We start from the raw sequence: 575,500 nt of genomic DNA on the forward strand, positions 1-575,500 counted from the left end.
CCGTCTGACTTGGTTGTAGGCTGTCTATGGAGTAAGGGTAACCAATAAAATGATTTAAGTAAATATTTTATATAACTGATATAGTATGTCCCCTTGTTCAATTTCTTCAATAAAAACAAAAAACTTACTAATTATAATTCTTTGGTGATAATTAATTGGCTATGCTATGAATAAGTTTTAAAATATACAGTATTTTATTGGAAGTGTGCATATAATAATATAGAATTAGACAATAGAGTCCACACATTCAGTAGAGTACAAATTCTAAGGTCATATAATATTACTTTAAATAGGAAAAAGAATTATCTATGTTTTTAAACATAAGAGAATAAAATTAAGAATTAAAATTTTTCAAGTCAATTAAAATGCTTTGCAAGTTAACATACATAAAAATCCAGTGAACATGAACAGTTATAATTTAGTTACTACAAGCAAAAATTTGAGCCACCTACATATAAAAAATGTTAGCTGTGTTCACCTTTGTTCTGTTCAAAATGCATTGTAGCAAGTATTTTCCGTCCAGCCAGAATTCAATCAAGTTATTTGACTTGTACATATAAAACTTAGACTCTAGCTTCAGAGATTTCTGGCATTAATATTATTTAATTTTTTATTTACTACTAACAGGCAAGCAAGATAGATTGATAAACTATTAAGTGACGTTTAAAATAAAAATTTTGCATTTAGTCAGTACCAAAGTACTATAGAATTTCACTCACTATTATAATTTACTTCTCCTGATGAAGGGCTTCAATGAAAGCATCAAGTTTTTCTTGAATTTCTCTAACTTTCTCTGTGGAAATAGAGATAATAAATAGTTAAAAACAAATTTATTTTTCAAGACATTACATATCATAGGAGATAATTACTCAATAAATTATCTGGGATGCTTAAACTATTTGGGAGAAGTAATTTTTTTCCTCCCAAAAAGCAAACTTTTATTTTTTTCCCCAAATAAAGTTCTTATGTATGGTAGTAGTAACTCAGCAATTTTTTGGAAAGAAGAGAAGGGAGGTAGATTTTTGACAAGTGTCTCTGAGAGTCTAGTAAAAGTTATGGAATGTTTCATAGAGAAAAGAACATGTAGATTACATATTATAATTATATACAGAATTTATATGCATAATTATATACAGAATTTATATACAGAATTTAAAGGAGATCTCAGATTCTCTAGAGTTCATGGACTCACAGTTAGCAATATTTGGAAAAGAGGAATATGTAAAATAATTAAAGCATCTTTAAAAATCAAAGCGAATACAGTTGGGTTTTAAACTTAAATTGGTTAAGTGACTTTCTAGGTGTAAAGTAATGGAAGAATTACAAAGGAAAAGAGCAACCAATGTGAGCAAATTTCTATGTGCATGTTCTATATCAAAATGCCCTAAAATTAAAAGATGAAACAAAATGTAGGAAATATTTGCAACAAACATAAAAAGGGCCATAATAACTTGCATTATACATAAAACTATACTTTCCCAGCTGTGAATGAGGAAAGTTTAAAAAACTAGAGCCACTAAAGACAAATTTACATTTTAATTGATTGTGGATTTTTATGTTTATAGAGTTCCAAACAAAATCTGTAATTTCTCTTTGTGATATAAAGAATTGCTTCACAAATATAAACTATTTATTGTACATGTCAACCTCATAATATTAAAAGTTATTATTTCATTGCTGACTTAATCATACAACTACTATTTTAAAATATAGGTTGCACTGAGCATATTAATAAATATTTTTGTTTATTTATCATTGTTAAACATATTACTGGGAATTATCAATTAAAATGAAGTGACTATTTCAGAACTAGTGATTTAGAGGCAAACTGCAAAGCATTCTACTTTATACTACAGAAATATCATTTAAGATGCATTTGATATTCAACATTTATATTCTTCATTTAAAAAGAAATCATCTGCAACTGAAGATATAAGTATCCCCCTTTTTAATCAGTGAGCCAGTGCTAATGATGAGTACACAATAAAAGGAAGAATGGCCCTTTTTGTGAGTGCTTATTAGCACTGTAGGAACTCAACAGCGCTTGCAAGGTCTGCATATATAGAATATCACGTCTTCGCATTCTTTTTCCAATAGTTTAACACTTCTAGTCATTGGTATTAGACTGAGATGTATACGAATCTATAGGAAAAGAGTGCTATTGTTTTTGATCAAATACTTCACTGAGAAAATACGCTAAGAGTCACCACAAAGGTAGCACTAACTCCTTATATATAAAATCAAACTAAACAAACTAGAAAAATAATCCCGATCCATCACTTAGAAGTACTTTTGGTGGTGTATATTTTTTTCCCCAACAGTCACACCAGTAAACATACTTTCTTTCTCAAAATAAGGCCACATTCTTATTTTTAAATCAATTCATCTAGTTCTTTAGGAACAGCTTCACCTATTTTCTTAAATGAGTATTTGGTAAATCCTACAGAAATGCAGTTCCTTAGTTGAAGAATTTTTAAAAAGGAAGACAATAGGAAAAAAAATTTTTTTAAATCACCTCAGTTTTAGAAATGGATGGGTTTCTAAAAAATTATCTACCTTTAGTAGCACAACATATGGAAGTCTAAAATGGGTGCTTAGAGCTTTAGCAGCTTCTCTAAACATTCCCCCCAGGATTCTTTCTACCTGGGAAAACTGTATTATGTGAAGAGAGAAATCTGATTCTATTTGCTCCCTGATCTGAGTACAATCAGGCAGCTGCAGGGCCAGCTCTCTATTCTTTCACCCTGTCCACGACCTCCACCTTCAGGGGGACACTATCTGTGCTCTAGCACAGCAGCATCCCTGGAAAGAGCATTCAGAGCAAGACCCACTTGTGCTGAAGAGACCAAAAGCCATGCTGAGGCAGACTTAGTCTAGCTCTGTGAAGTCTGACTCTAAATCAAATTCTTCTAAAATTAGATAAGCAATGTTTTTCTTAAAAGTACTATTGACTTCAAAATGAAAACCACAAAATAAAAAATTACCAAATTTCCCTTTCAAAAGCTATGTTTTTATAAAATAGCTTAGAATATCAGGACTCTACCACAATGCCCTGAAACCTCAGGAATGAAACAAAGGGTCTTGGAGTAAGTTTCTAGGAAGTAATGGGGGTGGGGGAAGGAAGTAAATGTTCAAAAAGAATACCTGTGATCAATGTGTCCTATTAACACAAAATAAAACAAACAATTTCTTTGTTATTTCTTCACTTATAAAACACACTTAATGGAGTTACATGAAGACACAGATGATAGCCTGCCTTTAGGAAGCATTTCTTGCTTTCTCTCTAACTGCGTTCTAAGTCTATATATGAAGTTATCTATTGCGCTTTGGGTAATTTCAAATTCTACATTTTATTTGGACTTCACACAGTCCCTCAGGTTTCACTGCCAAAGCTCAGGACATTAAACCTGCAGAGTAAACCTTGTCCATATTCCTGCCTCAGAAACACAGTTTAAAGTTGCAGACTGTAAATGGTAACAAAATGAATGTTATTATTTTAAGTATGTTTGTTGTAAGTTTTAGTTTTATGTGAAATAACACATATTTTGGTCAAAATCAGGAGTGGAATAGTTATGGAGCACTACTTCATAGTTCTGTATCTAGGAATGACTAAAAAATGTACAATATACAATTGTACTCTGTTGAATATTATTATCTCTTCAGAAGACTAGGCACATTTGAACAACAATTTAAGACAAAGAAAGGTGACCAATGTCTGGCTCACAATACATATTCAATACTTAATTGATAAATGACAAAAATATGGCACAGAAAATAACTCTGCAGTCTACCAAGAAGAAGAAAAAAAACACATGACAAGCTTCCTGGATGTTATATCAGTGACTAAGAATGCAGAAGCAAGGACCACAAGAGCTAAAGCAAGTCTGGGGACAAGGGGCATAAGGACAATGAAGGTCATGAAAGCTGGTGGGTCACTGCACCACACAGACATGAGCAGAAAAGACTCAGATCTCCCAACATAATACCAGTAGAAAAAAGAAACTTCAACCTAATTTACTGCACCTTATTAGGAAGGAAGGACCTTATACATGATGACCATAGACACACAACTTTAGAAACTGAGTAGATTTCATGCTCTGCCAGGAAACTATATAATACAAATATAAGCAGCATTACTTCACATATTTGAATTCATTCATTTTAAATTCTGTAAAGTCATTTTTCAACATTGTCTCATATATTAATCATGCCACTTGACTACACAGAGTTATTCAAGAAAATTGAGGCTGAATGATAGCAACTAAAACTTTATCCTTTTAATGTCCCTGTATTATACTATTTCCAAATTCCAGTATCTTACTGCATTTAACTATTTCATTAGAAATTACTTTCTTACAGAAATATGTATAGCGGTAGTATGACGAATCATAAAGCAAACTCCCTTTTCCATTAACTATGTGTACTAAATACTCCAAGAGAATTCTTAGAAAATCTGTGATTTACTGGATAAATTAAACCAACCCAGGAAGGGATTAACAAGCTGTTATTTCTATTACACTGAACTAGTCAATTCCACATGTAGTGAATACTGAATCTACTTTCCATTTATCCAATGTTTACTTAAAAGATGAACTATCTCAAACATCAATTCATTGTGTTTCTTGATTGAGTCATGAATATATACCCATAATCCCCAACTCATAAACCGTCAGTCTCAGTGAATGAAGTTCCTTCTCTTTTTTCTTTGCTTCAGATGACTTGACACCCATTCATGGTTTAGGTCTCTTTATCTCCACATGAAATGATACTGCTACTCTCATTTTCTTTTAGAGTCTCCTGATACTTGCTCTAAAAGTCTCAAATATAAACTAATCTGTAATTAGGTTTTGAATACACTGTGAATACCAAGAGGCCAAACCCAGGAGAAGGTTCACGTCAGTGGTTAATAACAGTTTAGAACAGCAACAAAGAACCACACACAAAACACTACCATATGTCCTGGAATAAACCTTTTATAACTTTTGATGTTTTTAAAGAAAGCATGAAGAAAAAAGCTGCAAACTTACTAAAGCAGTGTACTTTAAGCAAGCCACACATCCAAAGACCCAAACATACCTTAGCAGACCTGTTTTTTAACATGCTGCACACATACCTTATATACAGATCAAGGACACCTTACATATGAAATTCAACTGTAAAAAAATGTTTACCAAGGGGCTGATAATCAACACTTCTTTATGAAATACATGTTCATTTATTCCTGAAAGGGCTTGCTTTTTATTAAATCGTTACACTATAAGTGTCCTTCAGAAGTTCAGTATTTAAAGGAATCATCTGGGGCATGGGGAAGAAAGGAAAGAAAAAGTAAATAAGAGAGCAGATTTATGATTCTCAAAAATTACATTCAAAATATTAAATTTAGGGCCTCCCTGGTGGCACAGGAGTTAAAGACAGTGCTATCAAGCTACTGCCAGCACTACCTACAGGCCATCCAGGGAGCTACCCACATGGCACAGTAGACCTCTCCGGTCTCGCCTGTTGCTCCCCTCAGCAGTGTTATTTCAGGACATCTGCCGATTCTGCTCCCCACTCTCTCTGGTGAATCACACCCCCCCCTCTGGCTTTGACCCCAGTTCTTGTATGCATAAGTAAATAAATCTTTAAAAAATATATTAAATTTGACACAAGAAAAAATGTGCACCTTTTACACCAGATAAAAGGAAGAACCAGAGATGTACTTACAGTCAAAAGCATATAGCTAAATTTAACACCTTTGGAGTCCTGGCACTGTTGTTTTTCCCCCACAAATAGCTACGACAAGTCATAAAACAAACTCACTAATGAAGATAAACAGAACACTCCTTGTCACAGAAAGAGGCATCATTTCCTGCTTAAGAAAGGTATAGTTGTCTTCCTCCCCCTTATTCCTGGGGGATACTTTCCGAGAAACCCAGTAGATACCTGAAACTCTGGATGTACCAAACCCTACATATACTATGTGTTTTTTTTTTCTATACATGCATACCTATGATAAATAACAATAACCAATAAAAAATTATAAAAATAAATTGCAATAAAAATAACGTGAACATGATACCTCTCTCAAAATATCTTATTGCACATATTTTCAGACCTCTGTTGACTATGGTAAGTGAAACCATAGAAAGTGAACCCACAGATGGAGTGAGGGACACTACTCTACAGAATTTCAAAGCTGGGTGGGGTCCCAGACTTCTGGGGTCTGAGAAGATGGTAATATAGTTCTATAAGCTATTTCCATTGCTTCAAAAGTTCAAATGAAAATATCTGGCCTAGAACTACATCTATTCTCATAATGATATATTTAGGCTAAGTAGGGGAGATGATTGTAACTGGTGCTAATTATAAAGAGTATTAAGTGTATTAATGTACACAAATCTACTAAATCCTGGACTTCATAGGCATATACAATAATGAAAGGAATTTGAAGTAAAAATAAATGTTAGGGATCCCTGGTCTAATGCCTCTAATAGTAAATGGGGTAGTTACTTTATATCATTTTTATAAAGATAACAGCATAACATATTGAAAGTTATACAATAATGTGATCAGAGAATTAAGTTTCTAGTACCAGCTTTGCCCTTAACTTTTTGGCTGTAGATCAGTTACAGTCCTACTTTCTTTATCTATAAAAAGAGGGACTCTGTCCAGAAGAATTCAAAGCCTATACATTAAATTTTAGGACTGAAATGTACTATTCTAACTGATCATATGTTTTCATTACATCTTTTTACACTTGATAGCGGTCTTTTGTTTATTCCTTAGCATCTTCTTATTTATGTCACACTGTCAATAAAAAAATGCAATCACAAATTATATTGTTCTCACAAGGCTACATAATTCATCTTGGAAAGATCAGTATTATACTGTTCCCCACCCCCGCCCTGGCAGAATCAGTCAGACTGCTTGTATGAATTTACCTACTTACAAAAGTCTGTCATTTAAAATCAGTCACCCTAGTACAGCACTTGCTATGTAATAGAGGTCCATGAATAATTCATTCACTGTTCATTCATTCATTCATTGTTAAGTGATCTGACAGAGTCAATACTTAATTCAAACATTAAAGATGATTATTAAAACAATTTGCTATTTTCAAACCCCAGAATGATTATTTAGGTAAAAAACTCCCATAATAAGGTCTGTAAAGTAACTTATGTCTACTGAATATGTGAACAGCTCAACAGTGAGTGACTTATAGATAAATTCAGCTTTCCTTTTCTGAACTCTTTACTGTGAGCATTTCTATCAGACTCCCTTTGGCTAGTACAATCAAAATCTCTTCAAATCCTTTCCTGATATTTTGAAGCCTATTCCCCCAAGGACTTCAGTACAGATGAACACAGAATAGCCTTATATTCAGGCTTTTGTATTGGCTAGGCTCTCCAACTTTCCTAAGTGGATGGCAACCCTAATTTCAGCTCAGCTAGCTATTTAATTCTTATGGATCTACCCTTACCTAATAATGAGTAGCACCATTCCAAATGCTTGTTAATATCAATGAGTGCAAAACCTTAAACTTTTTGCTACCGAATACTCACTAAAAGGCTCAGTTGCAATAAATATTTATGGAAGGTTATATGGGGAATGTACAGTTTTTCTGTTTTTCTATATATTTTTTCAACTTGAGATAAAAGCCAAACCAAATAATTATGTATCTAGACTACATCATTTTGACTTCCCCCAGAATTGCTTATGTGGTCAACTTACATTAAGGAACATTATAATAGAGTTCCATGAAATTCATGATTATATATAGCCACCTGATTCACTGTGTCATATAACTCAATATCCCTTTTACAAGGGGACAGTTTTCTCAGGTGTGTTTGAGAAGATCTAAGTTTCTCCAATGCAATATCTATGTTATCTGATAGCTCCCATAAATCATATAGTCAACTTTGCTTTCTAGTTTGCATCTGACGCTAGGAAGCTCAAGCCAAAATTTGTAAATTACTTACAAGTACACAGAACCTGTAGGCATGTATTTTGAGGGGATACTAATTTTGTTAGGTTTCACATTATTTCACTTTTTTCCCTTTTGTGCAACTTTTTACTTTTAAATATTTTTTATCTTTTATACAGGATAGGCCTTTGTTAGCTACCTGCAATCATTTTTAGGATAAAGCAGTGAATTGATAGATGAATTAGTTAGCTTATAGATGATATACCACTAGATAGGTGAATCATACAACAGTAATATTCTAAAAGCAGACTTTTTACACTGGTTGATTTTTGAATTTTGTATCAGTAAAATTAGGAAAAATTTTGGAAGACAATATTTGTCACTTTTTATGTCTTATGAATAATTTCTTTATGGGAGAAAAGTATTTTTATTTCTGCTTAATGATATAAATATATATGGTATTTTCAGCAACATAAGAAAAATTATAAATTTTTATGGAGTTAAATGTAGAAGTTAAATAGTCTACTATTTACTACTTTATTCTATATTCAGTACATAAAATATTCTATATTAATTACATTTATCAACTCAAATTATGATGGAAAAAGCTTTAAGTTATTTTATATGCTAACTTATCAATACCTTGCTTTATTTTCTTCAAAAAATAAAGTTTAATACACTATTTCAAAATGAATGTATTCCTTTTGTTATCAGAGAAATCTAAATATCAATGCAATTATAAAAATATGATTTAAGTAATTGAAAAGGCTAAAAAAGCTTTACTCTGATGAGTAAAATATTTTGTCTTAATAAAGCAAAAATATTTAAAAATAATCCACCATTTTCTCTTTCCTCTTACTCTTAAAAAGTACATTTCACTTTGAATTTTGTCAGGAGTAAAGTTGAAACATTTTAAGAAAAAGAAAACCACCCAAGCAGCCCTTAAAGAGACAGGACATCATTTATCACCAGTAAAGACAGATTTATAAGAAGAGGGCCCCTTCTGTTCCTTTAAGACTGCAAAACAGATGGGAAGTGAATGGACAGTCAATGGGACAAGAAAACACATGGGAGGTGCTGCTGTATGTATGTTCCCAGCATAAGAAAGAGGTCAAGATTGTAACTGCATGACTGGGTCCTGGAAAGGGTCTTTCTTCAAGCTGTTACAAAGACAAATGCTGTTCCTCATGCGGCTGTCAAACTGTTATAAATATTGGTTTGTCAAAAGACCTTCAGTGCTGAAGCTTTAAAAAAGGAGGCGTAAAAGACAAATGAATCATAAGAATGATTCTTAAACAGCTCATTAATGTAATTTTAAAATTGAAAGCAAATAATATAAGAATGGAGAATGCAATTCTGATTTATGAACAAAACTAAAAGTTTATGTAAAAATATGGAATTAAAAATCACAGGCTTTAGTAAAGTTATGAATTAAATGAGATAAAAAAAGAAATAAAATTACATCTCTTAAATTAGATTAGGACAAAGTATTATTGAACTTATCACAAGGAGACAATAGGCCTTGATGTTTTGTTAGGCTGATTTCATAAGTTTTCAGTTCTTTCTCAAAACTCCATAAGTATTATTACTGATACTGGCTGTAATGCAGAAGAAGGCTGAAAGAAGTGAAAATAAGTTCAGAACTAATTTCACATATTCATTGATTCAGAAAATCACATTTTAATTTTCAGATATTGTTTTATTTTCTGTAGAAAAAAATCACAAAATTCAAATAATGGTAAGAATACACAGATTTATAAACTTGGGTTATCCTTTTTAAAGAATGAAACCACTATATATGTCTTTAGGAGGCAAGTTCTTGGTTCCAGATTCTTGATGATTAGTTTAGCTCTAAAAGCTAACACACTGAAAATAACAGAAAAAGGAAGCCAAATTATACAAACCTGTTTTTTCAGGGTCCCGCACAAGCACAAAGCTCAGAGACTGAAGTTGAACAGAATCCCAAAACAAATCTAAAAGATACGATCTAGTTCCAAGTTTGTCATGAGTATTTATGTAACTTTAAATTATTACCCTCAATGTACACTAATTTCCTCATTTGAACAATGGGGGAAATACCTTGCAAGTCTCATGCTTTTATGAAGCATATGGACAAACATAACACAACTTATAAAGTGTAATGGCCTGTGCAAAGGTAAGGGACAGATACAGAGTTCCAAGCAGCATCTGGATTCCAAAGTACCAAATGATACAGCTAAATGAGAATGCTTTCATTTCCTGAATGCTGCCTAGCTCATTGCTTTCTCTTGATTGTCAGCAGTCTTGGACAGTATAAGTGAGAATGAAAGATTACAGTTAAGAAGCAATTTCATAGTTACAAGTGGAGACAGCAGGCAAACATTAAAAGGGTTTCCAGTGTAAAGGAGAAACAATATTGAAAATAGTTGGAGCACATGGAAAAATATCTAATAGTTTTAAGATGGGAATGATTCGAACATCTTTGATGAAAAGGAGTGATATAATGGAACCTTAAGCACACACAGAAAGTACAGGAGCCTGAGAACAGGTGGGGAGACTTTGAAAGGAGAGTGATTTTTAGTACCTGTTAAGCCACAATATAGCCTTTTGGATACTTGACCTTTTTAAAATAACTGGCACCATATGTTTTATTTTTACTAATGCTGTCTATTTTGAAATACATTTATATGAAGGAAGAGAAACTTAGCCTTCTCTGATATTGAGAAACCAGAAATAGGAGCAATGACAACAAACTGATGATCTGTGGGTATAAGAAGGAGCCAAACCAAGATCTCTTCATGAACAACTGTTCAGAAATGTTACAGAAGTTATGTCCTTAAGAACATAAATAATTGAAAAATTTGTTAGGATACAGTTACTGTCATTATCTCTGAGTAGTTTTAAATATTATGCCATCTAGGTTTTCTAATTTCTGCAATGCATACAATTAGTTCAGTGACAGGAAAAAGGTTTAAAACAAAAGCTCCTACAATTCTGATAGTGTACTGAGTGAAGACAGTACAGTCCGCACATGTGACTCAGAATATGAAGTGGTGACAATAAAAGGAGACTAGAAAGACTTGAATTCCATGGCCCAGAAAGGAGATCGAACTGAAGTGAGTAAAAAATGGCAAACATCTCTCTACAGCTCAGTATAATAAAACTAGGAGATAGATGAAGCAGTTGTTCTAGGAGAAATTAAAATGGACTATTTCCACACTCAGGTAACAATAAAGCAGAGAAAATTGATTATCTTAGATGGGTTGCATAAGCTTGAAAACTTCACTAGTTCAATAAAGATTTCAATTCATTCACAGATGACAGATCCCTGACAGATAGTTACCAAAAATGAGAGAATTAAAACAGTGAGATGATACTATTATAAGCAACTACTATGTGGTCCCGTGAAATCATAATCCTGGAGTCATAATCACCAAACTGTTATTTGGAAAAATATTCTGTCATTTTTGGGACTGATCATACAGGTTTGACTTTATCTGTTTGTTTTGTTTCTCTATTTTCTTTAAATATTTATTTATTTATGCACACAATAGGGGGGTGCAGGCCAGAGATGCATGGGGTGAGAGGATTCACCAGAGACAGAGTGGGGAGCAGAACAGGCAGATCTACTGAAATACACTGCTGAGGGGAGTAGCGGGCAAGACAGGAGTGGTCTGCTGCACCATGTGGGTCACCTCTCTGGACAGGGATCGAACTTGTGCTGCTGCAGTAACTGCCAATAGTTTCATAGTGCTGAGACTTAACTCCTTGCGCCACCATGGAGGCCCCTGTTTCTCTATTTTCTACATGTAAGTGATACCATCCAGTATTTGAAAGGAGTGAACCTGTACCTCTAAATCATATACAATATGGCAAACCAATGTTTCCTCAATAAAGAAAAAAAAAAAAAAGGAGATACTACTAAAAAAAAGGAAAAAAGGATCATATCATGTGTAGTTTTGTTATTTCTATGAATACAATAATTAAGAATATGAAATTTAAAATATATTTTAAAATGATGAACACAAAATTCAACCCATATTATTGAAGAGACATTTCTCACCTTTTTCTTACTTTAATGGATTAAAATGTGAGTTTACAGCAAGAAGAATACACTTGCTGGTAAAGCAGCACCAGTAGCCCACATAAGATTATTGAAAAGTAAATGTCCGTTTAATCTTGTACCAATTTATCAATTTCCTTCACTGTTGGCTTTAAAAGATAGACTTCAGACTATGAAAAATGTGCTTGATTCTAAAGCCCCATTTTGAGTCTGGAATTTCACATCAATAACCTGGAAAGCACACAACTCAGGCTTATCATGTGGAACTCTTGAGTGTAAATAACTACTTCTCTAACACAGAAGACTCTCTCTGAGGATTATTCTTTGTGTTACTCCCCCTCCCCCAGTACAACACAAAGCAGAGTCTGCTTCATCTATACAGATTCAAGGTAAAAATAATCCTTCACTATCTTTCTTAGCTTTAGCTATATTTTCACAATTTCATCTTGCTTTTAATTCAGTAATTTCATTTGACTGTTTTAATTTGACAATTTCACCTTGCTATAAAATTTACTTCACTAAAGCAGAATTTAAAAATTCAATTATTTTCATCCTGAAAAGATGTCTTAAAGAGCTCAAGAAATTTTATTTACTTTGTAGTGAAGAAAACATTTCAATCTTTCCATTTTCCAAAAACTCATTTCTACTAATAACCACTCCAAAAAAGTACATAAATGTAAAAGAGAGAAAAATTGCAGTCAATTTAAATAGTCCTAATAAACATAAAAGATTATTGAAATATTCTGATAAATTGGGTGGGTTAGCAATTAGAGAGATCACTGGAGATGAAGAAAGAAGTGGTTTTGCTAGATGAAAGGCAGATTCTAAGTTGTTAGTGAGTTAGTGGATAGGTACAGGGATAAATGTAGCAAAATCAAGCTGCTCTAGAAGAGAAATGAGATGGAAATTCCTGGCATGACAAGGTTCTTTAGGGCAAAAAGAGCTTCCTTCTCCCAATTTTTTATTTTCAAGAGAAAGGAATTAATGAAGAGCTTGCATTAACAAGTCACAATTGCGTGTGTGTGTGTGTGTGTGTGTGTGCGCACATTATGTAAAATATTTAACATACAAGGTTACGGTGAATTTACGAAAGAACCCAAACATTTTGGCAGAATAGATCATGATAACAGACATGACAGTTCTATTTTCTTACATGTGTTTTTGGCTGATCTATAGTTGCCTATAATGGGAATCCTACCTTCTGCTCAATTAAACAATACTGGCAGTACCTCAGTGAGGTTTTCAATCACTGGTAGGTGACTGAAGGTAGGTAAAAAAGTATATGGCAGGAAAAATACTGGTTGAGGACCAAGCAAAGTGCTAAAAGCTAGGAGAGATAAGAAAAGCCATACTGAGGTCTTATAATTGTTGGCCAAAGAAATGCAGTAACAGTATTTAGTTATAAATGAGGCTATAGAGATTATGAATCTTACGATTTGTGCCTGCTCTCCTTACTCTTATCTCTGTGACCATACTTAAAAAAAATTCTCTCAGACTAGGTGCCTAGAATTCCATAATTCAATGCCACCCTCTTCTCTTCTAAATCATTTAAAAACCATTTTCATTGGCTACCGCTAGAGAAACAAAACACACATGCTACTATACAGTTTAAATGAACTTTCAATTTTCAACACATGGTATCAGACTAGACTAAAAGAAGATACATGTTAATTTTATCTGAATTAGTACAATGGTGAGTCATGTTACTGTGGACAGGAGGAATCCTAGAGCAGTGGCTCAGAAGCAGAAGGGTGTGTGGCACAGCTGCATGCAAGAATCACTTATGGACACTTATCTAAACATGTTAGAGACTTACTTCTCTAGTTGTAAAAACAGTTGTGGATACCAACTGCCTTTCCTATAATTTAAAATTCCAGATCCTATGTATCTTTCTATAATGATTCTGTCTCAAACTATTTTCATCCCATGACTCTCAAGGATATGGCAGGTATGAGAGAAGTTTAGCAATGTAGAGCAACCAGTGGAAATTAAATCAAGAGTATCTTGATATTTTTTCTTTTCTAAATGAAGAACAAAATTATTCTGGATGCAGTTTCCATCTAGATATGTTCTGACTACTGTTTATTCATGAAATAGCATGAAATATTCTTGTAAACATCATATAAACTGGAACTATGCTTTAAAGTTAATGAAAGTTTTTTTTTTTGAAATTTAAGCAGCTCTGGTGCATTTCTCATTGTGTGGCTGCTCCATTTCTATCACCTTAACTTCAGAAATCTAGTACATTATGAAAAACAAAGTTTTCATTATAAAAATGATTTCTGTTATTCAAAAGCTGGTGGCTCAAAGAAAAAAATAAATTTTCATCAGTGGAATATTCTCTAAGTTTTAGAGTCAAAACTGAAATCTCATGCACACTAAGATATAAAACTTGTATCCATTGCTCCTTTCTAATTATCAAGCAAATGCACAGGATGGAGGATAAGAAGAGACTAGGAAAGTGAAGAGACACAAAGACAAGCTCCAGCAGCATTGTATACTTCCAAGAGAAACAAACTTTAAGTTTCAAGAAACAATTGCTTGCTGTCTGGGAGATGCTCAGGCATCAAACAATAAAGAACAGTCAACAGAGGCAAGAGGCCGAGCACGCTGCTGCAATTCCTGCTCTCTAATCCCCCCAAGCTCTAGTAAAAAGGCCAGCTGTTGCCACCTTGTGTAGGGAGTCAGCAAAGCAAATTAACTGCAGGAGAAAAAAGCTGCGGATATTGGAAAATTCTAATTTACCAGCCTCTTTAAGCTACACTGTTTTTAACATTAAAAACATCCAACTATATCATTAAAACAAACCTATACAAGGGTAGCGGAGCAAAGATATTTACCACTGTTTTCACTTTTCACTGGTAAACGAGATGTAGATATAAAGTACTCAGTTTTAACATAAATGTATCTTCTAAAAGATACTCATACAAGAAATATGAAGAAATACATTGAAGTTTATTAGAAAACATTTTAATACTTCTATTCCAGCTTAACAAAGCTTCTCAATTTAGAATAACAGCCATTGTAGGCAATCAAATCAAAGATTGTCTCTCTCTCTCTCACAGCCAGATCTTAAAATGCTAAACATGAACACACGACACTAAAAAGTTCTGCCTAACAAAAACCAACTCAAAATGGAATAAAGAGCTAGACATAAGACCTGCAACCATAAAATATATGGAAGGAAATATAGGCAAAACACTACATGACATATACCTCAGTAACATCTTTAAAGACACATCACCCAAAGCAGTGATAGTGAAGGCAAAGATGAACAGCTGGGACTACATCAAATTAAAGAGCTTCTGTACTGCAAAAGAGACAGAAACCAAAACAAAGAGACACCTCACTGATTGGGAAAAAATTTTTGCACACAACACTAGTGATAAAGGACTGATCACAAAAATCTACAAAGAGCTGATGAAACTGAACAAAAACCAAAGTAAATAATCCAGTCAAAAAATGGGCAGAAGAGCTAAAAAGAAACTTCTTCAAAGAGGAAACACGAATGGCCAACAGGCATATGAAAAAAAATTCAGCATCACTTGTAATCAGGGAAATGCAAATCAAAACTACAATGAGATACCATCTTACACCAGTAAGAATGGCACAAATTAAAAAAAATAGCAACAACAAATGTTGGCAAGGATATGGAGAAAAAGGAACTCTCCTGCATTGCTGGTGGAAGTGGAAACTGGTCCAACCACTATGGAAAGCTGTGTGGAGATTCCTCAACCTGCAAAGATGGAGCTTCCATATGATCCAGCAATTCCACTCCTAAGTATTTACCCAAAGGACACAGAAACATTAATACAAAAGGGCACCTGCACTCCTATGTTTATCACAGCACTATTTACAATAGCTAAGCTATGGAAATGATCTGAATGCCCAAAAATAGATGACTGGATCAAGAAGATGTGGTACATATACACAATGGAATATTACTCAGCGATCAAAAAAGATAAATTCATGTAATGTGCAGGAACATGGATGGAGCTGGAAGGGATCATGCTCAGCGAAATAAGCCAGAAAGAAAAAGAAAAATACTGGATGGTCTCACTCATAGCAGGAATTTAGAAAACCTAAATAAGGGACCAGGAAAAAGACTAATTATAATACAGTAAAAATCAAAATCAACAAGCAACTATAAACCAGACACACACTATGGGGAGGAGGAACGCGGGGGTGGGGGGTGGGGGGTGGGGGGTGGGGGTGGATGGATCACGGGGTGGGGGCAGAGGGGAGCAAGTAGGATTAAAACAAGGGGGGTAATTGCATGGGGACTATAACCAAGAGGAAAATGCGTACATTATACAAAAATGAAAAATTATGTAAAAAAAATAAAATTTTTAAAAATAATAAAAATTAAAAAAAAATAAAGTGAATAATAAAAAAAGAAAAACCCTGTGATGGGACCTGTCTGGTCCACACAAGACCCCAAGCTGTCCTGGAAGCCAGAACATAGGATACTGGTATGGGAGCGGGGGTTCAGTTGCTGGTGAGGGAGGGGGTTTAAAAAAAAAAAAATTCTGCCTAAATTTTGGGCAACTTATCAATAGATACTACTTGACTATTGAGGAATTTGACGACTATAATTCAAGACATGTTTACAAGTAACACAAAGAAAATTCTCTCTGCTTAGTGACTTTACCCATTTTCATCTACCAAAGTTTTCACATAGTTTGAAAGTTTAAATTCCAAAGTTTGTTATATTATAGGAAGTCACATAGGATGGTTATGATTAGTCTTTCTCACCCACCCAATGAAGGCTACTGTTAACTAGGGGAGCTTCCAAATACACATTTAATGTGATTCACATTTTTTAGCAATTAGAGGTTTTTTCTCAAACTAGTTGAGCACTGTGGTCACAAGACCTGGGTTCAAATGTTGGCTTTACTGTTTCAGTTTTAACATTTCCATTTCCTCATCTATTAAATGAGAAAAACACCTGTATCTATGAGAATGAATGCAAAACACTTAAACTAATATCTGGCATAGGAAAAGCATTCAAAAACTGTTTCAAGGTCTAACACAAAAACAAAAAAGAAATTTATTACAAAATAAGGAGGAAAAGACTATAGATCTGATCTAAATGACTGGGAAAGCCCCTTCAATTCCTGTTTATTAATGGTTCTCAAGGTACACAGAGAATAAAAAGTGTAACTCAGGTTTTATTGGACAAGAATTTCAAAAAGAAAAACAAAATGGCCCTAAACTCTAAATCCCAAGTGAGTGATATAAAAGTCTAAAAACTGACTGTTTTTAACCTACAGCACATTCACAGAACAATCCCATGCTGTGCTGATGCAAATCAACTTGGTAGCATCACCAGTAATTGTTACCAGGGCCCAGACACTCAGTTTTGGGATGGGATGGACAACACAGCCCAACAAAGGTCTGTGAGATGTTAGCAGTATTCATTGCTTTATATAATCATAAAATATATTTTATAAATCACAACAGAAAGGCCAACTTTGAATTGATCTATAACATACCTATCTTGCCCTCTCTAAAAATTTTTTTTTAGGTTACGGTCTATTTCAATAAATGATTGGAAACATTATTAAATGCATGCTGGGAATCCAGATAGACATTATTTAAGTCAACAGTGTATTTAAATTTCTATTAAAAAATCCTCTGAAATAAAATTGCTACAAAATCAAAAGAAATTTCATAAAGGTCACAATAGGCATTTTAAAAGACTAGGTAGTTTAATGTGTGACTTGGTAGTGATGATAAGGAATCAAGATGGAAAGGAGGGATATGTATCTTGCTAAATTGTTCATGAAATAACTCAAAATTTCAACATCTTCAGAAATATTTTCAAGTTTTCTTTTCCAAATTAGTTTCACATGGCCCTGATCCATTATCAGTTTAAAAATAAAAACAACAAAACTAAACAAATCCCTTTTTACCCTCTTTATGTAAAAATAATCTCAAACTTAGAGAAAAGATGCAGGAACACTACAAAGATCAGTTATTATTATTATGCACTATCACCCCCAAATGTATATTGTAAATAAGGATAATTTCCTAAATAATCCCAATTTAACGATCAAAATTTAAAAATTAACACTGATGTATTACTATCATTTAACCCTAGACCCCATTCAAACTTTACCAGCTGTCCCATTAATGTTCTTTCAGAGCAAAGAAATGCAGTTCAGGATCACACATTACATTTCAAGTTTGTTTTTTGGTATCCTTCCACCTGGAACAGTTCCTCAGTCTTTCTTTGATCTCACTATATTTGAAGGTTATGGGCCTGCTATTCTGTATGCAGTACTTTAATTTGGGTTTGTCTGATAGCTTATGCACTCATGTTAAAGAACAACTAGTTGAACTTCCAAAGTAAAGTGACAAAATGATTTAAAATAGGCAAAAAAATTAAGATTAACAAAAAGGATGCAAACTTTTACCAACCTCTACAATATCTACCCTGATCTACTTTGAAATTGTAGTAAAAACTCTCTAGATGGCCGCCTTTTCTCCAAATTCCATACACCAACACACTATATTCTAATTGAATACAGAAACTTCCTAGAAACTTTGACCCATGAAATGCAGTGTAACTATTAAACTTACAAAGTTTTCTGACTCAAAGTATCCATAATCGAATTCCCAAGAGTTAAACTGTAACGAAAAGGTACTCTCCAGATTCTTTTTCAACTAACAGACAGTCATGGCTCATCTCTTTTAGTGTGACTGTGGAAGTTGAGTCACTGGTGAAACACTTGCTTCCAAGGACATTATTTGGTACATTAACACTTCCATAATTTTATATGTACAAAAGTAATAAATCAGTTTAAGGGAATCACAGGAGTACTCTTTAGGAAAACCACCGGTAGAATGTAACACATATCTTGAGGGTGCATAAATTCACATGAGTAATGCACTTTCTTCAAGTCAAATGGGGAGTGCAGCATGATGGGATTACAAAACACTCTTATAAAATGTAAGAAAAAACACTGCTTTTTAATCACAAGTGCATATGTTGCTAAAATACATTTAAGCATTTCACTGTGTGATAACTATGTCCTGAAGGACACAAAAGAAGTATATCTTATACACTGTGAAACTGACACACTTCCTCCTATAGTAGAACTAATTTAGCATACAACTATGAACCAGACACTGCTTAATGTTTTTTTGAACTAATTCTCCTAACAATCCTGTGAAGTAACTATTATATTAATTGCATTACAAAGACCCTAAGGCCCTGGGAGATACTCTGCCTAAGTTAATACAGCTAGAAGGCTCAAAGATCTCCTGTAAGTTAGCACAGGCTTAGTTACTGCCAAAGCAGCATGGAAAAAAAAAAGAAGAGTCCGGGCCTCCCTGGTGAAGCAGGGGTTAAAGTCTCAGGGCTATCAAGCTACCACCAGCCACTATTCCAAGTAAGTAAGTGTATTAAGGGTACTGGGAACCCGATTTCTTTTCTTTCTTTTTTTTTTGAAGATTTATTTATTTATACAAGAACCAAGATACAGGCCAGATGTGCGGGAGGGTGAGAGGATTCACTAGAGACAGAGCGGGGAACAGAAGAGGCAGACTGAAGAAATACACTGCTGAGGGGAGCAGTGGGCAAGACAGGAAAGGTCTGCTTCACCACGTGGGATTCTCACCCGCCAGCCGGGATCGAACTCGCGCTGCAGAGGCTGCACAGCTTCACAGTGCGGCGCTCAACCGCCTGCGCCACCAGGGAGGCCCTTTTCTTTTCTTTTTCTTTTTTTAAACATTTATTTATTTATGTATGCATACAAGAGCTGGGGTACAAGCCAGAGATGCAGGGGGGTTGGTGGAGGGTGAGAGGAGGCACCAGAGACAAAGTGGGGAGCAGAACAGGTAGACTGATTGAAATACACTGCTGAGGGGAGCAGCAGGTGAGACAAGGAGGGGTCTACTTCGCCATATGGGTTTCTCCCTGGCCAGCTGGGGATCAAACTCATGCTGCAGAGGCTGCGGACTGCTTCATAGTGAGGTGCTTAATCCCTTGCGCCACCAGGGAGGCCCTGGAAACCCTATTTCTAAGAAAAGTATATTAAAGTACTTGGAGGTTTCAGGTCAGTCATTTACTCTCAAATACATCAGAGTAAACAATTTCTTTGTATATACATGTAGCTTTTCTACCAGTTTGAGACTAAATGATAAATAAATGGACATGGAGAAGGTGAAGAGGGAGTAAGGTGAAAGCAGGAAGAACTACTTACTGAGGTCTTCAGCCAGCTGAACTCGTTTACCAGTAAGCAATTTAATTTTCTTCTCGCTGTCTTCAGCAAAATCTTCCAAAACCTCTTTGACATTTTTCTCTAATCGCCTGACTGTTCAAAGTAAACAAAAAAGCCTAAGGAGCACCATTTTTATGAATGTACAAAGATGATAAAATACTATTTGGAGAAGAGTTCTTATATTTTATATCATGTCAGATCTTTAGTTAAATTCAGACTTCTCACAATTAAAGGGAGGATCTCTATCTGTTATACAGTGCTTTTAATCAACATGAAACTGATAGAGTCTCGGAAAGAAAGTTCTATTCCCAAAATACGTGAGTGAAACTTTAATGAGTACAGATTTCCTAAAAAACTAAGTGATGTTAAGGAGTCCATTTCTCACATAGTTTTGGTATAATGTAGAGACTCCTGGAACGTCTTTCTTCCATCTTTTTCAAATTATGATTTATTGTCATAATAATTTAAGGGAAAATTAAAAATTTGTTTTTCCAATAAGTTATAATGAAGAACTGTGGTATCCTTCCATTAGACATGGATGTTATCATTATTATTTTTGACATCAAAGTTAGAAAGTGGCTTACCTTCAGTGTTTGTTAGTTGCTGCCTTAAAGTATTTGCTGTGATAGCAAGCATACGCTGTATTCGCCAAAACAGGACCACGTCATTGCATTCCAACTGAAATATTAGGTAATTAAGATTACCAGATGCAAATTTAAAAATGAAAATCATGATAATGAACACATGTAAATACTAGAGTCAGTACCTAAATCCTAAGTTTTAATAAAAAATCAGATTTACCTAATACATTTATTCCTATTGTAGAGATAGGCTACTGAATGTTTTCTGCAAGGGATCCAAGTATGCCCCATACCTATATAGTTTTGTTTTGATTCAGGTGACACAGCAAATAAACTTGGGAAATACAGAATTTCATTACGTCATGTACAAATAGAAATTCATCGCACAGACCCTAAATTTGTATTCAGTTTCAACTGACAATCCTGTTATTCACAGGAGTCCTCAGGTTAACCTCTTTTCTTTGAATCTCACTCGTCATTTTTGAAATTCAGCTGTATGTGAAAATAAATTACATTTTTTTTAATTTATTTTTTTTAAAGATTTTTTTTTTTTTTTTAATTTATACAAGAACCAGGGTACAGGCCAGATGCACAGGATGGTGAGAGGATTCACCAGAGACCGAGCTGGGAACAGAACAGGCAGACTGACGAAATACATTGCTGAGGTGAGCAGCAGGCGAGACAGGAGAGGTCTACCGCGCCATGTGGGACCCTCGCTGGCTGGCCGGGATCGAACTGGCGCTGCAGAGGCTGCGGGCAGCTTCACAGTGCTGCGCTCAACTGCCTACACCACCAGGGGAGGCCCTAAATTACATTTTTAAAAAGAAACTTATACTGTCTTCTCAACAACTAAGGTCATGCAAAAAAAAACCTTGCCTCTTTTTACATAAGTGCATTTAAGTAGAAATATATAAACTGCGATAACTAGAAACAAGCATGTCAGGGGATCTCAAGTAAGTTACTGACTAATAGAGCTCTTACAGAAGATAGTTTAAAAAGCATTTTCACTTGTAAGAAAATGCTTGAAATATATCAGTCTGCTGCCACCTAGGGGCTATCTTGTGAAATGTGACATTGAACTACGTACAACTGTATTCCACGAACTAATAATAGTTCTTTTAAATTACCTAAAGCAAGATTTGAGTGATATAAAGGAATGATGATATGATTATAATATGATACAATAAAATGATTTTGCAGTATGATTTCCAAATGCAGTGGAATGTTACATACACATATACAAGTATGATGTGTACAGAAAGAATTTAACAGATATACATACAAATGTTAACTAAAATTACTTGTAAGTCAGGGGTTTATAAGTGGTCATTTCATTTTTGTACATTTTTTATACTTAATTATTACATTTACTTTCTACAATAAAAATGTGTTATTTCCTAACATAAAATGCTAATTTTTAAGAAAATGTATTTTATGTGGTTTACTGCCTACTATACACATACACAATTTTATAGGCACTGAATGCTACCTATGTAAAGATGCAGTTGCCACAAAGTAGTAAATACCTTTAGAAAGATATGAGTTATGTTACTTTTTATAAATCACACATACTTTTTTCCAGAAAAATCAAGACTTATAATTAACACTCAAGCTAAAGTTTACTTTTAAGCATTTAAACATTATTGCTACAAAGTATTTGGATTTGGAAATCTTACTTCAGAATCTACAAAATGCCTTTGGTAGTAATAAAAGCCTCTTCGACAAAGGTTACAGTGGTTCAGAGCTGTTTTCAAGAAATGTCTTCTATAAACTTGGTGCCAAGTATCTTTAATCTAAAATGGATAAAGAAAACAAAGACCAAAGAGTTACTATATACTTTGCAGGTTGATCAAACATTCTCTGAAGTCATACACAGAGTTTATTTATGAAAAAGTTGTAATTGTTGTACTGGCAACGTTCCCATACTAACCTTTTTAATCCATGTACATATTTTTAAGACAAAGATTAGCTTTATTACCACTCTGATCCCTTACTAGTTAGTGTGTTTTAACATTTGCAGTATTTTTTAATAAGCAATGCTATTATACTCAAACACTGACACTGTAGAGTTGATAGGGTGGGGATTATCTCCTCCTACTTTGAGGTAAGGAGATCAAGGCAAAAGAGCCATGGAGAGCCTTGTCTAAGGACAGTTATATTTCTTTTCTGATTATGAAATTTCACCATAACTGCAGCAATATGACCTCCACTACATCATTACTACATAGGCTGTTAAAAGTTCTAACTGCTTTTTTCAAACTATTGTCTTATTTGGGAGCATAAGAACAACAATGCTAAACTGGTAGAGCAAGTATCACTAACACCATTTGACAGATGAGAAAAGTGAGACTCAGATAGATAATATCAATTTTTAATATTAACAGTACTAGCCAATAGAGTGGAACTGATAAAGTTAACATCTCCTGACATCTGTTTATGTTCTATATATGCTTGTCCTAGTACTTTGCTACCTTATTTAATAGCTTAGTAGAGTATATTGAACAAAGTGTCTCTTGAAAACCTGGAATTTTCTTGTTCAAATTAAGGTACAGCCAATCTATATCCTAAAATATAAGCAAAGTAGTTCCTATTGTATCCAAGTGTCAACACTTACAGCTATTAACACTTAGAGTTTAAAAGTATCAAATTATGAACAACTTACTGTTGAGAGCTAGGACCAATGGTGATAAACCCAGTCTATATTCAAGTAATAATTTCATGTAATCACTAGTTTTAACTTCATTTTCAATTATAAAAAATGCCAGAGGTGTAACAGCATCAAATGCTTTGCGTTTTACCACTTTTTTTGTTCTGACCTCTGGTGGAATTTAAAGTAAGTATACTTACTTCTCTGCTGCAGAAACATAAACAGATCATCTATAAAAGAAGTTATGGATGGCTCTGAACTCTCTAATATGGCTGTTTCCCCCACTAGAATTACCTTTTCTAAATAGATTTCACTTAAGATAATGTAAACTAATATCAATGAGAGTTTTTGTTCTCTGTACCCCAACTAAATAGTAGGAAACATAGGCCTACAGTTTTATACAAAATTTCTCCCCAAACAAACATGATGAAGGTAAGCAAAATGTGAAGTGTAACTAAATTTATCTTCATATTTATTATAAATGAGGAAAATGAGATGGAACACAAAGGTCCTACTCAACTTAATAAAAATACAACATCCCTATTTCTCCTAAATTAACTTATATCTGCTTTAAGCTACATTGATTTGGGGGAAAAAAACACATTTATAAATGGGCCACATGTAAGCAGAAAATTCTATTTTGCAATCTGAAGCAGTGTAATGTTCACAGGTCTTGTTGGGCTCATCACTCATCCCCTTTTGCCAGAACTAACCACTGAACTTGCCCAAGTACTTCACTTTCTAAATCCTAATTTCCCAATTTGCTCATTAAAGCATTACACTTAAACATGGAATAGCAAGAATACAATTTCCACTCTTTCCATAATGAAAATCACTGAATTTTTACTGCTAGCAGAAGCATATATGATCAAAGTCAAATTAAGCACTTAAATAGTTAAGTAACAAATTAGAAGGAACACTTTACTGTAGGAAACAAAGATTAAGAAAGCATAGTCATGCTTTTCAAGAATATTTATTACCAAGCTTGGATCTACTTCTACTCCCCGGGATTCAAGGTTCTTTCGGACAGTAGTTATTTCATCACTTGCAAGATAAGCAGGGTGTTCCTCATTACATTTTAACATCTTCTCCAACTCATTCTTGGTTTCATTGTGAACGCACTTTAAAATGTTTAAAAGAAGATTATTTTTAGACGGTTCCTGGATTTGACATACGTGTAAAAACAGAGCTCCAGTTTTAATAAATACATTGCTATTGCATAATAAATGACACAGTCCCAGTAAACAGGAAAGACCATAGGACCTTGCTTACAAGCACAGAACCCAGACTTATGAGAGATGAAAAATAAAAAGAATAAAAAAGGATTAGTACTGTTTATAATATTTCATTTTTGTTAAAATGTTTTACTGTTGAAATTGAAAGCACCAGGCACTTCCTTTCTCTCTTGGCCCTAGGATAGGATTTCACTCTCTAAAAAGTATCCTGAATATACGGGAGAGTTAAGGCCTCATATTTAAGGACTACATAACTATAGGAATTTGTATCTGTTGATATGTTTTTTTTCTGATAAATATAAAATTCAGTTTAATTTTAAACATCTTTTCGTTAAAAAACACACTTCGTGTGAGGCTTCTGAAAGAGAAAACCAAACACACATACTAACACCTCCTTCCAGGCAACTCTCTGATGTCCTTCCTCTCTGCACTCCCAAATATGACTTGTGTTCTCCAGTCAGCTTTGGTCTTCTTAAATTCACTTCCAGTCTCTCTAAAATTGTTCACAGTTTCTTCAACAAAGGAGGAAAATATATACACAATAGTGATGTTTGAAATGCAGAGTCTTATATGGTGTCAGACTAAGTTTATTTTTTCATTTTCAATCTTTCCTTCCCAATTGTATGGTAAAAGAGACTAGTTCAAATTCACTGATTACTTCTAAGCAAGTTACTACCACAGTATTTTGCCCCAAACTGTTATCAAGCTATGGAAACTGAGTATCTACAAAAAACTACACTTACACAACAAAATAACTGTCTTGTAAATGGAACTACTAATTAATACATTATGAACCACTTCAGACACCTTATTATTTAATAAAGAGAAATTTTACTGTTTCCTTAAACATCTGCTATTTGGTCTGAGGTAAAAAGGTAATCTCTAATTAATGTTATTCTCCAATTCTTACTATCCTGTTTCCACTTCTACCTTTCCTCAATTCTACTGCTACCGCTGCTCACCTAGTATCCAGGAGAACACTATTCCACCCTCCATTCTGACCAATACTCTCATTAGTTCAGCTTGAGACAAGATGAGAATATTTATTTATTTATTTTTTCCCCCCCAAGATTTTTATTTATTTATTTATTTGTTTGTTTGTTTGTTTATACATGCACTGGGTACAGTCAGAAGCTTGGGAGGGTGAGAGAATTCACCAGAGCCAGAGCGGGGAGCAGAGCAGGCAGAAGGACCGAAGTACACTGCTGAGGGGAGCAGTGGGCGGCAGGAGAGGTCTGCGCGCCATGTGGGACCCTCCTCCGGTGGCCGGGGAGCAGCCGGGGATCGAACCGGCGCCGCAGAGGCTGCGGGCAGCTTCGCAACCCAGAGCTCAACTGCTGCGCCACCGGGGAGGCCCAAGATGAGAATATTTAAAAAGGAATGGACTTTTCCTGGAAACGGAGGAAAAAGTAATATCACAAAGGCACAAAAGAGTTTCCAGAGCAAAAATTTCTCATCTTTAATAATGGATAATCTTCAGTTTCTTTTCATATTCAATCTGGTCACTCAAGAAGCAGAAGAAAGGGTTATACAGCTACCTAAAGTTGCAAAGTGAGACCTAGGGACATTTTTAACTTCTTTAAGACAGGTGTCTCATGATAACCTCCAGGTATGAGGTCTGGGAATTTTCAAGTGAGAGAAAGGTTAGCGAGAACTTGATTTAGTCTGACATGATTTCGTGTGAAGCTTCTGAAAGAGAAAACCAAACACACATACTAACACTTCCTTCCAGGTGACTCTCTGATGTCCTTCCTCTCACACTCCCAACTATGACCTGTGTTCTCCAGTCAGCCTGGGTCTTCGCATGCTACCTTGAGAGAAGGCTTTTCTCTGAAGTGTTTCCAAATTCCTCTTCTAGACTACACACCCTTGTGTTGACCTTAAAATTACTGGCTTTAAGGTCGCCATTTCTTTTAAAGGGATCCTATGGGTTCAAGTTATTGAGAAAAATAACTTATAACAAGGAGTCATTTCTCTTTGAGAATGTTTAGCCAAAGCATACTTATCACTAGTTGCTAACACTCATTCTGCCATCATTGATTGTTCTGTAGAATTTAGGCCTAATTTCACTAAGCTTTGAAGGTCAGACACCATTTTCCTTTGGTATAAGGCAGATAAACTCCAAAGCCTCTTCCTGTCTTAGTCAGAAATCTCTGATGGTTCCCCTAGAAGTTCTCTAACAGACCCTCTCCCCTCTGCCATTTGCAGAGATAACTGGTGATAACCCTTAACACAGGCACAACCCAACCACAAAACCCTTAGCTTCTCTTGAGTCTCCTAATCACACATTTTTACCACAAGTATCTTAACAAAAAAAGGGATGAGAACTACTATTTACTATTTTAAGACAAATTAAGACTCACATGTGACAGCTTATGAAACAAGAAATGTATGAAATTAGAAAATAATCTTGGTTATATAAATTAACTCCATGTCTAGAATGAAAGCAACAACATAAGAAATAAGTAAACAGGAATGATATTTGGTAATTTTTCTCAATAACTTAAAAATAGGAATTATTTGATAACTTTCTTACATTCTGTATCTCCTCAATGTTTTCATATTTTAATTTTTCTCTAATTTCATGAATTGAGGAAGAAAAGAAAGTAGATTTGAATGCCAGCTCTTTTTCTCTTCCTTACTTCATTTTTATATTTGATTTTATTATTCTATTTACATAAACATTTAAGGAATAAACATGAATTAGATAGTGGTGTAAGACTGAATGCTAGATAGGAAAAAAATGTGTAATAATAAAGAAGGAATAAAAAGGGGTAGAAGTAGGGCATGGGGACTTTAATGATTTATAAATTTTATCTATAAATTTCCCTCATTTATAAAGTCATTTATATTTGCTTTTATCATTTTGTGTTTCTGAAGTATACATTAAATGCTTCTTAAACAAATGAATTCTACAATTCTACTTCTCTCTTAAATTTTATAATTTTGTGAATGTAAGAGTAAAATAATTTGAATAAACAGAAAAATCCAAAGATAATAAGATAAAACAAAAAAGTCACTGTATCTTTCATTCTAATCTTCATTCTACATATTTGGAAATCCGTATCATTTTTATTTCTGTTCCTAAGATTAATCTTCATTTTTGCCTCAAACAGGGAATTGAAATAAAGTAACCACAAAAGGATCATATTCTATCTTTTCTTTCTTTTAATAACACAGCTAACTAATTTTTTAAAAAATAATTTCCCTTGTAGCTTACTAATTCTAAAGATTCATTTTCTTTTAGAAATACTGACATAAAACACAAAATTCTTAAGATTGGCCTAGAAATATACAAAGATTATATTTTAATGACTGAATTAAAATGAGCATCACAGGACCAGAGAAATGCCTGTTTTTACCTGTTCTTGGGTCCGATTCTTCCAGTATAACCATCTCTTTTTCCAATCTGGACCAATCATGTTTTCAATTGCATTTTCAGCTAAAAAAATTTTAAAAATTTTATTAAGAATTTTATTACCAGGTAAATAATATTAGTTTTGTTTCTTATCTATTTCTAAGTATTCTATCAATATAAAGTCAGTTGAAATAAAGAAAAAAATATAGGATTATTATGGTACATATATAATTATATATTTATAACATATGAATTGCTTATAAAGTTTCTGTAAGTGTAGTAGCAAACACTAAAATAGTCCAAATTACAGCTTTTTAGAATGAGTACATGTAAATATCATGTGTACAATTTAACATTTTCAGTTACTAAACACTTCACCAAAAAATCTCACAAATTATACTCAACTATTGTATTAATGACCAAGACCTTAAAATACTAATTTTATTTATATGAATGTCCACTGAAGTTGGATGATTCCTTCACCTTGGGAATACTTAAAACTCAAGAACCCATGTTCTTACTTACTATCTTTGAGACGAGCCTGAAGAGCCTCCTCCATAAAATAAATTGCTGCATCCCACTGCTGTTTATCAGATATGGACCGGTCTTCTAAAGCATTGTGTTGAATAACCCTCTGAAATACGAGGAAAGAGAAACAGCTCTTTTGATTTATTCTTATCTCTTTATTAATCTCATTCAAAGTGATAGCTTACAAATATCCAAAATATCGGCTGTATCTGAAACATAGAAGTATGTTCCTCTCATACAAGTATAGGAAGTTCTACTATCTGCCTTGTTAGTTTCCTGTTTTAAAACTCAAAAGTTTCCTTGCCTTAATGATATAATGTGACCATCTCTAAGATAAAGAGCAGCACATTACAATTGTAATTAAATAAAATCGAAAATCAAGAACCCTAGTATCCAGGAGTTAATAATACAGATCATCTCTTCCTTTCCTTTTTGCCATATGACCTACTGGCATTTCAAAAAAGAGGGAATAAAGAAATTGTAACCAACATCTCACTGTCAAAGCAATGAAATATTTAACGGAAAAAAATTTTAAGGGCTAAACAATCGCAAACAGATGTTATTTGTTGAAACAAAATTGGTTTCCAATTTTTACTATTTTGAATGAAAATGGTACCATTCTCTCAGAAAGCCAGTCTTAAGTCATTTAACAAGAATGAACATGCTTTTTAAGTGAGAATATAAACATTTCTTCAAAGCAAATTTATAGTTACATCCAGCTCACAGTGAGACATTTATTTTCCCAGAAAACTGCTCACCTTGTTCAATAGTGCCTTTCCTGTCTAAGCAGAACTTAATAAGGTTTAAGTATAGTGATGAGAACATTCTAATGATTTATCAGAGAATGGAGGTCAGAAACCAGACTTTGGAGTTAGAGCAGGGCTTGTATCTCAGTGTTGTCAATGACAATAACAGGACTATTTAATAACTAAGAAAAATATCGCTTACAAAATAACTAACAGAGTTCCTGGTACTCCTTGTAAGTCTTCAATACAGAATAATTAGTTTAATGGTTGTAGAAGCATAATATTTTATGACTTGAATCCACTGAAAACCAGTGCACCTAATTCCTTTCATTATGCCACAAAGGAGCAAATGAAAAGCAGTGATCTGTAGTTGAGATGCATGCAATGGTTAGTAGATGACAATTAGTGGACATTTATAGAAGTCTGCTTAGTCTGCTGAAAAGTTTGATTTTTTTTCCTAAAAATAATCAAGAAAGAAATAGCAAAGGATGATTCTAGAAGGACAATGAAATGTCAAAGGGCTGATTACAGATTATAAATCCCCTTCATTTTTAAAAAATTCAGAATCTAATTTAAATAATCACATAAAAGTAGTTGCCCACAAAAGAGAATCAGTTTGAAAAATTATATAAAATGGAGGCCGACACTTTAATATACAAATGACATACCAGGCTGTCCTCTGCAAAATCATTCCACTTGTGGCGTTTAATACTTTCTTCCTTAACAGCCTCTTTAAGCTTATCAAATATGTCATCATGTTCTTTTCCTTTTGGTTCTGTCATGAAGCGGGAAAACTCTTGTTGTAGAGTCTCCCAAGCAACCTGGAATTATTTGAAAGAAAAAAGCTGTAATTATACTACATACTCTTATTTAATGTATGACATGAAATATACTACATGAATTCAAGCCAAACTGACATATTGGGTTATCAGAAGCTACATTTATATGAAGTTTAAAAGGAAAAAAAAAAAAGAAGAAAAGGCAGCAAGTACAAACAAACTCTGTTCTAGAGCTCTCACATGGGTACTAACCAGTGAGAAAGATCTGGCTTCCTGACATTTTCCCTAGAGACAGAGTGTTTAAAATTAAAAACAAAAACTTAGTTGGCAACATTTAAAATTTTCATTTCCAGGTCCTTCTGAACTTTCTAGCAACACTGGACCCATATTCCTATATAACTTCACCTGTTGGAGCTCCCCTCTTTGGATAAAGCAAACAGTTTAGTTCATCATCAGACTCAGTTTACTATTTATTTCATCTTGTGTAACAGCTGAGTTTGCGTGTTTGCTTGTTCCTCCTACACCATCGTACATTTAAAATTTCTGAATGACTCAGACTACTTCACATCTTGCCTTTAAGCAAATATAGAAATAAATGTATTACTACTTTCTAACACAGTTGAGCATTACCCAGCTTATATTAGAGATAACTTGTAATTATCTGAACAATGAAAGGGAAAGTGGTAACAGAATTAAGAACTCAATCTACTTAAGATTAATGCTGTATTTTTTAATTTAGCCTTTTTCATTTTAAACACAAAGAAATTACAATGTAAAGAAAAGATGACTATCCAAGAATACACTGGCTGCCATTAAATTGGATGTTTTCTGACTTTCATCAGGTTCTACCACACTCAGTCCTGAGGATGAAGCAGCAGGAAAGTCATTGCCCTCTTATGAACACTTCTGCTTGAACATTGGGTTATGAAAATATCCTATGATAGACAGAGCCCAGAAAAGGTCAGGGCCAGCAGCGAAGGGAGCTAGTGAAATGGTGGTAGAATCTCTTGAACTACTTTTGGGGTTAATGTGTTGACAACAGATCAGGGGTTGACAACATTCAGTTTAGGCAAAGAGACTGTAATAGTTGTTAGAAAAAGAACCCTGAGGAAACTGAGCAAGGAGGTAAAGAAGTTAGAACTGGAGCAGGACAGGAAAGATGTGATACACTGTAACAGTGGTGGCATTTTGTTTCTAAGGTAGACATGAAAAACAGTAAATTTTAGCATTTATTCTAATTTTGTGGACAACCTCACCCAGGAGCACAGAGCATACTGACTCTCAGCTGGAACAACCATTCATAGGTTAACAGCAGGGCAGATCAACTCGGATGATGATCATGATCATCATAACAGCTGCTGGCATTTACTGAGTAGCTACTAAAATACAGCTGGTCATGTATTTTACATATATTGACTCATTTACTCCTTAAAACAATCTATAAGGTGGGCCTCCTGGTGGCGCAAGGGGTTAAGCACAGCACTATGAAGCTATCCGCAGCCTCTGCAGCACAAGTTAGATCCCCGGACAGGGAGCTACCTACATGGTGCAACAGACCTCTCTTGTCGCCCCCGCTGCTCCTCTCAGCAGTGTATTTCAGTTAGTCTGCCTGTTCTGTTCCCCACTCTGTCTCTGGTGAATCCTCTCACCTCCTGCACTCTGACCTGTACCCCAGTTCTTGTATGCATAAATAAATAAATCTTAAAAAAAAAATCTATAAGGCAAGCAACACTATTATCTTTAACTTACAGATGAGGAAACAGAAAAGTTTAAAATCTAGCCCAGAGACCACACAGTTACTAAATGGATAACAGAAGTCAAGACACATGGATAACAGAAATGGATTCTTTCAGGTATGTTCTAATCTTTTGTCAAGACCCAAATGTAAGGAAATGATTATTTAGGAATAATTGAATCCTGCATAAAATCAATAAATGAAATGTTTCATTCATTAGACATTTCCTTAGGGAATCTCTATCCACAAAAGAAGTTAAAAACATTTCACACTCAAGCAAAGTCAGCTGGTTTTGATAAATGCTCTCTGAAAGAACCAATGCCCTCAAACTGACATCCTACCAATTAGTACATTTTGTAACAGTGGTAACTGTAGCAGCATTAAGGTTAGTCCCAACATAAAGACGAGGAATAAAGAATAAATGGAGTATAAAGACTAAAAAAGAAGACAGTGCTGTAATGGGACTAAAACCTTAAATTCAGAGCTCCTACTCCTTTTCAGATAATGCTTCTTACCCATTTAATTAAATTATATCCTAACCTCTACTGCTTTATTAGGAAGCTGTTTATCAGTCCACTGTTTAAGCTTGATGTCCACTGTAGTATTAAAAGTCCCTGAGTTCATGGTCTGTGCAGCTGGAAGGTAGATGTTTTCAATCACATGACTTGACACTCTTTCCCACAAAGATTGTTGAAGTATTTCCTCCCTGAAATTAAAAAAATTAGTTTTTAAAAGTTTTACTGAAGTATCATTAACTGATAATAAACTGTACATATTTAAAGTTTTGATATACATACACACCTGTGCATCACTGCAATTGAGGTAATAAACATATCCATCATTCCCCCAAATTCTAACAACTGGATCTGTTTTCTATCACCACAACAGTTTATATTTCCAGAATTTTATATAAGTGTAATTATACAGCATGCACTCTTCTCCTGATTCTTTCACTCAGAATAATTAAGGCTCATCCATGCTATTGTGTATATAATATTTCACTTAAATTTTTTTTTTTTTTTTTTTTTTTGCTGGCTGAATAGCGATCCATTGCTAGACATTTGGGTTGTTTCTGGTAGCTGACTCTTACAAGTAAAGTTGTTATCATGTACAAGTCTTTGCCTGAACTTATGTTTTTGCTCCCCTTGGAAAATATATAGGAGTGAGATGTTTGGATCATATGGTCATTGTACATTCAGCTTTTTAAGTTACTATCAAACTGTTTTCTTAATAGTTGACCCATTCCTACCAGCAGAGTATGAGAATTCTATATCCTGTGCATCTTGCCAGCACATGGTATGGTTAGTCATTTAAATTTTAATCATTTTAAGTTTTAAGTGGTAACACATTGTGGATTCAATTTGTGTTTGCCTAATGACTAATAATTGGTAGCATCTTTTCATGTTCCTCATAAACCTCTAATAGCCAGATGTCTGACTTCTCTCCTTTGCCCTCTCAGTCTGACAATACAGATTTCTTGTCCCTTCAAAATTCCCTTTGGTAACCTGTGTTAGATAAATTAGATTTAATCCATTTCAAAGCTCATGTAGATATATTCTGATTTCACGCTTGCTCTGACCAAACAAAACTACCTATTCCATTTGATTTCAGAAATAGAGGTATCATATTTTTCTCCCATAAAAAGCACTATAGTTTACAGTCACTTTTTAAGTACATTACATATAACCTAGTAAAATAAGTAGTAGTATATTCATTCTGCATGTGTGTATGTATATATATGCATATATATATTGGGTGTACATACACATATCCATTTCTTGCAACTTCAAAAGCTACTTGGCTTACAGAAAGCCATAGGATTGGCTGAAAATACAAATAACAAAGATAAGTCGTGTTGTGTATATACCTGATTAATCAATTAGTAAGTATAGGTAAAACCTGTATTCTTTTGTGGCTAAGGAGAAGAAATTAAAAATAGGCAAATTTTGACTACCCGAAGAGAGAAAAGGGTTTGCTACTGAGAAACAAAGGGCACTGAGATGGAGAAACTAGAGATACTACAATCAAACTTAAGGACTAGACACTATTATCTAGGTTCAATTTTGGTAATTTTCAACTAGTACACAGACTGCATTAGAAACATAAACTGAGCACAAGGAATTTGTTAATTAAAACGACTGCAAAAATTTCAAAGCCATTTATACATATCTTGAGGTACAAAGAGCCTATTTTGGTTACAGTGCCCCATTCCAACAGGCTATGCCAAAATTTACATAAAACATAAGATAATCTGCCTTAAAAGAGACTTGCATGAGTGCTTTTCAAAAGGATGCATTTACTTCCTACTAGAAAAGAAATCTCAAAATAGGCTTCTATTTGAAATGTGATTTGTACACAGTATACTTGGGTACATAGTACAAGAAGTACCAATTGTTCTTCCTGAGAAATGAGAATGTCTTCCTTTACAAATCCTTTTTTTCTATAGTTTTGATCTCTACAATTAATGCAACATCAGCAACTGTTCTGACAAGACTGATATTTACCTAAACACAATTTGATAAAACTTTGTCTGAATGATTTTATAGAAACCAAAATTATGAATTTACTAAGTATAAGGTAAAGAAATGCCAAAGACAATCAAGATTTAAAAAAGGCATGGAGAGAGTTATTTTTTAGAATGTCTCTTCGGCAAGATACTTGGTAAATCCATAATACAATACATAATTGGTTAAAAAACAGTGGGTAAATTTTGTAAAATAACCTATTTTTATCTTCTTGCCATACTGTTTTTGTAGGATGAGCCCAGGCCACAATGTCATTGCTTTATCAATCTATATTTTATTACTTTATAATAATTCACAGTCAAATTACTAAATAAAGGTCAAATACTCACCAATGTTTTGGTGTAACCTGGCTCAGACTGATAACTTCATCAAGGATTTCATTTTTAGCTTTTTCAAATAGTTCATTCTAGGCAATATAGATAGAAGGAAAATGAGATTTTCATTCAATAGTCAATTTTCCCTGTCACAAATTTCAGAGCTAATTATAAGGAAGGCCTCTGACTGGCGGAGAAGGTTGAGCCTAAGTTTGAAGCATGCATGACCAGCAAATAATATTTTTCCTTTTACTTTTTTTTGAGGAATGCCAATATCCAGATAAAAACAAAGAAATCTGTAAAATGTCTACCTTATTCACTCAATCCTGAATGCGGTTTTTCACATGGTATTTGTTCACATACGATTTTCACATAACGAAAGCTACATGATAACATCAATTCATATTAACTTAGCGTGTTGTGTTTTTGCAACTGATGACATTTAAAATAAAGGAAAAGCCATATTTAGATTCATTAGACAAGTATATTTTCCACAGCAGATGTTGAAAGGTAAAAAGTTGATGTACAATAAAACATTTTACACACTTCTTTTGACATACTATGTTTCCTAGTTATTTTTTATATTTTGTAATAATTTAAAATGTTTTAGATAACTGCTCCTGGAAAAGTATTTGCAGCTTTAAACTAGTAGTTATGGCTAAAACCAAAGTGATTTAGCTTATCAAACTGTTCTGATCAACATATACTTCTTTAGAACACAATATTATCAATAAATTAGGTATAGACAAAGCACTGAAATATATAAACATTACCCGGTCAAGTTCTCTCAGGCGAGGATAATTATTCTTCCATTCAGTTTCAAGGTTAAAACGTGTTGCTATGAAAGAAAGAGAAATGTTTTATTCTCCTTCTTTCCAGAAGTAGGGGTTAGAGGTTATATCATATCTTCTGTACTAACTAAACCGGATAGTTCACTTACGGCTTCTGATTATTCTGGGCTTTCAATATCTCTGAATTTGATTATTACATCAGCTTTCTAAACTACTTGATTTTAGTTTCTCCATTTTTTTAATCCACAAAATTCACAACTGCTGCAGTGTGGTCCAGCTTCTAAGAGCTAGATCTTGTTGTAGTACCACCAATCTGTAGTCTATTATCTGTTGCTGTATGACTTGGGTAAATTAGTCTGCCTCAGTTTCCTGTGTAAAATGGGGATACTAGCAACCACCACAATAATAATAATACTTACAAGGCTGCTAAGGGACTAAATGGGATTAACAGGTAGAGTTTCCAAATAGGAAAAGGGAAGGAGGGTATATCTTCATCAAAGAAACTATGAAAACAAAGCCATGGAACAAGAAACTGGGGTTCAGAAAAGAGTGCAATAAAGCTGAAGCACAGAGGCTGTGCTGCCCAACACCATTCCTCTCCTTCCCCTAAAGAGAAGGGAATATGAGTCCTCTGTAGTTTATTAAGTTCTTTCTTATTATGACAAACTTTTTATCTGTCCAAATTTTGCAAAGTGCTCCACGTGGTATTTCCTCAGAAAGGAGAGCACTGTTTTTATACAACAAGAAAAGATTTTTATTTTTTCCATTTTCCACAAACTAATAGTAAGTGAATGAATAATGAACTGTTAGAGAAAAGGAGTAAGAAGTTCATGTATGCCAAAACTGACCATTAATGAAATGTTTAAATTTTGTCTGCTTAGTTTAAAATTTACCTTTGAAACTATCAGCCTGTTGTTCAACTGACTCTCGTACCATTTTCCAGAAGCAGTCTGACACAGCAAGGCTTAAATTTCTTGTAGTCACTTGGTGTGCCTTTAGCATGCTTGTTCTATAAAAAAACCAAGAGTTAAAGTAAATCAAAATGGCAAAAAAGACAATAATATTATCATTAGCATGAGAATAATATTATCACTAGTGTGCTTGTTATGAGAATATTTACTTACTCATTTTATAACAGCACTGTCCAGTAAAACTATGTGATGAAGAAAATGTGTTTGGGTTACCCATTATTGTAACTACCAGTCACATGGGGTTTTGAGTCCCTAAGGTATATAGCTAGTGTGTCTAAGGAGATGAACTTTTAATTTTATTTAATATTAATTCAATTATACGTGGCTAGTGAGCACGATATTAGACAGGACAGTTGTACACATTTCACAGCTTCCTCTCTTCCCAATAGACAATACGCAAAACTGCAAGAACTATCTTGACTTACTATATTGTCAGAGGGAAACACACTTTTTTCTATTTCAGGAAACTCTCTACATACAAAGTTTTGGCATAATTCAGTTGCTCTTTTACTTTTTTGTCAATACCTTATTTTTTTGTTAATTTCTGTGAATATCTGTTTACTTCTTTGATCCATACCCTTATTTCAACTTGTAAGAGAAAAGTGTACACATATTTAAAAATTAAGTGTTGAGTTTTAAAAGTCACTTTATTAGTAAAACTACTTAAGAGGTGTCTGTGTTATCTTTCAGGGCCCACATCCCAAGGGACTGGTTATGCCAGTATCTATTGTCCTAAGAGATGTCCTGCTCCCCAGGCCTAAGGACTCACTCGTTAGATACAGATCACTATTTGGGAAAAGTTCTGGAAATTCAATGTTAAACTAAAAGCTATAAAACAAATTGTAAGTGAAACGAGCTTGAGTTAAGCTACTCTAACCATAAGTAAAATCTTTCAGTATTTAAACAATACACCTACTTTAGTAGTTTTGAATTCTGAAAAAATTCTTCTTCATACTCTTTTATGGCTTCTATGCTTTCAGAGCTGTTTCCTAGGGAAAGATGATGGCAAAGTTTTCATCTTTATTATGTGATAACACAAAAACCAAAAGTAAATAATAATAATCCATCTTTGCATACCTTTTCCTGTTACAACAGCAAAATAACCTAGAGCTTTCATTGGGAAGAGCTTTCCTTCAATTATCTGCTGAATCTATTTTTAAAAAAGTAGAAAACAATAAATGTAAGATACAGGTATACATAATTTCAAAAAACATAAATATAATGCAGAAAACAATTTAGTGATACATATGTATCTGTTTAGTTAAATATATAAATCTGTACAAAAAACATTAAAATGCTTAATTGCTATTTGAGAAAAGATACATTTAATTTTACTATACTGAACAATGTTTTTTTAAAACAGGTGTACCAAAACGAAAACTTGGAATGATGTATAGAGCTTTGGAGTCAGGTTTTAGTCTGAATTTCTACTCTGCTATTTACTAGCTATGTGGTCTTAAGAAAGCACCTAATTAAAAAAAAAAGTTGTTGTTTGATAAGATGGATGATGTAGTGCTTGACACAAGTAGACACTCAGTGGGAACTATTATTATCATTTCCCCATATTCTTTAAATTCACTTGGCCACTGAACAACATGGGTTTGAACTGCATGAGTACACTTCAACATGGATTTTGTTTCCTATCTATTTTCTGAATTTATAGAGTCAATCAATAATGCACATCAGTTGGTTGAATCTACAGATATGGAACCTGCAGATATGGAAGGGTGACTATAAGGGACTTGAGCATCCAGATTTTGGTATGGTATGGGGGCTGAAGGGTGGGGGGGAAATTGGTGTCTCCAACCACCCTCTTGTTCAAGGGTCATCTGAACCTAAATTCTCTCCAAGTGAATTCGTTTTTTCACTTCTATCTCTCTAATATTTGGATCATCTATATTAAAGTAAAAATCCTTTTTAAGCATAATAAAAACTACAAACTCTGTCCAGAAAAAATGCACATTTGTTGAGAGATCGATCAACCACACACAATATAAGGAATCTGTTCAGATTAATACTGTGTAAGTTACAGCCTCCCAAAAATGCTCAATGTTTGGTACACAAAAGAATTAAAATAAGCCTCAATTGCATTTCAAAAATAATACTCATTATCTAGAGAAGAGTGGAAAAAAATGAAAGGAATTAAGGGAGATGAAGTCACAAATCCTCATTTCTCCCCTTCTCTATTTCAGGACCAACCAATCCACAGTCTTAAAAATAAGACAAAGTGAAGGTAAATGGGGCTGTGTAGAAAGGAGTTAATATATAAGGCTTGAGAATGCTATCTTTAAGAAAAGGCCTGCTTGTCCCCTGCTGGCATCCGGGAACTGGTAAACAATTTCCTACATTGACATAAAACTTCCCGAAACAACAGTGCTCCTTATGCAAGCAATGTAGTATATGCTGACCATCTGTTTTCCTTTTGGGCATCTGGAATTTTGATACTTGAGGTGCCTATATGACCAGTTCCAAATAAAATCTTTAGGTGCAAGGTTTCTAATGAATAGCTTGCTGCTGCAGGGATTACAAGTCCTGTGTGACTATACTAAGAGAGCACCTGGGACACTGCCGTCTGGTTTCCACCACACTTCAGCTCTTGAAACCTTCCCCTCTCTGATTTTGCTTTGTATTCCATCATTGTATTAAATCTTAGGTGCAAGTATGATTTTATGCTGAGTTTGGGTGAGTTCTTTTAGTGGGTCACTGAACACAGGGGTGGTCTGTCTTGGAAATTCCTAACACAGAAGGTCTCAGGAAGTATCAGGGAAGAAGGAGAAATCTCTTAAGTAGCACAAAGGATAGGTATTTACAGTCTGAAGTTGCTCTATGCGGAATAGTCAGTAATTTCAGAAGACAACCATCACGCATATAACACTTGTGCCAAGCACTATTTCAACCACTTTACAAGTATGACACTTATTAAACCTTCACAATCTATGAGACAGTCTCATTAAGAGCTTTATTATCAACACATGAGGGAGTCAAACGCACTGGAAAGTTAAATAACTTGCTTAAGGTTACATAGCTGGCCAATGGCAGATAGAGCCAGGATTTGAAACCAAGCAATCTGATGGCAAATTTTGTACTCTTAATGACTACTTTATGCCTTTATAATTACATAAACAGCATGCCTTAAGGGAAGATCTAATAGGACTTACACAATGGTACCTTGAAAGAAAATTCTTTCCTGTTTCTGAAAGGGACACTAAATTCACAGAATTTCAGAAATGGAAAATGACCCCTAGAGATCAACTGACTAATAGGTTGGACTGTGCACTGAGTGGTATTTGCCCAAGGACACAGTCAATTAGTGGAGGAGCATGAATAAGATTGTTGAGGCCTGACACCCAATATAGTACCTTCTCTATTATAAGAATCAGTTATATTATATAGTCTGATGAGTTAGTAAAGGTAATGTTTCGGGGGGGGGGGAAGGCATAAATAAGCTTCAAAAGGAATTTATATTGTCATTAGTTTTAACACTAATTTATGAACATCAGCTAAAAGTAAAATCAAAGAAATACCACAAATAAGCTTAATGACTATGTGTTGGCATAAAAATTATTTAAATTAGAATAAACAATATAGCAATCCTGAATATTTCTGAAGCAAACTAATGATAATTTTACTTATAAGCTCAAAACTTAATTTACTATCACTTTCACTTTCCAATCTTTTGTTTTAAATGAGAATGAAGAAAATCTCGATACTACTCTCTAATAAAGTATTCTGTGAGGAATTTTTTTTTGAAACTACAATGACTATCATCTTTCACAATAAAAACTTGCCCTCACCCTGCTTGGACTAGCCACGTTTTTCTCTGCGAGGTCTACTTTGGTCAAAACAAAGATGGTCCTTCTGCCATGAGGATCCATTTGACTGACCAAGTCTGTAACAATACTGCGTTCAGCATCAACAGAGCCATCTGGAAAAAAGTGAAAAATGACACTGTAATAATTGTAAAGTGGATTTGAAAAATTTCCACATGCCCTGGTGTCTACCAGGCAAGAAAAGTTTTCTTAATATATTTATCTTAGTTATGAAAATAAATTCTAGCCAATAAAAATTTCTAAGATGCCTGTAGTGAAATTTACTAAAATATTCCCAATTTCAATTCTAGTTACTAATAAAATGAAAGAACAACTAGGAGATGGCAAAACAAATTTATCTTGTATGTTTATATAACATGCATATTTAAAGCAAGGCTTGGATTGCTAAGGAAGCATAATAGCGTGATTCAAATTTTTTGAAAAGATTTACCTTGAATACATAGTATGATGGCATTTGGATTCTGCATATAAGCTTTGCTGATACTGAAAATAGTTTCTTTTGTGTCAGGAGCCATGCCAGATGTCACAGTCTTGAAGAAGAAGGTTTTAAGTCATTATAAATGTTTTCCACAGTAAGAATAAGATCAAATACATGCTTTGTATATACACTTACATTAATCACACCTGGTAAGTCAACAAGTACCATCCTCTGCAGTCCAGGGCCTTTTACATTTAATGATATGGTCTACTCAAAAACAACAAAACACAAACAAAATTTTTTTTGGACCAATCTGTTAGGAAACTTCTGGGAATACATAGTCTGAAAATTCTATGACTCATCCATTCAGATATGTGCTCAGAAAAAGTTATTATTTCCCTGATCTTAAATATAATTAATGTAGAAAATTATACACAAAATGACACATTATTTGGAACATTAAAAAAATTATGTATTGGGGCCTCCCTGGTGGCGCAAGGGGTTGAGATGCAACTGTGAAGCTGTCCGCGGCTAGGGAGCAACCCACATGGCGCAGACCTCTCCTGGCTCGCCTGCTGCTCCCCTCAGCAGTGTATTTCACTCAGTTTGCCTGTTCTGCTCCCCGCTCTGTCTCTGGTGAGTCCTCTTACCCCCTGCACCTCTGGCTGGTACCCAGTTCTTATATGAATAGGTGAATGGATCTTTAAAAAAAAAATTATGTATCTTAAAACAGCTGAAATCTTAACATTGATGCCAGTATCATGATATATTTCCAATCATAAACAATGGATTGCCATAAAACACTGTTGAAATGAATGGCAAGGCTTACCTCAGGGCTCACAGTACAGCCTTCTTTCACATTTTTCCTCATTCGGAGTTCTATTTCATGTCTTAATGCTGCAAGCTGTTAATGGAAAACAACAAAATCCCAAGAAAATGTGCAGTTAACAAATATTACATTTAACTGTCTTAAAAGCTCACATGGGTTATAACGTTTGTTCACATGGAGCTCATAAGATTTCTACTTACATCTTCCTCTTTGTTAAGATCAAACTCTCGAGAACTATCTTTAAACAAGGCAACATGATGAGGACCTTCACTCAGAGTTACCTGAAATTAATAGAAAGTTGAGACACAGTGATGCATTTATAATTCAAATTAATTCCCAGGGTCTAGACAGGCTCACAGCATTGCACAAATCCAGCGATCCTTTACACTGCACACCAGGAACATCCCCAGGGATGTCACTATGGTGAAGCAGAGACCATAGATTTCTCAATAGTGTTCACAAATGTCTGTTAAGCTGATTTCCCAAAAGGACATTTTGCTACTTTATAGTTTTCATGGTCTAAAATGTTACTGCCCCAGGGGTCTCCCTGGTGGCACAAGGGTTAAGAAGCAACCTATGAAACTGTCTGCAGCCACTGCAGCACGAGTTCGATCCTCGGCCGGCCACGGAGCAACCCACATGGCACAGCTGACCTCTCCTGACTTGCCCGCTGCTCCCCTCAGCAGTGTACTTTGGTCAGTCTACCTGTTCTGTTACCCACTCTGTCTCTGGTGAGTCCTCTCACCACCCCCCCAAACCTCTGGCCAGTACCCCAGCTCTTGTATTCATAAATAAATAAATCTTTAAAAAAAAAGTAAAATGTTTCTGCCCCTCTCATTTCCCAGACAACGTCATACAAAATACTGAGCACAAAACCATCAGTGAAAAACCTGAAAAAACCAAAAGAAAATCCTTGCATTTAACTTCAAAGGTAAATTTAGGTAAAGGACAATTCACTTACTGAACATCTATTTATTAAGAGTATTATGGGTAGAGGGGAAATAAAGAATTAACTGTTTCAGATCTTACAACATCTTGGGAGAACTATACACAGACATAAAACATGACACTGTAGCAAAACCTAGGCTATTACAGAGAGAGTTGCTGACTCTGGGAGAGCTAAGGCAGCCTTTATACCAGGAGTGACTTAAGGCCCATACACTCTCAAACAACTTACATATAACATAGTGGTTTCAAGAGAACTTCACAACTTCATATTCTGTAACTTTTTAAGCTTCTCTATAATTATTTGATTTCACTTTAAAAACACAATTCCTTCTACTCAGATTAGATAAATAGGCGAGGCAATAAACAGAATGCAAAGCCACCATGGCAGCTTGGACTGGGTTCAAAAACCCAATGGGTTCTGGAGGGAGATTCTTGCAGCTATTTATAGTGCTCATTTGTAAACACCCTTCAGCAAGACCAAAATTCTTGATGTACATCTCTAAACCACTTTAAACCAGACTTCCCCATGCAAACTATTAATACATCTTTAATTTTCTCAAGCCGAAAACCTCAGTCATCCTGACAAGTGCTTTCCTCCACGTCAAATCTGTCAGTAAATGTTGTACAATACAACCATTTCTTATCTTCGTCACAGCTACCTTCCTGGCCCAAGTATCATTTGGATATTCTACTAGCCTCCCCCAGCAACCTGTTTCTACCCATCTTGTCTATATTTACCTTCATTACAGCGGTCAATTAGCCTTTTAAAAAATAATACTGGGGGCCTCCCTGGTGGCCCAGTGGTTGAGCGCTGGGCTGCAAAGCTGCCCACAGCCTCTGCAGTGCCAGTTTGATCCCCAGCTGCAGGGTGAGGGTCCCACATGGCGCAGCAGACCTCTCCTGCCACACCCACTGCTCCCCTCAGCAGTGTATTTCATCAGTCTGCCTGTTCTGCTCCTGGCTCTGTCTCTGGTGAATTTTCTCACCCTCCTGTGCTTCTGACTGTACCCAGTGCTTGTATAAATAAATAAATAAATCTTAAAAAAAAAATTATACTGATACTCTGCACAAATTCCTACAATAACTGCCCATTTTATTCAAAATAAAAACCAAAGTCTACAAAATGACTTACAAAGCCCTAATGAGCTATTTCTCCTGCCCCTGAGGTGAATGGGGTGGCGATCATGTTCAGGAAACAATGGGCTCTACACTAATTTCCTCTCTGCATTTAACACTCTTGCACTATCCATATAACCCCCCATTGCTTTCTGCAAGTTGTGGTTCAAATGTCACTGTTTCAACATAGTCTACTAACTCTACCACTCCCATCTCCCTTGTCTGGCTCCACTTTTTCTTTTTTTGCACAAAACTTAGGACAAATTCTATGTAATTTATTACTTTATTCCCCTTACTATGTATTGCCTCTCTACTAGAACAAATCCTCCATTCTGACAAGATCTCTGTTTTGTTTAACACACTGCCAGAACAGTGCTGGCAGGTAGGGCACATTCAACAAATGTCTGCAGAGTGAAAGACTCAGTAGTCACACACTTTGTACCTGTGACCGCAAGTGGACTGTCAGAGTCAAATGTGAACAGAAAGTTGAGTCCTAGTCTCTTTCACCTCAACAATTCTGCTCTTGCAACTGCTCCCTCTCTTGCATCATCATTTTTTTTCCCTCCAGTGATTGTTACAATCAGCATATAAATAGCTTTAAAACATTTCCTTGACCAAACATATGTAACATGTTATTGTTCCATTTCTCTACTCTTTTTATAGCAGAAGTAGAAAATACCCCTATTTATTGATTTCACTTAAAATACTCTCATTTTTAGCCTCTTTCTTAATAAGAATAAATGCCAAAGGCTAATAATGGCTCAGTCTAGCGTGACCTCTAGCCGAGATGTCTCCTCGGGATACCAATTTTCACCTTCTTCACTCAGCTCCTGCCACACAGGTCTCCTGTCTGTGCCTCCTACTGATTTCCATTCTAGGAACAAATCCAAATACTACATATTGATTCTTTCTTGGGTTAAAATTCTTTACTTCAACACAACAAATGAATTTTATCCAAGCAGCCCCTTTCCAGATGGCTTATTTTCTTACCTTAACTGGAGAACGAGTCATCATCTCCCCAGATCCTCGAGGGAATATTCGTGCTTGAGCAATCATTTCCAACACACTAGTTTTTCCAGCACTCTGATCTCCAACCACAACAACCTTACCACAAAGTAAGTAACATTTATTCACATTTTTAATAGCAACTTAAATAATTTGTAATGTTGCTGAGATTTATTAGTCTTTTAAAATATCTACAGTTACATGATTTTTAAAATAATCCATGAAAAAATGATGGGTGATACATGTATGAATATTGAAAATATAGAAAGCAAAACATTAGTTAGATCCATTACTTATAGTCAAATTTTTATTAAAACCTTGTTTAATTTAAATCACTATTTCTGAAACCAAGCCATTAATGTTCTATAAATCTTTTCCATAGTTAATTTACTCATTACAAAGACATTTTCAGTTCTATGAGGTTAACTTTCACTCATGATGCATCTAATTTAATATATTGTTCAAGTATTTTAGAATCATGGAGATTATAAATACATAATGCCAAATAATGGACAGCCTTCCTTTATTACACATAAAAATAAGTAAATTAATGGCCAAAATAGTCAAACAATATTCAATACTTAAAATGTCATCTAGTGCACTTAAATAAAAATGCCACGTTACATATACATGTCTTTGTTTTGCTAGTTGGCAAATTTACCGCTTATCAATTTTTCACTTACCCTTGGCAAGTGATCTTGCGTATTATAGCTGGCATCATAATCTGACAGAACATCCAGAACTTCAGAATACATGTCAATCAATGATTTCTAAAAAGTGAAAAAATTAATAACAGTGAAAACATTAAACATTAATACCACAGACTTGTCAAGAAAAAAAGCTGATAAATAAAAATATTTTTCCGTAATCATTGTATTTATTCATATATATAAATGTATAATCACAGTAAAAGTTAAATATAGAATAAAATTCCCTTTCTTCCTATTCAACTTATTTTATTTAGAGATATATTGATTTACTAAAGCACATTAAAGATTTTCTAATCAAATTAAGTGGTAAGAGGGAAATATTTAATATTGAGGAAGTAATATTAAATATCCAACAAACGGAGATCATTAACACTAAAAGGTCAAATAAGAAATCAGGTAACCAAATGACGGAGATTTCTTGTTACCATCTACCAAATCTGGGTGTATGAGAGAGACAGGAAAACAGAAGTGAGGGAACTGAAAAAAGATAAAAGCAGGAAAATAGTCACCAAAAAGATTTCTAAATCAGTAAGAATGATTATGTGCACTTTGACAACTGGAAAGACTACAATGTGAAATCACTAGGAGCAGAGAATCCTGCGTTGCTTCTCTTTGTAGAATGAAGATTGGAACAAGGTGCCTGGGAAATAACAAGCTTCAACTATATATTTAGCTATGAATGAACAAATAAACGGGCCTAGAAAAAAGGCTATTATCAAACATTTAAAAATTAAAGATATTTTAATATGAAGATAGGAACAAACTGAAGGTCTATGGTTCCCTTAACACCAAACATAATTAGATGGAAAGTAACTCCTATTCCTTCTATTCACCTAAAAATAAAAAAAAACAAAAACAAAAAAACTTCAAGTTATCTTACCATTTTTTTTTTACACTTTTTTTTTAATAGAGGCATGTTTTATTTATTTATTTATTTGTTGTTTTTTTTTTTTTGTTTGTTTGTTTGTACATGCACTGGGTACAGTCAGAAGCGCGGGAGGGTGAGAGAATTCACCAGAGCCAGAGCAGGGAGCAGAGCAGGCAGAAGGACCGAAGTACACTGCTGAGGGGAGCAGCAGGAGGCAGGAGAGGTCTGCGCGCCATGTGGGACCCTCCTCCGGTGGCCGGGGAGCAGCCGGGGATCGAACAAGCGCCGCAGAGGCCGCGGGCGGCTTCGCAACCCAGCGCTCAACCGCTGCGCCACCGGGGAGGCCCACCATTTTGTTTTATGAGAAAATACTGTCCCTGAAGTAAACTCTCAAAACATTAACTGACTTCACAATTGCCACATTTAACTTGCAAATAAAGTCATACTGTTTCTCTGTTTTACAGAGTCATGTAAAGAGTCAGAACTACTAACACATGTTCTTTTTTTTTTTTAAAGGATTTGAAGATTTATTTATTTATTTATACAATCACTGGGTACAGTCAGAAGCGCGGGAGGGTGAAAGAATTCACCAGAGCCAGAGCGGGGAGCAGAGCAGGCAGAAGGACTGAAGTACACTGCTGAGGGGAGCGGCAGGCGGCAGGAGAGGTCTGCAGCCATGTGGGACCCTCCTCCGGTGGCTGGGAAGCAGCCGGGGATTGAACTGGCGCTGCGGGCAGCTTCGCAATCCAGCGCTCAACCACTGCGTCACCAGGGAGGCCCTAATACATGTTCTTTCTTTTTTTTTTTTAATTTTATTTTTATATTCCCCATACAATTGCAACCCCCTTATTTTGACCCCAATCCCTGCCCCCCCCATCCGGCCCCCTACCCCTCACAGAGTGTCTCAGGTTCATAGTTGCTTGTTGATTATGATTTTCACTTTCTTACAGATATTCATTTTCCTGGTCCCTTATTTAAGTTTTCTAGATTCCTGCAATGAGTGAGACCATCTGGTATTTTTCTTTTTCTTTCTGGCTTATTTCGCTGAGCATGATCCCTTCCAGTGCCATCCATGTTGCTGCAAATTGCATGTGATTATCTTTTTTGAAGGCTGAATAATATTCCATGGTGTATATGTACCACATCTTCTTGATCCAGTCATCTATTTTTGGGCATTTGGGTTGATTCCAAAGCTTAGCTATTACAAACAGTGCTGCTATAAACATAGGGGTGCAGGTGCTCTTTGGAGTTGATGTTTCTGTGTCGTTTGGGTAAATACCTAGGAGTGGAATTGCTGGATCATATGGAAGCTCTATCTTTAGTAGGTCAAAAAATCTCCACACAGCTCTCCATAGTGGTTGGACCAGTTTGCACTACCACCAACAATGCAGGAGAGTTCCTTTTTCTCCACAACCTCACTAACATTTGTTGTTGCTAGTTTTTTTAATATGTGCCATTCTCACTGGTGTGAGATGGTATCTCATGGTAGTTTTGATTTTCATTTCCCTGATTACGAGTGATGAACATTTTTTCATATGCCTGTTGGCCATTTGCATTTCCTCTTCAGAGAAGTTTCTTTTTAGCTCTTCTGCCCATTTTTTGACAGGATTATTTTCTTTGTTGTTGTTGAGTCTCATCAGCTCTTTGCAGATTTTTGTGATCAGTCCTTTATCATTAGTGTTGTGTGCAAAAATGTTCTCTCAGTTGGTAGGGTTTCTCTTAGTTTTTGTTATTGTCTCTTTTGCTGTGCAGAAGCTCTTTAATTTGATGTAGTCCCAGCTGTTGATCTTTGCCGTCACTATCACTGCTTTGGGTGATGTGTCTGTAAAGATGTCTTTGATGTGCATATCCCGTAGTGTTTCGCCTATATTTCCTTCTATGTATTTTATGGTTTCAGGTCTTATATCTATTTCTTTAATCCATTTTGAGTTGGTTTTTGTGTATGGTGTGAGGTAGGAGTCAAGCTTCATTCTTTTGCATGTAGTGACCCAGTTTTCCCAGCACCATTTATTGAACAAACTTTCTCTTTGCTCCAATGCATGTTCTTTGTTCCTTTTGTCAAAGATTAGTTGACCATAAAGCTGTGGGTTTATTTCTGGATTTTCTATTCGATTCCATTGGTCTGTGTGTCTGTTCTTGTTCCAATACCATGCAGTTTTGATGATTATGGCTTTGTAGTATAGTTTGAAATCTGGGCGTGTGATGCCTCCATTCCCTACTTTTTTTTTCAGGAGAGATTTGGCTATTCGGGGTTTTTGGTGATTCCTTATGAATTTCATCAATAATTGTTCTATTTATTTGAAGAATATCATTGAAATTTTTATTGGACTAGCATTGAATGGGTATATTGCTTTTGGTAGGATGGCCATTCTAATAATGTTTATTCTTCTAATCCATGAGCAGGGGATGTCTTTCCATTTCTTTGTATCTTCTTCTATTTCTTTTAACAGTGTTTTATAGTTTTCTTTGTAAAGGTCCTTTACCTCTTTTGTTAGATTTATTCCCAAGTATTTGACTTTTTTTTTGTTTCGATAATAAAAGGGATTTTTTTTTTCATTTCTTCTTCAGATTTATTGTTTGTGTATAGGAAGGCTACTGACTTTTGCATGTTGATTTTGTATCCTGCCACTTTGCTGAACTGATTGATGAGTTTAATTAGTTTTTCTATGGAGTTTTTGGGGTTCCCTATGTAGATTATCATATCATCTGCAAATAGTGATAGTTTGACTTCTTCTTTTCCTATTTGGATTCCTTGTATGTCTTTCTCTTGTCTTATTGCTCTGGCCAGGACTTCCAGTATTATATTGAAAAGCAGTGGTGAGAGTGGACATCCTTGTCTTTTCCAGATCTTAATGGAATTGCTTTCAGCTTTTCACCATTGAGAATGATACTGGCTGTTGGCTTGTCGTATATGGCCTTTATGATGTTGAGGTATGTTCCTTGTATCCCAAGAATTTCAAGGGCTTTTATCATGAATGGGTGTTGCACTTTGTCGAAAGCTTTCTCAGCATCTATTGATATTATCATATGGTTTTTATATTTCTTTTTGTTGATGTGTTGGATAACGTTGATTGATTTTTGGATGCTGAACCATCCTTGTGTCCCTGGAATGAATCCTACTTGGTTGTGGTGAATTATCTTATGGATACACTGTTGGATTCTGATAGCTAAAATTTTATTGAGGATTTTTGCATCAGTGTTCATTAGGGAGATTGGCCTATAGTTTTCTTTTTTTGTGTTGTCCTTGTTCGGTTTTGGTATTAGTGTAATGTTGGCTTCATAGAACGTGTTAGGTATTATACCTTCTTTCTCAATTTTTTGGAAGAGTTTGTGAAGGATAGGCACTAATTCGTCTCTGAATGTTTGGTAGAATTCATTTGTAAATCCATCAGGTCCTGGGCTTTTGTTTTTGGGGAGGTTTTTGATTACCATTTCAATTTCGCTACTTGTAATTGGTCTGTTTAGGTGTTCTATTTCTTCTTTATCCAGCTTTGGGTGATTGTAGAGTTGTAGGAATTTGTCTATCTCCTCTAGATTGTTGAACTTGTTTCCATATAATTGTTCATAGTAGTTACTGATTATTCTTTTGATTTCTGCTGTGTCTGTTGTGATTTCTCCTCTTTCATTTATGATCCTGTTTATTTGTGCTTTCTCCCTTTTTTCCCTTGTGAGCCTGGGTAGGGGTTTGTCTATTTTATTTATTTTTCCGAAGAACCAGCTCTTGGTTTCATTGATCTTTTGGATTGTTTTTTTAATTTTGATTTCATTTATTTCTGCTTTGGTTTTTATTATTTCTTTTCTTCTACTGGTTTTGGGTTTTTTTTGTTGTTCTTTTTCTAGATCTGAGCTTCAAGATTAGGTTGTTTCTTTGAGTTCTTTCTTGTTTCTTGATGTGAGCCTCTATTGCTATATATTTTCCTCTTATTACTGCTTTTGCTGCATCCCCTACATTTAGGATATTGGTGTCCTCCTTGTCATTCAATTCAAAGAATTTTTTAACTTCTTCTTTGATCTCCTCGTTAGTCCAGTGGACTTCCAGTAGTGTGGGTTTCAATCTCCATGAGGTAGGAGAGTACCTTGCCTTCTTTTTATGGTTTATTTCTAGTTTGATGCCTTCATGGTCAGAAAAGATGGTTGGTATGATTTCAATCTTGGTGTATCTGTTGATGTTTGTCTTGTGCCCCAGTATGTGATCGATCCTGGAGAATGATCCGTGTGCGCTTGAGAAAAATGTATACTCAGATTTTTTTGGGTTTAGTGTTCTATAGATGTCTGTTAAGCCCAAGCTCTCTAGATCCTTATTTAGAGCTTCAGTGTCTTTACTTATTTTTTGTCTCATTGATCTATCCATTGTTGATAGTGGTGTGTTGAAGTCTCCCACTACGTATGTGTTTTCTCTGATGTCTGTTTTCAGAGATGCCAATAGTTGTCTGATATATTTTGGTGCTCCTTCGCTTGGTGAATATATGTTAATGAGCATTATTTCTTCTTGAAGTATTGTCCCCTTGATCATAATGTAATGACCAGTGGGGTCTCTTTTTATCTTTTTGAGTTTGAAATCTGTTTTATCTGATATGAGTATAGCTGTTCCTGCCTTCCTTTTTGGTCCATTTGCTTGTAGAATTGTTTTCCATCCTTTAACTTTGAGTCTATTTTTATCTGTTGCAGCTAAATGTGTTTCCTGGAGACAGCAAAAGGTTGGGTTTTGTTTCTTAATCCAGCCTGCGACTCTGTGTCTTTTTATTGAAGAGTTTGTCCATTTACATTTAGAGTTAGTATTGATATGTTAGCATCTGTATTTGCCATTGTGTTTGTCTTTCCTTTGATTTTATTTATTTATTATTTTAATAACTTTTTTTTTGGCCTTCTTTTGTTGTTATTCATCCCTCTGCGGTTCTGGCTTTAGGACTCCTTGTAGTATTTTTTGGAGTGGGGGTTTAGTCGTAATGAAATTCCAGAGTTTCTGTTTGTCTGGGAAGGTCCTTATTCTTTCTTCATAGAGGAAGGAGAGCTTTGTGGGATAGAGTATTCTTGGTTGGCATCTGTTTTCTTGGAGTCTGTTGACTATGTCCCTCCACTCTCTCCTTGCCCGTAGTGTTTCTTCGGAGAAGTCTGATGTCAGTCTGATTGGTTTTCCTTTGAATGTTATCTGTTTCTTCCCTCTTGTCAGTTTCATTATTTTTTCCTTGTCTTGGATTCTTGGGAGCTTTACTATTATGTGTCTTGCTGTATTTTTCCTTTCGTCATGGAAGTTTGGTGTTCTTCTTGCTTCTTGTGTATCAATTTTCAGCTCCTTCTTCACGTTTGGGAAGTTCTCTTCAATTATCTCCTTGAATATTTTCTCTGTTCCTACATCTCTCTCCTCTCCTTCTGGGATTCCTATAACTCTTATATTTCCTTTCCTCATGGAGTCAGATAGTTCCCGAAGTCTTTCTTCGGTCTTTTTCCTTCGTACTTCTCCTTCCTTTTCTGTTGTAGTTCTTTTTATTTCTGTGTCTTCAAGAGTACTTATTCGTTCTTCCATTTCATCTATTCTGCTTTCATTGCTTTTCCCAGAGTTCTTTAGCGCCTCCATTAATTCTTTGATCTCCTGCATTTCTTTTACTTCCCTCTTTAGGGACTCCATTTCATTCTTCTGGTCATTAATTATTTTTCCCTTATCATTGTTTTCCTTTATGACTTGTCAGTTTTTTAATCACGGCAATTTTAAATTCTCTATCTGGAAGGCTCAGAAGTTCTTCCAAATTACTGTCATTGCAATCTGGTAGGTGGTTTTCTTTTTGTGGTGTGCTTTTTTCCTGAGGAGTTGCTGGGTTGCATGTGGTTTTTCTACTCCCTACTGCCTGTTTTCTAATTTGCCGTATTCCTTGGGACACTGTGTTGCTGGTACTGGCCGGCATCTTGGGCGAACTTCCCAGCTCACCTCTGGCTCCTCAGGGAGCCTTCTGCTGGTTTCACACAGTCTCCACCAAAGAAAGGTCCCTGCTGCAAAACGCCGATGTGGGGACACACTTCCCTGCGCGCCCGGTCTGCCCCAGTGGTGGGTGCCACTCCCCTGTGGGCTGGGACTGCAGGCTAGAAGGGGCCTGGCATGGGCAAGCCTCCCAGCTTACCTCTGGCTCCTCAGGGAGCCTTCTGCTGGTTTCACACAGTCTCCACCAAAGAAAGGTCCCTGCTGCAAAATGGCGATGCAGGGGAGCAGCACCCACCGCTGGGGCAGACCTGGCGCGCAGGGGAGCACGTCCCCTGCATCACCATTTTGCAGCAGGGACCTTTCTTTGGTGGAGACTGTGTGAAACACATGTTCTTTAAACTACAACTATGTATCACTGGACCTTGGCTACAGAATGCATGTGCCATCATGTTGCTGTTTTGCTACACATAAATCTTGTTCACTTATATGAGATGTATGATAAAAGAATCACTGTAATTTAATTTGTCACATACAGCTTGGTTTAGTGGGGAATAATATTTATCTTTTTAATTAATTTTTTTTAAGATTTATTTTATTTATACAAGAACTGGGGTACAGGCCAGAGGCATGGGAGGGTGAGAGAATTCACCAGAGACAGAGCAGGGAGTAGACTAGGCAGACGGATCCAAAACACTGCTGAGGGGAACAAAGGGCGAGACAAGAGAGGGCTGCAGCACATGTGGGTTTCTCTGTGTTCAACCTGCTGCACCACTGGGGAGGCCCAAGATTTAATTTACTTATTGTAAATTATTTTTACTGACAAAGGTATTTACCAATGTTTGATGATAACAATACCAGCCTATGCTTTTTCAAAAATTCATACCCCTAAATTATAAACAATGTTGCAAACAGCTGTTACCCCGATAAAAGTAACGTAACAACAAAAGCAGCATGAAGAATTTATGGACATAGCATAGCACAAATGCTAGGAGTCTACCATTTGTCACTGGTCTAAATATAGGAAGAGACCTCCCTACCCCTAAGGATATCCAGTCAGAAAGAACGACAGAATGCTAAAAAACTGGTTTTGATGAATGTGCAATGTGTGTGGAAAAGTTGAGAGAATTAACAAATTAAGTTCAAGTTAAAATACCTTAAGTTTTCTATGATGGATGCCTTTGTCATCTTTCTGTAATACTATTTTTCTTAATTCTTTGTTCTCCTTTTCCAACCGTTCCAAGATTCTCTGGTACTTTAACTGCAAAAAAAATAATACAACAGTATTAGGAAAAGGTGAGTTAATATATAAAACTAAGTCTAAAAATAAACCTTGCAAAATCCTGAAGTTTTATCCCCTATTTAAAATGGACTATTTCCTTTAAAAAGCTTCTGTGAAAATGCTGAGAAAATAAAATTAATTATTAATATTATTTTATATAGTGCATTCATTAGTTTTCTATTATAATAGGGGATTTAATTTGGAGAATTCTCTGCTACATACAATCAAGAATTCAGATTATTTAAAATACTAAATATGTAAGAGATTAAAATAGTAAGTTCTTACTCTAAAGCAGTATTTCCTATTACATTGGTCTTCATTTTAAGGGACATTTGACAAAACTCAATTCTCTCATTCCTCATATTATTGTGTTTTAATTAAAGTGATATAAAATATTAACAGCTAATAGTACTTGAGTATGTATTATGTGACAGGCTCTTTAGCGGTTTTTCATTTGCGTTAACTCCTTTAAAACTTTACATAGGGCCTCCCTGATGGTGCAAGGGGTTAAGATGTAACCTATGAAGCTATCCATAGCCACTGCAGCAGGAGCTCAATCCCCGGGCAGGGAGATACCCACATGGCACAGCAGACCTCTCCTGGCTTGCCCACTGCTCCCCTCAGCTGTGTATTTCAGTCAATCTTCCTGTTCTGTTCCCCACTCTGTCTCTGGTGAATCCTCTCATGCCCCCCATACCTCTGGCCTATACCCCATTCTTGTATACATAAATAAATCTTTAAAAAAAAAAAAAACCAAAAAAACTTTTCATAAGACAAGATTATACAGACAAGGAACCTGAGGCTAGGAACACTTGGCAGCCTAGCTAAGGACATAGAGTTCTGAATATAGGTCAGAGTTGAAGGCTCAAACTTTTACAAGTTGGAACAGATATTGATATAAAAGCAGATTTAAATAAGACCTAAGTTTAGACAGGTTGGTTGGCCCACACATTTCTCTCAATAAATGTGATCCTTTTCTAACTTCCCATTTTTTACATTATTATTTTTTCCCTAAATACTAATAACGTTCAGAAAACTATTAAGAATTACTCCAATCATTAGCAGAGTATTTATATCCAGGTTATAGTATCATGACCTTTTTTTTAAAAAAAAATATTTATTTATGCATACAAGAGCTGGGGTACAGGCCAGAGGTGTGGGGTGAGAGGATTCACTAGAGACAGAGTGAGGAACAGAACAGGCAGACTGACCAAAGTACACTGCTGAGAGGAGCAGCGGGTGAGTCAGGAGAGGTCTGCTGTGCCATGTGGGTTGCTCCTTGGCTGGCTGGGAACTGAACTCGTGCTTCAGTGGCTGCGGATAGCTTCTTAGGTTGCGTCTTAACCCTTGCACCACCAGGGAGGCCCTATCATGACTTTTTAATGGAAAATATTTCTTAGACAATTTTTAGGTTGTTATGATCTTCCAAGAACCAAGTAAATAACTAGAAATCATGATCCTTTCCTCAAGAGTGTCCAACTTTAGCTAAATTAAGGAAAAACATGTAGTTGAACCATATAGAATAAGATGGGCAAAATGACAGGCTAGATTCTACTATAAACATATTTTTATAGAACTTTGTTCATTTATGTGTAACCATAATCTACACAACAAAATTCTCATAGTATCTAAAAATTAGATCTTTGCTGTCTAATATAGTAACCACTAACCACATTAAGCTATTAAGCACTTGAAATGTGACTAGTATCAGTTGAGATACTCTTTTACATGTAAATTACATACTAGATTTATATGACTCAGTAAACTTCATGTTTTCAACACAGGTCAAAACACTTTTGGGATTTTATTGGATTAAACAAGATATATTACTAAAATCCACTTCTCTTGTTTTATTTTTAATGTGAAAATTTTAAATTATACATATGGTTTACATTATATTTTTTAAAAATATTTATTTATTCATGCATACAAGAACCAGACCACAGGCCAGATGCGTGGGAGGGTGAAAGGGTTCACCAGAGACAGAGCAGGGAATAGAACAGGCAGACTGACTGACATACACTGCTGAGGGGAGCAATGGGAGAGACAGGAGAGGTCTGCTGCACCATGTGGGTATCTCTCTGGCCTCCTGGGAGCAAATCCGCGCTACAGAGGCTGTGGACAGCTTCACAGTGCTGCACTCAACTGCCTGCATCACCAGGGGAGGCCCTTGCATTATATTTCTACTTGATATCAATGACATAGCTATGCCCACGGTTTATTATATCACAAATTCTCTACACCGTGTCAATGCCCAATGAGCTGACAACTACAACTTTACAAGCTGAAGGGTTGGTATCAGTGGATACATAAAGGTGGTAGGTTTTTCACTGGCTCATTTCCTTGTAAATATGGAATCAGTTAGAGAGTCCACATTTTTATGAGGATGGAAATATTTTTATACAGGCGCTAATTTGGAGTAACTTGACATAGATGTGCTACTGTGCTGTCTGCCAAAGCTCTAGGCCAATAATTCTCAAATTTATGATATATCACAATTATTTGAGGGCTTGTAAAAACTAAGATCACTGGGTTCCACTCCCAGAATTTCAGATTCCGTGGGTCTGAAATGGAGGATATTAATTTGCATTTTTAACAAGTTCCCAAAGGATACATATGCTAACTACTCCAGAGAGTATAGTTTGAAACCAAAGACTCTTAGCCTCTGGATGCAGTTTTGAATTGCCTGGCTGGGAAGCCCTAAAAAATACAAGGTGATTCCAAGGAACAGATGATTCTGATGTATAAACAAATCTGAGAATCAATGCAAGGCATGAAGCAAACTCAGGACTCAAAAACACTAGTTGTTTAATTTCATCTAGATTGTCCCTTGGTTTCTCCCCTAAAAAGAGCAACCCAAGAGAATAAATCTTTAAAACAACATAACGACTGAATATCACTGTTATCTATATAGAATAACCAATGATAGATCAAATGGGTGAGAGGGCAATACTGCACTATGATGTTACTTAGTCTTCACACTGACAGAACAACAGATCTTAAAATAAGCCAATTTTATAATCAACTGTAAGAGAACAGCTTTTCAAAGCAGCACTAGAAATACCTTTAGAAAAGTTATTATCGCATTGTTTTTGGATTTTAAAAATGTAAAGGAAAAGGTTCCAGAGGCCTCATTATAACTGTGGTAGACTCACCTGCAATTTCTTTAACTTTTATGTAAGTTATTTAGCCAATCAATGTAAATATGCAAGCACAGGTGTATATATAAGACAAGTCACTTTCCTCTACTTTTTTCTCACAGCTTTGCTTTAAAATCAGAAGCACAAAATTCACTTAAAAATAGGTTTTACACGCAAATGAGTTAACTCCCCACTATTCAAGTTCCCTTTTATCCCTTATTTTTTCAATTCGCTTCTACATTTTTTTGCACTTACTGATGTTTCTATCATTGAGCCACTCCAAATTTTGCTTTGTTGAAAAAAAAAATTAAATCACCAAACTTATATTAGAATAAAAGAAAAAAGTCATCTTTTTGTTATTTTTTTTTGTACCCATCAGAATTACCTGAGTATGTAGAAGTTCTTCTTGAAGTTGGTCGATTTTCTCTTTGTCTGACACCTAAATATTTGAAATAATTTTTTTAATTTGAGTAAAGTTAGGTCTACATAGAAGATACAGTAAGCTAAAGTTTTCAAAAAGCAATTTTAAGAGTAAAAATTACTTGCTTTACATGCATATTTTAATCAAAGCAAACTTCAAATCAAATAAAATTAAAGACAGAAAAAACACCAATATTCATCAATAAAAATAGTTCATTAAAATCTTATGTTAAGGAAAATCCTTAAAAAGCAATAATTTTTCTGCTGCCATCTAGTCAAAAAACAGTAATTTTTGCTGCCATCTAGTCATTTCATATGAAGGGATTGTTAGAAAGAAAAGAAATCAAGATACATGGTAACTAATACATCCACAGATTGTTTTATACTCAGAGAAACATGGGTGCTTGCAAAAATAAAGCATTAGTGTACCTACAGAAATGTTTTGGGAAGTCAGATACATGCTATCATTTATACCTACTGAACAAGTTAATTGGTCATAAAGTTTCTTCTAAGCAATTATGATCCAGTTCTATTTTGTAAGTAGGAAAGTGTTTACAAAATGCAAAGGACAACTTGCATTTTCAAGCTTTAAATGGATACAAATGCTTGTTTTTTAATTTAATTCCAGTGTAAAATCTGCTAATCCAAAATAGGCAAAGGCATCAGTAGCAATGAAGTAGTGTAAAGCAACTACAATTGATTTGAACATAAAAATAAAAGGGGGATGAAATCCACAGATATTGCGGAAATTATTTCAAATTATTGTTAATGATAATGGCTAAAAGATAAAATATCCCAAAACAAAGATTTTAGTGTAAAGTAGGCTTTAAAGTAGTCATAACACAATTATAAATATAAAACACAATGATCAATTATAATTAAAATGATGTCATTTATGACAAATCCATATAACTGCTTTGACGCCTTGGTGAGATGCAAAAGGTGCCATCCTCTGTCAAAATAATTGTGTAATTTCTGATAATCAATATTGGAAAACATGAATTTATCTCAAAGGATACAAAAAGTTAAAATTCATGTAAAACTTTGTTCATCTTTATTCACAGGCTGTCTAAATCAAGGCATCATGGTAGTAAATGTATATGAAAAAATTTAAATGATTTACTTATTGAGGTAGACATTAATAAGTCTTATCCAATGCAATAATTATTTTTGGATTTTAATTCCTATTTCCAAAGACTTTCTCAAAATTTTCCTAACATTCTTTTTTTAAAAATGCCAATGCTTAATAGAAATAGGAACATACTTTTTTCTTTAAAGGCTTATGCCTAAAATCTCCAAATACAATTCAGTGATTAGATAATAGATAATATAAACAAACTTTGTGTTACTGGCTTCTCATTCCTATATAGCAAGCAGAGATGTGTAATAGAAACATTTCATTTGACTTCGTATTTGTATAAAATGGATAAGAATTATTGTCTTCTAAAATGTAAGGAAACAAGCAAATTGTGTAGGAGCCCATAATCAAAGGACAAAATCTTAAAGGCCAATGAAGCAATAATTTCGTATTCTTGTCATATGGCATGCCATCATACTATAATAATGTAGTCATCAAAATTTTGTTAAGCAAATTCCCAACTCATTTGAAAAGGTACTTTGATTTACTTTGTATCATTAAATATTCACCCAACAGCAGCTAAATCAGTATATGTATAAATAATATTAGTATAAATTGTTTTAGTTTTGAATGTGAATATTTAATGATTTAATGCACTATATCCTAAATTACAATAGAAAATCCAACATTTCTTCTGGGGCAATTATTAAGAAATATACAAAAAAGTTAAAATGTTTACTATAAGCTAAGAGCTGTAAAAGGCTAACTTAGTATCTTGCTAAAACAAAAAAGGGTAAATGAAAAGTTAAATGATATAAGATATTAGAATACTACAAACAGAATCTTTATGCTAATATTAGTATTGAATAACCATGATTGTTAAATTCAGGTTTCTATGAGTAATTAGAGTTATCATTTATCCTCTGGTATGACTGAAAGGAGTAAATCATGCAAAGTTTTACTAAATGTACATTTTCTATCTACTCAGTTTAATGGAACATCAAAATTAATCTCAATGCTATTATTAAAAAACAGGTGGTGGAGTCAAGAATTGGACCTAATATTTTCTAGGAAACAAGATAAACACCTTTAGGTTTCCAAAATAAATATTAAAGATTAATAAGAAGAAGCTTTTGAAGATTTCTTAAGAAAACTGCAAAAGCTTTTTTTCAATCTGTCACTTAACCCAAGGACTTCAATAGTAATTTGGGTACATTTTATTTTGCTGCACTTCAATGGAAAATTCAATTACTTACAAGCAGAATAAGTTCTTGTCCTGTTGCTTAACAGATTCAGTTTGCGTTATGAAATTAATTTAGAACTCACCCTGACAGAAATGGGAATCAAATGGTCTTGAAACCAGAGCTTTTCTACAATTCCAGGGCTGTGAAAATGATGGAGAAAGAGCGGAATCCTCCGCAGAAACAAGTTAAAGCTGAAAGAGAAAAACCTTTACTAGCTCCTCAAGAAATCAAGCCTGAATTTACTGTTTAAGTATTTCTTTCTACCAAGTAACTGTGGCCATTCTTAAATACCTAAATACCTATATAAAACTAAAAAATTTCTATATATGTGTACGTATTTATATAAGGCAAAATTACCAAAGGCCATTTTAATCTACTGTCTTTGTGTGAGTTCCTTTGCTCAGAATATACAAGGAAATGTTGCTACAGGTAGATTAAAAAGAAAAATGAAGACCTATTTATTTATATTTTCAAAAAGGCAAGGGAGAAAAGAATGATAAAAATACAACAAAAAGTACCTGTGCTGTTTAAGTCTCAAGTAAATCTCAAATACTGGAATGATAAAAATCTATCAATTAGGATTTTGGTCATTTGACTGAAAGTTGAAAAGTTGTTCCTTTACTAACTTAAGTGAGGTAAGGAGGCAGGATACAGTATGGACACCGTCCTTCCAGAGAGTAAGGGGAATGATGTTATTACAGAAAACTGCAAATTGTTTCTAAAGTCCCATTTACTCTCACACATAGTAACTCCAAAATAGGGAGGAAAAAGACCTGTTATGCGTTCCATTAAGTATACCTTAATGAAACAGATGAAGATGTAGTCCTGTCAGTCACTATTTTACAAAAGGGGAAGGGAAGGCATAAGAGGTTTAAATGGATAATCCAATAAATATTAGAAATAGGAACGATATCTGTAAGCCTGAAAAAAGGCTAGTAAAGTAGGTCTACAATGAATGTTAATTTTTGGCAATGTAGAAAATGAATATATTTACTACTAATATCCCTTAAATCATTAAATTCAAAAGTTTATCAATAATGATAAACCACACATTAGAATCTTAAAATGGCAGTCCTATAGGTTTAATTAAAATTTTTTTATCATTATGAAAAAGCATTTAGAATTTTATTCATATTTCTAACATTTTACAACATAGTAGCTCTTTCTCTTTCTGTAACAAAACTAAGGAAAGGATGCCACAGTGTAAGCATCCAATTTGTTAGAATATTTAAGGGTACTTTCAACAGCATACAAAACAGAGAATGACAAAGCACCAATCAGAAGCCCTTCCTTGGCTTAAACATTTAATTTAACCAAGGAGGAAAACAACTCATTCTCTATTTCTACCTATTTTATTTATTCACCACCAAGTTAAACTGTATAGAGGAATTGATTCCACAGCCATGGAATTGAGAAAAGTTGGGATTTGACCCTGAAAAATATAAATGGCACCATAGTAAGTATGCTCAAGTATTAACCACCACCAAATGAAATAGGTTAGCCAGCACAATCAGGGCACTAAGTCATTATGTATAATATATGTTGATTTCAATACCAGAACCTACAGGAAGCTAATTCTATGACTGCATCTTCCTTCCTGGGTAAGGTTTGTACACAACTTTAAGATCTCAGAGTATAACTTTAAAGTGATTACATTCATTTTATTGTGAATAAAGTCTCTTTAGAACATTAATTTGGGAATCTATTCTGCATGATCACCTAACAGCCAAAGCATGGTTTTAAGGACTTCTTGGTTGTACCTATGACCAAGTATTTATAGAAATATATGCTTTTATTAGAACCCATTCTTTAATGACCAGAATTATACAAAATTTCCAATGTTCAGGTCTTCAGTAGCCCAAGTTGAAAATTTATTTCCTCTGACTTTACTGATTATAATTAGTATTAATTTATGCAAGTTTATAAAAATGCATAAGAATATTTTTGCCCAAAAGTTAAGTCAAAATAGTTTTCATCCATAAGAAACAAGAATGATCAATTTTAGCTACAACAAATAAATTTCATCCTTTCAATAATTTAGTAAGGTCATCTACAGTAATCCTCTTCATTTTAGAAATGAAAACTTGGAGCACACAAGTTAACTATAAGCTTAGGGTGTCTCAATAACTGAACCAAGTAAACAGCAATTCATTATTCTTCTCTAAATACAAATCCATAGTCCTCACAGATAATCTAATTTTCAGTAACTAAATTCCTATTTTTAATATTTTGGAATTTGCTTACCCACTATAATGTAACAGGAAGGTTACATACATGTTTTATATATCTCTCATATTTTTACTTTGCCAAACATAATCTCTCACAATTAGAGTCCATGAATAGATTAAAGCGATAAGATCTTGGCAGATATGGCTGATTAGCGTGCACGTGTCAGTAGCCCCCTTAAACCATCCATCACCTTGCGCTTCTGTTGGGCATAGCTCGTGCTATATTGGCCAGCGGCTCTGCGCGCTTCCTCTTCATGCTCTTGAATTTGCTGTTGTAAGAGAATGAGCTCACCAAGCAGACCCTGCCATGAGTTTACAATGAGGAGAAGAGGAAAATTGGGGAGGAGAACAATGTTAAATCAAAGGGCACAAGAAGGGAACAGATGTAAAGTTAGGGAGGAATGGACAGCTTATAACAAAAATGGAAACTGATGTATGTATTTGGAGAGCCACAATACAAATGGACTCTACCTTATTTCCATTTTTCCCCTTAGTAAAATTAGATGTCTTTGAAATATAAAACAGCATAGTTTAAAAAGTGAAAAGGAAAATGTAGTGTGACTGCTGAATAAAATAAGCCAGATATCAACATACAATAAAATCTAGACTAACTGGAATGCTCAAGGAAAGGGGCACTAAGTATTTAACCAAATTTCCTTGTAACAGGAAGATCAGGAAAAGAAATACTTCAATCCTTATTTTTGCACTGCCAATTCAAAAGTATGCTCCCAATAAGCATGGTCCTGATGTTTTAAATATAGGGAAAAAACAAAACTGATTTTTTTTTAAACAGTGCTGATCCTATATGCCTCAACCTTTTAATTCTCAACAATGGTTATCACAGGACTGAGTGAAGGATACATAACAGCTTATTTAGTTATTAAATTATTATTCTTAAGTATTTGTTCTTAATATCTCATGTCTCCACCTAAAGATGAAAGTGTCTCAAAAAATGCTATTAATTTGAGTTTCTGGGCATAAAATTAATCGAGGTTTTACATTAATTTATATTTCTATATGTCTATGCATGCAAGCTTATTTGACTGAAGTTTAGGGTTCTTTTGCAAAGATTAAAAATTATTTTTTAGATAGTTTTAACTTTATTCAACATCAAATAAATAATTTGACCAAATTTTCACTTCTTATGAGCTGTTCTGACGCTAAATATAAATAGCCTGAGAATATAACCAAGAGCATACCAGTTACTAAAGCAAAAGCACTATAAAAGAATATAATGAAGATATGGAGATAATAAAGTCATGAAAACTTAAAATGAAACAAAACCTAGTCTGGATCTATGTACAAAACAATCTCTTTTTGTTTAAAATTCATTCCATTTAATAATCATGAATTGTTACTCTGGTGGAACTTTTATTCATAAATTTCACATGTGGTATGGTACATGGTCATTTTCTGTAGTTGTTTTGATTGTTGGCATAGATAATCAACTTCCAGATGTAGAGAAAATAAGAACTGACAATGTTGCAAGTCTAATTATTTTCTCAATTAGAAATAAAAAGGCAAAGTTCCATTAAATGAGGTTAAGATTTTACTTGCATAAGAACAGCGTCTGGAAGAACAAAGGTTCAATTTTTACCAAGTTATAGAAGAAAAAGTTAGGAAATCTAATATTTATTAAGATAATCTAAACAAGAAGTTTCAAATAGCCTCTAAGGTTTTCTTTTTGATAATTGCCAAAAATATTTTATTTTTACAAGTAGAAAATTTTCTAATTGTATTTAAAATAAGTACAATTAAATACAATTAGAAAATTTCTTAAAATAAAATAGTAGTTAACATTACATTCAAATTTTAATTACTTAATTATTGAGTTTACTTTATATAACCCAAAGAGTTATATAATTTCTTCCAGAAAAGAAGTAAATACAAACAGAAAATCTAGTATTACAGTAATACATTTTAAATCAAGGTAAAATATTAGCACAAAACTAAAGGCACTTTTTATTTGTTAATTCTTAGTTTTAAAACCTTGGGCTATGATGACTACTAACAATAACAAACCTGACTGATTTACAATAAATCAAAGTTGAAACTAGTTGATATTTCTGCGTGACAACTAAGAGCTCATCAGAGTGGCAAGTAGCATAATTAACATTTCAACATTTGTTTCAAATTTGACACATATAGATTCAATAGTACAAGATAAAAAGCCTGCAGTTATCTCTCTACAACCATTTTTATGGTCATTGATAAATGTATCAATGACCATACCAACTAACTCACTACCCTCATCACTCCTATAAATTTAAGTTAGTTTTTCATTTTAAGTCATTAAATGAAAAATGAGGTCAAGGTGGGGATTTTTGGGTTCAAATCACCATTTGTCAAGGTGTTAGAAGAGACCTCAGGGGTTCATGCGGACACAAAGGATGGAAATCAGCAAAAATGAGTCAGCGTGTATATTCTTAATGACTTATTAAAAGTATATCACTGCTTTTCACCAAGCAGAAAGAAAAGTAATTCAATATGTTTTTAGTCATTTAGCAGGGTCACTTCTGCTAATCATCCAAGTATTATGATTCTCACATCTATTTCCTTTAAAGAAGACTGCCCATTTCAGTATATACAGCAGTGTTCCTGCTTTAATTAACATACCACCAGTATTTTAGTTTATAAGATGCCAAAACAATGAGAAAATATTCCACATTCTTTGATTGTGCTGGTCTACCATACACAAGACTTTTTTTTATTTTTAGCTTAAATACTCCCTCCCTAGTACATTGCTTATATTTATATACAAATTGTTAGCAAATGCTCTGATATTCATTACATTTCAAGAAAACACCCTCTTCCTAGTGACACCTCACTTTCTTTCCAAGTCTGTTACTGAAGCACTGTTATCGGAAGATAGTTGAAAATAACTGTTACCTCCTGATAAAAGTAGGAAGAAAACAAAAATTAGACACCAAAAAAGCTGTTTACACTACACTATACAACTTAAGGAAGTTACCTTTATCTCACTCTAAATACCAAGTGATCAGATATATAGCTCCTAAGCTAAGGCTAGTGTAGGCTAAGCAAGGGGGAGAAATGTGTGTACCTACTGTGAAAGTTATACTCCTTAAGTGGACAAAATACATTTTTGAAAATACTTTACCAAAGTATAGACATTTTTCTCTCAAGAAATAGTACATAATTATCCTTAACTGCTACATATTCAATAATTATTTTAATAACAGTTACTATAAATTATAGGCAATACTCCAAAAATCTCCTGGTTATTGTTAATTTGACACTGCAGTTTTCATTGTCTCATATTTCATGTATACTGTTCTCAGTTTAAAAAAAAATTATAATATTAGTCCAAAAAAACAGTGATAACTCCAAAAATCAAAATTATCAACTGAAAATGTTGCCATAATCTGAAAGTTAATCATTTGGTAGAAAAGATTTTATAACTCATTTATAAGTAACTATAACTCAGTTAAAAGTGAGTACGTTTAAAATACTAGATGCCAAACAATAAAGGCCAAGAGAAATTAACAGGTAATCAAAGCAAAAAGAGCTATTATATAAAGTCGTTGCACTCACTCATGTTGGCATTGACTAAATTTATTTACTTTAAAATTGGCCTCTTTTACTGATTTAAGTCAACAAATTACTTTTGTTAAAAGTTCAGGACTATCCTAGGTGCTCTGAGAACAGATATTTTGAGACAGAAATAGCCCATTAAACAGTAAGAATGAAAGCAAAAGTAAATAATGTTCTTATGGCAATTATTTTAAACAATAAGAACATAATATTTGGAACTGAATGACTATAGAAGCTTCCTGAAGGTGACAAATGAACTCAGCTGGCTGTACAGAGCAGTGGAAATTGGACGAGAAACAGAAAGAGATGTTTCAGCTGTGAGGTATAGGAAAAGTAAAGGCATACAAGTAAGAATTGGAGTGACGTGGAAACAGAGCGCATTAATGTATTACTGTTAAGAAATTATATTTAAAACAGTAATACCACTTGTATAAATTTTTAAAAGGGCCTCCAAATATTTTCTATAAATTATGAAACTGCTTATAATCTTCAAAATGACCATATACCTTGCTTCTGTGAGATGATTATGACCAATCAGAAACATAGAGACACAGAGAGTAAAATGTCTCATTTTGCAAATTAATAAGATTAACAACAATCAGAAGACAACAATTTTACTAAATCTAATAAAGGAGATACACTAAATGGTCTTGTCGCCTATCTACATTATGGTTAATATACAGAAATCTGTTGATTTATAAATCAGATGAGCCCATTAATTCACTTAAATAGGTTTACCACTACAATTGCCAATTTGTCTTCAGGTAGTTCTGAAGGTTTCCAAATCTCAGAATACTATTCAGTTCACACCAACAGCTCTTTTCTAATATTTTCTCCAGTGAATACAAGTTTTAAAATTTTTGATTTACAAAAAGCATTTATTTAGGTGGTTTCAGTAACTTTCCATTTTTTATTTATCAAAGATACAATCAGAACATTTATCAACATAACATAAATAACCACTGTCCACAAACTGGATATAAATTCAGGCAAAATCAAAGTGTGATGTTTATTCAACCTGAGCAACAATATATCCCTTTTGTAGACTTTCAGAACACCTAAAAATCTAGTGACCTCAGACTGAGAACCACAGATAATCAGTTCATGGTGTTGTACATTCTGTCTGACTCAAGTGAAACAACCTGACATCTGTGTTCCCTTAACTCCCCATTACTTTCACCTCAGTTGACTTTAACGCTCCTTGCTGTTCCCCTAATGCCTGTGCTTCTCCAGATGTGTACTATTAGAATGACAATTTTTTTTGCGTCAGTTGTATAAATGTTTCAGATTTATTTTTACTTTAAAAAATCTGATTGATATTTATTTTTACATTCCTAGTAGAAGTTTAGCTATAAAAACTTTACAAACCAGATAACCATTAGGCTAAGTCATTACTGCTTCAACCCTGAATACTGTTTTGAATCTGGGGATTTCAGAAACATCAGCATGAATCAAAAGGTACCAGTTAAATTCTGGATGCCTCAAATGGTTTGGTGGAGGATGAGTAAAAGATATGCATATATGAAAGAGCAAAAATGTAACCCCCAAAATAAAAATAAAAATAAAAACAAAAGCCAACTCTGAATGCCATCCTACTACCTCTGATTATTGCCAAATTTTTCAAACTTAATGCTTTAGAACAATTTCACAATGGTTGCTAAACTAAGGTCTCTCCTTCCAATCTTATATTCAACTATCAATTTGTAGACAAATCTCTCAAAACCAGTTTATCACCAACTTGTCTGTTTTATTATTCTCAAGTATCACAGATAACAGCCAAGCTTTGAAAAACAGAATACAACATATTAATAGAATTTAAAACCAGTTTAGTTTTAGGTGAAACAAACATTTTTCTGTACAGTAAATTTTTAAACTAGCATTTGCAATAATCTGATCTAATCTGTAATGAAAGCAACTTAATAACAACTTTAGACTGAAAATTTGAAAGACTGTTGCAAATAATTGTTTTTAATGGCTAAAATCATTACCAAAAATTAAGGAAAAATTAATAAGAAACAGTTTATCAGGGAATTTACTTTCAAACAAATACAGGAATAAATTATAAAGAATAAATTTACTATGATGTCTATTGTATAAAATACAATCTATAACATTAATTAAATTCCCAGAGATCTATTTCTTGCTTCAATCTCCATAGATTTATCACTGAGCAGGATTTTAAGGGAATTATTTGAGGTTTCTCATTCATCAAAAACAATGCTCCACCCATGTAAGGGAAGATCAGAGATGAAAATATCCCCTAACTGATCTAGGCAATAAGAAATCTTGTCATTTGAAAGCTACACTAACATACCTGTAACAAAGATCCTTCTAACCATTTAGATTAGTATGTCTTTGCATGTTAAGTCTATCTTCATTAAAGGCTAAGGCCTTGACTCAAAATAAGCTGTGTAGACCAGGCTTATTTCTATTCTAATTTTGCTTCACAGCAACATGAATAGACAAGAGTGTCCCTTGGTTAAAATAACACTTGATTGTTAAAACAATCAAGTTATAAGGTAAATACACATACACACATGTTTTGAAATGCTTTCTGCAAAAGACAAAAGAATAAATGTAATTAAAACTTGAAATATCAAATAAAATGTTCAAAGTTGAAGGACAGGGAAAGAGTGGGCCTATATAAATTTTCTTCTATCTGATTCCCAAATAAACATGAAAATATTTTCCTTCAATGTATTAAAACCATAATAATCTTCAGTTTCAAAGCTACATATTAAAAAAAAAAATGAGAAAGAGAAACAGAGCAAGACATTCTGTTACATTATAAGCTGGCAGGGCCATGTCTACAAAGGAAAAAAAAAAAGCTACAAATTTAATATTGAATATTCATAAATTTTTTTCCCAGAAATCAATTTATCTAGGTATTTTTAAAAAAACAACTTTCTAGGAATCAGTTTTCTTACCAATTCCAAAAGATAAAAAAGTGAAGACTAAGAAAATACCAGGATAACATATGAATATAAATACAGAATAATGTATGTTATTCTACATCAGCAATTCTCCTAAGTCTTTCATGTGGATTTTATTAATGCATGTGTTGAAAGTAACATACATTATTTTATTGGTTATCAATGTAACAATCAATTTATCCTCCCAACCCACTTAATATTTTCCCTATGTGTTCCCCTGATATTTCCCCTAAGCCATGGAACATCAGTCCCTAGAATATATTTCATGGAAAGGGGGTTCTGTTGTTAAATAAATCTAGAAAACCCTGTACACTCTCACTTCTCTCGGAGGCTTACAGCGTACTCAAGTATATTAAAGTCTCAGAAATTCTAGGGGAAAAAGAAGCCTGCTTGTTTTATTTATACCAGCTTTCTCACACATGTTCAACAACAAAATCCTTTGTTGGGGACATCCCTTGAAACAATTTCCACAGAAAATATTTTTAGAAAATGGGCTCCTGCAGCTACATTTCCAGAACTGCCAGAGAGTACCTGTATTTTGTATCAAGATTAGTAACAATGCCTCTGTGGAGGTGTTTTTAAATTTGCTCCTCAGATGTTACCATTTTTAAATCTTTCAGGTAGATGAAAACTTTTAACAATTATTCAAGACTACTTGAAGAATTCTCCATTATGCTTACCTTTCTATAAAGCTTGTCACTTTCAGATCCACGATCTGTTGCTCTAAATGCAGTTTCTCCAGGTGAACCTTAAAGATAAATATACAATCCTTTAAATTCTCCAGTGATGCCAAGAGCCTAAATGAAATTCCAATTCTCAGGTCAATTAAACGGTAATAGAACTTTTAGAGCAAAAAAAAAAAAATCACTTTTTGGAAAATTATTCTTATTTTAATAAATATACTAGTAAGTTTAAAAATATACAACACACATTTAATCAATTTTTTAAAATACCACTGAAGATACAATAATAAATTAAGACAATCTTTGATAAGGATTATTTTACATAAGAGTACTTACAGTTCAGCCATATACCTCTGCCATTACAGACCACACACATTTAAAAAAAACTTAAAATGTCAACTATGACAGAACAGATGAGACAAGCTAAAATTACTTTTCATTTCCATTATCAGAAAGAATCAGATAAATTTCAAAATATTTCTATTAAGCAAACTTTTTTTGCTTATCAACTATAACCTTACAAGGTAGATACATATTTAGGAATTTTAGTTTTACCATAAAATAATTATTTTATTATTTCCACCTAAAGGATAATGAATTTGCCCAATATAGTTCTGGGGTTTTAAAATTCAGCATAAGCAGCATTATAAATTTGGTCTGCAATTTTATTTGCAACTAGATTATTAGAAGCATTTACAAGGCATGTTAAGGTCAGCAAAAATGTCTGTTTACACACCTAACAAGAGAAGTAGGTCAGAAGCTCCTATGACTTCACTAACCAATTTGTGACCTGTGAAAAATCAGCAGAAGGGGAAATAGAAATGTAAAATTTAACAGGAATGATCAAACAAAGATGTCTGAGATCTCAGATTTATATCATGATAGGGCAGTAACTGGGCAAATATGCCAAGATTGACTTAGTAAATTCTATTCATAATGGTTCATCATAATTAAATATTTTTATACAATCATCAAATTGGCTCTATCCAATTATGAAAAGCAAAGGCATAGGAAGTCTCATCTATTTGTCAAGAACAAGTGATTACTACCCTCCACTGAATAAAGCCAAGCTTTTTAAATTTCTTACAAATTTTCATTTTGTTGGACTAAAAAAAATAATTAAAACTACCACACAAAACTTTATCTTTTTTTCTAAGAATTGTTTCTCATATCTACTAAATGCTTTTATTTAAAAGTTGGGCATAAGCAAGCAAACTCTCATGTACAGATCTTCTCTAGATTACGATGGGGTTACACCTTCAAAAGACCTTTGTGAGTTGTAAATATCTGAAGGTGGAAATGTGTGCAACACAGTACACCTATAGAGTGTCAGCTGCTTACATTCGTGATGGCATGGCTGACAGGAAGCTGTGGGTCACTGCTTGGCCCAGCATCATGAGAGAGTAACCTAGGGCATACCACTAGCCCGGAAAAGATCAAAATTTTAAGTATGATTATTATTAAATATGTATACTTTTCACACCATCATTTAGTGCAAAAATCATAATCATAAGCAAAAGACTATATTTTTTTCTCTGGGGTTCCTAACATATTGAATGAGATCAAACATGGATCTTTCCTTACCTGTTGTGAAAAAGTCCTTCAATAAGCTAAGGCTTTCAACAATCTTATCAAAGTCAGGTGCCAACTTTGCAAGATCTTCTGAATCTGGAAGGGCTTTTCTAATTTTCTCTGAGAAGACAGAACAAGATACATACTTTCAAAATAAGAATTTGTCTATTAAAATATTCATAAAATTTAAATAATCAATATATAAATTTAAATTATAACATTTTCATTTTTTTCTCCCATAGTAACTACAACTTCTACAATATATTTGAAAAAACACATTATTCTAATGATATGTATGTGCCATGAATTTTTTGGAAAAAGACCAAACATCTGGCTTAGATGGATAGCTTTGATTTAAACAATCAAACAAAGTTGAGTAAATGCTTCAAGATAGAAGCACTGTAGTGACGTTTACACTGGAATGGAATCAGAAGTACTTTTTTGGAGGAAATCATAGCAAAATGACAAAGAATCAAAGAAAAAAAGGGAAAACTATTTCTTTAAACTCCTGGTTTGAACTAAATAAAAAAGTGATGAAATCTCAGGTGAAAAACGTAATTCTATTACTTTTTTCCTTCTTACAAAGTCTCTTAGAAGATTCACAATTGTCACCAACTGGAAATAACTAAGAACACAGAGCAAGCTTTTATTTTATCTTTTTCTGGCTTTATTTACAGTATTAAAATATTTTTACTTACAAACACTCAATAATTTTTTTCTGTCCGGTACAATTTTACAGGGTCTTCTGAACTAGAAAGGGATTTTCTAATTTTTTTCTGAAGACCAAAGCACAAATATTTTCAAAAAAAAAAAAAAAAAAAGAGTGTGTGTCACGTATTACTCCAAACATTTTGAAAGTAATAACTTACTTAATCTTCATAGCCTCCCTACAAAATAGCTATAATCAATCCCATTTTAAAGATGAGGCACTGGGGCAGCAAGGTTAAGTAAGCAGATCTGAGCACACAACAAAGAAGTAGGGATTTTGAGTTTAAGCCTACATAGTCTAGCTCCACAATCCAGCTGTCAGTCACTACACTGTGACTAGTAAATGTGTCAAGTTAAAATGCCCTTTTCATCATATGAGAAAAATACTGTCAAAGAATGTTTTTCCTGCAAATATCCTTGTCAAATATCTTTAGATAAAATTAAGCATAGTTTTATCGTTAAATAAGTGTGAGTATGTGCATATAGAGATTAATTCTACCCCATATACAATTAAGCTAAAAAATTAGACAAAAATCTAAAAACAAAGACTGAAATATTTCACTAAAAATAAATTTTTAAAAGATCCCATGACCTACTGGCAAGACTAACTATCAACTATATCATTTCCTCATCTCTCTATCACTAGAAAAGAGGACAGTGGCTGACTACGGGGGTAAATTATGCTGGACACTAGTAGGCTTTTAAGGGATCTGGTTACAAAAAGTGCAGGTAATAAAGGTATCCAATCAAAAAAAAGTTAATTAGGATGGTGACTGCGCATCTGCTCTGGGTAATGCTATACAACAATGGATATAATATTTGGGAAGGCTGCCTGGCATTATGGAAAATGCTCATAAAATGTGTTAAGTAGGGCAAAAAAAGAAAAAAACAAGATGCCAAAGTGTATGCTCATAAAATGTGTTAAGTAGGGCAAAAAAAGAAAAACCAAGATACCAAAGTGTATGCTCACTATGACTATGTAATTTTTAAAAAGGAAATTATGTATTTAAAAATATTAACCACATACATAGAACAATTAAAAGAAAATGGCTCTCTATAAGTGGTGGGTGTGTTAAAATGATGGGCTAGTAGTGACTTTTTTTCTTAAAAATATTTTCTTTGATTTTTTTTAACTTTATCATTAAAATAAAACTGCTATATATTAAACTTAAGTTAAATTATTTCAATACAACAATTTCTCTTTCCTAAAGATACGGTCAAGAAAAACAGTTCAGGGCCTCCCCGGTGGCGCAGTGGGTTGAGCACAGCACTGTGAAGGTGTCCGCAGCCTCTGTAGCATGGGTTCGATCCTGGCTGGCCAGGGAAATACCCACATGGCATGGTAGACCTCTCCTATCTCACCCGCTGCTCCCCTCAGCAGCGTATTTCAGTCAGCCTGACTGTTCTGCTCCCCTCTCTGTCTCTGGTGAATTCTCTCACCCTCCCGAGCCTCTGGCCTGTACCCCCGTTCTTATATAAATAAATCTTTAGAAAAAAAAAAGAAAAATAGTTCAATGTTGATGATACAAACCTAAATCAATATACTCATCAATCTCCCATACAATGTCAGGTACAATCCATTTATAGTCACTAAGGTCAGGTATCATATCTTTCCACTGGTCAAAAGTCTAAAAAATAAGAAAGTACACAGATCAAATGCTCTGAATGCATATAAGGACATAAAGAAAAACTTTTATTAAAACATGCCAATCTAAGAGCAATGCATTATGTTCAACTTTTAGAAACAAAGTGGCTTCAGCTTTCTAAAAACAAATTAACAGCAAACTTTAACATGCAAATGTTCCTTTACTAAATATGAAAAATGTAAAAATTCAAAATACACTCCCCTTTCAAACAGATTTCACAATTTGGTTTTAAGCAACACTGTGGAATACAGGGAAGACAGACACCTTGTCTTTGGTCCCAGGTCTGCCAAGAATTGGTTTGAACATGCCGCTTGCTTTCTTGCCTGTGCTACTAAATGGCAAAGGTGAAAATCAAACCTAAGTGTTCTCACTCCCAGCCCAGTCTCCTTCCACCAGGCTCTTTTCAACACTTAGTCATAGCTAAGATTCAGAAGGCATTTTCCTAGCAGCACCATTAAAATAATTTAGCATACAATAGATACACAAATACTTTAATATCCAACTACATACATTCTACAGCATTAAAGAAAAATAATTTGAGCTATAGAGCCTTAAATTAATCATGTTGGTATAATTGAAAAAGAAAAAAGAATGTTAAACCCACCTTTTTGGCTGTATAGCCACCTCCAACAGCAGATCCTAGTATGAGATATCGAAGTTTTAAGAGTCTTGCAGCTAATCTTGCTGGCCAAAAATTCCTGCGGGGCTGGTAGCCATATTTAATTGGAGAAAGTTTCAATTTACGTAAAGGAGGGTTAGTGAGAGAGGAGAACTGCTGAAATGATGTCCTTAATTGAGGTCTTGGAAGTTTTAAGGTAGGATGATGAGAATGATAAATACTTCGTGAAACCAGATGTAGTTTTTGTAGTGGTAAGTTTCCTTTTACTCCAGAATTATGTTTCACTAAAGATTGGCAGACCTCACTGAAAGAAAAATGGGCGTGGGGAAAACATCAGACAGGTAACAATGTAAAGGAAATTAAAAGAGCAATATCTACTAAAGAGAAAATACATGTGCACATATGACTAACATGCGTCATACAACAGCTCACAGTTACTATTTACCGTACCCAGGCATAGCTGCAGCATGTGTTATTTAATCCTGCTAATAATCCTACGATGAAAGCACTAGTATTATCCCCATTTTACAGACAAGGGAAAAGCAGTACACAGACCTAAGAAACCTGTGGAAATGTACACTAATGTCAGGAGTAAAAATGGATTCAAACTCAAGAAGTGAGACAAAAGTGCCTGTCCTCTAATTCAATACATGTGGGTTATAATCCTGATTTAAGAACCTGAAACTGAACCCCCCCACCACCAAAAAAAATGCAGGTACTTATTTTATGAACTGCTACTCACTGTCTGGAAAGTTGAAAACAAAATGCATACACACTTTTGCTTCCAAGCAAAAATATTGCTGCAGCTTACAACAGCTTTCTTTACCACCTTCATCTGTGTCTCAGAATCCTGATAGTCCAAGAGTGGAAATTATTTTAAGATTTATTTATTTATGCATACAAGAGCTGGAGTGCAGGCCAGAGAGAGGGGGGCGGTGAGAGGAGTCACCAGAGACAGAGTGGGGAACAGGTCAGGCAGACTGACTGAAATACACTGCTGAGGGGAACAGCTGGCGAGACAGGAGAGGTCTGCTGCACCATATGTGGGTTAGCTCCCAGGCCAGGTAATCAAACTCATGCTGCAGTGGCTGGGGATAACTTCCCAGTGTTGAGACAACCCCCTGTGCCACTAGGAAGGCCCCCAGGAGTGGAAATTAAGAGGAAAAAAAACATTAACATCTCAGTCACCTAGATTCCCAGAAAAATGAAAATAGCAACAATAACAAAAAAACAACCAAACAAAACCCCAACAGGAAAAGAATCTAAATGTACACACTACTGTCTGAGCTCTTCCCTCTTCTGTTTGGGAGCAAATGAAAGTTCAGCAGCAACAACCATGCCTGATTATCTTATTCCAAACATTCATGGTGCTTATTATGGGTAAGCCTTGCTCAAAGTAATCCTAAAAAATTAATTCAGTTACATAATACAAAAACCTTAAGAAAAGGGATTCAAGGAGCACAGAAACAATGTTGTGATAAAGCTTAGTGGGGTATCTTAGGCACTAAGCTAGATGTTCTCACAAATGCTCAGGAACACCCAAAAAGGCAAGCATCCTTATTTTACCAATTTTCTTTTTTTAACTGTCTTGCCTGAGGTGGAATGACTACTAAGAAGTGGAAGATGGATTGAAAGTCAGGTCAACCTGACAGTAAATTCCAAATTCTTTCTACAGGACATTAGTGGGTAAGAGTGTGGGAAGCAAGGCGTGGGGAGGAGGGGAAGAGTACTTCTACAGGGACTAAGAAGATATTCTACAGTACCTGCCACCTGCTCTGGAACCCTCAAGATGACAGTGGGGCTTGTTCTGACCTCAGGAAATCTTTGAGAAAGGGGTTTTAATTGTAGAAGAAAATACAAAATCTGGATTTAGGCACACTGACTATTTGTGATAGCACAAGTAGAAGTTACTTCTAGCCATAAAAACATTGTCATCTTCCTTTCACAAGTCGGTAAATATTCTGTATATCTTTTAAAAAAATCTATGTCTAAGATAAGTCATAACTTCCTCATCATCAAAAAAGCAAGTTTCGGGCCTCCCCTGGTGGCACAGTGGTTGAGCGCTGGGTTGCGAGGCTGCCCACAGCCTCTGCAGCGCCTGTTCGATCCCCGGCCACTGGCGAGGGTCCCACCAAAAAAAAAAAAAAAAAAAGCAAGTTTCTGTCTTCTTTTATTAACTAAGAAATTAATTTCTTCTGACCACAAACTTAGCAAATACAAAAAGCAAAGTTCTCATCTTAGCTTTAAAATGGCCTCTACCCCAGGCATAATACACAGAAGAAAATCACTAACACAGGAAACACATGCATGCCAAAAAGCAAGAGACAAGTGTTAAGTGATACAAGAGGTAACGGAGAGTGGGCCTCCCCTGGTGGTGCAGCGGTTGAGCGCTGGGCTGCTAGGCTGCCCACAGCCTCTGCAGCGCCAGTTCGTTCCCCGGCCACCACCGAGGGTCCCACAAAAAAAAAAAAAAAAGAGGTAACGGAGTGAAATTGTTCAGTGAAAATTTCCCAGATAAAGTAAAACTTAAGGGTGGGAAGAGTTAAAAATGGGGGAAGAAATTGCAGTTAGGGAGAAATGTACAGTGGTGAGACAAGGAAAGGGCAAGAAATCCAGTGAGTTGGCCAAGAAGGTTCACTGTAGGAGATGAAATTGGAAAGAGGTCTAAGAAGAAATTCCAGAGGCACTATCAGGCTGACAGTGAACTTAATTTTGTAGGCAAAAGGGAGCCAGCAAAAGTTTCTGACTAGCATTAGATTCTAGTGAACAATTAAAGAAGACATTAAGGGAAGGTGCCATGAACTTTAAATCTGTGGTCCCACCCCTACCCTAAATCGATATGTTGTAGCCTAATTTCCAGTGTGATTTTATATTTGGAGGTGGGGCCTTTGGAGGTAATAGGGTTTGTGCATGGTCTTGGGATAGAGCTCTGTGATGGGACTGTTGCCCTTACTATGGAATACAAGGCCCAGAAGTCAGTCAATCTGTTTCTGTCTCTCTGCCAGTTGAGGACACAGCAAGATGGTCATCTACGAACAAGGAAGTTGGCCTTCACTAGACCCCAAACCTGCTGGTGTCTTGAACTTGGACTTCCCGGCCTCTGAACTGAGAAATAAATGTTTGCTTTTTAAGCCACCCAGTGTATGGTAATTTGATATAGAAGCCCAAAATGACAAAGACACAATGTTTGGTAAAGCAGATCACAGGTGAGAGAAAAGGTGATCTTATTTCAGAGGCCCAGATATGAGATAAAGAGACTGAAGTGAGGAAACAGCAGTGAGAATGGAAAAGGGAAAAGTAGACACCAGAATGACTAACTAGGCATGGGCGGCAAGGGAAAAGAAGAGTAATAATCATGAGGTTTTACCTGAATAACTAATGTAATCACAGGCATAAAGCTTACACAGTGCACATTAACTAGAGGATTCTAAATGCTGGGAGGCCATCAGGCTTGATTTTTAAATCCACTTCTCTGATTCTATGCACTATTTCCAGGGAATCATTTGGCCTCATAACATACTTAAACTTTTTTCAACACTATCCCTACATCCACTAAGTCTTTGGGGTCAAACTTTGGATGTAATCACCATTTCATAGCTTGTTATCTCTGCAATCAAGGACAAATTATGAATTTACCAAAGTCCCAGTTTTTTAAAAAATCTGTTAAAAATAAGGTAAGTGCTATAGTTGAGTTATTTTCAATAATTATGAATTTAAGTATCTTATTCATATGTCCATAACCCCATTTCACTATAACCATCCTGTCCCTATCAGGACAGACACAAGCTACAAATACTTTTCTGTCTTTTCCTCATTAATCTCTACCACATTTACTATCTCACCTTAGATTCCCTGGTTTATAGCTTTAATAATTCATTTTACAAATACTCTAACTCTCCTTTCTTTTTTTAATAGGAATTAATCCAAATATATATCCAACTAGATGAACTCCAGGTGTGAGTGGTCATATCCCTAAGGTGGTTTTGCTTTTCATTACTTTCTTTCTCTTTTACTTCCAACCCCCTAAAGTTCCTGTTTCCACAATGGTGGCAGCAATAGGTGCAGGTAAGGGCAAGGACAGAGACAGAACACATGAATGTCCAAGTCAGGAACAACATGTAAGATGTTCTTCAACTAGTCTCACAGAAAAGGTAACTGTCTCAGGCCTCCCTGGTGGCTCATGGGGTTAAGCACCGCACTATGAAGCAATCCGCAGCCTCTGCAGCACGAGTTTGATCCCTAGTCGGCCAGAGAGAAACCCACACGGCGAAGCAGACCTCTCCTGTCTCACCCGCTGCTCCCCTCAGCAGTGTATTTCAGTCAGTCTGCCTGTTCCCCACTTTGTCTCTGGTGAATCCTCTCACCACCCCCACCCCCTGTCCTGCATCTCTGGACTGCACCCCAGCTCTTGTATGCATAAATAATCAAAAAAAAAAAAAGAGAATCTTTAAAAAAGAAAAGGTAACTGTCTCAAAGCAAAATCCTAGTAGAGAAATGCATCCTCAAGGAATATACTTGTCGAATTTCCAATTCACTGTGATGCACAGGAGAGATTTTTTTCTCACTACAGTCCTTTTGAGATACAGATGAGAGAGTGAAGACAAAAGCAACTGAGAAGTGATTTACTGATTGGGTCACTCTCCACCCCATTCCAATACAAAGGAGTAGAGCAGCACTTGCTCCCAGGCTGAGCAATCTGGAAGGGAAGATTTAAACCGTGTGTGTGTGTGTGTGTGTGTGTGTGTGTTTTATATATATATTTATAATTTAAAAATAAGTATGCATTTACATATATTGTGGTATATGCATTTTTTAAAAAGATTTATTTATTCATGCATACAAGAACCAGGGTACAGTCCAGATGTGCAGGAGGGTGAGAGGACTCACCAGAGACAGAACGGGGATCAGAACAGGCAGAATGACTGAAATACACTGTTGAGGGAAGCAGCGGGCGAGACAGGAGAGGTTTGCCGCCCCATGGGGGATTCTCGCCGGCCGGCCGGCCAGGATCAAGCCCACACTGCAGAGGCTGAAGAGAGCTTCACAACGCTGCGCACAACCACCTGCGCCACTAGGGGAGATCCCGGTATATGCATTTTTTTTAAAAGCAGGTGAAGATAAAAGAAATTTTGGAAATCATGGACATACAGTATCAATCTAAGTAGATCAATATTCAACTAAAAGGCATCTAAAAAGAAAAAGAACAAAAAAATGAAAGGAAGAAAATAAGAGAAGTATTTCTCAGAGCTGAAAAAAGAATCTTTTTAACAGAAAGGCCTACTAAGTGCTACACCAGATGATGGAAGGGGTGGGAGAGAGGAGGCCAAAACCTGGACAAAATCTGAGATGTAAGATGAAGACAAGGGCCTCCCTGGTGGCGCAGCGGTTGAGCGTTGGTTTGCGAAGCTGCCCACAGCCTCTGCAGCGCTAGTTCGTTCCCCAGTCGTTCCCTGGCCCATGGGTGAGGGTCTCCCATGGCGTGCAGACCTCTCCTGCCACACCCACTGCTCCCCTCAACAGTGTACTTCGTCACTCTGCCTGTTCTACTCTCCGCTCTGGCTCTGGTGAATTCTCTCACCCTTGGTGCCTCTGGCTGTACCCAGTGCTTGTATAAATAAATAAATAATTTTTTTTTTTTTTTTTAAAGATGAAGTCAAGATCATAAAACTTCCACAAAGGGAAAAACAGGATATTCACAAAAATACAAAAATTTTATTGTCCTCAGAGTTTGTAACAAAGGATGCTAGAAAAAAATGTAGCAATGCCTTCACAGTTCTGAAAGAATTTTTTGGACCAGATTTCCATATAGTCAAACTAAAAATCAATGTGACACAAAACAAGGTCTCACCACTGAAATCATCTAGTCTCTCCCATTTACCATCTCTATTAGCCTATATACCACTTCCTAGTGTATAATTATTTTTCCAACAATGTTACACATTCATTGCATCTAAATAAATGTTGGTCATTGGTCTTCTTATATATCTAACAGCATGTATTTAGATACGCATGTCAGAAATATTTATATTACCATCTATTAAAGAATAGGAACTTTTAAATATACTCCTTCCCATAACATGCAAAGGAACTATAGTAAAAGACAAATTTCAAAGCTTCAAGCTCCTGATCTTCCACATATCTACTTCTGAAGGTAGTTAACCTAAAGGTAGACACTTCTAAGTCATGACGCTGGAATTTACAATAAGTTTAGAAACAATTTAGCCCAGCAGCATCGACTGAATAAACTAATAGCAGTTACCAGTTTCTTTTTTTAAATTCAATGTTTAAAGTCTTTCCTTCATAAATTAATTGTTCCAACAAAGTTGCTGTTTTCTGCAATGTCTTTTCTCTTTTTATTTAAATGGAAAAAATACATTTCCTCAGTAAAAAACTTAAGAGTAGAAATAAAAAGATTGTGAATAACCCATTTCAATGCCAAAGGCTGTTGATTTACTCAGACAATAAAATCTCATGACACTAGAAATAATGATTCCAATTGACTAAAACTATAACTATTATATGTCATTCAGTTCTGAATTTAACTTGCTAACCTTCATAAAACAAATATATACAATTCCTTATAAAAGCTACAAATGATCTACACCATTTAAAACACGCTGAAAAATAAAATCAAGATGGGCATTTAGGAGTGAATCAAGATCAAGTTTACCGAACTTTGCCTGATGCCTACTACTTCTTACCAAATGTCAGCAACAGTGAGTTAAGCCTGAAAATATCTGAAGATAGTGGAATGCAGCTAGGTGTACAGCTAAAGTCCAATGTAACCTCATTAAAATGCATATAGTAACCCGTAGAAATGAAAATATTCTTTGATTTTCTAGTTAGGACTAAACAAGGACAGGGCAACAATAGCAATATGATTTGAAAGCTGGTGCCACATTCACCACTTAGTATTCAAAAGCAAGTCTCCCTCCCTACACACTGCAAAAATAAAACAAATAAAAATAAAGCTGCAATTAACAGGTTATCTCTAATCACCATATCTGACACCGTATGTTTCACTAGTCCAGTCCCAACTGCCAATCACTTTCATTTAACAGACTGGGGAAGGAGGCAGAGTCCCCTTCACTCCCGGAGAAGAGCGAGTAGCTGCGGGAGCAATGTACAACTACAGCGGAGGCAGAAGTGAAAAAAGACAACAAAGAGTTAAGAAAGACGTGGGAAGGGCAACACTTATAGCCAGAGGTGGGGGAGGAGAGGCTGAAACAAAAAGCAACCAGAGACTTAACAGCACGGGTAAAAAGGTGAAAGGGGCAGGGTCAAAAGGACAATAGGCCAAGACTGAAAGGCTCTCAGAATCTTCCAGCGACACTGGAACAGTCAAAAGGGCTAGTACCAAAGCCGGCACCCCAGGTAAGCCCAGTCAGGGCCTATGTCACTCCAAGTACTTAAAAATATCCCAGAATCCTTCAATCGCCTTCTGCCTGGCCTGAGACTTATCTGCATATTCTGGAGGTAGTGATGACACAACACAGTTTTCCAGAAGCCCCCCAAATAACGGGGCCAGGTCGCAACCCGCACTTACCAGGCCACACCGGCCCGGCGTAGGCGCCACATCCCGCCAGCGACGAGGCCACGCAGGCACCGAGACGGCCACGCGCAGGCCCCCGGTGTCAGCCCCACTCCAGTTCCCGCTCCAGGAATGACCTAGGAACAGGCCCTCGATAACAAGGGCACCGAGCAGCCACTGCGGCCCTCCCTATGGCGCATGGACTTCCGCAAGAGCCCGCCCGGCACCCGTAGTCAGTCCGTCAAGCAAATAACCCCCCCCTTCCTAGGCCGGCAGCACAAACAGTCCGCTCTGAGGAAGACTGACGCATGCGCTTAGAGCCTAGAGGGAACACAAATAGACTCTCTCCTCCCACCCCGCCCCACTCTTTTTGTTTCCGGGTTGGAATTCTGAACTCTGTTCTCCCAGGTTGAAGTTTGGGGTGGGGAGAGGGAAGGAGTGGAGCGTTGTACTGGAACTGGTGGGGTGAAAGATTTGAAAAATCGGATTTATAAATACTTTCTATGTGGCTACCAATTTAAGAAAAATTCAGCATTGAGGGAGCATTGAGGGAATTAAGAAAGTATAAAAGGAGTGCAGTAATCTAGTAATAGAAAAAAGTAATGAAAACCAATGGTTGCCCCATTGTCCCAACCTTTTGTCTTAACAAGTGATTGTTTACAAAGCACTTTATATCCATAGAGCAATCTTGGAAGGTAGGAAGAGTCAAGGACAGCTTAAGTGTTTTAGAATCTCAGATTAGATTTGAAAGGAGCCCAGGTCAGTTAGGCTGTGGAAGCTGCAGCCTAACCTTTTATAAAGGTGTCAGAATGACTTTGTACATTCACTGCACTCATCTGGTTTTTCATATCAACAATTTGTTCAAATGTCCTTGTCAAGGTCTTTAACAGTTCCATATTGATAAGGACCTCACAGCATTCAGCTCAGAAAGTAGGGCACTCCCCTTCTTAGTCTACATCCCTCTCTTAGTTTTCAGGACATCACATTCTCTTTTTACTTCAGAAACTATTGCTCCCCAGTCTCCTTCACTGGTTCTTCCTTTCCCAAACGTCTCAATGTTGGAGGGTGTCAACCATTTTGGACTCGTTCCCTTCTGTATCTTAATTTTCTTCCTAATTAATCAAGTCAGCTCTATGTTTTGCTCAGCTTGAATTGCCCTAACAAGTGTTTTAAAAATAATATTGGACTTGACATTTAAAAACCAAACCATTATTCTGGTATTGTAACAGTGTGAGAAAGAAACTGCCCTTGCTTGACCTTGCACCAGGGACCTGGGGAACATGGAAAGAGACACTTGAGGAGGCTTGATTTGTACAAATCTTGATTTGTATTTTGTTTATTTTTTTTTAAAGATTTGTTTATTTATTTATACAAGCACTGGGTACAGTTAGAAACGCAGGAGAGTGAGAATTCACCAGCGCCAGAGTAGGGAGCAGAACAGGCAGAAGGGCTGAAGTACACTGCTGAGGGGAGTAGCGGGCGGCAGGAGAGGTCTGCGCACCATGTGGGACCCTCCTCCGGTGGGCGGGGAACAGGTGGGGATCAATGGGCGCTGCAGAGGCTGCAGGCAGTTTCTCAACCCAGCACTCAACCGCTGTGCCACCAGGGAGGCCCTTGATTTGTATTTTGATTTTGTTCTTTTCCTTCCAGAATTATCTGGTCCCTTCTGCCCCTTTCCTATGGGTCCCTTAGCTCTGGAGCAAACTTTTGGGTATCATGGCCCTGCTCTGGGCCAGCCCTGTTTGGCTGGGCACTTCCCCACAAGGGGATGAGTAACTTTGGGTGTTTGAAGATATATTTGTTATGCATGCAATACAAAAACTGGGGTGTAAGCCAGAGGTAGGGGTGGGGTGAGAGGGCAGGATGAGTTGATTCACCAGATACAGAACTGGGGAGCAGAACAGGAAGATTGACTGAAATACACAGCTAAGGGTAGCAGTGGGCAAGACAGGAGCAGTCTGCTATGCAGTGTGGGTTAGCTCCCTGGGCAGGGATCAAACTTGTGCTGCAGTGGCTGCCAATAGCTTCATAGTGCTCAGACTTAACCCCTTGTGCCACCAGGGAGGCCCCAACTTTGGGTGTGTAATTGGAAACTATTTTAACTATATTCTTTCTCTTCCACCTATTGCACACTATTTCTATTAAGGCTCTTTTCTAGTGAGGGTTTTACACACTAATGGTATGTATAGTTTTTATGTGGTGGATGGCAGAACCCATTTAGAGCAGGCAGCTTTGGGGGTCCTGGAGTGCCCCTCACCCTACCCACTAACAGATTCTCTTAAAATATCAAAAATTCTAACAACATCAGGCCTTGATTTAAGAAATCATTTGGAACACGGAGTCAAGTTGTGGTTCTGTCCTTCAAACATGCATGTCCTGTCCAGCTGTTCACATTCCTACCTAAAGTCTTCTTGAGATTGAAGAGGACATCAATTACTATTTATTTTCCTTAGTAAAATCAGAGGAAGGGGAACACTATATCAAAATTGAGAAGTGACCGACTAAGAGGGTCAGGTGTTTCCAAAATAGCAAAAAGAGAATCAAGAGAATTTTTTAGTTGCAGAAGTCAAGATCATAACTATGCAAGTAATTTATGTGATGTTGAAAGGATGCAATTTAAGATGGCATTATACAACAAACACACCTGTGCTACTCATTCATCTTCTGTGCCTCAGGAAAGTATTTGAGTTGATGAACCCCAGGGAGGAGCAATGTAATACTGTTATTTATAACAATAGCTATATACATAATCTTTTCCACCTACCCCTCTTCCTGGCTCACAGTTTCCAAAACCCTTGTCATTTTCTAAGTGTTTAGAGTACAAGGGCATCTTTTATTATTTTCTCCTGACAGCTTCAAAGTGATGAAGGCTAAAGGAGTTCTTGTTCTTCATAACACATCCCTTTCAAATACACCTGAGTTTATAGTCATGAGGTGACTTTTGGAAAATCCCTAAGAATGAGGGCTTGCTACAAGAAGAACCAATCTTCTGATTAGAGGGTTGGACATTTTAGCCTCCTACCCACACTCTGGAGAGGAGAAAAGGGCTGGAAGTCCCATAAATCACCAATGGCCAATGATTTAATCAACTTTCAAGTTCATGACCAAGAATGCATGTCAAACCCACACTCCAAAGGGACAGAAGTTCCTGTGCTTGGGGTCATTTCAGACTTCACTTTTTGTATCTCTTTAAATTTATTTTATTTTCTTATATTATTGTTCATTTTTTGTACAGTAATTGGTTTCTCTCCAATTAAGGGGTGTAGTACCTGTAGATCTTCTTTATGCTCTTCCCTCCCTTGTTTTGCCCCCCTCTCCTCCCTGCTATATGCCTCAGATCTATGGTTGGCTTGCTAGTTTTGTCTTTTTCTTGATCTATTATTTGGTTTCTCTATATTCCACATATAAGTGAAACCATCCACTATTTATCTTTTTCCTTTTGACTTATTTCTTCATTTGGGTGTTTATTCATATCCTTTAACAACCTTTGTAATAAAGTGGTAATCTGGTAAGATTACTGTTTTCCTGAGTCCTGGAGCTATTATAGCAAATTAATCAAATCTGAAGAAGGGGACCATGGCACCTTTGATTTTATAGCCAGTCAATCTGAAGCACAGGTAACAACATGAATTTGTGATTGGAAATGAAGTGAGGGAGTCTCATGGGACAGAGGCATTAACTTATAGGATCTGTCATGATCTCCAAGCAGCTATTTTCAGAATTGAATTAAGTTGAGGGATACCCAGACGTGTCTGGAGAATCTGAGGACTGTTGTGTGTGTGGGAACCTCCTTCCCACTTTCCAATATACATACATCATACTTTGAGCAGAAGTATCCAAAGTAGAGTAGAGTGCTCAGCTATCATTGAGAGTAGTCACACAAGAGGGGTCCAAGGAAGGACTTGAGTCATGGATGGGTCATGAATGGAAGGGAGATTTGCTATGTTGGAAAGAAGAAAAAATTTTTTTTGAAGATTGATTTATTTACGCATACAAGAACCGGGGTACAGGCCAGATGTGCATGAGGGTGAGAGGATTTACCAGAGACAGAGTGGGGAACAGAACAGGCAGACTGACTGAAATACACTGCTGAGGGGAACAGCGGGTGAGACAAGAGAGTTCTGCTGCACCATATGGGTATCTCCCTGGCCGGCTGGGCTCAAACATGCACTGCAGAGGCTGCAGACAGGTTCACAGTGCTGCACTCGACCGCCTGCAGCACCAGGGAGGCCCGGAAAGGAGAAATTTTTCCTCTACCATCTAGGTTATTTCCTGGTCTAAAAATTAAAATGGGAAGAAGATAATTTAAAGGAAGGTGGGAAAAACAAGTATTTGGTAAATAAATGTTTGCCATGTTATACAGGAGCAAAGGAACACAGAGAAGAATCTGACCAGCAGGCCTTGGCCTACCATATATAGCTCATATTCTTGGAGATAATGAATGATGTTTATGGAAACCGAAATATTTGCATTGTTTTCTTAAGTTTTGTTTTGAAATGTTTACAACAGAAGATGCCCCAAATTCCTGACACTGCAATCTCCCTTGGCTGTTTCATGGAGAGAGAAACTAGCTAAACCACACATATTTGTAACAAAATTATTAGCAAACTTTCCCTACACCTCAGAAAAAAGTCATAATCCCCATCAACAAACATTTATAAATGTATTTCCTGTGAACTTTGGTCTCGGTGTATAAAGAGTAAAGCCCAGTTCCTGCTCTCAAGTAGCTTTGGTCTGTGTTAGGAGACAGACACATATGTAAAAAAATAATATGAAGGATTATAAGCCGTGGAACACGTAAGACAGCACACAGTTCTGCTATAACACAGAATTTTCACATCATCAAGTGAGCTTAAGAAATACAATTCTGAAAAACCAGAAAAAGATGTATTTGTAAGGAAGAGACACTGAGGTCAAGAAGATTACATGGTTACTGAGAATGTCAACTGTAAGGGGTCTGAGCTACAGTACAAAATGTCATTTGAAAGGACATTTTGGAGTGTTTAAAGCAATGGAAAATTTAATGGAGGAATTAATGAGAGGAATCAAAGATGATTGCTATTTTAAGTCATAGTGAATCAACAATGCTAATGATAGTCACAGACCTAGGGAAGTTGATTTGGAGGGGACACTACAATCTTGGCTTTGTGTTGATGATTGATGCAGTGCTATAATGAGCTACCCAGATGAAATTCTAGGAGGTGGCACTTGCAATAAAAAATTGAGAGTTGTGGGCTTCCCCTGGTGGCGCAGGCGGTTGGGCACTGCACTGTGAAGCTGTGCGCAGCCTCTGCAGCGCGGGTTCGATCCTAGATGGCCGGTGAGGGTCCCGCATGGTGAGCAGACCTTTCTTGTCGCACCTGCTGCTCCCCTCAGCAGTGTATTTCGTCAGTCTGCCTGTTCTGTTCCCCACACTCTCTGGTGAATCCTCTCACCCTCCTGCTCATCTGGCCTGTACCCCAGTTCTTGTACAAATAAATAAATCCTAAAAAAAATTGAGAGTTGTCTGTATAAAAGGTGATCCTGAGTTACGTCAACCTTTGTGAAACTGCAATAATTTGAAATTATTTGAAAATGATTAAATTCACATCATTTTATAATGTTTATATTTTAAGACAAAATATTATGTAGTGCAATAATGTAAGAAAAGGACATATAAGATACAACATTTTCAGATGACATGATTGTTTACATTGAAAACCCCAAGAAACCAATAATAAATTACTAGAATTAATTGAATTCAGGAAAGTCTCAGGGCACAAACCCAATTAAAAAGTTACATTTCTATATAGTTACAAAAATACCTGTGTAGATAGTGGATCCTAATCCTTGTAGTTCTTCAATGTTACCTTGTTTGGAAAAAGTGTCTTTGCTGGACCCTGAATGCACACAGGGGAGAAGATAATGCAAAGATGGACAGGGATTGGAGTGAAGCTAGAACACAAGTGATCACCAGAAGGAAGAATCAGGAGTGACTCCTCTTAGCGCCTCCATTTGCCAGCACAGCCCTGTCGATATTGTCACCTCAGCCTCACACCACTGTCTGTGCACAACTGATCACCACACCAGTGAAAGAATAGTTTGCTGTTCTTTTAAGCCACCCAGTTTTTGATCATTTGTTATAGCAGCCATAGGAAACTAACACAATCTGAAAACTAAATGAAAAAAAAAATACCCGTTCACAATAGGATACATATGTTTGTTTATTACATTTGTATGGTGGGATAATACACAGTAGCGTGCTCCCATGCATGTCTTCCAAATTCTGTTTCCAGTGACATCTTGTTGGAAGCTTGAAATTATTTATGGTGACTGTATATATACCATAGAAATCAGCAAACACTACAAATCTGGGATTGGTTTATTGTTTTGTTGATTGTTTGGTTTAAATTAAAATATTTTTAATTTTAAAAAATTTCAGAAACATTGTTTTCTAACATTGTACATGATTTACAGGAACAGGTTAACACCTGCTCAGATGTAAGTCACCACATCAACCCCCCACCCACACACCTGTAGTCCCAATGACCACCGAGCACCCTCCCTGCTTGGTCCTCACTCCCCACCCTTCTCCCCTTCCAACAGCCTCAATTCTGCAGTCATGCTTCTAGGCTTTGTTTTGGTTTAGTTTTGTCAGTTCCTTTTTGTTCCACTGTATTTCCACATATGAGTGAAATCATTAGGTATGTCTTCCTCCTACTGACTTCTCTCACTTATCATCCTTCCCTCCATTTCCATCCTGCAGGTTACATTTACATGAGTCTTATGTCTGTTGCTCTTCATTGGGAGTGGCACAAAAAATTAAAGAAATAGTCTTTCCATATTTCAAAACCATTATCTAGTTCGGCAAAGAAGTTTTTTTTTTTCTTAAATTATTACTATTGTAATAGAAAATTCATTCTTTCACTTATTTTTATTGAGGTAACATGGTTTATTGAGGTAATCCCATGCATGTAAATTGTATACAATTTAGAGGTAAAGGACCACCCCCCTTCAGAAGATCTTATTACAATAATCAGGTTGTAGGAACAACTTAGGTGGCCAAACACAGATGAATGGACTAGGAAGCTGTGAGATATACATAATGGAATAATGATGGAATATAATGGAATACTACATAATGGAATACTACATAATGGAATACTATATTATGGGATAATACACAGTTATAAAAATAAATAAAGAAGCCTTGCACATTATCACAAATTTTTGAAGTTCTGACATATGTCTTTGCTGTTTCATTTTTCTTTCATTTGTTAATGTGTAGGAAAACATCAACTAATACTCAGATCTAAATGTATAGGTCAATGATGTGAACAAGTTTTTTTTTTTTTTTTTACTGAAGTAGATAATTGTAATAATTAGGTTCTTGTTCATAGTAAAATTTATAATGAACTTTTACATCTTGCTTCATATTATTTTCATAGATCCAGCTGTTAAATGAGCTGTCATGGCTTCTTTGTCTCCTCTTGTCTGTGACATTTGCTGAAACTTTCCTTATTCCTTATTTCCAGGTTGCTTGTGGCTCAGAGGACTTGGGTACATGCCTTAAAGTTTCCAGTCCCCCAAAGGTGGTGTAGAAGGACTGAGAGGAAGCTGAAATAAAAGCCAGGGCGAGTCCGGATGACTCAATAGATGCAAGCACATGGCATGCAAATGACCAGATAAGCAATGACAAGTGACAGCTCACATGAGGGAAGGTCTGAGTGAAGCTTTTCCTCACTGTTGCAATGACATTGGACATTGACTCAGGTCTATTAGGGGGAAGGGAGCAGGGGGAAATCCTTCACTGGCTGTTTAATCCTCTGAGGTGACTGAGCTAACTCATAGTTGACTAGATTTATTTTCTACCATCAGACAATATGAGGGATTAAAACAAATATCAATTTGAAATATAAAATTACATTTTCTGCACACTGTGACTAAATCTATATTTTTGTTGATGTATATGTATACCTATGTTCATCTATATTAGTTCCAAAAGTTTAACTACACTGTTTATAGTTTTACTAAATATTATATCAGGAGCAGTTTAACCACCAAATATTCTTTTTTGGGAAACACCTTTATTGACTTCATAATTGTCTAAGGATGGCCATAGTTTTCCTTCTTCTTTCTCCCCTCTCCCTCCCTCCTTTCTTTTCCTACTTCTCTCTTTTCTTCCACAATTCTCTGATTGTTAACTTTGTTTCTAACTTTTCACTGTTAAATTTAACATTTTATTTTATATTTTAAATATAAAATTGTTCTTTGAGGAACAGTTGCCAAAAGTGAAATCACCGGGTGAAGGAGTATAGTTTAAAAACATTAATAATGTTTTTTTAATCCAATGCATGTAAAATATCATTTCAATGTACAATTAATTAGAAAAGATATTAGTGTGGTATTTTACATTTTTTAAGTTGAAGTAACATTGGTTTATAACATTATTGGGTTTCAGGTCTGTAGATTAAGGTCTGAATGTATCACATTATGTTTCCCACCAGAATTCTGGTTTCTATCCATCACCATGCAGTTGACCCCTGTCACCCTATCTTACTGTTCCCTTCTGGAAACCACTATTTTGTTGTTATAGTCTAAGAGTTTATTTTTGTTTTATTTAGTTTGTTCATTTGTTTTATTTCTTTATCCACCACATATGAGTGAAATCATGCTGTTTGTTTTTCTCCATCTGGGTTATTTCACTTAGAATAATATCCTTTAGTTCCCTGTGTAAATATTTTTCAGTCTTCTCATTCACATTGTCAAACTACCCCCATTTAGCTATGTTGTTTATGTTCCCACCTGCCCATGGTTCCCTCACATGGATTTTCTATTTCTTTAGAGACCACCGGGGATTGTAAAGTCTTGTGTATTTGAACAAAGTGGGGTACGGTCCCAGCAGATCAAATATTCTGAGTGTATATTGACTTTTGTCCGGACCGTAAAACATTAAAAGTGACTGGAGCATGAAGGCTGTCCTTTGCCATTATATAGAGATTATATGTTAAACCACTAGGGGGCAGAGTTATCTCACTAAACCAAGGTGTTTATTTTTACTTAAAAAAATTTTTTTTAAAGCCTAAGCCAGTTTATAGTGTCATCAATCTAGATCTCAACTCTGACATTGCCATCAAGGTGGCTTCAATTATTTTAACAAGGTAATAAAAAAGACAGAGACGCTATAAATTTAAAACAGGCAGTTCTCAATCACGGTAACACGTTGAATTCACAGTATTTTTTGAAAGAATATATACTTTTTTATTTTAGGATAGCTTTAGATTTATTGAAAGAATCATGAGAATAGCACAGGGAGTTCCTATATGATGCAAACCCAGTCTCTCCTATTGCTAACATGTTACCTTGGTGTGGTATTTTATCACAACTAATGAACTAAAAGTTAGAAGTTAAGGTGTATAGTTTTTTCAGATTTTCTTAGTTGTAACCCACTGTTCTGTATTAGTTTCAGGATATCACATCACACTGAGCTGTCATGGCTTCTTTGTCTCCTCTTGTCTGTGACATTTGCTGAAACTTTCCTTATTTTAGGTGAAGGGGTTATTTTGAGAAATACAAATCTGTTATTCTGTAGCATCCTTCCATTGGGCTGTGTTGATGTTTTTCTCTTTCGTAGATTGGAACAGCAATAATTTCTCATTCTCATCTCATCATATTAAGGGCACATATTATCAATGAGTTTATGACTGTTGTGGTTGACTTTGATCACCTGGCTAGGTAGTGCTTCTCAGGATTTGTCACCGCAAAGTTCCTTTTTTCTCTCCCCTTCCCAAACCACACTCTTTGAAAGGAGGTCACTGGGAGTAGTTCACTCTTAAGAAGTGACCAGCTGGATAACTCCTCAAGGGGCATCTGGATTCTTCTGCCCAGGAGATTTGTCTCTACCATTTATTTACTCTGTTCTTTATATCCATGGGGATGTGGGTAGTTATTTTACAGTTGGGGTTAAAATCCAAATCCATTTTTAAATTTGTGACTCAGATTGTTTTAGTTTGGCCATTGGGGCCTCTTCCAGTTGCTCCAGTGCTTTTTGATTCCACCCCACTATTGTTTTATTTTTGTGTGCTCTTTTTTACTTTGTGGTTAAGTCCATAAAAGGTCTAGGCTTATCTTGCATTTTTGTTGCCATCATCCTGGAATTGACAATTTTCCCTGCCCACCCCCTCAAAGAGCCCTGGTTCCTTTTAGCAGAGAGTAGTGTTAGGAAGAGAGATGTGGGCTCTAGGTTTATGCACACTTATGCACACAGTTTATATCAGTTTATACACTTTTGTTCTTCCAACAGCCCTGTGTAGTTATTCGTCCTATCTTACAGATGAGCAGCCTTTGCAGTCTTGCCCAAGCATCCTCAACTAATTGTAGAGCCTGGCCTCAGGTCTAGATTTGGGGTGACTACAAATCCATGCTCCTTTCAATGTATCCAGAAATAGAAATAGTAGCTAAAATGGAAGAAGGCCCAGTTTTGCCTGCAATTAGATGAAAGATTTTGCATGTACCTTTATTCCTTCCTCCCTCCTTCCCCTAGAAAGAAGAAAGTATTGCTTCAGCAGATCAGGTTTGGGCTGCACATCCAGGAGTGATCCCAGATTATTGAAGGCAAAATACAGGCCGAGAGGGTCACCAGTGCTTTAAGGAAGGAGACAGGCCAGCTGCTTTCCAGATGCATGGAGTGTTTAGATGTAGAGAAGGTATAAGCTGGAGACCATCTGTTCTATCATTGGGGTTTAGAAGATCAAAGAAAAGCCTGGTGATCCAAAATTAAGGATAATCACTGAGGTGTTAAATTTCAATAAATAAAACTGGAATTTAGAGCAAAAAGAGCAGTTTACAAGAACAAAGGCAGGTGCATTGCCTGCAGAGAACCATGCATCTGTGTCTAAAATGCATCTGTGACCTAGAGGGGAAGAAAGCACTTAGGTTTGTTTGTTCCTTTCAGCAACTACATAGGCTTGTGAGTTGTCCAGTGTGCAGGACATGGGCACTGCCGTCTATGCTTTTACCTCTGCTACCTGGCAGGATGCTCACTCAGGACAGTCTCCTGACCTGACTTTCACAAGCACTTAACTCCCTGCTGAGCACTTCTAAGTGCTTCACAGTGTCACAAGGATGGATGAAATGTGGTTTCATACTCAGAGCACTAAAGCAATGTTAAAGATCACACAGCAGACTACTCCAACAGCAAGTGAATGAATGTGTTTTCCACCTCTTACTCCAAAAAACTTGACTATTGAATAGTGTTTTGTATGTGAGCTCCCACCTGTTAGATGCCAGCAGAGAGTGCCCACCTGGGATGATGCCCTGTGCAGGAACGGGAGTGGGGAGTGGGGAGGGTGGAGGGCTGGGGCAGGGAATGTTGGAAGGACATGAAGAAGAGAGGTGGGGCTGGAAGCTGGGGGACTTGGGTTAAAACTGCATTTGCATGGCAAACTTGGTTTTCACTTAGATTGTTAACTCAAGGTGTTTTGCAGAGTTAATGGAGGAGGTGGGAGACTTAGAAGATCCCAGAGCCCCCTTTGGTACCACACTAACTGGGAAGATCTGAACACTGGGAGTGCATTAGTTCCACTTTACATTCTTTTTTCAGAAAGTAACATCTCCCATTACCCATTTGTTTAGGGCATTGAAAGACATGTGCCAACATGAGCAAATAAACATGCTAAAACTTCATTAGTCATTCATTTCAGTCCCTTCTCCTTCCCAAGTATTATTGACAGAGCCACTTGAACTTCTCATCCCTTATGTGCAGTATCTTACTTGCTGATGAAACAGATAACTAGCATAAATCCTCCCACAGTAAGAGTGATAAACAAGGAGGCCCAATAGTCTGTCCCAGTTTTGGCTCCACCTTCCCCCTTCCCCCACCCCCATTCTCCTCCATATCCAACCAGGACTTGTTCTTGACTCCTGCAAGAGGCAGGAAAGGACACAGTGCAGGTTTTCTGATCCCATGCAGACCGTGTAAAGGAGGAGTCAGAATCCTTAGTGGCTTTTTGCAGGTCTTTTTATTGGGATTACCAGGTACACAGCAGGCAGGGGTGCTGGGGGGCCGGGAGGCTGGCAGGCCTCCCAGCCCCAGCAAGTCTTCACTCTATCTGGGCTCTCTGGAGTTCTCTCTCTCTCTCTCTCAGATTCTGCTGCTGCTTTCTCGGCTTCTCTTTAGGCTTCTGCTGGCGACTCCATGACGCTGCCCTTAAAAGCACAGTCTTAGCCCAGGTGAATCCCATCTACCTATGCCCACACCCTATTCCAGGTGCCCGCCATCAGGCATGCATTCAGGACTGAAAGGATCCATCATATATCCTGATGGCAGGAGGGCAGAAAAGCCTGACATTTTCCTTACCCTACAGTCCACCCCCTCAGGGTTTTCTGCCATATAGTCTTCATATATACAATTTTCTTAACAAACATAAACAATGCAGCCATGGCCCACAAAAGCAAATACATAACAACAAAATGCAACAGAACACAAATAAGTCCAGGCAGGGCACCAACCTAGTGGCAAAAGACAATTATTGGTACCAGCAGATGAGCCACCAAATCTGCTGCCGAAGGCACTGCTCGTACGAGGGAGCGGAATCACTCACAGCATCTACTGTAACGGGCCAGGAGCCCTCAGGCTTCCTGACTTTCTCTGGCTGTAGTCTCAGCTACAAGGCACACACCGCATCCACCCCCAAGATGCACTCACTCTGGGATTGGCGATTCTATTCTGTTGGGGATAATCGCCAACCCTCAGGGTTTCTGTCTGCAGTTGCTCCAACACTCGGCCTTCATAGCCACCAATGCGACTCGCAGACCCCTGCACTCAGGCCAACCCATGCACAAGCACATGGGTCGGGGATCCAAACTCTACATTTGGCTTGGGCTCCACCCCAAGCCACGTTCCCCACCCATCCCCCAAGGACGGGTTCCTCAGCTCCTCACCCTCACTCAAGAATGAGCAGGGCATCACCCACAGGTGATTTTAAGAGACTTACTGGTCTTCAGCATTCAGGGCTTCTCAACTTAGCATCAGCACCAGCTTTTGCCTACTCAGTTGGCTTTTCTCCTCCGCCTAGCTGCTGGGCATACACAGGCTGCTTTTGGCCATCCCACTGGCCACCCCCAGATTCCCAAAAGACATAAACCGCCAAGGTCCTCCGCCTTCTGGTGGGATTTTCAGTCCAAGTCCATTAGTCCAAATCCAAGTCCATTAGTCCATTAGACCTCTCCCTGCCATCAGCACTGGTGAGCTCCAAATCGTGGCCCTCTCTTCCTGATGATTCTTGCTGCCTCTGGGGTCGTTGGCTGGTCCTCTTGGGCATCTCCTCCTCCAGATGAGGTCTTGTCCTGCAGCTCCCAGATGGTGTCCACCTTCTGTGCCGCCATGGCGTCTCCAGGTTGTCACAGTCAAACACAGTCTGTTACTCCTTAGTCCCTCCAGGTCTTCGGAGGGCTCCAATACCCGTCTGCATGGATCATCCTGCCGACTTACGCCAATTGTAGAGGACAGGACTGGACACAGGGCAGGTTTTCTGATCCCATGCAGATCGGGTAAAGGAGGAGTCAGAGTCCTTAGTGGCTTTTTGCAGGTCTTTTTATTGGGATTACCAGGTACACAGCAGGCAGGGGTGCTGGGGGGCCGGGAGGCTGGCAGGCCTCCCAGCCCCCAGCAAGTCTTCACTCTATCTGGGCTCTCCGGAGTTCTCTCTTTCTCTCTCAGATTCTGCTGCTGCTTTCTCGGCTTCTCTTTAGGCTTCTGCTGGCGACTCCATGACGCTGCCCTTAAAAGCACAGTCTTAGCCCAGGTGAATCCCATCTACCTATGCCCACACCCTATTCCAGGTGCCCGCCATCAGGCATGCATTCAGGACTGAAAGGATCCATCTTCTATCCTGATAGCGGGAGGGCAGAAAAGCCTGACATTTTTCCTTACCCTACAACTCTCACCAAAGGGAGTCCAGTTCCAGGCCATCCCAGACACAAGGCAAGGGGACTGAATCCAGCCCAGCCTCACTTTCCACCTCTCTGCACCAAGTCATGCTCTGAGCAGTCTGGTGACATGGTGTGGGGGGGGGAAGGGAGGTAGATGCTGCTAATTGGGCTCCTGCCTCATCCCAGTCCAAGGCCCCTGGTTGCAACTACTGTACCCAAAATCCTGTCTGGCAGCCTGCCTCTAGCTTAGAAGTGAAGACTAGTTTTTCTTTTGCCAGGCTTCAGCCCAGAACACTGCCCCAGGCTCAGAGAGAATCGCTGGGTTTGGCCACTAGACGACAGGCTGCTGGAGCCAGCTTCCTGTCTGGATTTCCAGGTATGACCTCCCTATGTTCCTCATCATTGGATTTTAACTGCTTCGTGGAAATGTTTAAACTCCCCTTGCCCCCTTGGCCAACTGCTTTTTTGAGTTGTTTATGTAAAGATTGCAGTAAACTGCACCACCTGCTAACTTGCTTTGTAAATAGCACCTGCCATTTCATCAGCTCCCCCAGGGTAGATTTTGACCTCGGTGGGCTTGTCGAACAGCACATTTCAAGGTCTCCCCATCCACCGAAGTCTATGACTGACAATTCTGATACGGCCATGGTTTTACACAATTGGTGGGTTCTGGAAAAGTTCTGCTTAAATCAAATTTTCCAGATGAAATTCTTTTTTAAACTATTCTAGAGAGAATATTTCAAAGAATCTTACTCTGAGTGCTTCACAAAGTTGGTGCTTTGTAAAGTATATCATAAAAGACTTGAGTCCTTAATTTGAGTCCCAGCTCTCACAGATTGTGTGAGCTTGGACAAATCATTATACAGTCATTCTAAAAGGAAGTTTTTCTTCACCTGAGAAACAAGGAGGCTAATTTAGCAATTTCTTACTTTTTAAATATTGATAGCAATTTATATTTTATTTAATTTTAATTAATTAATTGTGGTAACATTGGATTACATCACTGAATATGATTCAGGAACTAGGTTCATACTTCCTCAATGTGCATCACTGCACCCCACCCACCCCAGAGCACCCATATCCTTTCATTGTATACTATGGGGTCCCTACCCGCTTAGTTCCCACCTCCCTGTAGTGACCTCCATTCTGCAGTCAAATTTCTAAGGTCCTGCCTAGTTAGCTGTAGCAGTCTGTGACTCTTAATCGTTACACTGTAACATGTATTATTTTGTATATTGAAATATTCAGGTTAAAAGTTCTCAAAATTAAGTACGTTTGCATGCACTTTCTGCCTGGGATTTACTCATTTGGCTTTGTTTTTATAGACTGACCTTAGTGACCTGGAATGAAGGGCAGTTTCACAGATGGAGAGCTCCCTTATCTCCAGAGAGGAATTTTTTATATTTAATTTTTCAAAGTAACAGAAAATGGAGGAAGGGAGTTTTTCTGTTTTCTTTTTTTTTAAATTATCACAAATATTTATTTAGTCTGTATCTATACCAATCAAATAAATAGGGTACAATTCATTGATATCCTCATTACAAATAATATTCTCAGTGAAATTTTCCATTATCTTTTTTTCTTCCACCACTACCCCTCATACTCCTTTGATGCTTTCTCCCTCCTCCTTACTCTTAACTTCAAAAATCTCAGTATGAAAATCAGTGCCTGCTAGTTTATAATTATTTTTCTTTATCAGTTCAACTGCTTTGTTTCCTTATGATACTTCTCTATTTGAGATCATCCAATATTTGGCTTGCTTTGCTTCTTACAATCCCCTGAGTTCCATGCATTCTGTTGGTAAATGGTAACATTTCCTCTTTTCTCAGAGCTGAATAGTATCCCATTATATGTATATACCACAACTTCCTTATCCACTCTTCTGTCAGTGGGCCCTTATTTGTTTCCAAATCCTAGTTATTGTAAATAATGCGGCAATAAACATTGTAGAGCATATCGTATTTTGAGTTGATGATTTCCTGTCCTCTGGATAGATACCCAATAGTGGGACTATTGCATCATATGGGTTTTTCCTTTAGGTTTTGAAGGTGGAGGCTGCTTTATAAGATGGTTACTCTGTAACAGGATGGTCCCCAGGAAAGGGGGAGGTTGGAGGTTTCCTGGCCCACCCCAGGGAGAGTGGAGCTGAGCAGGGAGAAGAAGAAGCTGCAGAGGAGACTGAAGGAGGAAGGAAGCAGAATGGAGAGCCAGAAGGAGACCTGGAGGAGGCACATGGAGCAGAGAGACATGTGAAGAAACTGCACTTGCCTTTTGGTCCAAGACTGATTGAAACAGATGTGGGTGAGAGATCCATGGGGAGGGTAAAAATGGCAGCTTTTATCTTGAGTTTGATTTTGCTCCTTTCCTCTCAGACTTGTCTGGTTGTTTCTGATCCTTTTCTGTGGGTCCCCACTGGAAGGTGGGCTTTGGGCAGGCTTTGGGACCTTGCTCTGGGCCAATCCCGTTTGGGTGGACTTTTACTCATGAGGGGATGGGTAACTTTGGGTGCCTGATTTAGAAACTATATTCTTTGCCTCTCCTGTATTGTTTACAAATTGTATTAAAGTTCCTTTTCATTAAAGTTGCATATGTTTTGTGTTGATGCGGCGGATGGCAGAACCTATTTAGAGCAGACAGGTTTGCAAGGTCTGGGTGTTGTGCCCAGGGTTAGCAGACTCGGCGAGCATAGCCTCCAAGAATCCAAAGACAGCTGATGCAAACACAAAAGGGAGTTTATTTTCAGACTCGAGTCCAGGCTCATGGGACCTACCAATGCAGTGGCAGATCCCGAGAGCCCCGGACAAAGGAAGCAGGGGTCTTTTAATAAGGTTAAATTATGCTGGCAGTTACTCATTGGCTACAAGGATGCGTTCTCCAACTTTGACAGGCTATCATTCTAAGCTGACTGGCCAGGCCAAGATGCAGCTCCAACCTGCAGCTCCAATTACAGCAAGTTCACCCTCATTGGTGAAGGGTGGAGTGAGGGTCGAAACTATCTATCTCTGGAATGCAGTTCTTCCTGGGACAGCAAGACCTGCAAGACCTGAAATTCTAAAATGGCAGTTACACACACACAAAATGACAAAGCAATGGCTAAGAATACTTATGCTTGGTTCCACATTGGGGTGCCCCTCTCCCTGCCCTGTAACAACACTAGTTGATATTAGGGTTCCTCTTTTTCACATCCTTTTCAGCATTTGTTGGAGGTCATTTTTTTAAAAAAAGAATTTATTTATTTATGCATACAAGAGCTGGGGTACAGGCCAGAGGTGTGGGAGCTGAGAGGATTCACCAGAGGCAGAGTGGGGAGCAGAACAGGAAGACTGACTGAAGTACACTGCTGAGGGGAGCCGCTGGCAAGACAAGAGAGGTCTGCTGTGCCATGTGAGTAGTTCCCTGGCCAGCCAGGGATAAAATTGGTGCTACAAAGGCTGCGGATAGTTTCACAGTGTTGTGCTTAAACCCTTGTGCCACCAGGGAGGCCCTGGAGGTCTTTTTGATGTAAGCTATTCTCACAGGTGTGAGATGACATCTAGTAGTGGTTTTGTCTTGCAACTCCCTTATTAAAAGTGATGATGAGACTTTTTCATATATTTTTTGGCTCTCTGTATATCCTCTTTGGTAATTGTCTATTCAGTTCTGTTGCCCATTTTTCAATTGGATTGCTTCTTTGTTGTTGTTGCTATTGTTAAGGTTAGTTCTTTGTGTATCTTGGATGTTAGCTCCTTTTCAATTGTGTGATATGTAAATATCTCCCATTCAGAAGGAAGATTTTTTTAACCTGCTAATATTTTCTTTTGCTGTGTAAAAGACTTTTAATTTGAGGTGTCTCAATTGTTTATTTTTGCTTTCATGTCCTATTGTAGTGGTTGAGTCCCCAAAGACATCTCTATCATTGATGTCATGAAACATATCACCAAGGCTTTCTTCTATGTGTTTTATTGTTGCAGGTCTTATACCTATGTCTCTAATCCATTTTGAAATTGTTTTTGTGTATGGAGTTAAGAGAGTAATCCAATTTCATTCTTTTACATGTGTCCATCCAGTTTCCCCAGCCCCAATTTTTAAAAAGATTGTCCTTTCTCTACTGTATGGTCCTGCCTGTAATGTCATAAATTAAGTAGTGATATGTGTGGATTTATTTCTGGGCTTTCAATTCTGTTCCATTGATCCCTATATCTATTTTTACCTCAATGCTTTTAATATAATGCTTTATAATATAATGTAAAATTAGGTAACATGATGCTTCCATTTTTCTTCTTTTTTCCTCAAGATTGCTTTGTGGTCTTTCATCATTTCATATAAATTTTGGTATTTTTGGTTCTATTTCCTTGAAGAATGTCATTAGAATTTCAATGGTCATTGTGTAAAATCTATATATTGTTTCTGGTAAAATAGTTACCATATTAATTTTCCCCATCTATGAATATGGAATATTTTTCCATCTCTTTATGTCTTGTTCAATATTTTTTACTACTGTCTTGTGGTTTCCATTGTAGTAGACATCTTTCACTTCCTTAATTCATTTCTGGTTAGTAATTCTTTTTGATGTGACTGTACATGGGATTGTTTTCTTAATTTTCTTTACATTATTTGTATGTAAAAGTGCAAGAGGTTTTGTGAATTAATTTTGTAATTTGCCACTTTACAATATTCATTTATTGTTTCTATAAGAATTTTGGTAGACTTTTTAGGATTTTCTCTATAAAATATCATATTGCCTGTAAATAATGATAGTTTAACTTCTTTTCCAATCCAATCCACTTTTTTTTTAAAAAAAGATTTATTTATTTATATAATAACCAGGGTACAGGCCAGATGTGGGGGATGGTGAGAGAATTCACCAGAGACAGAGCGGAGAACAGAACAGGCAGACTGACTGAAATACACTGCTGAGGGAAGCAGCGGGTGAGACAAGAGAGGTCAGCTGTGCCATGTGGGTTTCTCAATGGCTGGTCAGGAGCGAACTGGCGCCCCAGAGGCTGCGGACAGCTTCTCAATGCGGTGCTCAACTGCCTGCACCACCAGGGAGGACCCCAATCCATTTCTTTATACTGAGATTTATATGTGATGTTCAATGTTTGTGACCTATTAAATTGCTTTTTATTAACTAATTCTAATAGTGCACATTTTTAATCTCCTCCTCTTCCTCCATATTGTATAATTTTGGTGTCTGTTACTTGTAGAAGAAACTTGTTATTTGTAATAGTATGTTTAATATTTCTTTCAAGGATGCCGTAGTGGTGATGTATTCTATTACTTATATTTTTCTATAAAATTCCTATACCTCCTTCAGTCTTGAATAATAGTCTGGCCAGATAAAGTTATTCTAGGTTAGAAATACTTTTCTGAAGTCTTTAAATATTTCCTGCCATTCCTTTTTGCCTGTAAGGTTTTCATTAAGTTTAATGGATAGTTTAATAGGTGTTCCTTGTATGTAACTCTTCTTTTTCTGGATGATCTCAGTGCTCTTTTCTTGCCTTGTCAACTGTTTTTAGCAATGTTTCTTGGGGTCTGTGTGGAATTATTCTGTTTGGTACTCTTTGGTTTTCTCGGATCAGAATATCTGGTTCCTTTTCATGGACTTCCCTGGGCCTCCCTCTTGGCGCAAGGGGTTAAGTCTCAGCACTGTGAAGCTATCTGCAGCCACTGCAGCACAAGTTGGATCCCCGGCTAGGGAGCTAACCCACATGACCCAGCAGACCTCTCCTGTCTCACCCACTGCTCCCTTCAGCAGGATATTTCAGTGGATCTGTCTGTTCTGCTCCCCACTCTGTCTCTGATGAATCCTCTCATCCCCCTGCACCTCTGGCCTACACCCCAGCTCTTGTATGCATAAGTAAATAAAATAAGTCTTAAAAAAAAAACCCAAACTTGCTGATTCTATTAGCTACTTGTGTGTATCTACTATGGAGATCCTTTAACAAATTTTTTACTTCAGTTTTGTTATTTTTTTAGTCTATTGATACCTTTTGCTGCAACCTCATATTTTCTCTGTCCTTCTATTCCTACTTTGGTTCATTCATTGTTTTTCTTATTTCCACAGGATGGCTGTTACTTTAAATTCCTCATCAGTCAAGTTATGTAGTTCTGCTGGATTCAAATATCTCTTAGGTTCCCCCCACCCCCATCATTTGTGATATGTTTCTCTGTCTCATTTTTGCTTTCATGGGTTGAGATAAGGATTTCTTTCTCTCTTGGTTAATTGGCCTTGAGTTACGTTTACAGATTGCATGATATAATCCTGGGTTGTTTACCTGGGATCTAGATGTCTGTTGCTTATAGATTGATGCCTCTACACCTGTTCAGATGACTAGAGCTCTATGCCAGCAGGAGGTAGGAGACCACAGCCAAGGAGCAGGGTATCAGGAGATTGCAGCTAGAGAGTAGCAAGAATTCAAGCCTCCTGAAATTGAGGCAAGGTGAGGGAGGATGTGACCCTCGCCTCTAGAGAATTTAGTTCCTCAACTAAAGCATCTCAAATAATCGTGGACTCAAACACCCATCTGTCACTCAACTCTGGAATATGGGTTCTGTGGCCAGTAGATTTGGATAATAGTTGTGTGCCGATGTGGAATGATATGAGAGCTGCTTGTTCTCACTGCAGGCAGGCTATTGTCCTGGTTCTGGCCATAAGCAAATGAAGGCTGTGTGTTTCTCAAGGTTTGCATGTGTTTCCACAAAAGACTCACTCCCCTGCAGACTTCTCTCAATACTTGTGGCACTTGGAGGGGCTATGGCTGGGATATAGTCAAGGTATTTGTTCCCTTTGCCTTTCAAGTACAGAGCATTGCCATGAGGTGCTTTGCCATGAGGTGTTTGCTCCTGTTGCTAGGGTCAAGGTACTTTGAACTCCGGTTAATGACAGTGTGTGCCCTATGTAGTTGTTATCTTGGGTTTGGTCTGGGATGAGGATGAGGCAGTTTTTTGTATAACATTACTACCAGTTATAGAAAGTAGCCTCTTCCTATGGGGGCATAAATGAGCCAATCTAAGCTTCCCTACCATTTTGGAATTTAGTTTTTCATATCTGGGAGCCACAAGCTCAAGCTGTGTAAGCTGCCACCTTACACAGACCCCACACTGGCAGTCATCAAGGCTATCTACTGTCCTCAACTCCTCTATTTAGGGATACAGCGTGTTTCACTCTTAGGCTTTGGCAGCTTAGTTGCTATTAAGCAGTGTAGTCGTCTCCCTTCCCAGACACTGATCTAATACTGCAACCTTCTGTCCTGAGTCTCTGCTCCCTTTCCCTTGCTGTTCTCCACAGGTAGAGACTTCCCTCTTGCACACTGACTATGTGTGTCCCTCTCTCCAGGGCAGTTTCAAGGTGCGAAAGTTCCAATGTGGGTGTGAGCCCTTCAGTTAACAATAATAGATAGATCTCTATCTCAGCTGCCTATCTCTTGGGTTGTGCTGCCCCAGTAACCTCCAAACATATTTAAATTTCAGTCTTTCCTACCCTTTCTGAAGTGTTTATGAATACAATGGTCGTCAGTCATCCAAGGACTATTGTCTTTATTTACATATAATTTGGTTGTAAATACATGAAAGATTTATAGCTTCAGTCTTTAGGCATCTGTTGGACTCCAAGAGGGAGTTATTTTGAAGATTTTTTTATTTATGCATACAAGAACTGGGGTGTAGGCCAGAGGTGCAGAAGAGGGGCGGTGAGAGGATTCACTAGAGACAGAGTTGGGAGCAGAAAAGGCAGACTGACTGAAATACACTGCTGAAGGGAGCAGCGGGTGAGGCAGGAGAGGTCTTCCGCGCTATGTAGGTCAGCTCCCTGCCTAGGATAGAACTCTTGCTGCAGTGCCTGGTGATAGTGCTGAGACTTTAACCCCTGTGCTACCAGGGATGTTGGGTGGGGGAGGAGGAGCAATGGTTCACCCCAAGTCTCCTCAAAGAAGGTCAGTGTTGAGTAGGGATAGTTGAAAGCAAATCCTTTGAGAAGTAGAAATAGCCATTAGCCTGCTCTTTTCTTTTGTAATTATTAAGGAGATCTTGTGTCTTTGTATTGGACCTTTTAATCCAAGGGTTGCTAAATATTTTACAGACATTAATTAATTCAATTAACCTCACATCACGACCTTGAGGCAGATAATTCCTCTTTGGGACATCCCATGTTTGGTTGCTCCAGTATCATCCACAAATAATGCATTAATGTAGATTAGGATAATTAATAATAACAGTCAAGTTTAGATAAAGTTCAGTAACTAAAGTACTTAAGTACTTTACAAATATCAGATTTGGGTAATGAGTACTGAAGAGTGAGCTTGAGGCAACTCATTGCCAATGATGACAAGACAGAAATATTGCACTTGTTTTGGGTTTCACTCCATGATGAGGACACAGCAAACGTGAATAGTTCCCTCGTGACCCCTTTGTGACTCAATTCCTGCAGCTCTCAAGTGGGGGCAATAATATTAGTCACCTTCCTACTTCACAGAGATGTTGCAAGGAATAATGTTTGTAATATGCTGTGGTGTTCTCAGATGAAAGGTGGAAATTAATATATGATGAAACATTATTACCACTTATCTTTACACCATCTAAATGGGTTAGGCAAGTGAAGTATAGCATCTCCACAGTCCTGGCAGAAACCAGGACTGCCATTATTTCTATTTAACATCTATTATACCCACCCAAAGAGGTTGAGGATTACTCAGCGCACAGACGTGCTTTGGGGATAAATGAAAGCAAGCTGAGATACCAGAACAACAAAGAGGTAGCTAATTTTTATTTTCTTCTTTTTCCATTTCTTTTATTTGAGATAGTACATTTGAAAGGAAATGAGTGCAGAGAGAGAATCAGGGAGTGACTGAAATGACTTTTCCTCTTGAACATTCCTTTCTAAGTTATCAATATATGTGTGTAACGCGTAGTCTTGAGAACGGGCTCGTATGCAGATGGTCTTCTGTGCCTTTGCTTTCAGTTTTCTTTGTCAATAATCTTTTCTGCATCCAGATCCATTTATGTAGACCAACACCCTCCCTACGCTATGAAGTCTTCTGGTCTAACCCCTTACCTAAACTTCCTCTGTCATTCTTTTGTAATCAGTACATGTTTTGGAATTTATATTTTGGTGTTGATCTTGCTTCCTCACAGACTTAACTCTTTCAGGGTTTATTTTATTAAGGTATAGTCTTCATTTGGTACAGGTCTTGGCACTGAAGTTAAAAAAGTAAATGTTTAATAAAGGAATGAATGGACTCTGTCAGCAGAATGTCAAGATTTGAATTCAGACAGCATTAAATTCACCTCTGCTGTTCCCATCACACCATCTCACACCCTGTATGACATATGTAGTGCAGAAAAGAAATAATAAACAGGTAAAAAAAATAAGGGAAAGAGGAGTTGATTTAAAGAAAAGAAATCCAACTCTTTCAGGTAAATACCAAGGTGAGCAATTGCTGGATCAGATGTTTAATTTTGCAAAACTGTCTTCCAAAGGGACTGTACATTTTGAATTCCTATCAGTAATGAGTGAGAGTTCTTGTTTTATATCCTTGCAGTATTTGATATTGTCAGTATTTTGGATTTTGACTATTTTAATAGATGTATAGTGGTTTAATTTGCAACTCCCTAGTGACATTATCAATGAATTGAAGATACATGTCAATACAAAAACCTGCACATTAATGTTTATAGCAGTTTTATATATAACTGCCAAAACTTGGAAATAACCAAGATGTCTTTTTGTAGGTGAATGGATAAATAAACTGTAGTATGTACAGAACATATACCTGAATAATGGAGTGTTACTCAGTTCTAAAGAACAAATGTGTCATCAAGCTACAAAAAGACATGGAGGAAATTTATATGCGTATTACTAAGTAAAAATAAGTCAATCTGAAAAGACCGCATACTATGTGATTCTAACTATAAGCCATTCTGGAAAGGCAAACTATGGAGATAAAAACCAGTGGTTAATAGTTAGGAAAGTTAGAGTAGGGGTGAATAAGAAGAGCAGAATGTTCAGGTCTGAAACTACTCTGTATGATAATATAATGGTGGGTACATGTCATTACATTATATCTATGTCAATATGTATGTAAAATGTACAATACCAAGAGTGAACCTTAATGTAAACTACGGACATTGGGTGATAATGATATGTCAATATAGGTTCATCAATTGAAATAAATGTGCTCTTCTGGTGGGGGATGCTGCTGTGGGGGTGGATACATATATGCAAGGGGTACATGAGAAATCTCTGTACCATCCACTTAATTTTAGTGTGAATCTAAGTTCTAAAAGTGAAAGTGTATTAAATTTTTTTTTTTTTTTTTTTTTTTTTTACAAAAAATGCTTTCAGATAGCATTCCAAAGGAAATAGAAGACTTAACTTAGGGGTTTAAGAAAACCAGGAATATTATCTAGAAAGGCTGGCTAATTTTAAACCTGTGTATATAATATTTCCTATAATATTTAAGCATAGACCGATCAGAAAAATACCCCCACTTATGACATCAGTTTTCCTTCATTGCCATCATTACTCATTGCAAGGCCAGATGCAGATCTCAGATTCAAGACATTTATGGAATGGTGTTGATCTGTTTTTCCTGCCACATCTTGTTCCCTTCTTATTCCTTCACATAAACCCTACTGCTACTAAGGTGATGATGGACTTACTCTGAACAAAAGGAAAAACTCTGTGTCTCTTCCGATCAAATACTCTTTCCTATGACCTCATTACCAATCTGGGTGCAGCATCTCCACCTAGTGAAGACTTTTTCTGTCCCAAATGCTTCCTCCACAAAGAGACTTTGCCAGTCATATAATGTAATGCAGAGCACATTAGATATGGTCAGTGAAACTGTAGATGTGGTGACAGTAACTATGACCATGGATTGGGAGCATTCCTTACCTTATCCAAACACTCATTTCACTAAATGTTTGAGTTTAGGTAAATGACTTACTTTCTGCAGCTGCATTAACTTGTGTGCAAAGTGGGGATGATCGTAACACCAACCTCGGAAGCTGTTGTAAAGGCTGTGCAATGATAAACCTGAAGTGCATAAACGTCTTACAGCTGGGTCAAATATAGGAAGTATTCAGGAAATGTTCCCACACAATCTAGTCCATTTCTGGATATGGTCTTGCCTATAGGCCAAAAGTGTTAAAAGAGGGAGAGCACTGTCCACAGGTACATTGTCCTAGAAGCATTTGAGTGATTTATCATTAGAACTCCCTGGGGAACACGAGGGGCCTCTCACTATTTCCAAGTCCTCAATTCTTATGGACCATATTGTTGAAAATGAAAATTTTTATGAACTTTCACAAAAGTTTTCTATGTTCTTAAGGATTTATTTTGCTATTCAAGTTTGGTTTAAATATTATTAGAGCATAACCGGAACTGTTTAATGAGGTGGTTTTGTGGGAAGCTTTTCCTATAAATCTTAACCAACTACACACTAACCTTCCCTGTTCAATGGTTCATGAGTTGCCAAGTGTATTCAGGAAAGTGGCCAGAAGGAAACAGTGCAAATGTCACCAACAGCAGACAGTAGAAGGAAATGCTCTTCTCCTATTGCACACCAGCTTTCCCATGTCACAAACCAACTCTCCCCAACCCCCATCAGCTGAGACAGAGATTGACATTTTCTTGTCTTTATTTCTTTCTCTGCTAAATATTTAATTGACTGCCTATTGGACCCCAAATGTTATTATTTTTGAGATGTATTTTATTGAGAAATAACCAATATATTCATAAAATTCACCGTCTGTAAAGCATATGCTTGAGAGAATTTCAGTTTATTCTCAAAGTTGTGCAACTATAACCACTACCTAACTCCAGAACATTTTCACATTCATTTCAGATAATATTCCAAAGGAAATAGAAGACTTAACTTAGGGGTTTAAGAAAACCAGGGATAAACTTGTAATATTATCTAGAAAGGCTGGCTAATTTTAAACCTATGTACATAACGTTTCCTATAAACATTAGAAGAAACACCACACTCCATTTCATAACCTCATTTCATCTTGTGATTAAAAAGTTATCTTTAGTTTTACTTATTTGTTTAAATGGTGCTAATAGTTTTTAGAAAATCAGAGAAATGAACATACATTTGTAATTAATATTGTAATAGCTTACTTTTTAGTGTTTATCTTATTTCTAAATTACCATTTGCTCAGGGATTCACACACAGACACATCCACTCCTATTCAGAGTTTAGTCTTGTATCAGGTCAAGGATATTAGTACCCACAAGGTGGATCTAGCCTGAAGGACAGTGTGTGGGCCCAGTAAAGGTAAAACTAGCTCTCCTTTATCAAACAAATACTGTTTCCCAGGCACTAGCCCTGAGACTCCAGTTTTAGAAGGAAAGTTCTATTATCATCAACTTTATTTTAACATGTGAGCCAATGGAGACTTCTGGAATTTATGAAATGTGTGTTTTCCCAAGATTGCATAACGAACAAAGTCCAAATTTGAATGGAGGACCTCCAGATCCAGAGCACATGCCTTTGACCTTGCTGTTAGTGGCATGTTTCCTTTAGCCCTTGAACAGGACTGTGCAATATGCCGTCACAAGTCCTCATTCAGATCCTCCTGTTACCCGACGAGAAGAGCCAGCTCCTGCAGGCTGGATCAGTGAACTAGGCCAGCACAGAGGAGCAGCAGAGTCCACAGCTAAGGTGAATGGATGTGAGTTCACTAGCACCCCACTGGGACTTCGGCACTTAGCTTAGACTTCTGCTCTAGGTCTCATAATAGCCAATCACTTCCTACCCTATTTTTTTTGTATGTTTGAATCCCTATGGGTATAAGGGTAGCAAATATAACTTGATTTATATGTTTTCCTTAGGTTCAAAGTGTATGTAATGAATGTTTGAAGAAATAAAAAAGTCTCGCCAAATAGTCACTAAGTATTTTATTGCTAGACTCCCTTAAAAGTTTAAGCACCAGTGCCTTTGTGAAAGGAGACAACATAGAATAGTTGGATTATAACTTTTTCTCTACATGTTTTTCAAATTTGTAAACTTAATTCCCCATACACATTAAGTAGAATTTTTTTTTTTTGCATACACAAAGCAATATGATTACAAATACCTTTCGGAGAGGATTAGTCATAATTTGTATCTTTGTAAGCAAAAGGAATGAGGGTCCTATTAAATGCTGATGGATTTGGGTTTATATTAACCAAGTAAAATCTGCAGTTCTGTTAGCACCCTCTTCCCCTGATTCCTTAGTCTCTGTGAATAAAACAGTGATCTGGGAGTGCATGTGGCTGTTCCCACTCCTCGGAAGGGTCCTGCCAACTCTTCATTGTCCTCTTAGATTTGCAGTCAGATGTCTTATGCTGACAGGCACTGGGCAGGCAATGAGTTCTTTTCCTGTAAGTTGGGCACAAAAAGATCAGCATGGGAGCAGCCTCTTTGGGATAGCTGCTCTGGGAGAATGCAGTAAGCAGGGCGCAGGCAGAAATTCCTAGCCTGGGTGACTCGTGGGAGGAGTTCAGTTTGCTAAGTATTGTCATTTGCTGAGAGAAGGTGTACGCTCAAGAAGGAGTTGTAACCTGGAGGATCATTAACTCTTTCAGTCAGCTGGCCTCCGGCAGTGGCTGGGCAAGTTTGTCCTGGAAACATCTGCTCTGGAAGGTCAGGGAGGAGGAGTAGAATAACTTTTTCATGGGGGACTGCTTTGAGAAGGGACAGCAGGCTTTGCTCAATGAAGGAGAAGAGAATGAGATGGTAAGACTCCACTACATTCCCCTCTTTGCCTTTCCAAATATCCCCTCCCTGCTTAAATCCCCAGCTCCTTTCCCTCGCCTCCTGTCTCTCACACAAACACCATGCTTCTCTGTGATTTGACTGTGGTATCATGTGAGGAAAGGTAAAGGTCAAGAAACCTCTCCGTCCCATAAATGTAACTTCTGACAGCAGCATTTTTCTAGGCTGAAAATATTGTATTCCTTTTATCAAGAAAGTTTTTTTCTAAAATAAATCAGAAAGGAAGACTCTCATTCTCCCACAGCAAGTTCTGTTTAAAATGTACAATAATTTCAGCCAATCCCTAATTGGGGAGCATAATATTCTCTGATAGGATGATGGGACATCAGTGGTTCAGTAGCAGTGCATTTGGGTCTTTGACCTTGTCATATTTTTGTTCACAAAGACTTTTGGATGAGGAAAACCTATAAAATATGAACAATTATCAGCCCATACACATTTCTTTTTTTACTTTTAGAATTGTATTTGTAGTGCCCTAGTTGTAGAGATTGGTGTCAGAAAACTTTCTGTGCTTACTCTCCTTTATATTTTGGATGTGTTCCCACCTGGGGAGCTGTAGGAAAATCAAAGATGATTTTTATGCTCTTACTGAATTCAAGGCTTTATTTTTCAATTACAATGTAATCAAGAGAGAGTTAGAAATGTGTACTTCTATTTAATAAAGCCTTTCAGCTAATTGCGTAAGCATAGTCTTTTATGCCAGTAATGGTGTAATTAAAATGTTAAAATGTGATGCTTTCATTCCATAATAACATTTTATCTTCCTGAAATTAATATATAAATAACAAACCCAAAAGATATTTAGACTGTTTACTTGGCTAATTGCTTTAGCCCTGACTATTAAATTCTTTGTTCCTAAACTGGTTTTGCAAGTCTAATCTGCTTACCTGTTCCTATAGCAACAACATTTTTTGGACCTTCAAGAGTAGATCCCTTTTTATATCAAAGCTGAAACATTATAAGGAAATAAAAGGCACTCATAGTTAGATGACCTTTTTAGTAGGCTCCTTAATTCTCTCAGATTTGACCACCAAGTAACAAGAGCTTTCAGACCAGACACAATGTCACCATCACCAGAAGTGACCTTTTGACCCCCATGTTGGATAGCATCCTTATTTCTCCCAAGTGTTATCTTTAGACAGGGAATGTTCAACTGCTCTCTAAATTAAGTTTAAAAATTCTCCTCATCTGGTATCTTTTCACCAGAAGGCAGGGTCTCTTTCTTTCTAATGGTGTTTTTTTTTTTTTTTTTTTTTTGACCCTCCCTCACATCCTCACTTGGAAACACACCTACTCTTTCCCAAACACTCATTTTTGCATTTCGACCACTTGTCATTCACAAGTCATTAAGCTCCATCTTCTTGGGAGCTGACTTTCCTAGTTCTAGGAAACAACGCCTTCTCCAGCCTACACCTTCCAGCAAAGCAATACTGTTAATATCTTTATAACACATCAAGGTATTGACTTGGTTTTGTATGCAGCTGAAAACCCTCTTAGGAAGGCCTCGTTGACTAGAAAGGAACGCTGTGTGTTCTGGAGAGGAGTCCTTTGGCCAGTAGTCTCAGTGGAGGTGCAGCAATTAGTATGCACTCTTGATCTCTCCATTCTGTTCTGCCTGAGAAATCTGGCCACCTGCCTGTTGCTGCATCTGACACTCTGTCCTCTTTGAACTCACAACTCCATTCTCCTCACTCAGAGCAGTAAACCTCAAAATTTATTAAAGATATCTTAAATGTACCTCATAGTGACTTTTAGTTTACAAAGTATTTTCTTGGCAGATGACTAATTTAGTTTTTACCACTTCCTGTTAAGTCAGTGCCATGATGCTGAATAAACTGATGGAGACAGAATTTGCTTGTCTAATTTGCATCAGCCAATAAGTCCAGGAACTGAAACTCTAAGGAAGTTAGTTTGAGTTGGTAGCTTCTTTGTCTTTGGATGTGAATATCACCCATTTCTTTTTTTTTTTTTTAAGATTTATTTATTTATGCATACAAGAGCTGGGGTACAGGCCAGAGGTGGGGGTGGTGGTGAGAGGATTCACCAGAGACAGAGTGGGGAACAGAACAGGCAGACCGACTGAAATATACTGCTGAGGGCAGTGGGCGAGTCAGGAGAGATCTGCTGTGCCATTTGGGTAGCTCCCTGGACAGGGATCGAACTTGTGCTGCAGTGGCTGCAGATAGCTTCACAGCTTGCATCTTAGCCCCTTGCTCCACCATGGAGGCTCCAATAGCACCCATTTCTTCCTAAAGTCATCGTGCTCTTAACAGGAGAACACACTTCTTTTCTTACTGAAACAAAAGTTAAGACAACATCTAATATTCTTAATATTCTCTGGGATCTGTTTTGTTGTTTGTGATCTATATTTTCCAGACAAGTCTTTCTTCATTGACTTTAATGTTAATCACCTTTCGAAAACCAAAATTGTCTAGAAATGTGTTACATCAAAGTATTTACAATTTCTTGGTTTATTTTATCCAAAGTTTGGACCTTAGAGGAAGCCATCCCTCAAAAGATAAAGATGTTTTCAGATTTCAAGAGACTCAGCATTTTAGGTATAATTTTCATGTCAAATCATGAAGAACTGTTTCCTGGTCTAAAGATTCCTGACATAATTATTCATTCTAGAATAAAAGAAACAGGAACTAAATGAGCAGCCCTAAGGAGAACTGCAGGTAATATTGTTAAGCGCAAAATGAGACAGGAGCCAAAGGGAGAAAGAATTTTATTGGAAGAAAAAGGTAGAAAAGTGAAGAAAGTGACCTTTAGAGAACATTCACCCAGATGGCTGTCTCAGAGGAGAATGACTCCCACACAGCACGGGACCCCAGGTCCCGCTCCCATCAGCTTTGGCTAGTCCCTAGCCTGCACCAGGCTCAGCTTTTGTACTTGCAAGATAAGAGGAGCCCTTTTTACCTGACCTGTCCCACAGGGCTCTTAAGATGGTTAACTGAGCTAATCTCTGTGGGAGTTTTTGAGAAGTATAAAATTCTGGGGAGTGTCAGCAACTGTTACCTAAACAAAGATAGGCAGAGTCAGGGCTTCTTAAAAATAGCTGATGGGATGAAGACTACACAACAACAGATCTTGTCATTAAATAATGACAAGGAAGAATAAATACTTTTATCCACAAGCGGTAGAGCCCATTTATAAATGGAGAGGCACCTAGTTACCTACTTCCTGCCATGTAGTACTTACTTTAGTACAATATTTTGTGTCTTGGGACTTTATTTTCTCATTTGTAAAATGGGAGGTACAGATGGACTAAAAACTCAAATCCCTTTGAATTCTGATGTTATATATTAGTATTTTGAAAGGCTCTGGAAACACTGATGCCCATTTCCTAAACATGACACAGGAAAGATTTCATAGTTCAGTTTGAGCATTATGTAACCTCTTTAAGTACATCCTCATGAAGTCATACTCTTTTGGGGGGAAGCATTTGTTTCAGGGAGCCATGTTTTAAAATAATATTTCCTGATTTGTTTTTAACTCTCCCAGGTTTTACCAAAAAAAAAAAAAAAACTTGAATTTTTTTCTGTTTATAAAATTAACATGTTTGTTGTAAAAATATTGAAAAACTGACACATAAAGGTATAAAGAATGAAATAAATGCAATTCATGAGCTTTCTGCCCAAACACAATCAATATTATTATTTTGGTGACTCTCCTTTCAGACTTATAAAAAATGCATAAACAAAGCCTATCCTATTGCAATTATTTTTATAACATTTTAATATCATTTTACTACATTTTAATATCATTTGAGATTATTTAGATCTGTGTATGTGTATCTTGGAAATACTCAGTAATGGTTTCCATGGCATATTTCTTTACATAATAGCTTAAAATGAATAAGGTTGGGGATTTATGCCATAGAAATCTGTAAATGCTACATGGGACTTCCATCTTACCCTATCTGAAGGGTATTCTTCAATACTTATCAGCAACACCATTGAATATATGAATTCCTTAAGACTTTCCTGTTTTTCTCCTTTTGTGTCCAAATACAATAAGGATATTGGATTTAGATATCAGTCATTTGTTTGCACTGTATCCTGCCAAAGCGAAGTAAAATGATCACAATCTGTTCTCTAAAGAATGCACACATATATGCATTTATGGAGTTTTTAAACAAAAATGAAATTATTCCATCTATATATTTTGTTTAAGACTGGTATTTTATATTACACCTAAAAGTATATTATAAATATTTTTTTTAGATAATTACAGTTCCACATAGCCATTTTAAATTTGAATTGTGTTTGGATGAACTATGCTGTGGTAAGCACATCTCCCCTGTTGAACATTTCCATTATTTCTAAATCTCTTTAACTATGATGGACAACTTTGTGTGTGTATTTTTACATATTTGTCAAATTATTTCCAAAGGTGGAAGCCCTAGAAATGGCCCTGCTGCATCAAAGGAATGTATATTTTAAATTTTGATTGGGGACTTAATGCCACGTTGCCAGGTGGTGGTTGTACCAATTTATATTCAGACTAGCAATCCTTTTTAAGAATACTTGCTTTCTCTGCTATACTTGCCAATGTTGAGCATTATTACATTTTTAACTTTGGCTCATCTGATATGTGAAAATGATACTTTATAACTGTATTAATTTTGCATTTCCCTGATTTGAAGTTGAACACATCTCTACATGTTTTTGGCATTTGTATATATTTTGGTTGGAATCTCTTAATGTTGTCACTGATGTTCTGTCAACTTGTAGGCCGGGTAATTGAAAATTAGTGAATGTGAAAAGCAAGAGAAACTTTTTCAAAGTTCATGCATTTTCTGAGAACAAGAAATTAGCATTGCTACAGGCACATAATGTGGCAGTAGGGTGGTGTGTGGTCTTTGCCACATTGAAAATCCTGTCGTGCCTCCAGCATGAGCTAGGGACATCTGTCCTCCTCAATTATTTGGCTCACTTTGATAGCTAATGTTTGTCTTTTCTTCTCTAACACCAGGGAGCAAAAGCACCGCCCCCCACCTCAATAGCCACTTATTTATTATGCTTCTTGAGCACCTCCGAGTTGGTTTCCAATGTTAACTAGTGAACCCACAGATCTCATAGTGGAGGAATTGTGTTCAGACTGAGATGTTTTGTGAGTTGAAATGTTCAGGAAGCTGGGCCACTGGCCAAACTGAGTGTCTTTATTCTTGATTCATTGCTACAGAACTCCCATGAAGTCAACTCATCTTTGATTTATTTCCCTCTTGAGGACAGAGACCCTGCTTGGTTCACCTTTCTACAGCACCCCATGACCCTCTTCTACTACCCCCAGAATATAGCACAGCGCTTGGCACAAGCTCTTGGGTCATATTTGATAGCACAACTACAAGCTCCATTAACCTACAATTTTGCATTCTGAAAAGAACAGGGAGGCAGCAGAGCTTAGGAAGAGAAATAGAAATTTGAACAATTTAACAAAAACCTAGGAACATTCATGTTATTTGCTTGAACTACTTGATCATTTTGTGGATTTATCAACTGACTTCTGTCTCTCCCAAGCATAATCTTCAGTATTTAGCCGTAATATGCTATTTTTCTATGAGGTACTTTATTCTATCCTTTTGTCTGTTCATGTGTGAGTTCAACAAATATTTACCAAACTCCTACTCTGTGCCAGGAGTCCTCTGTGCTGGCCAAGGAGAATTTTAAGTGAATAACAAACAACTTCCCTTTTCAGGGAGTTCATAGTCGAGTGGGCAGGACCACGTACATAATTTGTCCGGCCCAGTGCAAAATGAAAATGAGTTGCCTCTTGTTCAATGGTTATTATCACAGTGGCTCTAGCAGAGCATGAAACCATGTTCAGGGCTTTTCTGAAAGCAAGGCCCTGTGTGACTGCACAGGCTGTGTGCCCTTCGTGCTGACCCTACACATGAGGGGCTGGGGGCAGAAATAATGAACCTGAGATGAAATAGGTGTCATTGTGGAGTGATGCATCCAGAGATGTGGGAGCCCAGAAGGGGACACTTGGTTAAAGAGAACTTCAAAGGGAAAGGAGGTATTTCATTTCCTTGTAGAAACAGGTGAGGGCCAGATTGTGAAGGACTTTATAACACACTCTAATGAATATACTTTTATATCTCTTTTGCAATGATTCTCAATGTTTGGTCCATGAAAAAACTGTACCACAATCAAGCTGGGGAGTATATAAAAATTTATTCCTAGACCTGGCTCCAGACTTACTGAATTAGAATCTTTGATGATGGAGCTGGACTTGGTCAGAATTACTGTGGTGCTTGCCCAGCAGACGCAAAAGGGAAATCACAGGGGAAGATATGAAACAAGACAAGATTTGGTAGGGCTAGTCTTGAGGGATGTTATGTCAAGAGGTGAGGAAATTTCACTGGAGAAGGAGAGACAAGAAAGATATGTTGGAAATAGTTCAGGTCAGAGGACTAGAGTGAAACTAATTTTGTCAGAGAGGGTGTTGAGTAGAGAATGAATTTGAGAGAGATTTAGAAATTAGAATTAAAAAGACTTTATAATCCATAGACTGTGAATAAGAGAGAAAGATAAGCAGGGTGGTGGTTATAAAACATGTCTCTAAACTTCCTAGTTTGTCCAGTGGGAGAAGATGGGGTAACAAGTTTATCCCAAGGGAAAGGTAGGAACAACTTGGAGTGGGGCTAGCAATAGTAATAGCAAACATTTACATGGTAACTTCTCTGAACCAAGGACTTTACATATAATAACTTTTTCACTCCTTTTAGCAATCCTGTAGGGTATTGTCTCACTTGAGGACTTTAAGGCATAGAGAGTTTAAGTGAACTGTCAGATTCACTTGGCTAAGTAACTTGCAGGCTGAGATGGAAGTCCTTGCTTTAAATAGTGGCTTATGCCTTCCTGCTTTTGCTGACTTCTAGATGACTGCTTCAGATGTTAAGGGTGGCAAAAATATCATCATGTGACTGAAAGAAGCACAACATTAGGAGGTTGGAGACCAGCATTGTGATGTTGACATGAGGAAAAAATCAATGTTTTGAGACCAGTTCCACCCAAACAAAATGCTCCAAAATTAAGTTTGTGTAGATAGAAAGATCCAGAAACCTAAATATATTTGGTTACTTCTACTTGTTTTTTCAATGGTAAGCTAGAACTGATTTTTTTTTTAAAGATTTATTTATGTATTTATACAAGTACTGGGTACAGTCAGAAGCGTGGGAGGGTGAGAGAATTCACCAGAGCCACAGCGGGGAACAGAACAGGCAGACTGACGAAATACACTGCTGAGGGGAGCAGCCGGTGGCAGGAGAGGTCTGCGCTCCATGTGGGTCCCTCGCCGGTGGCCGGGGATCGAACCGGCCCTGCAGAGGCTGCAGGCAGCTTTGCAGCCCACCCCTCAACCACTGCACCACCAGGGGAGGCCCGCTAGAAATGATTTTTATGGTACACATTTACTGTCAACTTTGCTCGCCTTCATCTTGGTATCATCAAGTATGAAAGGATCTTTCAGCTTGGAGGCCATGTCACCCTAAGTGGGTGTTTCTTTGGCCAATTCGAAGAGATCTTTTTTTTTTCCCATTTACTGTTTTCTATGATGACCCAAATGTGGTCTACTTGTTCTTCCCAGAATATAGTAGGTGTTTTTAACCACGTGTATTTTACCCTGATACTTGACTACCAGAATCTGGTTCATCTATTGAAACGCATCTCATCCAAGCCTTGAAACCCTTTCATCAAGCCATCTGAGATCCCTATATCAACCTTAATAACCCTGTATCACTCAATCACTGCCTTGTCTGGATTAGGTTTGAATTCTTGTTATAGTGAGGTCCACTAGGTTTTAAAGTAGAGTCTTGTATTTCTTCCCCAACTTATTATGAAGTATTAGCAGCAGGTGCTTATTTACTTGTATTCTTTCAAGTCTATATCATACATGTCACACTGAAGTCACTTAAAACATTTCCTAAAAGAAATGCTGAATTAAAGATTTGTGTGCAAATATTCTAATAATTTTTCTTTTTTTCTAACTCAATTGAGTTGTTACTTCCAATTTTACAAGAGGAAGTACTGAGAAATCATATAATTTGTCCAGATTTTATAGCTAGGAAGCTGCAAAGCAGAACTTTAACCTAGGCAGGTTGAATCTAGGTTTGCTTTAACTTTAATAAAAGTCTACCACCTTTGCCATGGCTCTCCGCCACAACCACCATCACCAACTAATATTGTACTGTTACCACCACTGCCACTGCTGCTACCACCACCAAATTAGCCTAAGACAGGGCCTTTCTGGTGGCGCAAGGGGTTGGGTGTCAGCACTATGAGGCTTTCCGCAAATACTACAACATGAGTTCGATCCCTGGCCAGGGAACTGACCCATATGGCACAGCAGACCTCTCCTGTCTCGCCCGCTGCTCCCCTCAGTAGTATATTTCAGTAGATCTGCCTGTTCTGCTCCCCATTCTGTCTCTGGTGAATCCTCTCACCCCTGCACCTCTATTCTTGTATGCATAAATAAATAAATCTTTAAAAAAAATTAGCCTAAGACAGTATGTATTAGTTCAGCAGCTATTTTATACTTTGGGTTCATTTTGAGTTGTGAGAAACAAAATCTTTGGGTCTCATTTTAGAAGAGCTTTTTGACCGTTTGGGCAAAAAAAGTGAATAGAGGCATGGCTGCTGAAATCAGATTACCTGGATACCCCTTCAGTTTTCTTCTGTCCCTCACACGCCTATATCACAGAAGTGCTCTCTCTCCTCCTCTTGCCCTTCCTGCACTGGGAGCCTCCTAGGATTGTTACTAAGTGCCAGGCTTGTAGTAGGGGTAGAGAGACTTATATGTTGTCTTTATTCAGACTCAGTCTTAATCAGTCCCTTTTGTGTCTGGGCCTCAGAGAGTGGTGCTTTGTCACTATTCCACTTCATTCTCTTCATAGCCGCGAACTCTGTCTTCTATCTGGGGTTAGCTTTTAGGTGGGAGTTTCCTGCCCCTCCTTTAGCCGTTATTTGGGCTTGATTTAATAGAATCCTGGTTTCAGAACAGTAAAGTCATCACGGGCTTTAGCTTTTATCCTCTATTTGGCATTGATGGATTTTTGCTTGTATTCTGGAAGAGGGTTTCTTATTTAGAAGTAATTGACCTTTGTCTATTACCATCTTTGTTCTAGCAGCTTAAGTAGCAGGAGATAAGTTCAGCAAAGTAGGAGGGAATTTGAACCTGTCCCAGCAGCCATCTATCAATAACTTCACACTTGTATTGCCAAGGGGAAGTCGCTAAGCTGAACTTCAGGAAATGCTCCCAGTCTGTCTCATGAGGACCAATTGTTGAGTGGAGAAGGGTTTATAGTATGAACTTCTTTGGTTGTCTAAGAACTTCAGATATTACACATTGATACTCTATAGTCCACACATAACCTTTATACATTTGTTGAAATTTTGGTGTATTTCTTCTGCTTCTCTGGCAGTCACCACTTTCTCCCATACTCTGAAAATGGTGTAATCAGTGTTTTGTTGTGGCTCTTCTTGGAAGGCCTTGAGGGTTTTTTTGGAAATTGGTTTACGTGATTGGCTTAAAAACCTTAGCTATCTGATGGGCTTAAGAAAATTGACGACTTTGCAGTTACCTGTTTTTTAAATTTTTTTTCCTGCTGATTTTAGAGTGAGTGTGATATTCTCTGTAGCAGTCTACTTTCAGACCTCTGGAAATCAGATAAGCCACATGTTAGATATTATCCTAACAAGTTGGGTAACCTGACTATCAAAAAAGTAGATGTGGTTCATTTGGCAAGACTGATTATGGATTATTCTTCATGTGCCTCCCAATCTTGGGTCTATACCTGCTATAGATCTCTCTAGGGACTTAATGAAAAATCAGAAAGAATAACCTGTTTAAATGGCGTAGTACCATGTTTTATTTGTTGCCTTAACTGTGACTACTTCAGCTCTTAAACAGATGAAAAACTGGACATGTTTTGATTCAGAGTGTGAATTTTATCCTTACAGTCTAATTAGAGCAGGTGATTATGTAAGTCACATAACTGTCATATAATTATCTGATTCTTATCCAAGATTATTTTTATTTTCAGTTCTCCTCACTCTGTATTTTAGAATCTGATCTTTAGTAAAATTTTATGAGTTATGACTTGTTACATTGCAAAAAACTAAAAACCCAACTAAAATTGTCCAAAGCAAAAACAATTTGTTGAGTAATTAACTGAAAAGTTCAGGATTAGTTCTAGCTTCATATATAGATTTATTTGGGGCAAAAATAATACAATTAATACTAAATTTCTTCCCACATATTGAATATACCAGTATTATTATTGGTTTTATTCTTGTACTTCAAATGGGACTCCCTTATAGCTCTAGGATTACATATCCCTAGATACTACCCCAGTAGAAAAAAATAACCTGCCTTTCTTTCAATCATTTTAGAAAACACTCATTCTTCTCATTGGTTCTAATTGGATTGTTTCCCCTTCTTATACTCATTAGTGTGGCTATGAGATTATCATGCTCTTAGTCACATGCCCACTTCTGAATTTGGAATCTGACTCAAGTCTGTATTAAGCATGTTACTGAGGATCATGAGGGTAGTTTAGGAGAAGAAAAGTGGGGTATTGGGTACTTGTTACTTAGATTGAGATAAATGGGGATTGGGTAGTCTAAACAAAAATTACAAAAGGACAAACAGAAATTTCAATCTAGTCAATAAATAATAGTTTAACTGAACTGAACAGTTTGTGTTTAAAATGGTCAAGTTTTCCATGTGATTTTATTTGCTAGAGAGAATATAAAATAAGGAATGTTCCTGCTGGTATTTTAGATATCTGTGAAGAGGTTTCAAAAAGGACTTTCAAAAATATATACCTTGTAATACTCCCCCCATGTTTTCCAATTTGAAAAATGAAACTTATTAAATAATCAAAATGTATTAAATGGAAGTGAAAGAAAAACCACAATGATGCCATCACCTAAGGCAAAAACCATTAGTATTTTATTTGATATTTCTAACTTCCCTTTTTAGTTTATGTCTCTCACTTTTTTCAGTTAAATTTGAAATTATGTAGCATAATGTTGTTTCTCTTCATTTATTATTACATATATATTTTCCCCATGTTATTAAAATGAATAAGAATTATTTTAATGACTATGTAACATTATTCAATGATTACTTTATTCTTTTATAGAAAGATTGTTTCTATTTATTGTCACTATGAATATTGCAGTAAACATCTCTGCATATAAATCTTACATGCATCTTGTATAAGCTATAGGGATTTCTTTTTCAGGTTAAAAGTCTGTCATAGGGGCCTAAAATCAAGTCCTTAGGGGCTGTGCACATTTGTAAGGACAGATCAGCTTTCAATGCCCCTCTCACACTAACGTGGATCTGCTATGAAAAGATATGATGATGATGGAAGAAATGCCATGTTTGTCGCTGTCCATGCCAGGGAAGGATGAAGAGTGTGCAGTAGGAAGTTGGGAAACTTATCTTTATTTAAAGGTCTTTCAGGGCAAAGACATCATCTGCATGTAAAGGGTCCATTCTGACCACAACGGACACCCGCTGCAGAGGTGAATGGGGCTTAAGCAACTTACTGGGGTCCTTCATATTTCATTTCAGAAAAGCGTCTTACGTAGCTTCCCCCTGCTGTTTCTCCTCTAGGAGGAATAAATAAAAGCTAGAATCCCTATTATTTTGGTATCAAATTCTATCCTCCATGGTCACAGTTGTTGTATCTGTTCTTTAATACAGATTTGAGTGTGGGGGTTTCAGTCTTACAGGGAGAAAAATCTAATCATCTTCTTTCTGAACTTTTACGCCAGATCCCAGAGCAGAAAAAAAAAAATTACTTTTCAGTTCTAGTATCATTAAAATAATTGCATCCAGCATGTCCCTGTATAAATTAATTGGCCAACTCAAAATAGCAAAAGAAGATGCAAAGAAAAATGGCGTATTCCAATATCCCAAGGAGGATATACTTTTCTATTTAATTTTTAATGGCTTATTGATTGACTTATCACAGGTACATGGCATTGTTTAGAAGAATGCCTAGCACTTAACAAGTCCAAAACATTTATATTTGAAACAAAGTTTTCACTTTTTATAAAATCTAATTTATCAATTTTTTACTTTCATAGATAGTGCTTTTGAAGTCAACTCTAAAAGCTGTTTGCCTAGCTCCAGGTGCCAAGATTTTTCCTACCTTTTTTCTTGAAGTTCTATGCTTCACATTTAACTTTTATATAAGGTGTGTGACCTAAGTTGAAGTTCTTTTTTTTTTTTTTGGCTTATGGATTTTACTTCCAGTCCTGTTGAAAAGATTATTTTTTTCTCCATTGAGTTGCTTGTACACATTTATCCAAAGTCAGTTGAGCAAGTGGAAGTGTATTTCCATTGATCTTTTTCTGTGGTCTTGTTTAAAGTAGTTATATCAATAAAAGTCTTAGAATCAGGTAGACTGAGTACTCCTTTATCTTTATTTTTCAAAATCTTTTTATTTATTATAGTTCCTTTGTCTTTCTGCAAATTTTAGAATAATTTTATTCATATCTACAAAAAATTCTTTCTGAGATTTGCCTAGGATTTGTGTTAAATCTGTGTATCGGTTTGGGGTCATCAAAATCTTTATTATGTTGAATTTTCCGAAACATGAGTATGATATGTCTCTCTATTTATTTGAATCTTTTGTTTCTTTCATTAATATTTTGTATTTTTTTAATATTTATTTATTTATGCATACAAGAACTGGGGTACAAGCCAGAGGTGCTGGGGGGTGGGGTGAGAGGATTCACCAGAGACAGAGCGGGGAATAGAACAGGCAGATCTACTGAAACACACTTCTGAGAGGAGCAGCAGGCAAGACAGGAGAGGTCTGCTCTACCATGTGGGTAGCTCTTTGGCTGGCCAGGGATGGAACTCGCTGCAGAGGCCTCAGATAGCCTCATTGTGCTGTGCTTAAACCCTTGCACCACCAGGGAGGCTGTATTTTTTATTTTTCAACATACAAGTCCTATATGTGCTTTGTTATATTTATATCTAGTGTTTCTTTTTTTGAGTGATTATAGTCTTGTATTTTTAATTTTGCTATCCAATGGGTTCATTCCTAGAACAGAAGTTAAATTCACTTTTGCATATTATCTTGTGTTCTTGTATCTTATGATGATGATGGTAAACTCATTGATTAGTTCGAAGAAGTGTTTTGTTTTTGTTTTTGTTTTTGTTTTTTTTAGTTCCTTGGCATTTTCTATATTGAAATTGTATCATCTACAAATATGGACAGTTTTATTTCTGTGTACCATTTCTTTTTTTATGTTTAAAAGAACTACTAGCTACTCTAGTATTATCTTGAAAAAGGACGAGAAAGACCATTTAGTCTGTCATCATTAAATCATGTAGGTTTATTAAAGAATGTCTTTGTTAAAACAGGAAAGTTCCCTTATAGTCTGAATTTCTTTGACTTTTTTAATCATTAACAGGTGTAAAATTTTTATCAAATATTTTTCTGAATTGATTTTTTTTATTTTTGAGTCTATTAAAATGGATTAACTGATTTTTTTTTAATTCCTGGAATATACACCACTTGGCAGTAGTGCATGATTCTTTTAAGTTATTGATGAACTGTATTTGTTAATATTTTGTTTTGTAATTGTCACATCAACCTTGTGAGGTAGTTATCACTCTAATACTCATTTGATAAAAGAAAGAAAAGAAAGTTTACTTGTCCATATAGAAGAAACTATAACTGTCAGTAGTTTCCAAATGCCAGTGTGCATAAGAATCAGTGGTCCAACCACTATGGAACGCTGTGTGGAGATTCCTCAACCTGCTAAAGATGGCGCTTCTATATGATCCAGCAATTCTACTCCTAGGTATTTACCAAAGGACACAGAAACATTAATTCAAAAGGGCACCTGCACCCCTTATGTTTATAGCAGCACTGTTTACAATAGCTAAGCTTTGGAAACAACCCAAATGCCCAAAAATAGATGACTGGCTCAAGAAGACGTGGTACATATACACAATGGAGTATTACTTAGCAATCAAAAAAGATAAACTCATGCAATTTGCAGCAACATGGAAATAAGCCAGAAAGAAAAAGAAAAATAATGGATGGTTTTACTCATAGCAGGAATTTATAAAACCTAAATAAGGGACCAGGAAAAAGACTATAATAAAGTAAAAATCAAAATTAACAAGCAACTATAAACCAGAGATACACTACGGGGCCGGGAGGAAGGGAGGAGGGAATAGGGTCAAAATAAGGGGGGGTGGGAATTGTATGGGGAATATAACCAAGATGAAAATGCATACATTGTGCAAAAATGAAAAATGATGTAAAAAATATATAAAATAAAATAAAGAATCAGGTGGAATACTGAGGTAGAAATAACCTGGAAATACCTTACTGTCAGAAATTTGGATGATGGACTAGGTTCTGCATTTTCAGAGTCCTTATGATTCTGATGCGTTTAGTTGGTAGTCCCATATTTACATGCTATGTTTCAGATATTATGTAAGACTTGGAAATGTGGACTATATGTTTATTGACCAAAGAAACATTTGTTCTCAATAGGCAGAGAAACTAGCTGAGGGTAAAGCTGTTCAGTGTCTAGTTTAGAGGGGAGATTCCAATTCCCTTTATTCTTATCTATTTATTTAGGAGTAAAGAAGTTTCCCCCTAAGAAAAGTGATTGCTATAAAGATTAATTTGTCATAGTCACTTCCAGGAGGGGGGGCACTCAATAATACCTTTGGACCACACCTGTATATCCCCACAGTCCCTATTGACATACCCCTCAAATATCTTCATGTCACCCATCTTTTCTCAGTCTTAGACAATAGCAAATCATATTAACTGAACACGTGTAAAGAGTTTCTGCAGTGTGGATGCTATGGAGAGAGATGAAACTTGGTTCTTGCCTTCGCAGAGCCAATACCTTAATGGGAGATTTTAAATTTTGCTCTTTATTAAATGTTAGCTCTACACAAAATGAAAGGTGAGCTAGAGATATGCCCTTCCTCCTTCCCCCCACCTTTCCTCATTTATTGAACACTTAGTATGTGTGAGTTCCTGTATTAGTTATTAAGTACATAAAGAAAAGTTCTAGGGCCAAATATTTGGTGAAAGATGGAGTTCAGCAGGTTAGTGTAATTTTTCTAGTGCATAGATCAATTCCAAAGTGGAAGCAATCCAAAATTTCAACAGTAAAACTAATTTACTTTTAAGTATGGCTTTACAGTGTTGTATTCTGACACAATGAAAATGAATAAACTACAATTTTGTGCAATAAAATGGTTACATCTCACACATATAATAAGCAGAAAAAGCCCCAAACCCACAAAAGCATATAATCAGTGTGATTTCAATCATATGAATTTCAAAAATATTGTGATGGTATATACACACTTAGAAAAAATAATTTTTTTAAAGATAAGGAGATGGCTGTTACAAAAGTCACCTCCCAATTAGGGAGATTAGCAGAGTGTGAGTGTAGTTAGTAAGGACTGCCAGAGAGCCTCCGCGTTGCTAGCAGTGACAATTACCATGTTTTAATTTTTTTGCACATTTATATAACATTTCAAAAAATACCACATACTCTCAAATGGCTGAGCTCTTCATGAGTGCTTATGAGTGTTGCATCAATGCTTATTGAGCATCTGAGTCCTTGAACTCACTGCAAGAACTCTAAGATTTATTAAAAATTGAGGTCCACAGGTTTGCAACCACTGGTGTTAGAGGGGAAATGTTGTCTTGGAGATGGGGAAGCTTAGGTTCTAGTCTGAACTGGGATCCTCTTAAATAATTTTTCCTTCTCTAGGCCTCAGTTTCTCCATGTGTAGCAGATTGGGCTGAATTATAAGACCTCTTGTTACTTTAAATTGTGATACCTGTAGTTCATGTAATAATAGGAGCTTTCTGATAAGCACTTGCTGACCGCTTGAAGTGCCCTCATCTAAGGCGTTGAAGGCATAAATATCTTCCATGGAGATGCCTGCCTCCCCTTTAAAACTGCCTATATGACTTCTAAGGTCAAACAAGGGTGGATTCTATTGCACCATTTGTGTAAATTGATATCTATGTATTGTGACACCACCTGCTTGGAACTATCAGAGGGAGCATGAGGACAGAGCATGCCATAAGAATGGGAGCTAACTGCCACTGTGTGGCTCCCTAGTCACTTGCCATATTAATAAAATCAACATCAGAATAACCTAGAGTGACCAGACCATTTGATTCATTTTCATAACTGATATTCAGACATGAACGCAGCCTTGGAGAAGTTATCTTGAAATTCTATAAGATGGCACCATCAAACCATCACATACAATTCTGGTTTTGATAGATAGAAAAGGAGTCTCATAATTTGCTGGAGAATTGGCATTTTCTTGGAAGCAAATAGGCATAAGCAGCAGATGGTGAAATTAGGATAGGTAATAGGGAAATGAACAACCTGTTAAGACTGGAAAATTGAGAGACTAGTATGGGTAAAGGATACCAGAATTTCTTCTTCTTTCAAATATCCTGGGATGCCAGATGTAAATGATATAGAATAACACAGATGATCAAATGCTGGGTCAAGTTGTTAATGATAGTATCTCAGGGTATCTTTATTAATACATGGTATGCATTTATTGTTACAGAAGCAATACATTCACATTTTTAACATTAGAAAATATAAATAAAACCTTACCTTCCCGCAACTCAGAGATCACCATCATTAACTTACTGCACATGTTGCCTCTTTTACCAAAATGAAACCATATGGTAAATGCTCTATTATCATCTGCATTTTCATTAAAAGTCCTCCAGTTTTTTTGGTCAGTGAGTTTGTAGCTCAACTAATACCCAAACCACATTCAAATTTCACCAATGGACCCAGTAATGTCCACTACAACTATTTTTTCGAAACTGGCTTGGCGTTTACTTTCTTAGTATAGATGATGAGTCACAAATGTGCATCTTATAATTATCTATTAAATTGGATGGAAATATTTTGTGTATTTTATATAGATATATATTAATAAATACAAAAATTTATTTCACAATAAAAGAAAAGAGAAATGTAACACTTTTCTGTATTATTATCACTGTATTTTTGGTTCTCTTAATCCAGTTCTTTTTTTTTTTTTTTTTTTTTTTTGTGGGACGCTCGCTGGCGGCTGAGGAACGAACCTGCACTGCAGAGGCTGCAGGCAGCCTCGCAGCAGCCCAGCGCTCAACCGCTGCGCCACCAAGGGAGGCCCTTAATCCAGTTCTTTTCTTATATCATGATAATAAGTTATTGAAAGGCTAGTCATTCTGTAAGGGTTCCTAGGTGAGTAGCTACACTGATATCAAATGTTACACAAAGATAACAGACAAATGACCTCATCTTTAGCTGAGTTTAACAGTTTTTAAAGAAAATAGCATTTATACCACAGAAAAATGGGTACACAGTTTTTTTTTTTCCTTTCTTTCTTTCTTTCTTTCTTTCTTTCTTTCTTTCTTTCTTTCTTTCTTTCTTTCTTTCTTTCTTTCTTTCTTTCTTTCTTTCTTTCTTTCTTTCTTTCTTTCTTTCTTTCTTTCTTTCTTTCTTTCTTTCTTTCTTTCTTTCTTTCTTTCTTTCTTTCTTTCTTTCTTTCTTTCTTTCTTTCTTTCTTTCTTTCTTTCTCTCTCTCTCTCTTTCTCTCTCTCTCTCTCTCTCTCTCTCTTTCTCTCTCTCTTTCTCTCTCTCTCTCTCTTTCTCTCTTTCTCTCTTTCTTTTTTTCTCTTTTCCCCATACAATTACAACCCCCTTATTTTGACCCCAAGCCCTCCTTTCCCTGCCCCCCCACCCCCCATAGAGTGTCTCTGGTTCATAGTTGTTTGTTGATTTTGATATTTTCTTTCTTATTCTTTTTCCTGGTCCCTTATTTAAGTTTTCTAGATTCCTGCTATGAGTGAGACCATCCGGTATTTTTCTTTTTCTTTCTGGCTTATTTAGCTGAGCATGATCCCTTCCAGCTCCATCCATGTTGCTGCAAATTGCATGTCAAACACAAAGGTTTTGCTTATAAGGAATTTAAGTAGTTCTCAAGACATATGTATATTAAATTATCACATTGTATATTAATACAATATTTATCAATTACATCTTAATAAAACTGAAAAATAAATCTATGAGCCAGAAAGAAAAAATTATTTTATTTTTCTCATTCTGATAAAAACCTAGGTGCAGTTTTATGTCAATTTAAATTTGACTCTAAACCAACAAAGAGAAAGGATTTCCTTAGTACAGTGCTCCCAAATTATTAATGATACACATAGAAAAGTGGACGTATTTGCACAGTGCAAATCAGGCAGAAAAATAGGCCTGTTTCAAGCTGGAGGGATCAATATCTCAACCTCCCTGGAAGGACCCCTGGAATTCATCTGTATCACCCCATGCCATCCTTGATACGCCTCCATGGTAAACGCGTCTCCATGGTAGACGCGTCTTATTCTGTACTTTCAGAAAAACAATACCTTTCTCTTTTCTCACTTAGTCATCTAATCAGCATTGTATCCAGAACAAGAAGTCATTGCTCCTAGAATAAGTATGTTCTGTAACTACACACCATTATAGAAATATTCTAGCTTTTCCACCTTTATTCAAGCAGGATTTATTGGTTTGCTTTTGCTTTTGTTTTTGTTTGGCAAATGCTTGTCCCAACCTTATTGCACTCTTTTCCAGAAAAATGATCCTAGCAATCTTTAAAAGTACTATCCCAATTAAACTTTCTCTATGAATTCTTCTGAGTTAGAATTTATCCCAAATTTAAAACCAAACTATTATCCACATCTTCCTTTCTCTCCTTGAGTCACTTGCACTAGCACAACTGAGTTAAATAACTTAAATATTTAGAACCTCTTCTTAATATTCTCCTCCTCCCAGCATATAAGAACTCCAAGGTCCATTGATTATGTTTCCCGGATATTTCTCATATTGGCCTCCATTGCTCCATCCTGATACCACTGCTCTTAGCTCAGTCTGTACTTTCGCTAGGATCACTCTTACCTTCACTATTTCCTGTCCAACCTCTGTCTAAACACTTGCCCATCCTGCTGCAGTTATCTCCTAAAACAAGCATGTGATGTCAGTTCCTTATGAAATAGATGAACCATCCCCGTTTGCTAGAACCGAGGGGTGTGTGAGGAGGTGGGCTTTCAGTGCTAATGCTCTCCAAGTCCAGGCAAACCAGCATGGCTACTCACCTACTTAGAAATCTTAAATTCCTTTAGAATGACCTGCAAAAAGTTCTTCCTAATCTTCGCCATGTTATATTTTCAGCTTCAGCTAGGTTCTCCCCTTCTCACTGCACACCCCCACCCCCCCCACAAACACACCACACACACCCTTTCTAACAGCTTTGTCAAGCCACATTCAGTTCTCTGATTGGAATGTGCTTTCTTCCTTTCCATCTCAGTGCCTTTGTACATTGTGTCTCCTTGACTTAGAAATTACTTCTCCTTATCTGGGCTTGTTGGTAAAATCCCATCATTCATTTAGATTCCTTTCAGTGGGTATTATTCTACCGAAATCTTATTTGTGTCTCCTTGTACACATGTGCATATGTATCTGTAGAGAAGATACTAATAAGTGAAATTACTGGCTCACGCAGAATGCATGTCTTTACTTTTACCTTATATAATTGTCAAAACTGCTTTCTAAAGCAGTTTAGACAATTCTTTCTCACCTACAATGTTAAGAAAGGGGTTCTCATTCTAACAAAAAGGTGGTAGCCATTATTTTATAACATGATTTCCACACACTTCTATTACATGGAAAAGATTTTAAGCTATCTTAATAAGGCAGCTTGTAATGCCGTGATGTTCAAAATGATTTTTATCAACACAGGCCTTTATTTAGGCATAAACAAATCATGGAAGATCAATGTATTTATATTGACATTATATTAACAAAAATAGAGTTGTTCTGGTGCAAGGGGAAGTGTATATATGCATGTGGTGAGGGGTGGAGCTTGGGGTACCACCTTCTGGGCTCTGTCCCATTGTCTGGCATATGGTGTAGTCACCAGCAGGGTTATCTGGAAATGGAACAGGCTTCCCCAGGAAATAGAGTTTACTTCAAATGGGTGTGGGAGTTTCATGTTGTGAAAGAAATGCGGGATCAGTAGATCTTTGAGCCTTTTCTCTCTCAGTGTTCATGACAGCATAATTCTGCCTCTTTTATTTTCTAAAATCCTATGGAAAATGGCAGTGACACCTGGTGATAAAGACAAGTAATAATAATACTTGGGACAACAACTTACTGTCAAGATAAATTCTCCATTGACCAAATAGCAGACATATGACTTTGGAAGGACAGCACTGCTTTGCTTGTGCTTTTTCTCCCTCTTATTTGAGAATTCTCTATAGACCACAGCTCTCTTCTCTGAAAAGTGATGTTTGGATGTTTCCTAAGATTCATCAGGTGCTGACAACCTACGACCATTATTTTAGTCTCTTTGCTTATCAGCCTAGTAGTATTTCAATCTACTTCCTTAAACTGGAATCCCTACAATGTATTCTAAGCCCTTATTCCCTTGGAAAAATGTGTATGTCTAGTTACTATGTACAGGAGCTGTTCTGGGCATCCAGCAGGGATCCAGCAAACACTAAGACAGGCCAAAGCTCTGCTTATGAAATGTATGTTTTGTATGTGGTAACAGAGCAAAAAAAAAAAAAGCAGACAAATAAGAAAATATCAGATAGAAATGGGGCTTACAGAGATTTAAAATAGGATTCTGTGCTAAAGAATGATTGGGAAGCTACTTTAGACATGTGGTCAGGGGAGCTGAGATCTGAACGATGAGGGGCTGTGATGTCAGGATGTCACTGAGGGTTTAGTAATCAGCCTTAGAACAACTATGGAATCATACTTTCATAACTGTGAACCCATTACATTGTTGTACCTTTTGTGAGGCAGGTACTAGTATTCTTAATTTTTATTCAGGATAGTCACTTCTAGATGATATAATTAATAAGTGGCAGAGTCAGCTCTTGAACCTATGTGATCAATTATCTTTGATCATGGCCTTTTCCTGATCAGCTGTCTTGGGCCATGAGTAGGCCACCCAGATACAAGTCTGCCTGTACTCTATCTTCCATGACTCCTATGTCATCAGTCAGAGAAGTTTTAATTTCAGCATCACACAAGGGCCTAGAAAATGTTTCTTGCCCAATATTGCCAGGCTATGAGATTAGAATGTCACCTGTAGAAAGCAGCGTCTGGCTGTTGGGTGGAGCCCCTGCTGCCTATTTTCTCTGACTTTGCAGTTTGAAGCTTGTGAAAACCTGTTTAGGGGGAACCCAATAACTTGTCTGGGTGGCATATTCATTAGCTCACATGGGAACCAACAGAAAGAGTTCAAGGCCTGTCTCCTGTGACACCTGCCAGATAAGAATATCAGAGTGAGGTGGGCGTGACTTTATGAGAGGCGGTCTTGTGGGTCGAAGGAGTTTAAAGTAAGAAGGACCTGGCTGTGCTACCTACCAGCTGGATGACTCTGGGTACATTCCTAACCTCCTTCAACTTTACCTTCCTCATTTCTCACCCACAGCTGATATTAACTATAGGTCTGGATTAAAGCTGAATATGGAAAAAATATACTTAGGCTGACTGGAACACAAAGAGAAGTTATTATTCACATGATATGTGATTTGCTCGACCTTCAGCTAAGTCTGGGCGGTTGGTGATGCACAGGGCAGGGAGTCACCACCCTGCCTGCCACTGAAGAGTGGGATGGGCTGCTTTTCTTACAGCTGACTGGTGTGACAAGGCTGGCAGCATCCTGGGTGGAGAAAAGGAAATCCCGGTTAGACAAGGTAGGCACTGAAACTCTGAGACTGTCTGTTATTCCTGCTTCCACGGCCAGGACACTGCCCAGTTGGATAGAGATGGGCAGGAGCCTTCACCCCTGACGTCACCTGAGATTCCAGCTTTAAGGAGAGCCATTTGCTGGTTGTATGGGACGAGAGATGTTGGTGTCCTGCTTAAGGGATCAGCCAACTTTCTTTTGACTCATAACTAGATGGAGTAGAATATCCCACCTACAAGCCCAAAGTAAAGCCCAGTGAGGCTGACCATTCAAGGTTCCTCTTAATGCGGTAGAACACTGAACCGCAATAACGTCAGGAGGTATCTCATTCCTATTTACACTCCATGTTCTCACTGCCCTGTGTTTGCTCAAGGCTAGTTCCTCCACTTGAGTGCCCTTTTCCTACCCTCCTTACCCAGATATTGAAATTCTAACTATTCTCTCCAGTTCAACCTCAAGTTAACAAATCTACTAAAAATCTTTTCCCAATTATCGTCTCGTTAGGATATCTTCATTATTTGCACCTAACAATATTTCTTTACCCCTCTGTGCTTCTCATATGACATTTAATGTTTTCAGCCCTGAATTATAATTATTTTTTCATTAATCATCTCTCCTGCCGTCCTTTCAGAGTGGGAAATTTCACACTAGCAGACCACCTTACCTATGACCTTACACATTAGGCAAGTTGAATTGAATTGAAACCAAGGCACCTTGAAGACTGCAGAGTTCCTAGGTGCTGGGGCCTGACACCTGATCCAAGGGTCATTGCTTCCCATTGCAATCATGTGGGAGATGCTGTGACAAGAGAACCAGAACCAATGGACAGAGAGGAGGCATTTTAAAGCTAGGAAAGAGAGATCAGTGAAATTCCAAAGTCAGCAAATAAAATAAAAGTGGCATTCCAACTGCCTCCCAGAAGACAGAGAATGGAGGCCAGGCCACTTGCCTCCAAAGGATACTCTTGAGGCTCTTGCTTGTCACACCCAATGGATAATTACTTCGTTAATGGAAAGTGAGACTCAGCTGGTAAGCAGTAATTGTAGGAGGATATTTCTTTCTTTTCTAAAAAATGTTTTTTGGGTAAAATTATATAAAAGGCTGAGAAAGTAGCACAGCTCACCCAAAGATAATTGTGAACTCACCTTTTTGGTCAGAGCAGCAGATGCGGCAACCAATATAAAAATCAGTTTGTCTCTTCCAGGCCAAGCCCTTAGTTCGGCTCTAGTTGAAGGTGAAGCATTTGTGAACTCTGCCTCTTCTTCAGCATCTTTTTGACTCCTGGAAACAGACAATAAAGAGAAAGAAAAAGGAAAATGAAAGGTCTTGTTCAAGAAAACTAGCCTTAGAGATTAACTTGAGTGTAATGCAATGATGAGATAGTTAGCATATCCTAATGACCAAAGGCACAGAGCAACATCTTGGGGTTGCTTATGTCTCCTCTGCTCACCCCCCCCACATCCCCTAGTGGACTGATTTCATTTTTAGAGAGTTCAAAAAAAGAGTACAGCTAAACTTTGTTGGGTTCCAAATAACAATAGTAACAGTTAATTTCTAGTCTTTCCCTTCCCTCTTGCTTTATGTCCTTGTTCCTTCCTTATTTCCTTTCCTTCCCTTCCTCCCTTCCTTCCTCCCTCCCTCCCTCCCTCCCTCCCTCCCTCCCTCCCTCCCTCCCTCCCTCCCTTCCTTCCCTTCCTTCCTTCCTTCCTTCCTTCCTTCCTTCCTTCCTTCCTTCCTTCCTTCCTTCTTTCCTTCAGTAGATTAACATAGGTACTGGTTGAACAGTATTGGAGGAAACACAGTTCAGTGGATCCTAAACCGACAGAATTTAAATTCTTGTGGGGAGCAGAAAGGAGAAAAGCAAGCCAAAATATCAATTGAAACTTGAAAACACACAAAAATATTACAAGCATGTATGAGATCAGGGACTTAATTCTTTAGGAGAGTGACTAAGAACTCTCTGAAAAGGAGACATTTAAAGGACACTGAACAGGGTGCCAAGTTGCCAGCCATGGGGAGACCCTGCAGGGTAGGGTTTCGTGAGGTGAACAGCCTGTCCAGTCCCTGTGGCCTTGGCAGAGTGACAGGAGTGAGTGGTGGGGGCTGGGAGTGGGAGGGAGGAGGTAGGTACAGACCACGTGTGAATTTGCTTCCTCTCAACACCTCCATTTCCTCATTTGCAAAATGAGTTATTGTGGCTGCTGCTGACCTTAGTGGTCATTTGTCATTAAATATGAGTCCTTTTGTATTTTGTTTGCTTTTTAAATATTTTATTTATTTTTGCATTGAAGAGCTGGCTTATAGGCCAAGAGGGGTGTGTGAGTGGGGGAGGGAGTTAGATGACTCATCAGAGACAGAGTGGGGAGTAGAACAGGCAGATTGATTGAAACACGCTGCTAAGGGGAGCAGCAGGCAAGACAGGAGAGGTCTGCTGCACCATGTGTGTCAACAACCTGGCAGGGGATTGAACTCAGGCCACAGTGGTGATAGCACTGAGACTTAACCCCTACACCATCAGGGAGGCCCCCATATTGTTTTTTCACCTCATGCTGAGGATGACATTTGAGGCATTAGGTCCTAGAGACCTGTTTAGTTTAGGTGCAGGAAACATAAATGCTTTTATCATCTTCAGCACTATTGTGGGCCAGATAATTTGTAATTTATAGTATGTCTAGGGGGTAGTTGTCTTCTGTATTGTAGGATAATTTTGACCTCTTCCTACCAGATGCCTGTAATACCTCTCACCAGTTGAGAGTGACCAAAATATCTGCAGCCCTTGCCAAATGTCTGGTGGAGGTGTAGGGGTATATGTATTGTGTATTGGGTGTGTACTGGGGAGGTGGGCAAAATCATCCTTGGTTGAGAAACACTGGCCTACAAGGTGAGGCTGTAACTCTTACCTTAGGCCTGGAATGAGATGAGAAATAGAATCTCATTTACAATATCAGTGTTGGGAAAATAGAGCATAATAGACCCCAGAAAACACGGTAACAGCTGTTCATTTAAAAGGGGGTATCTTTGATTCACATTGAATGAGGCTTTCTTTTGTTCTAAAATTTCAGATGCCCACAATTAGGTTGTCTGTAGCCCCCGGTTCATGACTTCCTCTCATAATTTACGCATGCTATGTTGCATTAATTTAGCCATTTAATTCTTCATGACAATGTGATGACCCCACACAAGATGATGTGATGACTCTACACTCTTTGCAAAAAGGTTATCATGCTCTGTGCTGACTTTTTCTATGAAATGTTATGTTACTGTCATCCACATTGTTGGGTGTTTCCGGAGTAGATTTGTTTGAAGTGAAATTTAGAAGATCCCATTTTGTGAACATACCCTAGTACATCATCTTCATCTTACTGAATGGTGTTGGGTTAGTTTCTGGGTTATTTTGTACATGTCTCTTGGTACTTTCTAGCTGATTTTTGAGCTTCTACTTATGTATTTATTTCCTTTTTTAAAATTCACGAAGCATTGATTTATAATATGTTTTAGGAGGTTCACCCCTCTTCAAAAGTATATTACCACACCATGCCTACCACCATGAGCAGAGTCTGTTGCTCTCACCCACCTCCCTTTCTGGTAATCTCTGCTCTGGAGTCAAAATTCAAGGATTTGTTTTGGCTTAGTTTTCACTTTCTTTTGCCTTATTTATTTATATTCCACACATGAGTGAAACCATCCGGTATATCCAGTATTGTCTTTCTCCATCAGACTTATTTCACTTAGCATATTCCCTTCCAGTTCCATCCATGGTGTTGCAAATGACAAGGTTTCATCTATTTTTTTATAGATGTTTAGTATTCCAGTTTGTATGTATGTATGTATGTATGTATGTATGTATGTATGTATAGGGGAGTGTGTGTGTGTGTATCTCACATATTCTTCATTCACTCATCCATTGATGGGCACTTAGATCCTTCCATTCTTGCCTATTGTAAATACTACTGCAATGAATCAGGTTCTAGCTGATTCTTAGAATGCAAGAAATGGAGCCTCCCCAGTGGCGCAGCGCTTGAGCACTAGGTTGCCAACCTGTCCGCAGCCTCTGCAGCACCGGTTCGATCCCCGGCTGCTCCCTGGCCACCGGAGGAGGGTCCCACATGGCGCGCAGACCTCTCCTGCCGCCAGCTGCTCCCCTCAGCAGTGTACTTCGGTCCTTCTGCCTGCTCTGCTCCCCGCTCTGGCTCTGGTGAATTCTCTCACCCTCCCGCGCTTCTGACTGTACCCAGTGCTTGTATAAAATAATAAATAAATAAATAATCTTAAAAAAAAAGGTTTAAAAAAAAAAGAATGCAATAAATGGTTACACTGCTTTTATTTTAAAGAAAAGGTAGAAATGAATAACTTTTATATTAAAATAGTTGGAGGACCAATTTATAATTTTAAGAAATACCATACCATACCATTCCTTTCTTTTTGCAGTTCCAGTTTAAGATTTCTGTATTAGATTATTCAAATTGGGAATTCCTTACCAGTATCTAAGCAAATCAACTTAAAGGATATCTGAGAAATTTTCCTTTAGCATGAAAGAATGGCAAACAAGAAACTACCAAAGCAGAAATTTGAATAGAATTTAGAGTTGGGGTAAGCAGTGAGTTATGTTGCATTCATTTAGCATAATTTGTTGTATTGCATGGAAATTATGGTAAAATCAGTCTCTTTACACCCAAAAATTGGAAATAAGGGAAAAGGGATTATCTTTAGGGAAGTAAACTTTTCTTTTAGAAGATGCTACTTTTTTTTTATTACATTGTTGTTAATTTGGGGACAATATATGATTTCTCCCCTCAGGAATGGTCACCATACTTCTCCCACCACCAAAGCACCCATAGTCCATCACCATAGTTTCTTGTGATCTCACAGTCTCAATTTTCATCTTTCTCCCTCTCCCTCTGTTCCTGTATGCCTCGTCTCTGTGGTCAGCTTTCAAAGTTTGTCTTTATGTAACCCTTTGGTTTTCCCATATTCCTCATATACGTGAAACCATCCAAAATTTATCTTTCTCCTACTAACTTATTTTGCTTAGCATTATTCCCTCCAATTCCATCCATATTATTGCAAATAGCAAGATTTAATCTTATTTTTATACCTGAGTGGGATTCCATTTTGCAATATACCATGTTTCCTTTATCCATTTACTGTCTTTGGACACTTAGGTTGTTTCTGTAGCTTGGATATTGTAAATAGTGCTGTAATGAACATAGGAGTGCATATATACCTTTGAATTAGTGTTCTTGTATGCTTCTGTAGATACCTAGGATTATTGACTCATATGGTTGATCTATTTTAATGTTTTGGAAAACCTCTATACTATTATCCATAGAAGTTGGGCTGGTTTACATGCCCACCAACAGTGTATGAGAGTTCTTTTTTCTCCACACTCAGCAACATGCATTTTTTTTTTCTGTTCTTTTTGATGTGGGCCATTCTCACAGGTGTGAGATGGTATCTAATTGTGGTTTGGATTTGCATTTCCCTGATAAAAATAAGTGACGAGAATTTTTTCATGTGCCTATTGGCTGTCTGTGTGTCTTCTTGGGAAAAGTGTCTATTTAGCTCTCCTGCCCATTTGTTGATTGTGTCATTTGATTTCTTATTAAGTTGTATGTGTTCTTTGTAGAATTCAGTTATTAGTTCCTTTTTGGATTTATGATGCTTAATCCCCTCCTCCCCAATTTGGCAGAATGTCTTTTTGTTTTAATGATAGTTCCTAAAATTTCATGGAAGCTTTTTAATTTGATGTAGTGCCATTTCTTTATTTTTTGAATTTGCTTCCCTTGCTATTGTAGTAAGCCCTACTGAGCTCATTTTAAACACCAAGACATGGTGCCATTGGGCTATATAGCTGTGGGATCAAATAAGTTTCCCCCAAAATAGAGAAGGTAATTTGATTTCAGCAACCAGAATGTACATCCATTAATCACACTTACAGTTTATTTAGGGAAACTTATGTACAGTGGCCTTAACACTAGAGCCTGAGGTTCAAGACACCCATTTAAAACTAGGGTGCGGGCCTCCCCGGTGGCGCAGCGGTTGAGCGCTCGGTTGCGAAACTGCGCACGGCCTCTGCGCCGCCGGTTCGATCCCCGGCTGCTCCCCGGCCACCGGAGGAGGGTCCCACATGGCGCGCAGACCTCTCCTGCCGCCCGCTGCTCCCCTCAGCAGTGTACTTCGGTCCTTCTGCCTGCTCTGCTCCCCGCTCTGGCTCTGGTGAATTCTCTCACCCTCCCGCGCTTCTGACTGTACCCAGTGCATGTATAAACAAAACAAACAAACCAGCAAACAAATAAATAAAGCATGCCTCTATTAAAAAAAAAAAAAAATAAAACTAGGGTGCAAGACAAGATCCACATGCCCCCTCTCCTGACAGAGATCTTCTAAGTCCTGCTTATTTGGTGTCACCTTTCTTTTATTCTCCCCATCAAATCCCTAACATACCCCTTGACTTTCTCCCTTCCCACTCCCTCTGAACCTCAGAAACCTCATTTCATTTATTAATGTGCATTAGTATCTGTAAGTATTTTACTTTGTTAAATAACCATTATGTTAATGTCCAATGTTTGTCTTGTCATTCTCACTTGCTTTACTACACATAATTTCCTTGAATTCTTTTTATTTTATTGTAAATGACAGTATTTCATCTTTTGTATGGGTGAATAGTATTCTACAGTGTGGCTATCAGTCAGCTATCAGTGAGCACTTAGGTTGTTTCCATGTTGCAGCTATTATAAATAATTTTGCAAAAAACTGCAGAACACAGAGCTTTTGAATTGATGTTTTCATATCCTTTGGTTAGATGCCCAAGAGTGGGACTGCTCCCATTCACAATCACAAACAAAAATAATTAAATAACTAGAGTATACCTAACAATGGTGGAAGTGAAGGACCTGGACAGTGAAAACTATAAGACATTGTTAAAAAAAAACAACATAAAAACAGAAGACGATAGGAAAAAGGAAAGATATTCTCTGATAATGAATTAGAAGAATTAACATAATAAAGTGACCATCTTACCCAAAGCAAAATACAGATTCAGTACAATCCTTATCAAGGCTCTAATGGCATTCCTCAAGAGAGTAGAAGAAGCATTATTGAAATCCATATGGAACCACAAAAGACATGGAATAGCCAAAGTAATCCTGACAAAAGTGAGGAATAGTGGCAGTATCAACTCCCAGCCTTCAAACTATACTCAAAGCTATAATAATCAGAACAGTACAATACTGGAACAAAAGCAGGCACATAAACCAATGGAATAGATGGAGAGCCCAGAAATAAACCCCAAAAATCTATATTTGTAACATTTAATGTATCACAAAGGAACCAAGAATATACATTTGAGAAAGGAGAGTGTCTTCAACAAATGATGTTTGGAAAAATGAACAAGCACAAGCAGAAGAGTGAAACTAGATGACCATCTCATACCTTAAACAAAAATTAACTCAAAATGAATTAAAGACATGATAGTAAGATCCAAACCATAAAATGCATTGAAGAAAACAGGCAAAACACTGCCCAACAATGGCTTTAGTGATGTCTTTGTGGACTCATCTCCAACAGGAAGAGGAACAAAATATAAACAAATGGAACTATATCAAATTAAAAAGCTTTTGTGTAATATAAGAAACTGTCATTAAAACAAAAAGACCTTCTAACAATGGGGGAAAATTTAAACATTTAGTTTTCAATAAGGGGCTAATATCCAAATTCTACATAGAACTCATACAATGCAGCAAGAAAACAAATAACCCAATCAACAAATAGGAAAATATGCTAAATAAATACTTCTCCCAAGAACATAAAGATGGTCAATAGGCACATGGAAAAGTGCTGATCATCACACCATCAGAGAACTCTTCTCCTCTCTACCTCTCACCCTATCCTCTTCTCACCCTCTTCAATTTCTTCATTCTCTGTCCTTAGTTTCATCACAAAAATTATAATTTGTTCATGTATTGTTTATTTGCTAAACTAATATTCAGGGTCATTTTGGTTCTACAACAGGAGATATTCGGCTACCGGACTCAAGGCTGCCGGAAAATCCTCTGCCATGCTGGATCCATTTTCTCACTTGGGATCCTCCCTCTGGTGTTTTACTGGAAACCTGCCTGGCATGTGTGGGCAAATTGTGTCCCATGTTCTTTGCAAGAAGCAGATGTTGTGCTGCTGAGGACAACAGTAAGTGTATACCTGCTTTTGTATCTGGCTGTACTTTTTCCTGGGCATCCGGTTATGGGATGACTGCAGGGAGACCTGCACAAGGCAAGCAGAGGCACCAGCCTCAGGTTCCATTACAGCCTTGCATTTATTTAGTGAGGATTCAGTCATTTGTGTATGATGGGGTTTAATTAAGAAGACCTATTTCAAGGGGCATTTCTTTTTAAAGTTTTGTGAATATTAAAGCAGGGAATAACCATGTTTATAACTAAAAGTAATAGTGCAAAGTAGTAAAATCAGACTACAAGTTAAAACATTCACACTGATCCTTCCCTCTGCGTACTGAGGTTTCTGTGTCTATCCCTGCTCCCCTCCACTGGAGTTACTCTGGAGGAAGGGAAGGGGGCAGTTGAGAAGGGAGCAGGGAGCACCCTTCCTAGTGGGATTTGTCCTCTGATGCTTATTTGAGAGTCATGGTTATTTGCAGGAGTTTGTTGCATGCTGCCCATATGTTAGGTTACATAAGTACTGCCATGTTATCCTCAATGTCATTGCTGCTCCTTGCTAAAAAAGGAAGGCCCTGATGTTAGATTTTTCTTGAACTTGCTCTGATAACAGTGCTCCCTAGCAATCATTACACTAAGGTAATTTGTATTGTCCCTGCTAGACTACCAGTTACACAAGGAAATGGACCATGTCTAACTAATTAATTGCTGTATCCCTAATTCCTGTGTGTGGTAGAGATTTCATATATATGTGGTGGTAGATATGTTGAAGTGGATATTCCTGTTAATGAGAGACAAAGTATAGTCGTCTGGAGGACCCTTTCTGGCTGATTTATACTGTTTCCAACAACGCGTCAACTCGAACAGAGTGACAAGCAAATTCTTGATAAATCAACTTTGGCTGGGATATTAGCATCCTTTGATATATAGCAATCTCTTTTGATAAACTTTTTTTTCTATATAAATTTATTTATTTATACAAGCACTGGGTATAGTCAGAAGCGCGGGAGGGTGAGAGAATTCACCAGAGCCAGAGCGGGGAGCAGAGCAGGTAGAAGGACCGAAGCACACTGCTGAGGGGAGCAGCGGGCGGCAGGAGAGGTCTGCGGTCATGCGGGACCCTCCAGTGGCCGTGGAGCAGCCGGGGATCGAACTGGCGCTGCAGAGGCCGCGGGCAGCTTCGCAACCCAGCACTCAACCGCTGCACCACCAGGGAGGCCCTTGATAAACATTTTATTTAATGCAGCAATTGGGGAAAAAAGCAACAAGTCTTATAACTGATTCTCCTCCCTACTCCAAATCGACATTTCAATCTGAAATTTAATGGAACTGGTGCTAGCTTTCAGTTATATTATGAATTGGATGAAGTTTGTTTTGTTGAATTATTCCACTGGTTTTGACCTTGTTTCTGGATCCTGGTCACTTCAAAGACCACCTGACTTATATCACAGCTGAGCTGACATGTGGACCATGACGGGTGTTAAACTGAGTCCTGAGACTGAGAAGGCAAGACTATTGTGGAGTAAGAGTAAGTCATAATGATGGTCAGGAAGGTTGACAGAATGCATATGACAGAATCGTTCCTGATCCTCACCAGGAAAGACTTCACTTGATGAATGAGGAAATGGGACTGGATACAGACACACTTTACCCATGCTCCTGATTAGGCTATGTGTCATGTACCTTAGCTCCTAGTGCAGAGCTCTTTCCATGGACCTGTACTTAGACTCTGGTTCCCAACTTCACCAGCATCAGAATCATCTGGAGTGCTTATTAACTAACACAGATTTCTGGGCCTACCCCCAGAATTTCCAGTCCATTCAACTTAGATTGTGGTCCAAGAGTATCCTTTTTTTTGCAAAACTTCAGATGATGTCATCCTTTGAGATATGGGACCATCCTTTGAGAAACGGTATGCTAGGTTAGGGTATTATCACTCCCATTTGTGAGCTCACTTGGTTCTTAGGAGAGGAATTTGCCGGTACATTTGCTTTATGGCACAGTCAATATGCATTTATAAGTCTCAAGAAGAATGATCCAAGTTTGGCAAAGTGTTATAAGTGGTTCTTCTGATACAGACTGAGGGTCTTTACTGGAGCAAAGGCAGGGATAGCTTTGTTTTCTGGGGTTCTAAGTGGAAATAATAGAACTCATGAAAAATCACAGTTTTGGACTCTTCATAGATTGACCCCCTCCATTGAAATTCAGTGAACTAGAGTGAAAATAGGGTTTGGAAAAGTAATTACCTCTATCCTGCAGGTTACCTCCACTTCCCCCAGTGAGTTATCAGGGGTCAGTGTTGCAGCAAAAACACCTGAGAAATGGGAAAGCTTTGTGCCTTTCAGTTGTGCAGCCAGACTCTTCAAGTTAGGATGTCTAATTGGCTGGCACAGACAGGAATAATAGGAACTAAGCAAGGAATTGGTGATGGAAGGGAGGGAAATGAAAGAAGTGGACAGGGAAGTAGGCGAAAGGAAAATGAAGAGAAAGGAAAAAAAAAAAGAAAAAATACAGAAAGAGTGAGAGAAATAGTGCCCATAAATAGGAGCATGGCACATTTAGGGGTTTGGAGTCAAAATTTTTTACTTCTAACCCTACTTTAGATATGTCAACCTTAGGTTGGTTCCTTAAACAATAGGGGCCTCCATTTGTAAAATGGGTCCAGTAAAAGTGCTTGTTCTGTCTTGGGTGGTGTGAGGATAAAGTGAGAGTGGCGATATAAACGTCATTTGCAAACTGGTAAAATGCATTTGCAAAGAGCATTTTGATTATGTGTGTGTTATTGCTCAAGCAGCTGCATGAGGTTACTATACTAAAGGGCTTGGCATAGACTAGGTGCATCTGTGTATAATGGCCTGCTACCTCATGCTGTGTCCTCCCTTATTTCTCAGGAGTACTGGCATTGTCTCCCAGGACAGGAGACATGGGGAAGGCTGGTACTGAGAATATCTGTCACTGACTTGTGCTCTGAGGTCATCTCTTCCAGTTGCACCTGCCAGCATTGCAACGGGACATATATTGAAAAGATTCAAAAGAGCATTGGTGCTCATGGAATTGCATTCCATCCTCTGCCTCTTTGCAAGTCTATTAAGCCCTTCTCCCATTTCACTGCCCTCCACAACTAATCAGAGCAGTCTAAACCAGCTTTAATCTTGCTTTTTTTTCATCTTGCATCTTGATTTCAACTTTAATTTTTAATTACCTGCACTTGTGTGTCATTTTAAATGAATTTGCTATGCCAGAGACTCTCCAAATAAATGAGGTTCTAAATTAGTCATTATGTAATTAGACAAGAACTCAATTATTTCAGATACTTTAACTATCTGAGCCTCAGATAAAAATAAGCTTTGGTTACCAGTATTTTAAAAGTCTGCTACTAGGTAATTTGCATTAACAGATACCTTAAAAATACTTAATTTGAATTATGTGACAATGACCAGACTGGAAAGACTCCTACCTGAAAATGTGTTGTATATCTGTTTTTCATGTTATTAGAAAATCAGTACTTGGTATTTATCATCAATCTCACACTGCTGAGATTACAGATCATTATGACAGAAACTGATTGGGTAGTCATTTCTTAACATTAAAAAAGAAGGTCATGATGTACTACTGACTCAAGTCTTTAACAGCAGTTTATTTTCAGTTCCCCTTCTCTTGTTAAGAACCTCTAAGAGTGAGGTTTTTCTAAAAGATAAGAGTAATTACATTTTTCTTTTATAATTTTAAAAGTGGCATTTTATTTCTTATTCATTTACTTCTGAATATTAATCAATATCTGCAGCAATGGCACATTTCTATGCAAATAACATGATTTACATTCATTGGCATTTTGAATTTAGATGCTCATGATGATTTCCATAGTTTTCATCTTTATTATAATTACACACACATTTTTTCCTTCTCTGTCATTATATGTCACCTGTTGTCAACGCCCCATGATGTGTAGAGGAGAATTTTGTGCAGGTTGGTTATTAGGCCTGAGTCAGGGCATTTCTTTTTCATGGGGGAGTGGTTTCCTTTCAGTTTTACCTGAAGATCTCAGTGCTTTAGTTTGACTTAGATTGATCATTTCTCATCTGTGTTATCTAAATCCCACCTGCCCTCCAGGACAGCCATCAGCATCTGTGTCCATAGTTCCTGGATCCCTTACCTCCTTCCAGCTCTCCTTCCCTGGTATCTGGAAGCCCAGGCTTCCCAAGTCAACATCATTTTCTTTTCTTTTCTTTTTTCTTTTAAAATGTATTTATTTATGCATACAAGAGCTGGAGTACAGGCCAGAGGTGTGGGGGGTGAGAGGATTCAGCAGAGACAGAGTGGGGAACGGAACAGGCAGGTTGACTGAAATACACTGCTGAAGGGAGCAGCGGGCGAGACAGGAGAGGTCTGCTGCACCATGTGGGTCAACTGCCTAGTGGGAGATCTGACTTGCTGCAGTAGTTGTGATAGCTTCATAGTGCTGACACTTAACCCCTTGCACCACCAGGGAGGCCCCAACATCATTTTCTATGTTTTGTCTATGTTTTTACTCATAACATTTCTTGTGACATTCCTTACCTCTTCCATTCTTTCATTCTTTCATATTATTGATTCATAATTATTTATTCATTCAGTAAATATGTGTAGGATACCTATCATACGCTAGACACTGTTATAGACTGGGAATATATAGCTATGAGCAAAATAGATGGAAATGTCTGTGCTTACTGAGTTACATTCTGGTGAAGAGTCAGTTTATATACACACAAGCACACACTCTTTATAGAGTAAGTATTGGAAGTAAGTGTTCTATTTCTACATATTAAACTTATTCATTCCTCAGCTATATGCTATCATCTCTATTAAGTCTTTGTTGATCCATTCTCGGCCTCTACTCTGGAGGGAATTAATCACCTGTTCTTCATTCTTTTTTCATTCAACATTTTCATCACTAACTGTCAGAATGCTTTTTGCAGTCTGCCTTATGTTCAAAATGCTATTTATTTCACAGTTTATAAAACAGCATCTCATTGATTATTTCATTTAATTCTCATTACAATCTTGGAAAATGGGCATTATCATATCTGATTTATAGATGAAGATAACAGAGAGAATATGTAACTTTGTAACCTGGTAAATGTCAAGGATTTCCCTCTCTCTTCCTCTCTTTTTCTCCCCCATTCTTCTACCCCTCTCTCTTTCCTTCATAAATCACAAAAGTACAGGCTTTAAGCCAGCCACAGTGCTCATTCATGGGCAGTGGGGAGGGGTATAATGATTAGTAAAATCAGGGTTCTTGACCACATGTGGTTCACTAGATCACCACACAATAAATATGCAAATCCCAAATTTGTAAATGCTAGGAAACTTAGGACAGGTTTCTAAAGTTATGACAGGATTATATAATAGAGATTTGTGTGAGTCAAGAAAGTCAGGAAAGGCTTTCCTGAGCATCAAAGAATGATAAGAGCTAAAGGTACTGGTGTCGAGAATGATCCTGGTCAAAAGTAGCGTGCAGAGGTCTGGAGTCTGTCCTCTGACTTTAAATTTAGAGTTTTTCCTTACTATTCCATATTCATTTTTGTAGTTTTCTTTATTAGATTCTAGGTTTTTTTTTTAACTTTTTTTTTTTAATAGAGGCATGTTTTTATTTATTTATTTGTTTGTTTGTTTGTTTTGTTTATACATGCACTGGGTACAGTCAGAAGTGCGGGAGGGTGAGAGAATTCACCAGAGCCAGAGCGGGGAGCAGAGCAGGCAGAAGGACCGAAGTACACTGCTGAGGGGAGCAGCGGGCGGCAGGAGAGGTCTGCACGCCATGTGGGACCCTCCTCCGGTGGCCAGGGAGCAGCCAGGGATCGAACCAGTGCCGCAGAGGCCGTGGGCAGCCTCACAACCCAGCACTGAACCGCTGCACCACCGGGGAGGCCCTAGATTCTATGTTTTTGAAGACAATGACCCTGGCTTTCTTTTCCCCACAGCATCTAGCACATGGCCATAGCAGGTGTTCAATATTATTTAATTCAATTAAATAAGTGGATCAAATCTAAAATAAATCATCTTACGGGGCTTGTCAGCACTATTACAAAGACACAAAGTAAAATATCATGCTGAAAAAGAGAAAAATGCATTATGCTTCTTTTATTTTTTTTTTTAATTTTTAATTTTATGTATTTATTTATACAAGCACTGGGTACAGTCAGAAGTGCGGGAGGGTGAGAGAATTCACCAGAGCCAGAGTGGGGAGCAGAGCAGGCCGAAGGACCGAAGTACAATGCTGAGGGGAGCAGCGGGCGGGAGGAGAGGTCAGCGCGCCATGTGGGACCCTCCTCCGGTGGCCGGGGAGCAGCCTGGGATCGAACTGGCGCTGCAGAGGCTGCGGGCAGCTTCGCAACCCAGCTCTCAACTGCTGCGCCACCCGGGAGGCCCAACGCTTCTTTTAAATATACATTCCTCCTTATGAATCTCATCCCCCCACTTCCCATTCCAAGCCAATCTCAGAAGTCCCTGAGATTCTGGGGGGGAGAGCCTCAGAAAAATGATTCCCATAGCTGTAAGCAGCAAAAACAAAACTTCTACAGAGTGAGCTGAACGAGAGCTGGGACTGGAGATCCTGTTACTTATTGTCCAGGGCCCACAATGGACAGTACCATGAAGTGGCATCTGGGTTTGATTCCAAGTGTTACTTTTGACCTGCCTTGTGCAATCCAATAGCTCTTTTGCCATAACAGAATACCAGATGGGTGCTTAAGCAACAGGCATTTATTTACTTTCTCACAGCTCTGAAACTAGAAATCTGAGCTCTATCAGCAGGGTTGCCTTCTAGTGAGGCCTTTCTTCTTGGCTTGTAGATGGTCTCCTTCTCTCTGTGTTCTGATGTGGCAGAGAAAGAGAGAGACTGAGAGAGAGAGAGAGAGAGAGAGAGAGAGAGAGAGAGAGAGAGAGAATTCTGATATCTGTTCTTCTTCTTCTAAGGACATCAGCCCTATCAAATTAAGGTGTCTTCTTTATGAACTCATTTAAACTTAAATTACTTCCTTGAAGGTCTTATGTCTAAATGGAGTCACATTGAGGCATAGGGCTTCAACATGAATTTGGGGGAATTTAATTCATACAGGCAAGTTACTTAACCTCCCCTCTTGTCCCTTTCCTTTTCTGGAGAGTGGGGCAACCTAACATTGAGTGGGTAGCACCTACTTCCCCAGCATGAGGACTGAGTCAGGTGGTATGGGCACAGTGCTGAGATGGGAACTGACTGGCAGGGAGGCGTTCCATGGGCCCTGGTTACTTTTGTTTTTTAAAACTAATTTTAATTTATTATTCATTACTTTTTGCTACACATGGCCTCTCCAGATAGTTCAGACTATCAGCAAGTTAAATTCACCAGTCCCTTTCCCCTCTGAAAATGATGATAAAAAAAAAAGAAAAAAAGAATCTCTCCAAAATCATAAGCTGAGTTGTTCAGGGTTTTCTTTTTCTTCTTTGCATACAAACATAGATATAGCCTTTGCTTTATTATATAAACTTTCCTGCTTTGACTATTCCTCTCCCCCCTCCTTTTTGGGGGGTCAACATGTCCCAGGGGGACTGAGAGAATAATTAGTGAGAGTTCTGCAATGCTTAGAACTTTTTCTCTATATTTTATAACCAAATCCTCCATGCTAGCTAATGCCAACTTTTCCCAGCTAAGCAACTTTGGGAATATGAGTTCAACATGTCAGTATATCAATAGGTCTGGCTAAGAGAGGGAAAGAAAGAAAAAAAAATGATACTTAAATCTAGAAAGAAAATTATTATGCCAAAGTTTTGAGTCTCTAAATGTATTTCAAGAGTATTAGAATTAACCTGAGAAATTTAACTTATCATTTTTCCATAATTCTCTAAGTATTTCACCTTAGCTAGAGTTCAACTTTTTAGCATCACAATGCATCCATCTCTAAGTAAAGAGTACTGATGTCCTAATGTTTTGAAACTTTGCATTGGTGACTTTTTCTTTAAAAAGCAAGCTCAGAATCATACTTTATGGTGTGAATCCCTACACAAGAGGACGAGTCACTTGTCCTGAACTGCAGTAACTATTATGCTACAGTTCAGAACGCAAAAGTTAGCCTGCCATTTCCAGGTTCAGAAAGGGCAAAGCCCCAGGAAATAAAAAATGCCCACGTTTCTCCCTCTGTCTTTCTGTCCAGGTCAAACCTAGGTTTCCTGTATATATTCAGTTCTTTAGAAAGCACTCTTGAATTATTTTAAAGGTTATTCTTTTAGAGTTCAAGGACTTGTCTGATTAATTCTCTGGATAACAAGGAGGTAAAATCTGCTCAATGAGACTTGAGATGTTAAAAGTCCACATTTTCCAGACAAATCGTTTGGATTATTTGCATGATAGAGTAATTATTTCAAGGGATGGTTCTCTGGTGTATTTAAGTATTTTAAAGATCATTATGGCCTCCCCCGTGCTGCAGCGGCTGAGTGCTGGGTTGCGAAGCTGCCTGCAGCCTCCACAGTGCCGGTTCGATCCCCTGCCGCCAGGCGAGGGTCCCACATGGTGTGGCAGACCTCTCCTGCCATGCCCACTGCTCCCCTCAGCAGTGAATTTAGTCACTCTGCCTGTTCTGTTACCTACTCTGGCTCTGGTGAATTCTCTCACCCTCCCGCGCTTCTGACTGTACCCAGTGCTTGTATAAGTAAATAAATAAATCCTTAAAAAAAAAATCATTAGCTGCTTGTGAGAGCTGGGAGCCAGACTGAAGTGGAAATAGCCATTTCCAGATAAAGGTGTGTCTTTTTCAGAGAGGAAAAATAAAGAGAGACTCTCAGAGATTTTCAAGTTCCCTAAAAATTTCAAGTTCCTATTTACAGGGAGATCTCAGGGACAACCTGCTGCGGAAACAAGCCCTGGTGGCATATGCCAGCTGGCATTTGCTGCTCCCTGCCAGGGGCCAGGCGCAGATCAGGTGCATCACACATTATAACATTTAATCCTTTAAATATCCATGAAATGTGGTGTTATCATTCCCAGATTGCCAGATGAAGAAAAATGGGGCCCAGAGAGTTGGTTGCGTGATTTTTTAAAATGGTTTGCAGATGAGATCTGAGCTTAAGAAAGAGCCTGTGCTCTTCTCATACTGGACAACACCAAACTGAAAACCGAGGGATAAATGGATGCTGTTTTCTGGAGCAAACACTTGGCATTGCCATACTTTCCTTCCACTTCTTGCCTTTTCTCCCCTTAAAAAGTTTGGGTGACTTCCCTAAACAATATGGATATTTTTACAGAGTCTGTCAGAATAAAAAATAGTATTGCTACCTTTCTCCAAGAAAAGTTGTTGCCTCACTGTGGTATCTTTAATGCCAAGAATTCTAGTTAGTGTTACACAAAATTTTGAGCTAGAGGACTGGGGGACGGGAGACAGGATGTTGGGAAATGAGTTTAAAGGCACATATATCCAAGAATCTTCAATGTAGTGATGTTATAGATCATAAAATGATGGAGGTGTACAGATGAATTTTGGTGATTCTTTATCACCTAGACTAAGGCATGAAGTTGCTACACTGGGTTATTATTGGCCTTTGAGACCTTCAGATTCAAAGTTTCACTTTGCCTTTACCTTTCTAAATATTACAGTCTTAAGGTCTGTTTGCTGTCACCAGGGCCAAAGGGTAACAGCTTGGTTTTGGGAATCAGATTTTCTGCTGCTGAAAGAGTAGAGACTGTGAGATGCTGCTTTTTCAACGGTGCATAATTCAAGGTGATTTTCATACACGAGACACAAACACCATAGGACCATGGAACAACTCATTGAAACAAAGAAGAAAGAATCAAGATTTAGAGCCGTTCTGCCTTTCTATCTCTTTCATACCCATTTGAACAATTAATAACTTTGCTGGTGGAGAAGTTTCTCATCTGCAAAAGGGAGATGGTAATACCACAATTGAAGAATTATGTACTTAAAATAAGATTAACTGAGAAATAATTTTCACAAACTGCTAAGTAATCAATGAAAATTAGTAGCTAATATTTTAATTCACTTAAGAGGATTAAGAGTAGCTATCTCCCTAATAGTCTTTCTTCACTTGGTGGCCAGAGGCTTATAGTCTAGATGGTGCTTTCCTATTTATCTAGAAATTATGTGAGGCTGGATATAAAAATGGTAGTCCAATCAAAGTGAATTTTTAAACAAAATATAGAGTAGAGTGGAAGACTAGAGGGGACTCTGGAGGGGCAAGTGAGGGTCAAATTCCTGCTCTAATTGTTACTGACTGTATTTTGGTTTCCTTACCTGCAAAATAATAAAGCTAATGAACAGTAATGACCTCATAGGGTTTTAGAAATAATGTATAAGCAGTACTATGTGCTTAGAACAAAGTAAGTGCTAGATAAACATTAGTGATTTTTATTATTGTTATTAGAAATTCAAAGTTCTTCAAACAAAGTCCTCTTTGATATAATCAATGCCAAGTTATATAATGCTACACTATGCGAAGGTGTGTTCTAGGGAGCTGGTTGCTTACTTCACAATACCTAGAATGTGTTTACTGGTTCAGAGGCCCAGTCATTAGAAATTTAGCCATCATGGTGTCTTAGGCTCTGAAGGTAATGCTATGCAAATCTGATTTGCTTTGATGTAGTCATTTTTTTTTAAAAAATGGAAGTAATAGCTAATTTTGCTAGTTTTTAAAAATTTATTCATTAACTTTCACATTTCTATTGTTTCCCCCATTCTTCTGTCCCACCCCACTTTCTTTGTTTTGATTTCCTCCCTTTCCCCTCACCTCTTTGTCTTTTTCTTTCTCTCTGTCTGTATATGTCTCTCTGTCTCTCTATCATTCTCTCTCCCTCAGAATCTGTGCTAGTCCTGGCTGGAGCAAGAGACATGCATCAGATACAGTCCCTACCCACAGTTCAAGAGGAATGATAAAGTGGACAGGCAGAGGGCAATGCAATGAGGTAGAACGTGGTAAGACTCTCAAGTACCCGGATTGCTTAGAGGAAAGATCAGCCAGAGAAATTAGAATGGCTCTCATAGGTGAACTTTGAATTAGACCCTAAAGGATGCTTAGAATGTAGCCACAGGCAAACACAAAGACAGAAGGTTTTGTATTCCAAGCTAAAGAAGGAGCAGGAACAAAGGCACTCAGGTAGACTTCCCTTAAGGAAAATGATGTAAGTGACAGCTACAACTGCTATATATTTTCATCTCTACCTTTTCCAACATCACCTCAGACACTTCATGGCAAAGTGGAAGTGGTGGACACAATTCTCAACTCTGACCTACATCCACTGAGCATTAAAGTTTCCCAGACTTGACCTCCCCTTGTCATCCTTCCTAGCTCCTGAAGCTTACCAGGCATCCAAGTGGATTTTATGGGCAGCATTTGCCCATTCAGAGAAGTAGCCAATACTATTGCCACATCAGTCTTTAAAGGACAATTATGCTGTCTGTTAACCCAGTCCTGCTCCCTCCAGCTTTATTCTGTGATGAAGTCATCAGTGAGTCGCATAGGAAAGCAGCTTTAATCAGGGTCAAGAAAGAAGGTAGTACCTGTGCTAATGTATTGAAAATTACCCTTGGGCAAGGTCAGTGCAGAAAGCCAGTTTTTTCCCCATGCATTCATTACTCTCACCAAGCAGACTGCAGTTCCTTTATTTCTGCTCTTTATCTTTAACCTTTATTGAAAACATGGTCTTTACCTGTAAGAGAGCCTAGAAGAAATAAGAAAATACAAAGCATAAAGTGATTAGAAGCACAAGTAAGGGACAGTTAGAGCGCTTTGGAGTTAACATAGTGACAGTATTTCCCCCACCATGGCAAAATGGTGGTTAAGGGGCTATTCTGGGAGTGGTAGAATTTAAGTTAAGCCTCAAAAGATAGGGATGGCTTAGTGACCTAGCTTTCTCATCCACAGAGGCCTAAGAAACTCTTGTGAAATCATTTTTTTTTTCCCTGTGGATTTTTGTATCTGTCTATAATCCCTTGGGTTGGAGGGGAATAGAGAGAACTAGTTCTTACCTGATAATCTGCCTTGACACTAACTGTGCTGCATGTCCACATCAAATTCTCAGTAAGAGATATAACCTTTTTTTCCCTAAAGGGGTTTTGTCTGTCAGCTTTCAGAGGCATATAATTCTGTCTAGGCTGTTTATTAACTCCATACACACACAGAATAAAATTGAAATGATGATTTTCAGATTGAATTTTAACCTGATGACTGCTCTTAACCTCATGGGGGTTTTGATGTCTGTTTTCTCAGGATGAATTCCAAATTTACTCTTGGAAAAAGGTAGTGTGGATCTGTCTGTCAGAATTAAACAGAGCATTTGCTCTCACTCCTGACCACCCTCTCATTGCAGATGAGGAGTTCATCATAAATAGAGCCATAAGAAAGCCAGAGCTAAAGGTAAGTAGCTATGGTTACTGCTGATGTTAGAGAAATTTAATCTCCCAACCCTTCCAAATATAAGACTACATTCAACTCCTCCACTGGACCAATCCTCAGCTAACAGTGGGGAACTTTATAGAGAACAAGAAGTCTGGAATCAGTCAGAGCGCCAGTTCAAATCTCCACCTCATTCTTCTAAGCTGTACAACCTGGGATCAGTTACTAAGTCTTCTGAATTTCAGTTTTTTCATGTACAAAATGATTAATATAATTGCCTATTATATTCTTTGTTGAAATTAAGTAAATAAAGGAACACAAACATCAGTACAGCTCCACGTACATAGTGAATGATTAGTACATATTAGCTCTTAGTAACATCAGGCCCCATATTATCATCTATATATAGGGTTTATCTTATAGTAAAGCTAATTACTCAGAAGTATTCTAGGGAATTAGCTTATGTCTACAAAATTACCTTATTGTGACTTCTGTCACTCACATGTATGTAGGTTACTCCTTCTTCACTATATTAAAGTAGAACACTTGGATTATTACCAGCTAACATTCACATTGAAAACATTTCATAAGGCAGCCTTTTTTCTTAGGTTTATGTATTTGTGGATAGCTGTTTAAATTAGTTTGGTGTGCTCAAGTCAATTTTTTTTTTAAATAATAAAAGTTAATTGCGGGGTCTTCCTAGTGACTCAAGGGGTTAAGTCGCAGTATTGTGAAGCAGCGCAAATTTGATCCCTGGCCAAAGAGGTGACCCACATGGCACAGCAGATCTCTCCCGTCTTGCCCACTGCTCCCTTTAGCGGTGTATTTCAGTCAGTCTGCCTGTTCTGCTCCCCACTCTATCTCTGGTGAGTACTCTCACTTCCCGCACCTCTGGCCTGCACCCCAGCTCTTGTATGCATAAATAAATGAATCTTAAATTTTTTTTTAAAAAAGTAAATTGCTGAGCAGTTTCTCTACTGTTAATTGTTATCAGCCTGTTGCCTTAACTGACCAAGTAAACAAAAACCAAAAAGACGAAGCACCTCCAGCTTACAGGTGGCCTCCTCTGATAGGTAGCAATTCACTGAGAGATAGGCCCCTCTGTGACTCTTATGGTTATGCTTGCTCATGTGCACACACATATATTTCTTGAACAGGGCTAAGATTCATTTGAAGTAACTCAGGCCTTGGAGTTTAGGGATTTAAACTCAATTTCTAGTTGATATGTGCTTGTACAACGCACTTATTTATTTAATAAAAAATGTATTGAGCACTTACTATGTACCAGCTACATGCTCTTCTTAGTTTTAAAATCTATCTACTATTGTAGGTCTAGGACATATTCAGAAGAACTGCAGTAGAAATTAGAGATAATCTGACCAATTGCCTCCAGTTATTCATGGGGAAGCTGAAGTACTAAGAGGAACTCTTGAACACTGCTTCTCAATTGTGATTGCACATTAGAATTATTTGAGGAATTTAGAAATGTTTATAACTAGGCTGCACCCCAGACAAATAAAATCAGAACCTCTTGAGTGGAATCAAGGCATCAAATGGACAAAATGAGGTTATAGTCATTGCTCCATATAATAAGACAATCTCACTGTTTCTCTTTGTGCTTAGCTCAGATACCAGTTAATGAAGATTCAGGTTCAATTGTTTAAGGAAATTAGAAACAAGAAAGCTCAATGCCAGGCCTCGTTGGTGGTGCAAGGGGTTAAGCACTGCACTGTGAAGCAATCAGCAGCCCTGCAGCTTGAGTTCAATCCCCAGCCGGCCAGGGAGCAACCCACATGGCGAAGCAGACCTTTCCTGTCTTACCCACTGCTCCCCTCAGCAGTGTGTTTCAGTCACTCTGCCTATTCTGTTTCCCACTCTGTCTCTGGTGAATCCTCTCACCCCACCACATCTCTTACCTGTATCCCAGCTCTTGTATGCATAAATAAATAAATCTTTAAAATTGTGGAAGGCAGTGGTTTAATTTTAGTCACATGCTTCTCCATATAATAGGTCCGTGATGCAGGTTATTGAATGATAGGTTCTAGTAAAGAATGCCAGTTGTGTAATAGGAAGGAACAGAGTAAGTTAGGAAAAAGCAAAAATCTTAAATTTGTGTAGTAGGGTTCTATCTTTGCTGCAACAAATATTTCCTTAATCATTAAACTGATATATATTTTCTGATCCTCAAACTGGAGACTTTCTTAGTATTTTTCATTTTGCAGGTGAGATGCATACAAGTACAGAAAATAAGATATGTTTGGAACAACTTAGAAGGACAGTTCCAGAAAATTGGGTAAGTTGGTGTAGCAATTGTATTCCAAAAAAATAAAATAATAGCACAAAAACATTATTGCTAAACATGTCTGTCTCACTGTTATTATTATTTTAGCTCTTTGGAAGAATGGCTCAGCTCTGCCAAGATACATCTAAAATTTGGATCAGGTCTAACAAGAGAAGAACAAGATATTAGGTACCATGTATATTGTTACCTATACCATCTCGAAAGGACAGCTACTAGTTAATAGAGAATGCTGTAAATAGTTATCTTAATAAATCAATATCAGGAAACTTTGTAATGCTCTAATTAGTATTATAAATTAAATGCTTTCATACACTGTATCTTAACTATATTGAGCAGTTTTGGGGTTTGCGGGGGCAGAAGCGATATCCTCATCATTACAATATAACAGATGAGAAATATGAGACGCAGAGAAGTTTAATGTCCTGAAGAAGGTCACACAGATGGGAAATGAAAGTGTTAAGGACTGAGTCTCATTTTTCTGACTGTGTTTAGTCATCTTTCCACACAATGCTCTCAATGTTATTATAACAATAAGGTTGCGAAAGTGTTGAGTATTACCAGGAAATAAATATCAATATTATTATACTGTGAAAACAAATAATAATGATTGTGAATAGCAGAAGGATATCATACAAAACTATAGCTCCTCAATTCCTACTCAGTTCCTGGGCAGAGGAGCAAGGCTTAGGGAGGCCAGTGGATTTTGAATGCTAAGTGGCTGCCACTAATTCACTGCATGGCTTTGAGCAAAGAGCTTCTCCCTAATGAGCTTTAGTTTCCTAATTGTTAAAAAGGAGGAAGAGGACTTGCTGGTTCTCAATTTCTATGATTCTCACACCTCCCAGTGCTCGTTTTCATTATTTTGAAGAGACCTAGGGTCTTGGTACATCAAAATTACCTGGGAGCTTATCAGAAGTGCAGACTCTCAGGCCACACCTCACCCCTATTAAATTGGAAACTCCACATTTAAAAGATCACAGAGTTGTCTGTATGAACATTAAAGTGTGAGAGGCACAGCTCTAATACATTCAGCCAGCCACAGACCTGGAAGACTATGGAGAGGCACAGAGAGAGTGGCCGGTATTCACCACAGCTAAATAACTACCTCATCAAAGAAACACATCTCTGAGTTTTCCATGAGAGGACTTTATAACTCTATGTGTATTTTTTTTTTTTTTATAGAGGCATGCTTTATTTATTTGTTTGCTGGTTTGTTTGTTTGTTTTGTTTATACATGCACTGGGTACAGTCAGAAGCGCGGGAGGGTGAGAGAATTCACCAGAGCCAGAGCGGGGAGCAGAGCAGGCAGAAGGACCGAAGTACACTGCTGAGGGGAGCAGCGGGCGGCAGGAGAGGTCTGCACGCCATGTGGGACCCTCCTCTGGTGGCCGGGGAGCAGCCGGGGATCGAACCGGCGCCGCAGAGGCCGCGCGCAGTTTCGCAACCCAGCGCTCAACCGCTGCGCCACCGGGGAGGCCCTCTATGTGTATTTTTAAGACCCCAACACAATTTCACTCACATTAAAACAAATTCTGTAGCTTCCCAGAACTGAAGAGGAGTAGGAAAATGGGTGCAGTATTCCTTATCAGTAAAACTATTCTCTTGTGATCACACATCTTCTCCCTCATCCGTGCAGCCCAAGTTGGAGAGAGAGTTGAGTGAGCACCAATACTGAAACTATTTGAATGAAATAATGGTTAATATTAAATTCTCACTAGGGAAGTAATTAGGCCCCAGGAAGAGTCTAGTTCAACAGATGAAATATGATCATACTTATTGTTATTGTGCCTGGGAACCCTCCCTGTCCTGAGTAATTTTGATAAGGATGGGGATGCTGTGTAACAGGGGCTTACACTGACCCCATGGTGAGAAAGGGACCATGGAGTAGATCTTTCTGTGAATAGGTGAGAAGTGAGTTTTATTTTTATTAGTTGTAACCATGCCCTGTGATTGCTCCCTACAGGAGGTTAATATGCGGGCCAAATACTATCAAAGTGGAAATCACACCCATTTGGAAACTGCTCATTAAGGAGGTAATCAGTGTTTTTCCTTGGTGCTGGACAGAAATAGTCAGTTTGGGACTAGTTAAATGACCAACAATGATGCATGTTAAAAGTAACTATAATTTGGAATATCAAAGAAAATTCCAAGCATGTTTTCTTTACATTTCTTTTCTACTCTTTTACGCGGAGTCAGTGCTTTGCACACACTGCCTGAGCCAGTATAAAAAGTGACTGTCAGGTGTCTTTTTGCTCTAATGATGGGCTGAACAGAATGTTTCTTTTCTTTCTTCTTTAGTCTTAGGCTTCTTTGCTCATATCAACTATGTGGCACTAAAATAGTAAATAAAATTTGAAAGACCCAAGTCCTTTTCTTATGGGCAACATATGTCATTTCTCCAGCATTTAGAATTATAGGCAGAAAAGCAGCTGTTCACCTTATCAATTTGATGGCTCTCAATGTGACTGTCACTAAGTTGAACTTTTTAGATTTGACTCAATCACTGGGCTTATTTTTCATTTTATGGTACTTATTATGAAGCCACAAACATATAGATGTACTCTGCGTCTTCTGCTACACTTCCCTTTCCTCCTTGCTTTATATATATATATATATATTTTTTTTTTTTTTTTGTGGGACCCTCGCCGGCGGCCGGGGAATGAACTGGTGCTGCAGAGGCTGCGGGCAGCCTCGCAGCCCAGCGCTCAACCGCTGCGCCATCAGGGGAGGCCCTCCTCCTTGCTTTAAATAAAGCTTACTATAGTGGAGGTGCTTTCTCAATATTTCTAGCAAGCTTTCAGGCATGAAAGAAAGCAAAAAGAAACTTATAGAAAAAGTATCTGTGTGTTTCTTCTGTAATCAGAGTCAAGAACTGCTGTATTTGTTTAAGACAGATGACTGTCAACTAGAAGGAATTTAAGTAAGGGCCCAAAATATTTTTAACCAAAGCAGGATCATAGCTGTTGGGGTCAGCCTTTACTTTCCCCACAGTTTTCTAGATGCTGTGTACAGCTCACCACTTTCACCATGGGCCTGTGGTTCTATACTCGTGAGTCCCTGTAGTCTTCACCTCATCAATGAGTAGGAAACACTTTAATGGCTCTGGGATTGTGGGTGTTGCATCCTAGAGAACAATAGATGAGAAAGCGTATTAACTTGGTAAATCTGAATTAAAAATTCACCCTTCTGAAGGCCAGTAAATGTGCACTGAAATGTTAATATCTACACAATTGTTGTGTTGCTTAGCATGAGGTGCATGAAGCACTATTTTCTAAATTATAAGGTGCAACAGTGATTAAAAATAAGTGCTCTGGAGCCAGATTGCTGGTCTGTGACAGTCACAGCTGTGTGACTTTGGGCAAGTTTTTCAAGATCTATGGCTCAGTTTCTTCATCTTTTCAATGCAGATAAGTAATAACTGTGGTTAATCAGGTAATTATGGAAATTAAATGAGCAAATTCATGTAAAGTTTCTTAGTGCAATGTTGGCACATGGCAATTGCTAAGTAAATATAATAAGAATATTGTGTGGGAAGATTTATGTCATGGTGAGGATTATGAAAACAAACAAGTCAATGAATAGCTAAGTGTGAAACCTAAATATCTCCCTTGTCTTCCTATTTTTGTGTCTTCCAACAGGTTTTAAATCCATTTTACATATTTCAACTCTTCAGTGTCTGTCTGTGGTTTAGTGAAGACTATAAAGAATATGCTTTTGCCATCATAATCATGTCCATCATTTCCATGGCCTTGTCAGTGTATGATTTGAGACAGGTGAGTTTTTCCACCAATGTAAGATCTCAGGATGAGCATAATAATGACTTCATTGTAATTTTGTTGGAAAGGGGAATAAAAAATAGTCAATACCTACTCTATGACAAAGGACATTAAGTTTGTAAATATCAAGCACTCTGATATCCAGTAAGTGTTAAATCTTTTCCCTTCCTTCACATAACAATGCCCCTCTTAATTTCCCCCCTCTCTTTAGATTACTCAGGCAGATTAGCCAGAACACACACATATTTGTGAAATATGAATAAGTGACAAAATATTTGAAGAGAATGATAAATTGAAGATGGTGGAAGTGGGATGGGGGGGTGGAGAAGCCTCTGTTTAATATTTTCTTTGCTCTTTACGTTTGATTGCTTGGTGCTCTTTGACAAAGCCCCAATCCCACTCTTGGCTTTCTGTTCTTCTACACTGGGACATCTAGGTGATCCTGGGAAAAGTCACAGAGAACATATCTGTTGGTTGGTTGCGCTAAAAATTCACGAATGCCAAGCCCATTTGGTCGTGCTTTCTATGTCTGGTTAGTTTGCTCTCCCATTCTCTGAAATAAAGTTTCAAACCAATCTCTCTTCAAGTTTCTGAGATACCAGCTGCCCATGTTCCATTTTTTCCCTCTGATTCAGTAGTAATATCACCACTTGTTTCACAAAAATAGAAACTGTCACTCAGAAATTTGCTCCATTGCTCACTGGCATGTCTCTGCCTTCCTCCTGCCCTGACATCTCATTACAGAGGAGCACAGATCCCTCTACCTGTGCTTGTGATGGCAACCCCCTCTCTATCTCAGAGGGCTTATGGGGACCATGAATGACCCTTTCTCACTCCCTGTCTCAAAGAGCCTTCCCATGAGTATTTAAACATGCTTAAACTTTTCCTAACTTGAAAAAATACCTCGAACAAACCAACCAATTCCTATTTTTGATCATGCTTCCAACTTCAGTTATTACTCTATCTCTGTTCTCGCTTTTACGGCAAAGCTTCTTGAGTACTTTCTACACATTCTCATCACTGACTTATCTCCCTCTCACCTCTCAGTGTACTGATGTGCTTCTCTTTCTTATGATGTCTTTTGTACAATACTTGTTAAGGTCATAACAATAACCCCAAGACCCATAGTTTAAATATTTTTTTTAATTCCTTTTTAAAAGAAAGTGTAACTAATGGGTATGGTAAAGAAAAAGTTCAACTAGAAGCAGTGTACACGAAGAGTCACTATGCCTCCCACCTTAGTTCTCCAGTGTCCAGGCTCCCTTTCAAGAGGCAGCCACTGGGACCAGATGTCCTATATGCTTTCAGTGATGTTTAGCACAAGTGCATTCATGCCTTTGACACAAGTGGAAGCACATATGTACACTGTTCTATACTTGGTGTTTCCGCCTACGTATATTTGAATGTATTTTAATATCTGCATAAATACATTTACTTAGATATACCATTTTTTTAAAAAAGCCTAATACTGATGGATATTTAGGTATTAGGTCTTTTGCTATTAAAACAATGTTGCAATGATGATTGCACATCCATCTTTTCACACATCCCCATATATATATGTTTATGAATATATATAAAGTACAAGTAAATATTTCTATATCAAATATGTATATAACAGGTATATATATATACCCTGTGCACACACAGCTATATTTATATATATATGCAGCATATATATTTATGCTGATATGGAGATGTAAAATTTCTATATTTGAAATTACTTAATCATAACCTAAGTATATTATTTTAATAGCTGTTGTCAAAATGCCTCTTAAGCAGTCATACCAAACTCCTCCAAGAGTAGATGAGTATTTGTTTTCCTTATCTTTGCCAATATAAGTGAAAATAGAATTCCAGAATTTTAATAGCATCTTTCATTATGAGTTAGGCATTTACTCATCTTTTCAGTTATTTGTATTTCTTTTACTGTGAAATGTATTTGTTTTCTTCATTAATTTTTATTGGGTTGTTGGTCTTTTGCTGGCTGATTTTATGCTCCTCCTCCCACAGTGGATAGTTTTTCTCCCAGTACACATATCATTAAAACTTTCAGTTTCAGTTGACATATTAGCTGTTCCAGAACTGCTTTTGGAAGTCTACTCCTTCCCTTTGGGTGCAGTGACAAACACTTTCAACCTCTCCAGTTGCTCTTTTCCATTCTCCTTTATACTTTGCCCTCCTCTCCCTGGCCTTTTAAAAAATCAGTGTGTTAAAATCAAAGAAATATGAAAAGATATAAAACTTTTATACAATGTGTACTTATCTTCCTATTTCTTACTTTTATTAGTTTCTTCTGCATTCTTTCAAAAAATTTTCAAATGGAACAAATACAAATACATGTATTTTATCTTATATAAAATGTACTTTTATATTATTTCCACCTACCTTTACTGTTATTAATGATATGTCTTGAGGGTCTTTTCATATAGTACACTGAGAGATTCATCGTTATTCTTATTGCTAATATGCCAATCATTTCTAAAGGTAATGACATTTGTCAAATTTATATATCTGTCTCAAGTTCAAATATAACCTTTGAGTTCCAAATTCATAGATCCAACATCCTATTTAACTCAATGTCAATTCTTTAGAAAAAAATTCTGTTGGTTCCATTGGTTATAATATGCTCCAAAAGCAGCTTCTGGTTTTTTCTTATTATTACCAGTTATAATGATGTATTTATGTATGCATGCAGCTGCAGGAGCAAATAAGTTCCTCTAAATTGAGAAGTAATTTGAGTGCGAAGAACAAAGCAGTCATGTCCATTAACCACACTTGATGTTTATTAGGGCAGGGGTCTTAAGCACCAAAGCCGGTAGGTTGAGCCAGGGTCCACAGGACTTCCTCTGACAGTAATCATCATATACCCTGTTTAGTGTATGTGATTTTTCTTGTGTGAAATTAATGATGCCAGATGTCTGGGGACAGTCACATATGTCTCTGTTCTACTAAAATTAGTAACTGAGTTATATATAGATCACCTGTTCAGGTTAACACACATGAAACAAACAATGGAGAAACTGGCTATCCTTGGAAAGTCGAGAGCAATTACTGGTCATGGACATATAATGATGTTGGTCTAAAATGGAGTAACTTAGGTGTTCCTACAGCATGTGATTACTTTATTAAATGTATTTTCCTCTTGTTATCTACTTTAATGCATGCACTAAATATATCTGTAAATTCCCTGGTGGTAAGAACCACATTGGTTTTGTTGATCATTCTATCCCCACCTCTTAGCATACTCTGCAACACGTAATGCTTGTTTTATAACTTTTGGGTGAATGCATAAAAAATTTAAATAGTGAGTTATAGAATACTTTTTGAGCCTATTTTATTTTAATAATCATTCTTAAGGCTTATATATCAGATCTGTAAATGATTTGAAGCTATAAAGTATTTTAAATGATAAAATCAGAATAAAAAAAATGAACATTGAATGACTGAGACCTTTAATTCCTCAGAACCAGGTAGATAGCATTTCACACAATAGTTCCAAATAAATATGAACTCAAATATAATTATATTTTTCTTTTGTTTTCTACTTATTCATTCTCAATTTCCCATACAGTTTATATATTAGATCAACAAACACTATGAAGAAGTAGTAGAAACCAATAAAATTAGATATTCTGATGCGGGATATTCCTACATAAAAATAATGCTGAGTTTCTTGAAGCTATTCCTGTATAAACACACATCTTGAATGATCAAAATTCTTGTTATCAATCTACTTAAAGAACTAAACACAAATTTATCATTATCAAAAACTTTAAAGTGGACAGAAGGTACTGGGAAATTCCTTTCTACTAAAGAATTACTGAATAATACCTGGGACTTATCTTTAAATAGGAAATCCTTTTCTAGTTTCCCTTCTTCTTTTTCAGCAATCTATAAAGCTCCACCATCTGGTTGAGTCACATAATAATGTTACAGTGTCTGTATATGGGAGAAAAGGTAAGTCCCATCATTTTAGATCTATGTGTTTTTCATATGGAACCAGAAAACCATTTAAATTTTTATTTCTGGTCATTCCTTTTACTGTCATCGTTATACACATCTTTTCCTTGTGCATTTACTTAAAGGGATGAGAAACATGAGGTTTCCACCTTAAAAAAACGTCAATGAGATCAAATAGACTTATAATAAACTAAACACATTTAAAATGTGCAATGTGATAGATTTTGACATTCATACCATCCATGAAATCAGCTCCACAATAAAGATAACTATTCATCACCCCCCCCAAATTTTTCTTATTATTTGTAATCCTGGCACCCCATCTCATTCTGCCCACTCCCATCCTCAGACTACCATGTTGTATGTTTAGAATTTTATATAAATGTTATACAGCTTGCATTTTTGTCTTTTATAATATATTTAGGTTAATTTATCTAGATCAAAGTTCATAGCTATTTTGAAACCCATTCATTTTACTAAGCATACTAATAGTTTATTCGTGAGTAGATATACCACTTTTGTTTATCCATTCACATGTAGAGTTGTTTACAGTTTTACCCTATTACAAGTAATGCTGCTAGGAACATTTGGACACATTTGTATGGATACACACTTTTGTTTCTTACCAGAAGATGCTTAACTGTGGAATGACTAGATTGTATGATGGGTAGACATTTAACTTTTCAGAAACTGTCAGACTGTTTTCCAAAGTGTTTGTATAATTTTATTCCTACCAGCCATGGCTGGTGTGTGAGTGTCTTTTGCTCCATATTCTTGCCAACACTTGGTATAGTTAATCTTTTTAATTTAACCACTTTAATAGGTATGTGGTTGTATCTCATTATTGTTTTACTCTGCATTTCCCTGACTGATGGCATAGAGCATCATATTAAGTGCTTGTTTGCTACTTGTATATTTCTTTAGTGAAGTGTCTGCCTAAATTATTTTATAAGATTGTTTTCCTATTAGTGATACGCTTTAAGGGTTCTTTCACTATTCTGGATTCAAACCCTTTATCCGATACATGATTAGCAAATGTTTTCTCTCACTCTTTGATCTTTTAATTTTCCTTACAGTATATTTCAAAGACAGATGTTTTTACTTTTGTTAAAGTACAGTTCATACATTTTTCCTTTTGTGGATCTGATTTTTGTGTCATATTTAAAAATTCTTTGTCTAGTCAAAGGTCATCAAGATTTTCTATGTTGTACTTTAGAAATTTTATTGCTTTAAGTCTGTGTTGTATTTTGAGTTTTTTTAAATTTAGATCCATTTTTGCAAGCATATATACAAGTGTTTCAATACCATTTGTTGTAAAGATCATCCTTTCTCCACTGAATTGCTTTTGTACTTTGTCAAAAACCACGCATACATGGTGAATCAATTTCTGCACTCCCTATTCCATTCTATGGACCTGTTTCCCTGCATTTATATAAATACCATGCAATGTGGCTTTATAAAAAGTCTTAAATATAACATTATTTTTCTTTGTTCTTTTGGTGTCTTTTGTTCCTGTTTTTTCAGAACTGTTTTGGTGATAGTGGGCCCTTTGCATTTCCATATAACTTTTAGAATCAACTTGGCAATTTCTACCAGAAAACATGCTGAGATTTTGAGTAAATTTTGTTGAATCTATAAATCAATTCGTGGAAAATTGACATATTAGCAAATGTGGCTCTTCTCACTTACAGACACAGTATATCTCTTTATTTAGGTCTTCTTTGTTTTTTCTCAGGAATGTTTTGCAGTTTTCAATTCATAGGTGTTTCACATTCTCTCTCAGATTTATCCCTACTATTTTCTGTTTTGTTGCTATTGCAAACAACATCTTAAAATGCAAATGTCCAATTGTTCCTTTGCTAGTAGTTCCCTCATACTATGCTGATTACTAGTTTGCTGTAAAGTAAGGGCTTCTGCAAGTCTTTGTGGCTCTCCCCTCTGGACAGTTCTCTTTCTCCAGTGTTCTGTTCTGGAAGCTCAACCACCTTTGTCTTCATAGACTCTCATCTCTGCTTAGAATGCAGAGAGACTGCTTCACTTGTCTGGGTACTTCATCCCTGCACAGTGACCTGAAACTCTTACAAGCAGTAAACCGGGCAATGAAGAGCACCTTGATTTGTTTCCTGTTTCTTCTGTTGCTTATGTTCAGTGTGGAAAAACCATTGTTTCCTATATTTTGTATGGTTTTGCTTTTACTAGTGGGGAGATAAATCTTGGCTGGAAGTAGAGTAAATCTTCACCTTGGAGGCGCTGATCATTTTTTAAAAAAGATTTATTCATTTATGCATACAAGAACTGGGGTGTAAGCCAGAGGTGCAGGGGCTGAGAGGATTCATCAGAGAGAGTGGGGAGCAGAACAGATAGACTGACTGAAATACACAGCTGAGGGGCGCAGCGGACGAGACAGGAGAGGTCTGCTGCGCCATGTGGGTTAGCTCCTAAGCCGGCCGGGGATTGAATTTGTGCAGCAGTGGCTGGCAACAGTAGTGCTGTTTTTACTCCTGCTCCACCAGGGAGGCCCCACAAAAATGGTCTGATCATTTTCTTGTCTTAACTTTTATGATGAAACATTTTTTGCGTATACAACAAATGGAGAGGATATGATCCAAATTCGGTGGTTACCAACTCAGGCTCACTGATTCTTGTTTGAATCTGTTCTACCATTTCCTTCACCTGGATTACTTTGAAACTATTCTGATATTATATTATTTCATTTAAAAATATTCATTTAATAAAGACTCATTTTAAATTCCTTTATCATATCTAACAATACGCCCTAATTAAAAGAAGATACCAATTATGTAGGCAGTGTTCAAATTTCCTCAACTAAACCACAAAATGTCATGCACATATATATGCATATTTACTCATATATATGTGTGTATATGTATTATATAATATATGTATTTTCAAATCAGAATCCGAGTAAAATCTCTATATTGCAGTTGGTTGATATACATTTCCTCCTCTATATATTATTGTTTATCCTCCAAATTTTTTGTTGAAGAAAGTAAATTGTCTTCTGGTTTCCATGATCTAGATTCTATTGATACACTTCTATAGAGTTATTTATTATGATTTTCTATCCTTGTACTCTTAAATTGGTAGTTATATCTACATACTTAAATTTTTGGTAAGAATACTTAATATTTTGTACTTTATTTGCCAGCTTTCAAATAACAGGTTGATTCAGTAGCATTTTCCAGGGGAATTTTTTTGGTGTCATTATGGATATATAATGTTAAACATGATTCATACATTTCCCTACACTGCAATTTTTATTCTATTTTTTCTCACATTGTCCCAACTTTACCCATTCAGAGCCTCTTCTGGTTGGCTCTTGTGTTTTCCTGGCATGACCCCAGTAGTCTTTGAATTTTTTTTTTAAAGATTTATTTATTTATTTATACAAGCACTGGGTACAGCCAGAAGCGTGGAAGGGTGAGAGAATTCACCAGAGCCAGAACGGGGAGCAGAACAGGCAGGGTGATGAAATACACTGCTGAGGGGAGCAGCAGGCGCAGCAGGAGAGATTTGTTGCATCATGTGGGACGCTCACCGGTGGCCAGGCATCAAACTGGCACTGCTGAGGCTGCGGGCAGCTTTGCAGCCCAGTGCTCAACTGCTGCGCCACCAGGGAAGGCCCAATCTTTGAATTTTTATTACTCTCTGGTAAGATAAGATATTCGAAACTCATCTTGTATTATTCCTGTTCCAAATCTAGACATGTCCATTTTTTCCAAAGAATTCTTAAAAGTTAAGTATGGCACTTAGTGACCTCAACAATAGTGTTAGGCAAACTCATTTCTCTGGCATTCACCAGTTTCTACACCTTTTAAAAAGACAACCTATTATGTTAAAGGCAACATGCATTATGAGTTCATATTGATATTTCCAATTCAAGTTTAGCACTATGGAATTTTTACTTAATTTTGTTGGGGGAACTACTGTCTTTCCTGTCCCCATACCAAAAGCAACAGATTACTCATTTACTTTATCCCTTTCTATACAATAACCTCAAAATAACGAGCAACATACTCAAAAATATGATTCCAAAAAATAATTTAAGATTTACTTTTAGAGTTCTTTTTCCTTGTTTGTGATATATCATTAGGAATGTCCAAATTATATATATATATATATACACACATACATATTATAAGTATTATATAAATATAATGTGTACTATATAATGTACATTAATATATGCATATATATTCTATTTTTCAATTATGCTCTAAAGTCACTTACAATAGTTCTCTGTATGGTTATGCCAACAATTTGATAGGTTCATATCACTTGACTTCTAGTATTGGATTTCAAATTTATTTTTGTATTGACTTGTAAAAATATAGTATAAAATGTCTACATGGTTTGAAAGTGAAATCCATAAAACAGAAGCCCTCCAGCATCTCTATTTCTTATCCCTCTTCTCTCTACCTTGTGTGCAATTCTCCCTATAGAATTCATTATTGCTTATTTTTATTTTTTCCTACATTAGAAAATGCAAATTATATAGGATACATTATATATATATGATTTATTATTTCAATGGTATAGTACTCTCTTGTGTGGAGGAGTCATTGTTTATTCAGTCAGTCCTCTACTGAATGATTTTTAAAAGTCATTTACTATAAAAGTAGTGCTATGATAAAAAGCTTTGTGCATCTGTTTTTTCATATTTTTGCCAGTCTATCTTTGGTATAGATTTTGAGAAACCAAATTGCTGAGTTAAAGAAAAAATGCACTTTTGCTAAGTAGATATTGGCAAATTGTTTTTCCATTAGAGAGAGTACCAGTTTGTATTTGCAGCAGAAATGTCTAAGAGAATGTGTTTCCCCTATAGCCTTGCCAACAGAATATGCTCACAAACTTTTCAATTTTTCTAATTAAATAGGTGAACAATGTTATCTCATGCACATTCTTCTCTTTATTTAGGAAATAATTAAAGCTTACAGAAAAGTTGCAAGAATAGTTCAAATATTTTTTTTCCTGAGTTGAGAATAAACCGCTGATTTGTGGCTCCTTGACTGCCATATATTTGAGTGTATATTTGTTTAAGACAAGGACATTCTCCTAATTAAATGACCATGCAGCAATTAATATCAGGAAGTTAATAATTGATGCATTAATGCCAATGGATGCTCAGATCCCATTTAAGTTTCACATTTGTCTCATGTTCTTTAAAAGAAAGGACCCAGGATCGCACAATACTGCTGTTTGTCATGTCTCTTTAATCTTTAGTCTTTCCTTGACTCTCAACCTTGACTCTTTCAACTCTCTTTATTTTGTAGACTGTCTCTTAGTTTGGATATGTCTGATGTTCCCTCATAATTAAACTCAGGTTCTGCATTTTTGCCTGGAATATCACAGAAGTGATACTGTGTTTTCATTGCCTCTTCTCAGCTGGTACATAATTTAAATTTGTCCTATTACAGCAACATTAACTTGCTTTACTTAATTAAATGGTGTCTGCCAGGTTTCTCCATTGTAAATTTGCACTTTTCCCTTTTGTAGTTGATAGTTATTTTGTGGAGAGACATTTTGAAGCTAAATAAATAAACCATCCTCATCAAGTTTTCACCCAGTAGTTTTATAATTCATTAATATTTCTTGGCTAAGTTAATTATTACTTTGATAGTTGCCAAATGGTGACTTTCTAATTTGTCTTTACTCCTACATTAATTGTCATTTCCCCCCCTACTCGTTGATTCATTTACTTATATCATTATAAGCTCATGACATTCCATTTTATTGGATGGGTTATAGGTCATTATTATCATTATTTCCTTTGATGCTCAAATTGTTACAGATTTAGATGGTCAGAGCCCTTTGCGTTGGTTTTGATGTTTTTTCCATCTGTTCCCATCACTCTTTGTGCCCTTCCTACTTACGGAAAAAGATATTCTGGCTTATACTATACTTTTCTTGGACTGACCTGGTAATCAGCCATTACTTTAAAGAACCTGATTTCTTTGGGGAGAGAGTAGAAGTTAGAAACTATAGTTTGAGCACTAGATGCACACATTGTTACTGGGTTTTCACTGCTCCCAGGCCCTCTCAGAGAACAGAATTAAAGAATAGGTGTATGAAACAAATCAGACAAGAAAACATTATATATGTCTATATCCTTATTTCATACACATTGACAACTGCATTATTTTCTACTGAAAACTGAGTTTTCACTGTTATATACAATTCTAAACCAAATACCAGAACTCATTCTAGTTTTATTTCTGTTTATATTTGTAATTTCCTTTTTTCAGTGAGAAACCTGGCTCCCATTAGCCTCATATATATACTAATTTGTATCAAACTCCTATTGAATGTGAGTTTAACTATGTAGAATATCAGACAATTTCAAATTAAGAAACAAAGACCTAACCCATTCTCCACCACTGTCAATGCCTCCAAGGCTCTCACTCCCTTCCCCTGCACTCATCCTTTTCACTCTGCTCAGACTCCAAAATGCCACATCAGGTCGCTGCCACCATGAACCCCTCTCCGCCACCCATCCCACAAGTGCATGTCACTGTTCACCTCTTCCTGGGCCTCTCGCTGCCTGCACCAGACCTTGTACACTGGTGTTGCCATTCTAGCTTCTAGTGCCAGGAGCTGGCACTACCTGTCTCCTCGCCCACCCAGTTCTCTCTGTGGATGCCTCTTTTGCTTTGTCCCTAAAAAGCTTTCAGCTTTGGGAAGAGAAAAGAAAGGAGAGAAACAAAGGCAGGCAGGAAGGAAGGAAGAAATTTTCATTTTTCTTATTATGAGTAAGAATGAGTATTTTTCATTTGTTTTAACATGCCACTTGCAGTGTGTGTGTGTGTGTGTGTGTGAACTGTTAGCCTCTAGCAATTTTGCTCTGTGGTCACTTGCTGTACAATTCTTATCAGAAACACTTTTTATATTAGAAATATTACTCTTGTCTGTGTCTATGACTTTCAAACATATTTTCTGAACTGTGAGAAAACCTAACTTATCAGGTACCCTTTTCTTTGTTTACTTATTTTTCTTGATACATAAAGATCTTTATTTTCTACAATTGAATTTTATGCTTTTTTTCCTTACTGTTTCCAGATTTTGAATCAATGGTGAGGAATAGCCTCCTTAAAAATATACTCTGGCTGCTTTTTTATTGATTTCTAATTTAGGTAGATATTGGATTGTGTTTTTGTGGGAAAAAACCTGATTTAACGCTGTCTCCTCCCTGTTTCAGTTGGAGTCCAAGAGCTGGAATCACGCTTCCTGGTCCCTGGAGATCTATTAATTTTGACAGGGAACAAAGTGCAGATGCCATGTGATGCCGTCCTGATTGATGGCAGCTGTGTGGTCGATGAAGGCATGCTGACAGGTGCGTACCTCCGTATCTCTAGCTTGTAGCCTCTGCAACCCCCTTCACCAGGTCCCTCCTCTTCTAGAATGTCAATGGCCAGACCTGGGCTGCTTATTCTTGCTCAATCTCACTAAACAGTTCTGCTCCGGCTGGTTCTGAGAGTTCAAATTAAAGCTGCTTCTCAGGTGTTCTTTGATACAGTCATGACTTTCTGAAAGTGCTTAGCACTTTCTTCTTGAACCGAGGGGTTATTAAAACTGTCATTTATCTGTGGAGATCATTAGATGTGTCAGAATCATGTGGCTTCCGTTTAGCATTTTTATATAAAATATGTCTTCTGGTAGATTTGGAAGGGCTGAAAACCATTAATGACATCCTGAAATGCACGGGGTCAAATCTGAGATCTTCCTAGCTTGGCTTAAAATGTGGAAAATTTTATGATGCAAAACTGGGCAAATCTGTTGCCTTTAGTTCCACTCTAGGTATGTTGGCCAAACCATATTTCACTTGCTAAGTAGTGGGATGGAGGTGGGTGGGACCTTAGAGATGATTGCATCTCACAAATGTGGAAACTCTGGTTCAGAGAAGAGATCACAGTGTCAAGGGCACTTTAAGTTCTCACTCACATGTGCGCTTATGGGGAGATGTGGTGCTATTTCTGTGAGATAAAGAAGAACTGTAAAGTCTTTTTCAGAAATGGAATGGGATGCTGTGAACATACATTGATGTACTGTGGTTGCCATTAAAATCTCCACTTCTTGCAGACTGATCAGAGAGGCATAACATGGAGATAAGAACACACAGCATCCTCTTATGGGGGGGGGGAAGCATGGTTGGTCAAGTTCTTTTCTCTAAGGAATCCATAGATTCATGAAAATTCTTGGGTGCTAGAACTTTTACAATGCCAAATACATTTTTTTTCTATTGAAAGTGATGCTACTATATGTAGGGTCAGAACATGTCTCAGAATATGTCTCTACTTTTATACTACGCACTGCAAAAACAAATTGAAAGTTTTACAAACTGTTCCTCAGAACAAATGGACCTCGTTTGGTGGGGAAAATAACCTGATTTTGTCAAAATTTGCTAAGCAAGCCTGGCACTCTCTTATGTTGCCACAAATGGCATAAGTGGGGCTTTCAGCCTTTTTATGGGGGCGGTGATATCACATTTATATGCAAGAGTGCATGCTTTCTACAGAACAGGGAATGAATTGAAGTCTGGTGTGATTGAAGGCTGGAGGTGCAGTTGGGAACTGTTCACACCTAAGAGGAGAAATCCTATATTGTCAAAATATTAACAAAGATGTAAAACAATGGTACTTTATTAATAATTTTAAAAAGATGAAAAGCTGAAAATCTCCCAGCTATTACCTTCCACCAATGCCTGATGAAAAACATTTAAACACTTAAATACATGCATGAAGGGTACTCCATGCCTAGGCCCCTGCACAGTTCTCACACAGTCTAGACTGCTCCCTCCATGTTTATTTCCAGTCTATTTTAGCAGACATGTTTGATTTTAAAGTACTCATGGTATTAGTGACATGCTATTAACTTTATCGGTTTGCATGTCTGATTCCTCCTCTGGACTATAACCACTTAAAATAAGAACTATACTTCTCTCCTTGTATCCCCAGTTAGCACTGGGTTGCTCCCACCATGTGGCAATCTCACAGCAAATGTCTGCCAGTGTGTGTGTGATTTAAATGAGTGCAGGTATCCACTTCACAAAATAAGATGCTTATTTTCTGTAGGAGAGAGTATCCCAGTCACTAAAACTCCATTACCCATGATGGATAGCTCTGTGCCCTGGAAAACACAGAGTGAAGGGGATTACAAACGGCACATCCTCTTCTGTGGAACCGAGGTTATCCAGGCCACGGGAGCTTGTTCTGGGGCCGTGGTGAGAGCGGTGGTGCTGCAGACTGGTTAGTTAGCATCTCTTTTTGTTATTGTTGTTATTTAAATGAAATAATTTCACTCAGTTTCTAGTGCCTTAAATTTATTGGGTAAAGAGAAATCTTTAGATAACAACCCAAATATATATGTATGTTTGTGTGTTTAAAAATCTGTATATTTTAAGTGTGAACACTCATGCATTTTATTAAAAATAATATTGGTGACTATAATTATTATTTATGAGCTGAAGTTTATAAATTGTTTCCACATATCAAGTGGAATAAAGAGTCTACTGTTCCCACTCTATACGTGAATAGACTGAAGCAGACACAATTCAAGTGACTTTTTGAAAATCATACAGTCAGTGAGAGAAAGAACTGGACCTAAAACTCAGGTCTTCTCACCCAAAATCCCAAGTTAGAAACTGAAAACTTGACTCTCAAAAGTATTAGACATGCTTCATCAGTTCATTACTCAGCCATTTAATATAAACTCAAGTGACTTGTGAGTTGACACGCTCATGGGTGGTTTCTTTACAAAAGAAGTTATATATTGGGAAAGCTGTGTCCTGCCCCAGTGCGGTGGTTTCCTATCACTGTGATGCATTAAAATTCAAATTAGAAGGAGGAGACCATAGAGAGTCCTAGGACCTGAAGTAGTAAGATATTTCCATTTTAGTACCTATGTATTTCCCCGGTTATCCTTTAGATGTGTTTGAGTTTAACCACTGTCTAAATATCTCTAGAGAAAAAGAAAGGCTATATGGTGGTTTAGAAGAACACTCATAGTAGGTTTTGTCATCCTGAGAGTGTGGGGTATGTGTTTGCTGCTTCAGGATTCAACACTGCAAAGGGGGACCTTGTGAGATCCATTCTATACCCCAAGCCAGTGAACTTTAAGCTCTACAGGGATGCCATCATGTTCCTCCTGTGCCTCGTGGGGACAGCCACCATTGGGATGATCTATACTTTGTGTGTCTATGTGCTCAGTGGGGTAAGCTCTTTTGTTCTTTAAATACATGTACAGTTACACTCATCTCTGTGTATTTTATACACTGCAGTTGACCTTTTCAAGAGCATGGTTTACAAACCTGGGAAACAAAGCCAAACATGGAGACCTGTTATATACTTCTGTTCCCCAATATAAGCAGTTGATCATGAAGTTCCTTAGTAACAGATCTAATAATATAAAAACTCTTTGTTTATTGAGATACTAATATGCTTCTTCTCTTGCATGCTTTCCTTACATTATATATTTTTTTCATTTTCTGAGAGTATATTTTTTTGATAATGTAGTATGTTTTAGCTCTTAAATAAAACCCGTATAATGGATGTTGGTGTGGCCTTCGCTAACTGATGCAGTGTTCTCTGCTTGAGCTGTGTGAATGGCCACAAGCCCTCTCATTGCACTTTGTCAATATACACAGAGAGCCAGAAACATGTTCATACCCTTAGACCCACTCTTATCATTTCCAGGAATTTCACCTAAAAAAGTAAACAAAAAAGTCATATACTTTTATAAAAAAGTCATAGAACTGATCATTCTATTGATCTATTGACACAACAGCTAAAGAGCCTCTATCTTCTAGGAACCTGCCGAGGAGGTGGTGAAGAAAGCCTTGGATGTTATTACAATTGCAGTCCCTCCCGCTCTGCCTGCTGCCCTGACCACGGGTATTATCTATGCCCAGAGGAGGCTGAAGAAGAGAGGCATCTTTTGCATCAGTCCCCAGAGGATCAATGTATGTGGACAATTGAACCTTGTCTGCTTTGATAAGGTATGTGGGTTTCATCCTCGTTCTCATCTCCATTTTATCAACAGTGCCATCATGTATAGGTGTTTTATGTTCTTGTGAGGCAGGAAATACAGGGTGTGGGGACCTGGTTTCATTTCTGTCTGATTGGGTGTGTGATTTAGGAAAGTGAGGCCTCTTGATCTCTCTGATTCTGAAGTTCAGAGGAAAGGGAAAGGGTACTTGCATAGGAGTATATTTTGGGGTTGTTTCAGCTCCAATATTCTCTGAAACCCAATTAATTAAAATAGCATTCTATTACTCAACAGTTAAAACCCTCAGATAAAAACCAAAATCCTTAATGCCAAGGTATTGCCTGGTATATAGTCAGTGCCCAATAAATATATTTTTTTAATTCATGAATGAATAAAAAAGGAAGAGTTTAAAATTTTTTCTAAGATTATTTATTTATGCATAGAAGAATTGAGGTATAGGCCAGATGTGTGGGGGTGAGAGGATTCACCAGAGACAGAGTGGGGAGCAGAGCAGGCAGATTTACTGAAAAACACTGTTAAGGGGAGCAGCAGATGAGACGGGAGAGGTCTGCTGTGCCATGTGGGTTAGCTCCCCCGCTGGAGATCAAACTCAGGCCACAACAGTGATAGTGCTGAGATTTAACCCGTAGATCACCAGAGAGGCCCAGTTTTTAATTTAACTATGCAATACTATGAGACTTGATTGCAATAAAGCCCCCATCAAACCCTTACTCTATTTTCCCATCTCTAGTATATTGTTCAAAATTATCCTTGGATACATGCTCGTTACTCCAATCAGTCTCTTATGGCCTCTCCCCTTGAATGTGTTCTTTTAGTCCGTACACACATATGCTGGGAGTGAAGGTGAGAGTTGTGAAAGGATACGATGGAAATGAAGTTTTAATTTATAAAGGTTATTGAGTGACCACAGGGAGAGATCAATGCTATTTAAAGAAAAATTTGTTACTCCCAGCCCCCCTAGAAAGGAGAGTCATGGCTCACAGTGTGCAGGACCCCAGACAATGTCTGACTGTGATTAGGAAGCAAGGAAAGGAGCTAAAGGAGCATTGAGGCCATGGACTTAACAGGGACGGGAAAGGTAAAGCAGGACAGGGTGACAGCTTATGCTTGGCCAGTTTTTATGGTTTCTTTCTTTTTTTTTAATTTTTAAAAGATTTATTTATTTATGCTTACAAGATCTGGGGTATAGGCCAGAGGTGTGGGGAGTGAGAGGATTCACCAGAGACAGAGTGGGAAACAGAACAGGTGGATTGACTGAAATAAACTGCTGAGGGGAGCAATGGGCGAGTCAGGAGAGGTCTACTGCACCAGGTGGGCAGCTCCCTGGCTGGGGATCCAACTCATGCTACAGTGGCTGCGGATAGCTTCATAGGTTGTGTCTTAACCTCTTGCACCAATGGAGAGGCCCCAGTTTGCATGGTTTCTATGAGTTTTCAGCTATGGGGAGGCCCCTAGTTTACCAACTTGATCCTAGGGTGACTAAGGCTGAGGAATATTGTCTCTAGGGGAGCAGGACTGATGGAGGAGGTGTGGCTCCTGACTGGTGAGTTGGCATATGGAATGCTGTTGGCTGAGTCCCTTGCTGTCTCGGAGAACTGGCTAGCCCGAGAGAGAGAGGCAGGCTACTCCCCATCAGAAAGGTTTAAGATGCCAAAACATTGTGTTGTACAGAAAATTAAAAAATATAGGCAATACAATGACATTGTTGGCTGGTGAATATGGACAAAGGCATGGCATCAGGAGAGCAGAGTGTGATTTTGACTAGAGAAGGACATTAATGATAGGAGAGGGTATTTATAGATGTTGAATGCTTGGCTCAGAAAATTTTACATGTTCTTTGGGCAGTGGGGAACCATTTAAGTATTTTTTATTGTTGCCTTCCTTTTTCATAATTTGTATGTTTATTGAGGTAAAATAGACATAACATAAAATTTACCATTTTCATCATTTTTGAGTGGTGTTACATGCATTCACAGTGTTGTGCAACTGTCACCACTATCCATCTCCAGGCTTTTTTCCATCTTCCCAAACTGAAACTTCATACCATTCAACAGGTTTTTGATGGCATAGATTTCATGGGATCAATGCGTTATTTTATAATTACTAAAATATTAGAGAGCTCTACCAAGACCAAATGGTTGACTTGGCTCTTGCCAACATTTCAATATCATTTTGTGGTCACACTAGCAAGACAAAGAAAGATGTTCTATTTATGGGGTCATGTCATCCTTGGCATGGAAAATGAAGAGGTAATTAAGACATGGATTTGAATCAAAATTTAGTAGTGACTGTGCAGTTGTCATTGTTATTAGCTTTTATTCTATGCCAGATATTGGATCTAGTGCTTCATTTTACTTTCTCATTTAATCTTCACAACAACCTTATACAATTATGACCATGTTGCAGATAAAGGCTCTGAAGTTTAGAGGGAGTAAACAGTTTGTCCCTGTCCTGCAGTTGGAGTTTTACTCCAGACAAAGACCTTCATCATTATGTACCCTGAGAAAAATACCAAGAAGCATTACCTTCCTACCAAATAGGTGTCAAATAATAGCCTTTTCTTTAGAAGTGTGAAAAATTCTACTCTCGTTGCTAATTTTTACTGAAATATCTTTATCTTCTGCCATAAATGGGAATTGTCCCACTGACTCCTGCAGCCTTACCAAGGACTTACTCATCCATTCTGTCTACCATTAGAGCCTCAAAACAAATCTTTGAAATATGTAAGGTCGAAACTATTTTCTTCCTTTTATCACCAGGAACGCTGAAGTTCTAAGATCTTAAGCATCCATTTGTCATATAACTGGTACAAGCTCATCAAAGCTTCTACCCAGGTCTCCAGATACATTTCTTATTTTCTTGTTCCTTGGAGTGGTCATCTCAATATTATGTTTGTGAACATATTTTCCTGCTAAAACATACCTTCTTGGTCTCCACCCTGTGGTTACTGGACCTTCAAAGTAAACTGGTGCTTATTTCTGTTTAGACAGGCACCTTAACAAGGGATGGCTTAGATGTCTGGGGAGTCGTGCCCTGCGAGAGGAGTGGGTAAGTAGCTTGTATTAAATGTAGTTTGTCTTTTCCCAGATTTCTGCATTTTCTCCTGAAAGCTAATAATAGAGACATTTTGGCTTTGATTTTGGCAAGTTGTGGTGGCCAGGATATCTTCATTTAATTTCTCTTCTTGAACACTTCCAGGTTTTACCAAAACGTGTGTTTTCCCCCACATCCCAGTTCTTGTCCCATACTGCTAAAACATCCAACAGATGATGGTGAAGTAAATACTTGCTAAAATGTAATTTGCTTTCAGTAGATTAGTCAGGGATATGAAATTGTTCCAGTGTAACTAACTTGGATGATGCTAGAGGGCTGCCCTTTGGGGAGGTAAGGTGTCTGGTACAAGCTGAAGCCTTTAGGTGGGCCAGGAGGCACTTGCATATTTTGAATTTCAGGAAGAGAAACTTGTTGAACCATAGCTAGTGTACTCATGGTACTTGGTATTCTACTTCTGGGAATTCTGCCTTCTGACTGCTGGAAACTCCTCTTTCCTAGCCAGGAAAGACTCAGTTTTGGCAGTTTGGTGTGGTAAAGATTAGCAGGGCCCTCTTTTCTGGCCCTCTTGTGGCCATGTCTGAGTTTGCTTCCTGTTCCTTGTCTGCTTTTTCTCTCCGGGGCAACTCCAATGTGATGAGAACATGAAAAAGCTGACATTCAGGTTTTTTTTTTTTTTTTTTTTTTTTTTTTTTAATGAAAGTATTTCCCTCTCCTACTTGCAACCTAAAATTGCAAAGCATCTATGCCAAAAATTTATATTTTGATTTTTTTTGCATTTTTCAGATGACATGCAAGTTAAGCATAAAATATTTTCATTATTTGTGTTTAATACACCTTTATATTAAGATACTATTTATTTTGGGACCTTGCTGGTGGCACAGGTGGTTGAGTGCAGAGCTGTGAAGCTGTCTGCAGCCTCTGCAGAACGACTTTGAGCCCAGCCAGCTGCTGAGATACCCACATGGCGTAGCAGACCTCTTTGGTCTTGCCTGCTGCTCCCCTCAGCAGTGTATTTTGGTCAGTCTGCCTGTTCTGTTCCCCATTCTGTCTCTGGTGAATCCTCTCACCCTCCCGCACATCTGGCCTGTACCCCAGTTCTTGTATGCATGAATAAATAAATCTTTAAAAAAAAAGATACTATTTATTGAACAGGCAGATCAACTGAACTACTCTGCTGAGGGGAGCAGCGGGAGAGACAGGAGAGGTCTGCTGTGCCATGTTGGGTTACCTCCCTGGGTGGGGATTGAACTTGTGCTGCAGTGGCTGCAGATAGATTCATAGAGATTTGAACCCTTGCACCACTAGGGAGGCCCCTAAGATACTGTTTATAAACAAGTCTGTTTCCTGGGCTAGAAAATTAACCTTGGTGCTTCTAACCACTTCAGTCTACAAAGAAGACTCTTTTATGTGTTAACCTTTTATGTGTTAACCTTTCTCAAGTTCTTTTCATTTGCCCCTTGAAGAGAGTTCTGTATATATACTTGGCCTCCTTGCTGATTAGTATATTTTTTGTTTGTTTCATCTTTAGCAAAAAAGTATGTGCATTTTTTCCCAATATATGCATATCTTGAAAGTAGTCTTTTCCTCATTTATATTTGTATTCTTAATGCCACTGTATTGTGCATACATAGTAGCTGCACAGTAAATGTTCACCTAAAATGAATTAAATATGTTTTGTGTTTTGAATGCTCTTTTACTTATTGAATTGACATCACATTATTCACAAAACTTTTGAAACTTTTTTATTTCTAAATGTAAATTTAATATAAATTTAATTTTTTAAAAAAAACAACAGTGGACATAATGCTTAGGCTATTGAATATTAAACCTGCTTCCTATCCTTCCTTCTTCCAAATTGCAATCAAATGACTAAAAGAGCAGTTTAAATTTAAATAAAATCCGGAGGGGCCTCCCTGGTGGCGCAGGCGGTTGAGCGCCGCACTGTGAAGCTGTCCGTGGCCTCTGCAGCCCAGGTTTGATCCCGGCTGGCTGGCGAGGATCCCACATGGCAAGGCAGACCTCTCCTGTCTCGCCTGCTGCTCCCCTCAGCAGTGTATTTCTTCAGTCTGCCTGTTCTGTTTCCCGCTCTGTCTCTGGTGAATCCTCTCACCCTCCTGCGCATCTGGCCTGTACCCCGGTTATTGTATAAAAATAAATAAATCTTTAAAATAAAATAAAATAAAATCCTGAAAATGTACGTAATAACATGAAATAAAATAGGCTCACTTCTATGCAATAAGTTAGCGCCTAACTTACAGGCTATTAAATATCTTTTTGTAAAAGCTTTTATCTCTAGTAGTTCTTACCTTTTTAAAAAGAGTCTTCCTGTTGTGCAGATACTTCAAGAACCATCAGATGTTTACCAGTCTTGACAAATCATAACATTCAAATAAAAATACAAGAACAGGGGTGACAGAGTTCTGTTTACTTGTGAGCAATCCAGGGTTTGACCCAATCTGCAGGAAGTGAAAATTACACATTCAGAATTACATACCGATGACAATTTGTGCTGTCTTAAATATGTATCTTTTCCTGATACGTGTTTGTTTTATCGTGTGACCTTAAGCTTTGTGCTAATCACACTGCTGGTAATCTTTTCCCTTTAGATGTTTACTAAAATACCTGGGAGGATATTGTTTACCACAAAGACAACTTGAACTGATTTATAATAATAGATATAATTGTCAGGGTCAGTAGGCAGTCAGGATGTTTTTGACCTCTTAGGGAAGTTTGAATGAGGAAGCCAGGAAGAAATATGGCTGACTCATGAGTTAGTACTGTGGCATGGATGCCTTCAAGAAGAAGAGGCTGGATCCACATCAGACTGTATTTAAAGAAATACAGTGCACATTTCATGAGAACTAAGAGTCTGATCCTGGTGACCACACTTTAAGACAAACTATGACAGACTCCTCCAAGGAAGAGTAAAGAGGAAGTTGAGAGATCTAGAAACTGTGTAGTGGAGGTCCAGCTAAAGGTCCCTGGGTAGCACTAGAGGAAGGGGGATTCAAAGGGCACAGCCACACTGGTGTGCAAATCTGAAAGAAGCTGACATGTGCAGGATGGAAAGCAAGTAGATTCTGACTGGTTCTAAGGAGCAGATTTAGCATCAATGCAGGAAGCACCACGGCCACACAGAGTCCTTCAAATAGAATCAGCTTCCTCCTGAGCCACCTACTGCACTGCACAATACAGAATGGACTCACAGCAAGGATATTTCTTAGTGGGGCCCACCAAGGTTGATGACTTTATCTCTGAATGGGTGAAAGAACCCTGCCATGATATTGAGTTCTATCTCAGTAGCTTTTAAATGAAGTTACTTTCTATAGGAAGTTGGGGTGATGATGGCTGCAATATGGGCACTAATGCCAAGGTGGAAGAGCAGGATGCAGTGTTCTTTTTAAATATAGTTTTTAGGGTTCATTTCTTTACCATAATGGTCTTTCAGATTTTCTAGTAGCCAACTCATTCATTCACCCATGTATACTGTGGGTCAAACATCAAATATGTTGGAGAGAAAGAGACAGAAGACTGGGAGATACACATGCACCCACTTAGCTATCATATGAGCCTGTTCTGTCTCGTGGGTAGCAAATGAAGTGATCTGGTAGCTGAGGTGGGAGTGGATGTACTTAGAATTAAGAAGATACCTGTAGTATCTTCCTTACAGTGGAATTAAATAATTTCCAGAGGAAGTGTAAAGAAAAAGAGAAGAGGACCTCCCTGGTGGCCTGAGGGGTTAAGTGTCAGCATTATGAAACTATCCACAACTACTGCCGCAAATTCGATGCCTGGCTAGGGAGCTGACCCACGTGGTGCAGCAGACCTCTCCTGTCTCTCCTGCTGCTCCTCTCAGCAGTGTTTTTCAGTCAATCTGCCTGTTCTGTTCCCCACTCTGTCTCTGGTGAATCCTCCCCCAAACCTCCCTCTGGCCTGTACCCCAGTTCTTGTATGCATAAATAAATAAATCTTAAAAAAATAGGGGGGCCTCTCTTGGTGGTGCAGATGGTTGAGCGCTGCACTGTGAAACTGTCCACAGCCTCTGCAGCGCCGGTTCGATCCCGGCCAGCTGGTGAGGGACCCACATGGCACAGCAGACCTCTCCTGTCTCGCCCGCTGCTCCCCTCAGCAGTGTATTTCGTCAGTCTGCCTGTTCTGTTCCCCGCTCTGTCTCTGGTGAATCCTCTCATGCTCCCACGCATCTGGACTGTACCCTGGTTCTTGTATAAACAAATCTTTAAACAAAATTTTTTCCTTAAAAAAAAAGGGAGGAAAGAGATTAAATGAATCTGAGACCTCTCTCATACTCATCAAACTTCTGTAATGACTGGATGCAACACTATCTATGGAGGGGATTGGAAAGTGGGTGTTAATGTAACAAAGCACATTAAATTATATTCTGTAAGGATATTCTCTCCCCAAAGCTCTATTTTGCCATCAAGAATAGGATTGAAACCTTTTGTCATTTGTCTTTCAGTTTCCAGGAAGTCCACAGGTTCACCTCCGCCAGAGCTTTGCCCTGGGGCCCACTGTGTGCGGCCATGGCCAGCTGCCACTCTCTCATCCTTCTTGATGGCACCATCCAGGGAGACCCTCTGGATCTCAAAATGTTTGAAGCTACCACCTGGGTAAGTCTGTAATCTGCAGAGACTCTGAGAAGCTTCTTCAATGTCAGAGCAATGCAGGGGTAACCTAAAATGTGAGGTCTCCAGTATGGAGTCCATGCAGCAATGAGGGACATGTGTCTGTTTTCTTCCTTTGTACAAAGCATCTCCATTATAGTTATCAGGAAGAGTAAATGGAATGATCATTTCTAAAAATCCTTAATACTGTGCTTGACATATATGATAGATTCAATAGTATCCATATAATTAGAATTATTATAAAATGTGTTTTTCAGCTCTTTATATTTAGTATGAGCAATGTCTGGCTTCAAAGATTTTTTAGAACATGAGGATTAGGAATCATCACTTTCCCCAGTGCTTAGGATAATGCATTGTTACTAAGAGTTTGATTCTTATAAATTTGGTATTGGTTTTGTTTCTAAGACAATGAAAAGGAAAGCCATGAAAGAGCTTTTGCTGAGATTCTGGAGTTGAATTAACAGCGTATGATGTGGTTTAGGAGAGGAATCTGGCTCTCCCGGTACTTGTTTTGGCTCTGCTCTGAATGTTTGACTCTCAGAGTCGTTGCTCTTTTTGGAACTTTGGGTCCCATAACCATAAAATGAGGGGACTGAGTTAGATCAACAAGTGTTTACATAAACTAAAACAAGAAAACGACAATCTTATTATTTATTTTTTTTAAAGGAAAGCTTATTCAGAAGGCACACATTAAGTAACAAATAGTTGGAGTTGTTTAGATGCACTGAAAGATGGGGCATAAAGGTGGAGCTTAGGAAACACACCTCCCTACCCACTTGGCCCCACGTCCACCTCTACCGTCTGCACCTCTACCTCTGGAGCCTGGTGCAGCCCTGAGCCCCTGAGACATACGTGTGAAGGCCCCTGAAGAAGACAAACCTTCCAACACTCATAACGTGCTGGAAGCACCTCATCTAGATTAGCCAGCCTTCTCTCCTTCCTGTGTTGCAACTTCTGTATGTCTAAGTAGGGATTACAGTTTCCTCGCTTGAGATTTTTTTCAGCATTCAATGATATGATGATTACAAAGCATTTTGACATCTTTGGGTAAAAGTTTCCTTTGACTGTAATTTGGGGTCATTATGATAGCAATTACTGAGTGTTTACTGAACATTAACCACGTACATTATAGTTCCTGCCCTGTGGTGCTCTGAGGACCATCGATCCAAATTAGATAGAAGGAAGAACAGAAATATCCATCAATGCCCGGAAAAGAAAGACAGCAAGACGCTTGCTTCACACAATAAGTCTGACTCTTCAGGCTCACTATTTTCAAGTTAAGCTCTTCAGAAATGGAGGATGAGTCTTTATATAGCACATTCCAACAGAGAAAGCAGGATAAATTGCATGAATAATTCAAACGTGCCTGCCCTTCAAGTTCCACAGCATTTTCAGTGCATTGTTTTTTTTTCCCCCTGTGGTGAAATAAGACCGGTTCACCTCCATCACGCTGAGGGAGGAGACACAGAGAATACATTGAGGTGGTCTGAGGATTTTCTTAAGGGGAGGATTTAAATATAGTATCAGTGGATGAACAAGAAATAAATCTCTACAATAAAATATCTCATTTGTGTAACAGAAAATGGCTATTTCTGGGGATGATTCCCACATCAAGGGAGTGCCGGCACAGGCGATGGTAGTTAAGCCCTGCAACACAGCCAGTCAGGTAAGCTTTGCCTGCGAGCCACCCTGAAATACCCAAACTCAAGGGAAAATCCCTTCAACCCCACAGTTCTGAAAGGTCACAGATGTGCCTTTGAATTCCACAGATGAAACTTTGTGAGAACTTGTTTCCCTTATTTGCTAAAATAAAGAAAGGGAGGAATAGTTAATTCCCAACTAGAATTAACTACTAGAAACTCTGTCAGTATGTGCCTCTCCATTCCCCATCCCTCAACCAGGTTCCGGTGGAAGGAATTGCAATCCTGCATCAGTTCCCATTCTCATCAGCACTGCAGAGGATGACAGTCATTGTCCAAGTGATAGGGGGTGACCAACTGATATTCATGAAAGGTGCGCCAGAGAGGGTGGCTAGCTTTTGCCAGCCTGAGACAGGTAAGTGAATAGACTTGTAGTACAATTGACTACTCTGTGTTTCCAGTCCCCTCAGCACATAATCTATGCATTCAATTGCTTATTGGTTTTTGCTAGTTGTATGACTCCTTGCATCCCAAACTCAGTACCAAAAGTAGCCTAACTTTCTATTTTTCTTTTTTCTATTTCCTATTTTATCCATCTTGGTGAATGGTACCATCATCCCTGCCCCTATTTAGATTTCTTCCCAGATTCTTCCCTCTCCCTTAGTGTCTCCACCTTGTTAGTTGCCAATCCATGGCTCAGTTATATGATTAACTCAGATCCCCATCATCTCTCTACAAGATCAATAGTTGGTAAATTCACCTGACCCTCCCCCATCCTTAGTATCCCATACCCTGATTCACCTTTCATACTGTGACCAGATTGGTTTTTCATTATATAGAATTACTAAGTTGTCACTTTCCTGTTTCATTCTTTGGTTGCTTTCCATAGGCCCCAGGAAAATGGCAAACTCCTTCAGAATTTTATATAAGCACACACACACACACACACACACACTCACATACAAGTCTTGCCAAAGTCAGTCAAAATTTGCTGATATGCTTTAACACTCCTATCCTAACATCCTGTGCATTTTTGAGTTCAACTAATTACTCAGGTCTTGCTGTTCTGTGATGATTTTCCTCAGCCAAATTACCTGTTCCTTCCTTCACCTAACTGCCTCCTCACCGTCACAAAGAGGCCACTGGCACCTCCACAGCACACCACTGCACAAAGGGCCTTGGAGTGGCCTGTGGCTTAATCTTTGCAGTCAATGCTGGACACAAAGTAGACTCTCAATCAATATTTGTTGGCTAAACTGGAGAAAAAAAGAATCATGCATTTCCCATTTCCCATCCTTTTTCTTTCTTTTTTTCTTTTCACCTGCTTCCTTCTCATTCCCAACTCACTGGATCCCAAGAGATCAACTCTGACTATATATATTTAGAGCTTCTACTACTTATTTGTGTACCCTTTGAGAAGTGTGAAGTGTGTTTTCATAGGCAAGATTTGGATCTGTTTGTAAACAATTGCCCAACAGTACCAACTGAGTCAATATTGCATATTAATCCTGTGTTGTTTTCTGAACAGTACCAACTAGTTTTGTTAGTGAACTTCAGATTTACACGACACAGGGTTTCCGAGTCATAGCCCTGGCCTACAAAAAACTGGAAATAGACCACTACACCACTTCCTTGAGAAGGTAAGGAGGAATTTGATCAAGTTGAATGGTTTGGTGAGTAGATGTGCCAGATTGGGTGGTATGCTCAGTGACATGGCTTGCTTTACTTGTGTGTGTGAAATGTCTCTGAACATTGTTAAACACTAATATAGTCATCATTGCCTGCATATATCACAAAGTTCATGTGGTCACTCACTGGGAGAATGTATGAGAAAATGTATGAGAGAGAACTGTGTGTCCTGTGAAATAGGATTTGATTATACAACATTGTGAAACAGACATAAAAATGTAACCAGTTTTTTAGAGAGTTTGAAAATAGGTTCATGGTCCCATTTTTGAGCCACATATAAGTAGTTTGTCTTTAAATTATAGTTGGAGTCAGTTAAAAGTTAAAAGATATTAACATGTCTCTGAAAAAATTGATAGGAAGTACACTACTTAATGAAACAAATAGAGCTTGATTTAAAACATATTGAGGAAATATTTTAAGAAAAACTTTGGAAGGGCCATTAGAGAAAGTTTTGAGATGTTTAGATAAAAAATAAGGATGTTCAAAACTAAAATGAGCTTGAATATTACTTCAAATTTATTTGTTTCACTTTTCACTGTTTTGAGTCTAATCATGCTTATTTCACCTTCAATGTCATGTCTAAGGCTGTCTATCAGTCACTATTAGCAATAGTGCTGTGGAGATCATCAAGGTTTATTTTGTTGTTTAGAATTTCAAATTTGGGGGGTCTAGCATATTTGTGTTCAGTCCTGACAAACTCAAGACTCTCTTTTTGTAACTTTATTTTGGACCACTCTCTCTACTATACTAAAATAAAATTTATAGGTAGCATTATCTGCACATTTTCTCTGTATAAATATAAGTACGCAGGACCTCCTTGGTGGTGCAAGGAGTTAAGCACAGCACTATGAAGCTATCGCAGCCTCTGCAGCACTAGTTCGATCCCTGGACGGCCAAGGAGATACCCATATGGCGCAGCAGACCTCTCCTGTCTTGCCACCTGCTTCCTTCAGCAATGTACTTTGGTCAACCTACCTGTTCTGTTCCTCACTCTGTCTCTGGTGAATCCTCTCACTTTCCACACCTCTTGCCTGTACCCTAGTTCTTGTATACATACATAAAAAATCTTTTAAAAATAATAAAAGTATGCAATGCTCTTCTATAGAGTAAAGATAAAAGTCAAAATATAAGTGTATTACAAAAAGTAATAGATAGTTCAATAAAGACTCAGCTCACTGTACTAAACCAAGTGGAGAAATCGTTGCTTGCACCTGTGTGGAGTTATTGGACTGCAGCCCTATGAATGCAGACTGGGACAGGAATGCTTTATGAAGGAGAAATTTTTACAGTCTTGCTGTCAGTGAGGTGATTCTGAAAGGGTTAAATACTCTGGGAAAACAGTGCCTTCTCCTCTCTGTTTACATGGTAGTTACATTCCTGGAAAAATCAATACAATATTATAAATGCGCAAACATACTTTGTGTTCATTGATACCACAAATCAAGGGGAAATATAAACAATTCTACACTTTTCTAATATAAAATAGGGTATATATATACTATAATAGTACAGCATACTGTATAATATAATAACATAATATAAGCAGTTTTAGTCTATCCTGGCTTAGGAAAGTATAACAATTTCTTAGTGCCTATGATTTTGTAAAACATCAAAAGTCATGTGGGATACAGTTATTGTGCATTCATTGTTGCAGAAAATCTTGTATAGACGTTTAAGAAATTTCCAAATTGTCCCCTGGAGTCAGTGCTGCTCCTGTTGACAATCCCTGACTCACCCCAGCCCTGCCATCGGGCTCTTCATTACGCATAATCATAGTGCTTTTCCCAGACTTCCATGTAGCTGAGATCTAGTCTAATTCTGTCCTCCAGAGTTAAGTCTCTGAGGTTAGAGGCAACTATATTCTGTTTATTCTCCCCTCCTTTTCTTTTGCTTTGTTCCTTGCACTTACTTAGGTGTATGTTAAGTGGTCACCTACTTGACGGACTGACTTCAGTGTTTTGAGAACCTGTGTGGCATTAGAATTTCCAAAAGAGGAAATAAATTTTCCTAGGTTGCTTAGCAAACAAAATTCAAATATTAAAAAAAAATCTTTAAAAAGGAGGCAAATATTTGGTGAGTACATCCTGTATCAGGTACCACATGGGCATTGTTGAATTTAATGTTGAACCAGGTGATTCACTGTAAGTTCTTAAGAAGGTGAGACAAAGAGACAGATTAGAAATGATAATACATGAACAAATAAAACCTGAACTAAATTGAGGTAGAGTAATGTGCTGGGGGAGCAGTTATTTGCCTGGGGAATTCTTTATGGGGTAGGTCCATGTGAGTTGGGTCTCAATATACAGGGAGGATTTCAGTGTCAGATACTGGGCAGCTTATGAGTTTTCCATCAAATCAGAAAGAATATTTTAAAGCAGAGCAAATATTTAGAGGTGGCTCAGTACAGATCACATCCATGGTGAGTGATTTGGTTGGAGGTTGGGGGTAGGATTAAGAATTCAGTGATAGATGAAGCTGGAAAGATAATTTGGAATTTCAGAATAGGAAATACCATCATTCCGAGTCTGCTGTAAGGTAACTATTTCAAACTGCCCACTTCCTGCCATTCTGGTACAGATAGCAATGTCCTGAGAGCATGACTAACTCCATTTCATGCAGAACCCAAAGTGAGGCCAGCATTGAGACACACATGGTGAGCAAGGCTCTGGGACATTCCTGAGCTCTGGTTTTACCTCGTGTCAGCTAGTTTCAGCAGTGCTGGGGTCTTACGCTTGTAGCTCCTCATGGTATCTGGGCACCAATAAATGAATCTTGGAAGAATCTTTGCACCCCAACCACAAATGTTCCTCCTGCATTGGATCCTGTGGAAGGTCTTGGAGATGTTCTTGTGATGGAAGGAGCCTCAGGGGCCCACTTCTCTGTACTGCATGCACCCAGTGCAGGAGAGCATTGCTGCAGCTCAGAGAAAAGCATTGGGACTCTTGGCCTCAAACGAGGGGCTATTATTTATTTGTCTGTTTGTTGCAATCATGGCCTCAGACCTGCTGGAATAGATTATAGCTTTGGTTTCTGCAGAAACTGGCATTTTGTTTCATTTTTCTCGTGTCTCACTTATTTTTCATGATGTTTTATACCAGTGCTAGAAGATCTCTCTGGTGGGCACGAGGTGATGAGAATCAGGGTATCCATAGCAGGTGGAAGAGAGCATCGAGGTCATCTAGTTTCCTCACTATGAAGGTTAAGGGACGTCTTTTGTTTAATGAGTACTTTCCCTTCCTCTTGATTCAGTTAGAGAAAATGCCTCAATATCCCTTGTGTCCTTCCTGTCTTCATTCTGGATAATTCTGGCACATATTCAGTATTGAAGAAACAAGGCTTGAGTGAGTGAGTGAATGAAAACCACTCAACAGGAAGATGTTCATCTTTATTTTTGTTTTACTTTCAATAGGAAAGACCAGAATGTGCCATTTCTGTTTAATAATATTTATATACTTCTAGGGACAAGGTAGAATCAGACCTGATATTTCTGGGATTATTGATCTTGGAGAATCAATTGAAGGAGGAGACAAAACCTGTCCTAGAAGAGCTCATCTCGGCCCGGATAAGGACTGTAATGATCACAGGTACACATCAAAATGTACTGAAGGCAGTGAGGATTTGACATAAAAAAAGACCTTAAGTCATTTAGCAAATATTGTTGGTTACCTACTATGGGTTGAGAGCAAACTTGAATATGATTTCTTCTCACACCTAAAATATAGCCTGAACTCATTTTCCATTCCTAGACCTTATGTGAATTGGTTCTAACTCTTCAATCTCATCTTGGGACACTCTCCTTTTTCTTAGGAGACAACCTGCAGACTGCAATAACTGTGGCCAGAAAATCTGGAATGGTTTATGAAAACCAGAAAATTATTCTCATTGAAGCAAATGAAGGCTCTGGGCCATCACCAGCATCCATATCCTGGAAATTAATAGAAGAAAAGAAACACTTTGTATACGGGAATCAGGTATACCTAAAAGCTGACTTTCTGCCATATTACCTAATTGGTCTCACTGTGCTGGCAACTGAGTAGCTTTGACAGCAAAGTTGTGCAAGTGACCCAGAGTCAGCATACTCCAAATGTCTAACACATATGCAGTTCCATGAACTCAATTATATCTGTTTCTTGAAACATTCCTACTGAGTTTTAAGGTGTAGTGCTTTCCTGGGTGCTGGAAATAATTCACCCTTTTAAAGTTAAAAAATCACTGACTCTGTAGGCAGAAAGAATGTAGTAAATGGGACTGCAAATCCAATTTTCCATTTCCCCCAGCCATCCCATTGGGTTCAAAGGGGATTTAGACCCCTGAGAGACATTGCAGTGTGCATTGGAAATGTCTTTAGGGTGGGGTGGACTGTTTTATTCATTTATTCCACTCTTACCAGCATCCTATCTCTATTGTGTCCTTGTGGAACAATTTTAATTCTGTAAGAAAAAATTGTAAGAATTGTTGAGTTCTCACTTCAGGGAGAGATTTGTTAAGCTGCAGTGCTTTTGTATTTTACACTTGAAATGTGTGAAATGTGCTCTTCTCTGGGACTCACTGAGATCAAATCAGTATAAGAACAGGACATGAGTAAGTGTTATTCTTCTATTCACTGGAGGTTGTGATGTGCAAAGATTGATCTAGCAAAGAGGAAGTGCTTCTCTGAGGAATCAGGATTGGAGTATGATTTTTAAAGGGAGACCCTGGACTCTCATCACCATATTTGGTCTAATATAACTGTGTCTTGCTTTGCAGGATAATTACATCAGGCAAGAAGTCTCTGATAATGGCAGAGAGGGAAGTTACCACTTTGCCCTAAGTGGAAGATCCTTTCAGGTCATAAGTCAGCATTTCAGTAGCCTCCTGTCAAAGGTAAGTTCTAGGAGGATACCAATGTCCCAGTAAAGAGACTGATGATGTCACTTACAGAACATGATCTTAAGTTAATTTAAACCTTTCAAGAAGTAAGGTATAACTATTGGATATAGTATAAGCCAGGTGAATATTTTTGCCAATATTATTGTTGTCCATTTCCTTTTAGATTTGAAATAAATGTGATTATCCAATCTCCCACCAATCATAAGATTAAAGAATCAGTGACTTCTCAAGTCATAAAGATTGCTTTTGGATAGCTGTCACTATATTACTATGTTTAGGAGTCTTACAATAGTGGAAGTCCTGTACTTACAGTGAAAATCAGAACAATGAAAGAGGAATTCCATTAGGTTTTTGATAGAGAGCCTCTGTACAGAAGAGGGTTAAACTTAAAAAACTTAAAACTTTTCTCCTGAAAAACAAATTCATGGTGGGAGCAGGTCAGTTTTGTGTGTGTGTGTGTGTGTAGCAGTTTATATATAAATATATACATATAATATATATTATATGTATATTATAGTATAAGTGAATAAGGTAGAGAAAGACTACATTCAATGTAGCCAAAAAGAAATTATTCATATTCAGTTTCTGACCATTTTAGGTACTGTTTAAGGAGGGGTGGTAGAAAGGAATAGAGACTTAAAGACTAAGTGAGACTAATAGAGACTTAATATTAGACTTAAAGACTAATAGAGACTTAAATACTAAGCTTAATTCACTGCCAAGAAGAGTAGGACCATACAGATCTAGCAGAAAAAATTGTGCTCTGTAGAATAGAGCTCAGGAGGATGCTGGCACAGGTTTATATATCCCAAACCATCAATGTTCCATGGTCCAAGGAGGCTTGGGATATCAGCTGAGGTTCACAATTGGCCAAACCCAGATGGTATGGTAAAGTCAAAGACTTCAAAGAATCACTATTTCACATAGACTTTTTTTTTTTCCTGCTTGTTCTGAACAAATTTCTGAGAAGAAATCCCTTCCCTTCTGTAATTCTGACTCTTTTTTGTCTTGTAGCTTCTCATACTCTTATTAAGTGAAGGATTTTTTAGCACCATATTCTCTATGGCAGCTAAGCTAAATTCTTGTAGGTTTTAATGTTCATCAAATATATTTTCTTAAGTACTCATCTTTAGTGATTTTGATATCCTTTGGCCCCTTATAGCTGACCAAATCCTCAATGTCTGTTTTAAAATCCAGAGGAGGATTGAAAACATTTTTTTTCCCCTCATCCATGGATATCATTGCTCAGTGTTTGAGTCATTACCTATTTGATGTAGGACCAGTTGACATGATAAAACATTTCCCTTTTGCTTTTTTGCAGATACTGATAAATGGGACCATCTTTGCAAGAATGTCCCCTGGGCAGAAATCGAGTCTGGTGGAAGAATTTCAGAAATTGGAGTAAGTTCTTTCCCAATTCAGTGGTGTCACATGCATTGAGATGTGATAGTCAGGGGCGAGTTAGAGGCCCAGGAAGTCACTCGAGTTGCCTTTGGCAGTGGTTCCTAACCTGGCTGCACAAGAAAGTTTACTTCAAGTGTTTTGAATAAACAGCAACACCTGAGCACCTCTGTTCAGAGATTCTGTTTAAATTACTCACATGGGACTTTGGGCATTAGAATTTTACGAAGCTCCTCATATAAGTCAAGTCCCAGAGTTGAGAACCACTGAATCTTAAGGGCCATGAAAGGGTATGGTGAAAAATATACCTAGATAGGTAGTTTGCACATAGCTCCTGAAAGTACAATAAAAATCTAGACTTTATTTTTTATAATTTTTCATCACAGTTATGATATAGGGAGATTCATATGATAAGAGGTTCACAAAAGCTGAAAATTATAAAACATTCTTTTACTAAAGCATCCTCTCCATCCTAACTCAGAAAAAATACTCTTTTTTTTATGCACTCCCATTTTGATTGTAGCATTATTTATAATTGCCAAGAAATGGAAATAACCTACAGATGATTAGATAGAGAAGATGTTGTAATATTGTATATATGCAAAATGGATGACTACACAACTATAAAATGATAAAATCCTGCCATTTTTAACAACGTGGAATTTAGAGGGTATTATGCCTAGTATATGAGTTGGATAGGGAAAAACATACACCTTATGATTTTACTCCTATGGGGTACATAGGGACAACAAATAGTTGAAATTAATAGAACAAAAAAAAAGTTTTTAGATTATAAGACAACTCAGTGGTTACCAAAAGGGAAGAACTGGGGCTGGTAAAAAAAATACTCTTCTTCAAAAGAGCGTTTCCATTGACAGAATGGAGTACAAGTGGTGCCCACTGTTGGGACACTTAATTTTCTCTTCATGGAGTCCCCCTGAGCCCTGGAGCTTTTCTTTCCTTTTGGCATCAGGCCCCCTCAATATCGCCTCCATGCCCACTCGCTCCTGCCCTATTCTCCTCTCACTTGTGTCAGTCCTTAAGCAAACTTCTCCAGTCAGAAAGCTCTGATCTGTAGTCAACTGCATCATTTGTGGTAGTGAGGGACTGCGTCCATGCTCTCCCCTGGGAAAAAAAAAAGAAAGAAAGAAAAAGAAAGCTTTGTCTACTCGGTGTGATTGAACACTTGGCCAGTAAGCTCGCTCTCTTCATGGTGGCAGAGTCCTGTAAATGCTGCCGGAGGGTTCCTCTCCAAAGTGCAGGTGCACCATGGTCTTTGTGGCAATTAAAGAAAGGAGCAGACATTGGCCTCAGAAGCCGATCCCAAGGCAGGGATGTGTTTTTTTTCTGCGATGTGTTGGGCATGACACTGCTTTTTTTAGTTGAATGGCTGTTGACAAGGTAGATTTCTCTCCTGATACTCCTAACAGCGCCACAACTATTATTTGTTAATCATTTTAAAGTGTATTGGCCCTTTCCCGTACAGCACCCCGCTAAATACTCATAACACTTTGTAGAGGAGAAAATGATAGTCAAAATAAGAAAATGATCAGGTCAAAGATTTAGATACGCTGGTTTCATATCCAGAGCCCTCACCACCATTCTACGCGGTCTCATCTTAAGACAGATCATAAGCACCCACTTTTGACAGTCGCCAGTAAGCTTCCTACCCAGGGCTGGAGACAGGGGTGGTGTGCTAGGTTCTGAAACCATTGTATAAACTGCCATGTCACATTTTACCTTTAGACAAACCAGATTCTTGGGAAACTCCCTTAAAATAATAAGCTCAAACCATAAGTAGTAAAGCTCATTTTATCTTTTTAATTGGAGAAATTAGAAGGTAAGATTGCTTTGATGTTTTCTACAATTGACACAGTTCCCTTTTAGTTACTTTGTAGGTATGTGTGGTGATGGAGCCAATGACTGTGGGGTAAGTAGGTGCCAGTGTACGGGGCCATAATCTCACATTCAGTTGCGCTTACCTAGAGCCTTTAGCAATAAATAATACCTCTTGGGATATGTACCACCTCCATTCCTCTTGATGTGAGAGACTGATGTTGAGATTTGGGAGGGTTTTGGCCAAAGCCACACAATGATTCAGTGGTCAGTATATATTAAATGGGGAAGAATTTGATCCTGGAGTCCCCATTTTTTTGGCTAGTTGTCATCTGCTGGCTAGTGCTCATCCCCATGGCCACCTTGGGGCCAGTGTAACAGCATTCCCTTTGTGGCCTCAGTACAGCTGAGCATGCATGGACAGTAAGCTGACTCTTTGCTTTCAGGCTTTGAAAATGGCTCACGCGGGCATCTCTTTATCAGAACAAGAGGCATCTGTGGCCTCACCTTTTACTTCCAAAACACCAAACATTGAGTGTGTACCTCACCTTATCAAGTAAGTAGATGCTTTCTTTAAACAGTGTTTTAATCTCTATGAGATTTCAGGTGCAAATCCCATGTTCTGCCTGGGAAAGACAGAAGAAACTTTTTGTCCCTGGACATCCTACTCTCCAAGTGGACTTATCAGGAGTTAAAAATAACACTAAGGAAGTAGGGATATTTCTGATGACAATCCATGAAAGGATTGTTATCAGAAAATTGGAATCTGGAACTTGTGACTTCTTTGAGAATGTCAATGATCATATTACTATTATTATTATACTACTTACTATTACTTTAAATATTATTATTATACTACTTACTATTATATTATTATACTACTTACTATTACTATTACTTACTATTACCTTAGACATTTTGCATGGGGGAATTGAAAGAAACTTTCTTTTCCTTACTGTCTCGCTATGCTTCCTTGGAATATCTTTCCCATCTCCAGTTTTCAAAATATTTATTCATTTTTGCTGTTCCTACTAAAATTTCCGTTGGTCCCTTATTCTCCTCCCACCATGTATTTTTGCTACAGTTTATTGGAATCATAGAAATGTTTAGTTTTGTGGCTACTTCTGGTTATTGTATATAGCATGTATTTACAGTTTTATAAAGTGCTTTGTTGCCCATTATCTTATACTTAAAGACAACCTAATTGTAGGAATGGCCACTATTTCCTTTACAAATAAAGAAATTGAGGCTCAGAGAACTTAATTGAAGTGCCTAAGTTCATACAACCACATAGGATTGGAGATTGCATTAGAATAAATTTTGTTTTATCTGTGAATATTATACTTTCTCTACTACATTAAATTATTTGGCTAGTTGCTCCTGATTTTTAGAAATTTGTTATTGCATTGGAAAAATATTTATTGAGTAGATACTTAGTGCCAGGAATTGTTGTATGCACAGTGGATCCAGGAACAAGTATATCAAATGTCACTTGATCTCATGAAACTTTCGTTGGGTAAAAAAGTCAGACAGTAAACACAGATAAGCAGGGGTACTGTGAAAGGTAGAAAGATAGCTGGGGATGTGGCTTTGGCTGCTTTATATGGGGTGAGGTGGAAAATTCTTTCTTGGGAGGTAAGAAAGGAGAAGAAACTATTTTCTAGGAAGAGCAAATGGTAGCAGCAAAGTCTGGATACCAGAAAAATTCTAGTTTGAGGATTAGATTTTGGAATCCCAGGAAGCCATTATGACGATTAAATTTATTTTTTTTAAAGATTTACTTATTTATGTATACAAGAACTGGGGTATAGGCCAGAGGTGTGGGGGGTAAGAAGATTCACCAGAGACAGAGTGGGGAACAGAACAGGTGGCTTGACTGAAATACACTGCTGAGGGGAGCAGGGGGTGAGACAGGAGGGGTCTGCTATGCCATGTGGGCAGCTCCCTTGCCAGTGATGGAACTCATGTTGCAGTGGTTACGGATAGCTTCATAGGTTGCATCTTAACCCCTTGCACCACCAGGGAGGCCCAACTGATGATGAAATTTAAACTCCTGTCATGTTTTCCAAATGAAACTGATAGAAGTGACATTTCATAAGTTATACTTTAAATATATACTGTTTACTTAGAGTCATTCAACAGTAGCACAAATGAACATGTTCATTGTTTCCACACTATTTAAATTTAATCTATGACTAATTTGAGTGTCCATATTGTCTTGGTCCAGTTTTAGAAAAAGTTGGCAGTGGCAAGTGAAACTTGAATGCTAGTCTGCCAAACTCCTGAAGCACGTACATGAAAATATCTCCCAAACCTGCCATCTTATTTAAGTTCCTTAGTTCACAAATGAAGAAACTGTGACTGGGAGAAGGGAAATGACCTTTCAAATCACATTATTGAGTAGGTATGAGATCTGGGAGCAGTTTCCAGGTCTCCTGACACTGAGTTCAGCTGCTGATATAATACCCACAGAAAGAACAGGGGTAACTCCAAATCTGGAACCGTAACTGGATCAAGGCCTATGCACCTTGGCCTAGGATTGGTCTTTCCTGAAAATCTGGTCATCTGGCATGCTGACAGCCAGCTCTCACTGACTCAAGGTGGTCCAGACTATCAGACCTTCAATCGAATAATCAGGCTTTTGATTTTTCTTCTGATCTCAGCTGAACCGCATAGAACTGACCTCATTTCTTTCCATTACTTTCATCTCATTACTTTTTCATTTCTTTTCTCACACAGGGAAGGACGTGCAGCTCTTGTTACCTCATTTTGCATGTTTAAGTACATGGCTCTGTACAGCATGATTCAGTATATTGGTGTGCTGCTGCTCTACTGGGTATGATTGGGGACCTAGGCTTTTGGTTAGTGAGCTCTAAAACCCAATTTGTAATGCTTCCTAAGGAAATAGTGTAAACAGGATATTGGTCCTTCTAAATCTATCTTTAAAGTGTTTTTGAAAGTAAATAAGAAACAGACAAATATACGTTGAAAAAATTAATGGTGTCAATTCTCTGATATAGCCATTTTTTATTGTGTGTAGCTGAGCATAGGAACTGAGCATATTCCTTTCTTTCTCATTATCATTTCACCTGTTTGGACCAGATCTCTATCTTCCCAATCCTATCTTCCCAATCCCAGTGTGACTCTTGCCTAGCAAATCATCTATAAAACATGATCCTCTGATTAGGGTGCTAGTAAATATTTCATAACTGACTCTCCCAGGAAAACAAGCTCTGATTATTAATGTTTGCCAATTACAGTGATGTAAAGACACCCACAATGAGTGATTTCAAGCTATCTACCTGCTGTCACTGAGCACAGAGCACACAGGAGATGTACAATTGGATACTGTTATATATTACTTGCACCATATAGATACAAGGGTTGTAAATAATCTTAAGAACACAGATAACTATAAATTGTAGCAAAATAATCAGGAAGTGCTGGCTTTTTGTTATTTGACTACCTTTGTTTTTACTATAATTTATTGAATGGTAAATCTATATAATTTTAGTTTTTATGTTGGCTCCCTTTAACGACCATCTCACAAAATTCTTGATGATTTAGCAACTGACTCTTACAAGTGAGGATAAGCTAGCTTGCCAGTGCTTCTCTGAATACAGAAGTTAAAAAAATTTATATCATGCCCCCACCCACCAAATATGCAGGCCATGTAATGGCTTTTACTAGTTAATGAAATACAAAATGAGGAAAGGCATACTATTGTTAGTGAGCTGAAAATTTGGGCTTCTGTTAACTATAGTGAGAAAGGGAATTCCATTTGAAAAGTAACTAGATTCTACTCTATGCCCTGCCCTTTCGCTCCTGGATGGAAGATTTTAGTTCAGTTATTTTCAGATTACCTAAGTCATTTTCCACTCGCCAATAAATGGTCAGGAAAATGAGAAGTTATAATAATAATTTTGACCCTATTGGGAAATTCAGTAACTCATGCTCAAAATTGAGTCATCACTATCTTCTTTCCATTAAGAGGCGGGGGGGGGAGGGTAGGGGATGCAAGTGAGTTACTTGAAATCAGTAAGACCTGAACATTTTATTCTCTTATCTAGGTGCTTTATTAGGATATTTCAGTAACACCCAAGAACACAAATAGCGGATTCAGTTATTGTCTGTTTCCATTAGCAGAGTCCCACACATTTATCACTGGAGGTTATTGGGATTGCATTGTTTTATGGTGCCAGAACCTGACTTTTCTGCTCACAGTAGAAAGGAGAGCAGCAGTGGGGTTGTAGAGTGAGATGTTCCCCCAACAAGGGGTGATGCCGATGGACCAAGGAGAAGCCCAGAGAGCAGGTGATGCTCGAGGTCCTTCTGGTGAGACTGGACTTCATGGCCTTGTCTTTAATCTTTCCACCAACCCAAGCAGGCCCCTGAGATGGTCTCCTTCAAATTTATTTGAAAAATCCTATATTGAAGTGAAAAAAATAATGCAGTTCATATCAAACTTCATCCCCAAGGTCATAACCTATTTGAGTTGCTTTCTTTTTGTTTTTGTTTTCAGGAGACAAACAGCCTTTCAAATTACCAGTTTCTGTTCCAGGATCTGGCCATTACAACTCTTATTGGCGTGACAAGTAAGACATTTTAAAAACTTTCTTCCTAGTAGTGCTCCTTTCAGTTTCCTTCCTTGTACCTCAGGAGGGTTGGCACCCGGGAGGAACAGGGCAGTGATGTCTGTCATGTTCCCAAAGGTGTACAGAAAGAGGAAAGAGCACATAGGGTCCTCGTTCTTGAGTGTTGAAAGAAAGTATTAGCAAGGGAAATGCTGGCTAATTGCCTTGTTGTTTTCTACAAAAAATAGAACTTCCATAATGGTCACTAAACAATTAAAATGAAAAAAAGAAAACGACCTTGAAATCAGGAATAATGCTTTCATTGTGTTTTGAGGTACAGTTATAGTTGAAAGATGCCCAGTTTATAAAAACTAAATGGCTTTTCCCCCCCATCTCCATTCTTAGCCTCTCAGGATTTAGAAAAGAGATGAAGGGTAATTTCACCACCATGTTTCTCCTGCCCCTATCTCCTTGCTAAAATATGAATTATCGTCCCAATTTCCCTGCTATGGAATTGTTTTCCAACCCACCCATTAACTATCATCTTTACCATGTAGTCTGATTTTTCTCTGTGTTATATGTAAATGCTAACAGCTCCATTCATACTTTAATGCTTCTACCTTCTTGATGACTTTGTTGCTGCAATAATCATTCTTCAATATCATTAACTTTTGTCTTATCTACAGGATCATTCCCATCAGCACATAAGTATATTTTCACATTTTCTTTCTTCAAAGCTTTTCCTTGACTCCAAATTCACCACTAGCTGTTTTCCTCTTTATTCTCAAAGTGATCAAATAGTTATCTGTACTTTCTCTATTTGCCATCTTTAATTCCGTTGTTCTTTCACTTCAACCAGTCAGACTCTCATATTCAAAGGCATGGATTTGGGTGCTGGCCTTGTGATATTGTTTGGTGGGAGGCAGCAGTAAACCAGCAACTCTTATATTCATAGTCAACCTGTGCTGTAATTAATGACTGAATTAATTCGAACAGGAATGTTGGTTGACATTTTTCTTTACCCAAATGAGCAAAACAACAGAGGCTTTGTTGAAACTCTAGTGATGTAAGTAATTTATCTAGTGAGTTGCATAATGGTTCTTAAATGCTAAAAATAATATTTTCTCAATTTGAAAATATTGCTCATGATGTAATGGCTACAGATGTGATACACCTTTATACTTAACTTCCATTTTAATTTCCAGAATGGAGATAATGCAAAAATGTAGTGAGACAATTAGGCAGCTGTCAGTTTTAAGTATTCATTAACTTTGTTTTTAATATATTTATTTAGTTGGAAGTTTGTATAACTTACTTTGGATAATGCCTATGTTTAATAAACTGGCTTGCAAATCTCATAGCCCTTGGCCCTTATGAGCCAATTCCAATCACCGCTGATTCCAAGGCACACATTAATGATGTATTAAAAATAAGTGCCATTCTCAGACAGATTGCCTCTTCTCCATGCCTCATGGCCTGGCTTGCACACGATTCCCTCTTATTTCTCCTTATCATGATCTTAAATGCTTTCTCACCAACTTATCTTGCCAACCTGTTCAAAAGCTCTGCTTCTGGAGAAGGTGCTCAAGGAAGTGACTACTATCCACACTGCAGCCGCCACGACTCTGACACTACTCTGGTCAAGTCTAGTGTGGCTTCCTTGCTGTCAAAAAAGACAACCACTTCTCTTCCCTGATTGTACTTGGATTTCTCAGCAACACTCTCCTTCATCAAAAGGTTGCTTGCTCCTTTATCTGTGTCTTTCTTTGAATTTTGTAATGTTCCAAGGCCTGACTCTGGGTCTGCTTGGTCTTTTCAATCGACAACATCTTCTTAAACAATTTCAACCAATCTTATGAATATAATGTCATCTATTTGCTGATGAATTCCAAATTTATAGCTCTAGTTTTGATGCTTATTTTGAATTCAGGAAATACAGCTCTCAGCATCTAACCTTGGATAATCAGACTTAACATGGCCAAATGGGGACCTCCCTGGTAGTGCAAGGGTTTGAGTCTCAGCACTATGAATCTATTGTCAGCCATTGCAGCATGAGTTTGATCCCCGGCCAGGGAGCTATCCCACATATGGCACAGCAGGCCTCTCCTGTCTCACCTGCTGCTCCCCTCAGCAGTGTATTTCAGTCTGCCTGTTCTGCTCCCCACTCTGTCTCTGGTGAATCCTCTCACCCGCCTGCACCTCTGGCCTACACCCCAGCTCTTGTATGCATAAATAAATAATCTTTTTAAAAAAATGCCCAAACAGAAATCTTTAGTTTACCAGATTTGATACGAGTACTTTAAAATCAAGTACCTAGTTTGTATTGGCACTTAGAATACATCAGTGAAAAAAAAAAAGCAAAACAAAAAATATTCCTTTCTTCTTGGATCTCTTGTTCTATGAAATTAGCACCCTGTCTCCTTATTTGTTCAAGTCAAAGAACTGGAGTCATCTTTCCTTCATCCTTCAATTCTAATACATACGAGTGTCCAGTTGACTTTGCCTCCCAGACATCCCCTGCTTCCCTTCTCTGAATCGCCATTGTAGCTACCTCATAGCAGCACCTCCTTTTCTGTGTATTACTGTAAGGAGCTTACAAGTGATCCAATTGATTTTGCATCCATCCTGTCATCTTCACCTCACCCCTGTTTACCTTTCACACAAGTGGTAAAGATGTTGTTTTTTCAGTGTAAATTTTATTGTCATCCCCTTGCTTAAAGTGCTCCAATGACTTCCCATTACTAATCCAAAGTTTTAGGTGATTTGGCTCTTGAGTGCTTCTCCAGCTTCACCTCTGCCCATATTGCCACTTACTTACTTGTTCCAGTCTTTTCTGTCTCTTGAGCAATGCTAAGCTTATGGTCACCTCAGTACTTCTGTTTTTCATTTTTCTTTGCCTGAAATATTCTCCCCTTAGATCTTCTAAAGGCTTCGACTTTTTCTTATTATCCAGATCTTAGCTCAAATGTTGCCATCTCTGAAAGCTCACTTTAAATAAAGACAGAGCTAGTTAGTCTTCATCACACAGTTCTGCTTCCTTTTTTTCAACTGTACTTTTTGCAATTCGAAATTATATTTACCATGTTTTTAATTGCTTTTGCTCTCCCCCCCTTTCCTCACTCAGAGTGTGCCCTTCATCAGAACTGCACCTCTCTCTGATCACTGCTCTATTTCCAGGACTTCTAATGGTGCCTGTCATATCAAAGCAGCTCATTAATATCTGTTAAATCTATTAAAAGAATACCCTTGGGCAGTCCTTACTGTTAACAAAGTTCTCCTTCACATCAAGCTAGATCAGTCTCATCAGGACTTTTACCCATCCCAGTTCTGTACTTGGGGTGACACAAAACAATCTGCTTGGTCTTCCCACACCAGTCCTTCAGATATTCAGAAACAGCTCTCAGTTCTTCAGATTGTTCTCTTCTCCATAGCAAGCAACTTCAAGTGTTTCTCTATTTTTGATAAATAACATGATTATTTTCTGTTTTTATTTTGATTAACATACCTTCCTTATGGAAAGAAGATAGAAAACACTGCAAAAAAAAAAAAAGCCCATCTTTATTCTACTATCCAGAGTTAACTAATTACAGAATTTTGATTTTAATTTAAACTGGAGAAATTTGAATTGTGTTCTTTATGTAATTGTTCATCCTTTTTAAAAATGATCTTTATCATCGTATTTTGTGTTCTTTATGTATGTTGTCCATCCTTTTTTATTTAACTAGATTTACTTTCCAGTGTCATTAAGTATATTAATTTTTCTTATTGTCATTTTCACCATTTTTAAGTGTACATTTCAGGGGTATTAACCACATTCACAATACTGTACAATGAACACTGTTATCTATTTCCAAGACTTTTTCATAACCCTAGACACAAACTCTGTACTCTTTAATCCGTAACTCCCATTGTCCTCCCTCTCAACCTCTGGTCTGTTTCATTTACTTTTTGTCTCTGTGAGTGTGCCTTTTAAAGATACCTCATATAGGGCCTCCCTGGTGGCGCAGCGGTTGAGCGCTGTGTTGTGAAGCTGCCCGCAGCCTCTGCAGTGCCGGTTCGATCCCCGGCTGCTCCCCGGCCACCAGGCGAGGGTCCCACATGGCACGCAGACCTCTCCTGCCGCCCGCTGCTCCCTTCAGCAGTGTACTTCGGTCCTTCTGCCTGCTCTGTTCCCTGCTCTGGTTCTGGTGAATTCTCTCACCCTCCTGCGCTTCTGACTGTACCCAGTGCTTGTATAAATAAATAAATAAATCTTTAAAAAAAAAAGATACTTCATATAGGTGATGCAACATTAGTGCCTGCATCTGATTTATTTGGATTAGCAATGTCTTTTCAAGTTTCCTATATGTTGTAGCATGGATCAGAGCTTTTTATGACTGAACAATAGTTCTTTATATGTAAATACCACATTTCATTTAACCATTTATCAATTGATAGGCTTGGGTTGCTCTCATCTTTTGACTACTGTGAATTATTGACAATGAAAATTTGCATAAAATATCTGCTTGAGTCCCTGTTTTCAACTCTTTTGAGTATAGAAGCAGAATTGCTTGGTCATGTGGCAACCTATAACTTTTTTTTTTTTAAGGTTTCACTTATTTTTATTTTTGTGTTTCAGAAGAACTGAGGTGTAGGCCAGAGGCACTGGGGTTGAGACGATTCACCAGAGATAGAGTAGGGAGCAGAACAGGCAGATCTACTGAAATACACTGCTGGGGAGCAGCGGGTGAGCCAGGAGAGGTCTGCTGTGCCATGTGTGGCTTAGCTCCCTGGCAGGGGATGGGACTCAGGTCATTGCGGTGATAGCACTAAGACTTAACCCCGAGGCCACCAGAGAGGCCCATCTATAACTTTCTGAGAAATTTTCATACTATTTCCTGTAGTGACTGCATCATTTTACTTTCTCACCAGCAATGCATTAAGGTTTCAATTTTCCTACAACCTCATCAACACTTGTCATTTAACCTAAAAAATTTTTTTTTTAGATATTCTGATAGGTACGATAAGTATGAAAAGATATCTTGTTAGGGTTTTGATTTTCACTTGTCTATGACTAATAGTGTTGAATTTATTTTTAGTTGTTATTGGTCATCCAGGTGTCTTCTTTGAAAAAACATTTATTCAAGTCTTTTCCCCCTTTTCTTAATTGGATTTTTGTCTTTTGACTCTTGAGTCCTGAAGTATTTTATTTTGAGGATATTAAAATGTTATCATCTAGAAAACTTAAATAAGGGACCAGGAAAATGAATAACTATAAGAAAGTGAAAATCAAAATCAACAAAAAACTATGAACCAGAGACACTTTTAGGGGGGCGGGAGGGGAGGGATTGGGGTCAGAATGGGGGGCTGCAATTGTATGGGGAATATAACAATAAAATTTATAAAAAAAAATGTTATCAAATATATGATTGCAAATATTCAGATTTTATTGTCTTTTCAGTTCTTTAATATAGAAATTTTAAATAGGAATGCCAATAAAAAGAAATTTTAAAAAGAATTTTTTTAAAGAATTTTTTTGGTTCCTTTTTATAAGTTCTATCTTGTTATTTACATTCTTACTTTGTTTATACATTATTTCACTGATTTCCTTCAGTTATTTTTCCATGGTTTTCTTTAGTTCATTGAATACATTTAGAACAATTCTTTTAAGACTTTTAAGACAAACTCTTTTCCCAGTAAATACAATGTCTGGGCTTCCTCAGGGATGATTTCTGTCAATTTATTTTGGCTAGTTGAATATTGTAATGTAAGAACTCGGATAATCAGATTTCCCCCTTCCCTAGGGTTTGACATTTTTTTGTATGTTTTATGAAGTCTATAGTAGTCAATTGCTTAATAACTTTCCTAAGCTATTTCAGTTATTCTTTGTGGTCCTTGAAATCTCTGTCCATTTAGCTTTTGTTCAGCTGATGTTTTGACATAGCTTTCTTGAGACTCATGACTTAAAACACATCACCACCAACAACAAAATACTGCTCCCAGTATTTGCTGTTTCAAGCCGATGCCCTTTGCTGGGCATGCATCTTGCCCTGGGCATCTATGTGGTGTTGTATGTCCCCCCAATATACACATGTGCTTTGGAATGCCATAATTTCTCAAAGAAAAGTTTTCTTGGAATTTCTTCACAGATATTAAGTAGTTATTTTATGTGCCAGCTTTAATCATTTGCTCTAGTTTATTATTGTACAGTGTTTTCAAACAGTGTGTGTGTTTTCTATCCTGAGTGAGGCTTGCTCTAGGAGAAAGAAGAAATAAGTACCTGTACCAGTCTTTTTTTTTTTTAAAGATTTTTTTTTATTTTTATTTATTTATACCAGCACTGGGTACAGTCAGAAGCGCGGGAGGGTGAGAGAATTCACCAGAGCCAGAGCGGGGAGCAGAGCAGGCAGAAGGACTGAAGTACACTGCTGAGGGGAGCAGCGGGCGGCAGGAGAGGTCTGCGTGCCATGTGGGACCCTCCTCCGGTGGCTGGGGAGCAGCCGGGGATCGAACCAGCGCTGCAGAGGCTGTGGGCAGCTTTGCAACCCAGCACTCAACCGCTGCGCCACCGGGGAGGCCCCCTTGTACCAGTCTTTCAGGCAAACCCCAAACAAGATAAAATCTTTGTGGGTAGAATCTTCTTGCTCCCTCTCCCTCCATAACTAGGGACCCCTGAGCTAAGGAGGGGCTTTGGCCAGGGCAAGCATCAATGCCACAACATTTCCCAACCGTTTTGAAGTCACCTTTTTCTTGATTCAGTATTGGTTTGAGTATTATAAACCTTTGTGTGTTTTTCATAGCTCTGACAGTTTTTCCTTGTTTTTTAATGTTTCTCTGGAGAGATGGAATCTTGGAGCTGCCTACGCTACCATTTTGCTGATGTTGCTCCCATTTTGTCATGAAATATTTGAAAGCATTACTTCTTAATGACTCCATGTTGTTCTATTCTATAGATGTACCATAATTTATTGTAAAAGATGCTGTGATGAACATCTTTCTACATTTATAATGTTTTAGCCTTAGGGTAAATTTTCAGAAACAGAATAAGTATGTCAAATGTTATGAACATTTTTCAATCTTTTCATATCCTTTGCCAAATTGCCCTGCAGAAAGTTTGTGTCAATTTATGTTCCCATAGCAAAGCACAAGAGTGTTCATTTGATCGCTTTCCCTCTTATAATTTAATAGTCTTTGCCTGTTGAATAGTAAAAAAAAAAAGCTTCTAGTGATTTTTTATGTCTGCTCGCTTAAGAATTCCTCATCTGACTTGAGGATCTACCCATTCCTTATTTTGTTCCCTTAGTGTTTGCTGTACTTCAATATGTTAATTTCCTCAGATATGTGGGCCCAAGAAGTCACACCATTCTTCTGATGATGAATGCCTCATTTTTCTGCTCTCATAAACATAAAATCTGAATTTTTTTTACAGTGAACTTGAATGGTGCCTACCCCAAGCTGGTGCCTTTCAGACCTGCAGGACGCTTGATCTCCCCACCTCTGCTGCTCTCTGTGGTTCTCAACATTCTTCTCAGCCTGGCCATGCAAATTGTGGGCTTCATTCTGGTCCAGAGGCAGCCTTGGTATTCCACAGACATGCACAGGTATGACCACAGCCTTGGATCTCGCTTCTCACACTCTGATTTCCAACAAACACTTGGGCCATATGATGAGAGGCAAATGGACCTTCATTCTGCCAAATGCTTTGACTTTTCAAGTCAATCACACAAATTTCTAGTGATGGTCTTTTCTCCATAGTACGGTTAGATAGTGTGGTTCATTGGTACTTATCTTTGTTTTGCATGATAATGATCAATGATGAACTTTTATATCTAGGGTGTCCATGTATAATAGTTTACCCGGGCAAAGCAAGTTTAAATCTGATGTCCCAGTGACACCATCAAAATCTTTTTTCTTTCACATTCAAATGTGTTCCCTGTTAGATGATCAATTATATGACACCCTACTTATAAATGTTCAAGATCTTAAGCCACTGGAGGGGAAAAATCATGACTTAGTCACCTTTTTCTCCAATAGAGTTTTAATACACAGGATGGATGCACAATTTATTGAATAAATAACTTTTTCTCTCCTCTCTCCTATATATTCATATAGCAACTTCATTGTTTTGTTTCCCTTTTAGTGCCTGTACAGAGCAAAATAACACCATCTCAGAGTTAACCAGTTCTCCATCTGCTTCAGGAAAAAATGGAAGTAATAGTGACTTCACAAGTTTTGAGAGCACCACTGTATGGTTCTTGGGCACAATCAACTGTATCATTGTGGCCCTTATCTTCTCTAAAGGAAAACCATTTAGGCAGCCCACCTATACAAACTGTGAGTAGAATTATACTGGATCCAAGGTGAGGGGTCCTCAGATGTGCCTGGGTCATCAGTGAGCAGCATAGCTGTGTTTATCTGGGTTCTCCCAACCCCTCTTCCAGGACTGCACAGCACATCAGGCAGCCTCATCTATGTTATTTTCCTTCAAGCTGCAGTAAATACTGGGACTTCTTTCTCCACCTCTTCCTTGAGATCACTTCAAGTTGGGAAGATTTATTTTTTCTTCCACTTGTCAGTATTCACCCTGGAGGGGGTGGGAAGAGCATCCAGCATTCTGTTGGAAAGAGTCTATTGTCCTGAAGGCAATGGGCAGGTGACATAGTGTTATTGGCAGGTGAAAGTGGATCTCCTCTGGAGGAATCTGACTGTAGATTATTATGGAGGCTCTTGGAAAAAGCATCTTCCACCGCCTTACATTCTGGGGTTGAGGTGTGTATTGGGAGAAATGGGTGACTTGGTTTATGGTGGGGATATTTATTTGTTTTCTATTACTCCCTCTCTAATTGGGAAAATTTGGAAGCACAAGTTGAAGACTCAACATCCTCATAAAAATGTGTTAATTCAGAGAAAATTATTTTGCCCTTCTCCTTTGTGGAATGAGGAAGCACTTGAACATTGACCTTCACATGATTGCAATTTAAACATTTGTTTATTTGCAGTCCTTTTTTTTTTCCAGAGAAGGATTGCAGGCAGATGATTAAAGAGACTCAGATACTTGCATATCTTCAAGGCATTTATTGAAAATATATTTTGTCAATGTTACTCTATGCATATTTCCCACATTTATATTGATACTTATATTCATGTAAAATTTTTCACTTGTCTCAAGGATGTGCATGGAAATTGTAGAGGTGAGACCTGCTGTTTGGATGTAGAAATCAAGTAAATTTAATCTAAAATATGTCTATCAATAGATGTGACATTCTATGATCTGATCTCTCAAAATGATAATTTTTGCTCTTATTTCCTCAGATATCTTTGTCCTTGTGCTGATGATACAGCTGGGGGTGTGTCTGTTCATTCTATTTGCTGATATTCCAGAATTATATAGGCAATTGGATGTAAGTCTGATCTCTGAAACATGATAATGGCTTACAATTGTAGAAAACCATGTCTTCAAAAATCAAGTCAAAATTGCAATTAACATAGATTCTTCACACCAATTATTCTTTTGAGATGGTAAAGTTAAAAAGGATGCTGAATTTATTCATATTTTAAAATTTAAGATCATCAGGAAACAAAATTTTGTCTGGCCTTCATTTCAATTATTTCAAAAGCATTGAACAGTTTTCTTTCGAGGGATCTCTGTAAGGTTGGAAAATCTGTTTATACACTTTCTCTTTCAAATGTGAGGGAATTATCTCCCTGAATTCTTCAGTTTTGAAGCTGTTTAAAACAGTTTTGCCGGTAGTACTTTTTTTTTTTTTTTGTTAATTCTCAAATCTGTACTTACATCTTTTTAAAATCTTTTTAAAAATGTGTTTTTCTATATGTTCATACTCAGGCCTGTAAAACTTATTGTCAAAGAGCCATAACTTACCACATGAGTCATTTTAGATTTTGTAATTTTGAGACAATGTTGAAAAGTCTGTAAAAGACAGAAATTTCACATATTGAAACAAGGGAAAATATATATTTATTCCTTTAACCTAATCTTTTGAATTAGAGGTTTATCATTATTGTTCTCTACACAAGTACATAGAACATGGGTGAGATGGTAAAAGAACTGAGCTATTTTTACTTGGTGTCCTATGTGCTTGTCTTATTTCAAAATCCCATCTATTCGTTGTTACATTACCAGTGCCTTGCACAAAGAAGGACAATGGCACCAACTGATCATTGTCTGTCAATTTCCTAAATGTAGACAAGCAATTGGAGGGCAAAGTGCACTTGAAACCAGCAATCGCTTCATAAACCCATAGAGACATTTGACATATAAATGAAGTTCAGCATTCAGTTTTCATATTTGTCATTCATTACTGTGGTTAATAGAGTAATTACCAGTGTTGTTAAGTGTCTTCATGAATTAGATAAGTACTCATGGAGACAGACTTTGCACTAGTCTTCTAAATGAGTTAAACATTTTTCATGCTGCAGGAGTTAAGGTTAAGACATATTGGGTTAGGGGCCACCATGGTGGTGCAAGGGGTTAAGTCTCAGAACTATGAAGCTACCCACAGTCACTGCAGCATGAGTTTGATCCCCAGCCAGGGAGATGACCCACACTGCAGAGAAGACCTTTCTTTCCTGCCTCCCCTAATAATCCCCTCAGCAGTGTATTTCAGTAGATCTGCCTGTTCTGCCCCCGACTCTGACTCTGGTGAATCCTCTCACCCTCCCCACACCTCTGGCCTGTGCCCCAGTTCTTGTATGCGTAAATAAATAAATCTTTAAAAAAGACATATTGGGTTAACCACACATTTTAATAGGGAAGGCTCTTTCAGAGAGACTGCATTCTCCATTATCATAAAATTAGGAAGATAGTTGTTTTGGAGGAAAATTGTGTGAAGTCATTGCCTGCATGGCTGCAGAAGATTCTGCAGAGAATTGTTGTTCACCCTCAAAATAATTGCTTTTCTTATTATTGCATAAAATTAGGGGTTCATTTTAGAAAGTGTGTATATGTAAAGCAAGAAAATTATAACATCATTCACTATATCCTTCTTTCTTTTAAAACTCATATATTAAAAATGTACATTGACTGATTTATGAAATTTATTATATTTTAAATGGGACTCATGCTGTTTAGCAACCTAGTTATTGCTTATTTTTAAAAATTGCATAATTGTTCTTAAAATAGAGAATGCATTCACTCAGTTTAAAATTCAATAGTGAGAAAGGTTACATAGTAAAAATCCCTCTCCCTAGTTTGTTCCCTAGCTACCAGCTCCATTCTTAGAGCAACCCATGATACCAGCTCAATTTATGCACTTTTAGACATATTTTATGCATATGTACTTAGTTATATATGTATTTATTGTATGGATACTCTTCTCCCACATTTTTACACAAATAGTACCTACTACATTTTTCAACATTTCTGCCATGGATATAGCAAGGTGAAGTGAGATATATAAGAGATTAGGAAGCTGGAGGAAGTGAGGAGAGGCACCACACTGGGGTGTGGGTCTGACTCCTGTAGGGGAAAGAGGGAAGGAAGGAGTGTTAGATGAGCAGAGTTTGGGGCTGCAATCTAGTCTTTAAAAAGTCATTAGAGTTGGGGCTCCCCTGGTGGCACAGAGATTGAGTGCTGGGCTTCAGCCTCTGCAGCGCCGGTTCTTCCCCAGCTGGCCTGTGAGGGTCCTACATGGCACGCAGACCTCTCCTGCCACGCCTGCTGCTCCCCTCAGCAGTGTATTTTGTCAGTCTGCCTGTTCTGTTCCCCATTCTGGCTCTGGTGAACCTCTCACCCTCCCGCGCTTCTGACTGTACCCAGTGCTTGTATAAATAAATAAATAAATCTTTAAAAAAAAAAGGTCATCAGAGTTGCCATTGAGAGAGGTATCTAGTGTCTCCAGGATTGAGGAAGATTAGAAGCCCGGATCTCCTTGGTCATTCTTCATGAGCAGCCCGTGGAGGTGTGGCCTCATGGCAGACATAATCTGCCATTTACCCTCCAGCAACAGGAGATCTCAGAGGAGCATTTTCATAACTGCTGTACACATCCCTGGACCTTCTCTCATGTACACGATATTTTGCTAATTGTTCTACATGGGTGCAAAAAAGCCTCCTCATTTTTTATGCTAATACAGTATTTAATTTCACACACACATACTGGTGTATGTCCACCATAATTTGCGTGTAATCCCCTATTGACAGACACTTAGGTTACTTGTAGCTTTTTATTATGAAAAAGCTATAATAAACTCACTTTATACAGATATCATTTAATCCACCATTTTTTTTATTTCCAAGTGACCAAATTTATTTCAGGAAATTGCAAACAATAAAAGAAGAAAGGAAAATAAAAGAAAAGGCTGCAATCACAGTCCTTAAATCTTCAGAAACCTTGGGTGTAAACCTTCTGTACTGTGTTTTGTGCATACTTGTATAGAAATACTCTCATATAAAATGCTCCTATCTATGTAAAATGTAAGTATAAAATACATATATATACACATATATAGAACATCTACATACAATGTATGCATGTGTGTGTTATATGAGGTTTACAGATGTGGTTTACTTATGACAGTGTGCACTGTGAACCTGAACATACTTCCAGCCTATGTTTGTCTTCAGACTAACTGCTCGTTCATCTCTTGCCAGCTGATCTGCACGCCTGTCCTGTGGAGGGTCTACATCGTCATCATGCTCAGCTCAAATTTCATTGTGTCCTTTGTGGTGGAGGTAAGTGCCCTCAGACTGCTCATCACTGTGGGAAGCAGGAGTCCCTTTGGGAACCTGATAAAGGAGCAGTGGTAGCTGACACTGACAGTGGTGCAGGGGGCTCCTTTCTTGGCAACAGGAATGAGTGGTGATGCTTTCCTCTGATTAATTGCAAACAAGGCATCATTTTTCCCTTCTGTAAAATGGGAGTAGGGAGAACAGAATTATGATCTCTAAGGTGCTAGTCACCTCTGAATTCGCAAAGACCCGACTCCATTCATTTTTGAAATTAAGATTTGGTTCACATGCTAAAAATTTTCCCTTTTTAAATGTTTAATTCACTTGTGTTTAGTGTATTCACTGAGTTGTGCAGCCAACATCACTCTCCAACTCCAGAACATTCTTAGGACCTCAAAAGAAATTTTATAACCATGAGCAGTCACTCCTCACTGCCTCTTCTCCCTTCTCCAGCCCCTGGCAGCTACTAGTCTACATTCTGTTTCTATGGATTTGCCTGTCCTGGACATTTCACACAAAAAGGATCATGCAATACATGGTCTTCGTGTCTGGTTCCTTCCTCTTAACAACTTGAATCATTTTTACTTTACAGATGGGAAATGAGATTCATAGTGAGCTTTTCCTGGCTTTTATTCTCCAACTCCCATTTGCTCAGTAAAATGAGCTTGTATTTTCCCCTTTTTTCTCTTTGTTATCTCACTTTCTCTTTCAGTGTTGTTAACACAATTTCCATTCTGCAAAGCCCACTGTTGGGGAGCAACACCCCTGAAAAGGCTTCCACTTGTAAGGTGAAGTGAGTTGTAGGAGCCCATCTGTCCCCATCCTGCTCCCAGTTACAAAGTCAGATTTGTTCTAGTGAGGGGAGTTTCATAGTGGCTGAGAGTGCCAGGAGCCAGACAACTTTACTGCAACATTTTGCAGGCAGGAGCTCAACAAGCCTTCTTTACTAAGCTAGGCAAAGACTGCAGAGTTGCTGGGGGAAGAACAGAACATAGAATCAGGGCATTGGAACCTCTCTTTATATGGGCAACCAGGGCTTCTCAAACTTGAGTCGGCATCAGAATCTCCTGGAGGACTTGTGAACAGCACAGGTTGTTCAGCCTGGTTTTAAAGCAAGTCTGGTCCTGCTCCCAGCATTTCTGATTCAGTGTGACTGGAGCAGGTCTGAGTTTTTGTTGATAACAGGTTGCCAGGCAATTCTGATGTTGCTGGTTCAAGGACCACACTGAGAAGCATGATGCTATACCATATGGTCTCCAAAGCCACCAAGTTCATGCATCTTCAGAGTCCCCACACTGAGTAGCAGAAAGACAGCCCTTGCCCTTTAAGGGATAATCTTAAGTACATACCTTGTACATGGCCATGACTGCACCATTACCTCTTTCTAGCACCATTACCTCTTTCCCCTCTTGTGCACAGTGGCAGTACTCTCCTCTTTATGAATCTTTCTTGATGCTCAGATCATTTAGGCAAGTAACAAAACTCAACTAACAGTGGTTAAACAATAAAGACATTTAGTGACTCCCTTAACCAAAAATTGGAGGTAAGTGACTTCTGGGCTGGGTCAGTATCTTGGCACTGCCATTGGAGATCTGTATTCTTTCACCTTTCTCTCCCACCATCCTTAGATGTTGACGTCTCTTGCTTGTGCTTACTGCTTGTGGTGCCCAGATAGCTTCTAAAAGCTGGGTATCATATCTGTTTTCAGTGAAGACCAAAATAAATAAAAGGAGAGGTACCAGCAAGCTCTCTTCCCTCAAGTATGAACCTCTTATAGGGAAAAGGAGGAAAATCTCTGCAGCCCACTTGGCAACTTCCTCTATGTCTGATTGCTTGGACCCATGTCTCATTGTCATCCTGAACACAGGAGGAGTCAGGGACTGTGATTCTATGCCTAAAAGAAGTTAGATGGATTTGCTGAGGCTCTTTATGATTTTTTTTTTCTCTTTTTAAGGTGGTAGTGAAGAGGTGGGAGGAACAGGCAGTAGGCTAGTCACACAACAAGGCCTGCCATAGTGTCCTAGCAGGAAGCACTTCTACTGGCAGTGTGTTTGTGGTTAGGAGCTTAACCCAGGAGTGGGGTGCTTGAGTGAGAATCCTGGCTGCATCTTGGTTGCCATCTGAGTTTGGGCAAGTTACTCCACTTCTCTGTGTCTCTGCTTCTTCACCTGTAAAATGGCAATGCTAAATCCTACCTTATCTCAAGGGCTATTGTATGACATGTGAACAGTGAGGAGCCCATAGTTTGTTAAATACATAAAAGCCCATAGTTAAGTGTTAAGTACATACAAGCTATTGTTACTATATTAACTGTGTGATTATTCACAGCATCTGTTGACTGTGTGCCCTGTCCTATCGTATGACATGAGTGGCAGAGGATGACAAAGGGGTAGAGCTCACATTCTACAAGGAGAAACAGGACAAGGGCTGTAGTTATTTGTGTATAATTATTTCTCTCACTTGCCATTACACTCTCTGGCAAGAACGCAACTCAGAAGCCACAGCACCTAAAATTCGCTTTGTTCTAAGAGGAGCTGGGCAAAGATTTATTCAATTATTAATGTAAGATGGATGGGACCCTGCTTACTCCCAGCAGACAGGGAAGATGGTTAGATATGCAGGAAAGGTAAAATTTCGCCTTTGTTCCTTGTGTTGAGTGAGAAAGAGATGCACATGGAGGTTTAGTGGCAGCATCTGCACTGAGAAGTCACATATGAGGCTTCCAACTCCATGCCCTGATTCCTCCACTGCATGCTCTAGTTGTTCCCAGTTGCCCCTTTCCCTGCTACCAACAGGCATTCAGGGGCAACTGAAGCCACTGAGTCTTTGGAAGGCAGATGTAATGCAGAATTATGGAAACTGAGATTGCCTGCTTTGTGGGGTAACACTAGCAGAGTAGACAGAACCCCATCATGGATGCAGTAAGGGGCTTTCCTCAGGTGACTCTAGATTTGTCTGCCAAGTAAGGATTCTGGGTGTGGGCTGTGCTAACACCATACAATATAGCCAGCCTGTTGCAGAGATGGTGCAGGTTTTGGGGAAATAAGCATGAAAGACAGCTGGCCTTCTTTTGCACAGTCTTGAATACGGTTTGGTCTGTTAACCCTAACCCTAACTCTAACTCTAACCTAGTTATAGAGCAGCCCAGAAAAATATGCAGATTTCCATGATACCTTATCCTTTGCTGATTCTGTTGATCTAAATTCTAGCTAAAGGACTTGGGAACTAATGCCATTTTATTACGTGTGTGTGTATATACATGTGTGTGTATATATATGTATGTGTATATATATATATGTGTATATATATACACACATAAATACATAAAAGCCCATAGTTAAGTGTTAAATACATACAGGCTATTATATATGAATTATTTGAGCTGGTCAGAAGAGCTCATTTGATAAAGTTGTTTTTATTTTTTTAAATACATGGCATCTCATCAAATCTTTCCCTTTGTTTATAGTTCTGCATTTAATTTACAATGTGGAGTGATGGGGCAGATTATTTGTCAGGGCTTCAGTGTCCCTTTCCAGAGTAGCAAAAGGTTACAATTGTCATATGTATAGATTGTATGAAAACTCAAGTTGAGGTGTAGAGCACTGAAGTCTCTGTGTGTGTTGTTTCATTTGTTTTGTTTAGAGTCTGCTAAGATTTCCTGCAGTAAGTTAGATTTTTACGACCCTGCCTATCCCAGTTCTAAGGAGAACTACTGTTTTCTTGTTAATTAAGGAGGACAAAGGAAACCTTGCAGTGGGAGAGTAGAATAACAGGTCTGGCCAGGTGAGCCCTGAGGTTTGCAAGATGCTGATGGGAAGGTTGTGTTTTTAACATCCTGTTAGTAGATAAACAGAGCAGACTTCTTAGAGAAATATATTTTTAAAAGATTTATTTATTTATGCATACAAGAGCTGGGGTGTATGCCAGAGGTGCAGGGAGTGAGAGGATTCACCAGAGACAGAATGGGGAGCAGGACAGGCAGATCTACTGAAATACACTGCTGAGGGGAGCAGCCGGGGAGATATGAGAGATCTGCTGCACCGTGTGGGTTAGTTCCCTGGCCAGGGATTGAACTCTTGCTGCAGTGGCTGCCAATAGCTTCATAGAGCTGACGCTTAACCCCTTGCACTACTAGGGAGGCCCCAGTAGTGCTTTTTTATGGTCTACGGAGGGCTGTAACCTGGAGACACTCATGGTAAAGTGTAACTTTTTATTTTGCAGGAGGCCATTATTGAAAACCGAACCCTGTGGATGACAATCAAAAAATGTTTTGGATATGAATCAAAAAGCCAGTATCGAGTATGGCAGAGGGCCTTGGCAAGTGACCCCAGCTGGCCCCCGATAAATCAGACCTCCTACTCTGACGTCCTGTGGTATGGCAGGGAGGTGTCTTACAGCAACCCAGTGTTTGAAAGCAACGAGGAGTAACTTTGAAGGCAAAGTGATACCCAGGTTGATATAACATAGAAATGCTGATAAAATGAACCCATTTCAGTGATTTTTAAGCAAGAAGACTCATAATATCAGCCAGAGGTTTGGGAATCAAAAACCCATCCAATCATGGTGGCCAGTCTGTTTGATAAAATTTTTGCAGAGCAAAACACTGCCCTAAAGAGTGCTTTCCTCATGGCGTCTTGATTCAGTGAATCAAGAATGGGCCCAGATAGCAAAAGGCCAAGAGACTGGGAGGCTAAAGGAGAGAGAGAATATTTAATCTCTCTTCTTAGCTCATATATTTTTTCAGTCCATTAAGGGAAAGTAGCAGTGGATATAGTCATAGAATTGTAACATGTTAAAGGTCATTTTTGAATTCTTATTTTATCAGTGGAAAAACCAGAGCCTGGGAGCTATCAGACTTTCTTCTGGTATGGTTTCCTTCCCTTTGCAGTACTTTTCAGATTTGAGATGCTTCTACTTCCGGCCTTCCCTTACAGATTAGTAAGGATAGGCTAAGTCGATGCTGCTGCAGTAATGATCAACAGTATCTCAGTGGTTGAATATGCAACAGCTTCTTTCTTGATCCAGGTGACTCTGGAACAATTGTCCTTGCATCTAACGGTTCCTCCAATGGAACGTGTGAACTCTGTTTTCTGTGCCAGGGAAGGGAATGCCTGAAGTTGAAGCAAGGGCTCTTCACTGCCTCCCCACCCCACCACCCACATCTCATTAACCAGGGATTTGGCAAAGTGGCTGGGGAGTGCAGTCTCTTGTATTTAGGTCCATCTTTGTGGCCTATGACCTGTGCAGTCATGTAGGGCCCCATGCTTAGAAGGGCTCCCCAATTAATACATGCCCTCCTCTTGCCATCCTGAAATCCTTCAGTTTTGAGCAAGGGCCCCCCCCACTTTTTCACTTTACACTGAACCCACAATGGTGTAGTTGGTCTGGCTTGGACTTGTGGGAAAAAAGGAAAGTAGCACATCTCCAAGAGCACAGGGACTGCCTCCTGAACTCCATGTTCTTGACCTTGTGAAGAAGGTCTGTGTTTTAGGACCCCTCACCTCACATGCCCGACTCTGAGAGTGTTCACTCCTCGGCTTCTTTATTTTTGAGAAAGGTTGTAGTCTTGTGCTACAACATTATATAGATAATAACATTATTAGTTATCACTGACATGTCCTTATATGGCCTATGCATTTCCTAAATTGGAAGTTCCAGTTTCCAGAAAATAAAAAATTTCCCATATTTCAATCACTATTGCAATTTGGCTATTTTGGATTCATTCAGCAGAGAAAGCATCCAAGCTTCTGTTAGCTCAGTAGACCACACTGAATTCTAGGAAAACTATAAATACTATTTTAAGGCAAAAGTAAAATTTTCATTGTGAATGTCAAATCCTGTGTAAATATTTTGGGCAGAGAGAGTGTCCCAGCCCTGAAGAAGGGGCTGGCTTTGCTACTAATCAATAGCACCTGCAAGCATTCCTGTCCCTGGCTCATCTCCTGAACTCGAATGGGGGCTCTCTGACTGCAGATAATTTTGGTTACGTGGTGTTTCTCAACCATGAATGTGTCTTGTTGCTTCTGGTTTTAAACTAGGGTGTGAAGAATCATTAAAGGAGACTGCACAGGGCCTCCCCTGGTGGCGCAGCGGTTGAGTGCTGGGTTGCAAGGCTGCAGCCTCTGCAGTGCCAGTTCAATCCCCAGCCACAGGCGAGTGTCCCACAAAAAAAAAAAAAAAAAAAAAAAAAAAAGAGACTGCACAAACTTTGTCTTCCTTGGTACAGAAAAAAAATGTTTCCTTTCACAAAGTAAGCCTTAGCTCATAGGATAGTTCTGAATGGCTTTTTCTAAAACTGATAGTTTTTCTCCTTTTTCAAAAATGAAGGGTTATGGGCAGGGGCAAGCTGGAGATGACCTACCCAGTGATAAGCAGAGCAAAATGCACAGCTGATATTTAGAAGATCCCCTCACCCTGTGCATTCACCTCCACTAGCTCATTTGATTGCATAATTCTCCCAGGAGTCAAACAAGGAAGGGTTTATTACTCCAAGTTACAGATGAGAAAACTGAGATTCAAGGTGAGGAGAAAAGACCCAGAGCTTGGACTCTGAGCAAATCTTCTGTTACTTGCAAATAGTTCCCAAAATGCTCACAAAGCTCCAGCAAGGCAGCAAGGCAGATTACAAAGCTCCAGCAAGGCGGCAAGACAGATTACAAAGCTCCAGGCTGCACAGTATGACCTTACAGGAATGAGTTTCTTATTTGCTATAAGGAAGGAGCAGCCTTGGCTAGTCCCAGGGCGTTCTGTTCAAATCAATGCCACATACCCTGTCAGATTTGGGCTAGAAACATGTTAAAAACAAAACAAAATGTCCATCTTTCTGAGACTTGGTCATTCTTGCCTTGGTCGTAAGTGATTCCATCCTTAGCAATTCATACACCACTGGCAGGGCACAGGGTGGAGGACTGTGTTTCCCCATTCACCCAAACAACCTTAAAATCTTTGCTAAAAGACTCATTATGAAGACTGTGCTTGAGACTGACAATGTCTTTGGCAGGTAAGTGAAGGAGCAGGGAGCAAAGGAGTGGGAGTCAGCGGATATAAGTGTTTATTCAAATATTTGAAATGTTGCCGTGGAAGACCAAGCTCTGACCTGTGCTGGTGGCACTATGAGTAGGTCAAGAGCTTGGTAGGAACTTTGAACTGAGAGGAAATCTCAGTCAACTGTCAACTCTGATTGAAGTGGAAACTGGTATCCGCACCAAGCATGCGCTATGTGGCACCGGAAGTGTGAGTGGATAGTCAAGGACCTATTTGAAAAGGAAGTCAAGTATCAGATGAAACTCAGTGACCTTCAGGATCCCTTCCAGTTTTGATGTGTCCAGTGTCTCAGTCTTATGCTGTGATGTGAACCATATGTTCAGCTGCCCCCAGAATTTCAGACTGGCCCCAGGGTAGATGGTCTGGGGAGGATGGCTCCCAGCCCTGGGAGGGTCCCTGGTGTGGATAAACAGATGTGGCTTCTCTCTGCCTTGGAAGGCAGGTTCTGGTGGGTCTGAGAGCTTAGAAAGGAGGTCCCAGGGAGGGGTCCTGGCTGCCAAATTGACAGGGGAAAACTCCTGGTGTGTATAGTTTTCAGACAGAGATATTTGAATATTTTAAGTAAGGAGTGCGAGAGAGTTCCCTGCACCCTAGGACCGAGCTCCTATTATGCTTTCCTGAGCAGGACTTGATTTGAAGTAGACTTAGTTCCCAGATGCGAAACATTTGAAAGAACCCCTCTATGTTCATACCAAGGTCTGCCACTCTCACCAAGGGAGAAACCTGATGTCAGGCTCTCCTCACTAAATAGGTAATAATCTGAGAATGGAAATAGGCTGTACCCTCTGTGTCTCTATATGTTCACAGAAGTGTGCGTGTACGCATTTACAGATATGATGACTGGAAAAAGTGATTATTTATTTAGAGGTTTGTATGTAGTTTGTACTATAATAAATTATTCTGTACAAAATGGGCACGTAAGATCTGTAATTCTGTTCTCCCCAAATTTCTCATTTCTCTCTTTTTCACTTTCCCCATCATCTCGGTGGAGTTTTTCACTGTGGCTAACAAAATGATGTAGTCTGCTCTAGTAATGTTGAGTCTAAGCAACATATTTACAAAGTTCCAGGCATTTCTAACACTACAGAAGCTATTATATCCTGCTTTATACACAGAACATCACAGTCTACAAAATTCTTGTATTTTAATTCCCTTGTTTAAAGGTCATAACATTCTTGGGCCTCCCCTGGTGGTGCAGGAGGTTGAGCGCAGCGCTGTGAAGCTGTCCGCAGCCTCTGCAGTGTGGGTTCGATCCTGGCTGGCCAGCAAGAATCCCACATGGTGCAGCAGACCTCTCCTGTCTCGCCCGCTGCTCCCCTCAGCAGTGTATTTCTGTCAGTCTGCCTGTTCTGTTCCTCACTCTGTCTCTGGTGAATCCTCTCACCCTCTTGCACATCTAGCCTGTACCCCGGTTCTTGTATGCATGAATAAATAAATCTTAAAAAATAAAAAAAATAAAGGTCATAACATTCTTAAGAGGAAGACACCACAAAAGTTGTTCTCTTCCTTCTTTTATTTTTTTTAAAGACTTATTTACTTATGAATACAAGAACTACGGTGCAGGCCAGGTTGTGAGAGGATTCAACAGATACAGAGTGGGGAGGAGAACAGGAGGACTGACTGAAATACACTGCTGAGGGGAGCAGTAGGTGTGACAGGAGAGGCCTGCCACACCATGTGGGTCACCTCCCTGAACAGGGATCGGGTATTAAACTCATGCTGCAGTGGCTGTGGATAGCTTCACAGTGCTGAGACAACCCCTTGCTCTACCAGGGAGGACCATTCTCTTCCTTCTTTTGATGAGGTGCTAGGCCCTCCAGAAAACACTTAGCTTGTCCCAGAGCCCTGGCTAAATGCACAGAGGAGCTGCATTAAGATGCAAGCCCTCTGCCACTGGGTTCCCAGCTGTGTCGCTCTCCCTCCTTACTTGCCCCTACATGAAATGTCCGTGGCCCTGGAGAACAAGGAGGCGAGCAAGGCAACAGTCTAATGGATTATCATCACAGGCATGATTTCCTTCAGAAAGAGATTTTATTTTTCATGAAAGTTCTCTTGAACCCGTGCATCAATCACAGCAAAGGTCAACTCTCATAGCTGAGAGAATAAAAATCTCAAAACCAGAGCCCTTGGGGCCTATTTCATGTGATCAGACAAAACTCTGGTTTCTGACTTCACTTTCCAGAAGCAGAAACCTGTATCTCTGTTTGAACTCTACTCACTCTCTGTGTTATATAGTATTTTAGGGTCAGGTGGATTCTTTCTTGGCTTTGTACTAAGCTCAACTTCTTCATGCATAAAAATATTTGAAAAAAGTGCCTCACAACTTTCTCTCTCCCCTTTGGATTCTGTTACATTATTACAGCGACCCTCTAAACATTTCAAAAAAATGACTTTCTTCAAAATTGAACACATACGTGTTCCTATTTAACAACAATAACAAGATGCACCTTCCTTGAGTTTGTGAGAGATCCGTAGAGTGATTCCTCCTGGCCTTGTCACAGCAATGCTTGTTCCTCCCTCAGGGAGCTGGAATCCACCATCTTTTCAACCTTCAGTGTCCTTTGCCCCTGTTGGCCCTGTCCCCTATGGATGACTCTTTCTCCTTTAGGTTTCAGCTTACTAGTCACCTCCTCAGAGATACTGGCTCAGACCACATTATCTAATTTGTCCTGGCCTCTGTCATTTGGTTTGCTTCTACATAATGCTTGTACAATCCTTCAGGTGATGGAGATTGAAAGAGTGCAAGTACTATTTGTTCAAGATCACATGCTTAGGAAATGGGATACTTGAGTCTACAGTCTAAGTTTCCTGGATTTCCAATCAAAGGCTCTTATGTTCTTCACACCCAGTAGATTCTGTTAATCAAATTAGCTAATCCACTGAGAAAAAGAATATAAGATAATGTAGTGAGTGTCCTTTGAATGGACTGTGTTAAGGGGGTCATCTGGACTCTCCTTGATCTACTTCTTTGCTGTCTCCTCCAACTTTTTCTCCCTTGTTTCAAATCGATGAAAGTGAGTAAGTGCTGGTCTGTGATAAAGGCCACACACATATAAACTATGGAAAATGTTGACTTTGAAGTTGAGAGGAGGGTGATGATGCTGCTGATAGGTCTCACTTAGGTTCCATCTATCATGAACTGCACAACTCAAGAGGACATAATTCACATTGCATTGCAAGCCAAAAATGGCAGCTTTGTGTGATATCAAGAAGGACTGATGGATAAGTGAGAACTTCTGTAACACAAACGTGTGTGCAACGAAGAGTCCCACTTATCTCTCCTCCCCTCCATTTCTAAGTCTTTGCACTTTCCGACTGTGTCTATCATGCAGACCCTCCTCGCCTCCAGGCTACCACCTACCAGACTATAAGAAACCCCCCAATGGTCTCTGCAACTGAGGCCCCTTACTCCTTGCTTGTCAAGGTCCCTATAAATTCTATTGCCCAATTCTAGTCATCTCATGTCATGGTTAGGAAACCTTTCATAGTCTAAATTACTTACCAGATGAAATACACATTGCTTAGTAAGGAATTTAAGATGCTGTGCATGACCACATCTGTCTTCATCTCAGAAATTTCTCCTTATACTCTATGCTGCCACAAACTATTATTCCCACAGTCGTAGTCATTATTCCCAGTATTCAGTAACTCACTTTTATCCCCAGCACACAGTAGCTTAACATTTCCACCTCACTAACTTTATATATGCTTTTTTATCTTTGTAGGCATCAATAATTCTTTTATCTCTACACATCCAAATTCTACCCATTTCTCAAGATCCAATTAGAATGCTAACTCATCTGCCAAGCCAGAAAAGTTATCTCATTTAACCACACTCATAACACCCATTTTTTATGGCATTTTTACCTTGTATTGTGGTCCTAGTGTTTCAACTTCTTCCAACTCCCACCCAATTCCATTTCAACTAGAAAGCATGTCCTCTGAGGGTAGGGACCAAGCCTGATTCATACCTTCACACTCTGTACCACCTCAGGACCATGGCTGGGGCTCAGCAAGTAGATTTGGCACAATTGAATAAAAAATATATTATCATTGGGATATTTTGTTGATTTATTGCTTCTTTTTTGTTCATGGACATCTGTTTTCCATTCTGTATAAAGAGGTTTAACAAAAAAATAGTACTATGAATAAAAACAACCAAAAGCACAAAGTATAGTGATAACTGGTGTCCTTACTGAGCTCACCCATTCACACAGTGGGTATGGAGGTGTACTGTAGAATTAGAAGAGTTGTAGAAATGCTACAAAGACTTATCTTGATGTGAAGTGGACATGAGAGACTTGTACATGATTACAAAGGCTCTTAGGTGATACTTTTATCCCAACACAGAATTGAAGCAAGAAAAATTGTTCAAAAAACAATATCAATAAACTAATAAGTTTTAATACTTAAACTTATTTAAGCTGGAAGTTAGGAGACTAGGGCAAAGTTTGAGCACAACTGGGTATTTTTTTTGTAACCTTTTCTCTGGTTTCCTATTACCTTCAGGAACTTTTGCAGGAAGAAAAGAGCTAGAGACAGACAGATAATTTGATTTTTTTTGGGGGGGGAGTGTACTTTGTGTCTGTGTCAGAGTGTAAGAAAAGCAGTTGGAGTGAATTTTCCAATGGCCTCTGTCACCTGGCAGTGAAGTGACTGAGGAGGCACAAGTGAAAGGCATGTGTGTGTTCTCATGGCCGATAGTGCCTTGCCAAGCCACACAAGTGACAGAACAGTCTGAGTAGATCTCCAAATGGCTAAAGGAGAAAGTGGGTAAAGGAGAGAGAGAATGGTCATGGAGAGGGGGTGACAGAGTGGCTGCATAGACACAGAGGGCTAGGGTCCCTGGCAAGCAACCTCAGTGGCAGGCAAGGCTCACAGAGCCCTGTGAAAGTAGCAGAGATGATGTCTGAACAGTGGCTATGGCCCTGCAGGCAACACAGGCTGTGAGGGCGGAGGATATGATGAACCTGGAGCTTTGTAGGTTGCATCACATATGGGGGCTTCTTCTGACCTTGATGACTCAGGCGGGACTTCAGAGTGTGGGGGGTGGCTTTTGCGATACTGCTTTGAACTTCTGTCCCAGGTTTCTGTGACCAGGGAAAGACATAAGATAAGAAAGATGGCTTACAACTAGGTCAGTACTGAGTTGGTCAAAGCCCACTTAGGAGCACTTAGGGGGAAACACAGAGAAAGTACTGCAGAGGGGCCTCCCTGCTGGAGCAAGGGGTTAAGTTGCAGCATTATGAAGCTATCTCTAGCCACTGCGGCAAGAGTTTGATCCCCGTCAGGGTGCCAACCCACATGGCTCAGCAGACAGCTCCTGTCTCTGCCACTGCGCCCCTCAGCAGTGTATTTCAGTAGATCTGCCTGTTCTGCTCCCAACTCTGCTTCTGGTTAATCCTCTTTACCCCCACACTTCTGGCCTGTACCCCAGTTCTTGTATGCATAAATAAATAAATCTTAAAAAAAAAAAAGAGTGCCGCAGAGCTCCACGGTTGCATTTCGTCCGTTTTCTGCACAGGATCTGAACAAGGTACAAGGTGAGATGACTTCACAGTTGGCCAGAGACTCTTTCCTAAAAACTGAGCCAGTTGTCCCTCTATCCAGCCAAGGTTAACCATGAGAATTTGATAAGGGCCAAAATAGCTTTAAGAATTTAGCCATAATCTGTGACTAATTGAAAACTGGTTTGATCTGGAGACAATTTTGAAGGTTTGGTCCTCCCGAGATAGAGCCTAGAATATGACTTGGACTGGAAGCCAAGAATCATACCTGGGAAGGTCAAATATTTGTATCCACTCACACTTACCTAGTCCAGAAGGAGGAGAGGTTCACAGGTTTCTTAGTGCAGAGTGGGTGGCTCAGGCTGGCAGGAATTTGGGCCTGTGCCTGGAGCCTGGATGAAGACAGAGTTGGCCTTTGTGGGCATAGGAACAGCTGTGAGACTAGAGTCATAGGCTTTGGACAGTTTCCCAGGTCGGGCCACGTATCAGGGATCATGCAGGGTTCAGATAGCTAAAATCAACATCAAAATCATCTCTTTTGAGCACTAGTATATGGCAGTTAGGAGGATAAACTTAGGAGTCATACAGGTCTGAGCTTTACTCCGGGCTGTAATTTGTAATTCTAAGCACATTAATCACTGTCTACATCTTAGCTTCCCAGGTTATTGGCATGGGATATTACTATAATATTATTTATTACCTCATTCATAACTGCAAAAATCAAGGAGATTAAATGTGGCACGTAATTTCTTTTCCTTCATCTCCAAGTTTTAAGAATCCTCCTTAAAACTTGGCCTTGCACACAGAGCATAATTATTTAATATGTCATATGAATCAAGAAAGGAGTAAATAGAAGAATGTGTAAGTGAAGAATGAATGAACCAAGGAATACCCAACATATTTCTAGGAATTCAAGGAATATACTTTCCATCTTAATGCAAATGTAATCATGCTTGGTTTACTATTTGCTTGAAATTTTGTATTTAGTCTGCTTATTTGTTTAAAATAAGGTACAATGAGATACACAGAGTGACCTACCTCTAGCCTTGGTTTACAGAAACAATTACTTGCATTTCAAACGAGTCAACTTTTCTTGAGACTTTCTTCACTTCATTTTGCAACTCTTCTCCTCCTCCTCTCCTCTGACTGTCCTAAGGATTGCTTCTTAAAATTGGGCATCCTCAGTGATTCCTAAGTGAACTAACCTCTCCCAGGAGGTGCAAAGACCTGCACAAAACAGCCAGATTCAAACATATTTACAAGTAGTGTTTAGTTGCTGTTTCTGCTGTCATGTAACATGTTAAACCACTCTCTCCAGTATTAGTCCACAACCATTCATGGCTTCTGCATTGAACATGGCTCTCAAACTTGACCCATCCTGGAAATCCCCAAGGTGCTCATTAGAAATAAAGTCCTGGACCCAACCTCAGATATACTCAAGGAGAATCCCTGCGTGGATCCTGAGGGCTGTGTTTTATCAAGCTTTCCAGGAGATGCTGATGATGAGGTTTAGGAACCATAATCCTGAAAGAATAATTTAGATTGTTTTCCCCTAAATGTACAATCTTGCACTTGGCTCCATAGAAACTCATCTACAGTTTTCTTGCCAACTGCACAGTATTGAGAGAACATTATGAGGTCTGGTGCCTTTGGAAATGCTGTGTTTGTCACTACTTTCCTTGTTTTGTATTGTAAATGCTGTCCTTAGTGAGAAGAAAGCCTGAAGACAGACTTCTCTCCCTGGGGTGAGCCCACTGTTCCTTGCTTTTTGTCAGAGATCTCAATACATCATTCTCGAACAACCAGTCTCCTGCAGGCTAAGTTCAATAGTTCAATGAAGGAGAGTAGTACCATAAATCATAGACAAAATATAGAATGGTGTGTAATATTATGTATTCTTGAAGCTAGTTGAAAAATTATGCAAAAACGTTCCTCCTTTAGACATTCCATCTAATCCATCTTTCAGATAAAGGAGAAAAAGAATGTGCCATCCTGGACCATACCCAGGTGTGACTATGTCTAAGGGATCTTCATCTTTCCAATTGGGTTAGATCATCTGGAATTAATCAGTAAGAAATCAGTTTACTTGGGGTATCAGGTTAGGAGTTTGTATTCTCCTTAGGACAGTCCATGGGATTCAGGTTCCTCTGGAATGGTTCAGTCCCTTGTCCATCCTGGGAACTGTTCCATCTCATCCCAGCTGTTTTCATCCTCAGGAAGTTTCTTGAATTGACGAATGCAATTGATCCCTGGTGTTTGAAGAGAGACATTCTACTTTCAGAACTGCCATTGCCCTTCTGTTCATCACCTTTCCCATGTTTCAAATTTTTTAGTAGCAGGAGGGCAGAAGAGAGTGGAGTTTTGTGCACACCAATGTATTGATGTGATAGCAGCAGGACATCTTTGGGCCACTGTCAGACTCTGGTTGTTGACTTACCTGGCAAGCAGAGTTAGCACCTGACGATCATTCTCACTGGCATTTACTGTGCTCAGCACACAAATCATGCAATTGGCAGTCTGTGTAGATTTGGTTTTGTATCTGGTTATCTGGAAAGCCCTCCAGAATATTAAATTCAACAGACATTCTTTTCCTACACCATTACTAAACACAGAGTACTGTGACAATGTGGCATAAACATTCGCAAGCCTAAAGTCCTTGACGATAGCTCATATATTCTAGACGCACAAAATGGGCTACTGAATTCTTCTGGAACAATCGTAATACCTTAGTTAGAAAGAATCGTTAGACCAAACTCTGAGAAGTTGCATGAAAAATTTTTAATTAGGGAGAGAAGAAATGGATGGCTCTATAGAGAGGAAGCTGACAAAGGGCCAGGTGAGAGAATAGAAAGATGAAGTCTGGGTTCGGCAGAGCAAACACTGAGACGAACAAATGTGAAAATAGTTTACTAAGAAAATACCCTGTGGGGTAAGTAAAGGGGAAAAGTGTAAGGTCAAGGCCAGGGCAGAGATGGGGTTCAGAGAGGGGGAACTTGAAACTGCTGCCACCTGAATCCCGGGAGCTGGCTCTGCCCAGTTTGCATGGGCCCTGATAAGCAGCTTTGAAAGAGCAACCAGTTCTGAGAGAAAAAACTTCTTTGAAAAGCAACTTTGACTCAGTGTTTTCCACTTCCCTCCAAGGCCAGACCCTGCTTTATAAAAGCTTGCCCTTATCCCCCAACAGGCGTGACTTCTCCGACCCCACTGGGGTCGGCGAACCTCACCAGGGATGCAATAAATTTCTTGCCTGTGAGAAACTTAGCCTGGCTCTCTCTTTCTTCACCGTGCCAATCCTTTCAAAAAGCTTCAGGCTTTTCCGCCCTCCCACTGCACATACGCACTTGGCCAAATGGCATGGCGCCATGTGGTGTGGCGTGGCATGGTGCTGAGGACTGAGGAGTGCAGTGGAGTGGATGGAGGTCTGCGGCAATAGAGTGTGGTGATGAACAGTGGAGAGCATGAAGACACCAACACGGCTGCTAGAACTGGTAATGAACCTACCCAGTATGGGTTGGTTGCACTACATTTGGCGTAGACTGCAGGACGGTTTGACACAGATGGTTGTGGAACCCTTTGAAACATGGGGAGGGATTGAGGGGTGGCCGGCCACGAGCAGATGGTACTCGGTGGCCAGCCTCCTTTCCCAGTGGGCATCTCCCCAGGAATGGCCAGAGGTAAATGGATCCCTGTTGCAGTTAGAACAGGCACTATACGAAATAGAAGAGACACTGGATAGTTATAGTGCCCACGAAGCGGCAGGGGCTGTGGGAAGGGTGTTTCTCACAGCTCTGTGAGAGTCTAGGCAGAAAGAGTGATCCAGAATCCAGCAGCTACAGGATGAGATGTGGGAACTGCAAAAACGTTTGGAGATTCTGGAGGCCAGAGTGTCAAGGTGACAGCAGTGAGACTGTCCCTGGGGATTAGGCGATTACGCCCAAGAGAGTATAAAAGATATATATATATATATATCACCCATCCTGGAGTACATCCTGGGGTTGGATGTACCGTGTGGCTCATGGCTAGAGACCACAGCCTCAGTTTCATCTTAGAGTGTGTGTGGTAAAGGCAAGGCAGCGGTGCGAGGACACACTAAGCATCCGCCCATACAAGTGCCAGTCCCTAGGTGAGTGACTAATACTAAGCAATATCGGTTGCCCGGAGACCACAAGGAAATGGCGGGCACAATATCAGAATTGGAGAAAGTGGGCATAGTGCCTACTGCCCACAGCCCCTACAATTTGCCGGTATAGCCGGTGAAGAAGCCTGATGTCTCTTGGCACATGACAGTAGATTATCGTGAGTTAAATAAGGTAGTTCCCCCCTTGCATGCTGCAGTGCCTTCAGTGGCACACTTAGTGGATCGTCTGAGCCATGAACTAGACGATGAGCCAGTCTGGCAAATGCATTTTTTCCAATAGATGTAGCTCCAGAGAGTCAAGACCAGTTTGCCTTCACATGGGAAGGCTGGCAAAGGACATTTACTGTGCTACCACAGGGATACCTGCATAGCCCTACTCTGTGCCACGGGCTGGAGCAGCAGATCTGGCCCAGTGGGAGAGGCCATCTTCAGTGCATTTGTATCATTACATTGATGACATTTTATTGACTAGTGACTCTCTTGCAGATTTGGAAAAGGCAGTACCTCTCCTATTGACACACCTGAAAACACATGTCTGGGCAATCAACGAAAGCAATCTGCAGGGGCCTGGACTGTCAGTTAAGTTCTTGGGGGTTATTTGGTCAGGTAAGACAAAGGTTATCCCTAATGCTGTAATAGATAAAGTGCAAGCTTACCCCACTCCAACCACAGTGAAAGCAGCTGCAAGCCTTTCTGGGCCTGCCGGGTTACTGGAGGGCATTTATACCTCACATGGCCCAGCTCCTAAGACCCTTGTATGTGTTGATATGTAAGGGGGCCAGGTGGGATTGGTCAGCTGAGGAAGACACAGCATTTGCCATAGCCAAACAAACTGTAGACTGCTCAGTCCTTGCAGGTTTTCGATTCAGTCCGACTCTGTGAGCTAGATGTGCATGCGATTCAGGAAGGGTTCAGGTGGGGACTCTGGCAGAAATCAGAGGCTACGACAGCCTGTTGTGTTTTGGTCCCAACTCTGGAATGGGCTGAGGTTAGGTATTCCTGAATTGAAAAGCAGTTAGCTGCAGCATATGCAGCCTTACTAGCTATTGAAAGTGTAACTGCCACAGCTCCTGTCTTAGTGAGAACCAATAGCTGGATGGGTACAGGTCTGGACAACAAAGCCCCATAGTGGTACTGCTCAACTGCCTACCTGGGAGAAGTGGGGGGCCTACCTAGAAGAGTGCCCTGTCAACTAGCCCCTTAAGGGCAGAGCTGCAGGAGGTTCTTGGTCTGGGGACGTATGTCAGTATGGAACCAACTTCAGAAGTCTATGTAGAAGCCAAACTTCAGGCTAGTCCCGACAAGGAGGGAGGAGCACCGATTTCAGTGGAGGCCTGGTATATGGACAGCTCCAGCCGCGGCCAGCCAGCATTGTGTACAGCTGTGGCTATACACCCAGAAACGGACACCTTTTGGTGTGAAAATAGGATAGAACAGAGCAGCCAGTGGGCTGAACTGTGAGCAGTATAGGTGGTGGTGGCCCATGAGCCTTCCCCTCTAGTAATTTGTACTGACAGTTGGGCTGTGTATAGGGGCCTGACACTGTGGATTTCTACGTGGAATTTAAATGACTGGACAGTCATGCATTGGCCATTGTGATGCCAGGCCCCATGGAAAGATACATGGGATCTAGGGAATCAGAAGCAGGTGACTGTTTATTATGTCACGGGACATGCCCCACTGGCCTCACCAGGCAACGATGAAGCAGATACCCTAGCCCAGTTCGATGGCTTGAAACTGCTCCAGGGAAGGATGTTGTGCAGTGGCTGCACAGACGCTTGCTCCACACAGGGCAAAAGACAATGTGGGCCACTGTGTGTGCCTGGCGTCTACCTGTAACTTTAGGGAAGGTTCAAACTGTTTGTTAACAATGTGTAGTGTATTTCAGGACTTAGCCCTGGAGAACTTTTGCATCCACAGACCAGGTGTTGTGGGGGTAGTTACCCTTGACATGCTGGCAGATTGACATCATTGGACCACTACCTCACTCCGATGGACAACAGTATGCCGTCACCTGTGTGGACACTGCTATTGGGTTATTGGCATCTTATCCTGCTCCACATGCTGACCAAAAGGCAGTTTTGGCAGCAATGGCACACCTATGTGCTGCATACGGACGTCTGCTGGTAGTGGAGAGCGACCAAGGGACTCATTTTACAGGAGCCCGGGTACAGCAGTGGGCCAAGGACATGGGTGTTGAATGGAAGTTTCATACTCCCTATAATCCCAAAGCTGCAGGGATCATAGAGTGCTATAATGGCCTGCTAAAGCAAGGATGGATAGCTACTGTCCCCACTCTGATGCTGGCTGGGTCGAACCAATGTCTGTGGGTAGTGCTACGAACACTAAATGAGAGGAGCAGGAAGGCAGCCTGGCTCCAGTGGAGGTGTTGCTGCATCGTGCTGCAACTCCCATTCAATTGCAGATGCACACTTCGGATATTTTGTTAAAGCCTGGATTTGTACAGCAGGGCAACATTTTATTGCCAACCCTGACTGGAGGGAACCCAGGGCAGACTGTGGACTGGGAATGGCCCTGGACTGTGAAGGCTCCCCACATGCGCTGGCTATCAATATAATAGCCTCTTGGGGTCATGGCCTGGAGGCCAATTTACAAAAAACACCATGGGTGACTGCACAGTGGCTGCCACGGGTGGGTAACACCCTGGGGTGGCAGATCAGAAGGCAATCCTAAAGGGGATATTTGTGATGACTCTATAGCCTATTGGGAGTGCTCCACTCTTGCTACATGTAGAGCTCTCTGATGCCTCTTTGCTGGCAAAGCAAATGTGATACTCACAACCTGGAAGTCCACTGATGCCAGCTACAATATTATCTTCGGACACAAAATTGGCATGTATAGGGTCTTTATGGTGGCGCAAGGGGTTAAGCACCACACTATGAAGCAATCCGCAGCCTCTGCAGTGCGAGTTCGATCCCTGGCCAGCCAGGGAGAAATCCACATGGTGCAGCAGACCTCTCCTGTCTCACCCGCTGCTCCCCTCAGTGTATTTCAGTCAGTCTGCCTATTCTGTTCCCCACTTTGTCTCTGGTGAATCCTCTCACTCCCCTGCATCTCTGGCCTGTACCCCAGCTCTTGTATGCATAAGTAAATAAATCTTAAAAAAAAGATTGGCGTGTATGTTGCCAGATGGGAGGGATCTCCCATTGCTGGTGCCAATGACTTCTTTATCTTTCCGCCCCCAAGAGAATTGAACTTAGTTATATTGTGATGTATCCTGTTTGCTTTTTTGGGCCATGGCTACAGTGTTTATGTTTGTTACAGGAAATTTGTATATACTTGTATATAGACTGTATGGCGGAAAGCCCTGATGGGGTGGATTATGGAGTAAATAAAGGGGAAAAGCTTCAGGCTTTTCCGCCCTCCCACTGTGCATGCACACTCAGCCAAACGCGTGGCGCCACGTGACATGGCATGGCATGGCGTGCGTGGCATGGCGTGGGGCGGCGCGGAGGGCGTGGTGTGGCATGGTGCCGAGGATGAAGTAGTGCAGTGGAGTGGACAGAGGTCTGTGGTGGTGAGTGGCAGAGTGCAAAGGAGTGCGGTGCCGAACAGCAGAGATCATGAAGACACCAACACAGCTGCTAGAACCAGTAAGGAACCTACCCGGTGTGGGATGGTTGCGCTACATACCCCTAGGGAAATCTCTTAAGAGGACCAAGAAATTATATAGAATGTGATTTCCCTCAGAGCATTAACCTAAATCCAACACTGCCACAGAACTTTGGGACGTAAACTTCACCTCAGTGTCCCAACTCTTGGCATAGGAGAAGAGCTGCAGGCTCCAAGCTTAGTCATTGGCTCAGGGCAGCTGGGACAGGGTGAGGTTGGGGAGTAAACGCCTAGCGCTTTGGGGACTTTGCTAGGACAGGTAAAGGGACTTAAGGGCAGTCTTTTGCTGAGCGTCATAGGTACAGATCATTAGACGAAAACACAAAGCCCCCTGCAGGCATTGAAGATATCCCAAGGAGATCTGAACAGATCACCGAGTATCTGCTACAATTCTCTTTTCCACCCTGCTACTGATCATCCCAAAGGGGTAAAAAAAAAAAAAAAAAAAAACAAATGTAAGCATCCACCAAATTTGGGAAATGGGATGCTGTAAAGCAGATTCTTGGGCAGGGAAAGAGTAATTTTTTTTTATTTGTACAATATTTGTTGAGCAACTGGTGTATCTGCCATTCCCAGAGCTAAGTGCTTGAATTTGAAGACAATTGGTTCTTTCCCTTGCATGTGATAAGAACCATTTTTGACTTGTATAAATTGCTATGGGAGTGGTTCCCAAAGCAAAGTTGGCAGATCCAACACTAGTGAGGCCACCAAGCCTGGGGCATATAATGCATTAAAAAAAAATTGAAGTGACTGCATAATAGAGCAAATCAATTAATACTTATTTAATGACCAGAGAGATAATAACTTTGAAATCCCAATTAGAAGCAATTAAATAAAAAATAATTGCTTCAACGGTGCACACCAAATTACAACATTTGTAATGCATAAAGGCTTTTCTTGAAACAGAGTAAAACATACCACATACATATTGTGAATTTTAATATTTTTGTAAAGTGCAAGTTTTAGCTACTGAATTTGAAAAATATCTTTAAAATTGTACTTTATTTTTCTCTTCAAATTTTAAATTGTTTTAAAACTACAGGGCAGGGCCTCCCTGGTGGTGCAGCTGGTTGAGCACAGCGCTGTGGAACTGTCTACAGCCTTTGCAGTGCGGGTTCGATTCCCACCTGGCCAGGGAGCTACCCACATGGAACAGTAGATCTCTCCTGTCTCACCCGCTGCTCCCCTCAGCAGTGCTTTCAGTCTGTCTGCCTGTTCTGCTCCCCACTCTGTCTCTGGTGAATCCTCTCACTCTCCTGTGCCTCTGGACTGTACCCCAGCTATTGTATAAATAAAAAATTAAATCTTTTAAAAAAATAAATAAATAAAACTACAGGACAGGTCAAGAAAATAAAATGTCATATCAATTAAACTATTTACTAATTGTATACATTTTACTTTTTGCAGGTGATTTGATTTTATAAAAATTCATTTGTTAGTTCCCACAATGTCACTATTAAGTACAATATATGCCCTTTTCTCCTTTTATAAAAATACATTAATATAACTTAAAAGTATAAATCCATTATGTCTCTTACATTATAATATTTCTCATTTTTGAAGATTCATTTTTATTGGCATAATTTTATATACAAAATCCAATAAAATACCATTTTATGTCTATACTTATTTTATACCTATTGTTTGTTGTTGTTATTATTCATTTCACAATCTCAAAAAAACATTTGCTGTGCAGAGGAGGAGTTGCAAAGAAGAACCTGCTTTGGGTGCCACACGCAATGCACTCACACCCACTCTTCCACCTCAAATCCTGTGATTTTAAAAAATATAATTTATTTATTTATATGTATTTTATATCATTGTTCATTTTTGTACAATGTTTGCTTTTTCCCCTCAGGTGTAGTCCCCATAGAATTCCCACCACCAATTCACCCATGCATCATTGCCATAGTCCCTCCTGCTGTATCTTTGTCCATTACATACACAGCTTTAGGCGCCGCCACTTACTTCTTAGCCCCAAACATCAGGGTTTCTATATTTGATATTCCCTTTACTGGGAACCATTTTTGCCAGGTAGCCACATGCCTTAGCTCAAGTGTCTCTTTGTCACTAGTACCTTCCCTGATCACCTTAATTGAAATGGAACCCCTGGGTCTCCCTGGTGGCACAGGGTTTAAAGACAGCGCTATTAAGCTGCTGCCAGCCTCTATAGCACGAGTTCTATCCCCAGCTGGCCAGAGAGCAACCCACATGATGCAACAGACCTTTCCTGTCTCGCCCGTTGCTCCCCTCAGCAGTGTATTTCAGTCTGCCTGTTCTGCTCCCCATTCTGTCTTTGATGAATCCTCTCACCTCCTGCACTTCTGGCCTGTACCCAGTTCATGTATGCATGAATAAATAAATCTTAAAAAAATAAAATAAAATGCAACCCGTCCTTCCCTTCTGCTCCCCATACCTTCAGTCCTAGCCCCTACCTACCTCCCTCACTCATACTGCTAACCTTATTTTTCTCCATGCAATATCACTGTCTGCCCAACAGTGAATCTTACTGTTTTCTTGTTCTGTCATCAGTCTTTCCCTGCTGAAATGTCAGCCCCATGGGGGCAGTGACTTCTGTCTACTTTGATAACTGCTGTCCCTGCAACCCCTGGAGCAGTGCTTTATAGAAAGTCAGTGCTCAATCAGTATGTGTTCAACATATTAATGAAGATATTGGAATAGATGGGAGGTAAGTAAACCTGATGTAAATATAATTTGATACATGAGCAGATGTGTATAATTCTTGGGAAGAGACAGTCTAGGAAATTCACCATATCGTCAAGGATCCCTGTGACAGGTGATGAGACCACTGAAACAGATCCCTGGTCAGTTCTTTGAGTGCTGGGTTTTGAACCTCTTTGCTCCTCTAGGAGTTCGTCAGTTTGTACCTACCTGCCTCTTGTATTTTTATCTGATTCATTTATGCTCCTTTCAGTTCTAGCTCTCATCTTAGAAACTTTGCTAAAGGAAGGAACAGGACAGAAAGAACTCCTTTGCACAGTGTGGGCTCTTCTTTGTTTCCAGATAAGTAAAATTCAGCTTCTACCCCTCTAAGTTTTGACACAGTCACCAAATTTTTGATATATATGTCATCCTATGTGGAAATTTAAGGCACAGATCGGGAAAGGACAAACCACAGCTTTACTTTGAACAGCCCACCTCTGTGTTTCCTGGCAGAAGCTGCTTGCTCTGCTCTGCTTCCATCTGTAGAGAATGTGTGGCTTTTTTTTTTTTCTTTTTTAAAGATTGATTTTACTCATGCATACAAGAACCAGGGTACAGACAGGCCAGATGTGCGGGAGGGTGAGAGGATTCACCAGAGACAGAGCGGGGAACAGAACAGGCAGACTGACTGAAATACACTGCTGAAGGGAGCAGTGGGCGAGACAGGAGAGGTCTGCCGCACTATGTGGGTATCTCCCTGGCTGGCTGGGATTAAACCCACCAACAGGGGCTGCAGACAGCCTCACAGTGCTGCATTCAACCACCTGCACCACCAGGGAGGCCCTGTGTGACTTGTTTTTGTCGAGCAGTGATGAGAGGTAGCAAGAGCCAAGTGTTGCTGGCTCTGTCTATAACAGACTGAGCGCAATTAAGGAGTGGACATGTGTCCACGTCTTTAAATATATATTTCAGATGAGGATTAGTCATGTATCCAAATTCAAATATCTTTCTAATCTTGTGGTTGCTGTGAAGAGCTCACAAGTCATTCAATCAGACATCAGAGGCCACTGCATAACCCGTCACCCAATTATAGGGCCTCTCATGTATGATCCTCCTCGGCTGCAGTAACCCAGGCCTTCATCCTTACAACAGTCACCTCAGCATGGTTTTGCCTCTTTCTCCAGAATGTGAGTCCCCTGAGGAAAAGGATCCAATCTGATCAACCCCTTTGCCCCTCACTGTGAACATCATAGGGTCTGCGTAGAAGAGACTGCTAAATGGCACCAAATTTGTTTCCTCTACTTCCGGTACATAGATGGACCAGGTTTCCTAGTGAACTGTGCAATATGGGTGGTCTATTCAATCTTCTAGCATAAATACAATTGCCTTCCAGGACTCTGGAGTTGCTTCTAGGTTTCCATAGAAACCTTCATCTACTACACCTCCACGTGTATAAGTCCTTTGTATATTCATAGCAACCTTGGAATTTGCTTGCTGAAGATGGTGGGGCCAGAATCACTGCTTGAAAGAGACTACCCCCTTTACTGGCACCGCTAACATCTAGTCAGACCCACACTTCTACTATGTTCAACCACTGAAAATTGTTATTGTAGTTATAGCAGCCAACTTATCATAAACAGTCTTGCCCATGCAGGCATTCAACATTTTTTTTTGAAATGGAAAGTTGTAGTGAGGTTCTAGTGGTCAGTAGAGAAAGCAATAAACTTCAAAACCTAGGTCAGGTGTCCAAATATGGACCAGCTTTCCTTTTAGTGAAACTGATCCTACCAAGTAGGAGGGAGAGGCCTTGTTTTAATGCATTCCACATACCCCTTGTAGTTTCATTCCATAAGCCTCATGGTTACACCCTCCCCTGTAACCACATAATCCCACATGCCCTTCACCTCAAGAATCAGAGCAGAGTTCTAGAGAAAACATGGTAGGAGGTAATATTTCCTGGTAGAAATAATTTGGATGAAACACAAGAGACCTGACTTTGAGTCCTGGATCTGCCTTTTTTTTTTTCACTGAGTAGCCTAAGCTACTCATTACCTCCAAGGCATTTGTGAACACTTGTGATTTTTTTAGAAGACTTTATGTTGCCTTTTATTTTGTACTTGCACAGGGCAAAAGAGTTCATCAGTAGGAAGAAGCTGAAGTCTTGGGTTTGGACTAGTAGAAAGAGAAGACACAGTCCTTTTGATATATAAAGATAGGCCTAGCTTGTCCTGTGTATCTACCACCCAAAGAATGGAGAACAAATCAACAAGTCTGACATGATGTACAAGTTCAGCATGGCTGGGCATACCTCTGATTACATCTCCATCATCATTATCTAATGCTCCTTGTTTTTCTTTTTATTTTCAAATCTTAATTTCCCTTAATACACCTAATAGTCTCTATTTTCTCATTTCTTTTGAACCTTTTAACAAATTCTGTTTTGTTCTCAGGCCTTATACATGCTCACCCCCAGCCACTAGCTCCCACTCCCCCTATCTGGTTAACTTATTTTCTTCCTTGCTGTCAGCATAGTGTTCACTCAGTAATTCTGAGTTTGGTGTCCGTCTTATTTAAGATTTTGCTTACTTGTCTGTCCTTCCCAAGCAACTGTAAACTCCCTTAGGGTAAAGGATGGTTCTTCTCTCAGGCTTGTATCCTAGGGGCCTAGAATGCCTGGAACATCTGTTGTTTTAAGCATACTTGCTGAGTTAAAGTAGACTAGAGTTGCTCTAATTGTTTTACTTTGTATCTTTATATTACAGAAACTTTAGGCCGCAGAAATCCCAAACAAAAGGGATTTGTTAAGAACGTTGGATTATCTATTTAACAATGTGTATAGAACAAGGTAGTCCTAGGCTAGGTTTTGTGGTTCAGAGGTATGATAAGGATCTAAACTTTTTCATTTTTTTGATCCATTTTTGTTAGCAGAGATATTTTCATTCTCCTTGTGATCAGAAATGGCTTGCCATGCTCCAAGTTTTGCATCCTCATACAACAATTCAAAGGAAAGGAGAAAAGAAAGGATAGAAAAAAGTTCTCTTTTTCACCAATAGGATAATCTTTGCCAGAAGACTTTGTTCTCCAACTGATTTTCCTTTGTATTTGTAGGGTAAGTGATTTTCAGGCTTTTCTGCCCTGGACCATTTCACCTACATTTGTCACATTGTTATAGTTGTGTGGGCCTTGGCTGGAGTTTTGAAATATCTGCCAAGAGAAGCAGAAGCAGAATTGAGGCAGGAGAGAGAAGCCCCAGGTGAAAACTTGCCTGGGGTTTGGGGGTCTGCTGGTTTTCTGGCACCCCCAGCACCCCTGCCTGCTGTGTGCCTGGTTGCTGCACTACATGTAAAAGCTCAATAAAAGCCTGAGTAAGCCACAGAGGGCTCCAGAATTCTCCTTTACCCGCCTGGCTGCCCAATCATAGAAAACCTGCTCTATGGCCATCCTGCCACTACACTATTTTACTGTTGAGAACTGGGTCACAAGCCTACTCTTATACAAATCATGACTCATACCATGGTGCTTTTAGCTGTGTCCTGCTGTTGAGATAAAAATAGGTGTCCTTTTGATAAAAAATATGAGTGAATAATTGATAGGTAAGAACTGACTGATGACTGCCCTAAAGACTTTATTAGATTTCACTAAAATCTGGGACTTCTTTTACCAAACGTAAGCTCTACTTTAGATTAGAACTACTTAAAAGTACAACATTTCTGATGACATATTATTCTTTAGCATGGCTATCTCAGTAGACTTTCTGGTCTGAAATGTTGTAATTGTCTGTTTATTCTCATCAGATACTTTCCACAGGGCCAGAAAGCACAGTGACCACTCCTGAACTCCAAGGAGGGTTCTGGTGCTCTTTCAAGGCCACCAAGGACTATCTCAGGCAATGAAAAGAGTCAAGTATTACCCTCTAGTAGTCTTCATTCCTGTTAGATTTTCTTTCATGGCCTGAGTGGCAAAGATTTGTTCAGTGGGCTAGATTCAATAAAAAGGTAATAAAAGCATAAAAATTTTTAATATGAACAAATTAACCAAGCTCTGAGTGGATCACAGTGAATCTATTTTTGATAAAAATATCAAATTCAGATGTAGAAATGTAGATGATATTCACAGTATCCAAAACTTTCCAGTTCCTTCTCCCCTCAAATGATTTACTTATCTGAAGCCATTTTGCTACTTAAAAAAGGAAAAGGAATCAAATTATTATTTTTTAATTTTGTATTAAAGTACTCTTACAGGGAAACCCCAATGTGAATTGGGTTGCCTGACTGTGGGTCCTCACCATGCACTTAAAAGGGACTCATATTGAAACTCAATTGCAGATACAGACAAAAAGGGGTAATAAAGGGTTTATTTACAAAAAAGGGGAAATGAAGAAATGCATAACTCTGGGAGAAAGAGAGAGAAAGAGATAAATTGGTGAATGAGTCCTACCAGTTCTGCTGAATAGCATGCTGAAAGCTAGCTAAAAACCAAGCACACCCCTCCACCCCCCAAGGCCCACTTGTCCAGTTATATACCAAACCTGGCTGCTTGACTCCACTCTTAGTTCCCAGCAATCTTCGTTTCAGTGGTGATGACATTATCGGATTTATAGTCCTTGGTGTCTTGGATCTCTTTGGTCTGGGGTGGGGTGGGGTGGCGTCTATAAAACCTGTTTGTGTGGTTTGTTCAGGACATCCTTCTCCCCAACAGTACCATTGCTTTACATCATTGTTAGTGACTTTGAAGTTATAGGACCTTCCTCCTCAGGGGTAGTCACTGTAGCACACCTGTTAGGGGGAAAAGGATGTCCTAAATCTAATTCCATACAGGCTTTGTGGGCTCCACCCCCGCCCCAGGCCAAAGCCAAAGACACTGGGAACTCCAAATCCCATCACCACCAAAGGGAAGGTGGCTGGGACCTGAGGGTGGGGTTAAGCAGCCAGGTTGGTATAAAGCCAGACACTTGGGTTTTGGAGGGGTTCCCCCATTTTGGCTCTCCGCCAGCTCTCAGTGTCTGGCCAGCTCTGAGAGTGCCTTTGTGTTTCCAGGTTGGCGGATAGGGTAGGACACATTAAAGACTTTATTTCCCTATTTTCTCCCTGAGTTGTACATTTTCCTTATTTCCTTTTCCCTTGTAAATAAACCTTTTATTAACCTTTTGTGTATGCCTATAGTGGAGCATTAATAAGTCCCTTTTAAGCGCGTGGGTGAGGACCCACAGCCAGGCAACCCGTTCAATATCGGGGCTGCCCTATAACATACCCACCACCAGCTCACCTATAGCTCTCCCATAGTCCTCCGCCAAAATTCAGAATCAAATTATGTTTATAGTTGAGTTTTAAAAAGTTTTCTTGATTAGTGTGATGATGATAATGATGATGATTTATCTCTTATTAAGTGTTACAAGCATTATAGTTTACATTTTATAAGTATCAGCTTAGACCTTAGATATCAACTAAAAAATAATTATTGCTGTTTTACATATTAGGATCTGAATTCAGGTTTTCAGTGATTTGTGAGGGGTTATCTGTAGAGCAAGGTTTAGAACTCAGATTTTTCTGATTCCAAAATTCGCCACCACAAACCAACCTCTTTTTCTTCAGTTCTCATTGTAATCACAATTTGTCCACTGTGCTTTCCCAAAGTCCACTGAAATTTTATTCACCTATTACTGGTTAATGCTTTTGTCTAAGGTTTTTAACAAAGTGGCCATTCCCATTCATTGGCCAAGACTTTTATGTACAGCAAATGAAATTACTTATCTTTCCAGTTCAACAACTAGAGTCTGGAGGCTCTCAGAAATAACTCAGCAAATAGGCCCTAAGAAGAGGAAAAAAAAAAAAAAAAAAAACCTTCAAGAAGCAGATAGATTAACAGACCAATCCTGTGGCTGAGAAGAGTATTTCCTCTCTTTCCTTTGTTATCTTAAAATGTGAGGTGTGTGCTAAGAGATTTAATAAGCACCCAAGAACTGCAAGGGCAAATAGCAGCTGTTCTGAGCTTGCATAGCCCCAGGGTTTTGAAATTTACCCTTTCAGTCAGCAGGGACCCTAATGCTAACACTTCTGCTTTAGATGGAGGAGCAAAGTAAGAAGGATCATCGGGCTTTGCTGAACCCAGGAGAAGAGAATGAGCTGGTGAGTCTTTCCTTCTTTTTATTTATTCCTTCTTTTTATTGCCCTTCTTTCCTCAAGGTGCCCAGGCTGTTGGCAGGGGCTACTGGGATGGTACTGGCTTTGGGACCTGGAAAGGTTTTGTTATAGAGCAACCCCGATATTAAACGGGTTCCTGGCTGTGGGTCCTCACCCGCGCGCTTTAAAGGGACTTATGAATACTCTACTACAGACACACACAAAAGGGTTAATAAAAGGATTATTTACAAGAGAAAGAGAAATAAGGAAAATGTACAACTCAGGGAGAAAATAGGGAAATAAAGTCTTTAATGCGTCCTACCCGATCCCTGTCCTATAACAGTTTAAGTTTGATATGGCCTTTTGAGAGTCACAAGACACTATTTTATTTTTTTAAAATTAAGTATTTTGGGCCTCCCTGGTGGCGCAGCGGTTGAGCGCTGGGTTGCAAAGCTGCCCGTGGCCCCTGCGGCGCCAGTTCGATCCCCGGCTGCTCCCCAGCCACCAGAGGAGGGTCCCACATGGGCGCAGACCTCTCCTGCGGTCCTTCTGCCTGCTCTGCTCCCCGCTCTGGCTCTGGTGAATTCTCTCACCCTCCCGCACTTCTGACTGTACCCAGTGCATGTATAAACAAAACGAACAAACAAACAAATAAATAAAACATGCCTCTATAAAAAAAAGAAGCTTTAAAAAAATTAAATATTTTATTTTATATAATTCTTATATCTTTTTTCATCTTTGCACAATGTATGCATTTTCATTTTGGTTATATAAGACACTATTTTATAGTGAGGGAGTCTGCAGGGACTGAGAAAGTTGTGTCTTCTAGATGATGCCTTTTTGCCATCCTCATATACCGCACACCCTGTGAAGCTTCCTCCTCAAATGTTAGCTGAGTAATTGGGGTACTTTCGCATGTGCTTATAGAGGTGTTCCTCCCTTTTCATCTGATTTACTATGTCATTGAACAAAAAAGAATAAGTGTGTTCTAAATTTAGCATATATTTAAAAAGTTCTAATTTCTCCAATTCTTTTTTCCCACTGCCTTCTCCATCAAACATATAAACCTGAAAAATAATCATTAAAAATCTGAAAACTCCTACCGTGCCTATTTAGTGGTAATGAGCTTACATTTATTATATGATCCTCAGAACTGAATGATGAAGAAATTAATCCTGTTTACATAGAAAAGAAATATGAGACTGGACAAGTTAAGTAACTTGCCCATTGGTCCACAAGGGACAGGCTGGGAATCTATCAATAGCCCCACTCTTTACCTTTTCATAGCCTTTGATGTTCATACTACAGCAGGGTCTTAGTTAAGTCATGAGAAAGGTGGACAGAGAGAGAGGACAGAGCAGAGAGGGCACACTGGAGGGCAGAAGACTGCCCAGCCAAGGAGGATATGGTTCAGTTATAAGAAGGGTGTCAGTTTCCTCCATGGCCTCCTGGTTCCCTGTGAGATTTGTGGGAAACCCATAACTGGTCTCTCCACATTTACCCACATTTATTAACCTGAGGAATACAAGTGCTTTCATCTACAGCTGCAGTATCCAATAAGGCTGCCACTGGCCCATGTGGTTTTTGAACACTAGAAAATTATCTCTGGAATGTGCTATATATAAAAATACACCCCAGATTTTGAAGATTTGTTTTCAAAAAGTGCAAAATTCTCATTAATCATCTTTATATTTGTTATACATTGTTTTGGATATAGTGGGTTAAATAAAATATATTATAAAAACTAATTTTTCCTGCTTTTGAAGCTCTTCAATGTGGTTGCTAGGGAATTTAAATTATAAACATTGCTGACATGGTGCCTGGTATTATTATGCCACACTGGTCTTGATAATGGCACACTGTTTTAAGATTTTAAGATTAAAAGGATTGAAAGAATTAAAATTTAGACACCTGTGTTCATTGCCGAACAACTCTGTGCCAGTTCTGAAAAATTTTTTCTTTTTTAAAGATTTATTTATTTATGCATACAAGAACTGGGGTACAGGCCCGAGTAGTGGGGAGTGAGAGAATTCACCAGAGACAGAGTGGGGAACAGAACAGGCAGATCAACTGAAATACACTGCTGAGGGGAGCAGCGAGTGAGTCAGAAGAGGTCTGCTGCGCCATGAGGGTAGCTCCCTGACGGGGGCTTGAACTCGTGCTGCAGTGGCTGCAGATAGCTTGGTAGGTTGTGCCTTAACCCCTTGCAACACCAGGGAGGCCCTGAAACTTTTTTTCAACATGTAGTGAATGTTCATGAAAATCTTCTATTGCTGTTTATTCTTCTTGAGTAGGTATTATATTTGTAAGGTTATTAGCCTAGTATTTTGAACTCTCTTAATCACAGAGGTTGGCATAGGTACCAAAGGATTAAAGAACTAGCTCAGTGCCACATTTTCCTTACTATTTGGTGGTGATCAAACACTTCTAGAGACACCCACCCAAAACTATGAGAATCCTGCAAACATCACCACCTGTTGTAATAGCGCATGGGAGTGGGGCACTGGCTGTAGATTTCTCCTTCACAAAAGTTTCATGTGAGCCAAGGCAGAAAGCCGATTCAAACCTTCTCAGGCAGGTCTGGAGACTTGGTAGTCGGGAGAACCTGTCTCAACTGCAATTGTCTCAACTGCATCTACTGTCATCCCACAAGTCAACAGGCCAGTGCTGATAGGCTCTTTTTTAAAGGGAAGCCAGAAACCTGTTTGTTTATGTGAGGCAAATATACATTTTGAAAGCAAATTCTCTCTTTAAAAATAATCAGTAAACCAAACAAAACCTGGGCTTGCTCTAGTCCAGCCTGAGGAGCTGTGAGTCTGTGACTTTTACAATCTCTCCCCACTTGCACTTCTTTTCCTGAATGTTCCGCATGGCCTAATCTGACTTATATTCAATTTCTTCATTCCAAGTGAATCATCACTTGAGATTGTGTGAGAGGATCTGAGGTAAAAACTGTGCACTGTTAGGACAAAAAACAATTTTCTTCAATCGAATACCCACAAAGATTGTAAGTTAGGGAGGGCCTATGAGATTATTCAAGTGCAGGCTTGGGTCATTTCGTTGTGCTCAGTGTCACTGAAACTTTACAGCAGCCTTCTGAGAGGACTTTGTTGTCATTCCTGCTGCCTGTTCTCTGGCCCTAACTTCCAGGAGCAGGAGGGCAGTTAATACAGAACAGGGCACGGTGCTAGGTGTTCGATAAACAACTTCACCCTCACAACAGCTGTGGCGCAGATCCCCTCACTATGGAGGCTTTCATTTTTCTTCCCAACCTTCCCCCGCCATTTCCCACCCTCTACTGTGACATAGCTCTAATAGGCTCCTTTTATTTATTTATTTATTTTAACTTTTTTTTTTTTAAAGATTAATTTATTTATTTATACAAGCACTGGGTACAGTCAGAAGTGCGGGAGGGTGAGAGAATTCACCAGAGACAGAGCGGAGAGCAGAACAGGCAGACTGATGAAGTACACTGTTGAGGGGAGCAGCGGGCGGCAGGAGAGGCCTGCACACCATGTGGGACCCTCGCCCAGAGGCCAGGATCGAACCTGCACTGCTGAGGCTGTGGGCAGATTCGTAACCCAGCGCTCAACTGCTGTGCCACCGGGGAGGCCCTAGGCTCCTTTTTTTCTCAAACCTGTATTTCTCTTAAGTGTGTTTCCATATTCCTGCCCAAGGGTTACATCAGACCCGCCAATTGCAGTGAACTTCTTTTGTCTTTTTTTGTTTTTTTAAGATTTATTTATTTTTGCATACAAGAGCTGGAGTACAGGCCAGAGGTGTGGGAGTGAGAGGATTCACCAGAAACAGAGTGGGGAACAGAACAGGCAGACTGACTGAAACACTGCTGAGGGGAGCAGCGGGCGAGTCAGGAGAGGTCTGCTGTGCCTTGTGGGTTGTTCCCGGGCCTGCTGGGGGATCAAACTCATTCTACAGAGGCTGCAGATAGCCTCATAGTTTGTGTCTTAACCCCTTGTGCCACTGGAAGGCCCCTTCTCTTGTCTTTTTTAAGTCCTCTCAGGACCCTCTCTATCACTAATAAGCCCTCAGTACCCTTCACAACAGCAGGGCTTAAGTGAGCCTGTAGTCCTCGGGGCTATACAGCTTAGTGCCTAATGGAATGGGACTTGAACTCTGGAAGACCTGGATTTGAATTCTGGTCCTGATGGGTAACTTTTTTACATTTTTGAGTCACTTCTGAAATTGTAAAATATCTATCATTCTGAATTGTGGTGACTAAATGAGATAACACAGCTTTTTCACAAATATGTCTGTTGAACAATATTGTTAATAGATATATTTAAAAATCTCCTTTTAATTAGGTTTGAGAAATACTAGGTGACACAGGTAAGCAGATAGCAGCAGGGCATCTTGGAGCCTTTAAATGGATCATGATCCTTTGTGACTCTAAAAAGGCATTACAATACAGTCTATTTCCCACAATTAGGTATCCCTGGAATCTTTTGTGTATGTGCACATGCATGACTAGTGTTCTAAGGAACCAGAGGAAAGGTTGGATGCTCTCAATGAATAATAGGTATTGTTTTATCCTTATACCTTCTTGGGAGTAAAACATTATTATTCTTGGTGGACCATGTGTGGAGACACACTATGTCTTATCTGCCTTTGTTTCCAGGTCCTCTCTGGTCAAACTGCATTTACTTTTGGAAGGTGGACTTGATTCTGCCCTCAGAACTAAAATGCTGCTTTATTCATATCAGTTGCAAAGTTCCATCACGTTGTTGGTGCTGCGCCCTGTATAGACACTCACTGACTAGGTATCGAAATTATAGGTGGGAGGAGCCCCAGAAGCAAAGTGTCTAGTAGCCTGCACATGAAGATTTGATAGGCAGCACTGCACTTTGTGGTCACTGGATGTGGCCAAGGAGCCATGGACTCTAAGGCAGCATATCTGGGCTTTGGCAAAGACTCTAGCACTAACCACAACTGTGGCTGTGGACAACTCTTGGAAACTTGTGGCTGCCTGAGGATGACATCCCTTATCTGTCCTGATTCACAATGTTTGTGAGGGTCACCTAGGAAATCATGAAAGTGCTATGAAAAGAGAAAAAGTTTCATATTTACAAACCAAGGAATTAGGAGTTGTGAGATGCAAGTTTGAAATATATTAGATTTCAAATATATTAGGTGAAACTGATGTTGAGAAAAATTCCCCTCTCTCTGATTAAAAACTTGGAGAATGATACTTGTTTGAAGTTTGTTGCTATTTATTTTTTTAATAAAAACAATATATGATGAGTTGATGAAGTCAGGAATTTTTAACACCTGAATTATTTTACATATTATCATGGACTCATCTTTCATGAATCAATAATAGCAACCCTAAAACACTCAAAGAACTAAAAGTGAGTATTAAAAAACATTTCTCACTGGCTTTCTCCAGTCTTTTGTCAACATTTACATTAACAGCTTGGATGAAGGCACATTTATCTACCCTGCAACTGATACCTTGCTATAAGGGAGAGATAACAACATAGGTGACAGAATCAAGATTCAAATAGTTCTCTAGGTTGTATTGTAAAAGAAAAATTAGCAAAATCCAGTGTAATGGTCCTCAGTGAGGGTATCAGTGACTTGGGCTTAGAAGTTACTCTTGAAAAGTAATTAGTGTACTCTACTTGATTATGGCTTAATTATAGTTGCCAATATGATATAGCTATAAAAATTATACTAGCCCTTCATTATTTAATTTAATTTTTTTAAGATTTATTTATTTATGCATACAAGAGCTGGGGTACAGGCCAGAGATGTGGGAGGTGAGAGGATTCACCAGAGACAGAGTGGGGACAGAACAGGTTGATTGACCGAAGTACACTGCTGAGGGGAGCAGCAGGCAAGTCAGGAGAGGTCTACTGTGCCATGTGGGTTGCTCCCTCGCCAGCTGGGGATCGAACTCGTGCTGTGGCGGCTGTGGTTAGCTTCATAGGTTGCATCTTAACCCCTTGCGCCACCAGGGAGGCCCTAGTCCTTCATTATTTTAATAGAAGTCTATTCTGCAGAATGAAAGAAATAATAGTTTTGCTATCATCTATATTACTTAGGAAGACTCTTGAAAGTTATATTTAATTCTAAGATTTGTACAAGTATATTGGGGCGATACCTGCATATTACAATAAGAATGTTTTAAAAGACATTGGGAACAGTTCCCCCAAAAATAATCTTGGTGCTTGATGTGGCTGATGTGGAGAACAGAACAGAGGTTGCAAGATTTCAGTCTGATCTATTTCCCTCATGGGAAATCTTCCTACCTGAGGGGGCAGAATCTTGCCGTGATATCCCTCCAATGACATTTGCTTTATATAACTCCCTCCAGTTGAGAGTAGGCAGAACCTAAGCTAAGCTAATCACAGGGGAGATTTTCTAATCAGGAACATCCAGATAAGTGACTGGGTCCTTCCTGAAGTTAAAGATTTGAAGCATGAGAGGGATTTGATGCAAGGTAGGTTCAGTATGGCATGGAAGTCTCTCAGTAGTTGCTAAGAACCGTTACCTGAAAGTAGCTTCTGACTGATGACTAGTAAGAGAGTGGGGGTCTCTGTCCTAAAGCCACAAGCAATTGAACCTTTCCAACAATGACATGATCTTAAAAGAGGTCCTTGATCTCCAGAAGGAGCATAATCCAAATGATACCTTGTGTTCAATCTTGTGAAATGCTGACCATTGGACTCAGCTGTCCAGACTCTGAGTTTCTGGAAACTGGGAGATAATAATTTTATGTTATTTGAAATCAATAAACTGTTATTATGCAGCAATAGAAAACTAATACACCATCACAACAGAAGGTGGAACACTTCTCCATCAACAGAAGGTGGAACACTGCAAGACAGGGAGCAGCCTATGTTAATCAGACCATTCACACTCATCTGTGTAAAATTATTTCAATCATTTTTTCCCAAGAAAGGAATTCAAACCAAATAATCTCTATCCCCCTCCTGTTCAGTGATGCTTTTATTCCATTAATAACCTTTAATGGCATATTTCCTATGTCCTTGATCTGGGACAATTTATGGTTCCAGAAATAGTTCTTGTGAATCAACCCTTGCATCTCATTACCTTTTCATTCACACTTACTGCTCTTTTGCCATTAACCTCATCACACACTAGTTCTTGGTTCCACTTTTACTTACTAGGAAACACTTGTGAACACCTTGTTATAATAGTACCAATTGATTTTATGGGAATTCCTGTAACTGAGAGTGATAATATGGGTTTTGAGTCATACTGCTAAGGAGCTCTTACTCCAAGAATAAAGCATAAGGGGAAATTTAACAGAGTGAACTATTTGCATAATTATTTTGAGCATCTTCAAAACTCTTTGATATGCAAATGATAATCATTTATAAATATTATTAATAGTTATACCTATTTTAATAAAAAATAATAATGAATTCATAAGATTGTTGTGAGGAATAAAAGGCACCCAGGCAAGAGCTCACCTAAGGAAAGATTAGTTCTTATTGTTAAATGTTTACAAAATTGAAAGTGACTCAAGACATCCCTATTCAAAGGGCACTCTGTGGCATGAATGCAAGACCAAATATGTGAAATTATGGTTAACTGTGCTTGGTAATTAGTGATGACTAACACAAATTACTTCATCTGGCCAGACCAAACCAGATATAGAAGGTTGAGGAAAATGACTATACTAATGGGACCCATTAGCTAGAAACATTATCCTTGCATTAAGGAAAAGAACTTTGAGGCGTGGTACAGTTAGAGAAAAGAGAGCAAGAATTCGAGGAGTGTCTTCCCATTTGGCACGTAAGAGAACACAATTTGACTTGCTCAGATAAAAACGACAAAGGGTAGATTGTGAATAATGAATAGAAACTTGGTGTTATGATTGTAATTTTTTTTTCCAGAGGATAAAACATAATGAATTCTAGTCTCATAAAGGGACACAGAGATGTTGTCTGCCTAGCCATGATTCAAGGGACTAAACATTTGAAACCTACATAGAAATGTTAATTTAATCTACAAAGTTACAGCAACATTCTCACACATAGTAAATAAGACCTAACACATCACAGCCAAAAGGAACAACAACAAAATCATTACAATTTACAGAGGGTAATTGCTGTAGTGAGAGTAATGTTGTCTTGGTTAAAAAATAGTTATAATAGTGTGGTGAGAATCTTGGTTTTGTGTGAGTATAGGTGTTATGGCAACCCAAAACACGCATTCCAAAGGCTTTGAATCACACACCTCTGTTCCTGTGCATGGTGGGTACAAAATATTTCAGCTGGAGGAGAAACACATGAAAGGTGAACATAAGAATAAAAGATTAACAAAAAACAGAAAACGATCTTGCTCATAAGAACGTGCATTAGTGTGGGTGCTTCAGAGGCAATGAACACATAGGAACAAAGATAGGCAGATCCCATCTTCCTGGGGGCAGGGGCACAAGACTAAGAGGATCCCACCAAAAGATAATTTGAGAATAAACTGTTTAGCTGAAACTGTAACTTCTTTTTCCTGAAGAATTTGGCCAATCTTAATTCTGTCTCTGATGGCAACTATAAGAGCTACATATAAGAAAGGAGAAGTAAAATTATTTTCAAAGTGTCCTTTGTGTGCTAGTCATTCAAATATGTTTTTCTTTAAGTCCTCTGAACTAGCCACTCAGATATCCATTTTATACTGGAGGAAGCTGAGGCTCAGTGAAGTAAGGTATGCAAGGTCACATTACATAAGCATGAATGGAGAATGGTTGCATTGATTTGTGTGTGTGTGTGTGTGTGCACTCATGTGTGCGCACTTCTATGTATAGTTATTCTATCAAGTTAATCTTTGAATCATTTTGGTTTATATCCTAAAGTCCTTCTCCAATTGTATATATTACAAAAGTGATAGCTTTCTTTTTGGCCTGTATTTGACTTCAATTCCAACAACTTGAGCCCTGTAGAAAAAGCAAAATTTCCATCTAAGTCACTGGATCAATGACTTTTAGAAATAAAATTTAGAGTTTTGGCCAATCATATTTAGTTCTGAAAATTGTCAATGGTCAAGTCATTTCACAAGTCCAACCGGATTACTTTTTAATCTACTGAAATTTTGAACTTTATGTTACCCAAGATAATATTAATGCAACACATACCGAGTGCTCCAGATGTTTTAGGAACTGTGCTCAGAACTTCGTGTGCATTATCTCATTATTTTCTCACAGCAACACTAGAGGATAGTTATTGCCATTATTCTCATGGAGGAGAAAATTGGGTCATTAGGAATAAAGTGGATTGCCCAAAGTCATAAATCTGATTAAGTAGTAGAGGTTTGATTTGAACTTAGTTTTCTCATGGTGTGTCCCCTGAATTTAACTGCTATACTAGGTTATTTTCATGTGTTTTACAATCAGTCACATTTTTCACATGAGGAATCTAAACTTCAGTGAATTTAAATCATTTACCCAGATGACACTAACTAGTAAGTGACAGTGCAAGGAACAAAAGTGAGAGCTTCGAGAAGGCGGTGGGGCAGTCCATAAAAACCAGAGGCTCTGCTGACAGATGCAAATAGGGCTCTATGCAATGACTTTAGGCCATGGCCTCTGTCAAATGGCAGGTGAATAGTTCATTATTACTCCTAATCCAGGCTGCTTTTCTGTTTTTTGTGGCTAGAAAAAGACCATTAGGGCTGTGGTACATCTGGCTTCTGAACACAGAATTCTAGCGGGAAACAAGAGTGAGGAGCATCACTGTTTAGAGAGAATACACATCGGCATGAAGAGGCACAATCTCTGTGCTGCCGACTCAATTAATAGGTGGCGTCAGACCTGGGTCTTCACCTCATGGAATACAACCTGTTTCCATGATCAGCCTTTGCCTGGTATATTGCAACTCAAAACTGAAATAGTCCCCTCTCTCCTCCTGTGAACCTATTAGCAAATCATCGGCTAGCACTGACTAGAGGCTTGTTTGGTGCACAACATCTTATACTTCTCATTTAATCTTCACAGCTATTCTTTCAAGTATGTGTTATTAATGTTCCCTATGTGATGGGAACGGAGACTTAAGTTAAATTCTGAGGTCACACAGGGAATAGGTGTACTACCAGGAACCACATATAGTAGGTTTGAGATTCTGATGCTTTCATTGTTGCCAATGTTTGTACACTTACAAGATGACTGGATTTCACTTACCTTCCTCTTGTGGTATACATAGGGCTCCCGGCTCCCTCCTCTACCTTTCATTTCTAAGTAGATTTTACCTGGGATATATAAATATTTGGGAGAAATAAGAGACTTACTACATCAGAAAAAAAAATCATTGGGAACAATCAAATTATACCTGAGATGATTTGATCAAAATGAAAACATACACCATGATAAACCCTAACTGCACAAACAAAACCCTAACTGCACAAACATAAAATGATTGAATATTTGATTAAAAGAACGCCGATCAAAAGAGTATTATTTTTAGCCCAAACTTCAAATCCCATACCCTAGCTAGGTAGCCTCTGGAAATCAGAAGTAATCTAGAAAGGAATTTTAACAAGGTTCATGAAGTCAATTCGAGGAAGCAAAAACGTTACTATTCTTGCTCCACACTCTTCTGAAAGTTCCTTCCTGCCTTCCTTTCTTCCCTCCTCTCATTCCTCCTCCTCTCTCCTCCCCTGCTCTGCCTCTCCCTTTTCCTCCCTTCCCCTCTCTCTCCTTCCTCTCTCTCTTCCACAAGCCTTACTTATAATTAACAAGCAGGAAAAAAATTCTGTTGACCTTTTGATTGAATTGTTCCCAGTTGTAAGCCTGTCTTTCACTCTATCTTAATAAGCTCTTCATTAGGATGTGTTACTATATCGGCTGACATGGAAGCCAGCACATTCCCATCATCTTCAGCAGGAGATGGCTACAAGTCTTCCCAAGTCACCGAACCTCACCTTTCCCATAAAAAACCCTGCCCTAGCCCTTTGTTTTTAATTGACTCCTCAAATTTTGCTGCTGTGTTCTTTCTCAGTCTATCCCCACTGACGTAATTAAAATAACTTACATGTGATTGAAATAGTGTCCAATAAACAAACTTACTTCGTATTTTAAATTTTTTTACTTCTTATTGACACATGCAAATATAGCAATGCCAATTGCACTGAACTTTAATGTATAATTTAATGACTTATCAGCAATTAGTTTTGCTCATTTTTTTTATCTCATACAAAACTGTGCATTGCTTTACAGTAATTCACTTAGGCAGAATGTTTGTGAAATTAATTTATCTTGGTGTGTGCGTCAGTTCATTTTTTAAAAAATAGACTTTTAATTTTATTTTTATCTTTATTTTTTAATTGAGGTAGCATACACAATTTTTTACTAAGCTATAATTAGCATATAACTATATTACTTTCAGGTGTACAACATGATTCCATATTTGTATACTTGCAAAATTATCATTGCAATAAGTCTAACATCTGTCACCATAGGGAGATACAAATCACTGTTTTCTGATGAGAACTTTTAAGATTTATTCTCTTAGCAACTTTCAAATATTCTATATATTATTAATCTTAATCACCATGCTGTATATTACAGCCCCATAACTTATTTTATAACTAATAGAAATTTGTATCTTTAGACTCTTTTCACCCATTTGCCCAGCCCTCACCTCCTGTCTCTGACAAACACTGTTTTTTAAAAATTTTTATTTATTTATGCTCCATGACCAGGGAGCTAACCCACATGGCGCAGCAGACCTCTCCTGCCTCGCCCGCTCCCCTCAGCAGTGTATTTCAGTAGATCTGCCTGCTCTGCGTCCCACTCTGTCTCTGATGAGTCCTCTCACCCCCCCACCCCCGCACCTCTGGCCTACACCCTAGTACTTGTATGCATGATTAAGATTAATAATATATAGAATATTTGAAAGTTGCTAAGAGAATAAATCTTAAAAGTTCTCATCAGAAAACAGTGATTTGTATCTCCCTATGGTGACAGATGTTAGACTTATTGCAATGATAATTTTGCAAGTATACAAATATGGAATCATGTTGTACACCTGAAAGTAATATAGTTATATGCTAATTATAGCTTAGTAAAAAATTGTGTATGCTACCTCAATTAAAAAATAAAGATAAAAATAAAATTAAAAGTCTATTTTTTAAAAAATGAACTGACGCACACACCAAGATAAATTAATTTCACAAACATTCTGCCTAAGTGAATTACTGTAAAGCAATGCACAGTTTTGTATGAGATAAAAAAAAATGAGCAAAACTAATTGCTGATAAGTCATTAAATTATACATTAAAGTTCAGTGCAATTGGCATTGCTATATTTGCATGTGTCAATAAGAAGTAAAAAAATTTAAAATACGAAGTAAGTTTGTTTATTGGACACTATTTCAATCACATGTAAGTTATTTTAATTACGTCAGTGGGGATAGACTGAGAAAGAACACAGCAGCAAAATTTGAGGAGTCAATTAAAAACAAAGGGCTAGGAAAAGCAGTAATAAGAGGAAAATATATAGCAATAGAAGCTCACATCAAGAAACAAGAAAGAACGCAAAGAAACAACCTAATCTCGAAGCTCAAAGATCTAGAAAAAGAACAACAAAAAAACCCCAAAACCAGTAGAAGAAAAGAAATAATAAAAACCAAAGCAGAAATAAATGAAATTGAAACTAAAAAAACAATCCAAAAGATCAATGAAACCAAGAGCTGGTTCTTTGAAAAAAATCAATAAAATAGACAAACCCCTAGCCAGGCTCACAAAGGAAAAAAGGGAGAAAGCACAAATAAACAGGATCATCAATGAAAGAGGAGAAATCACAACGGACACAGCAGAAATCAAAAGAATAATCAGTAACTACTATGAACAGTTATATGGAAACAAGTTCAACAATCTAGAGGAGATGGACAAATTCCTACAACTCTACAATCACCCAAAGCTAGATAAAGAAGAAATAGAACACCTAAACAGACCAATTACAATTAGCGAAATTGAAATGGTAATAAAAAACCTCCCCAAAAACAAAAGCCCAGGACCTGATGGATTTACAAATGAATTCTACCAAACATTCAGAGACGAATTAGTGCCTATCCTTCACAAACTCTTCCAAAAAATTGAGAAGGAAGGGACAATACCAAACACGTTTTATGAAGCCAACATTACACTAATACCAAAACCGAACAAGGACAACACAAAAAAGGAAAACTACAGGCCAATCTCCCTAATGAACACTGATGCAAAAATCCTCAATAAAATTTTAGCTATCAGAATCCAACAATGTATCCATAAGATAATTCACCACGACCAAGTTGGATTCATTCCAGGGGCACAAGGATGGTTTAACATCCGAAAATCAATCAACGTTATCCAACACATCAACAAAAAGAAATATAAAAACCATATGATAATATCAATAGATGCTGAGAAAGCTTTCGACAAAGTGCAACACCCATTCATGATAAAAGCCCTTGAAATTCTTGGGATACAAGGAACATACCTCAACATCATAAAGGCCATCTATGACAAGCCAACAGCCCGTATCATTCTCAATGGTGAAAAGCTGAAAGCAATTCCATTAAGATCTGGAACAAGACAAGGATGTCCACTCTCACCATTGCTTTTCAATATAATACTGGAAGTCCTAGCCAGGGCAATAAGACAAGAGAAAGACATCCAAGGAATCCAAATAGGAAAAGAAGAAGTCAAACTATCACTATTTGCAGACGATATGATATTATATATAGAGAACCCCAAAAACTCCACAGAAAAGCTAATTCAACTCATCAATCAGTTCAGTAAAGTGGCAGGATACAAAATCAACACGCAAAAGTCAGTAGCCTTCCTATACACAAACAATAAATCTGAAGAAGAAGAAATCAAAAAGACCATCCCTTTTGTTATTGAAACAAAAAAAATCAAATATTTGGGAATAAATCTAACAAAAGAGGTAAAGGACCTATACAAAGAAAACTATAAAACACTGTTAAAAGAAATAGAAGAAGACACAAAGAAATGGAGAGACATCCCCTGCTCATGGATTGGAAGAATAAACATTATTAAAATGGCCATCCTTCCAAAAGCAATATACAGATTCAATGCTATTCCAATCAAAATTTCAATGTCATTCTTCAAAGAAATAGAACAATTATTGATGAAATTCATATGGAATCACAAAAAACCCCGAATAGCCAAAGCTCTCCTGAAAAAAAAAGAAGGGAATGGAGGCATCAGACTCCCAGACTTCAAACTATACTACAAAGCCATAATCATCAAAACTGCATGGTATTGGAACAAGAACAGACATACAGACCAATGGAATCGAATAGAAAATCCAGAAATAAACCCACAGATTTATGGTCAACTAATCTTTGACAAAGGAGCAAAGAATATGCATTGGAGCAAAGAAAGTTTGTTCAATAAATGGTGCTGGGAAAACTGGGTCGCTACATGCAAAAGAATGAAGCTTGACCACCACCTCACACCATACACAAAAATCAACTCAAAATGGATTAAAGAACTAGACATAAGACCTGAAACCATAAAATATATAGAAGGAAATATAGGCGAAACACTACGTGATTTGCACATCAAAGACATCTTTACAGACACATCACCCAAAGCAGTGATAGTGAAGGCAAAGATAAACAGCTGGGACTACATCAAATTAAAGAGCTTTTGCACAGCAAAAGAGACAATAACAAAAACAAAGAGAAACCCCACCAACTGGGAGAACATTTTTGCACCCAACACTAATGATAAAGGACTGATCACAAAAATCTGCAAAGAGCTGATGAGACTCAACAACAACAAAGAAAATAATCCAGTCAAAAAATGGGCAGAAGAGCTTAAAAGAAACTTCTCTGAAGAGGAAATGCAAATGGCCAACAGGCATATGAAAAAATGTTCAACATCACTTGTCATCAGGGAAATGCAAATCAAAACTACCATGAGATACCATCTTACACCAGTGAGAATGGCACATATTAAAAAAACTAGCAACAACAAATGTTGGCGAGGGTGTGGAGAAAAAGGAACTCTTCTGCACTGTTGGTGGGAGTGCAAACTGGTCCAACCACTGTGGAAAGCTGTGTGGAGATTTCTGGACCTACTAAACATAGAGCTTCCATATGATCCAGCAATTCCACTCCTAGGTATTTACCCAAAGGACACAGAAACATCAATTCCAAAGAACACCTGCACCCCTATGTTTATAGCAGCACTGTTTACAATAGCTAAGCTTTGGAAACAACCCAAATGCCCAAAAATAGATGACTGGATCAAGAAGATGTGGTACATATATACCATGGAATATTACTCAGCATTCAAAAAAGATAAACACATGCAATTTGCAGCAACATGGATGGCGCTGGAAGGGATCATGCTCAGCGAAATAAGCCAAAAAGAAAAAGAAAAATACCGGATGGTCTCACTCATAGCAGGAATCTAGAAAACTTAAATAAGGGACCAGGAAAATGAATAACTATAAGATAGTGAAAATCAAAATCAACAAAAAACTATGAACCAGAGACACTTTTAGGGGGGCGGGAGGGGAGGGATTGGGGTCAGAATGGGGGGGCTGCAATTGTATGGGGAATATAACAATAAAATTTATTTAAAAAATAAAAAATAAAAAAAAAAAAAAAAAAAAAAAAACAAAAACAAAGGGCTAGGGCAGGGTTTTTTATGGGAAAGGTGAGGTTCGGTGACTTGGGAAGACTTGTAGCCATCTCCTGCTGAAGATGATGGGAACGTGCTGGCTTCCATGTCAAAATCTTCTATTTTGTACATACTTGGGCTTTGGCAACACATTCCTGAGGTAACTTAGTAAAACAATATTGTAGGGTAAGGTAAAAAGTATCAGGCTTTTCTGCCCTCCTGCCATTAGGATAGATGAGGGAACCCTCCGTCCTGAATGCATGCCTGATGGGGGGGGCACCTGGAGTACGGTGCGGGCATGCGTAGATGGGATTCACCTGGGCTGAGACTGGGCTTTTAGGGGCAACGTCGTGGAGACTCCAGCAGAAGCTGAGAAAGAAGCAGAGGAGCAGAGAAGCAGAGCCATGAGAAGAGCAGAGAGAACGTGAGAGAAGGCGGGAGAGCCCAGAGTGAAGACTTGCTGGGGGCTGGGAGGCCTGCCAGGCTCCTGGGCCCCTAGAGCCCCTGCCTGCCTTGTACCTGGTAATCCCTATAAAAGCCTGCAAAAGCCACTGAGGGCTCCAGGACTCCTCCTTTACCCGGTCTGCTGGATCAGAAAACCTGCACTGTGTCTTTCCTGTCCTTACAAAAAAATATATATATATGACATAATATGTGAACTGGCTTATATAATTTATTTGAGTCTAATCTATAATTCACAAATAGAACCCCCCAAAGACTTATAGAATCAGAGAGGAAATGAGAAAAAAGCAACTCACCTGAAAATATGCTTAAAAAGAGTGAACATGTTTCTAAGTTACATTTAAACCTTATGAATAATCTAGAAACTCTGTGAACATTTTTGCCCTAGTGGGTGATAGTGCTGAGGAACAGTGGAAAGGAACTCTTAAATTTGTAATTACTTTACAGAACATTTAAGAAGACATTATTTCATATGAGCACAAGTATCCGTAAGACAAGTATTTCTAGTGTGTGGCAGAAGAGTAAATTGGGATTCTTTAGAGGTGAAATGATTCCCCTAAGCCACAGAGTTGATAACTAGCAGAGTGGAGAATTGAGCATGCCCATGACCTTGCCATTATGGTTCAGGATTACTTTCAACAAGTGTTATTAAAAATCTTGATTTAGCCCAGATTTCTTTATTAGAAAAAAATAATAAAAATAATACCATATTGAGGATGAAAAAATTTTCAAAGCATTAAGCCAAGAGATGTATTATAATGTGATCTAAATTAGCATCAAATTCAAGAGATTCCAAAATTGAAAGTGCTATAGAAACACAATAAAATCCTATTTTCCTGACATTCTGGCTCTGTAATCTGGACATGGGTGTTTAGCAGAACCAAAATAGTTGTATAATAGCAATGCCATTAATAACCAGAATTTCTCTGGTTCTTCCAACTACATGAAAATTCTAGTTTTTGAAATTTAAAAAGCATTATCATGAAACGTGTTTATAGAAAATGGAAACCAGAAAAAGGCTTTAAATAAATAAATCTATATTTTTCTTTTCCCCTGAAATCAAACCTCAAATCTTTACTCAATTCATAATAAATATTAACTCTATCTCACTACTAAAAGTAGAAGTATTTCAGTCTGTTATTTTCAGGGTAAATACCTATAAACTACTTTTTGTAAATCATGTCCACAGATATACTCTCCGAATTTATGTCATTCTACACTTTTAGAAAGAAGTGCACTGATTATACTTTCAGTCATTCTAAATCATATTATTATACAACAAAGTTGAATTTATATAAAGTTAGATACATAAGTGTGGATCATTTCTGTTCTGATTTTATCACTATCCTTCCTTAAATTCATATTAGCATTTTTTTTAAATTATACCTAAAGAAAGTAAATCTGATCCAAAACATGATGTATTTTATAAAAACTGAAGTGATACTGAGAGGCTATAGAACAGACAAGCCTGCCCATTCCTTTCTCCTCCTGTCTAATGCTTTAGTTCCATATGCCAGGGTAATAAAATGAGTCCTTGTTTCATTATTATATCATCTGACAGCTGTAAGCAATCAATCTGATTCAGCCAGTAGAAAGCACTTTTCTCTCTCATCCAAAACCCCTGCATGTAAAGTATGTGTTTCTTGGAACAAAATGAAAAGTTTACATGACAAAGAAAATAGCACAGTGGATTATAGCTAAGAACTCTGGGTGATTGGGTGGTGGCAGAGCCACTCTGGCTGCACCTGAGAGGGGAAACCCTATACAATGCAAATAATAATAGGGAGGTAAAACAATGGTACTTAAAAGAGTGATCTTTTATTTACTCTCTAGGAGGTGTTTGGTTACCGGACTCGGAATCTCCGCAGAGCCTTCTGGCTTGTAGCTTCTGTGCTGACCTGTGGTGCCCTACTGCTGGTATTCTACTGGAGGCCGCAGTGGAGGGTGTGGGCCAACTGTGTCCCATGCCCATTGCAAGAAGCAGATACCATTTTGCTAAGGACAACGGTGTGTGCTCTTCTGTGTTGAATTTGTGCGAAAAGAAATGACTGGCCAACATGTCAGAGGACAAATCCTCCTCTCTGTAGAGTTTTCCTGCCCCCTAAAAGAAGATGGTGAAACTATCTCTGCAATCTACCTGCCATTTCTTTTTTTTTTTAGATTTATTTTATTTATGCATACAAGAACTGGGGTTTAGGTCAGAGGTGCAGGGCATAAGAGGATTCACCAGAGTAGGGAGCAGAACAAGCAGATCTACTGAAATACACTGCTGAGGGGAGTAGCGGGTGAGAAAGGAGAGGTCTGCTGCACCATGTGGGTTAGCTCCCTGGTTGGGGATCGGACTCATGCTGCAGTGGCTGGTTATAGCTTGAGACCACTGAGACTTTAACCCCTGCACCACTAGGCAGGCCCCTACCTGCCATTTCTTATTTTGACCCAGGAGTGAAGGACATTTCCTCCATGTCAACCTGAGGAAATTTCTACCATGTCAGGCCAATTGTCAGTGCTCTTAGCTATTACATAAACAGCAGCTGTCAGAGTTATAACTCTTAAGACATCACCCAGGAATGATCATTCAGTTTTTCAAAAATATGTAGTTCAAGGGAAATTAGATATTTTAAATTTCAAGGTGTGATTTAATTTCTGTCAATCCTGTCAACTAATTGCCTGAGAAAAGTTCTTTGAAAAATGTTAGTCTACATACAACAAAAATACATCTTATGGGATCATCAATTTGACATGCAAAAGTTGACAAAACTATATTTAAATATTTATCCTCTTGCCTTATGCTTATTTTTATACACTTTTACTTGGAGGTAAATATTTTCTAGTACAGAAGTAATTCTTAGAGCCTTTCCCATCTGACTGTATAGATGAGTATTTGCTTCAAATACTGTCCTCCACTTGAGCTTCACAAACTCATTTGACCACCATATTAGATTGTATTTTTCTGGTGGCACTAATATTATATTCATGGAACATGGAGAAACTACTATATAAGTGACTCTAAGCTGATCACTTTTCATAGCACGGTTTATTTCTCCCAAGAACATGGTGAGTTACATGTTATTATTAACTTTGCTTTTTGGTTGAAAAACCTAAGATGTTAAATCATCTGTGCAAGTTCAATCAGGTGGTCTGCAGCCAGAGAAATCTGACTTAGAAACATATAACTTTTAATATGATTCTTTTAATATGATTCTTTACCACTTCTTGAGTGCTTATCCTAATAGAATTTGAAAAGTTGCTTAATAAATGCTAATTCCTGGGAAAAAATAAAGAGAGCTAATAGTGATTTTCTGGATAAAAGCTTTGCTGCAAACTGTATCATTTTCTTTATTCATTAGTGTAAGTGGGTCTTAAGTTTTAATGCAAATCATAATTACCTGAAATGTCCCTTAAAACACAGACTGCTGACTGCATCCCCAGAATTTCTGATTTAGTAGGTTTGGGGTGGAGCTAAGTATTTGCATTTTTAGCAAGTTCCAATATAATGTCAAAGCTCTTGTCTGTAGCCCAAACTTCCAGAATCACTGGTCTAGTACTTGGCAGCTATTTGGTTGATTGAGTACATTTTTGAATAAAATTTGAGAATTTCATATACTGGATTGTCTTTTCTAGGATGAATTTCAAAGATACATGAGAAAAAAAGTGACCTGCCTCTACTTATCCACACTGAAGTTTCCTATAAGCAGGAATCCAGAAGAACCCCTGTTGGCTGACCGCCACTCCGTCATAAACCATGCTGTATTGAAGCCAGAATTAAAAGTAAGTGATTTTTTTTAAAGAATGCAATGTTATGGCATGTTTTGCTAAAAAAAGAGAAGAATGTATTGGATAAAATCTCTGACCATCACACTGCTGGGCTGGGAGTTATAGCCATGTGTCAAGGAAAGTGAGAGCTTTGTGGGGAACTGTATTAGACAACCCCCACTTTCCCTGATGGTTTTTTTTTAAGATTTATTTGTGCATACAAGAGTGGGGGTATAGGCCAGAGATATGGGAGGTGAGAGGATTCACCAGAGACAGAGTGGGGAACAGAATAGGCAGACTGACCGAAGTACACTGAGGGGAGCAGCGGGCGAGACAGGAGAGGTCCACTGCGCCATGTGGGTTGCTCCCTGGCCAGCCAGGGATCGAACTCGTGCTGCAGAGGCTGCAGACTGCTTCACAGATTGCATCCTAACCCCTTGTAAATGTGTAACATGTGTTCTATCACATTTGTAATTGCAGCTGCGATGCATCCAAGTGCAGAAAATTAGGTATGTTTGGGACAACTTGGAGAAGAGGTTTCAGAAAGTTGGGTAAGTCCTACTTATTTCCATTACTGTAGTATAAAAGGGAAGGGCACCAATTTGTCCAGTGCTCTGTACTGAAGTATGATTCCTGTTCTGACCATATCCTAGGTTGCTGGAAGATAGCAACTCGTGCTATGACATCCATCATACATTTGGATTGGGTCTGACTAGTGAAGAGCAGGAGATCAGGTAGGGTTTGTGTACTAGCTGAGAGTGAACTCTGTCAGCAGAAATGGAAGTATCAAATGACTTATCATCAGTGAATTGTTGGCCTAATGCTCATCTTCTTCATATAATTTCAGCTCATTTACTGTCATTGGAGACATTCTAAATTGTTCTTGTCTTAGAAAAGCTTATTAAAAAGAAAAAACTGAAAGAACACTGCAATCAAATAACATTTGATCTTTTTTCCTCAGGATTGTAGAACAGTCTTTCTGCATTGTCTTTTTTATTCTTTCCTCAAAAAAATCTCTTCATGAATCATTTCATAAACATCAGCTTCTTAATCCTCCAAATCCTCTGAGAGGTGAAAATGACAATATTATGATAGCATTTTACTATGGAGAACAGCCTGGTGATAAAGAGCTTGTTTGCTCAGCTACTTGTGTCTTTCACCACCATATTTATAGCACCTAGAACAGTGCCTGATTCATGGTAGGCACTCAATAGCTATTTGTGGAATGAATGAATAAATAAAAGCACTCATTCATCTATTAGCTAAATGTCTCTAGTATGCCATGCACTTTGCCGAGCACTGTGGATCTAAGGACATTTAGGACTGTCATTGTCCCAGAGATATTCACTGACCAGGGAGCAAAAGAGACAGAGAATAGTACATTATGGTAGCACCAGTAAGTCTAAATCCTGGGTTCCTTGGATCTATAGATGCACATAGATGAGGAAATGCTTGTGCTGCTCCTTAACTCATGGTCATCTAAAGAGCCTCTTTCCATCATCTATAATTTGAAGTAGTGAAGCCTCGTGAATCTGAAAGGAAATCATTGAAAACCTTCCCCAGAATCTTAACAGTTGCCTTCAATTCTTTCCCAGTTGTAGGAATATAAGCTACTCCACCTTCTTCAGTTAGTCAGAAATACCAATTCTCCAGTGAAGAAGCAATATTTTACTTGAAATACTGGTTCTTGGGTTCTAACCCATAATTCTGATTTAGTAGGTAGGATTGAGGGGTAGTGGTGAGAGAAAACAACTGCACTTTTAGCAAATACCTCCATAATTCTTATGCACACCAAGTCTGAGAATTATTGATCTGTGGTTGTTTTTAAGTTTTCCTTCTGCCTGACATTATGACAAATGAACCAGACAGCTAGACTAGAACAATATTGCAGAATGCCTTAGAAATGCTATCATTATATGATTTCATATAATGCTTAATACATTGAAATACAAAAAGTTTTCAAAGGCATTAAAAACATATTGGCTTAATAGCATTAAGCACAAGAAATTTAAGGGATTGATATAGGGCATTTAGGAAATCTAGTTGATAAATGAAGATACACTCTGTCTAAGAAACCATTTCCCAAGGAAAGATTTCCCATCTGAGTAGCTCCCTCACATTTGTCCTTATTTATCAAGTGACAAGCTTTAATAAACATCATACATAATTAAATTTAAATTTGGTCTACATAATAAAGAACTTTACAATCTAGTCAACAGACAAAGAGAATAAAGGAAACAATTTACTTATAAACATAGACATATTTTATTTTGTGGGCTTATCTATTTAGAAGATAAAGTAAGTTGAATATGGGATATTTTCCCTTTTTTAGTGTAATATCAAGGTCTTTTAAAAAAATTAAATGTGATTGATTATTTGAGTGCTACCAGTTTACTAAACAGATTTGTGCTTTCTTGCATGCAAAGCAAAGGCATGATACTATTTACAACAGACAGAAATAAGATATAGAAATAACCTAAGTGTTCATTGGCAGAAATTGTTCATGGATAAAAAAGATATGATATATGTATGTATTATATATGTATACACATATACACATAGATCATATAGATACACACATATGTAAAGATGAATCTTGCCATTTGCAATAACATGAATGGACTTTGAAGGTATTAATGCTAAGTGAAATAAATCAAACTGATAAAGACAAATACTGTATGATTTTTTCATATTGTGGAAGATAAACAAAGTGAATGAACAAACAAAAGAAATCAAAAGCAAAGTCTTGGATACAGAGACCAGGTTGGTGGTCACCAGAGGAGGGCATTGGTGGTTGGTACAATGGGTAAATGGGATCAATTGGTGCATGTTAGTGGATAGAAACTAGACTTTTCATAGAGAATATGATACAGTGGATATAGAGTCAAATTCTGTGCTATGCACCTAAAATGTAAGGGAGTAACAATGTTACTTCAACAAAATTAATTAAAAAAAATAAAGACCAAGGGCATAACGTAAGTAATAAAGGAAAGGAAATACTCAAAATCTTTGGTGAAAGAAAACCAGAGTGTCTATGTACAGCCTTCTCCTTTGGCTTCCTAGCAACCAGTACAGTGGAAAAATGCTTGAATTTATACGTTTCACTTTTTAGTAGCAAAAAGCAAATCAAGACATCAGGAGAGATAACTTTACCCTGGAGAGAAATTCTCAGAGAGAACAAGAAATAAAGCAGGAGAACCAAGCCAGGCAGTTCCCTCCTCCTATCCTCACTTATTCCTGAATTGAATGCAACTTCCCATCTTACTGTCTTACAGGGGTCTACAGACAAGGCAATTTTCTTATCTCATGGAAAAAGCACACTATGGAAAAAAGCATGCCTCCTCACCCCACATCCATCTAAGTAGTCATCTTATTAACACTTTTAAGTCAAGTGTCTCCTCATCTTCCTTTCCCACAGCCCACCCTGCTCTTAACTTCCTTGTTAAGCCTCCTGAAAATAGAAAGGAAACCTGGCAGGAGAGATGCAGGCACCTCTTAACTGGGGGTTAGCTGCAGACTGCCACCTATTGGTTACCCATTTCCTTAGAAGAAAAAGAGGTTTGATAGGTAGGAGCTGACAATTTTTACAATATGAATATTCCACTCCTGATTTCAAGTGACCCATGTGACATCACTGAAGGTGGAGTTGGGAAGACTGGCTCACACTCAGGTCTGTGACACGGCAGGGCCCAGACTTAATTCTCAACTTCTGTCATGCCTTTGAAAAAACTGCATCCTTGTTCTGCCACAACAAAGAAATTCAGATGACAGGCAACAAAAGAGAGTAGGTTTGTCATCAATGTTCACTTCCAAGATGGTAGAAGCTGTTCCAGGAGAAGAGAGAATATTGGAAGAGTGAGAAAGAGTAAGCAAGGAGAGTGGAGAGAGAAAAAGATTAGGACTGTATTAAACTCAACTCCTTAAGGAGCAAAAGTCAGAAAAGAAATCATGCTTATATGCCATGAAGTTTGAAAGTGCCATCCCTAGAAGACAATCCCAATGTAGACCCTTGCCCATCATTTCAGATCTATGAGAAAGGAGCAAGACAGGATTGGTTGGAGTAGAAGAGAGAGGCTTTACTCATTCTTTCTGGAAGCCATAAGATTGTCTCAACTCAGTTTTCAGTTAGAAGTTCATAAGTTACTCTGAAATATAACAGCTTGCTCTGGGCATTTAAGAAAAATTAAATGAATCACTGAAAACAATATTCTCTATAGTAAATTGGATTTGTTGGGTCCATGGTTCCTTGGTGCACTGTAAGTCTAAAATCACTTAACTCCAATGCCCTATCATAGAGCAAAGTTCTATGGTGCACCAGTAAGTCTAAATCCTGGGTTCCTTGGTGAGGTCCTGACTGGGGTTTCTCCCCCATCCCAGTGTCCTCCTGGTGCTCTGCTTTCCAGATCCTCATGCCTAGAAATGCTCCAGGCACTTCCTCCAGAAAGCTGTCTGCAAGCCCCTCACTTAGTTTCTACACATGAAATCCTGTAAGAACCTTTTTCTGAGACTCTATCTGGAAAAAAGACTTTAGAAAATGAAAGAAATGGATAGGTCACAGGAAAGGACTAATGTGAAAAACTAAAATGACTTTATGTTATTGGTAAAATGAAGCTTCCTGGTATAAATATTCCATTGAAGAAGAGAAGCTGGTATGAGCACTGCTAAAATATAGCTCCCCCAGAAAACAATTTCTTAAAAGGATGCCAATCTTGTTGTTATTTATTAACTGTTCCCAAATTTTAGCAATTGAATGCCATAGCCTATGTATCTGTGAATTTTTTAGATCTCCCTTCCTTTATAAAGGAGGAATGCTAGAGGGGTAGGGGACTGGCCAGCGAAGTCATCTGGGAACTTTTTCAAACTCTAAATCTATTTCCTAGAAATTCGAGTGCACATAAGTGGGTCATGCAGTGTCTTCTGGCTTAGTGTTAACTGTTTGGAAAAATTAGTCTCCTTCTCTGCCTAAGGACTATTGACAGCTTCATGGGATGGAGGCAAAGTGGTCAGTGTGGTCTGCACTTTTTCAGTCTTTTTGGAGCGGGATCTTCTGCCTCCAAAGCAATTGTTCCCCTAATGAATATTGGCAAATTGATTTAATTTTATTCAGCCTTTTATATCCAGGGGAGGTCACCTGAAATAAATCTAGGGTCTTTTTTCCCTGCCAGTTAGTCAGGTATTTAAAGTCTGGGCATGAATTCTCTTTTGTTCCTTGATTTTTCCTTATGTGACTCACTCTTGAATCTCATGTTCCTTCTGATTGCTCCACCATTGGTTTATGTCCCTGAAAGTTTTGCTTGACTTGTGCTGAAATTGAAACGAGTACACAATCTCTAAAACATTGCTGCTTAGGCAAGAAATAGTGGAGAAATCGAAGTAGCCCAGGGTATGCCTGGCTATGCTTCATATTTGATGCTGTTGAACCCTAACGAGGTCTCCAGGCAAGTTTTAATTTATGGGATGTCAGTCCTCAGGGCAGTTGAGGTGCTCTCTCCTACCAGTAATATTAGAAACCATCTGACAAGAAAGGGAAAGCTGAGGGCACTTGGCAGACTCCTTTCTAAATGGATTTTCACAGTCTGGCTATGAATTACGTTTTCAGTCTTGTTAGGGGAGACAATATTCCAGATGTGAGTCACAAAGGTCCCCATTAATTAATTCCAATATTTAGAGAACATACTTAGTATCACACACTGTGCCCCTAGAAGCAGAAAAACAGCTGAAAACCTTCATTCCTATCATGAAGAGCTTCAAGGAAATTTGAGGAGTAAGATATGTAAACCATATGTTATACTGCACATGTGTAACCATATGTAACCATATGTTATACTGTAGTTCAAAGAAATATGTGCTGTTTAAAAAAGGATTGTTGGAGAAAAATAGTTAATTGTACCTGCTGGAATAAGGAAGATTTCAAAGGTAGCAGGCACTTACTGAGAACTTGTCATGTCCTAGGCCCTCTGCTAATAAATGATTTACATCTTAATCTCATGCTACTGATAGCAATTAGGCATGCATTATCAAATCCATTTTATAGATAAGAGTACCAAGGCTCCTCCCTCCATGAATTCATAGCAATTAGGCATGCATTATCAAATCTATTTTATAGATAAGGGTACCAAGACTCTTCCCTCCATGAATTCATTTATCCAACACAGAATTCTTGAGTGTGTTGCCTCTATTTTAAACATTCAGGATATATCAGTGTCCCCTGCAAGCTTATATTGTATTGGCTGGTACAGCCTATCATTTGCATGTTTAATAACGTAAAAGATAAAGTACAATTCACATTATTAAATGCACCAGAAAGAAAATGGGGTAGATTACAGAGATAAAAGGAATGTGATTTAAGAGGTAGGTAGCTATTTTAAACAGAATTATTGGGGAAGGATCCAATAAAGAGGTGTTATTTGAGCACAGATCTCAATGAAATGAGGGAGCAGCCAGGCAAAGATGTGGGGATATTGGTTCCTGGCTTAAGGAACAAACACAAAGATCAAATGTTAGCTATTTTGCATCTCAGATTTCTTATTCACAAGATTCTGTGGTGATACTTGGTTCTTAGAGGCTGACTAAGTATTTACAAAGTGTTTTATAAGAATTTTGTAAATTGTAAAATGCTACATAGGGTTTCTTATTGTAATGCACAGTTTGGATGTACCAGGGGCTAGCCATGGAGATTATACATCACCTTCCAGTTTGTTAGCTAAGTCATTCATGCACTCATTGAGTTCATATGCTCAGGGGCTGATCCAGCTGCTGGAGAACTAGCATACCAAGGTATGATAGACATGATCTCTAACATGAAGAACCAGCTAGAATGCCTGCCAATTCTAGGAATTCTGTCTTCTTAGCTGCTCTTAAAATATAATCAAATTATTTTAAAAGTAACTCCAAATGCCTTTCTAACTTCAAATTTGACCTATTTTGAAAGGATTGCTAACATTTTCTTGAGTTGTACGGTATTTAAGATATTTTTTAACCTGAAAAACAACTTATTGCTCATGCACTGACTTTCATTTAAAAAGTATACTAGTATTTTAGGAACTGCACACTCATTTTGGATTGAAGGTACAAAATCCCTAAGGGGAAGAGAAGTGGCCTCTGCTAATTCGTCCTGTAGTCACCCAGCAACTGTGCTCATGACACTAATTAAGACCATTTTCCTACAGAAGATTAGTGTGCGGGCCCAATGCCATTGAGGTAGAAATTCAACCCATATGGAAGCTTCTTGTTAAACAGGTAACTATTTCCTTTGTTTCTTTGAAAAATAAATATGGCCCTGCCTTTACATTTTACTTCCTAGTTCTCAGGGTAACCTTGACAACACACATGAATACTTTGCTATAAACATAATCTGCTTTTCATGCAACCTCTTTTTACTATTCCTGCTTTGCTTAGTCTGTATTTTGCATGTATATCGAGGTTTTCTTTCTTTTTATAATTTCAAAATATATATTTTTTATTCCAGGATTTCTAAGTGTTCCTTTTCAACAGCTACATGTTTTAAATTTAAAATTGTTTTGAAAATTTCTTTGCAGGGTGAAGGACAGATTCCTGTTTCATAATCTCATCTCTCTTTGTTTTCTTAAGTTTTTAATGGAAGTTGCAGTGATGGTATGATGGTGCAGTGTTATTTCTAATTTATCTCTTTGAGGATTTCAAACACATTATTTTGGTCTTTTTCATGTTTCTCTGTTATTTCTATTTTCTTACAGATGACTTCTTTCTTTGTTAGTAGGTTTGTTTTTTCCTTGAAGACTATTTTCTTTGTGTGTTTTGAAGTTATTATTACTTTTGGGAAAGTCAACTAAAGTGGGACTTCCCCTCTGTTTTTCTTTTCTTTCTGTGCTCAGTATCCTTTTTTTTTTTTAAGATTTATTTAATTATTTATGCATACAAGAGCTGGGGTACAGGCCAGAGATGCAGGGGGTGAGAGGATTCACCAGAGACATAGTGGGGAACAGAGCAGGCAGAATGACTGAAGTACACTGCTGAGGGGAGCAGCAGGTGAGCCAGGAGAGGTCTCCTGTGCCACGTGGATAGCTCTCTGGCCAGGGATTGAACCTGTGCTGCAGTGGCTGCAGATAGCTTCAAAGGTTGTGTCTTAACCCCTTGTGCCACCAGGGAGGACCTAAAATATATTTTTCCTGCAGTCTTAGTTCACAGAAAAATTGAGTGGAAAGTACTGAGTCCCCATATATACACAGTCTCCCCCATAAATAAATTTAAAAAGCTGCTTTTTAAATTTATTCAATTACATTATCCAATTACCAAAGACTTCCTCAGGTGTCAATTTGGTCTTTATAGAAAGGGGTGATAACATTTTCTGGGATCCATTTCCTAGGGCTATTTTTTTTTTTTAGATTTTATTTATTTATTTTTTATTTATGCATACAAGAGCTGGGGTACAGGCCAGAGGTGTGGGGGGTGAGAGGATTCACCACAGACTGAGTGGGGAACAGAACAGGCAGATTGACCAAAGTGCACTGCTGAGGGGAGCAGTGGGCGAGCCAGGAGAGGTCTGCTGCACCATGTGTGTAGCTCTCTGACTGGCCAGGGATTGAACTTATGCTGCAGTGGCTGCGGAGAGCTTCATAGGTTGCATCTTAACCCCTTGCGCCACCAGGGAGGCCCCCATTTCCTAGGTTTTTAGTAGAAAACAAAGCATGTAAAACTACTTCTTCACATTTGGTTTTAAAAGAATATTGAATGAGAGAACTAAATTAATTATGATGATGGTGTTTCTTCTATAAGAAGTATTTAGCCAATTTTCTACGAAGTTTATATAAACCCAGAATTGCTTTATCATTAGTGCATCATCTGCAATTAGAGCATTTTATGCCGCCCAAATACAAGAGCTATAATTTGTAAGAAAACTATCTTGTAAAGGAAATAATAAGAATCATGAAGGAACAAAAGCTTTTTATTGTACGAAATATATCTAAGGGTTTAAGAAACTGTTAAGATATAGCCCATTAACTTATTAGCCAGATATCAGTTCATCTTTAGGACTCAAGTACTTAATATATTTTAGACAATTATAGAGAATGAAGGTAGAAAAGAACAGCACTGGCTTTAGCTATTATTTCATTTGATGGATAAAAGTTATAAAAGGCACATAGTGAGGCCTGCTTTGCTCACATCTCTTTACTTCCCATGGTGCACATATGTTACATGACCTCTGCTAGCATCCTCAGTTTTATCCTATCTTATGATTATTAATGGAGGAGTCAGCAGGATCGACATTGAGGGAATAAAAACGGAAGGAATACAAAAGTTGAAGGTGTACTCAAGGGGCTATAAAACACCTGCACAGATGACCATTTTGGGAACTGGTGGCACATCCTGCCCTCGAGTGTCACTGCAGCTTTGGGAAGTCCTCTCTTTTCACTGCTCTCCCTTCTTCAAAGGAAAACCCATGCAGACTTGACTGGTCCTCAGAGGAACTTGCTGAGACCTGTGATATAAAGAATATGTTTTTTTTTAAAGATTTATTTCTTTATACAAGAATCGGGGTATAGGCCAGATGCGCGGGAGGGTGAGAGGATTCAGCAAAGACAGAGCGGGGAGCAGAACACTGCTGAGGGGAGCAGTGGGTGAGACAGGAGAGGTCTGCACGGCCGGGGATTGAACCGGTGCTGCAGAGGCTGCAGACAGCTCCACAGCGTGACGCTCAACCACCTGTGCCACCAGGGGAGGCCCTAAAGAATATATTATTTTAAAATGATATGAATAAAAGTGGAATCTTTAATTTTCTTTGTGCAACTTGACTAAATCTGCAGCTTGTGATTATATGAAAAAGAAACATGCAAGAAAAATGTTCAAAATTGAATTTTGTTTTAAAAAAGAAACTCAGATGTGTTTCTCGTCCAGTATGGGTAAAGTTGATTGAAAAAGTAAATTGTTGGATTTTGTTATTGGTCAAATATTTTTGAAAATTCAAAGTAACTGAGTTTTTCAAGCATGGCTCTGAGTGCTTAAAATAATTTTGCTTCTATTACATCACATTCTATGTGCTTGTCAATGTCTCTACTAAAATTAATGAATTGTCATAGGAATTCTTATATATTAGAGGTTGATGTATGTTGTAAAAAATGGGAAAAAACTTTCTATAAGAAATGACATTGCATTGACTGCTACTAAAATCCATGCAAGTGATCTAAATGCTATTTTTTTTTTGTATTGGCAGGTTTTAAATCCATTCTATGTATTCCAAGCATTCACCCTAACTTTGTGGCTGTCTCAAGGTTACATAGAATATTCTGTGGCCATCATCATCTTGTCTGTTTTATCTATTATTTTAAGTGTGTACGATTTGCGACAGGTAAGAGCTGAAATCTCAGTTGTTTTCTTTTTAGCTTCTGGCTGATCTACAAATGGAACCTATTGAGTTTCCACTGAGAACAAAGAATAGCTTTGTTAAACATAAGTCATAACAAAACAAAAAGCAGGTGGGTTTCAGAAATACCAGGTAGAGTTAAGCATTGTAACAAATGATGATTATCAATGGAAGACTATGTCTAGAAGGACTTTGAGGCTGTGTCTAGTATGTGAGAAAGAATGCTCTCATGGATTATTGATGGCAGCCATCGTTTTAGAATGAGGGGCAGCGTCTAACTATGCCTATTAGTCAAGCCTCTTTCAGTGAGCAGTGACAAAAACCCAATTTGAGCTAAGTTAAGCAACTCACATAAGCAATTTCAGGGTTGTTTTTACTCTGGGCATGGATGAATCCAAGTACTCAAACAGTGATTAGGAATCTGTCTCTCTCTATCTCTTAACCCTGCTTTATTACAGTGTTCCTGAAAGTGTGGTCTAGGGACTGAGCTGCAAGCTATTCATTATCTGCTGGTGATGTAATAAGTACTATTGAACTTGAGAGTAGGGATTTATTTATAAATTTGTATAGTGATTTGAAATTGTAAAACTATCCAAGCAAGATCACTTCTCCAGTAATTACAGTTTGAGGAAAAAATGTTCTATTATAAACAGTCTTTACATTCAAAGAAAGCGTTCATTGTGGCATAGATGGACATGGCAGCTCAGGCATAGTTTCCCTTCAGGGCCCACAATCTCAGATGAAGAGCTAGACCTTCTCTGTACTAATCAGGATCTCCCAAATATCAATATCTCCCAAAGGATTCTGGGTGGGCCAGCTAGAAGCGAAAGATGGCCCACATGCTTTCATCTGTCTCCAAACCCTGTTTCTTTAGGCTTTTTTAATTCAGTATTTCAATATGTGTTCCTTCATGCTGTAAGATGTGCTATTTTATTTCTTCTTGTACTTAAATGTTGTCCCATTGTGGGCTCCAGTTTAGCTTTCAGTAGATGCTTCATCTATTTTTCATGCAAGCACTGTTTTAATCAGAGCACAGTTTTAAGAAAGTCACATTTCTTCATACACCTAAAGCCCTTCTGAGGCTATCCTGCTAATTCTTAGACTCTTTGTCATGCAAACCCTTTCTCATTCATGATAGTGAGTTCATAGTTCATAATCATTCTCCCTTATCATCATTGTTCCTCTTATAGCTATACAAAATTTTCCTTTAAAAAATTAGTCTTATAAATGATAAAGTAATACATTCTGAAAGAGAATTTAGCAGGATATTACTTATACCTCCACAGTCTCACTAAGTCTCAGTTCTGCACAGTATCTTTCTAGAAGATATTCTGCCACTTTGCTTAAGACCTATGTGACTGAATCAAGAGGCAACCTTAAAAAAGATGTCTCAGTGCACGGGGGTATATATTTTAAAACTTGACTGTACAGTTTTTTAGACACAGGAGAAATGGCACTTGGGTCCTTCTGTCCACTCTACTGAACTGTTGAACCATCTAGTGTCAAACTTCATCCTTAATCCAGAGGAATCTCAAACACTTGGGAGCTTGTTCCAGACCCTAGAACATGTTTGCAATAGAGTCAGGTTTCTGGCTCCCATAAAATGACATATACTATCCATGTCATCATTTAAAACTCAGGTATATCTTTCTTTAAGGAAACCCAGGTGAAATATAGGAATCCCTGTGTACATATTAGGGGAAGGACTATAGAATAAAAATTTAAGTTTGATTTTATACTCTACAGGGCAATGTTTCAGTAAAAGAATTTACTTAGGAGTCCTGAGTTCCTGACCTATTAAATAAAAATATCCAGGATAATAATAGTAAGCTGTACTTTTAGCAGTTTCCTCACAGGTGATTTCTATGCATTCTAAAGGCTTAATTGATAATGTTCTAGAGGAATCCACCAAAAGGCAAATTCAAACACCAAGATCTTAGCACAGCTCTTTATTAATGTCTTCATTGGTTGAACTTTTTTTTTCACATTTTTTTGTTATAGGGCAACCTTCAAGGGAAATGGGATGTGTGTGTATATATATATTTTATACACACACACACACACACATATATATATATATATATATATATATATACCTTTATGATTTCTGGGTTTCCTGTTTTGTTTAGAAATATAAAGATCTCTTATAACTAGATACACCATGTTTTTTCTACTTAAAATTTTATTAATATTTATTTTAAATGCTAAATGGAACTTAAACATTCAGTTTCTGCATTTTAACAGAATCTCTAATTGCCTATATGCAAATCTGTGACTGATTTGGAACTGAGAACTTGATGGTAGTGTTGCAAAAGATTTCTTTAAAGAAAAGAATAAAAACCAGAGGATAGACACTAATTCCATTAGCAGACAGTATTTATTAATAAAAACTCATCTGGCCTAACCTGTAAAGCATCTTGTAACACTATACAAAATGGGCCAGTTTCTGGGAACAGTATTCTTGCAATTTAAATTACAAAATCCTCAAAAGTCAATATTTGTGTAGCACTTTACACTTTGCAGTGGACTCCCACATCCATTAGGGATGTGCCGGTGTGGGGCACACCATAAAATGACGCTGTAAAATGACACACAGGCCATTAGTCCACCCTCCCTTCACTGCAGAGGTAGGTGAAGTGAGCCTGCCCGCACTCTCCCAGGAGCAGTGGCTGCAGACCTCAGCCCCAGTGACCTGGCTCCAAGTCAAGTACTAAGAGGCATCTCAAAGTAGCTTCTTTGAGCAATAATGATTGTTTGCAGCAATAATGAGCTTCTTTGCAGAAGTAATGATTGTTTGATAGTTTTATAATAAAAAGCAGATTTTTGGAAAGGTGTTGGCAGGAATGAAAGAAGCATCTACTGCTAATATCTAAATCGTCGCTCACCATTTTACTGAAATTAAGAAGCTAATAAATACATGCTTTTGAAAATTATCAGAAGGGAGATGTCGGCAGTAGTGGATTAAATTATTTTCCTGCATCTACTCCAGCCCCAAATTGTGCTTTACAAAGAGACCTTACCTTACAGAAGCTAAGAAACACCCTGTTGTTGTCCCTTTCTAACAAATTTGGGGCAATTATGAGCAAAAACCTTGGTACTCAGTTGTATTTACATTGAATTGTATTGCATACTCCATTGCTGGCTCCACAAGTTGCTGCTCAGAATGGCACTGAGTATCCATTCCATAGTGCTTTGCCTTCAGTCATGATTGAGTCAGGCTCAGGAGACACCTGAGTTAATGCCCTCATTACTCATCTCTGGAGGAAATCCAGCCACAGCAAACACAAGGACATAGAGCAACAGATGCCGAATAATAACAATATGCAAATTAGTCTTGGAAACGGATCCTAGTTCCACTGCACAGGGACTAGAGAAACCAGAGGGCCTAGTGAAAATCAGGCATTGAGCTTCAAAATCATGGCATCACAACACTTGCTTTCTCCTAGCTGACTGGTTGTCATAGAAACCCATGTTTGTAGAGTTTCTGAGTTCATTAGCTCAAAGTGGCTGCTCACATTATCCTACTCCAGTGTTGCTGGAAGAAGTAGGATAATTCAGTTCCATTAAAATGATATTTTCTGAGAACCTTCTATATGATAAACTTGGGGGGATACATAGATATATGTATGATCCCTTTCTTCTTTAAATGACCTGATTCCAGGGGCAGACCTGACAAGTAGACCAATAACTGATGGAATGTGATCAGTACAATAATACAGGTGAAATCAGAGACAGCAATTCGTTCCTCCTGGGATATTGGGGACTTATGCAGTGGAGGTGACTTTTGAGCAGGGTTTTATGTGAAGGATTAGAAAGAGTTTGCTAGTAGAAAACTGGGTGAATATTCTGGGGAATAGCCTGAGCAAAGGCATTGAAGGTTACCCAGAATGCTAAGTCTGGAAAACAAATCCAGTGCTATACTATAATGAGTTTTGAGAATTACAGTCAAGCATTATTAACTCATCTTTTACCACTTCCAAATGTGTTCATTATCACCCTCCTAAGCTAGGTTGAGGTTATTATGGCATTGATTCAAGGAGTTTACTAAGTAAGAAAACAACTTAAAGAATTTTATTAAAAAAATAAAGGGTATTTATCTTCTTGAAGGAAACAGCGATCTTCAAGCACTTTAGGAAAACATGTTCAATAATAGAAAATGTTGTAGAGCAGATGAACCTGGGTTTGATTGTTGATCACAACACTTAGTAAAGAAATGATTGTGGCAGGTTACTTTAAAGTTTTCAAGTTCTTTTTAGTTTTGTTTTTTCTCTGAACATTGAAGGTAATATTTTCACCACAGAGTTATTTTGAGGATTAAAAAAAACAAACACTATATCTCAAGTGCCTACAACTGTGCCTGGCACATAGTAGCTGCCTAATTTCTAAAGCTATTTAAAAAAATAATAATAATTTGAGTCTTTCCTATGCCCAGAGCATTTCTTCTATGACAGTTGAGGTTTATGAATCAATTTCTGATGTGCAAAATAAATCAGTATCATACTGTTGTAGAGCATGATGGGAACTGGAAATAATCCAATTTATTCATTGTCACCTCTTTATAGAAGAAGCAACTTACATGGTAAAATATCTTATGGATGGGGTATGTGATGAGCTTGTGGGTAAGCCTTACCCACAACTCAGGAATGCTGAGTGAATCCAGTGTTCTTGCTATAGAACCATAGCTGATTATCTTACTATTACCAAATATTAAAATGCCCCCCAAAGGCAAGTCTCAGGAAGTCAAGCTAGCACTTCCTGAACAATGTATGTGTACCCAAAAGTGATATCATATCTTCCCCTTAATTGGTCCAAATGATTGAAATTTAGTTTCTCATGCAAAACTGAAGTAAATACCATATTGTTCTATATAAATATTAACACTGAGTTCATTATGTTCTATCAAGAGAAAAGTTGCATAATTGTGTGTAATGCTTGTCTTAGTTTGGTGACATTTGTAACATGAAAAACCATCAACAAAACAGATAAATATAATTTACTCTAAAATCTAGAGAAAAATTTTATATCTGTGTTAGATGAAGCTGTGTTCAAGAACTATTGACAGTATCTTCTGTTTAGAAGTATTCAGGTAACTGGCATCTGTAAGGATGCAAGAGGTCTCCCTTCAGGTGATGGTGCCCCTGAAAGTTAGTATGGGACCTGTGTGGACAAAATCCCCTCTCATTGCTGCCTTCCTGTCTTTGATTTATCCTAGGAGAGGTGCTTCCATTTTCTTTGAACTACACCTCCAGAGAATCTTTCCATTTGATATACTCAGACAACTGCTTTTCTGACCATAACTTTCTTAATAATCACCAACACTCATTGGGGTTTTCCCTAGTAATGAGTACTACACAAGAATTCAATAAGATAAGCATTAACTAACTAAAAACAACCCTGTAAATTGCATACTGTTAGTATTTCCACTTTCTGATGAGGAGAAAGGATTTAGGCTACAGAACTTGTCAGTGGTAGCACCAAGATTCCAAACAGAGCAGCAACACTCCAGCCTGTATCCTTATCTAATATGAAAACCCAGCAGTTTGTAAATGAGGGGAATGATTGTCCCACATACAACCAAAGTACAGCCTAAATATTGATAGGCTTTTACATGGACAACCATTTACAGATCAAGGTCAACTTCATTGTTTCACAGACAGGAAAACAGAGGCACAAAGTGGGGAAATAAACTGTTTGTGGTCTCACTCTTCTGTCCCAGTCTGATGGTACCTCTTTAAGAAGTAAAGGCTTGGTTGCTTGGCTAAAGTCTTTGGGGGCCAGTGACTGTGCATTTTTTTGTCTAGAACTGAAATCTTTTTTAAACTGATGAGCATATTTGCTGCTGTAGGTAGTGGGGTTGGGGCAGGGAAGAGAAGAGAAGCATCAAAACTGGAACTTGAGTCTGCCTAGAGTTGTTTTGGCTGTGACAGCAGGCTTGGCAGGTACTGTATGGATATCATGTGGTTTTCAAATTATGCACCCTCTGAAATTTAAACATTGTCTTTAAATTTATAGCAATCAGTTAAGCTACACAACTTAGTGGAGGATCACAACAAAGTCCAGGTTATGATCATCGTAAAAAGCAAAGGTAAGTGATATGCCCTGCCATCTTCAGCATCCTAGTATTTAAGGGTGGAATCAGTCATATCTGTATTGGTTGTAAGTCAAGAAGAAAATGTCTTCTTGAACTTAGATCTGGGGCTAAGGTTAGACAAACAAAGCATCTAAGATGTATCAGGAGGCAAGGTCATGTGCACATTAATCTGCACTCTAGGGCGGATCAACATGTTCTTGAGAATGTGTACCTTATTGAATTTCGCACTTAGCTGCCTCTCGTGCTTCATTTTGTCCTAGTCTTGAAAAAACTGTACCTACTCAATATCAAGGTTACTTCATATTCCCTCTACCCTCCAGGTAGCACTCATTTGAATGTTACTCTGTATCCCTTCTTAAGGTGTTTTGATATTCCCAACTAACAGTCCCAAACTGAACTTGCAGGATAGATTTTGATCTGCTATCTGGAACCTAGGCCTGGGGGAGGCTTGTAGATGGCTGGCTGGACACCTGTCATTTGCTCTGAGTTAGATGAAGGATGGTCATTGCTCTCTGACAGCAGTGAGGAGCTATACTCCAGGGCAGTAGAAGCTGCCTGGGTAGTTACAATAGGCCTAGTGCAAGGACAAAGTGTGTCACAGTAGAGGGAGCAGTAGCAAAGGAACACTCCTCTCGCCAACTCTCTGGAGTGTCTTCTGTGGGTAGAACATTATCCCTGGTACTAGTATAGCAGTGGGATTTTTTTTTTTAAGATTTATTTATGCATGCAAGAGCTGGGGTACAGGCCAGAGATGCAGGGGGTGAGAGGATTCACTAGAGACAGAGTGGGAAACAGAACAGACGACTGACTGAAATACACTGCTGAGGAGAGCAGCGGACCAGACAGGAGAGGTCTGCCTCGCCATGTGGGTTGCTCCCTGGCCAGCCAGGGATCAAACTCATGCTGCAGAGGCTGTGGATTGCTTCATAGTACAGTGCTTAACCCCTTACACCACCAGGGAAGCCCAGCAGTGGGATCTTGCTGATCTAAAGCTTTGTTATGGCTGTAATCCTTGTTCTCTGGAAGTTTGCAACTGAGAGAAAAGATGAGTCAACAGAGTGGCTTTTGGCAAAGGATTGCTCACAGTTCTCAGTCTCATTCCTTTTTAAGTTAAGGAAAAGATCACCTAGTCATGGACACTTTACTGTTGTATAGGTTTGCAGGAGCTGGAATCCCGTCTTTTGGTTCCCGGAGACATTCTTACACTTCCAGGAAAATTGTCGTTGCCTTGTGATGCGATTCTGATTGATGGCAGCTGTGTGGTGAATGAAGGCATGCTCACAGGTAGGCCTTTGTCCCAGAGTGTCCTCTCTCCTGTACAACATGAGGCAAATGTTAACAAAGCACATCAAAATATACTTACCTTGTTTAGACCACGCCCCTGCTGAGATATTGAGGGAGACACATCCAGGCTATTCATGAAGATGGAGACTTAATATATATATATATATATATATATATAATGTTTAACAATATAAGAATTAAGCCATGATAAATATGAAACTGGAAGTCAAGTCTAATGCAATATGCAATCAGTTACTTGTCCGATGGTTAGGTCAAAATGATGCTTTGAGTGGAGAAGAGTGTGAGAGTGTGATACAAATTCATCATAAATATGAGAATGTCTATACACACATCAAGCAGAACGCTACTTAAAGATACCAACTCCAACTATTGGCAAGCCACAGAGATTTATCTAACCCTGAGTTCTATAGATAGATTTTACTGGAAAGAGATTGAGTTGAACCTTTGAGCAACAACTGTAAGAGTTCTGTTCTTTAGAATTTTATCTCCAGTGGGCCTCACCGAACAAAAAAACAGTTTTCTAGTAATGGTGTGAGCTGTCCTTACTCTCATTTGTATTCTGTGATGTCCATGTAAATTTGTATTTGTGTAAATTTGTGTAATAGATATAGATATAAAGCCACTAAGAGTACTACAATTAAATTCTGACACTGACTTTTTGTGTTAATGTCACACTTCACAGGGACATTCTCCCACCCCCCAAAAATTTTTTGTGTCATTAATAAGCGCTATTTATAAAATGTACTTTAGGCTAAATAAATGCATAAAACATAATGAGAAACGAGACTCTACAGCAATACAAAAATAGAAGTTATTTGTCTGTTGTGCTTGCAGATTGTTGTATTTTCCTGTTTCCAAATGGTGAAAAGATGGGAAAAAACATAAACACACAAAACTTTTCAACATCACCTAAATGTAAAGAGAGTCATTATCTATTCCTAAATTGTTCAACACAAGCAGATTTCACATTAAAAATGAGTCTGCTTAATTTAAAATTGAGACAAGAAAATGTAGTAAACATAAATATGTTCAGTATAATTACAAAATACTCCTTTAATGTGTTGAAATCTAACTGCCTTATAATGATAGAGATGAGGATTTGCATACTGATCACATTTTTCATCCAGAATGTTTCCATAGTACCCTGTGTACGAAATGCAAGCCCAGAAAAAACTGTCCTCATGCAAAGGCTTACTATCTCCCATCCCCAACAATCTACTGAAGAAGAACTTCTCTCACTGGCAACAGAGAACAAGGCCACCAGAAGACAAGGAAGGACACATAGCAATGTTTATCCCCCCAGTTCTATTGACGTGGGTATACACCCTTTTCTTGATTCTCAGGAAGACTCAGATAGTTACAGATAAGGGGAAATGGCCAACAGTGCTGTCATCCATCTAATGTGCAGAATTGACCTGAAATAACCAAGGCATTTGCCAGCATCTCTTCTGGCAAATATAAAGTCACCCAGACATCATTTCTCATTTATCTCTCTACTTCTAGGACTGCTTACTTCTGTCCTCACACTCAATGTCTTGAGCATTCTCATCTATCTTTAGTACTCAGAACATGCCATTCTCTTTCTCTCAGGTCTTTCAAGAACACTTTCTTCTCCTCTTAATCTGGGGGGCAGGAGGGAGGGTTGTACTCTTCTTTCAAGTTGTCAATTGTTAATTGCTCAGCAAATTTTTCCTGATCCTGTTCAGGTTATGTCTGTAGCTCACCTAGTACTACTACTAACTTCTGCACCTTACTGTATCTTAATTACTTATTATATCCCGTGCACTATATTATATATTTCTACTCATTCCCTGAGCTTTATTAGGGCAGAATTTGTCAGTCTTATTCATTATTATATTCCCAGCACCTAGAACGGTACCTGACACAGAACAAACACAAATATTTGTTGAATGAATGAATGAAGGGGAGGATAAATGAGTGAATGACAGGGAGATAATAACTGTACTCATGCTATACAGAGCCTTCATTGCCTAGAATAGTGTTGGGTATAATGAGCACTCAGGAATGAGTAAGTGACAACTCTTCTAAAATGGACAGCATTTTAAATTTTACCAAGCCATATAGGTTAGATTTGGGAAACTAGGTGGATCGTAAATAATTCTTTGAAATATAATCATGGTTATCACTCTTTGTATTGCCAGCATTCCTAAAAAACCCCTAACTCATCAAATAAGCATTAAGATTAATTAGCTGGGGCCTCCCCGGTGGCGCAGCGGTTGAGCGCTGGGTTGCGAAGCTGCCTGCAGCCTCTGCAGCCGGTTCGATCCCCGGCTGCTCCCCGGCCACCGGAGTAGGGTCCCACATGGCGAGCAGACCTCTCCTGCCGCCCGCTGCTCCCCTCAGCAGTGTACTTTGGTCCTTCTGCCTGCTCTGCTCCCCGCTCTGGCTCTGGTGAATTCTCTCACCCTCCCGCGCTTCTGACTGTACCCAGTGCATGTATAAACCAAACAAACAAACAAATAATAAATAAATAAATAAATAAGACATGCCTCTAGGGAAAAAAAAAAAACAGATTAATTAGCTGTGGCTTGTATACTTCTTTGAAATTGCCACACACTTGCTTTAAATAACTTTCTGAGTTCACACAGAATCAACAAAACACAATCTTCTTTAGGAGAAAGTATTCCTGTTACAAAGACACCATTGCCCCATACGGAGAATACCAGTTCCTGGAAATCCCACAGCTTGGAGGACTATCGGAAACACATTCTTTTCTGTGGAACAGAAGTTATCCAGGTCAAGCCCTCTGGGCAGGGCCCAGTAAGAGCAGTTGTTCTGCAGACAGGTTAGTAGATTCCACTTGTGTAAATTTAGTCCATGATTGAGGTGGGAGAGTTGGATTAGGAAAATTTTGGATTATAGAGGTCACCACATTCCAGTAATAATAGTCACTCTCTTTTCTAATCAGACCCTTATTGGTCCAAGTTGTCACCATTTCCACTTGAATGGGTCATTTTCAATGTCTTTGTGTATAATGAAGTAGATACAGGAATGAAGTACAGTTTCCTCAGAAGCAAAACACTATTCTTGTTTTTTTATTTTTCTACAAGTTTCTTCCTTTTTCTTTCTACACCCACTCTAAGTGATTTCCAAGAAAACAGCTTCAACCGCTATTATTGAAGATTTTTTTCTTTTCAAAGAGTTGCTGGGTACCTCCACCTACATATACTTCAAAATCTAAAAGCAAATTCATCTTCCTCTATTGCCTCTTTCTGTTAACACAATCACCACCTAGCTGCTCTCTTCTTGTCATTTCACCTCCTCATTCTCTCCCATACTAAGTGGGGTGCCACATCCTGTAGATTCCACAAATACCTACTGAGTCCTCTCTCCTTCATCTCTTGGTTGGTGTTTTGTCCATATCTTCATCATCTCCTGCCTAAACTATTACAACAGTAATATTTTTTAATGGGTCTCTTTCAACTTTTGCCCCAACCTTTCCTCAATCTGTCACCCAACTCACATTTCTAAAACACAGCTTAGAGCAGTTCATATACGCCATGCTCTAAAAGTTTTCATGACTACACACATTAATCCCAATCTTTCACATGACATTGCATGACAACTTCCATAATCACCCCAGCAATCTGTATTAATTCTAAACTCTGTTTCTGCCACTGTGGTATCTTCCATGAAGCACTTTAGTCCACGAAGCACTGATTGACAAGAGATTGAGCAGGGATAAGTGAATGTATTTATTGTTCCTGGTGACTTGTAAGAACAATAAATGTAATTACGATTTAGGTCACAACAATGCTATCTTCATTACATACTAAAATAATCCTATTTACTAAAACTTAATACAGACCATTTTTGGAAACTGTAATAAGGGCTGTTATTCCATTTGTGATTATTTCATGTAGGTTACAACACAGCAAAAGGGGACTTGGTGAGATCCATCCTCTACCCTCGGCCTCTGAACTTCAAACTCTATAGTGATGCCTTCAAGTTCATAGTGTTCTTGGCTTGCCTGGGAGTCATGGGCTTTTTCTATGCTCTTGGTGTATATATGTACCATGGAGTAAGTATCAGGGGAGACACCTAAGCCCAAATAGCCTCAGGAAACACGTGTTTTACAAGCCAGATAAGATGGTGAGAATTTAGTCAATTAGATAGCAGAGTAGGAAGGGTATGCTAACTTGAGGGAACAAAACCCAGAGGAAGAACTGCAAGTGGCTCTTCTGGAACTTATCAGAAATGGCCAGGTTCTGCTTCCTGTCATTATACATGACAATGAGCAGTGTCAGGAATTCAATCTATAAAAAGTGCTTTACTTTCCATTGAGAGAACAGAGGGCATAACATTCTGAGGAAACCATGCTGACATCTCATCTCAAGCTAGCTTTCTTATAATGAGTTAAAAAAAAGTCAGTTAGTCATAAGCAAATAGCCCACCAGAACAGTCCATTGCAGTTGATGATTTTGGTATTCTTCATGTTCAGCCTCCAGGTTGCCTTGACCCTGGTACATACTGACCTGCTGATCCTGGTTAATTTGTGGGGGTGTCAATGTCCAACACTCTTTCAGGCATCACTGGGGCAGGTGTCTCAGTTCAGAGCAAGAGTTTTAGTTTAAAGAAAACAGGCCACTAGTTATATAGTGTGTACCTGCAGCCTGTGCTACTGTATGAGGTGCCCTTCTCTTCCTCCCAAGCCCCTCATCAGAACCAGCAGCAATTGAGAGAGAAGTCTAACAAGGTAGAGATAGAGCTGATTATAGGAAATGTTGAATGGCATGCCTGGAAGTTTAGGCTGTTTGGGGATATTTGAGTGTGTTTGAGAGTATTGAGTATGTCCAGTATACACAACATACCATAAAGTCAATGAATTGCCTGTGTGTTGTGGTTGTATTTTGGAATGAAATTAAATGTACACTTTTACAGAGCTGTGTCCACATTTCCCTTTTTGGCTTCTGAGTGTCTGTTTTTATTTGGACCTCTCCTCTTAGTAGTTGTAAAGGGTTGAAGAGGGAAAGATTGTCCCTAATGTTCTCTGAGAACTTTTGTGGTCCTGAAACCCGAGCTGTTGTGAACCATGCAGGATCTTTTGTAAGACGTGCTGGGATCTTAACAGTGTGGGCTTGGAGAAAAAAGAAAAAAATTGTAAATAAGAGGGCCAAACATAGTTATAAACTGGGTGTGGATGGGCTAATTGCAATCCCCAAATTGGTGGCATCAATATATTCTGTGTATTGCTGGTGGGAGAGGGGAAAGTGGGGGGAGGTGAGTTATTGGTGAGAAAAGATAGTCACAAGAATGCCTTGGCAATGCACATACTCAAACTTGAGCTCTGAGTAGTCATTTCAGTCAAATAACACCCCAGGGAGGATTTCTAAAGCAAGGGCAAATGAAGCCAGACTATATTGGCAAAAGTAGAATGGACTCTGGAAAGTGCAAGGTAGAATATCAAAGCCAGCTAGCCTGGAATTTGAAACAGTGAGCCAATTTCATCTGGAGAGCAGGAAGAACCTGAATGAAATCAAGCACAGGGCCCTCTTCTATGGACCAGGAAGCCCCTGACAGTGGCCAGGAATGAAGGCTTCTTGGCCAGTACTCAATAGCCAATGCACATCAAAGGAGCCAGACTAACAATCTCAGAACTTGCAGTCTTGTGGGTCAGAACCTGTAGCTCTTTGGCTGCCTCTATCTGCATTGAATTGGGCTTACGTAGGGCTCAGGGTCAAAACCCCTCTCTGGTTATGGTTGGAAAAAGCAGGAAATGACGGATTTTGGGATAAACTGAGATTAGGCCAAAGATGCATCTAATACCATCGTTACTGAACTTGTATCAGTGTTACCAGTATTCAAAAGAGGACTTTAAGTCTGACCTTATGGTTAATTCCATAAACACGTAGGCAGAGATGTAGAGGATGGACTCATTAATATGCAGAGCATGTGGATAATAAAACAAGGAACGCTGTTTGCATTTTGTTCTGGGCCCCACATTCTGAGCTTTGTGAATCACTGGGGACCGGCCAGGGACTCGGACTCCTGGGGAAAGACTTGATAGTATAACAACCCTGGAGGTGGACTAATGAGGGGCCAGAGCCTCAGGCCAAATATCATTTGGCTTTGGAAAAGTTATTTAATAATTTAACTATCTCCTTATCTGTGAAGTAGAGAATATAATAGTATTTAATTATAAGGTTGTAGTGAGGAGTAACCAAATAAAGCATGTAGCCTAAGACATGCCTGTTCTGGAGCACACTGTCCTGCAAGAGCAGGCTGTTTATGGTTGACTTTCCAGTGGCAAATAATACAGGCGAGATGGTGGCAGAATGTAGCTCAAAGCTTTATCGGGTCACCATTCATTCCACAGTGCTGAGCACTTTCTAGGTATCAGGAAATGTGCTGGATTCTGTATTGAGAGCTGAGTAAGATGAATGTAAAGATGGCTCCAAAGATAAATGGACCACAGCTGCATCTCTCAGGGAGCTTGTGGATGGGGTGGGGAGGGGGGTCAACGAGAGACTAACCAACAGTCAAACCTCTGTGTGAAATGTTACAACTCAAGACTAGTTTCAGTGCCCTGGGAGTCCACAGAAGGTGTGGAAGTATGACGAGGGGGATGGGATGGATGTTTTGGATGGAGAGAGCACCAATTAGAGAGAAACAGAGCTAGAAAAGGCGAGGGTGGCTGTAGCAGAGACAAGTTGTTCATCCGTGGGTGAAGCCAAGGGAATGCATGGCCCTAGCAAGAGAGTGACACACCAGGAATATTTGGAGCTTCTAGGGCTCCTGTGGTGATGAAGGAAATGGTGCCAGGGAGGGTACCAGCTTGCTCTATGAGGCTAACCTTGATGTCTCTCCCTCTCCAGGTCCCTCCAAAGGACACAGCAACCATGGCCCTGCTCCTCCTCACTGTGACCGTCCCTCCTGTGCTGCCCGCTGCCCTGACCACGGGCATCGTGTATGCGCAAAGGAGGCTGAAGAAAAAGAAAATCTTCTGTATCTCCCCACAAAGAATCAATATGTGTGGGCAGATAAACCTTGTGTGCTTTGACAAAGTATGGTCTGAACTTTCCAGGTTGGAGGTTACTGATCTCAGGGCACAGCAGAGCTGGGAAGGGCCTTGGGGAAGGTCTGGTCCAGCAGCCTCATTTTACAGATAGGAGCCCTGAGGCCCCAGCGGGTCACAGAGTGAGCTTTACTGAGTCCTGAGGAAGTGGGTGGGCTATCATATCATGAATTTCTTTCCTGTGGCATTTAATATTTTTTGAGGCTGTTTTGGATTTCAAAACAATCTCTTACTGTAATAACTTCATTTGGACTGGCTCTTTCAGGCAAAAAATATAAGGATGTTTCTGTTCCCTGAAGTGCTTTGTCCTGTGCTTAAGCGAACATATTTCTTTCTCCTCTGCTGCTTCTTTTAAGGAAAGGGAGGAAGTAAACAATGCCTGTATCTATAAATGGCCCCTCATTTCTCCTTTGCTCCCCAAATGTCAGGATTAGGGAAGATTCTGTCTGCTCAGAGTCCTGAAAAGGTGGCAGAGAGGATTTTGTTCAGATGGGGAGGACTGCTGCTGATGGATGGGCCCTGAGACTCCTCCTGGTGGCTCTCCCATGGGGACCTGGAGGGAATTCAGCTTGGTCATCTGTTGTTGGGACACTCCCTCCAGGTAGGTAGGCCAGCATAGTCACTGTAGGGGCTGTGATGCAGACAGTATGGCTAGGCCTCAAAATGTCTTTAGTTCTATTGCATTTGAAAAACTAAACCCACACAGGCAGAAAGGCCCACTCATGAGATACTGCAGGTTGTTGAGGAGGTTACAGTTTAGCTAACAAAGCAGATAAAACTGAAGTGTAGACAGTGATAATGGCAGCCCAGACATGTGAGCAAAGCATGGCAGTGCGGTCACCTGTCACAAGCAGGGGTCACCTGTGAATGGTGGTTTCAATTGTTCTGTAGAAGGTGAGCAGTTCAGGAGCACAGGGATGCTAGGGCCATAGCATGTGGAGAACAGAACAAGGGGTCTGGAGAGAAGGTAGCTATTTTGTAAGAAATATGGTTGGAGAGGATTCCAATTGCTCAGGGCCTGATATGTCAAGGTGAGAGGGGGACCCCTTGTCATGAAGGATAACAGGAGCCCTTATCACCCTCCTTTTTTGTGGTGCCTTTTATTTATTCCATCTGTGGGAAATGGTGAGAAGGGACTGTAGAGAAGTGGGGATGAAGCAGGAGGTTACCTGGGGACTGTGGAGGAGAAGATGGCTCCCTGTCCTAGACAGTGAGGGCAGGAAGGCGAGTGGAGGTGCCAGCTGGCAGTGGTATAGCTCTTAGGTTATTTGAGTTCAGTACTTTTGTTTTCTTGGCAAAGAAACTCAATCACCACTAGTCAGGAACTAGTAGGGTTAAATTAACAATAACTTCATTCTAGATTCAGGGCCAGATAACACCTTAGAAGCTTCCTGATAGGGATTCCCATTACTTGCCCAGCAGCTTCATGGGCACTTAGAACATAGGAGGGAGATTGCTTTATTTTTAATTTTTTAATTTTATATATTTTTTTACATCATTTTTCATTTTTGCACAATGTATGCATTTTCATCTTGGTTATAGTCCCCATACAATTCCCATCCCCCTTGTTTTGACCCTAATCCCTCCTCCCCTCTTACCCCCCTCAAGTGTGTGTCTGGTTTATAGTTGCTTGTTGATTTTGATTTTTACTTTATTATAATTAGGTTTTTTTCCTGGTCCCTTATTTAGGTTTTCTAAATTCCTGGTATGAGTGAGACCATCCTGTATTTTTCTTTTTCTTTCTGGCTTATTTCGCTGAGCATGATCCCTCCCAGCTCCATCCATGTTGCTGCAAATTGCATGAGTTAATCTTTTTGGATTGCTGAGTAATATTCCATTGTGTATATGTACCATATCTTCTTGATTCAGTCATCTATTTTTGGGCATTTGGGTTGTTTCCATAGCTTACCTATTGTAAATAGTGCTGCTCTAAACGTAGAAGTGCAGGTGCCCTTTTGAATTAATGTTTCTGTGTCCTTTGGGTAAATACCTAGGAATGGAATTGCTGGATTATGTGGAAGCTCCATCTTTAGCAGGTTGAGGAATCTCCACACAGCTTTACGTGGTGGTTGAGCCAGTTTGCACTCCCACCAGCAGTGCAGGAGGGTTCCTTTTTCTCCACATCCTCGCCAACATTTGTTGTTGCTATTTTTTTCAATATGTGCTATTCTCACTGGTGTAAGATGGTATCTCATTGTAGTTTTGATTTGCATTTCCCTGATTACAGGTGATGTTGAATTTTTTTTGTATGCTTATGGCCATTTGCATTTCCTCTTTGGAGAGTTTCTTTTTAGCTCCTCTGCCTATTTTTTGACAGGATTATTTACTTTATTTTTGTTGAGTCTCATCAGCTTTTTGTAGATTTTTGTGATCAATGTCATTAGTGTCATGTGCAAAAATTTTGTCCCAATTGGTGGGGTGTCTCTTTGTTTTGGTTACTGTTTTTTTTGCTGTACAGAAGCTCTTTAATTTGATGTAGTCTCAGCTGTTTATCTTTGCCTTCACTATTACTCCTTTGGGTGATGTGTAAAGATGTAATGATGTCTTTGAGGTGCATGTCATGTAATGTTTCGCCTATATTTCCTTCTATATATTTTATGATTTCAGGTCTTATGTCTAGTTCTTTATACCATTTAGAGTTGGTTTTTTTTTCCACATTTGCCTTTTATTTTTTAATTTATTCATTTTTTCTTACATCATTGTTCATTTTTGTGCAATATTTGATTTCTCCCCTCAGGTGTATTTCCCATAATTCTCCCACTACCACATCACCTGTGAACCATCACCTTAGTCCCTTGTGCTTTTCCTTCCCTATTTTTTGTTTTTTGAGGGGGAAGAAACATAACTTTTATTTATTTATTTTATTTTTATTTTAAATGTGAGGTTTATTTTCACAAAATTATATTAGTTTAACATCCACTGGGTCTAATATTGCTATTTTATTATTTTTTAATTTAAATTTTGTTTTTATATTCCCCATACAATTAAAACCCCCTTATTTTTATCCCAAGCCCTCCTTTCCCCACCCCCACCCCCCAACCCCCATAGAGTGTCTCTTGTTCATAGTTATTTGTTGATTTTGATATTTTCTTTCTTATAGTTATTCTTTTTCCTGGTACCTTATTTAAGTTTTCTAGATTCCTGCTATGAGTGAGACCATCCGGTGTTTTTCTTATTCTTTCTGGCTTATTTCGCTGAGCATAATCCCTTCCAGCACCATCCAAGTTGCTGCAAATTGCATGTGTTTATCTTTTTTGAATGCTGAGTAATATTCCATGGTGTATATGTACCACATCTTGATCCAGTCATCTATTTTTGGGCATTTGGGTTGTTTCCAAATCTTAGCTATTGTAAACAGTGCTGCTATAAACATGGGGTGCAGGTGCTCTTTGGAATTGATGTTTCTGTGTCCTTTGGGTAAATACCTAGGAGTAGAATTGCTGGATCATATGGAAGCTCTATGTTTAGTAGGTCAAGAAATCTCCACACAGCTCTCCATAGTGGTTGGACCAGTTTGCACTCCTACCAACAGTGTAGAGAGTTCCTTTTTCTCCACAACCTTGCCAACATTTGTTGTTGCTAGTTTTTTTTAATATGTGCCATTCTCACTGGTGTAAGATGGTATCTCATTGTAGTTTTGATTTGCATTTCCCTGATTACAAGTGATGTTGAACATTTTTTCATATGCCTGTTGGCCATTTGCATTTCCTCTTCAGAGAAATTTCTTTTTAGCTCTTCTGTCCATTTTTTGACTGGATTATTTTCTTTGTTTTTGTTGAGTCTTATCAGCTCTTTGTAGATTTTTGTGATTAGTCCTTTATCATTAGTGTTGTGTGCAAAAATGTTCTCCCAGTCAGTGGGGTTTCTCTTTGTTTTTGTTATTGTCTCTTTTGCTGTGCAGAAGCTCTTTAATTTGATGTAGTCCCAGCTGTTGATCTTTGCCTTCACTATCACTGCTTTGGGTGATGTGTCTGTAAAGATGTCTTTGATGTGCATATCATGTTGTGTTTCGCCTATAGTTCCTTCTATGTATTTTATGGTTTCAGATCTTATGTCTAGTTCTTTCATCCATTTTGAGTTGGTTTTTGTGCATGGTGTTAGGTAGTAGTCAAGCTTCATTCTTTTGCATGTAGCGACCCAGTTTTCCCAGCACCATTTATTGAACAAACTTTCTTAGCTCAATGTATATTCTTTGCTCCTTTGTCAAAGATTAGTTGATCATAAATATGTGGGTTTATTTCTGGATTTTCTATTCGAGTCCATTGGTCTCTGTGTCTGTTCTTGTTCCAATACCATGCAGTTTTGATGATTATGGCTTTGTAGTATAGTTTGAAGTCTGGGTGTATGATGCCTCCATTCCCTTCTTTTTTTTTCAGGAGAGCTTTGGCTGTTCAGGGTTTTTTGTGGTTCCATATGAATTTCATCAGTAATTGTTCTATTTCTTTGAAGAATGACATTGAAATTTTTATTGGAATAGCATTGAATCTGTAAATTGCTTTTGGTAGGATGGCCATTTTGATAATGTTTATTCTTCCAAATCATGAGCAGGGGATGCCTTTCCATTTCTTTGTGTGTTCTTTTATTTCTTTTAACAGTGTTTTATAGTTTTCTTTGTATAGGTTCTATACCTTTTTTGTTAGGTTTATTCCCAAGTATTTGATTTTTTTTTGTTTCAATAATAAAAGGGATGGTTTTCTTGATTTCTTCTTCTTCAGATTTATTGTTTGTGTATAGGAAGGCTACTGATTTTTGTGTGTTGATTTTGTATCCTGTTACTTTACTAAACTGATTTATTAGTTTGATTAGTTTTTCTGTGGAGTTTTTGGGATTCTCTATGTATATTATCATATCATCTGTGAATAGTGATAGTTTAACTTCTTCCTTCCCTACTTGGATTCCTTGTATATCTTTCTCTTGTCTTATTGCTCTGGCTAGGACTTCCAGTATTATATTGAAAAGATTCCTTTATTTCTAAAACTAATATTTCTAGAGGTTGTCACTTGAGTTTCCTTGTACAACTGTCTCCTCTTCCTCACCTGCTCCTTTGCTGGACTATTTGAGAAAGTGCTCCTCAGCATATTAACCAAACTCCATATGACACAGGGCCTATTACATACAAAGAACTCTTTATGGAGTATCTGAAAATTAAGAAATCTAATCCTGAATTTGACACAACTGTTCTCTGTGACTTTTTAAGATAAGAAGACTGAAACTAAAATTATCTCTGTTTTTCTCTAGCTTTCACTTTGTAAAACTTTACCAGCATGATGTTGGAATAAAGCACTCCACATTAATTCAACTTCCATCTAGTGGTATTTCCTTTTAGAAGACATTCACACTGGGCTTCTGAGTATGCATTTGTTCCCATATATATTTTGATTTGTGTTGATTTGTTTTAAATTCTTTGAGACCATTACTTTTTTTTTTTTTCTATTCATTTCAGTCTGGGCTAGTATTTATGCTAAGAACTTTTCTTTTTCTATCTTATTACCTTTAGAACCTCAGCTATAATTCAGTTTTCTTTCTATTTATGGTTGCTCTTATTGTATAAGGGTCATTTTCATGTAGAGAAATAACGTGGTCTCATTTCTGTTTTCCTACGGTATCATCTCTGTTTTCATGTTCAAAATATCGATGTTTAAGATCTAATCATCTGGAAAACATTTCAGTTTGAATTAAGTTAAGCTAACTCTTTTTGAAATGAAACAACTCAAGGGGATTTAGAATCTAAATCAGAGGTTGGGGACCTTATAAAATGCAGGAGGGAAATGAAACAGATTTTTCTTCACACAATCATATTACCTATCTTTGAAGAGAAGGAATGAAACAAAGATTCCTTAATTCTTTAAGCTAGAAGCTCAGTATGGGCTTTGTCCTTCTACATGCTTTGCAGAATCCTTTTAACATTTGTAGCCTAGTGGAAGATTCTAGATAGACTGGATTCTGGTTCTTTCTTTCTAACCATTGTATCTTGTAACCTGAAATGTCTCTACCCTTTTATTCAGTTGTGGGAATTGTAAGCACTTAAGTGTAAAACATTTTGCTAATGTTATGTGTTGTAAATTATAGAAGACAGTATTTGGTAGAAAACAAGAAACTTCAGTGTCTTATAGAGAGATGACCTTATGAAACAAGTATCTGTTGAAGTGGATATTCCCCAGTGCTTGCTAATGCTCTGGTCCCTCCTCACAGAGCTGAGCAGCTGTAGTCAACTCCTTAGCCTGGCTGGGTGTTAAGTAGAGTAAGGATCCTACCACATAAAGTCACAAGCCCTGTAATTAATGATTGACTGTGAAGTAATGAGCAAATTAAAAGTGCTGTGATGGTACTCAGTTCCATTTTGCTTTCTCTGTTACATTATCTGACAAATACTCTCCCATAATAGAGCAAATCAAATCTCCCAACCTTTTTCCACTTGATCTAACAATAAAGCCTATTCATGGGCATTAATTAATATTTATTATTAGCACTTCATTACTCTCTGTAGTCCCAAGGCCCTTTATCAACATTTCATTACCAATCTGGACAGTCACCATGTCACCCGTATTTTTAGAAAATTACTGTGAACCAGATGGCAGACTATGAATTAAATAGTCTTGAAAAGAAAGAAAAAAATTCTGCCGAGCTCTGCTTTAGAAAGACAGCAGGTGCCAACTGAAAAGTCAAACTCGAGCTAGTTCTTGTTGGATTTTCAACCACTGAACCTCTCTCTTAACAACTGTGACGACAACAAACAAACAAAACCAAAACAAGCACTTGCTCTTTGTTGTCATAATTAGTAAGGAGAATCATCTAATTACCAACATGGTCCTATGGGAATCTGTTAGCACCTGTTGAAGTCTTTCTCCAGGTACACATCTCTGATTTCAAATGTCATGATTATAAACGAAGGGCATTGGGCAACCAGGACTTGAATTTCTTGGGAGCTTGGATGTCTTGTAAATCATTAATGTTTGAAAGCTCTGAAGCTTATGCTAACCAATTCTAATTTTTTTTCAGACTGGCACTCTGACAGAGGATGGCCTGGACCTCTGGGGCACTGTCCCTTCTGCAGACAACTGGTAGGCCCCTAAGTAAAGATGGGATGTGTGACAGTTTGCCCCCACTCAGTGACTCTCAAATCCACTTGCCAGTGTTGAGGGAGGAATGTCACACCAAATACATATAATCATTGGCTAGAACCAACCAGTTCCCAATTATTCTAACTTGTTAAATTAAATGAGCTCTAAGTTCAGGATAATCAGACAGGGAAAGGAGGCCTTCAAACTCCATATGAAAAAATGGAATAAAATGAGTTGGATGATTATGTTAATGAATAAAACAGAGGCGCAAAGAGTGAAATCAGGGCTGTGCTTAATTAAAAACTGCAAAGACATCCTGGGCGGGTAGTGTGGTGGGGGAATCTAGAAAAAAGCACTTCGTCTCCTCCCTCAGAGAGCTCACACTGTGGGGGATAATGAGGAGCACATGCACCCCATTCACTGTGTGAACCAGGCTGTGAAAGGGTCACTACTGGGGCACAAGCAGCAGAATAGAGAAGACATAACAATGATTGCTTGATATAATAAGCTATCCTGATTTTTTATAATCACAGTGGGTAAAAGATAGAAATTAATTTTGAGAATGAGTTATGTTGGGAAAACCACCTGGAGGTGGTACTAGAAAGGGGAGGAAGCACTCAGAGATGCTGCCCCTGAACTCAGCTAGAAAGTGGTACAGTGCCCTACCCCTGAAGTTCCCCCAATTTCCTACCTCCCTTCCATGTTGGTCTAGTGCTAATTTCTCAGTCTGAGTGTCCAGGCCTCTGCTCTGGGTGCCTTACCTTGGATCTACATGGTAACTAAAGCTTCTCTGGTTGAAGGTGTCATGCAGGGCACCCTCAAGATGTCTCAGGGCAGCACTGGCCCATGGTAACAGCAGCGCCACTTTGCAGAAGACATGGACTGAGTGTTCCTGGACTCTAACCCACTATGTGTCTCTGCTCCTGGCTGCTAAGTCCTTTGCTACCCAGGCAGGGCCTCTGTAGGCCAGTACAGTGAAAGGGAAAAGGCTATTTGCCGTTTCCAAGCCTCCTCTCTCTCCCTGGAAATTTTGGGGGTGAGTAGAAACACGTAGATGCAGTTAGTCTTCCTGTTGGGAGGAGAGGAAAGTGAACCCAGCCAGTCTACTGTCAAGGAGGACAAAGTTCAAGCCTGGAGTTTCATGGTTAAGTAGTGAGAAGTATTTCAGGTTCCATGCATATTATTTTATTTGAAGGGTAAAGGAATCACCAGACAGGTCTCTTTCATTTCTGCTACCTAACTGGTTTAGAGACTTCTTACTTGGGCATTTTAGAGTCAGCTCTGACAAGTTTGCAGGTGTCATTTCTGAGCCTTCACCCCAATACTGCCACCTCATGGACTGACAGGAATGAACCTGGCAAAATCCCTGTGAGGGTAGGCCTAGATTGCTATTATATCCAGCCCTCTGAAATGATGGTATCACTTAGCCAGAGGTAAATTCTGTTGTCAAAATCACATCCATGTCAAAGGAGGGTTATATAAAGAGCAATCTGCAGGCAGAATATTCTAGTTAGAAGTTGAGGAAACCAAGTAAACAAGGGCTGAAAAGCGGGGAGATTCCTGTGCAAGGTTGAAATTGCAAGAAGTTTAACTTGGTTCTGGAAAAAACTGCTTAAAGCACATTAGTAGGATAGGTGTAGAATATGTAAGGTAACAAAGAGCTGGAGTAGACAAGGCTTGAATAGCAGGTTTATCCTAGACAGCATGGGAGCTATTGAAGGTTTTGCACATAGGAGTGAGGTGTGCTTGAGAGGTTGAGTGTGCAAAAGGATTTTGCAGAAACTTTAATGAATTATCTTCTCTACCAGTTTCCAGAAAGTCCACAGTTTTGCCTCAGGCAAAGCTTTGCCCTGGGGCCCACTTTGTGCAGCCATGGCCAGCTGCCACTCTCTGATTCTTCTGGATGGGACCGTCCAGGGAGATCCACTGGACCTCAAAATGTTTGAGGGCACTGCCTGGGTAAGGTGATACTTTCTTGCCTCAAAGAAATGAAGACAATTTGAAGAAATCATCACCGGGAGCATTAAAGCTTTTCCAACCTTAGCTGAAAACCAGATAAGATTCATAGTAGTAGCATGAATGAAAGCCTGATTCTTCCTAAGTTTCCCAATCTCTGCTCTAAAGAACTCTAAGGGCAACCTGACACAGGATTCCATGATCAAATAAACTTGGAAACTGCTGTTTTAACACAGTTAAATTAAATTTTTGATGGCAGGATTTCTTTAACATGCTGTGGTACAATGTGACTATTCAAGAGGACTCTGATATGCAGCATTTACCAAATCTATTTGATCACAAAAACCTTATTAACAGGCCAGAATATTGTGCAAATAGTCTCAAAAAATTCTCTGTGAAATAGGAGTCTGAAGTAGTACCACCCAATCCAGTAGCCACTAGTCACATGTGACAATTGAGCAGTCAAAATGTGATTTAATTTAATTTTTTTAACGTAATTTAATTTAAATTTGAATTGCCACAAGTGGTTAGTTGCTATTATATTGAACAGCATAAATAGAGATCCCAGACTGGAAGACTCTGAGTACAGCTGATGAAATTTTCTGAGTGTGTGAATGAAGAAACCCTTCCTGACAGCTGTCATGATGTGGTGGTGGAAAGACCTCTTGACTCCACCGCAAACTAAGATTTGGAGTCTGTCCCTCACCCATGCATCTGGGATAGCAGTGTCTCCTGCATGGAGCTGTGGTGAACATTGAGACCATGAGCGTATGGTTGTAAGCCTGGTAGTGGTAGTGGTCCAGGAAATGGAAGGCATTCGTTAGTTAATTAATTATAGTATTCCGTTCTCCAAAAAGGTTATGAAGCTACTTACTAAGATACATAAAATACAGAGCAGCACGTCGGCAGGTTTGTAAAGAAATGAACATAAATGATTTCAGGGGCATAAAGTATACCACACTTAGAGGCTAATTTAGAGATGTCTGGTAGAAAAATGATAGCTTTCTTAGAAGTAAAAGTAGCAGGAATATAGGCGAACAAAATAAGACATCAGTGTAAAAAAATGATAACTGTACAAAACACAACAAAGCAAAAACAATTATAAATCAGAGACATACTACAGGGGAGGAGGAGGGAGAGGGATCAGAGGGAGGGAGGGAGCACAGGGGACTGAGGTGATGGTGCATGAGTGCATTGGGGAAGGAAACTTTACAGGGGCTACACCTAAAGGGGTGTGGGAGAAGCAAATATTGTTCAAAAAGGAACGATGTAAAAAAATTAATATTAAAAAAAGAAAAAAAAGAAGTCAAAGTAATATGGGGGGATAAAGGTAAACAGGGACATTTCTGATAATGGTAAGCTAAAATTAGGACATTAGCTGTAGAGAGATTTTTGACACCAAGATAAACAGAACTCACTTTCCTAGTTTGCAATGGAGAGGAATCAAAATAATTATTAAGAGCAATATTCTTATTAGCATCCTGGAGTTCACCCAGGATGAATTACACAGGGTCATCTTTAGTATATGTGACTTTGATCCTCTTCCCCATTATAAGGAAGTATGCTCTGTCTGTATTGATGACATACAATTTGGGGCTTTGTTTGGGAACATATGTCTTTAGTATTAGCTCTTTAGAATGTTCTTTAAGAAAAGGTGTATTCTCCTAAACAAAACACATACATGTAAGATTATTCCCTGAGTTTGAAGCTGAATGAAGAGCATTCTCAAGTTAAATAAGCTTATATGCTTTGGGTGTTAGGAACCTCTCACTAAATGTAAGAGGGAGGGGAAATAACCTCATAGGCCCTTAAGAATTTTAGCACTGGAAGAGATGTCAGAATATTTATCAGAAAAACTGAGGGCTGAAGAAATAAAAAGATGTCCCCAAGGTTAAACAGGTAAGACAGAGCTGAGACCAGATATTATCTCCTATTTTCTGACCTCTATTATGTATGCATGCAACTGTTTTTTTGTGTATTTTAGTTGAATATTGGCTTCTCACATGGTATTACATATATCATTATAGTACCCAAAAGATACAAACCATTTTCATATGTGCCTTCTAATTTGCTAATGACTAAGGGATAACTGGCTAACTCTCTAGCTAACCAATCAAACTAGTAGCATAGATGAAGGGGATAAAATAGTCCCATATTTATCTCAAGACCCTATCCTAACTCACCTGAGAGATAATGTACTCAGCTGATCTGGCAAGTTAAGTGCAACTCAAACATTTTCTGATTAATAAATACCATTTAGGAAGAACCATTGGCCTGTAGCTAGCCCTTCTTGCATCAATTACTACTGAAAATGTAGTCACAATATTTTTGACTTTTTGACATTCTACCATAAGGTCCATAATACAAATCAACACCAGAGAAATTTGAAATGATGGGTATTAAGATAATTGGCTTAGAAGAGAAATTATGTGAAAAAGGCTTTGAAAAGATCACAGTGCTATGCAATGTGAAAGTTTTCTTTCTTATTATTTTTCTCTAAGGGATCTTATGTTTTTATTTTAAAACAGGTCATAGAAGATTTCAATACAGACTACTGTACCTTTGGAATGTCACAGTCAAGCATAATAATAAAACCAGGGCCACGTGCCAGTCAGGTAAGATTTACTTCTTTAAATCTTCTTGCTTTCTCCTTTAAACTGACGAAAGTTCCCTGACTTTCACAGACTTTTATGTTTCTATTATTTGGCCTTATCCTTATAATTAGTTTGCTCATTCCTTCATTCTTGAATTTACCCATTTATTTTATTCAACTAACGCTCACTGGGTACCTATTTATGCAGATCACTGAGTGAGGGGATAAGGGATAGAGTGATTTCAAAACTCGACAAGTTGAGTTTTGTGTTGGAAGATACATGGGGTGGCAGAAAAATCAATGTAGGTGTAAATAAGTGCAATACCATGTGCTAAGAGCTGTGATAAAGGCTCAAGAAAGAGCTGCAAGCCTCAAAATGTGGGAGTGAATATTGCTTCTAGCAAAGAGAAGCACCACAGAGGAGGTGGCCTGGAAGATTAGGATTTCTCCATGCAGTCAAGGGGAAGGCTGACCAGACTACTTGCAGGAATCACCTTAGAGGCATCTGGAAAAGTATCAGTGTTGTGACACATATACCACTTCACGATGGCCCTGGACTCACAGTGTAAACCATGCATCTGCTAAATCTCATTTCAAAGCTTCTGAAGTTCCCCTTTCTTGGTACATTGGCAGAGCCCTGTGGAAGCCATTGGCATCTTGCGTCAGTTTCCCTTTTCCTCAAGTCTGCAGAGGATGTCTGTGGTGGCTCAGCTGGCGGGGGATGAGCACCTCCATGTCTACATGAAGGGTGCTCCAGAGATGTTGGTCAGGTTCTGCAGATCTGAAACAGGTACTTACAGATACTTTACTTTTAGGAGGTAAAATACTTTAAAAGCTGAATATATAAAGCAAGTGAAACTAAATTAATGAATGTGGAGGTGGAAAAAATAATGAAGATTTTCTCAGTGGGTAGGGTGAGTCCGGAAGATGTGATTAGACAGAGGTGATAACTTCAAGGCAGAGAAATGGAAATAAATATCTGGTTATGGGCCAGACAAAAAGATCAGCCACAATGGAATATCAGGAATGGAGATGTGAGGGGAGCATCTGGAGCCAGAATAGGAAGCTGCATGGGAGTGAGAGAACCAGGGAGGGAGAATAAGGAGCATTCAGAAGGAACCAAAAAAATAGGTCTGAACTCTGGACTAATTCTACAGACAGGTTCTTCGTTGCCTCCAGGGGACTTGCACCATTCATGGGGTTTCCAGCAGATTGTTGGAAGGGGAATTTAGAAAAGATAAATATTCTAGAAAAAAAGTGATTAGAGTAGATTAGGTAGTATAAGAGCCAGTAACTGATCGTTTCCACAGCAATTTCATCTTTCTGGGCCAGATTTTGAACTGATTTGTATTGTTTCTTAGTCTTATAAACATATGTATTCTCTAAGCAACAGTCCAGGTGTATAAGAATACTGTTGCATTCAAATGAGTTCATTTGGATAAAATTGGACTTTTTCTCCTGATTTTCACCTATATTCTCCTTACGATTGCTGATAGCCATCAGTTTGCGCACAGAATTCTAGATTTGGTAAATGATTGCTTTAACTTTTCTTTTGACTTAGAATCTTCTTTTTAACTTTAGAAATGTTCCCTTTTGTCTAACTTTGATCTTCTTCATAGCTCCTATTAACTCTGTCATTCACAGATGGAAGGCCTATATTTCCTGTTGCTTTTTTTTCAAATACAAATATCTTATTTCAAATTTTAACTGGTAAGTATTGTGTCTGCTCATCAGTTAGGCTTTGGGCCTGTACTCGCTCTCTCCTCCTCTTCATCCTTTTGATAGCTCTTCCAGTTCTTCTTAGTGTTTCAATCTCTGGCCTCTGACAGGTGCTAATATTATTTTAAATGATCTTCTCTCCCTTCACCCCCGCCCCATATATATGAAATGGAGAGCTAGTAGAAAACAGGGACTTTCTTTGCAATTAGACCCCACTACCAGGATTATTTTTAATTACAGAAGGTCTGAAATGAATGGGGACATAGAGATCCACATCCCCCTCATTTTATGGCTGGGAAAATTGAAATGGAATAGAGATACTTATTGTGCCCAAGGTCAAAGAGCTAGTTGTTAGTAGAATGGAAACCAGAACTCAGAATTATGCAACATGAGTCATTTTATCTCCCATTATGTCAAGTTTCTTTACAAGTTCTTACAGGCATACTTTAAATCACAAAAAAATTATAAATATATTAAAATTAATTGTGATTACAAATATGTGCCAAAATGCACATATCTTGGAACTGTATCATCTGTGATTTAAAACAGGGCTTGGCAAGCCTTTCTGCAAAGAGACAGATTGTAAATATTTTGGGTTTTGATGGCCTCAGGGTCTCTGTCTCAGCAGCTCAACCCTGACAGCCTGAAAACAGTCATAGATAATCAGCAAACAAATGGACATGGTTGTGTCCCAATAAAACTTTATTTAGAATAACAAGTGATGGAACAAATTTGGCAAGTAGTTTACTAATCTCTGATCCAGAAGGTCATTTGTTTTCCTTGTTTCACCTAGGTAGACATAGTCCTGAGGTCTGCCACTCCTGAATCTAGCCAATGCATTTGACAGTCAGTTCATGAGTAGTGTATCTTTGACATTCTTTTCTGTCAGAGTTATAAGAACACATTGAAGAATTTGTTTGTGGCCTTTACTTGAAGCTGTTTTTTCCCCATTAAAGCATTTTATGGAGTGACAATTAAAGAGGTACAATAACTTTATCTCAGTCTTCCTTAGGAGTTAGATGACCTTCATCGTGACCTTATGTTTACCCATTTCTTCTCTCCTGGAAGTGCCCAAGAATTTCTTACAGGAACTGAGGAATTACACATTACAAGGTTTTCGTGTCATTGCCCTTGCCCATAAAAACTTGAAGATGGAGAAACTTTCAGAGGTGGCATGTTTGGTCAGGTAAGAAACTCAGAAATCAGCAGTAGGGCAGGCTCTGTGCGCATGACGTGAATGGCCCCTAGTAATGGACAGGGAAGTTAATGACTGGGAAAGCTCTTGGAGATGGAGAATCCATCTCATCTAGTTCCTGATTCTAAGATGGGCAACTCTAAGCCAGACTAGGGAGAGTTTGCTCAGGTCGCAGAGCTGTTTGGTGGCAGAACAATTATGACAGCTGAGATCTCCTGACTCTCTTGACAGGAGATATCTCTGTCCTGCATTCCTTCATCCCATCAAAAATAACCAACTCTCCCTCAACTTTAGAACATTATTTGGCTGACTGTCATGGGGGTCCCATATATAAAGGAGTTAAGAGCAGGAGACAGCTGGTACTTTAAATAGTTTCCAGAATATTTTAGATGTGGTTTCTTTCAATAGAACATCTCCCTCAGGTGGAGAGGTAGTGAGTGCAAACTGAGTACCATATGGGAAATAGAAGCTAGTATCTTTAAGTTGAGGGGATGAGTCAATCTCATTAGAGGATAATCTGTAGATTATTCTTTCTTTCAGTGTGTCTCGGTTCTTAAAGGTTGCTTTTAAATTGCCTATCACAAAGGAGTAGAGAAATAGTGTGGAAAATTGGGTAACAGATAATCTGTTTGTTACTTATCCTTGATTTTCTGTTGCTGATGGAAAGACACTTAGCCTCCCTGGGTAAGATGTAGATATCCTTCGTTCAGCATTACTATTTCCAACCCAAATCCCTCTACTCTAATATAATCAGTAATCGCTGCCTCTTGCTTAAACTATGTTCATTTCTCCATCTATAAAATGTAGGATTGCATAACTTCTAAGGAATTTTTTCAGTTATGAGATTTTAATATTCTAAATAGAATCACAAAGCTTATCTTGAATCCATGAATGTCATGCTCAGATTTAACATTCAAGGTGTTAGTTACTCCTGGGCAGATATAAAGCCCTATAAAACATGATATTTTGTAATTTTTTTTCAAAAGAGTTTTAGTAACCAAATTTAAGGTCATGTGTGAAGAAAAGTCATGTATAGTTTGATAAGGAGAGCAACCACAACCCATTGCACATACAAATATGGTCGTATTGTTTTCGTTTAAAAACCACTAGTGAGATAAACATTATAAATACAACAAAGTAACAGAGTGAGGGTAAATTGTGCTAGATTTCCAACCATCTTGGGTTTCCCAGAGAATACTCCTTGGAATATTGTTACTATTTTCAAAGAGGGTAAAAGAATAGGATTTTGATTTTAAAATCGAATTATATTTAAATAACCTCTGAAAACTGGGGTCATCAAAGTAACAGAGTGAGGGTAAATTGTGCTAGATTTCCAACCATCTTGGGTTTCCCAGAGAATACTCCTTGGAATATTGTTACTATTTTCAAAGAGGGTAAAAGAATAGGATTTTGATTTTAAAATCGAATTATATTTAAATAACCTCTGAAAACTGGGGTCATCAAAGTGAAGCAGATGAGTTTCTTCATATGACTTAGAAAAAACAAGCAAATTGCAGAAGTACTTTATTTTAGAGATTCTCCCTTTAATTCAGGAAAATCAGCCAATTTCTGTTGAGCTTGACTCTGTGTTAGGCACTCTCAAAACAGTGAGGACTCAGAAGTCAGTAAAGTAAAATCTTTGCTCTCATGAGACTTATATTTTCATTATGAGATACATACCAAACCAATAAAATATTGACAAGTAGTGATAAATACACTGGTGGAAAAAATAAAGCAGCTTAGGAGGATTTTAAAAAGACAAAAAATACTATTTTATGTGAGGTTATGAGGGAAGTCCTCTGGGAGGTGACATTTGAACAGAGATCTGTGAAAGTGAAGGGAGCAAGGGATCAGACAGCAGGAGAACGAGCTTTGCAGGCAGCAGGAAGAGTGGGTGAAAGGCCCTGCCCCAGGATTTTGCTAGGACTGTTGTAGAGTAGCAAGAGGCCAAAGTGTCTGAAGCAGTGAAGGAGAAATGTCGTTAGATAAAGACCCAAAAGAGAATAAATTAATGAGAAGATTTTTGGATCTTTCTTTTCGTTCTAGTTAATGAGAAAATATTAATCAAATTTATAATAGAAAGTCATGAGGTTAAATGATGGGAAATTAACAAATTTTATATTAAGGCAGATTTTCTTTTATAATATTCTCTGAGATCACTAAGACAGGATTCATATCTGATTATCTGAATTTTTACCAAGTGCATACTGTAAGATATAAAACTAATATATAATACATAATATAAGGTATAAAACTATAGCTATTTAGTGAATGGACTTTGAAATGAAGGCTTAGCAACATACTCTACTACAGAGAGAAGTTCCTTCATTGTGTTTCCATTCAAGTTTGAATTATTTTCCTCAGGCTCAGATAATGATAAACTGCAGAAAAGGTCACCCTTGAAAGCTGACAGTAGAACTGAAGCCTCCAGAGGGGGAGTGGTGGGAGGGGGGAAGAGGGGTAAGAAGAAAAGGGAAGGGAGCACAATGGACTATAGTGGTAGACTGGGGGATTTGGGGGCTGGTGTACTATAATGGCAATACCTGCGGGGAGGGGTCCTATATTTCCCAAATACCTGTAATAATGTAAGTGAATGTTACCTCAATAAAAAAGAAAGAAATCCAGCTATGATCTGTCCTTTAAAGAAGGTTTACTGACCTTCTTGTGTTCATTTCCTCTTGCTTCCAAGTCCTCTAACAAGAATGAAAAGAAACAGAATCAAAGAAAACCAGAGAAGTAATTTGTGCAGATGAGAGATTCCTATACATTTCTGTGAGGTGTAAAGTCAGGGGTGGGGTGAGTAATTGACCCAGCAGGAGAAAGAAAAGTTGGTTCCCTTGTAGAACTTCAAGAAGCTGAGAATCAGATTTGTCATGTGCAATGGAAGATGAAAGTGAGACTCAAGACTGAATCCTGGGGAATAATTGACAGTGTGCAAAAAGGTTGTCTTCCTACATCTCCTTCTCCTCTCTCTTCCATCTTAACTCCACTTTGGACAGAAAAAAGGACTATGAGAGATCAAGAATGAGCTCTTGGCCCCCAAATTTAGTTTTAAAAAACTACTTGAAGTTTATTCCATTTCAGAGAAGAGGTCCCACAGAACTAATATAACCTAGGTAGACTTCAAGCTTCCAATTTCAAATTCTGAAAGCTCTAAATCCTTGACTGATGCCATGTATTTACCAGAGGTTGCAGAGAGAGGCAGAAATGAATGATTTCAGGACCAACTACTACTATAGTGTCCTGTATTCAATATGTACTTATTAGATGCCTTAAAAACTGAAAAGATAACAAGTTCAATAAAAAAGGTGTTGGAAATTAGATATATGTGATTAACCAAAAATTTAAAATCTAACAGAGGGGTTGGAAGCTAAGCATGTTGTTTTTTAAAAGTAGTTTTGAAAACTAGAATGAGCAGCTAAAAGAGAGAAAAGTGGATGCCTCTGGAACAGAGAAAGAGCGAGGCTGTATGGAAACAAGGATCATTGGTCTTCATTGAAAGATTTGGGATTCTTTTTGATATTTGTAATATGTCCATGTATTGCATTGGTAAAACTTTTAAAAAGTTTCAAAAAGAAGAGAAGTTTTAAAAAGTTTTAAAAAGGAGAAATCAGTCCTTCTGTTGAGACTGTAGAGATAATGCTTGAACATTGTCTTTCTCCTCAAACCAAAGGGAGATGGTGGAATCAGAGTTAACATTTTTGGGGCTTCTCATAATGGAGAATCGCTTGAAAAAGGAAACCAAACCAGTCTTGAAGGAACTGAGGGAGGCCCACATCAGGACGGTGATGATTACTGGTATGTGTTTCCAGGTGTCCGACAAATGGAATTTATCCCAGGCCTGAGAAAAGGACTATGTGAGCTGTGTGGGTTCATGTGACTGCGGCAAAAAGAAAAATATTTTGCTGTCAAGTTTGTTTCCCTGTGGTCCAGTTACCTGGGAATAAACATAGCTCCCCCAATATGACCATGAGCTCTTGAAGCAGGATCCATTCTCATTCTCTTTGTTTAATGCGCACTTTCCTACCCAGAATTCTGTGCAGTACTCCTATGCTCACAGCACATATTTAAACACTAGAATGGAAGTGTCCTCATCAGGAACCTGGGAGACCTCTGTATAAAAGCTGTGACACTCTGCTGGACTATTCTGCAGGGTGCAGGGCAGACATGGCAAGTGATGATCGAATCCAAGCATGGCCTACCCACAGTGTCCTCTTTTCTGCTGAACTGTTATCCACATGGATGGTTTTATGCTATCATACTAGGCCCATATTACATTTACCACTAAGATCTGTCACTCCCCAAGGATTAGCCATAAAGCACTTAAATGTTATTTATTCATTTGTACATATTGTAGAAATACACAATGTTCAGGATACAATATTAGATATTGTGGGAGGGAGGTGAGGACATAGTGTTTGACACTGGGGCAGATCAGCTTGGGTAGAGGTAAGATCATGGTCATGATATAAGGCAGAACAACATAAATGCCTCCCAAGGGTGCAAACAAAGTGATGTGGGCACTCAGAGGAGGGAGAGCTCAGTTCTGGTTGATATATAAAGCAAGCCAGCTGTCTCTGTCATCTAGGTGATAACCTTCAAACAGCCATTACTGTTGCAAAGAATTCTGAAATGATTCCTCAAGGGAGCCAAGTGATCCTCGTTGAAGCCAATGAACCAGGAGAGTATGCTCCTGCCTCTGTGACCTGGAAGCTGGTAGAGAACCAAGAAAATGGACCTCGGAAGAATGTGAGCAATGGTTAGAAGGTCTTTTCCTGGGCTTGGCTGGATAGAAAATAGCCCTAGCCCAGGGCAGCCTACTCTTGAAATTAGAAGTCACCACAGTAATAATCTCTGCCATCTGTCTTGGGTTTTGCAGTTTGCAAGGCATTTAGCATTTCCACTAGCTCTTCCCAGTTCTTGCTGCACACAGGAATTGCCTGGAGGAGATTTTAAGCTTTTCTGTGCTAAGGTTCTGCTGATTAAATCTCAGTCTTGGTGCTTCCTCTGTGCGGTTGTGGTTGAGAACCACTGATTTGCATCCAGATTTCCTACTTGATCTTCACAGTTACCCTATGCAGTTAAGCAAACATTTCATTTTACAAATAAGAAAACAGAGGTCTAGAGATGTAACCTCGTCCAGGACACACAACTGTTGCGTTGCAGAGCAGGAAATCAATTCAGGTCTGCTTGATTCCATCCAGGTCTACGGACATTTTGATAGTACTGTACCTGTGACATGAAATGAATGGCTTCTGGGCTTTTCTAGATAGCAAACTCCCTGTACACAGTGACAAAACAATCTTTTCCTACAAAGAGACTGGGCTGCAGCCTGACTTTCCATTATTAAAGGTAGCACCTCTGCCTTTGTGTAAATTTGAAGAGATGGTCCTTCAGATGATCAAATACAAAAATGTGTCCTTCTTCCAGACTGGTCAGCTCCTCAGACTGCTAAGTTTAGAGCAGGCCTTTGTGCAGCAGACTGCACAACTATATAGGGCGGTCCAGTCCCTACCTGTGAAGAGGTGTGTTAACTTGGCTCAAATCCCCATGGGCTGCTAAAGATGACACTTCTCTCTATACTTCGCAGATTTCTGGGGCTGTTGCCATGCAAATCCACTTGTTTCTGCCTTGCTGCATGTTGCCTCAATTTTGTTTGTGGTGAAAATCAGGTCCTCACTATTTTTTAAAATATTTTATTTTATTTATTTATGCATACAAGAACTGAGGTGTAGCCCAGAGGTGCAGGGAGGTGAGAGCAGAGTGAGGAGCAGAACAGGCAGATAGACTGAAATACACTGTTGAGGGGAGCAGCGGGCAAGACAGGAAAGGTCTGCTGTGCCATGTGGGTTAGCTCCTTGGCCAGGGATCAAACTCATGTTGCAGTGACTGCGGAGAGCTTTATAGTGCTGAGACTTACACCTTGTGCCACCAGGGAAGCCTCCTCACTTAATTTTAAACAAGCAGTCCACTCATACTGCCCTCCATGAGCTTAATACCTTTAGTGAAGTTTAGTCACTGAAAGGAGAAGTCACATCGCAGTCTCAGGCTTTCCTCCTCTTGTCTGGTTCCCTCCTGCCATACTCGCTCCCTTTCCTTTCTAGCAAAAGCAAGGGGAATTTGGTCCTTGCTTCATGTGAAATGTTTTTGAATTGATCTTTTAATGACTCTTTGACAATGGAGGTTAATGCAGGAAGGGTGTGTCACCATGCTTCTCAGTTCAGCATGTTAACATATTTTCTTCCATCTATAATGCCTTTCCTAGGATGAATCATTTTTTTTAATACTTTTTGAAAAAGATTTATTTATTTATTTATTCAAGAACCGGGATACAGGCCAGATGCATGGGAGGGTGAGAGGACTCACCAGAGACAGAGTGGGGAACAGAACAGGCAGATTGACTGAAATACACTGCTGAGGGGAGCAGTGGGCGAGATAGGAGAGGTCTACCGCGCCATGTGGGACACTCACCAGCTGGCCGGGATCGAACCTGCGCTGCAGAGGCTGTGGACAGCTGCACAGTGCGGCATTTAACAACCTGCGCCACCAGGGAGGCCCTAGGATGAATTCTTCTACCAGAATTTTCTCACCTCCTATACCATTGGAATTCAGAGTCCTACACAAATGTAAGGCCCTCTGAGAAATGTTACATGAAAAACCATTACAGTTATTGTGAGGAGTGCAGCTGCTTTATTGCTGCTTTCTCTTGTTGCTGAGCCGGGTGAGATAGGATACAGTAATTGGGGGATATTGCCAGGTGGAAAGCAGGAGAGGAAGTGTTTCTGCCAAGGAGTAATGCTGGGCCAATTCAACAGAGTGGGTTGAAGGATCTGGGCGCCATGAAGGAAGAAGTTACTTTTTGGGGTAAAAGGAGATCAGGGGCTAAATGGAGTTAGGCTCCAAGGGAAAAGTATCTATTTTAGAGTAAGAAAATCGGGGCAGGGTTTTTGAATGAATGGTAAGAGATCTTAGGAAATATAATATATGGATGTGGAGAAGAAAGAAGAAGAAGGAGGAATTTTTCTATTCTTCCTTGGAGTCACTAATTTGTACCTTGGAATGATTTCCATGGTACACTGACGTCATACATATTTTCTCCCAGGACAGAATCCAGAGCAGCATGTTGTTAAAGAATTATATGTTCATACAATTTGGGGGAGACTTTTGAGCGTCATCTTCTTGTGAGTCTGGGTTCTCTGAGTGAATCATGCATAATGTACTTGCTGGCCCTCACATTGTTATATAACAGGAACACTTGCTCTCATAACACATAGAAAAGCAGAGACATTCCTTCAATATAGGCTTAGAAATAATACCCTTTTGATTTTAGGAAACCTACCAGAACATTGGAAATAGTTTGGTGCCTGATGGAGAAAGAGGGAAGCATTACCACTTTGCAATGAGTGGGCAATCATACCAAGTGATATTTCAGCATTTCAACAGCTTGCTTCCAAAAGTAAGTACTGGAAAATGAAGTGTTTTGTTTTAGTCCTCAAGTTAGCAAGGCCAAAAATAAAAAAGAGGAAGAGATTAGTGAAAGGGATGATCAGTAATGTTGTCCCAGAATTAGAAACTGAACACCCCCAAAGGGGTCCTGCTCCTTCACAAGTTTTCCCACCCCTCCCATGCACCTACTCGTCCTGCACATCTGTATGGTCCCTCTTCAGTGTACAACCCTCCTGCTATGGTCAGTAAAACCCCAGGCCCCAGCTGCCACCTCCTCGTTGGCAGGGAGACCCTGCAGGTAGGTCAATCAGGATGCCTAATTTGTGGGTCAGCTCCTCTCTGAAAGCCTCCAGCCCATGTGACGCTGTGTTCTAGCCTCCATCTTGTCTGGATCCTTAAATTACTGCAGGAGGACACAGAGGACCTGTGTTTTATTTCCAGAATCATTTGTTACCTTGTCCTCTGCGTGTCTGTTTTAAAATAGTGTTGTGTGGGGTTGTGCTGTCAGTGTGAAGGAGATAAGTGGAGCACAAGCTAAGGGCAGCAACCATCTGTTAGCAGCATCTTGAAATTTCTGTCCTCTTTCCAATCAAGGAACATAGAATCTAGACCCCAAAGACTTCTAGAAATCTGTTAGTAATTCCCCTTGTAGAGATGGGAAACTGATACTCAGAGACTTAAGTTGCTTGGGAAAGGTTTGCAGAGCTAGTTGGGACACAGCTGAGAACAGAACCTTGTTTCTCAACTCACATTCTATTACTCAATTCACAATCTCTGTCTATTCTGTGGTTATGGAAATAGTGTTTAGTAAAATGCACTGTATTTCCTTAAGGGTTTTTACCCCATTCATTCAGCTGCACTTTAGTTATTATTATTAATTGGAGGTGACCTCATCTCTGAATAATATCCTGGAAAGAAGCAATAGAGTTGTGATGGAGGACTGAATGGGAAAGTTAAATATTAAAACATTAAATCTCCTTATTCCCCTTTCTGACATGTGGTCTAATGACACACCAACCAATGCTACATTAAAACAGTGGCCAGGAGTGATTTTTCAGGGTTGTTCTTTTCTTTCAAATATGTTCTTCTTCCTAATCTTAACCCAACAGTTGCTTTTCTGTTTAGATTCTGGTGAATGGAACCATTTTTGCAAGAATGTCTCCAGGACAGAAATCAAGCCTGGTTGAAGAATTTCAGAAATTAAAGTAGGTATTATTGCATGAAAAGAGGGAATATTTGCTATCTATTTCTACCTATCAAATTACCCTAAGATTGAGTGACTTGGAATCACAGCAATTATAATTACACGTTTCTATGGGTCCCGAATCCAGGTATGGCTTAGCTGAGTCTTCTGGGTGGGGGACTTGACTGTTGGCCAAGGCTCGGTGTGCTCAGCACTCCAGGAAGAGATCTGCCACCAGTCTCACTCACCTGATGTTGGCAGGATTCAGCCCAAGGGATAATTGGACAAAGAGCCTCAGTATTTTACTGGTTGTTGAAAAAAGCCACCCTTATTTCTTTGCCACATAGATTATGTTATAAAGAAGCTCACCATGTGGCAGCTGGCTTCCATATTGTGAGTACATAAGAAGAACCTGGGTGGGGAGGGTGGTCATTATTTTTCATAAATTTATCTCATGTGATATCCTATCACTTTTACTGTGTCCTTTTAATCAGAAGCACTAGGTGAGTCCATACTTCAGGGAGTGTATTATACAACGTCATGAATACCAGAAGGTGAAGGATCATTAAGGGCCATTTTAGAAGCCTCCCACCCCAGACAGAATTTGTTCTGTAGTCCATATAGAGTATCTTAGAAGAAAGCCCTCTGCATAGAAATGGAGAGTAGAAACAGTAGGGGTTTATATAGTTCAAAATGGGAATGAGGGGGGAAACTTGAAAGTTATCACCTGGAATGATTTGAGATTATTTTATCACAAGGTATATAATAATTTCAGGAAAGAGATGGAATGACATTTTTAAAAACTGTATTTGACCCTGATGGGGGTTGGGTGTGCATGTCAAAGTTAGGAATGAAAGGGGCTCCCATCTCTCCATATTTCCTTAAAAAATATAGATGACCAAGTCACATTAGAATGAAATAGTTCTTGTGACTAGATCTACCTATTACTTGCTGGGAATGTTACAAATTCTGGACGGCAGTTTTCTGACATGTGAAAAGTAACAGACAACTATGAACCAGAGACACTCTTGGCGGGGGATTGGGGTCAAAATTGGGGTTGCAATTGTATGGGGAATATAAAAATAAAAATAAAAAAAAGAGGAAGAAAAAAAAGAACAGAGAATAGTGAAATTTTAGATAACTGTTGGTAAGTAATGGATCAAATCAGGAAACTACCTTTTACAGTTATCTTTTGTTGCCTAAGCATTCCCAGGGAAGTTTGAAACACTTCCCATGAACACCCATAATGCCTCCAGACCAGGCTGGCAACCAGTGTCTAAAATGACTATTTCACTTACATGATCATCTTTTTTTTTTTTTTTAAAGCTCTTTTTTTTTTTTTTTATAGAGGCATGTTTTATTTATTTATTTGTTTGTTTTGGTTTTTTTTTTTTTTTTTGGTTTATACATGCACTGGGTACAGTCAGAAGCGCGGGAGGGTGAGAGAATTCATCAGAGCCAGAGCGGGGAGCAGAGCAGGCAGAAAGACCGAAGCACACCGCTGAGGGGAGCAGCGGGCGGCAGGACAGGTCTGCGCGCCATGTGGGACCCTCCTCAGGTGGCCGGGGAGCAGCCTGGGATCAAACCGGCGCCGCAGAGGTCGCCGGCAGCTTCGCAACCCAGCGCTCAACCACTGCGCCACCGGGGAGGCCCTACATGATCATCTTATGATATTGACTGAAGAAAATAATTTTACCCTTCTCAAACACCTGAGAAATGTTGCCACCTTAAATGGTTATTTTGAAAAGTTATATTCATCTAAAAAAAAAATCAATTTAGGAAGAGATAGACTGTCTCCGAATGAGCTGTCCTCTCATTTTTTTCTGATCTTCCTCTCCATGCCCTTATCAGAGGCCATGTGTGAATGATAGTCTGAATTACATTTCTGAATTCAGGGAATGCTGGAAGATGTCAGGTTACTCCTGTGACATAGAGACTAGGTATATACTTTTGTGTGTGTGTGTGTGTGTGTGTGTGTATATAATATAATTTTTTTTAAATAATAAATTTTATTTTTATATAGACTAGGTATATACTTTTAAGTCTGAGGAAAGGACGCCATTTTAACGAACATCCATTGCCCAGGCATGTAACTGATTATGTATTCCCCAAACATCAGGTTGACCCATATGAACTTGTTTATATTATTTCACCATGTTTGACTATAAAATGATCATTTGTTATGTGTCAAGTAACAATAATGGAATTCTCTGAGAACTTCATTTTCCTTTGTATTGATCTTGTTATTTCATGTGTTTTTAGAAAATTGCAGCTGAGTCTTTATTAGTATTGCCATTAATCAATAACTATAATGTTCTATTTACTTAGCAGACAGTGCGCCTTGCATCAGAAATTTCTTTCCTTTGGCAACAGCTTCAATATTTACTCTTCTATTTATATCATTGTGTTTGCACATCAAGCTGGTATAGAAGGGGAGCATACCATTTCATCTTCACTGCAAGATGCATCAAGAATATATGTATATGTTTCTAGTTATATCTGTTAAACTATTTCCCAATGTTTCTTATCCCAATGTCTGAACTTTAAACTCAGCAGCAGTCAGCAACCAAAACACAGATGGGTCCGGTTGTAATCTGTGCATGAGGCTGAGTGGGAGGTGCGAGGACGAGGCTGCACACGCAAAAGCTTGGCCTCCGTGCATATAATCAAACAAGACCTCTTTTGACATGTGTGATCATCTTCGTGGCTGTCCTTGGAAGGATTGATTGAAACAATTTAAATAATCCAGTTGCCTTGTTCCTCAGAGAATGTTTCTCTCCATGTCATTTTCCTTCTTCCTGATTCCACACGCTTAGATACTCACACATTGTATGTGAGTTAGTTATGATGGAAGTTACTTAAGGGAAGTGTTAAGCTATTCATTTTTCTTATCATTTCCTCTACAGTTACTATGTGGGCATGTGTGGAGATGGAGCTAATGACTGTGGGGTGAGTAAAATCTATTTCCACTAATTCGGGTAGTTTGCTATTACTCCTCTTGAGGACCCGACAGTCCCCTTCAATCTAGTTCTTCATCCTGCTGTCAGAAATCACTTGATCATTTTGCTGTTAATCCACCTCTACCTGAGTGTGGGCTGGATGTAGAGAGGAGTAAAGTAGATGAGTCACTTCAGCTCTTTTCTAATAATTTCTAGAATAACAAAGACAAGTAAGGCTACTTAGACTCCTACATTTCAGACCCAGGAGGGACATTACATGAAAGATGGTTTAAATCTCACATGTTGTCAATAAAGAAATGAGACTCAGGGAGAAGAACTCTTTTTTTATTTTTATTTTTTTGCCTGAAGTCACAAAGCTGGTAAGGTCTTAGTGATGGAAAAGTTTGAAATGGATGGTTCAAGGTTTGAATTATGTGTAAATTATTTTTATTTCTGCCAAATTTCTACTCCAGAGTTTGTTTCTAAAGTTGGATTTATCTCAACATTCTGACTCAGTGAAATTCTAGACCAAACTAATTATTACATACTCTAACAAAATCTAAATTAAATGATTCTTTGAAGATTCCTCCTCTTAAATGATAGAAGACAGTACATGCTTTATATTCTGAAGTTTGACGAGATCATTGAAGCAGTAGCCTTACTCAAAGATTTGTGCACATAACAAAAAGCTTTTTAGCTAATTCATGGGACAAAGCATTAAAAGGTTTTTTTTTTTTCAGTAAAGATAAACTCATGCCATTCGTAGCAACATGGATGGAGCTAGAAGGGATTATGCTCAGTGAAGTAAGTCAGAAGAAAAAACAAAAATTTTTAGATGGTTGCACTTATAGGAGGAATGTAGGGGAATCAAATAAGGGATCAGGGAAAAATTAACAAAAAAAAAACCAAAACAGGCAACTATAAATGAGAGACATTCTGCGGACAGGGAGGGAGAGGGATCACAACAGGGGCAAGAAGAGCGCAAGGGACTATGGTAATGGTGCACAGGTGAATTGGTGGTGGGAATTCTATGGGGACTACACCTGAGAGGAGAAAGCAAATGTAAAAAAATGAACAATGATGTAAAATATATATAAATAAATTATATAAAATTTTTTAAAAATCTAGGTATTTGTTTTACTCTTTAGTTTCTTCAAATTTCTGTGAAAACCTATATTCAAACTTAGAGATTTATTAGTAGTTCTGCCTTGTGTTTCATGATAAACAACTAATTGTTAGTCTGCTCATCAAAATCAAGAATGAGTTCTTATTCTTACCATTGTGTGTAGTTAGAGCAAAGCAAAGAAATTGAATGCTATGATAGACATAGTCTCTGCCCTTAAAAAGTTCATTGTCTGATGGGGGAGGAATTGTCCCTGAATTTAACCCTACCATAAAGTAGATGGTATTGAATTATATCATAGAAATGCAAAATGCTAGGGAGAAAAGAGAAAGAAGAAAATATTCTATTATTTATTTAACATGAATCTAGTGCATACCGGCCAAGGCAAGCAGGTATTTCATGATTCTCCAGAACAATAGAAATGCAGAATCTTGCTTTATGCCCATCATAATTCTTATAAAATTAGGGGCCCACTGGCCTACTTATTAGCCATTGTCTCCTCTGTGCAGTCTCTGGACAGTTTCCAGTTTTGATGAGAAATGAATTGGCTCTTATTTTGGTGGGGCAGCACATGTTCTGGAACGAGTCTGTGATGACTTGACCCCTGTATCCAGTGAAGATGCTCTATGCCCCATACTTCATCTCAGCTGTTAGTTGGTTGGCTAGATCTGCAGCCTAGGAAAAGATGTAGGTTGACTATCTTTTCCATTGTCCATGGAGATGACCTGCTAAGTGAGAGAATTGTGATAGTAAAGGTTCCCCTCCACAAGTGTGCATCCAGACATTGTCATCTTTTCAATAGACTTCTTACAGGAGTGTTTTCATTTCCTTCCATCACGTCAACCTGCCCACAACCAAAACACACACACACACATACCACACTTCTCCCTTTGGATCATTGTTTAGTTAGTGCCTCATTAGTTGGTGACTTTGTGGATCGGGGATTGGGGGGAATATTCGAGGTAGAGGAGCAGCATATACAGAGACCCAGGGGTGGACAGGCACAGTGTTCTAACTCTGTAATGTCAAGAATAGCCTTGTGGTTTTTGAATAGTTAGAGCCTGACTTCAGGAGTCATGGAGTAACATGGATTTATTATTCCAGGCTTTGAAAATGGCTCATGCGGGCATTTCGCTGTCAGAGCAGGAGGCATCCGTGGCATCCCCTTTCACCTCGAAAATAGCCAACATCGAGTGTGTGCCTCATCTCATCAAGTAAGCCACTTCTTTCCCCTTGACTGGTGGGTTCATTGTCTGTTTCTCGAGACAGGCAGAATTCAACTATAATTTAAAGTGGTAAATGCTACAACAGAGATATACTCAAAGTGCTATTAGCACACCAATAAGGGCACCATCAATGCTGTTTGAGAATACCAGTAAAGGTCAAAAAAAGTGACTTTTGTTAATCCTTAAAGGATAAATGACTGTATCAACAGTCAAAAGTTCAAGTTAATATTTAAAAAGAGGTTGCATTTCCAACTTCTCTTCAATTTTGTATGTTGGATTTTCCTGGTGCCCTTTTTTCAAGAATTGAGAAAGGGTAAAGAAACAGAAAGGGGGCACTCCATGAGATAGCTTCCCCAAATAGGGTTATGTTGCCAAAATATAAATTAGTGAGTGTCCATAAAAGATTACATGAAAGAGTTTACAATTGACTGCCATGGCTAGGGAAGGGGAAGGAATTAAAAACTTTATTTTCCTTATATAACTGCTTCACCCCCTTACCTCTGCTCCATTCTCATTTTTCATCTCATTTCTATTTATTTTAAATGTAGCTAAGAATGAAACATTACATTTCACATTTTGTTCACAAATCTTATTCCTATTGCTTCCTATATATAATACCCTGGGGTAACTCTGGACCATCTTCAATGCCAGTGATCTGGAAAAAATTACCAAGTCTTGAGATTCATACAAGAGTCAGTGATAAAGTTCCCAGCATGTCCAGTGGTGCCTCTGAGCAGAAAGCTAGATGAAGGATTCATTCACTGAAATTCCATGCCCCCGTCTGACTCATATTAGCCAGTCAGCTGGACGTCTCCCTGACCACTGCTGCCTGCACTGCTGTCCTCCTCCACACTCAGACCAAAACACCTGCCCTGTCTCCAGAGCAGCTGCTCTTTCCAATTTCCATGTTCCCTGTTTCTGAGGATAATTTAGCCCTTCATCATTGAGGGGCAGAGCCTCACGGTGCTTTTAACTCTTGCCTCTTCTTCATCTCTAGTCACTCAGATATTATGTTTTACTGATTTGTCTTTCAGAGAGTCTCTCCAAGCACTTCCTCGCTCTCCCCATTGCCTTAATCCAGGTTCATGTCATAATGACTACAAAATGAAAGTGCTTGGGGCCTTCACCCTGGTTCCTGCTCTCCAGCAGCAACAACTCCTGGAGCTCTGTTGAAATATTGTACTTGGAAATGTGGATTAAGAAAGTGGCAGAGGGGCCTCCCTGGTGGCGCAAGGAGTTAAGACACAACCTATGAAGCTGTCCACAGCCTCTGCAGCATGAGTTTGATCCCCCGCCAGCCAGGGAGCAACCCACATGGCACAGCAGACCTATCCTGACTCGCCCTCTGCTCCCCTCAGCAGTGAATTTCCATCAATCTGCCTGTTCTGTTCCCCACTCTGTCTGTGGTGAATCCTCTCATCTTCCACACCTCTGGCCTATACCCCAGTTCTTGTATGCATAAATAAATAAATCTTTAAAAAAAAAAAAGAAAGTGGTGGAGGCTTGCCCTAGAGGCCTAACATTGCAGTAAAGGATAGAGATAAACATAGCAATAGATATAATCCTAAACAGAGAATCTTCTGACTGATGTGAGAGATGCTCAATAAATTAGCTTTAAATATAGTAACATCTCAAAACTGTAGTAATTATTCCTGTAGTTAAGTGTGATAATTCAAACCAGTATGGTAGGTTTCAGCAGAGAAGTTGCAACTTGAGGATGGCTAGGAATTATATAAACAGAAAGCAGGTGGAAGCAAATTCCAGGTGAGGGGAATGGAGAAACACTTGTAGAAACAGGGTTTTAACTGGAGAGTGCAGGGTCCTAGAGACCATTTGGATTGGAGGTTTCTCAGTGGAGATTGTGGAGCTCAAGCTGTTGCACCAGGTGTGAAGGTCTTGCATAGGGAATTTAAACTCCAGTGTGGTTGCACAAAGTGCCAATTTCATCCATCCAAAAACCAGTGGCATTTGAACTTTAGATGCTCTTTCTCTTACACATGTTTCTATGCATTTATGAATGCAATATACTGTTTTGAAATACAAGTCATGATGGAAAATTTCTCTAGTGGCAGATGGTTTAGTAAGACTTCAGGGTAAAAACTCTTTGCTTTTATATTTCAGGGATTCATAAAAATTAGATATGGTTCAGCTCTGCTAGGCTCATTTTACCCATGCCATCCTGGATGCAAATTTATTCTTGAGAAAACATCTTCCAGAGGGTCAATGAAGAACAGTATTAGATGCACAGGTCCAGAGCCACAGGTTTTCATTTTTATCCTTTGAAACATGGTTGGTTTCTTGTTAGTGTTCAATTCCTTTAGGGGGTGAACTGTACCTTATTTTTATATCATTGTGCCTAGTACTAAACTGTGTACATCAGAACATTCAGTGGATATTTGTGGAATACATAAATAAACACGTGAGTTTTTTTAATTTATAATCATGAGGAATAGCAGTAATTTTGAAGGCCCATGCAAACATCCTTTATGTGTTTCTTTTATTTTTTTTTAAAAAGATTTATTTATTTATACAAGAACCCAGGTAAAGCCCAGATTCGCGGGAGGGTGAGAGGATTCACCAGAGACAGAGCAGGGAGCAGAACAGGCAGACTGACAAAATACGCTGCTGAGGGGAGCAATGGGTGCAACAGGAGAGGTCTGCTGCACCATGTGGGACTCTCGCCGGCTGGCCGGGATCAAACCGTGCTGTAGGGGCTGCGGACAGCTTCACAGTGCGGCACTCAACCACCTGTGTCACAAGGGGAGGCCCTATGCTTTTCTTAGAATGGTTTTTTCCACTCTCCTTTGAATCTAGGTGTCTTAGTTTTCCTAGAAATGTATATAACTACAGAAAAGAAAATGCAAACACAAAGTTTATGCCAAAAAAGATCCAGCCTTTGCATGCTTGTCCCTTCTCAACTTGTCTTTCTGCTCTACCCTCTGTGTTGAAAACAAATGGCAATGCTATTTATCTGGTAGAGGACATCAGCCCAGAGTATCCTGGCCCATCTCTCCCTGACCCTTCTCATCTGAGGCAAAGTGGTTATAAGTTTGACTTTTCAGGTTTTCCTGCTCATGTCCCTGTTCTGTTGACAGTTTTTGAACAAGTGTCCAAGTCATTGGGGACAAGACATGAGGAACATGTGGGTTTTCTTCTGCCTTGGCAAAAGGAGGCTCCTTTGCCATGTTCCTTGCTCTCCCCTTAATTCTATCACTCATGCTGTCCTTGGCATGTCATAAGCCACCGCCCAACCAAGCTTTACTTCACAGAATAACAGCTCACAAGGAATATTTTAGAGGGGAGATTATCTATTTGTTAAGTTAGAGCTTTTAAGGGTGTGTTTGTTAATCTGGGAATTCACTGAAAATTTGTTAAAAATAAAGTCTGTGCCTGAATCATTTAATATCACCTATGACCCTTAATATAATGCTAGTACCTCATAAGCCCCGAATAAAAATGAGTATATGAATCACTGGGTGAGGTAATGATCGAAGGAGAGAATGAATTACTGAATGAATAATTAAATAAATTATTGAGAGGATGAGTCAGTGACTAAATAAATGTATATCAACATGTTATTAAAATTGAACTCTTTGTAATATGAAAGAAGCTGGGATATGTAAGTCATATATAACATTTTTTTTTTTTTTTTTGAGCAGAGAAGGCCGAGCAGCACTGGTTTCATCCTTTGGGGTATTTAAGTATCTGACCATGTACGGCATAATTCAGTTTATTGGTACATCACTGCTCTATTGGGTATGGACCACAATGATTTCTTCCCAGTTCTAATTGCATTTTAATTCCCTGGTTTATTCTTTGGGGTGTATCTCCTACAAAGGATTTAATGTTTTCTAAATAAGTGACATTTCTTAAAATAGATGGCTATAAACTTGGGGACTTGGTATAACTATGCAGGGCAGATGGAGCTGGAAATAAATAGATTTGGATCATTTTTCTAGGAGTATCATTTTCTCCTGATAACCTGAGACAGTTGACCTCTTCAAGCCTCTATTTCTTCATTAGAAGTATGAACAGAGATTTAGAGCATCCTAAAAATAACGCAGCAGGAAATGGATCAGGCTCCAACTGTGGAATATTTTTGGCAAAAGACTAAGAGGAGATAAAAGGAAGAAGTTGAATTTGACTTTGAAGGACTCACAAGCTATAAAAACTCCCACACTAGAGCTATATTTCTGAGTTTGCCCAGAACCATGTTCTTAGACATGTCATTTGTAAAGGATTAGCAATTATTTAAATACTTTTAAAAGACTCTTAAAATTAAATGTTAAAAATAATCATTAAAGAATTATTTAGCTCTACAGAAGAAATGTGCATGCAAACAAAATTATCTTTATTAACTCAGGCATAACTTGCTCTACAATAAGCTGATCCAACAGGTTTAGGGAACACTTCAAGGGAATTGCCTTACTGCTTCCTGGGACATTTGAGAGGTGAATGAGAACATAAACTCTCGCAACTGGTGGGTTACTCGCAAGGGATACACTCAGAGGGCTAAGGAGCAGACAGAAACTGGGTTAGGAGTCAGGAAAACTGGATCCAAGTTTTGTTTCTATTACTATAAACAATTAGGTCTTGCCCTTGGCCAAGTTTTTATCTACCTGTAGGATGTCAGGTTGGCTGATATCCAATGTCTGCCATAATTCTGTGAAAGCTTTGCTCCTAAAATGACAATTAAAGCTGACTTTGAAAATTTCTCACTCTTCCACATCAGCCTGCATATTTTGAGGAAGAAGACAGAGAAAGTATTGTAGGGAGGGAGGGACAACAAAGGACCATTTGTTACCTCTCAAAAATATAAAAGCAGGGCCTCCCCGGTGGCACAGCGTTTGAGCGCTGGGTTGCGAAGCTGCCTGCAGCCTCTGCAGCGCCGGTTCGATCCCCAGCTGCTCTCTGGCCACCGGAGGAGAGTCCCACATGGCATGCAGACCTCTCCTGCCGCCCGCTGCTCCCCTCAGCAGTGTACTTTGGTCCTTCTGCCTGCTCTGCTCCCCGCTCTGGCTCTGGTGGATTCTCTCACCCTCCCGCGCTTCTGACTGTACCCAGTGCTTGTATAAATAAGTAAGTAAATAAAAATAAAATAAAATAAATCTTAAAAAAAATATGAAAGCATTACTTCAGTTCCCAAGTCTTCATGGATAAGATTGGAACCATAGTCCACTCTGAAGTCACTTACTCGAATGGTCTAGATCTAAATAAGAGCATTCCCAGGATTTCACCCAGAATTTTCTGGGGTTTTGATTTACCTTCTAAAAGTCTGGAAATACCTTTTCTTTGCATAAATCTGATCAGAACTAGATTATAATTGAGTGCTCAGTTTATAACTACATAGCAGATAAATACCTGGTTGCAAAAGATATTGCAATGCAACTTCCTACAGAGTAAGGATTTGGCTTTTGTATTAAAATGCTTGTATTTAAATGCAACTCCATAAATGTGACTTTAGAAGTTCTACATCTGTGCAAACACACAAACCTTAGTAAGGCAAGCAGCCAAATTAAAGTCTGCAATGGACTTCCTTGGGACACTTACTTGGTCGTGAAATTAAATGGACTTGGCAAGAAGCATATTGTGAACTTAACCCATGAGTAAGGATGGAAAGAAACACCTATTAAAAGATTTGAGGCTTTCACTTCAATGTTTGGAGTTCCCAGCAGAACTTTCAGGCTTTGGTATCTAATGTTGAAAATTCATCTGTCCAGGCTGAAATTGCAGCTACCAGAAAGAATTATTGTGGCAAATTAGCAGGGGTTTCCCAACTCAATGACTCTCAATGAAATTAACTTAAATGCTGGGAAAATAGTAATTTTGTTTCATTCTGTCCAATGAGATGCTAAAGATTTTAGGCATACCAGTTTTTTTTTTTTTTTCAAAGTAGGGAGAAAAATAATGCTTGCTTCCTGACTACTTTCTAAAAGAGTTAAATGAAAAAAAAAAAAAGGCTATCAGAGTAGAAGCCACACTTCTTTTTCTTTTTCTTTTCAGCAACTACAACTCTTTGGGAATTACCAGTATCTCATGCAAGATGTAGCCATTACCTTGATGGTCTGTTTAACAAGTAAGCTCTTTATTTGTATTTGTCCATGAAATTCTAGTAATGTGCAAATAAGAACTTCTGAGAAGATGCACCTTAACTACTAAAATCTCACCACCTGTGAATTTTTTTGAACGTGGTTTTGGGGGTAAGTTCAGGCTTGAAGTCCTCTTTATAGCAAATAGTTTTCACCTCTTAAAATTGTATGAATTTTTTATAGGCTTATATCTGGTATATTGAAAAAGTACTAGGAAACTGGAAAGGGAAAATTTTAAAACCCAAAGGTCACTTTCCATTTTTCAGCTATGCTTTACATTGATGAGAAACCAAAGTTGTGCTAGGTCTGTGATGTGTGAGAACAAATGCTAGTGTTTTCTTCCAGGAGAGTTCTCTCAAAAGCAAGGTGTGGCTTAGAATGACTATTGCTCATTTCCTCCCTTCTAGATGACACTAAAGTATTACCTATCAAAGAACTCAGGGCTTGATACTAGCTCTTAATAAGTGAGTAAGGTGACTGCCTCAACAGAGAGAGAGAAGAAAAAAAAAAAGAATGGCAGGATTTTGTTTTTTCTATGTTCAACAATGAGGAGTGTTATGAAAAATAACAGAGGGCCTCCCCCCTGGTGGTGCAGGCAGTTGAGCGCCGTGCTGTGAAGCTGTCTACAGCCTCTGCAGCGCTGGTTCAATCCTGGCCAGAGGTGAGAGTCCCACATGGCGCGGCAGACCTCTCCTGTTGCATCAGCTGCTCCCCTCAGCAGTGTATTTCATCAGTCTGCCTGTTCTGCTCCCCGCTCTGTCTCTGGTGAATCCTCTACCCTCCCACGCATCTGGCCTGTACCCAGTTCTTGTATAAATAAATAAATAAATCTTTAAAAAAAAGAAAAATAACAAAGCTTAGCTATTGTAAACAGTGCTGCTATAAACATAGGGGTGCAGGTGTTCTTTGGAATTGATGTTTCTGTGTCCTTTGGGTAAAAACCTAGGAGTGGAATTGCTGGGTCATATGGAAGCTCTATGTTTAGTAGGTCCAGAAATCTCCACACAGCTTTCCACAGTGGTTGGACCAGTTTGCACTCCCACCAACAGTGCAGAAGAGTTCCTTTTTCTCCACACCCTCGCCAACATTTGTTGTTGCTAGTTTTTTTAATATGTGCCATTCTCACTGGTGTAAGATGGTATCTCATGGTAGTTTTGATTTGCATTTCCCTGATGACAAGTGATGTTGAACATTTTTTCATATGCCTGTTGGCCATTTGCATTTCCTCTTCAGAGAAGTTTCTTTTAAGCTCTTCTGCCCATTTTTTGACTGGATTATTTTCTTTGTTGTTGTTGAGTCTCATCAGCTCTTTGCAGATTTTTGTGATCAGTCCTTTATCATTAGCTAAGCTTTGGAAACAACCCAAATGCCCAAAAATAGATGACTGGATCAAGAAGATGTGGTACATATATACCATGGAATATTACTCAGCATTCAAAAAAGATAAACACATGCAATTTGCTGCAACATGGATGGCGCTGGAAGGGATCATGCTCAGCGAAATAAGCCAAAAAGAAAAAGAAAAATACCGGATGGTCTCACTCATAGCAGGAATCTAGAAAACTTAAATAAGGGACCAGGAAAATGAATAACTATAAGAAAGTGAAAATCAAAATCAACAAAAAACTATGAACCAGAGACACTTTTAGGGGGGCGGGGGCGGGAGGGGAGGGATTGGGGTCAGAATGGGGGGCTGCAATTGTATGGGGAATATAACAATAAAATTTATAAAAAAAAAAAATATTTTAAGCTGAAAAAAAAAAAAAAAAAAGAAAAATAACAGATAAAACACCAAGAAATGGAAGATATTAATAACCCTGAGAATGTCTTATAGCATCTTAAAACTGATATTGAAGTCATTTATTATATCAACCTAATAACAAAATTTACCAGTGTCAAAGATATAAGTAGTATCAATTTTGAATCTCAGGGTTGAAAGCTCTAGTCATAGCCCATGAAGATGTTTTTATGTATTATTAATATTCACATGGCTGGATAATTTTGAATCACTGATATTGCTTCTGTAGTGTTGCATATTTTTAAGCGATTTGCATGCTTTATTTGTGAACATGGTCAATGATGCTAAAATTAAAAAAGAAGACCAGGGGAATCCAAGAGTTAAGTTAGCAGGCAGTAGCATGAAGGTGAAGGCCTTTCTAAAATCTTTGGTTAATTATTCATAAATAAATACTTTCCTTATAGGACATGTCCTTAGAGGATCATGAGGCTTAGATAAAATGAAGCATATGCAGTGTACAACACAGGGCAGTTCACACTGTAAACACTCATGACAAGATGAATGATAGACTCTGCACTGTCCTCTTTTTCTTCTTTTGTGATGACTTCCTTGGAGAGAAGTGGACTATATGCAAGTAGACCCTTTGATTAGAATTCCAAAAACACGAGTGATAGCCCTAATCTTACCTTGGAATTGTTAGTTGACCTTGAGGAAGTGATTTTGAGCTTTTACACTTAATTCCATATTGGTTATTAATTTGAGTTCCACGTGATGGGTTTACTTTACTCTTTCTCATGTCATTAGCCTGTTGACCTTCATGCCAGTTAGTCACCCTGTGAAATTTAGTCTTTCATCTCACAGTGGGCTCAGAGGGAGACTTGGAATGACTTAAGGCAGGACCATTGTTACCAGCGGTAGAAAAAAGTCTCAGAAGGTGGCAAATCAAAAGCAGAATGCTTTATCAGAATGACAATATTTATCCAATTACTAAAAAAATGTGTAGTGGTTCAGTAAATAGACTATATTGGTAAAGGTAAGAAATAGACAACAGATTTTATATTTAACCCATTGCCTTTAAACATGATTGTTTCCCCATACCTGTAAATACAGCCATTCTATAGGCAGGTCATTTCTGGATCAAGTCGAGGGGTTAAAATGTTCTTATCTTTAGATATGAAAAGTTCAAAATTAACATTTGGTGTTTTCATCCATTTTAAAGTTTTTCTTGCCCTAAATCAAGTCTGACCTATTGCTTGGGGCAAGCAATGGGGGAAAAGGCCATGGTCTCTACTTTCTTTGTGTAACCTACTCTCTAACCCTGCTTCAGGGAATGAGGGCAAGACCAAAGGGCATTTTACTTAGGTGGGGTATTATTGTTCTCTCTGCCAAGTGCCTGCTAAATGGCAGGCATTTAAATTCAGGTAATGCACACGGGGCTTATAGGTGAGTTCTTGAATTTTCCAGACCTATATATTAACCTGGACTAGACCATTGCCTTACCTGTGTGTTGCTCTTTCCTGCTTACCCCTCAGGATTCCTTTTGGCAACTGCCTTCCAGTGGCACATACCACAAAGCCTTTTTCTACTGTGGGGCATGCTACCCCAGAAGATAGCCCCTTTGGGAGGATTCCTGTAGCCTAGTCAGTTTCCATAGCTTCTACTTGAGCTACCAGATAGCTACCAGCTCTTACTGCTGCTGCTCCCGCCCCCGCTATTGCAACAGGGAAATAAGTGGGGGAAAACTCTCAAAACCACTGCAAGGGCCTCCCTGGTGGCACAGGGGGTTGAGTGCAGCACTGTGAAGCTGTCTGCAGCCTTTGCAGCGCGAGTGTGATCTCTGGCCTGCCGGGGCAGGGGGTGGAGGGGGCGACCCACATTGCGCAGTAGACCTCTCCTGTCTCACCCCCTACTCCCCTCAGCAGTGTGTTTTGGTCCATCTGCCTGTTTTGCTCCCCACTGACTCTGGTGAATCTTCTCACTCCCTGCAACTCAGGCCTCTACCCCACTTCTTAAAAAAATGCAGTGTCTCCTGGAGTTGTTTTATTACCTCCCTCATTTGGGTTGCAGCAACTCTGGGAAGAAAGCCACAGTTTTTGCTGCTTCTAACAATTCCCTTTAAATGATTTTTGATAATCCTAAAGCTTTCCTTTATATATAGTCTGTACATAGGTAAAGTTGGGCTGTGTAAAAGTCCAGTAGGGATCCCTTTTAGTAGGTATTATGGGGAATGTCAATCATCTCTTTTTACATTAAATCAGCACTTACCATTAACTGTCCTCAAATAAGATTCTGAAGCATCCCTTAGACAAAAGGAAATGTCCCATCAATAACCTCTTAGATAAGTGTTCATCTATAATAATTTGTGTTAGACGCATAGGTACCCAGGGGCATAAAAAGGCTGATCGATGAAGTTGAGAGTTTAATGGGGCATTCACATACTTGGATGAATGAAATTCAAATCTAAAGTAGTAGATTACCAGAAAGCAGCAGGTACTTTGGGTATCCAGAGAAAGGATAGATTATTTATGATATTCTGGAGATAAGGAGGAGACAGAACTGGAGAAAAGAGATACTAGAGATGTCTTCACAGGAGAAGTAATATTTGCACCAAAAATAGGAAGGGTGGGTAGGTTTTCAAATATCATTTACCGAAAAGGGGGCATTTCAGTTTAGAAGTTAGAAGCAAGAACAAGAGAGAGCTGGTAAATGCTGGCCATGAGATTTTCAATTTGACTACCCTGTAGGGTATATGAAAAGAAATAGCAAGAGGTAGAATATGAAAATATGAGTTAGGTCACAGAAACTTGACTGCCAGCCTGAAAACCATGGACATCCATCTGTAGCTATTAAGAGATAATTTGATTGGACAATCAATGTAAAATCACTTTTAGCAAGGGGCCTGCTTATCTAGGTTCCCAGTTCAAGTCTTCAGCCTTAAACCTAGATTAATATGGGAAAAAGACAATGACAACACATGCATAATCAACTTATTTACATGCTTATCTATATACATCCTGAATTGTTCCCACAAAATTTTAAGCCAAAATACAAAGGCAGCCAATAAGACATAATACATTGAGGGTAAAGTCAAGAAGAAAAGTAAGATGAAATCAGGGAGATAAATTAGGAAAATATGTACTTGGAAGTCAAGTTTACCTCTAATACTTATAGAAACCATCTTGAAATAGAGTTGTTCTAATTATACCTCTATTCTCTTCAACAGATACACTTAAATTAAATCAGAAAATAGAGCAAGGGGGATATTGAAGAATGTAAATGTATCTTTTAAAAATCTGAGAACAGAAACTCTGAAACATCTGCATCTGAGAAGGGCTGTCTTTTCCCCCCTTCTCTTCTCACTGTTTTGATCTGACCTCTACTCATTCACCTTGAACATGTCCACCATTTGGGCATTGTCCCTTTCTGCTTGACTTCCCATAGCTAATTAGCTCAGTCTCTCTTTTATTAATATATTTTGGAGAGAAAATATATCGACCTAGCTTGGATAAGATGCCTGCCCTAGGCCAATCTTTTCTGTGAAGAAAGGTGGGGTTCTGTAATTCAGCTCCATTTAGGTCAGTCACTTCACATGAGAGGTAGTGTCCAGAGGAGGAGGCTGTTGGGGGTCATTCATCCACCACATAAATAAGATCTTTTACATAAACCCCGTTAGTGCTTCAGACTCCTAACTCTTTCTGGGTCTTGGTCCTCCTGGAAAATCTCATGGAAGAGATCAATCTTTTTCACTTTAAAAAAATTTCATGAAGCACATTCAAAATGTTGCTGGTAGTTTTAGGTGGGTTAATGAGCCTCTTGAAATTTGACTTACATGACTTACGACAAAATAAGCCAACGATTTAGGAGAAGTACAGCTACATTACATCCAAATGGTAAAAAACTATACTTTGAGGATAGAATTTACAACTACGAAGTCTACTCACCTAGCAGGCACTGTGTTGTGCTCAGCAAGAGACAGAAAGTGGAGTAAGACAGGGCTTTTTCCCTCAGGGGCTCACAGTCTGCTGAGCGCATGTGTAAACAGCCAGATTTAATGCAAGACACCTCGCACTACAGCGGCAGTATGAGTAATGTGCTGTGGAAACTCAGAGAAGGGAATGATTAATTCTGTATAAAATATAATATTTCACAAGTTTTCATTCCTCTGCATGCAATCTGATAGCATATATCATCATCATTTTAAGGCAACCGGACAGTTCAGGAAAGTTCCTCTGGCTTCTGATAAACAACACTGCTATTCAAGCTTATATTTCAGGACATCTCATTTTATTCTTTCTAGTTCATGAGATCCATACTGCCACAGTATGCTAGAGAGGGGGGAACATGGGACTTCACAATCTGACAGACTTGAGCTCATGTCACTCATTAACTGTGGGTCTTTAAGCAAGGCATTCTGCTTTTCTGAACCTCAGGTTATTCACCTACTTTATAGGAGATGATATAAAGGAGATGAAATTTTTTTTTTAAGATTTATTTATTTATACAAGCACTGGGTACAGTCAGATGCGTGGGAGGGTAAGATAATTCACCAGAGCCAGAGCAGGGAGCAGAGCAGGCAGAAGGACTGAAGTACACTGCTGAGGGGAGCAGTGGGTGGCAGGAGAGGTCTGTGCGCCATGTGGGACCCTCCTCCGGGGGCTGGGGATCAGCCGGGGATCGAACCGGTGTTGCAGAGGCTGCGGGCAGCTTCGCAACCCAGCGCTCAACCGCTGCGTAACTGGGGAGGCCCGGAGATGAAATTTTTTAAGAGACAATGTTTATGTAAATGCTTGAAATCTGACTGCAAAATTGAGGCTAACAGAAGCAGAGGAGAGAGGGTAGGTGAAAAGTACAGAGGGGCCCAGTGGTCTAAATAGTGAACGGTTATGGGTGCTTGGGTGCTGGGTGTTGCAATATACACCTGATGGGGTATCAGCCTATGCACTGAAAGCATAAAGTGTTGTAAACCAATGTTACCTCAACTAAAATGATACTTAAAAAATATATGTAAAATATTTAGTATAGCCTCTGGACCTAGTAGGAGCTCTAAATTGGAGTCATTATTTTTATATACATTTATTGCTTGAATCAGATTCCCTGTCAGAAAGTATTAGTAATTTCTAATGTGGAAAAGTTAAAAATATTATTTAAATATTGACCCTAACAACTAGCCATGGCCACAATAATGCTCCATAACAAACTGTCTCCCAAAACTCAATGGCTCACAACACCCCTCATGGCTCTGTAGGTTGTCATTCAGCTGACATCTCAGTGGGCTCAGCTGAGCCACTCTCCTTGAAGATATCAATTAGTTGGTTTTGATGTAGACCATGGCTTTGGTTCAGGTGTGCTGTACATTTTTCATTGTGGGGCAGGTTGAATGGACAGACCTGAGCAGTTCTCCCTGCAGATCACAGAGGGCTGAGTCAGCAAGCAAACCTGGCTGTGCAAGCAGGCCTCAAACCTCTGATTACCTTTCAGGCAGAGAACAGCAGATAGTGAAAGTGAAAATTAAGGGATAGTAAACTGCAATCTGCCATGATGAGGCCACTAATTCAAACTTCTACAGTCCCATATAAAAGATTAAACAGAAATGGCAGGAGAAAGAGAAGATCAAAGAGAGAAAGTCCAGACACAGAGAGGCAGTTATCCTTCTCAATTCCCTACATACTTTGATGAACTCTGGCCAATACTACCCTGATTGGAGGCAGAGAGAATCCAGCTTCTCTCTTCTGTGACCCAGAGCACAGTCTCCTATTACCTGTCATCCACCTTGAACTCATCCACATTTTGTGTGACCATGCAGTGATTTGTGACACCAGCTACCCTAAGCTACCCCAAGTTCACAAGTTATTAAAGGCACAGCCTCCCTAAGACTGCTTTTCCTTCAGAGACCTGCTGTAAGTTCAGGGGTCCCCCTGCCACCAGCTTTTCTGGGGAGTTGGCTACAAATTTGTTGTATTCAATAAATTCAGTAATTCACATTAACAGTTCACATACATGAGGAAAGTGCTATATATATAATTAATGGTTTTATTGTAGCAACTGGATATAAATCAGAGCTAACCAGAGAGACACGTAGCTCAAGGTATGGGAGGGTCCTGAACATAGCACTTCCATTCCCTCCTCCCTGGGGAGTTAGTTTGCTTCACCCTCCCTGGCACATCAATGTGTGACAATATGCAGAATATTGCCAAATAGGGAAACCCACGTGACCTTGCATGTCTGAAGTTTTTCATTACATAGGCCTGACTGATTGACTCACTGACCGTGTGTTTGAAGCTTTCCTCCTCTCTTTGAAGGTTGTACTGATATTATATGGCTCAAAGTCCCATCTCTCTAATCACACACTTGGTATTTTTGGGATGGTCCATCTCCATTCTGACTTATCTCATGAGAACAATTCATCTCAGGACCACCATCAGTCATTTTGTTATCATAAACAATCAAGGCCCACCATGAAGAGCAAAAACATGCCTATCAACTCAGGAAATCATGAGTTAAGAAGATTTATCAAAAGTGCTGGGAATAAAGGCTAGTCAAATTCTATATTCCAAGGAAACTCCCAGGAACAGTCCAATAAAATGAAGAACAAGAGAGTTTATGTGATTACCTCATAACACATATTGAACAAACTAAAGACCTATTATAGACTTTTTTCCATCCTAAACTACACACCCACTTTTCACCATCCTCCCCCTAAATGTACAAACATAACCTTATGTATACAGGGCCTACTTTCTTCCTTGTATCATGGAAACCAGTGATAAGCTATGAAGAGGTAAGAAATGACAGATATGAATACAAACCTTTAAATGTGATATTTGTAATTCCTGATCTTCCTATGTTTCTTTTCTGCTATGTCCTGAGAAGTTTATCAGCTTCTAAGACCATATGACTTCTAAGAAGGTTGAAATTTTTTTTTTGGTAGCTGTCCAATCATTGTCTGTTGACAGCCCTTTTATATTTTAAACATATCCTAGGATAACAAAAAATTTTTTATCTGGAAGCAAGATTTTTTTATGAGTTTTTTTCTTAACCAATTCTTAATGTGCACCTGAAGTCTTCCATTTATACTCTTATCCAGAAGGGAACAGAACACATTGTTAGCATCTGTCCCAGCACACTGACATGCTTGGAGAATGAATTATACAGTGAGGGCTTTAAAAGAGATTCCTAGTTTATATAGATGTCTTCTTACCCTACTCATCCTAATGCTCCACTTTCTCATCATCATGGAGAGATAATAGTACTGCCATCCTTATGGAGAAAACATTCGCAAAATGCACAGAAAAGACAAAGGTTGGTATAACTGGATGCACATCTAGGTAATGTGCTTTCCTCCATGCAAACACTCAGGTCATGTTTGCTGAATCTGCAGTCCTTTTGCAAGACTCAAGATAAAATACATCTCTATCTTTTATTCTCAAAGGTGAAATCCTAACAGGAAAAAAATGCATTTGTCTTTCAGTGAGTTCAACCCATGCCTATCCAAAGCTGGCTCCGTACCGCCCGGCAGGACAGCTCCTCTCACCCCCTTTGCTGCTGTCAGTCTTTCTGAATACTTGTTTCACATTGATCGTGCAGACCTGTGCATTTCTCTATGTGAAGCAGCAGCCCTGGTACTGTGAGGTCTACAGATACAGGTAAAGATCAGTTCTTAGTTTTTTTTTCTTTTCTGAAGGTAATACAATGAGTCTTCAAGGACATTGTACAACTTGACTGTAATATATACCCTAAAATTTTAATTAACAAAAGCTCTGTCTCTAAAATTCAGAAATTCAAATATTACTTGGAATATAGAAACAATTTTCCATTCAACATCAGATTTTTTTTTCCAAATTGGAATGTACTCAGAGAAGTAAAGTTGTAATGGAATCTAAGAAATGACAGGGAATAGCCAATAGTAGGATGATAGAGAATTCCAGGACATCTTCACTCTATCATTGGCCCACTCTGCCATTCTAACCTCAACTTTCTTATTGCAATATAAGTATATTAGATTGGATACATTTGGTGTTAGATTCAATAATTGAGGCTATCTAGTATTTTGTGCAAGAGTGCTTTGTGACTTATAATTGTATATTTCATCAGTTGATCCAGCAAACATTAACTGAATACCTACTAGATGCAAGGTACATTTCTGAACTCTAGGGAGCCAGGGATGATGACACTTGAGCACTGCATTTGAGTTATGCTTGAAAAATGAAGCTGAACTGTGAACTATTGTCACAATAATTTAAAAGTTTCTAACTGAATGAAAAAGCTGATGAAAACTAGTTATGGGGTTGATTATTTTAAAAAATGATCATTGTAAATCGATCAGTCAGGACTAGGGGAGCTCATATTGGAAACATACTTTTCTGAGCAAATACAGTGTGGACCCTCTGTGCTAAGTCCTAAAGGTTTGTTGTAAACTTGGGTAAAACAAAATAATAAAACCAAAAGAAAAATTCTATATTCAAGGAACTTTCATCCCAGGATTGGGAAATAAAAATGTGTAAATGATAAGTGCGAAACAATGAACTAAACGCAGCACCAGGAAGAATGGGGGAGAGGGGACACTCATTTTATGTCACAAAACTGTCCTCATCCTTAGACACAGGCACAGCCCAGGTACACCTGTGCTTCTGACAGACTGGCTGTCAAATCAGAGATTCCCAGGATCCCCTTTTCATATTCAATTCACTTCCTAGAGACACTCACAGAACTCAGGGAACCCATTTACTCGCTAGATCACCAATTTACTATATGGGGTATTATTTGGGAACACCTAATTAGAAGATTTGCATAGAGCAAGATAAGGGAAAGGGCATGATGTTAGTATCCTTACCAGGTATGCTGCACTGTTGCTCACAATCTCCACGTGTCACCTCCCTTTGGGATTTTTCATGGAGGTTTTTTGAATTAGGCTTGGTTGATTAATTCATTGGCCATTGGCAAGTGAACTCAAGCTCCAATTCTGTTCTGTTTCCTGGGGTGTCTGTCTGTGGGACTGGAAGTTTCAATCCTCCAATTACTTGGTTGATTTTCCTAGCCACCATCCTAAGCCCCCAACCTTACTATTACCTAAAACCCCACCCCGGGTAATTCCAAAAGTAACCTCGCATACATATCAAAAAACATTCATCACTCTAGACATTTAAGAAATGCCAAGGTTTTGGGGAACTGTAAGCCAGAAACCATGAGTAAAGACCAAATAGGTATGAGATAAATCACAATGTCTCAGCATGTTAGTGGTTAACTATTTTTCCCCTGCCAACTGGAAAAAATAGAATAAGAAGTCTCATAGACACTGTTGATTCTCTTGTAGTGAGTGCTATCTGACCAACCGAAGTAATTTCTCCATGAACTTGAGTTTGGAAAGTAACCAGACTGGGAATGCAACTGTGTTGTCCACTTCAATTTTAAGTTTTGAGAATACCACGCTGTGGCCCATCACCACCATCAACTGTATCACAGTAGCATTCATCTTTTCTAAGGGAAAACCATTTCGAAAACCTATCTACACAAACTGTTAAGTATTTGAAGTTTTTCTTTTCTAATATTTTTCCACTCCCTGAAGGTCCCCAGAGTTTCAGTCCACTGATGGGGTGTTTGAAAATGAAACAATTGTATTTCTCTAAAATTTAATATTTAATTTTAACCTTTGTAAGTTGGAGAGCCCATGGCTAGAAACAGTGCCATTTGCAGATAAACACAAGAGTAGGAGAGTAGTCTCCTAAAGTTAGTCTTTAAGAATGACTTTAAGCACACATATCTGTCAAGATATTTTGTTAAAGGCTTTATAACCAATACCAAAAAAAAAAAAAGTTGACCTCTGAATAGCTTAAGAATATTGTGTTAATTACGTTAATTATTTTGTGCATTTCCTTGATCATCAGTGACAATGAACATATTTTCATATTATTCACCATTTCTTTTCGTGGAATTATTTATTTGCATTTTTAATCTATTTTGTAATGGATTGGTGTTATTTTTCTTATTTTTAAATATGAGCTGTTTCTGTGTGATATTTTTCCCATTGCCTTTAATAGAAAATTATTTTCTCATTACAAAATCAGATTGATTATCATTTTTTTGTAAAATTTAGTTTACCCAGCTAGTCACTGGTTTCCCAGATTTTGTTATTTAATTTTCCTTTTGCTTATTCCTCAACTTGATGGAATGCCTATATGCATATATACTTTTTTATACCTATATGCATATATTTATGATTTGCTTATTTATATAACTTGTATTATATTCTGTATAATATTTATGTAATGAACATAGATGAACAGGAGGGTGGGTGTAGGGCTGTTGTATAGGGGCAGTTGCCTTTATTTCTTTTTGATTTTATAGATCTATACTGAGTTGGGGTCAGTAGAGCATCAGCACTGGAATAAGTAAGTTAGAGACCTGTAAGAGAAAACTGTTTTATAAAATTCAGGAGTGTAAGAATCATTTATGTTATGGCAACACTGGTAAAATGCTACTGTTTTGACCTATAAGTTAGTCCTATCAAAAAGCATCTCTAAGTTACCCTCTCCAAAGCACCTAAGAATTCTCAAGGACACAGGAGTTCGTGGGGTGGAGGGGGTAATAGCAGTGATGTTGGTACAGTGCATCCTGGGAAATTTGTCACCCCCAGATAAAACATTTGGACAGAATGGAGAAAAAGAACCCAAAAAATGTGCATGCTTGTTCCTCACTTGCCTTTTAAGTTCTGAGTCCCAGAGAAGCAGATAAAAAGTCACTTTCAAGTGGTTGCAGTCTAATTGGTACATAGATGAAGCTACAAAACATAGGGTGATATACACCATATGAAATAAACCTTTGGAAGAGGTGAGTAGGGGTTTTTTAAAAGGAAAGTGGTATGAACTGGATTGTTAAAAAAAAAAAAATTGCATGTGCCATAGCAGGAAAGTATATCTACACATGGTATCTTGTGAACAAAAGTATGGAAGCTAGAAAGGATTGTGGCCTAGCTCTCCTGCACATACCAGAAAGAGCAATCAGAGAGCAGTTTAGAAAGGCTAGACCCAGTTTGTGGAAAGTCTGGAATGTCCATTGAAGACTCTTGCACTTTATTCTTCAGGCAACAAAGAAGAATGAGGCACTGTCAAGAGTACTGACTATTGATCCATAAATGAACAGCTCACTAGTTAAACAGAAACAAAGCATCAGGGCCTCCCTGGTGACCATTTCCATGGACTGGTCACTTAGGATGACCCAGTTCCCTGGGGTTACTCGAATAACAATTGGTTAGCACTTTTCTACACCCAGCCTTTCAAGGAAAGATTTTGTGCTATCACCTTTGTTGTATAAGCATTAGAGCATATTTTAAAACATATGAAGATATATCAAAACATCTGAAGATGTATTCAGTATTTGCCCAACACAGAGTATCAATTCTGCAGTGTGTGCCAAATAATATGAAACATTCCTTCCATATCTAAAAATAATGTTTGGTGTTTCTTCAGATATATTCTCATTTCTGCTGATATCTGCCTTGGGCCTCACAATTTTCATTCTGTTTTCTGATTTTCAAGATATTTACCATGGAATGGAGGTAAGTACCATTCATGTGTGTGTCTGGCATGACACACTTATGTGACGTTGCTGTACCTGCATTATAATTTGAAAGTCAGCTATTACCATCTTCTCTCTGACCACTGAATATGTGAGGCCATTCCCATTTATTCGAAAGGCAAATAGCATTTCTGGACCTCCCATATGCAGACCTCTTATTGTTTTCACATTATTAGTATTATCAGTTGGGCACATTTACCTGGCTCATACCTGAACTACTATGTTAGGTACTTTATTCTTCCATTGTATACTATCACTTGAGGTGACTTCTTTATGGAGGTTACTAGAATATGATTATCTTCCTTACTAATACAGTAAGATTCATTTTGAATTGATTCTATATTACTACAATAATTAATACTTCGAGTTTGATTTTTTTTAAACATTCAGTAGAAATCCTTTAGAATGGAGCTGTGAGGAGTAAGAAAAAGTCATCAGAAAGGTTAGTCATACTCTGTCTGAGACTGATGTAAGGAGTTGTGTTTCAGTGGACAGCATTTGATTCTAGGTGCTCTGGAGTAAAAGTAAATTCATTAAGAGATTATTGAACCCATTCTTTTTTTTTTCCCCAAAGATTTATTCATTTATACAAGTACTGGGTACAGTCAGAAGCGCGGGAGGGTGAGAGAATTCACCAGAGCCAGAGTGGAGAGTAGAACAGGCAGAGTGATGAAGTACACTGCTGAAGGGAGCAGTGGGCGGCAGGAGAGGTCTGCATGCCATGTGGAACCCTCGCCCAGCGGCCGGGGATCGAACTGGCGCTGCAGAGCCTGCGGGCAGCTTTGCAACCCAGCGCTCAACTGCTGCACCACCAGGGAGGTCCTAAACCCATTCTTGGACCTAACATTCTGGGAGAAATAAAAGGGAAGGATTGACTTCTGACCTCCAAGCTATAGTTCTGTAGTGAAGCCATACCACACCCAAGTGAAATGATGGCGTGGCCCCTGGAATCTTGCTGTGCTGGACAAGAGTATAAAGAGGAGCTGGAAGGACATAAGAAGGAGGAGCTGGCACTGTGACCTGTGGCTAACATGGGGGGGTCATGCTGGTAGATTGGGATCTAGAAGGATAGCCTAAATTTTGCTAGCTAAGAAGTTGGGATTTTTCCAACCAGTAAAACAGTCCAAACACAAGCAGAAAGGATGAACAGGTTATTTTGTCTTGGAAATGCAAATGATTGTAGAGAGGCAGAGATAAAATTCAAAAGCAAGGCTTGTTTCACAGAACACCTGGGAGTTTGGCTAAGAATGAGGCAGCATACTGTGGAGCGTGAGGAAGGCTTGGATGGACGAAGACAGTCATGAAGTCTGGACTTGATGCTGAGAGCAACAGGGAGTCCTTGAAGATATCTCAGCAGGTTCTTTAGCAAGACAATTTAAACAGATTAATTAGATGATGGCTGAAGGCTACATGTGTGAACAGAGATATTATGGAGGGAGATGCAGTTAGTGAAACCTAGTCCATTCAGCATTTATGAAACATTATGGAAGTTGCAGAGCATGCTTGGGATTGAGGTCTCAAAGATAAGTAAGATGAGGTGACCATTCTCAAGTAGTTCAGACCTAGGAGGAAAGACCATCACGTCAGCAAATAATTACAATCAGTATGACAGATGTCTCCCAGGCTAATGGATGAAGAAGTTACCTCCCAGGTCAGGGTTGTGACAGCTGGGAGAAATGGCCAGGTTCTCCATTGTGATCTGTCCACTGCCATATCTTAGACTCCAGATACCCCTCACACCCAGGGTGCTGTATATCACAGCCCTGAGAAAGGCTGTCTTCACTCTGGTGGGGGCTGGGGGTGATGACAAAGGATTGCATTGAAATAACCTTAATCAGAATAGGGAAGAGAGAGTATAGGGCAGTCGGTTCTTGTCTGATTTCTGGTTCTGCCATTAAGTTACTGGCTCTGAGTACTTGGGTCAGGTACTGACTTCCTCATCTGTAAAGTGGAGAAAAGAATGCCACCCCCCAGGGCCAGAGAGCTGTCACAAATATGCAAATGGAATAATTAATTTACCCTTTTTCATAGTGGAAGGAATATAAAGTATAATGGTGACATTTCTCTTTTAATAGTTCATCCCAACCATAACATCATGGAGAGTTTCCATTTTGATGGCAGCCCTCACCCAATTCTGTGTGGCCTTCTTTGTGGAGGTAATGTCACTTCTAGATGGCTTATTACTTTTCTGGGGAGATAAACAAATGAAAGGTCTCATTTTCAAAAGATGTTCAATTTATAGAGCAACCATTTCCTCTTCAAAAATGATAGCTATGGAGGGTTTGTAAAATATATACATCTTCTCCTTGGGGGAAATTCCTTGGAGAATAATTTTAAATTCTTTGAAGATTGCATAGGAATGCTGAAAGTAGCTGTAGCTTAGAAGTAAAACATTAAGTGAACTTTAATTTTGCCTTCCATGAGGCATTGTATTGTACTATCCTCATATTCTCAATAATCTAGTAGAGACTAGACTAGTCCTGGTGACCTTCCAGCTCTAATATTCAATGCAACCTTTCAGAGTAAAGAACTGTCTTCAGGGGAGCCTCCTTAATGAAGAGAGAAAGGACACCATTGCTCATTCTAGTCAATTCTTACCCTTGAAGGTCTTCCCTACAGCATTTCTCTTCTACTCAGTGTCACTAACTGAGTTACCTACACAGTGAAAGGTTCAGGCACTGTTTTTTTAAGACTGTTAAGAAAGGATTCTTGAATTATAAGTTCTTTGGGAAAAGGGATTAACCAAAACACACACATCTCATTGTATTCAATGGCCATAAAATTTCTCATACACTTCAACTACAGAACTCCATTTTTGAGACTATATTTAAAATATAACCCAAAAAAAGGGGCCTCCCTAGAGGCGCAGGGAGTTAAGACGCAGCGTATGAAGCTATCTGAAGCCACTGCAGCATGAGTTCGATTCCCGGCCAGGGAGCAACCCACATGGTGCAGCAGACCTATCCTGACTCACCTGCTGCTCCCCTCAGCAGTGTATTTCACTCAATCTGTCTGTTCTGTTCCCCACTCTGTCTCTGGTGAATCCTCTCACCACCCCCCACCTCCGGCCTGTACTCCAGTTCTGTATGCATGAATAAATAAATCTTTAACAATAAAATAAAATAAAATATAACCCAAAAAGAGAGTAAAACCTACATGTATGAATGTGTTCAGTATAATACTATGTACATGGTAAAACACTAGACTCTAGTGTTCAAAGATGGAAAGACTGTCTTTGAAGATATATTGCTTATTTCAAATACTATAATTTTTTTTTGTTTTTTTAAAAGATTTATTTATTATTTTATGCAACCAAGAACTGGGGTACAGGCCAGAGGTGTGGGGGATGAGAGGATTCACCAGAGACAATGAGGAACAGAATGGGCATTTTGATTGAAATACACTGCTGAGGGGAGCAGTGGGCAAGTCAGGAGAGGTCTGCTGCACCATGTGGGTAGCTCCCTGGTGGGGGATAACACTCGTGCTGCAGTGACTGTGGATAGCTTCATAGGTTGTGTCTTAAGCCCTTTGTGCCACCAGCGAGGCCCTCAAATGCTACATATTTGAAGAAATATTGTATAATCATTTAAAAATTATTTAGAAGACTATTAACTACAAACTGTATACAACAGAAAACCTGATATAGAAAAAATGTGCAATGCAAAATTTGAACAATCAATCTTTTTACCATAAATGTGTGAAAATTGTGTGCGCACATGAACATAGAAAAAACAGAACGCTCCAATGGAAAACAAAACCCATTTGATTTCTAGAGTTTGTCCAGTCATTCAACACACTGTTATTTGGCTCCTTCTATGTGGCATGTGGCAGGGAACAGCGATTATTTTTCTTTACTTGACTTGGAGTACATTATTAATTTCATTTCAGTCTGGCAGTAACGTAATTCTAAGTGAAATAACCAGGCAGGATTTAACTAAGAGATCTGTGCAAATGAAAGGCTGTAAGCCTTCAGCAGATTTCTAAGAATACAAGCTCTCTCTTCCTTCTCAAGGAAAGGAAACTGGGGAGGTGCTAGACTTCATGGGGACTGCAGGGAGAAGCTGCCACAGGGCAATAAGCACATCTCAGAGGGAGACTAGAGGTGGGGGCAGGGTGTAGGCATGAGCCACCCGGCTACAGTGGATGCTTTGATTGTTTTTTCCATCTGACTTTCCAGGATGCCATCCTTCAAAATCGAGAGCTCTGGTTATTGATCAAGAAAGAATTTGGATTCTATTCGAAAAGTCAATATAAGACCTGGCAAAAGAAGTTGGCAGAAGAATCAACCTGGCCACCTATAAACAGGACAGATTATTCAGGTGATGGCAAAGATGGAATCTACATCAATCTAGGCTATGAAAGCTCTGAACAGATCCCAAAAGAAAAACTCCAGTGGGAAGGCCAAACCATAGAACAGCACTTTTGGACCAAACTGTAAACAGAATTATTGTAACACATGTCTAGCATATCTGCTTTTTTTTTTTTTCCCCAGAAACTAAAACACTATGGGGAGGTGAGGCCCAGCTACTTCTATCTTTTCTCTCTCCTTCTGAGGACTCAAAACACACTGCTCATTTCTCAGTGTATTGAGTCTTGCAACAAGGGACTTTAAATATGCTTTTCCTGACTATATCCTCCACCCCTGAGGAAAAAAATGCACTTCCTGGATTATTTTTTTTCTAATAAACTTTATATACATTGCATAATAGTATCCTTGTTAAAATGCTCAACTTTTCATGGTAGCTAAATTAATAACATGAATGACAATAAAAGAATGATTTTATGATCTTTGAAAGTTCCACAAATTTACTGCTATTTTCATTTACAGAAATAAAAAGAATTGAAAAGCCATCTCTCAATAAGTTGTCATGAATTTACTTAATCTTATGTTTATTGGTGAAGAACACTTATGTACATGTCTTTTTCCAGGGTCACATATTCCTTTCTTCACTTCATTTGTGTGGTTTTAATAGCAAAACAAAACTTGACTTTTACTTCAGAAAATTTAACTCTATAATAAGCACAGAAGCAGAGAATGATGGAGGTTTTTGTTAACTGCATATAATCTTGACTTGGATGGCACAGCTAACTCAAAGGTTCGGCGCGGTAAAGAAAAGGAGAGCCAGGCTAAATTTCTCAAAGGAAGGGAGAATTTATTGCGCCCCGCGTGGACCTCAGGGACCCAAGATGGGGGTCAGTGAAGCCACGCACATTGTCAGGGGGAGGCAGGCTTTTATAGAATGAGGAGAGGTCAGGTGGGAAACTGGGTTCCTAGGCGGGGAAAATGTTTGCAGGTGGAGCTTCTTTGTCTGAGAAAAGATTTGTAGAGGGAGCGGGGAGGCTCATTGGCTGAACTCTCTAGGCAGGCATCAGCATTCCTGTCCCCAGGGGGGATTCCTGGTGGGCTTTTGCATTCCAGCCTCCTGCATGAACCTTTCATACCAGCCTTTTGTTGATAGGAAAAGGGGCGATGGTTCTTTCTTTGGCTACTTCCTGCTGAAAGGGGGCGTAGACCAAGGGAGTGACTCAGGCCTGGTTATGAGGATCTTCTGCAAGGATGTGAGAATGCGAGTGGAGAAGGAGTTGATTAAAAGTGGTAGGAGACATTTCCCGAATGCGAGCCTGTATGAATTTTAGGAGGCAAGGAGTGAAAAGAAAAAATAAGGTTATCATTAGTATTGGCCCCAAGAGTGGGAGGAGCCATGACACTATAGGATTTTGAAACCATGTCAGCGGAGAATTGGAGTCCCCAGTTTCCCATTCTATGTCTTTGCGTAGTTTCATTAAGGCTTCTACATTTTGTTCTACAATCGCCGATTCATTGATAGGGTAACACCAATCTTCCCTGCGAAACAGGCAGGTACTCCCTTTATTAGCTGTTAACAAGTCCAGAGCCCGCCGGTTTTGGAGAGTGACCTGTGCCAGGGAGGTGAGCTGTCTTTGTAATGATGCTAAAGACACATAGGTTTTTTCTAAGGAGGTATCTATTCGTTCATAAAATTCCTGGGCAGAAATCAGGCTGTGTCCCAGGGCCCCACCTGCCATACTTGCAGCTGCTATCGATGATGTGAGGCTGATTCCAACCATGATTGGAAGAAAGGCCACCCGCTTTGTCCGATGTGGTGAGAATCGGACAAACCTAGCTCGGGTTTTCCAGGGTCACATATTCCTAGCTCAGACCGTCCGTACAGAGTTAACTGTGGGACCACGAGGACTTGGACATGGGCCTGGAGTAGCAGAATTAATACACCGAGAGAGAGAGAGCCATTGCACCAGAAAAAGTTTCCCTTTGCTGTTGTTTGGAGCACAGAAGTAACCGAAAAGTTAGAAATACAGGAATGAAAGCTGACAAGGGCATCAGTTTGATAGCAGGGGTAGCTGTGATTGGAGTCCCATAGGGGGTCTGAGAGTTGGGGAGTCTGGCAAGCAGCGTCCATTATTTCGGTGGTAGTGGTATTGAGATTGATTGGAACTGCCTCCAGTAGAGGTCTCTGCAGGGAAGCGCAGAGGAAACAAGAGGAGGTATTAGTCCTGAGAGAGTCATTTAGGAAGGCTATAGCATTTTGGATTATATGAATCCAGATTGAGGGTGTCTCAGTATTTTCTAATGATGTTAGCTGGCTTTGCAAGACTTGTTCTGAGTGAAGGATATCTTGGGAGACCTGGACGGAAGCATTTTGTGTTGGGACATAGGCTCTGTCTATGTTGAGGGTCGCACACGGGTAGGAGCTGTATCCTGTAGCATATAGTTTAGCTACCACTCCGGCTACCCATCTGGTGTCCCAGGGGTCTCATATTTTAAGATTAAACTGGTTTCCTTCCAGGAGGAAAGAGGAGCTCCGTGGCTGGTAAGGTGAATGTATCTTGCAGCTCCAATATGGGCAGCCTCCATATTCCTTCCCATAAATGGACCCCTTTTTGCAGTAGTCCCATGTTTGATCATAGGAAAAGCAGAGGAAAGGTTGGTACATGATGCTTACCGAGCCAAGTTTAAGAGTTATTGAGATTTCTGCAGAACAGCCAGCTAGGGGGCAGTCTGCTGTGCCCACCAAATAGATGGTCTCGGTAGACCCTGAGACATAGGTTTCCCTAACTTTGAATTTCCATACATAAGACACTGAGCTAGGGGATATTTTGACAAGAAATGCGCATCCTGGTAGGGCCCAGGTTATGACATACACACTGTTTTTCTTCAGGGGCACGTTTGACCCGTGATAGATGGTGCCAGGAGGGGTCTCCCAGGGAATCCCTCAAACTTACTCTGGGAAGACCCATCCAAGTACATTCCTTGCACCGCCTTCAGGACCGCCTGTCTCACCGCTCGCTCTCCACTCTTACTCCTTTCCGTTTACAAAATTTCCATATTTTTTATTGAAAACCCTCTGATGCCTACTGAACTCTGCAGAGGGCAGCTCTTGCGAAGATGCAAGACGTCAGTGGAGGGCTGCCTATCTATGTCACTGTTACCATCAATCAGGTAATTGACACAGGAAAACTGCCCAGAAGAACCACCTCCCAAAAGGCAAAACTCATAGCACTTAACCAGGGGCCTTACCCTCAGCAAACATAATAATGTCAACATCTAAATGGATTCAAAATACGCCTTCCTTATTGCTCACAGTCATGCTGCGATTTGGCAGGAAAGGGGGTTCCTCTCCACTAAGGGGTCCCCCATCAATAACGCTAAACTTATCCTTCAGCTTTTAATAGCCTTGCAGCTTCCAACTGAAGTCACCATTATCCACTGTAAAGGACACCAACTGACAATTCTTATGTTACCACAGGTAATAACAAGGTGGATGCAAGGGCTTTCGCCCTCACAACTGACTCTGCTGCAGACCCTGGTCCTATTCTCTCTCTATCAGTCCCCTCCATCACTCCGACTTATAAGCCTAATGAATGCCAATTCCTGAGTCCGCTCTGCTTCCACACCTCCTTGAGTGCAAAAGTCTGACTAATATGTTCCCCTTGTCAAACCTGTGCTCGCATGTCACCTCAAGGGCGAGTTCACCCACCTTCTTCTTTTGCAGCTCACCAACTGCGTGGACACTTACCGGGACAGGATTGACCTCTCCCTACTCAGACAACTGCTCTGGGAACACGCAGACCAGTACTCACCCAGTCCTGCCTCAGATCTCGACCTCCTCAACCGATGTTCCCCACCACTGCACCCGGGAAACCAAGTCCTGCTCAGATGGCTTTAACCAAAACCACTGCAGCCTCTGTGGACCGGTCCGCACATGGTCAGTCTCACCACGGCTACAGCGGTAAAACTTCTGGGACACCCCTCCTGGCACCATCTGTCATGGGTCAAACATGCCCCCGAAGACAAACAGTATACTCGCATTCGGGAAATGTCTCCTACCACCTTTAACCAACTCCTTCTCCACCCACATTCTCGCATTCCTGCAGAAGACCTTCATAACCAGGCCTGAATCTTCACCCCCTTCCAGCAGGAAGTAGCCAAAGAAAGAATCATCACCCCTTTTCCTATCAACAAAAGGCTGGTATGAAAGGTCCATGCAGGGGCCAGAATGCAAAAACCCACCAGGTAACCCACCTGGGAACAGGAATGCGGAAGCCTGCCTAGAGAATTCAGACAATGAACCTTCCCCCTCCCTACAAATATTTTCTCAGACAAAGAAACTCCCCCCACTACCCGCCCTACAAACTTTTTCCCACCGTAGGAACCCAGCTTCCCACCTGACCTCTCTTCACCCTATAAAAGCCTGCCTCCCCCTGGCAATGTGCGTGGCTTCACTGACCCCCATCTTGGGTCTGTGAGGTTCCCCCGGGGTGCAATAAATTTTCCCTTCCTTTTAGAAATTTAGCCTGGCTCTCCTTTTTTTTTTTACCGCGCCGAACTTTTCACTAACCTGCTAGTCAAACCTTCCAAAGAATATTGCTTTAAGCCAGTGAGTTCTATGATCCAGAATAGATCACAAAGGTAATGAGATAAACTTTTAAAAAGTGCTTTGCAAAAAAAAAAAAAAAACAAAAAAAAACAAAAAAAAACCCAAAAAATAAACAAACCCAGGGCATCCTTTATCTAGTCTTTGACACCGATGGATGTAAAGTTATTTTCCCAACTCTAAAAGCTGGTCCAAATTCATGAGCTTGTAGCACGTGCCCTTCTGTGGTCACTGTTAAACCTGCCGTTAGAGTTTTATGTATTCTGACCCTAGTGTAAAACTCTAAATCCACTTAATAGGGGCAAGACTTACGTTGAGTTTTCTGTTTAGTTACTTTGTCTAGCATATTTCTAGTTCCCTCCTTGTACCCCACCCAACATTTGCTTGAACTTTTCTTTATTTAATGCCAAGCTCTTGATGTTGGCAAAAGAAGGTCAGCAAAGTGGTTTATAGGATAATGTCGTAATGTTTGATATGATGCAATGACAGTCAGAGTACTGCATGCACTTTTTCCCACCTGCTACCAACAAGAATTGTACTGGAAGGGTATTAAAAAGTAGTTTGTTTCATTCAACTCAATCAATAAAGTGCAAGAATAAAATTATGACACTCCTTGACTTAGAGTAAAAGTCTTAGAAAGCGACACAGGATATTGTTTTCTAAATATGGCACCATAAGCCTACATTTAACGATCTGTTGCTAAGGTTAAAAGGGTCAAACTCTTGAAATACTTCAAAATGCAAAGGGAACAATGTAGCTCTGTAGAAGTAACAACCCACTTCACTAGTCACATAATTCTGACAGATGAGTCTCTTCCAGGGAAATTATTGAATCTGAAACACTTGAACAAAGAGCCCCTCCTCCCCTCCACTCCTCCACCCTTCTTGTGCCCAGGAGCAAGGAGATGGAAGTGTACCCTCAAACAGCTGGTTAATGACCGTTCCTCAAACTGCCTAAGATTATGGCATTTCCCAGTTTCTTTTCTGACCAGAAATGGAATATGAATTTACATGTCAACCTTCACAATTTGGGGCTCTTAACATTTCTTCCAAACCACATATAAATGGATCTTCATCCTCTGGCAAATACAAAATAGCCATTCTCAGGGAAAAGGTAAACCATATTTATAGCAGAAGATAAACTATGATGTGATTTTGTTAAGATCCTCTGCTGGCTCATTCAAAAGGCTAGCGTTTCTTATTCAAGCTGCTGCAGCAGGGCTATGTTAGTAGGGAGAAAAATTTCCTCGGCTCCATGATGAGATAATATCAGTAAGCGATTTATTAAAGACCTTGCCATCTATCATTGGAATTCAAAACAATAATGATCCATTGAAAAAGTATTCATCCCAGGTTTTCCCCCTCCTCACACATTCCCTCGTTTCCAATATCTCTTCAGTAAATTGTTAATAGTATTTTGTTCTCTGTGTTTTTGGAAACAAGCCCAGGAAGGAGAGGGCACTGAAAGCAGCTGTCACAAACCCAACGGTACTTATTGCTCGGTTGGCCTATAAGGAAACAAGAAACAAAAACCACATTTTATTCCAAAGGCACCTCTGTATTCTGAACTCAAGCTTTAATTTATTTTCTAAACTAAAGAACCAATTTAATGTATGCTGGATAAACTCAGTGCAAAATTAAAATTCTGCATAAAGATGAATAAATTTATCATTTTAATAATTAATACAGATATGGGGATAACCACATATAACTATATTTCCTCATATTTTTATAGTCTCCAAGAGTTTAAAACTCATTAGGCAAACAAGTCCTATTAATCACTATATATAGCATACCTGGGAGGTTGCATTACTCCTATTTTGCAAAAATGTGGGAAGTTATGAGTGATATGCCTCAGGTAGTACCTCTGGGGTGTTTATAAATAGGTTAGATCTTGAGCCATGTGTTCTTCCCCTACTCAACTCCTGACCTTAAACACACGCATTGGTTTAATGTATATGAAGGTGAATACCGTGTGTGTTTGTGTGTATCCTCTAATCAGGAATGTCAGCAAGATCTGAACTGAATTTCGTAGATACCATTTCTATTCTGATAAACAAACTTCAAGAGAAGTCAATACTAATGTTAACTATCATGTCAAAAAATTAATTTCTCGTGTAGACATAGGAAAATAAACCACTCTCAAGCTCAATTGTCCATGTAGATGTTCAGACATTTGGCACTTTAAGGGGATTAATCATTCTCATGATGAGAGAATTAATGAATATTCATGATTTCAGTGGCACTCAAATAATATTGCCTTCTATCCACACAGGTTTGAGTGCAATTTTATAATCCAAAGGTCATATTCAGACACTTTAGAGTCATCAGGTATTCTGAAAACAACAGTTGTTCTCTGGGATTTAAGAGTCAGCCTTTCAAATAAAGCAAAGCATTATCCCCAAATGACTCTGGGGACCAGCCCAAGTGCTGGAAAGCTTGACCCAACTCACATTTGAACATGTCATCTACTTAACCTACAAATTCCATTGCTCAGCTTGCCACTCCTTTTTTCCTGACATACAATGTTGCTGCCTTAACTGCAATTTCTTTTTTGGGCATAGGCAGCAAGGGCTGTGGCGTCCAAGGAGTCTCAGTGACAGGCACATTGGTTCCATGATGCTGTCACATGGTCTGTAGGGACAAGGCTGGTAATGAATCCCCTCTCTGCCACCACTGCCAGGCTGCAGGGTGAACTGCATGGCAGACAACGTAGCCTAACATATTGATTTTAGTTTATAATTCTAATTTTATTTGTTTGGTTATTTATTTTGCTTATATTTTTTAATTAGTATTTACCTAATATATTAATGTTTATTTCCCAGAATAGAGTCAGAATTTACTGCAGCATAGCACTACCCAAGTAGCATAGAGGAAACAAAATAAGGCAGAGAAACAAGATATAGGACAAAAATTACAATGAGAGGTAGAATCAATAATCAGATAGCAGCCAAGATTATAAATCATGTCCGCCCCTCGTAAAATTCCAAGAGATTCTGAGACCCCAAGATGGTCTGTAGCAGAGAAATGGAACGGGTGGTGAAAACATATGAAGGTATAACTGGGGTATTTAAAAGCAGGGTACAGCCTTAAGAAAATGGCAGGATTCTGTGACTAGGGTGGCCCCTGTAAGATGCAGACCTAACCCATGGGTATTTCTCAGTCACTAGAAACACAAAATGTTAGAAAAAATTCCATACATCTAAGAGGCCTGGGGAAGGGATAAGTGACTTTATCCTAAACCAAAATGCCCTGAGTTCACACAGCTTTGATACCATAATGAAGCTACTTTCAACAGTGCATGCAGTTCCCCAAATCCCAACTGCTTATTTATTTCAAGTCACATTCTAGATGTCAAAAGCCCATGTAATTTGGACAATCCTTTGGTGTTATGTGTTATAGGGTCTGACCAGCAAGATTATAACATCCCAGGATGTCCCTGATAAGCCAGCATGAGCAAGAGATTTTATTTCATGGCTTACTTAGGATTATAAGATCACCAGATCCAACTCTGCATGCTTCATCTTTTAAAAGGCTTTCTGTCCGTGGACAGTATAGAGACTTCAATCTGAGGATCTACACAAGCCTGGAGAAACATTAGCTGGTTCTGAGTGCTCTTTTCAACACAGTGTAGCATGATCACAGATGACTGTACTGTATATCAAGATGCCTCTTCCCCCAAGACTGAAGGGCAGCAGTACCTTGCCCGAAGCACAGTCTGGTGTACTGTGTCTGTGAACTGTGTGAGCGTAATGCATTCTATTCTTCTGTCACAATAACACACTTGTCCAGATCTATTCAAGGGTGCTACTACTTACACAAAGATGGGCACATTTTAATAACTTATTTAGACTATAATAGTGAGAAATTATGATTTTAGAAATTATTTTAAAATAAACACAATTTACAGAGTATGAGAAAATATTTCCAAACGACAAATCTAGTATCCAAAATATGGACTGTTATCCAAAATATGCAAAAATTCCTTAAAACCCAATTAGAAGAGGAGCAAGTAATCAAATTAAAAAAAATGGGTAAAACATCTCAAGAGACACAACACCAAATATGATATGCAGGTGGCAAATAAACATATAGAAAGATATTCTAATGCAATTTAGAGATTGGCACACTAAAACAAGGAGATAGCACTAGGTACCTATCAGAATAACTAATATCCAATCTATAGGCAGCAACCACCAAAGGCTGAAAGGGAATTGAAACGACAGGAACTCTCATTGTGGTGAGGGTGTAAATGGCACGACCACACAAAATGAAACATGCTCTGCACTCCAGCAATCCTACTCCTCAGTATTTACCCACACAAAACCTCACACAAATGGGAATAGCAGCTCTCTTCAAATTACCAAAACGTGGGTGCAATCATGGTGTCCTTTAGTAGATGAATGTTACATCCGTACAATGGAATGTTACTCAGTGATTTAAAAAAAGTTTGAAATGTATAAAAAGAACATGGAGAAATTTTAAATGCATATTGCACTCTGGAAAAATGAAAAACTAAGGAGGCAATAGGACAGTGATTTCCAGGCACCTAGGGAGAGGGAGAGATGAATACACAGACCTCTTTTGTATGATTCAATAATGATGGATACTCTTTTGTATGATTCAATAATGATGGATACTATTCCGACACATTTGTTGAAACCTATAGGATATGCAACCCAAGTAGTAAATAAACTATTTTAGGGGAAAAATGTATTTCTACCCATTTTGGGTCTTTGTGGAGGTTCTGCAATACAAGATCAACAGGACAGAAATTTTTATTATCATGGGCATCCAATGCATACATGGGGGAAACCCAAGAAAACCAAATTCAATGAAATGGCTTAGAATTCAGACTTTTAAAACAACTCCAACAAGTAACAATAAATTTGTAGAGAAATGACAGGACTAAGGAAAGCAAATTTTAGGTTTCTGAAAGTGCCAGACTATGGAAGGTAAATATATGAGAAGCTAATAAGAGAAGTTAGTTAGTAAAGCTTATTATATAGATTCTTCTAGTGCCCCCTCCAGGCTAATAGGGATTTGACATTAGCAACTAGTCCTCCATGATTATTGATGATTAAGTTTGATCCTTCTTGGTAGAGAAGGGAGGAGGGACACTTTGATTCTGGATATGAAAGATGAAAAAATGAAGACTTTCAAGTAAGAATCAAAGCAAGAAGATAATTCTAGTTCCTTTCTACATAGCCACATTAAAAAAGATTGCTGATTGAGTGTAGTGAAAAACTTTATCATTAACCAGGGAATATGGAATCTATTTCCAGTCATACCATGAGTTTTCACAACAGAGGTAAGCTGAAATTTGTGTTTATAGCTCAGTGCTGTGGCTCAGAAGCAATTTATTGTTACACAGAATAGAACATTCATTTGTCAAAGTGTTTTCTCATGAAAGTGAATTCCCAATGAAATTATTTCCTAATAAAAACAAATGTATCTTTTCATTATGTTCCATCTCCTGTTTTTCAAACTTTCATGGGAAACTGTAGACTTGTTCCTTAGAATAAATGTTTATATAACAAATTCACCATTTCACCATACTCTTACATCACCTTAAGAACTCTTTAGGTTGGAACATCCATGACAGAATGGGATTGGTGAGACCATAGATAGGGAAAGGTCAATTGAACGAAGCACACTTCCATTAGGAATCAGCCATACTACAAAATTGTGGCAGTCAAAATCCAAAGTACTTTAAAAATAAAGTCAATTAATCCATTAAAAATCATCCAAATGCTCAAAGAAACTTCTTATCCATTAAAAATCATCCAAATGCTCAAAGCATCTATTTAAAAGCATGAAATTTCTTTGAAATTAGCTATTAAGAAAATAGAAGACAAACCCATCAAAATATATCATTGGTTGGCCTCTATCAACTAATGGAAAAGAATCTCAGAATTATCATCTATGTTTTTGTCAAATAAACTTCCAATCAAAAAACTCAACATTCTTTTAAACACTATATTCATTTTACTATAGGCTACTGATTTGAGGTTGCTATCTGGTGGGGTCAGGGGAAAAAATTCTAAGGGCAGAAGGCAATAGACTGACAGTAAGTGATGGTCTTGATTCTACTTAAAGTCCTTTCTTGTTCTAAATACTAGCCTCAGTTTGGTCACTAACTTACTGCATGACCTTAGACAACTTGATGTCCTCGTTTATCCTTCAGTGTTCTCATATTTTCTTGTTCTTTTCATTTTGTTGAAGACTTGGAAGGCTTAATTTAGTACTTATTATTTTCCCAGTGTAAGAAACTTCTTGTATATGTTCAAAAGAAAGCTCACCTGCTCTGAGATGCCTTCTCCGTAGCGAAGGAAAGTCACAAAGTGCTCACAGTTGTTGACAAGCAGGTCATATGCCACCTCCTGCCCTATAACAAACTCTGATCGTTGCATGACTTCTTCCACAGGGAGAGGGGGGTATGATTCATCATATTTATTGTTTATTCTGTATTTGTCCTTTCCTACAATGTCCTTTAAGAGCTGCATCTTCACCAGGGCCTTTCTGCTGAATACAGACTTGGCACTTGTAAATGCTGCAGGAATGCCACCTTCTATAAAGAGAATTCTGGTTAACAAGGAACAGTGACCCAGTAATGAACACTAATTCCCATCTAAAGAAATGCTGGGATAAATAAACTTAGTTCTATTCCTATTTTAAAATCAAACCAAAAACCACTTATTCTTACTGTGTTAAAAACTCATTCTGTAATTTATCAATAGCACTTACTCAATACTACATAAAGAGGTTATAAATAAGAAAGCTTTTTGAAATTTATATTTCCCCATAGAACAAACCTTATGAGTGATAAAGCTCTATTTGTTCTTGAAGAACACATTCTCTATCAATTGGTATTACTAGAGATCTTGGGGTGTGTTTCTAAGAGTACAGATAAGATCACCACTGTCCACTTTTTCTATAAAGCAAACTTTTTTTTTTTTTTAGCATCTACACTCTGCCAAAGTACAATCACTGAGCTTTAGCAGCAGTGCATAATGATTGGCAGACTCCTTCAAGCATCTAAGCTGCACTCCTTAATCACCCACTTTCAATTTTTTTCATGTGTTCTTTCCACTAAGCTTCAATTCGGTTCAATTTACAACTTGCACGGTATCCAGTCCACTCTGAAGGGTGAACTGGGGTCAGGTCACGGTCCTTTTTTGTCTTGCCAATTTCTTTGGTCAAGAAACTAAGTCCTGAATCTGAACTTAACATCATAGTCACTGTCCACTAGATGTGGCCCAGGCTGTGCCCACTAACCTATTACAAAGCTCCAAGCCCTGGCAGATCTCAGCTGCCTCTAAGGTAACCATTTGCCTATGTGGCCTGGAACCTTGTTTCCTGGTCTGCCGTTGTCAGTATCTGAGGCTGGACAGATGATTCTTCAGTGTCCAGCTCAAATAGAACACTCTGGTACCTGTCTATCTGTGCAAGACTACTTGGACTTGCCATTGTTGAAGTAAATCACAGGAGCAAAGATCTCTACATAAATGGTGTTTAGGCACTTCCCTCTTAGTAATGACCTAAACCTAACTTTCCTTCTTGTTCTTTTTTTCTTCCTATACTATAAATTTGCTTTCATTAGAACAGCATTTTCAGTTAATCTCATGCACTGTAAGTTTTTACGTATCACAAGTTCTTAGGGCATATATATCCTAGTTGGAATTACTGAATTTTTTGTGGGGGAATGGGGTAATCAGATGCAATCAGTTGCAAAATATCACACAAGTAGTTAACAACAGAAACAAGCATTGAATTTCAGTCAACAGGATCAAAGATGGTGTTTGAACCATGTCAATAATTGAACAAAAGAAATGTAAAAAGGAATCAGCACCTAAATCTCACATTATTTTTTAGAGGTGACAATTTCAGAGATAATGTAGAGAGTTACTAGACTCTGCAGAAACTAGTGGCTCTGCAATATGAATATCATTCTACTTGCTATTTTATTTCCCAATATTCTAGAACAAGAGGCAAGATAATAGTAAGACTTAGACCTGTAAATATTTGTCTTTAAATATTTGAGGTTAAAAAAAAAACACTGCAGGTTATTTATTATGTCAAGCATTTTTCCTTAAAGTACTTTGCACTCCTTTCTAAAGACTAAGAAAATATAGTATAAATGTAAATAAAAATCACCCATTTCCCTGCCACCCAGAAATGACTATTATTATTTTATTGTGCTTCTATTATGTCTTTTATTAACATGTATGCATATGCATATGCTTTCATGTCTATATATATATATTATTTCTTTTCTAACTGGGTATTATTTAACATATTGCACTTTTAATCTGGATTTTCAAATAAATATTATATCCACATCATCTTTCATGCACTTAAACTGGTCCAGAAGTCTGATTTTTTTTAAAGATTTATTTATTTATTTATACAAGCACTGGGTACAGTCAGAAGCGTGGGAGGGTGAGAGAATTCACCAGAGCCATAGCGGGGAGCAGAGCAGGCAGAAGGACAGAAGTACGCTGATGAGGGGCAGCAGGAGAGGTCTATGCGCCATGTGGGACCCTCCTCCAGTGGCCAGGGAGCAGCCGGGAATCAAACCAGCACTGCAGAGGCTGCGGGCAGCTTCGCAACCCAGCACTCCACCGCTGCGCCACCAGGAAGGCCCCAGAAGTATGATTTTTAATGGCTTTTATAGTGGCCATGGTTGTTGTCATCTGGCACTTCCTCCTTTCTTTCTTGTAAAGACTCTAAGCCAATCATAGGCTACCATTCTCCTCTACACAGTGATGGACATGGGGGTCCAATTAGAGTTGTAACTCATGGGTATGTGTACTGTCACGGCAGGGATTAGCTCTTTCTCCTGCTAGGGCACAAGACTGTAAGAATGAGAACCTTAGGATTCTTATGGTCATTAGTTCCATTTTTAAAAGAGACATAGCCTGAGAGGATGAAGAATCCATATATACTTTAATAACACAGGTGTGAGGCAGAATCTCCATAGTGTTCAAAACCCTAAATCCATGCACCCCTGAGGCATGGATTGAGTACTGGATTTGTCTTTTCGCTTAAGCTCATTTCAGTTTGATTTCTATTATATGCAACTAAAGAATTGTCAAACACAGATACTTAATATACTGTGGCTAAATTATAATTCAGTTAACTATTCCCTTATTGAACATTAAGCCATTATCTATTTTTGAAGTCATTATAAATGAGATAGAAGTGAACACTCTTATAGAGACATGGTAGTCCGCATCTCTATAAACATTTCCCAGAATGGATTTCATAGAGGTACAATTACAGAATCAGATCATATGAATGCTTTCAAGACTCTTAAAAAATATTATCCAATTGTTATTGTGAATCATTTTATCACTTATTTTTCTATCAATCATATCCTTGTGTTCATTGGATTATATCCTCACAAGTGCTGGTGGTTATCATTTGTTAAAGCTTTTCCAATGTGATAGGCATAATATCTGTTGTTTTACTGTACAATTCTTAAACGATTAAAAAGTTTAAACCTTTAAAGATGGATATTGGTTTTTGCTTTTCTCCTACAAACTGTTTATAATTCTTTACCCATTTGCCTGTTGGGATTTTGGTCATAGCTGTCCCTTGGTCTGAAAAACTCTTTCCCCAAATATCATCAGTTTGTTTCCTCACCATTTTCAATTTTCTTCAAATATTATTTTCTTATGAGATTTTCTGAAATCTCATAATTGCAGTTCCCTTCCCCGGAGCCTGCAGCACTTCCTAGCCAGTGTCTCTGATTTATTTTCTCCATATCACTTATGTCTATCCTACCATTGCTTTCTGTATTTTGTTCATCTCTCTCTCTCCAATAGAATGCAAGCTTTGCCACACAGGGCAAAGCATGTAGACACTTTAATATATCCTTTTGTGTTGTCATGGACTGAGCACTTACATAGTAAAAAGATTATGAGTTTATTCCTCCTTTCTGTTTCAAATAAGGCATCATACTAATATTTTTGAAATGTTGTATATAGATAAATTTTATTATTGTTGAAATTCTGGATTTTTGTCCATGTTTATATCTGTCCAGCACTTAGCATAGCATTTGGCACATACTAGGTAATCTATAAACAGATGTTGAATGAACTGAAATAATGTATTTTGGGGATACAGAAAGACATTGACTCCTGTTATGTTTGTGGCCAAGTATTGTTCCAAGCTGATTATTTTTTCTTTAATTGTGATATTTTAATGCAGAAATTTAAGACTTTAATGTTAATTGAAATTTCTTAATGCCACTGTGGTCTTACCACAGGTGACCCTAGACCCAGATCAGGCAGAGTTATATACCTTCTCTATTTTATTTCTGCTTTATTTTAGAATTTTGTTTATAATTCCTTTTTATAATAGGAAAATTAAAACTCTCCTAGGAGCCACTGGATACAAACCTTACCTGGAGGTGCCATGTTGATAACATAGCCATCACCCAAGTACAAAGCCCAGTGCTGATAGCCAGGACGAAACACTTCAATCAAGTCCCCTGGTTGAGGATTGCCAGGGTATTTCAAACTAAAGCAATCATTAAACGCCATCTGCAATGACAGATACAAAGAAGATATAACTGACACAAGTTGAAAGTTAATTTAAAACTTCCACCAAATCAAAGGGATGCAGAATTTATTGGGGTCACATTCCTTATTAAAGATTTGACTCACACCACTATCCTTTACTTTGGATGATCCCAACAATGACTTGTGTGTTCACAAGTGGACAAGTATAGATAGAATTTGTCCATTATTGTTTAATTTTCTATAGCAATACTTCTCATCTTGATCTACTGCAGCATCCCGTTATTAGAATAAGTAATTTATGATCATGTTTAAATCCAGACATTCATCAACAGTATAATTCACATACATATAACATTTCAAAAATATTAATATGATGCCTTATTTGGAACAGAAAGGGAAGATAAATTCATAATAATATCTGTTTACTACGTAAATGCTCAGTCCATGACTATACAAAAGGACATATTAAAGTGTCTACAAGCTTCTCCTTATTGATCTGAAGCATAGATGACAGAAGCCTCTCAGTCCCTCTTATAGTAGCATAATAAAATAAAACAGAGATATGGTGCGCCTTATATTCTGTGCAAAAATACCTTATATTGCAAACCTTACTCTGTCATGTCATTTAAGCATAGATGAGGTCCAGATTCAGGTGAATGTCCAGCCAGCTACTCAAGTACATGATGGGATATGGGACACTTCTTCCTTGTGCTGAATTGTGTGTACATGTCAAAACTCTCTGGCCTTCATCCACTGAATATTAGTGGATGCTGGTCACTGTGACAACCACAAACACCTCACAGAGCACCACCACCCCCAGACAGACACACTTACTCTTTGATTCCAGGAAGGGCAAGGCAGTCAGTGTAGAAGTAGGACAACATGGAAGTTGGAGAGTTAACATATTGATAAATACATCTGAAGATTCTGTTTGGTGAGGTTTTGTTTTCCTTCTGAATCATTACTTTTCAGAAAGAAAATATAAGTCCTTGACAACTGATTTGTAGGTAAGGTGACATTTCCTATGTGTGGCATAGAAGCAGAATGACTCCACAAAGAAAAAGTACTGTATACTCATTGATAATCAAAAAACTACTTAGTGCCACATCTATGTTGAGACTCTAGTTGACAACAGAGTGCTTGCCAGCATCTCTCAGTCTGACATAGATATGTACACTCATTTACAAAAGAAATTCAAGTGCCAGAAAAGGAAACTTCCAAATCATCTAAATTATAATCATAATAGCATAGTCTAAGGACTTGGGAATATGGACTATCATTTTCTGGCACTCTAAAAGTCTTTTTTTTTTTACAACCATTAATATTGGGAGGGTGTTTTCCCAAGTATTTATATGCCATCTGTTGAAAACTTCAATCATCACACTGTTACAGAAATGTGGCCAAATGCAAGCTGTCCATCTGTTGAAAAATAGCTATTAAAACAACTTTATGGAAACCATTAAATCTAACCACCCTCTCAAATATGTTTGAGTCTTATTAATATGGCAGCTCACAATTTGGCCACGTGGATAGAAAAAGGGAAAGTTAATAATATAGTATGATATAAACAAACACATTTCCCATGAATAGGAATCAACAAGCACACGTTGCTGCCTAGTAGGACTGAGAGACAAGCTCACAATAATAATCACTATTTGAATGGAGATCACTTTGTAGTATAACATTTTTTTAATACACCATGTCAGTTAACCCTACTTGATTTATTTAAAAATCTAGGACTATTTGAGTTTGCTATGTCATGGTCCCATTTACAGATAAAAAAACTATAATAGCAAATGCCAAATCTTGGGAAAGACCCTGAAATATTTACATTATAAAAATATAGAGGGGGAAATAACTGAACTAGGCTTAAACATGTGAACTCTAGTCTGAGTTTTCTGCTTGCTGGTTCTGTCACTTTGGGAAAGTCATTCAAATTGAGTCTCAATTTTCAGATTTTGAAGGCAGCATAAGAATATATGTGCTTTCTCTCAAAAAAGCTGTTCATGTGGCATTTCATGAAGTGGCTAAAAGTGGTTGCAGGTGGTTTATGAACTAAGATGAGCTTGAGAGGTGGTGGTAAGAAAGAGGTGACTAAAGGTTGAGATATTGTTTGAATCTCTCTTTCAGTCACGGTAATTTTGTGGAATGAATGATTTCACTCTAACAGGTTAATATTTATAAAATTATTAATATATGTTTAATACGTTTCAATTTCTGACAGTTTGTAAATTGATTTATGAAATATAAGTTAATTTATTTCATGAAGCCTCTCATATTTATAAGGAGAGAAGACAGGATAACAGGGAAACAATTTATATGAACACCCTTTCAAGAACTTAAGAGAGTAGCCTCAGGTTAATATGTAAGGAATTCTGACACCAAACACAGAATCGCAGCAATTTCCTGCAGAAAGATACTTCAGATTTTAGCTAACCCATAGCTCACCAAGCATATTTTTAGCAGAGGGCCTTATATCAAACCAAATATCAGATGGAACCACAAAATATAAAACATGAAAAGCAGCCTTGTCCTGGATTAAGTCAGGAAGAGGGGCACAAGAGAAATATCTGCTCCTCATTGCTATAGCTTTTGGGGCTACCTGGAACCCCAGCACTTTTAGGAAAGGAGCCTGAATAACATCCATTAGTCCCAGCACAACCCTGACTGAAATGAGTTAAAAGTCAGACCTAAACTAAGTGACAGAATTTGAATTCAATTCCAGGTCTGTCTTCTTATTCCAGATTTCATGCTCCTCTTTACACCACTGATTATCATTAACCAAAGGAATTATTACTAAACGACATTTTCATCTTCTTCCTCTTTTCAAATTAGATAGGGAAGCTATAAAGCACACACACACACACACACACACACACACAGAATGTCTATTGCATATAGCAACACAGAAAGTTTTAAAATATTTATATACAAAACCATTAGGTAATTGGAAATTGGAAATGCAGGCTTACTGAGAAACCCAGGCCCTTCCCCTGCAGGGAATTTCTGTCAGAAACTGAAAATGGGGCCTCCCCGGTGGTGCAGCGGTTGAGCGCTGGGTTGCGAAGCTGCCCGCAGCCTCTGCAGAGCCGGTTCGATTCCCGGCTGCTCCCCGGCCACCGGAGGAGGGTCCCACATGGTGCGCAGACCTCTCCTGCCGCCCGCTGCTCCCCTCAGCAGTGTACTTGGGTCCTTCTGCCTGCTCTGCTCCCCGCTCTGGCTCTGGTGAATTCTCTCACCCTCCCGTGATTCAGACTGTGCCCAGTGCATGTATAAACAAAACAAATGAACAAACAAATAAATAAATAAAAACATGCCTCTATTTAAAAAAAAAAAAAGAAACTGAAAATGTATTAAGGTAAGGATAGAAGCATCTAGAAGGTACCCAGATTCAGACTTTGGACAAGAGACTACAACCTTTTTATTTGGGAAACATGATATACATGGGTCACATACACCCATTTCTTTCAGACACAATTATGTAATGTAGCACTTCATAAATAAAATACAACACAGAACCAATTAAGGATACGTTATATATTCCTCTACTGTGTGTCAACTTAAAGGTAAAAATACTTCATGTGAACACTTCAACCATACTAAACTATTCAATAAAGAATGGCATGAAGGTAACTAATCTTTGTACAAGAAATCTCCCATTTCAACTGCTAAAACAGGCTGCCCTGTTTATAGCTTCATGTTGGTCCCTGGGGATGCAACAAAAGAAATAACTGCTCCCCCACTGCGTGCACAGACTGAGGCAGGCTGATTAACTGCAGCTCCTCTCCATGAGACCTCCTGGGTTACTATGTGCACGTTTTAGCTAATGACTCCCAAGAAAGCTATTGGCAGCCTGAAACACCATCACAGGTTATCCGAACTCCAGCACTTTCCCAATTCAATTTGAACCCCTTTTCACTCCAGCCGCATTTTTCATCGGTAGTCCTGCTACTCTGAAATCACTACATGAAGCCAAGTGTCCCAGACCTGCTAACTCACAGACTCTTAGTGCTGCCAGGATGCTTGGTTCAACATCCTCACTCAATAGTTGAGGGTTCCCCTTCCCTGCCAGATGAACTATCCTCAGCCACTGCACTGTCATTCTTCATCTGGAATCCCTCCAAGGCACTCAAGTACTGACATCCCATTTTATTCCTATAATCTGGGCTCCTTATCCACCTATCAATGTATGCAAACCAAAGTGCTCACTCTTCGTACTCACCTGCAATTTGTTGCTAACACTGAACCTTCTACCTGGAATGCAGTGTCCATTTCCAAATGTCCCCAAATGACCCGTCCTCAAGGATCCAGGTCCCATACCACCTCCTCCCCCAAGGTTTTCCTCCAGTTAGCCAGAATCAACAAGACCTGTGTGTCCTTAGGTGTTTCCAAGGTGCAGTGTATCTAATACCCGCTGTGTCTAATACACACGCCTACCTCAGTTACTGATGTCTGGGGAATTGGTTCTCTAGTGTTGGATACTGAGCCTGCTTCTTGTTTATCTCTCTACCTTAGGTGCCTGCAGAGTGCCTGGCACAAATAACTGCCCAAAAGCATGTTTAATGAATGAAGGAGCAAGGAGACCAAGTTCAGGCAGGGCAGAGTGGCTGGGTTTTTCCAGCACATAAATCATATTAACAGTACTGAATTCCAGAGCAATATCACTATCCATATTCTCAAACTTTAGTGTTTTATTGTAGTAATTATTTGTATTAATATTGATATTCATTTCAGTAAGGGCTGAAAAGTCTTGGCATACAAGAGAAGGTTTCTAGTCTACTTTCTGCCACTTCAGTTGTGTGACTTGGGGAAAGCAAGTGGCTTTCTTGTGGACTCTGTTCCCTAACCATAAAAAAAAAAGAGGGGTGTTAGTGTCTCAGATCTCCGATTAAATGCTCTCTACAGGTCTTTCCAGTTTTTCCAGACTTACAATTGTTTCAAACAAGGTGGCCTAGAAGTCTAGAGGCCCTCCCTCCCTATCCCCAGCACACCTCAACTAAGCCAGTGGTCCTTACCCCTAACTGAGACAGCAGGTCTCTGGGACACCTGGTTATTGCTCTGATCTCACAGATGCTCCCTGCTGCGAGAGGCTCCTGGTCAGTGCCATAGGCTCCCCGCTGACTAACGTCAGACTGCAGCAGCCAACTACCACTCAGGGCCAACCTCTGCCAACGCCAGTCCTGCCACGCGGACACGCCCCGATGCTGTGCGCTGCACGTGCATCCTGGGCCAGCGCTGCTGGAGGAGCCGCCCAGCCCACCAACCCGCCCTTGCATGGCCACCTTTGCCCAGTGCGCTCACGGCATCCTTTTCACCCAGAAGCACCAACTGTACAACTGACCCGTGTATGTGCGCACGCACGCGCACACACACACACACACACACACACAGAGGGAGAGCAAGAGAGCGAGAGCGAGAGCAAGCGAGAAAGCGCAGCCCAGCTTCTGGTACCTAACCAATTGCCCACACGCTTTCTGTCTCTCTGAAGTGCCTGCTTCAAACTTTAACAGTGCCAAGGGCTGTGCTAGGGCTGCACTTAAAAAGTGAGTCTTGCTGAGCTCAGAAATGTTCACGTTCGTTCGTCATGAATACACCACCCTCCTGGTAGAAGTGCGCCCCTCTGGTTCTATTAAAAATTCCTTCACTGACAAAAGGATAATGCGCCCTGCTCCCCAAGAAGATATTTCAATCTTTTGACACAGCATAGGTGGGAGGAAGGAGTGGCCTTCATTTAAAAAAAAAAAAAAATCCTGCTTTCAGCTCACACACATGTGCTTATGAGTCCAGTCCAGCACTCAGGACTCTGAGGACACACAGGAACCCCAGCTTTGGACCCCTTCTTGTCACCACCCTCCTCCCACCCAGGGTCAACTTCAGTGGGAGGAGAAAGGAAAAAAAGGAAGGGTGCACAGCCCCTCGACCTCCAAGTTCTAGTTTCCCCTAGTGGGAACTTTACCTGTCTCAGGAGGGTATTTTCATTAAAGACAGGACTCTCAGCAGGCGGTCCTCTGCTCTGGTACGTCCCTGAAAGCACAGGTTCTATTCAGTGTGACTTGGGTGCAGGGCCTGACTGACTTTGCTTTCAGGCCAGGTAGGCCAGCAGAGCCCTCAGGAAAACAGCCATGTGAGTTTAAAAATAAAGTTGGGCATGAAGAGTATCTTTTTTCTTGTTACTAAAAAAGGGAGACTTACCAGCTAAGTAAGGAAAGCCTGGCAGACTGTGCTGGGGCACAGCACAGGACTCTAATTGAAGCAAGTCATAACCTAGATTTTTACTATGATGTAAACGGAATCTCAGCTAAACAGAAGGAAATAATACCTACTGGTGCACATGCTGAAATAGCTCGCTTATTTTATGTGCTTTGCGGCAATGGGATAAGAACTGTCTAAAGATGCAACTGCATTTATGAAAGAGTCAGATTCTGTTATGAAGGTGAAGGGAGGATCTACATGGTTTGAAACCCACCCATGGGCTCTGCACCTTTGGGAATGTAGCGTACATAGACCAGACTCTAATTATTGGCAAAGTAGAAAGTACATTTAAGAAGTTGCAGCTTTTTTATGAGTTAATATTTTTTCTTATAAGTTCACTATTTACTATATTTTTAGAGTCATAAAATGAATCAGATATGCCTTTCAATACCCTTTTAATGTTTCCAAGAGAAAGCCATAAACATATATTTGTTTTATGTTCCCCAACTATTTCAATTGAGTCATCACTGAAGGAAGTGGTTCATGATTTTATACAGGAGAGTTATTGTGAGTATTTATAAAGCCATCCTGCTTATGAGCTAAATTTATTATGTTTGCCAGGTTAATCTGTTTTCTCTAATCGGACACTTAATCATCCAGTCTCCTCCCTGCATTATGGATTCATGAATGTGAACTGAGGAGGGTTGCTCAGTTAGGGCAAAATGATAAATTATCTTTTCATTTTTTGGGGGGGGAATATGTGATTAAGTGAAGCATAAAAGAATTAAAATGAAATAAATCTTGTAATTTTTTACTTCTAGATCCCTGCCAGGTGTAGCTACAATGCATTTGGTTAAGAGTAAATTCAATTTGATGCCTGAGTGGAATTGGTAGGAGAAACAGAAAAAGCTTTGTAGTTCAGAAGAGTAGTGAGTTGTGCCTTCATTTCCACGCTTTGGAGAGATAGTTAATCACTGGGCCCCACTCTGGATGAGCAACTCAGAATTAAAATTTCCATTCAGAAAGAAAGAAGAATCAGCCTGTGGCAGTAATCGCTGGAGTTTGTCTGCATCTAGTTGCAGTACTTGGAGCTCAAGGGCCACACATGTCATGGGGGGGAGCAGATGTTAGATCATAATCTAAACAACCCGCTCCCGTTATTTTGGTGATTACACCAAGTGAGCTACCATGTGCATGCCACTCTTAGTTGCTGTCCAGTTGGCTTGAAAGCGTTGAAACATATTGGAATGACCATCTTGGAGATGGTTTGTTGTGTTTGTTGTAAAATGAATATGCCCACATACCAGCAAAAGCCCTGCGAGAGAGCAGGAGTCATTATTTTTCTTTTCTTTTTTAAAAATATTTATTTATTTTTATGCAAGAGTGGGGGTATAGTCCAGAGGCATGGGAGTGTGAGAGGACTCACCAGAAACAGAGTGGGGAGCAGAACAGGCAGACAGACCTAAATACACTGCTGAGGGGAGCAGCGGGTTCAAAAGGAGCAGTCTGCCACGCCATGTGGGAATCTCCTTGGCCGGCCGGGAATCGAACCAGCGCTGCAAAGGCTACAGACAGCTTCACAGTGCTGCGCTCAACCCGCTGTGCCACCAGGGAGGCCCTGTTTGTTTTTTTAAAACAGAGAGACTAAAACCGATGGGCACTGCATGATGCTAGATAGTCCTCAAAGCACCCCTAGTTTGGGGTGTAGATTTTAGAGCTAGCTAAGCACTTTCATATCCTTTGTATCTATTGAGTCTCACAACAAACTATCACCACTCATGGACTGGTGGTTGCTCTGAGGTCTGGGCCCTAGAGCTCTGCATTTGGATCTTCAGGGGTGGAATGCAGTAAGTCTCTAACTCCAGAGTTCTTCCTTTACCTACACTCCTTTACAGTAAAAGCAAAATCTTCCTTTCAGATGAAACACACACACACACATACATATACACACAAACAACAAAAGACCTGCACCAATAGAAGGCAATTGAGACATAGGGCCAAAATGGTCTGGTGTCCTTAACTGAGATATTTGCTGAGATGCTGCAGAGGTTATTGACTACATGGACATAGTAAGTGAGATATGAAACTGTCATTCAGATAGTTCCTACCCTGTTAACCCAAATCCATGCTGTTAAAGTAAAAGCTTTTTTCTTGACTTGACTATCCAGGAAACCCATCTGCCCAGATTGGATTTTTGTACAAAATGCTCAAACCTCTCATTTAGTTTGCTTTGTTCATTCTTAGTCAATATGATAGAAATAGCAATCTCTTTCTCCATTGAGTCTTCATGTGGGCCACATCTAGCCTATGGGATAGCTGAGATAGTCAAAGACACGAATGGAGGAAAGAATGATTTCCTGGAGCCAGGTCAGAGGCACAGAAACCTATCAGCCTGCAGCCAGTAAGGAAGAAAATGGGTATGCCTTCTGTAGACGAAATTGGCAGTCTGCCTTCTGCCCAGGAAAATGACAGTGGACAGGGGCTTCCCTGGTCATGCAAGGGGTTAAGCAGCCTCTACAGCACGAATTTCCTGGCTGGCTAGGGAGCTACCCACATGGCGCAGCAGACCTCTCCCGTGTCACCCGCTGCTCCCCTCAGCAGTATATTTCCATCAGTCTACCTGTTCTGTTCCCCACTTTGTCTCTGGTGAATCTTCTCACCCTCCCTCCCCTGCCCACACCTCTGGCCTGTACTCCAGTTCTTGTATACATAAATAAATACATCTTTAAAAAAAAAAGAAAAGAAAAGAAAATTATAGTGGACAAGCCCTGAACAGTGAATCAGGAGTCTGCCACTTTCTAGCTCGGGGACATGGGGCATGTTCCTTCCACTCTGAGCCACTGCTGTGCATGCCTGAAAGGAAAAAATAGTAACATTGCCTGAGATCTTCAGAGATTTGTAGGAAACATCTTTTTAAATATACAAAAAGTTTAACATGTATAAGAATAAATTCAAACTCTGATTGGTCAATAGGTATAATGTTTCTAAAGGGCATCTTAAGAAACCACACTTAGTTTTCTGGATATATTCAGAAGAGAAATGGCTAAACAGAGCCAGAAAATTCCTGTTCCTGCTTCTCTACTTGCCTCTTCCCACTTTAAATTCAAAGAAAGTTGTCCTATTGATTAATTGTAACATTTACATAGTACAAGTATGTGCCACTTAAAAGTGAGACTGACAATATAGTTAAGCCTTTATTATCTTTTATTAGTCTAATAAATGAAAGTGCATCATTAACAAGAGACCACAAATATATAAATGCTTTCAGGGACTTTGCCCTAAGAGGAAGTCATATAATGCACTTGGGAAAAGTGACTTGGTCCTCTATAAAATACTAAATTTCTGTACAAAATCTTAAAGCACAAGTGTTTACAGGACTCTTGGTGACAAGAAAAGTGATAGTAAATGTGCCTCAGCACTAAAATTCGCGTATCCATGGAAACCTGTGAAGTTCTGAAGCACACAAGCATGCGGCCTGCAGTATTTATCCAAAGGCCCAGGCAGTGAGCAGTGGGTTACTATGCTGTGGAAAGCTGACAGATTGCTGGGAGGGACCTGCTAGCACAGGCATGGATGTTTTCCCTTGCTAAATGAAATTACAGGGAAATTCAGAAATCTCAGACATCAAGAGCAAAAACACGTTTATATATTTAAATGTACTTATCTCTCTCAGAATACAGTGTTCTTGAATCTGACTTTTAATCAGAAAAGATTTGAAAGCCATCAGTAATTCCACAGTTGAAGTTGCATTCAGAAACTCTCTAGATTTACCATGTGTGCAGATCCAGACAGATATTTCTTGAATGTTGGGAGAGAATGCCAGTTTTTGTTAAACTGATCATTCATGGAAATTTAAATGTACTACTCATCAGTTTTTCCTAATGTATAATGACTATCAAAGCAAAGAACTTAATCATTTTGGAGGGAAATGATCATCCACAGTTATCTGAAGTGTTTGTACAATCACAGGCCAATATTCCAATAAAATAAAGAATTTATAATATTCACAGAGGCATATTCATGCAGTGCTCTATTTTTTAAAACATGCATATCAACTTGTTTAGTCCTTCAGTCTTTTTTTAAAGATCTATTTATTTATGCATACAGGAACTGGGGTACATGCCAGAGGTGTGGGGGGATCAGGATTCACCAGAGACAGAGTGGAGAGCAGAACAGGTGGATCTACTGAAATACACTGCTGAAGGGAGCAGCAGGTGAGTCAGGAGAGGTCTGCTGTGCCATGTGGGTCACCTCCTGGCAAAGGATAGAACTTGTGCTGCAGTGGCTGTGGATAGCTTCATAGTGCGGTGTCTTAACCCCTTGCAGCACCAAGGAGGCCCTAGTCCTTCAGTCTTGATGGGTATTAGTAGTCTCTTTTTCCCTTTCATTGCCAAGTCCTGGATTCATCCTCAAATGTTATTAGAGATTTTAATGATTTAGAAATGGTCTGTGTTTTGGTTGAAAACCATTCAACTAAAGTAAAATAATTAATGAGTTCTTAAAGATATTTGGTGTTTTCTCCTTAAGGATGTTTTGTCATATGTGTCTCTGAAGATGGACTGTCCACCATGGTAACCATTAGCTACTTATGGCTACTGAGCTTTGAAATATGACTTGCATCACATGAAATGATGATATTTGACTATATTTGGTTAAATAAAATAAAAGACTTTCATGTCACCTGTTTCTTTTTATGGTTTAAATATCCTTACTAAATATTTAAAATTACTTATGTGGAAAGCCATTATATATTTCTACTGGACAGCATTGCTTTAAAGAAGCTGTCCAGTCTTCAAAAGGGATCTATTCTTGATCATTTTGTGTAGACCAGACTCACTCAGTCTTGCAATTGACATCCTTTTCACCAGAATAAGGACCTTAGCAGCATCGATGGCTTTCATCTAAAAGAAGTGCTTTAAATCATCCTTCTTTTTCTAGGCCAAATCTCTCTCCTTTCTTTTCATCCAATATTGGAGGGTAAAGTCCCAGTAAGCAAACCAACTTTCTTTTCTTTTATCTTTGCTTCTAGAGAGACAAAGAGGAAGAGCATCTGTCTCCGTGAAGCCCAGCAACCCCACCCATGCAGGGCCCCCTCTTTGCTAGGAAAGCACGGTGGATGATAGACAACATTGGATAAGCAACCAGAGAGTGCTGCCCTACCTTGAAATTGGCTCTGTTACTTCCAACTGTAATGGAAAAATAGCTGGAGCTATTTTGTGTTATCATCTTGTATTATTATTGTAATCTGAATTCAGATTACAAAGTGAGTTGTGATCGCAATACAGCAGCCCTCTAATAACATTGTTTCATTATAGCATCTAGGCGAAAAACAAAATCCCTGCCAAAATTTAAAGGAATATTCCAGGACCTATTTCATTGCATGTTGTTTCACTTAAAGTCACAGTTTCCAAAAAACTATCACCAAGTGAGTTAAAACTTACTGTACTCATTAACTGTGACTTTTGTCAAATAGTTCATGCCTTCTGAACCCAGATTTTCTTTTATTCTATTATATTTTTAATGGAGTTTAATAATTAAGTAAATTTCAAAGCGTAGGTTAATGATTTTCAGACTTTTCTGCCCTCCCACAGTTAGGAGTGCCCTGCCAGATGGAGACCTGAATTTTGTTACATTGTTATTGTTGTGTCTTTTACTTCTGTGGGCCATGACTGTAGTATTGAGATATTTGCTGAGAGAAGGAGAATGAATGCCAGAAAGCCCAGAGTGAAGACTTGCCTGGGGCTTGGAGGCCTCCTGGCCTCCTGGCACCCCTGCCTGCCACTGACCTGGTTGCTGCACTACATGTAAAAAGCTCAATAAAGGCCTGAAAAAGCAACTGAGGGCTCCAGGACTCTCCTTTGCCTGGTTTGCTGGAATCATAGAAAACCTGCTCTGTGACTTCCTGCCCCTACAAAAGACAAGTCCTTGTCTAAGAGAATACAGTGATTCAAGACTGATGATTCAGTCTGAACTCACGAAACAGGAAGGAAAAGACCACAAGAGGGAATAACAGTTTTGGTTTCAGTTAGATCAAGAATATTTTCAGCTGTCAGGAATTAATAGTGCAAGTAATAAAAGTGTTAATAGGACCTTAAACAACATATTAAGTAGTCTGAAATGCAAATATCAATTCATGATGTTGTTCACTTGAAACTAACAACAGATTATATGTCAATTGTAACTCAATTAAAAAAAAAACAGAAACCTATAAATATAACAATATCTGCGTGGAACCCATCAGCAAACGCTGCGGTTATGAAGCAGGGTGGTCCCTAGGAAAAGGGGAGGTTCCAGGTTTCCTGCCCCACCTTTGGAAGGGTGGAGCTGAGCAGGTAGGAGAGAAAACTGGAGAAGAGGCTGAAGAGGAAAGAAGGCGGATGGACAGCCAGGAGACCTGGAGGAGGCACCCGGAGCAGAGAAACATGTGAAGAAACTGCACTTTCTTCTTGGCCCTGTACTGGGTGAAACAGATGTGAGTGAGAGACCCGTGGGGAGGTTAACAATGGCAGCTTTTATCTTGATTTTGATTTTGCTCTTTTCCTCCCAGACTTATCTGATAGTTTCTGACCTTTTTCTAGGGATCACCCCCCTTATACTTGTGGCAGGCTTTTGGGTCTTAGTGTCTTTGCTTTGGGCCAACCTTTTTTGGCTGGACATTAACCCATAAGGAGATATCTTAGGTAACTTCGGTGTTTGATTTGGAAACTACATTCTTCCCCTTTTCTGTATTGCACACCAATTATATTAAAGTTCCTTTCCATTGAAGGTCTTATGCACTAGAGTATGTTTTGTCTTGATTTGATGGATGGCAGAACCTACTTAGAGCAGGCAGTTTTGGGGGTTTTGGGGTGCCTCTCTCCCAGCCCTGTAACAGTTAGACCTTCCAAATATGTCTTGAATTTTACCTTTCTCTCTCTCTCCATTACTTCTGCCTGTGACCAGCCAATATCATCTCATAATAATTTTTGTCTGTGTCCTTCTTTTTACTCTTTAATGTTTTCAATATGGAACAGTCAGGAAGGTTCTTTTTAAGTACCAGAAATGCAAAATTTAAGTACTATATTTCTCCCCTGCTCACAATCCTCCAATGATTTCTTATGTACTTCAGAGTGAAAACTGAAATTCTTAGCACTGCTTTCAAGCCTCTAAATTGCCTGGACATCTGAGATTTCTTGTCTACTTCACTGTGTTTTTCCTGGTGCTCACTCAGTTCTGACTTGCCTGGTTTTGACCCTCGCTGGCGGCCAGGGAACTAACCAGCGCTGCAGAGGCTACAGGCAGCCTCGCAGCCCAGCGCTCAACCACTGCGCCACCAGGGGAGGCCCTGACTTGTTTGGTTTTCCTGCTGCACTTTAAACTTGCTGTACATGTTTTCCCTCAGGACCTTTGTATATTGTGGGGGACTGAACTTTTCCATTGTGGGCCTAACACCTGGCCCACAAAAGCCACGCCCTTTACTTTGGTCGGACTGGGATCAGCACAAAATGTGGCAAAAAGTTCTCAAATTTTAAATTAAAATAATGGACAGGTGTCTGAGACTTCTCAACCGTATGTTATTCCTTCCCTTTCTATGACATTATGGAAAAAAACTGTGTTATCACAAATAAAAACATTAATCTTCAGCCCTTAAATTTCAGCCCCTTACAGGTCGCCTAGGCCGTCTCATCCTTTCAAAAACCCCTGACACGACATTTTGCCAGAGACTGGTCCCCGGCAGTATATGCTATTTCCTTTTCCTGCAATACACCTTTCTCCTCTCACCCCGGCCCCTTAACTAAATTCATGATTTGTCCACTTGCTTTACTCTATCTGATTTTTTCAGATAGACCTCCCATTATCAACCTATGAAATTATCACTTTCTAGATCCCATATCCTACTTGTTTCCTAGCTCTTTTTTTCCCCATAAGATTTTTTTTTTTTGATTGATTGATTGATTTATACAAGCATTGGGTACAGTCAGAAGCGCAGGAGGGTGAGAGAATTCACCAGAGCCAGAGCAGGCAGAAGGACCGAAGTACACTGCTGAGGGGAGCAGTGGGCCGCAGGAGAGGTCTGTGCGCCATGTGGGACCCTCCTCCGGTGGCCGGGGAGCAGCCAGGGATCGAACCGGCGCTATAGAGTCTGCGGACAGCTTCGCAACCCAGCGCTCAACCGCTGTGTCACCGGGGAGGCCCTGTTTCCTAGCTCTTAACTCTAGTCTACATATATTTAGTTTTGGCTGTATTTTGTCCTTCTAATATATAAGCTCCCTATTGTTTATATTGTACAAAAATGTCAACACTAATACAGCTCCTGGTAGACAGTAAAAATTTAACGGGTAATTGTTAATGAATACTTGAGCAACTGAATGACATCAAGTTCCTTTGTCAGTGTTTTTGCAGTTCCCTTGGCATTCTCCTACCTGCTGAAGTATGTCTGCAATAGTTCTCACCATCATGTCCTCACACAACTACATTCAGAAGTAGGAAGCAGAGCCTTCCCCCACCCCTGCATTTCTCTCTTAAAAGGGAGACAAATACTTTTCTAGAGTTTTTCAGCAGACTTATCTTATATTTTATTGAACTGGGTCAAGGGTTACCCCTATCCACAAGAGAAACCAAGAAACTATTTAGATTTTCTAGCCTTCGGAGAAGGGAATATTCAAAAGAGGGTGGCATAGTAATAATACCATCATGCCAATAAGGATTCATGCTTAGTACATCCCGGGTGTATCACATGGATGATTAGAATCCCAGAACCCTAGAATCAGAAGGTCTGAAAGTATGAACCTTAAGATACACCACCAGACTTTTGAGTAAGCCCTGCATGATGTTATTACACAGACATTGTGTAACCCCAATGTTTTCTCCTGCAGCCTTTTAAAAGATAAGGTGAACAGTTCAATTTTGTAATGACATTTAGGCTGACATGTGAGCCACACATTTTTAAATGAATGACATGTGAATGCCTAGTCACTCAGATAACTTTTTCAACAAAGCATGAATAAGAACAGGTAAAATAGAGTTAATGAAAATCACCACTGGCTGTGAAATCTTCTTCAAATGTGACATTTCATTTAAGGACACAGGCCTGGTGCCCCTATTCACATGTAGCACATCTTAATATTAAATTGGCAGGTCTTCCAGTATATTAGGCCATGTCCTTTAGTTCTTTCTGTGGAATAATCAAAAGAGAAAATAAGAAAAGAAATTGGCCTCTAAAGATAAACACATTGCCCCTGAAATAGTTTGACTCTTTCTCTGAATTCCAGTGCTTGTCATAAATGAACGCTTGACCAGACTTTGTTCTTTTTTTTTTTTTTAAGATTTATTTATTTATTTATACAAGTACTGGGTACAGTCAGAAGTGTGGGAGGGCGAGAGAATTCACCAGAGCCAGAGTGGGGAACAGAACAGGCAGACTGATGAAATACACTGCTGAGGGGAGCAGCGGGTGCAGCAGGAGAGGTCTGTGTGCCATGTGGGACCCTCACCAGTGGCCGGGCATCAACTGGCGCTGCAGAGGCTGTGGGCAGCTTCGCAGCCCAGTGCTCAACTGCTGTGCCATCAGAAGAGGCCCAACCAGGCTTTGTTCTGAGAGGCCAGATGGCCAGATTGCCTGGTTTCTTTCATATTCCAACTCTGTCATGCACAGTGGTGTGACCTGGGCACACTTACTTAACCTCTCTGTCCCCCAATTTCCCAAGTCCTGTGAAGACCTACTTTTTTTAGGTTAATGTGAGTATTTAAAAAATTACAAATACCTACTTAGAATAGTACCTGGTATATGCTATAAAAATGTCAGCTATTATTGTTATTGTTACTACCCAAAGTAGATACAGGGTCAGCAAGGAGACACTTAGGAGAATATGGTAGAAATGAATCTTTGATGAAATAGATTTAAAAACAGAGGAAACAAATATTTATTAGATATTTATTTCTAAAGGAATTACAAAAGAAACGATAGCATGATAATTATTTTATAGGATCTCAAAGACATCACTTTGTGTAAAATGAGTCACAGATGACTGTTTCTCTTTGGTTTGGATGATGTATATAAAACTTGATTCTTCATTGAAGTGACCAGAAATTTTAGCCCAAAACTAATCATTCAATGCAGAAATTAAATAGTTGAAACCAGGTGTTTAGCACAGGAGTCTATTGTTCCCTGCCCACACTGTCTGATTGATTCCACTAGAACTGCAGGACTAGTTGAATAGGTGTCTTCGAGGCTAGCTGAAATAGCCTCCCTCCCTTTTATTTTCATTAGCAGATAACTAATCTTCACTTTTCCCAGTGTTGCCTGAAACTCAACTTCTTAATGTTGAAGGTGGAACAGTGATTCTCTGTGACTTGTTGCTATAAGAAATGTCAAAAATCCTTGGGCTTCTGATTCACAATATCTGTCTTACCCAGCTCAGGCCATCAGCTTAGAGACCAGAATCTGGAATTGTGCATATGAAGTGCAAACAGGTTACCTGCTACAGATTGACCTGTGCTGGGCCCTGCTGCTGCCTCCAAGCAATTCCTCTCTGCCCTCTCATTTTTGTAAAGTACTGTGCAGTGCAAGACTCAGCACTCTTTCTCTGGTGTCATGACTCATATTTAAGGTGTTTTTATGGTCTCATGAATATTCAAGTTGATCACTGTAGCTAACTACTCCACTAGCTGGAAATAGCAGTAATATCTCAGAATGCCTGGAAACTACTGACAAAACAAAAACAAAAACAAAAACAAAAGCAACACAGTAGATCCTGAACAATATGGGTTTGAAATATCAGAGTCTGCTTAGACCCATATTTTTCCTCTCCATGATTTCACATTCATAGATTCTGATGCAAAACACGAAAATAAGGATCTTGAGGTTTCTGCAGATTTTTGTATTGGAGGGAGTGTCCTGAAACCAGTTCTTCTCAAGATCACTGGATGACTCTAGTTCAGTTTTGGAGGAGTCAAATGTTATATGTGGATTTCTAAATGAGGAAATTGGTGCCTCTCACCCCATGTTCTTCAAGGATAACTGTACACAAAAGAAAAGCAAAACATTTAAGGGAAAGGAAATACAAAAAGGACTCCATCAAACAATCATCCAATTTTTTTCTGAGTTACTATTTTCTGCCCACCTCATACCACCTATCCCACTTAAGGCTCACAGGACCACTGGAATTGTTGCAGAACTGATCATGTCACTCCCCCATTAAACCCTTCTCTATTACCTGAAAGATAAGGTCTTATGTTCTTGCCTGTAACCTTGATATCCTATCCCATTATACCTTTCAGATTCCACTTCCCATCTCTCCCTCCCTCCCAAACACTTCTACCCCCTGGCTCCACACCATATGTTCCTGCCACCTTGAACTACTTACAGTTCCCTGCCCAATGCAGACATCATCTTGTCTGTACATCCATTATGTCCTATGCTTCCTGTTCAGTAGTAAAAGCTCTTCCTCACAGTTCAAGGCCACATTTAAATGTAGTACTCCTCGAAAAATTAAGCAGCATTTCCCTCATATTTTCTTACATAATTTTCTGAAAACAATGCAGGCCTTATGTGCTTTTTTCATTCCCTCAGTAGTTGGTGAAATACTCAGTATCAAAACTACAGAGAATTTTGTGAGCTTTTCTTTACAATTACATCTCTAATACCAAACTCAGGATTGTGGTGTGGAGATAGATCTTAGAAAACATGAATGGGTGTGACTCTGTTTTATTTTCTGTCTCCCTACTATCACCGGACACTTCTCACCAGGGGGTCTTTCTACTCATCATAAGCACCAGTTTCCACTGTCTAAGGCTGAGTCCCTGTCAGCCCTGAGATATGGATGAATGTGAGGCATCTCTCACCACTCCTTGAGGGCAAATGAAGGATGGTCTGTGGAAATTCCTGACACAAAATTATAAGCTGGTAAAAACAGCTGTTCTGTCTCATTTGCTGTCATCAGGACTATTCCAGAAGCTTCTTGCGAACTCGGCTTTCTGACAACTCAAAAGCTGTTCAGCAGCCTCCCTGCTGATTTGTTTTTTGGTGGAACTGAAAAGGTACCAGGTTGTAGTCAGAGGGCCTGGATTCTGGTCTTGGCTCTGCAGCGTGAAATCCATATGACTTCACATGTAGGACATTTTTGTGCTATGTCTCTGTCTCCTCGTGTGCAAGATAAGTTACAAGGGAAACAATCTTTTTCCTCTCCTTGCTGACCTTGCTGAACTCTTATGGAGTTCAGAACATGCAAAGGGTCTAAAATCAATTTACTAAGCAAAAAATTCACTAGGAAGATAATAGGTAGTTTTGTAATAAGTCTTATACCTTAATCTTGGCACACTGAGATTTTTCAGTTATTTTCTTCAGGAATAGCAAATTAAGACTATACCTAAAATACAGGAATTTCTTCAGAAAGATTTAGTCTATCATCCAGGTGAAAGAGTGACCTCTATCACCAGTGACCTGTCCTGGGAAGTCCCCCATTAAAGTACATTGACCACTTGTCACTACGCTCATGTGAGACCATATGTCCAGTTTCACTTTAGCCACAAAGGAATTGCTGGCCCTTGACTGTAGGCCAAATAAAAGTCAGATCTTAGAAGCAACTGTGCATCTAGCAGAGAGGTTACTAACTAACCTGCATGAATATTTCTGTTTACATCTGTTAACAATGTGGTTTACTCTAAGTCACTAGACAAAGACAAGGACCTATAATAAGACAAGGAGGATTGGGCCTCCCTGGTGGCACAAAGGGTTAAGCACTGCACTGTGAAGCAATACGCAGCCTCTGCAGCATGAGTTTGATCCCCGGCTGGCCAGGGAGAAACCCACATGGCGAGGCAGATCTCTCCTGTCTCGCCCCTGCTCCCCTCAGCAGTATATTTCAGTCTGTCTGCCTGTTCTGTTCCCCACTCTGTCTCTGGTGAATCCTCTCACCCCAGCATCTCTGGCCTGTGCCCCAGCTCTTGCATGCATAAATAAATAAATTTTTAACAAAAAAATAAGACAAGGAGGCTTATTATACTTAGAATAAGAAAATGGGTCTATTTTGATTAAAATTATATGGGACAAATAATAAGGAATTTCACTGAAGTATAATACTGTTAGTTGACAGAGCATGGTTCCTGGGTGCCAAACACAGCCCTTGGGGACTGTCCCACATTGCCCTAACTCAGAACAATCTTTGAGGCACATTCTCTCTCAATATTTTACAGATGAGAAAAAAATAAGTCACACACCTACAGAGTGTAGCGTAAGGATTCAAAACCAACTCTGCTCAACTCTGGAGTCTGGATGATTAACTCACTGTCAAGTCTAGGCCCATATGAGTTCCACTGGCAGCTAAAATTTCCCTGAGAATTGTTGAAAGAGTTATTTGGGTGGGTAAAAAGCATCAGGTGCACATTTATTCTCTACGGCATCTCTGTATAGTCAACTTCAATAAGTTGAAGTGGGAGAAACAGAGTTATGGATGATTATTTTTTACATTGTGCTACAGTGGCTAATTACCTCTCCAAAAACCTTTCCCAATAAAATAACTTTTCCTTAATAAAATATTATTATTATAATGTTAACTAGAAGCAACATGTGTTTAAAATTCTAAGTTTCTTACCTAAACACTTGGCAAAATCTTAATGATCGTAAACTTTCAACAAAAAAATGTTCTATGGATGGCTTCCTATCAAGATTTGTTCGGGAATTAATATCTGACCTCCTGTCTTACTATATGTACAATTTTGGTGATTAAAGTACCTGGTTTCACATGCAATTTGCAGCAATATGGATGGCGCTGGAAGGGATCATGCTCAGCGAAATAAGCCAGAAAGAAAAAGAAAAATACCGGATGGTCTCACTCATAGCAGGAATCTAGAAAACTTAAATAAGGGACCAGGAAAATGAATAACTATAAGAAAGTGAAAATCAAAATCAACAAAAAACTATGAACCAGAGACACTTTTTGCGGGATGGGGGGTGGGAGGGGAGGGATTGGGTTCAAAATGGGGGGGTTGCAATTGTATGGGGAATATAAAAATAAAATCTATTATTTAAAAAAAATAATAATAAAATAACTAACCCTGAATATTTGAACTGGCAATATGCTCGTCCAAAACTTATCTTTATGCTTTGTGTGCCTGTGTGACTGTGTTTGAGTGATGAGATGATAATGGAAGCATTACTGTGGAATAATTTTGTGGTATTTCCAGGAAAGGGAGTTAGCACTGCTGAGAGGTATACTTTTTCCACCCTGATGCTTTCTTTCCGTTCTGTGATTGTAGACATAACTGAAGTTCCATGTGTTGGACCATGAATGACATTGAAAAGGAAAGTGATTTGTAGAGAGAGGATCCTGATATTCCAATTATTTTTTGGAGCATTTTTATCAACTTCAACATCTTACTCCCTCTTCTTTTAAATAGAATAAAAAATCCTGACTGTTTAAGTAGATGCTATTTTTATGTTTTTAAACAATAAAAAAATTGCTTTGATTTTTCCAAATGTCAAATTAAATTGGTAAATATAAGATACCCACCATTGAGATTTTAACTTTATAAGTCAACATTATTTTGGCTTTCTTTTTTCTATGCAACTAAAATTAATCCCACTCATGTGAAGATTACCTGGAAACTTTCTCACTTTATCTCCTTTCCAAAGATATTTCACTTCTCAACTACAGAGAACTTGTGTAGTTAACTTCATTTACTTTATTTTTCTATAAAACTGAATAAAATAAATTTTAGGCAGGAAAAAGCCATATTTATTGATTCAATGAAACCTGGAAAATCAGTTATTTCCCTGGCTCAAGTTAAAATAAATACTTAAGAGGTGATGGATTTGAATCAACACAGGCAAGACAGACAATCTTTTTTCATCTTCAGTTCTCTGCAAGGTAGATGCGTGGTAGAGTTTTGCCCTTCTTTATATTACATGTCACATACCTTTTCTCTCCTATTTCATACACACTGAAATCATTTACATCGAGTCTCAATGTGTAAATTGATTATTTCATGCCAAAATTCCAACTGGAATTTGGACCTAGGATACATCATGTGGATGTATTCACTATTTCACTGTGGTGATGTTTTCAGGGAAGTCTACATATGTCAAATATATTGAGTTGTTCCCTTTAAATATATGTGATTTCATGTCTGTTGATCATACCTCACTAAAGGTATTTTTTTAAAAAAGAAGCATGATAAATGTGCCTAATAACTTTTTTCTCCAGAAACATTTTGCTCTCCCCTCCAGCCAAATGGAAAAAAAAAAAAAAAAAAAAAAAAACCACCCAGTTTTTCCATTACTTTATTCTCAGGAAATTGGAAGCTAGTTCGTTGAAGACAAACATGGTCTTACTCACCTTTGTGTTCCATAAACTTTAGCACCATCTTAGTACTAACTGAATAATTATTAACATTAACAGTCTTCACAACTGTTGTTGATGTGTAGCTCGACAATTGTGAACTTCCCCCTCTCTGGGATAAATTCCTTCTTTTGACAAGACAATGTTTTTTTTTTTTTTTTTTAAGATTTATTTATTTATGCATACAAGAGCTAGGGTACAGGCCAGAGGTGTGGCGGGTAAGAGGATTCACCAGAGACAGAGTGGGGAACAGAACAGGCAGATAGCGAAGCACACTGCTGAGGGGAGCAGTGGGTGAATCAGGAGAGGTCTGCTGCGCCATGTTTGTAGCTCCCTGGCCACCCAGGGGATTGAATTCGTGCTGCAGAGGCTGCAGACAGCTTCATAGGTTGCGTCTTAACCCCTTGCGCCACCAGGGAGGCCCAAGCCAATGGTTTTCAATTGAATTTATCAGGCAATCAATCTTTAAGGAAGATCTATGAGTGTAAAGGATGCAAGTCATAAAAGAATCCAAGGAGCACTATTTGTTTCTCTTCAAATAGAGCATAGAGGCTGCCTATTTGTGTCTTTTTAAGAACATTAAAATATAGAAATGTAGTTTAAAATGTACTGGATTCAGTTGATAAAACATCTGCTAATATTCGGGAATCTGTAAGTGGAAAAGTTTCTATATAAGTAAGAGAAAAACTCTGGACCAGGTACTGGGAATCTGGGTTCTAATTCTTAGTCTGATACTTACTGGCTGTGTAAACCTGGATAAATTGCTTTTCCATTTTTTTAAAAGATGTATTTATTTATGCATACAAGAACTGGGGTGAAGGCCAGAGGTGTGCCGCAGTGAGAAGATTTACCAGAGAGAGGGGGGAGCAGAACAGGCAGATCCACTGAAATACACTGCTGAGGGGAGCAGTGGGTGAGACAGGAGAGGTCTGCTGCACTATGTGGGTTGCTCCCTGGCCAACTAGGGATCGTACTCTTTCTGCTGTGGCTGGTGATAGCTTGATAGCGCTGTCTTTAAACCCTGTGCCACCAGGGAGGCCCTGCTTTTCCATTTTTGAACTTAATATTCCAGTTCTTAAAATAATGAACTGAAGCAAAATTGTTCCTGAAATTTTCTTATGCCAAGATCCTGTGATTTTGTGACTTGAGGATTACTGTATTTAGATAGGATCAAGATTTTAATGAACTCATTAGGGAAGGGGACAAAACAAGGTAGGCAATTGAGGGATTAATTGGAGGACAAGGTTACATTTGCTGAGATTATTTCTACTCTTGGAGAACTTGCGCACTCAGGGCCCAGTTCTTTGCCACTGAACTATCTAATTGAAATATGCCTTGTTCATCAGATTGCACCTCTCTGGAGAACACTAGCTCGGGATTTGTGTCCCACGTACTTGCCGTCGTATAAATTGTGTAATGAAAAAAAGCATGACGCTTTTGTTCTGAAGGAAGCATGAGCCACTAAACTGGCAACTTATCCAGACATGTTTCATACCCAGGAACAGTGGGCAAGGATTTGGCGCAATCAATGTTCAATCAGAGACTGGAATTGCATTTTCTGCCTGTTTCTACTTGGCAAGAGTTTTTTGTATGTGTACTCTTGCCTACTGGGATGAATCCAGAAGAGTGAGTGATTGCCAGGTGAGGGTGTGATTAAGCCAGTACAACTGTGGGTCACCCCACCCCTACAGAACAAAAAGAAGAGCACACTTTTTTTTTTAAAGATTTATTTATTTATACAAGCACTGGGTACAGTCAGAAGCACGGCAGGGCGAGAGAATTCACCAGAGCCAGAGCGGGGAACAGAACAGGTAGATCGCCAAAATACACTGCAGAGGGGAGCAGCAGGTGTGGCAGGAGAGGTCTGCACTCCATCTGGGACCCTCACTGGCGGCCGGGGATCGAACCAGCGCTGCAGAGGCTGTGGGCAGCTTCGCAGCCCAGCGTTCAACTGCTGCGCCACCGGGGAGGCCCACACTTTTTTTTTTAAGATTTATTTATTTATGCATACAAGAACTGGGGTGCAGGACAGAGGTGTGGGGGGTGAGAGGATTCACCAGAGACAGAGTGGGGAACAGAACAGGCGGATTGACTGAAATATACTGCTGAGGGGGCAGCAGGCGAGACAGGATAGGTCTGCTGCGCCACGTGGGTAGCTCCCTGGCCGGGGATTGAACTTGGGCTGTAGTGTCTGCGGATTGCCTCATAGTTTGCATCTTAACCCCTTGAGCCACCAGAGCTACCCCACAATGTTCATTTTTAAAAGACTGCTTTACTCAAGGTGTCTTTTCTGTGTTGGTTTTTGTTAGCCAAATAGATGTGATGTGTATTCAATCCAGCTCTATCTCAACCTTTTGATTCTACTGTAAAAGCTATCTCTGTTTGGGGAAAAGTATCAAAATTAAAGAAAAAATTCATCTCTGCATGTTAAATCTACCCCTGCTCCCTACTCTGTCTCTGATGAATCTTCTCATCCCTGCACCTCTGGCCTATACCCCAATTCTACGCAAAAATTAAAGAGAGAGAGAGAGAGAAAGAAAGAGAGAAGAATTGAATGCAATAATACAGAACAAACCTTCCTAAAATATTTTTTTCAATTATTTTATTATGATAAAATACACATAACCTCACATCCACAATCCTAAAAATTTTTAAGCATACAGTTGTTATCAGTTATGCTCATTTTGTTGTGTTACTATCACCACCACCCATCCCCAGAACTCTATTCATTTTGTAAAACATAAAATCTTCTTTACTCATCTTTTTCCAAAATTCCACTTACCTTCATCCCAAAGGGAAACCACACAAAATTCCATGTTCCTCTCCAAGGCCAGGATCTCTTTGTGATATGTGGTCCTTTCCTTCAGTCCCCGGGTATGGCAATTTATGGTTTGGTCTCTTACAAAAGACAAGTTTCTGCCATCCCTCTAGTCTGCCAAATAGGGGTGGGCCTAGACATGGCATCCAAATAGCAGCTGTCCTATGGGATAAGGAATATGGCCAACTCAAGGGACAATCGTCATGGCAAAAAGGTGACAACAGTCAAATATGGGTCTTGTGAACTCTTATTGTACAGTGAAGGAAAATCTTAACAAACCTTGGACCTGACTTTGAGAGGAAATTCTCTGTTGACTGTATCCTATTGCCCCTTGCTCTGGCCAAAAATTTTTACAGTTGAGAGTTTTTAAGGCTAAGATCATAGTTTTCTTTTAGTTACATATTTCCTCCTACTCTTTTGCTGTCCATTAATTCCGTGTGCCAGCAATCATACCCAAATCTTTTTCTTGCATATGGTGCTCAAGTTGGTTGTATTTCTCTGCTTCCCCACAGCTATCCTGGACCCTCTCAATTTTATAGCCACCTGATGCATACTTAGCAATAGATTTAGACAAGAAAGGGCATCCATAATCCGATCTGTGCTCCAGGACTGAGTTTCTTTATTAAATTGAAAAGTTCGTACAGACCTTTTATGCTCAAAGTATTCTTATTCCCTGCTGTTTGGAGTTCAGAGGCAGTGGACTTTTCAGAACCAAATTTCTACATTCCTGTCACCCTTTATTTCTACTTTCAAACCAGTCAATCCTTGAACATACTTATTTCTTCTTTGTAATACCTAGCTAAATGCACTATCACACTAAATGTCCAAACAAACATCCTGTTATTTTCTAACCTATTCCCCTAGGTGGAACACTTGTTCTGCCTTAAGTTGCTGGAGGTGACAATATTGCCAAACATTTTGCCACTTAACAGAGATTTTCATCTTTCCAGTCCCAGCAGATGCTTGGCTACTATGTCAAATATAAATATTTTAGAGTTTTGTTATAACAAAGGTCCACTTCTGGAGTTCATTTCTGGCTACCAATGGAGAAATAATCCAATTATGCCAACAAAAATACCCTATTGTAGAAAAATAAGAGAGAAAGAAATCACTTTATTAGTAAGTAAACAATACCAGATTTACATGCATGTACGGTAGTAGAAAAGTGATGACAAAACCTAGACAGAATTTCACTCAAATTTATACCATAAAGTAGTAGAAAGAGCAATTAAAGTTTGTATTATCTCATCGAGAGACAAAAGGCCTAAACCTGTGACAGTCTCTATTCAGCTCCTGAGCTAATTCCAGAGGTACAATTGAACATAAGTAGAGGTTATTTGATGCATGACCTTGGAGATATCTCTATATCGTAAGAACTGGAGACAGGGCTTCATCCCTAGGTGCCGAGGACCAGCCTCCGGCAAAATGTCGTGTCAGGGGTTCCTGAAAGGATGAGACAGCCTCGGCGAACTGTAAGGGGCTGAAACTCAAGGGCTGAGGGGAAGGGGATGAGGTAGAATGAGGAGACACCGACACTTGGTGAGGTGTTAGTATCTTCTCCCGAGAGGCTCAGCAGGTTCTTTATTTATACATTTTTTGCAAGCAGTGAGATTACATTATCATGTGCATAGAAACAAAACAGGAACAATCAGTGCATCTCTTTTTCCATAGGCTTTTGGCCACTACGTGCTCTCAGTAAGAAGGCAACCTTCAAGGTTAATAAAAAACTAAGCCTTATACTAAAACTCATTGTTTCAGCTAAACAATAACCTAAGAAAGTTGATAGCTGCCAGTACATCCCTATCAGCTAAAGCCTAAGCAAGAAAAGACTTTTCTTATTCTCATGACCTTTAGCCGGGGACCGGCTGCTACTCAGCTATCAGAACTTTTTCTACCTAGAAACTCCTTAACTCAAATAGCTTCATTTAAAATCTTTCCCAAGAAACTTCAAGAGAAGGCAAAAGAAGGACCTACTATAATTATTGTGTTGTAATGCTTGTCAGGCATGTTCAATAAATTGTCCCCCATTGTCAAGTGGGCCAAATTGTTTAATAACTAATTTCTAAATGGATAATTTTCCATGCCATCCACCCACAGTCTGCTGACATGTACAATCCACTGTCCAATATACTCTCTAATAAATTTCTCTCTCTCTATGACCAAGAACAAAAAGCAAAGGGATGCCAGATCTTCAGCCCCACGGTGTGAGGCCCTTTCTCTTAGCTGCTTGTCAGTATCCTATCTGGCTGGGGCAACAAGGCCCGCTGCAGCACCTAGGGAGATTTATCTTTATTCCAAAGGTTAGAGCAAAACCTTATTATGCCTCCAAGGAAATACTAAGAAAAGGGAGAAAGGGGGAAATGGTCTCTGCCTTTTATAAGCGGAGAAAAATAATTTTCATTTATTGTACATTAATTAGGGTCATTATAATAAATAGACATAAACAATAATTCTGAAGCAGTAGAAGTTTGCTTGCTCTTCACATAATAGATGTTGGTGTTACCAGTCTGTAGGCCAGCTCTCCCCCCCTAATACAATGCATCTTCCATCATCAGTCAATGATTTCTAAGATAACCCTGGGGTTGCCATCCCAGTCAATCATTAAGAAAAAAGAGCACAGAGAAGACTCTCCTGATCCTTCAAAGCCTTGGTCTAGAAACGATACCTGTCATTTGTGTTCACATTCACTGATTCACTTATGTGGCCACTCTGAACTCCAAGAATCTGGAAAATGTGGTGAAATTCTGCCCAGGAAAATTAATGCCAGAGGAAATAAATTCAACAGTCAGACACCTCTCCCCAAGGGATTAGACAGAGTAATATGAAAGCCAAACCATAGATAAAGTAGTTAAAAGGTAGTGTCCTTAAAATGTGTTCACTTATCCAGATGCAGTCTTATCACAGGCCCTCAGCCCACGTGGCTTATCCCCTTAGGGTCACAACCTGACAACACTTGTGGTGTATAATCACAATAGCTCTTTCTGTGCTGAATGCTTCTGCTTGTTTACAAGTTAGTCTCCTTCTGGAGGAGCTTGGTGCTAAAGGAGTCCCTGAAGATTATCTTCCCTTCATCTGTTCCAAGCAGGTCTGTTCTCAATGGTTCGAACTCTGAGTTCCCAAGAACTTACAGTCCCTCAGCCACCCTTCCCTCTACTTTGATGACCAATCTTAGCACATGATCAGATATGTTAGTTTTATGTCAACCTTTTAGTAGGCTTTGTAGACTTGAAATGTAGACTTGCAAGTGTAACCCATTATTTATCTCCAGGAATTCATGCATTTCTAACACGAGAGCTTTTGAAGTTTGACATTTATAGAAGTTTTTCAGTTGCAGCTAGTGAAGCATTTTTGTTGGAGATAAGAGTGGTCCCCAATCTATTACATCAGTTTCCCATAGCTCCCCATTTCTTACTTGTATTAACCTTATCTCTTTATAGTCTATATTTTGATACGTTCACATCTAGGCATTTTTGACACTGGAGGGACTGCTGCTCTCAGGGCTAGCAATTCCTAGAGAAAATAAACAGTTCACACTGGAATGTGCCCTTTGAATGAAAACCAATGAATCCAGAGCCCACACCTCCAACCTGCTACTTTATCAAGCTATCACACTTGTAGTCACTGCATCAGCTGAGAGAGAGAGAGAGAGAGAGAGAGAGAGAGAGAGAGAGAGAGAGAGAGAGAAGATATTTTATTTTAAGGATATTAAGGATTTCTTCACCTGGAAGCTTGGTAAATCCAAATCTTCAGGACAGAGTAGCAGGTTGGAGACTCAGAGAAGAGGTGCAGTTTTAGTCCATCAAATACCTCTCCTAGGCTAAGAACAACCTGGAATGGTCAATGAGGTCCTAACATATTACATATAATATTACATATAATAGGACTTAGATCCTTCATATTTTGTCTACACAGACCACACTTTTTTCCCAAGAACCACTACCTTCTTGTTAGAAAGAAGGTTTCTGGAGTAGTCTCAGAGTATTTAAGAACACATAAAATATACTGTCCCTCGCACCAAAGAATAAGGAATGTGCTAGTAAGGAATCCATTATAGGAGGTGATATACAAGAAGCTCTTGCACCTGCTAAGCACTGCAGGAACATGACCTAGAGTCAAGTTAAAACATATTCAGCCCCATGGTTTTACAGCTTGCAACTTCAACCACCCTCTTTTAATATTTTTGTCCAGCCTGTTCTCACCACACTCTGCTCCATCTGGCCAGTAACATACTGTTCTGCACACCTCCTGGATTTCAGAATGTAAAGTGGGTGACCTGAGCATCTTGTCAGAGATCTTCTGGACTCTTGCCAAAGCCATGTTTGGTCTCAGGAACATATTTGACCATCATACCTGAATGGTGAAAATATCTGGGATAAGATGTTTCTCTGGAATTTGATACCTCCCTGCTGGAATGAGTATCTCTCTCATACCTGACTCTTAAAAAAAGTTCTCTTATGGAGAACTAGTCCTCTGAAATAGACACATAAGTCCTCTGAAATAGACACACCAAAACAAGGAAATAGAAAAATCTATTTCCAGTAAGTACCCTTAATTATTGCTCACTAATTTTCAAGCTACTTCCTTCAATTCTAAATTTATATTTTATTCTAGCTCCCAGTTGGTGATATATTTGGAGTTTTCACTCATACATACAAACTCACCTTCTGACTGAGTTATGTTTCCTGCTATCTTCTCTTTCTCAGGGCAGAGGACTCTTAGTCCAAAGCCAAGTAGACTCTACACCTGGTATAAACCCTGGGAACTGCTGGGGGGCTAGATGTTTTGATGGTTTCTATGCAAATAGCTCCACTCATACCCTTCTCTCTTATATTCTGACCATCCATCCATCCGTCCAGTCATCCATCCAGTCATCCAGCCATCCAGCCATCTACCTGCTCACCTATTTATTCATCTAATCACCCATTCAAAATTTTAAAAAATTACTATTACTAAAAACTATGTTAGTCTTTTGGAATTAGACAGGGTCTACATCATCCAGTCTACAATATAGTGGTAGGGATCAACTTTTTAAAAAAGAAAAATTGTATAAAATGTGGTATATGCTATAATAAGAAGCATGAACAGCATGTTGTGGGAGCTTGGCGGTAACTCTCTGCCTTTCCTCCCACCTCCCTCATTTCTATGACTCTTCTCTGATCCTCTCATCCAGCTCCAGCACAGTCTTCAACTCCAGAGCCTGCTGTTTCCACCACCCCTAGCATACCTCCTCCTCTTTGCCCATCTTTTCTCTCTTTCACTTGCATATGAAATGAAATCCCACAAAATATATATTAAAATGTGTTGGTCATTCCATGAGAAGGGTTTTAAGCCAGGTTTTGAGTGGTTGAGTCTCAGTGTGGAAATTTGTATCAGGATAACGAGTTGTCTGTATCTATTGTAGAAGAGCAAATGAAATGAAATACCTGCTGTAATTGCTCTCTTTAGAGAATTATATGGGAGATAGGATGAAATGATGTTACTACTCTATTGGCCCAGCACCATGAATTTAAAATATTTATGTGAAAATACCAAAAATGGATGCATGCCACATATCCAAACACATATAAAAAGAGACTTGAACCAAAGAGCTAGAAACGGTAATAGAAAGCAAATGCATTTGCCGACATAACAAGAGGCATATAAGAATGTTCAGCCACGTGTCAAATCCCCTGGCCAGACTAGGTAAGGCTGGAGCCCTTCACCTTGACTGCCCTGGTGTTTGGTGACTGCATGTCCCTCTATCACAGAGGCAGAGCTGGGATGTCGAGGAGTGCCAATCAGAAATTCTTTCATTTGTTTATTCATTTATTCATTCAACAAATATTCATGAAGTGACTACCATGTGCCTGGTACCCTGCCAGGCTGGAGATACAAATGTGAATCTAAAGGTGTGATCTTGTCCCTCTTTGAGCTTATATTCTAATAGCAAGAGCAGACAAAGCTAGAGGGCAATTGGATTATATTTGAACACAAGTGCTTTACTTGTATTCACTCATCTAATGCCCATCACTACTTGAAGATTAAAATTATTATCCACAGTCACTGTGTTATAGGGCAACCCCGATATAAAATAAAACAGGTTGCCTGGCTGTGGGTCCTCACCTGCACATTTAAAAGGGACTTATTACTACTCCACTACAGGCACACACAAAAGGTTAATAAAAGGTTTATTTACAAGGCAAAGGGAATTAAGGAAATGTACAACTCAGGGAGAAAATAGGGAAATAAAGCCTTTAATGCGTCCTACCTGATCCGCCGACCTGGAAACCCAAAGGCACTCTCAGAGCTGGCCAGATGCTGCGAGCTGGCGGGGAGCCAAAATGGGGGCCCCCTCCAAAGCCCACATGTCTGGTTTTATACCACACCTGGCTGCTTAACCCCACTCTCAGGTCCTAGCTACCTTCCCTTTGGTGATGATGGGATTTGGAGTTCCCAGTGTCTTTTAGCTTTGGTCTGGAGTGGGGGTTGGAGTCTACAAAGCCTGTATGGAATTAGCTTTAGGACATCCTTTTCTCCCTAACAACTGCAGCACAAGTTTGATCCCTGGCCAGGGAACTAATCCATCCACATGGCTTGCATTCTCTCCTGTCTCACCCGCTGCTCCCCTCAGCAGTGCATTTCAGTCAATCCTCCTGTTCTGTTCCCCTCTCTGTCCCTGGTGAATCCTCTCATCTGTCCCCCCACCTCTGGCCTATACCCCGGGTCTTGTATGCATAAATAAAAAAAAATCTTAAAAAAAGATTATTATTTTCACCTCTTTTATTTTTTATTAAATTTATTATCAACATTTTACAGAGGAGGAAACTGAAGTCCAGAGGAATTAAACAGCTTACCCTGAATCATATGGCTAAGAATGGCAATCTATGCCAAGTCTGTGTTGAGCCATTATGCTCAATAAAAATCCCCTAAGGAGAAACCTGAAAACAATTACTCAGGAAGGAGAAAGTATATCTCTGCCTCCCTTTCTAAGGTTAAGACATATGCAGCTAAGGATTAGAAATGAAGAAATGGCAGGTCGTCCTGTTACAGGGCAGGGAGAGGGGCACACCAGACCCCACAAAACTGCCTATTCGAAATGGGTTCTGCCATCCTCCGCATCAAGACAAAAGGTATGAGACTTCAATGGGAAGGAACTTTAATACAATTAGGAAACAATACAGGAAAGGCAAAGAATCTAGTTGCTAAATCAAGCACCCAAAGTTACCCGTCCCCTCATGGGTAAAACACCATCCAAATGGGATTGGCCCAGAGCAAGGCCCCAAAGCCTGCCACAAGTCTAAAGCATCTTCCAGTGGGGACCCACAGAAAAAGGTCAGAAACAACCAGACAAGCCCAGAAGGAGAAGAGCAAAATCAACATCAACATAAAAGCTGCCATTGTCACCTCCCCATGGGTCTCACCCACATCTGTGTCACCCAGTCCATGACCAAAAGGCAAGTGCAGTTTCTTCTTGTATCTCTAAGCTCCATGTGCTTCCTCCAGGTCTCCTTCTGACTCCATCCTGCTTCCTTCCTCAGTCTCCTCTTCAGCTTCTCCTCTCCCTGCTCAGCTCCACCCTCCATTTGGGTGGGGCAGGGAACCTGGAACCTCCCCCGTTCCTGGGGACCACCCTGTTACAGTCCCACCTAAGTCCCATGGAGGGCCAGCCAGGGTAACATAAAAGTGGCCATCAGGCCTGCATCAGGTATGACTTCCTTCATGTACCACTAGGTGTGAGCTCCACTTTCCACTCAGTTCCCTATTTCCTTACTGTAGACCTCATAGCTCCTTTTCTCCTTCATGGACTTGCCTTGCCCCTCAGGCCTAACCCCCATGCTGCATATCCTCTTGTAAGTGCCACTCTCCTTGTGTGGACAACTTCCTGCACTATTCTCCACAGCACTGGGTTACCCCATCGCCTGTGTTGGTGTAGCCCCAGGAATGACAGCCCATAACGCTCAGGCTCACCTGGGCTTCAGTCAGGACAAGAACACAAAGCACCACAGGGTGTCCAAATAGAATGCTCCCACAGGTAGATGCACTATTGGAGGCATTTTAGTCAGTGAAAACAAAGACTTTTTTTTTTAATTTTATTTTTATATTCCCCATACAATTACAACCCCCTTATTTTGACCCCAATCCCTCATTTCCCCACCCCCCATAGAGTGTCTCTGGTTCATAGTTGTTTATTGATTTTGATATTTTCTTTCTTATAGTTATTCTTTTTCCTGGTACCTTATTTAAGTTTTCTAGATTCCTGCTATGAGTGAGACCATCTGGTATTTTTCTTTTTCTTTCTGGCTTATTTTGCTGAGCATGATCCCTTCCAGCACCATCCATGTTGCTGCAAATTGCACGTGTTTATCTTTTTTGAAGGCTAAGTAATATTCCATGGTGTGTATGTACCACATCTTCTTGATCCAGTCATCTATTTTTGGACATTTGGGTTGTTTCCAAAGCTTAGCTATTGTAAATAGTGCTGCTATAAACATAGGGGTGCAGGTGGCCTTTGGAATTGATGTTTCTGTGTCCTTTGGGTAAATACCTAGTAGTGGAATTGCTGGTCATATGGAAGCCTATGTTTAGTAGGTCAAGAAATCTCCACACAGCTCTCCATAGTGGTTGGACCAGTTTGCACTCCTACCAACAGTGCAGGAGAGTTCCTTTTTCTCCACAACCTCGCCAACATTTGTTGTTGCTAGTTTTTTTTAATATGTGCCATTCTCACTGGTGTAAGATGGTATCTCATTGTAGTTTTGATTTGCATTCCCTGATTACAAGTGATGTTGAACATTTTTTCATATGGCTGTTGGCCATTTGCATTTCCTCTTCAGAGAAGTTTCTTTTTAGCTCTTCTGCCCATTTTTTGACTGGATTATTTTCTTTGTTGTTGTTGAGTCTCATCAGCTCTTTGCAGATTTTTGTGATCAGTCCTTTCTCATTAGTGTTATGTGCAAAAATGTTCTCCCAGTTGGTGGGGTTTCTCTTTGTTTTTGTTATTGTCTCTTTTGCTGTGCAGACGCTCTTTAATTTGATGTAGTCCCAGCTGTTGATCTTTGCCTTCACTATCACTGCTTTGGGTGATGTGTCTGTACAGATATCTTTGATGTGCATATCATGTAGTGTTTCGCCTGTATTTCCTTCTATGTATTTTATGGTTTCAGGTCTTATGTCTAGTTCTTTAATCCATTTTGAGTTGGTTTTTGTGCATGGTGTGAGGTAGTGGTCAAACTTCATTCTTTTGCATGTAGCGACCCAGTTTTCCCAGCACATTTATTGAACAAACTTTCTTTGCTCCAATGCATATTCTTTGCTCCTTTGTCAAAGATTAGTTGACCATAAAGCTGTGGGTTTATTTCTGGATTTTCTATTCGATTCCATTGGTCTGTGTGTCTGTTCTTGTGCTAATACCATGCAGTTTTGATGATTATGGCTTTGTAGTATAGTTTGAAGTCTGGGAGTGTGATGTCTCCATTCCCTTCTTTTGAAAACAAAGACTTTGATCTTTGATCCTTCTCTTCTGCTATAATCTAAACCAATAGTGCAATTGAAGATTATATAGAACTGGATCTAGAAATCCTTTTTTACTTAGTACTGAGCTCCACTCATGGCAAAGTAACATAACAATGGACTTTTCCTTTCTCTGGTTTTGTTATTAACTAAATCAGAATGGCTAACGACTTATTTTTTTCTCCTAGTTTGATTTAGGGATTCAAAAACTTTTTTCTGTAAACTTTCATTATATCTTTGGGGAGAAATTTTCACTCTTGGTTTATAATTTTTTATAATCAAAAGGAAGCTAACATGGCATAAAGTTCTTGGAGAAAAACCATCACCTTTGTCATTTGTCAAGAAATAAATATGAGGTTTTGACACATGATAGACTAGTGGTGATTTAGGGAATTATTTAAGTCATAAAGGTCAGACTTGAAGGGTAAAAGGTATTCTGTTTACAAAGCAAAAAGGAACCTAAAAGTTGCTTAACAGCCTTATTTTCTGTTGTTTTTACAAAATACCTCCCTCTTCCTCCCAGCCAGAGGCAAAATTCTAAGGAGATGATGTTCTTATCACTTTTCAGTCAAGGAAGTGTTATTCACAAGATCTGTAGAATGGAAGAGCCAGAAGGAAACTCTGGCATTACCTAATCCAAACAATGCATTGCCCAGTCAGAGAAACTGAGGTCCACAGAAGGGAGCTGCTAGGCAGAGGTCAATGGAAGAGCCAGGTTACACTAGTGGCCTTGACTCTCCTTTAATAGTTCTGAGATTTCTTACCTCCCTGCTGTTTGCATACAATTCTAGATTGAGCAGGAAGACTTGCCCCTAGGACTAGTTCCCAACCAACTGCAGCCAGTGCTCCTTTTGAGTGTGCTGGAGGAGGAGGATCACTGTAATAAACACTTAAAATAATTTATTTTGTAATGGGAAGGAAGAGTTCCAGCAGCTGCTGTTGCTACTACTGAAAGCTCATCATTCTCACATCTTTAATGACACCTCATTTATCAAACAGCATGATAAGATGATAACTGTACAGGATGGAAAATGCTGACTTTCCTTTAGAGTGCAAAAAAATGCCATTTCTTTTGAAAAGAAATATTTTGAAATGAAATACATGTTTCCATAATGTAAAATAGTACATCTTCCTTTAAAACTTTCCTTATTTCATGATACATAAAATATTGAAAGGAACAACTGCATACTTACCTTTGGGATTCTATGTATATGCACATATAAATCTCCACACATTTCTTGAGGACTTCTTGGAATAATTTTGAATGGAAGGTATTAGAGAAAAGAAGAAGCTAAGCTTATTTTCCATCTAAAATATTTTATAAGATGGTTGCAGTTTAATTAGACATATTAATATTTAATAAAATTAATAAATAGCAACCACAGAGTAGCATTACCCAAAGAGTAGTCCATTGTCTAGTCTTTCCAACAGATAATCTGTTAAAAATGGATTCTGCAGTCAAATGAATTTGAAAAATGCAAATAATATAGTCCCTTGAAAATTTACAATCCATATTAGCTTTTTATGGCTTTGAGGCATCCTGCTGTCAAGAAAATGCATTTCCCAAGCTATTTTAACACAGAGTCATTTTAATTTTTTATAGAATACATTTTGGAAACTAATGCTACAGATAATACTTTTTAAAAGATCAATAAGAAGTATTTGAAAAATTATGAATACATTTAAAATAATGTGAGTAAAAGCAAGAAAACTTGTCTTCAACTTCTAGTAAAGTGGGCTGGAGTTCAGGAGTTGGACCCCAAAACCTTGGTCTTTAGTGCTTATCTCCAAGAAGAAAGAATTCAATGTCAAGACCAAAGTTAGGCAGAAAAGTTAGATATTTATTATCAGATAAAGAGGACAGAAAAGCTTTCTTAGAAAAAGAAAAATACTGGATGGTCTCACTCATAGCAGGAATCTAGAAAACTTAAATAAGGGACCAGGAAAATGAATATAAGAAAGTGAAAATCAAAATCAACAAAAAAACTATGAACCAGAGACACTTTTTGGTGGGAGGGGAAGGATTGGGGTCAGAATGGGGTGTTTGCAATTGTATGGGGGAATATAAAAATAAAATTTAATATTAAAAAAAAAAAAAAAGAAAAGCTTTCTTAGCAGAAAGGAGTCCAGAGTGGGTAGCTGCGGAGGGCAAAGAAACAGGGCTTTTATTAAAAAATGAGGGGTGGTGATGGTGACGCTGTGTTGTGTGTTTTAGATTAGCAGGCCTCCTAAGGAGTTTCTCTCTGGTTGGTTTTGGCTATTCCTCAACAGTTGAACCTGGGGTCTCCTTGACAGGATGGTGCCTGATTCTTGGAGGGCAAATGGTGTTAATCTTGGTAAACACAGGTGTTTGCTCCCGGGCTGGGCAACCTGTGGAATTACCTGTTTTCCAGGGTGTTATCAAGGCTGAGGCACCCGTAGCTCCAACTGCCTACATTCCTAACTTAGTTCCTCCTTCACTAGTACCAACGGGTCTGGACTCCTGCTTTAAACAAATACAAAAATTGGGCATAAGATTTAAAGTAACTATTTTCAGATGTTGGACAAACAGGTAGCTCAGACGTGCATTACTGAGCCCTATGATAGCAAGCTGGCTTTTATCTTGGGGTTCTGTCTGGACAGGTGGCAGGGTCATGAAGCCCCAGCAGAGCAGGTCCTCTGAGCTGAGGAGGAGAGATCAGTGTCAGCTTACTGAGATGGCTGGGATTTGTGAGGCAGGGCACCAGAAGGAGAGAGTTGCACAGATAGGAAGCTTCAGAAATCCACAAAGTGGTTCTCTTGTTTTTGCCAAATTTATTTATGTGAAGGGGAACTCAGTGATAGCTGGAAGGAAAGACTTAGTAGGGTGCTATATTTTCATGGGAGGTTCTGAACTTTGAGAGGTGCAAGAAGACAGCACTGGACCCTCTCCAGGAGAACACACTGAACATTGTGAGGGTGCTGTTGACTAAATAGTTACAATAAACTCCACCTAATAAGGCTTAAAATCAAGCCTCAAAGGGATCCAGCTGATCATTGAGTACATTACTTCTTGTTATAATAAAATGCAGCACATTTTCCAATGGAAATAAACAGCCAGACTCCCACAAATGGAACATTCCAATGTCCAGCTATGGTAAAGAAATTACTAGATTTTTATTTTTAAAAAACCAAATGGGCATCACCCATAATAGAGAATGGTGTGTGTGGGTGGGGGGAGATGTAGTGGGGGTTGAAGGTTCAGGGGGATAGGGTCCTATCAACAAGAACAGACACAAAGATGAGTAAATTTCTGAAATTAGCAAATGTACTTAAAACAGATGTTATACATATATACATATATATATATGATGGACATAAGCAAATAAATGGAAATAAACTGAAAAATATGATAAATTAAATAAAGCTAAATTAAAAAGAGCTAAATAATACTCCTTTCAACAAATACTTTAAAAATATCTAGTTATGACTTTCTATTATAAAATTTTCAGTTTTATGTTTAGATCTGGACTTGAATTTTCCAGATTGAGGATTTTAAAAATACAAATCAGAGCAGTATAAAAAGAAAATACCCTATAACTTATGATTGAAAAAGACTTATATCTAGCTATCAAAATTATAGTTTTAAAATTCTCTATAGGAGTAACATCCACTGCCCACCTCCAATGTACACCACTGCCTGAAAATTTTGCTTATTACTTTCTTAGGCCATTCTTATTTAAACAGTGTAGGATAAATGATGGCCAAGCGTTTCTGCCCTCCTGCCATTAGGATTGATGGTGGATCCCTGTGGTCCTGAATGCATGCCTGATGCGGACACCGGGAGTAGGGTGTGGGCATATGTAGGTGGGTTCACCTGGGCGGAGACTGAGCTTATAAGGGCGGCGTCATGGGGACACCAGTAGAATGGAAGTACCAGAAGAAGCAGAACCAGCAGAGAAGCAGAGGCCACGAGAGAATGCAGGAGAGCCCCAGAAAGAATGAAGATACGCCGGGGGCTCAAGAGGGCTGCCAGCCTCCTGGCCCCCCACCACCCCTACCTGCTGTGTACCTGGTAAACTCAATAAAAGCCTGAAAAAGCCACTACAAACAGGCAGTAAGTAGTCTATTGGAATGATGTTCTTATGCTCTTTGCTCCACAGATTTCATTAAGGGACTACATTTATCCCAGATGATTTAATCTGGATTATATGGATTTATTTTTAATCATCCTCAACAGATAAAATATTCCCATGCAAGGATGCTAAGGACCATTTACAGGAAAATCTGGTAAATTTAATAATGTTATATTTATATAGCCACTAAATCATTTTAAAATTCATTTTATTTCTCTTAGTGATGTTGTATACTTTATGCACAAGTGGATATTATTACTTTCACTTGACACTGAAGAAACTAAGATACAAAGTGATTGTCAACGTCACAATACTCATTAGAGACAGTATAGGATCAGGAATGGCCAAGGAGCAGGTTTTCTATGATCCCATGCAGACCGGGTAAAGGAGGAGTCAGAGTCCTCAGTGGCTTTTGCAGGTCTTTTATTTAGATTTACCAGGCATAGGACAGGCAGAGGTGCTGGAGGGCCAGGAGGCTGGCAGTTCTCCCAGCCCCCAGCAAATCCTCACTCTATTTAGGCTCTCTGGCGTTCTCTCTGCTTCTCTTCTTCTCTCGCCTTCCATTCATTCTTGGATTCTTTCTCGGCTTCGGCTGGCGTCCCCGTGACTCTGCCCTTAAAAGCCCCGTCTTAGCCCAGGTGAATCCCATCTATCTATGCCCACACCCTATTCCAGGTGCCCACCATCAGGCATGCATTCAGGACCGCAAGGATCCATCATCTATCCTGATGGCGGGAGGGCCGAAAAGACTGATACATTTTCCTTACCCTATAGACAGCAAGAGAGCTAGTGTCCATTCTCCTATATCTCCTGTTGTCCAAATGTGTTTTCTTTTTACTCTATATCATTTATGTATCTATTCGAGTTAATAGGCCTTCTTAAGAAGAGGCTATCAAAAAAGCTATTTCGTAAATTTTGATTTTTATCTATAATATTCCCATTTAACCAGAAAGAAAACCAAAGTTTGGAGCCGTTAACTAGCTTACAGAAGAGAGAGGGCGCAATGTCAGCACAGGGTCGAAAATATCGGCCAGTACTTGCTCAGTCCCATATGGCCCACGTGGGCCCTGAGTTTTAATCAGATCATTGGCTCTCTAAGTCCAAGTGAAAGAGAAATTTACACCCAGGAAAACAGTCATAAAATAAACATTATTTAGGATAATCTAGTATCTTTGCTGTCTTAAACATTCTTAGATCGAGCAGCAGTTTATTGCCCCAAAGAAAAAAGTTAAACTCTATATTAAGACAAAAGGCTTAACAACTAAGTCCTAAAGTAATCTGTTGTACAGGTGAGAAACTGACTCACCAAGAGCATACAGCCTGTGGCAGAAGTGGGAACTAGGAGTTTGGAGGAAAGTTTGCTCTTCTCAGCCCAGAGGGGTGCTAGGGAAAGGAGGAACACAGGGCAAAGACAGGTGAGGGTAATCATTAGCTCAAGTGTCCTGGAGTCTCGGCTCTGGGCTGCAGGCAGCAGAGAGGAGACACAGCAGATAAGCTTTGGAGCCTGTGAGCAGCACAAATGTCCAATTTCCATTTAGTCTTCCTTTAGAATATACCACATTATTTCTGCCTAAATGCTGAGGACTTATAGCTGATCTAAAGAAGCCCACAGGCCCATGGAGCACACACATAGATGTAGACCTGAGTCAAAGTCCCAGATGATGTTAGAGGAGCAAGACTAAGGGAGAGGAAGGCAGAGTATTTTGCCATGAACTAAAACATTATCTGAAGTAACTGACAAAATGACAAGATTGGAGTAATACTGGTTTTCTAATTGTGAAATATCTCAAACTGACGGAATAGTTGGAAAGATCGCAAAAGTCTTCCCCACTCTGAACACTTTGAGAATAAGTTGCTGACATAGTATCTTTTAACCCCCAAGTACTTAATGTCGCATATTAAAAAACAAAACAAAACAAAATATTTTCCCCATGATCACACCACGATCATTAAAACCTGGAAATTAATATTGATAAATTGCTACATGTCATCCTCAGGCTCCATTCAAATTTTGCCAATTGTCACACTAATGTCCTTCGGTAGGAAAGGGATGCAGGTCACATTGACACAATGCACGTCTCCTTAATTCTATTTGGAACACTAACATGGACTTAAAGCTTTTAAGTACTATTGTCGGCTATTTTGTAGTCTATTCCTTGATTTAGGTTTTCTGATGTGTCCTCAGAATTGAAACTAAATTATTTATCTCTGGCAAGAACACCACAGAAATGATGCTATGTTTCTCTGCTTGTATCCAGTCAGGTGGCATGTGATTTTCAATTGCCTCCGTTCCTGATGATGCTGGCTTCAATCACTTGATTAAAGTTTGTCAGACTTATGAACTCTTTCCCCCTTTTTAATTAGTAGGTATTTTGTGGGGTGGTACTTTGAAACTATGTGAATATCCTATGCTTCCCCAAAATTTGAGTTTATTCATGTGTTGATTTGTACTTTCCTAGTTTTCGGTGGATGGTAATCCCTCACTGTCACTGTTTATTTTGAAGTTGTGTTCTCTTGTTATATCCCCAGCATCCTTTGAACATTTCTTTAACCTTTCGGCACAACCAGATGCTCTAGGCTCTGACACTGCCTTGCTCTGTCCCAGCAAAGGACTTCAGAGCTGAATTGTTGAGGAGGGCATGAGTGGGCAAGAGAAGAGCTACAAAGTTTTAGGTTCAAATGGACTATTTCTTTGCTTCTTACTTCCTCTTTGTAATGTGTGGGATTTCAAAGGGGACAAACCTAACTGCCTACCCTATGCTATGTTACACTTAATAAAATGTGTACATTTTTAGTACAACTGGGGGGATTTTTACATGTGTGTATAGTTTTGTAATCATCATTCAGATCAAAATAAAGGATACTTCTATCATCTAAGAGTGTCTTCAAATCTCTTCTCAGCCAATGCCCCAGAAAGGTACCACCCTTCTGATGTGGCATATAGATCAGGATAGGAAGCAGGCTGTCGTTCTGACTTGACTGTTAGTGCACAGTGCCAGTTACACATATCCCCTACCCTCTGCATGTCTCAGAAATGGACTAAATGAACTTTAGGGACCTTTCAAATCTTCTATTCCGGGAGAGAAAAGGTAAGTAATGTATTTCCCCCCAATGGTCCTTAGTAAATAAGCAGTAAAAATTATCCAGTGAAAATGCATACATTGTGTAAAAATGAAAAATGATGTAAAATATATAAAATTAAAATAATAAAAAATTAATAAAATAATTTTTAAAATAAAAAAATACTAAAAAAAATATCTTCCAACTTCTAGGATTAACTACATCTACTAAAGCCATAAGACTGTATAAATTAGTTCCTAAAGTTGAATCAAATAGAATTTATCCAAATCAAAAGACAACATTTAATTCAGAACTATTAGATAATGTTTCAGTCATTCACTTTTACTATTGACTACATGCCAGATATCTCTTTGGCAGGCAATGGCTCTGTGAGGAGGCAGTGAGAGTCACCCATGGGAGAATGAAAATACAGATCCAGTGACTATAACAGAAGGAAGAAATTCTCAGGACTGCAAGAAAGAAACAGATTCTATGAGGAGAAAATTCACTTTCTGCTGAGAGATCAGCACTGGTTTCATGGAAGGGGTTGACCAGAGACCTGGACCTTGAATGAAAAGCAATAATTGGATACACAGAAATAGTTTATTCTAGAAAATGTGCTTTTCTTACATGAGGATGACAAGCCTCAGCTACAGAGCATGAACAGCTATTCACTGTTTAGTAAGATTAATGGTTTTTTAGCTGAGGTCATTAGATATCCCACTTGATTTATAGGAACAAGTGAGGAGGCCATCATTAGGGAAACTATGGTAATGTAACAGGTTGACATCAATAAATCTTTTATATGTCATATCAAGAAATCAAGATATAAAGAGAAAATCATGTGGCCACAGAGTTCATAAATTAGTGGTTCTGCTCAGAACTCTTCACACTATGCTTTTTGTCAACCTGAAGGACCCTAAAGTTTTTTGGTTGATCTGTACACTAAATGACTTTCACCAATGCAACAGGAGTTCCTTTTTGCCCACAGAAAATGGCATAATACAAATGCTGTCTCTTCCTTGTATTGCTGGCATGACAGCATCCTTATTGATTTACCATTTGTATTACTGACTCAGAAAGCATTGTGACCCAAGACCTCACTCTTCATGGATTGCAGATTGAGAACTGTGTCCTGAGATCTGCACATTAAAGCTCGCTTGAGTGTTCTTCTATGTTGGGGAAAACAAAACAAAAACGCTTTATTGAAGGCAGTGAACTGGAAACCACACAGCTGGACTCTCAAGGGAAAAGAGGGAAAGGATGTCACAACCATTGCTTTTCCTATATCTTTTTTTATTTGCTTTAAATAATATTTTTAAAAACTTTGCTTTAGATTACTCACAATTTGAATTGCATTATCTTAAACTCTATTACTATTAAAAAAGAAATCATTCCCTTCTTAATAAGCATGTTCTGAGCTCCACACATGTGCTAGGAGTTGATACTCTATGAAAAGGCAAAAGAAATGACACTTTCCATGATTTATTATCTGTAATACTGTATGATCCTGTATCATAGATCATAAGTCTTTGAATAATTACTAAGTACCCTCTAGGTACCAGACACTTTTCTAGGTACTGGGAAAGAGGTGAGCCAGAGACCCTCAGGGGTCACCTTTTAAAATTCTCCCATTTCGGGGAGGAATAAAAAAAAAAATAGCTCAGAGAGGTTATGTAATTCAACCAAGGTCATGTGCTGGTAAGTTTCAGAGTCCATTCTTGCCTGAATTCATAGGTTTTCCATTACACAAAATTGCTCTTTTATAGAAATAAAAGCAAATGTGATGGATGTTTTCTTGAAAGGATGAATAGTTTGATAGACCAGGACTGGAGCTAAGAAAATTATGTTATCTCTTCTCAATAAAACAGAATAGATTACATCAAATCCATCAGATTTTTCTCACAGAAGTATGTTCAGAGTCACGTTTGTAGGTTGGAGTGGGAGAGTCTTATTTAGTGAGCTCAGTACATTAAGAAAGAATATATATTGCTGAGAGCAAGACATTTTGCTATGGGGTTTAATTTGGAAAAATTTATTTATAGCATATAAAAAATAAAAGAACCAGAATATGATTTTCTCCTAGAAGGGAGAGTTGCTACCCATGCGGTAATGTTGATTGCCCCTGGCCAGCTGCTTACTTGGGACCACAAATAGTTTGGAGCTATTAAGTATCATTTTTCTTTGTTTTCTACCCCAGCCTCCATCAGTTAAAATGTGCCTGCTTCTAGAATGCATGCTCTCTGTTTCTCCTCTCCTTCCCCCCAGTTTGGGTCTGATTTGAAAGACAAAGCTATCTCTCTTTCCCCATACAGAGCCATTTAATTGTTATTTATTTGTTCACCTATGAATTTATTTGTTAAACTGTGATTGGGCATCCACTATCTGTCCATGCACATAGGGGTAGGCACTGAGGGGATGATGTAGTCCACAGTTAGAGACAAGGAAGAAAGCTCTTTGGAACAAATGTCCCTGTAAGGATACTTTCAGAGAGAAAGGAGTCTCTGATCCAGACCTAGCGATCAAGAACATGACTTCTCTGTTGTTCTGAGTCTGTAACATGACTACAAAATCACTTCACTTTCCTCTATTGTCCATAAGAAGAAGTCAACCTTCATAAATTTAAGTGACTTCTTTATTCATTCCTTTATGAACAGCAGAAACATGTGAGCACTGGCGAAGTATTAGGTGCTGTCCTTAACACAGAGGATACAGTAGTGATCAGAAGAAATAAAATCCTGTGCTCATAGATTTTACAATGTCATGGGAGGTAAGATATGAACAAATATATACATGACATATTAGATGTTAATAAGTACTAGGGAGTAACTGAAATAGGTTAAGATGTTTAAAGAACAAGGTTGGTTCCTAGTGGTAGGAGGAAGTTGATATAGAGAGTAGTGGTGGAATGTCTTCTAATAAATGAGTGAAATTTAAACTGAGATCTGAAGGAAATGAGGGAATTAGTCATCTGGAGAACTAGCATTTCCATCAGAAGAGTACAAAGAATCAAGTAGTCTGCGTGATGTGCTTGAAGAATGGTGGGGTGACGATTATGGCTAAAGTAAGCAAAGAACTAAGAACAGATGACAGTAGACCTTAGCATATGTGATTCAGATTTTAGACTTTATTCTCAGCACAATTAGAAGCCACTGGAGGTGTTAGGTAGAGTGATTTTATTTTCACTTCTGTTTTGAAGAAATCACCCAGACAGTTGAGTATAGATTCAGACTGTATGGACAAGGCGAGGAGTGGTAGGATTCTTTCCGATGGCCCTGTTGAAGTGTGTGGGGCTTGGGCAAGGATAACAGGATGGAGGAGGTGAGAAATGTTGTGAATCTGGATATAGTTTGATGGTGGAATCAGGATTTGCTGATGGAATGAGTAGGAAAGAAAGAGATGGGTCAAAGTTAGTACTGGGCTAGGCTGGTGAATAAGACAGATAGGGGCCCAAGCTCAGGCAGTTTATCTGCTGGTAGGACAGGCAAGCAAAACACCAGCAAATAATTCAATATTATAGTTTGTGATAGGTAATTTAAAAAGAAAAAAACAGAGTGTTGTGTTATGAAATAACAAAGGATCTGCTTTCAGCAGGATAGAGAGGTATGTCTCTCTGAGGTCATGGAATTTGAGCTAAAGGCAGGAAAACAGAAGGGGCCCTCCAAGCCCAGATGCAGCAATGGTGGAGCGTTGGGCTGGACTCCAGCAAGCACGCAGCCCTGAAATCTTAAGACTGCAAAGCAGAAGAACCTGGATTTAAACCACTCTGCCCAACTTGTCAACCTGTTCTTTTCCATGCATTTTCGCAGACACAAAGTTTTCAATTTGTGATCTATGAATGCCAGCATTTCCTGACACCCTTTCAGGGGCATCACAAGGTCAAAATTCCATTCATAAGGATAGTAAGTCATTATTTTTTCTTTGTCATACTAATTATCGTATGATTATACAGCATTTTCTGAAGGTTACAGGATGTGATATAGTGACAGGCTGAATGCAAAGCAGATATGTGAATTCAACTGTCTTCTATTAAGCCAGAATTAAAGAGATTTGAGAAAATGGAAAGCAATGCCACTTTCTCACTAAATTTTTTTTGTAAAATATCTATTTTTCAAAACATGTCATTTATGGTAACACAAAATGTTATTTTAAACAAATCACTGTTAATGAATATGATTAATAAGACAAATCAAAATATTAATGACTACTTTTCAAATGCTCATAATTGATTTATAATGGTAATTATCAATAGATATAACCCATAAAAACAAAAGTTATTCAAAGCCTTCATAATTTTTAAGATTGTAGGAACTCTGAGATGTAATGTCTGAGTACTGCTCTAGCATTAATGTTAAACCCCTCTCAAAGTCTATACTTGTTCTCTAACTATAATATTCCTTTTTGTATCCAGCACTATTCTTAAAAGACAATAAAGAATGATGTAAAAATATAAAAAAACATGATTTGGGGTCTCCCTGGTGGCGCAGCGGTTGAGCGCTGGGTTGCGAAGCTGCCCACAGCCTCTGCAGCGCTGCCGGTTCGATCCCTGGCTGCTCCCCGGCCACCAGAGGAGGGCCCCACATGGCGTGCAGACCTCTCCTGCTGCCCGATGCTCCCCTCAGCAGTGTGCTTCAGTCCTTCTGCCTGCTCTGCTCCCCGCTCTGGCTCTGGTGAATTCTCTCACCCTCCTGCACTTCTGACTGTACCCAGTGCTTGTATAAATAAATAAATAAATCTTAAAAAAAAAAAATGAAAACTGTTAAAAAAACAAAAAAGCAAAAAACATGATTTGATTCAGATTAAAATTTACAGTTGGAAAAAAAGACAGTAGAAAAAACCTCACTGACATACATCAAATGTTTACTCCCTTCTATGCAAGTCCTAAATACCTTACAATATTTTTGCTGATTTAATCCTTTCAAATAAACCCATGAAGTGAACATTTTTATTATATTCATTTTATAATGAAAATAAAAACAAGGCAGAAACATTAAAACATGTCCGAGGTCACACAGCGAGAAAGTGATAGAGCTAGGTTTGAAACTCAAGTAGTCTTGCACTAAGGCAATATTCTTAGACATCAGTGGTAACTGAATTATGTATAAACAAATAAATGAACATTTAACCTAAATGCTATGTAAAGCCCATTTGCAGATCCCAGTAGCTCCAACTGAGGGATGGATTCCGATCTGACAGGGTGATGTCCTGACATATCACATCACAGAAGAGAGTCAGAGGACAGGTGAGAGCTCTGAGCTAAGAAGTGCCAAGTACCAAGTCATGGAAATTCACTTCTTCCATCAAGCCCCACAGGTAAGCATGAATCAGCATAAGGGTCTTGGGCCAAAGGGTCTAAAGCTATGTGGGCATGAAAGACTAAACAAGGAAAGAAGTGGAGTTCATGTTTCCCCCCACCCCCTTCTAAGTCATCAGTCATCTCTCAGTATTGTGGTTTTCTATACCTCTCTTTCTCAAAGTAGGGTCATATTCCCCCACTGCAGCTCACATCTGTAGGGGAGACCCTGGTTGAGACTGGAAAACATTCCCTCTCTCTTTCCTATTCCAATCCATAAGGAGTGATTGAATGAGCAGAGGATTCCAGACAAATAAAGGGGCTGGAGTACCCAAGACTCTATTTCATTTATTGAAAGGTTCAAAGTTCACAGGCTGGTTTAATGGTATCGAGTTATAAATTTATCAGGGTAAATTTTATATTATCACATTTTACTTGGTGGATTAAACAATCACATATGGTTTGTAGACTTTATTCTGAAGATTCTTTCAAGTGATACAAAATTCTTATATGCACATTCATTAAAATCAAGTAAAAGACCAGAATCAATAAAGAATATAAATCATATATTCTACTGAGCATAAATATCATTTGTAACAGGAAACTGAAAAATGACATTTAAAGTTTTTCTGCTTAGTTGAGTGAGATGCAGTTTCCACTTTCTGGATAATGTAAGGTAAAAGGAAAATTTGTATGTATGAGAACCCGTGGCCTCTATTTCTTCCCCCACCCCCACCCAATAAGATAAGCCCAACCTCATGGGGTATATATTATGCAAATGAAATCACTTTGGAGAGGAAACTCATCAAAGTCTATTAGTTTATATTGAGAGAAGATACTGTAAAGTGGACACACTCCTTAAGAGACATCTTTGAGTCCCTGAGCAGCCTTTGCCTATCCCAATCTCATTCCTAACCTACAAAGATAAGTAAGTACCATTTTAATAGTGTTACTATATATATTCTAAAATATTTTGGCTTGTTTTACATGTTTTGAACATTAGGCAAGTGAAATCTGATGGTAGCTTCTCTACCACAATGTGCTTTTAATACTCTACTCTCTGTTCCTGAGATTCATCTGTGAACGTGGAGTTCATTCATTTTTTCCCTATTGAATAAAATTCTACTATGAGTATTATGCACATTTTTTGTTCATTCTTCTGTAGACTGATATTCTGATTGCTTCCAGTCTTTTGTTTTATAAATAATGCTTCTGTGAAACACCTTATACATAAATCTTGGTGCAAACATATGAGAATAACTTCAGATTATGTATCTGGAACCAGAGTTGCAGAGTTGTGGGGGATGCACATCTCAATTGCCCTCCATAATGTCATTTGCTTAATCAGTCACTGAGAGAAATGAGCTAAAATCTCCCACAGTGATGATGAATTTTAAAATTTCTCTTTGCAGTTCTAGCAATTTTGGCTTTATAGCTTTAAATCGAGAGCTGATTCCCTTCACATTTATTGTGAATTTGTGAATAATGACAAGTTTGCATGTATTTATTTTGCTTTATATTCTCTAGTTGTTGCTTTCTTCTTTGGTCTCTACCCCCTCTTTTTGTACTTCTTTTTGATTTATTGAAATTATAGAGGATTTTTTGGTCAAAAATGGAATGCAATATTTTTCTTTCCCTTTAAGCAAATTCCTGTGGCAGTAAGACTGCACTTCCTTCTATCAAGAGGTAAAAGAGACGCTAGTGCCAATTCTACATTTAGATCAGGAGTCAGCAAACTACAGCCCACTGGCAAAATCTGGCTGCTGTATTTATGTAAGTAAAGATTTACTGTAAACCAGCCACACTCCTCCACGTACATATTGGCTATGGATGCTTTCTGGACAAATTTGCTGAGTGAACTATTTGCAACTCTTGCAAAGTGGGGCCTTCTGAGCCTAAAATATTTACTGTTTGTATCTTTACAGAAAAAGCTTGCCAACCTCTTATCTCTGTCTCTAGACACCTTTTACTCTTTTTCTGGGGAACTTGTCCAGTTGTTGTGTGAAAAAGAGCAGGCCAGTTTGCTGGAGGGTGAGCGACCATATGGAGCAGAGATTATCTGTTTTAGACAAGGCCAACTCAGACCAGCCAGCTTCCAGGGACCAAACATCTGATGACATTGCATAAGTGATTCCATCTAAGAACAGCTGAGCTAGGTCAGATTAACAGAACTGCCTGATTAGACCGCAAGCCTTGAACAATAATAAATGACCATTATTTTAAGGTTTCACATTTACGATAGTTTGTTATACAACTAATACATAAGGTTTTATTTATGTTCTTGTTTCTCTCATTTTCTGCTCTAGAAAATGAAAGTTATACTCTCTATTACCTTCTTTTTATCAAGTGCTCACTCTAAAATGCTTAAAGTGGAAAATTCAAAGCTAATCATTTTCTTTTCTTTCCTTATAAGCAATGCAAGCACCTCTGATGACTAACTGATCAGTATCAGATCAGTCTCTGATCAGTCTCCTCTCTATGTTAAACATAAAATAATTGATATATAATTCTCATTCCATAAAACTCACCATTTTAAAATACATAATTCAGTGATCTTTAGTATATTCCCAGAGTTATACACTACTCACCACCAAGTTCAGAACATTTTTATTGGTTCAAGTAGAAATATTTCCTTTCCCTCTCCCAGCAGAAGCTAGTATTCACCAATCTACTTTCTTGTTTTCTGAGGTAGGTCTGATTTGCCATTAACTTCCCTCTTGTATCATTTTTACAGTATTCCATAGGTCCTGATATTTCATGTGGTCATTTTCATTTGTCTGCAAGTATTTTTTGAATTCCCCTTTGATTACTTTCTTGACCCAATAGTTGGTCAATATCATCTTGTTTCGTTTCCACATATTTGTGGTTTTCCCTCTTTCTTCTTTTGGCTTTTTTTTTTTTTAATTGTATCTCTATGAATTCCACTGTTCCGGACATTTCATAAATAGACTCTTACACTGTGGGGCTTTTCATGTTTGATAATTTCCACTTAGCATTAGGTCTTCAAAATTTCAGTACTTCTCTCCTTTATTTATAGCTGAATAATATTCTGTTGTATAGGATCTATCATATTCTTTTTATTCATTCATCAGTTGACAGATCAGTGGATTGTTTCTACTTTGTAGCTATTATGAGTAATGATGCTGTGAACATTCATGTACATGTTTTTGTGTGGACATATGTTTTCAATTTTCTTGGGCATATATGTATGGATATCATTGCTGGGTCATATGGTGACTCTCTGTTTAACTTTTTGAGAAACTGCCAGATTGTTTCCACTGCATTTACATTGCCACTAGCAGTACATGCAGATTCCAATTTCTCTGAAACCTCGCCAATACTTGCTAGTTTCCATTTTTTTTTTATAATCATCCTTCTGGTCATGAAATGTTATCTCATTGTGGTTTTGAATTAAATTTCCCTAATGATTAAATTTTGAGCCTCTTTTTATGTGTTTATTGGCTATGTGTATGTCTTCTTTGGGGAAATATCTACTGAAGTGATTTGCCTATTTTTTTTCCAACGGAGTTCTTGTTTTGTTATTTTAATATTTCTTTATATATTCTAGATACCAAATTATTATCACATATTTGACTGGCAAATGTTTTTTTCCCATCCTTTGGATTTTCACTTTTTGATTGTGTCCTCTTTTGCACAGTGGGTTTTTTTTTTTTTATTTTAATGAAGTCTAATTATCCAGTGTTTTCTCTTTTTTTCGGCATATTTAAGAAATAGTCACCAAATCTACAGTCATGACAATGTAGTCCTATGTTTTCTTCTAATAGTTTTCTATAGTAACTCTAATTTTTAGTTTCTTGATCCATTTTGATTTAATTTTTGTATGTGGTGTGAAGGCTCCAACTTCATTATTCTTGTATGTAGTTTCCTAGTTGTCCTAACAGCATGCTGAAGAGATGTGCAAGTTTTAAATAAGATGATGCTAATTTACCTCTACTTTCATAACTGTTTGTGTTTTGGGTGTCATAGCTTAGAAGTCATTATCTAAAATAAGATCTCAGAGATTTATACCTATGAATAACTTAATAATAAAATTTAAATATCGGGCCTCCCTGGTGGTGCAACGGTTGAGCACTGGGTTGCGAAGCTGCCCGCAGCCTCTGTAGTGCCAGTTCGATCCCCGGCTGCTCCCCGGTCACTGGAGGAGGGTCCCACATGGCGCACAGCCCTCTCCTGCTGACCGCTGCTTCCCTCAGCAGTGTACTTCGGTCCTTCTGCCTGCTCTGCTTCCCGCTCTGGCTCTGGTAAATTCTCTCACCCTCCCGCGCTTCTGACTGTACCCAGTGCTTGTATAAATAAATAATAAAATAAAATAAAATAAATCTTTAAAAAAATTTAAATATCTATTATTCATTTATTAGTGTTTGTATTTTGTTACTAAATCTGACTAACTTTATAATTGCCTTTTCCTTTGTCAAATTTTCCTTTTCTATTTATTTTATTATATATAATATTACTCTAGATTCCAATATTTGAAATCTTCATTGTTCTGATTCAATGATTTGTATTGAATTGGCTTTGTTTTGCCTTGTTTTCCATAAAGGATTTATGGTTTTCACTGTATGTTTAGAATTTTATCTGTGGAAATCTTCAATTAAATATGAATTCCCATGGAATATGTTTAAATTTTATTTTCTAGAAGTGCAAAACCACAGCAAATCTAGACCTACTTTGTTTTATGATTTGGCAGATGAGCAAAATTGTTCAGGGTAACTAGTCTCTCATTTTGCTGGAAAAGAAAAGCCTAGAATAAAAATTAGTTTCTCCCTAGTGTTTATGTAAATAAATATATATATAGGTATGATATATATGTGCACGCGCGTGGGTGCACACACACACACACACACATATACCAGCTACTATAGAAAAGGTCTAATCCAATTTTTATCCTCCATAGCACCAAGTATCATGTACTTACTAGAGAAAAGCTCTGGTAAGTGCTAAAGGACTAAATTAATAAATGCATCAATTTGTAAATATAAACTTGATGCTAAATGATAAAGGGTTCCAGTTGATGATATGCTGAGGACCTCTGAGAGCTTTGAAAGTATAATAACAATCTATATGTTAATCAAGCATAACCATAGACACAACTGTGTTTCCTTAAAACATGTAGATGATGGTGTGATTATTTAAAAATAAATTAAAGTGTGTATTGCTGAAATAATAAAAGACTTTGTTCTTTAAAATTATTCCAGTCATCAAATAATAAAAATGCAAGTATTATCATATCTGTGTAATTTTTATATTAAAAAGCTCTTAAAGGTTGAAAACACTAATATTGATACAATGTATTATGAACATTGTTACAAGTGAATTTTAGTAGTCATCTACACGTTTTTTTTTAAAGATTTATTTTATTTATACATGAACCAGGGTACAGGCCAGATGTGCAGGAGGGTGAGAGGATTCATTAGAGACAGAGCAAGGAACAGAACAGGCAGAATGACTGAAATACACTGCTGAGGGGAGCAGCAGGCAAGACAGGAGAGGTCTGCTGCGCCATGTGGGTGCTCCGCGGCCAGCGCGGGTCGAAGTGGTGCTGCAGAGGGTGCGAACAGCTTCACAGCGCTGCACTCAACTGCCTGTGTCACCAAGGAGGCCCTCATTTACACATTTTAAAGAAAGATTTAAAGCTAAATATGCTATCTGGGAATCTACTCTCATTATTAAATGAATGTCTTGACTGAACCATTCTCTATAGGAAACAATTCCTTTAAATAGTATAATATAGGTAGGGCAGTTTGGTCTCTAAAGCAGCTGTTGAAACATATAATCATTTCACAAGAAATAGCTTCTTTCTCTTGTACTCATTGTCACTTATGACTAAGGTGTCATTTGAACCACTAGAGCATAGTGTGCCTAAAAATTGTTTCCATCTAGTAATTAAATATATCTTTACCCCCTCAAGAGACTTATTTAATCACTTGAAAAAAAGCTATTAGTCAATAGCATAAAGAAGTGTTTAACTTTCAGGACATTTGTATAAATGAATCAAATGTGAAAAGTGGCATGAAGGCTTTATAAAAAGAGAAAAGCACTGTATAAATAAAATGGCTAGTTTTTATTTTTGAGGTATTAATATTGAAATTGATTAACATTGACAGCACAGTAAGCATTTGGCATTTCTCTCCCTTCATTGGGAAATTATTAAAGCTAAAACAGTAAATGTGAAGATTTTTCTGTATTCATCGCAGCACTTCTAATTAATAGCTTTTTCTTTGTACATGAAGAACTAATAAACCACAGTAGCATTCAGAGAACAGAAACCTTCTTTAGTTTTCACTAGAAGGAGGCAGGGAGGGCACTACAGCATACGCTCACAACTCAGAGCTTGTGCTATAAGGAAAGACAGCAATGTTCCTTGAGTCCAAGAATTAAGAAATGACTCACACTTGAAAAACCACCTGCAGCTGTGTGCTGGTGTGTGCGTTGCACTCAATTCTCCTTAGATGTGACATGGGGAAAATCCCTATTGTCCACATTATCCTGTACAGAAGTTTTGTTGAAAGCGCTCCCCAAGGAATCCTTCTGCATTTTGTCTTTGGGCTCATGCTCAGCGGTGGTAAATGGATTAACACAGCGGTCTGAGAGTATGATGGATGGAGTCTGAAGAGTGATTTTCTAAACACCCTTTCCTTACTTGATGGATGTTTCCATTGCCATCTCTTCCCTCAGGGATCTTTGTGTGTAAAATCTGCCTTTTGAAGGAGTTTTCACATGCTATTAGTACTGAGTGAATTTATGATGTCTTTTTGTGCAAATCGTCTTTCTGTCATTCTGTAAATAGCCTGCTCTGGCATTCTATGCAAAATGATGTCTAGCTCTCTGATCAACAGTTTCCAATGAGTTAATATTTTTAAGTATGAGATACAATTTAACTCCAATAAAACCCACTTATTTTCTCCCAATTAGACGTAAGTATAGCCAAAACTCATTATCTGCATAGAGAAACATGAGAGACATTTAGTTCTTAAGCATTTTTCTGAATTCTGTGTACTCCTTTGTTATCACCAGTACCTCCACCAATAATATTACTTGGCTCCATTATAAACCTCAGCTGAGCTCATAATATATATTTTTATGACACTAATCAGTACACATTTTCCCTGCATGTCCCATGTCATTTGAACCCTGAAATGTGTGTGGTTCCCTTTGATGGATGAGGAAGAAATTGCTCATTTGCTAATGTAGAAAGACATCAAATTTGGGAGGAAGGGGTTTTTGTAAGTAGTAAAGGATTTAGGCATAAGGGAGAGAATTTGAAAGTAGTCACCATTCAGCTGAACAAGTTTTTTTTTTTCCTCTCCTCTTTCTTCATCTTTATAAAATCATCTCTGGCAGTAGAGAGTTGAGGAGAAGCTAGTGCTTAAATAATTGGGAATAAAAAATAATGGGCAGGGGCCTCCCTGGTGGCGCAGCTGTTGAGCGCTGGGTTGCGAAGCTGCCCGCAGTCTCTACAGCACCGGTTCGATCCCCGGCTGCTCCCCGGCCACCAGAGGAGGGTCCCACATGGCGCGCAGACCTCTCCTGCTGCCCGCTGCTCCCCTCAGCAGTGTACTTCGGTCCTTCTGCCTGCTCTGCTCCCCGCTCTGGCTCTGGTGAATTCTCTCACCCTCCTGCGCTTCTGACTGTACCCAATGCTTGTATAAATAAATAAAAAATAAATCTTAAAAAAAAAAAAATAATGGGCAAGTGACACAAGGAGAAATTCTCTTTTGAAATTTGTGGGGGAATTCTAGAATTGTTTTCTAACTGAGGGTTTTTGAGAGGAATTTCCTTTCGGGCCATAGTCCTGTAATAACTGGCTATGCAAGTAGTAAGGTGACAGAGTAATGAATATAAGTAAAGACCCAAGGACAGTCCCTTCCTAAACTTTCCTGGCAACTCACACATGGTGAGAATGACAGCCACAATTTTATGCCTATAAATAGAATATGGAGATTCCCTGAAGATAAGAGCCACAATCTGACAGCAAGTTTCTTACAACAATGTGGAAACTTACATCAAAAAGGAGGTGATATGTCAGTCACTGGATGGGAAATGCAGAAATAAAATATTGTAAGTATTCTTCTTGACACAGAGTAAAGGAAGGAGACTACGTCCTCTCCTTTCCAAAGAGGTCTCCATACAGAAACCAGGCATAGAGGATAAGCTATTTTAGTAGGAGACACCATAGGATGTTGTCAGGGACCAGAAACTTCCCTTGACTATGCTGGCCTATGATGTACATCTCCTTGAGTCCAAATGCTTTCCCTACAGGAGAAGAGGAGGGTAGAAACTTGAGTTGTAAGATTTTAACCTGTACTGACTTGGAAAAATTATTAGAATGAACTAAAGATCAGATTGCCTGCCTTTAGACATGCTGTCCAATACAGTGTGAAATCAACATGATTAATAGGAATAAAGTTCTGACTCTACCTGAGTCCCTTGGATTGTCGTAACTATAAAATTTGAGATGCTAAAATTTCTGTTCCTTTGATTTCTAAAGAATATAAGGTTACCAAGATGAAGTAAAATAGTTGTTCTTTTTAGAGGAAATATGAATATTCAATTTGGGGGACTGAGAGGGCTGACAAAATAATTATTAAAGTTTATTTAAATATTGGCACTTTTATAGAAGCAGTAGATTCAGAGAAAAGGGAAAGCTTGAATTGATGCCAAAGGGAACAGGAGTCAGTACTGTTTAACAGTTAAAAAGTTATGTTCTAGAAAATTTTTAAAGAGCAAATTCTAGAAAAGCAAATTTTCATGAGTTCCAGCACAATTTTAATCCAAATTAAGCATGGATCTCAGTCATAGGAAAGACAGCACTGGTTTTGGAATGGAGATGAAAATAGGATGATCTGGGCCTCCCCGGTGGCGCAGCGTTTGAGCGCTGGGTTGCGAAGCTGCCCACAGCCTCTGCAGCGCCAGTTCGATCCCCGGCTGCTCCCCGGCCACTGGAGGAGGGTCCCACATGGCACGCAGACCTCTCCTGCCGCCCACTGCTCCCCTCAGCAGTGTACTTCGGTCCTTCTGCCTGCTCTGCTCCCTGCCCTGGCTCTGGTGATTTCTCTCACCCTCCTGCGCTTCTGACTGTACCCAGTGCTTGTATAAATAAATACATAAATCTTTAAAAAAATAGACTGTAGAATCTTGAAATACCCAAGTCTACAAGTTGACTAATTTATACCTTATTTAAATAACAAATCTCTGTCATACCACAGTTTGTATGCTTCACGTGACTCACTAGTAATGTTACAGGATGCGTCACTGAGAAAGGGGGAGGTACATCACTGTCGCCTCAGAACAGGAGCCACTGCCCCACCCCTACTTTCATACCACCAACATCTCAGATGTTTTAGACTATAGCTCCTAGCATCCCATGACCCATGGCAGGGAAGGAGGAGAGAATGAATGATATACATAGAGTGAAATGAAAGAGACACATGGGATGGCTTTGACAGGGAGGCTCTTTAAGGACTATGGCTGCCATCCTCTTAACCTTATGTTGGATTGTTCAGCTTGCATGGTTCATTTTTAATTTTGGTTCTCTTCTCTTCCAGCATTAGTCTTGCTCTGCCTACTGCTTGATACTCACTTTTTCATCTGGTAGCTCAGCTCTGGACCCTGCCTGAGAAGCTGGGTTTTTGCTCACCAGGGGTTGGGTGATTTCAGAATTTGGGAGTCTCTCCCCTACTCCACTTCTCTCTATACATATATTCCCTTTGAACTTCTCACCAATTAAATATCTTTGAGGTCACTAAAGTGATTATATTCCTTTGTGGGTGTGGATGTCCAGACCCTTAGAGTGAACAAAATGGGGTTTTCTCCTAAACAGTTTGGGGTCCCTGATTACCCTTTGATTTCACCTGGTATCAGATTTGGTTCCCCGAGAGGGAATGAACATCCCAGCAACTCAAAGGAAATTGCCAAAGAATATTCTAAGAACCCAGGCAGGGAATATTTGCTGGGAGAATATTATTGGTTCAAGACAGTGAATTCCCAATAGAAAAGCAAATACCTTCTGTGTAGATACTTCTCAAGGTCATGTTTTACTGAATATTATCATGTCACCTTCTGATACCATGGAAATTTTTGGCTTGATGCATGTTTTCAGTGGACTGTGACTATTAGAAGAGCAACTAGAATGTAACAGTTTCTATACTTTTAATTCTAATTCCCAAATCGAATGCAGCTGGGTTTTTTTTTAATTGTTGTCTTGAATAATCTCATTTTTTTTTATGTATTTCGACATCTTTTCCTTTCTGGAAACTAAGGAATGAACTGAAAGGAAATAAACCCAAAAAGTTACCTCAAGTGAACTTCAGAAATTTCTAGCAAGTTAACTCCATCTGGTACTGAAAAGTGAAATCTACAAAATACTATGAATCTTGGTTCTTATTTCTTCTTTTTTATTAGAAAGTAACAGCCAGTTTCTCAGGTGCTATTTATATCACAAGTTTGCTTTTCTGGGCAGAAGATTAAAAGCCTTTGGCTTGGGCACTTGAGGAAATGTTTTCCAGCTACTGAAAGGAAATGGGTGAAGAAATCTGTCACACCTTAGTATTCTGACTAGCACAATCCATGTCAAAGAAGGCTCAAAATCCAAGAGAGCATGATGGAAAAACAATAATACTAAATTATCTTAATCACCAACCCTTTCAGATCTATTGCATGAGTGTTTGAAAAATTAAAATCACAAAGAATTTTTCAAGGAAGAAACATCTTTGTCATTTATGTTTGTTTTCAAGCCCTTAACATATGGTGAGAGTGCTAAATCAGTGCTTTATTATTATAATCAGTAATAACAAATGGAAAATGAAGTCTAAGGGAAACTCAAAACACAACAGTCACTGCTAAATGAAAAGGCTTTCAGGGGTAACCTGACATCTTGATAAATGGAGCGGTTTCCTTTGTGATTTCCACTTCCTGTCCCTTTTCTTCCTTCCATCTTAATCTTGGCTTTCACCTCTTCTGGAACAAATGCAGCTGCTCACACTGGACTTCCTGTCTCTTTTTTCTAGTACATTTTATCTTTTATTTTCCCAAAACGTACTTTTGTGCCATTTAATTAAAAAAAACTTTTAAGATTAAAAAAAAGAAAACTTTCAGGATTCTTAATGGAACTGTCTCCAGCTCAACCTCATTTATCGTAAGTCCCACAGAGGTGAGATGAAAGGGACATGACTGGAGTCAGCTAGTCCTCTCACTGAGAACTTGCAATGACCCCCGTTATGTATGATCTCTACAGCTGGCTAAACTATATCTATTGACCTTGAAAAATGAAAAATCAAATGGAGTTAAGGGATACAAACATAAATATTACTTAATACATAAATGGAGGAGGAAAGAGTTGAAAGATTTATTTTGACTGAACAGATCACTTAAAAACTCTTTGAGAGGCCTCCCTGGTGGCACATCGGTTGAGCGCTGGGTTGCGAAGCTGTCCGCAGCCTCTGTAGCACCAGTTCAATCCCTGGCCACCGGGTGAGGGTCCCACATGGCATGCAGACCTCTCCTGCCGCCCGCTGCTCCCCTTGGCAGTGTACTTGGTCAGTCTGCCTGTTCTGCTCTCCACTCTGACTCTGGTGAATTCTCTCACCCTCCTGCGCTTCTGACTGTACCCAGTGCTTGCATAAATAAATAAATCTTTAAAAAAAAAAAAAAGAAAAACTCTTTGAGGAAGCAGGTTTTGAGTTGGCCTTAAAGGATATGCAGGATTTTATAAAGTAAGGCTGTTCTGGCTGAAGCTAATATGAGTGTATTCCCACTACCCCAACATATAGTAACTGTTACATGTCTTTCTTCTCCACCTGAATATTAGCTCCTTCAGTGGGATTTGAAAGACCATGAATAGCTGCTTTTCTTCAATCATCTTTAGGGGAATGTTCTGAACTTTCTCTCTACTCAGGATCTATCTTGGTGATACTGAGCCTCAGTTGTTGATAGTGGTGGCCAACTGCACCACACACCTCTGTATTGGCTGTTCTTCCTAGCCTGTTTCAATCTGTTCAGTTCCTCACTCTGTCACCTGGGTTTACCCCTCTCCCAAAAATATTACTGATAAAAAAGACTCTACATTTAGAAACTAAAGAATCTATAAACTGTTCTTTGAGAATGCTAATTTTTTCATTGTTTTCCATGAATATTTTATATATCAATGATCTTAACCTTTTGGAACAATGCCAATAGATTTGTGAAGGGAAAGTATTATGTCCCTTGAACTTTATGCCACACTAAGCAATATTGGAGGTCAAGAGAAACTATTCTTCTATTTACCAAATATTTCCTAAATAGAATGTTTAGCAGTATCCTTTTCATATTACTCTTGCCAGCATAGTTTTTAACTTAGAGATTACATTTAAGTCTCTATACAATTCAAGTTGTTATCAAGTGGTTCCTTCTCTAGGGTTGTTGGTTTTTGCTTTAGAGATAGGCTGGTGGCTTTTGTTGAGAACATGATTGAAATAGCTTTCAATGGGTTCATTTCTTCTCATCCATCTACTTTAGGTGGAGATATGCTCCCATTGTAATGTGTAGTCCACTTTCTTATTGACCTTTATCAAGTCAAAGTTTTAGGAGCCTTCAGATTCAAATAATTCTGAGATTCTTGGAGGACTCATCAGATGTGACTGTCAGTATTGAAGTGAAATGTCTTAAGCTATTTTACACCAAACTCAAACATAGCAGGCCAAGAAGAGAGGACCAGCTTATTGTAGGATGAGTAGTAGTGGGGAGAAGAAGGTAAAACCTATAAAATTCCTGAGCTGGCTAGTACCCAGCTATAAGGACCCTGGATATAATTCCTGTGGTAAAAGGAAGGGCTTAATAACTGGAGGCAGGACCAGATACAGAGGCAATGATGAGAACTGCAGAAGGATTTATAACATCTTCTTATAAAAGTCAAGGAAAGAATCAGCAGTACTTTACCCTCCCAGATTATCTTTGTTTAAAACTTGGTCAAGTCAATTTCATTTGAAAATAATTAGCAAACATCTGGTGTTCTATAGCTATTTCCCTCCTCGCGATATAGATTCTTCTCACTTGGGTGAGCATTAATGGTGTCTCCCTGTAGCGACTGCCCCTGTTCTGTGGGAGATGTCTGTAATCGGGAAATCACAGTTGAGCTGGGTTCTATTTCCTATGTAGTGGTATGATCTATTTTGCTCATCTATAGCTCTAGTAATAAAATTGTGCATTCATTATGCCATTTTAACTGCCACTGATCACAATAATCACAAATCATTTTAAGATTGTAACAAGGAGGTAGGTGATCTTTTTTTTTTTCTTTTTCATAATTAACTCCTCTCCTTGATAACACCTAGAAGTTAGTGCTTTGAGCTGAGGCAGGGTGTAATAAATCATAGATCCCAGAATTTTCTGAAAAAGAGTCTTTGCAATACAGAAAGTCCACTTGAACAAGCGATTTGAAAAATCTAAACGAAGAGGCAGCATTGAGATAAGAGGTCATGAGGGACACCAGACCAGAATAAGTACAGCTGGTGGGGACTACAGCTTTGGAAGTTCCCCATTTGCAGTCCCAGATCCTAGTTGCATTCTACAGGTCCTTGAATGCCAGAGGGGTCAGGAATATCAGGAGCTCCAATCCCACCCAGACATTCCCCTTTGTAGGGTAAATGAAGTTGATCAGGCTTTTACTCCATTGGCCTCTGTGGCTATCACCTCCAGCCTTGATCTTGTTAACAGAGAAGGTGCGTGGGTGTGGGGCATGCAGGCCTGAGTGTTAGTGTGTGTGCATGTGCAGAACTGAGCCTAGAGATCAGGGATACAAGGGTGGTATTACCTAGAGACGACTTGGCTATGAGAGGACAAGCAATGACTATGAGAGGGAGAGACCATGGGAGAACACCAGAGAGAGCCCAGAGGAAAGAGTGTATAGAGATTCGCAGGGGGCTCAAGTTGTTGTCTCTCCATAGGCTTATTTCCCCTGCTTACCACTAACCCCTATGAAAATGATGCCAGGGCCTCCAAAATTCTCCTTTAAACTGTTGGAAATGACAGTGAACTTACCTAGCCTGGGATGCTTGCAAAACACCCTTCCTTCATGATGGCTTCCCACCTCTTTCCAAAAATAGTTTCCAGCATGAAAAATAATCCAATATATGTGAGTAAAGAAAAGAGAACAGAGCTAAGGGACGTCACTATTCCCTAACATGAGCTAATAACTATAATTGAGTAAGGATTTTGGTTTAATTTGTTGGTTTAATCAGAAACGATAATATAACCATTGTTGTGAGGGGATACAAAAGGAATATAAACTTGTCCTTGACTTTTGAAACTGAAAGTTGGCTTTTCCTTTGTGAATATATGTATCTAGGAGTCTTCTGTGGAACATTTAGCAACATAGTGGAAAATATATTCCTGTTTGTGAATCTGACATGCTTCCAGCATTACTCAAACCTCTCAAGCAATATCTCACCAAATCTCCCCTTTTGGCAATCGACTCTGGTTTTGCATGTTCCTGCAAGGTTCACAGGTATAGGGTAAGTAAAGTATCAGGTTTTTCTTCCCTCCTGTCATAAGGATTGATGATGGATCCCTGCAGTCCTGAATGCATGCCTGATGGCAGACACCTGGAGTAGAATGTGGGCATGCATAAGTGGGTACACCTGGGCTGAGAAGGGCCTATAGGGTGGCGTCACGGGGATGCCAGAGGAGCAGAACCAGCAGAGAGAGAACCAGCAGAGAAGCAGAGGCCATGAAAGAACGCCGGAGAGCCCAGAAAGAGTAAAGATTTGCTGGGGGCTAGGAGGCCTGCCAGTCTCCTGCCACCTCCCCCACAACCCACCGGCACCCCTGCCTGGTAAAATGGCAATAAAAGCCTGAAAAGCCACCGAGGGCTCCAGGACTCTCCCTTACCCATCCGCTTGGGTCATAGAAATCCTGTATCTGTGCCTTCCTGCCACTACACTGGTATGTTCAAATGTCTACTAATATGCTAAACACACATAAACAGACATTACATGTGTGATGTACCTGGCATCCATGTGTCATCCTACAATCCATTTTTCCTTTGGAATTTTCACATTCTCCTTGAAGATCCCCTGTTGAATGCCCTTAAGTATGATGTGAGAAAATGGGAAAATCAATGGTAGAAGCAGCAGTAAAAATAATCAAGAGCTGTCTGTATTGATGGAAGCTCATAGGATTTGGCTTCAAAAGCCTCTTTAGGCTGGTGTTCAGTGGTCTCCACCAGCATGCTCCTTTCCATGTATGACATTAGTCTTAGAATTTGACAAATATCTTCTCCTTGGCTTTGACTTCAGCCACAGCCCTTGAAAGACCAAATAGCCAAATGTACTATCATTCCTAAAGTTATGTGATCAGTGATCATGAGATGGTGAAAACTGCCCTCCTTTGTGGAAAATACCCTCTAATTAATGTATCCAACATCAGTAACATGAGTAGGTAAGTCATTTCGATGTATTGTTTTTGTCAGAATATTCATTTTTAAATATGTTGATATTTTAGATGTAAGTGGGATTGAAATTGTCTTACATGCTTAGCTTTTGAGGTTCTGTTCATTGAAATATACATTTATGAATACAGAGTAAAATGCTGTAATAATTAATGTTGATTGTGTGCACTAATTTTATACATAAAAATAATGATTTTTCAAATAGAAAAGTGTTTTGTTTGTGGGATTGCTTTGATGAAATTGCATCATCACTGACTAAATTAACAAGCTAAGGAGCTGAAGTTTTTACCTCAGGCAAGTGTTTACCTCAATCATCACTACTAGAAAATAGGAAACGTGACATCTTGATTGGCATGCCACCTTGAGTTGATTCCCAAAAGGACAGAGTTGGCCAAAGGGATCGTATTCCTCCTCTCACTTCAGTTGAAATTAAACTTCTGTTCACAACCCAAATGTGCAGCTTAGTGACCATACATACTATTTAGAAGGTGACAATTCTTGCATGTTATTATTCCTGTACTGAGTTCATACAATTTAGTACCTTAAATTTTGACACCTAAAAATTTGAACAAATAAAATTTGTATAACAAGTCAGATTTTCTTATTCCCACATATTCATTCTGTGATGGTTGAGGTGATCAGATTTATCCTGGTTTGCCTGAAGATGAGCCTTTCAGGGATTTTGGAAAGCTTGGCAAACTGGAACAAACTGGTCACCTTAGCAATGGTGGCATAGTCAGTCTCAGCCTTGGATTTGGCTGAGTACTGACTAACCTTTAGCCAAGAAATGTACCTTCAGTGTACTTCTGCCACTAAAATCTATAGGATTTGGTAGTGTCATGTAGTATACTGAACATGTTTCCAGCATGGCAGAAGCTAAGAGCTCAGAATGACCAGGTCTGGAGGGAAGCAAAGGGCTGTTGAGTGACATCACATCATGTTGGTTGCAAACCTGGGAGTGAGCCCTGGCATCCATGCACTTCCCCAATTTTCTATTGTTGACTTTCCTGCAAGACAAGGAAGCTGCTTAAGTCTTTATTTTTTACCATACCTTGTACTCCAGATTTCATTTGCTTAGCCCTACTCCTTGCCTCAGTCCTTTACCTAAAGGTTTTTGTAGTTGAAGACATGTCAGTGTACTATTATGGAATTTTCTGAAGTCACCTAGAGTGATGAACCAGGACCATCACTGTGCTTTCTCAGTATCTGGAACATGGTTTAGTAGATCAGAAGGTGCCTGAAATTATTTATGTAAAATGTTATTCAGCTGAAATTCAGGCATCAATTTGAGGTGGAAAAGGCTGTCAAATATCCAATAAGTGACTAGTCTGCATTTGGGAGATTTAAATTTTTTTCTCTTTCTAAAGGGGAGGAGAAGAATGATGGTATTTAACATTTATTATTATAGTGTCCTTCATGGTTTACTTGTATTAACCCACTTCATCCTCATAGCAACTTTGTCAGGAATTATTACTGTTAGGCTAAAAGCTTAACTATTTCTGGTACTAGTTAGAAAACTGGGCCCACAACCAGAAAATTGTAATTGGGAGAATCATGATTTGAAGCCAGGTACTCTATCATACTTTTCTGTTTATCACACTCTTCTGTTTTCCACAATGGATAAAATGAGATCTTTCATATTTAAACTGTAGTATTTGATAGCTACAGTGTGAAAGAATATTTTTGTAACTATAATTTTAGTGTAAACTTTTTCTTTAATTGCAAACTAATTTTACATACTCAGCTCATTCCAAATAGAAATTGCATGTAATCATGAATTAATCTTGAAAAGTGCATGAGATTTAGCTCCCAGCTACTCATGATTTGGACCAATGTCAGGGTAGTGTTCTCTTGGTGGTGAGGAAACGTATAACTCACCCAAGGCAGAGAGGTGGGGTAGGGTGATAGGTGGCATAGGTGTGGAAGTAGAAGTCAAAGAATCCTGAGGATATTTGCTTAGTACATTGTTTTATCTAAGAAGAAAAAAATTATGATCACATTTTGAAGTGGCTATGCATCCCCATTGTAATAATGACCAGAAAGTTGTCCTCCAACTTTTAGGCACAGATAAGCTTGTAATCATCTACTCAACATTCTACACCCAAAGACGCTTAGCACAATACAAAGGATGCAATGTTTCTCAGGTCTCTTCTGCTCCAGAAGTTTATAATTCTTAGTTAGACTTTTCCACTACTTGCATATGTGTTCTCTACTGCCAAACTGCAAAGAGAGACAAGTACCCAAGGGGCAATTTTCAATACTGACTGGGGGGAAATTTTAGCGTACAAAATACCTCTTCTACAAAATGCTATTATTGGTCATATATAGATCAAAATTACATACCATGCTGAAAACTGATAGGAATATGTCTGTTCATATTAGAACTTGCTTGAGATATGCAAAGCACTCTCAATTTGAGGCTTAATGCCTGGAGTTAGGAATTTCATCTCTAGTTCATAAGTAAAGAAAGGGAGAAATAGAAATGCCAAGGGTCCCTGCCAGAATCTCACAACATTTTGAGGGCAAATCTAGCATATATAGAATTTTATATAGCGTGTCTATCATTTGTTGTGCACAATTAGAAACAGAACAGATTCTGTTTTGTGATGGTAGGGGGGAGTATCATAAGAAATAACCGGTAAAGCATATTTCAAAAATGGCAAAACATTAAATAATTGTGTCATTAAGTCCTAGAGCAAACACACTCTTTATCCCCTAGAAGGACATGAAAATAAAGATCTTAAAACTTTGGGAATCTATATAAGGTCGGGATTGTTTTTGTTTTCTCTCTCTCTCTCCACACACACACACACACACACACACACACACACGTACATATATTTCTTTTAATTTCAAAATATGCAGAACCTGCACACCTGCACACAATTATATCTGCATGAACAGTATCCATGTTCAAGTCTATTGAAAATTTAGGTGCTTAGTGCATAGAGTATGCTTTACAGAGAAATTAAAGCTAATGAGATTGATCCAACAAGTTCCAGGTACTGTCAAGATTTATACTCCTATTATTTATTGAAGGTAAAATTTCCATTTGCTAAAAATGTAGAAAACGGCCTTCCATTGTTAATATGTCTAGCTAACCAGGCCAGAGATGCCTCATTGTGTTCATTTGACTTCCTGTACATAAAATGTGCATTGAAATTGAAAGTTCTAATTTAAAACAAATATTTGTTGTCATGCCTACATTGGGGAAATAAAAATCTACAATTTGGTTGAGAAAGGAAGATAGATGTGGAAATAACATCACAAATAGCAATGGAAATTTCCCAGCCTAAGTCATTTCTCCCCCTACTTTATATCACCAGATGGGACGGGCTTGCTAATAGACTTGATGTTAGAGCTTTGGCTGAATCAGTTATGTACTCACCCTTGTGTTAAAGAGATACTGTAACTCCAATTGGAAATTACCATAAGCTGCAAAAAAAGTAAGAAAGAACAGGATTCAATGTGTATCTTAATATCGCTGTGTTTTTATATATGCTTCCTATTTTCTTTTTAATTAATTAATTAATTGATTGGTTAATTAATTAATTTACACAAGCACTGGGTACAGTCAGAAGCGCGGGAGGGTGAGAGAATTCACCAGAGCCAGAGCAGGGAGCAGAGCAGGCAGAAGGACCGAAGTACACTGCTGAGGGGAGAAGCGGGCAGCTGGAGAAGTCTGCACGCCATGTGGGACCCTCCTCCAGTGACCGGGGAGCAGCCGGGGATCGAACCGGTGCTGCTGCAGAGGATGCGGGCAGCTTCGCAACCCAGCGCTCAACCACTGCGCCACCAGGGAGGCCCTATGCTTCCCATTTTCGTTTGCATATTTATTTATCCTTTTAATTAGGCTTATTGAATTTCTTTTATATATTTAAAGCAAACGTTCAGTTCCTGAGAAAAATATTAAGTGATATAAACTTTAGCCACTATATGATCACATTGCTGAATATGACTAGGAACCTAGGAGATTGTGGAACACAGTGTGGAAAATTAACCTAATACTTACATGTTTAAGGAGGATTTTAGTTGGCTCAACATACAATTATGATTTCTCCAAGAGCTCACATATTTAATACTAAGTTATAAAATCAAGGCTTTCCTTCTGTGTGTGTCAGAAATTATTGTAGTCATGGGGTTTTTTGTGTTTTTGTTTTTTGTGGTTTTGTTGTTGTTGATTATAGCTATTGTATGCCTGGTAGAGAAACTAAAATATTTTCTAGTGCATAAAAATCCATTTCAGGCACATGCTACCTAAGTTTTAACCTTGAAATTGATCATCATAATTTTGTTTCTATCTTTTCATGGAAAGATTTTTTTTTTCCTTTCTGGAGAAGACTCCATGAATCATGCCTCAGTCATATCCATTAAAAAAGAGAGAGAGAGAGAGATTATAAAGAGGCCATGTCAAGAAAGTAAGTGAGGTATAACTCACCATAATATTTGGATTCTATATTCTCAACTTTGTTGGTCCACAGAAGCATAGGAGATTATTCTTCTCAGTATCCCCCACAAAACATGGCTTACTGCTAATACACAGCAGGTGCTTGATAAATGTCTGATTATGCATTAAATCCATAATCCTGCCAGTGTCCATATTATTCTCCAGACTGACTTGGCTAAGAATAACATCTGCTTGTCAGAGGTATTTATTCACACAGAGTTGCTTTTATACTGTTATCCTTGAAAATGGGTAACAGTATGAAGGAGTTGGAGTTCGTTGTCATATTTAGAACAATCTGTCAAGTTAGAATGATAATGACAAGTAAGCTGTAGTCCAGGAAACATGAATGACCATAGACCACAAACAGAATAAATGCTGACCTTAACTTAAGAAACACTGAATTAATCAAGCTTCTCCAGAGAAACAGATCTAACAGGATGGAGATAATGGAGAGAGAGAGAACACAGATGAGAGAGATAGAACTGGGTGATGAGCTATTGCAAGGAATTGACTCACACAATGATGGAGGCAGAGAAGCCCCAATATATTTATTCCTCAATATGGAGACCTATAGATTTGCAGGGGTAGTTCCAGCCTTTGTCTGAAAGTCTGAGAACTTGGAGAGCCAGTGGTGTATGTCTAGTCATACATCAGAAAGTTGACCAACTCAAGACCTAGAAAAGCCAATGTTTCAGTTCAAGTCCAAAGACAAAGCCCAATATCCCAGTTCAATTAGAGGAATTGAATTCCAGAGGAATTCCTTTACCTCATGGGAGAATCAGTCCTTTTGTTGTATTCAGGACTTTGATTGATTGGATAGGGCTTACTCAAAGTAGGGAGGGTGGCCTTTTTTACCCAACCCACCAATTCAAATGCTAGTCTAGAATAATGTTTGAGCAATTGCCTTAACACCTCATGACCTAGTCAAGTTGGCACACATAATTAACTACTACAGACATGAAAGTACACATCATCCTCAGAAGGAATAATTTTATTGATAATTCTTCACCTTGAAAAGCTTAAGTCTGACTTTTAATATGGCCTTTGTCTATATATTTTCTCAGTAAATATGTATATAGATACGTGTGTATAGTGTTAATGTATAATTAATAGAAGAGATCAGGGAGAGAGAAAACACCTGTAATTTTGAATATACCATGGTTGAGCTGTGGTAGTTAAATCATCACTGGGGGACAAAGCACATACAGTAGGAAAAAAAAATAACTAGTATAATGTAGCCTATTCTATGTTAATGACTTAGAATATATTTTAGCTCACAAATAAAAACAGAGTTTCAACTATTCTAAGTTTTTTCTCTGGAATTTCTATGAAATGCTTTTTATATTTGTACAATTTATTGCAAGATATTGCAAATTTTTGAATTTGTTGCAATTCAAAACAATGGAATATCTATGTAGTACGTATATGTTAAATACTTGCTGTTTTTTTTTTTCAGTTTCATCTGATTGAATGTCTTTTAATTTACTTTTATTTTACTATGCATGGATTTTTTGGCTGATTGAGCTAAATTGAAATGACCCAGAAATTAAAGGTTATTGGGAGTGAGAACTTGACTCACCTAGATTTAGGAACATATTAATTACTCAGGAAAAGTTTTTGAATAGATTTTAAGAATGTAATAAGAATAATTTCACATCTCAGAAAGTTTTTGAAGGATCTGAAAAAAAATATTAAGCGATATCTTTAGGGCCTCCCTGGTGGCGCAGCGGTTGAGCGCTGGGTTGTGAAGCTGCCCGCATCCTCTGCAGCACCGGTTTGATCCCCCGCTGCTCCCCGGCCACTGGAGGAGGGTCCCACATGGCGCGCAGACCTCTCCTGCCGCCCACTGCTCCCCTCAGCAGTGTACTTCGGTCCTTCTGCCTGCTCTGCTCCCTGCTCTGGCTCTGGTGAATTCTCTCACCCTCCCGTGCTTCTGACTGTACCCAGTGCTTGTGTAAAATAAATAAATAAATAAATAAATTTAAAAAAGTGATATCTTTAAAACACATGACCAGACTTTGAAAAAAGATGATGTCATTTGAAAAATTTAGCCGTGACAGGCAAAAAAAGGTCACAGTTTTGGTGAGTCAGCATCTTTTTACCTCTAACCCCATGACTGGAGGAAATGCCCACCTTATGATTTTTTTTTAATATTTGATTTTTTTTAAGATTTATTTTTATTATTCATACAAGAAATGAGATATAGCTCAGAGGTGTGGGGGGTGAGAGGATTCACCAGAGACAAAGTGGTGAGCAGAACAGGCAGATCTACTGAAATACACTGCTGAGGGGAGCAGCAGGTGAGATAAGAGAGGTCTGCTGCGCCATGTGGGTCAGCTCCCTGGCAGGGGATCGAACTCATGGCACAGTGGCTGGACATATCTTGATAGCACTGAGAGTTTAACCAATGTGCTACCAGAGAGGCCCCTTATGAAATTTGAAGGGAAATAGAGGCAGCCTTCTACTAATAAGCCAACAAAACCTTATAGCAGTTTTCCCAACTGCTCTTGCAACTAGACTATGAACATGTACCCTTGCTGGCTGAGTATAGTCACCCACATGGAATTACAATCAGGGGCCAGTGATGCAAAAAGTAAAGACTGGGGAGAATCCATTTCACTGGCAGCAATGGCAGGTTGGCCAGGGGCTACACTAAATGCAGTGAGGACAATGAAGAAGGTGTCCAGTGTCTACTGTGGCCATTATGGCAGCAACATCCTCACCTGATGAGTCCTTCCTTTCATCCTCAGTCTGCTTCACCACACTTTCTGGTAACTCCTCAGTATTTTATTTATGAATAACATTTCTGCTGACTTCATACAGATTCAGTTTTTCTTGCTTAAACGTAAAAACATCAGCACATGAACAGTGACTACAATCCAACAACAACCCTTTTATACCACAAATGCATTACTATTGGAGGAGACTGGAGTTAATTGAAAAGATTTAGAGAAAGCTATACTAGAAACTGAGCTCAGGGGCACTCGTCTTGCTGGCCAAGAATCCCTTTCCCTTTGTTCCTCAGAGTAAAGCTTTCTATTTTTATTGATGTACAAATTCCCTGTCTCTGGGAATGTATTACAGCCTCTATTTAGGGACAATGGTAAGAAGTGTCTTATCGTATTTGTACTCCTGTGGATTGATGGACATTAGTGAAGCAATATAGTCTACAGTGGAGAAAACAGACAGATTCATCTAGGGTTTTTGTTTAGGATGATGCCAAATATCCACAAGAAGACTCACAGATCAAAGAAAGATCCTAAAGAAAGTCATCTTCAAACTTGCTGTCCATTAAGGTTGTATTTGCTTTGCTCTTTCTCCTTCTCTTTGTGCTTCAGCTGGCTGTCATGATATGTGGAGTGGAATGAATTGGAAGGAAAAGAAAAGATGTTTCAATATGGACAGTGGCCTGTAAAAATCACGATGAGAGCTTACTGCTTGGACCTGTACTTGAGACACTGAACCGCCTACTCCCATGATGCTCAGTGGGCACTGAGAAGTCAATAAAATAAAATTTCCTAAGATTATACACGCTAGCTTGACACTGGTGCTCAGGGAATTGACAGCTACTAAATGGAGGTGCTTAAAGCTCAGGATGAAAGGAGAGGAGGTTCACATTTGTTGCCAGTGGTGCTGAAAACCAGTAAAGCAGTACAAAGGGGTAAATGTAAAGAAAAACTTGACAAAATCCACTCTGTGTTGTTGACATAACTCAAAAAGACTTGAAGAAAAGATATTAATTGTAGTTCAGCATAATCAACTTACTGTTCGACCATGAGTGGTAATGAGAGGAAAGTTTAGCTTTTAATGTGCACAGGCTTTGGAGCGGGCTGTTGGCTCAATCTTGGTTGCTTCCTACTAGCTGTCTGACTTTAAATAAGTCACTGATTCTGAATCACAGTTTTCTCATCTCCAAAAATGCTCTTAAAATAACCATAGTTTTTCTGGAGCATAATGAAATACTATTTATAAGTCCCTGTATACATGCCTGAAACATAGTAAGTGTGCACTGAATTGCAATAATCACTATGAGGAAGGAAAGACTCAAATTTGGGCCCCGTTCCCAAGCACCTTCTGCTGGGTGGGCCTCTGACTGGCTCTGTCATGTGTCAGCTTCATGGGTGTGTCCAGCTTTCAGTTTTGTGTTTTGGCAGTGACTTCCCTTGACCACTTAGCTCTCTACTCCACCACTAGCACACATACTCCCTTCATTTTTTGGTAAAGATTTATTTATTTATGTATCCAAGAACTGGGGTACAGGTCAGAGGTGTGGGGGTGAGAGGATTCACCAGAGACAGAATGGGGAGCAGAACAGGCAGAATGACTGAAATACACTGCTGAGGGGAGCAGCAGGCGAGACAGGAGAGGTCTGCTACACCATGTGGGTCAGCTCCCTGGCCAGGGATCATACTCAGGTTGCAATGTTTGCAGATAGCTTCGTAGTGCTGTGACTTAACCCCTTAAAAAACCAGGGAGGCCCTACTCCCTTCATTTTTAAACATGTCCAGTTCTGTATAGTCAATTACCATTCCTATGTCTACTAGAATTTAAATGTTAGTACATTCCACATGACTGGAAACAATAATCTAAAATGTGTTACTCATTTTTCTGCCTCAGTGTCAGCCCTTGACCTGTTTAGTTTCTCACAAATTTCATGCAGCCCATTGCAACAAATTTAGAAAACCAGTAGAAATCCAACCTGGAAAGGTTTCAAGTATTTTTCTTTCCACCAGCATGAAATCACTATAAATTGCCCTCTTTGCTTCTTGGTCTATTGAACTAAATGCTAACTCAGACATCACAAAACTTCTAATTTACAATATATACTGCGGATATCTGCTGATATGCAAATCAATTGTTCAGAGCATTCTGCTATTTATTCTCAATTCTTTCATTTTGCTGTCACCTCTATCTAACCCCAAAATTGTCATCTTTGCCTCCTTTGGTTTGTTGTCTCTAATATTTAGTTCACAGATTTTTCATGTTAATTTCATCTTGGCTCATTCTTCCAGCTCCAGGCATTCCTATTAGGTGAAAAAAGTCAAATTACTCAGTTCTAACTTAGGTTTCAAAAAACACAATTCCCGCAAAGTCACTCTTTAGGTGGGCAAGTGGCAGTAAAGAATCTCTTTCCAAGAATCAGCTTATCTAGGTTCAAGTCCTCTCTAGCTATGTAACTGTGGCCAAGTGGCTTAATCCATGTGAGTATCCTTATTTCCTCTGAAAATTGGTGTTGATATTGCTAAAACCCTCATGTGAAGATCAAATGAGATAAGTAAAATGAGAAAAACAAAGGCAACGTTACTTAGTCAAGATTAAAACAGAGGTGACTAATACAAGGGCCACAGGTAATAAAGAGAAGCTATCATCTCTCTTGTTCAAAATAAAAATTCATTTATCTTAAGATCTATTTCTCGACTTCAGGCCTAATGCCAGACTCTGAAAGCAAATAACAGCAACAATTTCTAGGCTCAGAAAATCAGATTTTTTTTGCCACCTTTGTTTGTAGTATTCCTTATTAAGAAAATTTTAGCTTCTAGGATATAAAGAAATATTTTATTACCATGAAAATTATAAATTGCCTCTGAAAATTAGCTTGGTTATATTTCTGCATAGAAAATAGTTTTTTTTATTTTAATTAAGGAAATGTGTTTTCATGTCTTTGTGTGATCACATCACTAGTGACAGAGAGGGAGCTATTTGCTTCATCCTGCTGGGCTAATGGGCCAGTGCATTTTCCCATGAAATGTAAGCTTGCTTGATCTTGGTTAAGTGATAGAGCAGGTCACCAGTACCCAACAAACTCACACTGGGGTTAAATGACTGAAGGAAAGAGTTTTTCTTCTCTAAGTGGGGATGCTTGAATATGCAGGTCAGCTTCTGTTTGTGTAGGTCAGCTCTCTGACATCTGGATCTGGCAGAGGAAGCCCTGTGACCTGATCCACAAAATGAAACTAAGGTCTTTTTCAAGCTCCAAGAAGGGAGAGATTTCTATACAAACATCTGAGTTCTCTGTGAGACTCACTTCTCCTCAAGGCCTCAGGAAAGAATTGATTCAATGTAGAATCAAAACGTCTTCTAATTATCCTATTTGATAGGAAAACATAGAGCAATTAAGGGATTGATCCAGTTACACGGTGTACACATTCCCACCAGTTACATACTAACTTGACAGTTGCTGCTCAGTCCCAGAGCCTTTGTTCTCTCTGAAACCCTTTTACACATCTCTGCAGGCAATTTGACTTATCATAAATTGTACTGTTGCCAACATTTCCCCAAACATTTGCTTTTTTTTTTCCCACTATGAAATTAACTCAGATGTAACCAATGACTGTTTGAGTCAGCTCTGCTGTGTGTGTGTGCGTGTGGGGGTGGGGAGAGTTTGTCAATGTGGGATGTGATCTCTGTGCACTTGCTGTGTTCTGGACAAAAGAGAATGTGGAGTGAAGCCTTAGAGACCTCATAGCGATGACTAATCAGCTCTATTTCCATGCCAACTCCAACAATTTGTTATAGCTGTTAGAAAGTTACGGTAGGAATTTTGAGATTGGGCCCAGAAGTGGTAGGAGAAAGTGTTGTGATCATCAACAATGCTAGTTGTGGTCACCAGGAAGAGGAAGGCTGCCCTGTGCCTGTGTGTATCTTCTTTGTAAACATCAGGGCCTTGACAGCTGCAGGCCATCTCCCAAAGAGTGCAACAGAATAAGTCCTTGTGACAAAAGGTTCAGGGTTGAGGCAGGCAGAATTTAAGATGCAGAGCATTGATATAACACTTTTCCCTTTGCAGTATTTTCTCTATGTGGGGTCTTATGTAGTCCCCCAACAACCCCATGGAGCATATGTCAACTTTATCTCCATGTTGCAGCAGTCGAATTAAAGGCTAAGAGAATGTAAAATGGTCAGCCCAAGGTCTCACATGAATCATAAATGGCAAACTCACTTCCCAAGCCATCTTTCTGAGGCTAAATGTGTGCTAAGGTCCTGATTCAGTCAAGCCCTAGGTTTCCCCTAGAGTCAAATGGTTGACCTGAATGTTTGGGTTGGGTTTCTGTCTTCCCTGAGGAACCTCAGAAGAGAGCGGCAGTGTGCATACTCAGGTTCAGTGAGGACACATTCATCTTCCTTTTAAGGCACCCTTCTTTGTGTAAACATTAGAATAGTTGTCATTATGTTAGTGGGCAGAATGAGGGGCTCCTGGGGAACCCCAAGTCGCATGCTCTAAATGGGTTCTGCCATCTGCCTCATAAAGACAAAACATACTCTTAGTGTGTAAGATCTTCAATTGAAAAGGACCTTAATACAATTTGCGTGCAATGGAGAGAAGAAAAAAGAATATCGCTTTCAAATGAAACACCCAAAGTTACCCATCCCTGGTGGATAAATGCCCAGGGTTGGCCCAAAACAGAGTCACTAAGGCCTGAAAGCTTGCCATAGGTCTAAGGTACCTTCTGTTGGGGACCCATAGGAAAGGGACAGAAGGGGCCTGGCATATCTGCAAAGAAAATAACAAAAGCAAAGTACAATCAAGGTAATGGCTGCCATTGTCAGTCTCCCCATGGTCTTTCACCCACATCTCTTCTAAGTGTCTCATCCCATGTTCCCCAAGTCTTTCCTAGCTTCTCCTTGCTGCTCAGCTCCACCCTTTCTTGGGTCAGAGAAGGAACCTAGAACCTCCCCTCTTTCTATGGGGATTACACTGTTACAATTATATAGAGCTAGAAAAGGTAAGAAGCTGTTGCTAAATAAAACATAATGTGCTTTATTTGAAACAGCTTATCCTGCTTCATTTATAAACCATGCTAATCCGACTGCTCAGTCTAATTTCTGTAGGCAAAGTGAATGCCTCCGCCACCCATCTTCTGTGGTATAAAAATGTGGTGACTCTTTTGGAAACAGTTATCTCCTTCCTTGAGGGTAAAATTCTAAATTCCTTTCCTTGGATTTTTGCCACGGGTTCTAATTAGGATATGCAAATATACTTATGCAAATGAAGCCAAGGATCACAGATTTTTGATCATTTGAGGGAAAAGTTTGGGCAAAATAAACTCCCTCCAGGATTTCCTACCAATGCCACCTAAAATGCCTGCTTTTTTTTTGGAAAGTGAAAAGATGTTAAGACTTTGCTCATGCTCCTAGTTAAGGGTTATAAGTAGGAGGACAGTAAAAATCTCCAAGAGCAGCTCCAGTGGGCACAGAGTGTTTTGTTTACACTGGATCCAAGTCTTAAAGGAAGCTAAGGGACAAATACTATTTTCCATAATCACAGGTGAAAAAACCGTTGCTCAGAGACACAATGGAAGGACTTGCCCTCCTTCAGACAACTGAAAATCAATAAAAGCAAAGTGAAAATCTAGTGTCCTTTTGTTTCTTGTCTTCTGATCTTTCTGCTCAGAATCCTCTCAATGGAAGTAAATGCTAGCTTTATGTATATGGCACGTCACATTTGATAAATTCCTTCCATTAATATATTTCAACTCAAACATTTATTAAATTCACTGACTTTTGTTATTTTCTTTGCAGATATGCCAGGCCCCTTCTGTCCCTTTCCTATGGGTCCCCAACAGAAGGTACCTTAGACCTGTGGCAAGCTTTTAGACCCCAGTGACTCTGTTTTGGGCCAACCCTGGGCATTTATCCACCAGGGATGGGTAACTTTGGGTGTTTCATTTGAAAAGGATATTCTTTTTTCTTCTCTCCAGTGCACGCAAATTGTATTAAGGTCCTTTTCAATTGAAGATCTTACACACTAAGATCTTACACACTAAGGTTTATTGCCACCTTCTATGTGTTTGCTAGACATTATTCCAAGTTCAAGGGATAAGGTCCCTGTTCTGTTAATGTATGTATTATTGGTAGAAGGAGACAACTAATACACAAGTAAACAAAAATATGAGTAAAATAAATTTGAATAGCGATCGTTGCCTTAAGAAAATAAAACAGAATAATGTAAAAGGTTATCACTTATTGGTGATAGGAATGGAGTGTGTAGGTGTGAAACATTTGATGAGGTAGATAGAGCTTCTTGGAAAATGAAGTCATACAAACTGAGAACTAGATGGCAAGCAGCAAACAGAGAATGTCTAGGAAATCCTTGTAGCCCTTATGTGGGAAAGATATTGACAGCTAAGCAATAGAATAGAAAGGAGGCCCATGAACAAGGGGAGAAATGGAAGATGTTACTGGAGAAATGGGCAGGGGCTAGGTCAAAAGGATACTGTGCTAGGATTAAATTCAAATTGCTGTGGGATGACTATGGGATTTTAGGAAATTGTTTTCCCACAATAATCATGCAGTATGGGGCCTCCCTGGTGGCGCAAGGGGTTAAGTCACAACACATGAAGCTGTCCGCAGCCACTGCAGCATGAGTTTGATCCCCAGCCAGGAAGCTGACCCACATGGCGCAGCAGACCTCTCCTGTTTGGTCCACTGCTCCCCTCAGCAGTGTACTTAAGTCAGTCCTTCTGTTCTGTTCCCCACTCTGTTTCTGGTTTCTGGTGAATCCTCTCACCCCTTCCCTGGCACCTCTGGCCTGTACACCATTCTTACATGCATAAATAAATAAATCTTAAAGAAAATAATCATGAGGTAGATATTATCCTTATTTTACAAATTTGAAACCCTGGAAACGTTTAGAGATCGACCTAGCCAGACACAAATAACATAGTAAGATTCCAATCTTCAGAGTCTCAGTCTAGGCTCATTTGCCTACATACTGAAGGCTGGGCTGGAAATTAACACAAAAAGGGGAAAATCAGAACAGCAACAGTGACTGTAAAACTCCCATGAGTATAAGAGATGAGTGCCCTAGAGCAGACCCTGAAGCTCCACTTATTATAAGAAATCCTCCAACTATCTAGGTCCATCTGGAAGAGATTTTAAATCTCTGAGTCCCTTTGGCTCAAGCTTAAGATAAATATTCTATTGAAGTTACTATAAAATATTTAGCATTATTGAATTTCTCCTGAAGTATAATTTGCTTGACAGATTGCTTTGGAAAGTAACCAGTGAATACCAAAGAGTAGGGAATAAGGAACTGTCACAACCATCAAACCACGAGATTTGTTCCATTTTCTTTCTGCCTTATCCTCTCTTCCCATACTGCTGATCAATGGTTGTGGCTAAGATAGAAATAGTCTTTACAGGATATCCTAAAATCTAGCTCTATGCATCACTCGTAATATAACTATAGTCAAACTTTCCCTTTTCTTTGCCTTCCCGAAGACAAATTTCATGGGATTAATTACTCATTTATCCATTCATTGATGGAGTAGATACTGTGCTATAGACAGGGCTGTGTGAAGGGTTGTGCATGTCAATATCATATAAGCTGGGACTGTAAGGCTTTCACTGTCCAGAGGTCTTATATCTCTCAGATCTGCCCCCTCCTGTGACTCCTTTTGTCTTTATTGTTCCCTTTAAACTAATTCCATCTGTGCAACAAGATTTTAGGTGATACAGAAGAGTGTGGTTTGAGTTTTGCTCCATTCCTAGTTGCCATTCAGACTTCATGATCCTCAGAGGAATTGGGGAAAGAACACAGATGATGTGGTCTCTTACTTGTCTCATTTCTGTATGTTAAAGAATGGCTCATACTTATTATCTTTTATTATTTTTGGCTAACTGCCCCCAACCTTCATTTTTCAAAAATATCTTCTCTGAAATTAGTTTCCCTCCTCTTTCTTGCCTAACCTGTTTCCCACCACTCCTGTGGCTCTTATCCAGAAGAGGGTGAGATTAACTCTGCTACTTAGAATTCCTCTCTTTTTTGCAATTAATTATGATTCATTGGTCTTTTGATCACTAAGCTTCCTCTACTGAATTAGAAAGCCAGAGTCCTTGATACCTCTCCAACAAAATTTATACCACGGGTATTATTATTGCATCATGTGGGTTTTTAAAAGTTCTAAGAAAAGCTAATAAGAATTACAGCCAAATGGGAGAAACCTATGACCAGCCAGCACTGATCATAGAATAATCCTTTCCACGCTTTTGTCATTTTGTTTTGCCAATATTCAGACTCATGCAATGTTCATTTGAAGGGGCCTTAGAGATTATCTGAAAATGCCATCACTTTTTGCTGAAGAAACTAAGACATAGAGCAGAAATAACCACTGAAATTACTACAGATTTATACGATTCCACATGCATGAAAAATTTTACATAAGGGAATGCTTTCAAGAATATTACTTGTGTTTGTCTCGCTGTCCCAAAATTTGCCCAATCTGTATTACAGAGGGCATGTTCTGTTCCACTTCTATGATGGGAATATATGGCACCACCCTTAGAGCCCAGTTGACCTAACTGGAGCCCTAAGAATCTACTTAACCCTTTCCATACAGCAGGGATCAAGGCAGGGCAAAGGGAGAACTCCATTCCATCTTCCCAATCAATACAGGATCCTATTTCAAAAAGAGTCTATTCTCTGGAATCAAACACACTGCCCCCAGCATGAACACAGTTTAAACCCTGAATATTGGTTAGCAAAACCAGACCAGAGTATACAAAAGCTATAGCTCTAGATGTTAAATTCTAGCTCCTGGCCAGACTTTCTCTTTCCCCAAATATCTAAGTTATGTTACCCCAAGAGTCTCAACTCCTCTCCTCTCTCTTGACCCCATTGCTGAAGGCCTAGGAGTGTAGTAAGCAGAGGCCATATACATTATGGTGGTTGAGAAAATGTGCTCCTTTTCTAAGTGGAGACTAGTACTCTTCCTTGGCCAGATTTATCCTTGGTGATAGTTTCAATTCTGTTTCCTCTACTGACCTCATTGACCTCAGTTACAAGTCTCAGCAGTTACTAGTGTGGCTGGCATGGTGACTCTTCTCTGTAGGAGGCACTGACATTGTAAGCCTTGCCCTTATCCTTTAGTGCAATGTTTTACAGCCCTCACAATGCACTAGAATCATCTTTCTACTGATGTTCATTTCTACCATCATGACTCATTCAGCCTGAATCCCAGGGATAGAGGTAGGTACTAACTTTACTTAAAACCTCCCCCCAAAGATTCAGAATTTCGGCCAGTTACAAAAACTGCTATGTGGTTAAAGCTGTGTGAGGTTGAATACCAACTGAATAACATTTTTTTGGTCAGGGGTCTTTTCCTGGTACCACCCTAGTTGCATCACATGAACAATTACATACTCTGTTCTTCATATTCTAAACAAGTTTTTCTGAAAATCTGTTAAGACTTCACATGAGAGGCTCTGATTTTTTTTTTTTAGGAGTTTATGTAAATATTCCACCACTTGATACTGGCCAAAAGCATGGAAGTATTTGAATGAGCTTGGAACATGTAGAAGCCATGGAAGAAATCTCAAAGAAGAGCCAGACATCTTGTCCAAAAAGAAGTGGGTCATGAATATTGTTTGGTGCAAAGGCCTGAGGCAAGAACTAAGAGGAGCTCTAGGAAGACAGGGTGATCAGCTGAGCATGGCAGGACTGTAGGACAAAACTGCTTCATTCAAGGACTCCATTTAAGTATGAGTGAAAGGATGAAATTCATTCACAATCAGAAAGCTTAGGAGAGTTTGAAGATACTCTCCTCAGCAGAAAGTATCTATACTGATGTGAACTCTACCATTCCCTTGGAAAGAAGCAGTAGCTGCTGCTTTTGAATTGCCTCCAAACCAAATGGCTAGCAAGTGGCAAAGTCAAGATTCAAATCAACCCTTCCTGATTGCAAGCCAAGTTCTTCCCCAATCCCATTAACGCACTTCAATGCAGTCTATGAGCCTGGAGAGCTTTAGTACTAGAGGCAGATTTTGAGAGAAAGTGGAGAAGGAAGGCTCTTTTCTGGATGGTGTCTAGGCACATTTATCAGTCTGTGAATCTTCTCCCTTCAGCATGAAGTGTATGATTTGCTGCTCTTTTTTCCTACAGTCTCTGATTTTTCTGGTGACTTTTGAAATCACAGAACTTTTAAGCAGCTGAGGAACCCCAGAGATCATCTAGCCTAACAACTCAATTTTATAAATGAGGAAATAGAGGTCACTTGCTCTTCTGAGCTGCTTAAATGTTCTTTTCAAGCAGAATATACTCATTTTGCCTGCTCACAAATTGCTTGACAAGGTACAGTGGGTATTTTGTCATAAATCTTTAAATAAAGAATGTTCAATGTGGATTTGAATAATAGAAGAAAATACTGCAAAACAGCTTAGGCAACAATAACAATAAGGTACACAGGAAACAAATTCATTGTGTAGAAGTGTGGAAAAAGCACTTTTGCATCCCTTAAAGTCTTGTCAGGCATTAACTTATTAATTCTCAAAGTAGTACAAAAATCTTATTAGGAAACACCTACCCTTCTAAACTCACTGAAGGCCATGGAAAAAGAAAGAAATGCAGTGAATACCTAAATTTGAAAATTAATAAGCTGATTAACAAAAAACACATGGATGGGCTTCACCTGCATTGGGTGCTAGAACAAAGGAGTGAAATGGAGGAAGATACCAAAGACCTAGTCTCAGCCTGCACCCACTGTGAGTTAGAGTCATTCTGGGTCTGAAGCTTTTGAGGGAGACCAGAACAGAGCTCCCCACATTACCTGTGATGGATGACTGTCCTCCAGAGCCCTCACCTATGGTTTCCAGATTTAGCAAATAAAAATACAAGACTTCCAATTAAATTTGAATTTCAGATAAACCTAAAATATTTTTCAGTAAAAATAAGTTTCATAAAATACTTGGGATATAGTGCGATTAAAATATTACCCACTATTGTCTGCAATTCAAATTTAGATTGGCATCCTGGATTTTATGTGCCAACCCCATTCCCAGCCCTAGTCCATCATGGAACCATACTTGTAACAATGAAATGGCTTTGCTTAACCAGAAACAGCTCACACCTTAGTGACTCCCCACTGAGTAGGACAACTGGTTTACCCTCATTATCCAAGATGAACATGGCGCTCACATGCTTGGGTGTCAGGGCAATGTCAAACTGCTACAAGTTTGTAAGCACTTACTCTTAATTTCTGTACCTATACATTGAGAACAGGGACACATATGTAACTTATTGGCAATGGTCTTTGAGCATACAGTGAATAGCACTGGGCAAGAAAGGTGGACGTCATCCACCTCTTACCAGATGGACAAGTCTGGGTAGGGCACGCATCTCCCCGTTTCTGATGGTCTCTAATATGACAACAGCAGTATTTGTGCTGAATGCTGAGTTACTCCAAGTGCAGACACAGGTGCCCTATGTAATTGAGACTATAGAAAAGGAAGAATGTTTTTGCATCCTCCAAAACATCAAAGAGAGAAACAAAAATTTAAATATTTGATTTTATAGAGAAACATCAACATAATAATTATGAGGAAATTCAGAACTTGTTAGACTCTCTTATACCTATCATAGTATTTAAATGATTTGATACTGAATGTCACATGAGATTGGAGGAGCAAATGCGTACTTAGTCCTTGAGAGTATAATAATTTTAAGGATCTTAAACTGGTTCCAATTATGAATTTTTAGTTTACATGATTACTGTAAGATTCAAAAAAATTACATGAACTATTAAATGGCTCAACAGTGTTTATGCTTTTTAGGCAAAATGTAGGCATCATTAACATTGGCTTTAAAAAAATACCTTTCACTACTTGATCAGGCAAGTTTATATATGTACATGCACACACATCACACACATGTATATATGTGCACACATACATGCACACATGTGTGCATATATGTGCACATACATATAAAGTTCCCAGAGGGGATATGATGTAGACACATGTGCCCACTTTTACCTCTGTACCTCATGTATGGTAGAACCCAGTGATTGAGAATTCAAGCTGGTAGCCTACCATTCTCATCTCAAGGATGTACTTCATCTTCCCAGATCTCATTTCCTTTCAAATCAAAATTTGTTGCCTAGAAAAGATCTATTAAACTTTTTGTTTGGCCGTGTCAAGATTCTATTAAGTGAATTTGGTGAAAATATTTGTAGATTTCTCCTAGACCGTGTCAACAGTGATTTATCTTATTTGAGTTGTCTGAAGAAGAATGACATTAAGGAAAAGTCAAAATCAAAACATGAGGACAGAGAGTGAAATTTCAAAGTATAAGAGCAAGGCATAAAGAAAGTAACAAAGTGAGTCAATGTTTTAGAGAAGTAGTCTGAGTAGTCTGAAGGGAGGGTCAAATCCAGGGGTCCAGGACTTTTGAGTAAGTGCTTAAGAATGGGAACCCCTGCTTTGTGGTTCCCCACATTGCACAGAAGACAGGAACAACAGTTTCATGGAGTATATTCTGCTAGATAATAGATAGGAATGATTGTGATTAAATTAAGATAACTTCTTGAAATGAAACAAGGTGATTTTTTTTCATTTTCTTATACAAAACCTTCACATTTTTCACTCAGAATTATCCATTTCTGGAAGATTGAAATAACTGCAGTTGAAATGGTAAGAGAGTTGGCGTTCAGATTTTGAATTACAAGGAAAGTTCTTAATGCCCACCTCAAAAGCAATAATTATGAAAGCCAAACTTTGAAGCTTTGTATTTTAAAGGGAAAAAGAGGATTTTGCAAGCCAAAAGGCAAAACCCTAAAGGAGCTGAGCACAAAATATATCCCCCTGCCAAAGACTGCAAAGAGAATAGAAGTTGCTTCAATTTCTTATCATGAGGACTGAGTTATTTCTCTACTGCTAAAAGCATATAAAAATGTTATACAAATTTAAAAAAATTAACATGTTGCTTAACTTGAAAAAAGAGGTCATAGTTTCCAGATTTCGTAAACAAAGATAGAACTTAAAATTAGACAAGTGTCAAAAAATAATACATATCACACAATTAAGAAGAGTATTTATTCAGGCACTTGCAATCTGGAGAACATTCATTGATGGAACAGGGAAAGGAAGGGGGTCTGGGGAGGAGCCCTGAGATTTACAGAGGCACACATAAACAAAGGAGTTGTTGTCCTGGGTCTGGAGAGGGGTGATGAGAAGTGGAAAACTTGGTCTTAATCTGATTTACCCAGGAAAGGCAGAAATGAATTTTGTCTTGAAATATGTCATGCCGGCATCTCCTAGTCTTTTATGGTTAGCTGGTTAGGGTTAGTCTTTCTCACTTAACATAAAAGGGTTGGTGTGGATTCTTTAATAATCATTGTTTTCTGGGAGCATAGGATTGAGATCAAGTTCAATATTGTCACAAACTCTCAGTCTCTGGGCAATTCAAACGCAATCAGAAATCTTTTGATAGAGTGAAAATGAGTCTAAGAAACAGTCTCAGGTTACTGACACTGTTCTACAGTCAGTTGAAAAATACTGATCGGAGGTGGTGTCAAAGTTTTTAGGGTCCTGGCATCCTGAAAGAGAGATATATACAACAAAAAGGAGAAATATTAATATAAGGGCTCAAATTAAAATGAAACAGCAGTTAAACTGTGAGAGTAACTGGTCTGTTGGTATTCCAAGATGTCATTGAAGAAAAGTCATTCATTTATTGAATCATGATATATAGAGTCATTTTATTACTTATTGATTTACTTAATATCTGGAAATTCTCCAGTGAGAATGTCTGTGTTTTTGTTGACAATGCCTTTGCTATCTTTCACCTAAGGGCATGCAAGACCCAGCATTTCACTGCATTCTCAATACAATGACTTGATTAGGAATACAGCAACCAGTGCAGTGTCTGTTGTGATAGTGAGGTTTGTAGCAGGCCCTGGAACTTCAGTTCACAGATATCCTGGAGGAACAGGCCAGCAGCAATGTAATCCAGAGTCTCCATACCTGAGTCAGGTTTTAGACTTATCCTCAATGACACAAACTCAAGTGGGAGGGAGAAAAATTGGAAACATTAGTTTGGAGCATTGCAATCAGATATTTAAAGGAGAGTTTGGGAAGGAGAATTGGGAAAGGAGAGTTTGGATAATTTTCACAAAGTTCAATTTTTGAATAAGTACCAAATTTGTTTACCACAGTTGGGGTGGGGAGGGTCTTTTTTCTGACAGATGACAAGATAGAGTTTTCATATTAATTAGCACAATTTCAAAAGATGTGTAAAAAACTCAAAAATAATTAAAGAGGCAGATATTGACAACTTGGAAGACTGCGCTATGAACAATTCTATAACTGAAAATTTTCTGTTGATATACAAAATTTCTCTCTATAGCCACTCCTATTTTGATGAAACATAATGTCCAGGAGAGATTATTCTTGAGCATGAAATAAGAGTTGACTCATTTCCTTACCTTCACTATTCACATAGGTATAGCAAGAATGACAACTTGTCAAATAGGGATTTTTTTTGTTTGTTTACATTATATATATTTTACAGCATTGTTCATTTTTGTACAATGTTTGTTTTCTCCTCTCAGGTGTAGTCCCCATAAAGTTTCCCCACTGCTATCTCAAGAAACATGACTATTTATTCAACAAAAATTTTTGCTGATTTGGCCATTTTTAAAGGACAGGTTTACTAGGAAAACGAGAAAGAAAATAGAGGCACCTGCATAGTAACAGGTAGGCAGGAGAGCTGCCCATATAAACCTTCTTAAGGGAATTTTGCTGAAATTTTTCATAAATTTTAAAGTTCTTTTAAGATTAGAAAGTCAAGTGACAATTCACCCTCAAGTTTTGCCTTTGGTACCAAATAATTGGGCAAATTATTTGCTTCTTGAATTCCCTAAGTTATCCTATGATTCTTGTGCCTTAGAGGAAATGACTCCCATGTTCATCTGTTAGTCGGGAAACCTGTAAGACAGCTAACAGACCAGCTTTCCAAGATGGTGTCCAAAACATCAGCTGCAGAAATACATAAAAGTGTCTGGTCACATCTGATTAAATGACCGTCACTCTCATGATATGCCAGACCAGGTCTTGAATACAAAATCATTTTTCCCAATTAGACCTGTTAACAAAGAGAGGAGACATATATGGAACTTATCCACAGCACTATACTGTCCATGAAAAAAAAATTCAATATGTATTTCTGAATTCTGGAGCTATCAATAGAAAAAAGACAGCATTTGCAAATGTTTCTTTTAAGTGTACAAAAGAATAGTTTACTAAATTGTTACAAATTATAGATAGGCTAAGAGAAAATATAAAAGGATTTCTCATATATATCTAAAAAATAGAACATTAAAACATGAACAATATTTTATACAAAACCCACAGTCCTTTACCACTTTATTGGTAATTCTTGTTCTGTTTGATATGGGGTTGCAAGTCTATTGAACCCACTTGCTTCTTGATTAAGGATTCTAGGAATCCCACTCAGTCCACAGCTATAATCTCAAAGCTGTTTAAGTGATATTTAAAACCTAGACTCAAAAGTATCTGTCACTGTCCTTTTCCACAAGGTTCTGAAAGTTCTTTTTTGTTGACAACAAAATACTTTGGCCTGTAGCTGGTTATCAGTGTTTCAGAGTAGCATCAGACTAAACTAATAACTAATAATAATAATAATAATAATAACCCTGTAGCTAACAAGAAACCTAAAATGATGGTGGTCAATTTCTATAATTTTCAAAAATGAAATATCTGATGTGTTTTCACTTAAAAATAATGCAGTTACAAGAAATTCTGGTTGCTGCTATGTCATGCAAAATAAAATAAATTTAAAAGTTGGACAAAATATATCTTAACACAATTTTTAACTCTTATTTTCACAGAAGAGTGAATATTACATCTAACTTATAAAAAAATTATGAATGTAATCTTTTATAGAGAAATACATGTTTACATCTAATATATAATAACTCTGAGACACCTATGTAATGAATATTGCAAATGAATATATTAAGCCTAAATATATCAAGAATATAAGGTATAGATTCTATAAATCTAGAATGAGTCCTAAACATCTGAATATAAATAACACTCCATAGGTAAACATGCTAAACTCCAATTAGAAATCACAGGTCTGAAAGATGCTAGATTCAAATTAAAGAAGTAAAGCTGAGATAAAGTCAACATGGGCCTCCCCAGTGGTGCAGTGCTCTGAAGCTGTCCGCAGCCTCCACAGCTTGGGTTCTATTCCCTGCTGGCCAGGGAGATTCCCACATGATGTGGCGGACCTCTCCTGTCATGTCCGCTGCTCCCCTCAGCAGTGCTTTCGGTCTGTCTGCCTGTTCTGCTCCCCACTCTGTCTCTGGGAATCCTCTCACCCTCCCGTGCCTCTGGCCTGTACCCCAGCTATTGTATAAATAAAAAATAAAAAAAAAAATAGCTGAGTTTATGACTGATAATATTGTATCCTTGTTGTCTGATGTCAGGTAAAACAGGGCAAAGACTCTGGTGGAGAGAACCCTAGCATGGCCTGTTAGGGCATTGACAAATCTCTAGGAAATTCCCACACAAAATACAATTTCTGAAATAATCCATATTAATAACATTTTTCCCATACAGATTTAGCCTAGGAAAGTCTATATCTCTCCTGATTTGACAACTCTTCCCATGCAACTTATCAATAGTAATATATCACATATGCCTAATTATTTTTTTGACTTCTCTTTTTATAGGGTATAAGCACAAACCCTTTGTAATTTTCCAGAATCCTTCTGGGAAATCTCAAAGATGGTTTCAGGTGCAAAATATATTTGCTAGAATTCAATTGTAGAAAGACAAAATATAGAAATTATCAAGATATTTGAACTTGATTAAGGTAAGTCTGTGGTTACTGAGAAACACATTTAGTTACCTATTAAACTAAATAATAAAAATGATAGTAAAATTAAACCTAGGAGGTAACATTGATTAAAAAGAACCTTAACATGTTATATGCAAAAAATTTTTGTTTTGATAAATAATCAAGAACATAATAAAGTCAATGTAGACCATAGAATTTGTTCTGGGAAAATCTCTGCTATTGAAACAGCTTACACAGAAGACAAAAAATAATCTCTTAAAACCAAAAAGTTCACTTTAAAAGAGGGGAAAATAGATTCTGATAATACAGTAGTAAAATATTTGATATTATATTTCTTTTAGAAAATCTTATAAATCAAACCTTAACTTTGACCATAAAAAGTTGTCTTTCTATGAAAATTCTGTTATGTCCATACATCCCCCTTATAGAATAATGCAGAGTGGCAACTAATAGGCTTAAATACATATAGTCTTCCTATGTCATATAAAAACAAGAGGCAGAAAGTCTAAGTTTAAAATCATAGTTAGGAATTAATATTTCAGTTGTCCATCTTGCTTAGAAATGATCTGAGTATCTAATGAATATTCACTAATTAATTCAATTCAATATCAGTCCAAAATTTTAAATTGCTTAAGATCTTGCAAATTATCTTCAAGCTACCTAACGGCTACCAAACATGATTACCGTTAAAATTAAATTTGTCAGAATGATTCAATTAAACACAAATTAACATTTTGCATTTAATCTTAAACAGAATAGAAGTGATACCAGTTTATTTGACTAGTCAATTAATGTTAAATTTAGGAAGAACATGTCCAAGTAAGGTATATGTATCTATTATACTTAACATTAAAAAATTAGAGGCAGCCACAAATATCAAACTAGTTTTATTTACCAAATATTTCCCCAAATTATGTCAGTTTTATTTGTTAAAACATTTGAGTTAATTCCTTTAAGATATTTTTCTAGCACATTGAAAGTTTTGCAAGCTCACTTTTCTTAGTTCCTGGGATGCTTAAATATGTTCACTTTAAACAGTGGTGGGAACTTTACGGGGACTATAACCAAGATGAAAATGCATACATTGTACAAGAATGAAAAATGATGTAAAAATATATTTAAAAAGTTAAAAAAAAATTCAGCTTATGATAAGTACTTATTTATCTCTCAACCAATCAGAATAGAGCTCCCTTAAGATATTTTATGTTAATTAATACCATCCAGAAATGAAAAATATTACAACAGTATACAGTGAGAGGTAAGGCCAATTCTGAATTTCAGACATAAACATAGAGACAGACACAGATGGAGACCTAGTAACACACAAGCATCCAGCACACAGGATCAGGAGTCAGATGCTGGGTCTCCTGAGCACCAGTCAGCACCAGAGAGGACCCTGGGATGGAGTCAGCAGGAATCAGAATGTTACTCCAATCTAATCTCGATCAAGGCAACAAACTGTTAAAGGTAACATGGACCTGGCAGTTAAGATTATTTTATTCAGGCTATTGCAACTGGGAGAACATTCATTAATGAGAATCATTTCTAGGAAAATATAGGAGTCCTAGGAGAGGCAGGTTAACAAAGGAGTCACCCTTGAGTTGTATGAGAATGATGAGAACTTCTCATATTCCTGTCCTCCCAGCCCCTGGTAACTACAATTCTACTCTCTACTTCTATGCTTTTAACTACTTCAGATGCCTCATTGAAGAGGACACATGCAGTATTTGTCCTTCTGTGCTGACATTTCACTAGCGTAATCTCCCACAGCCTTTCACTTTGTCAGCATAGCAGCTTTATTAGTAATAGCTGAAAATAAAAACTGAAAACAAACCATAGGTTCATCTACAGTAGAGCAAATAAAAACATTGTGGTAAATTCATTTCATGAATTTTATACTCAACAGAAATAAATGAACTACAATTATATGTGGCAACATGAAACCTCTTCAATTTGACTTATGAGACAGAGAAGCCAGGAACAGATAAACTCATTCTATGTGATTTTGTTTATACAAAGTTTAAAATAAGATGAGTCTACAGGAATTAATGTATGGAGAATGTCTTTGTGGCTAGAGGGGTTGTGATATAGAAGCCAAGGACAGGGTTGAATTCATAGAATGCTTAGTTGTGAAATTATGGCTCTTTCTCTTAAATGTCAATGAGTCTTTGCTTCTTTAGCAAATAAAAGCAAATTCATTTCATTCGATCACAGAAATGTCTTATGACAAAGACAAATTAGCAAATAAGATCATGGAACATTATATCATTTATTAGGAAATCAATTTTTAATCATAAAGGATTTACCCCAGCATTTCCACAGGTTAGAACTTCTCCGTACAAGTTCATCTTACAACCATCAAGAATAATAAGAGATATCTAGATACAAAGAAAATACAAACACTATTCTACTGTAGTTCTCTCATAACTGAGTTTTAAGAATGAGGCACAAATGCACGAGAAGCTCTAATTCAGGGGGACATAGGAAAACTTAAACATGTTTATTGTAATTCTGAGAATAGAAGACACATTATCCCAAACCCTACTTCAATTGCACCCATACCAACATATATAAAACACAGGTTGGCATTTCCTTTCATGAATTTCAGGAAACATCTCCTCCTTGCCTTTTTTTAATTTAATTTAATTTTATTTTTGTGTGGGACCCTCGCCGGCAGCCGGGGAATGAACCGGCGCTGCAGAGGCTGCAGGCAGCCTCGCAGCCCAGTGCTCAACTGCTGTGCCACCAAGGGAGGCCCCCTCCTTGCCTTTTATTCTATTGAGTCTTAAGAATAAGGAAAATGACTCTTGCTTCTGCTTTTAAGCAGATAGCATTGAGAAAGTATCCAAAACCCTTTGGAGTGTCAATTGCTAGTACTGCAAAATTTACAAATCGATTTATACAAATTAAGTAGGTGAAGTCACAGAATAAAAGTGTCATAAATATGACTATCATATTTGGCTGTGCTTTTGAGATTGGATGCAAAGCTCAACTTGTCCATATGGAGGAAATGATCTAGAACAAAATATAAAACCTGGCCTGTATCCTGAAATCTAAAAAATGATGAACCAGAAAAGATTCAATGTTGTATTTGTATCATTTTACTATGAACCAACGACAAGCAGAGCAGTGAATAAAGATCAAGTGTGAATTAAAAGGAGTGAGAATGGCTTCCTATTTCTTCTTTAGTTTTCATGGAGGTTCAGTGATCCAGGCAGCCAATTCAGAGAATGAAGTGTCCTGGGTGAGAACAGCTGCCCTCTGTCTCTCCCTTTGGGCTGGTGGAGAATCACCTAAGCACTCACATCTGTCCAGCAATGCATAAGGATATTTTCTTCTGTTAGGCCAGGAAGGGCAGTGCTGGGACTAAACTATACCTATTAACACCTAAGACACTTCTTGTCCTGCTAACAGTGCCATATTTCTATGGCATCACTAACGTTACTTATAGCAAGACTGGCCACAGTTTTCAAAATGCTGCAGATGGGGGATTGCTTTGAGAATCCCATGAATCTAAAGGACAGCAGCAAGCACCTTTTGTCTTATGCACATAACATTCTTGCTATAACATGTTTCTCTTAACTTGCTTAAATGAATTATGATTGGGTTTGTTACTTTTATCTTAAAGAGCCCATTGGTAGGAAAAGTCAACACTTATGAAAAGAAAAAAGTACAAATACTAAGAAAATTCCAGCTAGAAATTCTAAGAAGCTGTCATTGTTATTAGAGATTGCTATAGGAACAATAAATAGGTGGACAGGAAGACAAACACTAGCTGTCTCCATAAAGAATGTAGAAAATAACTGGATGGTTTCTATCATTAGGTCAAACTATTGCAGGAATATTGGCATTTAGAACTGGATAATTCTTTGCTGTGGAGGGCTGTCCTGTGCATTATAGGATGCTTAGCAGTATCCTGAACTCAAAATCATCTTCAAATATTGCCTGGGGATACTTAGAGTGGAGAGCTCAGAAGTGCCATTCACCTCATGGGCAGGTGGATGAAGCTGACAAAACAAAGAGGTAAGAGGAAGAAAGGAAAGGCTAGAGCAGAATTCCACAGATGGCAGAACCCAGGTAAAATCACCCCCAAGTGGGAATCAGTGCACTAGAAGAAAGACTCAAAATGATTAAGGAGGAGTCTCTGAGACAAATGATTAAGTCTCTCAAAGAAAGACAATAAGAAATTTAAGTCCCTTTTAGTTCTAACTAGGTTAAGCAGTGGTGCATTGGCCAATGAAAGGCCTCCATCTATGCAACACTGATAGAGCTAAAACTATATATTTTTAAACAATTTTTTAAAGATTTATTTATACAAGAACCGGGATACAGGTCAGAGACGCAGGAGGGTGAGAGACTTCAGCAGAGACAGAGCTGGGAGCAGAACAAGCAGACGACCAAAAACACTGCTGAGGGGAGCAGCAGGTGAGACAGGAGAGGTCTGCTGTGCCATGTGGGAATCTGCCTGGCTGGCCAGGAATTGAACCCACGCTGCAGAGGCTATGGACAGCCTCACAGTGCTGTGCTCAACCTGCTGCGCCACCAGGGATGCCCTAAAACTGTATTTTTAATAGCTAAGTAGTATTACAAATTAAAGAAAGAGCAAGCTTGAAGAAGGCAATTACCTTAGAAATAAAGCCTCATTAGGGCAAAATATGTTGAGTTTCCTTCCAGAAGCAACCTTTTCAATGACAAGCCAATCTGATTTATTTAATTATCATATTTACTATAGAATTTTCAAATGAAGGAGACTGATTTTATAGATATTGGGTCCACATAAAGAAAACTAACAAATTAAGGATAATCTGCCGAATTAAAGGGAATCTTATATACTACTTCTGGGTGATTATCTCTGAATGTTTCTTGAGGAATTTGTTCACACTGAAATTGTGCCATCAGTCTAACTGGCTGACACCAGGACCTGGGGGTGAGAGTGGATAAAAAGATACTCAGATGGTCTCTTTGCCTCTTTCAATGAACTTGCTATCTGCTGATAGAGATAGAAATATTCTGAAAAAAAAATATTGATTTCTGCCCCAAGGGAACAAATGTACTGAGTTGCAAACAAGGAATAAAAATGAGCTTGGAAACCCAGTTTCAAATGACTGAGATTAGGCAGTGAGACACAGATTTAGAAATGAACCTAAAAACTGGTAAAAGTTGAACAGTTACTGATGGAGGATGGGCATGAAATGATACTATTGGTGTAAAGAATAGAAAGGGAAGAAACCACGAGTTCAGGAAGCACAGGCTCTATCTGTGGAGTGATGAGTTAACTTGTTACCTCTGAAGTGCAGATTGTGAACAACATGGGCAATGTTCCTAGAAAACTGGAGAAGGGTCAGTGGTAGTAATTTTTGAAAACCAGAGTCAGGTATATATATGGTGAGAATTTAAAACTTCTGCCTTATTACTTTGGATACTTTAGTCTTAAGACTTCTGTTGCTAGACGTATTGATTATAAATGAAGAGTACATTGATACTAAATTAATGTTAATAATCTTTTTCCAAAGCATAAATGCATCTGAGATGACTCAACTTGTAACAAATACAGAATGTGTACCATAACAAAATGATTTTGCAGTCTTAATCTAGATTTTGACTTTGTATAGCAAACATGCTGCTTTTGTTAGAATTATAAAACTATTTGTAGTAATTTTAGGAAGATGGTGGAGATTACAGTGTGACTAAAATCTGGTAAAACTCTGGTTTGGAACCTTTCCATCATACTTGAATTAACAGACTAGTGGACAAAAGATTACAGAGAGCACATATGTGTTCATGCTCTTTATTCAGGGATAAGGCAACACACTAAATAGCAAAATCCAAAACATCTATTTTGTATGTACAGTAAAAAGTTGAAAAGGGAATCTTTGAATGTTATTGTAGATCTTCTGAAAAATGTTCATTGGATAATAGGAACAGAAAGACAGATACTTTATTAGATACTGTGCACCCTTCAGATAAGTAAATATCCATCTGCTAGCCACTAACCATTTAACCCTCTATAGTTAATTTTACCCTGTAGAGTTAGGAATAAGATTATAATGTGTCAAACTGATGTCAAATAGTAGCTTGGTTTTATCAGAAACTTTCCTTCTGAGGAGCTCACCTCTGGAAGCCCTTTTGTCAAGAGTTTGACCTATCCCAAAATAGTCTGAATAATCACTCCTCTAAGAAAACAAAAATGACTTTGTGAAAGCTGCCATAAAAATATAGTTATGTAGATTTCATTATCATTGCCCTTGCTCTATTTATGAATAGCATATTTCTGAGATAGTTCATGTATGCAAAATCTAGACAGGAGGTTAAGGTATTCTTGAATTATTGAACAGAAAACAGCATGTCATCGTAAGGTCACAGTTTTTAAGTGCCTGAGCAAGTCACTCAATGATTTTTATTTAAATGGTGAAATCATAATTATGTCATTGATTTTAGTTCAAGATTTGCTGTGCCTTCTGCTGAAGCATGAGTAAAACAGTATCCTTTCTTGAATGAGTTTGTGGGTCCAATATGCATCAGTCTATTAACCTAATTGTGTGCATGTATTTACTATATGTTGTTTTATATGTGAAAACTTCTGTTATTGTGCCCACCTCACAGAAGCTAATAACATTCTATCAACGTTCACTTTATGTTTAAATAGGTGAGAAATACATTTAAGATAAATGAAGTAGATGCCAGTTTATCTTCAACTATACAAGAAAGCTCTCTTTGGACCTGCCTGTTTGTGCTCAGAAAATAGTCTCATCTTTATTAGAAAGCTGTATCTTAGTCACAGTTCATTCTCCTGGCCTGTTCTTATCATACCAAAATAGATATTCAGTTAGTAATCTGTGAGGTACTCAATGTCCACCTCCAAGAGAAACAGTTAGAAATCCTGAAGGTTTTAGAGGCGAATGAATTCTGTTGTAATTCTGGTTCTGCTGCTGACTCTGTGTTCTGAGGAAAGTTACTTAAGCTGACTGAGTTTGTGTTTGTGTCTCAGTTTATGCAATGACTATGAGAGTACCTATCTCAAAGTACTGTGATAAGGTGCAGAGGGAATCCACACCTAGACCTGTTCTATGGCAGATGTTCAGTAGCCACTGCTACTGCTATTATTACTAGGATGCGGCTAGAACAAAGCAGTCAGCAGTGACAGGCCTGAATCCAGTGTACTAACACTCAGGTAACCGAGGGCAACAGAGAACACCTGAGTGGAGAGGTCTCAGAAGCCGTCTCTCTGTAGGTGAACACAGTTGTCCAAGCAGAGACGGAGAAGAGGAAGAAAGGAGAGGCTGGAGCAACTGCTGAAGTGACAGGGGTAGAAATGTCATGCTAAGGAGAAAAATCAAATCTATATTAATCATAGAGCTGGGTGTGACACAGCAACTGAGAACAAAATTGGAAAGAAAATTCTTTCTAGAAGAAGCAGAGACTAGGGAATACAACAAATCAGGAACGTCAAGTGACAATCACACTGAACTCTAACTTGGCACCTTCACAGGCTTAAAGCACAATCCCATCCATGAGTGTTTGATGAGGTACACCCATCAGTGAGCCCACAGAACAGCCTTTGGTCTCACTGTTTAGAAAGTGGAAAGACCTGAAATCCCCAATGATATATAAATTTGTAACCTTCGTGTTTTAGAAATCACCTCACTATATTTCTAACCATATATTAGAAAAGGGAAGCATATAATTGCTCACACTTCCAACCTGTGGGAGAAAGACTTGCAATAAATAAACTCTCACATGCTCTCCTAGAGAGCCTGGAAGCAAAAACCCCCTTTCTAAGCACTGCTGCCCATCAGCATGGTCACCCATCAATTCCTGAGCCATCATAAACCCTGTCACTAGCGGCTGGCTGCTGGACCAGGGCCACCAGGCTGTGCCAGAGAGGTTAATATAGTGTGCTGAGATGTACTTCCCCTAAGACTACAAATGCTGACTCTTCAGTGGTTGCTAAGGGGAAGAAAAAGCCTCTTCACTGCCAAGAAGACTTCGTCTGGGAAAATTGAGCTCTTGGTCATCCGGGCATTTTAATGGACTCTATGAATCACTGATCAGCCAAGAAAGAATGTGAAACAACCAGGATCCTAAGTCTGCTGATTGGCTCTTTCAACAAAGACAAATGGGGAGCCAGTCGTTCTCAACGAAGCGGGCCATGGAAGAGATGCTTCCTGCTGACTCCAGACTCTCGTTTCTGTCCCAGGAGGCCCATGGCAGTAAAAGCTGCCATAAACCACAATTCCTTGCAGACAGTGCTAGAGAGTGGAGGAAACAAGGATGGATTGAATCAGCTGTGTCCTTCAAAAAGGCTGTCTTGGCTCACAGCAGATAGGAGCACTGGGATGACTGGAGTCTTCATTTCTCACAAGCTATATCGAGATGATTGAACCATGACACAAATTAGAAATAAAGGATCTCAGTCTTAGAAAGGAAATTAGACTTCATTACTCTACCCTCCTCCCCAACCATTTTATAAATGGGAAATATGACCCCGGAGAGGCACAGTGCCCAAGGTCAGACTGTTTATAAACACAAGACTGGGACTGGAAGCTGTGACTGTCCAGTGTTGGCAAGAACACGTTGCTGTGACAAAAAACAGAAAGCATTACCTCTGCCAAGCACCGTATGAGGAGGCAGAGTCTCCAGATGTTGATGCCTTCACAAGCAGCGCATAGTTAAACTGGAATAGGTGGTTTGTATAACAAAATGACTTTCAAAAAATCTTAGATTTCGAAGCATCCCAGGGATGAAAACACTGTTTGACTGTTTACCTGATACAAGGCAGAAAATTAGAAAAGATCCAATTCGGATTCAGTGCATTTTGAGATTTGTTGCCAGCCAAGATGACATAATAGCAACCAGTTTATTCTCCCTCTTAGGGAAAAAAAGAAGACAAAAGATATGAAGCAATGGTTTTCAAGTAGTTGGATATGAGGCAATCAAGGACAGTGACTCCTAAGAATGGAAACCAACTTAGGTGATCCTGTGACAACTCCATTGCACAGCCTGGAGAGAATTTTGAATCTCAGGGTCAGGTTGGGGAAGCTAGGGAGAGGCCATGGATCCTGGCTGGGATTGTAAGGAGGCAAAGTAGACAGAGTCCATACCACAGTCTACTGGAGAAGAGAAAGGAAGCATAACAGATTTTCAGAGTGTCTTGGGGATCTTCATCTAACAACTGCATGGTAACAGCAGGGAGTGAGCAGACAAATGATAATATATTCATGCAACCACATCCTACTGAGCAACAAAAAGGAACAACTTAATTAATATACACAACATGGATAAATGTGGGTCATATGTGTTCATTATCATAATCATAGTGATAGTTGTATGGATTGATAATTGCCTGACTTAAATCTCTCTGTCTCTGTATGTATATATATGTATATATATAAACACTCATATACAAATGTCAGAACTTATCACTAAAATCTGCAATATATATTCTTTTGTGCTAAGCATCTTTATTTCAACATCATATTTCTAAGATTTGCCTGCCTGTGGAGCACATCAGTAGTTTATTTTATTTTATTGTTAAATATTACAAATTTTGTATAATCATACCACAACTTGTTTATACATTCACCCATTGATGGGCAATTGAGTTGGTCCATGTGTTGGTTGTTATGAAAAAAAGTTTCATATTTCTAGTTTTTTTATGTGGTCATAAATGGAATCACTGAATTATGTAATAGGAATATGTCTAACTTTTAAATAAATTGGCAAATTGGTTTTCAAGTACCTGTATGATTTATCTCATCAGTAATGTATGAATCTTCCATGAGCTCAACATCCTCATCAGTCCTTGTGTCAGACGTTTTATCATAACCATTCTAAGAATCATGATTTTAATTTACTTTTTTTTTTTTAAAGATTTATTTATTTATTTATACAAGCACTGGGTACAGTCAGAAGCGCAGGAGGGTGAGAGAATTCACCAGAGCCAGAGCGGGGAGCAGAGCAGGCAGAAGGACCGAAGTACACTGCTGAGGGGAGCAGCGGGCGGCAGGAGAGGTCTGCGCACCATGTGGGACCCTCCTCTGGTGGCCGGGGAGCAGCCGGGAATGGAACTGGCGCTGCAGAGGCTGCGGGCAGCTTCGCAACCCAGCGCTCAACCGCTGCGCCACCGGGGAGGCCCTTAATTTACTTTTAGCAAAATGATTATTGATATTATCTAATCATATGTTCATTGGTCATTTGTGTATTTTCTTTTATAAGGTTTTGATTCAAAACTTTCATACATTTTCATTAGATTGTTTGACTTTTTATACTGAATTGTAGGAATTCTTTATATATATTGCATAAAGTCTTTTATTTGGTATCTGTATTGCAATACATGTTCTATGATATATGTAATGTTCTATGATATAAATGTTCTATGTAATGTTCTATGATACATAGAATGTAATGTTCTATGATATAAATCAGTCCAATTTTGCTAATAATGTTCAGATTCTATGCCATTGACTATTTTTAAATACATTTTTTAATTTGAAGTAAATTTAGATGTACAGAAAAATTGCAAAGATAGTACAGATAGTTTCCACATACCCATCACCCAGTTTCTCTCTCTGTTAGCATCTTACATTATAATGTTTGTCAAAACTAAGATACTGACTGTGGCAAATTACTATTAACTAAACTTCAGACTTAATTTGGATTTTATAGTGTCTCCACTAATGTCTTCTTTTTGTTCCCATATCCAAATCTGGACTCTGCTTTGCATTTAATCATCATGTCTCCCCAGTATCCTCTGGTCTGTAATAGCTTTTCAGTCTTTCCTTGTATCGGGTGACCTTGAATTTCTGGAGGAGTACTGGGAAGGCATCCTGTAGGTATCCTCTAATCATTGCCACCCTGGGGATCTGTCAATGCTTATTTTTAGGTTTTATTTGCTATAGCCTTGGGTAACTATTAGTCTAGGTTGTAATTGCTACTCTGAAACATGGACTTTCTGGTGTTTGAGCTGAATACTTAAGAGTGTTAGGTTATTCCTCTAATCTGTCTAGACCAGAACTCCTAATGTCTCCCCGAGCTATTCAACTTCTAAATTTTTCATTCTGCTCTCAGCCTAATTGCAGCTACTCTCTAGTGAGCCCCCAGTATTCTCACCTTTCCCATGCACAACCCAGCTCTACGTAAAGAACCTTTTGGAAATATCCAAACCTCCTGAAATGCTCTCCGCACAATGCTGTCTTCTAAGCATACTCCAGCTAACTGAATGACTTTACTTCTGATATCTGCCCTCCCCTGCTCAGGAAAACTATTAACTCTGCTTGGCTCCACCTCCTTGTCCCACAATTAGGAAATCGCCCCCAGGTGAAAACCAAACAAAAACAACAGGGAAAATGTGGGACTCTTCTCTTTGTTTATTCTACTTTCAAGTGTGAAATGTCTAAAAACAGTTGTCTTATGTTTTTTCCAGTTTTATTATTGTTTATAGCAAAAGGGTAAATCTGGTACCTGCTTTCCTGTCAAAATTTTGGTCCTCCTCCCTCTGTTTGAAAACACTATTATCCAGTTACTTGATATTTTACCGTTTTTAGCACTGATTAATCATGTACAAACTTCAGAATACTCCCCAAATCCTCAAGAATTTTATCACCAGGACTTTAGGATTCAACATAGCATTTGAAGCCATGACAAAATCAGATTATTAAATTCTGCTGTTTCTACATACTTACACCACTGCAAGTTGTTTAACTGCTGCCTTAGTTTCCTAACTCTGAAAGGATGATAACAAAAATTGAAGTTTTTGTAGGAATACAAGAAGACATGGGCCTCCCTGGTGGCACAAAGGGTTGAGCACAGCACTGTGAGGCTATCCACAGCCTCTGTAGCATGAGTTCAATCCCTGGAGGGCCAGGGAGCTGCCCACATGGCACAGCAGACCTCTCCTATCTCGCCCACATCTCCCCTCAGCAGTGTATTTCAGTCAGTCTGCATGTTTTGTTCCCTGCTCTGTCTCTGGTGAATCCTCTCACCACCACCACCACCCACCTCTGGCCTGTACTGCAGTTCTTGTGTGCATGAATATGAATAGATAAATTTAATTTAAAAAAAGACAATACACCTAGCACCATGGCAAGCGCTTGATTGATGTCCAACAAATGATAGGAGAGAAGAGGTTAAAAGAATGGATTCTAAAGTCAGAAGACTTGCTATGAAAACTAGTTGCAGTTATAACATATAAATTATGTTTGCATAAGTTGCTTAACCTCTATAAACTCTAATTCTCAATTATAAAATAAAAATTTCTATAATCATCAATGCCTCTTGAGACTGATTTGAGGATTAAATGAGAAAATACATATAAAATAACTTCTGGTGTGTTTAGCACATGGTAGGTACTCACTAAATGTTTCATGTTACATTATTATTTTCTTTCTTGCTTTCTCCTTTCCCTCACCCACTCCCTGTCATCCTCCAGAGTTGACTTCACAGTACTCATAACCATTTATTTAATGAAATTCTCTGGTCTTCGATAATCCCATTACTCCAATGATTTCTCATTCTATTCTTCTTTATCAGCCTATGTACTCAGCTTCAAATTGAACAACATCATTTACTCAATACAATTATTTTCTAAAAAGTTTTCATTTTAACTTTTACTTCTTTAATCCCAATCTCATTTCTTCCTACCTCTCCCACCCTTCCAACCCACTTTGCCTGGTCCCATAAAGTTCTGCCAAGTTAGCTATAAACAGCAGGATGTAGTATAGAACAACTGTCATTCAATGGTCTCCAGTGTCACCAGTTTCTGCCTTTTTTTTTTTTAATTTAACCTGTTGGTTCTTTTTAGTTGCTCAGTCTTAGAACAAAGTCTGTAATTTGATGAAGCGTATTTAACCATTTGTGACCTAATTAAAACATTAAACTCCCTAGGTAGGTTTGAAGTCCCTACAGCCCAAAGTTTATCTGGTAGTTTGGGAAAGTATCATTCACACCCACAAATTTGACTCTTTGAATCTGTTGATATTCTCTTGTTAGGAGAGAGAGCCTAAAATACTCAGTGTAATCAGATCATTTGATAGCATGACATTGATAGCAAAAACATTGTTGCAAAAACATTGTTTCATCCTTGGTTGCACATTAAAACCTGTGAGGGAATTTTTGTTTGTACCTCTACCCCAAGAATCTCTGATTTAATTGAATTGGGATGAGACCTGACCATCAGTAATTTTTGAATGTTGCCCTGATGATATCAATACAAAGCAGAGTTGAAAACCACTCCAAGAAAGGGAAAGAAGAGATTATTAGAACAGTTTCTTCTATTGAATAATCCCAATAACTCAATTGTAGGAAATTTATTCTTCAATGGTGTAATAAAGATGGACTGAACCAGTTCATGAAAGCTAATAGTTAAAATTTAGGAAATTTACTAGCCAATTAGTGTCACATTAGTAAATTGAAGGTGGTCATGTAGGAGCCTTTACACATTGGCAAATAGTACAAGTCAGGGTTTTCCACTCTGACTTGATTATGAACCATTTACCAGCACACTAATGTTAGACTCTTTAGTTCAGTTCTCTTTTACCTTGATTGCCCTTGAATCAGAAATTTCATATAACTACAAGCACTGACTTTTAAATATTGTTTCAGATGAAAATTTTTCCCTATAGTTCACCATGAAATTTCTTTGCTCTTCTTTAAATAGAAATAACTGCCATAGTAGCCCAGGGTGAAGTCAGTAAATATCTTCATGAATATGAACTGACAAAGTTGAGGCTTTATTTTCTATGCAAGTATATTTGCCCCATTTCCTATTTGGCCTGACAACTTATAACTCTATTGATCTAATGTTCATGGCTCTCCAGGCCACCCCAGCAATCCTTCCAGTTCTACAACACAGTTATTGTTTTCTATGTATTTTATTGCAAGTGTGCAAGAGAAAATAAAACTTAGCCTAAGCAGACATAATGGTACAGAAGACCAGCAAAGTAAATGATCTTAGAAGTTATCTAGTTCAAGCCTCCCACTTTGTAAATGACCTAACAGGCCCAGAAAGAATAGGTAACCTACCCATGGTCATACCTCCAGATACTGGTAGAGGCAAAAGTGTTTCTGACTCAAGTCTCTTCACTTTCAAGATACTTTACTGTATTCTATGCCTTTGCATAGTGTGGTCTATCCACTATCAACATTGGCATTACCTGGAAGCTTGTTAGAATGCAGAATATTAAGTCCTACTCCAAACCTATAGAATGAGAATCTGTATTTCAACAAGATCTCAAGGTTATTTGCATGTGCATTTAAGCTTAATAATCACTAATCTACCCTATAATTCCACTTCTGAGTATATGCCCAAAAGAATTGAAAGCAAGGTCTCAAAGAAATATTTGTGCACCTGTGTTCAAAGCAGCATTACTCACAATAGCCAAAGATAGAGACAACCCAAGTCTCCACTGACAGATGAATGGGAAGACAAAATGTAAATGAATAAAAAATATGTATACATAAACTACACACACACACACACACACACTCACACACCACACACAGTGGAATATTATTGTCTTAAAAGGGAGGGAAGTTCATGCTACTATATGAATAAAACTTGACATTATGCTGAGTGAAATGAAACTGTTACAAAAGTACACTTACTGTATAATTCTACTTGTATGAAGAAGCTAGAGTTAAATTCATAGAGATAGAAAACACTGTTGCCAGGGGCCAAAAGTCTCTGTATCTTGAAAGTGAAGAATTGTGATTTAATAGGTATAGAGTTTCAGTACTGCAAGATGAAAAACCTTCAGAGATGGGTTACACAATAATGTGAAGGCACTTAACACTACTGAACCCTACACTTAAAATAGTCAAGATGATAAATTTCCTGTTATGTTTATTTACCATGATTTTAAAAATCTTCACTTAAACAAAAGAAGCACACTAATCCATACCCACTTGGTTCTGGTTTTCTGGAAGGTTTGAGTCAACAACTGAAGCAGATATCAAACAGAGATAAAGCCATGGAGGAAGAATATCAAAATGAGTTGAATAAAATCATTTTTATTTACTTAAATTTTAGTTTAATTGGTTTTTCTTCTGGCTCAGAATCCTCATGAAAACCTTCAGATAGGAACTGTTTAATCCTTATTTTATCAGTAGGGTTACCAACTCATCCTCATATGCCTGGGACTCACACTTTTAGTATCAAGAGTCCCATGTCCCAAGAAATCCTTCAGTCCTGAGAAAACTGGAACACTTAGCTATTCCATTTATTAGTGAACCTCATAAAGGTTGCACAGTGGTTAAGTAGAATCAAGATTCAAACTGAGATCCAACGAAAGAACTCCAATTAAATAAATATGAAAAAGAGAGGCATGACCGTACAACCTCTCTGCTGATGTCATTGTATCATAATAAGATACTATTACTGCAACAACTCTCAGAACAGTTTTTTTTTTTTAAGATTTATTTATTTATGCATACAAGAACAGAACAGAACTGTGGTACAGGTCAGAGGTGTGGAGTGTGAGAAGATTCACCAGAGCCAGAGTGGAGAACAGAACAGGCAGATTGACTGAAATACACTGATGAGGGGAGCAGTGGGTGAGACAGAAGAGGTCTGCTGTGCCATATAGGTAGCTCCCTGGCTGGGGATCGAACTCATGCTGCAGTGGCTGCAGATATCTTCATAGCTTGCATCTTAACCACTTGCGCCACCAGGGAGGCCCCTCTCAGAACAGTTTGGGTGTAGAGTTAAAAGACATTTATTTTCCATGTCAAATATTCTCAGTCAACTGGCTTTTCTGTCCTGGTAAAGATGCCATTATGAACATGAATATTCTGGAAAGTTTTCAGAATGATGTTCTTCTAAAGAAAGGACAAATCTCTGCTTTGTTGGTTATGTTTAGGATGACTGTGGAATACAGCAAAGACACAACAGATAATGACTCCAGGCAGGGAGTGTCAGGGACTGGAGTCAGTATTTGCTCAAAATCTTAAAGGATTTGGTAGTGGGTGTGAGTGGTAGAGTTTAGGCTTTCAAAATAACTGTGAAAAAATTCACTGTAACCTCCTTGCAGACTTGAAAATATAGCCTGGCAATTGAATGGACAAAGATGTTTGGATTGCAGTCAGAAAATGAAGGCAGCAGAAATAGACAGGGGGAACAATAAGGCCAGAGGAGTCGGGTTCACCTGAGAGCCTAAGAACCCATTTCAGCTAAGAAATCTCAGACTAAATTTCCTATCTGCCTCTACTTTCAGAACTGGGTGCTAAAAGAATAAAACTATTAAAAAAGAAATGAAGGAACAATGAGAGGAGAGGAATGCTCCACTTTCATGGAGGGAAAAAAAAGTGGCGTGTTATGTTAATTTTACCATCTATGAAAGAGAGACTGTCTGAAGTCCTGCAGATATGTCAGAAGAATTCAGGAAATAGCTTCATTATAGATCAGAGAATAAGTAAGGTAGTGCCATATACTTTGAGGAAACTTTGGCACTGCCTTAGGTCACTGTGTTTGTTTTTCATTTTGTTTACTTGCTGAGATTAATAATAGAATCTTCAAGTTATTGAAGCTAAATTGTTATTGGTAGAAGGAGGACTGCCATGGAGACTGGGCACTGTTCCATTACTGTCTCTGGATTAGGATGGGCAGGGAGTTGAGGTATCAGTAGACAGTTTCAGGCAGTCCCTGTGAAAAGAAGACAACAGAATGTTCGCTTCCTTGAACACGCAGAAAGAGAAAATGTAGCTTTTAGAGGGAGCTGGCCTTGAAGCAAACAAAGCAGCAGCCAGGAAGACTTCACCCCAAGACATTCCCCTTGCAGGGGCTACTGAAAAATTCTTAGAGACAAACCCTGAAGAAATGAGTTTGGCCAACTTAGTGATAGACTAAATCTACCCTCAACCTTTTTCTTCTCCAGCACACTTAACAAATGACGTCCATATGACTGGCAAACTTCTGTGACACCCCCAAGGCTACTGCCAATTGGTTATGTGATTTCTGCAAATTCATTCTTGCAAAACAGGATGCAAGTGAATGAGAGTAATGTTACATGGATATATATTGATTTCCCTCAAATTTATTATATGACAACAAAAAAGACAACTTAGCTGCAAACCTTAATTCTTTAGCTTATCAAGTCAGGAATGACCACTTTCACAAAAGATCTGTACATGTTTATGACATTGTTATTTTCAATAGTCACAAGTGGAAATATCCCAGCCATACATCACTTGATGAATGGATAAACAAAATGTGATATAGCCATGAATCCAGCTCGGTAGTAAAAAGGAAAAAAATACATCAAATCAATGAACCTTTAAAACATGCTAAATGAAAGAAGTCAGATGCTAAGAAGATATGATTTCATTTATATAAAATGTCAAGAAAAGGCAAATGTATAGAAAGTATATTATTGTCCTATATATGGGCTAGGGGTAGCAATGGGGAGTTATTAAAGAAAGAAGTACAAGTAAATGTAATGCTATATAAATCATATCTCATTAAATTGCTTCTATAAAGAAAAAAATACTGAAAAAGAATGACGTTTGACATGTGTCATAATTGAAGGAGACTGATCTTGTTTATGTCTACCAAAATGTCCTGCCTCCAAAGCTGTCCTCTGGCATCTTCTGGCAGTTAGTTCAGAATTTTAAAAATGTGTTTGTGTCTCTTTTTTTTGACATCTTATGGCACCATCCCTGTGGCATATTATCACATTTTTACAAATATAATCAACTCCATTACATTTGCAGGGTAACTTGAGTCCAAACCATCTATCCTAGAAACAGAAAAACCTGGAGGTGTTATGCTTGGCTTCATCTCAAGGACAAAATATAGGAAACAAAGTGTAAAATATGTTTTCATAACTTACCTGTTGTATATCCTTGGGGTATTTTCCCCATGGAAAAGAATAATGATAGTGCTTTCTGGACTTTAGAGACTATTTATATTAAAGAATATTTTGTATGTGTGAAATGAGAATATAAAGGTGATATTTTCTATTGACACTTGATATAAATAATATTGTATTGCAAATGACTTGAAAATTCACAGTTTGAACAAATTCCTATTCCCATAGATAGATCTGAAAAATGTGATAAACAGATTATAGGTTAACAAATCTTGCTCTGGTACAATTCTATGAAGTAAAATTTAACATATTTAAATTTTATTTGGGCCACATTTCTGATGACAAATTTTTTTCACAATCTAAAATATGCAAGTTGGAAGGAAACTAAAATATCATCTAGCAAATTCCCCCTGCTGAAGGAACGAAGAACTAGAATAAGCAGCCTGCTCCAAATTTGACAGAATGGGAAAGGCAATTCTGGATGGAGAGGCCAGTCGCCTGCCTCACACTATGTGCTTTTTCCATTATAGCTATCAATAAGTTCATCCAGCATGCTCGAGAAAGTAACACACTGGAGAAGGAGGGGCAGGCCCGGGGCTTTCCCTGTAGGGCCACTGCATATTTAATTTGAAAGTACTGGGGTTGAAGTCGCAAACTGTTACTCTGTGCACTAAAGTCTAGCAACATCCGCTGACCACTACTTGGGGCTGGGAACCTTGCTTGGGTAGTTGGCAAGGATTGGTGAACTATGGCCTGTTGGCCACATCCAAACTGTTTTTGTATGGCCTTTAAGCTAAGCAGAATTTTCACAGTTTTAAAGGGTTGTAAATAAATACAAAGAAGAATATGTGACAGAGTTTGTAACTAGCTCTCAAAGCCCAAAATATTTATTGTTCTGTCGTTTGCAGAAAAGCTTTTTCTGCTATTATCCCAGGGCTCAACCAGGGTTCTCTCTTATTCTGATGCAAGGGCAGTGCCACCCTAGGAGAAACAGATCCTTCTATAATTCTCTTAATTCAAAGCCTACTTGCCTCCTCCAAAATCCTTCAATGACCCAGGAAATTGCCATCTAATCCTACCTTTTGTGACCTCCATATTAAAGAGAATTTGGATGGGGTGGGGGTTGTTGAGGTCATGGAGAAACCAACATTTATAGAACCCCTACTTTGAGCCAGGCACTGTTCATCTCCAGTCAAAAATAGAAATTTAAGTCATGCAAACAACTCTGTTTCTGTTATTCAGGTCTGTTATTCAAAAAATCAACTGGAGACTTGAAAAAACTTAGAGCTCTGTGTTTGCTGAAATTAACATTGTCATCAACAGCTTCCTTTTAATTTCATTTGATGATGACTATTATAACAATAATAAAGAGGAGAATCAACCCTTGTGAAAAATGGATACAGTTGAAAGAAGTGCAAGAAATGATTCTTTTCTCCTTTCCCCACACAAAGGGATACTGAGCTTAGCAAAGGCTCAGAAAGTTGGGAGTTCAAGTGCCTAGAGACCTCAGTGATTAAATTACACCTTTATGTCTCCTCTGTGTCTCTCCAAGGAGAGTGACAGATGGTGTGAGGTGAAAGAAGAGCATGTGGAAATGAATATCTCTGACACTGACTTGGAGGCCCCTTTATATGAGGCCAGTGGCCTAGGATGGAATCAAATACTTACATTACAAGAGAAGGCATCAGAGACTTGCCACCTTATGAAGCTGTGGCATCCTCCCTCACAACCTGCTTGAGGTACTGTGTTCTGCCACTTCCTTCACCACACGAAACAGCCCTTTCCCAAAGCACAATAGGCTTTTCTGTCTCACAGAAAGATAGCATTTCAGATCCTTGAGCTGAGCTAGGAACAAAGAAATGTCAGAGAATGCCACTCATGACCTTTGAGATTTATTTGATTTTCTTATTCACAGTGATGCAGATGACTTTTATTATTTTATACACAAAGGCATGAGCCCTCCCCACCCCCAAGGTAATTAAATGAATCAAACAACTGGGAGGTTTATTTTTATAGGATTTCTTCAGTCAGAAATTTTTTTTATCTATTGCAAGTACAAAAACCTTGGCTGTAATCTAGTGAAGAACTGGATGAAAAATTCGCAAATCAAGAAAATACAGAGAATAATGTAATAAGTGCACAAACATGTATCAACCACATGGAATAAATTTCTGTCAAATCGATTGAGATGTTTTTTAATCAAATAAATTAATATTACTTTTAAAGTTGAATTACCCACATCTTCCTTCACTGTCCCATTAAAGCTCTTATCTGAGAAATTACAAGACTTAATAATGAAATATTTTTCTTGAGATAAGTCTTATTTGTTCAGATGTGTGTGTGTGTGTGTGTGTGTGTGTAGCACTGTGTCAAATGCAGTTTACATATTATCAATTGGGATTTGTGTACTTATGTTCATTGGTAATACTGGGCTGTGAATATAGCCTTAAAAATGAGTTAGGCAACCTTCTATTCTCCAAAACAGTTTTCATATTAAGGTATAATTTATTCTATTTAGGTTTGAAGCAGTTTTATCAATAAAACTGTCTTATGCTTGGTAAGAGATTTTACTATTAATCCAATTTTAAGCTTTCAATATATTAGTTTTGAAAAATCTTCTCTGGTCAGTTTTTAAATTTATATTTTCCACCTTATTTATATTCTTTAATTTATTAGCAAAGTTATTTGATTCTTTAGGTGAATTTAAAAAACTGAAACATATTTGTAATATTTTCCCTTTGATATTCTTTTCAGCACTTACATGTAATTTTTCCTTTTCTCAATAAATTTTCTCAGATATATATGTTCTTATTTAAATAACAGTTTTTACTTTCAACAACTTTTAATTTTTTATTTCATAAATTTCTCATTTTATCCTTTTCCCATACTCTTTTTGTTTGCTCTGGTTTGTTATAATGTCTGTACTTCAAGCCTTATCACATATATTTTCATCCTTTTTAAAGAAACGCAGCATCACACAAACTTTGTTTTATTTAAAATGAAATATCATTATTTTTATGATTTATGAGTTGCACAGTCTTTGTTTCATCTAAATTTATTTTTAAAACCTTTTAAAATTAACTTGTTATTTAATTCTTTGGTAAATGGAGGCATTTTGTACATTAATTTTGGGGAATCTGATGGGAGTTCCTTTGTGTCATTATAGGAGGTTAATTTGGAAGAACGTCTCTTGTTTATGCTTGGAAACAATTTAGGTTCTCTGTTCAATACTAAGATCTACACAGATGTTGGAACAAATGTAAGACAGATATTCTTATGTTAAATTATTCTATAAATCAATCTTTTATTGGCCCATTTCTTTTGACATTTATTTCTTAATACAATCTTATAAGGTTTATTTTGTTTTCTATCTTGTTCCTTTTTTTTTTAAATTGAGGTAACTTTTTTTTACATTGTTTCTTATATTTTAGAAGTATATGATTTCTCCCTTCAGGTGGTGTTACCATAGTGGATCCACTATCAAAACATCTGTAGTCCTCCACTATAGTGCATTGTGTTCCCTCCCACATTGCTCTCACCCCTCATGCACCCCCTTTAGATGACTTAGTTTTATGGTCAGCTCTCAAAGGTTGGTTTGATGTTTCGCTTTTGTCTGATCCTTTGTTTGGTTTTCCTATAGTCCACATATAAGTGACATCTTCTGGTATTTAAGACAGACATTCTTTCCAGGAATAGATTATTTAATTAAATGCATTATTCATCTCACTAGTTACTATTTTTTTTCCTGCATGAACTATCAATTACTGATAATTATTAAAATCTCCCCCTGTGATTTGTATTAACATAGTAAATTGCATTGATTAATTTTCTATTGTTAAACTACCCTTGCATTCCTAAAATAAATCTTGCTAGGTTATGATTATCTTTTTTACTCAATCTGCTAATGACTTGTTTAAGATTTTTCTTCTATGTTTACAAGAAAAATTAACCTATAAATTTTCTTTATTTTAATACCCTTGCAATGAAATAACTTGGGAAATCTGCTCTCTTTTTTCATTTTCTGTAAGATACTGAGTATCTTATTTCTATCATAAATTCTCGGAAGATTTATCAAAGAAACTATCAGGTCAGTAGTTTTATTAGTGAATTGTTGGTAGCAACAATCTTTACAAATAATTTTGGGCCTCGATCATATGTACATTCTCTATTGGTTTCTGTTCTTACCTTTATTATTTCATATCTTTTATTTATTTAAGGTTAATTTTTGTCTTCAAGCTTCTTAATATAGAAGCTTAGAACATTGATTTTGAGTTTGTCCTCCTTTCAAATATATGCATTTAACTCTATAAAAATCCCTGTTAGTACTCCTTTAGCTATAGCCCATAAGTTTTTATGTGACATGTATTTATTATCTTTCAGTTAAAAATATTTTATTTAATTTTTATTTCCTCTGTATACAAGAGGTTATTGAAAGTGTGTAATGTAATTTCCAAGCAGTTAGGGGGATTATAGTTTTATAGATTTTTTTTCTTTTAAATTATGTTTATTGAGGTAAGATTGATTTACAACACTGTTTCAAGGGTATCGGTTCATACCTCTACAAAGGTATATTCTCATTCCAGGCCCATATTAACCCTACCCAATAGTGCACTGAATACCAGCTCCTGTTTGTTCTCACTGGAACTTCAATTCCGTAGTCAGATTTCTAGGGTTTGTTTTTGTTTTGATTTGTCTGTCTCTTGTTTGTTTCTTTATATTCCACATATGAATGAAATTATCCAGTATTTGTCTTTCTTCTTCTAACCTCTATCCCTTGATAATTCCCTCCAGTTCCATTCATGTTATCACAAATGAAAACATTAAATAGCCTCATTGAACTTTAAAACATTGAGATGAGGGCCTCCCCGGTGGCGCAGAGCGCTGGGTTGAAAAGCTGCCCGCAGCCTCTGCAGCACCAGTTGGATCCCCGGCTGCTCCCGGCCACTGGAGGAGTTTCCCACATGGTGCGCAGACCTCTCCTGCCGCCCGCTGCTCCCCTCAGCAGTGTACTTCGGTCCTTCTGCCTGCTCTGCTCCCTGCTCTGGCTCTGGTGAATTCTCTCACCCTCCCGTGCTTCTGACTGTACCCAGTGCTTGTATAAATAAATAAATAAATAAATAAATAAATAAATAAATAAATAAATAAATGAATAAATAAAACATTGAGATCAGAGGCAGCTAGACAAGAAGTTGAATAGTAGGATACATTAGGATCATTGATCTTTGAATAATAGTCTAAAAGCAGTATATTCAAATTTAAGTTATCTGCTTTTTAACTTCCTTCAATTATTGTGAAGCCTGTGGTAAAGCCCTCTAATTGCTATAACATGATCTTATTTCTCACTTCTTGATAGAAAGGTCTCTGTGCTTGGTCTGGTTGAACTGCGCTGGGAAAGCAGTGACATCCTGAAGAACTGAGAAAATTTTTCTCAAGATTGCAAGAAGCAATGCTCCAAAGCAAGATTGGAGTGGAGGATAACAATTGGATAGAGCAGGAAAACTTAAGCTTGCTCTGATGGTTTTCAGAGCCCTTTGAAAAGAGTATTGTGGGGTAAATGATTGTCAGGCTTTTTTGCCCTCCCACCATTAGGATTGATGATGGATCCCTGCAGTCCTGAATGCATGCCTGAGGGCAGGCACCTGGAGTGGAGTGTGGGCATACATAGGTGGGTTCACCCAGACTGAGACTGGGGCTTTTAAGGGTCACATCATGGAAACAGAACCAGCAGGAAGAGAACCAGAAGAACAAGCGAGAGAGCGTAACAGAGCCAGCAGAAGAGAGAGAACGAGACCATGAGAGAACGCCAGAGAGCCCAGAAAGAGTGAAGATTTGCCTGGGACCTGGAGGCCTGCAAGCTCCCTGGCCCCCTGCCCCAGCACCCCTGACTGCTTTGTAGCTGGTAAACTCAATAAAAGCCTGAAAAAGCCACCGAGGGCTCCAGGACTCCTCCTTCACAGGTCTGCTTGGATCATAGAGACCCTGCCCTGTGCCTACCTGCTGCTACAGGTAGTTTTGTTAAAGTCTGACCTTCCTTCAGAGAAGTATAAAGGAGATCTTGATAGTAAAATTTAAGAGCTCAAAGACTGAGTAATTGGTTTGGGACCAATTCTGGTAATTCCATAGTTAAATGGTATATGACTTACCATAGTAATATGGTACTTCCAAAGTTAAAACAACAAACCTCAGAGTAAAAAAATAAACATAAACTTATTCTATGCTTTTTCTCTTTTTTTTAAAGATTTATTTATTTATACATACAAGAACTGGGGTACCGGCCAGAGATGTGGGGGGTGAGAGGATTCAGGCCAGAGAGAGTGGGGAGCAGAACAGGCAGATCTACTAAAGTATACTGCTGAGGGGAGTGGATGAGACAGGAGAAGTCTGCTGCGCCAGTTTTTTTTTTTTTTTTTTTTCATGATGCTTTAGGGAGTTTTATTGCTTTAGCATTTTTCTTTTGCAACACAATGATTAAATTTTTTAAAAAGATTTTTTATTTATTTATACAACAACCGGGGTACAGGCCAGATGCATAGGAGGGTGAGAGGATTCACCAGAGACAGAGCGGGGAACAGAACTGGCAGACTGATGAAACACACTCCTGAGGGGAGCAGCGGGCGAGACAGGAGAGGTCTGCTTCGCCATATGGGATTCTCCCCTGCCGGCCGAGATAGAACCTGAGCTGCAGGAGCTGTGGACAGCTTCACAGTTCGGTGCTCAACCGCCTGTGCAACCAGGGAGGCCCACAATGATTAACTTTTATTTTCAAATTAAGGGTGACCTTTTTCAGATTTATATTCCATAAGTTTAGAGCACTATTTCAAAACAAGTGCTTTCTTTAATGTTAGATTTCAAAGAAGAAATTTCCTGACTTTGGATTTATAGGTATTTCATTTCCTTGATGATGATTTTGAGTAGTAAAGTTTATCAGTTGTAGATCTTTACACATTTACTTTAACCAGGCAATCACATGCATACATATACATGTATTTATATATTTTTATTGACACTACTTTTGCTTCTTTATTTAAGCCAGTATTTTTCAAAATTCTAAGGATTTCAATTACATCACTATAGCATGAAGTACAAATTAAAAATACTGATACTTGGGTCATACCTTTAGAAATTCTGATTCAACAGACTCAGAAATCTGCAATTTAAAAAGTTCCTTGGCATTTATTGTGTTAATGATGTTTGAGAATCACTGCCAGAGGCTTCTCCATATGTTGGACATTTATCACTTAAAAATTCACAGGTTTTTCATTCACTGTAGATACTCACAGCAAAACCTCTCAAGTTTTTTTAAACACAAAGTTGAAACTTAAAATAATGCAAGTAAAATCACAGATTTTACCAGCATAGTATAAACATTTGAATTCATATTGACTTACTGACCACTGTGAAATTTTAGCCATACTTTGTAGTATTCTGATTACACTTGATTTAGTCTTAAGTAGTTTCTGCCATTCTCCAGGCCACATCACATCACTGCCATCACAATGCCATCTTTGAAGCAATTCCCAAAGAAGTGGAACTAAGAATTTGGGGCAAATCCTGAGAACTGGTGATTTCTTGTCCCTCCCCATTGTCCAATTCCATGGGACAGATTCCATGTACTTACACCATGAAATAATGGCTTTTCCTTTAGATGTAGATTTTCTAACCTATAATTACATTTACTAATTATCCCATTTACTTTACTGTGGTGTTTGATTCACATCTGTTATCATACTGAGTTCACATTATCACTCTAATTTTTCTCCTAAATTCTCAATATATTGATATTTTTCTGATGGCATTTTGACTTAGTTATTTATGTACATGCTTTTTTCCTCCCCCCTTCTCTTTCTCCTATCTCCTTTATTTTCTCCCATTCTCATTTACTTTCTTTTGCCCCAGAAGATCGTATGAGGAATCGCAAGACTGCCCAGCTTTGTCCCTCAGAGCACTAACTACTGACATTTATGAATTCTGCATCTGTGAACAGCACTGAACATGGGAAGTAAGAGGCACAAGGAGAGACCTGAGGTAGGCACTGTCAGATTGCAGCCTAATAAAGCTGGTCAGGGCCCACATGGAACCACCACAGCAATTAAAATAAGAAACAGGTGAGGTCAAAGTTTTTTAAGTAATTCTATTCATTTAAAACATTTTGAGGTAATATTGGTTTACAACACTGTATATGATTTAGATATATGGGATAACACCCTAAAAGTATTTATGGTATCACACCATACCCACCTTCAAGGAAGCAAAAGTCCTCCACCTTCGCCCATTGGACCCCCTAGCCAGTTGGCTCTCCCCTTTTCCCCACTAGTAGCTTCAATTCTAAGTGGTGCACAAGAGATGCCTCTACAGATGGCTTTCAACAGATGAAATTTATTTATTTAACTTCATGTAGTCTTTGTTTAATTTTACAGATTCATGAGTGTTATTCGCTTTTTTTTTTTAAGGGACATTTTTATGTCTTGTAAAGGCAAGGGCAGGTTTGCCTTCTCCATTATAGTCCAGTGTGCATCTTTCTTCAAACAAGAAAGATGCAGGTCATCAAGGACATTGCATCCCTTTCCCAAAAGCACTGTCTGAGGTGCTAAGGGACAAGCATCATATCTATCTTACTCTCCTCAGTGCTGAGGGCAGAGCTTACCACCTAGGTACCCAGAGTCTGTTTACTGAGAGAATGATGAATTAATTGCTGGATTGCACTGATTTAATGGAAAGTGTACATAGCTATGAGAGCTGCTGCAGTATAAGAGAGATGTCAAGGAAGTATGATCTGAATAATTTGAAAGAAAATTAAAGTAATTTTTACACCTACCCATTTTTCAAACCAATTTGATGAGTTAAACTATTTATAACAAAACTAATTCAAGCCATTAGATTTATCCTCAGAATTCCTCTTCTGGACTCTGGCATTTGAATTTCTCAAGACATCAGAGAAAACATTTGCTATAACTTTACAAAATATCTAATAATGAAGTTATCCAGAGTTCCAGAGTAGAATGATGTTAATGTGACTGTAGAATCTAATTTCATTTAAGGACATTAATTTCTCATTGACATCACTATCCTAGATGAGGTGCTATCAGCCTAAGATTGGAGGAGCAAATATGTCTAAGTGCTGACAAATAATTTTTCCTGTATCAAAGTCAAGATTTTTCCAGATATAAGCCTACTGTGATATCTGACAAAGAACCAAAGGAAATGTGAAGCCAAAATAATAGGAGATTCTTCTTTTAAAAAAAATCTTTTCAAAATATTTACACTCATGATGAATGGTTCTAACCCAGATATTAAACACAAAATATTGAGGGGAAATCTCTAAGTTACTCCATGGAGGTGCTTGAGATTTGGCAGGTGTTTACATGGTTAAGACATCAGTAGTTTTCTGGGGATATCTTTTTGTTTTTAAATGAAAGCCTACAATGTATTATTTACATAATGGCTTGGTAATTTTATTAAGAGTAAGATAGGCAACATCTGCCAGAAAATATTGTGAAAGATTCATCACAGACCCAAGGTGGGGGTCGGTGAAGCCGCGCACATTGCCAGGGTGAGGCAGGCTTTTATAGGGTGAGGAGAGGTCAGGGGGAGACTGGGTTTGCATGGCAGGAAAAGATTCTAGGGTGGGGAGGGGTTCATTATCTGAATTTTTTTAATACTTTATTTTATATAATTCTTACATCATTTTTCATCTTTGCACAATGTATGCATTTTCATTATGGTTATATTCCCCATACAATTGCACCCCCCCCTTATTTTGACTCCTTCCTCTCCCCACCCCTTTCTCCCCTCCTCCCCCCACCATAGTATGTCTCTGGTTTATAGTTGCTTGTTGATTTTGATTTTTACTTTGTATTGATTAGTCTTTTTCCTGGTCTCTTATTTAAGTTTTCTAAATTCCTGCTATGAGTGAGACCATCTGGTATTTTTCTTTTTCTTTCTGACCTATAAGTCTGAATTTTCTAGGCAGGCTTCTGCATTCCTGCCCCCAGGTGGGCTTCCTGGTGGACTTTTGTATTCTGGCTTCTTGCATAGACCTTTCATATTAGAGAATTCTGCTAGTTAAATTATGTACCAGGCGGTAAGATCAAAGTCAGATGATATCATTAAAGATATGTGGTTCATCTAGGACTCAACTGACGACCTATGACATTAAATGTGGTTTACTTTGACCTGCACTAGGTTTTTATCAATTAAAAAAAATCTGAATTTAAGGGCTATCCACAATTATTTGGACTCATGTCTTTTCTTCTTTGATGATAATGTGGCAAATACAACCTGAATTCACAAGCAGAGCTTCCAGCTAGAGAGGGAGCTAACCTCTCCCCATCATAATCCACACTCCACTTAGGTCTCTGGTCTGGCTTCTGTAGGCACTTGAATTTCAGATTCCTATTCTGGTTTAACTGTAACTTTTTTTGCTCTCCTATCTTGAGTCACTAAAGATGAAAAATATATGCCATACTTTTATCTAGCTAGCATGAGTAATTTTTCTTTGGTATGGTATTATCTGTAAATATTGTAGTTTAATTAGTAAGTTACAGTTTTAAACTAATTGGGAAGTTACTTTTGTCTATGAATGAAGTTTTTTTTTTAAAGATTTACTTATTTGTGCATACAAGAGCTGGGGTACAGGCCAGAGATGTGGGGTGTTGCAAGGATTTACCGAGACAGTGGGGAACAGAACAGGCAGATTGACTGAAATACACTGCTGACGGGAGCAGCAGGCCAGTCAGGAGAGGTCTGCCTCGCCATGTGGGTTGCTCCCTGGTTGGGGAGGGGATCGAACTCGTGCTGCAGAAGGTGCAGATTTCTTCGTAGTGCGGTGCTTAACCCTTTGCACCACCAGGATGGCCCCGTAATGAAATGTTTTTATAGCAGTATAAAGCAATCTTATTTCAGTTTGCAAATGCCAAATTGTTTTTAAAAATCTTTCCATTAACATGAACTCAAACATAAGGGCAATGGGTGGGGAAAATCCTTTTTCAGCAATATTGGATACATGTGGTCATAGTATGTATATGTTCATATGTACATAATCTTAGTTTAATTTTTATTTTGAATGTTTTCAGACTATAATATCAGTTTGAATTAAGATTAATTTTTGAATGTTAAAATACACAATAAACACTTTACTGTATAATTGGGAATCTGATTACTCTCTCATAAGAAATGACCTGGCCTGCTTTACTGAATATTTATTTAGCAAATGGTTTTCATATTTCAAAATATTTGTGCAAAGGACAATGAGGTGAATCCAAAGGTGAAGGAGACATGTCTCTCCTCCAAAGAAGCTACATTATGTTCAGGAATACAAACACATAAATAGTTTAAGGTAATAGGGCAAGGGGAGGGATGACTAAATAGCCAGCTTTTGGAACTGAGTCCCCACTGTTGGAAATGGAGTAAACGTGCATGTGGGAGGAAAAAAGATGTCTCTCCTGTGTTCTAAGCCAGTGACCTGGCAGGTATTAGAGATCAGGACAGTATACTAAATGGATGCTGAATACTACCCCCCTCCAAAAAATAGAATTCAGGCCTTGACCTTGTCAATGATTTTTTTTTTTTTTTTTTAGTTTATACAGTTGCATACAAATGCATCTTGAAGTTACATGTTGACCTCAAAAATAAATTAGAATACTAGTTTAATGGCAAAGAGCTTGCCTTTCTGTTTGGAATTGCTTTGACTTTTTCAAAAGCACTGGTGTGGTTAATCCAAGTGGGTGAGGGTTTGGTGGTGATTGTAATAACTACTAAAAGGAAAGATAATATATTTTAGACTCTATTTACCCAGCACTGCAAAAAAAAAAAAATAGGCTATTAAATGTTCTAAAATGAGTTTATTCTGGAGGTAAAATTAGGCAGGCAGATTTATTATTTGGTATTATAGATTAAAAATTAAACAAGAATAAACAGTTACTCTTGGCCTAAAACGTCCTTTTTCAAATTTTGCAAATTCCTCTATTTGGGTGACCTAAGGACATTAGGAGAGCTTACATTAATGACAGAGATTCATAGCACCTTGAAAGAGGGAGATGGCAATGAAGAGAGCTAACAAAATTCACTGAGAAATGTGGTGAAATGTATGCCTGAAATTACAGACCTGCTGTAAAATGTCATTTCTGATTACACATTACTAGTGTGTCTCCAGGAGTACTAAGTGGTCAAACACAAACAGGACAAAAGTGGATAACATCTCCCATTGATAACTTACAGTTATTTGCACATTTGTGGATCCATCTTTTTCTGTCTTCTTAAGTGTCTCCATCTGCCCTGTGTACCTGATTACTTGTTTCAACAACAGAACTTAGGTCAATTCTTCCCTTCCTTCTTCTTTGTTAAATTACTTTGATCCTTTCTTAAGCATAATCAGTGAATTCTTCCATCCAAGTCCATATTGATTGAACATAATTAAGGCCAAACACAAGCTATCCTATAGCACACAGTGACCAGCAAGACTCAGGTCTTGCCTACAATATGTTTATAGTGTGGGGGGTAAGAGATTGAGGTGATGGGAGGGAAAGTAATTCACTAAGAATCTATAACTTGCAAGCACTCTTTTCTAACTCACACCACACAAAAGACATTAAATTTACCTGCATTCTTACAAAGGTGATCACAGAGAAATCAAGTGAATCACCCAAGTGAGAAAATGGTGCAATCCTTCCCACACAGTCCTCAATCTGTTTGCTTACATTTACCTCTTTTGATTTTATCAGTAGATTTTTGCCTTCTAGTACAGCTCACTGTATACCTCTGTCACAGACACTATGAAAAATATTTTCCTAACTCCACTTTATGAGGCCAAGAGTGGGCCTTATAATAGGTACTCAGTGAATATTTTTTTTAATTAGTTGAATTTCCATTACTAAAAGCAGAGTACCAGTGGAAAGATCAAACCTGAGGTTTAAAAGTTCTGATTTATTATCTGCTCACCAGAGGAATGGAGAACTTTCACAGAGGAGACCTGCTTCTTCCTATTAATAACTGAGCTGTTTCCCAGGTCATCAGTTTTCCCCAAGAAAATACAAAAACTGCAGGTTACCTTAGCTCACTTACTGGCTGGTGAAGCCCAGTGCTCTAAGTGTATGAGTGTTTTTCATTTTAGGAAAATGCAATATAGAAATAACTGGATGTAAAGAACTTTTTTTTTTTTTTAAGATTTATTTATTTATACAAGAAGCGGGTTACAGGACAGATGCGCGGGAGGGTGAGAGGATTCACCAGAGACAGAGCGGGGAACAGAACAGACAGACTGATGAAATACACTGCTGAGGGGAGCAGCAGGCATGACAGGATAGGTCTGCTGTGCCGTGTGGGACCCTCGCCGGCCAAGATCGAACCGGCACTGAAGAGGCTGTGGACAGCTTCATAGCGCGGTGCTCAACTGCCTGTGCTACCAGGGGAGGCCCAAAAGAACTTTTTTAAAAATGGAAATTTCACAAGTTAGATTTCTGGTGCCTGGTAAGCAGCCTGCTGCTTGCAATGGTCATAGCCTTATGTTGGGGCTGAGAGACAGCAGCAAAGACAGATGAGAAGGATCTGTGACTCTGAACCATGTTTAAAATGGATACTTTCCAAGATCCATGGCCTCGCCTCTGAGTTTCAGCACTGACATTATAACACCCTTATTTGATCTAAGCTCAGGATTTCATATATTCTGTTGATAAAGCGCATTTTCACCACCATAAACTTTAGCAAACTTGGCATTGCATCTCTGAAATCTTGTGAAAATGAGCCAGTGCTTGCACTTTATTTGGGAGTTCTGCGCTGCCTTTCAGAAAATCTCCAGACTCCTCTCTGCTTCCCCACTCCTGTCTTCTTCTGGACCCCTCAGTCCCTGAGCCCCAGCCCCAAACCTAATTGGGAAAAATAGTGCAGAAGTAAAGCAATCAAGGTCAAAGTCTAAGTCATCTACCAGATCTACCAGGCCTTGTGCTAACCAGGACATGTGTGCGCTCACTCACTCGCTCACTCTCTCTCTCCCCCACCCCTCCACCCCTTCCATTTAAAAGTCCACCAAGGACTTTGGTGCCCTACCAGTGTGGATTTGGAGATTTGGAATGCTTCTACCAGGTCAGCACTGGTATCTTACCAAGGTCTGGAGATGAGAGTGGTCTAACCCCAGTAGACAATTTAGGTGTGATTTGTCTGTGGAGAATTTATAAAGTAATAATAAAAATATGTTTATTATCACTTCATCTGCAATCCCAAGCAATAGGTAGGATAAAATACTCCTTCTAACCCGGAAGGAGCAGAATGTTCCTTATGCCCAGCCCTGGTACACTCCCAGGCTCCCCTGCTCTGAAATTTACTGAGAAATTGCTTCCCTTGGTTTAAATTTCTCACCCTTTTTCATTGAGGCATGGAAACAAAGGTGGGCTTAAGATGACCCAAAATAGGGCCTTTGGACCACTGGTGGTCTCTTGTTATTTGGATCAAGCTGGCACTTTTCAAAAGAAAAGTAATGCAGTGATACACTTTTTGTGAATTTGGAATTATTATTTTTCCCATAAGTCAAGTTACATCCTTCCAATTATATTCCTAAGTTCTACACAATGTATTCTGATGGGGAAGTTGGCTATTCGTCTTCATTACCAGTTTGTTTAAAAAAATTCCAATCATTTGCTTGTGACTGTTTGATAAAATTTAAATTAGCAGTTTTAATTATTTCTATTATGTTGCATTACATTCTTACTTTGAAAATAGCTCAAAAGTGGGTCATTAAAGTATAAAAGTAGTCATTTAAAAAGTAATAAACATACGATTCTAATGAGTCTGGAATGAAGGTTTTACACAAGCATCCAGAAAAAGAAAAATCCATATAAGAAGTAAATGGTGAATATGTGAAAATCAAATGTTATAGAACAATGACACCTTTGCTTGCTATTCCCAGTTATTTTGTCTATGAAACTGTCATAGTGGCATGAAGATTTTTACAACCTTCTAAAGCAGGACAGCAGCCACTCTGGTAAACCAATCACATTTTCTTGGAATGAGCATAAAATAATGTTTTGGAATAACAAGTTTATCAATTTTGTTCTTCAGACACTATTACTCATGCATTTAAACTACTCAGACGTCAAAATAAGCAATTTCATTGCATGTAGCAAAAATGGAAATAAATCACTCCATTCCCAAGAAACATACAAAGTCAGAGACAAAGTTGCTAACAATATTTTATTCAAAGAGAAAGCAGAATAGGCTCTTGACAAACTTATTAAATAACACCATTTAGACATTGCATATCATCAGTGACCTATGAGGCAATGGGGCAGCCAGCATCCCACTTGCACACCAAGAGAGTCTCTGCTTTGCAATGAGATGAAAAGTTACCTTTGAGCAGAATGTTTAGATCTGCCTTTGGCAAATGTACTTTAAATCAGTAAAAGAACCCAATAACTTCTTATTTTGCTTATCCCTAAAAACACATGCTACAGAAGATTTCTCATTTAGATAATACCTGTTTCCATGAGCCAGGAAGTAGACTGGAAATGGCACGTTGGGCTCAGAAGGTGTGCAGGGTAAGTGGGCAGTGAGGAAGGGTTTTACTGTGAGGATTAAAGAGATTGCTCCTGGATGCCAATCCACACTTCTGCTTACGCTCAGACAACAGTCAACAATACACCTCCGATCTTGACTCTGTGTAAAAGGAAATAGTGAAACTTATGACTGTGATTCAATTGTAGATACTGAGTATATGTCTTTTCAGCCTGCTGTTCAAAGAAATAGCAGCAAGTACAGACTATAAATACAATTCTGTGGACAATTGAAGGGAAAGGTGCTTACAATGAGTGGCTGGAGAAGGGAGGAAATGAAACTTTTTTTTGTGACATTGTAAAAATCAACAGACCCTCTCTATACCATTAAGTGACTTGTCCAAATGAAATGTTTCGACAGTATAGTAAGTAGCTAAATGCCCAGAATATATCATTCTAGGGCTAAATTATAATTCTCAGGTTTAGAATATATTTCATATTTATTAAAAGACTGAATTATGTAAGCTGGCTTTGTCATTAAGAATTTGAACTCTTGCCATTTGTCACAACATGGATGGAATCATAGGGGAGCCAAGTAATATAAGTCAGAAGGAGAAAAGCAAATACCAGATGATTTCACTCACATGGAAAATAGAGAAACAAACACAATCCACAACAAAAATCACTAAGAAACTAAAATGAAACCAAAATACACCCTAAAATATGACTACAGAATTGAAGCTAGCAGAGGGGGAGGATGGGAGCGGAGATGAGAAGGGACACAATGCTCAATAGTAAAGAACTGTGGGTGCTTGGGTGATGGGGGAGGGATGTGGTCACTTACATCTGAGGAGGTGTGACAACCTATTCCCCAAAACCACATACCATGTTATAAGCCAATGTATCTCAACAAAGGAAAAAAAGGATTTGTATCTTTCCCAGAACTTCACGAGTTTTTATTCCTGCCAGCAGAAAAATAAATCAATATTATGTAATTGATCATCTTTTAAAGACACATCCAAATGTCACAGTAGATGACTATAAATAGGTGGAGAATTAAAACAATTGTAGAGTGGACTATTAATCTACTTCCTACCATTGTCTCCAAAGTTAAAAGATCTAGCCTCCCAGTTTGGGACATGACACTCCACAATATTGATATGAAACAATAATTATTAACTTTTAAATATTTTATATTTTATTTTATCTGCCTTATTTAAAAGATGTTTGTAGAGTGCAAAATGTGTTGACACCCATAAAATGTCTTCATTAATGCAAAGATGAAAAAGATAATTTCATTCTATTTCAAGTCTAGATAAACAAATTTACAAGGAATCACACTGAGGTTTGGAATAAAACACTCTTAGTGATAAAGTGGGTGACTTTTTCCTCTTCCTGCAGATCCCTGAGACATCTGTTCAGAGAGAGTACAGAACACGGGGAAGAGGGACCCTGATACAGGAAGATAGGATTTGAGGATTCTGGGTTTCTGGTTCTTTTCCTTTTTTCATCATAATTTACTAAGATGGTTTTAGATTTTCTATACAAACATCAGTACTGATTTGAAAAGAATGTTGTGTAATGGAAGATTGTAGCACTTATGCTAGTAACTTGGAATCTCTTTACTCTCATGTTTTAATATCTACTATTCTTGTTTATTGCAATTTAAATAATGACGATGCTTCCTACTCTCATGGTCTAATGAAAGTTGAAATTTCATAATCATGCAGTTAAATTCTCACAATGATAATAATTGTTATGCATCTGTATGTCGTTATGCAGAACATTTTTACTGCATATGTCTTCACTTCAATAATGCAAGGGTAAGCATTTGTTTCCAATACAATTGCAAGCAGTTCTTAAAGCAAACATCAGTATTCCATCAGTCTTATAAATCCACAAGCAACAGCAGTTCGGTAAGCATCAATATTCTTATCACTATTTCTCCAGGGAATACATTTGCACTATAATAATTTTGTCTGTATTTTTAGGATTAAATGTATGCTTCACTCACATAAAGAAGTGAGGAGGGGCATGCATGTTAATCATTAAGCAGGCAGTCTGTCTCCTACACTTAAAAAAGGAGAGAAGAAGAGAGGGAGGACCTTGTATCTAACTCAACTTCTTGGAAGAGTTTTCCAACATTTCTGAACCAACCTACAAGGAATCATTTTATTTTTGTTCTTGGTAGCCTATACCAGGCTACACTCATTTTAGGTTGTGGAGCAAGGAAGAGAGCAGAGGAAAGATATTTATTCCTCTTGCCAAGGGACTAAGTTATTTCTCAGTTCTATCACTATTTTAATGACTACGATCAGTATTATGGTGTTAATTTTTGGAATAAAATGGATATCAAAATGATTGGCCAGGAGAGACAGTAATGGGATAATTAGAATAGGAACAACTTGCTTTCTTTTCTTTTTTCTCTGTTTTAAACATTGTAGCCAATGTTCTCTGCAAGAAAACCACGTAAGATTACCACTCTTTATTTTTTTTCTTATTTTTAAGATTTATTTATTTATTTATACAAGCACTGGGTACAGTCAGAAGCACAGGAGGGTGAGAGAATTCATCGTTGCCAGAGCGGGAAACAAAACAGGCAGACTGACGAAATACAGATGCTGAGGGGAGCAGAGGGTGAGGCAGGAGAGGTCTGCGCCATGTGGGACCCTCGCCTGCGGCCAGGGATCGAACTGGTGCTGCAGAGGCCACAGGCAGCTTGGCAGCCCAGCGCTTAACTGCTGTGCCATCAGGGGAGGCCAAGACTATCACTCTTTAATAGTAATTAATAAATATTATTTAGTAAGTAAATACTATGTGCAAACACTTGTGCTATTTTACATATATTACTTCATCTAAAACAGGGAAAGTCCCAATGAGGTAGGTGTTACTTTCCTGCAATGTTCAGATTAAGCTATCGAGGCATAGAGTTAAGTAGCTTTCTGAAAGTTTCCGCGCGGTAAAGAAAAGGAGAGCCAGGCTAAATTTCTCAAAGGAAGGGAAAATTTATTGCACCCCCGGTTAACCTCATGGACCCAAGATGGGGGTCAGTGAAGTTGTGCATGTTGCCAGGGGGAGGCAGGCTTTTATAGGATGAGGAGAGGTCAGGTGGGAAACTGGGTTCCTATGGTGGGGAAAAAGTTTGTAGGGTGCGGAAAAATTCGTAGGGTGGGTTGAGTTTCTTCTGAGAAAAGATTTGTAGGGGGAGCGGGGAGGCTCATTGTCTAAATCCTCTAGGCAGGCTTCTGCATTCCTGTCCCCAGGTGGGCTTCCTGGTGGGTTTTTGCATTCTGGTCTCCTGCATGGACCTTTCGCTTTCCAAGATGAATATGGCAGCTAAATGTGGAACTGTCATCCCAAAGTGGGTTGTTGAGACTCCAAAGCCTTAACTAGTGAAATGTGTTAAAGCAATTTCCTAAACCTTTATATTATTTAATTTTACAAAAATCTTTTGTGAGTCCTTCAGAAGAAACACTACATTCACCTTCAATCAGCATTAAGTAAGTTATTTTATTAGGCATATTAGGAAAGATGTGTTAAGTCATGAATTCTTTACTCAAGGAACTTAAGATGTAAGAATAAAAATTATATAGATGTAAATATAATCATAACTTGGCAAAAACTGGTACCACAAAAGAAGTACAGATGGCTTTATTTGGTAGAGAATTAACTTCTAGCTGTCAAGATCAGAGAATCATTATAAATACAGTCAGATACAACCTGATATAGAAATATAAAAATGGAGATGTATATTAATCAGCAAATACAGATACTTTACAACCACACATTTTAGGAGGTACCCTCAGCATCCATAACACACAGGGCTAGCACATGTTATGTGTCCTTCAGCAAATTGTATTCTCTCTTGAGTCTGTCTCTTTACCTGTAAATAAAGGCAATAATCCAAAGGACCAACGTGGGCCATGATCCATGGATCTATATTCAAATGCTGATTGGATTAGATGCTAAAGGAAGAAGCAATCCTGGGAAGAGAGACCTAGTATTATATATACGCCTGAGCAATTGCAGCAGAGTAAGGGTAGGTAGGCTTTGTATAGCTCAGAGAAATGGAAGCTGTCTTATAGGTTCTGTGAAGAAACTGTCCACCACTCAGAGAGGAGGCCCAGCTTACCCACACTCTTTGGGGAATCATCTTGATTTTCCTTTCTCTTACATAATTTACATGGTAAAAGGGGTTGTAGCTGGTCTTTAAATTCAGGGGCTTCTTTGGGGGCTGCCTAGGCTCAGTTAACTTTACTCATTAGAATTCTAGTGGAAATTCCCTTGCTACTTCAAGTCAAAGAATATAGAGGAAGTACCAAGCACAATGCTGTGCATAGTAGGCATCCATTAAATATCTAGTGGAAATCAGGGAAGATATGCTAGAAGCAAGTCAAGGGCAGCTTTCCAAACCATCTAACACCTCTTTTTCTGATGACAACAATTCAAGGGCCATGCTGGAGATCTAACACTTTCCTTCCTCCCATCAGCCACATTTTTTTCACATTTTATTGGCAAAAAGTAACTGTATAATTTCCAAAGAGAACTATGCCATAAAAATAGACATTGAATCAATGGACAATTAAGCACCCATTAATAAAAATATGCAGACTATATTCTTAGAAAAGTGCAAATGAAATAACATTAAGCAGAAAAGTCAAGTAAAAATTATTATATACACTCTATAATTACTATAATGGTTACATGTGGAAAGATTTTAAATGGGCCAAGGCATGGTGGAAGTAGTTGTTTAAGTAAAAAGAATAGAGATGTAATTCCTTGTGAAACTGATTTAATAATGAAGTCTTTTTCTAATGAAAATATCATTGTGTTTTTTGTTCATTTGTTGTGAAAAACCAAGACCATGCAAAGAATATAAAAACCTCTATATAATCTTACCCCCCTGGGGTAACCTCTTTTAGCAGATTTCTGGAATACCTTCACATTTTCAATGCATACTTAAGCGTACTTACATGTATTTCTCCATAAATGGAACCATATTTTGCATTCTTTTTATTCTTTTTTATTTAACATCAATAAATTTTATGATAGTACAAACCATATAAGCTTATGAAATCTTCAAACAATAATAATTTACCTATATACAAATAATTCTGGAAGTTTAAATACAAATAGCAAGGTGCAGTTGTTTTTTTTTTTTCTTTAATTGCCATCAAAATTCCAATCAGGTGGAGCCTACCAGTTCTTGCATGCGGCAGCCTAGTTACAAGGTCGAGTCCTCCAAGGTCGGGAGGGCTGGTGATGTGGGAATCCTGACAGTATGGGGGAAGGGACTTCAGCCTCATCAGTCATTTTGTGTCTGACCTGTCAAGACAAGGCTCCATGGGCTCCTCCACAATGAGAAAGGAAGAGGTTGCCTCTTTTGCAAATTAAGTAGAGAGCCCTGGGGATCCATAAGCAAACCAGAAAGAAGAGACTAGTGAAAAACTGCCATATAAGTGCCAGCAGACCCCCAAGCTTGGTTTTGATTTTCCAAGCTTACACTGACTTTCCAAGATCTGCTATCCATTTTCTCCTGGTCTCCAGCCTGTGTACCTTCTCTCCCGAGGGATGTTTCTGAATTAACAGAGGTTATCATTCATTATCCTCATGTCATTCTAACTAATAGGACTGAGGTTTTCCCGATGTCACATGGCAGAGCTGCTCCATCTTCAAACCAGGCAGCCTGGAAAAATGCCTTCTCCTTCTGCTCTCTAACTACCAAAATAATGAAGTAATGGGAAGTTATGCAGCTCAGCATATGGCATTTCCTTGGAGAGCAGAATTGAAGGGATGGAGGCTGAGAACCTTAGTGGTTGGGTAAAACGATCTCATTGAATTTTCTCAAATACACTAGAATTGCTATTTTTAACACAGGCCCATGGGTTAGGGGTCCTAGGAGTAATGGCCACTGTAAGCATTGCATTTTTCTGAGACAAGAGTCTAACATATACACCAGAGCCTCAAAAATATTTGTGATGCCCTAAAATGTAAAAACCCTTATGTATAGATCCTATACCTGCCCTAGCAGACGTTGTTGTTGATCTGGCCAGATTCCCTCTAATTCCTCTTATTATTTCAGCACATTCTTCCCCCAATTCCATTGTGCTTTTGCTTCCAAAAGCTCACACCTGTAAATTTTCAAAAGAGCTGTGCTCACACATGCATAAAGTTGAATACCTGGAGTTTATATCCGGGGGGTGGGGCTTGGGGGGGGTTTTGGCCAATAACAGACTAGTGATGAAGTATGAAATCCAGTTCCTTTGACTCTGAGGGTAACAAGCTGATGTGGATTTTACATTCTATCCACAGGCTAGAGTTGGATTTTTGCCAGAAATGGCTTTGTGTCTCCATTTCTACATCTTAGTTCCCATGATCTTACTGGATTCTCCTGGGAGCACTTTCTTAATGACACACACAAGTTCTGATCTCAGAGTCTCCTTCTGGGGAACCCAGCCTATGACAACTGCATACTGAATGCCAATAGAATGGGCTCACAATCTCTTTATTTGGTCCTGAACCTGTTATAAAGCAACTGATCACAGCCTAAAAGTAGGATGAGTTGCCACTGATGAATAAACCAGAGGCATAGTAAGAGGTAAAGAAAGAGTATGAGTTGAAGAGAATCATTTGCTTGTTAATCACTTGGTTCCATGTTACACTGTAAATGGTCTTAAATAAGAATGATAGACTCTAGGTTATTATTCAGACCTCACAAATTACTCGTTGTTTGGTTTTAGTCACTCAGAGTCTCTGAGCTTCAATTTTCTTACTGTAAACCAGGGATCATAATACCCAATTCAAAGGATTATTGATAGGATTAAATAAAATAATGCAAACGAAAGGATCTTAAAGTGGTAAGGCTGCTGAAATCCTGTCTTTACTAAATCACATTTTGTCTCACAATTGAGACTACATCAGTACTTAATTAAGCTATAAGAAGCATTTACAATGTGATGCTGCCATGTGAAAAACTTTAATCTAACTGGAGAAACAATTCAAACACAAAGATAATAGTTAAATACAAGTTAAGTGTGTAGCTATATATAAAAAGATATAAAGGAAAAAAACCAAAAGGATTTAAGAAGGTGGTGAGATCTAGATTACCCTTAGGGAAAGGGTCATGGATTAATCTTTTCTCTCATTTGGCTACTCCCATGGCACCTACTGTTTGGAACACTGCATCACTGGAAATTAACTATCAAATGTCAGACATTTCTGCCAGATTGTAGAGCACAGATTATATCCTAGATATATAGTAAGAGTCTTCAGCACTAGCACATAGTTGGGACACATTAACTATTTCTCAATGAATAAGCAACATGAGGTGGGCAATTGGGGAGACAAATTTGAATAGACAGTTTAAAATCATGTTGCAATGGAAATGAAAGTGAAAACAATGGAAAAACCAGTTTAGACTCAAACAACGTTCATGTTCAGCATAGCAGCAAGGAAAAAAATGGCAATATAGGGTAAGAATCACACCCTAAAATGGTTTTGACTGCCAAAGTGGTGGTTAGAACTTTGCCACATGGGGAACAATTGGAGGTTTCAGTAGAACAAAGCAATGAAATCAGTGCAAGAGGAAGATCTTTCTGGCTATGGTACATGTGTACACTGTGGGGATAGATCAGTGGGATGGAGACCAGAAAGACAGCTGATGCAGTAACCATGAGGATGGGGATAAATAGATTAAAGGACAATTGTCTAGAGGTGCAAATCATTGCCTTGGGGCACTTAGCCTGTCCTGGCTTCCCTTTCATTCTTAATCAGATTAACTTTTTGCATTAAAGGGAATACACCCTTAGTTCCCCACTTCTTTTCTAATAAATGAGTTGGCAAAGAAAACATAAAATTAGAAGGCAAATCCAACTACCAATGTTATGCATTGTACCTACAGGTTTCCTTCTAGGTAGCCTATGCTTAAGCATCTCCATGGTTACAGCACAAACTCCACCCTAAGGCACACTACCCCCAATCAGCAGTGTTGGCAATATTGAAATACGGGGCACACTCACAAGATTGGTCATTTGTTTCAAAGGACTTAGTCTCAGCCTTGGTATGGAACTGGCAGTCAGAAAACTTAGATTCTATCCACAAATTTGTCGCTAAATTACAATGTGATATTGAGCAAAACATTTCTTTCTAATTTTACTTCAGGTTTCCCATCTTAAAAATTATAAAGTTGGACTGGGTCATTGATTTTCATATCTGGATCATCATTGTAATCACCTAGGGAACTTATTAAAACCATGCCAAGTCTCCTAATTCAGAATTTTTGGGTACAGGCTCAGGAATATTATTAACACACTCAAGTGATCTTAAGAAATCTTCTTGCATCTCATATAAGCAGTGAGCCTTTAGGAACCAATGGACTATGACCTTTTCTGGCTTTAAAAATTCTGCTCGAGAATTTGTTTTGTGATTTCTACATTAGTAATAATATAGTCACTTAAGTGTAATCTTTTTGTCAGACTACATCAAGCTTGCATTAAAGGGGGGAGAAGAACCACTAACAATGTAAACGATTTTTCCCTAACTCTGCCCATTCCAGCTACTGCAGATAATCTGATCTCCCTCTTCTTCAGGATTTGGGGGTTCATTCCCTTTCTGTTGCAGTGGTTTCCTGCAGTTCTGCTCAGGGTCTGGTTCTGACATGTACTTTTTTTCCCTGGGGTGACACATGAGTCATCTCTGAAACCCAGGAATTCTTCCAAAAATTATCTTAGTGCTACTGTTCTTACTGTGTCCTGCTGGTGGCAATTATGCAATACCGTGCCAGAGGTTCTACCAGAAGCCAAAGACACTGAGCCTGGAGACTGCTGGCTGCTGTCTAAAAGGACCATAGGCATCATTTAATTGCATGAAGAGCAAATGGCTTTGCTCTCACATGGTAATTCAGACCAATTGATGTTGCAAATTCTGAGGCTGCATCAGGGCTGGGGGAAAGTGCCATGCCCAATTAATTATATCTGTTATGGTACTCGAATGAAGAAAGATGCTATGCCAAGCATTAACCATCTAGTCCAAATCCCCTCTTTTACATTTGGCTGTTTGATTTGTTTTACAGATAGGAACACTGAGGCCAGAAAAGACTCCCAAATTTGCACAAGTGCTGCAAAGACACCAATTCCCTGAGGCCGACTTTTGGTTGGAGGTGACTAATCTGTGTGTATGACTTCATGCTTGTGATATCCTTGTGTGTGTGTGTGTGTGTGTGTGTGTGTGTGTGTGTCCTTAGGAGCCCTGGTAACACTTCACATTGCACTGCAAGCCTCTTATGCACAGTCTGTGTGGGCTTTCCAGATGTTTATCTGTCCTTTTGAAATTAAAAATAAAAATCTCTATAGGACTTATCCAGGCAGCATTATCTCAGGGCAACTACTTACTGCTTTTTCTCTAACAGTTGCTATTTTCCTTTGTTAAAGGGTCAGCTATAAAATAACGCTTCTTTTGCAGAAAGCCTGTGCCACTGGAGAGATTAGATAACTCAGGGGATTTGCAGCAGACGTGGAGCCTTTAACCCCTGGGTCACTCTTTCATCTCTCACACAGATTAGACCTGACGGCTTGCCACGAGCCTCCTTGGAAGGGAATGCCCAGCCACTTGCCTCAAGACAATTGGCATTGAGTTAATGGAACCTTTTTGAAAGTCTTGAAATACACTTTGTCATTCCTTTTACTCCATTTGTCTGTCATTCTACAAATCAGCAGAGATTCACACTGTCTAGGTGAAGTTTAGTTGATACAAAGCGAAGAGACATTGACCACTGAAACAGGTACTGATGTCTGGCCTGGAAGCTCTGTCCATGGGCTACATATAAAAAAGATTTTTAGGCCTCTCTGGTGGCACAGCGGTTGAGCGCTGGGTTGCGGAGCTGCCCGCAGCCTCTGCAGCGCGGATTCGATCCCCGGCCACCGGGCAAGAGTCCCATGTGATACGCAGACCTCTCCTGCCGCCCACTACTCCCCTTAGCAGTGTACTTCGTCATTCTGCCTGTTCTGCTCTCTGCTCTGGCTCTGTGAATTCTCTCACCCTCCTGTGCTTCTGACTGTACCCAGTGTTTGTATAAATAAATAAATAAATCTTCAAAAAAAAAATATTTTTACCAGGTATAATTCTGTGTCATGGTAGTTGCTAGAAAAAAAGAACTTCTTGGATTGAAGAAGAGATTTCACTGCCACATTGCAATGGGCAGAGGCCCACCCATTGCACTATTCTCCATGAGGCCCTCTTCCCAGAGTGATGGCCCGGGGAACATGCGACATGTCTTGCAGGTTAAGGCTGTTGCATTGTGTTGGTTGAGTTCAACTCACTCATAAATATAAAATCAAATTCATATCAGAAGATATCGACTGGCATGGATATTGTTGTGATTATTGACTTTCTAAGAATGTATAAGAATGGATACTTAAATGGGAAGGAATACAGTAAAAGTGGGATTTTTAAAATTGTTGACCTTAAGCAACAAATCACAACTTTTTCAGTGAAAGAGTACCTCATAATTAGGACCCTCCTGTTGCCATAACTGATCATGCTTTTAATATTCATGAACTGGTAAACTATTTACACACTTACAAATCTCTACAGCACTTACTATAATTTCCAATTTCCTGAGCTCTCCCTCTACCACCTCCAAGTTGCTCACAGATCAAGAGCTTCTAATGCAGAGGATTCGTGTATGCACACTTTCTTTTAAGCACTAGTATAATGACATACCCAGTGGAGTCTCCATTCCTACATTTATGGCTTGCTTTTGTAAATACATGGCAATATTAATAGAGTAAAAAAGATAATGACTGACAATTTTCAACCCAGGTTACTACTCATGTATACTTATTTGTATCCTAATTCTTTCTGCAAGAGGTCAAAACAGCAAACATGACCCCCAAGAAATCCTGGCTTCAATATTGCTGCTGCTGCCATTGTTGTTATTATTTTTTTCTACTTTTCTAATCATTAATACACTGATGGAGATAATCAGAGTTTCATTAGACTTTTGTTTGTTCATCACAGGAAGGTATTTTGGAGAATTATGGTATAATGGATAGATCATTGGATTAACAATCAGAAAACTCTTATTATTATTAGGTTGAACATTTGACCTTGTGACTTAACCTCTCTGAGCCTCAATTTTGTTATGTATAAATTAAAGCAAATGATTTTTGCTTCTGCCTCACAACATAGTTGCAGAGACCAAATGTATTAAGATATGCAAAAGAACCTGTAAGCTATTAAAGAAATTTTCTGTTACTTATCGTATATGTCATTCTGATTGTAAAAATCATGGTAGTTTCTAATGGAAAATTATGAAATTTGAAAATATGAAATAATTAAACAAATATGAAAAATAATTTAAAAATCATTTTAAAGGTTTGGCTCATGAACCTCTACCATATTTTCCTCCGTATATGCATGCATGTCTTTAAAATCGGAGTTATATTAACAGCATAGTTTTATGATGTACTTTTGTTCACATAAGATATTTTGAATGTTTTGGACTGAATTGTGTTCTCCAAAAATTCACATGTTGAAGTCCTAGCCCACAATGTGAGGGTAAGTAAGCTCATAAGGTGGGTCCAATAGGTGGTGTTCTTGTAAGAGGAATAGACAACAGGGAAGCCCACACAGAGAAAAGGCCATGTGAAGACATGAAGAGAAGGCAGTGACCTGCAAGCCAAAGTCAAAACCATGAGAAAGAAATTTCTGTTTTTGATGCCATCCAGTCTGTGGTATTTTGTTATGGCAGTTCCAGCAAACTGACATGTTGAGCATTTCCCTTTAAATATCCTTAAGCGTTTAATTTTTAATGGCTCCAGATTCATCATTTCGATATAATTATGTAATGTGTCCTCTATTTTTGAACATCTGTATTATTCCTAATTTTTTGCTATAATAAATCATGCTTTTAATATCCTTGTATGTTGGTAAATCATTTCTTAGGTGCAGAATACTCTCTGAAAAGACAGTAGAATAAATCAATGGGAATAAACTATGGGAATTCTTTGCTCTATTTTTACAACGTTTCTGAGTCAAAATTATTTTAAAATAAAACTTAAAAAAGAGAGAGCAAGAGTCTATTAGAAGGACAGGCTGCCTCTAAATAGTTATATCAGTACTATTCGGTAGCTAATGTATTGTCTAGGTACAAGTCCAGACTAACATTCTTGAAATATTCTAATGGCAAATAGCATAAATCAAACAAGGAATTCCAACAAAATTTTTTGTGCTAGCAAGAATTTGACAATTAGTTGCATAAATAAGGAGAGATGGAAAGGATACTTTATAAGAAATATTTTTCTAAAAGTCATTGCTCTTCACAGAGAAGAGTAAATATAAGACCAGAGGTAGGATATCTTCCCTGGTTGTCTTTTCCTTGGTTTCATAATCAATAACCATGGATACATGTCTTTCTTAGGTCCTCCATATTCTGAAAAGATTTCCTTTGAATATTTTATTCATAGTGATGCTTCCTGGGTTTATTCTGCAAGTGTGACAGTTAAATTAAAGTCAAATATTTGCCTAGAAGCTAATATATGAAAAGTTTTGTTGGAGATTACAGAAATTAGTAAGGATGTGTCCCTACCTTCTAGGTGAACAAGCTAGCTAGCTAGAATAACAGAAAGGAAAATTTCATAAAATAAGTTATCATTAAAAAGCAATCATAAACTGAAGGAAATAAGCTGAGAAAGTGCTAAGTATTAAAGAGATGAAAGGATCATTAGCAGAGAGGGTGTAATTTAAAGATAATTGAGGTATTGCCCAAAAAATTCCAATGGAAAATCTGCTAAAATAATTAAAATCTAGAAAGGAATGCCCAGGACACAAGTAAGATAATAGGGTGCATGTGGTGTGTCATGTGCGATGAAGTTTGGTGTGGGAGACATGAATATCGTAGTATAGATTTGGGTTACTAGGAAACTGCCAAAAGATCCTTAATGTATTTGAAGATTACTGAGAAAACTGTAAGGGATAAAAAGAGTAGAAGAAAATATATCTTTCCTGCTTCAAGAATGACAAAGGAGAAATATTTACTCCCTACCCATTCCATCACAACTCCCAAAACTCATTTCAGGAGGGTGGTGCTGTACTCTGCGAAGGCAGAATGTGAAAGCTGTGTGTATCAGTCATGACCTACAAAGCTGTGAGATGAGGTGCTCAAACAAAAGAATATTCTTGCTAAGTGCTTAGAAGATACGTTTAATATTTGTCAAGGCATGAAATAGTGACTCATTCTTCCCAGTATTAATGCATAATGCATCTTCATATGTAATGCTTATGTGCTGCATCGCTGCATCTGATATTCACTGTGTGCCTTTCTGCAGTTACATACCCTCTCTGAACCTCAATATCTCCACTAATGTTGTTAAAAATACTTACTTCATAAGGATCTTGTAAACATTAAATGAAATAGTGCACGTGAAGGTTTTTTGTTAATATAGTGTCTAAACCAATATTATTGTTATTGTAGTGCATTTTTAAGGTAGGACTAACAGAACCACTCTGTAATATTTTACCAGAAGGTGGCAGCATTCTGTTTACCAGGCATAGCCTCTCTTAATTCTAGGGGGTATAGCGTGGAGACTTCAGGAAGCCATGAAAATCACACAAGAAGATATATTTATTTGAAGACTTTGATTCTCCATTTTTTGTCTTCTCATATGGGAGATTTTTACACTGTAGATGGATTAGCATACAGAAAAGTTACAGGGAACAAATTCTTCTTAGAAGGTCCACTAAGGAGAAAGCAGTTGTCCTCTGACCCCAACCCCCGCCATGGTATCTAAGAGTCAAAGCTTCCCATTTTGCTTGTGGCTTTTTAAAATATATTTATTGTTGCCTGGTATTTGGAGCAGAACTTGTGCTTTGATTTTATGGATCTGATTTATGCTTATCTTATTGCCTTGTTTCCTACATGATAAGTCACATCAACATACTCAAACATAAGCATAATTGAACACTTTCTGGCTGCAGTGATGAGCTGAAGAAAATTTCAAAAATGGTTTTATCCTTTAAGATCTTACAGTCATTCTTAGTGGGAAGATTGTGCATAGAAAGAGTTACAAAATAACATCACCATGAACAAAGATGCTACAGGCCGAATAAGGGAGGTCCTGCAAATGCAGAAATGGTCAGAATAAGTGAAGGTAATACCACTTTCTGGTATTACTTTAAATAAAAATTTCTTTGTGATGTTTTGCAATGTGTCCCACTAGATACTCACCAAAATAGACCCAAAATACCATAGGTACCACCTATATTTGTTTATTTATTTTAAAGATATATTTATTTTTGCATACAAGAGCTGGGTACAGGCCAGAGACGCGGGGTGTGAATCCCGAGAGACAGAGTGAATCACCAGAGACAGAGTGGGGAACAGAATAGGCAGACCGACTGTGACACACTGCTGAGAGGAGCAGCGGGTGAGGGGTGAGACAAGAGAGGTCTGCTTCGCCATGTGGGTTGCTCCCCGGCTGGTGGAAGATCTAATTCGTGCTGCGGAGGCTGTGGTTTGCTTCATAGTGCAGTGCTTAGCCCCTTGAGCCACCAGGGAGGCCCATCCATCTATACTTATATATTTTATTTTTTATGAATTTATATAAATGTATGTGCAGTCTTAGAATGTTTCCTTTTGACTTTGTTAAAATACATTATTTCTTGTTACTTCTTATTATGCTTTAAGTGCATGGTCTGGATATATTGCAAAGCTAAAGTTTAGTGAGCAGACACTACATTTATCTAATTATCTACATAGTATGTCTATTAGAACTAAATAGGTTTACAGCAGTAGATTTGTTGATAATATATAGATTTAATGTATGTCAAAATCAAGAACAGTATTAACCATATTTTTAAAAATGGCTTTCCAATCCTCAGATTGTATAGCTAGGGTTCCTGGACTAGGCTTTTCTTTCCATCTTAACAATGATGGTAAGTCAATATTGCTAGCACTGTTGATGAAAGTCAAGTTGACCATGAAGTATAATCCAACTGATGCTCATTGTTTTATTTGATCAAATGTTGAACAATGCATAGAAGGCATTTAATGTTAGAAGTTAGTTACATGGTGGTATGAGGCACATGTTATATGCCTATGTATTCAAAATTGATAGTAGGTCAGATTTGGTTGCACTAAGGAAGAGAAGTGATCAGATCAGGACCCCACTCAGAGTTCAATTTTGGGATTATTGTGCCTCAATAAACAAGCTAGCAAAGTAACCAATAAAATGTTTGCTGCAGCCCATGAAATTTACAATGACAACTACCAGCATTTCCATTTCCAAATTTGTTTAAAAATGTATCTGATTTTCCAAGATCCAGTTTAAGTGGCCTGCTCACATATATAAGAAGCAAAGATTTTTCTGGCCATGTCTTTCTATTGTCTTTGAGGTGAAAAAATAAGTAAATCATATTGAAAGAGGTGTTTCTAAACTATAGGAGACATTTAGATTGGGGAGGGGCCCAGTGGTCTAGGGTAAAGGACTGTGGGTGCTTTGATGGTGGGTGTGATATGGTGACACACCTCTGGGATGGTATGAATCTATTCCCCTAAATCAGTTATAGTGCTGCAAACCAATGTTACCCCAATAAAGAAAAAAAAAAAACATAAAGAACTGAAAAAAAAAGGAGGGATAAATAGTATTTCTGGGAGAGAAGACTCATTGTGTATAATGATTTCTAGTTAACAGCTAAAAGAATTAAGAAGTTCCATGCACGTGGAAACACAAAGATCTTCAAGACATTCTAAGTGTGAAAAAAAAGCAAAAAGCTACAGAATAATGTGAAAAGAAAATATCCATTAAAAAAAACAAAGCTGTGTATGAGTATGTACATGAATGTGAGTCAATTGCTAGCAGAAAATAATGTGGTTACATCAGGGAAAGATGTTGAGGCTGGTCACAAGAAAGGTTTCCGCTCTTTTTTTTTTTTTTGTATTTTTAAAGTACATTTTAGCAATATATGGTTGTGTATCATTTGAGAGCAGTCTTAATGCCAATGAGGAAAATGAAGGGAAGATGGGAGAGAGGAATTTCTTTGAGCACCGTTTGAAAGATGTGGATGAAGTTTTCAATAGGTGGGGAGACAAGTGGCAAAGGCATTTGAAAAAGGAGGAAAAAACAGGAGAAAAGTCATGGAGCATCAACATGAAGGAGACAGAAGTTTTGCCAATTTCCAATTTATACTGAGAAAATTTACAGTTTACAAAGCACATTTCATCCAGCACCTCATGTGAGATGTAATGGTTTAAAACATCAATTCTGGATCTGAATCCCAGCTCTGATGCTTAACTAGCTGTGTGACCTTGAACAAATTACCCAACCTAGCTGAGCTTCAATTTTTCGATCTTTAAAGTTGGTTTAATGAAAGTGTCTGATTTACAGTAACATTTTATAACTAGACAACCAAAGAGGGGAGAAAAGCTTGAAGTACAGCTACCTTCATAGGACATTCTCATCTTTTCTAGGCTACTCTGAAACTTTGGATAATTTCTCCTATATGAATACACCATATTTTCTATCATGGAAAACATTATTGTTATTATGTGAGTAACATATTTACTGAATTTTTTTCCTGAGATACCATGTGATGAAATGTTAACAGACCAAGCATGCTTTAGAGTCTGCACTAGACGAATATGCACATTGCACCGAGCAGGCATGTTCCTGTAGTGCACAGGTGACTGGACAAGGAAGAGAGCTATAATGAAGCTTCTACAACACATCTTTGCTTTCTGATTTGCTAGAAATCAGGCCCTTTCTTTCCTCAGTGAAAGAAACAGTGAAAAGGATAAATTAGCATTTGGCAAGTCAGCTTCCAAAGAGAAAATCATTCCCAGCTAAGAGGGACCTTGCTCCCCCAGCATGGCCTCAGGTGAGCCAGAAGTCAGTAACCATGTTTAATATTTTAACAAGGATGCAGGCAAAAAAAGCATCATCACAAAATGTGGTTCCAGAAACCCAGGGATGTTGTTCCTTTCCATTTCTGCATGATTAGGATTTTCAGGAAGAAGAAAGATGATACAATTGCAATCAAAATTTGATCTTTATCATCTCAGAATTACAGGAAAGAATCAGCCAGCCAGTAGTGCATATGAATTAGTGTTCAGTATCGCAAAGGAGTTCTTTATGTTTAGAAAAACCCATACAATTTTTATACAATTTAGAAAATACGTTACATGAATTACACATGTGACGATTCCATCCTACAAATATAAATGGGAGATTTACTTATCTATATGAACACAGATTAAGTTTTGAGTTACCATCATTTATTTTTCCCATTACTGTTTTCCTATATTCTGAAATACCCACTACTCAGTTCAGTAAGAAATCCAGTGCTATGCACTCCTTACAGACCTATCAAGCCCATTAGTTAGACATATTGATTGATTTTCAAAGATGTTAATTGAGAATATTAAATGAGAAGCCCATTGAGTTTACATCTCTACTTAAAATTTCCCCAGTACATCCATGCATTTTCCTTTGGCATTAAACCTTCTTTGTTAAAAATTTCATGTCAAGCTCTTATTTTTAAAAAATATAATAGAGCAACAGGAGATCTGTGTGTGATATACTTAGCCTGCCCTTGCACTTCTGACCTGACACATTTCCTCTTCATTCCAGTGTCCCTGCATTTACAAACCCAGGAGCTTCTAGAATAGCCTGGGGCTCCTCAGAGTACAAGTTCCAAGAAAGGCTAGAGAACTCTTTCAGCCCTATCTCATTAGCATCCCTGACTCCTGGCTTCAGCTTGTCACAAGGTCCTTGGTGAATGCCAAGGCCAAAGCATGAAAGCCCTATGGCAATGGTTACATTATACATTAGACTTAGTGACTAATAAGTCATCCCATCACCATCAAATGCGTTTTTAGTGTCTCTTGCCAGAGGCAGTATATAATACAGAGTGCTTGATATATTGGTCTGCATTTCAATGGCTGGCCTGGGAGGTTTTTCTGAAGCAGTAGAGTCCTTGCAGGGACTGTGGAGTTAATAGTTTGTCACAGGTCTGAGTATCACCAAGTTGACCCATGTACTCAATCCTAAATCAAATCATAATGTCGAATGACTGATGTTGGACCTGTCAGAACTTAGATGAGGGACATCAGAATTAATCTTAATTGGGATTAGAAAAGTTCATCACAGACTCTGTCACACAGTAACCCTTAGTTCAGCCAGTCATCTTAGTGTTTATTTTTGTTTGGATGGGAGTAACAGAGAGTGTAGAAATGGCTTCTTAGAGTCTCTCATCACTCCTAGGGACAGAAGCAAGTGAACTCAATGCCTGTACTCTGCCAATAATGAAAAGGAATACTGGAATTATTCTGGGAGAAAAGACTCGAGTTTGAGTTAGAATCCCTATTCATCTTCCTATGTCTTGGGCAACACAATTCATCACAATGAACTTCAATTTTGTCCACAGCAAAATGAGGATAATAGCAACTGCCTACCTTACAGGGTAGTTGGAGTGCTTAAGTTTGTTAGTGATTATGAAAATGCTTTATAAAATGCCAAAAAATATACATATATGCATGTACTTGAAATTATTTATATTGTCATCATCATTATTAGTGCTGATGAGCATGCAGAAAAATCTTAAACATCACTTGGCACAGTGCTTCTAAAATTTTAATGTGTCTAAGACACATGTAGTGATCTTGTTAAAATTTAGATTCTAGTTCAGTACATCTGGGAAGGGACTCAAGAGTCTGTATTTCTAATACACTTACAACTGGTATCAGTACTGCTGGCCTGGGAATCATACTTTATGTAGCCAGGTCTTGGTACAGCTTAGGACCCTTAAAAATAAGGAACGTCTACAATTTTAAGAATGTAATAAATAAGTAACCATGAAGTAAAAACCTGAACATCTTAAGTTATTTGCCCTATTTTGAACATAAAAGCATATTTACTTTGCACTGATTGAATGTCACCTAACCTCAGATGTGGACTGTTGGGTTGTATTACCTTAAACCATAAATGCAATCAAGGAATATTGAAGAAAGTCTTCTAGATCTTTTTTTTTTTTCTTAAGTGGTTTTGTGTTGCTTAAAAACCCAGCTATAATTTGGGGAAAAAATCAATTTGGCAACTCATTCTTTGTAGTTCTGAGAAGTTATTTCTAGTAGAGGAGAACTATGACCAGATGGACTGAGAGGGGCCTTTCTCTTGCACTTGTCTCCAGACCCAGGAGCCTATCAGCTACTATTGCAGATGGTGAAATTCATCTTTGTCACAAATAGCAAATCACATGCTATAGAATACCACAATCTCATTATGGGATGTCATCTCACAGCACAAATACATTATTTTCATCAGATTTAAGGACAGTGCAGCCCATGTCACCACCAGATGTGATGGATGGGCTCTATCTGGATGTATTTGGGTGTATGATTTACACATGACAGCCCTGACAGACATGGACTCCAGCCAGCCCCAGAAGGACTCTGGAAAGAGGTTTCTCCTTCATGGTTTCTTAAACACAAAAGCGAGCAAGCGGAAAATGTTGTGGCACCTAATATAAAGGAAAGAAATAAGAACAACTTCAAAAGTCTTTCTGTAATCCTTTGATTTCATTTCTCATGAAGTAGAATTTAAACCTCATAGTTTGGTGGATTTGGTGGAAGTCACATGCAACCCCATTGAATGGACCAACAAAGACACATCTGGTATTAGATTCTAGTCTATACAAAAAGTGTTATTTAACAAAACAGTTTATCTTAAATGAGAAGAAATGCTATGCTATAGAATTTTAGAGTTTTTTATTGCAAGCAAATAATCTTACCAGGAAAATAAGCCATAAGAGAATTACATGTATTATTTTACCTGTGGCTATATTATTGGAAATAATCAAATTATAAATTTGGTTTAAATATATTATAAATCTCATAAAGGAGAATTTCAGCTTGATAGGGATCAAAAATGTCTTCATTCTTCTATTCATGATTTAAGTTCTCCCCATATTACATTTGTTTAATTTCTGCTTGAATACTTGGGATTTGGGGAGATCATTATCTCCAATTTTAAAATATATATATATATATTTATATTGTTAGAAAATTCCTACACATGATGAGTCTGTGTCTCTAATTCCATCCACTTGCCTTATTTCCAAGTCTTAGTAGTTCACAGAAGTCTTTTCATTTCTTCCTGACCTTTGTGGATTCTACTTTTCACCAACAGTATCTGTAATACTATCTCTAATGCTATGTAGGTCTCCATGGGAAATTTAATTTTGTGGAGGAGTATCATCATGCTTACATTGAATTTTTAATTATTTCAAATTCATTGGCATGCATTTATCAGAGAGCCAAAAGAACAGAACAGTGAGCAAGAAAAAGAGCAGTTATATACATATACATACATATGTGTATGTATGTGTGTGTGTATGCATGTGTGTATGTATTCTGTGCATCAAAAAGAGTTAAATACCTTGGAAAAAATTTAACCAGAGGTGAAAGGTGTACACTGAAATCTATAAGACATTGTTGAAATAAATAGAAGACACAAATGGAAAGCATAAGAAGTCTGAATGTTGACATACAGACTAAAATCAGTGTATCAGTGGGACTGCATTCTTTCTGGAGACTCTAGGGGAGATTCACTCCTCACTTTTTCCATCTTCTAGTGACTGTGCATTTCTGGGCTAATGGTCTCCTTTCAACAATGGCATCACTTCAACCTCTACTTCCATCATCAGTTTCCTTCTCTGACTGTCTCTCTTGTCTTCTCTTAAAAGGATTTGTGGTTATATTTGGCCCATTGGAATAACCCGGATAATCCCATCAAGATTATTTACTTAATCACATCTGTAAGGTCCTGTTTGCCATGTAAGATAGCATAGTCACAAGATTCAAGGATTAAGATGGGGACTTCTGGGTGGGGAGGGCATTATGCAACCTACTACATAAGTCAAAGCAGTGGCTATTCTGCATTTTCTAATATAAATGTTTATTTCGTGACCTAGAAAGACTGGAGAGGGAAGAAAGCACAGGTGCCCCAGATTCTGGTCTCACCATCTTTCCCACCTACTCTCTAGCTGTGTAATTTGGGGTAACTCTTCTTCTGAGCTGGGACCTGGGTGAGATGAGGCACCTAACAGGCCTGAAAGTGACACTCAATCTCGGGTGTCAACCTGCACTCACACAAATGCTTTTCTGGGTCATTCAGGTGCTTCATCATTTTATCTAAGACTTATTTTCTTCATCTGTAAAACTGGGATATAAAGTTAATAATCATTACTCTTTTTTTTTTAAATCTTGCTTTTCTGTTCTGTTCTATTTCGTAAGAGACAAATGAAGTAGTGAAATACAAAAGTACTTTCTCAACAGTACAATATAATGCATAGTTTTTTTACCTAAGATATTTTTAAAACATATGGGCAAGTGACAGAGCTTGCTTTTCACTCAATTAATATGAAATTTAATCCATGTAAACAAAAAATATTAGTGCATATACTTACAAAGATAAATCAGGAATGTCCAAAAGGAATTGCATTCATTTATGACAATGGTTCTGTATCACTCACTGCACATTGAAATCACACAAGGTATTTTACAAAGTGCTGATGCTTGGGTCTCATCTCTGGAGAATCTCATTTAGTTGGTGTGGGGTGGGTGCCACCCAGACACTAGGATTGTTTAGAACTCCCCATCTGACTCTAATGTACAATCAAGGTTGGGAACCACTGGTTAATGACTGCTTCAGAAGCCTCAGAAATGTGTTATGAATTGATTTATATTTTATGGCGAGTAGAGAACACTTCCTATTTGCAAAATGTAGCCCATAGAATCAACATGACAGGCAAAAATTCACAAAATAATATTTTTAAATTATATTTCATTATTTTTTTACATCATTGATCATTTTTAAACAATATTTGTTTCCCCCTACCCCCTCAGGTTTAGTGCCCATAGAATTTCCTTCACCAATGCACTGGTGTACCCTCACCTCAGTCCCCTGTGCTTCTTCATGTCTCCCTCTGATCCCTCCCCCTCCTCCTCCCCTGCAGCATGTCTCTGATTTATAATTGTCTATTTTTACTTTGTTGTGTTTTGTACTGTTATTATTTGTTTTACACTGATGTCTTATTTGGTTCCCCTATATTCCTGTTACAAGTGAAACCATCCTATATTTTTCTTTTTCCTTCTGGCTTATTTCACTGAGCATGATTCCTTCTAGCTCAATCCACATTGAATGGCACATATCAAAATAAAAAAAAAAAAAAAAACCAAGCAACAACAAATGTTGGCGAGGATGAGGTGAAAAAGGAACACTCCTACATTGCTGGTGGGCGTGCAAACTGGTGCAACCATTATGGAAAGCTGTCTGGAGGTTCCTCAGTCTACTAAAAATGGAACTACCATATGACCCAGCAATTGCACTCCTAGGGATCTACACAAAGGACACCAAAACATTGATTCAAAAGAACATCTGTACTCATATGTTTATTGCAGCACTATTTACAATAGGTAAAACCTGGAAACAAACCAAATGCCCAAAAATAGATGACCGGATCAAGAAGATGTGGTATATATACACAATGGAATATTATTCAGCAATCAAAAAAGATAAACTCATGCCATCACAGCACAAAATAATATTCTGATTCACACATAAAACCTGATATATAGGAGGCATCTAAACAGCAAAATGAGGGAAATCTTGTTTTCAGAAAAAAAAGAAAAACAACCATTGTGAATAGGTTAAAAAAAAAAAAAGGGAAAAGTACAGCCTAACGCAACATCCCCTTTATGGATTCAATATTCTTTAATACAACGGGTCCTGATCTTGGCCCAGCTGTGTCTCCAGTTCTTGGTGGTACATTAAAACCAAGTGGGAAGTTTTTAAAATCCTAATGCCCAATGCACCTCAAATCATTTAAGTTAGACTTGGGGAGGTATGATTCAGGTAACAGATTTTTAAAAAAAATTCCCCCCAGAGACATGCACAGACAGGCAAGTCAAGACCTCTAACCCAATATACTTAAATGCAAAAATCAAGATGATTAACATTTGTTGAGAACAGAACACTGATTGTCAGGAATTGCTCCACCCTCAAGAGGCATCTAGTCTAGTGAAAAAGTAAAACATAGCAACACATGGCTAATAAAGGTAAGAATAAGATGCAGTGAGAGCACAAGGGAAAGCAAGCTTGCAATTTCTCTTTCTCAAGAAAGGGGTATAAAATAGACCACTACCAGGTTCAGCCAGGAACTTCGTAGATGTGAGATCTGAGTAGGGGCTATGTTGAGAAGGGCACTTGGAGGAGCTGATATAGCTTATGCAGATGATCAGAAGCTGAAATGAAAGTAATTGACCATATTATATAGGATTACTCATTTTCTCAGAATTACCATAGAATTACCTAAAAATGATTTATTGAATGAAATTCATTCATCAAATAATTTAAGCACAATTTTTGAAATGCTACTCAGCAATAAAAAGTCCTGACTACCAATGAACACGTAAGAAAGATGGATCTCAAGGGAATTATACTGATGGAAATAACCCATCTCAAAGTGCCATATAGTTTATGATTCTGTTTATACAACTTGAAATAACAAAACTATGGAAATAGTGAATAGATTAGAGGTCTCCAAGGCTTAAAGACTGGAAGGAGTAGCTGGCAGGGGTGTGGTATGTGAGGAGCAGTGATGTTGTGGTGATGGACTAGTTCTGTACCCTGATTGCAGAGGTTCTAGAACTCTCCATAAATGATATAATGGAAAAAGCTACGTTTACATGTACCAATGTCAATGACCTGCTTTTGATATTATACTGGAGGTAAGGTGTAACAAATGGTGAAAACTGAGTGAAGGATGCCTAGACCCCTCTTGTACTATCATTGCAACTTCCAGTGTACCTATCATTGTTTCAAATAGAAAAATTTTAATGTGAGCTAATAAAATAAAATAAAATGGATTTTTATAAAAGAAGCCTCACAATTCTATTTCTTTGACTCAAAAGGCAATTTAGGATCTTTGAAGGAGAAACAAAAAAATGTCTTGGCATTCTTATTCCTTATTCTCTATTTCTCTTTCACTCTTTGTTCTGCCTCCTTTCCATTATCCCTCCTTTCTTGTTTTTTTTTTTCCTTGTCCTAGCATCTTTTCCAAATACAGTTTGAAGAATGCATTTTAAGATTATTCCAAACAACAGAAAGAAGAAAAAACTAATAAAGGGGCTAAATGATAGAGAAAAGTTAGTGAAGTTGCAATAAGTCTCCTTTGTTACCAGGCTACAAACACATTCTAAAAATTTACTTTGTAATTGACACAGCAGGATACTCACATGCTGTTTTATTAATATGCTAACTTTAGGCTAAAATAGGAACCAAATAACATCTCAATTACAACCACTTTCGCTTCTTTAATCTAATGTTGACATATTAACCACAAAGAACATACTTTTGGGATAAAAGGATACAAAATGCAGCTTAAATTTTAAAAGTTGGAATGGTTATATATTTACAAAGTTGATTAAAGACTGATATTTTAACCCATGTTTGGCTTAAAATTTATTTTAGGAATAAATTTTATGGGGGGCCTCCCTGGTGGTGCAAGTTGTTAAGACGCAGCACTATAAAGTTATCTGCAGCCACTGCAATAGGAGTTCAATCCCTGGCTAGGGAGGTGATTCACATGGCGCAGTAGACCTCTCCTGTCTGGCCCACTGCTCCCCTCAGCAGTGTATTTCAGTCAATCTGCCTGTTCTGTTCCCTACTCTGTCTGGTGAGTCCTCTCACCACTGCCACCCCCACCGTGCCTCTGGCCTGTACCCCAGTTCTTGTATGCATAAATAAATACATCTTTAAAAAAAGAATAAATTTTATTTTAATAGTAAAATAGTCCTTTATGGAAGGAATTCTTTTTTTTTTATTCTTTTTTTTTTTTTATAAATTTTATTGTTATATTCCCCATACAATTACAGCCCCCCCATTCTGACCCAAATCCCTCCCCTCCCGCCCCCGCCCCCCTAAAAGTGTCTCTGGTTCATAATTTTTTGTTGATTTTGATTTTCACTTTCTTATAGTTATTCATTTTCCTGGTCCCTTATTTAAGTTTTCTAGATTCCTGCTATGAGTGAGACCATCCGGTATTTTTCTTTTTCTTTTTGGCTTATTTCGCTGAGCATGATCCCTTCCAGCGCCATCCATGTTGCTGCAAATTGCATGTGTTTATCTTTTTTGAATGCTGAGTAATATTCCATGGTATATATGTACCACATCTTCTTGATCCAGTCATCTATTTTTGGGCATTTGGGTTGTTTTATGGAAGGAATTCTTATATGACCTAATTAATAAATCTAATAAAGTTCAGTGCCTCATTTGGAACTATCTTGAAAAATTATCTCACTCTGTCTCTGGTGAGTACTCCCACCACTGCCACCCCCACCGTGCTTCTGGCCTGTACCCCAGTTTTTGTATGCATAAATAAGTCTTTTAAAAAAATATATTTTATTTTAATAATAAAATGGTCCTTTATGGAAGGAATTCCTATATGACCTAATTAATAAATCTAATAAAGTTCAGTGCCTCATTTGGATCTGCTTGAAAAAATTATCTCTATAGCAAATCACATTTTTCTTTGAGTTTCTAACAACAAAATAAATTTGTTCAAGTGGTTCTTGCCAGTGAGAAGTGGGGTGATCATAAGTTTCCCCAAGGATTGGCAGCAGATTGAAAACTCAGTCAGAACCCAGGCCATGTAAGGATTCCCTGCTCTTCCCACTCAATAGCTAATGTTTTTGACAATAAATGCTAAAAGAGGTCCAGCATCTTCTGTAAGACAATAGTGCCAGAAATGAGGGAAATAAATCTTTAAATGTCCTAATTTATATATCAAGTAAATAAGAAACATACATCTGAAATTATTCAAAGGGATACATGGGATTTTTAAAACAATAAAATGAAATCAAAGCCTTTTCTTTTACAAAGGAAATTACATACTTCAGAATACCTAAAAATACCTTTTAATTGAAGAGACTATGACTATCCCTTAAGGAAAAAGAAGTAGCTAATTATACTAAAAAAAATTAATGAGATTATCACAAACTTTAATAGTTCTAGAGTCACTGTGGACTTTTTTTAATTGTTAAGGAAATCTATACCTTTGTTGACTTAAAGGAAATGAATAGTGGTCCAGTAGGTTATTGGAAAAGTACTTTATTAAGTTCTTCTAACTCAGAGTGATCAAACAAAGTCAAATCATGATAAATCTAGAAAAACAAGTGGTGAATTTAAAGAGATGCTGAGCATTACTGAAAGGGAAATATAAAGCAGATGTGACAAAGAACTGCTCCAAAAAAATGAAACGCTAAACCAAGTTTCAAATACTAGAGTGTGTGGAGCAGCTACTTCTTCAAGCATGAGTCACTTGTTGGAAGCAACATGATGTGACAGGGAGCCAAGCTATAGAACTCTTAGGAATCAGCTCTTGGGTCCTTGGAGACCCTCTGTAACCTAAAGGGAATATTCCCTTTAACTTTTCTCTTGCTACCTCTTATCCATCTTCCCCTCTCAATTATCCTCATTTTCTCTGGCCCTGATCTCCTCCCCTGCTCCCTTCTCAGTACCTTTCTCGTCATAGGCATTATCTGTCTGTCAGGATCTGTTAGTTAAACATCTGCTGTCTTCCTGGGGCAGAGCAAAAGACAGAGACGGTGCCTGTCGTGATAGAGCTTAACTGCAAGTTTGGGATTCAGATAATGAAAAATAAGCAAATAATTAAACAAGATTCTTTTAGATTCTGATTAGGACTATGAAGGACATCATAGAGCAATGTGATGGAAAGAAGCTGGGGCACAGAGGTAGGTCTACTGTATACAGGCAGGACATCCAGGAAGGCATCTCAAAAGAGAGGAGGTTGAACTGAGAATAGAAGAATATTGTTCAAAGAGGAGGAAAAGAGTTTCACTAGCAGGAAGAGAGAAAATGTGAAGAAAATTCTGCAGTAGGAATGGAATTGGCAGGTTAAGACAATTGAATTGAAATAAGAATGGGCAGAATATAATTAATTTTCCCCAGTGAGGTTGGAGAGATTGGACTACATGTGGTCATATAGGATCTATGAGACCACTAGAGTTTATTTATTTATTTATTTATTTTTGGTTAGTCGAAAGTCATTGAAAAATTTAAAGCATTGCAATAACATGATTAAATTTATATTTTAAGAATATTACTCTGGCTGCTGATAGAGAAAGGATTTTAATTGGAGGTGGGAGATAGAAGCTGGAAGATCTGTTAAGAAATTTGTCATAGACTAACTAAAAAGTATGGTTTGGACTAAGAGAATAGCAAACAAACAAGGTGCGTGGATTATAGTTATGTTTTGAAGTTAGAACCAACAACTCTTGTATAATGATTACTTTTGGAGAATAAGAGGAAGATAAAAATGTAGGATGACTTGTGGTTTGGGGACTTGAAAATTGAGATAATGATGGTACTCTCTTGAAGTGGGGAAGAAGAAAATTGGAAGAGGAAGAAAAAAGCAATGGAGCATGTTGGGGGCATTGAAATATCTGTATTAAGATGTCAAGGAACAGTTTTCATGAGAATAAAGCATAAAGCAAATAGCGAGCTCCCATTACCACTGCTAAATCTAAAATCCCTTGCACTTGCTTGTCTATCTACATTTAATTACTCCAAAATTCCACATCTACATGTCTCTCAGAAAATACTAACATATATGTACAATGAATCAAGTATGAAGACATTTATTGAAACATCATTTGTGATAGTAAAATTGCAATAATCCTACCTACTCATAAGAGAATGTTTCATACACTACAGCGCATCCACAATGTAAAGCAACCGACAGGAGAGTTCTAGTGTTGTGAAATAAAGAGATCACGAAGCTATATTTTTAAGTTAAAAAAAAAGTCAAGTTATAAAATTACATATTATAGTATCTCATTTATGGGGGGAAAAGAGCACTGTACATACATAAAAATATGACTCCACAAAATTACAACTGTTGTTGATTTCTTGTTGTTGCCTCACAAGGTAAAAAGAGGGCTAGAGGGTTCTTTGAGGTCTCTTTTATTAAGGCACTAAATCTGTGAGTTTCTACTCTCATGACCTAATCACTTGCCAAAGGTCCTACCTTCCTGCACCATCAGTTGGGGTTTAGAATCACAATATTTGAGTGGATCCAAATATTCATCCATAACAACCTCTTGGTTACTTTTGCTGGCATATGCGTATGTTTAGTTTCACTTATTAAATACATATTTGGCTATAAGATATGGGGTTTGATAGATACATACAGCTATTTTATATATATATATTAAAGATTTATTTATTTATTTATACAAGCACTGGGTACAGTCGGAAGTCGGGATGGTGAGAAAATTCACCAGAGCCAGAGCGGGGAGCAGAACAGGCAGACAGATGAAGTACTGCTGAGGGGAGCAGCGGGCGGCAGGAGAGGTCTGCGCGCCATGTGGGACCCTCGCCAGCAGCTGGGGATCAAACCGGCACTGCAAAGTCTGCAGGCAGCTTGGCAACGCAGCGCTCAACAGCTGTGCCACAGGGGAGGCCCTACAGCTATTATATTTCTAAAGAATAGATATATATTTCTCTCTAGCTGTGGGAATAAGAAAGCATGGATGCAAGGAATTTAGAGTAAGCCAGAGATTTTTTGAATAAGTAAGTTCATTAATAATAGGAAGTCTGATCAGAACTGAGGTTTACCTACAATCAGCTAGAAAGAGGACTTTGAGAGGCCTCCCTAGTTGCATAGGGGTTAAAGTCTCAGTGCTATCAAGCTATCACCAGCTACTGCAGCCTGAATTCGATCCCCAGCCAGGGAGCTGGCCCACATGGAGCAGCAGGCCTCTCATGTCTCACCCACTGCTCCCCTCAGCAGTGTATTTTAATAGATCTGCCTATTCTGCCCCCCATTCTGTCTCTGGTAAACCCTCTCACCCCGTGCACCTCTGGTCTACACCCCAGTTCTTGTAAGCATAAATAAATAAAATAAATCTTTTTTGAAAAAAGAAAGAAAGAGGATTTTGGTGTGGGTTAAAAGACTAGCCACATAAGAACTGACTTCAAAGACCCACTTGCCTCCCCTGTCATGTCCTGAGAAATGATGCTTGGTACTACTCATTAAATGATGATCTTAAGGTAAAATGAGGTAAATAGCGCACTGAGGCATCATTTTCTATGGATAATATTTGATGGACATGGAACCTGGGAAAGATAATCTAGGAGTGAGGGAGGTATGGGAAGCAGAGAGAAGAAAGGAGTATATCTCAGTGGTTCCGATTTTTCTTTTCTCAGTGCATTTCATTCTGTCTGCAGCAGGTTCTTTCAAGTGGGAATATGGTAAATCTTATCCAGACTACACAGACTTCAAGCTGTTTCTCAGGGGTACAGCCATGGGGATTGTGGAGTGGGAAATGCTTCTTCCACACTCTCCCCTCACTACTTAGCAGCCCCCTCCTCTGGTTGTCTCTAGGCTTCTGTCTTATTCCTCCCTTTGGAGAAGTGATGTGTCTGATCGGTTGGAACTAAAATAAACCTGCTAATTCTGGCAGTATTTCATCCTTCATATCTTCTTTTCACTTTGACACCTGATCTTTCTGCAGGAAGCATGCATTCTGCTTGGCTTCATCATGCCCTGTGTTTTGACTGATGTTCTTAACAGGGCAGGGGTATGTAACATGCCAGCTACTGGGGTTCAGTTTCAATAAGCCCACTATGTCATAAATAAAAACTACATTCTCTGATATCAGCTTCATTGTTAACAAAAATTGTATGTTGGCCTCCAAGCTGTCCTCTTCTTAAGTGTTATACTCAGAACATAAATGGACAAGAGGGACTATTTATTGGTCCTTCTCAATCCCTGGCAAGTAGATATGGGATGGCAGGGGACAGTGGGACAGTCTTCTGATCAAATTACATCTGGTGCTGGTGACAAGGGACCTTGCAAGGGTCTACTGCCTGACCCTAGTCTACTAATATGTTTCTAAATCAGAAGACAATCAGCATATACTTTACGGCTTATTGAACAAATGTCACTATTGAAATAAGTATTCTATTATTAATGATTTGTGTACACTTAGTGTAATTAAAATATTTTTATTGCTTTGAAAATAAATCTTACGTCGGAGGGCTTTAAGCCTAAGAAAAATGTCAGCTCTTCCATCGTCTGTCTGGATGTTGCGTGCAAGATATGCTTCTTCCTGCCTCAGTTCCTAAAATTCTTCCTTTCCATCATTTAAGGCACTTCCCACAAACAACCTGCTATCATAACAGATGTGAATACGTCTTGCCTCCTATTTCTAGTGGTGCTTGCACCCGCAGCCCAAGGACCTTATTTTATTCATGGCTATGGACTTTGCAGTATCTATTATAGAGACTTGCAATTTGTAGATAGCAGGGGAATGTAATTTGAAAATGTTTTAAAGCAAGCAGATCATAAACCAAAAGGCTTAGAATTGATTACAAATTGTATCATGTACTTTTCCTCTCTGTGGCCATTTAATTACTTATTTAAAAGTCAATGGACATCAAGGACAAAATTGAAAAGGAGAAATTCTTGAAGAGTGGCCATGGGAATTGAGAAAGGTAGAAAAGAGGAAGAAAAGACAGTGCCTCTTGTCCTATTTATTTCATGTTTGTCGCCACTTCTGAGCCATAACAATCCATATTTCTCATCCCTCAAGACAGATGCAGGACCCCAACCCAGTAGGAGATCCTCCCTGTCATCACCCTTCCTAAATGGGGTCTCAGGTAAATTCAAAAACATTACTATCAATGTAGTTACTGGCCCCAAAGCCCAGTGAGGATCATGCGGTCCCTTTCTCTGCCAACTGCCTCATCCTTGACCATAGCTCTTAATCTTTCTCTCAGGGCTCTCAAAGCTGCATTATCTCGCTGCCTGATAGGTAAAGGCAAATGGGATCCTTTTGGACACTGAGGAAATGGCCTCATTTTCCTGCACTACATCACTGGTGTTCAAAGAAGGGCTGCTTCTATTCTTTGCCTCCTGGAGAAACTGAGGAAAATAGTTCCTTCCGTTTCTTCCTAGAGTCCCACCCTCTATGCTCATTCTTTCTTCTCTAGATGCATGTACAAACCTCTTTCACACTTTTTATCAGAATAAAGAAAGATCCTTTATGAAAATCCACATTAGCAGAACCTGCTCTCACCTCAGCTGTACCTCCAAAGTGCTTAAACAAGAGGCCTCTCTACATAAGCAATAGTTTGCACCAGGCCGGACCTCATCCTACAGGGACTGACTGGAACCTCAAAACCCCTTGAGAAGTCAACCATTCACTTCATGCAACTCTGAGACCAGCGGCTGGGAAAGTTGCTGCTTCCAATCCCATCTCCATGTGTGGAGGAAAGGAGTAAATTAGGTTTTTTCCCACCCTCCTTCCACAAGCGTAGATGCCCCAGGGCCAGGGGGCGGGGCGTGGGAGCCTTTGGTTGTGGACACCTGGGCCCAGACAGCACCGGGCATGCGCGTAGGTCAGTGCTCAGAGAAGAAGCACAGGGACTAGTGGGGCGTTGGGAGAGTGGATGCTGGCCTGTCTCCCTGCCCTCCTCCCCTGCTTGTGCCTGCCTCCTTGCACGCCAGCCTCCCTGCCTGGTGTGCCTGTGTACCTGGTTCCCTGAGAGAGCATTAAAGCCTGAAAAATCCACCGAGGGTTCCAAACCCTTTATTGTTCCTCCTGAATGGACAGTGAGCCTGCCCTGTGCGTGGTGCACCTGCACCATGTCACTAGGCAGTGGCCCCCGCTCACTGTTCACACGTGGCCATGGTGGAGTGGGACTTGACAAATGAGTATTGAAAAGCGCCCTGTGGTGAATGTGAACTCCATGGTCCCTTTCTCTAGTTCCAGCGCTGCTGCTACACTCATGTGACCCTGAAAAAGTAAGTGACTCCCTCTGCTTACAGATAAATACTTGATACATAATACTTTGCATAGTTTTCCCAGCTATGCAAGAGGTGCTTGGATCTGGTGAACAGGTCTACATGCTAAGAATAAATTACAGCTTATTTAATAGCAACACTAAAGATTAACCTTTTTTGTCCTGTTAAGTCTCATTCGATCATTCAGCCAGGACCCACATATGCTTATTCATGTATTGGAAAGCGTGAGTCCATTTTAAATTATGTAAATTCAGAAATACTAATGAAATACTAACAGTAAAAGTCCAGTTCAGGTCCTTTTAAAATAAGAAAAGGGCTTCTGCATGCTCACCTATTGCACAGAAACAAAGCCAGAGACTGAAAACTAATTAAGAACAGCATTTTTTTGTTCCCAATGAAACATTCAAACCTGTGGTCAAAATTCAGTAGCCAAGAAACTATTTCTGTTTCAAACTGTGACCTTTTCTTTGGCTGAGGAAACATACTAAAGCATTGGGCTTTATCTGGCATGGAAAATCATGTTGCACAAGGATTAATGGAAGTGGGGTTTGCATTGCAAAGTAGCAGGAGGCCCATCCATTGCACAATCCGCATATGTGATGGATTGCACCCCTTTTTTTCTTAGTGCAAAGCTGGGCTCAAACTTATTGTATTCATTTTATTGATTTACAGTCTGTGGAAGATAAAAGTCATGTGATTGCATGTCTAACCTGGTAACATGCCATGTTCTTTGACAGGTTTTCCAATGGTTTCGGAGTTATTTCTTTTTCCTAGGTCATATCTTAAACAGCTGACCTAGGCATTTCCTAGGAGCTCAGAAGCACAAGAGATCTAATGAATTGCCAGTGTTAACGCTCTTTTACCAGTACAGTGATTCATATTTTCTTAAAACTTCTCTAAGTATCATTCAACGTAGGGGAACACATCTAAGTGGCAGGGAATTCATGACCTCTTAAGTCAATCCCTTTCATTTTTTGATAGTTCCACTAGTTAGAAAGTTTTCAGGAATTGTGAGTCTAAAAGCTGTCTTCTGACCCAGATTCTAAAATGTTATAAACTTTTAATCTACCTCCTCACACATAATACATACTAAATAAATATTAAGTATATGATACTGGTATTATTCTGAAACAGTGTTTTAACATCATGGATATTTTAATATGCTATTATACACAGACCTGAGGTGATGTGTAACCTTAATCAAATTCTTTTCTCTTCTTCCTTATCCACATAATGTGAAAATAATGTTCCTCCCTTACAGTATTCAGAGGATCACATTAGACCATGCAAGCCAAGCAGTACAGTGACTACCAATAAGCACTCAAGATATTTAATTATTATTACTATTACCATCAATAATTATTTCTACTAATGCTCTCTTCTTCAAACACTATCAGACATAAACACAGAAAAGGGGGGGACAAAAGAATCAGTTGGGAGAGTTAACAGTAAGAACCCTTCAGTGGATGGCAAGAGCTCTGAATAAATCCAGCTTCAAATCCCTTGATCATCAACAGTACTTAGTACTTTTCTACATTTTTGGTACTTTGAACCTATTTTTACTCTTGCTTGTGTAGATGGATATCACAATCCACCCTTCCTACCAGACAGAGGTCATAGAGTTGGAAGGGGCCTGGGAGGTGAAATTTATCCTCTATGATTTATCAATACATGTATTGAAACTGAGAGGAAGCAATATGGCCAAGATCATTCATGTTTTTAATAGAACTGGAGCCAAAACATGAATTTTCAAGTTAGAATTTCATTTGCTCTGGCATCCTGTTAGTGGATACAATATATTCATCAATAATGGGTGACAGCCCTGGCATTTCTGAACTCTGTTTGGTGAGGATGACTCTGTAACTATTTAGAGGCAGTTCGATATTGGCTATCCTTTATCCCTTCCTCCTCACACCCTAGATATTTCCACAGATTTTTATGATTTGCCTTCTTAAATAATGTCACTTACCTGTGAATGCAGCTGATTGAAAACCATTTCAAGCCAATTAAGGTAAAGGGAAATGACTGTGAAAGACTGGTAAGTATCTTCCAGAACTGAAGGAAGTATTGACTTTGGAAAGGAAAGAAACTTCTGGGGTTCATGGACCCTCTGTTCAGAGTTCTGCTCTTGATCCAATGTCATTCTACCGACCTGACTCTTTTGGTCTTAGTTTTAAATGAGAGAGTGAAGAATGATATGGGCCCAAAATCCACCCATGGATCAATTTGTGATTATGAGACCCAAAAGTTCACCCACATTGTAGAGTTCCACCAGAGACCTCACTCCCTTAGTCCTGCTGTGTGTTCTGTCTAGAAACTAGGGAGTCATTGTGAGCAGAGCAGCTGCCCCAAGAGTTGTATATTATATTCCACTATGTGTCTCCCCAAGCACATTGTAAGATTTGGGAAGGCAGGTACTATGTCAATTTCATCTTTCTACAGTATTTTCAAACACCTTCCTTGCCTTGAGTATAGCAAGTATCCAATGAACATTTGTGGCTTTGAATTATTAGATTTGCCATCTCTTTTGATTCAGGCACACCAAACCAAGCCAAGGATGCTGTGGCGAGGAAAAGTGGGGCCTCTGCCATGTATTCGTTACCTTGGAAAACCTCAAACACAATAATACATCCTGACACCAAGGAAAGCACCTGACTGTGCTTCCCTCCCAGCTTCCTATAAGGATAGCACTCCTCTTTCTCAGTCCAGCTTCCTCCTGGAAACATCTCTTCCTGGCAGCCTGGTGCTTCCCCATAGCTCTGTCTTCTGTGGTTGAAAGGCAGCCCTGCTGTGCTCAGGTCATTAGGATTCTCATCTTCCCTCTTTATATGACACACATCAAGAGGACTTGTTCTCTTCTCCTGAGAAAAAACCACAATTAAATCTGCTCATTAAAGCCCTTTGATTCTTCTGCCTTCTTCAAATGCATAGCAAAAATGAATCATTTTCTGCTAACCTGAAGCCTGGCCAGGGAGGCTTGGCCCAGGCTGGGCTATGGGCCGATGGCCAGAACTTTGTGGGACATACTATATGGTTTTCACTGTCAAATGTCAGACTTTCACTGCTGCCCTTCCAGCTGGTTATGGAGGCAGGAAGATACCTGCATAAAGACCACCCCTAAACAAAGTATCACAATTTACACAGAATCAAATAGATGGTAACACATTGAGGTAAGATTGAATTCAAATTTGCCTAATCCAGGACCTCCCTGGTGGTACAAGGGGTTAAGAGGCAACCTATGAAGCTATCTGCAGCCGCTGCAGCACTCAGTTTGATCCCAGGGAGCAACCCACATGGCACAGCAGACCTCTCCTGACTCGCCCACTACTCCCCTCAGCAGCGTATGTCAGTCTGCCTGTTCTATTCCCCACTCAGTCTCTGGTGAATCCTCTCTCTCTCTCTCTCTCTCTCTCTCTCTCTTTCTCTCTCTCACGAACACACACACACATACACACACACACACACACACACACACACACCCCTCTGGCTTATACCCCAGTTCTTGTATGCATAAATAAATAAATCTTTAAAAAAAAAAACAAATTTGCCTAATCTAGTCCTTAATAAGCCACATTCATGGTCCATGGCTTTTTAAGTATAGGCTCCATTGCAACATGTAGATAGGAAGACACTAGAACACAGGATTTGCCTGTAGATCCTACAACTAGCTACTTGTATGATCTTTCAGTCTCAGGTGCCTCATGTAAAAAGAAGATGCCACTAAGACCTTGCAATTTTGCAGTTCACAGACTTTATTTTTAGGTATGGTCCCAATAAGCTTAAGTACATGATTTTATCTCCTTCAAATTGGTTCACTATTTCTGTACTACCTGTACTTTCTGAAGACTTCTTTCCATTTGAAAATCAGCCTACCACTGCCTTCTAAAAACCACAAGGTAGAGCTAGTCTGTATTTGATCTCCATAAATTCACCACTCACAAAATCCTTTTTTGGCAATGAATGTATTGCCTTAGTAAGTCATTTATTTTATTATCATTTTCCTCTTGATTATCATTTGCTATGCATGCCCTGACTCTCTGACCACATGGAAGGCCCCGAAGACCAGGACATGGATTATACTTTGAAAAATCCTGTTAAATCCTGTTAGCCCCTGGCTCAATGCCTTTTGCCAATCTGTAAATGTTAATTGGGTTTGGTGTGGCTTCTTCCCCAGCTTCAATCTGAACCATACACCTCATTAGTCAGTGTCTATAGGACTGTAGGTATCCTCTTTGGAAACAATGACAATCATGTTTGAGTTGTTGGCCAGAAGCCTAGCGCCCCCCACCATGGCAAATGTTCAGTTTTTGTTATGCAGGCAGAACTGGGAAAGGGCACTCTGACCTACACCCGTGTTCCCATGCCAGCCTACAGGTGTTACTTGTGCCCAAACCTCACCATGTCTGCAGAGTTCCATGTGTCTGACAGGATTAGAATAAGCTTTTTTGGTGATGCCAGCTAAGAAAAAAACATTGGCAAATATGGAGAAGATGGTACTAGGGCCCCGGCCCATTTAGATCAGCTTCTGTGCCAGTTCACATTTTGTATCAAGTCCCATGTTGAGTGTAGAAAGTAACTGTATCTTCTCTCTTCTCCAAAAGCTGGTCTGTGGATGCCAAGTTCATAATGGTCATCTGTTGAGCTGTCTCTCCACAGCACCTGCAGCTTCAACAACTAAATCCAGTAGTTGCCAGGATCTCAGTACTCTCAGGAAATAATGGCAATGGCAAGAGTTGAGAAAGTGATGAGTTCAAATTACCTTGTCACCTTTTCTTGGAGTTTCCAACACCCTATGCTGAAGGAAAGCAGAAAGGATTCCAGGTGCATTGCATTTAACATACATTTTGAATTTCAGCAAAAAGAAGAGATACAAAATGATTCAGTAAATTGTGAAGAGCTCAGTGACTTTTCTGGAGGGATGATGTCATTTTATTACTTCTACACTACTGAGTTAATGACCTCCAATGTGATTTTAATAGCCAGCTGCTTCTCAGTTTCATTGACATGGCAAGATAAACAAGCTTTGGCTACAAGAAGGAAAGCTGTAGCCATAGTCTTTGAATTGTACTACTTCTAAGCTTGCTTGAAGGAGGTGGTGAGCAGGAAGGGTTCTAAACAGGGAATAAATAACAGGAATAAAGGTGAAAGCATTTTTATCATTATTTATATCTCTGTAAAGATAATTGATAATTTGGGGCTCGCTTGTGGCGTAAGGGGTTAAGCACCGCACTATGAAGCAATCTGCAGCCTCTGCAGCATGAGTTCAATCCCCGGCCAGCCAGGGAGCAACCCACATGGTGCAGCAGACCTCTCCTGTCTCTCCCGCTGCTCCCCTCAGCAGTGTATTTCAGTCAATCTGCCTGTTCTGTTCCTCACTCTGTCTCCGGTGAATCCTCTCATCCCCACATCTCTGGCCTGTACCCGAGCTCTTGTGGGCATAAATAAATAAATCTTAAAAAAAAGATAATTGACATTTTAAAACAAAAGCAGTAAGAAGTTGTGGGGTTTTAAACATGTAGAAGTCAATTATACAACAACAATAACACAAAAGTCAAGAGAGAAGAAATGAAAGTATACTCTTGTATATTGCATAGTGATATACTCTTGTATATTGCATTGTATAGCAATATTCATATATTGCTATAAGGGGTGTAATATTTTAACACAGAGATAAGTGTAAGAACAGAAATGATCAGGATCTGGCAATAAGACTTATTCTTATGGGGGGGCAAATCGAAACCTGAGGCCTAAGCCTAAAATCTTTAAATTAGTAACTTAGAGATTAGATCTTAGAATAGAATAGTAGTGTTGGAAACACATCTGGAACATGGAGATGGACCTTAAATAAAATAAAGTATTATGTTATACAAAAAAATTTAAAAAAAAAGACTACAATAAGCCCTAAAATCAAACAACAAAGACCTAATTAATTGGACAACAATGGATATAGTAAAATGGAATATTAAAACAAAACTCATGTGATTCAAAAGAAAGCAAAGGAAGGGAAAATAAGAACAGATGGGACAAATAGAACTTAAATAGCAAAGTAACTGATTTCAACCCAATCATATTAATAATCACTTCAAATATAAATGGTCTAAACACCCCTATTAAAGGACAAAAATTGTCAGATTGAATCTTAAAAGCACTCATATGTTGCCTATAAAAAAACAGTTTAAATACAAAAATATTAACAGGTCAAAAGCAAAAGTATGGAAAAAGTTATACCATGGTAACATTAAATTAAAAAAAAAAGCAGGAGTGACTTGATTAATAACAGACCAGGAAGATTTCAAAACAAAGAATATTACCAGGGATAAAGAGGATAATTTGCTAAATGAACAGATTCATCTAGCAAAAATAATAATGCTAACTGTTTATGCATTTATAGCAGAGCTGAATACCTTATATAATTTCAAGAAGAAATAGGAAAATCTACAATTATGGTTCAAGATTTCAGCATTCTTCTCAATAATCACTAGAAAAATATTAAAATTCAATAAAGATACAGAGGACTTGAAAAACATAATTGACCAACTAGCTAAATTGGCATTTACAGAACACTTCATTCAAAAGTATTAGAATGCACAGCCTTCTCAAATACAAATGAAACATTCACTAAAATAGCCCATATTCTAGATCATGAAAAATTCTGAATGAATTTACAAGGATTCAATTCATATAAACAGTACTCTCTGACCACATTTCAATTAAATTAAAAATCAATAGAACTCTGGAAGATTTCAAAATATATGGAAACTAAGTAATACTTCTCCAAATAACCCATTGGTCAAAGAACTCAAACTAGAGATTAGAAATTGTTTGAACTAGGTAAATAAAAGCACAGAAATGGATGAGATGCAAGGGAAACCGTACTTTGAGGGAAATTTGTAGCCCTGAACACCTGTAATAGGAAAAAAAAAAAAAAAAAAAACAGTTTCAGATCAATTACCTCAATTCCCATATTACTATATTAGGAAAAAAAAGAGCAAATGAAACTCAAATTAGGAGTAAAAAAGGAAATAAAGAAGTCAATAAAATGGAAAACAAAAAGACAATAAATTCAAAGAAACCACAATCTGGTTCTTTAAAATAATTTTAATAAGATTCTAAGTTCTCTATCAATTATACATCAGGAGCAAGGAGAGAAGATTCAAGCTACAAATATCAGGGGTGAGATGACATTAGTTATAAATTCTAGAGATGGTAAGAAAATATTATGGGCAAATATATGCTAATAAGCTCAATAACGTAGATGATATGAAAAAGAACAAGAAACCATTACTGATAGCTCTTTGTCCATTAAAAATAAATTTGTAGTTAAAACCCAGAGTCACAGAAGACTCCCAGCTTACTTCACTGGTGAATTCTATCAGACATGTAAGAAAGAAATGATACCAATTTTATATAAACTCTTCCAGAAAACTGAAGAAGGAAGATTTCACAATGTAATTGGTAGTCAGATATCAAAACCAGGTGAATTCATTTTAGCTAAAGAAAATCACTGACCTATAGTGCTCATTAATATATATGCAAAAAACTGAATTGAATATTTCAATTGAATATTTATTCCATGAATGAAAGGCAGGTTAATGTTTAAAACACTTTGTTACTAGAATTTTTAAACATGTGATCATCTCAGTAAATACACCAAACATATTTAATAATATCAAACATCCATCCCTGATAAAAATTCTGAGTAAATACAGAAGATATCTTCAACAAGATAAAGAGGATCTACAAAAATATGCATAGTTTTGCAAGGTTTTAGGATATAAGATAATATAAAAATAAATTGCATTTCAACATGCTAAATATAAACAATAGGAAAATGAAATAAAAAAATACTGTATACAATAGGGATAGAGGTGGTAAAAGATGTCCAAGATTTATCCCCTAAAATTATAAAATGTTACTGAGAGGGAATGTAAAGGAGACAAACAAATGGAATTATAGACTATATTCATGGGTTGGAAGTGTCAGTATTATTAAGGTGTTGATTCTCCCCAAAGTGATCTATGAATAATATGCAATCTCAACACTCCAGTAGGAGTTTTAAAGAAATTGACAAGCTGAATTATATGGAAATTCAAAAGAATTGAAGTCAAAACATTGAAGAATAAGTTGAAGGACTTATTCTACTTGACTTCAAAGTTTATAATGAAGTTACAATAATCAAGTGGTATAATTGTAATATAAATGATGAGAGCGAAAAAGACAGAGAGGGAGAGAATATAGCAGAACAGAGAATTCATAAATAGACTCATACATATTTGGTCAATTGACTTTTGACAGGAAATAATTCAGAGGAGAAAATATGTCTTTCTAACAAATGGTACAGGAAAATTGAATAAACATGGGCAAAAAAACCCCAAAAAACCCCAAACTGTCCCATACCTCACAGCATATTAAAAAAAGAACTCAAAATGGATCATTGACCTAAATGTAAAATCTAAAACCATAAAACTTCCAGAAAAAAAAAAAAAAAACAGGAAAAAATCTTAGGACCTTGAATTGGGTAAAGATTTCTTAGACATGATACCATATGTCGGAGCCCTTAAAAAAAGTTATAAACTTTTAAAAGATAATAAAAATATGGGTGACAAATAAGCACACACAAAAGTTTAACATCATTAATCATTCAATTAATACAAATTACATTCTCAATAATATGACTATGCATCTATTTAAATGATGTTTTAAAAATTAAATATACCAAATATTGACAAAAATATGGAGTAACTCAAATTCATATATTGCTGTAAGATTCTAAATAGTGAAACAGCTTTGGAAGCAAATGTACTTTCACCCACCTGTTCTGTATGACCCAGCCATTCCACTCCAAGGTATTTACCTAAAATAAAGAAAAACATATGTTCATACAAAGATTTGTATGTAAATATTCACAGCAACTTAATTTGTATTAGACCAAAACTGGATTATCCATACAATGTTGTATCACTGATCAATTAAAAAAGAATGAAATCTTGATACATGTAACAACATGGATGGATCTCAAAACATGCTTGGGATATAAACCAGATAAAGAAAATACATACTGTATGATTCCACTTATATAAAACCCTAGAAAATGAAATCTAATCTAAAGATAGAGCACATATCAGTAGTGGCCTATGGGTGGAGATGAAGCATAAGGAAGGGCAAGAAGGATAGATTACAAAGGGCACGTAGAAATGTTGGAAGGTGACAAATGTCCCTTTTGTTGACTGTGATGATAGTTTCACAAGTGTATACATAAGTCTAAATTTATCAAGTTATCCCCTTCTGATCTGTGCAGCATATTATATGTCACTTATAGCTCAGTAAAGCTTCTATAACATATACATAGAGAAAGTTGAAAATTCTTGGACATAATCAACTGAATATCAGGTGACATAGGTAAGTACTCCAAGGACTAGAGCTCAAGGTTTCGTTCTTCTTTTTTTCCCCCTAGAATTACCCCTGTGGGCTTCTTTTTAATTTTATATATTTTTACATCATTTTTCATTTTTGTACAATGTATGCATTTTCATCTTGGTTATAGTCCCTGTAAAATTCCCACCACCCTTGTTTTGATCCTACTCCCTTCTCCCCGCCTGTGGTAGAGCTCAGGGTTTCAATTTTGTTTTCCCAACTCAGCAACTTGTTTCATTTGTCCTTAGGTCACCTATTTAGATCTGTAACATTTACGACAGTGTTACTCACTACTAAGAAAATGTAATTCCTGAATGGTGCTCCTGGTTTAGTTCCAGTAATGACAAACTGCAATAATGAAAGATGTTTCTCAGAAAGTTTCCCAATAGGATGTGAAATAAATTCTAATGTTTTCCAATGGCCCCTATGCATGTATTGACAACACTCACCTGAGAGTGAGATCTGAAACTGCTGAACCAGGCCCACCCAGGGCAGCTAAAAAGGCTGCACGCAAGATTAAGTACCCTGCTTAATTTGCAGTCCTGGCAAGTCAATCAATGTTGACTTTATTAGTTGATTCTAAGACTGGGAATAAAGGAATCCATAGAAATCATTTAGCTTCCCTGAAGTCATCTTAAGTTCAATGAGTTCTAAATTCATATCCCCAACTAATCAGTCAAATCACTGAGCTGTATCAGTCTGAGATGACAATTTTTACTACTGTAGGGAAAGAAAGGAAAAGGAAGACACAGAGGTACCTATTTCAAGGAATTTCCCTTGGAGCTAGGTGGTCAAGTCATTATTATCCTGTAAACAAAAGACTAAAGAGACAATGTCCTGAGGCCCTGTAAACCTGAGCAAGTCCTCTGACCTCCTTGTGCCACAGTTTCCACCTGCCCCTCACTCATTGTTCTCCAGCCAGCTGGGTCTCTTGCTCTCAGTTGCCTTGAAGGTGTTCCCTCTTTCTTGCACAATTTACCCTTCACGTAGCTGACCTCTCTGTCCTTTCAGGTCACCTCCTCAGACTCTGTCCTAGATTCTCACAGGTAAAGACACTCCCTACTTCTTACCACTTCATCCCCAGCACCATCATATATCTTGATTTTTCCTTCCTTCCTTCCTTCCTTCCTGTTCTTGTACTGTCCTTCCTTATTTTTATTTTTGCACAGAAGAACTGAGGTGTAGGCCAGAGGTGTGGGGTGTGACAGGATTCACCAGAGACAGAATGGAGAGCAGAACAGGCAGATCAACTGAAATATACAGCAGGAGAGTCAGGAGAGGTCTGCTGCGCTATGTGGGTTAGCTCCCTGGCCGGGGATCAAACTCAGGCTGCAGCAGTGATAGCACTGAGACTTAACACCTAGGCCCACATTGATGTTTTCTTTCTTAATTGTCCATCACAATCTGAAATAATACACACACACACGTACACACACATGTAAATATGTAAAACATAAAAAGTATCGTTTCAATAGCATGCAGACTTTTTGAAGGCAGAAATCATGTCGGTTATTCTGTACCCTAATGCCATGCGGTGTGTGACAGATACTATATTAAGGACTCAAATACTTGTTGAACTATTGACCATAATGCTAAAAGGCGGCTAGCTTATACCCTGCCTACTTCACAGGATTGGATAATCAGCACAGTATAAATGGGACTGGACCCATCGGAGACAACTTCCTATAGTGGGGGTGGAGAGGAATTTTTTCCTGCCTGCCTGGACATGCCTAGCTCTAACGTTGAGGTTTTTCCCCTTTAGCTTCACAAGTAGTAATTTCACTTGATCCCTTTTATTAGAGAAGTTCCTTTATGTTTTGCAAGTGAATGTCACATCTGACAAAAAAGACAAATATTTAATTTCTAAAATCTAGACCAGAAAATAGACTATGTACCACCTGATTCAGCCCTTTTGTTTTACAGGTGAGAAAGCAGGACTTATTAGGATGTTAACCAAACCACATTCACAGCTAGCATAGAACTCGGGTTTCTTGTTTTGGACCTGTTGTCTTTACATGATATCATGCTGCCTTCCACCATAAAGGACAGAATTTCTTCTTTGTCAAATCAGGTAAGATGACAAATGTTCATAAAACATTTATTTTTGCAAATTAGTTTGATTTGATGTTCTATGAATATATTGACATATAGACATAATCCCCTCCCCCTCAAGTTTCAGATTCAATCAACATTTAGTAACCGCCTGCTGTAATGACAGGCATTGAGCTGCTGAGCTCCATAATGCAGCAGGAAATATAGGGATCTCTTTGGACATGAAGAACAATGGGTTGTGAGGACAAGAGTACCACAGAGCTCTTTTTCCCATCTGTCACTCCTGCTTCTCTCTAACCATCATTATATTCTCCTTGTTTGATAGACACCTCTTCATCTGGTTCTCTTGGCTGAAAACTCAGTTTGTAACAGCTGTGGGGAGATGTGTTACAGAGTCAATAAAAGGCTCAACTCCCTTAGCCTCAGTACTAAATTCCCAGGAAAGAAACAATTGACCCAGGGTGTCCATCCCTGACCCCTCAACTATAGCCAGGGGATCAGAATTGCACTGTACAACATGGCAGCACCCAGAGGAACTACAGGGATGGGAAGCCAATTCCAGGAAAACCTGGAAAACACTCAGACAAAGCATGGATTCCTATACATATGTATGAATTAAGTTAGCACTTACATTAATCCCATTCATTTATTTATTCATGAAATATTTGTTGAATATTTTAGATCATAGGGATTTGTTGAATATTTTAGACCATAGTGAGAAAAATAGAGATGGCTGAAGAAAAAGATAAACAAGGAAATACATTGTGTGTCAGATAATGGTAAAATGGCATAAAAAAAAACAGGATTAAGAGTAAAGGTAGGGTGTGGATGTAGACACACATGTGCACTCTTTTATGTAGCATGGGCAGTGGGACCTCCTTTAGGAGCTGAAATATAAAGAAAGTGAGAGAACAGGCCCTGAGGCTATGGAGGGGAGGGGTAAAAACAGCAAGTCCAAAGACCCTGAGCCTGGAATGTGACTTGTGTGCTCAAAAAAAAAATAGCCAAAAGTTTGAATAGCTCTAGAATTGAATAGCTCTAGCAGATAATGAATGAAAGAGTGCCAGGAAGTGATGTCAGAGAGGTGAGAAGAGTCATATCAGGTCTGACATTGAATGTAAGGATTCCATCTTTTATTCCGCGTGAAATAAAAGCCATTCAAAAGTCTTTAGAGGACCTCCCCTGGTGGCACAGTGGTTGAGCACTGGGCTGTGAGGCTGCCCACAGCCTCTGCAGCACCGGTTCAATCCCTGGTCACAGGGCGAGGGTCATATATGATGCGCAGACCTCTCCTGCTGTGCCCGCTACTCCCCTCAGCAGTGTGCTTCATCAATCTGCCTGTTCTGCTCTCCGCTCTGGCTCTGGTGAATTCTCTCACCTTCCTGCGCTTCTGACTGTACCCAGTGCTTGTATAAATAAATAAATAAATAAATAAATAAATAAATAAATAAATAAATCTTTTTTAAAAAAAAGAAATTTCTGAAAAAAAAAGTCTTTAGAGGTAGCATAATCTCACATGTTTACTGTGTTGAAAGGGTGATAGGAAAATAATGTGGTCAAATTTTGGACTAATTTTGAAGGTGGAACTGAGAGAATTTTATTGCTTTGATATGAGAAATGAGATTTGATGATAGGTTCTGACCTGAGCAACTACAAAGATAAAGTTCCCACCCTACTAGCATGGGGAGGACTAGAGGAGAAGCAGGTCAGGGGCCGAAGGGAACTGAGAGTTCAGTTTGGGACATGTTAAGCCTGAGATACTTTTTTTTTTTAATTTTTTCTTTTCTTTTTTTAAACACTTATTTATTTATTTATACAAGCACTGGGTACAGTCACAAGCACGGGAGGGTAAGAGAATTCACCAGAGCCAGAGCGGGGAGCAGAGCAGGCAGAAGGACCGAAGTACACTGCTGAGGGGAGCAGCGGGAGGCAGGAAAGGTCTGTGCGCCATGTGGGACCCTCCTGCCGGGGAGCAGCCGGGGATCGAACTGGCACTGCAGAGGCTGCGGGCAGCTTCGCAATCCAGCGCTCAACCGTTGCACCACCGGGGAGGCCCCTGAGATACTTTTTAGACACCCAAGTGGATGCTGACTATATAGATATTGAGTTCATGGCAGGGATGGGGCGGAGGTGGGGGGAAAGTCAGGTGGAGATAGCTATTTTGGACTTCTCACTACATGGATTACTCTCATAGACTTGAAGCTGGATGATATGATTGTAGAAGTGAATATCAATAGAGGAGATGAAGGCAAATGAGTGATCCCCAGGGTAGTCCAATATATCCAGGCTAGAGAGATGAAGAGGAACTGCAAAGGGTATTCAATGGGAGTTTCCAGTGAGCTAGGAAAAGAACTAAGAGAGAATGGTATTCCAGAAGCCAAATGACACAGTTGTTTGAAGAAGGAGGGAATGTTTCAGTGGGTCACCAGTTCCTGATACTTCAGTCCAAATTAGACCAGTGGATTTAGCAACGTGGAGTTTACATCTACTTCTCTAAGGTTGTTCCCTCACCCCCCTGCCCCATAAGTTATTGCAAATAAAATGCTGGCACAGTGAATCCAGAGGAGAAAATGGGGAGAGAGAAATAAAAGATAGTATGGGAAAATCTGGAAAAGTGTGCTGTAAAAATAAACAGAGCAAGGTGTCAGGTGAGATAAAAAGTTCTTTAAGATGATTGCTTCTCAGTCTTTTAGCTAAAATCAAATGTAGTAAGATGAGAATATTGAAGCATCTTTTTATACTTATGTGAAAGAGAAAAAAACTGGTTTATGAGAGAGAGAGAGGAGGAATACTCAAGGGATGTCCACTTATAGGTGGAAATGATGGGATCTAGGGCCTTAGATAAGAAGAAACAGATTGGTCTCGGGTAAGAAGAGAAAAAGTTCAGCTTAGAACTGGAAAAAAAGTGAATCACATGTAAGCAGATGCTGGTAAGTGGTAAATCTAGTGGAAACCTATAGAAGGTTCCCCCCCCCCAAGTTCCTTTTATCCAAATGAGGTGAAAAGGGAGTCTAGAGAAAGAAACTTGGATGTTGAGGAGATAGGAAAAAATGTAAAATATAAACAACTAAAAGATTACGTGGAGTAGGAAAATTTAGTAGTATTTCTAGGTGTGAAATGCATGATCACGAAGTTAATGTGAGACCAGACAGCAGGGTTAACTTATTTTCAAGGTGTGTTTAGCAGTATGTGTGGGGCCACAGAGTAAGTGGGGTATTGAATTTAACCAGCTTTGGGGCATCTTGTCAGTCAGATTAAATAAATTTTAATGAAAGACATGAAGGGATGCAAAAGAACAAAAGGTGGAAGGATCAATGATTGCATCTCTTAGTGGGTTTGAAAATTTATTAGAGTTGAGGTATAAAGGAATTTGCTGCAAATCTGTAAGTTGAATCAGAAAATGAAATGCATATGTGAAATACTGAAATCAAGAGATACGATTAAGAATAGGCCTAAGTTCAGTGATTTACCTGAGATATGGTGAGTGAAGGACCCGATTTCCATTTCAGTCTTTCTGATTGCAATGACTTGGCCTTCATCAACATTCCCCTGGGGTAGCCAGCAATGCTGACAACTTCTCTACCTTTTGACCTTCTCCTGGTCCATCTTTTCTCCCACATACCTCACCCACAACACATCCTACACGCGTGCTAGAAATCTGAGGCCCAGAGCTGTAAGGAACATTGCCTAAATCACATAGCTAGGAAGATGAACTGCTTGTGAGAGGCAGGGTGAGAACCATGCTGAGGGTTGAAGGCCAGAATCAAGATTTTAAAAAGTGCTGCTGAGAGGGAGATACCAGTGGTGAAGTATTCAGCCAAGCAGCAGCACATTTTATAGCAGCCCCAAACCTCAGGACTCCTTTCCGTTTCCTCTCATTTGTGCCTTAACTGTTGTACAATGTGGGGTCAGAATAGAAACCTTGAAAGATTTAATAACGATTTTGTAAAGGTCATTATAAAGTGCTTTCCAATTGTTCATCTTTATCTTTTGCTTCCTGTTTTGAGAAACAGGAAGAAAAATAAACAGGAAAAGTGTATAAAAATCCCCAACCTGAGCCAATTGAATAAAAATAGTGCTGACAGGAAACAAACATCTTAAAACTTTAAAGGGGGAAGGGAACCAAGTGGGACTGAGAAATCCTGCAGGACTGATTACTTTTCATTGATATGGAAGTAAGCAATTACTGTGAAATGTGACCAATATTTGAGCAGCAGCTAATCACCTATTTGTAAATCCTATCTGTCAGTTAGCCATTTCTCCCAAACTGCTATCTGCCAACACCTTGTAAAGAGAATCGGACTTGACAGTGTCTCTGTGCCAAGTCATACCAACAGATCTCAACCTAATAGGCAAGTGCCCAGAAATAATAGCTAGCACTGACTAAGCATTACTCTGTTAGATATAAGAGGATGAATTTACATGCAAGTTTTGAGAGGAACTAGGAAATATTGCCTTACCTGAAGTTTCTTCTTCATCCAAACATTCCTACTTTGTCAAGTCTAAGCATCTATAAACTTTGACTGCCTCGAATGTGTATTAATTCATCAAATTACCCAAAGAATGAGTGAACATCTACAGATTTTTTACTGTATTAGGGGCATCTAGATAATCACTGTGAATGCAGAGAAGGAAAACACAAAGCCCTCTTGGGGCTAATAATCTAGTTAAACATTTAAGCCAGGATTTGTTGAGTTTGTACTATTTTGCTGCCTATTAAAAGTTTCTTAATGAAAAAGGACCCTTGATTGGAAATCAGGAGGCTTTCTTTATTCCTTTTCCCTCTCCCATTAACTTAATCATCTCTGAAAACCATAGGTGAATCATCTCCATTATTTTGGACCCAATTGCATCCGTCAAAGGAATGATTTGACTCATGGTCCCTACAATCTCTTCCAATACTATCTGTGAGTATACGGCTGTTTTCTTTTTATTCATTTAATGGGCATGTATAGGCTGCTATGTGTCCTGCACTTTACAAATATTAACCCAGTTACTCCTTATTACAATCCTACTTGTTGGTACTATTATCTATCATCTCTAGTAATATATTAATCCTATAATAAAACTACTACCCCTTTGACATATGATGATACTAAAGCACAGAATCATTTGAAATACAGAAGATATACTTCACTCTTGAGACAGCATTTTACTTTGTCTTTGCTGAGTAACTCATAAGCCATCTGGGAAATACAGGTAAAGAGTAGTCACCCATGAGAGATGGCAGAGCAATGAGGAATCTATCACAGACACAACCATATACTTATAGTTTAACTTTGGATGAGTCATTGCCTTTATTTAAATCCCAGTTTTCTCATCAGTAAAATGAAGAATTGATCTTTTAATCTCTAAGGTGCCTAGTCCTTTAAAGTTCTGATTTTATGTTTTTAAGTTTATTGTCCAAAATATCTGAATATCCAATTTTTTCAAATTGCATACAACACAGCGATTGCTAAGCTCCCTATTAAATGGCTCTCAGTAGTGACTAGTACTGTGCTAAGGAGGGTCTGAGGACATAAAGAAAAAATATAACACATGGTTCTTATCCCAGGGAGTCAATCTATTTGTGTTGGGGGAAAGTTGGTAAGGATAATTAGCAAAAATAAGTGGGAAGTGAAATTTTTCTAACTGAACATCTCACCTGGTATTTGGAACCACAAACTGAGGACTGGGTTCAACATGATATGGGCTCTAAGCTGTGCTGTAGAGAAGGAGCAGGTTTTGATTAGTAGACAAAAGGAAAAACTTTAAGATAAAAGGAAAGCATGTAACAAGTATCTGAAGGATTGCTGAAAATGTAACTGGGCATACTGAAACAAGTATTAAGGCACATAATTTCAAATTTCCTTGAATGATTGGAAGTCAGTCAAGGTTTCTGGAGCAGATAAATAATAGAAATGTACAAACTAAATGACAAATTAAAAAGATCATATATGTATATATCTAACCTGGGCATCTGAAATGCTATAGATTCAAGATCCAAGGACATGCAGAAGTTTTTCAAAGTGTAATAAAAAAAAAAAAAGAAAACCTCCTGCCTCTCATTTTCTGGTACTCAGATCTGGGGACCATTAGCTGGAGCAGTTGAGAGTTTTAATTGCCTGTTAATTGACACTGCATGGGGAGGGAGGCAATTGCTAAGGTAACCAGGTCCCAAGCCATATGGGGCTTGCAGAGTCATTCCAATACCTTGAGCTACCCTTGGAAATGAACAGTCAGTCTTGTTAGGATTCTCAGTCCATGGAAGAGCACCTGCTCCTAATATTCACCCAAAAGAAGGCAGGACCATAATCTCGGCCAGTTGACTTTCTGGATCATTTTTAAAAAGAGGTTTGATGCTGAAATGTCATGACAAAATGTGAAAAGGTAAATTTCTCTCTCTGAGCCCCAATCTGTCTGCTAAAACAATTTAACTGGGTCATCCTAAAAAAAAAAAAAAAATTGCAGAATTTTATAGTCACAAAATGCTAGAAGTGGAACTGCTCTTAGAAATCAACATTTTCATTTGTCTGATGGAGAAATAGACTCAGAGTGGAGAAGGAAATTTTTCAAGGTCAAATTTTAATTGATGTGACCTGGTGATAGACCTAGTGATACAGTGGTTGTTGTGGGTGAGCCCCCAAATATTTGACCCATGATAATACTGACCAGGAACCACGGATGTAACAAAGAATTGAAAACACGCATGCAAACAACAGTAGCAGGCAACTGAAGGAGTTTATTTAAAGACACAGGCCAGCTCCTGGGAGCAAAGCCGCAAGGGTTAAAGAAACAGCCAAACCTGAGATTTATGCAAAGACAGATAACAGCAGAACTCCTCGGAATGGGTTGCCACCTGTGAAAACAACTTGGGGGATTTTATAGACCCATTTTTGGGGTCTAGAGGATGAGCCATGGTGCTTGTGTGATTTCTTCATTGGTCAACCTTGGCCAATGTCCTAACATAGATTAACCGGTGATGATGTCATGGGCCTTTCTCTTGTTACTGACTTTTCTCTATTGTTATGTGTCCTTGGGAGACATACTCCTGCATCCCAGTCCTTATCCCTCCTGTTATGTCTCCCAGGGCCCTAGTCTTTGTCCTAGCCCCTCACTAGGATTAGACGCCAGGTTTCACAACTTCCAGGCAATCACTCTCACTCTCGTTCTTCAGATGGCCTCTCAGCATCATTGCTTATTGAAATAAAGAAGGAATTTCAAGCAATCTTCAAGATAAATGTTGTAGATAGAAAGGATAAAGATAGGGGTGGGAATGGGGCCTCTGGTTCCTTGCAATTTCCATGCTTGTTAAATACTGTTTGTGAAAAAGATTCCCCAATTCCATTAGTTTACTGGCTGTAACCACAAAGTGAAGAAGACTTTGGTGGTTCCATAGGCAAATGTTAGATTGTTCCTAGCAAATCAACCTCTAGAGTCCTGCATATTGTGATAAAACTATTAAATTTTAAAATCCAAATTTCAAGCTATTTCTCCTTGTTCCCTATCCTCTTACTCCTCCATAGTGCTGATGACTTTCTAATTTACCATGTGATTTTTTATAAAGCTTTTTGGACTCCCCACTCTTAGAATATAAGCTCCACCAACGATCTGTGTTGGCCAGGTTCCCAGAGACCCAGGGTGCTCATAAATATTTTGAATGAGTGACTGAATAACACCTGTGTATATTAATACTACTTACTTTGAACAATTCACATACTTTTAATCCACGAATTCTCTCTGCAAAATTGGGGAGAACAATTCCCACCTAATAGGGATGTTATGAAGATCAAATGAAGGAGAAATACATTGAAGACATACATATGGCCAACAGGTACATTAAAAGGTTCTCTGTATTACTTACTATCATGGAAATGCAATCCAAAATCACAATGATATAGCACACATGTTGGAATGATATTTATCAATAAAAAAGAAATAACAAGTGTTGGCAAGGGTAAGGAGAAAAGGGAACCCTATGCACTGTTGGTGAGGATGGAAATTGGTGCAGCCACTATAGAAAACAGTATGGCAGTGCCTCAGAAAATTAAAAATAGAGCTTCCTTATGCTCCAACTATTCTATTCCTGGATACTTACCCAAAGAATTTGAAATCACTCATTAGAAAAGATAAATGCACCTCTATATTCACTGAGGCATTATTTACAAATATCCAACATGTGGGGCCTCCCTTGTGGCACAAGAGGTTAAGTCTCAGCACTATGAAGCTATCAGCAGCCAGTGCAGCACGAGTTTGAACCCAGCCAGGGAACTAACCCACATGGCACAGCAGGCCTCTCTTGTTTCACCTGCTTCTCCCCTCAGTGGTGTATTTCAGTCAATCTGCCTGTTCTGCTCCTCACTGTGTCTCTGGTGAATCCTCTCACCGGCCCCCCCCACCCCTCACCTCTAGCCTATACCTCAGCTCTTATATCCATAAATGAATAATATAAAAATCTTTAAAAAATATCAAACATGTGGAAACAATCTGTCTATTGATAGATGAATGTGTTAGAAGGATGCCCCCCCAAACAGACATGCACACACACACACACACACACACTGAAATACCAATCAGTCATTAAAATAAAGAATAGAGGGGGCGGAGCAACATGGCGGCGAGGAGACGCTGCGAGTAAGATCTCCCATTAAAAAAAGTTAATAGGGAGGAAAAGCGGCAGGTCCCAGTGAGAACTGGGACACGGAAGATAAACGGACGACTCCAGCAAACTGCCCGAAGAAGAAAGTTGCCATAAAAGAGGACGAGAAGGGAGGGAAGCGCAGAACCCTGCTCCCCTCCCCTCCCCCGCCCACAGAGGCGGCACTCTCCGACCAGCAGAGACAAGGGAAACAACAAACCAAAACGCCCAACAAGAAAAACGGATGCAGCTAGCGGGACTGTGAGTGGAAAGGAACTATTTCAGCCACCACACCCCGTGAACGGGAGCTGAGGCGAACCCTGCAGGATCCACCGCGGAGGTGAGCTCCACGCGCCATTAAAGAGAGCCCCGCCCACCAGGAGGAGACCAGCACCAGCACACAGCCCCGGCCGCCCGGTAAGCTTGCGCAAAAGCGGCGCTCGGATTGCAGCTGCCCAGGTCCCCGCGCCTGCGACCTAGGCTTGCGGGGAGACGGCAGAGGCCCTCCCTGAGTGAGCAGGAACAAGGTGCCCAGGCAGGGGAGCGGGATTCAAAAGGCGGGATTCAAAAGGCGCCATTCCCGCGCCACTGATCTGGGCTACAGCCCGCATCCTGGAACTGAGGGCTTTGGAACTGAGACCCGGGCGGAGGCCCTCCCTGAGTGAGCAGGAACAAGGCGCCCAGGCAGGGGAGCGGGATTCAAAAGGCGCCATTCCCGCGCCACTGATCTGGGCTACAGCCCGCGTCCTGGAACTGAGGGCTTTGGAACTGAGACCCGGGCGGAGGCCCTCCCTGAGTGAGCAGGAACAAGGCGCCCAGGCAGGGGAGCGGGATTCAAAAGGCGCCATTCCCGCGCCACTGATCTGGGCTACAGCCCGCGTCCTGGAACTGAGGGCTTTGGAACTGAGACCCGGGCGGAGGCCCTCCCTGAGTGAGCAGGAACAAGGCGCCCAGGCAGGGGAGCGGGATTCAAAAGGCGCCATTCCCGCGCCACTGATCTGGGCTACAGCCCGTGTCCTGGAACTGAGGGCTTTGGAACTGAGACCCGGGCGGAGGCCCTCCCTGAGTGAGCAGGAACAAGGCGCCCAGGCAGGGGAGCGGGATTCAAAAGGCGCCATTCCCGCGCCACTGATCTGGGCTACAGCCCGCGTCCTGGAACTGAGGGCTTTGGAACTGAGACCCGGGCGGAGGCCCTCCCTGAGTGAGCAGGAACAAGGCGCCCAGGCAGGGGAGCAGGATTCAAAAGGCGCCATTCCCGCGCCACTGATCTGGGCTACAGCCCGCGTCCTGGAACTGAGGGCTTTGGAACTGAGACCCGGGCTGAGGCCCTCCCTGAGTGAGCAGGAACAAGGCGCCCAGGCAGGGGAGCGGGATTCAAAAGGCGCCATTCCCGCGCCACTGATCTGGGCTACAGCCCACGTCCTGGAACTGAGGGCTTTGGAACTGAGACCCGGGGCACGAAATTAGGGGCGAGGGTTCCCCACGACGGTGGGGCACAAGGCAGACACAGCACCCCAAAGCCGTTGAGGTGTACCCTACCATCCCCGCTCTGCTCCCTGTCCCACGGGGTGGAAAATCAGCTCCCCAAGGGCTCTAGGAGAGATCTCTGGTGCCACCTAGCGACTTGACCCCAGCACAGGCTACTGAAGGAGCTAGTGGCCAGCTGGGGAGTTAGCCCACACCGGGCCCCTTCTGAACAAGTAGTCTGAGCCCACAGGGAGAGCGAGCACCCACAGCCGGGGCAGACCAGGCGCGCAGAAGAGTGTGCCTGAGACCAGAAGCGCAGGGAGTGTGTCCCACATCACCATTTTAGAACAGGGACATTTCTTCAGTAAAGACTACCTGCAGAAGGCTTCCTCAGGAGCCAGAGGTGAGCGGGGGAAGTTCGCCCACGCCAGACCCCCTCTGGCCTGCAGTCCAAGCCCAGAGGGGAGCAGGAACCCACCGCCGGGGCAGACCAGGCGCACAGGGGAGTGTGTCCCCACATCGGAATTTTAGAACAGGGACCTTTCTCCAGTAAAGGCTGCTTGAAACTGACAGATGACTCCTGGAAGAACCAGAGGGGAACAGAGAAGCCCACCCAAGATGCCGGCAAGTCCCAACAACACAGTGTCCCAACGCATACGGCAAATTAGAAAACAGACAGTAGGGAAGAGAAGAACCACACGCAACCTAGCAACTCTCCAGAGAAAAAGCACACCACAAAAAGAAAGCCAGCCCCCAGATTGCAACGACAATAACTTGGAAGAATTTCTGAGCCTTCCAGAAAGAGAATTTAAAATTGCCGTGATTAAAAAACTGACAGAAGTCATAAAGGAAAACAATGATAAGGGAAAAATAATCAACGATCAGAAGAATGCAATTGAGTCCCTAGAGAGGGAAAACAATGGTCAGAAGAAAGAAATTGAGTCCCTAAAGAGGGAAGTAAAAGAAATGCAGGAGATCAAAGAATTAATGGAAGAACTAAAGAATTCTGGGAAAAGCAATGAAAGCAGAATAGATGAAATGGAAGAACGAATAAGTAATCTTGAAGACACAGAAATAAAAAGAACCAAAACAGAGAAGGAAAGAGAAGTACGAAGGAAAAAGAACGAAGAAAGACTTCGGGAACTATCTGACTCCATGAGGAAAGGAAATATAAGAGTTATAGGAATACCAGAAGGAGAGGAGAGAGAAGTAGGAACAGAGAAAATATTCAAAGAGATAATTGAAGAGAACTTCCCAAATGTGAAGAAGGAGCTGAAAATTGATATACAAGAAGCAAGAAGAACACCAAACTTCCACGACGAAAGGAAAAATACAGCAAGACACATAATAGTAAAGCTCCCAAGAATCCAGGACAAGGAAAAAATAATGAAGCTGGCAAGAGGGAAGAAACAGATAACATTCAAAGGAAAACCAATCAGGCTGACATCAGACTTCTCCGAAGAAACACTACGGGCAAGGAGAGAGTGGAGGGACATAGTCAACAGACTCCAAGAAAACAGATGCCAACCAAGAATACTCTATCCCGCAAAGCTCTCCTTCCTCTTTGAAGAAAGAATATGGACCTTCCCAGACAAACAGAAACTCCGGAATTTCATTGCAACTAAACCCCCACTCCAAAAAATACTACAAGGAGTCCTAAAGCCAGAACCTCAGAGCGACGAATAACAATGAAAGAAGGCCAAAAAAAAAAAAAAAAAGTTATTAAAAGAATAAATAAATAAAATCAAAGGAAAGACAAACACAATGGCAAATACAGATGTTAACATATCAATATTAACTCTAAATGTAAATGGACTAAACTCTTCAATAAAAAGACACAGAGTTGCAGCCTGGATTAAGAAACAAAACCCAACCTTTTGCTGTCTCCAGGAAACACATTTAGCTACAAAAGATAAAAATAGGCTCAAAGTTAAAGGATGGAAAACAATCCTACAAGCAAATGGACCAAAAAAGAAAGCAGGAACAGCTATACTTATATCAGATAAAACAGATTTCAAACTCAAAAAGATAAAAAGAGACCCCAATGGTCACTACATTATGATCAAGGGGACAATACTTCAAGAAGAAATAACACTCATTAACATATACTCACCAAACGAAGGAGCACCAAAATATATCAGACAACTGTTGTCCTCTCTGAAAACAGACATCAGAGAAAACACATACGTAGTGGGAGACTTCAACACACCACTATCAACAATGGATAGATCAACAAGACAAAAAATAAGTAAAGAAACCAAAGCTCTAAATAAAGACCTAGAGCAATTGGGCTTAACAGACATCTATAGAACACTAAACCCCAAAAAAACGGAGTACACATTTTTCTCAAGCGCACACGGATCATTCTCCAGGATCGATCACATACTGGGGCACAAGACAAACATCAACAGATACACCAAGATTGAAATCATATCAACCATCTTTTCTGACCATGAAGGCATCAAACTAGAAATAAACCATAAAAAGAAGGCAAGGAACTTTCCTACCTCATGGAGATTAAAAACCACACTACTGGAAGACCATTGGACTAATGAGGAGATCAAAGAAGAAATTAAAAAATTTTTTGAATTGAACGACAAGGAGGACACCAATATCCTAAATGTATGGGATGCAGCAAAAGCAGTAATAAGAGGAAAATATATAGCAATAGAAGCTCACATCAAGAAACAAGAAAGAACGCAAAGAAACAACCTAATCTCGAAGCTCAAAGATCTAGAAAAAGAACAACAAAAAAACCCCAAAACCAGTAGAAGAAAAGAAATAATAAAAACCAAAGCAGAAATAAATGAAATTGAAACTAAAAAAACAATCCAAAAGATCAATGAAACCAAGAGCTGGTTCTTTGAAAAAATCAATAAAATAGACAAACCCCTAGCCAGGCTCACAAAGGAAAAAAGGGAGAAAGCACAAATAAACAGGATCATCAATGAAAGAGGAGAAATCACAACGGACACAGCAGAAATCAAAAGAATAATCAGTAACTACTATGAACAGTTATATGGAAACAAGTTCAACAATCTAGAGGAGATGGACAAATTCCTACAACTCTACAATCACCCAAAGCTAGATAAAGAAGAAATAGAACACCTAAACAGACCAATTACAATTAGCGAAATTGAAATGGTAATCAAAAACCTCCCCAAAAACAAAAGCCCAGGACCTGATGGATTTACAAATGAATTCTACCAAACATTCAGAGACGAATTAGTGCCTATCCTTCACAAACTCTTCCAAAAAATTGAGAAGGAAGGGACAATACCAAACACGTTCTATGAAGCCAACATTACACTAATACCAAAACCGAACAAGGACAACACAAAAAAGGAAAACTACAGGCCAATCTCCCTAATGAACACTGATGCAAAAATCCTCAATAAAATTTTAGCTATCAGAATCCAACAATGTATCCATAAGATAATTCACCACGACCAAGTTGGATTCATTCCAGGGGCACAAGGATGGTTTAACATCCGAAAATCAATCAACGTTATCCAACACATCAACAAAAAGAAATATAAAAACCATATGATAATATCAATAGATGCTGAGAAAGCTTTCGACAAAGTGCAACACCCATTCATGATAAAAGCCCTTGAAATTCTTGGGATACAAGGAACATACCTCAACATCATAAAGGCCATCTATGACAAGCCAACAGCCAGTATCATTCTCAATGGTGAAAAGCTGAAAGCAATTCCATTAAGATCTGGAACAAGACAAGGATGTCCACTCTCACCATTGCTTTTCAATATAATACTGGAAGTCCTAGCCAGGGCAATAAGACAAGAGAAAGACATCCAAGGAATCCAAATAGGAAAAGAAGAAGTCAAACTATCACTATTTGCAGACGATATGATATTATACATAGAGAACCCCAAAAACTCCACAGAAAAGCTAATTCAACTCATCAATCAGTTCAGTAAAGTGGCAGGATACAAAATCAACACGCAAAAGTCAGTAGCCTTCCTATACACAAACAATAAATCTGAAGAAGAAGAAATCAAAAAGACCATCCCTTTTGTTATTGAAACAAAAAAAATCAAATATTTGGGAATAAATCTAACCAAAGAGGTAAAGGACCTATACAAAGAAAACTATAAAACACTGTTAAAAGAAATAGAAGAAGACACAAAGAAATGGAGAGACATCCCCTGCTCATGGATTGGAAGAATAAACATTATTAAAATGGCCATCCTTCCAAAAGCAATATACAGATTCAATGCTATTCCAATCAAAATTTCAATGTCATTCTTCAAAGAAATAGAACAATTATTGATGAAATTCATATGGAATCACAAAAAACCCCGAATAGCCAAAGCTCTCCTGAAAAAAAAAGAAGGGAATGGAGGCATCAGACTCCCAGACTTCAAACTATACTACAAAGCCATAATCATCAAAACCGCATGGTATTGGAACAAGAACAGACATACAGACCAATGGAATCGAATAGAAAATCCAGAAATAAACCCACAGGTTTATGGTCAACTAATCTTTGACAAAGGAGCAAAGACTATGCATTGGAGCAAAGAAAGTTTGTTCAATAAATGGTGCTGGGAAAACTGGGTCGCTACATGCAAAAGAATGAAGCTTGACCACCACCTCACACCATACACAAAAATCAACTCAAAATGGATTAAAGAACTAGACATAAGACCTGAAACCATAAAATATATAGAAGGAAATATAGGTGAAACACTACGTGATTTGCACATCAAAGACATCTTTACAGACACATCACCCAAAGCAGTGATAGTGAAGGCAAAGATAAACAGCTGGGACTATATCAAATTAAAGAGCTTTTGCACAGCAAAAGAGACAATAACAAAAACAAAGAGAAACCCCACCAACTGGGAGAACATTTTTGCACCCAACACTAATGATAAAGGACTGATCACAAAAATCTGCAAAGAGCTGATGAGTCTCAACAACAACAAAGAAAATAATCCAGTCAAAAAATGGGCAGAAGAGCTTAAAAGAAACTTCTCTGAAGAGGAAATGCAAATGGCCAACAGGCATATGAAAAAATGTTCAACATCACTTGTCATCAGGGAAATGCAAATCAAAACTACCATGAGATACCATCTTACACCAGTGAGAATGGCACATATTAAAAAAACTAGCAACAACAAATGTTGGCGAGGGTGTGGAGAAAAAGGAACTCTTCTGCACTGTTGGTGGGAGTGCAAACTGGTCCAACCACTGTGGAAAGCTGTGTGGAGATTTCTGGACCTACTAAACATAGAGCTTCCATATGACCCAGCAATTCCACTCCTAGGTATTTACCCAAAGGACACAGAAACATCAATTCCAAAGAACACCTGCACCCCTATGTTTATAGCAGCACTGTTTACAATAGCTAAGCTTTGGAAACAACCCAAATGCCCAAAAATAGATGACTGGATCAAGAAGATGTGGTACATATATACCATGGAATATTACTCAGCATTCAAAAAAGATAAACACATGCAATTTGCTGCAACATGGATGGCGCTGGAAGGGATCATGCTCAGCGAAATAAGCCAAAAAGAAAAAGAAAAATACCGGATGGTCTCACTCATAGCAGGAATCTAGAAAACTTAAATAAGGGACCAGGAAAATGAATAACTATAAGAAAGTGAAAATCAAAATCAACAAAAAACTATGAACCAGAGACACTTTTAGGGGGGCGGGGGCGGGAGGGGAGGGATTGGGGTCAGAATGGGGGGCTGCAATTGTATGGGGAATATAACAATAAAATTTATAAAAAAAAAAATAAAATAAAATAAAGAATAAAATCTTGCCATTTGGGACAACTTAGATGGCCCTTGAGGGCATTATGCTAAGTGAAATCAATTAGACAGAGAAAAATAAATGCCATATGAGCTCACATACATGAGGTATCTCAAACAAAACAAAACATCAAATTCATTGATACAGAAAATAGATTGGTGATTCTCAGAGGCAGCACGTGTGAGGGAAAAGTGGGTAAAGGGGATCCAAAGGTAAAAGTTTCCAGTTATAAAATAAATAAGTCCTGTGGGTGCAATAAACAACATGGTGACTATAGTTAATAATACATATTATATATTGGCAAGTTACTAAAAGAGTAAATCTTAAAATTTGTCATCACAAGAAAAGTAATTGTAAACTTATGTGATGATGGATGCTTACTAGACTCATTTTAGTAATGATTTCACAATATACACAAATATCAGATCAATATGCTGTACACCTGAAACCAATACAATATGATAAACTTATTTGTCTCCATTTAAAAATTCCTTAATTTAATACAAAAAATAAATCTATAGCACTATTTGAATAAACTGTTGGAGAATTTTAAAATATATGTCAGTGTTCAGAAGATTTTATAAATATATGAGGATTCCAAAAAGGATTTTTGAAACAAGAGATGCTAAATGTTCAAAGAAAAGGGAAAATATCTTGCACAGTATTGGACTCCAAGGTGGCACTCAATAACTCCTGGCTCTCTTCCACTAAATGTTTGAAATCACAAATACCCATTTCTTAGTCATCTCACTCCTTTACTAATTCAAACCATACCAGGCACTGCACATTTTCTTGCTGGGTGCCTGGGAATTTTTTCTGTGGCTTTAGACAGTAAAGATAGGGCTTGGTGGCATACTGGTTAGAGGCAGTTCTAGTTCTGGGGGACCAGGGAAGAAGCACTGCCTTTAGAAACCCCTAGAACAAAGTTGGCTCTACTACCTTTTAATCATGTGATCTCACATTTCTGTTTCTGAGCCCAGTTTCCTCCTATGAAGAATGGATATAATAGTGTCTATTTCACAGAGTCAGGGGAGAAGCTGAGGACAGAATGTTTGTAAATTATCTCTATAATCATAGATGTCCAGAAGAAAGTAAGAGCATCTACTATCAGTGGAAAATTGATTTATTGAAAACCTGTTTTTCAGGAAGATGAGTTATAAATCAGCATATCTGAATTTTTCCATTACAGTATATTAACATAGCACATCAAAGTTTGCATAGTTATGAATTACAGAATTTAATGACCAGATTTTCTATTTACATTCATCATTTTGCAAATGATGATACATTGCAGAAAAATGTTACTATAAAATCTAAATTTACTGAGAATTTTTTTTTTAAATTAAAAATCTCATGATAGGAAATTCTTTAGAATTTTCAAAGCACTTCATGGTTTACAAAACAGGTTCTTATGGGCCTCCCCTGGTGGTGCAGCAGTTGAGCTCTGGGCTGTGAGGCTGCCCGCAGCCTCTGCAGCACCAGTTCATTCCCCAGCTGCTGGTGAGGGTCCCACAAAAAAAAAAAAAAAAAAGGTTCTTATCCATTATCTCATCCAATCATCTTTGTAACCCTGTGCAACCCTGCATATTGAATTAGAACTGTAATTCTAACTCTTTTTAGTTATTCTTCCCATTTTATTCACTATATTTTTTTCACGACAAATATATTGCACTTTCCCCACTCCCAGATCGTGGTCTGTACTTGGATTCTCTTTTGCAAACCTTTGTTCAAATAGTCCCCTCAAGTTATTGCTCAAGTCATCTTTCTCCTCATCCCCCACACCTGCTTTTTAGCATTCTATCCAGCTACAAGACCCAACCTAAGCCCCCTTGGTTATTTTACTGATGCTTATAGAGTGTGCCTTTCTATGAGCTGGCTACTAGCTGGCCACTCATGGGCAACTGTGACCTATTTGCTATCTACAAGTCACAGCAGAGCACTCCTTGGCTACCTACGGAGAATAACCCGTATCATGAGGCAGGCCTGGGGAAACCTAGGTCACTGTTGCCCTGATTTCGTGACTGTCTCCATGGTGGTCTCAGGAGAACTCTGCCTGTGATAACATCCTGCTTTGCTGAAGCAAATGTCTCTTGACGTCTGGTCACGATGTCCCCATCCCTGTCCCTCGTCAAACTTTGCCCCCCATTCCTATCCTATCCACCAGACTTTATTCCTCATACCATTGTCTCATGATCAGCTTTTACTGGCCTGTGTGCTTTCAATAATGGCACAGGAACTTCTGCTCACGCTGCAGTCTTGCCTTTCAAACCTGCTCCAGACTGCTGTGTCTCTATCACAGTCCCACTGCAAAGCAGCAACAAAGTTCCTGTCACAACAAGGAAGGACATGTGCAGGGCTTTTTTTTTTCCCCCCTGTCTAGTATCCTTTCTTTAATTTTATGATATCAATAAACTTTTTTTTTTCAAAGAGTCCCAGTGGGACTATAAAGTACAGTGCTTCCCTCACTCCCCCGCCGCTGTCCCACCACCACCACACACACACTGAAGTTGGACGTGGATCCAAATCAGGCAAGAAGTCGCTCTGCCCAGATGCAGACAGGAGTCGTGGGCAGAGGGCCATTCCACTGTGAGCTCCAGCTTCCTCAGCGGCACTATCTAAAGAAATACTCCATGACCTCCGCTCACCAAGCTCATAAGAGTTGCCTTTCTAATTTTGTCTTTCCCAGACTGTGTTATTACCAATTCTTCCTTCAATTCTGAGAAATACCCAGTTTTTCCTCAAGAAGTTATTTATTTTATTGATTAAAATTTCTGTCCTAAGCAAGCAGGAAAACTGAACTGTCACATGTGCTCCAGTATTTCCAGAGCTCTTTCTTGGTGAATGCTATTCCTCTTTGTGCTTTAGACAAAAGATAGCTCAATGCCTCTCCCATTGAGTTATTTGTTCCTTAGCAGGGTCTGTCTCACCTTCAGTTCCTACTGTTCCTTTGCACACCTGCATTCTCAAAATATGCTAATTGAGAAAACATATATATATATATATATTTAGATTGCAAACATTCAAATGTTCATGTAATATTCAGTTCCAAAAGAGAAAATTTTCTCAAATGCTTGGGATGATTGAATCCTAGAGCTGGAGGAATTCTGTAAGTTCAATAGCTATCAGTTGATGCTCATATCCTTGCCACATCATCCACGTGAGAAAAAAGTACAAATAAGGATGTCAGTAAAGGCAAAGTGACTGTCACCCTTCTTGGGAGAGTTACTCTCTGTTTCATCCTTCCCCATTGTTCAAGAGCCAGGCCAAAGGCATTACTGCTATGAAAAGAAGAGAAAGGACAGAGACAGAAATTGGCCCCCAGGAGAATGAGGGTAAACCAGAGAAAGTTAGGAAATTGGTAAAAACAAAACCAAATTTGTAGTGTGCTTATGGGGTTTCACTTCCATATTCATTTGAAGATCTTTAAATGTGCAATTCAGTGGCATGTGAGGGAAATGTAAAGCTATCTTGGTACATTGCCTTCACCTGCACATCAATTTACCAAATTCTAACATTTCAACTTATCTACCCACCAGAAATATAGGCATGTCTTCTGTCCACCCTCACTAACACAGAATATTATTAAGCTTTTTAATCTTTGCCTTTTCATAGGTAAAATTTTATATTTCATTGTTTTCTCATTGCACATCCTACTAAGAAAAAGCATGATGAACTGTGTGTAAAAGATAATTTTGAGATAATAAAGTTTTTTTTTAAGTAGAACATAAAACCAGAATCATAAGAGTGACAAATTTAGTCTATAAAAATTATAAATTCTGGGTGTGGAGAAATAATCTTAAAAAGGTCAAAAACAAATGACAAAGGAAACTAATTAGCAAGGCATATAAAATAAAAAAGACTAATTTTAATGATTCCTAAAACATTTTTATAAATAAATAGGAAAGAATGAATAGAAAATGGGAGAAGAAGAATAAAAAATATTTCTAAATGCCAACTGTGTTTCTCCTCCTTTAACACTCAAATAAATTTCACACTGCTTTTGGAATTAAAATCAAAATCTTTATGTGGCTCTCCACCCTGAGCATGGTCTGGCTCCCCGCCACCTCTTTCATTCCATTCCTTGCCATTCTTCCCCTTTCTTCCCTGTTCCAAACACATTGGCCTTCTTCCAGTTTTTTTATTTCTTCATGTATTCTCTCCCCTTGGAATATACCCTCTTTCTTAAAAAGTAAAAATAAAATAAATCCTTGTCTTCACAGACATTTAAATCTTACCTTAAATGACACTTTCTTAGAGAAGCCTTTTCTGAGCATTACCATCCCCACCCCAAACAGAATAAAATCCTCTATTATTTGGTCTCACATTTCTCTACCCTGTTCCTTCATTGTAATTTATGGTCCACTACTGTATGAAATATCTGTGCTGATAGATATATCTCTTCTCCACTAGATGGTGAGTTTGCCCAAGGAGGTGACCCATTCTGTCCCTAGGACACAGCACGCTACTTGCAACCAGACAGTTGAACAAGTACTTGCTAAATTAGTGATTGTTTTAATTTTCTTAACTCCTCAGGTCAGCTTGGTAAACATTCCTCATTTGACTCCTTTTATGTATTATTCGTTATCTCTGACAGTGATTGTCAAAGTATGGTTCCTGGACCAACAGCATCAACATCAGCTGTTGACTTGTTAGAAATGCATATTCTTGGGACCCAACCCAGACTTACTGAATCAGAAACTCTGGGACTGTGGCCCAGCAATCTGTGTTTTAATTATAATGGATAGGGAAATTTGAGAACCACTGCTCTAGGATATCACCAGCTTTAGTAACCAACAAAGTCATACATCAAATGGTTTAATTCCCCCAAATGTTATTTCTCACTCATGTAACATTGCAACATGGATACATCACAAAGTCATTTAGAGGCTCTGCTGCCTTTGTTACACGGCTTCCAAAGTTGCCTTTGGATAGTGTTATCCAGGAAAACAGAAAGCATGGAGATGCTACAAAAATTAACTCAGAACTCCAGAAATTAAAGTTCTCTTGCCTGCCTGTGACTATGCAGGTGTTTTGGTTTTTATTCCCCACAAAACTTATCCATTTGCAAAATAGAAGCAGCAGCTCGCTGTCCTGCCCACCTGTGACTATGCAGTTGCCTCTCTTTTTTTTTCTCCTTTTCCTAATAAACCTGTCCTTTTAAAATATAAAAAGAAAAAAATTTAACTCAAATTCAGCCAACAACCTAAATGTAAGAGCTAAGCCCATAAAACTTGGTGAAAAATAGGGTAAATCTTCATGGTCTTATATTTGGCAATGGATTCTTAGATATGATACCAAAAGTAAAAATAAAGAATTGCACTTTTTCAAAATTAAAAACTTATTTGTATCAAAAGTTATTATCAAGACAATGAAGAGACATTTAAATAAAGGGAGAAAATATTTGCAAATCAGAAAGCTGATAAGGACCTACTATGCAAAATATGTAAAGAACTCTTAAGAACAAAAAGACAACCTGATCCCCAACCAAAAAAAAAGAGTGAGCAAAAGATTTGAACAGACATTTCTCAAAAGAAGATTATATATACATATATATATATACACACATATATAGCCAACAAACACATTAAAAGAGGCTTTACATCATTAGTAATTAGGAAATTGTAAATCAAAACCACAAGACACCACCTCATACTTACTAGGAAGAAAAATTTTTTAAAGGCAGAAAATAACAAGTAATTAAAATATGAAGAAATTGGAACCTCCATTCATTCACTACTGGTGAGAATGTAAAACAGTATAGCTGCTATGGAAAAGAGTTTGACAGCTTATCAAAAAGTTAGGCATAAAATTACCTTATTTCCCTAAAACTACATCCCTACATGTATGTCCAAAAGAACTGAAAATAGTGTTCAAGCAAGTACAGGTACATGGTGATGGAAACCACCAAGATGTGGCTCAACAGATTAATGGATAAACTAATTGTCATGCATATGGAAAGGGAAATGCTATACAGCCATTAAAAGGAATGAAGCACAGTGATACATGCCATGCACATGTGAATGAACCTCAAAAGGATTATGCTAAGTTAAAGAAACAAAAGAAGTGAACATATAATTCTATTTATATGAAATATTTAGAATAGGTAAATCCAAATATAGAGATTGGTTTTAAATAGTTTCCAAAAACTGGGGAAGGGAAGCAGAGACAGCATTTCTATAGGGCTTCCTTTTGGGTTGATAAACATTTTGAAACTTAACAGAGGTGGTGAATGCATCTAATGTCAATGAACTGTTCTCTTTAAAATTGCTAATTTTATATTATATGAATTTCATCTCAGTTGAAAAAAAAGTAACTGTAATTCTAAATCTGACATTTTTTAAGAGTCCCTAATTAATCATTGATTTAAGAAAAAAATCCAAAGAAATAATAATAATAAAACCACATCTGTTTAACAAAATTTCTTCTTAGTTAGTGCTATGATCAGGACTATTATAAACAAAGATTTTGGCATTAAATGTGTGCAAACTAGTATTTCCAAACAAAAACATAGTACATTAAAAATGTGCATTAAATAATTCCCAAGTTAAAATATACTTTATTCCTAGCAGATGCTATAAAAATGTTTTTAAAAATAACTTATAAGTCATGACACATGAGATTTGCAAATACCCTCTATTATCATTTTGGCATGTATTACTAGAAGACTATGAGTCATTACGAGAAATTTATGACCATAGATGGTACAGGGCTATGTTTGGGTGTCAGATGTCAATCACAAGCACAATTGAGACCTCATGGATGTCCTGGAAGTGTCTGAAAGTCTATCAAAGTCAAAGCCTTTGCTAATGGAAGCCATTCTTCAGTGACTAGACCCCTGGGCAGTGTAACTGATAAACCTGACACCTACAGAATTGTAGACAACAGCTAGAGCTCAGCTACACCTGGACTGGTGATTGATAAGGCATAATGATGTCCACTAGTTTGAACATCAAAAGGATGATATTTCCTGATGATTGATGCTTTTCCTCAAATCCTTACCAACTCTCTGTGGGAATACACAGTTCAGTTGACTTTGTAAGAAATGGTGATATATTATAACATTACTTAAAACATTTTGCAGGACATCCTTGCCGCCTCCATTTATTTTTGGGCCTAGACTGACAGAGTCTTTTTCTCTCTCTTCATCCCTTTCCAGTTTTTTTCTCCCATTGTTCCATCTTTTCCCTCTTGTTCAACAGATAATGTTGGTGCCAAGGGGTTGCAAGGGATATGTACTAGCTAGTAACCACCATTCATCAAATCAAAAAGAAATCAGGAAATATTATAAACAATAGGAAATCAGTTTTTCTCCACTAAGTTTAAGCTGACTATTGAGTATCTATTATAACTGATGAAAATAATCTATGAAATCTGCGAAAGAAAACTCAAATGTTATCAACAGAATTTATCTTGGACTCTTATTTTTATTTTTTTTTTAATTTTTTTTTACAGAGGCATGTTTTTATTTATTTGTTTGTTTGTTTGTTTTTGTTTATACACGCACTGGGTACAGTCAGAAGCATGGGAGGGTGAGAGAATTCACCAAAGCCAGAGCGGGGAGCAGAGCAGGCAGAAGGACCAAAGTACACTGCTGAGCGGAGCAGCGGGCGGCAGGGGAGGTCTGCGCGCCAATGTGGGACCCTCCTCTGGTGGCCGGGGAGCAGCCGGGGATCGAACCAGCGCTGCAGAGGCCACGGGCAGCTTCGCAACCCAGCACTCAACCGCTGCGCCACCGGGGAGGCCCATATCTTGGACTCCTATTTTTATATACTGTCTCTCAAATATTGAAAGGGATGAAGGTTTAGACTGTGCCTCCTTGTAACATTTGTGAGAAATATAAATGAGATGGGAAATGAAACCTTAGAATGGTGAGAAAACAAAATAAGGGCTTGAACTAACCACAAATAGAATACTCAACTCTAAGACCCTGGAGCCAGGCAGTGAGCTAGGCACCTGGAGTAGGTGAGACAGGAGAATCTAAAATGAAAAGAAATTGAATCATGGTCACTCCCCTCGATAAAGTAGAATTTTAGTTAGGACTTGAAGTACATGAGTTGACAACTGTGATGAGAAGTAGTTCTGTCATACCCAAGCAGTAGTAAGCATATAATAACACCTGGCATAACAGACTGTTAAAATTTTAAATTTGACTCTTGCTCATTTAGAGACTGATTACCTAGTCTGTTTTTAGTCTTTAGTCATCTAAGAGTTTAAGCTTTTCTTCCACTGTGACAGATTTTCATCATTCCAGGTCTGTACATATTTTGGAAATTTTGTACAGTCTTAAGTACTTTGCTGATCACAGCTAAAACTGATTCTCTCAGAAGAGTAATTCGCTCCTCCTCTGTGTTCCCACAGTGCTCTGTTCACACCTTTATGGAGCACAGATTACACTGTATATTAATGATCTGTTCTCTTTTCTCGCTCCCTCACTAGAGTGAGAGCTCCTCATGGAATGTGATTATATGTTGATGAGACAGAGGAATGCAATAGTTAGGTATTTGGGTTCTTAGATCCCTCTGTACAAGTTCAAGTCCCTGCTCCATTTCCTGCCTTGCTATATAACCTTGAACAAGTTATTTGTTACCTCTCTGTTTCCATTTCTTCCTGTGAATAGTAATGAACTTACCACATATGGATGTGTTAGGAGCATCTGATTAGTTATATAAAGTAATTTCAACAGTGGTTGGCACATATGGGGGTCATCAATAAATATAGGCTCAGTTTCTAGCACGCAGCAAGAATTTAATAATTTTCAGAGAAGTGCTAAATGAATTATTGTACAGGGACTGCCCAGATTAGGGAATCATTTTAGCCTATTTTTTCCTGCCCAAATTTCCTTCAGATAAAAAAAAAAAATCTGGGCCTCCCCTGTTGGCGCAGGTGGTTGAGTGTAGCGCTGTGAAGCTGTTCGCAGCCTCTGTAGTACGGGTTCGATCCCCGCTGGCCTGCGAGAATCCCAAACAGCACAACAGACTTCTCCTGTCTTGCCCGCTGCTCCCCTCAGCAGTGTATTTCAGTCAGTCTGCCTGTTCTGTACCCTGCTTTGTCTCTGGTGAATCCCTCACTCTCCCGCGCATCTGGCCTGTACCCCAGTTCTTGTATGCATGAATAAATAAATCTTTAAAAAAAAAGGGTTCAATTCTCATTAATTTTTTTTTTTAAATCCCCTTTCAAACATTCCATGATGTTGGAGTGAATTACTCATTTCCCTTGGCTTGGTGCAGAAATGAAATGACTGTTTCTCATTTTGCTGAGACAATTGCTGGACTTAGCAGAGAACTGAAGACAGGGAACAATGGTCATTCCAGGGTACAGCTAGAAAAAAAAAAATCTCTAACTTTTCATTTGTCTGAGGGCATCATCCTCAGGAAGTACTGCAGCCTGGTAAAGACCTCATGAGATGTGCAAGAACGTAATCCCCCACAAGAGGATTACTATCCATCCTGACTTTGTTAATAAATGGAGGTTCTCATCTGCTCCCAAGATGAAGTGAAGTCCTTTTTCTGTGTTCTCTTAATACCAAATGCCCAAATCACATAAATTACTAACCTTGATTAAGCACATAGTACATGGTGGGTACTGTACCAACTGCTTCATGTGTATTAATTCATTTAACACATACACAAATCTACACCCCATTTTGCAGGTGAGGAAACATAGCAAGTTGAACTAACTTGTCCCAAATCACACAATCACTAAATGGCAGTGTGGAGATATGAGCAGAAATCTTCTGCTGGATGCCATGCACATGAACAGTCCATGAGCAACCCCCACTGCTGTCATGACATTCATCCCCTGGGCTGTAGAAAACCCTCAATGGCAGGGCTCCTTATTTTCCTCTACAATCAAATTGTGAAGCTCTTGAGGGCATAGACCATCTATCTTCATTGATTTCTAACTTCTTTCACAGTGCCTGGCACATAGTAGGTGCTCAATACACAGAGTGAATAAATGAATGAATGAGCACATTGAGGCAGCATTTGAAGCAGAAGTTATTTTTCTGAATTTGAGTAAAGAGGTGGAGACAGAATTGTCTGCTTCAGGCTCCTAAACTTGTCAAGATCTCTTGCAAAGAAGCTTCAACTCTTCCAGAGCCAATGGTTCTGAGATAGTGAAACTAGAGCTCTCCCCCACACCTATCAGCAAACATTTCAAGTAAATCATCAGATGGGAATTATTTTACTTGCCTTTCCCCACACAGGTTTCAGACTTTCATGACAGGCTCTGAACAGTCCCTTGGCCCAGAAAGTACCTCCTGGGATGGCCCAGTTTCTCCATCTGCCTTCGGCTCTAAATATCTACAAAGCCCTCCCAAAGGAAATAGTATTCACTGGTAGGAGATAGAATATGTCCAAGAATTGGACTTGCAAAGTCTTTCTTCAAAGAGGCCCTTCTTGCACAGGTCATCCTTTTGCAAATTTTTTTATCCCAAGGGTTGAGCTGCTTTTAGTGGATTCTGTCCATATGTTAAAGGCAGGACTGGAATCTTCTACTGAGCCTCCCTATTGACTAAAGATTTCATTAAGAATTTAGTGAGCGTTAAAGAACTCAGGGAATTTTCCTGAAGAATGAAGTTTGATTTTTTAGTCAGGAATTGGAGTATTTACTTTTCTGTGGACTGAAACTACATTTTCTCAAGAAGCTCCCTCGTATCCATCTGGGAAATCTTGCTGTCCCTGCTCAGGTTTAACTTATAGTTTCTTCCAACTTCCAATGACCCTATGATTATTAAACAGAACTCCCTTCCTTCACTCTCCACCCCATACACGTACACACACACACACACACACACACACACACACACAAACACACACACATCATTATCTGTTGCAAAAACTGTTGCATCCAGGGCTCACTGGAGTCATTTTCCTATACTTTTAAATAAAGGGAGGGAACTTAGCACTGCATACATCTTTGGGTAGCTATATAAAATATTTCTATCATCAGCCTTCATATAATGGAATTAGTTTAATGCAACATTTCAGAAAATATGTCAATGTTATTTAATTTGTGAAGACAAGGAAAAATTACCCATTCACTCTGATTTTTTTTTGTTTTGCCCTTCTTCTTCATGGTTTACTGACAATAAAAATTGAAAATGACCCTTTCCTCTCACCTGGTATCATCAACGTCTTTTGTTCATCAAATATTTATCGACCCTCAATGTGCAGAGTGCTGTATGCTGTGGCGGTTCTTACCCATTGTTCTAAATAGCCAACTTGGATATAGAACTAAAAATGAATTCATATTAATAATGGATTGCAAGTACTATTCAATGGAGAAGCAGTGCTCTAACAGGAAAATTTAGAAAATCTCATGAAGCCAACAATACCAGTGGTTTCTAAAATTTCCTTTACCTTCAAAAACTCTTCACATAAAAATTTAATTGTGAGTCCACTATATCAAATGAATGTTATTTTCTAATTGATGAAGATGAAATCCAGAGAGAATTCAAGGTTGGTCAGCACCTCCAAAACAGCTCATGGAGTATAGTCAGGTCTAGTCCTCTGCTCTGAGCCAGGAAATATTGTGCTCTCCTGTTGAATTGTAAGCTTCCTTATTGCTAGGATCTGAGTCCTGCAATGCTATGAACAGTCCTGTAGACTTTATTTATTTATTTTTTATTTTTTTTTTATTTTTTTTTTATTTTTTTTTATTTTTTTTTTTAATAGAGGCATGTTTTTATTTATTTATTTGTTTGTTTTTTGTTTGGTTTATACATGCACTGGGCACAGTCAGAAGCACGGGAGGGTGAGAGAATTCACCAGAGCCAGAGCGGGGAGCAGAGCAGGCAGGAAGACCGAAGGACACTGCTGAGGGGAGCAGCGGGCCGCAGGAGAGGTCTGCGCGCCATGTGGGACCCTCCTCTGGCGGCCGGGGAGCAGCCGGGGATCGAACCGGCGCCGCAGAGGCCGCGGGCAGCTTCGCAACCGAGCGCTCAACCGCTGCGCCACCGGGGAGGCCCCAGTCCTGTAGACTTTAAACTCTGCATCCTTATGACTGTTCTTGACCTCAGTTGCTGACAAAATATCTAATTAGGATGATCACTATTCCTCTTAGGATTTAAAGATTGTATCTATGATTCAGAATATATTTCTAGATTTAGTAGAAAACATTTAGGTACTGAAGCATTTCAAATGGGAGCAGTAGAATAATAGGGCAAGAATGGGTTGCTTAAATGATATTGGGAACATTGGATTATTAATATTATATGAAGAACGATAAAATTGTTGTCTTACTTTATACCACATTCAAACATGGGCTCCAGATAGTGTAAGGACCTAGAATATAAAACCATAAAACCATCAACAGAAAATGTAGGCAATTTTTGTAACAGGTAGAGAAAGTCTTCTAAAGTAACATACCAAAATACAACCCATAAGGTTAAAATTTGATGAATTTGACTCCATCCAAATTAAGAATTTCTGGCCAGTAAAAGACATTGTAGAGTCAACAGACAAAGTGCAGACTGGAACAATATATTTGCCACATTTATAAGAATCAAGAAAGGGATATCCAGAAAATGTAAGGAACTCTGAAAAACAACAAAACAGCAAAGTTTCAAAGGCTATGAAAAGAATTTATAAAATGAAGCACAGTAAGTAGGTCATTTAAGAAGTATATTTAGAGAGGTTAATAATCAGAAGATACAAATTATACCAATGTGATAGAACTTTACACCTTTGAAATTGCAAAAAAAAAAAAAGATGATAATACACAACATGGAATAAGGATTTGAGGAGACAGGGGAACAGGAACAATGCTGGCTTCAGTGTAAAACAAACATCTTTATGGAAAGAAATTCTGCAATACTTAGTGAAATTAAGAATTATGTATCCTATTAAGAATCCCACCAATGGGCATACTCAGAGAATTTCTCCCATTCTTTCACTAAGAAATACTTAAAAGGATGTGTCATTGCTTGTATATTAATTATAGAAATCACCTAGCATCCATCAGAAGGCAACAGATAAGTACAATGTATTATATTAATACTCTGGAATAGTAGGCCATGCTAGGAATTATTTGACCAATAAACATATAGCCTCATAGAATAAAAGCATAATGTTGAATGAAGATTTATAGCCCAACATATTTAAATAAATTAAAACACAGATACAAAACAACATTAGGGAAGAACATATCAAACACAGCAGAATGGGTGCTTACAGCAGAGAAAAGTCTAGGGAAACAATTGGAAATGAAGCAAAAAAATGTAAGTACATAAAAAGAGTCTTTACATGAACCAATGATGATAGTATTCTATGAACCAATGAGTGTGATTAAATAAACTCTACATAGTGGGGTTAAAGAAAAGGAAAGGAAAAGAAGACAAGAGAAAATAAAAGAAAAGCTAAGTAGGAGGTTATGTGATACTGAAACAATTAACTCATCCTGTGGTCAGGAGACCTGGGTATCTATCCTGACCCACTTGTTAGTAACATATGCCAGGGATAAAAATAACAGGCTAAGATATCTAAGATCTTTTTTTCTCTTTTTTTTCTTTTTTTTAACTGATGTAACATTGCATTATAACATTTTATAAGTTTCAAATGTGCATCATTGAAAAGCAACCTGTGTATGTACTGCATTAAATTCACCAATGGCATAAGATCTTGTCTAGCTCTGAGCTTTGAGAATTCTCCTTCCTTTCCCATCAATAACCTCCATCATGTCATAAGCAACAATAAAACCATATCACCCACTTCAGAACACATTTATTCACATTGGAAAATAATCTAACTTATGAAAAATGTCTTTGCTGAAGGTGTGTTTTTATATCCTTGGATGACAGTGATAAAATTTCTTAAAATGTGCAGATTTTATCAACTTAAAGCAACAGTTCCCTTTTCATGGATCAATAAACAGAGGACAAAAATAGGAAAAAAAGTGGGGGGTGACAACATTCAGGAAGAGAAGAGGTGCCATAGAACTAAAGAGTTCTTAGATGACCAGAGCCTAATGGGTATCCCCATTAGTGACAATGATGACAATGATGACAGCAAAGTGGAAAAACAAAAATCCACTGGAGTTCAGCTTGTCTCTAGACACCTAGCCCACAGAGACCACTAGGCCCTGCTAGCTCAAGGTTCCTTTGAGTACTACTTTAATCTACTTTGAAACATGCCCTTGAGATGAGAGATGAAAACATTATAAATTGAAAAAAGTCATTTTATAGGACTGTGAATTCCTATTTGCAAATTAAAATATCAAAATGGAAAAATACACACTATCATAGAAAATCTATGCTGCATTGTGCTAGAGGAAGCCTTTTGCCCTTTTAAGAGCTCATTAAAATGCAGCAATGCTCATTTCAACCAATTAATATTTTGGCTATGAATAGGAAAATATGGGTGAATGGCCAGTCCAGTACAACTAAAACATTTACATAACATTAGCTCTTTCTTTGGTTGCATAATTAATCATTTGGGATTATCCATTTGTAAGCATAACTTTCCAGTGTCAAAAGAAATTATGTTTTACTTATTGAAACACTCTAAATCATAATTACAACTATCATTTATTGAGCTCCAAGTACCTGGTGCTCAACATATATCAGTTGTTATTTTCACCATATTTTAAAATAAATATTATTTTTTTTTGATTCAGAAACTGAAGTTCAGAGAGGGCAATTAACTTGTTCAAGATGATAGGCAATTCAAAGCTATGTATGACCATATATAGAACTGATGTTCTTTTTACTATGCCATTCTACCACCTCTAATTTAGGATCACTGAAAATAGTGTCCCCATATTAACAGTAATTATTGGATGGATGTTCACTGACTGCCACATGCAACTTTGTATGTGTTACCTCATTTAATTCATCAAACATCCCTATGAGATATGGGAACTCCAATATCATTTGAGGTAATAAGAGAACTAAGGCTTTAAAAAGTGCTAACTGATCCAATATGAAGAGCTAGAAAGTAATGGAATCTGGATTCAGGATCTCAATATCAGTTTATATTTTCATAATTTTATTTTTAAAATGCAACAAAAGCAAACAAACAATCCAATCAAAAAGTGGACAGAAATGCTAAATAGATACTTCTCCAAAGAAGGCATACAGATGGCCAACAGGCACAAGGAAAAATGCTCATCATCACTTCTCAACAGAGAAATGCAAAACAAAACTGCAATGAGATGCCAGCTCATACCTGTGAGAATGGCCCATGTCAAAAAGACTAGAAACAAGTGTTGGCCAGAATGTTGGTGGAAAAAAACCCATGCACACTGTTGGTGGTGTTGTAGACTAGTCCAGCCCCTTTGCAAAACAGTATGGAGGTTTCTTGAGGGGATATATGCCACTCCTGTGTTGATAACACTCCTGTGTTATTTACAATAACCAAGTTATGGGAAACAACCTAAGTGCCAAGGACACATGAGTGGATTAGAAAAATGTGGCATACACAGGCACACAGGCACACAGGCACACACACACACACACACAATACTACTCAACTAGTAAAAAGATAAAATCTTGCCGAAGTAAATTAGAAGGAGAAAGATAAATATTGGATGGTTTTGCTCAAATATGTATATAGAGAAACAAAACAGAGGGCCATCTAAAACCAAACCAGTAACAAACCCTAGGAAACTGTGGAACTGAGGTTACAAAAGGAGTAGGGCTCCCAGTGTGGAGGGCTCAAAATGGACTATAGGTGCCTTGGTAATAGGTGTGATGTGAGGACATCTGAGAAGGTATGATCCTACACTTCTGAGTCACCTACAATGTTGTAAATCAGTGTTAACTCAATAAAAAAAAATAAAATTAAATAATCCTAAAGACATTCTATAATATAAAATTTATCTTTTTGGTATACAGTTCCACAATTTTGGTATACATACAGGTAAATGTAAGCACCACCATAATGGTATACAGAACAATTCTAGCACCCAAACAAACACCCTCACATCACTCTTTGTAGGCACACTCTTCTCCCATGCTACCCTCTGCACTCACAGATTTCTGGTCTATGTCTGTAGTTCTGTCTTTTTGAGAACATATAAATGGAGTCATGCAGTACATATAATTTTTTCGAATTGGCTTCTCTAACTAAATATAATACATGTAAGTTTTATCCACTTAGTTGCTTACAAATCTGTTCATTTTCACTGCTGAGTAGTTTTCCATTGTATGACTATATCACATTTGTTTATACATTCACCTGATGAAAGAAATTTGATTGTTTTAGGATTTTGGTGATTTTTAGTAGATTGCCATAAACAGGCATGATTTCTATGTGAACCTAAGTTTTCATTTCTGTAGATTAAACATCTAGCTAAGGTATTTGTTTAATCTAGTTAAGGTATTTGTTTAATCTTAAACCCCCAAACTAATTTCCAGAATAGCTGTATCAGGTTATCAGCTGTATCAGCTGTAGCTGATCATTAGCAGTGCAAAAGAGAGCCAGTTGCTCCACATCCACATGAGCACGTCGTATTGTTAGTTGTCTTTTAATTTTCACCATTTTACTAAGTTTGTAATGGTATCACAAACTTGTTAAAATGTTTTTGTTGTTGTTGTTGTTGCATCTCTTTCCACTCTGTGTTCAATCTGTATTTTCTTGTTAAGTGTCTGTTCAAGTTTTTGTTCATTTTTAGTTGCTTTTCCCCTATACTTAAGTTTTAAGCATTCTTTATATATTCTAAATACAAATCATTTGTCAGAAATGTGTTAAAAAATAAACAAAAATAAAAGAAATGTGATTCATCAATGTTTTGATTTAGTTAATCTCTTTCATTTTCTTAATAGTGTCTCTTACAAAGTATAATTTTTCATTTTGATAAAACCCCATTTTATCCAACATGTCAACTTTGTCATGGATGGATGCTTTTGTTGTTTTGGGAGGACAGGTTCGAAGAGAGACTGGAAGAGGCTGCAGTGCTGGTGACGTTAAAAAAAAAAAAAAAACAACAAAACACCTCTGCCTAAATCCAATGTAAAAAAAGTATCATCTATAATTTCTTCTAAAGGTTTTATAAATTTCTGTTTTATTTTTAGACCTATGATTCATTTGAGCTTAGGTATAAGAATATGGTATGAGATTTAGGTCAAAGTCCATGTTTTTGCATACGGATGGCCAATTGTTCCATTCTTCATTGAATTGACTTTGGAATTTTGTCAAAATCAATTGGTCACATTGTATGGGTGTTTCTGGGTCCTCTGTTGTGTTCTATTGATCTGTGTGTCTATCTTATCACCACACCACACTATCTTGATTGTTGTAGCTTTCTAGTAAGTCTTTAAGTCAGGTAATTGTGTGATTCTTCAATAGGTTCCTATTCAGAATCCACAAACTACATAGCACAGGTGGCCAGTCTCAGTGCCCTCTTTTCCTTTGCCACCTGGAAAGTGCTAATAATATATTTTTTAACTGTACAAAGGGGTAGAAAAGTGATGTGTCTGGCCTACTTTCCAATCAAGAAAGAAGAAAAACTATTATTGGTAGCTTTTCCTCTGCCTGAACCACCTGAAAACCCTGGCTAACCACACACATATATTCACATATTTATGCAATGTATTTGATTGTCTCTATGTTGGGCACACAAGGCTCTCCTGGAAAGCTTATGCCAAATGGTAAATCATACCATGAACACAAGAACAAAATCAGGTATCTCTTATCTAGAGAACCAAAATTGGGTGAAGTATAAAAATGTGACTTGGGCATCTTAGATTGCATGTTCAGGTGCTGCTTCTCCAAAGAAGTCATATTGACACTGTAATTCAACTGAAAAGAAGAAACCAGAGGGTGAACATGGAAGAGTAGAATATTCTAGGCTAGTAAACTGAAGAAACTTAGATGAAAACAAGTTTAGTGTTTGAAAACTGCCTGAAAATAACAAGCAAAAAGTGACTGGTTTGGCTAGAAAGAAGAGAGGCAGGGAGAAATGTAGGAAACAAAGTCTGAGAGGTAGGTAGAAGCAAGATGAAGAAGGGCTTTGCAATCAGGATAAAAAGTTCGGCTCAACTCTACAGGAAGCCATCAGAGAATTTAAGCCAAGATGGGTCTCGTAACCAACACACAGAACTGGGCTTTCAAACATAGCTGGGGAGAGAGTGCAGCGTGTCTTCAATCCCCATCCTCACCAAGAACATTCCCTGCCCACACTAAGCTATTACCTGCATAGGGCGATGGCCAAAGAAGTCACCTTCAGGGCTTCAAGTCATAATCTGCATATTACTTCTTCCTAGACAAGTCTCCAAGGGAATGGAGAGGAAGGGAAAGACGTCACTCTCTGTGTCCATGACTGTGGATGTGCAGAGGACTCCCTGCCAGGAAGCCTGCCCTCAGATAGGCCCATGGACTATAGATGCTGAGATCCCTGTTTGCAGGTACAGTTGTTTCATCACAGCTACTATTCATGGCTTCTACTCTTTCTAAATAATGAATTAAAGGAAAGTGGCTTGAAACTGCAGCATCAAAAATGAAAGTCCCGCATGAAAGGATTTTCCAACTATTTGGAGTTAGAAGTCTTGGATTGTATTTCTGAGCAGAGGGGTGTATAGAGCTCCAAGAAACTATATTAATTCTGTTTATTTTATTTAAACTCCATTTTGGATAAATAGCCACCTCTGAGGAAACATAAACATAGCACTTCCTCATTGCAGAGTCACAATTTCCAGCTCTATGACATCCCTTCTGTCATCAGTGGCATATATAATTTTTGTTAAATATTTATTTATGCATGCAAGAACTGGGGTACAGGCCAGAGGGTACAGGCCAGGGGTGAGAGGATTCACCAGAGACAGAGTGGGCAACAAAACAAGCAGACTGACTGAAATACACTGCTGAGGGGAGCAGCGGGTGAGACAGGAGAGGTCTTCTGCGCCATGTGGGTTGCTCTGTGGCTGGCAGGGATCGAACCAACACTGCAGAGGCTGTGGACAGCTTCACAGCGCTGCGCTCAACCGCCTGCACCACCAGGGAGGCCTGGTATATATAATTTTTATGGAGTTATAATCCCTGTGATGCTTCCTAGTGTTCTTTTTTTTCCTTAACATATTTTCATGCACATTTTTCCCTGTAACAGCACAATCTAAATATTTACTGTTTCTACAGTGCTACAGTAAAATAGGAATGGCTCACACTCACAGAATAATTACTATATATCAGGCACTGTTGTAAGTACTTTAATTTGCTCATTTAATGTTTCCTCACTACCACCCTCCAAGGTGGGTGCCATCTCTCTTACTCTGGCTTCAAAACAAAGTAGAGCCTGAGGGAAAAGTTCCCATGAGCTACTTTAGTCAGAGGGCAATCTCAGAGCAGCAGGGGTAAGGGAAATGAGACATGGAAGGGGAAAACTCAACCAAGTTGGTAAACAATTGTGATGAATTGCTCCATCTCCCAAGATCGTTTTCCCAGGAGACCATCTTGGGAAGAAAATGCAAGAAACTGTATAAACTACATCTCAGATGGTCATACAGAGAGAGGGAGGAGGCGTTGTTTAGGCATCAGTCCCCATCTGCCACATCATACTTTTTCCCCATCCCCATCCACACATAAACACTCACTTCTAGATTGGCGCACATCACTTCTCAGCATCAGTAGGGACACTGCAAGGTTGGTGACAAGTGGCAGGCTGGGTGACTGGAAGGGGGTCCTCTATAAGTCACCTGCACAAAGTCACAAAATTGATCAGAGTCTATTTAAACCCTGTATGGTAGCAATGGCTGGAATATACTAGAGATTTCATTATTGCACTGGTTGCACAGATGGAACAAAGATTGAGTAACTGCCCTAAACAACTCAGCTAGAAACTGGTGGAACCACAGTTTGAACCCACAAAGCCAGGCTCAGTTACACTGAACTAACTCTTTGGCTTGAGGAGATTTGGGTTATTTACAGCTTTTTTTCTCTGAATATTTTCACAGTCTAAGGGAAACTTTGAACAAGAATCTTAGGTTCAGAGCCTGGCTCAGCACCTTGCAAAATTGTTTCTCTGTGTGTCTCATTTTGTTCCTATGGTTTTGGAGGAGTTCAGACTCCATAACTGTAAGGGTGTCAGATTCTGAGTAACACTAAAAACCGTTAAGCAGAAAATATTCTTTCTCTAAATTTATAAATCAAAAATTAGACTGCTGGGTCATGAGGTAGAATTATTTCTATGACTTGCAGTTTAAATGAGCAGATAGCCTTTGAAAATAATCAAACAATTTAATGTATTTGCAATACCTTCAATGCACAAGTGTGCCTCCTTCCTGGCCTCATCATCGTGAGGGTTAAATAAAATTACATAGAAAATACTTAATTTTTGATGACTTACTCATTGTGAAGTAATGTCACACATTTTGTTCTATTTCTTTGTTTTTTTTAAAGATTTATTTATTTATTTATACAAGCACTGGGTACAGTCAGAAGCGTGGGAAGGTGAGAGAATTCACCTGAGCCAGAGCAGGGAGCAGAACAGACAGACTGACGAAATATACTGCTGAGGGGAGCAGCCGGCAGCAGGAGAGGTCTGCGCGCCATGTGGGACCCTCGCCCAGTGGCCGGGGATTGAACCGGCGCTGCAGAGGCTGCGGGCAGCTTCTCAACCCAGCGCTCAACCACTGCACCACCGGAGAGGCCCCTTTTTGTTCTATTTCTTTAGTCACTGAATAAACCAAACATCTCTCCAAGAGTTTTCATGAGTTTTCCCCTTACATTAATTTATTTTTAGCAAGTTATTTCACCTCTCTTGGGGATCAACTTTATCTCCCGAATGAAAATTTAAACAGATTTCTAAGCCATTTTGAGTAGTGCGTGGGAAAATCTAAAGGTAGTAGCTACTGAAGTACTACCTCAGCCCTCTAAACAAATGAGGGATTTTCCATCTTTAACATTTGCATTACTGCAGAAATAAGCAAGCATGTCCTTTGACCACAGACTCGAAGAAATAGCTGGTCAGTCAGATTCTCTTCTTTCTGGATGCTCTGTATTTTCATCCTTCCTAAAATAGGGAGAGATAAACTTAGATGACAGGGTTTTTTAGTTTTGTTTTTTGGGTTTTTTGTTTGTTCGTTTGTTTATAATGCAAAAGGGTTTAATGCTATTGTTCCATGAGAAACACCTTGAAAGGCATAGATATCTTGATGGGTTAACACTTCTACTTTTGTTCTGAGGTTAAAGCTTCTGGAACTTTTGACACATTTGTTCTAAACTTGTGCTGAACTACTTATTCTAAGTTTCAAACTTTTTAGCAGCTGAGATTAAAATGGCCAAAGCAATGAAGTCATTATTGTCATTCTCTGGAGATTTAAAAGAAGTAGGACAGCACTCTCAGATGCTAGAGGAGTAAGGGGCCTGGGCAATTGGGAATATGCAAGCAGATTATTATGTTTCCATCTTGGGAAAGTGTTTTTAAAAAGCTGGGGCGGATCCTCAAAGAGCTCCAGCCGCTTTTTTCTAAGCCTCTCCCTCCATCCTATGGTATTCCTCCTCTTCACTTGTCTCTCCTGTTAAAATCTGTCTTCAGACAAGGCTAGGAGGCAGGAAGGATGAGTGACAGTGACACTTTATAATCCTATGGATTTTAGTAAGTCACTTCACTGGGTCTCAGTTTCCTCCTGTTCCGATGATAATAGCCCATTTCATTGAATATATGTAGTTTTCACTAATTAACATGTAAGATTCTTGAGTTAGAAGCCATGCCATGTTTGTTTTTCTGCCCCCTTCACAAAGGTCCACTATAGAATTTGTCACACAAAGTTGCTCTTTCCTCAATATATACTGAACTTCTGTGAATCTCTCCTTGCCCCTGAGGACAACCATTGCCATTATATCTCTATAAGGTTGCCCAGCTGAATTAGTTTCTTAGAACCACTGTAACAAATTACTTGGTGGCTTCAAACAACAGAAGTTAATCTCCCATGGTTTGGGGGACTAGATGTCCAGAACTGAAGTGTCCACAGAGCCATGTTCTCTCTGAAAACTCTAGAGTAAGAGCATTTCTTGCTGTTTCCTAGCTTCTAAAGATAGTTGACAAACCTTGGCGTTTCTTGACATGCAACTGATCACTCCAATCTCTACCTCCATCATCCAGTGAATCTCCTCCCTCTACAGCTATCTCTCTTATGAGAATTCCAGCCACTGAATTTAATACTAATTCAATAGGACCTCATCTTATTTTGATCACATCTGTAAAGCCCTTATTTCCAAATAAGATCACATTCAGTGGTCCCAGATGGGTGTCGATTTTGGAGGACCACTACTCAACACAGCAGAGCAGGACACCTCTATATGCTTACTCCTTCACCCCATGGTTTTGGGCCATGTATCTTGCCCTTACTGTGAAGAATACTCTTCCTAGGATGACTACCTTGCTGGAGTAATGATGATAATTTTCCTTATTCTCCTTGGCAATAGACTCTTTTTCCTTCAATACATGTTCCACAGGAATCTGCTGTCAGAGTAATCTCATAAAAAGGGCATTTCGGTAATCTTCACTTCCATACTCAAGTGGCTCCTATTTTCATGGCCCCTGTTACCTACAGTGCAAAGGTGATATTCCTGCAGAAAGACATTCACAGGTTTTCCTACTTGATGCCTAATCATCTTTCCATTCCTATGCTAGTGACTTACCTTCGTGCACAACTAGTATTGTTCTTTAACTCTTCCACCTACCCTTTTCCTCCTCCATCACCATAGCTTTCCCTCCACCTGAAAAGTTATTCTGTCACAGAATGCACTATCCCCATCACTCTTGAAAAGCTACCTCTTTTCCAAAGCCTGAATTCTATCAAGATTTTCACTGTACATCAGATGTCCAGATGAACAACAGGTACATGAAAAAAAAAAGCTCATCATCAACCTTACCATTAGGGAAATGCAAAGCAAAACCACAATGAGATGCTACCTCACTCCAGTAAGAGTGGCCTAGATCAAAAACCCCAGAAACAACAAGTGTTGGTGAGGAGCACTTGCAGAGAAAAAGGAATCCTTGTACACTATTGGTGGGCATGTAGACAGGCCCAGCTCTACAGAAAACAATTTGGTGGTTCCTCAAAATATTAAATTTATAGATATATGATATGACCCAAGTATCTACCTGAAAAATACAAAATCAAAAATTCAAAGAGGTATATGAACTCTTGTATTCAGTGCAGCAACTTATTGTAGTCAAGTTATGGAAACAACTGAAGTGCCCAATGATAAATGAGTGAATTAATGAGATGTGGTATAGCTACATGATGGGAAAAAAGTTTAACTCTTGCCATTTTTGACAACAGGGATGGAAATGGAGGGGATTATTTTAAGTGAAATAAATTAGCAAAAAGTCAAGTTCTAAGTAATTTCACTCATATGTGGAATATAAAGAAACCAAACAAAGAAACTGATAAAATTAAATCAAACCAAACTCTAGAAATATGACTGCAGAATGGAGGCTACTAGAGGGGAGTGAAGGGATGTGTGGGGCAAAGAGGGAAGAGACCCCATGGTCCATGATAAAGGAGTATGGGTGTTTTGATGGTGTTGTTGTGTGGTGGCATACATCTAAGGCATCAATCTATTCCTCTAAATCATGTAAGTGTTATAAATCAATGTCACCTCAGTTTAAAAAAACAAAAACAAAAACATGAGCTATTAAGAGCAGGTTCTCTTATTCTCCCAGTCCTGGTTCTTAGGAGATGTTTGATAAGTTTCAGAGAGAGGAAGAATGGAGGAAAGAAAACTAGAAGGGAGGGAGGGAAAGAGCAAGGAAGGAAAGGAAAGGAGAGAGGGAGAGAGAGAGGAAAAGAGAGAGGTAGGGAGGAAGTCTCCTGAAGCAATAATTTTCAGAAAGTACAGCTATTTTGTATTTCATTATTAGCCACGCTACTAAAAACTAAAAATGCCCATCTTCACTGCTAATTTCAAATTTTCGGGTTTATAAAAATAGCTCAATACCTTATAACAAGTTAATGTTACCCATTTGAACTTACCAAATAAATCTATATTAATAAAATGTGTTTCCATCTAACAAATAGATTTTGTTGCATTTAAAACATTATGAAAACCACCTTAGCAGTGAGGCGATGTATTGCCCTTGGCAGATGAGCTATTTGTAGTCCTCTTAAACTCTCTTAATTCCAGGAGCCATAATGATAGGGGAGATTTTTTTTTCCTCATGTATGTGAGATGAGAGGTGAGAGATGCTATATGATCAAGAAACATAGCAGAAAGGTAGTGGAATTTGTTGTCATGAAGACTGTGGCAACTCTCCTGTTTTTTAACTGTGATTTCAGGGAAATTACTCAATTTCCAAAACCTGTTTTTTATTGTAAAAATGGAGATTGGCTCTAACTCAGCATTACTGACAGAAGTAAATAGTGTACCTAAAATGAATAACATGAGATACTTAATAAATGATACCTAACTCAATTACAAGGGGTAGTTCTGATTTGAGTTGTCATGTTCTTTTCTTTTCTTTTTGATGTGTCTTGTGAATTGCTGCAGTAATTCTAATAGCTGAGAAAGTGGATGAGTAGGGCCTTAACCTCTAAATTGCCCTGAGGGAGAGTGAACTAATGAAAAGCCACAAGAGTGAATTATCTGCTGACTACACTCTTTTGCGGAGGTACAAAATTACTTTTGTATAGATATCCAGTTTGCTAATTATCTTTTAAAAATTAAATGAGAGATCTTTCTAAAGCTCTAGTAGTGACCAAGAAAATGTATTAAAGGAAAAACATTTGATTTTATCCAAGAATCAATAAAACTTCATTTGGAAATAAAATAAGTACTGGAATACATGGTGTTTGGTAGGACTCTAGAGTGGATAAAATATTTTCTTGATGGCAGTCCCCTTCCTTTTAGATGCGGGTGAAAAAAATCGAAAGATGACATTGAGAAATAGAAAAATCCAACTCGAAAATTAATTTCTCTCTTTAAAAGGAAACCAGTGATGGATTTCTTCTCTAAATAATCAGATTTCAAATCATCTTTTTCTTCTTTCACAAGACTGTATTTGTCTGTTCTTCTGTGGCCCCAGCATGACAGCTGTAAGAGCCAAGGGCTTGTCTAAGGTTGTCTCTGCTCTAGTCTGCAAAGGATTCCTAATAGATGTGCCTGGCAGCTATGAGTATAAGATTTGACTCTGAAGACTGCACTTTGGGTATCTCTGAACTTTTCATAATATTAACTGACTCCAAGACATAATCAATACACTAGAGGTGACAAAACTAAAATAATTTAAGTACCAGGTTATTTGGAGAAAATCCATTCTGCTCATTTTTATATCCTGACTGTCATCCTGCAAACCCACCATCACATTTGATTTTGAATCAAGGTGGTCCCTCCCTAGTGGTCCTAACTTGCCCAACTTGGTGTCTCTTGAGAGGTTCACTGCTTTTCTCCCAGCTTCACACTGCCAGCAAGTACTCAAAGCCACAGGTTGGATATGGCATGTATTCCTGGTCTGTAAATTGCACTCAAAGACAAGAAACTTAAAATCCTGTCTTTCTATTAATAAAAGCCTATTGTGAACAGAAAGTAAAGCTCTTATATTAGTTTGAACCACATGAAATATTGATATTAACCAATATTTAGTCTTTGTTGGCCTATAAAAATGGTAACTGCCCATGGTTTCATCTAACACATTTCAAAAACAACAGAGGGCCTCCCTGGTGGTGCAAGGAGTTAAGTCTCCTCAGCACTGTGAAGCTATCAGCAGTCACTGGAGCACGAGTTCCATCCCAGCCAGGGCGCTGACCCTCAAGGCACAGCAGACCTCTCCTGTCTTGCCTGCTGCTCCCTCAGCAGTGTATTTCAGTAGATCTGCCTGTTCTGCTCCTCACTATGTCTCTGGTGAATCCTCTCACCCCCCCATACTTCTCGGCTACACCCCAGTTCTTGTATCCATAAGTAAATAAATCTTTTATAAAAATAAAAAAAAATAAAAACAACAGAAATATTGTTCTTTGGGTTTCTTCGCCAGCCCCAGGAATTAACCTTATCCCATTGACATTAGGAATACTTAGAATAAAAGTTCAAAAGGCAGTACTTTGCAAGCTTTTTTTTGAATATTTGGGATATTCAGTAATATTGCCAATAATTGGTTCTAACTCAGAAATGGTATCTCTCCAGCTAATTAATGCTGGATTCTGAGAGCAGAGGGGAAAGTGATAGGCTTTACTTTTTGAATTTTCTCAGAAATATCAACTCCTTCAAGTCCTTCTTTTTCTCATGCCACACCAGAATTGCCTCCTCTTTTCTCTTACAGATTTTAATCATATAGATCTATTAATCTTCTATGATTCACTGCTCCCCACTACCCAGCCACTAAGAATTGGGGAAAATAGAAGAGTCCACATCATCTCCTTCATGTTTCCATGTGGATCTCCTTCTACACTTTATCTCAAGAGTGAGACAAAAGTCATATTTTCTTGGAAGGATGAAGAGAGAAGTTGTTCTAGTAAAACCAAAATGTTTTTATTAGAAGTTGATGGAGCAGACTGGAGGAAATATAGAAAATTCTAATGTACTGTTAAATTCTATTTCATCCACATTTGCATTAACTTTTTATTTATGTGATCAGGAATCTGTTACTCCCCCCCTGCTAATTGCTCTTTTTTCCCCCATCATAATATGTTAGTAATTCACTGAATGCAAACACCCTTCTATGTCTGGCACAACTTGGGAGCATTCATATGTGTTACCAAAGCTAAGAACAATGTAAAAATACATCATTTGGGCTCACCCTCAACAAGGCATATCAGGTCCTATTGGCCATGGAGCCAACACATGTTTTTCATATGCTACTGCATATTTTCTTTATGTGTCTATGTTCCTAGCTGTTTTACAAAGGTTATTAATTTAGAATATCTAATAAACTCAAAATCAATAAAACTATTAAAAGTGTTAATAATAATGATGATGATAGTAATAATGATGATAATTCTGGGTTTTTTTGTTTTTTTATTTTTATTTTTTTACAAAGGTTATTAATTTACAAAGGTTTTACAAAAGTTATTACAAAGGTTATTAATTTAGAATATCTAAAAAACTCAAAATCAATAAAACCATTAAAAGTGCTAATAATAATGATGATGATAGTAATAATGATGATAATTCTGTTTTTTTTTTTACAATAAATTTTATTTTTATATTCCCCATACAATTTCAACCCCCCCATTTTGACCCCAATAATTCTGTATACAAGGTAGGGTACATTTAAAATTTTTATGTCACCATATTCACTAGACCACAGAAAAATTTCTGAAGACAAATAGCTATTCATCATGCAAGTGCAAGGGTCTGGATATACTTTGACAATCAACAATAATCATTCAGAGGATCAGAAAGCTGCCCCATGAACCAAATGGCATTGGGTGTGACTCTAGCATTAGCAGTGCTACGTTCATTCAGAACAGAGAAGGCCATGAGTTTGTTAAAGAAATTAAAGATGAGAGCCTCCCTGGTGGCTCAAGGGGTTAAGCACTGCACTGTGAAGAAATCCGCAGCTTCTGCAGCATGAGTTCAATCCCCGGCCAGGGGGCAACCCACATGGTGAGGCAGACCTCTCCTGTCTCCCCGCTGCTCCCCTCAGCAGTGTATTTCAGTCAGTCTGCCTGTTCTGTTCCCCACTCTGTCTCTGGTGAATCCTCTCACCCTCCTGCACATCTGGCCTGTACCCCAGTTTTTGTATGCATAAATAAATAAATCTTTAAAAAAAAGAAGTTAAAGATGAAACATAGTAACTTTTCCAGTGATATCTATAGCAAACTATCTGTAGTTTATGAATTTAAGGATCTCATGAAGAGGGAATGAGTGTAGGATAGTTGTTTAAGCATTCCCCATGATACTTAGAGGAACTATCAAGGAGGAAGGGGACTTGATGCAACAGATTTCTAGCATGTGAAGTAAATTGGTTGTTTTGAGGAAAGAAACTTAGAGGAAAAGCATGTCTGTAAAGAGAAGTGAAACCTTGGTTTTAAAGCTTTAAATGTCACATTCACAAGTCTATGGGGTGGATGAGACTATGGATTAGATTAAACCCCTCTATATTTGTTATGTTAATACCAATCGTCATTAGCTTAACACAGCAAAGGTATAGTTCTCTCTCACATAATGATCAATGTAAGTGATGCTTGTGGAATGCAGGTGACCCCATGGGCTAGAAGTCAGGAATTCTGGATTCCTTCAGGTCCTAGAAGCCTCTCTAACAGATAAAGGGATGTGAGGAAGGCACACCCTCCTTTTAGCCATCCCACCAGGAAGGGATACACATTGCTTCCTCACACTTCCCAATGGCAAGAAGTAGCCAGGTGCTTTCCACTTGATATGCAAGGGAACAGGAACAGGAAATTAAAAACCCCTTGCCAGGCATTACTTTTTAGCAACAACCCCCCACAATGAAGTAGTCTTTGAGGGATCAGTACTACAAAAAGATTAACAATTAATTTTCTGAACCTAATCTATTTGCAAATAGAGAAATTTCTATGATATGTATGCAAAAATAGGAGCGATGACTCAGTGCAGTGAGTGCCTATAAAATGAATGAATAAAAGCACATTTTTAAAGGCTCAGACTACAAATAAAGAAAAGAGCAGTGTTCTATTCTAGATTGTAAATGTGTTAAAGTCAAGCTTGAGTTGTGTGTGTGTGTTTGTGACAGTGAGAGAGAGTGACAGAAAGACAGAGACAGAGAGAGGAGAGAGAGACAGAGAGACAGAGAGACAGAGAGAGATGGGGCAGTGAGAGAAAGAGAGAGACAGAGAGAGAGAGAGAGCAGTATTTCTATCTCTCCCTTTGAGAAACCCCTCTACCCTCATTTTGAATATATCTTACTTAATAATTGCAGTAGAGGAAGAACTGACCAAGGTCAGGGGTTTCAAATGACCCAGCCCTGGTCAATTAAGCACACTTTTGTCCCCTTGGGCACCATGTGTTTTCAGGGAGGAGCAGATGACCTAAGCTGGGCACTCAGAGCTCACACCAAGGTGCTTGTCTCTAGAGGCTCTTTCTCTGAGGCCGTCTTCTCTAGAACCCATGAGAGCCTGGAGCTAATGACAACCATTTGAAGCCAATCAGAGAGCATTATTTGAATGCCTGGACAGATATGGCCAAAGTCCACTACTTGAACTTTTTAGTTACATGAGCCAGTACATTTCTCCACTTACATTGTGCTTTGGTTAATTGGACTTATTTCTAATAATAAAATCTTCAAAATTAGAAGGGGTCTAACTATGACATTTGATTTACATTTTTCATCCTTTCGTCATGTTACTATTCTGGTCTAAAGCCATTAACAGGATAATTAATTGCCTATAAAGCCAAATTAAATTTCCCCCATTTCACTTTCAGAAGCTTCCACAAAAATTGTTCATCTCCGTAACCAAAGCATGCAAGACTTGGAGTGTCCAAGCACTGATTTCTTCCATTGACATCTGGTTTGAACACATTTCTGTCTTAACCTGACTCAACTTCCATAATTTCATGCAAGGTATCACAGTTTCTCTGAAAGTTGTTGCTGCTTTGAGGATTGGGACCAGGTCTTACACTGAATGAAAGTCAACATCACCAACCACACCCCTACCTCTTGCAACAGTTCACTGCTCAGCATGGCGAAGAACCCACAAAACACTCAGCAAGTATATGTTGAATCATGTTTCCACAGTCATATACCTTTGGGAAGCAGAGCTTTAACTTTGAAGTTTCTTTTTTCTCTTCTTTCTGAGATGGGAAAAAAGATCTAAGTAGACAATTTGGGGAGTGAATTTACAGCTTGAAAAGGTGCTGAATTGACCAAAGCCTTCTTGGAGGCCAGCGTGAAGGTCACTTTTTTTCTTTATATCATTTTGAACACAGATATAGCTCAGGCAGCAATTCATAGAGGTTTTCCCAGTTACAGATCTAAGTGCAAGTATATTTTAAATGTGAAAGCAGAAAGCATTCTTCACAGATAAATTATCCTGATGCTGTTACATATCCATCCTACCTTACTCAGCGAGCCATGCTGTTTAGTGTTCGTTGAATGAATAAACAATTCCCTCCTTCCCTTGGGTTCTTTCCCGCCAACCCCAGACCTCATTAATTTCTGGGATATATTAGGAAAACATAAAGTATAGCAATTCCTCATAGCTTTAACTTTTTTTGTACTTGTTATTCACATTCCATCATTTCACATGCCTGCCATAAAACCTTGGTAGCTAAGAGGGAAGAATACTATCCATCTTGAAGAAGAGGAAACTCAGCCTTAGAAAGACCAGGGGACATAAATGTCATACAGTTGGCAGACAATAGCCTGAAGATGCAGGCATCCTCACATGGTCCTATCACTTGTCATCAGTACCCTGCCCACTATGTCATCATCACACGCGCTGGGAGGTGGCCAGCAAGGTAATGCAAGTCCACAGACCTGGATCGAAGCAGACTGAGCTGGAAACCCAGGTGTGCTGCTCACTCCCATATGACCTTGGACCAGTTATATGAGCAATTCAAGTCTCAGTTTCCTACTCTAAAAATAAGAGTAATCCCACAACCTTGTAAGGGAATTCTGAGACTTGATAAGTGCTCAGAAAATACCAACTATCAAAGGACAAAGTTCTTGGGCAGTGGGGAACTAGCCAGGGATTAGGAGTGCTTAACCAGGTCTGAGTGCAGGACTTCCAGCTCCAATTAAGATAAACAAACTAGTAATCTCCTCTATTAAGTCTGCCAAGGACCACCACCATGAGAAATGTTCCCGTTTAGGAAAACACCAGGAAGAGGGAGCTGGCATTCATTTGGTGCCAGCATCATAAGTTCATCCTTGAACTATTGTCTCTGGAAAAATATGTGAGAAGGCTGAGACTAAGATCTCCCAAACCGGCAGTGGCAGAGTTAGAATATGAGAGTGGAAGCTTTCTGGCTCTCTGCTAATCCCACGCCTCTGAGACTCCCTATTCCCAAAGAAGCTTCTTGCTAAAGCACTTGCTCTCTCTCCACACACTGTGTTTCTTCTTCATGACCAGCTCATACCTTCAGTTTCGTGGTGTGGTCATAGCCCTGCAAGAAGCAGACGCCTCACCCAGATGACACACCTACAGTCACCACTCCGCCAGCCAATGGTGCCTGAGTTGTCTGCAAGTGACTTTTCATCTTTCATCCTCACCAAATTCCAGTCCAAAGCAAGTGAGGTTTATTTCCTACTTTTCTCAGACCTGTGTTAGGTGCTTTTCTGAGGCCTGACTCTCCCTGATGATTATGTTTGAGGCTATCCACTCTATTTAGGGGAGACTTTGCTCTCTTTCCAAAAGGGTGAGGATACCCTCAATACTACATGAATTTTTTTAAAGATTTATTTTTATTTATGCAAGAGCTGGGGTACAGGCCAGAGGCACAGGAGGGTGAGAGAATTCACCAGAGACAGAGTGGGGAGCAAAACAGGCAGATGGACAGAAATATACCACTGAGGGGAGCAGCACACATGACAGGAGAGGTCTGCCGTGCCATGTAGGTATCTTCCTGGCCGGCCAGGAATGGAACCCGCACTGCAGAGGCTGCAGACAGCTTCACAGTGCTTCGCTCAACCCGCTGAGCCACTGGGGAGGCCCACTACATGAAATTTTAAAGTGAAACACAATAAACTAATTTTTTATAATACATTAACATTTACTCTTGGGGGGAAATTTCATTTAACAAAGATTATGAGTTAGTTGGAATGATTATGGTCTCCAAAGTCTCCACGTTCCTCCCTCCAAACCTGCCGTTCTGACATCCACACAGACACCCTTCAGAGACAGACCTAGCCAGGTATTCATGTACTGGGGAGGGCTGGCCAGAAGGTGCTCTGACAATCTGAGTTTATGGTTTCTCTGTCTTACAGAACTATTGTAGGGATGAGCAGTAAAATGAGTATTATGCAATAAATCTACAGCAGGATGTAAATGTGAAGTAATAAGATTCTAAGGCTTTAGATAATCTCTAGACCTCCCTAGCCTTGGAAATAATAGAATAATATCACCACAAGACAGATATTATGCTATTCACTGAGAAAGTTGAATTCTGATCCCCTTGAGTACTCACATATCTGTGAATACCCACTCCTTAATGATGACATCCATTTATTTAATACCTCTAATCAATAACCTCATTCTCCCCAGTCCCCCTTTTACTTGCCTCTTTGATAGATTCAATTAAAATAATGCACTTTATGGGAATATGAAAGCAGTCTCTTGGTGATGTCACTTCCTTGTTTGGGTTCTGAGCTTCCCTTTTATAAATGGAAAGTAGGAGGGACAATTTGCTTCTGTTCCATTTACAGCAGTACAGAGATGAATCCAGGCTTGTTTGGAAAGTGTCTGGAATCCTCTAATTCCTGTAATTATCTTAATTTTTTTAATGCTACATTAGCCTTCAAGTCAGGCATATTACTTTGAGTGCCACTAAAAGTTCCTTTTGGGGAGCAAATCCATGGTTGTTTAGTTCATTAGAAGAAAACATGAATTCCAATATAGACAAAAGAGTGATTGAGTTCAATTCAGGGATGTGGGAGGCTGGTAGTGGAGTAAGGCATGAGCTACATCTATTTAATGGAAACTTGCTAATCTGACAGCTATTCATTGAAAAAAAAAGGAGGGATTGGTGTATGCAAAAAAGATGGCTGGCAAGAATTATAATAAATGGAATATACAAAGCACACAACTGTGAAATAACAGGCGTCCTGAATGAAGCTTATTTTCTTGTGAACCATATAGCTCCTATATATAGTCTCTCTCTGCATTCCATTCCCCTGACCATAGTAATTTAATTGCAGCACAAAAACCAAGAAATACCATTTACTGAGTGGCAAAAGCAATAAGGCTTTAATTTTATGATACATAAATCCCTAAGCATCTAGTTTGGGGAATCAATACCTATATGTTCATTGCAAGTTAGGGCCTAATAAATTTTTCCCATTTATCAAAGAATAAGATACCTTTTCCAAAGATAGTTAAACTGAAACAACAAAGACAAAGTATAGTGTCTTTTTCAGGAACGGTAAGATTCATTTTTGTAGGATTAACATTATCTAGCACGTGAAGGAATACAGCGTTGACTTGTGCATGAAAGTTTTCTGTGTGACTTTGGAGGAGTCTCTTGAGCTCTCTGTTCCATTTGCAAATGTTTTAATATCTTTGGAATGAGTAATTGAACAAGCACTTAGTAATCACTGGCTAAATAAAAGAGGTTTTGATGAATGCTCTACATTTCGCCCTACTGAACCACTCAAAATTTCTATATACATCACACATTTTCCTGACTCCACACATTTGCTTTTGCCAATTCTTCAACTAGGAAGGCCACACTCCTGTTTTCATTGCTCTAGTTTTGCCCATTCTTCAAGAACAAGGTCAACTGTCTTTCTTTTCAGTTTCCCTTGATTTCTATACCTGTAAGTACTATTTCTTCTTCTAAAGCCTTAAACATAGCTCTTGTTCTCTCCCTTATGGATTTGTAAGTTTCATATTTTTATGTATTTATTTAAGTGAATGACTTACACCCTTTCTTTAGAGGGCAGGGACTGTGCATGATGTATCTCAGAACTTGACATTATTGTAAGTACTTAATAAATGTTTATTGGGTAGATTGTGTGCAATTATTTTTACATGTCATATTGGCTAGGGTGTGTATCCCTAGTTATTTGGGGTTAGAAAACACTAACCCCAGTCCTACTGAAACCATTTTTTGTCTATATGGTTAACATCTACAATTAACTAACTTTAAAGGAGATTGCCCGTATTAATGTGGATGGGTCTTAACCAATCATTAAAAAGACATTAACAAAAAGCAAACAAACAAAATGTTTCTAGAAGAAATTTTACCTCAAGACGATCACATCAACTCCTGCTTGAGTTTCCAGTCTGCCAATCTGCCCTATAGATTTTGGAATTGCCTGCTCTACAAATTTGGGACTTGTCACCCTCACGATTGCATGAGCCAATTCCTTGAAATAAATCTCTTTAAGTGTGTATATGGTATTGGTTTGTTTCTTTAGAACACTCAGACTGATAAAGATGGGTAGGTTAAGTTTAGCACAATATCCAGTTTTATCATTTAAATTAAAAGATTTAAAAAGTAAGCTCCAGGAGATTTTTTGCTTTGTTCTCTGCTGTATCCCAGTGCCTAGCAGAGTATCTGACACAGCATTGGATTCAATAAATATTTGTTGAACGAATGAAGAAATAAAAAGACAACTTATGGAAAAGACCGTTTCTTATCCTTTTCAAGATTTGAACAATATACTCTCATATACTTTTTGGGTTTCTGTACTGACATGTAGCACAGAAAAATAAAATAGTCCTGTGTCCTGTGTGAAGTTCCATTTTCTCCACCGTAATTATCTTCTTGATCTGTATGATGAAGATTTTGATCTGGTAGAATTCTGAATTCTCTTTTACCTTCTTTGATATCTACAATTTTTATGCATTGCTATAATATGCTTCACTTTGCACCTACTTTTGTCATCACGAACACCTGATTATTATTTACGGCATGAAGATTATCATATCTTTCACAACTAATAATGCTTTCCCCAATTACTACCTGAGATTTATAAAGTTGTTTTCTCAAAGTACTTAAGAAAACTTCAGCCTAGATTACTAGTACCAGACTTCTGTGTCTTTGTTATGAAAAAGTAAAGACTCCTTGAGGCTTTTGGCAAAAGAACACAATTCTTTGTCCCCAAGTGCTTCATAAGCTGACTATAAAGGCCAATGTATACATTAATCCGCTCCTGGGCTTCAGAGCAGCAAATCTTTGTTTCTAATTTTAGGAATAGAACATTATTTTATAACTGTTTTGTAGCTTCTTATAAATACTTCCTGGGGTACTTTCTTTGGGCGTATTTTGTTTCCTGCCATCCTGTAGTGAGAAGGATTTCTGGTGTCTGAGCACACCTGCTGGGCCTTGGCTGGGCCCTAAAACCCAGAGGTCATATATCCATACCCTGGGGCCAGGGTCTGAGTGGATTTCAGCAGCAGGCTATGCTTCATCTCCCACCAGCAGAGAATGAAAGGCTATTACCCAAAATGTGCCAAAGGAGGGGGTCTTAATGCACTTAGAGTCTCCTCTCGTGATTTTAAGCTAATTTTTTTAGAACTAAGATCCTTAAAAAATTCTTAGAACATCCAACCATGGAATGGCAAGCAGTGCAAGGATAGACCACGAAAAATAAACAGATAAACTGAATGTGTTAAGAAGTGGTACAGTGCATAAGATTGCTTTATTTGTCTTTTTTGTCAGAGTCACGGTCTCAGAATGTCACGCCTCAATGCACTTTATTCTGTTCATTCACACATGAGGAAAAGGAGTTTGAGAGAAGGATTTTCCTCTGCTGGTAAAACCAACGAGTGGTGAAAGCCACTCTAGAATCCTTCTCCTGACCTCCAGTTCACTTCTCTTACCTGAATTTATTTATTCAGAATGTACAGTTGACTGCTGAGTAACGGGGGTTTTGAGCTGACAGGTCCACTTACACGCAGGTATTCTTGTTAACAGAGGACTTAAACCCACCATATTGCTAAATACAGTGCAGTTTTTTAAGTGTATCTTCTCTTCTTTATGACTTTCCTAATAACATTTTCATTTTTTTGGCTACTTTATTACAATACAGTATATGATACAAAGAACACATAAATATGTGACAACTGACTGTTTATGTTTTCATGTTACCAGTAGGGTTTGTGCTCAGTAATAAGCTATCAGTCATTAAGTTTTGGGGAAACCAAAAATTGTGCTTGTATTTTCTACTGTGTGTGTGAGATGAAACAGGGGTGTTGGCTTCCCTAATAGAGTTATTCACAGGTTCATTGTGTGTGTGTGTGTATATAGCCATGCACCCCATAAAAGAAGAAATCATTATAAAATACTCATAGCAACTGGTAGTTTAAATAGACATGTTCCATCAGGAATTAGAATAAGGGCGGGCTCTGACTTTTTTCTTTTTTGTCTTCCTTTCTTTCTGCATTTCTTTGTGTTTTCTTTTTTCTTCCCCCCCCCCCTTCTTATTCTTATGTATCAGAACTGAGAAATTTAAGGGGTTTTAGAGTGTTTGTGGGTTTTTTTTTGTTTGTTTCCTGCTTAGAAACTACTAACAAAGAAAGCAGAATTAGAAGGCACAATCCAGATAGCATATTTAAGGTTGTGTGTGATAACATTGTCAGAGCTGAAGAAATGTCAGCATTTTCCTCAAATACCCTCTCTTCAGGTTCTGCAACTTGGAATTTAAAATGAGCTTTGGAGCACAACTCAACACACCAGAACTCGGATCAGGGGAAACGATTCCTTCTATTTGTGCACTGAGCTGGGTCTGGGAAAAAAGACAAGCTTTCAAATAAACATGTTATGGTGCAGAGTTTAGAGAATCATTTTTTGACAAGCTTTAGGAAACAAAACAAGTATCACTACCATTCCCTGCCCAACTGTCTAGGCTAACTCAAAGAGCCTATTTCTATCATTATAAAACGAATGCACAAATAAATTGTGTTAAAGGAAATATCTTTCTCCCCCCCATAAGAGTTTGGATGTGGGATGTGTGCAATGTCTATGTGATGTATCTATAACACATAACTTCTTTGTATGGGGTGAAATGAAAAAGCCTGCCAGAACTGGAGAGTAGGAAAGCCAGAAATGAGGACATATATATACACACATAAGCCTGGCAAAAGAAAGGACAGCATCCTGCTCTTGGGCCCGTATGTGAAAATGGATACAAACATTTTGTGTTTGGAGTGCAGGACATAGTTCTGCTGTGAAGTGGAGCCTTGTGGGAAACCAGTTCTCAGTTATTACTTGGACTGACAAAGAATCATAGACCTGTAGCTTCCCAGAGCTGAAAGGCACCTCAGATGTCATAGTCTAAGCTCCTTACAAACTGAGGTGCTCCTTCCAGTGTAACCCTGACAGATGGGTAACCCGGTGCTGAACGCCTCCTGTGATGCAGAATTTACTCATTCATAAGGCAGCATAGACTATGCAGAATCTCTGATTGTTAGAAAACACTGTATCCTGAACTGAAGACACTATTTCTGTAACTGACACTCATCTCTCCTGGCTCTGTCCGCTATTGTCACTCATAAAAAATATTATTTCATTTTGCCCATGAAAGTCCTTTATTTACATTCCCTCAGCCAACCAACCAAACACCCTCTTTTTTCTCATCACCCTTTCACTTGTCCAGCACCCTACAAGGTAGGTAACTACAAGGCAGGCTGGGAATTGGTATGTGTGCCTAGAGTCCAACTTTTTGGCAAAGTCAAGGGCTAGAAAAGGGTGGAGCAGTATCAGGGATTGGTAATGTAGGAAAGAGCCCTGGAATTCCCCAGAACAGTTGATGGGGTCAATCCATTTGTATAAGATTTCTCAGGCAAATAGTCAATTTGCTTTTTCTTGCCTGACATAAAGAGGTCAAGAACAGTAGGTCCTCCCCAAAGAAGGGAAAATTGAAAATTTAAACTTAATATTTTAAGTTATCTTGTCATAAAGGTTATTGAGCAAATGGCCTGAGTTCAGATTTTAGGCTAGTGAGATTTGCTTGCTCCAATGGAACTTGAATCAGTCGTTGGATTCTGTTTGTGCATGTGAAATGCTGGAGGATATGGAAAGCTCTCTAAGGTGTATGAAATTGTTGATGTTTTTTCTGGATGCTCAGTGGTTGCTAACAACAGAGTCAGTGAGGTTGGACGGAAAATAATCTGGGTCATGAATTAAAAGATCTCAGCTTGGGGCCTGAGCCAGGCTCCTGTTCATCCATTCACACCTTCATTTATCAGACATTTATTGACAACCTACCATGTACCAGACCCAGTAATAGGCACTGGGGATATATCTGTGATCAAGATAGCCTCAGCCTCTGTTTACTAGTGGTAAAACATTTTTGTGAGTGAGACAAATTATCAGGCAGCTACAATGAAGTGTGAGAAAGAGCAATGATAGAATTAAAAAGTAGGATAGTCTACAAAAATCTATGCAACCTAGATTAGGGTGTGTGGGCATGGAAGAGGTTTAGCAAAAGTCCATTTGCAGGACATGATGCTGAAATAGAGAGTGAAAGATGGTGATAACTAGCCTGTGACCTCACAAACATGACCATCTCTCTGAGCCTCAGTTTCTTATCTCTAAAATGGGAATGATCACCATAGTCTCGATAGATGGGTATGTGTTATAAGTAATTTATGGACTTGTAAAATGAGTTATCATTGTAAGGAATGACAATTGTTAATAATTATTATCAGATATTGTTACTTATATTTCTGGAGTTCATTTTCTTCTTTCCATCTATACAGATTTGACTCCCCTGAACTCAGCAGGAACGAAGAATAAAAGGGACAGATTGGGGTAGAAAGATTTATATTGCAGCAATTTCTCCTCTACTGAATCATTCAGGTCCTCAGGGCTATTAGGGCACAGGCTTGGGAGAGAGGGTGGAAAGAGGCCATCTGACTCACATAAATGCATCAGAGAGGCTGGACTTCGCTGGGGACTCCTCTTACTGGAAAATAATAGATGAGATCAAGAGGGTTATTCACACTGTCCTGGGGACCTTACTAACATTTCCATGGCAAAATATCACCCAAAGAAAAATCACCCACTTAAAGAGGGTCATGTGCCCCAGAATAACTTTGTGAGATACCAAGATTTTTTTAAATGGTATACATTTACTGTGAATTCTGATCAATTTGTATTTATTTCTGTTCTCTTATTTGATGATCTCTTTGTCATGTTTTTCATTTGTTTTTTTTTTAAATCCTTGATATCTTTTGAATTCATGCTACTTTTTATGCTTTATACACTTTTTATTCTTTTAATGGTTAACTTTAATGGTTTTATGGAATTTAACAAAGCTCTAAGAAAAATAAAATATGTGGAGTCTGTTTCCAAATAGTGAATAGTAAAAGCATCTTAAAAATAGGTGATTCGGTGCCCTCCTGACTCACCATTTTAGAATAGGGATCTTTGCCTTTGTCTGGCAACACTGAGACTGCTTGGAACTGGGAAAGGGCTGCCCCCACAGCCAGAGGTGAGCTGAAAAGCACCCCCATGCCAGGCCTGTCTGGCCACCAGTCAGATCCCAGAGGGGGATCCAGCCACCTCCTGGGCAGACAATGGGTGCAGGGAAGTGCCTTTCTGACTCGCCATTTTAGAATAGGGATCTTTGCCTCCAGAACCCACAAAGACTGTGTGGAATTGGGAAAGGGTTGCCCCCACAGCTAAGGTGAGCAGAAGGCCCCCACAAGCCAGGCCCTGCCTGGCTGGGAGTCAGAGCCCAGTGGGTAATCCAGCCACCCCACCTCCAGGGCAGTCTGTGGGACCTCAAGACACACCTTTGGAATTAAAAAATACAGAAGGAGGAGCTATTCTGTGACAGCAACCATTAACATATTCCTAGTACCAGTGCTCTACTGGACTTCTGGCATAACAGTATTTGACTCAATTGGACCACCAGTTTCCAACATCCCAGAAAAAGCACACCAAAAAGATGCTGGCCAGTACCAGTGACACTGTGTCCCAATGCATAGGATAAATTAGAAAACAAGCAGCAGGGAGAAGAAAAACTACAAGTAACCAAGCAAGTCCTCAGGGAAAAGATACACCACAAAAAGAAAATCACCCGCCAGAATGCAACAACAGTGACTTGGAAGAATTTCTGAGCCTTCCAGAAAGAGAATTTAAAATTGCCATGATTAAAAAACTGACAGAAGTCATAAAGGAAAACAATGATAAGGGAAAAATAATCAATGATCAGAAGAATGAAACTGAGTCCCTAAAGAGGGAAGTGAAAGGAATACAGGAGATCAAAGGATTAATGGAGGAGCTGAAGAATTCTGGGAAAAACAGTGAATGGAGGCAAGGAACCCTCCCACCTCATGGAGATCGGAAGCCAATCTACTGGAAGACCACTGGATTAATGAGGAGATCAAAGAAGAAATTAAAAAATACTTTCAGCTGGATGACAAGGAGGACACCAATTTCCTAAATGTATGGGATGCAGCAAAAGCAGTAATAAGAGGAAAATATATAGCAATACAGGCTCACATCAAGAAACAAGAAAGAACTCAAAGAAATAACCTAATCTCACATCTCAAAGAACTAGAAAAAGAACAACAAAAAAACCTTAAAACCAGTAGAAGAAAGGAAATAATAAAAATCAAAGCAGAAATAAATGAAATAGAAACTAAAAAAAACAATCCAAAAGATCGACAAAACCGAAAGTTGGTTCTTCAAAAAAATAAATAAAATAGACAATCCCCTAGCCAGGCTTACAAAGGAAAAACAGGAGAAAGCACAAACAAATAGAATCACAAATGAAAGAGGAGAAATCAAACAGACACAGCAGAAATCAAAAGAATAATGAGAAACTACTATGAACAGTTCTATGCAAACAAGCTCAACAATCTAGAAAAGCTGGACAAATTCCTACAACTCTACAATCACCCAAAGCTAGATAAAGAAGAAATAGAACACCTAAACAGAACAATTACAAGCAGTGAAATTGAAATGGTAATCAAAACCCTCCCCAAAAACAAAGGCCCAGGACCACATGGATTTACAAATGAGTTCTACCAAACATTCAGAAACTAATTAGTGCCTATGCTTCATAAACTCTTTCAAAAAATTGAGGAGGGGATAATACCAAACACATACTATGAAGCCAGCGTTACACTAATAACAAAACTGAACAAGGACAACACAAAAAAAGAAAACTACAGGCCATTCTCTCTAATGAACACTGATGCAAAAATCCTCAAGAAAATTTTAACTATCAGAATCCAACAAAGTATCCACAAGATAATTCACCATGACCAAGTAGGATTTATTCCGGGGACACAAGGAGAGTTCAACATCCGAAAATCAATCAATGTAATGATTGCAACACATCAACAAAAAGAAATATAAAAACCATATGATAATATCAATAGATGCTGAGAAAGCTTTCGACAAAGTACAGCACCCATTTTTGATGAAGGCCCTTGAAAGTCTCGAGATACAAGGAACATACCTTAACATCATAAAGTCCATATTTGACAAGCCCATAGCCAATATCATTCTCAATGGTGAAAAGTTGAAAGCATTTCTGTTAAGGTCTGGAACAAGATAAGGATGTCCCCTCTCACCACTGCTTTTTAATATAATACTGGAAGTCCTAGCCAGAGCAATAAGACAAGAGAAAGACATACAAGGAATCCAAATAGGGAAGGAAGAAGTCAAACTATCACTATTCGCAAGTGATATGATAATATACATAGTGAACCCCAAAAACTCCACAGAAAAACTAATCAAACTAATCAATCAGTTTAGTAAATTAGCATGATACAAAATCAGTAGCCTTCCTATACACAAACAATAAATCTGAAGAAGAAATCTAAAAAAAATCCCTTTTATTATTGAAACAAAAAAAAAATCAAATACTTGGGAATGAACCTAACAAAAGAGGTAAAGAACCTATACAAAGAAAACTATAAAACACTGTTAAAAGAAATAGAAGAAGACACAAAGAAATGGAAAGCCATCCCCTGCTCATGGATTGGAAGAATAAACATTATCAAAATGGCCATCCTACCAAAAGCAATATACAGATTCAATGCTATTCCAATAAAAGTTTCAATGACATTCTTCAAAGAAATAGAATAAATGTTGATGAAATTCATATGGAGCCACCAAAAACCCTACATAGCCAAAATTCTCCTGAAAAGAAAAGAAGGGAATGGAGGCATCAGACTCCCAGATTTCAAATTATACTACAAAGCCATAATCATCAAGAACAGACACACGGACCAATGGAACCAAATAGAAAATCCAGAAATAAACCCACAGATTTACAGTCATCTAATCTTTGACAAAGGAGCAAAGAATATGCAATGGAGCAAAGAAAGTTTGTTCAAAAAATGGTGCTGGGAAAACTGGGTTGCTACATGCAAAAGAATGAAGCTTGACTACCACCTCACACCAATGCACAAAAACCAACTCAAAACAGATTAAAGAACTAGACATAAGACCAGAAGCCATAAAATATATAGAAGGAAACATAGGCGAAAAACTAAATGACATACACCTCAGTAACATCTTTGAAGACTCATCACCCAAAGCAGTGATAGCTAAGGCAAAGATAAACAGCTGGGGCTACATCAAATTAACAAGCTTCTATACAGCAAAAGAGACAGTAAACCAAAACAGACACCCCACCAACTGGGAGAAAATTTTTGCACACAACACTAATGACAAAGGACTGATCACAAAAATCTACAAAGAGCTGAAGCGTCTCAACAAAAGTAAAGTAAATAATCCAGTCAAAAAATGGGCAGAAGAGCTAAAAAGAAACTTCTCCAAAGAGGAAATGATAATGGCCAACAGGCATATGAAAAAATGTTTGGCTTCACTTGTAATCAGGGAAATGCAAATCAAAACTACAATGAGATACCATTTCACACCAGTGGGGATGGCACATATTAAAAAAAACTAGCAACAACAAATGTTGGCGAGGATGCAGAGAAAAAGGAACCGTCCTGCACTGCTGATGGGAGTGCAAGCTGGTCCAACCACTATGGAAGGCTGTATGGAGATTCCTCAACCTGCTAAAGATGAAGTTTCCCTATGATCCAGGTATTCCACTCCTAGGTATTTACCCAAAGGACACAGAAACATTAATTCAAAAGGGCACCTGCACCCCTATGTTTAGAGCAGCGTTATTTACAATAGGTAAGCTATGGAAACAACCCAAATGTGCAAAAATAGATGACTGGATCAAGGAGATGTGGTACACATACACCATGGGATATTACTCAGCATTCAAAAAAGATAAATTCATGCAATTAGCAGCAACATGGATGGAGCTGGAAGGGATCATGCTCAGAGAAATAAGCCAGAAAGAAAAAGAAAAATACCAGATGGTTTCACTCATAGCAAGAATTTAGAAGACCTAAGTAAGGGACCAGGGAAAAGACTCATTATAATAAAGTAAAAATCAAAATCAACAAGCAACTATAAAACAGAGACACACTATGGGGAGGGGGGAGGGTAGGAGGGATTAGGGTAAAAATAATGGGGGGTGGGAATTGTATGGGGACTATAACCAAGATGAAAATGCATACATTGTGCAAAAATGAAAAATGATGTAAAAATGTATAAAATAAAAAATATGTGTGATTCTGTTCTAGTGCTGATTATCCTCCTACTGGTGGGAAAAAAAACAGTATCTAAGTCATTCCAAATGTCAGCAATTACTGATTTATTGAGACTTAACTTTCTTTTCTTTAATTTTTATTTTTAGTGAAATAATATTGCATTATAATATTTAAGTTCCGGGTGTGCAGCATTGAAAATCAACATATGGGGCCTCCCCTGGTGGCACAGCAGTTGAGCGCTGGGCTGCGAAGCTGCCCGCAGTCTCTGCAGCGCCGGTTCCATCCCTGGTGGCAGGGCGAGGGTCCCACATGTTGCAGACCTCTCCTGCCGCACCTGCTGCTCCCCTCAGCAGTGTATTTCGTTGGTCTGCCTGTTCTGTTCCCCGCTCTGGCTCTGGTGAATTCTCTCACCCCCCCCCCCCACGCTTCTGACTGTACCCAGTGCTTGTATAAATAAATAAATAAATCTTTTTTAAAAAAAAAAGAAATTAAAAATAAAAAGAAAATCATGTGCATGTGCTACATCAAGTTCAACACCAAAAGTACAGTTCCATCCTTAAGCATACAACTGACCCCTTCTTGCCCCCTTCCCCTTTTGGCAATGTATATTCACGGTGGAATACACTCCAGCTGTTAAAAAAAAAAATCAAATCTTGCCATTTGCAGCACCGTGGATGAACCTAGCATGAACCAAGAGTGACGTAGGGAAATAGCTCAGACGGGGAAAGACGAACACTGTGCGCTTTTATTCATATGAGGAATATAGAGACTTCACTTTCAAGAGCAATGAGCACATTTTGCCCAAGCGCCACTCTCCATTTTGTTTTACTGTGCTTCTGGTTAAATTTCATGTCATTTTCCATTCCTGTTCTGTGCTCTGAAGGCAATAAATATTTACTAAATTTGAAGTTAACATGAAAAATAGAAATAGCACATTCTCTGCTCTTCAGGGAAATCTTTCCCTTTCTGTGTCTCAGGTCTCCTAGCTCCAAAGTGAAGGTGGTGGAGGGGATTATCCTTCAAGTCCCTCCTATCAGCCTTCCACATGTCCATGATGTCAGCATCTCTTTATCTTGCATGCTTTTTGAAATAACAAGAATCGCAGGCCATTTCCATTTGCTGGACTTTTATTGAAACTCTGACTGCCCAAAGGAGCCAGATCGTGTGGCCTGGGCTTCTATTTAAATCTCTGACAGACTAGAGAATCTTTGTTTAAAATTATATTTTGTTAATCCATCATGTGGATGTGGAGTTTGCTATTTTTAATACATGCTCTACACAGCCCAGTTATTCATGGCTGAGAGTTTGCCACAGAACTTCAGAGCTGTATTTAAAAACAAACAGCTCCAGGGAAGCAAGAAGAAGACTGCTTTCACACATTAATAAAATTTGGGAGTGGGAAAGCAGAAGGGCAGAGCTATTCCTAAGTGGGACAACTGTTTGAGCAAAGAGTTTCTCTGGTCTGTTTGATGCTGCAGGAGCAAGTAAAGGAATGACCTACCTAGTGCTTATTTAGATGGTAGATGTCACTGACTTTTCCTGAATGACTTGTCAAAACTTTAGAAATACACACTTTTGTTACATGGCTGAACATTCTTTAATATCGTCAAATAATTATTTTCTCTTTTGTTTAATCTGTCTCTCCATCAACTTTCTAGGTCATATAACTTATGGGGGGGTGTTGGAGGAGAGGGAAAGGCATGAATTTAGAAGCATTTAATTAAAATAAAGCAGAAACACCTGTATTTACCATAATTCTGTTCTGGGAAACCATAGATAGATTACATCGAGGTATTTAATTGTAGCAAAACACATCCAAAGACTGAATTCCTGAAAAAAAAAAAAAAAGACTGAATTCCTGGACTTTGGGGCTTATTTGGTATTCTTCTTTCATTTATTCAAGCGTATTAATTAAGGTCATAGGATGCCTCAGGAGTTGTATTAAATGCAGTGCTTCCAGTGGTACTAGGTAGACATGGCACTTACCCTTGAGGAGGTCATAGGACCCAGAGGTTAAAACAGCTCACAAGAGACTAATTCATGAAATTATGGTCCTGATCCTTTTTCCCTATTTTGCCAATTCTACAAGATATTTTATACCATCTTGTCAGAGTTCTATAAGAACATATGAAAGGTATTTAGTTGACTATTGAGGACATCCTTACATATAAAAGTCTTTCAAGGTCAGTAATTAATTAGAATTTTGATTTGGCTGAATAGCTAATGTAGAATCTAGCCACCATTCGTTGATTCACTCATTCCAAATATCCAAGACCCAGTACTTAGGCACAGTTAGAACAATTTCCTGTCAACTACTATTTCTCCCTATATATAAGTATCACAGTAAGAGGAAAAACAAGGGAAGAGACTTATCATGCTTTTGGAAAAAAAATGACTTTTTTGCCAGACTTATTTCAAACTGTGTTATGTAGTTTGGAGATTGTTACTTGTATGGATGAACTAGGATGATGCTGATCCATGGAATGACTGTGCCCTAGCCCGCTGTCTTGTAGAGGCCTATCATTGATCATGTGAGATGCATTGACAGGTGGGAGTGAATCAATTTGTGCTAGAGTTCCAAGCATTTGCACAGCTTATTCCACTGCCCAAGAAACGGTAACACCCTCTCACTGAGAAGTCAGGGCAGCATAGCAGAACTGCAAAAGCTGGAGATTTTAAGTAGTTACCTCATCAGTCCATCAACATTTATCCGGACATGCATCCTTCTTCAATACTGAGTGGTGAGAGAAGTAAACCAAAAGCAAAGGAAATTAACTGATCCTACCAAAGTTTTTCATTCATTAATTGATTAAATAAATTTTGACAACCTTCATCCAGGGCTAAAAGCTGTGGGAAATACAAAGATGGATGAAATGTAACACTTTTTCATTCCTGGTTTTTTTTTCCTAAATTTTAATTTTGGGGTTACATTTTTGCTCTTCCGTATGTGCACTTACCCTCTTTCAAACTACCTGTGCCAATACTCTCTCTGCCTCCCTCCTTCTATCTCCTGTTCCCTCAGGCAACCATCACATTTATTCCTACAATATTTTGCCTATGCATATTTTTGCTATTTTATTCCACAGATGAGTGAAAACATCTGATCTCTCATTTTCTGAATTATTCACTTAATATAATTACTTTGAGTTCCATCCATTTTGTTCCAAAAGCCACTAGTTCATCTTTTCCAGAGCTGTATAGTATTCCATTGAGTCTGTATTCCACAATTCCTTTTATCTGTTCATCAGTTGAAGAACACTTATGTTGGTTCCATGACCTGGTAGAAGTGCTATTTACCTGGGCTTACCTAAATCTTTTCATATTAAAATTTGGTATGTTTTTGTTTAAAATTTTTATTGATGGGGCTCCCTGGTGGAGCAGGGGGTTAACTCTCCACACTGTCAAGCTATCAGCAGCCACTGCAGCATGAGTTTGATCCCCAGCCAGGAAGCTAACCCCCATGGGTCAGCGGTCAGCAGAATATTTCAGTCAATCCACCTGTTCTGCTTCCCACTCTGTCTCTGGTCAATCCTCTTACCCCAAACCTCTGGCCTACACCCCAGCTCTTGTAGCATAAATAAAATATATCTTTAAAAAATTATTGAAATATCATTGGTTTACATCATTGTTTATATTTGGGAAGTGTGGATGTAATTTTTATTCTAAATAATCTTATAGTTTAAAAATGTGTTAACAATGATAAAACAATGTAAAATTCATCGGTGTCATAAAAACTTCTAAAAGGATCCAATGAATGTTGTTACCACTCTGGGGGAGAGTCTTAGGGAAGGCTTTCCAGACAAAGTAGGAATTGGCTTGATTTAAAATTGGGGAGTAAAGAGGAGAGGCTTCCAGGAGCATGTCAGTAGTCAGATCTGAGTTTTGTAAAGATCACGGTGGCAACAATGTGGAGAACAGATCGGAAAAGGGAAAGGATTACATTGACAACAACAATGGTAGCAGGTAATATTTAATTATGCACTATCTGTTTTTGACCTTGCACTTTGTGCACAACCCACTTTATCTCATGTAGTCCTCAAAACAGCCTAGGGGACAGGAATTATTATTATCTCCGTTTTGTAGGGAAAGGGAGGCAGAACCTGGATTACTTTCCCAGTCTACTGAAACAGTTTACATTCTTGGTCATGAGAACCCAGGTAAGAAAATGAAAAAGTGGACTGTGGGTTAGAGAAGAAAGGGAATTTGGAGGGTGAGGACTATAACTTTTGTTTCTAAGAACCAATAGGCCTCCTACATGTTTCAGTCAAAACCTCGTAACCAGTAAAAACACCTCTGAAATCCTATATTGTCTAAAGCACCATGACTTAGATGGAACCGTGTCCTTTGGCTTATAACATTCCCCCAGATTCTGGCATTCTGCCTGGTAAATAGTGAGTGTTCAAATTGTATTGAATGAATTTTTACCTCATCATTCAACATTTATTGGAACCTGTGGCAATTCATTCTTTGCTTGCCTCCCCCATACTCACCGGTTCACTTTAGTTTCCCTGTCTTTATACTAGAGAAGGCTGGACCTCGTTAACTCATGCTACGTTAAGTTGAATTAGCTGTTATAAAGGAAAATTAACTACCTAGGGCAATGATAGGGATAATTTAGTGGTTAACAGGAGTGTCTGTACGGGGCGGGTGGACATTCATTTTTGATAAGCTAAATCCTATCATCTCTGGCAATCTGTGCGAAAAGGATAGCATATAGATTTCATTTTCCTTAAGCAGGTTCCTTCACGATCTAAGAGCACTGGAGTTCTTGGGATGGAAACACGCCGGTAGAGCTGTCCTAGTCCAGGACACCGCCCTTAAAATCAGACAGAGGAAGACTCCGTCTCCTTGAAAGTGCTTGTCAAGCCCAGCCCCAAAAGGGGGTGGAGACTGAGAAAGAATACGTCTACACCTCGAACGTCTGCCCGAGCACAGATTGCCAAGTGGCTTAGGCGCGCAGACCTCTGTCATTTATTTATTTTTCTTTCCACTGGGTGCGCTGTCCCTTTAAATGGGGACGCTGGTGCTGGCTCCGTAGCCCTGGAGCCGGCAGCTTGTTGATTTCAGAGCTGGTGAATTTCACATTGTTTCCACTTCACTTTCCTTGCTCAGGGGGGTTGGCTCGGGTTGGCGCTGCGACCGCTGTCGC

At 38.5% G+C, this 575,500-nt stretch overlaps 4 protein-coding genes across 11 annotated transcripts; 2 read left to right on the forward strand and 2 right to left on the reverse strand.

Moving 5' to 3' along the window:
• Positions 1 to 728: 728 nt before the first annotated feature.
• Positions 729 to 80,701, reverse strand: OPA1 (OPA1 mitochondrial dynamin like GTPase; the record flags this gene model as incomplete). 8 transcript variants are annotated; one of them, XM_084231201.1, is made up of 30 exons in its annotated part: positions 729 to 793; positions 20,156 to 20,266; positions 20,758 to 20,851; positions 22,431 to 22,547; positions 24,382 to 24,522; positions 27,999 to 28,078; positions 28,520 to 28,628; positions 29,937 to 30,089; positions 32,323 to 32,488; positions 34,637 to 34,713; positions 35,395 to 35,459; positions 36,306 to 36,421; positions 37,300 to 37,372; positions 37,461 to 37,533; positions 40,178 to 40,308; positions 40,644 to 40,743; positions 40,827 to 40,898; positions 41,461 to 41,535; positions 41,661 to 41,741; positions 44,515 to 44,628; positions 45,213 to 45,299; positions 53,175 to 53,279; positions 56,826 to 56,879; positions 61,602 to 61,712; positions 68,576 to 68,643; positions 69,315 to 69,368; positions 70,163 to 70,270; positions 72,390 to 72,486; positions 73,109 to 73,427; positions 80,670 to 80,701. In XM_084231201.1, the coding sequence occupies 30 exons, from the start codon at positions 80,699 to 80,701 to the stop codon at positions 729 to 731; spliced, it is 3,048 nt and encodes a 1,015-aa protein (XP_084087327.1). The 8 variants fall into 8 exon arrangements, with proteins under 8 accessions (XP_084087327.1, XP_084087329.1, XP_084087328.1 ...); XM_084231203.1 differs by lacking the exon at positions 70,163 to 70,270; XM_084231202.1 differs by lacking the exon at positions 69,315 to 69,368.
• A 27,459-nt stretch (positions 80,702 to 108,160) lies between these two features.
• On the forward strand, positions 108,161 to 212,484 carry ATP13A4 (ATPase 13A4; the record flags this gene model as incomplete). Its single annotated transcript, XM_084232212.1, has 30 exons — positions 108,161 to 108,268; positions 138,107 to 138,280; positions 150,496 to 150,642; positions 152,844 to 152,914; positions 153,011 to 153,091; positions 154,887 to 154,956; positions 156,562 to 156,696; positions 160,590 to 160,659; positions 167,879 to 168,013; positions 169,752 to 169,925; positions 170,732 to 170,889; positions 171,485 to 171,673; positions 174,671 to 174,732; positions 179,216 to 179,366; positions 180,961 to 181,047; positions 181,283 to 181,436; positions 182,550 to 182,661; positions 186,170 to 186,294; positions 186,518 to 186,681; positions 187,457 to 187,573; positions 188,901 to 188,980; positions 190,868 to 190,910; positions 191,263 to 191,372; positions 193,556 to 193,652; positions 195,339 to 195,411; positions 202,799 to 202,970; positions 203,510 to 203,703; positions 204,682 to 204,770; positions 207,979 to 208,059; positions 212,278 to 212,484. The coding sequence occupies exons 1-30, from the start codon at positions 108,206 to 108,208 to the stop codon at positions 212,482 to 212,484; spliced, it is 3,585 nt and encodes a 1,194-aa protein (XP_084088338.1). The 5' UTR covers positions 108,161 to 108,205.
• Positions 212,485 to 237,104: 24,620 nt separating this feature from the next.
• On the forward strand, positions 237,105 to 334,039 carry ATP13A5 (ATPase 13A5; the record flags this gene model as incomplete). Its single annotated transcript, XM_084232214.1, has 30 exons — positions 237,105 to 237,167; positions 255,072 to 255,245; positions 256,860 to 257,006; positions 257,472 to 257,542; positions 257,645 to 257,725; positions 264,161 to 264,230; positions 267,181 to 267,315; positions 273,343 to 273,415; positions 274,577 to 274,705; positions 277,362 to 277,532; positions 278,611 to 278,768; positions 281,563 to 281,751; positions 288,762 to 288,823; positions 290,632 to 290,782; positions 293,308 to 293,394; positions 294,006 to 294,162; positions 296,160 to 296,277; positions 299,960 to 300,084; positions 300,875 to 301,035; positions 303,617 to 303,742; positions 304,858 to 304,937; positions 307,822 to 307,864; positions 310,082 to 310,191; positions 313,863 to 313,959; positions 316,207 to 316,279; positions 325,499 to 325,673; positions 327,341 to 327,543; positions 329,493 to 329,581; positions 331,677 to 331,757; positions 333,779 to 334,039. The coding sequence occupies 30 exons, from the start codon at positions 237,105 to 237,107 to the stop codon at positions 334,037 to 334,039; spliced, it is 3,660 nt and encodes a 1,219-aa protein (XP_084088340.1).
• A 5,848-nt stretch (positions 334,040 to 339,887) lies between these two features.
• Positions 339,888 to 349,062, reverse strand: PLAAT1 (phospholipase A and acyltransferase 1; the record flags this gene model as incomplete). The annotated part of the gene is made up of 3 exons (XM_084232345.1): positions 339,888 to 340,020; positions 344,815 to 345,080; positions 348,924 to 349,062. The coding sequence occupies 3 exons, from the start codon at positions 349,060 to 349,062 to the stop codon at positions 339,919 to 339,921; spliced, it is 507 nt and encodes a 168-aa protein (XP_084088471.1). The 3' UTR covers positions 339,888 to 339,918.
• Between the last annotated feature and the right edge of the window lie 226,438 nt (positions 349,063 to 575,500).

The sequence above is a fragment of the Talpa europaea genome, assembly GCF_964194135.1.
Source record: "Talpa europaea genome assembly, chromosome: 4".
NCBI lineage: Eukaryota > Metazoa > Chordata > Mammalia > Eulipotyphla > Talpidae > Talpa > Talpa europaea.